General features: G+C 42.9%; 6 protein-coding genes across 14 annotated transcripts in view; 3 read left to right on the forward strand and 3 right to left on the reverse strand.

Annotated features, from left to right (window-relative positions):
• The window catches only part of LOC134340778 (heat shock cognate 71 kDa protein), a 19,808-nt gene extending 5,126 nt beyond the window's left edge, over positions 1 to 14,682 (reverse strand). The window contains exons 1-5 of the mRNA XM_063038284.1: positions 14,569 to 14,682; positions 2,604 to 2,813; positions 2,036 to 2,241; positions 1,527 to 1,679; positions 382 to 937 (exon numbers count right to left, since the gene is read on the reverse strand). Of these exons, the coding sequence (XP_062894354.1) occupies positions 382 to 937; positions 1,527 to 1,679; positions 2,036 to 2,241; positions 2,604 to 2,808 (1,120 nt within the window). The 5' untranslated portion in view covers positions 2,809 to 2,813; positions 14,569 to 14,682. The remainder of the gene's footprint in view (positions 1 to 381; positions 938 to 1,526; positions 1,680 to 2,035; positions 2,242 to 2,603; positions 2,814 to 14,568) is intronic.
• A 25,859-nt stretch (positions 14,683 to 40,541) lies between these two features.
• Positions 40,542 to 80,421, reverse strand: LOC134340845 (cytotoxic and regulatory T-cell molecule). Of its 3 annotated transcripts, none has more exons than XM_063038408.1 (12): positions 80,330 to 80,421; positions 72,519 to 72,665; positions 71,970 to 72,122; positions 71,701 to 71,832; positions 68,261 to 68,422; positions 67,966 to 68,010; positions 48,375 to 48,476; positions 48,236 to 48,286; positions 47,035 to 47,139; positions 46,220 to 46,369; positions 45,534 to 45,632; positions 40,542 to 40,839 (listed from the first exon to the last, which is right to left on the reverse strand). In XM_063038408.1, exons 1-12 carry the CDS (start codon positions 80,376 to 80,378, stop codon positions 40,733 to 40,735), a joined length of 1,302 nt encoding a protein of 433 aa, XP_062894478.1. In that variant the 5' UTR covers positions 80,379 to 80,421; the 3' UTR covers positions 40,542 to 40,732. The 3 variants fall into 3 exon arrangements, with proteins under 3 accessions (XP_062894478.1, XP_062894479.1, XP_062894480.1); XM_063038409.1 differs by lacking the exon at positions 80,330 to 80,421 and adding an exon at positions 74,747 to 74,847; XM_063038410.1 differs by lacking the exon at positions 40,542 to 40,839 and adding an exon at positions 43,415 to 43,777.
• Positions 80,422 to 116,596: 36,175 nt separating this feature from the next.
• Positions 116,597 to 132,738, reverse strand: LOC134340683 (uncharacterized). The gene is made up of 2 exons (XM_063038130.1): positions 131,971 to 132,738; positions 116,597 to 123,941 (listed from the first exon to the last, which is right to left on the reverse strand). Exon 2 carries the CDS (start codon positions 119,822 to 119,824, stop codon positions 118,568 to 118,570), a length of 1,257 nt encoding a protein of 418 aa, XP_062894200.1. The 5' UTR covers positions 119,825 to 123,941; positions 131,971 to 132,738; the 3' UTR covers positions 116,597 to 118,567.
• A 151-nt stretch (positions 132,739 to 132,889) lies between these two features.
• LOC134340682 (heat shock cognate 71 kDa protein-like) lies at positions 132,890 to 139,469 on the forward strand. Its single transcript, XM_063038129.1, has 9 exons — positions 132,890 to 133,017; positions 134,180 to 134,389; positions 136,030 to 136,235; positions 136,320 to 136,472; positions 136,771 to 137,326; positions 137,412 to 137,614; positions 137,737 to 137,935; positions 138,132 to 138,364; positions 138,591 to 139,469. The coding sequence occupies exons 2-9, from the start codon at positions 134,185 to 134,187 to the stop codon at positions 138,765 to 138,767; spliced, it is 1,932 nt and encodes a 643-aa protein (XP_062894199.1). The 5' UTR covers positions 132,890 to 133,017; positions 134,180 to 134,184; the 3' UTR covers positions 138,768 to 139,469.
• A 21,805-nt stretch (positions 139,470 to 161,274) lies between these two features.
• Positions 161,275 to 419,081, forward strand: LOC134341008 (uncharacterized). The gene is made up of 39 exons (XM_063038698.1): positions 161,275 to 161,334; positions 163,561 to 163,719; positions 168,118 to 168,169; positions 168,778 to 168,940; positions 173,509 to 173,596; positions 173,682 to 173,738; positions 174,663 to 174,786; positions 194,816 to 194,898; positions 196,966 to 197,060; positions 197,991 to 198,053; positions 199,656 to 199,710; positions 201,407 to 201,572; positions 215,580 to 215,616; positions 215,794 to 215,962; positions 236,309 to 236,673; positions 244,052 to 244,157; positions 252,697 to 252,816; positions 269,363 to 269,443; positions 282,395 to 282,516; positions 292,243 to 292,369; positions 299,593 to 299,718; positions 304,630 to 304,731; positions 305,703 to 305,789; positions 312,465 to 312,532; positions 319,032 to 319,120; positions 325,273 to 325,310; positions 332,243 to 332,284; positions 342,485 to 342,531; positions 347,756 to 347,915; positions 352,888 to 352,950; positions 365,436 to 365,585; positions 370,483 to 370,622; positions 377,504 to 377,560; positions 380,322 to 380,418; positions 388,791 to 388,894; positions 390,359 to 390,446; positions 391,394 to 392,127; positions 409,208 to 409,334; positions 418,122 to 419,081. Exons 2-39 carry the CDS (start codon positions 163,639 to 163,641, stop codon positions 418,320 to 418,322), a joined length of 4,674 nt encoding a protein of 1,557 aa, XP_062894768.1. The 5' UTR covers positions 161,275 to 161,334; positions 163,561 to 163,638; the 3' UTR covers positions 418,323 to 419,081.
• A 48,527-nt stretch (positions 419,082 to 467,608) lies between these two features.
• Positions 467,609 to 488,547, forward strand: LOC134340854 (zinc finger protein 235-like). Of its 7 annotated transcripts, none has more exons than XR_010016650.1 (4): positions 467,609 to 467,675; positions 469,656 to 469,729; positions 482,094 to 482,199; positions 484,289 to 488,547. XR_010016650.1 is itself a non-coding variant. In XM_063038425.1 (3 exons), exon 1 carries the CDS (start codon positions 470,055 to 470,057, stop codon positions 471,069 to 471,071), a length of 1,017 nt encoding a protein of 338 aa, XP_062894495.1. In that variant the 5' UTR covers positions 469,738 to 470,054; the 3' UTR covers positions 471,072 to 478,962; positions 482,094 to 482,199; positions 484,289 to 488,547. The 7 variants fall into 7 exon arrangements, 2 of the variants coding, with proteins under 2 accessions (XP_062894495.1, XP_062894496.1); XR_010016652.1 differs by having other exon boundaries at positions 484,292 to 488,547; XR_010016654.1 differs by lacking the exon at positions 467,609 to 467,675 and adding an exon at positions 467,873 to 467,933.
• Positions 488,548 to 534,793: the final 46,246 nt, after the last annotated feature.

Below are 534,793 nucleotides of genomic sequence, written 5' to 3' on the forward strand. Positions count from 1 at the left end.
AAATGGCTGGGAGTGAAAATGAAACGATTTCACTACTTCAGTAAGTTCGGAATTATGAAGAACTTTGATCTTGAATATTACAATGAAAATGAAGATTTGGAAGATGCAGTTGTCTAAAGCATTATATGAAGGCAGTCCATTATCAGTACCGATTTTGTTCATTTGCATTCAAATCAAAAGAACACAGCAGCTTTATAGTACTGTAGAACTAATTTGTTTTGTACTTTATTTAAACTCATAATGTTATTTAGTTAATAGCATTTTAATACCTTTTAATGTTTCCACGAAACCTCAACTGATTGGGCTAAAATGTACTGATACCAATGCATCCCATTAACAGAAATCCATTGTATTTCCCCTATTAATAATGAACTTTGTTACCTGCACCATATGCAACAGCCTCGTCAGGATTGATGCTCTTGTTCAATTCCTTGCCATTGAAGAAATCTTGCAACAACTTCTGGATTTTGGGAATGCGGGTGGATCCACCAACCAGCACAATATCATGGATTTGAGCCTTGTCAAGTTTGGCATCTCGCAAGGATTTCTCTACAGGGTCAAGAGTGCCACGGAAGAGGTCAGCATTGAGCTCTTCAAATCGTGCTCTGGTGATTGAGGTATAAAAATCAACACCCTCATACAGGGAGTCAATTTCAATGCTAGCCTGTGTACTGGATGACAACGTACGCTTTGCACGTTCACAGGCAGTGCGGAGACGGCGAACAGCTCTCTTGTTGTCACTAATGTCTTTCTTGTATTTTCGTTTGAATTCAGTAATAAAATGGTTGACCATACGATTGTCAAAGTCTTCGCCACCAAGGTGGGTGTCACCAGCTGTAGATTTGACTTCAAAGATTCCATCTTCGATGGTTAAGATGGAGACATCAAAAGTACCACCACCCAGGTCAAAGATCAGGACATTCCTTTCAGCACCAACCTGTTGATGAAAACATTATTTTGTTAAAAAGACAACTTTGGTAAGCTGCACGTAAATAACCTACAATATGTTAGTGGGTTGAATGGATTGTTTTTTCTGTGCTCTGCGGGGAGGGGGGGTTAGCGCCATCATTGACAGAGATGGAAACATTTTAGTTTAATGTCGTTTGTCTAGTAGTAGTGTAGTAATTGTGTCAGTCACTGGTTTGTATATATTGTAGCACTAACCTTCTAATAAAGGTATTTTATATGGAAAAAAATCTGCAGCATTTTGAGCTAAAGCAGTTCAGAAATGACACCTCATCCGGTGGTTTTCCTAAGGTTCTGTTCTCATGGTCCTTTAAACAGTTAAATTGTTAAAGCTCTTCGATAACAAATGATCAGACTGTTCAAGGAAAAACTTAATAGCTTACAGTTACTAGAAATTTGCTATTTCACCCAACATAAACATCCTCTCCCTGCTGGCTTCTGAAAGTTAACTTGCAGATTACCCTAACATCAAGCACAAAAATCGGCTGAAATAGCTAAAAACCTGATATAGGCACTAAGAATCACAGCCCATGTCATTAAAACATTTCCTTCTGAAATACCTTTTTATCCAAGCCATAAGCTATGGCAGCAGCCGTTGGCTCATTTATAATACGGAGGACATTAAGCCCAGAAATTGTTCCAGCATCTTTTGTTGCCTGGCGTTGAGAGTCGTTAAAATACGCAGGAACTGTAATAACAACATTTGTAACAGTCTGCAAGACAAAGAATTTAAATTGAATATTGTAAACTTAAGTTTAACAGTTTTCTCTAATCAATTATTCCCCAAAGTCCTTTGAATTTCAGACCACCTTTCACTACAAGTACTTTGAAAGGAATGCAACGCAGGAAGAGTTAAACTAAATTTTATCTGATGGACTATCGCTTTGTGTAGGTCATTTGGATGAGAGTTATCATATATGATCAACACTGATTTACTTCCATTTTAGAATCTAGTTTAAGAAATGAATGTCTATAAGTTCATGACAAAAAACTTATTCTCTTGTTCCCATGTAAGATGGTTAATGGTAAATTATGTGACAAGCTGTCAGCACATAGTTAGTTACCCTACCTTTCCAAGGTACGCTTCTGCAATTTCTTTCATTTTTGTGAGCACCATTGAAGAAATTTCCTCCGGGTAAAAAGACTTGCTTTCACCTTTGTATTCAACCTGAACTTTAGGACGACTACCATCGTTTATTACGTTGAAAGGCCAGTGCTTCATGTCAGCTTGGACAACAGAATCCTCAAATCTACGCCCAATTAGGCGCTTGGCATCTATAAAATTCAGAAGATTGATAAAAATTGAGACATAGAATTTTTTTTCTGCCATGAGATAGCATAGTTCTACACTTATTGTGCTCTACAGCATGTTCCATGACCAGAGGAGAAATATAATTTAGCAAACCATTCATGCTGAGAACTCCCAATCTCAACCTGAGTGCCCACATAAGCAATAATTAGCTCCTCTGTAGCTCAATACAAATCAGCCAGAAAGCAGCATTAACTCAGTTCGCAAGTCTTTGAATGCCCTAATTCACTTTTTTAAATGATGCAGTAAAGCACCAGAGGAAAAATACTAGAAAGTTCAGCAATTTACAATCTGTTTATCTACATTGCAAGATCTTAAAGTAACTCACCAAATACAGTGTTGGTTGGGTTCATAGCCACCTGATTCTTGGCTGCATCACCGATCAATCTCTCTGTATCAGTGAAGGCAACATAACTCGGAGTGGTGCGGTTGCCTTGATCATTGGCAATAATTTCAACTTTGCCATGTTGGAAGACACCTACACACGAGTAGGTTGTCCCAAGATCAATTCCAACTGCTGGTCCCTTAGACATGTTGCCTGCAAGAATAGTTCACAGCTTTTACTTCAAAACATTCATAAAATACGTACTTAAGTTCTTCATTTCTAACATATTTTTGCAACCTTAGAGATATGGGAATCACTAAGAATTGCCATCCATGGGACAGCACAACTGTGATTCAATTCCCATAGCTGTCTGTATGTTTCATCCCACATTCCAAAGACATACTATTGGCATGTTATGTTGGTGCTGGAAGCATAGCAACACCTGTGGACTGCCCTCAGCACAATCCTCAGACTGTTTTGGTCACTGACTCAAATGACGCATTTCGCTGTATGTTCTGACATATGTGATAATTAATGTTTAATTCTTTATTATAATGGATCAGAGATTGTTTGTTATAACTTTGTCATTGTTATCTATTTATTGAATAATTTAAATATTACCCTAAGCATCTTAGTAAGAAATCATTTGTAAAAGTCACATTAGCTCCAACTACAGTTAAAGTCATTATTGAGTGTTAACTAAGGTGTGAATAAGATTTTGATCACACTCTCAATAGAAATAGCTACATGTGGCATTGAACTGACCAACCAAAAATCCAGAAGAAAAACACTGCAGTTCTGATGAAGATTTTAAACATTTCATTACTTAAGTAAACTGACACTTCAAGATTTGTAGATAAGACAGGAAATGCTGGAATCTGGAAGAAAAACAAAACACCAGAGGAACAGCTGGTCAAGCAGCATCTGTGGAAGGAAAAGGTAAAACTCATGTCCTGGGATAGAGAAGTGATTGTTAGTATAGGGGAGGTGGGTGGGATGAAGACAGGTAGGTGACAATGATGGGTAGATGGAAGGGATGAACTGGATTGGTCAAAGAACACTGAGGCTGTCTACAAGAAGGATCAGAGCCGTCTCTATTTCTTGAGGAGATTGAGGTCCTTTAACATCTGCCGGACGATGCTGAGGATGTTCTACGAGTCTGTGGTGGCCAGTGCGATCATGTTTGCTGTTGTGTGCTGGGGCAGCAGGCTGAGGGTAGCAGACACCAACAGAATCAACAAACTCATCCGTAAGGCCAGTGATGTTGTGGGGATGGAACTGGACTCTCTCACGGTGGTGTCTGAAAAGAGGATGCTGTCTAAGTTGCATGCCTTCTTGGTCAATGTTTCCCATCCACTACATAATGTACTGGGTGGGCACAGGATTACATTCAGCCAGAGACTCATTCCACCGAGATGCAGCACAGGGCGTCATAGGAAGTCATTCCTGCCTGTGGCCATCAAATTTTACAACTCCTCCCTTGGAAGATCAGACACCCTGAGCCAATAGGCTGGTCCTGGACTTATTTCATAATTTACTGGCATAATTTACATACTACTATTTAACTATTTATGGTTCTATTACTATTTATTATTTATGGTGCAACTGTAACAAAAACCAATTTCCCCCAGGATCAATAAAGTATGGCTATGACTAAGGGGGAGAAGGTTACATTGAAAAATTCAACATTCATATGATTACTTGTAAGCTAAAAGTGGAATGAGAGATGTCCTTTTAATCCACAGTTGGCCTCTCCATAGTAATGGAGAGAGCTGACAGCAGACTGAGCAGAAAAAAGCATTTAAAATGAAACCAGGAAAAGGAGCTCAGATGGCCATTGCGGTCGGTGTGGGGCACCATTGGCTCTTAGAAGGACTATTTAAGCTTCAGGATGGTGGGAATGAACTCCTCCCATCCATCTCTGCCACGGCAGATGGAGCCCTCATATTCATTTCATTCATTTCCTGCTCACTTGCTTCATCTCTTCCCCTTCCCAGAACAGCAACAGAATTCTTTTAACACAGTTACACTTGCAAGTACATTTTGACTTCTTGTTCCCCCCACGACGAAAATAAGGAGCCATCCATGCAATAGTCAAGAACATTGCAGAACAAGCCTGGGAAGTTACAAAACAGCAATATTTCCAACAACTCCACCATGGTCATTCCCAAGCCCAGCTGTGAAAGGAAGGTTAGGCATGGGGCTAACAACCCATCCCATAGTGTTACAGACACAACACAGAAGCTCTACAGACCATCTCTGGGAGAGGAAGGATACACCGAGATGGGCTACACTTGGGAACTTGAATGAATGACCCAGAACAGGGCAGTCTATGCCCCATTACGGGAAACGTGCTGAAGAATATTTCCAACTGTCTTTGTACACCAATCCCATTCAATCCTTCCCGTTGCCATCAACTCTACCCAGATCCTTCCACTCACCAACACACTGGGGGCAATTTAGTGAAAAGAGGAGCACCCTGGGAGGCCATACACAGTCACATGGACAGCAGGCAAACTCCACACAGATGGCAGTTAGAGTGAGGACTAAACCAGCTCTCCCTAGCTGCCACTCACCACCCATTGCAAACAGCTTCAATTGCAATTCAGTGAATATGGCACCTGGTCAGAGACTGGAACATCTAAGACAAGACATAGGAGCAGAATTAGGCAATTCGGCCCATCCAGTCTGCTCCACCGTGGCTGATTTATTATCCTTCTCAACCCCATTCTTCTGCCTTGTCCCTGGTACCTTTGATACCCTTACAAATCAACAGCCCATCAACCTCTGTTTTGAATATCCCCGATGACTTGGCCTGTGGTAATGAATTCCAGATTCACCACTCTGGCTAAAGAAATTCTTCCCCTTCTCTGTTCTAAAATGATGCCCCTCTTTTCTGACGTTGTGCCCTCTGGTCCTAGATTCCCCCACTATAGGAAACATCCTCTTCACAGCCATTCTGTCAAGGTATTCCAATATCCAATATGTTTCAATGAGATTCCACCCCCCCCCCCCGCCAAACATTCTTTTGAACTCTGGTGAGTACAAGCTCAGAACCATCAAATGCTCTTACTATGTTAACTCCCATTCCTGACACTATTCTTGTGAACATCCCCTGAACCCTTTCTAATATCAGCACATTTTTTCTCACAAACTGCTCACAATACTCAGAGAGCAAATTACATCCTTGCTACTGTATTCTAGTCCTCTCAAGATGAATATTAACATTATATTTATTTTCCTTACACCAACTCAACTGGTATGTTACCCTTTAGGGAATCCTGCATGAGTTTTCCCCTCACTGAACTCATCTACAGAGTGTTCTTGCAGAAAAGTAGCTTTCTTCTCGCTGTGCAATTGGGTAGAAGGTACAGGAGCTTTACGACTCCCACCACCAGGTTCAAAAACAGTTATTACCCTTCAAACATCAGGCTCCTGAAACAGAGAGGATAACTTCAGCTGCCCTATCACTGAACTGAACTTCCCACAACCTATGGACTCACTTTCAAGGACTGTATTCACATTGTCCATACTTATTGCTTTATTTTGTATTTGCAGTTTATCATCTTTTGCACATTGATTGCACATAGTCTTGTGTGCATTTTTCATTGATTTGATTGTTTCTCTTAATCAGAGTCACCATTCTGGCTTCTGTTTCTTCCCCTTCTCTGTTCTAAAATGATGCCCCTCTTTTCTGAGGCTGTGCCATTTTTTGTTACCAACCTTTTTTGCACCGCGGACCGGTTTAATACTGATAATATTCTTGCGGACCGGCCGACCCGGGGGAGGGGGGAATGTTCAAGTAGGGTTGCCAACTTTCTCACTTCCACATAAGGGACAAAAGTAGCAGTCAAATACGGGACACTTTGTGTTTACCCCGAGAAAGACTACCATGACCATGAAGCCTTGCGCAGGCACCTATGTGTGCATGCGTGATGTGCCGATTTTTTTTCCTACAAATCAGTTTTGGCTTAATCTTCCTGATTCTGTTCAGTGAAACTACACTGTACATACTGTAGTCGCGCTGATACACTACGAGTGAAAACAAGATTCTGACTCGAGCAGGGTCAGGTTGAACCGTTTACTGTTTGAATCCGCGCGTGCTTAAGTACCGGCTCCCAGCAACTCCCGCTCTCTGCGGGGCGGAAGCAACGTCAGCCTCTGGGCCGAGGTCTGCCCCGCACTCAGATTCCTCTCGGTTGCTGCTGGATGCGGGTTCACCGGCGACTGCTAGAGCTGGTTTGCTTGCTGCGTGGGCGAGCTGCAACAATACATTATTTCTACTTTATATAGGCTGTGTATTTATCACATCATTCGTGCTTTTACTATATGTTAGTATTATTTGGTATGATTTGGTAAGTTATTTCAAGTTCAACAGTGCGTGACAGGGAATGAGGAAAGGTGCAGCTGACTCATATCGTTTCCTCTGGGGAGTTTGGGGACCACTGCTCTTAATTATAATGTCTGCAAGCAAATGAATCTCAGGGTTGTATATGGTGACATCTATGTACTCTGATAATAAATTTACTTTGAATCATATACATCCACCTACCACTTGTACTTTTCTCCAATCTCCTTTAAAATAGACCCTCTCTCATTAGCCATTTCCACCCTGGAAGAAGCTGTCCACCTGATCAATGCCTCTGATCATCTTGCACAATCCAGTATCAACTCTCCCCTCACCCTCTAACAATTCAAAGTAAATATATTATCAAAGTACATATATGTCACTATTTAGAGCAGATATGGGGAGAAATTTCTATAGGTGGTAAATCTGTGGAAATCATTGCCACAGGCAGCTATGGAAGCCAAGTCATCGGGGATATTCAAAGTGGAGGCTGACAGGCTCTTCATTAGTCAGGGCATCAAAGGTTACAGAGAGAAGGCAGGAGTGGGCATGAGGGAAAATAAATCAGCCATGATAGAACATGGGGCACAGACGACCCAATTCTGCTCCTGTACCTTATACAACCCTGAGATCTACCTTCCTCCATTGATTGTATTGGGTTTCATCTATCCATTGAGCATGCCAGGGTTGTATAGGGCAGCAGGGTAGTGTAGTACCAATGACCTAGGACCATGTCCTGCCACTCTCTGTAAGGAGCTTATACATCCTCCCCATGGGTTTCGTCCCAGTGCTCCCACAGTCCAAAGATGTACCGGTTGGGAAGGTTAACTGTCATTGCAAATTGTCCCGTGATTAGGCTGGGGTTAAATCAGGGGTTGCTGGGCCAGAACTCTATCTCAATAAATACATATGATGATGCATGGTGTGTACTTTGATAATAAAGTTATTTTGGACTTCGAAGTCCCTTTACACTTCTGATTTTTTCCTGATTTAGATTCAAAGAACATTTATTTATCAAAGTTTGCTTGCAGGATACAATCCTGGGATTTGCCTTCCCAACAAAACGAAGAATTAAGTGCTTGCTCCCATTTGTTCTGTCGAAGAGCAGGATCAGACCAAACCCTGTTGTCGACCAGCCACTTCTCTGTCCGAGCAGAAGGAAGGAATATCAATTTAATACCAGAGAACCTACATGGTACACAACCTGAAATTCATATTTTTCACAGACATCCCTTCATACATGGAAACAAAAAAAGGCCGCTAATTTTTTGTCCAAATGAAAGATCAATTTAATGCCAGGAAACACAACCTGAAATTCACTCCTCACACACATCCCTGGGTTACTTGAGCAGACAGCGGCAGCTGGGTGGGCAAAAAGAAAGCAGCTTTTGTGCTTGCCTCACCAAGCAGCCTGAATGTCTGATGTGCCCCAGATACCCGCCCCATTAACTGAAGCTGCAAAAGGCTCAGGAAGGGAGACTGGTTGGAAACCAGCCCCACAAGCAGACGGGTGGGGTCGGAAAGGGGAGAACCGGACAGCGGGGGCTCTTCCCATGACAGAGGATGCTGGCTCGTCCAGACCTAACTCTCAATGGCTCTGCACATGCTGCCCAGCCATCTTCCCCAGTACCCGACCATTTCGTCCCCCACCTGGTGCCTGGCCATTCCCCTCCACCAGCCCCCCGTCATTTCCCCCTCTCCTCCCCGGTGCCCAGCCATTTCCCCCTCTTCCCCCCGGTGCCCGACCCTTTCTCTCTCTGCCCACCCAGTGCCCGGGCCATTCCCTCTCCCCTCCCCCAGTGCTTGGCCATTCCCCCCACCCCCGGTGCCCGGCCATTTCTCTCTCTGCCCTCCCCCCAGTGCCCGGCCATTTCCCCCTCCCCCCGGTGCCCAACCATTTCCCCCTCCCCCCCGGTGCCCAACCATTTCTCTCTCTGCCCAGCCATTTCCCCTCCCCCAGTGCCCGGCCATTTCCCCCTCTCCCCCCCGGTGCCTGGCCATTTCCCCCTCTCTCCCCCCCAGGTGCCCGGCCATTTCTCTCTTCCTCCCACAGTGCCCGGCCAATTCCCCCTCCCCCCAGGTGCCCGGCCATTTCCCCCTCTCCCCCCCCAGGTGCCCGGCTATTTACCCCTCCTCCACCCCTGGTGCCCAGCTATTTAGCCTTCCTCCACCCCTGGTGCCCGGCCATACCCTCCCCTGCCCCGGTGCCCGGTCATTTCTCCCCCGCCCCCCGGTGCCTGGCCATTACCCCTCTCCGCCCCCCGGTGCCCGGCCATCTCCCCCTCTCCCGATCCCCCGGTGCCCGGCCATTTCCCCTTCTCCCGATCCCCCGATGCCCAGCCATTTCCCCTCCCCCAACACAGTGCCCGGCCATTCCCTCTCCCCTCCCCCAGTGCTTGGCCATTCCCCCCACCCCCGGTGCCCGGCCATTCCTCTCTCTGCCCCCCTCCCAGTGCCCGGCCATTTCCCCCTCTCCACACCCGGCGCCCGGCGCCCAGCTATTTCCCCCTCTCCACTCCTGGTGCCCAGCAATTTCTCCCCCCCGCCGGTGCCCGGCCATTCCCCCCACCCCCGCAGCGCCCGTTCATTTCTCCCCCTCCCCCGGTGCCCGGCCATCTCTCCCTCTCCCAATCCCGTGGTGCCCAGCCATATACCTGCCTCCCAATCCCCCGGTGCCCGGCCATTTCCCCCTCTCCCAACACAGTGCCCGGCCATTCCCTCTCCCCTCCCCCGGTGCCCAGCCATTTCCCTCTTCCTCCCCCAGTGCCCATCCATCCCCCCCCAGGTGCCCGGCCATTTCCCCCTTCCCCCCCGGTGCCCGGCCATTTCCCCCTCTCCCCCCCCAGGTGCCCAGCTATTTCCCCCCTCCACTCCTGGTGCCCAGCAATTTCTCCCCCCCCCGGTGCCCGGCCATTCCCCCCCCCCCGCAGCGCCCGGTCATTTCTCCCCCTCCCCTGGCCATCTCCCCCTCTCCCAATCCACCGGTGCCTGGCCATTTCCCCCTCTCCCAACACAGTGCCCGGCCATTCCCTCTCCCCTCCCCCGGTGCCCGGTCATTTCTCTCTCTGCCCCCCTCGCAGTGCCCAACCATTTCGCCTCCCCCCCCGGTGCCCGGCCATTTCCCCCTCTCCCCCCCCCCCGGCACCCAGCTATTGTCCCCTCTCCACTCCTGGTGCCCAGTAATTCCCCCCCCACTGCAGCGCCCGGTCATTTCTCCCCCTCCCCCGGCCATCTCCCCATCTCCCAATCCCCCGGTGCCCGGCCATATACCAGTCTCCCGATCCCCAGGTGCCCGACCATTTCCCCCTCTCCCAACACAGTGCCCAGCCATTCCCTCTCCCCTCCCCCGGTAATTTCCTCCTCCCCCCCCCCCGGTGCCTGGCCATTCCACCCACCCCCGGTGCCCGGCCATTTCCCCTCCCCCCACAGTGCCTGGCCATTTCCCCCTCTCCCCCGGTGCCCGTCCATTTCCCTCTTCCTCCCCCGGTGCCCATCCATGCCCCCCCAGGTGCCCGGCCATTTCCCCCTCTCCCCCCCGGTGCCCGGCAATTTCCTCCTCTCCCCGCCCAGGTGCCCGGCTATTTCCCCCTCCTCCACCCCTGGTGCCCGGCTATTTCTCCCCCCCCCCAGTGCCCGGCCATTCCCTCCCCCCACCCCAGTGCCCGGTCATTTCCCCCCCTCCCCCCGGTGCCTGGCCATTCCCCCTCTCCGCCCCCCCCGGTGCCCGGCCATCTCCCCTTCTCCCGATCCCCCGATGCCCAGCCATTTCCCCTCCCCCAACACAGTGCCCGGCCATTCCCTCTCCCCTCCGGCAGTGCTTGGCCATTCCCCCCACCCCCGGTGCCCGGCCATTTCTCTCTCTGCCCCCCTCCCAGTGCCCAACCATTTCCCCCTCCCCCCCGGTGCCCGGCCATTTCCCCTTCTCCCCCCCCCAGTGCCTGGCCATTTCCCCTCCCCCCACAGTGCCTGGCCATTTCCCCCTCCCCTCGGTGCCCGTCCATTGCCCTCTTCCTCCCCCGGTGCCCATCCATGCCCCCCCAGGTGCCCGGCCATTTCCCCCTCTCCCCCCCGGTGCCCGGCAATTTCCTCCTCTCCCCGCCCAGGTGCCCGGCTATTTCCCCCTCCTCCACCCCTGGTGCCCGGCTATTTCTCCCCCCCCAGTGCCCGGCCATTCCCTCCCCCCCCCGGTGCCCGGTCATTTCCCCCCCTCCCCCCGGTGCCTGGCCATTCCCCCTCTCCGCCCCCCCCCCAGTGCCCGGCCATCTCCCCTTCTCCCGATCCCCCGATGCCCAGCCATTTCCCCTCCCCCAACACAGTGCCCGGCCATTCCCTCTCCCCTCCCCCAGTGCTTGGCCATTCCCCCCACCCCCGGTGCCCGGCCATTTCTCTCTCTGCCCCCCTCCCAGTGCCCAACCATTTCCCCCTCCCCCCGGTGCCCGGCCATTTCCCCTTCTCCCCCCCCCGTGCCCGGCCATTCCCCCCTCCCCCCCAGGTGCCCGGCCATTTCCCCCTCTCCCCCCCCGGCGCCCAGCTATTTCCCCCTCTCCACTCCTGGTGCCCAGCAATTCCCCCCCCCCGCAGCACCCGGTCATTTCTCCCCCTCCCCCCGGTGCCCAGCCATCTCCCCCTCTCCCAATCCCCCGGTGCCCAGCCATATACCTGTCTCCCGATCCCCCGGTGCCCGGCCATTTCCCCCTCTCCCAACACAGTGCCCAGCCATTCCCTCTCCCCTCCCCCGGTGCCCGGTCATTTCCCCCTCCCCCCCCCGTGCCTGGCCATTCCCCCCACCCCCGGTGCCCGGCCATTTCCCCTCCCCCCACAGTGCCTGGCCATTTCCCCCTCCCCCCCCGGTGCCCGGCCATTTCCCCCTCCTCCACCCCTGGTGCCCGGCCATTCCCTCCCCCCCCCCGGTGCCCGGTCATTTCTCCCCCTCCCCCCGGTGCCTGGCCATTCCCCCTCTCCGCCCCCCGCTGCCCGGCCATCTACCCCTCTCCCGATCCCCCGGTGCCCGGCCATTTTCCCTTCTCCCGATCCCCCGGTGCCCAGTCATTTCCCCCTCCCCCCCACAGTGCCTGGCCATTTCCCCTCCCCCCCCGGTGCCCATCCATCCCCCCCCCCAGGTGCCCGGCCATTTCCCCCTCCTCCACCCCTGGTGCCCGGCTATTTCTCCACCCCCCAGTGCCCGGCCATTCCCTCCCCCCCCCCGGTGCCCGGTCATTTCCCCCCCTCCCCCCGGTGCCTGGCCATTCCCCCTCTCCGCTCCCCGGTGCCCGGCCATCTCCCCTTCTCCCGATCCCCCGATGCCCAGCCATTTCCCCTCCCCCAACACAGTGCCCGGCCATTCCCTCTCCCCTCCCCCAGTGCTTGGCCATTCCCCCCACCCCCGGTGCCCGGCCATTTCTCTCTCTGCCCCCCTCCCAGTGCCCAACCATTTCCCCCTCCCCCCCGGTGCCCAGCCATTTCCCCCTCCTCCCCCCCGGTGCCCGGCCATTTCCCCTTCTCCCCCCCCCCGGTGCCCGGCCATTCCCCCCTCCCCCCCAGGTGCCCGGCCAATACCCCCTCTCCGCCCACTCGGTGCCCGGCCATTTCCCTCTTCCTCCTCCGGTGCCCGGACATTTCCCCTTCTCCCCCACAGGTGCCTGGCCATTTCCCCCTCTCCCCCCCCCGGCGCTCAGCTATTTCCCCCTTTCCACTCCTGGTGCCCAGCAATTCCCCTCCCCCCGCAGCGCCCAGTCATTTCTCCCCCTCCCCCGGTGCCCAGCCATCTCCCCCTCTCCCAATCCCCTGGTGCCCGGCCAAATACCTGTCTCCCGATCACCCGGTGCCCAACCATTCCCTCTCCCCTCCCCCTGTGCCCGGCCATTCCCCCCCCAGCAGCGCCCGGTCATTTCTCCCCCTCCCCCGGTGCCCGGCCATCTCCCCCTCTCCCAATCCCCCGGTGCCCGGCCATTCCCTCTCCCCTCCCCCGGTGCCCGGTCATTTCCCCCTCCCCCCACAGTGCCTGGCCATTTCCCCCTCCCCCCGGTGCCCGGCCATTTCCCTCTTCCTCCCCCGGTGCCCATCCATCCCCCCCCCCTAGGGGCCCGGCCATTTCCCCCTCCTCCACCCCTGGGGCCCGGCTATTTCTCCACCCCCCAGTGCCCGGCCATTCCCTCCCCCACCCCTGGTGCCTGGCCATTCCCCCTCTCCGCCCCCCCGGTGCCCGGCCATCTCCCCTTCTCCCGATCCCCCGGTGCCCGGCCATTTTCCCTTCTCCCGATCCCCCGATACCCAGCCATTTCCCCTCCCCCAACACAGTGCCCGGCCATTCCCTCTCCCCTCCCCCAGTGCTTGGCCATTCCCCCCACCCCCGGTGTCCGGCCATTTCTCTCTCTGCTCCCCTCCCAGTGCCCAACCATTTCCCCCTCCCCCAGGTGCCCGGCCATTTCCCCTTCTCCCCCCCCGGTGCCCGGCCATTCCCCCCCCCACAGCGCCCGGTCATTTCTCCCCCTCCACCGGTGCCCAGCCATCTCATCCTCTCCCAATCCCCCGGTGCCCGGCCATTTCCCCCTCTCCCAACACATTGCCCGGCCATTCCCTCTCCCCTCCCCCGGTGCCCGGTCATTTCCCCCCCCCCCCCACAGTGCCTGGCCATTTCCCCTCCCCACGGTGCCCGGCCATTTCCCTCTTCCTCCTCCGGTGCCCAGCCAACCCCCCCCAGGTGCCTGGCCATTTCCCCCTCTCCCCCCCCCGGCGCCCAGCTATTTCCCCCTCTCCACTCCTGGTGCCCAGCAATTCCCCCCCCCCACAGCGCCCGGTCATTTCTCCCCCTCCCCCGGTGCCCAGCCATCTCCCCCTCTCCCAATCCCCCGGTGCCCGGCCATTTCCCCCTCTCCCAACACATTGCCCGGCCATTCCCTCTCCCCTCCCCCGGTGCCCGGTCATTTCCCCCTCCACCCCTGGTACCCAGTCATTCCTCCCCCTCCACCCTGGTGCCCGGCCATTCCCCCTCTCCCCACCAGTGCCCGGCCATTTCCCTCTCTCCGCCCCCCCCGGAGCCCGGCCATTCCCCCCCCTCCTCCACGGTGCCTGGCTATTTCCCCCTCTCCCGATCCCCCGGTGCCCGGCCAGATACCCCTCTCCCGATCCCTCGGTGCTCGGCCATTTCCCCCTCTCCCCATGCCAGGCCATTTCCCCTCCCCCCCCCCACAGTGCCCGGCCATTTCTCCCTCTCTCCCCCCCCCCCGGCGCCCGGCCATTTCTCCCTCTCTCCCCCCCCCCGGTGCCAGCCATTTCCCCCTCTACCCCCCCCCCCGGTACCGGCCATTTCCCCCCTTCCCCCCGGTACCCGGCCATTTCCCCCTCCTCTCCGGTGCCCAGCCATTTCCCGCCCCCCCCCGGTGCCTGGCCATTTCCCCATCTCCCGATCCCCCGGTTCCCGGCCATTCCCCCTCTCTCCCCCCCCCCGGCGCCCGGCCATTTCTCCCTCTCTCCCCCCCCCCGGCGCCCGGCCATTTCTCCCTCTCTCCCCCCCCCCCCCCCCGGCACCCGGCCATTCCCCCTCTCCCTCCCCCCACTGCAGTAATAAAGCCCCAGTATTAAATGAATGAACCCAAGGGTGGAAACGCCGCTGATACTCACTGTTTGTAACGCGAAGGCTCCACACAGCCAAACCGATCTGCCCCGACACCGGCTCTGCTCCTCACTGGACAGCTCCCAACCCCAACCGCCACAGAAGCTTCTGGAAAGAACGCGAACCCTCGCGCCAATCAGCAGCCGTAGCGTTACGATGAACCGCCCCCTCGCCGGCCCGGCGGCCAATGGGAACGCGCTCTACGCCGTTGGCGCTCGGGCTGTCGGAGAAGCATCTGGAAACGGCTGGAATTTTCCACCTGTCGAGTGAGTGTCGCAGATTTAACAGCGTTTGAAGCGGAGAGAGAACCCGCTCCGATCGAAACCCCCGATCAATAAATATCGATAGACGGGAAGGTGTTTTACTGTCTGTGTGTTGACGGAGAGCCGGGGGTCAGTTCCCCCGGCTCTGATGTCCCTGTTCAAGGTGACTCCTGATAGACATGATTGGGGATTACCTGGGAGTCTCTCATCAGATTAAGCGCGAAACCTTGGCCACGAAAAAGACGCGGTTCCTGAGTATAAAATGCACAGAAATCGGAATCTCCGGAACATTAAGAATCGGGTTTAATATCGTTGATAAAATGGCATGAAATGCGCTGACTTGCGGCAGCCGGAGAGCGCAATACAGAAAATTACATGAAGAAATATCTATTTATAATAAATCACGGAATTTCTTGAAGACTGGTTGAATCCTTATAAACTATTAATTCCATTAAGAAATATATTTTATATATGTCATTACAATTGTTTTGCGGTAGCACTCTAGTACAATTCAAAAAATACTATGAGCATTAAGAAAGGCGTCACTAAAATGTTTTGCAACAAGAGTACAGTGCAATGCATAAAATGCTATAAATCGCATTAAGACATACGTATAATTAAACCAATACGTCTTGAAATTTCTCGTTTTGCAGCAGAATTGGGTTGCAAGAGAAGTTACAAAAGAGAAAGTAATGGTGCAGGGGAAACAGGTCACAGTATGACATGAGAGACCCTTTGAAAGCAGTGACATTAAGTCTTTCCTCTAGCCTTTGTCCGGGGTTTGCAGGGGATGCAGGTCACGGTATAACATGAGGATCCCTTTCAAAGCAGCAGCATTAAACCTTCGCTGCAGCCTTTTCTGGGGTTTGCAGGCAGGACAGCTGCTGCCTGTGCCTACTGCAGTGACAAAATTAATCTGCAGAAGAAAATGTTTTCAATGAGGTGGCTCTGCAGATTGATTCACCAGAATCGCCCTTTTTAAGTTGCTACGGTTGCTTCCCGCCCCGAGCAATGTCTGAGATGAAACACGTAAGATTGAAGATGGTTTAAAGTCGTTTCCTGTACACAAGTGTAAAGGCGAACCAAATAATCGTTCCTTTGAATCAATACAGCACAAAAAGACACTAAAGATAAGGAACACGACAATAATAATAACAACAGTTTTCAAACCAGTTGCGGTTTATTGTGATTTAACTATATACATGTATATAACCATACAATGAATATAGAAATGATTCTTTTCTTCAAACCAGGGTGTAAAGCACAGCAGTACACATCAGCACAAGATAACTTATGAAGGTAAGGATAAAATCTATAGATTAATCTGTCACAATGGTGGGGCATTGGGAGCAAGGGTGGACCCAAATGCAAGACACATCTTGTGAGGTTACTTAAATTTAGTTTATTGTTCGAAACCAGGAGAGCAAGGCAGGAATAGGAATAGCGAACTGGACAAGGACTGAGGACTACGACCAGGCTGGGACAAGGGTCTGGGCTAGGACTCGGAATCGGCTCCCAGAACTAGAGGAGACATGAAGATGCTACAGTATGGACTCCGAGCCAGAGACTGGGCAAGGACCCAGTACCCGGGTCTTGCCTCGGGCTCGGACCCCAAAACCAAGCAAGGACATGACATGGGCTAGGGAGAGGAGGAACATGGGAGCACAGAGCCTCGGTCTCGGGGAGCAGGTACATGGAACCATGGACACATACACAGAACACAGAGCCGGGACCCCTCCTTGGGTACAGGACATAGGGCTGGGACTTGCACACAGAACAGAGAGCCGGGACCCCTCCTTAGATACAGGACATAGGGCTGGGACTCATGACCCTCCGCGGGGCAATGGCAAGAGGGCCTGACTTACCCCACGGAGGCGAGGACAAGACAAGACAAGACATGACTCCCCGCAGGGCAACGGCAAGATGGCCTGACTTGCCCCACGGAGGCGAGGACAAGACAAGACATGACTCCCTGCGGGGCAACGGCAAGACGGCCTGACTTGCCCCACGGAGGCGAGGACAAGACAAGACAAGACCAACACGAATGAACACCAGACAGTACCTATCTAGCTCCGGCGATGGAACTAGACCGAAGTGCAGGCGGGGGCTGCAGATGAGGGCTAGAGGCGAGAGGGGCAGAGAAGGGATTCAGACAAGGGGGTAGGACAGGAATCACAGACCGCCAGGGCCAGGACTTGGACGTGGTACTTGAACGCTGCCAGGGCCAGGACGTGGACGTGGTACTGGAATGCCGCCAGGGCCAGGACTTGATTTGGTGCTTAAATGCCGCCAGGGACGGGACTTGACCTGGTGCTTGAATTCCGCCAGGGCCAGGACTTGACTTGGTGCTTGAATGCCGCCAGGACCAGGACTTGACTTGGTGCTTGAATGCCGCAAGGGCCAGGACTTGATTTGGTGCTTAAATGCTGCCAGGGCCAGGACTTGACCTGGTGCTTGAATGACGCCAGGGCCAGGACTTGACTTGGTGCTTGAATGCCACCAGGACCAGGACTTGACCTGGTGCTTGAATGCCGCCAGGGACGGGACTTGACCTGGTGCTTGAATTCCGCCAGGGCCAGGACTTGACTTGGTGCTTGAATGCCACCAGGACCAGGACTTGACTTGGTGCTTGAATGCCGCCAGGGCCAGGACTTGACCTGGTGCTTGAGTGACGCCAGGGCCAGGACTTGACTTGGTGCTTGAATGCCGCAAGGGCCAGGACTTGACTTGGAACCTCCAGGTAGTGGCGAACTCTCGACTCGGCCCGAGAACAGTAGACAGAGGTTCTTGATTCCCTCCGGCGGGTTAACTGATGGACCCACCTCGGTGAGGAAACTTTGCAGGCTCGCTTTGGCAAGGTAACTGGACAGGGTTGCTCCGGTGAGGAGAGGCAAATTACCGGCACTCGCTTCGGCAGAGACTAGGCTTGGTCTGGCCAGATGACATCGGCACACCGTACCTTGGACGACTTTGCAGACGCTCCCGCCCGAACGGCTGAAAGCCGAAGACTATAAACTACTGGTTCAGCTGAGCATTAATTGCCTCTAATCACCAAAGTCGAGGGACACGGGAAAACAGGGAATCAACGGTCTGGATCGTAACGTAAACAAGCTAAATTTAAAGGGACCCCGATCCAGACCATGACAGAATCACACATAAATAACAAACTAATCACACATGAATGAAGTGCAGCAATATTAAATATTGTAAGGTGTGGAACAGATTAATCAGTGACACTTTGAATAAGAGGTGGTAGGGAGTTCAGAAGCCTAATGGCCTGTGGGAAGAAACTGTTTTTCATCCTGACCATTCTTGTCTTTACGCATCGTAGTCTCCTGCCTGATGGTAGAAAGTCAAAGAGGATGCAGGATGGATGGGTGGGATCCCTACTTAAAGGCCCTGCATATGTAGCACTCCTGATAAGTGTGCCCTATGATCCTCTCAGCTGTTCTCACAGTACTTTGGAGAGACTTCTCCCATACCAGATGGAGATGCAACTTGTCAGGAAGCTCTCAATGGTGCTCCTGTAAAACACAATTAAGGTGGGACGAAGGGCCGGGGGGGGCGGGGGGCCTTGCTTGCCTCAGCCCTCTTAGGAAGTGGTGATGCTGCTGTGCCTTCTTGTTCAGGGAGGTGATATTAAGGGACCAGCTGAGGTTATCCATGATGTGAACTCACAGGAACTTGGTGCATTTAACTCTTTCTATGGAGGAGCCATATATTTGCAGAGGGGGATGGTTCATCTACACCCTTCCTGAAGTCCTGAAGACCACAACACGTAGGAGCAGAATTAGGCCATTCAGCTCATCCATCGTGGCTGATCCCAGATCCCACTCAATCTCTTACACCTGCCTTCTCACCTTATCCTTTGAAGCCCTGACTGATGAGGAAACCATCAACTTCTGCCTTAAATATACCCATCAACTTGGCCTCCACTGCAGTCTGTGACAGAGCATTGCACAGATTCACAACTCTCTGGCTAAAACAGCTCCTCCTAGGTCTGGATACCCCCACCATAAGAAACATTTACCCTAGCTAGTCCTTTCAACATTCGGTAGGTTTCAATGAGATCCCTACACATTCTTCTAATTTCCAGTGAGTACAGGCCCAAAGCTGCCAAACGGTCCTCATATGTTAACCCTTTCATTCCAAGAATAATCTTCGTGAACCTCCTCACGACTCTCCAAGGACAACACATTGCTTTTGAGATCTCAGTTCCAAAACTGTTGACAATACTCCAAGTGCGGCCTGACTAGTGTCTTAGAAAGGCTTAACATTATCGCCTTGTTTTTATATTCTATTCCTCTTGAAATAAATGCCAACATTGCACTTGCCTTCTTTACTGCAGACTCAACCTGTGAATTAATCTTCTGGGAGTCTTGCACAAGGACCCCTAAGTCCCTTTGCACCTCTGATGTTTGAACCTTCTCCCCATTTAGATAATAGTCTGCACTATTGTTCCATTTACCGAAATGCATTATCATACATTTCCCAACGCTGGCGTCTGTCTGCCACTTTTTTGCCCATTCTTCCAATTTGTCAGAGTCCTGCTGCAATCACCAATCCACCAGCCACTCCACTTCCTCTCTATACTCCGTCTCGTCATTGTTCTTGATAAGGCCAACCATTGTTGTGTCATCGCAAACTTGATAATATGGTTTGAGCTGGATCCTGCAACACAGTCATGCATTAGCAATCTGAACAGCAGCAGGCTGAGCACACAGCCTTCGGGAGAGCCAGTGCTCAGTGTAATGGAACGAGAGACATTACTGCCCACACAAACTGACTGTGGCCTTCCAAAGCCGGAGGAACTTGAAGGGTCAGGATCAGAATTGGGTTTTTTATCACTGATATATGACATGGCGTGCCTCTGCCCCTTCCCTCTACAGTCCTGACGAAAGGTTCCGGCCCAAAACGTCAACCGATCTTTTCCACGGATGCTGCCCGACCTGCTGAGATCCTCCAGCGTGTTGTGAGTGTGCTATTTTGTAGCAGCGGTGGGGGGGGTGGGGGAAGAGGGAACGTTGACTCAGACCATGAGAGGACTGCATTGGCCTTTTTCATGCCTTACAAGGCACAGATTGGATGTCTGTGTGGGGCGCCACTCCTCGCACAGACTAGAGCAATGTGTGGTTAAGTGCCTTACTCAAGGACACAAACACGCTAGCACAGCTGAGGCTCGAACTAGCAACCTTCAGATCACCAGACGAACGCCTTAACCACTTGGCCACGTGTTGTTGTTTGTAGTAGCAGTACAGTGCAAAGGCATCAAAGTTACGATGAATTAAAAACAGTGCACAGAAATTTACTTTTCTTTTCCAATATTTTTATTGATTTCTATATAGAAGAATACAGAGTCCAATAGAATACATATCATCAAACAAAAGAAAAAATATAATAATACCAGATACAGTATATTGAGTCACATTAATGAACACCTGACTCAATATTCATAGAGACTAGATTAATTCCTATATTAGAATATGAACAATTTTATTAAAATAAGTTCTACACCCACTACCAAAGTCGAAACTGTTTGGGAAAAAAAAGAAAACAAGACACTTATCAGATAATAAAATATGCCATTAACCAACTTCTGTATTTAACAAGAAATCAAAGATTATGAAAATAATTTAAAAATGGCCCCCACAAATTTTGAAAATCTTGGTGAGATTCAGAAATTGAACAACAAATCTTTTCTAAATTTAGGCATGCCATAACATCCCGTAACTACTCAGCATAATTAGGCAGAACAGCACCCTTCCATTTAAACAAAAGCGCCCTCCTAGCCATAAGAGAGATAAAATCCAGAATGTGCAGATCTGATGTCTTCAAGATGATATCTTTCCTCCCAACAATACCAAATAGGGCAGTCAAAGGATTAGGCTTAAAATTTACTTTAAAGAGTACAGAAAAAGTTTCCAATATTTTCCAAGACTTGGGCACGTCCAATACATATGAATAAATGAAGCTTCTCCATTGTTACACCTATCACAGTAGGGAGATATATCCATATAAAAACGAGATAACTTATCCTTGGTCTATGAGCCACTTTAAATTGTAGGAGGGAATGATGAGCACATAATGATGAAGTATTAACCAATTTAAAAATCTCATTCCAAGTTTCTTCAGAAATTGAGGTCTGTAAATCTTGTTCCCAAAGATTTTTGATTTTGTCTAAAGAATCATTTCTCATTCCCAACAACATATCATAAATATTGGATATTGAACTATTATAAAATGATTTCATATTAAGAATTTCATCTGATACGTTCTTATCAGGACTATTAGGAAATGTCCCTTCCAAAAATCTCTAATTTGCAAGTACTGAAAAAATCGGTTTTGGTAAACTATATTTAGTTTGAACGAAGAAAGACTTCCTCCAACAAACAAATTCCGGAAACATGTAATACCCAATCTTTCCCATTGTTTAAAAACTACATCAGTTATAGAAGGCTTAAAAAAGTAATTTTAAAAAATGGGACTAGAAAGGGAGAATCTCAATAAACCAAAGTGTTTTCTAAATTATATCCAAATCCTCAAAGTATGTTTGACTACCACATTTTCAGTTATCTTACTTAAGGATAAAAGAAGTGAAGATCCCAAAAGAGAGATAATAGAAAATTTATTAACCAAGTTAGCTTCTAAAGAAACCCACCCGGGACAGTCCTCATGATTAATATAGTATAACCAAAACATGAGATTCCATATATTAGCTGTGTCATGGTCCGGTCTGTGAAGTCCGCATTCCGGTTCACGGTCTGGTCCATCAACCCTTGCTCCAGGTTTTCCTGTGTACCCTGTTTCTGTTCCTGTTGAGCACTAATTGAGGCAGCTGATTCTCGTTGGGGCTGGCTGCATAAATACCTCCAGAGACCAGGGCATGGCGGCTGGCTTGTTCTTGTCCTTACTCCTTGTATCCCTTCCCCTGCCTTCTGTTTCCTCACCTGAAGCCTTGCCTTGTCTTGCCGGTAACTCTCGCCTCGCCTGAAGTTATTGTCTCGCCTTGCATTGCCCGAAGCCTTGCCTTGTCTTGCCGGTAACTCTCGCCTCGCCCGAAGTTCTTGTCTCGCCTTGCATTGCCTGAAGCCTTGCCTTGTCTTGCTGGTAACTCTTGCCTTGTCTCGCCTGAAGTCTTATCTTGGAGCCACCCTGTACCTTGCCGTCAGGCTGTCTTGCCATTACCCTGCAGTTGGTTCTGTCCCTTCCTGTCCCTTGCCTCCGTCAGGTAAGCCAGGCCATATTGCCGTTACCCTGCGGTTGGTTCTGTCCCTTCCTGTCCCTTGCCTCTGTCGGGTGGTGATCCGCGCCCTGCCCAGGAGTACCGTGCCCTGCCCAGTTGGAGCTTCAAGACCCCAAGCCTCAAGCCTCGCCTCAAGCCTCTGGTCTCCAGCCTCGCCTCAAGTCTCTGGTCTCCAGCTTCACCTCAAGTCTGAAGACTCCAGCCTCGCCTCAAGTCTGAAGACTCCAGCCTCGTCCTGCCTGCCAGCCAAGTCATGTCCTTGCCTAGTTCTGAGGTCCGAGCCAGAGGCAAGACCCAGGTTCTGGGTCCTTGTCCAGTCTCTGGCTTGGAGTCCAAGCCCGGGCTCCTAGCTCTCTTGTCCAGTCCTGTTCCGGGTTCCCGGTTTTCCTGTCCATGTCCTTGCCCTCACCCTGTATCCTAGTCCTGTCCCTAGTACTTCAGTGTCTGTGTCTTGCACTTGGGTCCGTTCCCAGCCACCTCCGTATGACAAGCTGCCCAGTAATAAAACCTAAAATTTGGTAAAGCTAAACCTCCATTCTTTTTAACTTTCTGGAGGTGGACTTTATTCAATCGAGGGTGTTTATTTTTTCATATGTAGGAGGATAAAATAGAGTCCTGAGAGTCAAGAAAGGATTTAGGAATAAAAACGGGTAAAGCCTGAAAGAGGTATGTAAATTTAGGTAAAACATTCATTTTAATAGAATTAATTGGACCAATCAATGATAATGAAAGAGGTGACCAATTTGATAATGTTCTTTTTATATAATTTAATAAAGTAAGAAAATTTTCTTTAAATTATTTATATTATTTAAAGTATTTATAATTCTTAGTAATTGTTACACCCAAATAAGTGAACTGGTTTCTGACAATTTTAAAAGGAAGGTTAATATCAGTTAATAGCAAATTATTCAAAGGAAAAAGTTCACTCTTGTGTAGGTTCAGTTTATATCCAGAGAACTGACTAAAACAAGAGAGTAAAGAAAGCACAGAAGGTAATGAAGTTTTGACATTAGAAATGTAAAGCAACAAATCAATGAAGCAAAGTGAAACTTTGTGGATAGTACCCTTCCGTAAAATACCAGTAATATCATTAGATTCTCAAAAAGCAATAGCTAAAGGCTCTAAAGTCAGGTCAAAAAGCAAAGGACTCAAAAGGCAACCTTGTCTGGTTCCAAGTTGAAGTTTAACTGGTTTAGAATTCTGAGAATTAGTAAGAACCCGAGCAAAAGGGGATAAATACAGTAATTTAATCCATTGAATAAAATTGGACCTAAAATTAAATTTTTCTAAGATTTTAAATAAATATTGCCATTCAACCCGATCAAAAGCCTTCTCCGCATCTAAGGATATCACACACTCCGACATCTCCTTAGAAGGAGAATAGATAACATTTAATAATGGACAAATATTAAAATGAGAATGTCGTTTTTTAATAAAACCAGTGCAATTGTCAGAAATGATAGATGGTAAGATATTTTCCATCCTATGGGCCAGAACTTTAGGTAGACTTTTAGCATCAACATCAAGTAAGGAAATTGGTCTATATGAAGAATATTCAGTTGGGTTTTTTTTTAAAGGATAAGCGAAATAGAAGCTTTGTAAAAAGATTGCGGCAACCTACCTGACTTAAAAGAATCTGAAAAAACTGAACATAAATGAGGTATAAGCAAAGAAGAAAAAGCCTTATAAAATTCTTCAGAGCATCCGTCAGGACCTGGAGCTTCCCCTGAATGCAGTGAACGTACAGCCTTGGCTATTTCTTCATGAGAAATACATTGATCCAACTGTTTTCGGCTATCAACAGAAAGCGTAGGGATATTTATTTGGTCTAAAAAATTATCCATTACAGTATTATCTTTAAGATGATCAGAACTATAAAGTTTAGAATAAAATTCTCTAAAGGTATCATTTATTTCTAAATGATCAGTTGTCCTAATACCGTTAGCTTTATAAATGTCTTTAATCTGTCGTTTAACACTAGAAGTTTTAATTTGCTTGGCCAATAATTTACCTGTTTTATCTCCATGAATATAAAATTGACTTTTATCCTTTAGGAGTTGAGTTTCAATAGGGTATGTTAATAAAAAATCATATTTAGTTTTAATTTCAACCCATCTTTTATATAAAACAGGATCTGAAGTCAAAGCACATTATTCATCTAATTGTTTCAGCTGATTGGCTAAATTAATTCTCTCTTTATTAGCTTTTTTCTTAACACTTGCAGTATAAGAAATGATTTGTCCTCTAATATATGCTTTAAAGACATCCCATATGACAAGGCTAGAAGTCTCCTCCACCATATTCTCTTAAAAAAAAGTGATTTGCCTCTCCAAGATCTTTAAGAAATCCTTGTCAGATAACAAAGTTGAATTAAAATGCCAGAATCTGTTTGTCTGAGGAAAACCAGGAAGATTTATGGATAAAAGCACAGGAGCATGGTCAGAGATAGCAATCTCTTTATATTCACAAGATCCAACTAATGGAATCATTGGGTTATCAATAAAAAAATAGTCAATTCTCCACAGAGGCCGTTCTCTAACGTTTAAAGGAAAACATAGGTCCAGTTTCACGGGCGAGTGATCAGATATAACTATAGCAGTGTATTCAATTTGTCTAATCATAGGTATCAAGGAATTATCTATAAAGAAATAGTCTAGCCTGGAATAGGAGTGGTGAACATGAGAGAAGAAAGAGAATTGCCTAACTGATGGATTCAAAAATCTCCAAGGATCCATATAACCATTTTGTTGCATAAACATGGAGAAGGCCTTTGCCATACCAGAAAATGTTCCCCTAGGGCAAGACCTATCAAGCAGTGGGTCAATAGCACAGTTCAAATCTCCGGAAAAGATTAGCTTATGTGTATTCAGGTTAGGTATTAATGACAAAACCCTATTTGCAAATTGGACATCGTCCCAATTAGGAGCATAAACATTTACCAAAATAACAGGTATCTGAAAGAGAGAGCCAGAGACTATAATAAAGCGACCATTAGGGTCACTGATTACATCAGATGGTGTGAACTGCATTCTTTTGGTGATTAATATTGCCACCCCCCTGGACCTACTATTAAATCTGGAATGAAAAACCTGACTAATCCATGCTTTACGAAGTCTATTATGGCCCTCCACTCTTAAATGTGTATCTTGTAGAAATAGTATATCAGCTTTTAATTGTTTCAGATGAGAGAAAACTTTAGCTCTTTTAACCGGACCATTAAGCCCCTTTACATTCCAAGAAATAAACCTCACAGGGTGGCCTCCATCAGCTGCACTCATGTTAATCATATCAAAAGACACACAGGGCCTACAATCCAAAACAGTGCGAGGGTATAAGTTGCACACAATAACGCACAATAAAAAGAAAGTCTGATCAATCCGTAACACACAAAAGAATAAACTGCTATGGTAATCCCCCAAAACACTCCCCCCACCCCTTTACACAAACAACAAAAAAACCCAATTAACCCCCGAAACCTAGATCTACCTCCCCAATTGAGGATGATCGCAGGCAGTACCCAACAAAAAACTTCCAAGGCGTCCCCCATACAACCCAATTTTCAATCTAATCTAGGGTGGCTCCCCTCCCTAAAATTTATCCTATCACTTATACTACCTTTAATATAACATATAGGCTAAAGATGACACAGGTCAAGCTAAGTATTAAAAACAAAAAAAAACACACTGGGCAACTTAAACACCCGAGATATAAATCCCAAATATTTACATTTTGCTGGTTGAAAGTTTTTGTTAATCAGTTTCGGCAGCATAGCAGTTCGACCCGATCGCGTTCCACAAATTAAACTGGAAAAAATGAACAAAGAAGTGGATTGTGAAAATTAACAGTTTGCTTCAGCATGAGGCCCCTTCAATGCTGCATGAATAACCTTAAAAAAAGTCATTGCTCTTCTCGTTCTTCTTCTCCCCAGCGCGAATGGTAAAACTCTTTGGCCGCCTCTGGTGTATGGAAATAATGCTTTTTACCTTCATGCATGATCCGGAGCTGGGCAGGATACAATAGGCCAAACCTGACCCCTTTCCCGTAAAGCAGGGATTTCACCTCCTTGAAAGCTGCTCATTTTTTACCCAGCTCCGCACTAAAATCTTCATAAAAAAACACGCGGTGTCCGCGGAAATACAGCTCCTGCTTCCGTCTGTTGATGATGCGTTGCTTATCTTGAAAGGAGTGAAAGCAAACCAGGAACATTCTTGGTCTCGTTCGCTTGGCTCCAGAGACACCGGATGGTTTACGTCTGACTCGGTGAGCACGCGAAAGTACGAGAGGACTTGGGAAAAAATCTGCCCCCAGCACTTCGTCAAAAAACTCGGTCATAAATTTAACAGGGTCCGAACCTTCCAAATTTTCAGGAATGCCGACCACTCTCAAATTAGATCTCCGCAACCGATTTTCGAGGTCATCTAGCTTTCCCTTCAGAACTGCGTTTTCGCTCTGCAACGCTGCAATGGCGGCTTCGGCGCTCACCAGTCGATCACTGTAATCATTCAGGCCGTCTTCAACCTCACGAATGCGTTCGTCGTGTGTCTCATAAGCAGACATAATTTGTTCCATGGTAGCAGTCACTGGTGATAAAGCATCTTCAAGTTCCCTTTTTAGGGCAGAATGCACCACTTGCGTCATGTCAGTAATAAGCACTAAACGAAGCCTCTCCAAGTCATCGGGTAGGGCAGGTCCGGGACCAGCTCCAGCAGCGTGCAACGGCGCCATTACTGTAACATCCGCCTTCTTGCTCGAGGCTTCGCTATCTTTTTCCCCAGCTTTACTTCGAAGGTACATTCTACTTGCCATTTCAATGTCCAGCTATGTCCCGCGTTGTTCACAATGGTAAGTATCCAGTTATCTCGAGCATACGGCAAAGATAAACAGGTAGATTTTCAATAAAAATCGGGAGCCACACTCACACGCACCAACTCACTGCATACTCGATGCCGGAAGTCAAAAATAGTCAATTCTGGAATACGTATGATGAACATGAGAGAAAAACAAGTATTCTCTATCTGCTCGATATAAGAAACACCATATATCAACAATACCGCATTTCGTTAGAAATGAATGGATAAACGAAGGTAATTTATTAAGTGTCGCTGGTTTAGAAGAAGACCGATCTAAAACTGGATCTAACCAGCAATTAAAGTCTCCTGCCATCACCAACGAGTACAAACTCAGATCAGGCAAAAACAAAAAAAAACACTCAAAGAATCCTGGATCGTCTATATTTGGGGCATAAACATGAGCAAATACCAAAAATTTATTCTCTAATTTCCCTGATACTACAAGAAATCGTCCATTAGTATCAAAAACAAGCTTGTGTTGAACAAAGGGAACTGTATTTTCTATAAAAATTGAAGTTCCTCTAGCTTTGGCCTAAAAACTTGAATGAAAGTGTAATCTTCTCCATTGGCTAAAAAGGCGCGAGTTATCAGAATTGCATACGTGGGTTTCTTGTAAAAAAATAATTGGGACTTTAAATTTTTTAATATAGGAAGAAATCTTATTTCGTTTCAAAGGATGATGTAGTCCTTTCACGTTAAGACTAAGTAACTTAATATTATAATCCATTTTATTATTATTTAAAAGAAAAATTAAAAGGGTAATCCTTAAGAAGATTAATAAAACTAAACAATGAGCTATGAGATAAGGAAACCAAACAACAGGTTTGACTAAAAATCCCAAACAGCTTCCAAGAAAAATAACCAAACACCCTCCCGCTCCCAAGGAGAGAAAGTTGACGCCTACAACTAATAACGACATCCCCCAAAAATCCTGCTGGCTTAGATCCAAATAAATTACAAGGTTAGAATATTCCAACCTAGTCAAAACTGCAGATAATAAAGAGACAATTAATTCTGATATCAAAAACTCTAGAAAAGTAAGTATAATATAAAATAATATGGACACACAGAATATTGGCTCATTAAAATCTTATTCTCAAAGTAAAACCTTAAGAGGTTCTAAAAGAAAATTGACTACAAGATTCACCAGAGGCAAAATACACAATTATTCATGTAAGTTTTTGTTAAACAGCTGTAACATGACACTTTTAAACTTAGCAGGCAAAGTAAGAGCACATTAAAGTCTTATTCTCAAAATAAATCCTTAAAAAGTTCAAAAAGAAAGAGTTAAGTACAAAGTTTAGCCAAGGTAATGCAAACAGATATTCATGTAACAATTAAGAAGCAATCACTTTACTGACTCTAAATATTCCTGAGCCTGGAGACTCGAACTGAACCATTTTTGCAATCCATCTAGCAGTGTAATTCTGAGCTTCGCCGGATATCATAGAGAAGGTTTAAAATCCTTGTTGTAGAACTCTGACATGATGCTTTTAAACTTAGCATGTTCCCTCATAATCTCTGCTGAGAAATCTTCAATGATTCTAATCTTTTTTCCATTAAAATCAATCATACCTTTCCGACGAGATTCATAAATTATACGGTCCTTTGTTTGAAACTCATGAAAAGCGATTACCACTGAACGAGGTTTGCTTGCAAACATTCTGTTCCCAGGTACTCTGTGCGCTCGATCATTGGTGTCGATTTTAAAATATCAGGAAATAACTGAACCAGAAAGTTTGCAAAAAATTCCGTAGGACGATCACCTTCAGTTAACTCTTCGAGACCAAGAATTCGTACGTTATTCCTTCTATTTGTTTTTTCAAAATGATTAATCTTCTGTCTTAGTTCATTGTTAACCTCGGATTGTTTTTCATAATGCTTTTGCAGGTTGTCCATTTTCTCATCTAGAATCGACAGGATTTCTTCATTCTGTTTTATTCGTTTATCAAGCTTAGTTAAGGTTTCTTAAATAGAATCCAGTTTTGTACTTAATTGTTTAATTTCAGAGCCAAATTTTTGAAACTTTTTGGAGGATTCCTTTCTGAATCGCTGAAATTCCTCGGAGGCTTCCTTTCTGTGCATTTGCGTCAATTCAATAATAGAATCCAAAGATGTAGCAAAATCTTCTTCTTTTTTACCTTTAGCACTTCTTGTAGTCATAGTGTCAAACCAGGTTGGAAAGTAAGAAAAGTAAATTAAACTTGGAGCGGTTGTAAAATGCTGTTGTTCCATCCATCGCCAGCAGGAAGTCCTCAGAAATTTACAAATAGTGTAAATTGTCATGGTCAATGGATAATCATAAATACAATTGCAAAGAAAGCCCAGCAGTGCCTCTACTTTCTTTGGTGTTTGTGGAGGTTCGACATGACATCTAAAACTTTGACAAACTCCTATAGATGTGTGGCGGAGAGTATATTGACTGGTTGCATCACAGACTGGTATAAAAACACCAATGCCCTTGAATGGAAAATCCTACAAAAAGTAATGGATTTGGCCCAGTACATCATGGGTAAAGCCCTCCCACCCACTGAGCAATCCACATAAAATGCTGTCATTGACAGGAAAGCAGCATCCATCATCAGGGATCCCCACCACCAGGCCATGCTTTCTTCTTGCTACTGACATCAGGTAGAAGGTACAAGAGCCTCAGGACTCACAGCACCAGATTCAAGAACAGTTACTACCCCTCAACCCGACTCTTGAACAAAAGGGGATAACTTCACGCAACTTCACTTACCCTATCATTAAGATATTCCCACAACCAATTGGCTCACTTTCAAGGATGTTTCATCTCATGCTCTTGTTATTTATTGTTTTTTTTTATATCTACGTTTGCACAGTTTGTTGTCTTCTGCACTCTGGTTGAACATCCTCGTTGGGCAGTCTTTCATTGATCTTGTTATAGATTCTATAGATTTGTTGAGTATGCTCACAAGAAAATGAATCTCAGGTTTGTATATGTGTTTTGATAATAAAATTTACTTTGGAATTTGAAAAGGTGACATTCATCATTCAGGATCCCCATCACCCAGGACCCCATCAAGAAGGAATACAGGATTCAGAAGACACACATTAAATATTTCAGGAGGACCCCCACCAGATTTCTGAATGCACAATGAACCCATGAACACTATCTCAAGTTTTTTCCTCTCCTTTTGCACTAATTTAACTTTATTATATACACTTACACTTATTGTAATTTATAGTTTGTTTTGGAATGTACTGCTGTGCAAAAGAACAAATTTCACGACATATGCCAGTGATATTAAACCTGATTCTGATTTCCAGTGAATGGTGGGTTGTTGGGTTGTGCTGTATTTCTAAATAAATGAGGCAGTGTGCACAGCAGCGTACACCATTCACTGGATGGGAAAAAGCTGTTCCTGATATGCTGTTCCAATATGGACCTTCAGGCTCCTGTACCTCCTCCACAATGGTAGTGACAAAAGAGGGCATGTCCTGGATGCCAACTTCTTGAAGATGACCTCAGTAGTGGGGGGGTTGCACCCATGATGAGCTATCTGAGTCTACAACCCTCTGCAGCTTCTTCTGGTCCTACTCGGGCAGCATCTCGAGGGACAGAGTCAGAGTCATGATGAGACCTTCATTTGCACTGAAAGAGATAAAGAGCTGAGCTTTATTTGCTATGTGTAGATCAAAACCTGTTGTACTGTGAATTCCGTCGCTTTTGTCAATGACCAATAGTCTGAGGATATGCTGGAGGCAGTCTAAAAATGTCGCAGATCTATATTGTACTCCTACAGCTCACTAATCCTAAACTGTACATCTCCAGGATGTGGGAGGAAACCCACGTGGTCATAGGGGGAATGAATAAACTCTTTATAGGCAGTGGCGGGAATTGGGTAATCGCTGGCACTATAAAGTTTGTGCTAACCCCCATGCTACCGTGCCACCCAAAGAGAGGGAGCAAGTGTGAAAAGTTGGAGGGAAGGGCTAGCAGGTAACAGGTGGATCGAGGTGAGAGAGGTGATAGGCAGATAGAGGAAGGAAGAGTGGGAATAGTGCTGGATGCTGTGTCTGCATTCATCATGGAGGATACTATAGTTGGAGAAAGAACCATCTGTGGGCAGGGGAGAGGAATTGTTAATATTTTGGGTCAGGACTGAAAGTGAAGAGGGGAGATGGCTATTATAAAGACCGGAGGGAGAGTGGTGAGACAGGAGCCTGAGGTGAGGAGGGGAATTCATAGATAGAACATAGAATAGTACAGCACAGTACAGGCCCTTCAGCCCACAATGGTGTGCCAACCCTCAAACACTGCCTCCTATATAACCCCCCACCTTAAATTCCTCCATATACCTGTCCAGTAGTCGCTTAAACTTCACTAGTGTATCTGCCTCCACCACTGACTCAGGCAGTGCATTCCACGCACCAACCACTCTCTGAGTAAAAAACCTTCCTCTAATATCCCCCTTGAACTTCCCACACCCTACCTTAAAGCTATGTCCTCTTTTATTGAGCAGTGGTGCCCTGGGGAAGAGGCGCTGGCTATCCACTCTATCTATTCCCCTTAATATCTTGTACACCTCTATCATGTCTCCTCTCATCCTCCTTCTCTGCAAAGAGTAAAGCCCTAGCTCCCTTAATCTCTGTTCATAATGCATACTCTCTAAACCAGGCAGCATCCTGGTAAATCTCCTCTGTACCCTTTCCAATGCTTCCACATCCTTCCTATAGTGAGGTGACCAGAACTGGACACAGTACTCCAAGTGTGGCCTCACCAGAGTTTTACAGAGCTGCATCATTACATCGCGACTCTTAAACTCTATCCCTCGACTGATGAAAGCTAACACCCCATAAGCTTTCTTAACTACCCTATCCACCTGTGAGGCAACTTTCAGGGATCTGTGGACATGTACCCCCAGATCCCTCTGCTCCTCCACACTACCAAGTATCCTGCCATTTACTTTGTACTCTGCCTTGGAGTTTGTCCTTCCAAAGTGTACCACCTCACACTTCTCCAGGTTGAACTCCACCTGCTACTTCTCGGCCCACTTCTGCATCCTATCAATGTCTCACTGCAATCTTCGACAATCCTCTACACTATCTACAACACCACCAACCTTTGTGTCGTCTGCAAACTTGCCAACCCACCCTTCTACCTCCACATCCAGGTCGTTAACAAAAATCACGAAAAGTAGAGGTCCCAGAACAGATCCTTGTGGGACACCACTAGTCACAATCCTCCAATCTGAATATACTCCCTCCACCATGACCCTCTGCCTTTTGCAGGCAAGCCAATTCTGAATCCTCCTGGCCAAACTTCCCTGGATCCCATGCCTTCTAACTTTCTGAATAAGCCTACCGTGTGGAACCTTGTCAAATGCCTTACTAAAATCCATATAGATCACATCCACTGCACTACCCTCATCTATATGCCTGGTCACCTCCTCAAAGAACTCTATCAGGCTTGTTAGACATGATCTGCCCTTCACAAAGCCATGCTGACTGTCCCTGATAAGACCATGATTCTCTAAATGTCCATAGATCCTATCTCTAAGTATCTTTTCCAACAGCTTTCCCACCACTGCTGTAAGGATCACTGGTCTATAATTACCCAGACTATCCCTACTACCTTATTTGAACAAGGGGACAACATTCGCCTCCCTCCAAATCTCTGGTACCATTCGTGTGGAGAATGAGGACATAAAGATCCTTGCCAGAGGCTCAGCAATCTCTTCCCTCGCCTCGTGGAGCAGCCTGGGGAATATTCCGCCAGGCCCTGGGGACTTATCCATCCTAATGTATTTTAACAACTCCAACACCTCCTCTCCCTTAATATCAACATGCTCCAGAACATCAAACTCACTCATATTGTCCTCACCATCATCAAGTTCCCCCTCATTGGTGAATACTGAAGAGAAGTATTCATTGAGGACCTCGCTCACTTCCACAGCCTCCAGGCACATCTTCCCACCTTTATCTCTAATTGGTCCTATCTTCACCCCATCATCATTTTTTCTTCACATAATTGAAGAATGCCTTGGGGTTTTCCTTTACCCTACTCGCCAAGGCCTTCTCACGTCCCCTTCTTGCTCTTCTCAGCCCCTTCTTAAGCTCCTTTCTTGCTTCCCTATATTCCTCAATAGACCCATCTGATCCTTGCTTCCTAAACCTCATGTATGCTGCCTTCTTCCACCTGACTAGATTTTCCACCTCACTTGTCACCCATGGTTCCTTCACCCTACCATTCTTTATCTTCCTCACCGGGACAAATTTATCCCTAACATCCTGCAAGAGATCTCTAAACTTCGACCACATGTCCGTAGTACATTTCCCTGCAAAGACACCATCCCAATTCACACCCGCAAGTTCTAGCCTTATAGCTTCATAATTTGCCCTTCCCCAATTAAAAATTTTCCTGTCCTCTCTGATTCTATCCTTTTCCATGATAATGCTAAAGGCCAGGGAGCAGTGGTCACTGTCCCCCAGATGCTCACCCACTGAGAGATCTGTGACCTGACCCAGTTCATTACCTAGTACTAGATCTAGTATGGCATTCCCCCTAGTCGGCCTGTCCACATACTGTGACAGGAATCCGTCCTGGACATACTTAACAAACTCTGCCCCATCTAAACCCTTGGAACTAATCAGGTGCCAATCAATATTCGGAAAGTTAAAGTCACCCATGATAACAACTCTGTTATTTTTGCACCTTTCCAAAATCTGCTTGCCAATCTGCTCCTCGGTATCTCTGCTGCTACCAGGGGGCCTATAGAATACTCCCAATAGAGTAACTGCTCCCTTCCTGTTCCTGACTTCCACCCATATTGACTCAAAAGAGGATCCTGCTACATTACCCACCCTTTCTGTAGCTGTAATAGCTGTAATAATTCAGAGAGGTAGTTAGAGGAATTCTGGAACAAATTAGATCGACAACGAAAGGGGTATTTGATGCAGGCTTAAAATTAGATAAATCCCCAGGGCCGATGTATCTTTGGGTGCTAAGGAAGAAAACGCAGTAGATCTGAAGGTTTGACAGAAGTTTTCAAGTCTTCTCTGGCATCAGAAGAGGTCCCAGGTGATTGGAGGGCAGCAAGTGTGTTATCTTTAGTTAGACCATAAGACGCAGGATCAGAATTTAGCCATCTGGCCCATCGAGTCTGCTCCACCATTCAATCATGACTGATCCTTTTTTATTCTTCACCTCAACCCCAGTTCCCTGCCTTCTCTCCATAGCCTTTTATTTCTACTACCAAAGTGCATTACCATGCATTTTCCAACATTATATTTCATTTGTCACTTTCTTCCTCATTCTCCTAATCTGTCTAAGTCCTTTTGCAGCCTACCTGTTTCCTCAACACTACCTGCCCCTCCATCAATCTTCGTATCATCTGCAGACTTGGCAACAAAGCCATCTATTCCATCATCTAAATCATTGATATACAGCATAAAAAGAAGCTGTCCCAACACTGACCCCTACGGAACATCACTAGTCACTGGCAGCCAATCAGAAAAGGATCCTTTTATTCCCACTCGCTGCCTCCTACCAGTCAGCCAATGCTCTAACCATGCCAGTAACTTTCCTGTAATACCATGGGCTCTTAACTTGGTAAGCAGCCTCATGTGTGGCACCTTGTCAAAGGCCTTCTGAAAGTCCAAATATACAACATCCACTGCATCCCCTTTATTTATCTTACTTGTAATCTCCTCAAAGAATTCCAACAGGTTCGTCAGGCAGGACTTTCCCTGAAGGAAACCATGCTGACTTCGTACTATCTTGTCCTGTGTCACCAAGTACTTCATCACCTCATCCTTAATAATTAACTCTAGCATCTTTCCAACCACTGAGGTCAGGCTAACTGGTTTATAATTTCCTTTCTGCTACCTTCCTCCTTTCTTAAAGAGTGGAGTGACATTTACAATTTTCCAATCCTCCGGCACTGTGCCAGTGTCCAATGATTTTTGAAAGATTATTTCTAATGCCACCACAATCTCTAACACTACCTTTTTCAGAACCATTCAGTGCAGTTCCTCTGGTCTGGGTGACTTATGCACCTTTAGGTCTTTCAGCTTTTTGAGCACCTTCTCTCTTGTAGTAGTAACTGCACTCACTACTCTTCCTTCACACACTACAATATTAGGCATACTGCTAGTGTCCTCTACAGTGAAGACTGATGCAAAATACTCACTTAGTTCATCTGCCATCACCTTGTCCCCCGTTATTATTTCTCCTGCCTCATTTTCTAGTGGTCCTATATCCACTCTCATTTCTCTTTTATTTTTAACATACTTGAAAGAACTTCTACTACCCATTTTGATATTATTTGCTAGCTTGCCTTCATATTTCATCTTTTCCCTTCTAATGACTTTTTTAGTTGCTCTCTGTAGTTTAAAGACTTCCGAATCATCAATCTTCCCACTAATTTTTAGAAACATAGAAACATAGAAAACCTACAACACAATACAGGCCCTTCGGCCTACAAAGTTATGCTGAATATGTCCCTACCTTAGAAATTACAAGACTTCCCTATAGCCCTCTATTTTACTAAGCTCCATGTACCTATCCAAAAGTTTCTTAAAAGACCCTATTGTATCCACCTCCACCACAGTTGCCGGCAGCCCATTCCACGCACTCACCACTCTGTGTAAAAAAACTTACCCCTGACATCTCCTCTGTACCTACTCCCCAGCACTTTAAACCTGCGCCCTCTTGTGGCAACCACTTCAGCCCTGGGAAAAAGCCTCTGACTATCCACACGATCAATGCCTCTCATCATCTTACACACCTCTATCAGGTCACCTCTCATCCTCCGTCGCTCCAAGGAAAAAAGGCAGAGTTCACTCAACCTATTCTCATAAGGCATGCTCCCCAATCCAGGCAACATCCTTGTAAATCTCCTCTGCACCCTTTCTATGGCTTCCACATCCTTCCTGTAGTGAAGGACTACACTACACTAATTTTTGCTTTGTTGTATGCTCTTTCTTTTGCTTTTACAATGGCTTTGAATTCCCTTGTCAGCCATTGTTGTACTGTTTCACCATTTGAGTATTTCTTCATTTTTGGGGTGTCCTGCACCTTCCTCATTTTTTCCCAGAAACACACGCCGTTGCTGCTCTGCTGACACCCCTGCCAACATCTCCATCCAATTTACTTTGGCCAACTCCTCTCTCATACCACTGTAATTTCCTTTCCTCCACTGAAGCACTGCTATATCAGACTTTACTTTCTCCCTATCAAATTTCAAGTTGAACACAATCATATTGTGATCACCAGTTCAAAAGAGTTCTTTTACCTTCAGCTCCCTAATCGCCTCCGGTTAATTACATAACACCCAATTCAGTATAGCTGATCCTCTCGTAGGCTCAATGACAAACTGCTCTAAAAAGCCATCTCTTAGGCATTCAACAAACTCATTCTCTTGAGATCCATGACCAATCTGATTTTCCCAATTGGCCTGCATATTAAAATCTCCCAGGACTAACATAACATTGCCCGTTTGACACACATTTTCTATTTCCTGTTGTAATCTGTGGTCCACCTCCCAGCCACAATTTAAGAAGTTCAGCAGGGGTCACTGAGATAATTTCAGTCCAGTTAGTGGTAAGAAAGTTACAGGAAACTATTTTGAAGTATAGGAGAGTACTGCACATTACAGTTTTGTTCTGCGCTAACCATTTAATCTACTCCAAAATCATTCTAAACTTTCTCTTCCCCATACCCCTCTGATTTTTTATCATCCATCTAAATATGGAATGGAGAGTGAAACTCCTGAAGACAGGTGGCAGATCAACTGATGATCCCACTGGTGATAGCACAGGACAGTCAACATCTTAGTCCACGTGTATTTTTAACTCATCCATCTAAGTATGGAATGGAGAGTAGGGGAGTGATTCTCATTTATATAAATATGGAATGTAGGGGAATGATTCCCATTCATATAAATATGGAATGGAGGGGAATGATTTCCATTCATGTAAACATTGAATGGAGGGGAATGATTCTGATTCGTGTAAATATGGAATGGAGGGGAATGATTCCCATTCATAAAAATATGGAATCGAGGGGAGTGATTTCAATTCATATAAATTATCACAATGGGGGCGTTGGGAACGGACCCAAATGCAAGACACAGACACTGAAGTACTAGGAGCAGGACTTGACTAGAGTAGGGTCGTGACAGGATACAGACAAGGAGCAGGGACAAGAATGCAGACTTGGGCTAGGACATGGACAAGACAGGGAACTCGGACAAGGAACTATGGACTAGGAGCCTGGGCTTGGGCTCCGAACCAGAGACTGGACAAGGACCCAGAACCTGGGCCTTGCTTCGGGCTCGGGCCCTAGAGCCAGGCAAGGACATGACATGACTACAGGACAAGACGTGGCTGGGATCTAGAGTCTTGAGGCTTGAGGCTGAGGTCTTGGTCTTGAGGCTTGAGGCTTGAGCTTGGAGACAGGCTGGAGTCTTGGGTCTTGAAGCTGCAGGCTGGGGTCTTGAGGCTGGAGACTGCGGGCTGGGGTCTTGAGGCTTGGAATGCGGAGGCTGATAACTCGGAGGCCGGAGCTCCGAGACAGACTGGGAACTGTACATCAACATAGAGCCGGGACTTATCCTTCGGAAAGTCGGGACTCATCTTTATCTCCACACCAGTTGGGACAGGTCCATCTGTCGGGAAATGGCAGAACGGCCTGACTTACCCCATGAAGGCAAAGACAAGAAGAGACAAACACCAAAGAATGACAGACAGTTCCATCTCTGCTTTGAGGTAGCTCCGAGTCTCAGTTCGGCCAGCAACCTCAGCTGGCTACAGAAACAGCCGGATCCCTACCTAGCTCGGCTGGCCCGGGAAACAGCCAAATCCATACCACAAAGACTACTCCGAACACTGACAGCAAGGCTCCATGGAATGGAGGGGATTGATTCTCATTCATAGAAATATGGAATGGAGGGGAGTGATTCCCATTCATATAAATATGGAACGGAGGGGTGTGATTCCCATTGATATCAATATGGAATGGAGGGGTGAGTATCTCATTCATATAAATATGGAACTGGGGGGAGTGGTTCCCATTCATATCAATATGGAATGGACGGGAGTGATTCCCATATATATAAATATAGAACGGAGGGGAGTGGTTCCCATTCATATCAATATGGAGTGTTGGGGAGTAACTCTCATTCATATAAATATGGAATGGAGAGGAGTAGACTGATTCCCATTCATATAAATATGGAATGGAGGGGAGTGATTTTCATTCATATAAATATGGAATGGAGGGGAGTTGACTGATTCCCATTCATATAAATATGGAACGGCGGAGTATAATTCCCTTTCATAGAAAAATGGAATGGTGGGGAGTGATTCGCATTCATATAAATATGGAATCCAGGGGAGTGGACTGATTCCCATTCATATAAATATGGAATGGAGGGGAGTGATTCCCATTCATATAAATATCGACCGGAGGGGAGTGAATCCCATTCTTATAAATATGGACAGAGGGGAGTGATTCCCATTCATATAAATGTTGGATGGAGGGCAGTGAATCTCATTCATATCAATATGGAATGGAGGGGAGTGTTTCCCATCCATATAAACATGTAATGGAGGAGAGTGATTCCCATTCATATAAATATGGAATCGAGGGGAGTGCACTGATTCCCATTCATATAAATATGCAATGGAAGGGACTGATTCCCATACATATAAATATGGAATGGAGGGGAGGGAAGTGATTCCCATTCATATAAATATGGAATGGAGGGGAGTGATTCCCTTTCATATAAGTGTAAGGGGTTTCTTCTTTTATGTTACTGCGTAGTCTAATTAAAATGGCTTCTTTGTTATGTTATAATTGAACTGGCTTCTATGTTATGTTAACTGCTGAGAAAGTCCTCCCACTGGCAGTTTGTTTGGATTATGTTATTGATAAGAAGGTATTACAAACCAATTGGGATAGTTGTTATTCTTTCTGTGTGTCTGTAAGATATTGTGTTGCGTGGGTTTTTGGCAGAAGGCAGGAGAGAGATGCAGAGGATGGACAAGGTGCTGTGACTCCGCTAACGGGGTCGGACCCTGTGCCGGAGTCTGAGGTCCAGGGTGTGCGGCGAGGAGAGGAGACGGAGACGGACTCCTGTGGAGCGTCTGGTCGACCACTTTTGTTTGTCCCAGGCGGCAGGTTGAGGTGGTCTGAGGGTCGCAGAGTGAAGAATGAGGGTCCTGAGCTCCAAGTGTTTGTGCACGAAGAGACTGAACTTTCATAAGTGTTGCGCCTTTTATTTTCCTTTTATATTTTATTCTCTCTTAATTATATAGTTCCAGTAATATTTATAAACTGTAAATCATTTAATCGTATCTGGTGTATTGTCTGTTATTTGGGCGGGGTGGGGTACATCACACAGCATCCAACAAACTATTACCCAGTTTGGCGGGGCCGAGGGCTGTTTCCCTAGACGACAGCGAGCCGAGCGACCCTGAGGCTGGCCGGGGGGTGGGGGGGGGGCGCTACATAAGTATGGTACGGCGGGGTGTGATTCACATTCATATAATCCCTCCATGTTGTCCCAAAATATTTTATGAGCCATCAGATAGTTCTTGACGTGTAATGACTGCTATTATATCACAGATATATATATTATGTAATATATAATATAACAGAGTGAAGCTTATCTGTTTAACATCAGCGATAAGCAGTGTTGGTACCTCAGCTTCACAAAAGTACTAACGCATTGGACATTTTCTGCACTGAACTTTGCACAGGATTTCAAGATGAACCCCTGATTTTAAAAGATCTCTGATGAAATTTACAGTCACTTAGCTGGAAAGTTTAACTTTTTCTATTTGCAAGATATTGCAGCATCGCCTTTGCACCTCACTGAAACATTAATCCAGACTTTTGGCTGATGATTTTGGAGTCAAGTTTGAGCCAGTCACTTCCTGACCAAGAGAAAAGTGACTGACAGAATATTTATGTTAAAGAAGCATCAATGGTCCTGCTGACTTTTGACCACATTCCCTGTATGTTCCCTCTCTTTCATCAGAGCAGAGTAAACATCCTTTTACCTGTTCTCACTCCCTCTCTTTCCCCATCTGCCCCATGTCACTTCCCTGAATTGTTTTCTCAGACTGATTACTGTTTCTCTTTCTTCCACTGCCACCTCTTTCTTTCAAACTTCCTATTTAATGATGTTGATGAAGGGTTATTATTCACTGCCGTACTGCAGGGTGAAGAGCCTGTTCTTCAAAAGGTGTAAGCCTGAAGTGGACGTCGTGAGATCCCCACTTCCAGTACGTTTTACAATATTTCACTGTCAGAGTCCCCAGTGCGTGGGTTTCCTCTGAATGCTCCAGAATCCTCCCACAGTCCAAAGATGTACCAGTTGGTAGGTTAATTGTCCCGTGATCAGGTTAGGATGGGTTGCTGGTCAGCACTGGTGAAAGGGCTGGAAGGGCCTGTTCGTGCTGCATCAATCAATCAATCAATAAATAAACACACAGAGACAAACATATACAGTACATAACTATCCTCACACATCCACACAGGTTGATTTCCTACATTAGACGGAGTGTGAAATGAAAATAAAACATTTTAAAAAACAGAAAAAACACTTTTATTTGTATTTAATGTGCAAATAGCAATAAATATAAGTGCAATGCATGGATATAAATTGTTAAACACATATACAGTATATTTCACAGTTTGTAAAGAATATTTAAAGAAGTACTTCTAATTCCCATTCACTTAACTGGTTTGGTTTTTTTCATATTTCAAGTTTTTCTAAAATTTTCATTGAAATAAGTGCAATAAAAATAACAAAGTTGATGTTTTGCACTATAATAAAGCAACTTAAATTGTGCTCTCTTTTATCTGATCTTCACATGTATCATCAGAGCATTCTTTAATTTGTTCCTCTGGATTTATATGGATTATATACTGTGGTTGAAGAGCAGGCTCTGTAAAGAAAAATAAATCATATACTGTGATTATAACGAGCTGTATGTTTAACAATCATGATAATTTCAGCAGAAAAATGACAATCACAAAAACATGATGATAGAAATCTTAAAAAATAGAAAATGCTGGAAAGAGATGAAGACCTTTCATTTTAACGCTGAAGTATTAACACTGTATCTCTCCCCACACCTGCAGTAGTTTATATTCCAGGACAAGGCCTGCTCTTATCATTTTGATCTAGCAAATCTATTAAAGTGGTTCTATTAGTCATCTGAAGCCAGATGATAACAGAACATGGAGCTAGCACTGGTTTATTGCAAGAACAGTGACTGGCTTGTGGAAGAAGGGTTGTAGTAAAACGAAGCTACAACTTCAGTTTTATTTAGGTTCAGCATCTCAAATTGTCCCCACACCTTTCACTATCTCAGTGCTTCCCAACAGCTCATAGTGCTCTCCCCAGATCAGTCAATATTTGAGCTTTAATCTGATGGAACGGTGCAAAGAACAGTTTAAAAGGGGGAATCTAGTCATGTAGCAGTCAGTGGCTTATCTACAGATCAACTTTTGGGCATTTGGACAAAATTTCATAAATCTGACTATGGAGAGGAAAATGGTGCAATCTTTTGAAATTCACCTGATTCAAGTCACACTTATGCTTAACAATGAAATACATGAAATCTTAATTTGCTTCATGCACATTCCCAGTTTGAGCAGTTTTGTGAGATCCTGATACAGAATTGTCAGCTGATCATAAGAATTAGCTCAATGTTTTTGTGTTGATATAGTGCCAGCTGGAGTGTTTTGGCGGTGTCTCCCAGAAAAGCCATTACATGAGGAGAAATTCAATAATCTTATTAAGTGTGACACACCAATTCTATTTTTTTAAATGGAATTGAATGCAGACTCTTAACAGCTGGTGTTACAGAAGTTTCCTGTGCCTGACCAGATGTGCGATAGAAAGTGAGAGCATCATCATTTTCCCTGTCAAGGCTGATAAGGAAATGCGGGTTACTTGCTTCCTTTAGTTGATACAGTCAATGCATCAAGGGCAGTGGTTCCCAAAGTGGGTGATACTTTGTGTACCCCTCCCAGCCTCCAGGTGCGGTGGGAGTTTCTAAGGGGGCGATAAAGATAAAGGGGGTGTTGTGGTGCTCTGTAGCGGTTGTGGCAGCTGAGGGATTACAGGTTGATTTAAGAAATGAATTACAGGCACTTATTATAAGCATTTGATCCTCAATGCCTCATAATTGATTACAATGATCATATATCGCCTCACCTCTTGCTAATCTACCATTCTCTTAGACTTTGCTGGAAGCATATTATAGTTGTTGAAAAGCAATGTGACACTTCTGTGTTTGGCAATATCTTGAGAAATCTGGACTGAAGAAATCGTGTCATTTCTGAGCATTGCCATTCACTACAGTGTTAGCTGGTATGATTCTCATACTCTAATCACACAGTGACACAGTTCCTGTGACTTAGGATATGGCGTTCAATGGAGTGAATGGAGCATCTGTCCTTTCAAATGGTCTTGACTGCATTTCTCTAGCTCATGACCCAATCAAGATATCTGTGCCCCACTCTACATACTGTCAGGCAGAGTCAGGTTTGAGCTATGACGATGTCATAACTTTCCTCTTTATTGAAGTTGGACTTAAACAGGTAATTGACTGTGGTCTTTAATCCATAACAAAACTGGCAGAAGCAGACCAAATGAAAAAGAAGTGTAGACAGTATAATGTAGAGTGTCTGAAATAGGAATTCACACCAACACCAGGCAACTAACAGCAGTCAATGTGTCTGTTGTGTGAAAATGTTTATTCAAATGAGGCAATCAAACTGTCCAGGCTCCATGAACATTTGAAGAGAATACACTCTGATAAAGCAAACAAGAACCTAGCTTATTTTCAGTCACTATGGAAACACATCAAAACATGTCTGACAGGATTTCACAGCAAAACAATGATGTGTTGTGTGCTTCATATATTTCATTGCTGATTGCTAAATCTGGAAAGCCACATACAATTGGTGAGGAACTGATGCTGCTGGCAGTAAGGAAGTTTTGCATACGTCTCCAGACTGAATAAAAATGATTATGCTCAGTGACAACTCTGTTCAAAGATGAATAGATGAAATGTCTAAGAACGTGGAAGGCACATTGTGCAACACACATAGCACAACAGAATTTGCTCTGCAGTTAGATGAGTCAACTTTGTCGGACAATGAATCTTTGCTTCTTAGTTATATTTGCTTTTTGTTTTATGTAATTCATAAAAGATAAAAACATGATTCAAGAGTTGTTATTTGCAAGGGAACTAGAAACAGGTAAGAAGGGGCAGTCAATATTTCAGGTTATTGAGCAATTTTTCAAAGAGAAGGACATTCTGTCACCAATATTTCTTGCTTGTGCACAGATGAGACATCATCAATGACAGGATGCCACTGTGGGGTTATTACTTTCTTGAAAAAAGCTGTACATAACATATTTACCATTCTCTGTGTCATCTTGTTGCAAAAAAAACTTTATTATCATAACAGTAAATAAAATCAAGTTCCATGCTTTTAATTCTCGACTATTTCAGGAGCTTTATGTTGAGAATGATGAACAGTTTGAACACTTGCTCTTGTACATACAAGTCAGATGGCTCTCAAAAGGAAACTGCTCGAGATGCGTTTATGCAATTTTTGAAACTGTGATAAAATTCTATGAAGATTTGAATGCTTCATTCAGTAAACAACTCAAGAATATGAGGCATGATGCTGCTTGTTTGTCAGAATTATTCGCAAAGTTTAATGACATCCATCTTCAATTGCAAGGAAAAGATGTGAATCCTATCAAAGTCAAATCAGTTGTCTCCACATTTCTGTCCAAGTCCAAGTTAACCCTATTTAAGTGCAACATTAGCCGCCGTGACCGTTTCCAATTTCCGAGCCTCTCTAAGTTGGAAGAGAAAGAAAAAATACCATATATGATCTTCAGGTATACTGTGCCCACTTGGGTGAGCTGCGTAAAGATATGTCAGAGAGATTTCAAGGTTTTCTCTCGATACGAATTCCAGATTGGGTAATAAATCCATTGCTGAACACTTGTAATGAAGAACTAACAGGAAGGATGGAAGAAGAACTGATCTCGCTATAAAATGTCTTTGAGCTGAAGCTGAGGTTAAAGCAATCCTATCAAGACATTTGGTTGCAGAAAGACATCTCTGATTGCTATCCTCCACTGTGGAAAAATGTCAAGATGTTCTTTATCGCCCTTCCAACATCATGTTTAGTAGAGTGCGGTTTCAGTGCAGTCACCTAACATTCTCAAATCAATGAAACAGACTGCAAATTGCTGAACATGCGGATCTGAGTGAAATTCAGCCTGATGTTGAGAAGCTGACATCACTGCACCAAACCCATCCATCTCATTGAAAGGTGAAAATGTAATGAATAGCTGGACTAGTAATGCTCTAAAATTGTGATGAAAATTATTTTTACTGTAATTAAATAAAGAAATAATTTTATTTGTAGCTTTAAATAGATTTGAATTTTTTTGCAATTATTTGCCACTGCTTTGAATTTGCAGTTTCTATTTTCTTTCACTGAGCATCGTAACTCAAACTCTTTATGGTTATGGGAAAGGGAGGGGGGCAGTGGGAGCCAAGGGGGCGGTGACCCAATGAAGGTTGGAAACCGCCTACCTAGGGTGCAGTGTTGATTATTAACAGTTGTCTACGATGTAAACATTGGAACAATTGCAGCAAATGATCAATATCAACTGAGAAGTAAGGACTTTTGAGGCTAATGGTATAGCGCTGTCAATGTGCTAGCAACTTACAGGGCAGTCGAGCTTTATAAGATAAGTACTAACCTGCATACTGGGTTATCTCTTGGAATGTATGTAATAATCCTGGTGTACACTTTAATATACAATTACTGTTTGAAGACAATTTAAACAATCAATGATTACAGGCACTTCTGGCCATCTCATTACAGGAAGACTGTGGAGGCTTTGGAGAGGGTGCAGAAGAGGTTCACCAGGATGCTGTATGGGTTAGAGGGAATTAATTACAAGAGATGTTGGAAAGTCTTGGATTGTGTTCTCTGGAGCTTTGGCGGTTGAGGAGAGACCTGAAAGAAGTTTATGAAAGTATGAGAGGAAGAGATAGGGGAAGTAGCCAGACCAAAGCTAGAAATATCAAAAATTAGAGGACATAAGTAGTATTCACCATTTTTACCTCAGAGAGAGAGGAGGAAAGTTTAAAGTTTTTACACAGGTGTCTGAAATACACTACCAGGGTTAATAGTGGAACCAGGTATGATTCGAGAGGCTTCTAGACAGGCAGGGAGTGGAGGAGCATGGATTATGTGCTGACAGAAGAGAGTTGAAGTTGGCATTATGCTTGATGCTGAAGTAGTGGGCCGTGGGTCTGACCCCGTGCTGTACTCTTTTGTTCTATGCGCTAGGCACATGCTTTTCTTCAATAACTGCTGACCGCTGTGTTGATTTATTACACTGGTAGTACCTTGTCCTTTTAATCTTGTCTTTGTTTCTCAATTCTTGATTTAAAGAGACTATTCATATTTATTTTCAAAACCCTATCTGTATTGTATTGATGGGTGTTCCAGTTTAGAATTGATCAACAGAAGCAAGAGAGCCAGTTCATTTTACATAGGAATAATCACTAAATCATGTTGTCAGCCTTACCAAAATTGCCTTGGTTATTGTTTTCTGTTCGACCATTTTCTTCATGACTTGACTTATTTGATCTGTTACTATCCCCAATGGTGTCAGATTCATCTTTTTCTGCAATAAATGAAAAAAAATGTAACCGTGGAATCTAACATTACGCCAACGATGCTTAGCCCTCCATTTGTCCTTCGCAAACAAAGTCTCATTTGAAGAATGCAAAGATGGGAGGTAAAGCCATATTAATGTGGAGTCTTTGAGTTATAGTGTTATAGTGCCTATAGTGTGGGCACGTGGCTAAGTGGTTAAGGCATTGGATTAGCGACCTGAAGGTTGTGAGTTCGAGCCCCAGCCAAGGGAACATGTTGTGTCCTCGAGCAAGGCACTTAATCACACATTGCTCTGTGACGACACTGGTGCCAAGCTGTATGGGTCCTAATGCCCTTCCCTTGGACAACATTGGTGTCATGGAGAGGGGAGACTTGCAGCATGGGCAGCTGCTGATCTTCCATACAACCTTGCCCAGGCCTGTGCCCTGGAGAGTGAAGACTTTCCAGGCGCAGATCCATGGTCTCACAAGACTAACGGATGAGGGCAACCAAAAGCATAACTCTGAATTTAGTAAAAAAAAAGTCAGTGCGTATTTGATGCTGAAGGTAGCAGGGAATCTTAAAAGTTAGTAAGTGTACAAGAAATTGACTTACGCTTTCTCCACTTTAAATGCTCTTTCCATAATTTTAGCACAAATAATTGGAAGACGATGACCAAGCCACAAATCAGGAAAGCTACAAGTATCAGTAATAGGGCTCCATTCTTCTTCATGTGTTGTTTCTCATACTTGGCATCATTTTCCACTGTAGAAAATAGAAGCAAGATTAATAATAACTTTGTTTCTGTTTTGATTTGCTCTTTATATTGCTACCCACAAGAGTAACTAATTCAACAGCCAATAACATTGGAAAACCTTGGTCACATTTCTTGGTTGGTATGAAATATTTGCTTAGAAATTCAATTGCATAAAGCTTTCGTTCAGTGCAAAGAAACTGAAAGTTGACTTTATCCAAATTGGAAAAAAAACAAACATTTCTCGGATGTCTTACTCCTTCAGAAATTAATCTGGGCACTTCCCATTGTCAGTCACATCTGTGCACCTGACACAATTTCTGTGGCAGCTATGGGCAGGACCAATGGTCCTTTAAGAACATTTCAGAGAGGATCCTAGGGTTTCTCTTCCTTGCCATGCATCCTCTTGCAACTCTCCCATCATTCAACCCTGTCCCTGAAAACCACCTGATCTTATAATCTACCCAACAAGGCCCAAGGTGTAACTCTTCAATCCCTGATCCCTGATACCCATTGGTCTTGACTCGAACCTTCTGATCTCTCAAACCTCGAAAGGCCAGACTTCATAATTCTTTGAGCACCCTTCCCCCTAATGCCAATCCCCAATTCCCAACTCCCATTTTCACCAATCAGCACCTGACTTTTGTGACCTAGGAATTAGTTTAGAGAAACTTACTGATATTATTGTTTTGACATTTTACTGTCGAAGTTGTATTCTTATTTTCAATGGATGAAATATTTGTTTCATTCCAGGTAGATGTAGAATTAAACGCAGTCCCTTCTGAAAAATAAATGCGTGATTTAATGCAATGAAGTACAATAATTACCGATTAATGTACACTTGGAACAGTACACAAGTATTGTTCTATAAAAGGAAAGACCATATTATGTTGAGAAACCAGTTTATAACTTAGTCTGAAGTTCATGGTTAAACTCTACCAGGCTACAAATCCTTTGATTTTTTTGCATAGTTTTATTGTGTGCTTGTGGTTGTTTAATTGTCATTATCTCTACTGCTTTACAATTTTATGTTTGCTAACTTTTTTATATAACTATTTATGCACATGTAACTGTGTAGTATGTTTCTTATTGGTCGCAGTATGTGTATGCAGTTCTTTAGTCTGTCCTTTAGTGGTTACATTTGTGTGCTTCTGGAAACTTTTCTTGGAATTGCATTAGTTGAATAGGGGCTATCTGATTGGTTGACCCTTATCTGCAGATTTGAATGGAGTATTTCTATAAATTCTATAAATTCTATGAATCTATAAATTCAACATGGTTAAGGAGTTCAGGATGGTTAACCTTGTGGTTCAGGTTTGTGTCCATTAGTTTGAAATAATTTCTTTCTAATTAACAAGGAAACAGCATTGTAGTGGTTAAGTTATGGGACTAGAGTCCTGAAACATTGGCACAGTGTGAGTTATTTCACCCCTTGAGTCACAGTAATACAAAGCACTAGGAGAAGGTGTGGGGCACATGGCAGTCAGTCCTGTGACAATGGCTGACCTGTCCAAGCCTCAATTCCTCATCCTTGCTGGTTTCCTATCTCCCAATTCTGGAAATTTATTTTCAAAGCATTTTCTTCTTCATCTTTTAAATATCTTCACAGATCTATTCCCCCACAACCCTCCAGAGCAGATATTCTCAGAAATTCACTGCTCTTTATGAGAATGCTCCATGTTGGCTTCAATGCAGAGAATTTTATGCAATCCCATCTTACTCTTCTTTCCTTTACTGTTGCAAATTATTTTTCCCCACAGAAAACCCTGTTTTTACAGAAAACCCTTGCCCCTCTGACTTTTCTCTTTCATTTTGAATCTGCACTATATTCATACTGTGTGCTCCAGCGTATTGACAGGAAAGTCATGTTCACATACCATTTCTTTTGGTGCTGGTTTCATATGTATTAAAGGGATTGCTGTCATTTGCTGAAAAAGATAGAGAAAAAGATGATAAAATATACTCTGGGTATAGATTTACATTTTAAAAAGAAAACATTTCTGTTTAGCAACTCACCAGTGAATGAGTCTGTTTCATTCGGGAAGGTGCTTTGTTGAATTTTTGTGAATGGTAACTCTGTGTTTGGTGTTGAGCTTGGATTCATTGTTGTCTCATTTACTATGGAGAAAACAAAAATCTAGTTGTTAAAGTTAACCTAAAAAGAGTTGTTAATATTTTCAAATGAATAATTCTTCCCAGCAATGGTTCTATATACACACTGAAAAACAAGAAGTTGCAAGACTCTGGAAATCTGAAACTGAAAGAGAACAGGATCTGTGAAAACTTATTACTTCACACCAATGACCTTTATTCAGAACATGTAACATCAGTTGGATGTTATGACAAAGCATTCTGCCGACCAGGTGTGAGCCACGGTGGCAGGGCCTCCGGCACTGAGTCTGACCCGGTGGTGCAGAAGGGTGGGACGGAGAAGAGGAGAGCTGTCGTCATTGGAGACTCGATAGTCAGGGGAGCAGACAGGAGATTTTGTGGACGTGAGAAGGACACCCGCATGGTTTGTTGCCTCCCGGGTGCCAGGGTCCGGGATGTCTCTGACCGGGTGCACGACATCCTGGTACGAGAGGAAAAGCAACCAGAAGTCGTGATACATGTTGGCACCAACAACTTAGGCAGGAAGAGGGATGAGGTCCTGAAGTGTGAGTTTCGGGAACTGGGCAGAAGGCTGAAGAACAGGGCCTCAAGGGTGGCGTTCGGGAGGGTTTAAACTAATTTGCGAGGGGGATGGGATCTGGAGCGATAGAGCAGTGAAAGAAGTGCATGGAGTAAAGCCAGATCTAACATATAGAGAGGCTTTGAGGAAAGAGAAGCAGAATAAATGGTGTAAAGGTAGGAAGGTATAAGGGCTAAAGTGTGTGTACTTCAATGCAAGAAGCATCAGGAACAAAGGTGATGAACTGAGAGCTTGGATACATACATGGAATTATGATGCAGTGGCCATTACAGAGACTTGGCTGGCACCAGGGCAGGAACGGATTCTCAATATTCCTGGATTTCAGTGCTTTAAAAGGGATGGGGGTGGGGGGAAGGGGGAGGAGGGGTGACATTACTGGTCAGGAATACTATTACAGCTACAGAAAGGGTGGGTAATGTAGCAGGATCCTCTTTTGAGTCAGTATGAGTGTAAGTCAGGAACAGGAAGGGAACAGTTACTCTATTGGGAGTATTCTATTGGCCTCCTGGTAGCAGCAGAGATACCAAGGAGCAGATTGGGAGGCAGATTTTGGAAAGGTGCAAAAATAACAGAGTTGTTATCATGGGTGACTTTAACTTCCCTAATATTGATTGGCACCTGATTAGTTCCAAGGGTTTGGACGGGGCAGAGTTTGTTAAGTGTGTCCAGGACGGATTCCTGTCACAGTATGTTGGCAGGCCGACTAGAGGGAATGCCATACTAGATCTAGTATTAGGTAATGAACCAGCTCAGGTCACAGATCTCTCAGTGGGAGAGCATCTGGGGGACAGTGACCACCACTCCCTGGCCTTCAGCATTATCATGGAAAAGGATAGAATCAGAGAGGACAGGAAAATTTTTAATTGAGGAAGGGCAAATTATGAGGCTATAAGGCTAGAACTTGCGGGTGTGAATTGGGATGATGTCTTTGCATGGAAATGTACTATGGATATGTGGTCGATGTTTAGAGATCTCTTGCAGGATGTTAGGGATAAATTTGTCCCGGTGAGGAAGATAAAGAATGGTAGGGTGAAGGAACCATGGGTGACAAGTGAGGTGGAAAATCTAGTCAGGTGGAAGAAGGCAGCATACATGAGGTTTAGGAAGCAAGGATCAGATGGGTCTATTGAGAAATATAGGGAAGCAAGAAAGGAGCTTAAGAAGGGGCTGAGAAGAGCAAGAAGGGGGCATGAGAAGGCCTTGGCGAGTAGGGTAAAGGAAAACCCCAAGGCATTCTTCAATTATGTGAAGAACAAAAGGATGACAGGAGTGAAGGTAGGACCGATTAGAGATAAAGGTGGGAAGATGTGCGTGGAGGCTGTGGAAGTGAGCGAGGTCCTCAATGAATACTTCTCTTCGGTATTCACCAATGAGAGGGAACTTGATGAAGGTGAGGACAATATGAGTGAGGTTGATGTTCTGGAGCATGTTGATATTAAGGCTGAGGAGGTGCTGGAGTTATTAAAATACATTAGGATGGATAAGTCCCCGGGACCTTACGGAATATTCCCCAGGCTGCTCCACGAGGCGAGGGAAGAGATTGCTGAGCCTCTGGCTAGGATCTTTATGTTCTCGTTGTCCACGGGAATGGTACCGGAGGATTGGAGGGAGGTGAATGTTGTCCCCTTGTTCAAAAAAGATAGTAGGGATAGTCTGGGTAATTATAGACCAGTGAGCCTTATGTCAGTGGTGAGAAAGCTGTTGGAAAAGATTCTTAGAGATAGGATCTATGATCATTTAGAGAATCATGGTCTGATCAGGGACAGTCAGCATGGCTTTGTGAAGGGCAGATGGTGTCTAACAAGCCTGATAGAGTTCTTTGAGGAGGTGACCAGGCATATAGATGAGGGTAGTGCAGTGGATGTGATCTATATGGATTTTAGTAAGGCATTTGACAAGGTTCCACACGGTAGGCTTATTCAGAAAGTTAGAAGCCATGGGATCCAGTGAAGTTTGGCCAGGTGGATTCAGAATTGGCTTGCCTGCAGAAGGCAGAGGGTGGTGGTGGAGGGAGTACATTCAGATTGGAGGATTGTGACTAGTGGTGTCCCACAAGGATCTGTTCTGGGACCTCCACTTTTCGTGATTGTTATTAACGAGCTGGATGTCAGGGTAGAAGGGTGGGTTGGCAAGTTTGCAGACGACACAAAGGTTAGTGGTGTTGTAGATAGTGTAGAGGATTGTCAAAGATTGCAAAGAGACATTGATAGGATGCAGAAGTGGGCTGAGAAGTGGCAGATGGAGTTCAATCCGGAGAAGTGTGAGGTGGTACACTTTGGAAGGACAAACTCCAAGGCAGAGTACAAAGTAAATGGCAGGATACTTGGTAGTGTGGAGGAGCAGAGGGATCTGGGGGTACATGTCCGCAGATCCCTGAAAGTTGCCTCACAGGTGGATAGGGTAGTTAAGAAAGCTCATGGGGTGTTAGCTTTCATAAGTTGAGGGATAGAGTTTAAGAGTCGCGATGTAATGATGCAGCTCTATAAAACTCTGGTTAGGCCACACTTGGAGTATTGTGTCCATTTCTGGTCACCTCACTATAGGAAGGATGTGGAAGCATTGGAAAGGGTACAGAGGAGATTTACCAGGATGCTGCCTGGTTTAGAAAGTATGCATTATGATCAGAGATTAAGGGAGCTAGGGCTTTACTCTTTGGAGAGAAGGAGGATGAGAGGAGACATGATAGAGGTGTACAAGATAATAAGAGGAATAGATAGAGTGGATAGCCAGTGCCTCTTCCCCAGGGCACCACTGCTCAATACAAGAGGACATGGCTTTAAGGTAAGGGGCGGGAAGTTCAAGGGGGATATTAGAGGAAGGTTTTTTACTCAGAGAGTGGTTGGTGCGTGGAATGCACAGCCTGAGTCAGTGGTGGAGGAAGATTTAAGAGACTACTAGACAGGTATATGGAGGAATTTAAGGTGGGGGTTATATGGGAGGCAGGGTTTGAGGGTCGGCACAACAATGTGGGCCGAAGGGCCTGTACTGTGCTGTACTATTCTATGTTCTATGTATGTATATATCATGCAGATGTATCAGTGTAAAAGAAATACATTTTTCTGCATTTGAATTGATCATACAGTAGACCTTAGATCACTTAAATAGGCACCACAGATGAAAGATAAATGGAGGGCGATGTAGGGTTAGGTTGATTGAAGGCTCCCACAACATTATGGGCTGAAGGGCCTGTAATGTGCTATACTGTTCTATTCTCATGTCCTACAAGTGAATGAACCTGCTTTATTGATTTTTTGTGAATGGTCATTCCATGAAGGGTGCTGAGCCTGTTACTGGTTGAAAGTCATTTGAGAAATGCACAGCAAATGTATAATCCTTCCCTACAGCTACCTTACATACAAATGGATACATGAGAAAATGTAGATTCTGGAAGTACGATGATCTCAGCAACATTTCCCTTCAGTCTCATTATATCCTTTGAATGCTAAAGTAAATGAAGAAACTGCCAACTTCCTTACCCTCCTCTTATAGACAAGGTTACAAATTTACTGTTCTATATGAAAACTCCATTTTGACTGAGAAAAACATTATAATTCTCTTAGGAATTCCACAGTAGAAACAAGTCGCTCACAGAGTTCTGATTAAAACACATAGAGTCCCGATTAAAACACATCGGTTCTGATTAAAACACATAGAGTCCTGATTAAAACACATCGTTCTGATCAAAACACATAGTTCTGATTCAAACACATAGAGTCCTGATTAAAACACATCGTTCTGATTAAAACACATTGTCCTGATTAAAATACATTGTACTGATTAAAACACATAGAGTCCTGATTAAAACACATTGTTCTGATTAAAACACATGGAGTCCTGATTAAAACACATAGAGTCCTGATTAAAACACATAGTTCTGATTAAAACACATAGTTCTGATTAAAACACATAGTTCTGATTAAAACACATAGAGTCCTGATTAAAACATATGGCGTCCTGATTAAAACACATCGTTCTGATCAAAATGCATAGTTCTGATTAAAACACATAGAGTCCTGATTAAAACACATAGTCCTGATTAAAATACATTGTCCAGATTAAAACACACAGAGTCCTGATTAAAACACATAGAGTCCTGATTAAAACACATAGTTCTGATTAAAACACATAGAGTCCTGATTAAAACACACCGTTCTGATTAAAACACATAGAGTCCTGATTAAAACACACCGTTCTGATTAAAACACGTAGAGTTCTGATTAAAACACATAGAGTCCTGATTAAAACACATAGTCCTGATTAAAATACATTGTCCTGATTAAAATACATAGTCCTGATTAAAACACATAGAGTCCTGATTAAACTGATAAAACACATGAGTCTGATAAAACACATGTCTGATTAAAACACATGATCCTATAACATAATATAAAAACATAGTCCTGATTAAAACACATAGAGTCCTGATTAAACTACATTGTTCTGATTAAAGCACATCGTTCTGATTAAAACACATAGAGTCTTGATTAAAACACATGGAGTCCTGACTAAAACACATAGTCCTGATTAAAACACATTGTCCTGATTAAAACACATAGAGTCCTGATTAAAACACATTGTTCTGATTAAAACACATGGAGTCCTGACTAAAACACATAGAGTCCTGATTAAAACACATTGTCCTGATTAAAACACATGTAGTCCTGATTAAAACACATAGAATCCTGATTAAAACACATAGTCCTGATTAAAACACATAGTTCTGATTAAAACACATAGAGTCCTGATTAAAACACATAGTTCTGATTAAAACACATCGTTCTGATTAAAACACATAGAGTCCTGATTAAAACACATCATTCTGATTAAAACACATAGAGTCCTGATTAAAACACATCGTTCTGATTAAAACACATAGAGTCCTGATTAAAACACATAGTTCTGATTAAAACACATAGAGTCCTGATTAAAACACATCGTTCTGATTAAAACACATAGAGTCCTGATTAAAACACACCGTTCTGATTAAAACACAGAGTTCTGATTAAAACACATAGTCCTGATTAAAATACATTGTCCTGATTAAAATACATTGTCCTGATTAAAACACATAGAGTCCTGATTAAAACATATGGCGTCCTGATTAAAACACATCGTTCTGATCAAAATACATAGTTCTGATTAAAACACATAGAGTCCTGATTAAAACACATAGTCCTGATTAAAATACATTGTCCTCATTAAAACACACAGAGTCCTGATTAAAACACATAGAGTCCTGATTAAAACACATAGTTCTGATTAAAACACATAGAGTCCTGATTAAAACTCACCGTTCTGATTAAAACACATAGAGTTCTGATTAAAACACATAGAGTCCTGATTAAAACACATAGTCCTGATTAAAATACATTGTCCTGATTAAAATACATTGTACTGATTAAAACACATAGAGTCCTGATTAAAACACATTGTTCTGATTAAAACACATGGAGTCCTGACTAAAACACATAGAGTCCTGACTAAAACACATTGTCCTGATTAAAACACATGGAGTCCTGACTAAAACACATAGTCCTGATTAAAACACATTGTCCTGATTAAAACACATAGAGTCCTGATTAAAACACATAGTTCTGATTAAAACACATCGTTCTGATTAAAACACATCGTTCTGATTAAAACACATAGAGTCCTGATTAAAACACATCGTTCTGATTAAAACACATAGAGTCCTGATTAAAACACATAGTTCTGATTAAAACACATAGAGTCCTGATTAAAACATATGGCGTCCTGATTAAAACACATCGTTCTGATCAAAATGCATAGTTCTGATTAAAACACATAGAGTCCTGATTAAAACACATAGTCCTGATTAAAATACATTGTCCAGATTAAAACACACAGAGTCCTGATTAAAACACATAGAGTCCTGATTAAAACACATAGTTCTGATTAAAACACATAGAGTCCTGATTAAAACACACCGTTCTGATTAAAACACATAGAGTCCTGATTAAAACACACCGTTCTGATTAAAACACGTAGAGTTCTGATTAAAACACATAGAGTCCTGATTAAAACACATAGTCCTGATTAAAATACATTGTCCTGATTAAAATACATTGTCCTGATTAAAACACATAGAGTCCTGATTAAAACACATTGTTCTGATTAAAACACATGGAGTCCTGACTAAAACACATAGAGTCCTGACTAAAACACATTGTCCTGATTAAAACACATGTAGTCCTGATTAAAACACATAGAGTCCTGATTAAAATACATAGTCCTGATTAAAACACATAGAGTCCTGATTAAACTACATTGTTCTGATTAAAGCACATCGTTCTGATTAAAACACATAGAGTCTTGATTAAAACACATGGAGTCCTGACTAAAACACATAGTCCTGATTAAAACACATTGTCCTGATTAAAACACATAGAGTCCTGATTAAAACACATTGTTCTGATTAAAACACATGGAGTCCTGACTAAAACACATAGAGTCCTGATTAAAACACATTGTCCTGATTAAAACACATGTAGTCCTGATTAAAACACATAGAATCCTGATTAAAACACATAGTCCTGATTAAAACACATAGTTCTGATTAAAACACATAGAGTCCTGATTAAAACACATAGTTCTGATTAAAACACATCGAGTCCTGATTAAAACACATCATTCTGATTAAAACACATCATTCTGATTAAAACACATAGAGTCCTGATTAAAACACATCGTTCTGATTAAAACACATAGAGTCCTGATTAAAACACATCGTTCTGATTAAAACACATAGAGTCCTGATTAAAACACATCGTTCTGATCAAAATACATAGTTCTGATTAAAACACATAGAGTCCTGATTAAAACACATAGTCCTGATTAAAACACATAGTTCTGATTAAAACACATAGAGTCCTGATTAAAACACATCGTTCTGATTAAAACACATAGAGTCCTGATTAAAACACACCGTTCTGATTAAAACACAGAGTTCTGATTAAAACACATAGTCCTGATTAAAATACATTGTCCTGATTAAAATACATTGTCCTGATTAAAATACATTGTCCTGATTAAAACACATAGAGTCCTGATTAAAACATATGGCGTCCTGATTAAAACACATCGTTCTGATCAAAATACATAGTTCTGATTAAAACACATAGAGTCCTGATTAAAACACATAGTCCTGATTAAAATACATTGTCCTCATTAAAACACACAGAGTCCTGATTAAAACACATAGAGTCCTGATTAAAACACATAGTTCTGATTAAAACACATAGAGTCCTGATTAAAACACATAGAGTCCTGATTAAAACACATGGTTCTGATTAAAACACATAGAGTCCTGATTAAAACTCACCGTTCTGATTAAAACACATAGAGTTCTGATTAAAACACATAGAGTCCTGATTAAAACACATAGTCCTGATTAAAATACATTGTCCTGATTAAAATACATTGTACTGATTAAAACACATAGAGTCCTGATTAAAACACATTGTTCTGATTAAAACACATGGAGTCCTGACTAAAACACATAGAGTCCTGACTAAAACACATTGTCCTGATTAAAACACATGGAGTCCTGACTAAAACACATAGTTCTGATTAAAACACATAGAGTCCTGATTAAAACATATGGCGTCCTGATTAAAACACATCGTTCTGATCAAAATGCATAGTTCTGATTAAAACACATAGAGTCCTGATTAAAACACATAGTCCTGATTAAAATACATTGTCCAGATTAAAACACACAGAGTCCTGATTAAAACACATAGAGTCCTGATTAAAACACATAGTTCTGATTAAAACACATAGAGTCCTGATTAAAACACACCGTTCTGATTAAAACACATAGAGTCCTGATTAAAACACACCGTTCTGATTAAAACACGTAGAGTTCTGATTAAAACACATAGAGTCCTGATTAAAACACATAGTCCTGATTAAAATACATTGTCCTGATTAAAATACATTGTCCTGAGTGAGTCCTGATTAAAACACATTGTTCTGATTAAAACACATGGATCTGACTAAAACACATAGTTCTGAGTCTGATTAAAACACATGACTAAAACACATTGTCCTGATTAAAACACATGTAGTCCTGATTAAAACACATAGAGTCCTGATTAAAACACATCGTTCTGATTAAAACACATAGAGTCCTGATTAAAACACACCGTTCTGATTAAAACACATAGAGTCCTGAAAAACACATAGAGTCCTGATTAAACTACATTGTTCTGATTAAAGCACTGATTAAAACACATAGTTCTGATTAAAACACATAGAGTCTGATTAAAACACATTGTTCTGATTAAAACACATGGAGTCCTATAAAACACATAGAGTCCTGATTAAAACACATTGTCCTGATTAAAACACATGTAGTCGTTCTCGATTAAAACACATAGAGTCCTGATTAAAACACACCGTTAAAACACATGATTAAAACACATAGAGTCCTGATTAAAACACATAGTTCCTGATTAAAACACATAGTAGTTCTGATTAAAACACATAGAGTCCTGATTAAAACACATCGTTCTGATTAAAACACATAGAGTCCTGATTAAAACACACCGTTCTGATTAAAACACAGAGTTCTGATTAAAACACATAGTCCTGATTAAAATACATTGTCCTGATTAAAATACATTGTCCTGATTAAAACACATAGAGTCCTGATTAAAACATATGGCGTCCTGATTAAAACACATCGTTCTGATCAAAATACATAGTTCTGATTAAAACACATAGAGTCCTGATTAAAACACATAGTCCTGATTAAAATACATTGTCCTCATTAAAACACACAGAGTCCTGATTAAAACACATAGAGTCCTGATTAAAACACATAGTTCTGATTAAAACACATAGAGTCCTGATTAAAACACATAGAGTCCTGATTAAAACACATGGTTCTGATTAAAACACATAGAGTCCTGATTAAAACTCACCGTTCTGATTAAAACACATAGAGTTCTGATTAAAACACATAGAGTCCTGATTAAAACACATAGTCCTGATTAAAATACATTGTCCTGATTAAAATACATTGTACTGATTAAAACACATAGAGTCCTGATTAAAACACATTGTTCTGATTAAAACACATGGAGTCCTGACTAAAACACATAGAGTCCTGACTAAAACACATTGTCCTGATTAAAACACATGGAGTCCTGACTAAAACACATAGTCCTGATTAAAACACATTGTCCTGATTAAAACACATAGAGTCCTGATTAAAACACATAGTTCTGATTAAAACACATCGTTCTGATTAAAACACATAGAGTCCTGATTAAAACACATAGTTCTGATTAAAACACATCGTTCTGATTAAAACACATCGTTCTGATTAAAACACATAGAGTCCTGATTAAAACACATCGTTCTGATTAAAACACATAGTCCTGATTAAAACACATTGTTCTGATTAAAACACATAGAGTCCTGATTAAAACACATCGTTCTGATTAAAACACATAGAGTCCTGATTAAAACACATCGTTCTGATCAAAATACATAGTTCTGATTAAAACACATAGAGTCCTGATTAAAACACATAGAGTCCTGATTAAAATACATTGTCCTGATTAAAACACACAGAGTCCTGATTAAAACACATAGAGTCCTGATTAAAACACATAGTTCTGATTAAAACACATAGAGTCCTGATTAAAACACATAGTTCTGATTAAAACACATAGAGTCCTGATTAAAACACATCGTTCTGATTAAAACACATAGAGTCCTGATTAAAACACACCGTTCTGATTAAAACACAGAGTTCTGATTAAAACACATAGAGTCCTGATTAAAACACATAGTCCTGATTAAAATACATTGTCCTGATTAAAATACATAGTCCTGATTAAAACACATAGAGTCCTGATTAAACTACATTGTTCTGATTAAAGCACATCGTTCTGATTAAAACACATAGAGTCTTGATTAAAACACATGGAGTCCTGACTAAAACACATAGTCCTGATTAAAACACTTTGTCCTGATTAAAACACATAGAGTCCTGATTAAAACACATAGTTCTGATTAAAACACATCGTTCTGATTAAAACACATCGTTCTGATCAAAACACATAGAGTCCTGATTAAAACACATCATTCTGATTAAAACACATAGAGTCCTGATTAAAACACATCGTTCTGATTAAAACACATAGAGTCCTGATTAAAACAAATTGTTCTGATTAAAACACATAGAGTCCTGATTAAAACACATCGTTCTGATTAAAACACATAGAGTCCTGATTAAAACACATCGTTCTGATCAAAATACATAGTTCTGATTAAAACACATAGAGTCCTGATTAAAACACATAGTCCTGATTAAAATACATTGTCCTGATTAAAACACACAGAGTCCTGATTAAAACACATAGAGTCCTGATTAAAACACATAGTTCTGATTAAAACACATAGAGTCCTGATTAAAACACATAGTTCTGATTAAAACACATAGAGTCCTGATTAAAACACATCGTTCTGATTAAAACACATAGAGTCCTGATTAAAACACACCATTCTGATTAAAACACAGAGTTCTGATTAAAATACATTGTCCTGATTAAAATACATTGTCCTGTTTAAAACACATAGAGTCCTGATTAAAACATATGGCGTCCTGATTAAAACACATCGTTCTGATCAAAATACATAGTTCTGATTAAAACACATAGAGTCCTGATTAAAACACATAGTCCTGATTAAAATACATTGTCCTCATTAAAACACACAGAGTCCTGATTAAAACACATAGAGTCCTGATTAAAACACATAGTTCTGATTAAAACACATAGAGTCCTGATTAAAACACATAGTTCTGATTAAAACACATAGAGTCCTGATTAAAACACATAGTTCTGATTAAAACACATAGAGTCCTGATTAAACTACATTGTTCTGATTAAAGCACATCGTTCTGATTAAAACACATAGAGTCTTGATTAAAACACATGGAGTCCTGACTAAAACACATAGTCCTGATTAAAACACATTGTCCTGATTAAAACACATAGTCCTGATTAAAACACATTGTCCTGATTAAAGCACATAGAGTCCTGATTAAAACAAATAGAGTTCTGATTAACACACATAGAGTCCTCAGTAAAATGCATAGTCCTGATTAAAATGCATCGTTCTAATTAAAACACATAGTTCTGATGATGGGTGTCAGTCTGAAATGTCGACTGTCTATTCTTTTCCATAGATGCTCGCTGACCTGCTGAGCTCCTCCAGCATTTTCTTTGTATTGCTCTGGATTTTCTCTGCATTCCTCTGCATATAACCTCCAGAGGATGTAGGTTATATGCAATAAGCTGCCAGAGGAGATAGCAGAGGCAGAAGTGATGACATTGTTTAAAAGGTACTTGGACAGGTGATGAAGCCTCCGTCGGTCAGGGTCGACCATGGATGTTGCATCCCAGCTGTCTAGATATGCAAGCCAGGGCAGTACAATATGGAGAGCAAGCTGTTGCCCATATAGCAGGCTCCCCGTCTCCATGCCAAAAGAATGGCAGAGACTGATACAGTTTGGCACCAGCAACGTTGCAAGAGTTGCCAGTCAGCATTGAACTCATTGCAGGTCTGCCTTAGGGATTCCGACTCCAGATTTTCCTTTGGGGTTTACTCCCAAAGCCTTCCCCATGAGTGGGTACAGCCATAAGGCAGTGGAGTTTTCCTTCTCCTTGCTGAGCTGCCAACCATGGCTGACAAGTCCCATCTGCCCAAAGTCACTGGTTTTAAGGCACCTTCTCCTGTCAGTAGAAATGGTTCTGCCGGACTTAATAGATAAGCCAAGATCTGGACTTGGTTGTCAGAGGCTATTTGAAACATATACCATTGGGAGCATTTAATAAGTAGTGGGAGCTTATCGCCATTACCTCCCCCGGCTATACCAACTTTAAGGAACACTTGGATAAGAAAGGAGAAGGGTAACACGGTCCTAATTGAGGCAGATAAGATTATTGCAGGGAGGCATCATGGCTGATTTGGCTCTGTACAGCTTTGACTTCATTTCAAAGGTGATAGCAGTTTCTGTATTTCTTAAATATTTCATGGCTCTCTATTCATTCTGCATTTTAATTATTTTTTTAAAATGAAAAAGCATCAAACATTTGACATGGGAGATGAGATGATAATAGGTACGCCTGATCTCTTATTTCAGTCAGGATCATCTGTTAGCTGTTACTTTAACTGAACTTTCCCTCTGTAATTTAATCAGCATATCTTTAATTATTAATGGGACAGTTTCAAATGATCAGATCTGTTTTACGGTACCACATTTCAATGGTTTTCTCAAATCATATCATGTTTAAATTTAGAAAAAATTAGAAGTGACATTTTTGATCCTTCAGTTAAATTTGAAGAGACTTGGAAACCATTTATTCAATATTTTCATATGATGTAATTTGACCTTTTCCGAATCCTTCTTATTAACTTATATATGAATAGAGGAACGGAGTTGACAACATTATTGAATGTATTCGATTTAAGATATTGGTCTAGCCTTGTTTTGTTCCGTTTGCTTTCTTTTTGGGTTTAGTATTGAGCTCTTTTTTCATTTTTGGGGTTTCTCTTTGCATTTTTTTTTCTTTTTATTTCTTTTTTGTCTATGATTAACTATATTAAGAGTTTGGAAGTCTATTACACCTGTATTATTTGAAGTCTTTTTTGTACATGTTTATCAACCATAAGATTATTCCAATCTGTCTGTATCAATACTGTTATTCTGTTTATAATTTTGGAAAATTAACAAAAAGTTTTAAAAAGAAAAGAAAGATCTGTTTTACGATATTGTAAGATTAAAGTAGTGGAATGGTACGTGGCATAAGAGTGTGTCTGGTGGGCCGGAGACATTGAAATGTGATTATTTTCAGTATTTTTAATGTTGTAAAGAATTTTCTGTTAGGAAGAAATGTAGTTGCTTACAGAAACAGGAAAATGCATGATCCATAAGGAGTATTTCATACATCTACACCCTGTGGCCAGTTCACTGTGGCAGTGAAAATCAAAAATACTAACATGCTGAGAAAAAAAGAGAAGATGTTTGAAACATTTCGTATCTGTGACCCTTTGTCAGTACTTTCCGCATTTGCACAGAGGAAATGCTGGAGGAATGAAGCAGGTCAGGCAGCATCTATTGAAAGGAATAAACAGTCGACGTGTTGGGCAGTGACCCTTCACCAGGAGACCATTGCTGCACAGTGCCTGCTTACAGCATTTCATGTTGCCCGCCAAGCCAAGTAGAGATTACGTGCTAGACTCATTAAGACAAGTGGTAGGGAACAAGAAAAAGAAGGAAGAAAAATTAAAGCATCTGGCATTAAAAGAGAAAGACAGTGGCAATGGCGGTTAGAGAAGAAAGCAGCGAATACTTGAAATTCCAAGTACTGTAAAACAATGATGAAATTAGTGTTTTGTTGATAATCTGCCCATCACAACCTCTTAATTTATGAATCCAAAGTATCACCTCATCCCACTGTTGTTTTCTGCTTCTCTACTCTCAGCCATCTTGAACCATTCACTATTGTACCAGTATTCTGGTTTTCTACCCCTGAACACATTCCTTTGTCAGTACATCATCCCTCCCCTACACACCCCTCCAATCTGCTGGATTTCCTGGCCCAGTTTCTGTGCTGCTGATGAAACTAAAATCTGTGTACTTATTCCCATTTATGGCATAGGATTTTTTCAGTTTTGATCTCATCATTCTCTTGAACTCAGTTTAAATAACAGCAGATCAGAACTGGATTCTGTGCCAGACAGTTTTCTTTAGGCGCTTTTCTACAGGAGATGAGTGCAATATTGAAATTTCTGTCCTGTAATGGACAAGTTACTAATGCGAGCTCTACTGCTTCACATATAATAATAATTATTATGTCTACTTAGTAAGAGATAGGAAATAGGAACGACAGTAAGGCAAATAACCCATGGAGTCCGCTGTGTGGGAGTGGAAGAAGGGAAATGGAAAACTATGAGGGATTTGAATTGGGCCAATCACTATCACTAATATTGCCTTGCAAAGCCAGTAGGGAATGCATGTTGGAGTAATACTATATCAACACATTCATGATAGAGCTTCACAAACAGAACCAATACTGACAAAAAACTGATAACAAATTAATTTTGCACTAATCAGGTTTCTTCCTTATGATTGCTTTCAAAAGGAGAGATCACCAGTTTCTTGAGTAGATTTTTAACACTATAGAAACACAGAGGATGAAAAATGTGCAGGTTGTCACTGTTCACTGTTCCTTTGACAGCAATAATCGAATCAGGGATTTCTACTGACCAGGACAGGGTAGAACACCAATATCTATAGGTTATATAGAACATGGAATTAAAATATTTGCATAGACCAGTATGCACAGGAACAGGCCCTTTGACGCATTGTGTTCGTGCCAACCACGATGGCGATCAAAATTACACCCATCTTCCTGCATATGGTCTGCATCAATTCCGTTTCCTGCTTGTTTATATGCCATCGTATGTGTTTCCACATTTCCCCTGTCAGCACTTTCCAGGCATCTACCACCCTGTGCCTTTTTTTAAAAAAAAACTTGCCTCGTGTATCTCCTTTAAACTTTCCATCTTTTACCTCCAGTATTTGATATTTCAACCTTGGGGGCAAAAAATTAACAAAATACCCTGTCCATGCCCCTCATAATTTTATATGTTTCCATCAGGTCTCCAACAATGCAGTCAACATCCTGGTGATCATCTGCATCCTCTCCAAAGCCTCCACATCCTGCCTGTAATGTGGAAACCAGAATTTGAACCAATACTCCAAATGATGCCTACCCAAAGTTTTATATAGATGTAACTTGATTTTCCAACTTTTATACCTAACACCGCCACATAGGATTTCATGGAGTCAATGATGAGGATTCCCAGGGTTTCTCCCTCCTGTCTATAACAAACTGTACTGCTCCTATTGTGTCTAACTTGTTGGTGTCTAGGGCAGGCATATTCTCAGTCACATATGACAACGTCAGGATTTATATTACAAATTTATTATTTTGGGTATGACGTTTGTCATGAAATCAATTGCTTGTTAATAAGTGTGGCTTACGCTCTCAGGATTATTGCCAAACCTTATAAACCAGCATCATTTTATATAATCAACCATATTTAATGTTGTAATTTTCAATTGCATGGTAATGAAAAATAGTGAGCACGCAGCAGATCGGGAGATCATGGACCAAGTAGTTCCTTGTGGACTTTACATGTCAGTTTTAACAAGTGAGTAGTGCCTTTTGGGACTTGTCTGCAGAGCAGGAGATTTCCTGGGTTAATAGCAATTTAGTAAGGGCTAATAAAACACAGCACTGTGTAAGTGGAGTGGCCATTGTGGAAGCGCTTATTGTTGGAATGGGCCAGTGTTAGAGTGGTCAGGCTTTGGCTCAACAAACTTGGTAGAGAACAGGTGCATGCTAGAACTTAATATTGAGAAGTTAGAGGTATAACAAGTGTGTGCATGATGGTAGTTCAGACAGTGGAATGCTGCTCCTGTGAGATGTGGTATTTCAGGGTACCTAACAGTTTCCTTGATTACTACGTCTGCAAAAAGTGCACACAACTTCAGTTCCTGACTGACAAGGTCAAGAGACTTGAGCAGGAGCTGGATGTAAACTGGACCATTCGGGAGCTGAAAGCCTCATAGCTGAGACTTCTATCAAGGTGGTAAGACCAGAGTACAGGCTTCAGATAGTAAATGGGTGACGCAAAGGGAGTAAGCAGTCAGTGCAGGGTTTCCCTATGCCTATTACCCTCAATAACAAGTATACTGCTTTGATTACCGCTGAGAGGGAAGACCTATCAGGTAGAGGATAAAATCCAGTATTAAAGTGGAGTAAAGGGAATTATGGAGGCATGAGAGAGGAGCTGGCCAAAGTTGATTGGAAGGGGACATTTGCAGGGATGACAGCAGAACAGCAATGGTTGGAGTTTCTGGGGGCAATTCTGAAGGCACCGGATGGATACAATCCAAAGATAAAGCAGTATTCTAAAGGGAGGATGAAGCAAGGTGGCAGACAACAGAAGACAAAGGCACCGTAAAAGCAAACGAGTGCATACAATATAGCAAAAATTAGTAAGAAGTTAGAGAATTAAGAACCAACAGAAAGCCATGAAAAACCATAAGGAGAGAAAAGATAAAAAATGAATATAAGCTATCCAATAAAAGATGAAAAATAAATATAAGATATCCAATAAAAGAGGATACCTAAAGTTTTTTCAGATATATAAAGAGTAAAAGAGAGGTGAGAGTAGGTTTGGACTGCTGGAAGATGATGCTGAAGAGGTAGTAAATGGGAAGACAAAGAAAAAGCAGATGAAGGCAACAAAGGTTACGAGGAGATTACATAGCTTTTGTCAGTGACTGAAGGCATACGCTTTTCATGGATGATCTGTAACTCATTAATCAATAGGCAGAACACAAGATTCTGGATAAAAGATATAAAGTTGAGTTTTTTAAAAACTTGAAGCCATTAATACACAGGTACTAATCCAGGTTTACTCTTTCTGTAGATTTGTTAGCTTATGCTTAGCCAGTAGGTGGAGCAATGTAGACATAGGAAAGAAACCTAATACAGAAGATGAGTCACATGGCCTTGAAAGTCTGCTCTGTCATTTAGTAATGCTATGATGTCATTTAAACATTCCTGTCTGGTCCCCATTATAATCTAGTTCAAAACATCAAACTGGCTTTGAAAATGTTCACTGATTCAGTCTCCAAAACTCAGGGGGAAACAGGCCCTTTGGCTCACACATCATGCTGAACAAGATTCTCATCAAAACTAGTCCCATTTTCTGTACATTCTGCTAAGCCTTTCCTATCTATGTACCTGACCAAGTGCTTTTTAAATGTTGAAAATATACAGCCTCAACAACTTCATCTGGCAGCCATTCCATATGCCGCTATTACATCTCTCCCCTCTCACTTTAAAATAATGCTCTCCAGAGCTTGATTTCCAAACCCTGTCTGTGACCCTACGTATTCACCCAAGACTGTGTCCATTGACCCAATCTCTCCCCACATGAGTTTATACATCCCTGATCTGGAAAAAAGACTGTGTCCATTGACCAAATCTCTCCCCCTATGAGTTTATACACTCCTGACCTGGGAAAAACATTGTGTACATTGACACTATCTCTCCCTCTTGAGTTTATACATCCCTGTCCTTGGAAAAAGACTGTGCACATTGACTCTGTCTACCCCCCATGAGTTTATACATCTTTATTAGATTTCCGCTATGATCCAAAGAATAAAATTCCAGTCTACTCAACTTTTCTGCATAACTCAGTCCCTTTAGACACAGCGAGGGACTGAATATCCTCTGCATACACTGTAGCTGAATGACATCTTTGCTATTGCGGGGTGATTACACAGTACTCCAAATTCGACCTACCGATGATTTTTGATATGCAATGGCCTTGCTGATGAAGACCAGCATGCCAGTAACTTTCTGCATCACACTGTCTACCTGTGAAACCACTTTACGGAACCATGTTTTCTTCAATCCTAATGTTCTTCGAAGATATTCCCCAGGCCCGACTGTTCACAGTGAAAGTCTAATCCTCATTCACTCTTCTACAATATTCCCCAGGCCCGACTGTTCACAGTGACAGTCTGATTGTCAATCACTGTTCTACAATATTCCCCAGGGTCCAACTGTTCACAGTGGAAGTCTGATCCTCATTCATCTTTCTACAACATTCTACGACATGCTTTTCTTTAAATTGTCAGTACAATTCTGTTATCAGTTGGGTTACTCTCCATGGTTTGCATGTGATCTAACTTTCTGTAGCAGCCTACCATAGGGGAATCTTATCCATGTCCTTATTTCAGTCCAGGTAGACTCTGTCAACTGCCTACCCAAAAAGTTGTGCCAACAATCCCTCAGCAACCACTGTCTTTCCAAATGTGTACACCTCCTATCTTTCAGAATCTCCTCTTGCAAACTACCTACCACAGATGTTCGGCTCACTGCACTGTAGTTCCCAGTCTCTTCTTTACGGATATTCTTAAATAATGGCCCGGGACTAGCCTCCAGACTTGTAGTTTTCTCAGCCAGGATTGTGTCCTGGAGAGGAGAAATTGAGGACCAGAGGACACAGCCATAAATAGAAGGACATCCCTTCAGAACAGAGATGAGGAAGAATTTCATAAGCCAGAGTGTGATGATTCTGTGGAATTCATTGTCACCAACAGCTGTGAAGGCCAAGTCCTTGGATATATTTAAAGAAGAGGTTGATAGGACCTTGAAAGGTAAGGGTGTCAACGGCTATGGGGAGAATACAGGAGAATGGTGGTTGAGAGGGATCATAAATCAGCATGATGGAATAGCAGAGCAGACTCGATGGGCTGAATAGCTTAATTCAGCTCCTTTGTCTTATGGTCTATGGTCTTATGCACTCCCACAACAATTTCTCTACAGTATCTTTGGATATACCTGCTCAGGTGCTGGAGATTTGTCTACCTTCACAAATTTTAAGACATTCAGAACCTCCTCTACTGTAATGTAGACTATCCCCAAGGCACCTCCATCAACTTTCTCAGGTTCCAAAATCTTCATTGTCTTCCTCCTACAGAGAAGTAATATTCTTTGAGAACCCCTCCCATCTCCTGTGGTTCCATACAGAGAGGTCCACTTTGGTCTTTAAGGGGCCAAATTGAATGTGTGGAGTTTTTGCAAAGTTTGCATAAGATCTTTCAACATGAAGGGTAGTAGATTGCCTTGAAGTATTCCTTGCATCTCTCTGGTAGTCTCTGTCTTTGAGGCTCAGTGTGGGCTCTGCACTTTGAACAGGATGCACAGTTATGTACCTTTGGACTGTTGCCAAGATGGATGGATTAGTTCCAGTGGAAAAAGAACTGAGATTGAAATCGGAACTCACCATTTGCAGTTTCTGTGTACAATTCAGTTGGTCCAATGAAATTGTCTGTTGCAAACAAAAATGGGAATGATTTGCACAATAAAATTTAAATCAAAGTTATTAAACCTTATTTGATATTTAGTAAATAATTGACAGCTACTGCTTGTATTCATTGTAGATCTCTAACGCTTGAAAACATATCTCTCTGTCAAACTGCTTAAGCATTTATGATGATGAAAATTTATTTATAATTATTATTGAATCTGAATGTTGCTTTAAGATTTCTGTTCATTTATGATGATGAAAATTTACTTACAGTTGTTATTAAATCTGAATGTTGCTTTAAGGGTTCTGTTCATTAATGCTTCATGTCGAACCACACAGTCAATTCTGAAATTCTTCTCATGAGATTTGATTTTCAATGTACTGATTGTTGTAAACTTTGCACCCTTATTTTCTGGTTTATATTTTGTACGTCCTGTGTTTTCAAAGAGGAGAGTTGTTAGATAAGTTTTAGTAAAAGAAGAGAGCAATAAGATGTTTCCATACTGAAATGAAGTTAACCAATATGAAACTGTTCATTACCAACCCTTGTGTTGGATACTACAACACCTCCAGCCACTAAAGTCAGGCTCACTGGCCTATAGTTTCCTTTCTTCTGCTTCCCTCCCTTCTTAAAGAGTGGAGTGACATTCGCAACTTTCCAGTCCTCAGGAACCAATTCAGGATCTAATGATTCTTGAAAGATCACTACTTGTGCCTCCACAATCTCTTCAGCCACCCTTTTCAGAATTCAGGGGTGTAGTCCATTTGGTCCAGGTGACTTATCTACCTTTTGGCTTTTCAGCTTCCCAAGCACCTTCTCCTTAGTTATAACAATGACATTTACTTCTTCCCCCTGACCCTCTCACATTTTTGGCTAGTGTCTATCACAGTGAAGACTGATGCAAAATAATTGGTAAGTTTGTCTGCAATTCTTTGTTTCTCATTGCTACCTCTCCACCATCATTTTCCAGTGATCTGATGCCCACTCTTGTCTCTCTTTTACTCCTTATATATCTGAAAAAAACCTTTTGTATCCTCTTTTGTATTATTGCCTAGCTTACCTTCATATCTCATCTTTTCTCTCTTTACGGCTTTTTTAGTTGCCTACAGTTGGGTTTTAAAAGCTTCCCAATTCTCTACCTTTCCACCACTTTTTGCTACATATTATATGCCTTCCTTTTTGGTGTTATGCTGTCTTGGATTTCCCTTGGGAGCCTCAGTTGCCTTGTCCTCCTTTAAGAATACTTCTTCATCTTTGGGATATACCTTTCCTGTGTCTTCCCAATTGCTCACATAAGCAACAGCCATTACTGTTCCACTGCCATCCCTGTTAGTGCCGCCTTCCAATCTGCTTTGGCCAGCTCCTCTCTCATGCCTCTGTAATTACCTTTGCATCAATACTTTTGATTTTATCTTTCAGTCTGTAGGGTGAATTATATTATGATTACTGCCTCCAGGGTTCCTTTACCTTAAGCTTCCTAATCATATTTGGATCGTTAGATTGCACCCAATCCAGAATGCTGTTCCCTCAGTGGGCTCAACCACAAACTGTTCGAAATAGCCATCTAATAGGTATTCTACAAATTCCCTCTCTGGTATTCAGCACCAGTCAGATTTTCCTCAACTACCTGCATATTGAAATCCACCACGATTATTGTAACATTGCCCTTTTTACATGTCTTTGCTGTCTCCCATTATAATTTATAGCCCACATTCTGGCTACTGTTGGGAGGCCTATATCCCATCAGGGTCTTTTTACCTTTGCAGTTTCTTAACTCTATCCACAAGGATACTACATCTTCTGATCCTCTGTCACCTCTTTCTAAGCCTTTGATTTCATTTTTTTTATCAATAGAGCTACCCTGTGTTCTCTGCCTACCTACTTGTCCTTCTGATACAATGTGTATCCTTGAGCGTTAAGCTCCCACTACGATCTCTCAGCCACAACTCAGGGATGCCCTCAACATCATACCTGCTATTCTCTAACTGCACCACAAGGTCATTTATCTTATTCCATATACTGCTTGCATTCAAATATAACACTGTATGTCCTGTATTCACCACCCTTTACAATTTCAGCCCTGATAGACTTTAACATCCCATTGACTGCAATTTTGCCCTATCAACTAACTGCCTGTTCTTCCTCACAGCCTCATGACACTCTGTTTCCAGCTGTTTCTTGGCTCTGGGACAGCTTCTTCCACCAGGTCATCACACTGATGAACTCACGCTGACTTGAGTGTACTCTATATTACATTGACTGTTCTATTTATTATAAATTATTATAAATTACTCTGATTGCACATTGCACATTTATTTGGAGACGTAACATAAAGATTTTTACTCCTCACGTATGTGAAGGATGTAAGAAATAAAGTCAATTCAATTCAATACATGAACTGCCTCATCCTCAGCTCTATCGCTCTGGTCCCCACCCCCCTGCCAAATTAGTTTAAACCCTCCCCAACAAATCTGCCCGCAAGGATATTGGTGCCGCTCGGGCTCAGGTGTAACCCATTCCTTTTGTACAGGTCATACCTTCCCCAGAAGAGATCCCAATGATCCATAGATCTGAATACTTGCTCCCTGCACCAATACCTCACCCACACATTCATCTGTCAAATCATCCTATTCTTACCCTCACTGGCACATGCCACAGGCAGTGATCCAGAGATTACCACCTTCGGAGGTCCTACTTTTCAGTTTTCTGCCTAATTCCCTAAATTCTCTCTTCAGGACCTCCTCCCTTCTCCTACCTATGTCGTTGGTAGCAATATGTGTCACAACTTCTTGCAGTTCATCCTCCCCCTTTAGAATGCTGTTGACCTGTTCTGAGACATCCCTGACCCTGGCATAGGTGAGGCAACATACCATCGGGATTCTTTAATATGTTCACAGAATCTTGTGTTCCTCTAATTATGGGAATCTGCTTTCACCACTGCGCTCCTCTTCTCCCCAATTCCTGTATGAGCCGCAGAACCAGACTTAATGCCAGACACCTGGTCGCTGCGGCTTCCCCTGGTAGGTCACCCCGCACCTCCTCCCCACCCCCCCCCCCCGCAACAGTGTACGAAGCGGTATACTTATTATTGAGGAGAATGGCCAGAGGGGAACTCTGACTGTCTAGTCCCTCTCCCTCTCCTGATGGTCCTACAACTTGGGGGTGGCTACCTCCCTGTAGCTCCTATCTATCCCCTCCTCATTTTCCCGAATAAGCTGAAGTTCATCCAGCTGCAGCTTCAATTCCTGAACACGGTCTTGAAGGAGTTGTAGCTTGATGCACTTTGTGCAGATGTAGTTGTCACGGAGACTGGAGGTCTCACACAAATAACATTACCTCCAGACCCATTCTCAGCGCACTAGCTATATACTCACAGAAAAAGAAACTTACTTATTTAGAACCTCTAGCTGTCCTTGCTGTCGAGCCAAAGCCAGACCACTCTAACACTGGCCACTCTGCTTACACCTCCTTTCTTTTTATTGGCTCCTGCACAGATTTCAGCCCACAGAAAGCTCTTTTTAAACAAAGCACTGCATCACCAATGAACGAGATCTCTTGCTGATTTCAGCCCACAGAAAGTCATGATATTATGTTGTGATGGAATCTACCTTCTACATTTCTACTGCAAAGATGTTAGAATTAATGTAAATATGCAAAACAACTGCATATCACAAAGGGATTCAAATTCTAATTGCTTAAACATTTCTTACCGTGCAACTCCAGTCTGTTGTTCAGGAGCCATGTTATTTCAGGCTTTGGCTTGCTTCCAGTGGTGATACAACTGATCACCTTCCTCTTTGGTGATTGCTTAGTGATGTTCAGAATGGGGGTTAATGGTGGAGCTGAGAAGATATGAAAATGTTTCCATGCAAATTAAATGTCACACAACATGATATATACAAAAATAAATGCATGGAGTTTAATCCCTCCAACCAATGATTAAGTATGTAGTCACGTTTTATCTCACCAGCATACATACCTAAAACAGTCAGCTTCACTTGCTTTGTTACTATTTTGTGATCATAATACAAGCAGCTATATACACCGTCATCGTCCACTGTGGTTTTGAGTAGCGTGATGATTAACTGTGAGCTTGAAAAATTAACTAGTTTGTATCTGTTATCCCTTAGTGCTGTTGGAAAAAGAAATTTCTTAATTATTATCTTTATAACATATTCCCATGATTGAATGGTGAAGCAGAATAATTGGCACCTATGTCTTATGAGTCTTATAGCGGCTTGTTAAATGATAATAAGAATGATATGACATTCTTCCAATGACATGCTTCCAATTAAATATGCAACTTAAACCTTTCAAGATGGTAGAAGTTTTTTATTCTAACAGAATAATATTGGTTTGATTTTTCTTTTCTCTGCCTCTGTTCCTGGCTCACCTCCCCCTCCCCAACACCCCCCCCCCACACACACACACACACACACGTATGGAGCAAGACAGTAACTGATTGAAATGAACACTGGAAGATCTGGTGAATGTAGAGTTTTATATTGACTGCAGTGTTTGTGCTCACCTTTGATGTTGTTAAAGTACAGAACTTGCTGCTTTGGATTTTTCCACTCAATAAATGAGCCTTCACTTTTATTCATTGTACAATTGAGAACTGCTGGATTTCCCTCAAGGACTGTGATATTCTCCAACTTCAGGCTGTAAGTGCTTGCTGGAAATATGGAAGAAAAGCGTGCAAACATGTTAAACCAGCAAAATTCAGCTGCATGTATCACAATGTACATGATTTGATTGTTAATATTCAGCTTCTTCCTCCTTTGATATTGTACATGTTCTGAGATAATGCGTGACTTTTGGTGAAACAAATTTTGATATATGAGGTAGTATATTCTCTACGGAGAAAGTGACATATTGGCCTTTGTATTGTTCCATCCTGCTAAGAAGCTGTTGGAAGCCATAGTCCATCCAGATCTTAGGTTGAACTTAGGACTTCCTAACTAATCCACAATCCATGTTACTAACTGAATACTCCAAAGCTACAGTTGCCAAACAAGACAACTTTTATATGTCCTTCAATTCTGAGAAAAGACTTTATTGGACCTGTTATTCATCTATCCTCTGTATTTAGTATAGTCGTTACCAAGGTTCACGAGAATTTCCCTTTGTTGCTCGTATATTATTATGGATTCCTCTCTGTGCATCAAAGTTAGCCATTCATTGTAGAATTGCCTCACCATGTCATTCCTTGCAGAACTGAGGTAGTTCTATATTGATTTGTTATTTGTCATAGTGAGTTTTGGTCACTTAGCAGTTTCCAATGACTTATTGTTGGTGTTACTGAAGATACTCTGTCATTAGGGTAACTCCAAATGTTCTGAAATCTGCTCCACCCTATTGCTAAATGTGTTTTTTTCTAAAAGTTTGTTTTTTTTCCAAAATACATCAAAATATTCTCTAAAACTATTCATTTTTGCTATATGCAGTTCCACAACCGTCACATATTGACCAATTGGTAATATTTTAATATCTTTGACTGCGTAAATCCAAGACAAAATGCAGTTGCATCCTTTCTCAATGTTTCAATATCCTTGACAAACTTATGCAAGTTATGAGAGAGCTTATAGTTCAACATATCATTCTCTGAGAAGCTGTTTCATCTCGCTGTAGAGTCTGGAGCTCACAGGTGTAGCCTTTGCATTATATGTTTGTCATTTAGAACTGAGACAAGGTGAAATTCTTTGATGAAGACAATTGAAAAACTTTGGAATTAATTACCTTCTAGGACTTTGGATCCTCAGTTTTGGCGTATATTTTTGGAAATTAAAGGAATTGGAAGACTTGGGGATTGAGCTTGAGGCCCAAGATCAACCATCTTTTTGAATGGCATTGTGTCCATTGGTATGGTTTATATCTACAAATAGTGCAAGAAGAGTCAGGTTTCTCCAACTGTTACTTGGGAATTCACAATTTGGGCTTTCCCAAGTCTATATGGAGAAACAAATTCACAGAAAATTGCAGAAGTTCCATTTTGACAAAGTACAGATTTTGCAATCTGGTGAGAGGAAATGAAAATTGAGAGAGGTTTTTATAGTCGCCTGAGTGTTAGATGTAAATCATGTGTGGAAAGATTTTAATGTGACCAGTGTGCAAGTTGTGACCAACCCCCTCAGATAGTGGAACCTTAAAGAGGCATGGAGGAAGAAATGTTACATTCAATGCTTTGACATTTTCTGAAAAAAAGGATGCTGTATTGTGTGCTTCCTTTGCCTACCCCACTCACCAGTCTCTGTGACCGCAGTGGTCTTTCTGGTGTGAAGAAATCTACAAGAGGGCATGATTCATTAAAAAGCCCCTGATGGAAAATTCTTTACATGTTTGTCTAAGTGAACCTATGTCACCTTTAATCTTATGTTGTTCACATTTCTACTCTAAAGATGTGAATGATGATTCACTGTTGGCTAAATGTCTCAGACAAATGGAGCATATAGATGACACCAAGTAAACCACAAGTACTACAGTAGCTTCACAGTGCAACAGTGAAGCCTTTGTTAAAATTAACTCGAATTATGCATTCAGCTGGTGCTCAGTCGTAATATCAGTTCACTACAAGGGACGTTCCAAGGAATGCACTCTATTCCTCACTGCCTATACCTAGTTTATTAAGAGACATTGTTGGTTTCCTGAATTATTTAAGAAAATGCCCCTATGAAATGCACTTCTGAATGAAAAATGATAAGACTATTGAATGGTTTCCTGGTATGATAAAATCTACCTAGTTATGATCTTATTTACCTGCACTGCATTTTCTGTCTGTAGGTGTTGCACTTTGTTCTGCATTCTCTTATTGTCTTTCCTTGTACCAGCTCAATGCGCCGTGTAATGATTTGACCTGTATGAAGAGTATGCAAGACAAGCTCTTCGCAGTACCTCGGTACATGTGACAATAGTAAACCAATCCCAATTCCAATTTCAAATGCTATACTTGCTCTTAGAGAGACAACCTGGTCAGTGGAATGAGCCAAAGCAAGCATTTTCATCTTTTTATGTTTGACGTTGTTCTAAACAAAAAAAGCCATAACTGATGATGTTCATGTGACACAGAAGGTGTGAAAAATCCATTCAACCTATAATAATAATAAATACATTTGTCATGAACAGATACAAGGACAAATATTATTCCAATGATGTAAAGAATTATTTTTGTTGATTCCATCTCAAGACCATAATATTCCATATTTTCATAATTTTGAAGAGGAAATCTCCAAAAACATGCTTAAGCTGATTGAAGTGACTTTTTTCAAATACTTTTAATAGCTGCTGGAGAAGTTCTTTCAACAACTTGACATTTAAGTCTATCTTCCTTGGTTAGAATAAACAATTGATGTCCTCCTGCCAACGAAATAAACCCTTAACATAATAAACCCTTGACTTAATCCAAGCCAGAAGAAGAGGAGAGGAAAATCTGAACTTGTTGATCTTTCTTACAAGTGTTTTAAATTATTTCGGCCTACTGTATAAATCAGGTAGGAGAATTTAGAGCTCTGTTAATTCCCCTTATCATTTATAGTAAAAGCTTGAAATCTGATAATGCAATAAATAGTTCTCAAACAATTTACATTTGTTTTCCTCAAGATAAATCTCTACCTAAGTAATGGAAAGTAAATACTTAGGTAAGTGTGGCCTAGTAAAAATCTGTGCAATATCTCCTGCATTTTATGGTGTTGAGTTTGACTACATCATCTAGTACCTGAATGAAGGGCCCAGCATGGTAAAATGGATATTTGTTGCTTGTTCTCCAGCCAGTCTATTTTGCACTTATAGACTACCATTTATTTTGCTCCTTAAACTCTCTCTTTAGTATTTCAGAACTACATAAATACAATGTAATTTGAAAGTACATTTTAACTTCAGAAACAGTTCTCCTTCCTACCCCTCTGTGTCTTCCATGGTCCTATTACAGACATCCCACCCTGCAAAATCTCATTCCAGGGAGGTAGCACCATCAATCTGCGGGAGACTCCCGGAACTTCCAGGAGAGATGGGATGTCTTCAATAGAGTAGCTCCTTAGCAGCTAGCCAGCTAGTTTAAATAACGTTAGCTATGCTAATGAATGAATGACACCTGTTAAACTCACCTCAACATGTCTTTTACAGTCTTAACCCACCATGGGCAATAGAAAAGTCACACTGTCATTATTTTTGACCCCCATTAGGCAGGGGTACACTTTAGTGTAGTCTGGGGTGAAGTATGTTTTATCAGTTTAATCTCAGTGGCATGGCTAGGTGATTCTACATCGACTGAACTGTATACTGCTTCTGTGGCATGGCTAGGTGAAAGACTGAGTAAGGAAAATGTCTTTCTGGATACAAGTCTGAAACATTGAAGATCCTGCTCAGTACAGGATTTGCAAAATAGATAATCTTTGCTATACTTTTAAAAGACACATTAAAGGAAGGTGAAATTGGCTGCTGCAATTTGAAAACCATTGTAAAGTCAACGATATTCTCTAATTCCCTTATCTTGCTGCAGTGTTACAGCATATTGTTTCTATATACAGATAAATCCCCTTCACTGAAGACAAATAAAATTTGTTTTTATTTTTAAAAAATGCCTCACAGAAAAATTATCAGTCTGGTTAAAAACAATGCTCTCTTATGCCAGTCTCACAGCCGGGGCGGGGGGATGTGGGCAGTGGAGATGAGCTCCCAACAGTGTGCATCTCAGATAGCCCCTGATTGTCTAGTTCAGGGGTCGGCAACCTTTTTGCCCCTGTGGGCTGTATTGCATACTAATGAGCGGATGGTGGGCTAGATAAATGCCATAAAAACTTGAAATATGGGAATTATCTATTTAAATACATCTAGTTATGTTTTGCCTCAAATTAATGAATAACGCATGCTAGAAAATCATTTGTGTTTAACCAAGGATGCCAATTAGTAATCAAAGAACTCAGTTTAGTTGCAATTTATTTCAATCAAGGCATCTTTTGAATCTATTAAAAGGACACAAAGAATCCTTAAACATAAAACGTATGAACATGATGCAGTCAATGGTGGTAAATTAAGTGTAATAAAAAAGAACATTTTAATGCAAACAGTCGATAAATCATTGTGAAACTTGATGCTGTTTGTTGCTTGAAAGCTTCTCAATATTGGGTGTCAGACTTGTTGATGCCAAGAGCAAGACATTATCCAGACTTCACAAACTCTCCATCTGTAAAAGGCTTTATCTTTTCTGCAATACGTTTTGAGACTTCGTAGCTGGCACAGGTATTTCCTTCATTTTCACTGCTTTTCTTGGGAAAAAAAGGACGTTTGTTTTCATTTGCTCCATCTTTCCTTGCTTGCCCAGTAAACTTGTTAAAATTTCCACTATGGCGGGTCTCGTAATGTCGCCTGATATTTGCCACCTCTTCACAGCAACATTTTCCAGGCAAATGAGACAAACTGGTTTCCCAGCTTGCTCAATGAAGAAGTAATCGAGTGTCCAAGTGTCTTGGAAATTTCGGCACTCAGTGTCTACCTTCCTGTGTTTTGCATTCATTGCCATTGGAATTTTTTTCTTCAATTTTATTTCAAAACGCGAGTTATTCAACAAGTATCATAGCACGTGTAAATATCTGGATATTTAGCGTGGATTTCTTGTTAAAACACAGTGACGCTGTTTCTGTTTACAAATTTGAACGATCCCATCTGAAAACCTGCGCATGCATGGAGTGTATCTAATACATATTAATAAGGTAGTCTGCCTTCCCGTCATTCGTACATGACCAGTGATTGGTTTGGAACAAAACAGAACCTGGGGCCAGTGTAACAAGATGCCATGCATGTCCATCAGTGTGGTAGTGCAAAACACTCAGAATAAGGAAAAATCACTCACTGGCCGGATAAGCATAGTTTCCCAATATTTGCTCGCGGGCCAGTCAAAATACCTTCACGGGCCAGATCTGGCCTGTGGGTCGTAGGTTGCCTACACCTGGTCTAGCTCTTGTCCTTCGTCTGTGTTTTGACTGACTGGAGAAGAGCAAAGATGGGTTACTTGTGCCTTAAAACCAATCGCTTCAGACAGTTGGCTGCTCATCTAGGAGAAGGAAAACTCTGATCTCAGGCCTCCTCTGTCTTGTGGTTATACCCACTTAAGGGGGAGGCTTCAGGAGTAAACCCGCAGGGCAGATTCTGGAGCTGGAGTCCCTAAGGTGATCCTACATTAAGTTCAACACTGACTGGCAACTCCTGCAATGCCACTGGTACCAAAGTGTATCGGTCTCTGCCATTCCTTTGGGTTCATCAGCTGTGTGGAGAGGGGGAGCCTGCTGCATGGGCAACAGCTTGCTCTCCATATCATACTGCCCTGGGGTTGTGTACTGACCTGTGTATTCATTACTACGATGCAACATCCCTGACCAACATTAGGGCTGTCCATTTATGAAACACATTCATCTTTGTGACCATTTCCCCAAGCAGCGGATTGGTTTGGGAAGGTCACTGAGATGTGAATGCCATTTTTCTACAGAGCATGATGGTCATTGAATTTCATCCTGGTCTCATTCTGTACAGGTGGTAATAGGGGAAATTGCAGTTGTAAACTTGAACTGCAGCTGACTATTCGGTCCTTACACACCAGTCAGAACATCCTCTGAGTTGCTAAGACTCACATGACGATACTAGTACAGTGGGTATATTACTAAACCGATAAATCAGAAACCTAGATTAATGGTCTGAATTCTGACCTCAGCAAAACATCTGCAGATCTGAACATATAATTTTTGCAAATTTGCTTCTGAGAAGCCAGATAAAGGTTTTCATTTAAACAGAGACACCCTCAGCAGGTTAATCAGCAATAATGAAAAGAGAACGTTAATGTTCCAGGTTGAATTATTTTAATCAGATCTTCAACATGAAGCATTAATTTTGTTTCTCTCCATAGTTGTTTTCTGATCTGCTGACTATTCACAGAATTCTAGTTTAGATTTTCAGCATTTGTGTTTTTTTAATTTTCAAAGTTTTTGACTTTACTTTGAAGTGCTATAAAGATTTAAAAAGTTATTATTGGTAATGGTAAACATGAGAGATTCTGCAGAGGCTGGAGATCCAGAGCAACACACAGGAAATCAGCAGGTCAGGCTGGAAATGAATAAACAGTTGATGTTTCAGCTGAGACCCTTCATCAGGACTGCAGGATTGGTAATGGTGCTCTTTGAACTGAAGAATCGTTGTAAAGACCCAGATTGATTCATTTACCCTACGGGGGAAAACCTATGAATCTTACCTGGTCCGGCCATAATGTGAATCTGCTCTGAAATGACCTTGTCCTCTGACTGAGTTTCTGGGCAATCCAGGAGGGGCAACAGATGTTGCCATGCCAACATCCATGCAGGAATAATACTAAAAATAAATAAATCAACTGCATGTTCAACATGTTTCTTTATAGCCGCGGGAGTTCGTGGGGCTCCCACTATCTATTAAATGCTCCCAATGGCCTGCACCTCAAATAGCCTCTGACAACCTGCCAGTTTCTGGCCTTCACCTGTGGCTGAGCTACTGAGCCTGGCAGAACCATTTCTACTGATGGGAGAAGGGGCAAGGGCAGGTTACTAGTGCCTTAACACCCATTGCTTTGGGTAGATGGGGCTTGTCAGCTTATCTAGGAGAAGGAAAACTCTGATCTCAAACCTCCACTGCATTGTGGCTATACCTGCTCATGGGGAAGGCTTTTGGAGTAAACCCCGAGGGAAAAATCTGGAGCTGGAATCCTACGTTGAGTTCAACGGTGACTGGCAACTCCTGCGACACCGCTGGTGCCAAACTATATCGGTCTCTGCTGTTTCTTTGGATTCATCAGCTGTGTGGAGAGGGGTAGCCTGCTGCATGGGCAACAGCTTGCTCTCCATACTGTACTGCCCTGGCTTGCATAGACAGCAAGGACGCAGCATACATGGTCGACTTCAATCAACAGACTGCCTACAAAGTTTCAACTGTATGCCTTCCCAATACATTTGGTTCAATTAATGTTTAACAAAACATTCTAGCTTTTGAATCATTTTACCAATACATTTTGCATTTCTCTTATAAACATTTTCTCAATGAACAGTATCATTCAGATAGTTTGACTGTATTTAACAGTTATATGTATATAAAATTAGTAAAATATAAATAATAAGAAATAGTATTTCTGTAGAGAATTCTTATAGCTCAGAAGTTTCCAATATTGAATTTCAAATGGTTTCATTTAAAAAAGTTTCGTGTAAAAGCTCTACAAACAGGATGTCAGTCCAAAGACACCTATAATTCACATGCTTTAGACAAATTGCACAGTAGTTTCACAGTACAGTTAAAACAGTTCTACATCCAAGTTTAGTAAAGATTTTTATTTACCTTGAAGTGCTGCAAGGACTAGAAAGTATAGGATGGAGCGAAAAGCCATGCTAATCCTGTATGAACAAAACCGTATGTCTCTGGGTAAGCTCCTTCTGCTTCTGTATTTAGTAAAGTAACAGGACGTCAGTTACCATGACGTCACAACACCAAAAGTAGTAAAACAACTTCCACCTAGTTTTAATCTACGGAGTGAATTCACATTACAATGTTTTCAATGTACATTGTTTTGAAAAGAATGTGATCCTTTCACTGCCAGTGGGTTAGTAAAGAAGGCTGCAATTTTCCACATGTTACTCAGTACGATCATGAAAGCATCACAGCATAAAACATTTTCAGTGTAAAAAACACTGGGTGCAAGTTATAACCAATTTCAACTATATTCTCAACATCCTTTTGCTTTAATGAAACAATCAGCATGTTCCTTTACCCCTCATTAGCATCTCCCTGCTCCAACAAGCACAGGAGAATGCTAGTCCCCTGAAGTCGTGGCAGCTCATTTATTCATTTATGAGATACAGTGTGGAATAGTCCTTTCTCGGCCCTACCATCTCCCTGCTCCAACACGCACAGGAGAATGCTTGTTCCCTGAAGTTGTGGCAGCTCATTTATTTACTTATTGAGGTACAGTGTGGAATAGTCCTTTTCGGCCCTTCAAGCTGCGGCTCCCAGTAATCCCCCGATTTAATCCGCACCTAATTTACAAAGACCAATTCACTTACCAACCAGGTACATCTTTGGACATTGGGAGGAAACCAGAGCACCCAGAGGAAACACACACAGTCACAGGGAGAACATACATTCTCTTTACAGGCAGTGGAGGGAATTGAACCTGGGTCACTGGTGCTGTAGAGTGTTGTGCTAACCACTATGCTAGCAGGCCACCCTTATAGGAACATTGTGATTTTATACTTAAAATATCAAATCTAAAGATGTCTTACATGGAAACATAGAACTTCTACAACACATTACAGGACCTGCAGCCCACAATGTTGTGACCATGTAACCTACTCTAGAAACTGTCTAGAATTACCCTATCGCATAGCCCTCTGTTTTTTGAAGCTCCATGTACCTATCTAAGAGTCCCTTAAAAGATCCCATTGTATCTGCCTCTACCACCATTGCTGGCAGTATATTCCATTCACACACCACTCTGCATGAAAAACTTACCTCTGCCATCCCTCTTGTATCTCCTTCCAAGCACCTTAAAACTGTGCCCTCTCGTGTTAGCCATTTCAACCATGGGAAAAAGCCTCTGACTATCCACATGATCAATGACTCTCATCTATCAGGTCACCTCTCATCCTCCATCACTCCAAGGAGAAAAGGCCAAGTTCACTCAACCTATTCTCATCAGGCAAGCTCCCCAATCCAGGCAACATCCTTGTAAATCTCCTTTGCACCCTTCCTATAGTTTCCACATCCTTCCTGTTGTGAGGTGACCAGAACTAAGCACAGTACTCCAAGTGGGGCCTGACCAAGGTTTTAAATAGCTGTAACATTACCTCATAGCTCTTGAACTCAATCTCATGGTTGATGAAGGCCAACACACCATAAGTCTTCTTAACAACACTGTCAATTAGCTTTGAGTGTCCTATGGACTCGGACCCCAGGATCTCTCTGATCCAAATATTGACCTTACTTGGCCTCAATGAATCCTGCACCTCCTCTGTCTTTAGTCTTTCCACTTTAAGGATGAGTTACACAATGGGTTTAAGGTCCTTCATGATTATTATGTTCCCTTATTGATACTTGCCAATGCAAACTATAGAATCAATCACTGCCTTTATGGCATTGCCTACGAGGGCAGTAAGCTCGGAACTAATAACAGTGGCTTTTATGTCAATAAATCAGAACCATATTGTTTGGAGCACTCATACATAAATACCTTGGACTTCAGGAAAGAATGTAATTCTTTGTTGTAAATGAATCTGTGCTGTCCAGGGAGTAGGCCTGGTCTGGGGTAAGAGTTAGGGTCAGGCAGTCAGACTGGAGATGTAACAGTTATTTAGGATCAACACTGAGCTGCTTGGACTGAGGAAGAAGCTGGCTTGAGTTGAGCTGGTGCTCAGGTCAGGACCCACATTGGTTAGTTTGTGCATTAGGGAAAGATTTGTGGTCACTGATCAGAACAGCAGGACATGGAAGATCAGGAAGAACCTGAGAAATTCTGCAGATGCTGGAAATCCAGAGCAACACACACAAAATGCTGGAGGAACTCAACAGGTCAGGCAGCATCTATGGAAATGAAAAACACAAGACATTCTGCAGATGCTGGACATCCAGAGCAACACACACACACACACACATACACACAAAATGCTGGAAGAGCTCAGCAGGTCAGGCAGCATCTATGGAGAGGAATAAACACAAGAGATTCTGTAGATGCTGGAAATCCAGAGCAACACACACACACACACACACACACACACACACACAAACTCAGCAGGTCAGGCAGCATCTATGGAAATGAATTAACAGTTAATGTTTCGAGACTACACCCTTCTTCTGGAGCAGAAAGGAAGGGGAAATCTGCCAGAATAAGAATGTGGAGGAGGGGTTAGGAGGATAGCTAGAAGGTGATAAGTGAAGCCAGGTGGGTAGGAAAGGTAAAGTGCTGGAGAGGAAGCAATCTGAAAGGAGAGGAGAGTGGACCATAGGTGAAAGGAAAGGAGGAGGGGTCCCAGAGGGAGGTGGTAGGCAGGTAAAAAGAGGCATGAAGTAAGATTGGGGAAGAGACGGAGAGTGGACAGCGAGGGAATTTTTTTTACTGGAAGGAGAAATTGATATTCATGCCATCAGGTTGGAGGAAACCAATTTATTCTGGTTTCTTTCCTTGATTCAAAGAACAACTGATTGTTAGATTAATACAGCACAGTATTTTTTTGAATAGTGTAGATGGTTGATAAAAGGGGTTGTCATGAGCATACAAGAGAGAAGCACGTGTAGAATAATTTTGAATGCCGTTCTGATTTGAGACTGTCCTATATATTTGTTTAAATGACAGTCTTTCCCCCCACCACACCCCCCACGTAACATGGAAACTGGACTCATGAGGCCGTCCTGTATATTTGTTTAAATGACAGTGTTTCCCCCCCCCACACCCCCCACGTAACATGGAAACTGGACTCATGAGGCCGTCCTATATATATTTGTTTAAATGACAGTGTTTCCCCCCCCACACACCCCCCACGTAACATGGAAACTGGACTCATGAGAAAAGCCCACACTGTATTTAAAGTGTGTCTGTGGTTTGGAAAATACAGAAAAGGCAGAAGCACATGCAGAATAATTTTGAAACTGATGCAAGTGTTGGTGGTGTAAAGCACTGTCCACCGCTGACCTTAAATGGTGCCCAAGCAACACACATCAAAGTTGCTGGTGGAACGCAGCAGGCCAAGCAGCATCTGTAGGAAGAGGTGCAGTCGACGTTTCAGGCCGAGACCCGTGCCCACAAGTGTTAGAGTCAGAGCTAAGTTTAAAAGTTGGAGTGGGATAAAGTTTGACAAATTGTTCTGCTTCTTACTAAACAATCTTCCACCCCATGAAAGGAAAAAAAAGGTACAAGCAGTTGACCACAGGTTTACTCATGAATGGGAGCAACCTCTTTATGGCAGAGTGCTTCCTGTTGTGCACTTTGATTACTTACATGTAACGCATCTGGTTGCTTCTGCAAAAGAAAAGTGAACTATATAGTGGCATTAACTTTAACCAAAACATAAAGAACTAATTGATAAGTAGGTAATCTCACTGAAACAGATACACTCAGTGGTCACTTTATTAGGCACAAGAGTGGAACCTGCTGTGGTCGTCTGCTGCTGTAGCCCATCCACTTCGAAATCTGATGTGTTGTGCATTCAGAAATGCTCCTCTGTACACCACTCGTTGTAATGCATGGTTATTTGAGGTACTGTTCCCTTCCTGTCAGCTCGAACATCTGGCTGTTCTTCACTGACCTCTCTCATTAACAATGCATTTTCACCTGCAGAACTGCCGCTCACTGAATGTTATTTCTTTCTCACACTATCCTCTGTAAACTCTGGAGACTGTTGGGTGTGAAAATCCCAGGAGATCAGCAGTTTCTAAGATACTCAAACTACTTCATCACCTGTCACCAACAATCATTCCACGCTCGAACTCACTTAGTTCGCATTTTTTCCCCATTCTGATCTTTGGTCTGAACAACAACTGAACCTCTTGACCACGTCTGCATGCTTTTATACATTGAGTTTTTGCCAGATGATGGCCTAATTAGCTATTTGCATTAACAACAGGGGTACAGGTGTGTCTGATAAACTGTCACATGATTGGCTGATTAGATATTTACATTAATGACAGGGGTACAGGTGTGTCTGATAAAGTGTCACATGATTGGCTGATTAGATATTTACATTAATGACAGGGGTACAGGTGTGTCTGATAAAGTGTCACATGATTGGCTGATTAGATATTTACATTAATGACAGGGGTACAGGTGTGTCTGATAAAGTGTCACATGATTGGCTGATTAGATATTTACATTAATGACAGGGGTACAGGTGTGTCTGATAAAGTGTCACATGATTGGCTGATTAAATACTTACATTAATGACTGGAGTACAGGTGTGTCTGATAAAGTGCTACATGTTTGCCTGATTAGATATTTGCATTAACAACAGGGGTACAGGTGTGTCTGATAGAATGCCACATGATTGTCTGATTAGATATTTACATTAATGACAGGGGTACAGCTGTGTCTGATAAAATGCCACATGATTGTCTGATTAGATATTTACATTAACGACAGGGGTACAGCTGTGTCTGATAAAATGCCACATGATTGTCTGATTAGATGTTTACATTAACGAGCAGGGGAACAGGTACATTTGATAAAGTGTTACTGAGTCTAATTCTTTACAGTTACAAGGCAGATACTGTGCATAGAAACATAGAAAACATACAGTACAATACAGGCCCTTTGGCCCACAAAGCTGTGCCGAACCTGTCCTTACCTTAGAACTACCTAGGCTTTACCCATAGCCCTCTATTTTTCTAAGCTCCATGTAGCCATCCAGGAGTCTCTTAAAATACCCTCTTGTTTCCGCCTCCACCACCACCAGCCCATTCCACACACTCACCACTCTCTGCATTAAAAACTTACCCCGACATCTCCTCTGTACCTACTTCCAAGCACCTTAAAACTATGCCCTCTCGTGCGAGCCATTTCAGCCCTAGGGAAAAGCCTCTGACTATCCACATGATCAATGCCTCTCATTATCTTGTACACCTCTATATGCAAGTCAGGCTTGTTAATTTTGAATAGATATGGGTTTGAATCAGGAGATGTTCTTGATGGTGACTATACGCAAGCCAGAAACTCAGGATTGGATGTGCTTCACACCGGAGAATCCTAACTTGCTGAGGTCTTCAACAGGTACTTAGTTCCTCAGCAACTTTGTACAAGGCTAAAGCAGCTGCTTTGGGTGAGCACCTTTGAATTCTGAAGAGCAGCTCATTATATGAATGAGGTGAGATGTCATAAGAATTGATTTCCTAATGTTACCCTGGCTGTGCCTATTCTATACTCTAAAACTGTCTCCAGACCCATTTGTTATGCCACAATGTCCAATGATACAACATCCAGAAATTCAGTCTTTCATTCAGCAACTGTAATTTTAATTTAAAGTTGCATTTTATTTGCAGATTTGAAATTAAAAATCGAACTAGATTATTCAAACAAAGCCTTGTCCAGCCATTGTCCAAGTGCAGGTTTGAAATAAACATTGGGAATAGAAGGTTGTTCTCGGTAGTTTTTCTTTTCTTAGCAGTTGCTGGAGATGAGGAGGATTCATAGATTCTGTGTATTTCCTATTGTAGAGTCTCGAGATGTTTAGTGACGTCCCAGAGTCTCCTCCATCAAAATGTAGTGGTTTCCATCAGTCACAGTAACTTCATGGAAATTTTGAAAAGCATCCTTGCAGTGTTTTATCAGCCTTCTTAGGAATCTCTTCATGAGAGGGTAGTATTCTTGTTCTGGGAATCTCAGGCCACCATGAGAACAACTGGCCTGCCTACCAGAGTTAGTTGATTGTCATCAGGGCCTCGATTCTGTGGATGCAGGTCTGGAAAACAACAGTGTTTGTATTTTGAGGTGATATAGGTGGACTTGACTGCTGTTTGATAGTTTTATGAACTCTCTGCTAGATTTTTAGTCTTATTCCTGCAGAGGTGTCACAAGGAACGACTTCAGAAAGTTGAAGTACTGATTTTACCAGGAGGTTAAATAGGCATGATAGTCCGCACACACCAAACCCAAGAAAAAGTAATGAGAAGCAACAACCTTTGAACATTGCCTTTTCCTCAGCTGATCTGGTCATGTTGCAACATCTTTGGTGCAGTCACACAATGGCTTTCCCCTGGTCCCTTTCATGCCTTCTTGCATAACCACAGAGGACAAACTGTGCCTGTTCCTCACGGCTGATAAATTGGTTTATTATTGTCACGCGTATCAAAGTACAAGGAAAAACTGTCTTGCAGATCATGTATATCAATTCATTACAACAGTCAGTAACAGAGTGCAGAATGAAGTCTTGCAAAGTGTAGTGCAGGCAGGCAGTAAGGGACAAGGTAGATTATGATGTCAAGGGCCTGTATTATTGTACTGGGGAACTGTTCAATAGTTTTGGAACAGCAGGATAGAAACCATAGTCTATGTACTCTCTAATGGGGTGGGGGAGATGGTGGAGAGCAGAGGATATCTGGGGTAGATGGGTCTTTGATGCCAAGGCAGCACTCAGTGTAGACACAGTGTCGGCAGGGGAGGCAGGATTCCATGAAGAGCAGAGTTGTGTCCATAGCTCTCTGCAGTTTCTCACAGTCACTCACAGAGCAGTTGCCATACCAAACCATAATGCTTTCTCCGGTGCATTGATAAAAATTGGTTAGGATCAGAGTGGTTATGCCAAGTTTCTTTAGCTGCCTGAGGAAGTAGAGTTGCTGGAGAGCTGGTTGGAATCGGACAGGTGAACTTCAAGCTCTCAACTCCAGCACTATTGACGTAAACAGGATCATGCACAATGCCTCCCTTTCTGACGTCAATGACCAGCTGAGGGAAAAGTTGTCATGACACCCTGTTACTGGGCTCTTTATCTGCTTCCTGTACTCTGATTGTTGTTTGAGATATGGCCCATTACACTGTTATTATCTGTAGATGGAGTTGGAGCAGAATCTGGCTAAGTGGTCATCAGGGGGCTGAGGAGGCAGCCATGTTGATACCTGGAAATATGATGTTGTAGCTATTAGTGAAACATGGTTGCAGGAGGGCTGTGACTGGCAACTAAATATTCCAGAATTTCGTTACTTCAGATGTGATAGAATTGGAGGGACAAGAGGGGGAGGTGTTGCATTGCTAGTCAGAGAATATATAACAGCAGTTCTCTGGCAGGATAGATTAGTGGACTCATCTAGGGAGGCTATTTGGGTGGAATTGAGGAATAGGAAAGGTGTTGTGACGCTTATAGGGGTGTATTATAGACCACCTAATGGGGACCGAGAACTGGAGGAGCAAATTTGTAAGGAGATAGCTGATATTTGTAGTAACACAAGGTTGTGATTGTGGGAGATTTTAATTTTCCAAACATAGAATGGAAAGCCCATTCTGTAAAGGGGCTGGATGGTTTGGAGTTTGTAAATGTATGCAAGATCGTTTTTTAGAGCAATACATAGAAGTACCAACTAGAGAGGGGTAGTGTTGGATCTCCTGTTAGGGAATGAGATAGGGCAGGTGACGGAGATATGTGTTGGGGAGCACTTCAGGTCCAGTGATCACAATACCGTTAGTTTCAGTGTAATTATGGAGAAGGATAGGACTGGACCTAGGATTAAGATTTTTGATTGGGGAAAGGCTAACTTTGAGGAGATGTGAAAGGATTTAGAAGGAGTAGATTGGGACAATTTGTTTTACGAGAAGGATGTAACAGAGAAATGGAGGTCATTTAAAGGTGAAATTTTGAGGATTCAGAATCTTTATGTTCCTGTTAGGTTGAAAGGAAAAGTTAGAAGTTTAAGAGAGCCATGGTTTGAGAAACTCAGTTACAGAGAAAGGTTGAATAGGTTAGGACTTTATTCCCTGGAGCGTAGAAGAATGAGGGGAGATTTGATGGAGGTATATAAAATTATGATGCGTATAGATAGAGTGAATGCAAGCAGGCTTTTTCTACTGAGGCAAGGGGAGAAAAAAACCAGAGGACATGGGTTAAGGGTGAGGGGGGAAAAGTTTAAAGGGAACATTAGGGAGGGCTTCTTCACACAGAGAGTGGTGGGAGTATGGAATGAGCTGCCAGATGAGGTGGTAAATGTGGGTTCTTTATTAACACTTAAGAATAAATTGGACAGATACATGGATGGAAGGTGTATGGAGGGATATGGTCCGTGTGCAGGTCAGTGGGACTAGGCAGAAAATGGTTCGACACAGCAAGAAGGGCCAAAAGGCCTGTTTCTGTGCTGTAGTTTCTATGGTTTCTATGGTTTTCAAGAGATATTGGAAACTTGGTTTGGAAAAAGAGAGGGACCTCCAATAAATATAGGAAGCCTGGAGTTAATGAGGTACTTGAGGAATATAAAGAATGTAAAAAGAATCTTAAGAAAGAAATTAGAAAAGCTAAAAGAAAATACGAGGCTGCTTTAGCAAGTAAGGTGAAAATAAATCCAAAGGGTTTCTACAGTAATGTTAGTGGCAAAAGGATAGTGAGGGATAAAATTGGTCCCTTGGAGAATCAGAGTGGACAGCTATGTGCGGAGCCAAAAGAGATGGGGGAGATTTTGAACAATTTCTTTTCTTCGGTATGCACTAAGGAGAAGGATATTGAATTGTGTAAGGTAAAGGAAACAAGAAGGGTAGTTATGGGAAGTATGACAATTACAGGAGAGGAAGTATTGGCGCTTTTAAGGAATATAAAAGTGGATAAGTCTCCAGGTCTGGACAAGATACTCCCTAGGGCCTTGAGGGAAGTTAGTGTGGAAATAGCAGGGGCTCTGACAGAAATATTTCAAATGTCATTAGAAATGGGGATGGTGCCGGAGGATTGGCGTATTGCTCATGTGGTTCCATTGTTTAAATAGGGTTCTAAGAGTAAACCTGGCAATTATCGGCCTGTGAGTTTGACATCAGTGGTGGGTAAATTGATGGAAAGTATTCTTAGAGATGGTATATATAATTATCTGGATAGACAGGGTCTGATTAGGAACAGTCAACATGGATTTGTGCGTGGAAGGTCATGTTTGACAAATCTTATTGAATTTTTTGATGAGGTTACTAAGAAAGTTGACGAGGGTAAAGCGGTGGATGTTGTCTATATGGACTTCAGTAAGGCCTTTGACAAGGTTCCACACGGAAGGATAGTTAGGAAGGTTCAATTGTTAGGCATTAATATGGAAGTAGTAAAATGGATTCAGCAGTGGCTAGATGGGAGACGCCAGAGAGTAGTGGTGGATAACTGTGTGTCAGATTGGAGGACAGTGTGTAGCGGTGTGCCTTAGGGATCTGTACTGGGTCCAATGTTGTTTGTCATATATATTAATGATCTGGATGATGGGGTGGTAAATTGGATTAGTAAATATGCAGATGATACTAAAATAGGCGGCGTTGTGGATAATGAAGTAGGTTTTCAAAGCTTGCAGAGAGATTTAGGATAGTTAGAAGAGTGGGCTGAAAGATAGCAGATGGAGTTTAGTGCTGAAAAATGTGAGGTGCTACATTTGGGTAGGACTAATCAAAATAGGACATACATGGTAAATGGTAGGGCATTGAAGAATGCAGTAGAACAGAGGGATCTAGGAATGATGGTGCATAGTTCCCTGAAGGTGGAATCTCATGTGGATAGGGTGGTGAAGAAAGCTTTTTGTATGCTGGCCTTTATTAATCAGAGCATTGAGGATAGGAGTTGGGATGTAATGTTGAAATTGTATAAGGCATTGGTAAGGCCAAATTTGGAGTATTGTGTGCAGTTCTGGTTACTGAATTATAGGAAAGATGTCAATAAAATTGAGAGAGTACAGAGGAGGTTTACTAAAATGTTGCCTGGGTTTCATCTCCTAAGTTACAGAGAAAGGATGAACAAGTTAGGTCTTTATTCTTTGGAGCGTAGAAGGTTGAGGGGGGACTTGATAGAGGTGTTTAAAATTATGAGGGGGATAGATAGAGTTGACGTGGATAGGCTTTTTCCATTGAGAGTGGGGGAGATTCAAACAAGAGGACATGAGTTGAGAGTTAAGTTTAGGGGTAACATGAGGGGGAACTTCTTTACTCAGAGAGTGGTAGCTGTGTGGAACGAGCTTCCAGCAGAAGTGGTTGAGGCAGGTTCGATGTTGTCATTTAAAGTTAAATTGGACAGCTATATGGACAGGAAAGGAATGGAGGGTTATGGGCTGAGTGCAGGTCGGTGGGACTAGGTGAGAGTACAAGTTCGGCACAGACTAGAAGGGCCGAGATGGCCTGTTTCCCTGCTGTAATTGTTTTATGGTTATATGTATGGTTATATGTTGGCCACCAATGAGTAAAGCTTTCTGAAGATTAAAATGAAATTTTGCAATCTGTCAAATTGTGTCAAGAACATTGTAAACAAGATCTGTTTACATCGTGCTCTTCATGAAATCAGTTCCCCTCCAAGTTCCAGACAGCCAATGAAAAACTTCCATGGCTACGCAGAGAGAATTTCGCAATCAGAATATGATAATGACTGAGGGGTAAACAAAGGTCACAGGATGATTTAGTACCAGCAGCTTTAATGCCTATTCTTTAGCGAGCAGCCTACATCTCTGGAAGGATAGTGCGTTCTCAGTCCCCTCTGTATCACATGGGAGTGACAGCAGAGATATTTACACCAAATTTGTTTTTAGGGAAAGAGCCAGGGCAGGTGACAGAAATTTGTGTAGGTGAGCACTTTGTATCTAGAGATCACAATGCCAATAGTTTCAAAGTAGGTATGCAAAAAGATAGGTCTGGTCCGTGGGTTGAGGTTCTAAATTGGAGAAAGGACTATTTTGATGGTCTCAGAAAGGATTTGGCAAGTGTGGTTTGGGACAGCCTTTTTTTCTGGTAAAGGTCTCCTTCGTAAGGGGGAGGCCTTGAAAAGTGAAATTTTGAGAGTACAACGTTTGTATGTGTGTGTCAGAATAAAAGGTAAAGACAACAGGTATAGGGAACCTTGTTTTTCAAGAGATACTCAGGCCCTGGTAAAGGAAAGAAAAGGAGGTGCATAGCAGATACAGGCAGGTAGGAACAAATGAGGTGCTTATGTTTTATAAGAAATGCAAGAGATGACTTAAGAAAGAAAGTAAAATAAAAGAAGGTATGAAGACAAGGTGAGGGAGAATCCCAAGGGATTTCACTGATATGTTAAGAACAAAAGGGTTGTCAGGGACAAAAACTGGTTCTCTGGAAGATCAGGATGGTATCCATGTGTCGAGCCAAAAGAGATCTTAAATGCATATTTTGCATCTGTATTTACTCAGGAGATGGACATAGAATCCAGAGAAGTAAGGCAAAATGACATCAACTTCATGGACCCGATACAGATTACAGAGGAGGTGTTTGCTGTCTTGAGGCAAATTAGGGTGGATAATTCCTGAGGACCTGAAAAGGTGTTCCCTTGGACTCTGTGGGAGGTAAGTGGAGAAATTGTTGGGGACTTAGCAGAGATATTTAAATCACTCTTAGCGACAGGCGAGATGCTGGAGGGTTAGAGGATAGCCAATGTTGTTCCACTGTTTAAAAAAAAACTGGAAATTATAGGCTGGTGAGCCTGACTCTTGAACATATTCCAAGAGTCCGGATATATGAGTATTTGGATAGATATGGACTAATTAAGGACAGGCAGCATAGCTTTGCACGTGTAATGGATCTTGTAGAGTTTCATGGCTTTGCACGTGTAATGGATTCTGTAGAGTTTTTTGAGGAAGTTAACAGGAAATTGGATGAAGGCAAGGCAGTGGATGTTGTCTACGTGGACTTCAGTAAGGTATTTGGCAGGTGCTGCATGGGAAGCTGTTCAAGAAAGTTCCGTCATTTGGCTTGCAGGATAAGGTAGCAAACTGAATTTGTGGGAGAAGCCAGAGAGTGGTAGTAGATGGTTGCCTCTCTGACTGGAGGCCTAAGATTAGTGGGGTGCCACAGAGATCGGTGCTGGGTCCATTGATGTTTGTCTTCTATATCAATAATCTGGATGATAATGTGGTTAGCTGGATCAGCAGATTTGTGGACGACATCAAGACTGGGGGTGTAGTGGACAGTGAGGAAGGCTATCATGGCTTGTAGAGGGATCTGCATCAGCTGGAAAAATGGGCTGAAAAATGACAGATGGAATTTAATGCAGCCCAGTGTGAGATGTTGCACTTCAATATGACCAACCAGGGTAGATCTTACACAGTGAACAGTCGGGGACTGAGGAGTGTGGTAAGACAAAGGGAAATGGGAATACAGGCCCCTTAATTCATTGAAAGCCATAGCACAGATTGATGGCGTTGTAAGGAAAGCTTTTGGCACATTGGCCTTTATAAATCAAAGCATTGAGTACAGAAGATGGGATGTAATGTTGAAGTTGTATAAGACATTGCTGAGGCCTAATTTGGAATATCGTGTGCAGTCTTGGTTACCTACCTACAGGGAAGATGTAAATAAAGTTGAAAGAGTACAGAGAAAATTTAAAGGATGTTGCCGGGACTGCAGAACCTGAGTTATAAGGAAAGATTGAATAGGTTAGGACTGTATTCCTTGGAATGTAGAAGATTCAGAGGAGATTTGATCGAGGTATACAAAATTCTGAACACTATAGATAGAGTAAATGCAAGCAGGCTTATTCCACTGAGATTGAGTGGGGCTATAAGTAGAAGTCATGGGTTAAGGGTGAAAGGTGAAAAGTTTAAGGGGAACATGAGGGGAAACTTCTTCACACAGAGGGTCGTGATAGTGCGGAATAAGCTGCCAGCATAAGCTCAGTTTCAATGTTTAAGTGAAAGTTGAATATGTACATCGATGGTAGGGGTATTGGAGGGCTATGGTTCTGGTGCAGGTCAATGGAAGTAGGCAGTTTAAATGGTTGAGCATGGGCTGAAGGGCCTGTTTCTGTGCTGTACTTTTCTATGACTCTGATTTCCTAGAATGAAGCTTTATATTCACGATATTCTGACAAACGAGGACTTTTTTTGGGCTAAACTGCAAATTTAGGAGAAGTGGGAAAGGGAAAATCTTTTCAGATTTTTTTTCCCAGAAAAACTCGATCTTGTGATATGAAATTCAATTAGAAACATGAAAAGGGGAAGCTTACACACTAGGCTTTGGCTTTATAAGAAGTAAGCTTGTGTAGTACATACTTGTTTATTATCTGATGTCTCGATCTGTCTTTTAAAGTAATTGTTGTCTCAACAATCTTGGCTGGCATCTTTTCACAGACACTCTTCTCTGCTCCCTTGTATTCTCCTAAAGCACACTTGTTGTCACAAGCACAGACTCTGCCATGGAGTCTGGGCGCTGTTGCAGGCAGACAGAAGAAAGAAGATGGCAATCATGTATGTGAGACAGCCAACCAGGGTTTCTTTATCATTGTATTTAACTCTCTTCCTCTTGGTTTGGTCTTGTCAACTCTTGATCAAAGCACAGTGACAACAACGCCTCCTGCTTACCTTAGTCCACATTCTGGGAAAGAAGATTAGTGATCTAGACAGACACTGTTAAAGGAATGGTATTAATTTAGTTCTAGGTTACTGCTAGCATACATGGTGCAATAGCCTCTTCCTTTATTTAAAATAGACCTCAATTTGTGTTGGAAAGGAATGTGAAAGGTACAGAGAAAAGGTTTAAACAAGGGAGTATGTCCAGCTGAAGAGTCAGCTATTTGCATTGATCTGAATGAACATTTTTTGTGGCCCTATTTAGTTCAATTTCTGATCAGAATCAGAGTTCTGTGTGTTTACTGCTGAAGTCAGGGGAGCATGCTTGTTTCCAGCCATCCCACAAACGAAAGTTCAAGGGAAGATCTTTCTCATTGACTGCAACACAACAATCCTGCTTATTCCTGAGCAGAGATTACATGGGAGCCCTATGATCTCAACCAGGGGTTAAAGTATGCACTGATCGTTGCTGAATTTAGCAGAGCATTTTGGAGGAAGTTCTGTAGCCACAGTGGTTAGAGTGTAGAACTTCCTACCACAGGGAATAATTGAGGTAAATTATATTGATACATTTAAAAGGAAGCAAAGTTTTGTGTGGGGGAGAAGGGAAAGAAAGTTGTGCTGACTGAGTCAAATGCAGAGAAGAGAGAGGAAGCTTGTGTGAACCTTATACACCGAATGCGTACGAGTAGCCTGTTTCTATGCTGCATGCATAAGCTTCCTGATTGACACAGGTGGTCAATCCAGTGTCCCAAAGGAACAAGCACGATTGAATTGAGGACAGGATGAGTATGTTTTCAGGCTTCATTGTGTCTTCAGTCCATCCCTGTTTCTGTGTGATGGAGAGATGTTTATCAAGCTCCAACCACCTTGGAATATAATCACATAAAGTGGGCACACACTTGAAACCTTTCACTTCTTGAAATGAAGAAAAATGACTTGCACCACCATTGTTATTTCTTCCTGAACTGCTACCCATTTTTCTGAAGGCATCTTTAGTAATAACTAAGCCTTCACAGCTAAACAAAATAAGACTAAAAAAATTTGTAGATTATGTTACTCAATGTTTTGACCTAATTTTATAATGGGAATGACAAAGACATTGGGGAAGCACATCCACCAGGGGCTTTTCAACACTCTGGGTCTGTGATGTGTGACGAGAATACACATAGATTAAGATGTAGCTGTCCTGTGCTGGCACCGGTGGGATCAGCAGTTGGTCTGCCACCTGTCTTCAGGAGAGAGAGAGATAAGGAAAACAATGGAGCAGCATTTGGAGATATGTAATGAAGGGACAGGAGAGAGAGTAACAGAAAGAGAGCTGTCAAGATCGGCTCCCCCTTTGAACCCTGAACTGTTTGAAGTGATGGACAGGCGATACCCCAGCAGGGGGATAAAAAGGGACAGGTTCGCTAAGGCGACATACACGACACCCGAGGTAACAAGACCCTGGAAGCGGTGCGTCTCTCACAAGTCGGTGGGAAGTACCGGGCCATAGACGCACAGGGTGGAAAGGCACGATCGGCGGGAACCTGGTGTGTGTCCACCCTTGCCTGGGTGCCAGGTTCACCGCAGGGAAACGATCATATCTGGAAGCGGAGGGGTCACGGTCGGTGACCTCAGATGACATCACAAAGGACTCGCCCGAAAGCTGACTGCGAAGGTCTGTGTGGAAGCTGTGTTGAATATTCATTCGTTTTGCTCTCTCTCTCCTTCCCCCCACTGTCCATCGCCACGGCAGCGATTACTGCGAACTGAACTGAACTAAATTGAACTGAACTTTGCGTCACTTTGAAACTGGTCATTTACCCTTAGACAACGATAGAGCTTGATTAATCCTGTTATCTTAATTCTGTGCACATGTGTGTTTATCATTGCTGAACTGTTGCATTCATTATCCTTTTGATTAGAGTACTGTGTTGCTTGTTTCTTTAATAAAACTTTCTTAGTTCTAGTAATCCAGACTCCAACTGAGTGATCCATTTCTGCTGGTTTGGCAACCCAGTTACGGGGTACGTAACAGATGGTATTGGGTTTGCTGACTTTAAAGTTCTAAACTCAAACGAAGACCTTAAGCCCTGTGCAATAGAGATAGCTAGGGATACACCTACTAAATGAAGGTTATACTGCAAACTACACAAACTTCAAAGACTAGATCGCTTCCTTGTTTATTTTCCACAGTGAGTTTAGCTGCCATACCCACTGTTTGAGCAGTAGGTCCTCCCACCCCCGTCAAGGAGAAGGTACTTCCAGCTAACACAGTGGTTTAAAACAGTTTATTTATTTTTAGTGATACACATTTAAATCCAGACAACATTCTTAGAACACATTTAAAACTCAGAGTTATAAAAGATTTCCAAATTATAAACCATTTCTAACACAAAGGATTTGCAAAGCACACTTACGATTCCTATGAGCCAAAAAGACATACCGACAATGCAGACAAACAAGTCATCCATCGCAGAAATCGAAGGCAGAAGAATGGACTCTAGTTCACCACTTGTTTCTTTCATTCTTCTTGATGTTCTATGTGTGTGTGAGAGAGAGACACACAGAGACACAGAGACAGAATACCCACACTGTTTGCAAAGAGTTTGTGTTTTCTCTGTGACCACGTGGGTTTCAGCATAACTCTTTACAGCACCAGTGTTGGAGGTTGAGTACCCACACTGTTTGCAAAGAGTTTTCCCTGTGACCATGTGGGTTTCCTTCTGGTGCTCTGGTTTCCTCCCACATTCCAAAGACAAACGGTTTAGGCTTGGGGCTAGTAGCTGTAGGCATGCTATGTTGGCATTAGAAGTGCGCCAACTCTTGTGGGCTGTCCCCAACACATTCTTGGACTGTATTGGTATTGATGCAAACGACGTATTTCACTGTATGTTTTGATGTACATTTAACAAATAAAGCTAATCTTAAATTTTAACTTTATAAATCATGATTTCTGAAAATTATTTATTAAATTTATTTTTCAGTGGTGCAATATTCTTTTTCATAGATGGGCGATTAAAATCTAAATTTGAAATGAAAAGTTTATTATATTTGTTCATTTTGGGTTCACAAGCCACAAAATTACTGATAACATCCTAAAAGTACCTCAAGTGAATTAAACCATGAAGTTAATGAAGTTTGTGGTGTTTTTTTTCCAGTGATGCTTGAAATATTTGAAATAAGAATCACTTCAGAAGTAATGCAGTTATTAGATGATGGAGACCCTTGCTAACTGTGTTGACTTTTCTTCCCAGTTCTGCACTATGACCTCGAGACTCTCAAGGATTGCTCCTTGGCCTGTCATGGTGCTGTCTGAAAACACAAGCTCAGCCCTTGTGATACTGAGGGCATAATACCTCTGACTGACCTTTCCATTGCCTTTACAACTACGTTGACTCAGGCCTAGGGGGCCGGCGTCAGGCACGATGACGGACTCTCCACTTCTCCCTCTCCCTCATCAGTGTGTTCAGTTCATCTATATTAGCCGCGCCGCTGTCTTCTGGGAACGTGTTGACCATAGTCTTGGGAGGGCGCCCAGGGTTCATCCTCCCGTGCTTGGGCTCCCATATGATGACTAGGCTGGCAGGTAGCTCGGGGTGGCATAGACAGTGCCCCGCTAGTTGCAGTCTTCTCGCCTCGATTTTAGTGGAGAGCATCAGTAGGTTGTTATAGGGCTCAACGTTTGTCATGTGCTGTTGCCAACTCAAGTCAAGAGCCATCCGGAGCATTCGTGTATAGCAACTATATAGAGACTTCCGCGTCGTCTTGGTGAGTGTCCACGTCTTGCATCCCTACGTGAGAATGGACTCTATGACTGCTATGAAAATCCTCTTTTTAAGCCCTCTTTTAAACCCCTTTTAAGCCCTTTGACTTCCAGATTTCCTTCATGTCGTTCGCAGCCCTCCACGCCAGCGCCTTCCGTATCTTTATGTCCTTCTCCGAACTCATCATTCTTGACCCAAGGTACTTGTACTTGCCTTTGCTGTCTTTAAATCATGCATGAGCAGAGATTTTATCCTTCGAACGTAGGCATTGCTTTTGACATTTGCTGCAGTTTCCACTGAAGGGGCAATTTCTGCATCCCTACATCATGCATTCAAATGTTTTATCCATGAGCTCTAGAATTCTCTCCAGAAATCTTTCTTCCTTCAAACTCTCCTTAAGAATCTACACGTTTTACCAAACTTTTCTCTCACTTCTCACCTCAAAATTGCACATTATTGTGAAAAGTCTTGGGATGTTCTGCATTGTTAATGGTGTTTTATAAATCATAAATCACAGATGTTGATTATTGATGGCAAATCAATAAAATTACTATATTGTTAGTTGACTTGAGAAAGTCATGAAATTCTGAACCAAGTTTCAAAGAATTCTATTTTGTGCCTTACTCAGTACTTCTTTGAAAATACCCAATGTATAGTTTCTATAATGAAGCAATTGCAGTTCGTTCAAGTTTAATTACCATTCAACCATACATGAAAACAGCCAAACAAAACAGCGTTCATACATGAATATCCATAAAAAACAGCCAAACAAAACAGCGTTCATTCATGAATACCCATGAAAAACAGCAGAACAAAACAGCGTTCATTAGATTAGATTAGATTATGAGGACACGCAATCCTCTTTTATTGTCATTTAGTAATGCATGCATTAAGAAATGATACAATATTCCTCCGGTGTGATATCACAGAAACACAGGATAGACCAAGACTGAAAAACTGACAAAAACCACATAATTATAACATATAGTTACAACAGTGCAAGCAATACCATAACTTGATGAAGAACAGGCCATGAGCACAGTAAAAAAGTTCAAAGTCTCTCGAAAGTCCCACATCTCACGCAGCCGGGAGAAGGAAGAAAACTCTCCCTGCCATACCCGACCACAGTCCGACTCTGAGTCGTCCGAAAACTTCGAGCTCCGACCAGCCCTCCGACACCAAGCACCGAGCACTATCTCTGCCGAACACTTCAACCCCAGCCCCGGCCGCCAGCAGCAGGCAACGCCGAGGATTTTGGGGCCTTTCCTCCGAAGATTCTCGATCGCACAGTAGCAGCGGCAGCGAACCAGGCATTTCAGAAGCTACTCCTGAACTTTGAATACATGAATAGCCATGAAAACAGCCAAACAAAACAGCATTCATATAGGGCCAAGGAGTAAAACACAAAGCCAACATTCATACACAGCATATGGCACATACAAGATATCAGTAAACATATAGTCACACAACAAAACATATAGACCTAGTTCATGAGTGATATGTCCTGTAAATTGATGATGCATGGATGTTATCGGCAAGAGCAAGCAATTCTTAGCACTCTGCAGATGAACGTACTCACACACAGATTCCAGCTTGTCTTCCACCAAGCAAACACTGGAGGGCAGCACCAGCGGGAGGGGCTAGCCCCCAACCTAGCATGGACACTGTGCTACATCACCCCTGGTATCCCACCTCCTGGATTGCTGCAATAGGCAGGCCTGTGGCTTGGGGCCTAGTCCTCACTTCACATGAGGCCATGTGGCTTCCCTGACGCCTGTCTCACCAATAAACAAGGGAGACGGACTTGCTGTATTTTACATCACCAATGTCCAACAGGATCTTCTGATCACAATAGAAATGTCCAAGACAACTACTCACTGTTAGACTGTTCACCACTTTCATGCATCGACTTTGATGCCTTTTTGTAATGGGCAGTAACATGGCCTGCGCTAAATCCGGCTACTCGGCCAACAAGCTGCTCGCTGAAAGGGTAGCCTTGAGGTTCTTAATGGCCAGCATTGACTTGTGATTGTAAATAAAAAATGTTTAAAACATCACACACCTTTGGTTGGCCCTGGAGAGGCCGCTGTTTCCAAACACCACCATCATCATGGAAACCTGGTAAGATAGTTGGGTAATGTGTATCATGTAGGGAAAATGTGTAAAAACAGAGATCTTCAAATACTTCATTTACAATGGGCTCTCCCAAGGTGTCCGTTTTGGGGAAGAAAAGCATTAGAAGGCCTATTAACTGATATTTCATTTTCATTTCTTATAAAATTATTTTTGTTGCAAACATTGTGGTTACCAAGGTGCTGCAGGAGAAACCTGCAGAGCATGTTGTCTAGATGATAAATAGGCCAGCGATTGAGGGGTGGCTTACAAGGAATGAGAGGCATAATATTGGGATTATTCTCCTTGAAAAATCAGGTGAAGAGGTGAGATGAGAAGTATTCAAACAAGCCAAAGGCTTAAATAGAAGACAGACACATGGGTCCACCAATGAGAGCAATAAATTTAAAATCACTTGCAGAATACGTAGGGAGATGAGGAGACTTAAAATCACTGGCAGAATATGTAAAGAGATGAGGAGATTTAAAATCACTGGCAGAATATGTAAGGAGAGGAGGAGAGTTGTCTTTCACTTTAATTGTTGCATCTGCAACTGCTTTTCTAATAGGATCGAGGAAGATGATTGAATGAATAATCATAAGAAGGAAATCAGAATGAGGAATGCAGAAAGATTATTGGTGAGTGTGGAGTAAAGAGTCAACAAAAGGTCAGATAGCCTCCTCCCTTAATAGGCGTTTGTAATTAGAACATAGAACATTACAGTAAAGTACACGATGTTGTGCGGACCTTTTAATCTAACCGGAAGAAGGCAGGAAAGCAGGACCTCCAGGGTGGTTATCTCTGGTTTGCTTCCAGTTCCTTGTGCTGGTGAGGACAGGAACAGGGAGATAGGGGATCTGAATGTGTGGCTGAGGAGCTGGTGTGGGAAGCAGGGATTTAGATTCTTAGACCACTGGGATCTGTTTTGGGGTAAGGATGAATTGTACAGAAGGGACGGGTTGCACCTTATCAGACGGGGAACCAGCCTTCTGGCAGGCAGGTTTGCCACTGTTACATGGGTGTGTTTAAACTAAGTAATGGGGGTGGAGGAGAAGAAATATAGGGATGGAGTTAAAGGGAAAGAGAGAATAAGGAAAGTTAAGACAGACAACAGAATTAACGGGGCAGAATACTCAGGAAGGGATCAGAGAGTACGGCCAAGTGCAATAGGAATCGATGTGAAAGGTGAGGGGAGTAAAAGTATTACTCTAAACGGATTAAAAGTATTATATATGAATGCACAGAGTATAAGAAATAAAGTGGATGAGCTTGAGGCTCAGTTGGAAATTGGCAAGTATGATGTTGTGGGAATAACAGAGACATGGCTGCAAGAGGACCGGGGCTGGGAAATGAATATTCAATGGTATACGTCCTATCGAAAGTACAGACAGGTTAGCAGAGAGGGTGGGGTGGCTTTGTTGGTGAGGAATGAAATTCAGTCCCTTGCAAGGGGGGACATAGAATCGGGAGATGTAGAGTCAGTATGGATAGAACTGAGAAATTGTAAGGGCAAAAAGACCCTAATGGGAGTTATCTACAGGCCCCCAAACAGTAGCCTTGAATCCCCCTTGAATCCTCTCTAAAGCTTCCACCTGCTCCTCCCTATAACAAGGCAATCAAAACTGAGCACAACACTCCAAATGTGCTCTAACCAGAGATCTTTATTTAGCAGCAACATTGCTTTGTGGCAATTGTACGATTGTTTACAACTACATGAAGGCAATACACCTGGTTGTACAACAAATAAAAGAAATGTCTTCTGATGAATGGTCTTTGGAACATCAATTCTCTGTCTTTTAACAGATCTGTACATTCATATATCAGAAATGGATTTCGTATTCTGATCAGTTTGCAAAAATTAATAACACCATCCCAGGGTTGAGCGGATGGCCTCTAATGGGGCTCCATTCTGAGACCCCCCCTGGATGTCCCAGCCCACCATGAACTTAAACTCATCTGAAATCTGCTGCCCAGGTGTTAACTTGCACGATGCCTTACCCAGCTATCACTGCTGTGCCTACTGGTCTACAATGGCTACCATTTCAGTCTCCCCTCCATCTTCAGCACCACACAACTGAGTTCCAAGTGCTTCTGAAGCCTATCATGTTGCCCATCTGATTTCAAGTAGTTCATTCTCAGTGGCCATGCCTAGCTCTAACCTTTGTCGCCTTGCCTCCGGAACTTTCTATGTCAGAACTTCCCTCTTTTTTAGGTTACCTCTCATCTGTTCTCTGGTCCAAGGTTTTGGTTAACACCATCATTTCTTTGTGTAATATTAATGGTAATATTTTGAGCAACATTTGGTGACAGTTTGTTCGAAGGTGGTTGTATAAACAAAGCACAAATGGATCACCCGTCAAAAAGCCAGAAAACTGCAGACAGGAAGCCACAGTACGCTACCTTGTTTGACTGAACCACTTCCTGAGCAGGTTTGCATGCTGAACTAACTTTGCACTGTGCAAAGTCTGAGAATTGAAACATTTAGTTAGAATTTATATCTGCACCACCAGACCAGCCATAGAAGGCCATATTTCCATGACTACTGCATGACTGCAGGGTTCCTTAAAGTTGCTACAGCCGGGGAAGGGCAGGGGTGAGAATGGGAACAAACTCCCATTACGTACTAAATACTTGCAGTGATGTGCAGCTCAAATAGTCTGACAACCAAATCCAACTCAGCCCTTCACATCTGGCTTAGTTATGAAACCCAGCAGAACCATTTCTATTGACTGGAGAAGGGGCAAAGGCAGGTTTCTGGCACCTTAAAACCAGTCACTTCAGGCAGATGGGGCTCGTCAGCTGTGGTTGGCAGCTCACCTAGGAGAAGGAAAACTCTGATCTCAAACCTCTACTGCCCTGCAGTTATACCCACTCATGGAGAAGTACTTGGGAGTAAACCCTGAGGAAGATCCGGAGCTGGAATTGTTAAGGCAGTCCAGTATTGAATTCAACACTGACTGGAAACTCCTGTAGTGCTGCTGGTGTCAAAGTATGTTGGTCTCTGCCATTTCTTGCGATTGATCAGCTGTGTGAAGAGCCACGTGGACAACAGCTTGCTCTCCATATCTTACTACCCTGGCTTGCATATCGACTGCAGCACAAATGTAGAAAACCAGGACACAAAATCCACGGTTGACCCTGACCAACAGAGGGTCTCTGTCCGTGACTGCAGAGGTCCAAACATGGCTTCTTGGATTGGAATTTAAATTTAATTGACAAAATACACTTATATACAGGGCATTTAGATAGAGAGTTTTGAGTGTAAGTATCTATTCTGTGTAATTTTCTTTCATCATGATAATTGTAAGCTGGGTGTTATGTTTCGCCTCGGTGCCTTGGGTGGTGATAACACTGTCTTTGCTTGTAAGCTGAAGTATGTTTGATACAAAAGGTGTGCGACTTGATGTCATGTATCTGTATAAATAGAACTGAACAGAACACTAGTTTCTGCACTGAGGAAATGATACAATTATGACTACTTTTGCTTATCCCCACCACAATGCACTTTAGAGTCAAAGGGAGATACCACATGGAAAGTCTTTTTAACCCACTAAGTGAGAGCAGAGCAATAACAGTTCGTTTTGTGAGACTGATGAACCGATGGCAAAATGCACACCATATACACACTCAGGCACACACACACACCACGTACATACTCAGACACACACACACACACACACACACACACACACACACCACGTACATACTCAGACACACACACACACACACACCACGTACACACTCAAGCACATGGATGCACACCACATGCACACTCAGGCACATGCAGGCACACCACTTACACACTCAGGTACACACACACACACACACACACACACACACTCAAGCACACACACATGCCATGTACACACTCAGGCACACGCATGCACACCACATACACACTCAGGCACACATACGCACCACATACACACACACACACACACACACACACACACACACACACACACAACACATACACATTCAGGCACATGCAGGCACACAACATGCACACTCAGATACACACACACACACACACACACACACACACACACAAACACACACACTATGTACACACTCAGGCACATGCACGCATAACACTCAGGTTGAGGCAGAGGAGGAGGGTAGAGTGATAGGCAGTGAAGGGGCTGAGAGAGGGGAGGAGACACAGGGGGAAAACTAGAGGGAGGTGAAAGATGGCTTCTGAGGAAGAAGAAAGACGATGGGGAATAGCTAAGAGGAGGGGTATCAGAGGTATTAGAGGTAGGAGTTGAGTGAGGGAAGACATCAAGTGAAGGGTGGAGGTTGAGAGTGGAAATTTGAAATTTCTCACTCTTTACACTTCTGATTCTTCTATAAGGACTGCTGTGTGTGCCCTTGTTTTACCCTCTCTGAAGTCTTTGGTCTTACTGAAGCTGAGTGCAAGGTTGTTGCTACAACACCACTGAACTAGCTGATATATCTTGCTCGTGTGCCCTCCAAAGGTAGTCATACCCGAAGGGTGGTAGTGGGGATGAGCTCTCACTGCTCAACAAATGCTCTTCATGGCGTGCGCCTCAAACAGCCTCTGACAACCAAGTCCAACTCCTGGCCTTCACATGTGGCAGAGTTCTTATGCCCGGCAGAGCTGTTCTCACTGACAGGAGAAAGGGCAAAGGCGGGCCACTGGTGCCTTTAAACCAGTTGTTCCAGGCAGATGGGGCTCATTATTGTTTGTCATATATATATATATTAATGATCTGGATGATGGGGTGGTGAATTGGATGAATAAGTATGCAGATGATACTAAGATAGGTGGAGTTGTGGATAATGAAGTAGGATTTCAAAGCTTGCAAAGAGATTTAGGCTAGTTAGAAGAGTGGGCTGAAAGATGGCAGATGGAGTTTAATGCTGAAAAATGTGAGGTGCTGCATTTTGGCAGGACGAGTCAATATAGGACATACATGATAAATGGTAGGGCATTGAAGAATGCAGTAGAACAGAGGGATCTAGGAATAATGGTGCATAGTTCCCTGAAGGTGGAATCTCATGTGGATAGGGTGGTGAAGAAAGCTTTTGGTTTGCTGGCCTTTATTAATCAGAGCATTGAGTATAGGAGGTGGGATTGTGACGAAAGAGGGTTACAAAAAGTACACATAGACTAAGATGTTAACTGTCCTGTGCTGGCACCAGTGGGATCAACAGTTGGTCTGCCACCTGTCTTCAGGAGAAAGAGAGATAAGGAAGACAATGGAGCAGCATTTGGAAATGTTAATGAAGAGACGGGAGAGTTTAACGGAAGGAGACACGGTCCGAGAGCTGTCAAGATCGGCTCCTTTTTGAACCCTGAACTGTTTGAAGTGTGATGGACAGACGATACCCCAGTAGGGGGATAAAAAGGGACAGGTTCTCTAAGGCAGGACACACACGACACCCCGAGGTAACGAGACCCTGGAAGCGGTGCACCTCCCACAAGTCGGTGGGAGTTTTTGGAGGGCTGATCGCGGGACCAAGCCGTAGACGCACAGGGTGGAAAGGTACGGTCGGTGGGAACCTGGTGTGTGTCCGCCCTTGCCTGGGTGCCAGGTTCACTGCAGAGGAACGATCGTATCTGAAATGGAGGGGTCACAGTCGGTGACCTCAGAAAACATTACAAAGGGCTCGCCCGAAAGCTGACTGCGAAGAATATCGAACATCTGTGTGGAAGCCGTTTTGAATATTCATTCGCTTTCGCTCTCTCTCTCCTTCCCCCCCCCACCGTCCACCGCCACGGCAGTGATTACTGTGAACTGAACTGAACTCAATTGAACTGAACTTTGCGTCACTTTGAAACTGGTCATTTACCCCTAGACGATGATAGAGCTTGATTGATCCTGTTATCCTAGTTCTGTGTACATATGTGTTTATCATTGCTGAACCGTTGCAGTTATTATCCTTTTGATTAGAGTACTGTGTTGCTTATTTCTTTAATAAAACTTTCTTAGTTCCAGTAATCCAGACTCCAACTGAGTGATCCATTTCTGCTGGTTTGGCAACCCAGTTACGGGGTACGTAACAGGATGTAATGTTGAAATTGTACAAGGCATTGGTAAGGCCAAATTTGGAGTATTATGTACAGTTCTGGTCACCGAATTATAGGAAAGATGTCAATAAAATTGAGAGAGTACAGAGAAGATTTACAAGAATGTTACCTGGGTTTCACCTCCTAAGTTACAGAGAAAGGTTGAACAAGTTAGGTCTTTATTCTTTGGAGCGTAGAAGGTTGAGAGGGGACTTGATAGAGGTATTTAAAATTATGAAGGGGATAGATAGAGTTGACGTGGATAGGCTTTTTCCATTGAGAGTGGGGGAGATTCAAACAAGAGGACATGAGTTGAGAGTTAAAGGACAAAAGTTTAGGGGTAACATGAGGGGGAACTTCTTTACTCAGAGAGTGGTAGCTGTGTGGAACGAGCTTCCAGCAGAAGTGGTTGAGGCAGGTTCGATGTTGTCATTTAAAGTTAAATTGGATAGCTATATGGACAGGAAAGGAATGGAGGGCTATGGGCTGAGTGCAGGTCGGTGGGACTAGGTGAGAGTACAAGTTCGGCACGGACTAGAAGGGCTGAGATGGCCTGTTTCACACAGAGAGTGGTGAATCTGTGGAATTCTCTGCCACAGCAAACAGTTGAGGCCAGTTCATTGGCTATGTTTAAGAGGGAGTTAGATATGGCCCTTGTGGCTACAGGGGTCAGGGGGTATGGAGGGAAGGCTGGGGCGGGGTTCTGAGTTGGATGATCAGCCATGATCATAATAAATGGCGGTGCAGGCTCGAAGGGCCGAATGGCCTACTCCTGCACCTATTTTCTATGTTTCTATGTTTCCGTGCTGTAATTGTTATATGGTTATAAACCACGCATGGTCGCTCATCTAGGAGAGGGAAACTCCGATTTCAAACCTCTGCTGCCTTGTGGCTATACCCGCTCACAGGAAAGGCTTTGGGAGTAAACCCCAAGGAAAAATCTGGAGTTAGAGTCCCGAAGGCAGCTGACTGCTGTACCCAGCACTGGCATGGCAACTCCTGTGATACTGCTGGAACCAAACTGTATCGACTTTCGTCGTTTCTTTGGACCTGTCATCAGCATGGAGAGGGGGTCCCACTGCATGGGCAACAGACGGACCTCCATATCAACTCTGCCCTGGCTTGTGACTACCAGAGGCACAATACCCATCGTCGACCACGATCGACGGAGGCCACACATGTATGCCCTCTTATCACTGTCTGAAATTCTGCCAACTGTCATGTTGTCAACAAATTTATAGATCACTGGTTCTTGAGAAAACATGTCCCACTAAGAAAAGTGCTAATTCCGTTGAAAATGAATAACGTTTTCTTATTTAAAATAATCAGGGTTGATCATCTGAGGGTCTTTTGCACAAATGCAACATTTTTTCATATGTTTGTTTTTAATTTTATAAACTATATGATTATATGATAGCCCAGTACCCAGACAAGAGATTATCATCTCAATTTGATAAAAAGGTGTGAAAAAAATCATTTAAAATGTATAATATATATGCCAGATGAAAGAGTAGAGTGAAAAACCTCTTTAAAAATAAAAGCAGTGTGTTTTCAACAATATTTACCCTTATTTTGTGGTTGCTCAAAATGTGTCCCAAGTTTTTGTCAACACTGTCAGATATTTATGAAAAAGCAATAAAATTAGGCAACCACATGGTCAACTCTATTCCTAAGGACCCCCTTTCCACCCTCCACATCTGCTAAATGCAACAAGATCAAACAAGCTCCTGTAAGTTTGCTATTTTTGCAATAATTTTTACATATTTATTGATGTTGCTACTGTCACAACCATGACATGTCAACATTGTCTCTTTTGTATAGAAAGAATTATTTTAAATTATGACATAAGTTTATGCATTTTAAGTAGAGGCCAGAGGCAGCTAGCAACAGAGGGAAAACAAGATGGCTCCTGTATACAATTCATGCATGCCATGTAGAAAAGTGGGTTTTTGTCACTACTGTCGGACATCAACGCTGTCAGGTTTTCTGCCTGACAGTGGTGACACATTTGACAGTGTTGACAAAAACATTCATTACTACTACTACTACGTCGACTCAGGCCTAGGGGGCCGGCGTTGGGCAAATCACATCCAAACAAACATCCAAATCATCCTCAGTGGAGGCTTGAATATAATTTATGATCACGATAAATAGTAATATGGCTTGTAATGTTTCATTAACATCTTTATTTATAATATACATAATTTCCCCTTTATTTCTTCCACACACAGGCCTACAATATTTCCTTACTATATGTATCCCCAATGACTAAAACCATAAATGAATTTAGTTGCACCACTTCATAATCATTTTATAAAATTTCACCAAATTAAACATAATTAAATTCATTGTAATTTTGCACAATTTCATAGTAATTCCATTAAATTCTGACCTTCCTTTTATGTATTTTAGGAAGTTATGGCTAGGCAGCAGCTATCAGTGGAGGAGTGAAGGAGAAGAAACAGGGAATACCAAAAAAAGCGGAGAGAGAAAATATATAGTGAGCCCGAGTTAAAGGAGGAATACCTGAGAAAGGAAAAGCAAAGATGGAAGAAGAGAGTAGAGGGTGGGAAGATAAAAAAACTATCAGTGATTTGAATGAAAGGAAAAAGAGGAGTAAGATAAAGGCGAGGAAATGTAGGCAGGAAGAGTCAAGAGAGTGTAACAGAAAGGGCCCAGAACACCTAGAAACTCCCCCAGATAGTCCATTGGATCAGACCATACAGGAGCCAGCTCGCAGTAGGCAGTCTATAGCAGGGGAAGGGAAAGAAAGAAAACAAGAGCAAGATACTTGAGAGAGATGAAAGCTTTGAAAAATAAACTTGAAGAGATAATAAAAGATAGGAACAAACTGAAAAAGTGTTGATGATGAGAGCAAACTAGTAATAAAAAAAACACAAGAATCACCAAGAAAAAAAACACAGCAGATGCTACGGGGAAGTAAACTCAAATACTCCTCCATCAAGAAAACCCTGCTCTTCCACAACTGTCTCATTCAAGAATTTAATCAAAACAAAAATAATTTACAGTCTGCTCAAATATCAAAGAACTTGACTCTGTCAGGCAGGGTTCTAAAGAAATATCGCCTAATACACCAGACAAAGCAGTTCGGGCTGACATACAGCACACTGCGAAAGAGAAGGACTACTGACAAAAAACCCACTTACATTCAAACAATAACCCAGATGGTTCAGGATTTCTACCATAATGCTGCACGAATGACGACTGACAAACAGGACATGATAACACGGAAGAAAATAAAGCATCAGAGAATGAATCTGACTGACACAATATTCAACTTCCACAGGGAGTTCATCAAAAAGGAACCAACTGTAAAACTCAGTTATTCATCCTTCTGTGCTTTACGTCCATTCTATGTCACAGCACCAAAACCATCAGATCGAAAGATGCCAATACCATGAAAATGCAAAGCTGATGTTTGTGGTCCTAAGAGCACATGGCATTGTCAAGTCTAGCAAATTGGAGGATAGTTTTGAACTTGTGTGTTGTTCTCAGACAAGCAAGGCATGTTTTCTGCGCTCCTGCACCCGGTGTCTCCACAAACACACACTCCCCACCCCACAACAAGAGTTGACTGATGTTGAGTGGCAGCAATGGGAATGAGTTCAGGACCAAACAGCAGTTGGAATTCACCACAATACAAGACTTGTGAAGCACAATGGCACACTGGCAGAGCTCATCAAACTGTGTGAAGACAAACTAAAGAGTGAAACAACAACACATGTGTGCTTGGTTCAGAACCAGTCCAGGGAATACAGGAGTATGATACAGAACTGCAATGAAAGCACTGTAATTGTGCATGTGGACTTTTCTGAGGCATGGAAATGCAAATATAGTTCTGAGGTACAGTCATGCCATTTTGGTCAGAATCTCCCACAGCTCAATCTGCACACTGGCATGTATGACACAAAAGAAGAGAAAGCAGGATTTTGTCCAATATCAGAATCCAAGCAACAGGATGCTTCTGCCATTTGGACTCACATGGAACCAATCCTCAGAGATATTCGTTTAAAATTTCCAAGAGTAGATACCATTCAATTTTGGTCAGATGGCCCCAGCAAGCAGTACAAAAACAAGAAGAACTTCTCTCTCCTCTGCATTGTCCCTCCAACACTGGGTTTCCAGAGAACAACCTGGAACTTCGCCATTTCACATAGGAAGGGAGCTCCAGATGGCATTGGGAGAACTGTGAAAAGGACTGCATATAGCGTTGTACTATGGGGGAATAACATTGTGAATGGCAAGATCTTCAATGAGATGGTTGGGAGAATCCTTTGCAGTACTCAGCTCTATCATATCGCTGAAGGTGACATGCAGACATATGATGCACTTCTTTCCCAACCACTAAAACCTGTACCGGCAATGAGGAAAATCCATCAGGTCATACCTTACGGAAACAGCATCCACTGCAGATCATTGTCATGTTTCTGCAGTGAGCCACAGATGTGCCAGTGTTTCAGCCCAACAACATTTCAGTTGACTGAAAATACACATGCCAGGCTATAGGCTGAGGAGAATGATGGCCCTACCACAATGGGAAAGAACAGAGGGCCTTTGGCAATGCTGATGGAGGAAATGGAGCAGGAACCCCAGACTGGTCCTGATGGGACTACGACAGATATATGTTGCTGGTGTCATTAATTGTGGAGATTGGCCTGCCATCATTTATGACCAAAACTGGTGGTTAGCAAAGGCTATCACTGTGGATGCTCATCATCAAGATATTCAAGTGAAGTTTTTCCCACCCTTATGGGCCCAACACACGCTTCCATCCAAAACCAGGTGGAAAGGACATGTGTTCCGTACCAGTTGAAGATATTCTGGTCAGACTGATGGAGCCATCATTCCATCTTTGCAAGCAGGACGAGGGAGATCTACCACCTGTCTACTGAAGTCATAGACTTCATAGAGGAGGAGCATATTAATTGCTTACTTCCTGATAAAGCTGACTGAATGTTTTCGAAGATTTTCAAGCCCAGAAATGGTTGTTTTTTTTTAGTTCCTGGTGTGTTTTCTGATGTTTATACTTAAACTTTGCAGTTGTACTGTATTTTTTATTTTGCTGTTTACTGTTGTTGTTAATATTTACAGAAGGATAAAATGTACATGATAAATTGTTATTTGTTGTACCAAATTGTGAAATAAAGTTGTTAAGCAAGGAAGCATTGACTTGAGTGGTGAAAAGGTTGAAATTGTTTGTTGTAATTAGTCCACTGCCACCGCCGTCAGATGGAACTTGCTTTGTTTTAAATTAATATGCTTACAATCTGTTCCTCCAAAACAGTTGACTTATTAAAGTAATTGTCTCTTTAAAATTAAAAATGTGTTTTTATGTTCAAAATTGTTATTTTGTATATTTAATGCCAATGATAACAGTTGCATGATGTAAGAGTTTTTTAAAGGAGAGCATGCAAAATAGTATAAAAAATGAACAAAGGTTAATATTCAACATTTAACAGCATATATGTGTACCTATGGTGTAGACACAATGATTTAAATGGTCTAAATCTATATAAGACTAAATAAATAGGAATAATTAGCTTTTTATTGTGTCTGACTGCGTTGACAAAAATTAAGTAATGACAGGAAAAACACGTATTTTATGAAAGAAATTACAAAATCAGGAGGTTACACCGAAATATTGCTTGATTGCTGAGACCTTGTTCTATAAACATATAAATTTAGATTTCTTAACATTTAAATTTTTTTCTTTTCAAAATTAAAACCTGTTTCATCCAAATTCTCAAGAATCAGTGATATGGCATTTGAGCTGTGCCTAGCCACACAGTCATGGGTGTAGAGAGACTAGAGCATTGGGCTAAGTTTACATCCCTGTGGTGCACCTGTGTTGATTGCCAGCAAGATGGAGATCTTATAGGGAGATACCACATGGAAACAGGCTTCAGCTTATCCAACACAATATAGAGGGACGTATAGAGGCCTAGGTTCTGGAGATTTTTGATTAGAACTGCAGGAATGAGCTGTAGTCAATAAACAGCACAAGACCAGAAGACCAGAAGACATAGGAGCATAATTATGCCATTTGGCCCATCGATTCTGTTCCGCCATTCAATCATGGCTGTTTCTTTTTCTCTATCTCCTCCTCAACCCCAGTTCCCAGCCTTCTTCCCGTAACCTTTGATGCCACATCCAATCAAGAACCTATCAATCTCTGCCTTAAATACACCCAACGACCTGGCCTCCACAACTGTATGTGGCAACAAATTCCACAAATACACCACCCTTCGGCTAAAGAAATTTCTCCGCATCTATGTTTTGAAAGGGCGCCCCTCTATCCTGAGAGTATACCCTCTTGTCCTAGACTCTTCCACCATGGGAAGCTGCCTTCCCACATCTACTCTGTCTAGGCCTTTTGATATTCGAAATGTTTCAATGAGATCCCCCCTCATCCTTCTGAATTCTAGCAAGTACAGACCCAGAGACATCAAACATTCCTCATGTGATAACCCTTTCATTCCTGGAATTCATCCTTGTGAACCTCCTCTGGACCCTCTTCAATGCCAACACATCTTTTCTAAGATGAGGAGCCCAAAACTGTTCACAATACTCAAGGTGAGGCCTCGCCAGTGCCTTATAAAGCCTCAGCATCACATCCCTACTCTTGTATTCTAGACCTCTTGAAATGAATGCTAACATGGCGTTTGCCTTCCTCAGACTCAACCTGCAAGTTAATCTTCAGGGTGTTCTCCCAAGTCCCTCTGCATCTCAGATTCCTGTATTTTCTCCCCGTTTAGAAAATAGTCCACACATCTCTACTACCAAAGTGCATGACCATGCATTTTACAACATTCTATTTCATTTGTCACTTTTTTGTCCATTCTCCTAATCTGTCTAAGTCCTGCTGCAGCCAACCTGTTTCCTCAACACTACCTGCCCCTCCACCAATCTTTGTATCATCTGCAAACTTGGCAACAAAGCCATCTATTCCATCATCGAAATCATTTACATGCAGCATACAAAGAAGCGGTCCGAACACTGACCCCTGGGGAACACCACTAGTCACTGGCAGCCAACCAGAAAAGGATCCTTTTATTCCCTCTCGCTGCCTCCTACCAATCAGCCAATGTTCTAACCATGTTAGTAACTGTCCTGTAATACCATGGGCTCTTAACTTGGTAAACAGCCTCATGTGTGGCACCTTGTCAAAAGCCTTCTGTAAGTCCAAATATACAACTTCCACTACATCTCCTTTATCTATCATATTTGTAATCTCCTCAAAGAATTCCAACAGGTTCATCGGGAAGGATTTTCCCTGAAGGAAACCATGCTGACTTCGTACTATCTTGTCCTGTGTCACCAAGTACTCCATCACCTCATCCTTAACAATTGATTCTAATATCTTCCCAACCACTGATGTCAGGCTAACTGGTCTATAACTTCCTTTCTGTTGGCTTACTCCTTTCTTAAGGAGTGGAGTGACATTTGCAATTTTCCAGTCCTCTGGCACCATGCCAGAGTCCAATGATTTTTGAAAGGTCATTTCTAACACCACCACAATCTCTAACGCTACTTCTTTCAGAACCTTAGGATGCAGTTCACCTGGTCCGGGTGACTTATGTACCTTTAGGTCTTTCAGCTTTTTGAGCACCTTCTCTCTTGTAATAGTAACTGCACCCACTTCTCTTCCTTCACACACTACAACATCAGCCATACAGCTAGTGAAAACTGAAGCAAATACTCATTTAGTTCAGCAGCCAGCTCTTTGTCCCCTGTTATTATTTCTCCTGCCTCATTTTCTAGCGGTCCCATATCCACTCTCAATTCTCTTTTATTTTTAACATACTTGGAAAAAATACTTTTACTATCCACTTTGATATTATTTGCTAGCTTGCTTTCATATTTTCCCTTCTAATGATTGTTTTAGTTGCTCTCTGTAGGTTTTTAAAAGCTCCCAATCCTCTATCTTCCCACTAATTTTTGCTTTGTTGTATGCCCTTTCTTTTGCTTTTTCAATAGCTTTGTTTTCCTTTGTCAGCCAGTTGTACTCTTTCATCATTTGACTATTTCCAAAAATGAAGAATACACGTGCCTCCTCATTTTTCCCAGAAACACACGCCATTGCTGCTCTGCCTATATCCCTGCCAGCAGCTCCTTCCAATTTACTTTGGCCAACTCCTCTCTCAAACTACTGTAATTTCCCTTAATGAATTAATGTAGGTTGCATCCGGAATTTTTCTGGGTAGCGGACGACTTCCTCCCACGCCATTCTGACATAGTTGGAATTCGCGTACGAGGCAAGTTACAGCACTGGTTTGCCATTGTCTTCTGCCGGGTGAGTTTTTTTCAAAGAGATCACCAGTTCTTAACCCCGCACGGATGGAAAGCATGCCGGGGAGAGCTGGCTGGGTTTGAGCTTCGGAACCTCTGCCCCGTAGTCCAGCGCTAATGCCACTATGCCACCAGCCGGCACAATTTCCCTTACTCCACTGAAATACTGCTACATCAGACTTTACTTTCTCCCTATCAAAGTTTAAGTTGAACACAATCATATTGTAATCACTGGTTCCTAAGGGTTCTTTTACCTTAAGCTCCCTAATCACCTCCAGTTCATTACATAGTGTTGGGCGCGTGGCCAAGTGGTTAAGGCATTCGTCTAGTGATCTCAAGGTCACTAGTTCGAGCCTCAGCTGTGGCAGCGTGTTTGTGTCCTTGAGCAAGGCACTTAACCGCACATTGCTCTAGTCCGTGCGAGGAGTGGCGTCCCACACAGACTTCCAATCTGCGCCTTGTAAGGCATGAAAATGCCCGACGCAGGCCTCTCATGGTCTGAGTCGACGTTCCCTCTCATTACATAACACCCAATCCAGTATAGCTGATCCCTTAGTAGGCTCAATGACAAACTGCTCTAAAAAAAATCTTAGTCATTCAACAAACTCACTATCTTGAGATCCACTACCAATCTGATTTTCCCAGTCATGTTAAAATCTCCCATGACTACCATAACATTGCCCTTTTGACTCGCCTTTTCTATTTCTGTTGCAACCTGTGGTCCACCTCCCAGCCACTGTTGGGATGCTGTTTATAACTGCTGACAATGTCCTTTTACCCTTGCAGTTTCTTAACTCAACCCACAAGGATTAAACATCTTCCATCCTTTGTCACATCTTTCTACTGATTTGATGCCATTCTTTACCAGTAGAGCCACACCAACCCCTCTGCCTAACTTCCTATCACTCCGATATAATGTGTAACCTTGGATATTCAGCTTCCAACTACAACCATCCTTCAGCCATGATTCAGTGATGGGCACAACATCATACCTGGCAATCTGTAATATTGCAACAAGATCATCCTGAATAAGGTATTTGTATTGTCCAGGTGATCCAAGACCACATGAAAAACCAATGAGATCGCGTCTGCCATAGACCTATTGTGGCAATAATCAACGTGTTTAGTTGATGCTGATTTTGAAGGGGCCATGCAAAATGCTCAGCAGTGACCTTTGCTTCAAATACTGGGTTCTTGACCCGTTTATAGTGAGACAGAATAATCCTTGATGTTTCCCTTTCTGAATGAACATACTAATATGAACTGACTAAAGAATCATATAGGAAGATAGGGAAAATTAAATATCTAAATGTGAAATACTATTTTCAGATCCAGGCAGATTGCCAATTTTTTCTCTTTCACTTCTGTTGCTGTGAAAAGAAATCAGCAAACTTAAATCAGAGTAACACCACAAAATGCTGGAGGAACTCAGCAGGTCAGGCAGCATCAATGGAGAGGAATAAACACAAGAGATTCTGCAGATGCTGGAAATCCAGAGCAACACACACACACACACACACTGATGAAGGGTCTCAGCCCAAAATGTCCTCTCCATAGGTGATCCCTGATTTGTTCAGTTCCTCCAGCATTTTGTGTTTTTTTGCAACATATCAGGTCATCTGTCATTTGGTTGTTTCTGCGCACAATCTGGACAAAACCTCATTTGAAAAGTTTGATCTGCAATTACAGTGATGAATATAAAAGGTACTGGACTTTTGGAGGATTTAACTCGATGAATGATAAATATATTTACCCAAGTTTTATGGTTGTAATGGCTGAGCAATATAAAGAATTTTGCTCTGAATCAGGGCTTTGCATCAAACCTATTTGGACAAATTCAGACTCAAAGATGATAGTTTAAAACATTTCAGACTGAGAATCATCAGAGCTGAAGTAGTTTGCTCTATTTTAAAAATTAGTTTTAGATCAGAAAGTTGGTCTCTCTTGCCCTCTAGTGTTTAAGTTGAAAACATCATTCTCGTTACAAGATGTTTCGGTCTGGTTTGATTAACATTATGGCATCATGCTGTGGGATAGATTAAATGTACAAACCTGTTTGTATATTAATTTGAGATCAACATTGAATTTACAAATGTAAAAGAATGTCAGGTAAAATAACTAGTCCGTGAGCCAGTTGGGATGGTCGGTACCATCTGAGGGGAATAATGCTCATAGTGATTTTTGGCAAGATATACAACTCTGGAGTTAGAAAATATGTAATAGCATTGCACCACTGGTAGCTTTATTACTTCAAATAAGTAATCAGTTATAAGAATATAAGCATATATTCCATATTAACATCAGTACAGCAGAAAATGCTACCCCCCCCCCGCCCCCCAAATGTAAAAAACCTCATTTGGAGAGATTTCTGGAGTTTTATTAATGTCATGATATTTTCCATATTGTTGTATCAAATCAAAACAATCTTAAGCTTTTGTCATAGCATATAGAATGATAGTACAATAATTCAAATGTGGGGTTCCACACGGCCATAACCTAGGCCCCATTTGGTTGTAAAATGAATATATTTAATCAAAGACTGCTTTCCATAATTTGTTTTCCATACTTTCATAACCTATTAATAATCATAATAATTTTCCAAGTCTTCCACGTCTTCATCTGAACTTTCCACACTCTCTGAGGTGGATGCCTGGTTCTCACAGTCTGCCAGTCTACACATGTCAGTACACGTGACGCCATTTGCAACTGTTACGTACCCTGTAACTGGGTTGCCAAACCAGCAGAAATGGATCACTCAGTTGGAGTCTGGATTACTAGAACTAAGAAAGTTTTATTAAAGAAACAAGCAACACAGTAATCGAAAGGATAATAAATGCAACAGTTCAGTAATGATAAACACACATGTGCACAGAATTAAGATAACAGCATCAATCAAGCTCTATCGTTGTCTAGGGATAAATGACCAATTTCAAAGTGACACAAAGTTCAGTCCAATTTAGTAGTTCAGTTCGCAGTAATCGTTGCCATGGCGATGGACAACGTGGGGGGGGAGAGAGAGAGAGAACGGGAACAACTGATCATTCAGACACGGCTTCACTCACAGACCGGCGATATGGCTCACAAGCAGCTTTTGGGCGGGTCCTTGGTGATGTCACCTGAGGTCACCGACTGTGATCCCTCCTCCAGATGCGGTCGATCCTCTGCAGTGAACCCGGCACCCAGGCAAGGGCGGACACACACCAGGTTCCCGCTGATCGTACCTTTCCACCCTGGTCGTTGTCTGATACTTCCCACCGACTCGTGAGAGGCGCACTGCTTCCAGGGTCTCGTTACCTCGGGTGGCGTGTGTGTCCTGCCTTAGCGAACCGGTCCCTTTTTATCCCCCTGCTGGGGTATCGCCTGTCCATCACTTCAAACAGTTCAGGGTTCAAAGGGGGAGCCGCTCCAGACAGCTCTCTACACATCTCCAGGTGCTGTTTCATTGTGTCCCTTATCTCTCTCTTGAAGACAGGTGGCAGACCAACTGCTGATCACACAGGACAGCTAACACCTTATCTATGTGTATTCGTCACACTTTCCCCCTTTAAGGATTTTTACCGGGAGGTAAAAATTACAAACATGAATACATTATTTGATACACGCACAAATATACATCTTTATCAGCTATTTGGCTAACACGGCAAGTTTGAAGTTGTCAACACCTTGACACACAGTCATCGCATTTTCTGTTCCTTTTACACGTGTTATTAATAATCCCTTAGACCAGGCTCCAACTCAGCAAACTTCATAGTGGCCAAAAACACTGATGAATTGCGACCAATGTAACCTCTCATTTGGTTTTGTCCCGGACCACAATAACAAGGGTCGTCCCATTCCGACTCAGTTTTCTCTCGCAAGGGCTTAGTAGGAGGGGGACGGGTATTGACCGCAGAGTTATTGCAAAACTTCCTGCAGTACCCCACCATCTCCAAGAGCCTTCTGAGGGCCCTCTTGTCTGTCGGGGTTGGGAGGTCAGTGATAGCCTGCACTGTAGCTTGCATTGCTGCCAGCTGCCCCTGTGTCACCACAATTCCCAGGTAAGTGACCCTCGTGTGGCCAAATTAATTTTTTTCAAGGTTCACTATCAAGCTGGCTTCAGACAGCCGTATTAAATTGCCAATACACACCTCTGTGTTCATCAGCCCTTTAGTCACTGAATTACTCATTATATATGAGTGTTGTTTACTAGGCTGACCTATTGTAACAGACATCACCCAACATCCCAGTTCTTTGCATTGCCTCGGGACAATCAAACACACGGGTGCGAGTCGTTTAATTACTTCTTCTAAAGATTCGCTTTGTTCGGGGATTAAGGGAGAGACCTTATCAGTAGACCTGGCCAAAACAATAGCCTTCTCCCATCTGATCGATCCCATACTAATCTTTTCAAAATGGTTTTTTTCTCCCCAGGGCCCCCCTAGCTTCATTGATTTCCACGCGAACACCGACTGGGTTTGTTAGCATATCAAAAGCCTGTGACCGTCTCAGTTCGCGTCGGTCATGATCAGTAACATTCTTCCCCCTGGGCAGCCGGTACATCTCTTTCATGATTCCACCAACTGTTTCCTCCAGCACCGCAAAATGTCCACCGGGGGGTACCTCGTGGGCCACCTCGTGGGCCATGTTAAGAACCTCATCCCCATAACTCTTTTGCACCACCCCCCACTCCTCATCTGCGGGTACTGTACTTGATTTCCCTTTTTTCCTTAGCACTTCGTCCTCCGCACAATAGCCCACTAGTTCCCTTGTTAAAGCTGTGTCAGAGAGAGCTGTCTCTGCCGAAACCATCAGCCCCTCGTCTCGCTCCTGCGTCTGCACAAATTCTTTCCTGGCTACTGCTACGTCTGTCCCAGCTCCCTCACTGCCTCTTGTCTCACTACCTTCTTTCTTTCCATTTTCTACCCTCTTCTTGTACAAGGCTGGCAGAAATGTCTTTGCTAAATTTACTACTGCGGTCCCGTGATGAACCTGTGAGTCCATGGGCGGGGCCTCACTGCTGGCAGGCTGACCTGTCAATCTCACGACTGGGAACACGATTCCCCCGGCGATGTCATTACCGAGCAAGACTTCCACGCCTTTCATCGGTAATTCGGACCTCACCCCGATCGTGACTAGTCCAGAGACCAGGTTGCTTTGTAAGAGTATTTGGTGCAAAGGGACTGACTCTGTCCCTTCCCCAACACCTTTGACCTCTACCTCCCCAGTCTGGGTCTCTGAGCTAAACTCTAATACACTCTTCAGTATTAGTGACTGACACGCTCCCGTGTCTCTCCAGGTCCGCACTGGAACTGGTTTTAACCCCTCCTTCACTGACACCAGTCTGGCCGAGATAAACCTCTCGCGCCCTTCCTGGACTTTTTCAGACCTGTCCTTCCCTAGCGGTTCGCTTAACAGCTCGATACAGCCATTCAAAATTTCCGCTTTTCCTTTCCCCGTCTCCTTCCTTGGGGCAAAGCACCTGGACGCAAAGTGTCCGGCTTTCCCACAATTATAACAGACGACCCCAGGAGACTTCCTACCAGACTGCTCCCGATCTACCTTATCCTTTTCACTAGTCCCCGGCTTACTTTCTGACTTTTCCGGCGGACTGTCCCCACCGTCCTGACTACTCTTCTGGTAGCCTTTACTCGGGGCAAACTTCATTTTATGCGTCAACGCATACTCATCCGCTAACTTAGCAGTTGCGGCTAACGTGGCTGCCTCTTTCTCATACCCTCAGGGACACAACCTTTAAACTGCTCAATCAGGATCAGTTGTAGCAGTCTGACATAATCACCCCTACCCCCTTCGAGGCGCACCAACGCTCACAATATGTCTGCATCTCACGGGCAAACTCTAAATACGTGCGGTCCCACTGCTTCCTCGCATTCCGGAACCTCTGCCGGTATGCCTCCGGGACCAACTCATAAATCCTGAGGATGGCCTCTTTCACCACCTCATACCTCTGGGCATCTTCCGCAGACAAAGCTGAGTAAGCTTGTTGGGCTTTCCCTTTCAGTACACCCTGAAGTAACACAGCCCACTTATCCCTCGGCCATTCCTGACTTATAGCCACTTTTTCGAAGTGGAGAAAGTACCGATCCACGTCGGTATCGTCAAATGGGGGAACCAGCCTAACCTCCTGGGTCGCCCGGAACCCTCCACCTTGGTTCGGCACGAGCCCCTGCTCGGCCCTTATCTTTAACTTCTCCAGCTCAAATTCCCTTTCCCTCTCTTTCTCTTCTCTCTCCAACTGTCTGTCCCTCTCTTTCTCTTCTCTCTCCAACTGTCTTTCTCTCTCTTGCCTTTCTACCTCTTTCTCTCTCTCCTGCCTTTCTAACTCTCTCTCCTGCCTTTCTAACTGCTTCTCTTCGTGTTCTAACTGCTGTACCCGGAACTCGTGCTCGAGTCTCAGGTTTTCAAGCTGTACCTGTACCGCATCTCCAGCAGGTTTTTCAATAGACGCCACCCCCAGCTCACCTTGGGGAAACACACCTTTAGATACATAGTGCTCTACAATAGCTCTGTGTATCTCCTCTCTCCTCATTGTCGACTTCACCTTAGCAAGATTCACCCGTTTGGCCACAGCTACCAATTCCGATTTCCTGGCATCCTCTAATGCCTCCAAGGTCGGCACCTTTATAAATTCCTCAGCCTCCATTTCTGCTGTTTGTCTTTTCTTTCTTTCGGGAATTTTAACCCAATCAATTTACTCCGTCCCAAATTTAGCGTTCAAAATCGCGGACGAGAACCCCACTTATGTTACGTACCCCGTAACTGGGTTGCCAAACCAGCAGAAATGGATCACTCAGTTGGAGTCTGGATTACTAGAACTAAGAAAGTTTTATTAAAGAAACAAGCAACACAGTAATCGAAAGGATAATAAATGCAACAGTTCAGTAATGATAAACACACATTTGCACAGAATTAAGATAACAGCATCAATCAAGCTCTATCGTTGTCTAGGGATAAATGACCAATTTCAAAGTGACACAAAGTTCAGTCCAATTTAGTAGTTCAGTTCGCAGTAATCGTTGCCATGGCGATGGACAAGGTGGGGGAAGAGAGACAGAGAGAACAGGAACAACTGATCATTCAGACACGGCTTCACTCACAGACCGGCGATATGGCTCACAAGCAGCTTTTGGGCAGGTCCTTGGTGATGTCACCTGAGGTCACCGACTGTGACCCCTCCTCCAGATGCGGTCGATCCTCTGCAGTGAACCCGGCACCCAGGCAAGGGCGGACACACACCGGGTTCCCGCTGATCGTACCTTTCCACCCTGGCCGTTGTCTGATACTTCCCACCGACTTGTGAGAGGCGTACCGCTTCCAGGGTCTCGTTACCTCGGGTGGCGTGTGTGTCCTGCCTTAGTGAACCGGTCCCTTTTTATCCCCCTGCTGGGGTATCGCCTGTCCATCACTTCAAACAGTTCAGGGTTCAAAGGGGGAGCCGCTCCAGACAGCTCTCTACACATCTCCAGGTGCTGTTTCATTGTGTCCCTTATCTCTCTCTTGAAGACAGGTGGCAGACCAACTGCTGATCACACAGGACAGCTAACATCTTATCTATGTGTATTCGTCACACAACACACATACATCTTGGGAGTGAACATTTTTTTTGGACAGTTACAGGCCAGTAGATCCAGGATGGCATCGGGTGCTGGCTGGTCTTCCATCCAGTGCACCACCAACTATTCAGCTTCCTCTTCTCTCTCCATCTTCCATCCTCTGCCAACAGGGCTTGGCACTTGTGGGTCCTTCTCTAAACATCTTCTCCATATACCAGCCTGGTAGTTGGCTCACTGTGCACGTTTTGTTAAGCAGTCCTTGCATGGTGGGAGTTGATGACTTTTGATTTCACTTTTTTTGGACAGAAAAGGTGGTCGATGCTTTTGGGGCATACAGGAGACATGTAAATGCCTCCAGTTTGTCCATCAGTTCTGGGGAGAGGTTCCATTCCTGACCCAACTCTAAGAATGTGTCCTGAGTTTCCCTGTTGCTGGTCAGAATTTTTAGAGCACTTGTCTTCCCTTTGCCTGCAAAAGTGCTTACAGTGTCACATCCTGTATATGCGTGCAACCCGATGAGAGCCCTGCAAACCTCTATTCCAACAGTGGCAGCAATCTTCTTGATGTCTACAAGCCTTGTATGGGTTCTAGTGCCACACTTCTGGAACAAATGGGGACACTGAAGAGCTGACACCTCACTGTCTTAAGATGTGATTCTGTAATATTTGTCATTCACAGTTGCATACAGAATCTTCTCCTGTTGCCTTGCTCTGTACTCTGCCTTCCTCCATTCATGGACTATGAAGCTAATGAGACTATTTTTGTTACTGACTTTGGTCAGGAAGCTCCTCCACTGCCTCACCATCTGTGTGCCTGTGATACCTTGCAACTCATGACCAGTCTCTTCACCCGTAGAGATCTTTCACTATTCTTGATAGAGTTCTCCTTGTGTGTGTTGAACACAACATCTGTTCTGCTACTCTGACTGCCTTCCCTCAGAGCCATACCCAGAATTGTTGTGGCAACATCTCTGAAAGTAACTTGATCACCTTTCACTCGTTGGACCAAGTTCATTCCATTAACCACCGTAGCAAAGTATCCTGGGAGTTCCTCTTCTACTGCAACATTTTTCTGCAATGTTGTGGCTAAAGTAGCTTTATTTGTCTTTCTCAGCAATCCTTCTGGTGTGGACAGGGCCTGATATGTGATGAAGTCTGATCTATGATCTTGTCGAAATTGGTTGCCTTGGCCCTCCAAACTTTGAGTTCCCTCTGTAGAGTTTGATTGTCCAAGACAATGTCCCTTGGTGATACACTTTCAGCAACCATTAACAATTTCCCTTTGTCATCTGGAAATATATCCACTGAATTGCCCAGCTCAGATTCCAGTTTCCTCTGAATGTGCTTCCTTGTAGAATCTTGCAGGAGTGTAACTCCACCAGATAGCATGAAAGATTCAAGTTTCGTGACCAAAGAAGTGAGTTGTATAATCATCTTGTTGGGTATGATATCAGTTCTGATATAGTTGAAACAGTCTTTATAGGCTTCCCTTTCAATCCTTTTATACAGTTCATCACCATCTGTTTTATCATCATTCTCTTTGTACTCAGGTTCCCTTTTTCTTGATTCTGGTATAATCCTTATAGCATGAAACATGATAGTGGGCATCTGCAGCAACTATGTCTCTCCTTGTTACTGCTAGAATCTTTTCACCTTCCTTTTGAGTTGCACATTCCCGTCGTGTTTGGTCAGCTCTGAGTTGTACAGCTTGTGTAAGCTTTTCACGTCACTTGGAGCCCTTCAGAAATTTCACCTTATTACAAAAAATGCAGATTTGATCATACACCATTGCTTCTGATGAAGATCTCCTACTTGGCCTTTGTGATGTACAGGTATTCTCACCAGCTTCATCAGTAACGCTTTCCTTTTCAGAGTCTCTAAGTCTCTCTTCATGGTGAAGAGGCTTCGGCAATTTCAGTGATAGTAGATTCTTGGGACTTATTTTTCTCCAAGTTCTTTAGCAAGTAGGGGCATAGTTTCTCCTCTTGGCTGCTTCAAGTAATGTTTCCCAGGATTCATAGTCTTGAGAACTAACTAAATTGTCATCATCTTCTTGTGCTGTTTTCCGGTGTATGATACACTGCTTCTTAACAGATTCTTTGTGCTTATGGCTCTCCATTCTGAAACAAAGTGTTTCAGCTACTCCAGATCTAAATCTACTCTACTCTTCTCTCTCCTCTATTGTGCAGGACTACCCCACCACCACAGTACCTGGAACAGAAAAAAATCACATTAATATTGCTGGTGAAAAAAGCACCTGCTGCAAAGGTGATACAAATGTATGTATAAATGGTGATATACAAGATATAAACCTGAAACAGAACATGAAAACAGAAGTAAATCTTATGTAATGTATAGTCACTGTGTTTTCACTGCCAGTAATAGATAACATTTGTAGAGATGCTAAGTTTAACAACTTTTCTGAAAAACATAGTCTGAGCTATATTCCCACCAATTTTCAAAGACAAAGCGTCAATAATAAGAGTGAACCATCAGTTTGAAGTAGAATGCTTTATTCTGTGCTATGTATAGTTTTGAAAAGTGTGCTTTGGCATGGGGTTATAAATCGAGTGATAACACACAGAAAGCTACCACTGCTGCAATGCTATCATATATTTTCTAGCACTAGGGGGTGTATACCTTGCCAAAAAACACTATAAGAATTATTCCCCCCAGATGGTACCAGTGGCCCAAATTTGGGGTCCTGGCTCACGAACTAAAAGTACCCAGGACATCTTTAGGAAGTGGTGTCTCAGAAAGACAGCGTCCATTTTTAAGGACTTACAACACCCAGGGCATGCCCTTTTCTCACTGTTACCATCAGGTAGGAGGTACAGAAGCCTGAAGGCACACACTCAGCGATTCAGGAACAGCTTCTTCCCCTCTGCCATCTGATTCCCTAAATGGACATTGAAGCTTTGGACACTACCTCACTTTTTTTAATATACAGTATTTCTGTTTTTTGCACATTTTTAAAAATCTATTCAGTACACATAATTGATTTACTTGTTTACTTATTAGTCTGTTTTATCTTATTATTTTTTTCTCTCTCTGCTATACTGTATTATGTATTGCATTGAACTGCTGCTGCTAAGTTAACAAATTTCACATCACATGATAATAAACCTGATTCTGATTCTGAAACAAACAGATAAATTGATAGTACAAACAAACAGATGGATTGATTGATAGATATTACAAACAAACAGATCAGAATCAGAATCAGGTTTGTTATCACCAGCATGTGACATGAAATTTTTGCAGCAGCAGTTCAATGCAATACATAATCTAGCAGAGAAAATAATAATAATAAATAAAATAAAACAGAATAATAAATAAACAAGTAAATCAATCATGTATATTGAATAGATTTTTTTTAAATCGTGCAGAAACAGAAATACTATATATTTTTTAAAAATTGAGGTAGTGTCCAAAGCTGCAGGAATCGGATGGCAGAGGGGAAGAAGCTGTTCCCTAAAGGTGTACTGGGTACTTTGTAGGCTAGTACGTGCCCAAGATGGAGCTGACTAGATTTACAACCTTCTGCAGCTTCTTTCAGTCCTGTGCAGTAGCCCCTCCATACCAGACAGTGATGCAGCCCGTCAGAATGCTCTCCACGGTACAACTATAGAAGTTTTTGAGTGTATTAGTTGACATGCCAAATCACTTCAAACTCCTAATAAAGTATAGCCACTGTCTTGCCTTCTTTATAACTACATCACTATGCTGGGACCAGGTTAGATCCTCAGAGATCTTGACACCCAGGAACTTGAAACTGCTCACTCTCTCCACTCGTGATCCCTCTATGAGGATTGGTATGTTTTCCTTCATCTTATCCTTCCTGAAGTCCACAATCAGCTCTTTCGTCTTACTGACGTTGAGAGCCAGGTTGTTGCTGCGGCACCACTCCACTAGTTGGCATATCTCACTCCTGTACACCCTCTCGTCACCTGAGATACTACCAACAATTGTTTTATAGTCTGCAAATTTGTAGATAAATTGCTAATAAGTAGGTAAAATGCTGAAGATCCTGAAAGCTTATGGAGTGCCAGACCATCTACTGAGAGCAACAGAGTCCAGCTGTACCAAAACCATGGCGAAAGTTGTATCACCAGACGGAGAAACAGCAGTGTTCGAGCTCCTAGCTGGTGTGCTGCAAGGAGACTCTCTGGCACCCTACATCTTTATAATCGTCCTTGATTGCGCTCTGCGTCAAGCTACCAAAGATCATGACAAGCTTGATTTTACCATGAAACCAGGGCGAACCAAAAGGGTCAGACCAGTTACACTCACAGATCTCGATTTTGCAGATGACATAGTCCTGCTCTCTGACCAGATGGAGGAAGCACAGCAGCTACTGACAAAAGTGGAAATTGAGTGCAATAAAATTAGACTTCACCTAAATGCTAAAAAAACAGAGTACATGGTGTTTAACTTCGACGAAGTTACGATACTCTCAAGACCGTAGAGAATGATACCATTAAGAAAGTCTTTGACTTCAAGTACCTCGAGTCAAGAATGATGAGTTCGGAGAAGGACATAAAGATATGGAAGGCGCTTGCGTGTAAGGCTATGAACGACATGAAGGAAATCTGGAAGTCGAACCTGACCAGAGGGCTTAAAAAGAGGATCTTCATAGCAGTCATAGAGTCCATTCTCACATACGGATGCGAGACCTGGACACTCACCAAGACTATGCGAAAGTCTCCAGATGGTTGCTTAAATTGGATAGATATATGGACAGGAAAGGAATGGAGGGTTATGGGCTGAGTGCAGGTAGGTGGGACTAGGATAGGGTAAGAGTTCGGCATGGACTAGAAGGGCCGAGATGGCCTGTTTCCATGCTGTAATTGTTATATGGTTATTAACACGAATGCTCCGGATGGCTCTTGACGTGAATTGGCAACAGCACATGACGAACGTCGAGCTCTATAACAACCTACTGCTGCTCACCACTAAAATCGAGGCGAGAAGACTGCAACTAGCGGGGCACTGTCTATGCCACCCCGAGCTACCTGCCAGCCTAGTCATCATATGGGAGCCCAAGCATGGGAGGATGAACCCTGGGCGCCCTCCCAAGACTATGGCCAACACACTCCTGGAAGACAGCGGCGCGGCTAATGTAGATGAACTGAACACACTGATGAGGGAGAGGGAGAAGTGGAGAGTCTGTCATCGTGCCTGACACCGGTCCCCTAGGTCTGAGTCGACATAGTAGTAGTAGTAGTAGTAAATTTACAGATGGTATTTGAGCTCTGCCCAGCCACACAGTCATGTGTATACAGAGAGTAGAGCAGTGGGCTAAGCACACACCCCTGAGGTGCCCCAGTGTTGATCATCAGCGAAGAGGATATGTTATCACCAATCCGCAAAGATTGTGGTCTTCCAGTTAGGAAGTCGAGGATCCAATTGCAGAGGGAGGTACAGAGGCCCAGGTTCTGCAACTTCTCAATCAGGATTGTGGGAATGATGGTATTAAATGCTGAGCTATAGTCGATGAACAGCATCCTAACGTAGGTGTTTGTGTTGTCCAGGTGGTCTAAAGCCCTGTGAAGAGCCGTTGAGATGGCATCTGCCGTTGACCTATTGTGGTGATAGGGAAATTGCAATGAGGCACCACCCAGTGTCTCACTCTATCCTTCCAAACCCCACCTTCCCCTTCACCTGCTCTCACCTCTCAGTGTCTCACTCAGTCCTCCCAACCCCCACCTTCCCCCTCACCTGGTCTCACCTATCACCTTCTAGAGTCTCATTCTTTCCTCCCCTGCCCCACCCACCTTCCCCCTCACCTCGTTTCATCTACCACGTCCCAGTGTCTCACTCTATCATCCCTTCCCCCACCCACATTCCCCCTCACCTCTCACCTCCCAGAGTCTCACGCTATCCACCCCTCCCACACCAAACTTCCCCCTCACCTGGTCTCATTTATCAGCACCCAGGCTCCTGCTCACCTGATCTCACCTGTCACTCCCAGTGTCTCACTCTATCCACCCCTCCCCCACTCACCTTTCCCCTCACCTGGTCTCACATATCACCTCTCAGTGTCTCACTCTATCCTCCCCCAACAACCTTCCCCCCTCTCCTGGTCACAACTATCACCTCCCGGTGTTTCACTCTATCCACCCCTCTCCCACCCACCTTCCCCCTCACCTGGTTCCCCTGTCACCGCCCAGTGTCCCAACTCTATCCTCCCCCAACAACCTTCCCCCTCTCCTGGTCGCAACTATCACCCTCCAGTGTCTCACTCTATCCACCCCTACCCCACTCACATTCCCCCTCACCTGGTCTCACCTCTCACCTCCCAGCGTCTCACTCTTCGCGCCCCCCCCATCACCTGGTCTCACGTGTTACCTGCCAGTGTGTACTCCTTCCCTCCTCCTCCCCCTGAAACTTCTGGCTTCTGCCCCCTTCCTTTCATCACAAAAGGTCGACTGAACTTTTTCTTCTGCAACAATGCTACCTGATCTGTTGAGCTTCTCCAGCAATTTGCCTGCGTGTTTCTTCATCACAACTGTTTCACTCTCTCAGAGAACCAACCTTAAACCTGTTTGAGTCTGGATCTTGACGAGATTGCAGAGAACCAGTCTGGGTGTTAGCTGCTAACGTTACATCACCAAAAACTGACACAATACAATTTCTAGGCCTGTGTTTCAAAAACAATCATATGTTAACCTCTTCAAGTAGAAGCCACTTGAATTTTAATTCTTTAGCCATAGAAGGATCAAATTAACTTGTGTTGTATGGTGCAATCTCCCGGGTGTGACAGCTGGGAAGGAAGTAAATGATAAATAACATTGAGAAAATGAGTTGTGGATCCTTGAGTCCATCGGTTGTGGAATCATTTGGGGTGAGTGAAGTCATTATCTACACTGGTTCAGGAGCCTGGTAGCTATTGGGTAATAACTGTTCCTGAACCTGGTACAGGTATGGGAACTAAGGCTCCTGTATCTCCTTCCAGAAGACAACAGTTGGAAGAGAGCATGGCCTGGACGGTGGGGGTCCTAGATGAAGAATGCTCCTTGCAGAAGTACTCATTACTGGGGAGGGCTTTAACTGTGACTGACTGGGCTGTCACAAACATGAGAAAATTTGCAGATGCTGGAAATCTAAAGCAACACACACAAAGTGCTGAAGGAACTCAGCAGGCCAGGCAACATCTGTGCAAATGAAGAAAAAGTCATCGTTTCAGGCCAAAACCCACCATCAGGACAGGGCTGTATCCACTTCTGGCAGGCTTTTCCCTTCAGCCACATATACCCATAAGACCATAAGATATAGGAGCGAGTCTGCTCCACCATTCAATCATGGGCTGATCAGTCATACCCTCACACTGCTTTCTCCCCATACCCATTGACGCCCTGGCTAATCAAGAACCTATCTATCTCTGCTTTAAATGAACCCAATGACTTGGCCTCCACAGCCGCTCGTGGCAACAAATTCCACAGATTTACCACCTTCTGACTAAAGTAATTTCTCCACATCTCTGTTCTAGATGGACGTCCTTCAATGCTGAAGTCATGCCTTCTTGTCCTGGACTCCCCTACCGTGGGAAATAACTTTGTCATATCTAATCTGTCCAGGCATTTTAACATTTGGAATGTTTCTATGAGATCCCCCCTCATTCTCCTGAACTCCAGGGAATACAGCCCAAGAGCTGCCAGATGTTCCTCATATGGTAACCGTTTCAAGCCTGGAATCATTCTCCTGAATCTTTTCAGAACCCTCTCCAATATCAGTATATCCTTTTTAAAATAAGGAGCCCAAAACTGCACACAATACTCCAAGTGTGGTCTCATGAGTGTCTTATAGAGCCTCAACATCACATCCCTGCTCTTATATTCTATACCTCTGGAAATGAATGCCAACATTGCATTCGCCTTCTTCACCACTGACTCAACCTGAAGGTTAAGCTTTAGGCTATCCTGCGCAAGGACTCCCAAATCCCTTTGCATCTCTGCATTTTGAATTTTCTCCTCAACTAAATAATAGTCTGCCCGTTTATTTCTTCCACCAAAGTGCATGACCATACACTTTCCAACATTGTATTTCATTTGCCACTTCTTTGCCCATTCCCCTAAACTATCTAAGTCTCTCTGCAGGCTCTCTGTTTCCTCAACACTACCCGCTCCTCCACCTATCTTTGTATCATCAGCAAATTTAGCCACAAATTCATTAATACCATAGTCCAAATCATTGACACTGACAAATCATACCCCTTAGGATACTGTTGGAAAGAGAAGACCTTTCTGGGCAAAGCAGTAATAGCCAAGTCAGTTAGACTGAGACTGACTCTGAGGCTCAGTGGGGAAGGCAGGCAAAAGTCAGGCAGAGCAAAAGATAGGTGGGTCAATTGTTAAGGGGGAGCCACTGGAAATAAGATGAGAGTGCATGGGATCCAGGGTAAAGGCCTGACTGTTCCCTCTCAGCTGTGCGGATGCCAGGCCGCAGGGTAACTGAAATGCTCCCACGCACATATCCTTTGTTGCCACACAACTGGAATTTTCTTTTTTCTAGTGTTTTGTTAAAATGCTGTGCAGTTTTCAGGCTGTGTAAAAATTTCCTGCTCAGAGGAAAACAAATTGGAGGAAATGTTGCTTGGTGTGCCCAGAGGCTTGTGGTGGTTGGGTCTTACTCCACACAGATGGCTGTGACTACTGGTAAACAAGAGAAATTCACAGTTGCAGGAAATCCCGAGCAACACACACACAAAATGCTGGAGGAACTCACCAAGTTACAGTCGCCATCTCGGGCTGAAACCCTTTGGCAGGACTGGAGGGTGAAGTGTGGAGTGCTGCATTTTGGGAGATCCAACATAAAGGGTACACAGTCAATAACCGGGTCCATTAACAGCACTGATGAAGAGGGATCTTCAGGTCCAGGTCCATGGCTTCCAGACAGATGAATAGTGCGCTACACTTTGTCCTCATTAGGTGAGGTATTAAGTTCAAGAGCCAGGAAGTAAATGCTATAGCTTTATAGAACTGGTTTATTTAAGAAGGATGTGGAGGCTTTGTTGAGGGTACAGAAGAGGTTTACCAGAACTGGACTCTCTGACGGTGGTGTCTGAAAAGAGGATGCTGTCCAAGTTGCATGCCATCTTGGACAATGTCTCCCATCCACTACATAATGTACTGGTTGGGTACAGGAGTACATTCAGCCAGAGACTCATTCCACCAAGATGCAACACAGAGCGTCATAGGAAGTCATTCCTGCCTGTGGCCATCAAACTTTACAACTCCTCCCTTGGAGGGTCAGACACCCTGAGCCAATAGGCTGGTCCTGGACTTATTTCATAATTTCCTGGCATAATTTACATATCACTATTTAATTATTTATGGCTCTATTACCATTTATTGTTTATGGTGCAACCGTAACAAAAACCAATTTCCCCCTGGGATCAATAAAGTATGACTATGTCTAATTTACATATTATTATTTAACTATTTATGGTGTTATTACTATTTATTATTTATGGAGCAACTGTAACGAAAACCAATTTCCCCCGGGATCAATAAAGTATGACTATGACTATGACTGACGAGGATGCTGCCTGGATTAAAGAACTTGTGCTATGAGAAATCTGGAGCTGTTTTCTACAGAGCAGCAGAGGCTGAGGTGAGATTTGATAGGTTTATAAAATTATGCAAGCTATAGACAGACAGTGTATCCTTTCCCCCGGATTGAAATATCTAGAGGGCAAGTATGTTTCCGATACAAAGAAAAGTAGTGAAAATTTAAACAAAATAAAAATGACAAATGTTTTTAGTGTTTACTTAATCGAAATTTTATTTCAGAACTTGGATTTTCTCTGAAGCGCGGGAGGCTGAGGGGAGATCTGATAGAGATAATGAGAGGCAGAGTAGACAGAGGGCATGTTTTCCAGAGAGTTGAAACATCTAACACCAAAGGGCATTGAAGGTGGGGGGGGGCGGGGAGGGGAGGTCGGTTCAACTGGGATGTGAGCTATAGTGTTTTTACTCAGCGTTGGGATATCTGCAATTTGCTGCCTGGTATGGCAAAACAATTAGAGACTTTTAACAGTCGTTTGGACAGGCACATGGTTCAGCACAACATTGTGGGCCAAATGTCCTGTTCCTGTGTTGTTCTGTGTTCAAATAATCCAAGGAACAATAATTAAAACTTCATTACAACAAATTGAGAATTCACATTTACCATACAGTATCTGAAACATAAATACGGTAATCATAAGCACAACATGTTGTAATACAAATGCCTTTACCCGTCTGAGCCAGTCCATTAACAATGGCTGCCCAAAGCTCTCCTTTGAAATAGCCTCGCAAGCAAATAGAAGCTTCTAGAAAGACCGGGGCCTCTTTTCCCTCATGCTTCACCGGGAATGGCCGTACAGAATTTGCGCTCAAGTTTCCCCGAAACCACGCCCTGACTGCAACGTGAGAAGGAAACTTAGAGGCCATCTATTCTCAGGCATGGTTGTAAAAGCAGACAGAAATTTAAAGCAAAACGTTAATTGCTCACAATGGGATCCTTTCTACAATCGGGTAGCTTTTTGGAAATCGGGTTTTTAACCGCGGTCCGGTGGAGTTGGAGTACAAGATTGATTCAGGGAAGTTGCTGTGTCACCGGGTTTGCGTTTCCTTCTTCCTGGGAAGTCAGTGTGGTTTATGAGAATCGCCCCTGTAATGGAGTTTAGCAGAATGTGGGCTGGAATCTCTCTGAATATTGAAGAGTCTGGATGAGAAGGAATTATTTAGCCGGTGAATCTGGAATTGATTGCCATCGGGGATATTTAAAGCGATAGGTTCAGGTTACGGACTGGGGACTGGGGCCTCGGTAGGACTACCCGGTCCAATTCTGCTCCCATATCTTTGGGCTGAAGTTGCAGTCGGGTCGGACAGCAGCAGAAAGACGCGGGCGGGGCCCTTCAGCCCCCGAAACCAAACCGGCGGGTGACGCGCCATCATCTTGTCAAGTGTTTCTGTGCCTGGGGTTCCGTACGCGGTGCTACAAACACCACCAGCCCTAACTCCACTTCGCTTCACGCTCGCCGGCTGCCATCGCCGCCTCCATGTTGCCGGCGAGCGGAGACAGCGCCCCAGCCCCGCCCCTGCGGCGGTCGACCAATCAGCACCGCGCCCGCCTGCTCGCCCTCCCACCCGGCGAGAGCCGATTGGCGGTGTGCGGTGTGACGCGCGCGGCTTTCTAGAACCTTCGGGTGAGCCGTTAAAAGGGGCCCGTGGGAGCAGCACGGTCTCATTGCGGCGTTGGACACTACAGACGGCTCGGTTCTCCAGTTCCACCGTAGCAGGTACCGTCATTCTGTGCAGGCCTAACGCGGGGCCTCCGACACTCTCCCTCTCTCCCTCCTTGTCTTATTCGCACCCCTCAGTCACCATTGACGATCGCTAAGTTCTCTCTCGAAATAACACATCAAAGTTGCTGGTGAACACAGCAGGCCAGGCAGCATCTCTTGGAAGAGGTACAGTCGATGTTTCAGGCCGAGACCCTTAGTCAGGACTAACTGAAGGATCTGGAATGAGAAGGATGAAGGGTCTCGGTCTGAAACGTCGACTGTACCTCTTCCTAGAGATGCTGCCTGGCCTGCTGCGTTCACCAGCAACTTTGTGTGTTGCTTGAATTTACAGCATCTGCAGAATTCCTCGTGTTAAACTCTCTCGAGTTTAGCTGTTCTTTCCCCCGCGAACGGAACTGGTGGGCCCGGTCTCCCGTCCCGAGGGAGAGTGTCGTTTGCTCCGCCCACCCTTCTCGAACAGTCTCGGCCGCTCCCTAGGTCGGGGGAGGAAGAGCCGCCGCCCGTCCGCTGGGATCCTCCCGTCCCCCGCGCGCCTACTGACATCCACCCGCGGGAATCTCTGATCCGCTTTCCAGTGGGGCCGGAAATCGGGCGGCATCCGAAACCCTACATAAAGGGGGAGGGGACCGATTATGTCATAGGTGCTGTCTGCCCCCCCCCCCCACTGAGCTCCTCCATTGTCCGCTGACGTCAGACTTGTGATGAGGCCATTTGGCCCATCGAGGCTACTCCGCTGCCTTTGCCGCACAGTCGTCCATTTTGATTTCCTTTGTGTAAGAAAGGCGCGATTGCATAGGTAGGTAGTGGGATGGGGACCACGTGTCCGTCGTATGCAGTTTGTGTGGCTCGATGTCGGCGACGCTGCTGTGGAAACAACCTGTCTGAACTCGGGAGAAGGGATTTACACATGAAGGTACCAAAGTAATGGGCTGGGAGGTATTTGGCAGCTACTAAGTCTGGTGCAAGCAACCATTAGTTTCATTTGCCTTACGTTGTATTATATTTTCCTATAATCATTTTGTTTTTCCTACTAATGCTGGCTTGCGGAGTAAGAGGATGTGATCAGTGATGCGATTGTGTTCCTGTAGTGAAACTCATTTTTATAAGTCATTGTATTGTTGGTGAAGTTTTCTATTTGAATTAATTTGTTTTTCAGGCAACATGTCTAAGGGACCAGCAATCGGAATTGATCTTGGGACAACCTACTCGTGTGTAGGTGTCTTCCAACATGGCAAAGTTGAAATTATTGCCAATGATCAAGGCAACCGCACCACTCCGAGTTATGTTGCCTTCACTGATACAGAGAGATTGATCGGTGATGCAGCCAAGAATCAGGTGGCTATGAACCCAACCAACACTGTATTTGGTGAGTTGCACAGAGAATTGAATTTAATAGTGGATGGTTGGCTGTGCATGTTCATGAGATCTACTGATATTCATGTTATGTGTGGGCATGTGGCCAAGTGGTTAAGGCATTGGACTAATGACCTGAAGGTAGTGAGTTCGAGCCCCAGCTGAGTCATACTCATACTTTATTGATCCCGGGGGAGGGGGGTGATTGGTTTTTGTTACAGTTGCACCATAAATAATAAATTGTAGTAAAACTGCAAATAGTTGAAATAGTGGTAGGACCAACCTATTAGCTCAGGGTGTCTGACCCTCCAAGGGAAGAGTTGTAAAGTTTGATGCCACAGGCAGGAATGACTTCCTATGACGCTCTGTGTTGCATCTCGGTGGAATGAGTTTCCGGCTGAATGTACTCCTGTGCCCACCCAGTACATTATGTGTGGATGGGAGACATTGACCAAGATGGCATGCAACTTGGACAGCATCCTCTTTTCAGACACCACTGTCAGAGAGTCCAGTTCCATCCCCACAACATCACTGGCCTTACGGATGAGTTTGTTGATTCTGTTGGTGTCTGCTACCCTCAGCCTGCTGTCCCAGCACACAACAGCAAACATGGTCACACTGGCCACCAGGGACTAGTAGAACATCCTCAGCATCGTCCGACAGATGTTAAAGGACCTCGGTCTCCTCAGGAAATAGAGATGGCTCTGACCCTTCTTGTAGACAGCCTTGGTGTTCTTTGACCAGTCCAGTTTATTGTCAATTCGTATCCCCAGGTATTTGTAATCCTCCACCATGTCCACACTGACCCCCTGGATGGAAACAGGGGTCACCTTAGCTTCCTCAGGTCTACCACCAGCTCCTTAGTCTTTTTCACATTAAGCTGCAGATAATTCTGCTCACACCATGTGACAAAGTTTCCTACCGTAGCCCTGTACTCAGCCTCATCTCCCTTGCTGATGCATCCAACTATGGCAGAGTCATCAGAAAACTTCTGAAGATGACAAGACTCTGTGCAGTAGTTGAAGTCCAAGGTGTAAATGGTGAAGAGAAAGGGAGACAAGACAGTCCCCTGTGGAGCCCCAGTGCTGCTGATCACTCTGTTGGACACGCAGTGTTGCAAGCACAGGTACTGTGGTCTGCCAGTCAGGTAATCAAGAATCCATGATACCAGGGAAGCATCCACCTGCATCGCTGTCAGCTTCTCCCCCAGCAGAGCAGGGCAGATGGTGTTGAACGCACTGGAGAAGTCAAAAAACATGACCCTCACAGTGCTCGCTGGCGTGTCCAGGTGGGCGTAGACACCGTTCAGCAGGTAGACGATGGCATCCTCAACTCCTAGTCGGGGCTGGTAGGCGAACTGGAGGGGATCTAAGTGTGGCCTGACCATAGACCGGAGCAGCTCCAGAACAAGTCTCTCCAGGGTCTTCATGATGTGGGAGGTCAATGCCGCCGGTCTGTAGTCATTGAGGCTGCTGGGGCGTGGCGTCTTCGGCACAGGGATGAGGCAGGACGTCTTCCACAGCTCAGGAACCCTCTGGAGCCTCAGGCTCAGGCATACAACCTTGCCCAGGCCTGTGCCCTGGAGAGTGAAGACTTTCCAGGTGCAGATCCATGGTCTCACAAGACTAACAGATGCCTTAATTCATGTTACAGATGCCAAGCGTCTGATTGGCCGTAGGTTTGATGATGCTGTGGTTCAGTCTGACATGAAGCACTGGCCTTTTAAAGTCATCAATGACAGTGGTCGCCCCAAGGTGGAAGTTGAATACAAGGCCGAGAAGAAGACTTTTTATCCTGAGGAAGTATCATCTATGGTGTTGACCAAAATGAAGGAGATTGCAGAGGCCTATCTTGGAAAGGTATAGTACAGTCTTGTTAATTCAAGTGGGTAGAATTGTAATTATGTTTCTTATCTAACATTGATTTTTTTTCTTGCCATTTAGACTATTTCTAATGCAGTGATTACAGTACCAGCTTATTTCAATGATTCTCAGCGACAAGCTACAAAAGATGCTGGTACAATTTCAGGTCTTAATGTGCTGCGTATCATCAATGAGCCAACTGCAGCTGCTATTGCTTATGGCTTGGATAAGAAGGTATGTAGTATCGATATTACTGTGTCGATTATTACTAAATTTATCATTTGGAAGATGACTTTTGGTTGCAATGAGTGGGATTAAGGATTGGTGGATAATGTCACACTAATTCTGCAGCTTGGGCGCAAAACTCTTAGTCTCCATCCTGGAGCTGCTTTCCAATATTTTTGTTGATCTGATTCTGTAATGCAAATCCAGTGTTTCCTTGGTCCATAGTCCAGTCTTCCCCCACCCCATATTAAATGTACCATTCTGTTGCATGCTTATGTAATCATCGTTAATTATTTTTGATCTGCAGGTTGGTGCTGAAAGGAATGTCCTGATCTTTGATCTGGGTGGTGGGACCTTTGATGTCTCAATCTTAACCATTGAAGATGGAATCTTTGAAGTCAAATCTACAGCTGGTGACACCCACCTTGGTGGCGAAGACTTTGATAATCGCATGGTCAACCATTTTATTGCTGAATTCAAACGAAAAAACAAGAAAGACATCACTGACAACAAGAGAGCTGTTCGCCGTCTCCGCACTGCCTGTGAACGTGCAAAGCGTACGCTGTCATCCAGTACACAGGCTAGCATTGAAATTGACTCTCTGTATGAGGGTGTTGATTTTTATACTTCAATCACCAGAGCACGATTTGAAGAGCTCAATGCTGACCTCTTCCGTGGCACTCTTGACCCTGTAGAGAAATCCTTGCGAGATGCCAAACTTGACAAGGCTCAAATCCATGATATTGTGCTGGTTGGTGGATCCACCCGCATTCCCAAAATCCAGAAGTTATTGCAAGATTTCTTCAATGGCAAGGAATTGAACAAGAGCATCAATCCTGATGAGGCGGTTGCATATGGTGCAGGTAATGAATATATTGACAATTGTTTTGTAGTATGATCTTCATGCCTTGTTTAACTTGTAACTAAACTGTCTTAATGTTCTCTTAGCTGTCCAGGCGGCTATCTTGGCTGGTGACAAGTCTGAGGCTGTGCAAGATCTGCTGCTGTTGGATGTTACTCCTTTGTCCCTGGGCATCGAGACAGCTGGAGGTGTCATGACAACATTAATCAAGCGTAACACCACCATTCCAACAAAACAAACACAAACCTTCACTACCTATTCTGATAACCAGCCTGGTGTGCTGATCCAGGTAAATTCCAGTGTTACATATATCCAAATTAGCTGCTTGTTTCTCTGATGCCAGTTATGTTAAATTTACTGTCCAGCATTTACTGAATTTCTTGACGATGCCAAATACTGTTTCTAATTTAGGTGTTCGAGGGTGAGAGAGCGATGACAAAAGATAACAACTTGCTGGGCAAGTTTGAGCTGACTGGAATTCCACCTGCTCCAAGGGGTGTGCCTCAAATTGAGGTGACTTTTGATATTGATGCCAATGGTATCTTGAATGTGTCTGCAGTGGACAAGAGCACTGGAAAAGAAAACAAGATCACCATCACAAATGACAAAGGTAGGAAGCTTTAGAAATCTGATGAATTTTGCTTCTGCTATGATGAAGAATTCCAGAAAGTCATTCGTAGTTTCCACCAGAAATAGAGATGTTGGCAAAGAACCTTCCTTGGATGTCTGAGCGGTTGACATAAACAAGATATTTGTTGCTTAACTAGGGAGGAATACTACATTGCTTTTTTAAATTTTGCTTGTAGGTCGCTTGAGCAAAGAAGAGATTGAGCGTATGGTTCAAGAAGCTGAGAAGTACAAGTCTGAAGATGATCAACAACGTGAAAAAATAGCAGCAAAGAATGCACTTGAATCTTATGCTTTCAACATGAAGTCCACAATTGAGGATGAGAAGCTGAAGGGTAAAGTTGGAGATGATGATAAGCAGAAGGTTTTGGACAAATGTAATGAAGTTATCAGCTGGCTGGATAAGAACCAGGTAAACTACATGTCAAGATTATCGATTTAAAAATAATAGATAAAATAAAATTTTGGTTAATTCGCTGTGATGAAGTAAAAACCATTACCATTCGTAGTTTCCACTTGAGCCCTGTGGGGTTGTGATGGCAATCTTCCTTGGATGTCTGAGCGTTTTATCTGTGTTAGCATTCTTTCACTTCATTTTGGTGCAATACAACTAATGGGCTTTTTAAAATTTCTTCCAGACTGCTGAAAAGGATGAATATGAACATCAGCAGAAAGAACTGGAGAAAATCTGCAATCCAATCATCACCAAGTTGTACCAGGGAGCTGGTGGGCCGCCAGGGGGCTTCCCTGGTGCTGGTGGTCCTCCTCCAGGTGCAGGTGCATCATCTGGCCCAACAATTGAAGAGGTTGATTAAAGTGCATGGCATGTCTACTGGTCTTTGAGTATACTTCAAACATAAAAATAAAAAGATCAGCTCTTTAACTTGGTGCCTTGTTTTAAAAAAAACATTCAGACCCCAACAACCAGGTTTTAATTTGTGAATTCACGTTTTATTTTTTTGCCCCACAGTGGAGTCCAAAAACAGGGAAGTGGAACACTAAAAAATCAGAGATTGAAATGTCAACAGCTGAAAAGTTTTTTATCCCCCCTTTGTTCAGTACTTGGTTGAACTTACCCCTTGCAGTTGTTAAAGCAGGTAATCTTTTCAGATGAGTGTTAGCTTGCAAGGATTTTTGGGCTTGCAGAGAGAGGGAGTATTGTGCTTCCATTGAAAACAGGTGATGCTCCAATTTTCTATATGATGTAAATCTGTATATTGCATCTCCTGGGTAAGTTGCCATAGTAATTGCAAAAGGGGTGAATACTTTGTCAGCCTCAATTGTTTTTTTAATTTAGTAATTTGTTGACTGGTGTTGGAATTTCACTTTTGATTTGACATGCACAATGTTGTAGTTGGGCTCTAAAATCCTACTTCATTATTTAAAATTTAGAAAGGGAAACCAGTCAAATGTGAAGATAATTTTGGGGCTGAATACTTTTTGAAGGCACTGTTTTGAACAATGCACTTGTAAGTGAAAATGTGATCTGAATAAAAGCTATGATTGGAACATTACAACTTGTGACTTTTTTTAATCTCCAGCAGCCAACACTAGTTTAATTGATTAACCCTGGTGCCTGTGTGAAATGTACCAGTGTTTGTATCAATTGTCAAGGGAGGAGAATAGAATGAGTAGCTCACTGAAGGAAAACTATGCAGACTAGTATTTGGAGTGCCTGTGGTAAAGTTAACCTTGCAGATATTGAGAACTGCTTTTATTATGATAGATGGGTAACTTACAAGATGTATTCAATTTCCATCATATCTAGTAGTTCTTGGCATAAAGATCTGGCAGATGAAGGGTGAATTTGCAATTGGGATGTTTTTGTTCAGAAGTGAGTTGGGGGACTTTGACCTTGGTCCAAGTGGCCAATAATGTGTGCAGGGAGGTTTTGACTTGACTAATGAAAGTGCCAAGAGACAGTGGGGAGTGAAATGTCATATAGAGAATTATTGTTTGCAGACTCAAAATTCATAATGGAATAGGATCAAGGAAAGACTGCCATTTGACTGCTCAACCAATGTGCAAAAGATAGCAAACTGCGACCAAAGAACATGAGTTGAAGTGTACTGCAGATAGTACACTTGAACTGTACATAGATTATCTCAATGATGGGGCAAATGACCCATTTCAATTCCACTTCCCATTATGACATGTTAGGATAGGCTAACTCCACTGCTGTGATGAGGCTACACTGGGTAGCTTCTGACCTGATGGCATGAACATCGATTTCTTGAATTTGGTACGGACCCCCTCAGGTTAGTTCTGGTGCACCTTCCTCCCCTTTCCCTTACATGGTCTTACCTTCTATCATTCCCTTCTCCAGCCCTTTTCATCTTGTCTACCAATTGACTTGCACACAAGAACATAAAATAGGAATAGGATTAGGCCATCTAGCCTGTCTTCCATTCAATAAGTTGGCTCCTCTGACCTGTCTTCCATTCAATAAGTTGGCTCCTCTGACCATGGACTCATCTCCACCTACCTGCCTTTTGCCTTGTTACCCTTAATTCCCCTAGTCTCTGAAAATCTTTCCAAATGTGTCTCAAACTGTTTACAAGATAGCCTTCTGCTTTACAGGCAGAGAATTCTACAGATTAATGACTCTAGGGAAAAGTAGTTGCTGCTCTGTTCTAAACCTACTCCTGAGTCTCAAGTTCTAGTTTAGCCTACTAGTGAAACAATTGTGTCTGTCTTGTATAATATCTTTCACCTGAATTCCAGCTAGTACATTCCCTGGCCACTCAATCTTGGCCCTCATTTCTGGTGAACTGCCTCCAAAGCCAGTATGTCCTTCCTCAAGTACATACTGCACAGTACTCCAGGTGCAGCCTCACTAGTACCCTGTACAGTTGCAGCATAACTGCCCTGCTTTTATAGAAACATAGAAAATAGGTGCAGGAGTAGGCCATTCAGCCCTTTGAGCCTGCACCGCCATTTATTATGATCATGGCTGATCATCCAACTCAGAACCCCGCCCCAGCCTTCCTCCATACCCCCTGACCCCGTAGCCACAAGAGCCATATCTAACTCCCTCTTGAACATAGCCAATGAACTGGCCTCAACAGTTTGCTGTGGCAGAGAATTCCACAGATTCACCACTCTCTGTGTGAAGAAGTTTTTCCTAATCTCGGTCCTAAAAGGCTTCCCCTCTATCCTCAAACTGTGACCCCTCGTTCTGGACTTCCCCAACATCGGGAACAATCTTCCTGCATCTAGCCTGTCCAATCCCTTTAGGATCTTATACGTTTCAATCAGATCCCCCCTCAATCTTCTAAATTCCAACGAGTACAAGCCCAGTTCATCCAGTCTTTCTTCATATGAAAGTCCTGCCATCCCAGGAATCGATCTGGTGAACCTTCTTTGTACTCCCTCTATGGCAAAGATGTCTTTCCTCAGATTAGGGGACCAAAACTGCACACAATACTCCAGGTGTGGTCTCACCAAGGCCTTGTACAACTGCAGTAGTACCTCCCTGCTCCTGTACTCGAATCCTCTCGCTATAAATGCCAGCATACCATTCGCCTTTTTCACCGCCTGCTGTACCTGCATGCCCACTTTCAATGACTGGTGTATAATGACACCCAGGTCTCGTTGCACCTCCCCTTTTCCTAATCGGCCACCATTCAGATAATAATCTGCTTTCCTATTTTTGCCACCAAAGTGGATAACTTCACATTTATCCACATTAAATTGCATCTGCCATGAGTTTGCCCACTCACCCAACCTATCCAAGTCACCCTGCATCCTCTTAGCATCCTCCTCACTGCTAACACTGCCGCCAAGCTTCGTGTCATCCGCAAACTTGGAGATGCTGCATTTAATTCCCTCATCCAAGTCATTAATATATATTGTAAACAACTGGGGTCCCAGCACTGAGCCTTGCGGTACCCCACTAGTCACCGCCTGCCATTCTGAAAAGGTCCCGTTTATTCCCACTCTTTGCTTCCTGTCTGCTAACCAATTCTCCACCCACACCAATACCTTACCCCCAATACCGTGTGCTTTAAGTTTGCACACTAATCTCCTATGTGGGACCTTGTCAAAAGCCTTTTGAAAATCCAAATATACCACATCCACTAGTTCTCCCCTATCCACTCTACTAGTTACATCCTCAAAAAATTCTATGAGATTCGTCAGACATGATTTTCCTTTCACAAATCCATGCTGACTTTGTCCGATCATTTCTCCGCTTTCCAAATGTGCTGTTATCACATCCTTGATAACTGACTCCAGCAGTTTCCCCACCACCGACATTAGGCTAACTGGTCTATAATTCCCCGGTTTCTCTCTCCCTCCTTTTTTAAAAATTGGGGTTACATTAGCCACCCTCCAATCCTCAGGAACTAGTCCAGAATCTAACGGCTTTCTGAGAGGCGGGACTGCGCAGGCGTGTGACGTCGGGCAGTGCAGCGCGGCAGATTTAAAAGGAACAAAGCCTCATAGAGCGGGCAGCGTAGTTTGCGGGCTGCAGAGTGAGCCGGGAGCAGAGTGAAGACTTAAGGGCTTAGGCGGAAGCGGGCGAGGCGAGGAAGGTTTGACATTCATTTTCTGTTGCTATTTGAGGAGAGGGGCATTATGACTGTGAGGGCAGTTTGCTGTTCTCGGTGTCGGATGTGGGAGGCCCTGGAGTCTCCAAGCCTCCCGGACGTCTACATCTGCGCCAAGTGCATCGAGATGCAGCTCCTAAGGGACCGCGTTACGGAACTGGAGCTGCAGCTCGATGACCTTCGTCTGGTCAGGGAGAGCGAGGAGGTGATAGAGAGGAGTGGAAGGCAGGTGGTCACGCCGGGGCCACGGGAGGCAGACAAGTGGGTCACGGTTAGGAGAGGGAAGGGGAAAAGGCAGGTGATGAGGAGTACCCCGGCGGCTGTGCCCCTTAACAACAGGTACTCCTGTTTGAGTACTGTTGGGGGGGACAGCTTACCCGGGGGAAGCGACAGTGGCCCTGCCTCCGGCACAGAGTCTGGCCCTGTAGCTCAGAAGGGTAGGGCAAGGAAGAGGAGGGCAGTTGTGATAGGGGACTCGATAATAAGGGGGTCAGATAGGCGATTCTGTGGACGCAGTCCAGAGACTCGGATGGTAGTTTGCCTCCCTGGTGCCAGGGTCCGGGATATTTCTGATCGTGTCCAAGATATCCTGAAGTGGGAGGGTGAAGAGCCAGAGGTCCTGGTACATATAGGTACCAATGACATAGGTAGGAAAAGGGATGAGGTCCTGAAAGAAGAATATAAGGAGCTAGGAAGGGAGTTGAGAAAAAGGACCGCAAAGGTAGTAATCTCGGGATTACTGCCTGTGCCACGCGACAGTGAGAGTAGGAATGCGATGAGGTGGAGGATAAATGCGTGGCTGAGGGATTGGAGCAGGGGGCAGGGATTCAAGTTTTTGGATCATTGGGACCTCTTTTGGCGTAGGTGTGACCTGTACAAAAAGGACGGGTTACACTTAAATCCTAGGGGGACCAATATCCTGGCAGGGAGATTAGCGGGGGCTACTGAGGTGACTTTAAACTAGAATGGTTGGGGGGTGGGAATCAAATTAAAGCAGCTAGGTGTGAGGAGGTTAGTTCACAACAGAGGGATGGGAACCAGTGCAGAGAGACAGAGGAGTGTAAAGTGAGCGTAGAAGCAAAAAGTACAAAGGGGAAAAGTAAAAGTGGCAGGCCGACAAATCCAGGGCAAGCATTAAAAAGGGCTAAGAGAGTTGTAAAAGAGCGCCTGAAGGCTTTATGTGTCAATGCAAGGAGCATTCGTAATAAGGTGGATGAATTGAAAGTGCAGATTGTTATTAATGATTATGATATAGTTGGGATCACAGAGACATGGCTCCAGGGTGACCAGGGATGGGAGCTCAACGTTCAGGGATATTCAATATTCAGGAGGGATAGACACGAAGGAAGGGGAGGTGGGGTGGCGTTGCTGGTTAAAAAAGAGATTAACGCAATAGAAAGGAAGGACATAAGCCGGGAAGATGTGGAATCGATATGGGTAGAGCTGCGTAACACTAAGGGGCAGAAGACGCTGCTGGGAGTTGTGTACAGGCCACCTAACAGTAGTAGTGAGGTCGGAGATGGTATTAAACAGGAAATTAGAAATGTGTGCAATAAAGGAACAGCAGTTATAATGGGTGACTTCAATCTACATGTAGACTGGGTGAACCAAATTGGTAAAGGTGCTGAGGAAGAGGATTTCTTGGAATGTATGCGGGATGGTTTTTTGAACCAACATGTCGAGGAACCGACTAGAGAGCAGGCTATTCTGGACTGGGTTTTGAGCAATGAGGAAGGGTTAATTAGCGATCTTGTCGTGAGAGGCCCCTTGGGTAAGAGTGACCATAATATGGTGGAATTCTTCATTAACATGGAGAGTGACGTAGTTAATTCAGAAACAAAGGTTCTGAACTTAAAGAGGGGTAACTTTGAAGGTATGAGACATGAATTAGCTAAGATAGACTGGCAAATGACACTTCAAGGATTGACGGTGGATATGCAATGGCAGGCATTTAAAGGTTGCATGGATGAACTACAACAATTGTTCATCCCAGTTTGGCAAAAGAATAAATCAAGGAAGGTAGTGCACCCGTGGCTGACAAGAGAAATTAGGGATAGTATCAATTCCAAAGAAGTAGCATACAAATTAGCCAGAGAAAGTGGCTCACCTGAGGACTGGGAGAAATTCAGAGTTCAGCAGAGGAGGACAAAGGGCTTAATTAGGAAGGGGAAAAAAGATTATGAGAGAAAACTGGCAGAGAACATAAAAACGGACTGTAAAAGCTTTTATAGATATGTAAAAAGGAAAAGACTGATAAAGACAAATGTAGGTCCCCTGCAAAGAGAAACAGGTGAATTGATTATGGGGAGCAAGGACATGGCAGACCAATTGAATAATTACTTTGGTTCTGTCTTCACTAAGGAGGACATAAATAATCTTCCAGAAATAGTAAGGGACAGAGGGTCCAGTGAGATGGAGGAACTGAGCGAAATACATGTTAGTAGGGAAGTGGTGTTAGGTAAATTGAAGGGATTGAAGGCAGATAAATCCCCAGGGCCAGATGGTCTGCATCCCAGAGTGCTTAAGGAAGTGGCCCAAGAAATAGTGGATGCATTAGTGATAATTTTTCAAAACTCGTTAGATTCTGGACTAGTTCCTGAGGATTGGAGGGTGGCTAATGTAACCCCACTTTTTAAAAAAGGAGGGAGAGAGAAACCGGGGAATTATAGGCCGGTTAGCCTAACGTCGGTGGTGGGGAAACTGCTGGAGTCAGTTATCAAGGATGTGATAACAGCACATTTGGAAAGCGGTGAAATGATCGGACAAAGTCAGCATGGATTTGTGAAAGGAAAATCATGTCTGACGAATCTCATAGAATTTTTTGAGGATGTAACTAGTAGAGTGGATAGGGGAGAACCAGTGGATGTGGTATATTTGGATTTTCAAAAGGCTTTTGACAAGGTCCCACACAGGAGATTAGTGTGCAAACTTAAAGCACATGGTATTGGGGGTAAGGTATTGGTGTGGGTGGAGAATTGGTTAGCAGACAGGAAGCAAAGAGTGGGAATAAACGGGACCTTTTCAGAATGGCAGGCGGTGACTAGTGGGGTACCGCAAGGCTCAGTGCTGGGACCCCAGTTGTTTACAATATATATTAATGACTTGGATGAGGGAATTAAATGCAGCATCTCCAAGTTTGCGGATGACACGAAGCTGGGTGGCAGTGTTAGCAGTGAGGAGGATGCTAAGAGGATGCAGGGTGACTTGGATAGGTTGGGTGAGTGGGCAAACTCATGGCAGATGCAATTTAATGTGGATAAATGTGAAGTTATCCACTTTGGTGGCAAAAATAGGAAAACAGATTATTATCTGAATGGTGGCCGATTAGGAAAAGGGGAGGTGCAACGAGACCTGGGTGTCATTATACACCAGTCATTGAAAGTGGGCATGCAGGTACAGCAGGCGGTGAAAAAGGCGAACGGTATGCTGGCATTTATAGCGAGAGGATTCGAGTACAGGAGCAGGGAGGTACTACTGCAGTTGTACAAGGCCTTGGTGAGACCACACCTGGAGTATTGTGTGCAGTTTTGGTCCCCTAATCTGAGGAAAGACATCCTTGCCATAGAGGGAGTACAAAGAAGGTTCACCAGATTGATTCCTGGGATGGCAGGTCTTTCATATGAAGAAAGACTGGATGAACTGGGCTTGTACTCGTTGGAATTTAGAAGATTGAGGGGGGATCTGATTGAAACGTATAAGATCCTAAAGGGATTGGACAGGCTAGATGCGGGAAGATTGTTCCCGATGTTGGGGAGGTCTAGAACGAGGGGTCACAGTTTGAGGATAGAGGGGAAGCCTTTTAGGACCGAGGTTAGGAAAAACTTCTTCACACAGAGAGTGGTGAATCTGTGGAATTCTCTGCCACAGCAAACTGTTGAGGCCAGTTCATTAGCTATGTTTAAAAGGAAGTTAGATATGGCCCTTGTGGCTACAGGGGTCACGGGGTATGGAGGGAAGGCTGGGTTCTGAGTTGGATGATCAGCCATGATCATAATAAATGGCGGTGCAGGCTCGAAGGGCCGAATGGCCTACTCCTGCACCTATTTTCTATGTTTCTATGTTTCTATGTTTCTAACGAGTTTTGAAAAATTATCACTAATGCATCCACTATTTCTTGGGCTACTTCCTTAAGCACTCTAGGATGCAGACCATCTGGCCCTGGGGATTTATCTGCCTTCAATCCCTTCAATTTACCTAACACCACTTCCCTACTAACATGTATTTCACTCAGTTCCTCCATCTCACTGGACCCTCTGTCCCTTACTATTTCTGGAAGATTATTTATGTCCTCCTTAGTGAAGACAGAACCAAAGTAATTATTCAATTGGTCTGCCATGTCCTTGCTCCCCATAATCAATTCACCTGTTTCTGTCTGCAGGGGACCTACATTTGTCTTTACCAGTCTTTTCCTTTTTACATATCTATAAAAGCTTTTAATTCAGTCCCTCCAGCAATAAAAGCAGACATTTGCGTTTTGTAATTCATGCACAAGCACTCCAAAGTTCCTCTGCTCAGCAGCATGCTAAAAAATTTTTTACCATTTAAATAATAATCTGCTCTTTCATTTTTCCTTCCAAAGTGTACTTAATCAGCTAGACCCTTGCCTATTCACTTAACCTATCTATCTCTGCAAACTATATACTCTGCACAATTTTTTATCATCAGCAAACTTAGATACACTACACTGGGTTCTCTCTTGCAGATTAATTGTGAACAGTTGTGGCCCAGCGCCAATCCCTGCAGCACATCATTCACCACTGATTACCAACCAGTGTAACACCCATGTATCCCAACTCTGCTTTCTATTAGTTAACCAATCCTCTATCCATACTAATGCATCACCCCCAACTCTGCATCCTCATAGATATGTCTTTTGTGCGGCATCCTATAGAATGCCTCTGGAAATCCAGATGAATAACGTCCATCTGTTCCCCTCTATCCACTGCGTTTGTTATATCCTCAGTAAGTGTCAAACAGGACCTGTCTTTGCTGAATCCATACTGCATTATTACAACAACAGACTTCCAGTGCCCCCATTGTGCTAGACTCTGGGACTGCAGAACCACCTCCATCTTCACAGATGAACTGCACAGTAGCACGTCTTCTTCGAATCCGAAGGACTACCACTGCTGCTACTGCATCTGCCCAATAGATCCATATATTTCCAGATGCCTCGCGTCTATTTCTTATAAAGGGTCTTGGCCCAAAACGTCAACTTTTTTTTCCATAGATTGCCTGTTGGTCTGATAGACCAATTGGAGTGGATCCATGTTGCTTCTGAGACAGGAGTTGATATGCTTCGTCTCCAACCTCTGGATGTAAGTGCTTCCAGACAATAATCATTGAGGCAAGTTACCATGTTTTTCTTGGGCACCAGTATACATAATTGAGGCATATTGAGGCTCATGTGTACAAAGTCACAAAGAGTAGTGGGAGACTGGAGGATTGGAAAAATTTTAAAAAGCAACAAAGAACAACTAAACAAATAAGTAAAGGGAAGATAGAGTATGAAAGTTAGCACAAAATATAAAAACAGATAGCAAAAGTTTTTATAAATATATAAAGTGGAAGAGGGTGGCGAAAGTCAACGTAGGTCCCTTGGAAGATGAGAAGGGGAAATTGGTATTGGGTGATAAGGAAATGGCTGAGGCATTGAATGACTATTTTGTGTCGGTCTTCATGGTGGAGGACACGTCTAATATGCCAAAGAGTGATGTTATGGACGAAATGGGAGGTAAGGACGAATGCATGGAGTTGGAGGCATAGATAGTGGCTTGGTTACCCAATAGAAGGCAGAGAGTTGGTATAAATGGGTGTTTCTCCGGTTGGAGGTCAGTGGTGAGTGGGGTGCCGCAGGGGTCGGTGCTGGGCCTGCAGCTGTTTACCATTTACTTTGATGATTTGGAAGAGGGGACTGAATGTAGTGTAGCAAAATTTGCTGATGACACTAAACTGAGTGGAAAAGCAAATTGTACAAAGGATGTGGAGAGTCTGCAGAGGATATAGATAGGTTAAGTGAGTGGGCCAATGTCTGGTCATGGAATAAAACGTTGGTAAATGCGAGATCATCCACTTTGGAAGGAATAATAGAAGAGCAGATTATTATTTAAATGGTGAAAGATCACAACATGTTGTTGTGCCGAGGGACTTGGGAGTGCTTGTGCATGAATCGCAAAAGGTTGGCTTGCAGGTACAACAGATTATTAAGAAGGCAGATGGAATATTGGCCTTCATTGCTAGAGGGATTGAATTCAAGAGCAGGAAGGTCATGCTGCAACTATACAGGGTACCGGTGAGGTCGCACCTGGAGTACTGTGTGCGGTTCTGATCTCCATACTTGAGGAAGGATATACTGGCTTTGGAGGTAGTGAAGAGGAGGTTCACCAGGTTGATTTCAGGGATGAAGGGGTTAACCTATGAGGAGAGATTGAGTCGCCTGGGACTATACTCTCTGGAATTCAGAAGAATGAGAGGGGATCTTATAGAAACATACAAAATTTTGAAAGGGATAGATAAGATAGAAGTAGGAAAGTTGTTTCCATTGGTATGTGAGACTAGAATTAGGGGACATTGCCTCAAGGTTCAGGGGAAAAGATTTAGGATGGAAATGAGGAGAAACTGTTTTTCCAGAGAGTGGTGAATCTGTGGAATTCTCTGCCCAGGGAAGAAGTTGAGGCTTCTCCACTAAATATACAGTATTTAAGATACAGTTAGGTAGATTTTTACATAGTTGGGGAATTAAAGGTTATGGGGAAAAGGCAGGTAGATGGAGCAGAGTTTACGGACAGATCAGCCATGATCTTATTGAATGGCGGGGCAGGCTCGATGGGCCAGATGGCCTACTCCTGTTCCTGTTTCTTATCACCATGTTTCTCTTGGGCACCAGTATAATTGAGGCATATTACCATGTTTTTCTTGGGCATCGGTATAATTGAAGCAGGTGGTATCTCAGATTGCTGAGATGAGGTTGAAGATCTCTGAGCACTCCAGCCAGTTGATCAGTACAAGCAAGGTACCCTGTTGGTCAGATGGTTCACCATCCTGTGATGTCAGTCACTGAGGAACATTGGCCTTATCGAGACTGAAATCACAGGATCATTGGGGGCTTTGGGAGTTTGTGTTGCTTCCTCCATGTTTTAATGGTCAAAGTGAGCATAAAAGGCATTGAGCATGTCTGGAAGTGAAGCCCTGTTGATGCCTGTGATGCTTAATTTAACTTAATAAGAGGTGACAGACAGTATTCAAGCCCTCACACAGCTGTCAAGCATCCAAGTTTAGTCCATAATTGCCATTTTGCCCATGAGATGGCTTTCTGGAGATTATACCTGGACCTTTTTTAACTTTCTTGGTCACCAGATTTGAACGCCTCTGTTCTGGCCCTCGGCAGATTGTGGATCTCATGGTTCATCCAGAGCTTCTGATTGAATGATATTATGGGGACACACTTATCTACCACAGTTTTTATAAAAGTCTGTGATACGGCTCAGTCCACGGTTCAAGAAAAACCCGCGGTCACTCCTTAGCCTCCCGCGACCACCTTTTTGTTGTCTTGGTCTCTGGACTTTCGCTCATTAGCCTCTGCCTGTATGCAGGTAGAAGCACAGCCAATTGATCAAGTTTCCCAAAGTGTGGTCTGGGCCTGGAATGGTAGGTGTTCCTTATCTTAGTAGAGCAGTTGTCTAGAGCATTGAGAACTCTGGTTATATGCTGATGGTAATTGGGCAGGGTTTTCTTTGAACAGCTTGGTTGAAGTCCTAGACTGTGATTGAATTGTGTCAGGATGGAGACGACATCAAGTGCTTGATTATAGTCGGCTGCTGACGGTATGTAAATGGCAGTTGGGATGATGAAGAACTCGCTCGGTCAATAGGACACTGGAACACAACCGCCACATCAGTGTTCCTGTCGATGTCCACTCTGCAGCCTATTGTGTATTGGAAGAAGTCTGTAAGACCATTGACATGCCAAACCAAGGAAGAGGACAGGTGTGCGTTCATGATGGCAACAGTGTGCTAGGGCCAGGTCAGGTAATGTTAACGCCCAAGAATTTGAAACTACTTACTTTCTCCCCCTCACTCACAAATGAGTACTAGCATATTACTTGCCCTTTCTGAAGTCAACAATTCGCTCCTTTTGGTGACTGAGAATGACATTTTTACTGCGGCACCCCTCTACCAGATGTTCTCTATATTTGAAGAAAGGCCAATTTCAAATGTAGTCTGGGAGCAGCTACGGCTGTACAGGAAAAAAACATTTGAAGGGGGAGACATGAACAACGTGTTCCTGGGACATGTATGGATGGCTCCATAGCCATCTGTCCACAGATTCACCGCCCTCTGCGTAGAGAATTTCTTTCTCATCTCTGTTCAAAAGGGACGTCCTCGTTTTCTAAGGCTGTGACTACCCCACTATTAGAAAAATCCACTCTTATCTTGGCCTTTCAATATTCAATAGGTTTCAATGAAATCCCCCCTCTTTCTAAACTCCAGCGAGTACAGGACCAGAGTGATCGAACATTCCTCATACATTGACCCTTTCACTCCTGCAATCAATCCCCTTGAACCTCTGAATCCTCTCCAATGCCAGCATGTCCTTTCTGAGATAATAAGTAATTACTTGGATGTGGGTGTAGGATAACTTTGTAGATGACTTGGTGCTGTTGATTGTCTTAGGCCCCAGGGTGATAGTGATGTGTTGGTGAAATGTCAGATGAAGATCAAAGTGAAGCAAGGCAGTTTGGTTGTTCCATTGAGATTAGAACATACACCAAGGACTGAGGAACAGAGGAAGCTTGGGTGCAAATCATTGAAAGTGGCAGCACAGACTGGTAACTTATTTAAGAAGGTAGACAGAAGGACAAAATAATGAAGAACATTATTTTGGACATTGGCTACAAGAGCTGGGAACTGATGCTCCAACAAACGTTGCTCATGCCTCAGCATGTAGTTGTGGTCACCTCGATATGGGAAGATATGCTGGTACTGGAGGCGGGTGCACAGACTTTCTTTGCACCAGGATGTTGCCAGGGTAGGGTGGCATTTCAGTTACGAGTAAGGGCTGGAAGAGCTAGTCTATTCTCTCTGGAGTGGAGGAGGTTCAGAGAAGATATGATCGAGGTATGCAAAGGCTATCAACGAACGAATGCAGGAAACAGAGTTAGAGCAAAGTATGAGTCTTGGAAGGTGACTCAGGCAAGGTAATAAAGACCTGTACTTCAGCTGGGTGTGACTGCAGAAAGGGGATCCAACTATCAACTGACAGGTCTCCTCCCACAGTCCATAGATGTACTGGTTCAAAGGTCATTGTAAATTGTCCTGTGATTATATATGAGACCTGCCAGCATTTTATGGTTTGTGTCAATTGTCAGCAGAGTATATAAAGTGTAGTTCAAGTAAAGTCATTGAAATCACTGTTGGGCATCTGTGGTGAAGTTCACCTTGCAGTATCCTAAATTAAGAACTGCTTTTATCGCAATAGATGGGTAACTTGTTAGTTAGATCTGATTTCTCCTTGCCTGCAGTCACACCCAGCTGACGTACAGGTCTTTAATACCATAGCAAATGTGCTGACTGGCCCCATAAGCAGACAAGTGCAATCTAATATCATGGGTGCAGTTGGCAAGAAAAGAACAAGCCCTCCTGAGTCATCTTCCAAAGCTCAATCAGATAGAGCGTGTGAAAGTGGATAGCAATGTTTCCATTTGCTCTTTCTGCTTTGAGACTTACACGGACTGGATTATGTATTATTCTGGCCAATCAGATGGGTTCTTGCAATATTTAGTAGTGATTGAAGGTGTAGTTAGTTAGCTACTGTCTGTTACTCTGTATTGGCCTGTTCCCTTGCTCATTGCTCAGTAGACAGATTCAGGAAACTTGCTCTATCAACTTAGTCTCATATGTAGTCTTCTGGAGTTAATGTCACAAACTTTCCTAATGCTCTGTATCACACAACAAAATTCAAGGTACGTATGCAGTGCACAACCCTGAGGTTCATCTTCAGCCCAAAACCAGGTCTGTGTGGTGTCTGTACTAGGGGTGTATAATTGACCTGCCCAACAGCTGACCCAACAGTAGTCCCTGATTTGAGGTTTGCTCAGGACAGCTTTGTGGATCGAGAACTGGCTTGCCTACAGAAGGCAAAGAGTGGTTGTAGATGGGTCATGTTCTGCATGGAGGTTGGTGACCAGTGGTGTGCTTCAGGGGTCTGTTCTGGGACCCCTTGTCTTCATGATTTTTATAAATGACCTGGATGAGGAAGTGGAGGGATGGGTTAGTAAATTTGTTGATGACACAAAGGTTGGAGGTGTTGTGGATAGTGTGGAGGGCTGTCAGATGTTACAGCAGGACATTGATAGGATGCAGAACTGGGCTCAGAAGTGGCAGATGGAGTTCAACCCAGTTAAGTGTGAGGTAGTTCATCTTGGTAGGTCAAATATTATGGTAGAATATAGCATTAATGTAAGACTCTTGGCAGTGTGGAGGATCAGAGAGATCTTGGGGTCCAAGTCCATAGGACACTCAAAGGTGCTATGCAGGTTGACTCTGTGGTTAAGAAAGCATACGGTGCATTGGCCTTCATCGATCATGGGATTGAGTTTAAGAGCTGAGGGGTAATGTTGCAGCTCTATAGGACCCTGCTCAGACCCCACTTGGAGTACTGTGCTCAGTTCTGGTCACCTCACTACAGGAAGGATGTGGAAACCATAGAAAGGGTGTGGAGGAGATTTACAAGGATGTTGCCTGGATTGGGGGGCATGCCTTATGAGAATAGGTTGAGTGAACTGAGCCTTTTCTCCTTGAAGCGATGGAGGATGAGAGGTGACCTGATAGAGGTGTATAAGATGATGAGAGGCATTGATCATGTGGATAGTCAGAGGCTTCTTCCCAGGGCTGAAATGGCTAGCACAAGAGGGCACAGTTTTAAGGTGCTTGGAAGTAGGTACAGAGGAGATGTCAGGGGTAAGTTTTTTACACAGAGAGTGATGAATGTGTGGAATGGGCTGCCGGCGACGGTGGTGGAGGCCTATATGATAGGGTCTTTCAAGACACTCCTGGACAGGTATATGGAGGAGAAGATGGCGGTGTGACGCAGCTCGCAGCGGCCACTCTGGTGGTGATGTCTGTTATTTGTCAAGTAGGGTGCCGTGCACAATCCTGATTTGATGGAGATGGACGTGAGAGCACAGAGGAATATCTGGTGAAACTTCTGAAATGCCCGCTTCGCTGCTGCTGCTACTGTGTAGTCCGGAATCTCCGGAGGGGAAGGCCTCAAATCCTCGGCTTTGCTTGTTGCTCGGCAGAGATGGTGCTCGGAGAGGCTGTGTTGGAGGGCTGGTCGGAGGCTCGTAGTTTTCGGACAGACTCAGAGTCCGCTGCGGTCGGGTGCTTCCAATGGTGCTGCATCGGCAAGTTTGCGGTGTTTGGAGGTTCATGGCAGGGAGAGTTTCTCCCTTCTGCTGCCTGCATGAGATGATGAGGCTATTGGGACTTTGAGACTTTTTTTTACCGTGCCCATGGTCTGCTCTTTATCAAATTATGGTATTGCTTTGCACTGTTGTAACTATATGTTATAATTATGTGGTTTGGTCGGTTTTAGTCTTGGTTTGTCCTGTGTTTCTTGTGATATCATTCTGGAGGAACATTGTATCATTTTTTAATGCATGCATTTCTAAATGACAATAAACGAGGACTGTGTGTCCTCATGATCTAATCTAATCTAATGGAGCTCAGAAAAATAGAGGGCTATGGGTAACTCTAGGTAATTTCTAAAGTAAGTACACATTCGGCATAGCATTGCGGGCCTAATGGCCTGTATTGTGCTGTAGGTTTTCTATGTTTCTAAGACTCAGGCCCTGTCACATCGATATGCTCTGTGCCTGGACCCTGCCACTACATCCTGGCCTGTACCCGACCTTGTGAGGGGAACCTTGTTCTCAGAATGAGTCCTTGGAAAAAGCAGCCTGAGAGACTGTTAGAAACAGAGCCAGCCAGTTTCTAGAGAAGCAATTGAATTACTTAGGTGCAGAGGCTTGGGCAAGTGCTGTAAGATGGGAATAGCACATCTGGGTTCATGCAGGGCAGTACAGCTCGTTTTGGGCTGTGTGACATTGCTGTTTAGGCTGACTCAGGTGAACAATATGCATGTGGACAGTTTCATTCATTGAGTTTTAATTAACTAATTTATCGACAGACCCTACTGGCCCACTGGCCAGCGCTGCCCAGCAACCCAACTACTCAACCCTAGACTAAGCACAGGACAATTTACTAACCGGCACGTCTTTGAACTGTGTGGGGGGAGGGGGGGGGAATCACACTGTCTGGAAGAGAACATACAAATTCCTTCAGATGGTTCGGAATTGATCTCCAAACTCAGACCCCCTTACCGTTTCTAATCTGGCGTTTCTCCCATCACTCCGACACCCGAGCTGTGATGCAAACTGCTATGCGACTGTCCCTCCCTTACTGTTTCTACTCCTAGTTTCCAATTCCCTTGACATGCTGACTTTCCACTTTTGAGAATCGGAATCAGGTTTTGTATCACTAGTGTATTGTGTGTAAAATGTTGTTCTGAGGCAGCAGTACAAAGTTATATATAATAATAAAAACTGCAAATTAGAGCAAGATGTATGTATCAATAAATTAAATAAGAAGTGCAAAAGGAGAGAAATAATAAAAGTAGTTTAAAGGTTCATTTTCCATTCAGAAATCTGATGGCAGAGGGGAAGAAGCTGTTTCTGAACTGTAAAGTGTGTTTCTTCAGGCTCCTGTACTTCCTCTCTGATAGTAGCAAGAGAAGAGGGCATGTCATGGGTAGTGGAGCCTTTTTTTCAGAACTGTGGGAATGATCTTGTTAAACACTGTGCTGTGGTCAGTAAACAGCAGCCTTATACACGAACTGTATTAGTATTGTGCAGGTAATCCAAGGCTGTGTGAAGAGCCAACGAGGCTGCATCCACGGAATGGCAAACTGCAGTGGGTCCAGGTCATTGCTGAGGCAGGAGTTGATTCTAGCCATAACCAACCTCTCAAAGCATTCATTCACTATAGTTGTGAAAGCTACTGAACGGCAGTCATTAAGACAGCTCACCCTGCATCGGTATGTGTATTGCCCTTTTGAAGCAGATGGGAACCTCTGACTGCAGCAGTGAGACATTGAAAATGTCTTTGAACTCACATGCCTTTTGGCTGGCACATATTTTCAGAGCCATACCAGGAACTCCATTGGGGCCTGACACCTTGATAGGGTTCATCCTCTTGAAAGACGTTCTCTGAGACAGAGATCACAGGTCACCAGATGCTGCACGAATCCTCATAGCTGTAGTTTTAATCTCCCTTACTATCTATAGTAATTTTTAGAAAGCAAATTCCTCTGCTGCCTAACACACATTTTGCTATAACTAGTTTCAGTTCTGATTCTTTAATCACAGGTACATCGAAACAGACAGTGAAATCTGTTGCTTACACTAACAACCAACACAAGCTGAGGGTGTTCTGGGGTCAGTCCGCAAGTGTTGCCACACATTCCAGTGCCAACATGGTATGCCCACAATTTTTGGGAAGACAACATGGAGCACAATGAAAGAGACCATAACAAGCAACAGAACAACCACGTAACAAAACCTGTTCCTCTCTCCCACTCACAAACATGGGTAGTCCTCCAACTCCAGAAAAGGTCTCCTGGCCTCCAGTCTTTGGCCATTGGTCTACAACTTCCAGACCTCCAATGGACTCCCGGGCTTCAATCCTTGGTGTCAGACCTCAGACTTTACGTTGACAGGGCCCTGAACTCCAGATTCAAACTGCAAATGCACCATCTCACCAACCATGTCCCCTCATGCCATCTGACTATCCATGTCCCCTTGTGCCATCTGACCAACCATGTCCCCTTGTGCCATCTGACCAACCATGTCCCATCGTGCCTCCAGCTTGCACGGATATCCATCTGCTTGGGATAGCCCACCAGTGTCCTCTGTCCTGTGTCCAAATGTCAGCTATCAGTGACAAATCATGATTGTAACAATTACTATTCCAAAGTTTTGATTATTGTGATAACAAAATCAGTGAAATTCCACTGGGAAACATCACTGACAGAGAATCCTTGGAAATCGGCTGTGAATCCATGTATTTTTCACAGTGGCTAGCACAAAATGTTTTCGCAAAGCGTACATAAACTTGAAATGGAGCTCTCATTTTAACTTCATAGCAGTTGTATGGCAAAAGTAAAGGTTTTAGCTTGTATTAGGATGGCCTGTTTCAAGGCAACATTACACTGTTCACCCTTGTATGCAACAAATCCCAAACGTGTTTCCCATTCACACAACATAAATAATATCTGTCCTTTAATTATTCTGGAGAGTGAGCAGGACATCATGATCTAACAAAGTGCATTTTTAAGTTATGTGACAATGTGTGTTTCTTAGACACTCAGTGGCCAGTTTGTTCAGTACCTCCTGTATCTAATAAAGTGGCCTCTGAGTGTTTGTTCATGGTCTTCTGCTACTTCAAGGTTTGACATGTTGTGCATTCAGAGATACTCTTCTGCACATCACTGTTGTAACGCGTGGTTATTTGAGTCACTGTCACCTTCCTGTTGGTTTGAACTAGTCTGGCAATTCTCCTCTGACCTCTCATTGGCGACACTTTCACCACAGAACTGCCGTTTACTGAATTTTTTTTTGTTTTTGCACCATTCTCTGAAAACTCTAGAGACTGTTGTGTGTGAAATTCAGCAGTTTCTGAGATACTCAAACCACCACACCTGGCACCGACGATCACTCCACGGTCAAAGGCACTGAGATCACATCCCTTCTCTATTCTAACCTTTGGTCTGAACAGCAACTGAACCTTTTGACCATGTCTGCATGCTTTTATGCATTGAGTTGCTGCCACGTGTTTGGCTGATTAGATATTTGCAGGAATGTACAGGTGTATCTAATAAAGTGGTCACTGCTATATGGGTACATTAACTTACAAAGGCAGCATGTATTTTCCATCGTTAAATGGCCCTTGCAATATGCTGTTACAAGTTAATGTATTTTGAAAGTCTGTAGCAATTGAACTTGACAGTTTCTTTGTCAGCTTTTCTGACATTGCATTTTTAATAACAGATGCAGTGAAACTTGTTTCTCTCGATGATTTAAGATTTGGATTACTTGTTGTTCCTTTCTGCACCTTGTAGTGCATCGGGTGGAAACCTCACCGTTTCCTTAGCATTTATCTTTTATAGAAAATGAGGCAGAGTTGCTGGCTCAACACTCGACCCAGCACGGATGGAAAGAGCCGGCTGGATTCGAAACCCAGCACGGATGGAAAGCGCGTAAGGAGCCGGCTGGATTCGAAACCCAGCACGGATGGAAAGCGCGTAAGGAGCCGGCTGGATTCGAAACCCAGAACCATTCGCCTCGAAGTCTGGTGCTGATGCCACCACACCACCGGCCGGCTTACTTGTATTACTTGGCCATGACAAAATCACTATTATATTATGATAATGTTTATTATTGTCTATCATTGCAGTATTTGATACCTCTGCTGAGTATTTTAATCGAGTGTAGAGCAGATTCGATGGGCTGAATGGCGTAATTCTGTTCCTATGTCTTATGGTCTTTAATTGCCAATGAATATGTTTGTTGAATTGCATAGACAGGTTATTGTCCAGCAAAGAGGGATAGTAATGCAAAAACTCAACCCTTGTTGATCTAAACTTGTATTTATAACAATATAACAACATGGATCGATTGATACATTCATGGTATTAAAAACATTATTATGTATTCACCATTCAAAATTTCCAATACAAAGGAGAACAAAATAATTGTTACTCCGGATCTGATGCAGCACGAAAAAATATCGCACAGTAAGAACATAATAGTAAAAAAAAATTCACAATAAATACAAACACACAAGATAACTTGTATGCCCATAGATTGATTGTATGTCCACAAAGTGACACTTGGCACAAGAGAGTCTGTATGGTCCTTCACACATAGGATTGCTGATATAAGGCTATTTTATATTAAGCACAATGAGTCGGTACTTTTGAAATTATATATTGCTCCATTGGGTACAGATGTTGCTAAATTTGACTCAAACGTACCCTTGACCTTGGCACGAGAAACTATCAGCTCAGAAGTGTTCTCCAGCACTGTTTGTAACAGAGTAAAGTACGTCAATCTGTATTTGCATCTATTATCTCGACCAGCAATCACCAGTTGCATAACACATGCCTGATTAACTCTGCAAACGCATGTAGTTAACATTCTTAAAGGTTAAAAAGAAAGGCTTTCGCAAAATGCTTGAGACCTCAGCAGGTCAGGACCAAGGGAAGGAAATAAATAGTCCACGATTTGGACCATGGATGTTGAAACGTTCTCTGTCCTTCTCTCCATGGAGGCTGCCTGACCTGCTGAGTTGCTCCAGCACTTTGTGTGTGCTTCTCTGGATTTTTATCATTTCCCCCTCCGCCACCACCTTCCTCTGTTCTCACCCTGAACAATTCTTCCTTTGGCTCCTCCCACTTTCTCCAAATCCGAGGGCTAGCCATGGGCCCCAGCTATGCTTTCCCCGCTAATGCTCCCCAACTCTTCCTCTGCTACATTGACGACTGCATTGGTGCTGCTCCATGCTGAGCTCATCAATTTCACCAACTTTGTCTCTAACTTCCACCCTGCCCTTAGATACAGTTGGTCCATCTATGACACCTCCCTCCCCTTTCTCAACCTCTCCGTCTCCATCTCTGGAGATAAACTGTTGACTGACGTCTTTTGTAAACTTACTGATTCCCATGGTTATCTCGACTGTACCTCTTCCACCCTGTCTCCTGTCAAAATACTATTCCCTTTTCTCAGTTTCTTTGTCTCTGCCTCCGCTGTTCTGAGGATAAGGCTTTCCATTTCGGGAAATTAGAGATGTCCTCCTTCTTTAAAGAACGGGGTTTTCCTTCCTCCACCATGGATACTGCCTTCATCTGCACCTCTTTCATTTCCTGACCATCTGTGCTCAGCCCATCTTCCCTTCCTAACAGTGATAGAGTTCGTCTTGTCCTTACCTACCACCCTTTTATGTCTATCCCAGCATGTGAAGACAGACTCTGGTGGATTGAGCGGATGAGACCAGTGGAAGGTCCAACGGTCAAGAAGGCGGTCTCTGCAAGCGTTGTGGAACGTGTAGAGCAGGACAAGACACAGAAGACGTCCTGGTCATCCACTGCACCTAGTCCCATCTCCAGCCATGTCCACTCTGTCTTGCCACTGGATCCAGATGAGAATTGGGAAGAGAGAGTGAGGCTGATGCTGCGCAATTCTCCCTCACTTAAATCCAAATCACACGCTAGTCTTGACACCATCATAATGGTGTCGAGGTCCTCATCGACGTCAACGATGGACGAACAAAGAAAAAACCTACCACCCTATCAGCCTCCGCACTCAACACATTGTCCTCCACAACTTCTGTGATCTCTAAAGGGACCCCAACTTCCCTGTTGCTTTCTGTGGAGATTGCTCCCTTTGTCCATTTGTCCCTCCCTACCAATCTCCCTCCTGGCACTTATCCCTGCACGGTGTGGCCTAAGTGCCACACCTGCCCATTCAGCTCCCCCCCACCTCCACTCAGGGCCCAAACAGTCCTTCCAGGTGAGGCAACACCTCACCTGCAAATCTGCTGGGGTCGTTATTGTGTCCGGGATTCCTGGTGCGGTCTCCTCTCTACATTGGTAAGACCCACCATAAGTTGGGGGACCACTTTGTCGAGCACCTCCACACCATCTGCCACAAGCGGGACTTCCGGGTGGCCAAATATTTTAATTCCTATTCCCATTCCCATTCTGACATGTTGGTCCATGGTCTCCTCTCATGTCACGATGAGGCCACCCTCAGGGTGGAGGAGCAACACCTTATATTCCGTCTGGGTAGCCTCTAATGTGATGATATGAATATCGATTTCTCCTTCTGGTGAACAAAATTCTGTAATTCCACCCCCCCCATTCCTCACTGACCTTTCACTTCTTCTCACCTATTACTCCCCCCCCCCCGGGTTCCCACCTCCTTCCAATTTTCCCTATTGTCCACTCTCCCCCCCCCATCAGATTCCTTCTTCTCCAGCCCTTGACCTTTCCCTACTACCTGGCTTCACCTGTCACCTTCCAGCTAGTCTCTCCCCCCGCCCCCCCGCCACCTTTTTATTCTGGCATCTTCCCCCTTCCCCCCTCTCAACCCCATGTGTCCACTGTTTACCCCTTTTCTATAGAAGCTGACTGACCTGCTGAGTTCCTCCAGCATTGTGTATGTGTGAATTTAAAAACAATATTGGATGGTCGTGCCTGTGCCTTAGAACATTGATAGTCAGAAGTGAAGAAGTATTTTCTGGTAGCAGATGATTCAAACCAGTCTTCTCTCGTTTCGATCGCCAGGATAGGAGCCCACAACTAAAAGAAGAGGGGAAGGATTTAAAAGGAACTGTGTTTCACACAGAGAAAGGGATAGAGACAAATCAGACAGTTAGAAGGCATTGGTTGAACAACCGCACGGGCGGAACATAGAACTGTACAAACCCTTTATCCACCATATTGTGCACTGACCCTTCTCGATCTGCTCAATGTAACCCTTCCGTGCAGCATAGCCTTTCGGTTTTCTTTCATCCATGTGCCTATCCAAGACTGCCCCTAATGTATCTGCTAGGAAAGGTGTGGAGAGAAACAGGCTAAATGCAAACAAAAGCGAGGAGTCAGTAAGGCAGTCTGGTCGGCAGGGATTACAGGACTACTGTTCCCAGCGTACCCCGCGCCCGGAATACCTACTCTCGCGAGATTTGCGGAGGGAAAGCCATTTTGTCGACGGACGGTGAGTTGGGTGGCCCGGGGGGTGAGCTGGTAGCGAGAATTTCTGTGGTTTCAAAGGGCGTTCGCTGTGGTTCTGCTTGGCTCGGCTCGGCTCGGCTCTGCTCTGCCCTGCCCTGCCGGCTGGGGCTATGGCTAGGTTGCTAATGAGTGCAGTTTGGCCGCAGCAGCCGAGCCTTGGTTGGTGGCTGGGTATCTCCCTCTTCCTATTGTGCTCGTTTCAATCTTAATTTAACACAATGCCAGTCCCATTCCTAAATATCCCCAAACTGTATGAACACCCCAGTCCGTATAAATATCCCCAAAGTGTATGAACACTTCCAGTCTGTATAAATAGCCCCAATCCCCGCCTAGTCCGTATAAACACCCACAGACCATATAAACACCCCCAGCCCGTGTAAGTACCCCCAAATCCGTATAAGCACCCCCAATCTGTATAAGGATCAAGGAAAACCTACATTGGGGGAGATCAAGGGCAGGATCGAAAGAGCCCTGTGTGGTGGAGATCAGGTGCAGGATGGAGGGAGCACTGTGGTGGCAGAGAGCAGGGGCAGGATCGAGGTAGCCCTGTGTTAGTAGATAGTGGTTGCAGGATCGTGGGAGCCCTGCGTTGGTAGAGGGCAAGGTCAGGATCGAGGGATACCTTGTTTGCAGAGATAGGATGCAGGATCAAGGGAGCCCTTGTTGGTAGAGAGCGGATGCAGGATCGAGTGAGCCCTGCGTTGGTAGAGAGCAGGGTCAGGATCGAAGGATACCTTGTTTGTAGAGATAGGGTGCAGGATTGAGGGAGCCCTTGTTGGTAGAGAGGAGGGGCAGGATCGAGGTAGCACCGTGTTAGTGGATAGTGGGTGCAGGATCGAGAGAGCCCCGTGTTGGTAGTGAGCAGTGTCCGGATCGAGGTAGTCCCGTGTTGGAAGTGATCAGGATCGAGGGAGCCCTTGTTTGTAGAGATTGGCTGCAGGATTGAGGGAGCCCTTGTTGGCAGAGAGCAGGGTTAAGATCGAGGGAAACCATGTTTGTAGAGAGCGGATGCAGGATCGAGGGATCCCTTGTTGGTAGTGAGCAGGGTTAGGATTGAGGGAGCCCCGTGTTAGGAGTGAGCAGGGTGAGGATCGAAGGAGCTCTTGCTTGAAGAGAGCGGGTGCAAGATCGAGGGAGCCCTGCATTGGGAGAGAGCAGGGTCAGGATTGAGGGAGCCCTTGTTGGTAGAGAGCGGATGCAGGATCGAGGGAGCCCCGTGTTGGTAGAGGGCAAGGTCAGGATCGAGAGAGCCCCATGTTGGTAGATAGTGGGTGCAGGATTGAGGGAGCCCTTGTTGGTAGAGAGCAGGTATATGAGGGAGCCCAGCATCATCAGCAATCAGTACTATAAGTGATGTTTTAAGGGGAGGATGTGGCATTGTCATATGGTATGTTAAGCTGAGACCCATTTACCGTATTGTGTGGATGTAAAAGGTGTCGTGGCTCTGTGTGAACAAAGGAAGTACTCTTTGGTTAGCTCCACGGTCCTCAGTCAGCACCAATAATCAAGTTTGTCTGATCATCATTACATTATAGTTTGTGGGAGCTTGTTCTGCAGAATAGCTTTGGGTTGGTTGGAGAGGTGCAGCTACCGTATGAATTCCGGCCCTTTCTTAGTCACCCACCCTACCCTTTCTGAAAAGGTTGCCTGAAGAAGGGGTCTCAGCTTGAAATGTCGACTGTCCATAGATGCTGCCTGACCTGCTGAGTTCCTCCAGCATTTTGTGTGTGTGTGTGTTGCTCTGGAATTCCAGCATCTGCAGAATCTCTTGTGTTTGTCCAGAGGCAGTGAGTTTGGAGTCAGTGAGAGGAATGGGGAAATTAAGTAGTTAACATCACAGTTATCAATTGGAAATGAAAAGGTTGAGTGGGGGTAAAAGGCCCAAGTTATTTTTCAGCATGTTGATTGTTTTGTCTGTCTGCTTGCACCAACGCTTGTGACTGACAAATTGCTCTGGTGGTGTTTTTCTTTACAAGTACCACTCACGTATAGCCGTTTCTGGTGTGTGCAAGTGCACATGTATCCACATCAGTGTTAAGTTTATTCTGAGAGGGCTGGTACTTTGTTTCACGCTGCTACTTGTATTTATTTGTCTTTCTCTTTGAACTACTTGTTAATTTTTATACAAGTGCATGTCCAGACCAGCAAAATACGTGGGAGGTTTGTAACAACATCTGAAATCGGTGATTATCTACTTTTGTTTTGTCAGGAGAACGTTGGTTGCCAGAAGGTGTTGGAAAAAATATTAGATGTCTAATTTTAATACTCCAATTGCTTAGTTGCAATCATGAACCCAGAGATTTGGGATAGTGATGGTGGTTCTACTTCGGAGTCAAGTGATTTACCAAATATAGTTTCCTCTGACGAGGTGAGTAATGATGAAAAGACTGAATGCACTATTTTCCTGATAAAAGTGCATTTCATTTACGGTTCCACTGTAACTACTACCACAATCGTGACTTTTTAGATTGTTTAAGTATTAGTGAATAATGACAAGGTTCCTGCTATGGAGATCCCCAAAATCTCTTAAGTGTGGATCTTTAAACAACAGAAGATTATTAGTATATGGTGTGTGATTTCAGTCACACTAGCTATATACAATGGCATGCAAAAGTTTGGGCATCCCTGGTCAAAATTTCTGTTACTGTGAATAGTTAAGCGAATAAAAGATGAACTGCTTTCCAAAGGGCATAAAGTTAAAGATGACACATTTCTTTAATATTTTAAGCAAGAAAACTTTTTTATTTCCATCTTTTATAGTTTCAAAATAACAAAAAAGGAAAAGGGCCCGAAGCAAAAGTTTGGGCACCCTGCATGGCAGTATTTAGTAATGCCCCCTTTGGCAAGTATCACAGCTTGTGAATGCTTTTTGTAGCCAGCTAAGAGTCTTTCAATGCTTGTTTGGGGGATTTTCACCCATTCTTCCTTGCAAAAGGCTTCTAGTTCTGTGAGATTCTTGGGCCGTCTTGCATGCACTGCCCTTTTGAGGTCTATCCACAGATTCTCGATGACGTTTAGGTCAGGGGACTGTGAGGGCCATGGCAAAACCTTCAGCATGTGCCTCTTGAGGTAGTCCATTGTGGATTTTGAGGTGTGTTTAGGATCATTATCTTGTTGTAGAAGCCATCCTCTTTTCATCTTTGGCTTATTTACAGACGGTGTGATGTTTGCTTCCAGAATTTGCTGGTATTTAATTGAATTCATTCTTACCTCTACCAGTAAATGTTCCCCGTGCCACTGGCTGCAACACAAGCCCAAAGCATGATCGATCCACCCCCATGCTTAACAGTTGGAGAGGTGTTCTCTTCATGAAATTCTGCACCCTTTTTTCTCCAAACATACCTTTGCTCATTGTGGCCAAAAAGTTCTATTTCAACTTCATCATTCCACAGGACTTGTTTCCAAAATGCATCAGGCTTGTTTAGATGTTCCTTTGAACCTTTTGAATAGAAATTTTTTGGCCGCAATGAGCAAAGGTATGTTCGGAGAAAAAAGGGTGCAGCATTTCATGAAAAGAACACCTCTCCAACTGTTAAGCACGGGTGTGGATCGATCATGCTCTGGGCTTGTGTTGCAGCCAGTGGCACGGGGAATATTTACTGGTAGAGGGAAGAATGAATTCAATTAAATACCAGCAAATCCTGGAAGCAAACATCACACCGTCTGTAAAAAAAAAAGTCGAAGATGAAAAGAGGATGGCTTCTACAACAGGATAATGATCCTAAACACACCTCAAAATACACAATGGACTACTTCGAGGCGCAAGCTGAAGGTTTTGCCGTGGCCCTCACAGTCCCCCGACCTAAACATCATCGAGGATCTGTGGATAGACCTCAAAAGAGCAGTGCATGCAAGACGGCCCAAGAATCTCACAGAACTAGAAGCCTTTTGCAAGGAAGAATGGGCGAAAATCCCCCAAACAAGAATTGAAAGACTCTCAGCTAGCTACAAAAAGCATTTACAAGCTGTGATAATTGCCAAAGGGGGTGTTACTGCCATGCAGGGTGCCCAAACTTTTGCTTCGGGCCCTTTTCCTTTTTTGTTATTTTGAAACTGAAAGATGGAAATAACAGTTTTCTTAAAATATTAAAGAAATGCATCATCTTTAACTTTATGTCTTTTGGAAATCAAGTCATCTTTTACTCGCAGTAACAGAAATTTTGATCAGGGTGCTCAAACTTTTGCATGCCACTGTACTGACTTCCTGCTGTTTGTTATGATCATCTCATATAGTGTTGGAAATGTGCAGTGGAGCTGTTTTTGAAATGTGTTTTTAAAAAAAAGCCAGGCCAAGAAAATAGATAAAATTTCACAACTTTATTGGCACTTAGCCTTGCAAATGGAACAAGTGCTCCTCCCTCAGTCTCATTCAGGACCCCAAACAGTCTTTCCAGGTGAGGTGACACTTCATCTGTGAGTCTTTTGGGGCTATATTCTGTGTCCAGTGCTCCTGGTGTGGCCTCCGATATATTGGTGAGACCCGATGTAGATTGGGAGACCATTTCGCCGAGCGCTCTGCTCCGTCCGCCAAAACAAGCGGGATCTCCCAGTGGCCACCCATTTTAATTCCATTTCCCATTCCCTTTCCAATATACCCATCCATGACCTCCTCTACTGACGTGATGAAGCTACACCCAGGTTGGAGGAACAACACATGTTCCATCTGGGTAGCCTCCAACCTGATGGCATGAGCATTGATTTCTCAAACTTCTAGTAATGCAACACCCCCCCACCTTCACCATTCCCCATCCCCTTTTCCCTTTCTCACCTTATCTCCTTGCCTGCCCACTGCCTCCCTCTGGTGCTCTCCCCCCCCCACCCTTTCCTTTCTCCCATGCCCTTTTGTCCTCTCCTATCAGATTCCCCCTTCTCCAGCCCTGTATCTCTTTCACCAATCGACTTCCCAGCTCTTGCTTTACTCCTCCCCCTCCCAGTTTCACCTGTCACCGGTGTTTCTCCCCTCCCTTCCCCTCCCTCCACTTTTTAAATCTACTCCTCAGACTTTTTTGTCCAGTCCTGCCGGAGGATTTCGGCCGGAAACGTTGACTACTTCTGTGGGTCCACCGTGGTCCAGAGGAGTGCTGTTTCATTTGGTTGTGCTTATGTGCAGTCAGGTGGTATAAGCTTAAACTCAAAGGTGCTCAATAATTCTTTTTAAATTATAAAAACTTTATTTAATTTATTGGATTCTTCCCATTAACCTGATCAAAAAGACTGTTAAATGTTGCTGATTTTCATTGTGTTTGAAAGACAAGTTCCTTGCTCTTCATTGTAGTAAACAAACATTTGCTAAGCAGCCAATTTAATACTGTTAAATTTGTAAGTCTTTTATTATTCCCCCTGAGATGTTAAAAATTCCATCCAGTCATTGTGATTCAATATATTCAGTTTATTGGAGTTGCAAGTTTTTCAGCTTCTGCAGCTATTGATGAATTGTGCTTTGTTTTCTAGAGTTTTTAATTAGTGGAATTAGCTGACTAGAAAATATCCAATTCTTTCATTCATTGCTTTGGTACACACGTGCTATATTGTTATTTGATTGAATACAAGAAATAGCAGCAGATTCAGAACCAGGTTTAATGCCACTGGTGTCTGTTATGAAATTTGTTGTTTTGCCGCAGCAATACATTCCAGTACATAACTATAAATTTTAAATTGAAATAAAAATCATACACACATGTGTGTATAAAAATAAGTAGTGTAAAAAGAGAGCGCAGAAACCAGTGAGATATTCATTATTCATCAGGAGTCTGATGGTGAAGGGCAAGAAGCTGTTCCTAAAAAGTTGAGTGTGTGTCTTCAGGCTCCTGTACCTTCTCCTTGATGGTAGCGATGAGAAGAGGGAATGTCCTAGCTGATGGAAGTCTTTCATGATGGATGCCGTCTTTTTGAGGTATCGCCCTTTGAAGGTGTCCTGGACACTGGGGAGGCTCGTGTCCGTGATGGAGCTGGCTGAGTTTACAACTCTCTGCAGCTCTTTCCGATCCTGTCCAGTGGACCCTCCATACCAGATGATGATGCAACCAGCTAGAATGCTCTCCACGGTACATCTGTAGAAAGTTGTGAGTCTTTGATGACGTATCAAGTCTCCTCAAACTCCTAGTGAAACACAGCCGCTGGTACGGCTTCTTTGTAATTGCAGTTGGCCCAGGGTAGAGCATCAGAGATGGTGACACTCAGAAACTTGAAACTGCTCACTCTTTCCATTGCTGATCCTTTGATTTCCCCTTCCCAAAATCCAGAATCAATTCCTTGGTCTGACTGACGTTGAGTGCAAGGTTGTTGTTGTGACACCACTCAACCAGATGATCTATCTGTCTCTTGTACACCTCCTTGTCACCATTTGAAATTCTGCCAACAATAGTTGTGTTGCTGGTAAATTTGTGGGTGGTGTTTGAGCTGTGCAGTATGTATGACCACTGAAATACAGTCCCTGTGCTGTTCTGTGTTTTAAGCCTGATGTACTAAGCTGATTTGCCACAGTTTTACATAGCTACCAGTCCTGCAAGTGAATCTGTCTTAGGTTTATCTGTTGACTGAGAAGAAAATTTGAAAATTTCACGATGCTTAGTCATGAAATGGCTGCATACCTCCATCCTAACTGGCTTATTATATTTGCTGGAGTCAGTTGTCCAGCCATTTGTTTATTTAAGAGTTCCCGATTGCAAAAGTGGATTCTAGCTTTAGACCTATTGTGCTGCATGAATTGATCATTCTGTGACACGGAATGCGTAGATTTGCTTGAACCATTGCATTGTGATTGCAGGAATTGAAACCGTGGTTCCCTCCATTTAAACCTGCACAGTTAAGCTATGAAGGTAAGACAACTCTGGGAGTGGTGCCCAAATACCAGTAACGACAAAGCTGCTAGTTTTAAAGGTAGCCCCTTTCCCCTGCTCTGCTTTTCTGTGTATGTGTTGCTTTGCCTGAGCTAAGCTTGCTACTTCCCTATGACAGAGTGATGATTGAGAATGCAGAAGCAAGCTGTGAGCTCAGCTACTTTCCACATGATATAATGCTATACTGACTTCCTGAAGATATAAAGTGTGGCACTGTAAAGATTAATATTTGTGACCAGACCATTCAAGTATGGAGCTAAATGCATGCTTCTACATTAGTGTGACAGTTGTGTGAAACCAACCATGGGCTGTTATCGGGCAGCGGGGGGAAGGTGATGGCTTTTCAAGTTAACTAATTTTATTTATTTCTATTGGCTTGATTCCATTGAGCTTTTGTGACAAATCAGAACAGAATAGAACTTGCTCAAGACAAGGAGATTGTGGTGCTACTCCAGTCTGTGCAAAGCAGTATTTACAACGCATGCGGAATGGCTTAATTAAACAAAATTGCATATTTACAGGCAAGTGATTTTGATAGGGTATCCAGTTGCAGTTTTCTTTCTGAAGGTGCATGTCCTTGATTGCAGTTCTGATCCCAAAGCGATGGTGTTACCTGAGGACGTCGGTTTTGAAGAGGTATTGTCACATTGTGAAGGTCCAACTACTGAGCCCCATTCTCTTCGGTCGGCCTTACACGGACGAACTATACAGGAGCTGGGCTGTCCAAGCAGAGCTCATCCAGCATGAGGAGTAAGTTCAATCTGATGAACAGAAACAGCACGGTTAACAGGCCCTTCGGCCCGACCAATCAACACTCCATCTTTGTAATGTGGGAGGGAACCGGAGGAATTCCACCCATTCCCAGGGAAAATGTATAAACTCCTTACAGACAGCAGCGGGAAATGAACTGGGGTCACTGGCACTGCAAGGCGTTATGCAAACTGCTACACTACTATGTCACACCCCCTCAGAGTAATTTCAGGAGCTTGGTAGCTAATAAAATAAATCAATCCATTTAAACATCCATTACAGTCAAACTCAGAGTTAGCATTCCACCAGACCTTTTCAGATTTGAATTATAACATGTGCCTATTACTTCTCAGTGAAAGATTCAAAAATAATAACACTCCAAACTGGAAAATAATGATGTAAACACAGAGTAATACAGATGCTGAAATTTTGAATTAAAATACAATACCAAGACAGTGGAATATAATGATGTAAACACAGAGTAATACAGATGTCTGAGGGCTTGTTCTGGGCTTCATCTCTGTTGGTCAGAGGGCCTGTTCTGGGCTTCATGTCTGTGTGTCTGAGGGTCTGTTCTGGTCTTCATGTCTGTGGGTTTGAGGGTCTGTGTATCTGTGGGCCTGTACTGGGCTTCATGTCTGTGTGTCTGTGGGCCTATTCTGGGCCTCGTCACAGGGTCTGTTCTGGGCCTCATGTTTGACTGTATGAGGGGTCTGTTCTGGGCTTCATGTCTGTGTGTCTGAGGGTCTGTTCTGGTCTTCATGTCTGTGGGTTTGAGGGTCTGTGTGTCTGTGGGCCTGTACTGGGCCTCATGTCTGTGTGTCTGTGGGCCTGTTCTGGGCTTCATGTCTGTGTGTCTGAGGGTTTTTTTCTGGGCTTCATGTCTGTGTGTCTGAGGGTTTTTTTCTGGGCTTCATGTCTGTGTGTCTATTCTGGGCCTCGTCTCTGAAGTTCTGTTCTGGGCCTCATGTCTGTGTGTCTGAGGGCCTGTTCTGGGCTTCATGTCTGTGTGTCTGAGGGCATGTTTGAGGCTTCATGTCTGAGTGTCTGTTCCGGGTTTCATGTCTGTGTGTCTGTGGGCCTATTCTGGGCCTCGTCTCTGTGAGTCTGTTCTGGGCCTCATGTCTGTGTGTCTGAGGGCCTGTTCTGGGCTTCATGTCTGTGTGTCTGAGGGCATGTTCCGGGCCTCATGTCTGTGGGTTTGAGTACCTGTTCTAGTCTTCATGTCTGACTGTCTGAGGGTTTGTTCTGGGCTTCATGTCTGTATGTGTGAGGGCATGTTCTGGGCTTCATGTCTGTGTGTCTGTGGGCCTGTTCTGGGCCTTATGTCTGTGCGTCTGAGGGTCTGTTCTGGGCTTCATGTCTGTGTGTGTGAGGGCGTGTTCTGGGCTTCATGTCTGTGTGTGTGAGGGCATGTTCTGGGCTTCATGTCTGTGTGTCTGAGTGTCCGGTCCTGGCTTCATGTCTGACTGTCTGAGAGTCTATTCTGGGCTTCATGTCTGTGTGTCTGAGTACCTGTTCTGGTCTTCATGTTTGATAGTCTGAGGGTCTGGTCTGGGCCTAATGTCTGTGTGTCTGAGGGTTTGTTCTGGGCCTCATGTCTGTGTGTTGAAGGTCTGTTCTGGGCTTCGTGTCTGTGTGTCTGAGGGCCTGTTCTTGGCTTCATCTCTGTGCGTCTGAGGGCCTGTTCTGGGCTTCATGTCTGTGCCTCTGAGGGTGTGTTCTGGGCTTCATGTCTGTGTGTCTGAGGGCATGTTCAGGGCCTCGTGTCTGAGGGCATGTTCAGGGCCTCATGTCTGTCTGAGGGTCTGTTCTGCGCTTCATTTCTATGTGTCTGAGTGTTTGTTCTGGGCTTCATGTCTGTGTATCTGTGGGTCTGTTCTGGGCCTCATGTCTGTGTGTTTGAGGGCATGTTCCGGACCTCATGTCTGCGGGTTTGAGTACTTGTTCTGGTCTTCATGTCTGACTGAGGGTTTGTTCTGGGCTTCATGTCTGTGTGTCTGAGGGTTTGTTCCGGACCTCATGTCTGAGTGTCTGTTCTGGGCTTCGTGTCTGTGGGCCTATTCTGGGCCTCGTCTCTGTGAGTCTGTTCTGGGCCTCATGTCTATGTGTCTGAGGACATGTTCCGGGCCTCATGTCTGTGGGTTTGAGTACCTGTTCTGGTCTTCATGTCTGACTGTCTGAGGGTTTGTTCTGGGCTTCATGTCTGTGTGTGTGAGGGCGTGTTCTGGGCTTCATGTCTGTGTGTGTGAGGGCATGTTCTGGGCTTCATGTCTGTGTGTCTGAGTGTCCGGTCCTGGCTTCATGTCTGACTGTCTGAGAGTCTATTCTGGGCTTCATGTCTGTGTGTCTGAGTACCTGTTCTGGTCTTCATGTTTGATAGTCTGAGGGTCTGGTCTGGGCCTAATGTCTGTGTGTCTGAGGGTTTGTTCTGGGCCTCATGTCTGTGTGTTGAAGGTCTGTTCTGGGCTTCGTGTCTGTGTGTCTGAGGGCCTGTTCTTGGCTTCATCTCTGTGCGTCTGAGGGCCTGTTCTGGGCTTCATGTCTGTGCCTCTGAGGGTGTGTTCTGGGCTTCATGTCTGTGCCTCTGAGGGTGTGTTCTGGGCTTCATGTCTGTGTGTCTGAGGGCATGTTCAGGGCCTCATGTCTGTCTGTCTGAGGGTCTGTTCTGTGCTTCATTTCTATGTGTCTGAGTGTTTGTTCTGGGCTTCATGTCTGTGTATCTGTGGGTCTGTTCTGGGCCTCATGTCTGTGTGTCTGAGGGCATGTTCCAGACCTCATGTCTGCGGGTTTGAGTACTTGTTCTGGTCTTCATGTCTGACTGAGGGTTTGTTCTGGGCTTCATGTCTGTGTGTCTGAGGGTTTGTTCCGGACCTCATGTCTGAGTGTCTGTTCTGGGCTTCGTGTCTGTGTGTCTGTGGGCCTATTCTGGGCCTCGTCTCTGTGAGTCTGTTCTGGGCCTCATGTCTATGTGTCTGAGGACATGTTCCGGGCCTCATGTCTGTGGGTTTGAGTACCTGTTCTGGTCTTCATGTCTGACTGTCTGAGGGTTTGTTCTGGGCTTCATGTCTGTGTGTGTGAGGGCATGTTCTGGGCTTCATGTCTGTGGGTCTGTTCCGGGCTTCATGTCTGTGTGTCTGTGGGCCTGTTCTGGGCCTTATGTCTGTGTGTGTGAGGGCATGTTCTGGGCTTCGTGTCTGTGTGTCTGAGGGTTTGTTCTGGGCCTCATGTCTGTGTGTCTGAGGGTTTGTTCTGGGCTTCATGTCTGGGTGTCTGTTCTGGGCTTCATGTCTGTGTGTCTGTGGGTCTGTTCCGGGCTTCATGTCTGTGTGTCTGTTCTGGGCCTTGTCTTTCAGGGTCTGTTCTGGGCCTCATGTCTGTGTGTGTGAGGGCAGGTTCTGGGCTTCATGTCTGTGTGTGTGAGGGCATGTTCTGGGCTTCATGTCTGTGTGTCTGAGTGTCCGGTCCTGGCTTCATGTCTGACTGTCTGAGAGTCTATTCTAGGCTTCATGTCTGACTGAGGGTTTGTTCTGGGTTTCATGTCTGTGTGTCTGAGTATCTGTTCTGGTCTTCATGTCTGACTGAGGGTTTGTTCTGGGTTTCATGTCTGTGTGTCTGAGGGCCTGTTCTGGTCTTCATGTCTGACAGTCTGAGGGTCTGTTCTGGGCCTCATGTCTGTGTGTCTGAGGGCCTATTCTTGGCTTCGTCTCTGTGCATCTGAGGGCCTGTTCTGGGCTTCATGTCTGTGCGTCTGAGGGTGTGTTCTGGGCTTCATGTCTGTGGGTTTGAGGGTTGATATGTCTGTGGGCCTGTGCTGGGCTTTCTCTCTCTGGCTCCGAGGGCCTGTTCTGGGCTTCATGTGTCTGTGTCTGAGGGCCTGTTCTGGTCTTCATGTCTGTGGGTTTGAGGGTCTGTGTGTCTGTGGGCCTGTACTGGGCTTCATGTCTGTGGGTCAGAGGGCCTGTTCTGCGCTTCATGTCTGTGGGTTTGAGGGTAGTTCTGGGATTCATGCCTCTTTGTCTGAGGGTCTGTTCTGGGCCTCATGTCTGTGTATCTGAGGGTCTGTTTTGGGCTTCGTGTCTGTGTGTCTGAGGGCCTGTTCTGGGCTTCATGTCTGTGTGTCTGAGGGCATGTTCTGGGCTTCATGTCTGTGTGTCTGACGGCCTGTTCTGGGCTTCATGTTTGTGTGTGTCTGAGGGTCTGTTCTGGGCTTCATGTCTGTGTGTCTGAGTGTATGTCCCAGTTTTATAAATTTGCCATTGAGTGTATATCACAGTTTTATAAATTTGCTACTGAATGTATATCACAGTGTTATAAATTGGCCACTGAGCATATATCACAGTTTTATAAATTGGCCACTGAGTGTATATCACAGTTTTATAAATCTTGCCTCTGAGAGTATATCACAGTTTTATAAATTGGTCACTGAGCGTATATCACGGTTTTATAAATTTGCCACTGAGCGTATGTCATAGTTTTATAAATTGGCCACTGAGTGTATAGCGCAGCGTTATAAGTTTCTTCTGTAGGTATTGAGTTCATGAAACTGATTTTTCCGTTTCTTGTAGTTATGGTGAGCTCCAAGACCTTGATCTCAAAACACTGAAGATCATTGATCTTTTGGAATCTGCACACAGAGCTCTGCTTGTTTATGCTGTAAGTTTCTAAAGCTCGGCCACATGACTTTTCCTCTTCCTGCTCTAATTGGTGACTTATCCTTTATTTTCAAATCGTTTTCCAGATGAAACGACCACTGCTAATCCAGTTTGTTCGTGTTGTTAATGAAAACCTTGTCCAGGTAAAACCAAACTTTGCATAAATATGTTCTAAGCATGGGATCTTCTACCTATTTAACAAGGCTCCCAAGTAAATTTGGTTGGGAGGTTAATTCCTTCTTTCAGGCTGGCCACAATCTCCAGATGTCGCCTCATGTCAATTATTATTTTCAACCCATTTTCTGGGAGGAATAGAGACTTCTTATTGTTTCTTCCTCTCTGAAATGTAACTTTCCTGGCTATTGAACACAAAACAAAAGGAAATTAACACAAAAAATTCTGCAGATGCAGGAAATCCAATGCTGGAGGAACTCAGCAGGTCAGGCGGCAGTGATGGAAATGAATAAAGTTGATATTTCAGACCGAGACCCTTCTTCAGGACTGGGAAGGAAGGGGGAAGATGCCAGCATAAAAATGTGGCGGGGAGGGGAAGGAGGACAACTGAAGACAGATGGGTGGGAAAGATAAAGTGGAAGGAATGTGACTGGAGAGGGGAGTGGACCATAGGAGAAAGGGAAGGAGGAGGGGACCCAGGCGGAAGTGATAGTTGGTGAGACTAGAGTGGGGAGGGGGAGGGAACTCTTTTTACTGTAAGGAGAGGACGGCATTATCATGACACATGAGGGGGCCATGGACTGACATGTCAGAATGGGACTGGGAATTGGAATTAAAATGTTTGGTCACCAGGAAGTTCTGCTTTTGGTAAATGGAGCAGAGGTGCTCAATGAAGTGGCCCTCCAATTTACAGTGGGTATTCATTCCTGTAAAATAGAAAATGTGGGTGCTGTGGAATAGAAAAGGTTCTTTGATTCAGAGGCTAACATTACAAAAAACAGTATTTTTATGACGTGTGTGCTTACCATTTCTAAAATGTAAGCTGATTCTTTTGTTCATGGAGAGGCTCTGAGCATTTTCTTTCTGAAAGTTAAAGGTTGGTTTCTTTTCAGTGTTCCACTTTGGAAGAGGCAACGAACATAGTAAAGCAGCAAACAATTTTTCGGGATGCCTGGAAGATGACAGTAGGAAATAAAACACAAGTGGCTGCAGTCCTCGCATTAACTGGGCTTCACTGTGAGTATTGCTTGTTGCTGCATAAGGTTGGATTCTGATGCTTCTTCTGAAGGCACGAACAAGGCATAAAACTTGTTCCTTGCTGCCGTTTTATTGTTACGTTAGCAAAGTCTAGAGATAAACAGAAAATTGGATTGATAACAGTTAACCAATAGGGTAACCAGATCTGTGTAATATGGCACCTTCCACTGGAACCAGGAAGTTCCCAGGAAAATACCGAGGCAGCTTTACAGTAATTACTGGAAAATTCACTGAACAATTATAAATACAAGCAAGCATATGAAAGTTAAACTACAAGGAAAATACAACAATTCCAAGCAACACATACAAAATGCTAGAGGATCTGAGCAGCTCAGGTGGTGGCAGCATCGATGGACAGTTCATGTTTCGGGCCAAGACCCTCCATCAAGACTGAAAAGGAAGGGTGAAGAAGGTGAGGACGAGGGGAAGAAGAACAACTGAGGAGCGCATGATCAAAGAGTCGTACAGCAGAAGGGGAGCAATGATGGGGGTCTCACTGAACTCTATTTGAAGCTTCTGTTTGGAGTCATTACTGGACGGGAGGATATTTTGTTAAAACCCAGGAGGATTTTTGCAGTGTTAGAACATAGAGCAGTGCAACACAACAATGTTGTGCTGAGCTAATTATTAATTGTGCTGAAAAATATTTAATTTGGATTGTTAATAATTTGAATTAAATGTTAGTTGGCAGGAAAGTGCAGTCCTGATTGGGCTATGCGAGGAATGTTGTGCTCCCTTGTGGTCGCCTCTTTATATGAAGTATGTAGAGATGTGTCCCGATGCTACCTGGTCTAGAGAGCATGGCTTATGAGGATAGGTTGAGTGAGCTAGGGCTTTTCTGTTTGGAGCGAAAGAGGATGAGAGGTCTTAGGTACATGTAAAGCAAAGATGCTTTCAAAGATAATGAAATGAAAAGTTTCTAAATATCACAAAGTACTATAAAGAGCAGCAAACAGTAAAAACAAAATCTAAATCAAATCAATATTTGGTGTGACCACCTTTCGCCTTTAAAACTGAAATCAATTCTCTTCGGTACACTGTTGTGCAGTTTTGTAAGAAAATTAGCTGGTAGGTTGTTCCAAGAATCTTGGAGAGTTGCCACAGTTCTTGGCTGTCTTGTTTGCTCTGTCTCTCGAGGTAATCCCAGACAACCTCAATGGGCTCACTTCTTTTTTTTTACCCCAGACTGCTAATTTTTTTTTGTTCTACCTGCTTGCGAATACGCCTGTCCTACAGTGGCTTTCAAACCCTCTAGGTCTGGGGAAAAAGAAGTCTCTGTGACTGCGACTGCCTCCGGCTGCTCTGCCGACATTATCGCCAATTTGGATCAGCACCGACATGTGATTATATCTGAACTTAAGTCCAAGTATAAGTCTTCTTTCAGTTCGTTGGAGTCAAAATTGGATCAAATTAATTCCAAAGTGGAGGATCATGCTGTATGTCTCTCTCATCTTGACTCAGAGACTGAAGATTTAAAATGTCATGTTCAGCAGCTGGAAGCCGTTTGTTCTAATTTGAGTGAGTATAACACTAAGTTAACCTCTAAAATAACTGATCTAGAAGCTCAGAGCAGAAGGCATAACCTATGAATCCTCGGTCTGCCAGAGGCTATCGAAAGTGGATCTCCTGTTGAATTTTTTTCTTCTTTACTTTGTGAGATTTTTGGGAAGGATACTCTTCCGACTTTACCCAAGTTAAACAGAGCTCACCATTCATTTCTGACCAAGCCCGAATGAGGCTCTAGGCCACACCTTGATATACTCTGTTTTCATCGATATCAGGTGAAAAACCTTTTGATTATGGAAGCACGTCGGAGAGGAAAATTGCATTATAAGGGTCATTCCATTTGTATTGTTGAAGATTACGCTCCTCAAGTTTTGAGGCTGCGCGCCGAGTGTTTCGAGACAGATATTTCAGATAAGAACAATGGCGCATGTACACCAACTTTAGTTGTCTGCTCACGAGTGCATGTACAAGTATATCATAACATCCCCCTTTTTATCAAAACAAAGAAAAGGAACAATTGTATTAACAATTAATCTCAATTTCTCTGAAGTCTGCTTTCCAGTATATTTTCATGGAATTAACTTTCAAAGCATTCATTAATCATGCCTTATGTCTCTTATGCCTGTCACAAATACATACCACTCATTATTTCCGTTTATATGAGCATATCTACAAAATATAAAACATACTAAAATTCGATTTTAACTTCAAACTACATAACCTCAAATAGGACATGGTCCTTCTTTGAGTATAAACATGATATTAAAATGCCAAATAGTGTCACAGACTTACTTTTCAATTTTTCATGCAATTATTCAATGTGGGACAAAGTCTTCTAGATATTGAGGCCTTTTCACTGTGCAGCCAGACTGAGTTTTTACTGTTTTGTCCAAATCCTGTTGTTTGTTGCATATTTCAACGTTTGTGTTGTGTCATTAGCCTCTGCTAGTGTTTGGCTGTGTGCATTTGATACGGTAGGCACACTGTGGTGATTGATCTCGGTTGTTTGACCTAGTTTTGCCTGTTCATATGTGATTAGCTTTTCAGACGGTTCCTCAGCCGTCTTTTGTAGATGTGTGTGATTACGTCGGTAGATCCCAGAAGGGGTTTGAACTACATATGAATGCTCATCAAGGCGCCGACACACAATTGCTTTCTCCCAATTCTTTTTACCTTGCACCAGGGGTTGCATGCGCACGGTATCCCTTTCGTTGAGCGGGGCAAGATCTTTGGCTGATTTGTTGTAATTGTCGGCCTGCTGCGGAACGCGTTGTTTCATACGCTCGCGTTCGCGTACAACTCTGGGTTCCAGTAAACTCGCTGTTGTAGGCAGGAGCGTGCATGTGTGGCGATTCATTAAACGCTGGGCAGGACTCGTGTTGAGCCCTTGCGAAGGTGTGTTGCAATGGTCTAGAAGTGCGAGGTAGGGATCTGCTCGCGATTTGTTGCTCTTTGTGAGGATCCGCTTAGCTGTTTTAACTGCTGATTCAGCTTTTCCATTCGCTCTGCTATTTCCAAGACTGCTACACAAGAGCTCAAAATCCCATTCTCGTGCAAATCTGTGTAACTCCGCTGACGTGTATTGTGGCCCATTATCACTAACCACTTGTGTTGGGCTACCACATCTCACAAAATGAGCCTTCAATTTGCGAATAACGGCTGCGCTGGCTGGTCGTATTGCATAGAAGTTCTACCTCGAAGAAATTGCTGTAGTAATCAACGGTGAAGAGGTACTCTTTTCCTTCGAATGTAAAGGGGTCGGTACCTATCTTTACCCGTGGCTGAGCAGGTACCTCATGACTCATAAGCAATTCTTTCTGCTGACTCATTTCATATGTGCAACAAATATCACATGTAGCAATATATTGCTTGATGTCATTGCTCATGCCTGGCCAAAAAAGACACTCACGTGCGTGTCTGAGGCATCCTTCTACGCCCAAGTGTGACGAATGACTTCTTTCCTTCATTTGCTTTGCGGTATGATGACACGCTCACCTTTGAAGATTGAGCCATCTTGGACTGCGAGCTCATCCCTATAGCTATAGTAAGATGTAAGTTGCTCTGGCAGCGTGTCACGTTCGCTCGGCCATCCACTGATGATTACGCGTTTCGACATCTGTAGTGTGTCATCTTTCGCTGTTTCTAAGCGAATCTGCTCTAGATGCTCATCGCGGATAGGCAGGTGAGATAGCATGTTGATTTCACCGAAGCTCTTCTCCTGGCCTGGAGTACCGCTAACTGCTCACGATAGCATATCCGCGAGGTGCATGAGCTTTCCTTGACAGTAGGTGATGTCCAAGTCATAGCTCTGCAGGCGAAGAAGCATTCCCTGTAGGCGCTTTGGTGCCTTCACCAACTGCTTCTTAACTATCATTTTGAGCGGCTTGTGATCACTGAGTACTCTTGTGAACCGGCCAAAAGTGTATTGATGAAAACGCTCAAGTGCGAGAACGATTGCGAGCATTTCCTTTTTGATCGCTGCATAACGTGTTTCTGTGTCCGTTAGCGCTCTGCTTGCGCATATGTGATCGGACGTCCATTCTGGAGGAGTGTTGCCCCTAGGCCTTTGTTGCTGGCGTCACATTCGATGGTTAGCTCTTCCTTAGAATTATAGTATGCTAGCACCGGTGCTTCGGATACCATCTGCTTGATCTTGGAGAGAGCGTTTTGCTGCTCAGCTGACCACTCCCATGCTACATCTGGCTTTGTCAGCTGTCTTATTGGCTCAAGGGTATCTGAGAGACTTGGTAGAAAACGGCTCAGGTAGTTGACAGATCCGATCAATCGCTGCACTGCTTGCACATCCGTGGGTGCTGGCATGTTGAGAACGTCAGCGACCTTTTTAGGATCAGACTGAAGTCCCTCACTTGTGATGAGATGCCCCAAAAAGGGTATCTCTGTCGCTCTGAAGACAGATTTGTTCTTGTTGAGCCTGATATGCTGCCCTGCACAACGCTGTAATAGCTGCTCAAGTTTCACATCATGATTGGTGATTGCCTTTTCCTGCGTTTCCCCTTTTCCGTACACCAGAATGTCGTCTGCGACGCAGATCACTCCCGGTAGTCCTTCCAGCACCTGATGCAGCCTGCACTGGAAGATCTCTTTTTTTTATATAATGTAATTTTTATTGAGTTTTCAAAAAGAATACATGAAAAGATAAAATCTACCCTCCCCCCCATATATAGTCCTACGTAAAAAGAAAGAAAAGAGAAAAAAAAAGAGCCGCCTGGGTATTGGAAGGTTTCCACATGCTCCATGGGATTCAAAATAAATTTGGTATAATTATTCGTTACTTTCCCCAAGGGACCAAGATCTTTATCGGAGCACTTAAATATGCCATCCTATCTTTTGTAAATAAGGGCGCCAAATATTCAAAAATGTTACATATTTATCTCTTAAATTATAAGTAATTTTTTCGAGTGGAAAAGAACTAGCCATTTCATTATTCCAACGATCCATACTTAAATACGAATCAGATTTCCAAGTAACTGCTATAGTCTTCTTAGAATACTGCCAATGCAATTTTTATAAATTCTTTCTGATATTTATTCAATTTAAGTTTCGGCTTTATCCCTTCAATATCACCTAATAGAAATAATACAGGGTTATGTGGAAGTTGAGTTCCAGTAACTTGTTCCAATAAGACTCTTAAATTTATCCAAAAGGGTTGAATTTTAAAACAAGACCAAGTAGAATGTAAAAAAGTACCAATTTCTTGATTACACCGAAAGCATTTATCGGATAGATTTGAATTTAATCTATTTATTTTTTGTGGTGTAATATATAATTGGTGTAAAAAATTATATTGTACTAATCTAAGTCGAACATTTATTGTATTTGTCATACTGTCAAGACAGAGTCTTGACCAATTTGTTTCATCAATATTAATATTCAGGTCTGTTTCCCATTTTTGCTTTGACTTATGGGTTCCTTGTTTAATTGTCTGTTCTTGAATCAAATTATACATACGAGAAATAAAATTTTTAATTTTCCCTTTTTGAATTAAAATTTCAATTTCATTAGGTTTTGGCAAAAACATTGTTTGACCCAGCTTACCTTTTAAGTAAGCCCTTAATTGAAGGTAACAAAAGAAAGTATTATTTGATATTTTATATTTATCCTTTAATTGTTCAAATGACATTAATATACCTCGTTCAAAACAATCTCCTATAAATTTAATCCCTTTTTGGTACCAATTATATAAAAGTTGATTGTCCATTGCAAAAGGAATAAGTCTGTTTTGGAACAAAGGTTTCTTTGCTAATAGAGATTTCTGTGTTTCATTATCAACATTTATCTTATTCCATAGATCAATCAAATATGTTAATATAGGAGATTCTTTCTTTTCCCTTATCCATTTAGATTCCCATTTATATATAAAATCTTCAGGTCTATTTTCTCCTATCTTGTCTAATTCTATTTTAATCCATGCTGGTTTTCGATCATCGAAGAAAGATGCAATAAATCTAAGTTGATTTGCTTTATAATAGTTTTTAAAGTTTGGAAGTTGTAACCCTCCTAACCCAAATTTACATGTCAATTTTTCCAATGATATTCTTGACATTTTACGTTTCCAAAGAAATTTTCTCACACATTTATTTAACTCTTGAAAAAACTTCTGTGGCAATTGTATTGGTAATGTTTGAAACAAATACTGTAATCTAGGAAATATATTCATTTTTACAACATTGACTCTACCTACTAATGTTGTTGGTAGTATCATCCATTTGTCAAAATCTTCTTGAATTTTTTTCAACAGTGGTAAATAATTAAATTTATATAAATTCTTTACATCATTATCAAGTCTTATACCCAAATACTTTATACCATTTACCGGCCATCTAAATTGGGTTACTAATCGACATTGACTATAGTCTCCTTTAGTAAGAGGTAAAATTTCACTTTTATCCCAATTTATTTTGTAACCTGATACCTTCCCATATTCATCCAATCTAGAAGATAATTTATGTAACGAATGTTGTGGGTTTGTTAAGTAGATCAAAACATCATTGGCAAAAAGATTAATTTTATATTCCTCCTGATTAACTCTAAAACCCATAATATCTGGATCAATTCTGATTAGTTCTGCTAATGGCTCTATCGCCAGTACAAATAAAGCAGGTGATAATGGACAACCTTGTCTAGTTGACCTTTTTAACTGGAATGGTGTTGAAATTTGAGAGTTTGTCACTACTTTAGCCTTAGGGTTAGAATTTAAAGTTTTAATCCAATTTATAAAAGATGTTCCTCACCCATATTTTTCTAATACTTTAAATAAAAATCCCATTCTAATCTATCAAATGCTTTTTCTGCATCCAAGGCTACTACTATACTCTTCTCGTCCCTTTTTTGTGCCAAATGAATTATACTGAGTAGCCGGGTTACATTATCTGCCAATTGTCTATTTTTAATAAATCCTGTTTGATCCATATGTATTAATTTTGGTAAATATTTAGATAATCTACTAGATAAAATTTTTGCTATTATTTTATAATCCGTATTCAATAAAGAAATAGGCCTGTATGATGTTGGTTTCATAGGGTCTCTGTCTTTTTTTGGCAATACTATTACAATCGCTGTTGAAAAAGATTCTGGAAGTTTATGTATTTTTTCTGCTTGACGTATTAGTTCCATAAAGAGAGGAAATAATAAATCTTTAAATTTTTTTTTATAAAATTCAGGTGGAAAACCATCTTCTCCTGGAGATTTATTACTTTGAAGTGATCCTAAAGCTTCTTCAACTTCTTTTAATGTAAAAGGCATATCTAATCCCTTCTGTTCTTCCAAATTCAATTTTGGAAGAGATATTTGTGATAAAAACCTTTCTATCTCATTGACATCATTTTGAGATTCTGATTGATATAATTCAGAATAGAAATTTTTAAAGGTTTCATTTATTTCAAGAGATTTATAAGATATTTTATTTGCCCTTGTTCTAATTGCATTTATTGTTTTGGAAGCTTGTTCTGTTTTCAACTGCCAGGCAAGAATTTTATGTGCTCTCTCACCTAACTCATAATACCTTTGTTTAGTTCTTATAATTGCTTTTTCCATTCTATATGTCTGAAGCGTATTATATTGTAACTTCTTATTGACAAGTTGCCTTCGTTTTTCTTCTGACATATATCTTTGAGATTCTTTTTCTATTTTTGTAATCTCTTTTTCCAATTGATCTAGTTCTGCCATATATTCTTTCTTAATTTTAGATGTATAATTTATTATCTGGCCCCTAAGATATGCTTTCATCGCATCCCATAATATAAATTTATCATCCACTGAATGAAAATTTGTATCCAAAAAAAATTGAATCTGCTTTTTCATAAAATCACAAAAATCTTGACGTTTTAATAATGTTGAATTAAATCTCCATCTATAAGCCACTTCTTCCTTATCAGCCATTATTATTGTCATTAATAAAGGAGAATGATTTGATAATATTCTTGCTTTATATTCCATATTTTTCACTCTGTGTTGAATATGCATTGATAATAGAAAAAAATCTATCCTTGAATAAGTTTTATGTCTATGGGAATAGAACGAATAGTCTCTTTCTTTAGGATTGATTCTTCTCCATATATCAATCAAATTTAAATCTTTCATCAATGATAAAGTTAAATTTACTACCTTCGATTTTATAACAGCCTTGGTTGATCTATCTAAGACTGGGTCTAAGCAAAAATTAAAGTCTCCTCCAATTAATATTTTTTCATGTGCATCCGCCAAATTCAAAAAAGCTTCTTGTATGAATTTTGCATCATTTTCGTTTGGTGCATAAATATTCATAAAAGTCCATAGTTCAGAAAAAAGATGACAATGTATAATCACATATCTCCCCGCAGAATCAGTTATTACATTTTGTATTCTAAATTGCCACTCCCCTTGCTTTTGAATTAAATGAAGCCGCAACAACACTACCCACCCAATCTCTCTTTAGTTTCTGATGTTCTGTTTCTGTTAGGTGTGTTTCCTGTAAAAAAGCTAAATCTATCTTCATTTTTTTAATATGTGTTAAGATTCTTTTTCTTTTCACTGGTCCATTAAGCCCATTAACATTAAAACTCAAAAAATTCAATAAATTAGTCATTATTCTTAACAAAGTTACTCCAATCTAAAACATTACTTATCTTCTCAACTCTCATAGTTCCTTGGGGAATCTCTTTAAACTTCACCATGTTGCTATGTGTTTCCCTCCCAACCTTCCAGGCAAAAAGAAAAAAAAAGATAGGAAGAATACAAAAAAAGAAAAAACAAAATACCCCCCCACTAATGTTGTGAATGAAAAGATACACAACACTACCCCCCCTCCATTTTACAGGTCGTGGCAAAAGCCACGCTTGCACACATGATTAGCGTAGCAATTGGACAGTGCTTCTTCCAGCTCCCCCGCAACAAAAAAAATTAGATATATATAGACAAAATTAGTGTTACTATTCCCAACTAATATTCCTCCAATTTTAACCTTTCTTACCCCCCTCGTATAATTAATAATATATTTATACGTTCATCCACCTTCATTAATCCAACAAGTCCATTCTTTGACCCAATCTTCATCTTCAATCTATCTCACTCCCCTGGATTTGTTCTTGTATCTGGTGAATATTCAGAGAATCTCGCACAAACTGCTCCGCTTTCTGGTAGTCATCAAGAAATCTTTTTTCTCCACCAGGCAAAAAAATCTTCAAGGTTGCAGGATAACGCAATATAGATTGATAACCGTGATCCCATAGGGTTTTTTTCACTGGATTAAATTTCTTCCTTCTCTTCAAAAGTTCATAACTTATATCAGGGTAGAAAAAAACTTTGTTCCCTTGAATCATCAATGGCCCTTTTCTATCCTTGGCAGCTCGAGCAGCTGCCTGTAGAATCCTTTCCTTGTCTTGAAATCTTAAGAATTTTATTAAAAAAGATCGTGGATATTGGTCATCTTTTGGTTTTGGTCTTAGAGCTCTATGTGCCTGCTAAATTTCAATTGGTCGAACCTCCTCTTCCATTTGCAAAACTTCCGGGATCCATCTTTGAAAAAATTCTATTGGTTTTTCTCCCTCCGTACCTTCTTTAAGACCAACAATTTTAATATTATTACGTCTACTGAAATTTTCCAGCATTTCCACTTTCTCCAAGAGTCGATTTCTTTCCGAGTTCCAGACAAGCAGATCATTTTCTGTTTTTTCCACTCTATCATTCATATGCCCCATTGCTCTTTCCATCTTCTGAAGCTTCTTATCCATTTTGTCCTGTCTTTCCATAGCTTTACTATAGCACATCTTCGTATCTCTAAGCTCTTCTGTTACTTTTCTTAGTTCAGCCGTTAATTGCAATATAGCCTCTCTTATGTTTCTATCATCTCCTTTACTTCCAATCGCTTCCAATTCTTCCTCCTCTTCTTCATCTGTGTTCTCTACAGAATCTAATTCTGACTCTGACTCATTTTCAATTGCAGTGGCTGACGGTTCTTGTAGTTTGCGTTGTGTCGATTTGCGCATGCGCTCTTGTTTGCGCATGCGCATTTCCGGCATCTTCTTCGGAGAAACCGCGACCGCCGCCATTGCTCCCTGTTCTACCGAAGGAGATCCAACCTGAGTCCGAGGCTCCATCGTTGCAGTAGGCCCTTTTTTCTTCCCCTCTCGCGGCTGCTTGGCAACAGCAGATTTCTTTTGTTGTGGTTTAGGAGGCATATTGTAAAGTAGTCTTGCAAAGTTTATAAATAGTTTTCAGAAAATATTTATTAACTTTGTTTTGTTTAAACGGTACTTTGCTGATTTGTTGCGGGAGAGCTGGATTTACACGTCTCAATCCCACGTCATCACGTGACCCCCCCCCCCCCACTGGAAGATCTCTGATGAAACGCTGGTTCCAAACGGGAGTCTGAGCCATCTATACTGCCCGAAAGGTGTATTGAAAGTGGTGAGCATGCTTGATTCACTGTCCAATTTCACTTGCTAGAATGCAGAACTCATATCAGGCTTGCTGAAAACTTTAGCCTGGTCAAGATCTGACAAAATGTCCTCTATCACCAGAAGCGGGTAGTGTTCTCTCCTCAGCGCTTTGATCAATGGTTGAGGGTCAATGCATATACGAAGATTGCCGTTCTTCTCTGCGACCGCTAATTGGCTAACCCACCTTGTAGGTTCATGGACTGGAACTACCACCTTGTGGTCTACCAGTTGATCAAGCTCAGCTTTCACTTTCTGCTTCATAGCGTGAGGTAGACGTCGTGGGGGCAATACTATAGTTTGAACTTCCTCATCAATCTGCAGGTGGGCTGCACTCGGAAACTCCCCGAGTGCATCATCGAACACCTCTGCATAGCGTTCTTCTGGTGTGCATTGTTTTTCTTTAAGTGTAGATGCATGCACCCTGCGAAAGTTGTCATCGTTGACCGTAATCAGCTTCATTTGCTGGCTGGCCCTGCTTCCCAGCAATGGTGTAAAGTTGTCAGTGACCATGACAAATTCCACAGAATACTTGTGGTTCGTCATGGGGTTACGCAATTTCACTCTGCACATCCCTTCTGCATCCATGGTGGTCTTGTTCCACATCTTCAGCTTTTTTGTGCATTGTCTTAGTGTGTGGTCTACTCCCTCCAAGTATTTGCGGGATAAAACATTAGTGTTCGCCCCGCTGTCGGCTTGGAAGTCTGTTGGTTTTCCATTGATGAGCATCTGTGCAAATATGTCATCCTTTGTCTTCAGACTGTTGACCACCAGTGTGACATTGTCGATAAACTCGGTGCTGCTGTCACTGTCGGTTTGGTCGTCACTTTGTGCTTCCACCATATGCACGGGCTTCTGCTTGCATACCTTTGCAAAGTGATTTTGAATGGCACACACCTTGCACACCTGTCCGTATGCTGGGCACTGTTGCTTGTCTCTTGCATGTTCCATGCCACAGTACTTGCAAGGGTTCACTTTGCTTCTGTGGCTGTTCAAGGTGCCTTTTGCTTTGGCTTCACCACTAGCACTGGCCTTCTGTCCAGGATGCTTTGAACCTTTCTTGTTAGTGCGAGGTTTAATGCCATGGACAGTAGCGGACCTGCTAGCTGTACTGAATGCTTGTAGGTGTGATTCAGCCACTTCTGTGCTTTTACAGATGTCAATGCAGTCATTGAGCAATAGCTTTCTCTCTTGTAACAGGCGTTTTCTGGTTTGGGAGTCGTTAATGCCCAGTACGATCTTGTCTCTCAGCAGACTGTCTGATGTACACGAGCAAAAATTACATGTCTTTGCAAGAGATCTAAGGCTGGCAAGAAACAATTCAAAGGTCTCACCTTGTTCTTGTTGCCACTTGTTGAACAAGTACTGTTCATATGTCTCATTTTTTTCACCGATAGCATATCTGTCAAATGCAGCTAAAATCTTTGTGAGGTCTTGGCCTTCAGCCTCATCTGCGAACGCAAAACTGTTGTAGACCTCAAGTCCTGACAATCCAATTGTATGTAAAAATAATGCCGTCTGGTACGCTGGAACTTGCTTGTGCAGTTGTGCTACGACACTGTAGTTAGTCCACATCTGCTGCCATGTCTTCCATCTGTCTATCACTCCATGGTTGACCGTCATGGCTGGTGGCGGGCAAATGCTGCTGACTGGGGGAGGACTTCCGCCCCAACTATGGTTCCCCGGCACCAGGTCGCCCGCGGGTGCTGGGTGCCGCTGAGATCCTGCTGTCTCACCTCCAGGCATTGCTACTGCACCCGTCTCTATTTGTGGCTGGTTGCTCGTCTCGGTCGACATTTTTCTACTCTTACACTCACCCTCTGATGTTTCAGAGTTGCGCTATTATTATGCTGCCAACCACAAGTTGAAAAAAGCAATTTAACAAGCCCCACCGCTGCCGCCATGTTTCGAGGCAGATATTTCAGATAAAAACAATGGCGCATGTGCACCAACTTTCATTGTCTGCTCACGAGTGCATGTACAAGTATGTCATAACACCAAGTACAAAGTTGTTATGAAAGAGTTCTACAGTTATGGATTCAGGCCCTCTCTGCATTATCCTGCCGATCTCCGAATAACTCTTTTTAATGGGGACAAAATAATGGTTCAACTCTGTAACAGAAGCTCAAGAATTTATCGAAAGTCTCTCTGCCATTGCGACGCCTTCAGACTCGATTTGATTATTTAAAATGACTGATTAGTACTTTTTTTTCTCTCTTTGGTTTTTTTTCCTGTTTTCTTTTTAAATTAAATTTTTAATTACTGAATTCTTTTTTATAGTTTTTCGCGGGTATGGTACTCTGGATTATTATGTTGAGTTAAGTCTAATACTCTTTGCTGATACTGTTTCTTTTTTGCTTTATGTACAAATTTTAATCCATAGTGCATAGGCTCCTTGTTTTTTTTATGAACTGTTAATTAAATGGAGCTTATGAAGATATTCAGAAACTGGAAGTTGGGTTTAGGGGTAGCTTTTTTCTGAAGAGCTTGCTGCTGTTCTTTGGTAGCTTTCTTGCTTTGGGATTGGGGGGGGGAGAGAGGGTTCCCTCATGCCAATACTATTTATACAAACTTTAGTTATTCTTGTTACTCGGGACTTTTTTTTTGCCCTGATTTTCTTGTCTTATACTTTTGCCCCAGAGCTGTTGTTCCTATATATGCCTACTACCCTTTATACTTTTTTATATGACAACGGTTAGCCCGTTGAATCTTATAAGCTGGAATGTTAAAGGATTGAACCATCCTGTTCAAAGAAGGAAGGTGCTTTCACATCTTAAGCAGCTCAAAGCTGACATTGCTTTTTTGCAGGAAACACATATTCGTAGTTTTGATAACTCTCGCCTTATGTCTAGGTGGGTGGGGCAGCACTTCCATTCTGCTTTTCTGGCTAAAGCCGGGGGGGGGGGCGGGTTTCAATCCTTATTAATCAGAATGTTCCCTTTGAGCTTCACAACAAAGTATAACACAACAGATGATGTGGGCTTTTTTGATCATTTTTTCTCTTTATTGCTTGACTTGAGTTTATATTCCCTCATATTGGGCGGTGATTTTAATTGTTGGTTAGATTTAGTATTGGATCGATCCTCCTCTGTTCCTAGACTCCCTAGTAAATCTGCTTTATCTATTCACTCTTTCCTTTCTAATTATGGTATCTCTGACTGTGGCCTTTTTTCCATCCTACTGAGACAGATTATTCCTTTTTTTCACATGTCCATCATACTTTTACTAGAATTGATTATTTCTTAATGGATAATCAGCTGATTCCATCTGTTCGCTCTTGTGATTATCAGAGTATATTGGTTTCGGATCATGCCCCAGTTACCCTGTCCATAAATTTCCCTGGTTTCCCTCAAATGAATAAACATTGGCGTTTTAACCCGACCTTGTTGTCGGATAATGATTTTGTAAAATTTATGAAGGACCAGATAATTTTTTTTTTAAGTACTAACATGTCATCTGAAATCTCATCCCGGGTTGTCTGGGATGCTATGAAAGCATATTTGAGGGGTCAAATAATTTCATATACTGCGAATCTGAAAAGAAAGACCTATTTAGAGCGATTAGACTTGATTAGTCAAATTAAAGCAACAGACCAATTATATGCCCAGATGAAAAATCCCGAACTGTATAAGAAGCGAGTAGAACTTCAAACTAAGTGTAACGTTCTGTTATATTGGCTCGTGTATGTCTAGGGGAAATCCCGCCCAGCACCTGCTTCAACACTCCCCTCAGGGTCAGTCGCTGCCTGAATCAATCCTAAACATCAATCATCAGCCAGCACACCCAGTAAATTTTTAACAAGTACACTTTATAGATATTACTAATTCTATGACATTAATATGAATTTGATACAGAGAGGAAAGTAATGAAAAAAAAAGGCACCAACACTTATCAAAGTCCAAGTTCTTCGCGTGCTATCGTTGGAGCTCAGAAATTCCTGACAACCACCCGAATCCTGTCGACTCACGGGTTGGGACCACCCGGAGTGATCGACCGGAGCCTCTCCGCACGTCCGCCGTCCTCCTCGTCTCTCCTCCAACTCCCCGTCTCTCCACCGTCCTCCTCGTCTCTCCTCCGACTCCCGGCCAAAACTCCAGCTACAGTCATAGCATACAGCATGGTATTCGTAAACAAAACGATACATAACCACCCACTGGCTAATAGAACGCTGCTATCTCACTTTAAAGTAAAACAAACTGCTATCGCAAACTCTCTTCAGTGTTTAACACAACAAAGCCGCATTCCCCAGGTTAACATAACAAAGTCGCCATTTTAACTCTAACAAAAAGAAAGACACCGTACGTAAGTTTGACCTCATTTTCATTCAGCCAGTTGAACGCCAACTTATTGAAAGTAAGAATTGATTTTATATTCATGGTGATAAGTCCGGTAAGTTTTTAGTTAACCAGCTAAGACGCTCTAAAGCTAAACAATAAATTACAAAAATTCGAATGGGAACTGAGAACATTACTTCGAATCATTCTGATATTAATGATACATTTAAGAATTATTATTCTCGACTTTATACCTCTGAATCTTTAAATGATAGTATCTTTGTTGAGTTTTTTTTTAAACAGTTTAAATATTCCTTTGCTCTCCACCGACTTTAAAGCAAAACTCAATGAGCCATTATCACTAGAGGAAATATCATCTGCCATCTCTGCATTGCAGTCGGGTAAATCTCCTGGACCTGATGGCTTTTCTGTAGAATTTTATGAATAACTTTCTTCACTGCTTTCGTCTCAATTATTTTTAGTTCTATCCGATTTGTTTAAGCATGGTAAATTGCCTGTATCATTTAACGAGGCATGTATCATTCTTTTAGCCAAAAAAGGTAAAGATCCAACAGTGTTCTTTGTATAGGCTAATTTCTTTGTTAAATGTCGATGTTAAAATTTTGGCTAGAGTTTTGGCTCGTAGATTAGAGAAGATTGTACCTTCTATTATTTCTGAAGATCAAACTGGTTTTATTAAAAATCGCCTTCCCTTTTTTAACAATACGGCGCTTATTTAATATCTTATATTCACCCTCAGTTGGGACTCCTGAATGTGTTATTTCTCTTGATGTGGAGAAAGCGTTTGATCCTGTGGAATGGAATTACCTTTTTGCGGTTTTAGAAAAATTTGATTTTGGGCAAAGTTTTATCACATGGATTAAATGGTTATATTCATGTCCCACCGCTTCTGTTTTGACCAACTCCCAGCAATCCCAGTCTTTCAGCCTTAAACGTGGCACCCGTCAAGGATGCCCTTTTAAGTCCCTTACTTTTGGACTTGACTATAGAGCCACTGGCGATTGCGTTTTGCAGCTGTGCTGAATTGATGGGGATTTGGAGGGGAGGGGTTGAGCATAAAGTTTCCCTTTATGCTGATGATCTTTTACTTTTTATATCAAACCTGACTACCTCCTTACCTCCAATGTTTTCACTTCTTAATAAATTTAGTCAGCTTTCTGGTTATAAACTTAATTTACACGAGAGCGAACTCTTTCCAATCAATAGAGAAGCACAAGCTTTAGTATTCCATGACCTCCCTTTTAAAGTAGTTAACAATCAATTCACTTACTTTGGTATTACATTAACAAGGAACTTTAAGAATTTTTTTCGAGAAAATTTTACCAATCTTCTAAACTCTACCAAACAGAGTCTGACACAGTGGTCACCCTTGTCCATGTCTCTCGTAGGTCGAATTAATGTTATTAAAATGTATATCCTTCCTAAATTTTTGTATCTATTTCAGTCTTTACCAGTTTTTATTTCTAAAGCTTTTTTTTGATGTGTTAGATTTTATTATTTCGTCCTATTTATGGAAGGGTAAACGCTCTGGACTCAATAAAGCTCACCTTCAAAAATCTAAAAAGGAAGGTGGTATGGCCTTGCTTAATTTTCGTTTATATTATTGGGCAGCTAATATTCGTTGTCTTATTTTTTGGTCTTTCTTCCATAATCAGTCTGACTGCCCAAAATGAGTGGCAATGGAGTTGAATTCTACTAAGGATCTTTCCATTTCTGCACTTCTCGGATCCGCACTTCCTTGTCACTTGTCTGGACTAGTTGTTAATCCTCTTATTAGACGTACTCTGAGAATATGGGCTTAGTTCAAAAAATATAATGGCCTTCATGGTTTGTCTCTCTCCAGCCCTATTTTACACAATCATCTTTTCCTACCTTCTATGCGGGATTCAACGTTTTATGATTGGTATAGAAAGGGTATTAGGCGCTTTGAAGATCTTCTCATAGGTAATCATTTTGCAACTTTTCAACAACTGTCTGTAAAGTTTAACCTACCTAATACTCATTGCTTTAGATATCTTCAAATTAGACATTTCATTAACCCTTTAATATCAAACTTTCTTGAGATGCCTGAGAAAAATGTTCTGGACCTGTTTCTTTGTATCAATCCATTGGGTAAAGGTTTAATATCTGCTGTTCGAGATAAGTTAGTGATCTTGAGACGTGCCCCCTTCGATAAAATTAGAACTGCCTGGGAGCATAATTTAAGTATTTCCTTATCTGATGCGGTTTGGGATTCAATTCTTAAGTCAGTTAACTCAACCTCGTTATGTGCTGGCCACCGCCTTTTGCAGTTTAAGGTTGTACACAGGGCTCGTATGTCTAAAACTAAATTATCGCGGTTTTACCCTGACATTAGTCCCGTTTGTGACAAGTGTAAAGGGGGTGGGGCTTCTCTTATCCATATGCACTGGGCCTGTCCTAGTCTAGAGAAACTTTGGGGAGAAGTTTTTTCAACCCTATCTCATATTCTTAATTGCCTTAGAACCTAACCCTCTGGTTGCTCTTTTTGGTACCTTGGGTGAAGTAGACATGCACTTGAGTCCGACTAAACGTTGAACCTTATCTTTTGCCTCTCTCTTGGCTAGACGGTTACTTCTTAGGTGAAAAGCTGCTGCCCCACCCACTCACACTCAATGGCTTAATTATATGAGGAGGAGAAGATGGCGGTGCGACGCAGCTTGCGTGGCCGCTCAAGTGAATGATATCTGTAATCTGTCAAGTAGGGTGCCGTGCACAATCCTGATTTGATGGAGGCATACGTGAGAGTACGGAGGAACATCTGGAGAAACTTCTGAAATGCCTTTTTCGCTGCCGCTGTTACTGTGTGATCCGGAATCTCCGGAAGGGAAGGCCCCAAATCCTCGGCTTTGTTTATTGCTCGGCGGCCGGGACGGGGCTGAGGCGCTCGGTGTTGAAGGGCTGGTCGGAGGCTCAAAGTTTTCGGACGGATTCAGTGTCTGCTGTGGTCAGGTGCTTCCAATGCATCGACAGTTGTCAGTGCCTGGAGGTTTATGGCAGGGAGAGTTTCTCCCTTCTGCCGCCTGCTATCGGGGACTATCGGAAGTCGATCAGAACTTTGAGACTTTTTTTTACCGTTCCCATGTTCTGCTCTTTATCAAATTATGGTATTACTTTGTAGTGCTGTAACTATATGTTATAATTATGTGGTCTTGTCAGTGTTAGTCTTTGGTTTGTCCTGTTTTTTTTGTGATATCACATTGATACACTTGTATCATTTCTTAATGCATGCATTTCTAAGTGACAGTAAACGAGGACTGAGTATCCTCATAATCTAATCTAATAATCTAATATTATGTCCTGTTTAGACCTTGAAAAGATTCATTATTCACTTCTTAATTTGGACATAAAGTTTCATAAGGTGTGGGGACCTTTTCTTGAATATTTTCATAACTCCTCTTTAAATTAAGTTTATCCTTTTTTCCCCCTTACTTTCAGCTTTTTTTTCTGTAAGGTTTACAGTTTTTTGTTGTGAATTACATTATAGTTTTAGTAGTCGGCATTATATTTTCTTTTTATATATATATATATATAGCTCTGTGGGGTTGAGTGCTCCGATTTTTTCTTTTACACACAGGAATGGTTGGCCTGGGGTTTTTTTTAGTGGGAGGTTGGGGTGGATACTAAAAAAAAAATTTATCTAAAATAAAATCGATATAAAAATTCTAGGGTGCTTAAGACTTTTGTACAGTACTGTATACAAGATGATAAGGGGCTGAGATCAAGTGGACAGCCGGAGACATTTTCCCCCATAGTTTTAGGCGATTGGAGGAATGTCAGGGGTAAGTTTTTTTTAAATATAGAGAGTGGTTGGTGTGTGGAACACTCTGCCAGGGGTGGTCACAGTAGAGGCAGCTATGTTAGGGGCATTTCAGAAGTTTGGGCATTTCAGAAGTTTAGGCACATGGATGATAGAAAAATGGAGGGCTATGTAGAAGGGAAGGGTTAGGTTGTAAGGTTGGCAAAATGTGGGCCGAAAGGCCTGTATCGTACTGTAATGTAATGAAAATAACATTGGTACGAGGCTCCTTGCTCATTGATCATAAACTTGTGGATTGGGTGTGGTACAGTTTTGGACAAAGCGGGAGAGGCTGCAGAAAGGATTTGTAAGGATATTGCTGGGGCTGGAAGGCTTGAGTTATAAGCTGAGACTTTTCTTGAGCAAAGGAGGCTGAGGGGTGATGTTGTGGATAAGATCTTAAGGGGCACAGGTAATATAGATTGAACATAGGGTGGGGAAATCCAAAACGAGGGTTTAGATTTAAGCTGAGAGGGGTGTTATTGATGTGGGGAACAAGAACGACAACGGAGTAGTAGGATGAGACATTTTCACGAAGTCACACAAGCCGCACTCTGGGCAGAGGCGATGAACCGGGCCCACCAAGACAAATAGCGCACTGGAACATTAGCCCCAAAAAAGAGTGTCTCCTGCGTGTAGGAGCCCCATTCGATTCCCTGTGCGATCTATCGGCCGCATATGCTCTTGGCACATTCGCGCAATTGGTCTTGTATGGTTCAAAGGGAAAGTGACCAGAGGGGCAGGTTTTTCCACACAAAGGGTGGAATGAGTGGTCCATTTTGACAGGTACACGGATGGGACAAATGAAGGTCAGCACTGAGGGCTTGCTTCTCTGCCGATTCCAGAATTGCTGTCCTTTTGATCGAGGGAGCTGTGTTAATCATGACTGGAATACGTTGGTAATACATCTTCTGGTTGTATCCAATACTGTATAACTCTGTGATTCTGGAATTGATGAATCCTATTGCTCGAGGGAGCTGTGTTAATGAGGACTGAAATATGTTGGTAATACATCTGGTTGGATCCAATACTGTGTAACTCTGTGATTCTGGAATTGCTGAATCCTTTTGATCGAGGGAGCTGTGTTAATCATGACTGGAATACGTTGGTAATGCATCTTCTGGTTGGATCCAATGCTGTCTAACTCTGTGATTCTGGAATTGCTGTCCTATTGCTCAAGGACACAGCATCTTAGAGTTGGATCCTGACTCTAATTTACATCTTTCATGTGGGTGAATTTGTTAAGTTCACCATTGATAAAATACTACCAGACTTTTCAACAAAAGCAATCAAACAGAAAAGACAGACTTGATGGGCCAGCTGGTCCAATTCTGCTCCTTTGTCTTATGGTGATATGAAATGTTCATTACAGGTAATTATATTTAAGTCATTTGAGGAACATGTTAGTTAACAAAGTTCTTGATGTGAAACTGTCATTTCAACTTTTGTCGTTGTAGATTTCAACCTTATTAAACAATATTCTATCGACCAGAATGATTTGTTTGAGCAATTTGAAGATCAATGCCTTCAGGAAGAGCAGGTAAGAGATTCAGCTGGTCTAAACAAATGTAATTATTTAGGCTTATTTTTGAGATGTAATTATCAAAATGTATTAGATTAGATTATGAAGACCCGCAGTCCTCTTCTATTGTCATTTAGTAATGCATGCATTAAGAAATGATATAATGTATGATTTATTAATTACATTTGTACTGTTATAATCAGTAATGTAAAAATTAATTTTGTAAGTAGGTATATTCCATCTGTAAAAGAACTTGCTCAAGAAAGCGCAGAACGTATTTGCCTGAACTGATTGCATCAAATTCAATCAGTTTTGGCTCAAGATCACGTTAAGATTCTCCCCTTGCAAGTTCTATCTTATCTAAATGGGAATCAAACCTACTTCATGCTTGAAGCAAAATCAAAAATCTACAAAGTTACACAACATGTTCTTGGCAGTATTTGGAGCACTGTACCCAATTTGAACGATTGCTTTGGTAAATTGGTTTATTATTGTTACATCTATTGAGGTACAGTGAAGAACTTGTTTGTGTGCCATCCAATTGCAGCAATGAAGTGAGGTAATACAAGGGAAAACAGAGTGTAGAATAAACTGTACAGTTACAGAGAAAGTGCAGTGCAGGTAGACAGTGAGGTGCAAGGCCATAAATGAGGTGGACTGAGCTCAGGTACTAGGGCGCATTCAGTAGTTGTGTAGCAGTGAGTTGGAACTACATGCTTTCATGTTTTTGTATCCTCTGCCTGGTGAGAGGGGGAAGAAAAGTGATGAGTGGGGATTTTGATTATGCTGGCTGCTTTACTGAGGCAGTGAGAAGTGTAGACAGAGGAGGCTGGTTTTTGTGACGTGCTGAATTGTGTCCACAACTGTCTGCAGTTTCTTGCAGTCACGGGCAGAGAGATGCCTTACAAAGATAGGATGCTGTCAAAGTTTAAAGTAAACTTATTGTCAAAGTACGTGTATTTTACCATATACGACCCTATAATTCATTTTCTTGCGGGTAATCATAATAAATATAAGAAACACAGTAGAAGTTATCCACACTAATTGAGAGGTAATAGCTGTTCCTGAACCTGGTGGTGTGGGGCCTGAGGCTCCTGTACCTCATTCCTGATGGTTGTGGGGTAATAACTGTTCCTGAACCTGGTGGTGTGGGGCCTGAGGCTCCTGTACCTCATTCCTGATGGTAAAGGGGTAATAACTGTTCCTGAACATGGTCATGTGGGTCCTGAGGCTCCTGTACCTCATTCCTGATAGTAGCAGCAAGAAGTGAGCATGGCTTGGGTGGTGGAAGTCCCTGATGATGGAAGCTGCTTTCCTGCAACATCGCTCCTGTAGGTGTGCTCAGTGGTGAGGAGGGTGTTACCTGTGTTGGACTGGGCTGTATCCACTACTTTGTGTAGAATTTTCTGTTCATGGACATCGGTGTTTCCATGCCAACCTGTGATACAAGTAGACATCTCTCCACTACACGTTTGTCAAAGTTTTAGATGTCATGCCGGAACTTTGCAACTTCTAAAGAAATAGAGGTGCTCTCGTGCTTTCTTCATAATTGCACTTGCGGTCTGGGCCCAGGACGTGTCCACTGAAATTATAACACTGAGGAACTTAAAGTTGCTGACCCTCTTCACCTCTGATCCCCTGATGTGGACTGGCTCATGGATTTCTGGTTTCCCTGATATCAATAATCAGCTCTTTGGTCTTGCTGACATTGAGTGAAATGTTATTGTGGCAGCACTCAGCCAGATTTTCAATCTCTCTAGTGCTTGAGTTAAAATTGGCGAGGGTTGAAGGGGACATGCCAAATTTATGTAGCCTCCTGAGGAAGAAGAGGTGCTGGTGAGCTTTCTTGGCTGTGCTCTGGCCCAGGACAGGTGATTGGTGATGTTCACTCCTAGAAACATTTTGATTTGTTGCAACTTAATGCTGGCTGTATCTGTTGTGGTTGTAGAGATAGCTGACCAAATTTGCACAAAATCCTATAAAGTGGGGTGGATGTATAGCATCTGTGGTGAATTTCTATGTGGGCTTGAAAATTAATTGTTAAATTGAAGTTGCTATTATCTTTAATTTTCTTTTTACAATCAGCAAGCAAAAGTATTTCATAAACTTTGGGGAGCGGATTTGAAAAAGCAGCTTTATGAATCAGCACTGAAATCTTTGAATGAAGCCATTGGTGTATGGTAAGAATTTCAATGCTGAGATTCCACGGACTATGTGGAAAGTTTTGGTGCACTTGTGAATGAGACAAAATAATTACAGTGGTTGTGGTATCTAATGAATAATCAGCAGAAGCGCACTAGATCCTTCAATCCTCCTCTGCCACCAAATTGATGATGGTTGTGACTTATTATCACCTACCAGCAGTATCCTGTGACTCCCCTGCTTACAAAAGATATCTGCCTCTGTCATAAATATTCAAAGCTGCCTGCAGCTCCCTTTGAAAAGGAGAGATCCAACTACACATAACCTGAAAATAAATTTCATCTCATCTTCCTCTTAAGTGAGGCCTTGTACTTAAATAGTGACCTTATGTAGTAGCTTTCCCTTAAGATTCACCCATTTATTTACTTGTCACTCGTGCAAGTCCCTCAGTCTCCTAAATTCCAGCAAATAAAAGCCGAGCCTCTCCTTTGCCTCCTAATTTAAATGCAGCGGAAAGAATTCTCTCTTCGCCCAGTCTTTGGGTTCAGTATTGGTAATTTTGCAAACATGCACAAGCTGGGGGAAGTGCCGGGTTGTGATTTCATGTTGAATGTTTATAGAAGAGTTGATCATAGTGCATTTTAATCTTTTCTATTTGTCTAATTTATCAAAAATAAATGAGATATCACAAATTACTGAGCTCTTTCTCTTGTTTAATTTCTTCCCAATCCTGCAAGATCTTTTTGTGTATTCTGTGATAGTTTAATCATTTGAAGTTCTTAAAACAATTTTGTAAGACAACTTTTGGATTATTATTAAAATATTACTAGAGAGTTAATTTAAAATTTGTTACCTTTCATCCATCATTATAGTATTTTATTAACAGAAACTCTGGTATGATTTATGATTTTGGTAATCTTGTGTAATATCGTTGTGCTTAAAACTGATTAGCATACTTTTCTTTCCAGTGCCTTCAACCATTTGCTATATGAGAAAAGATCTTATTGTTATTTGCAACTGTGTCAATACAAGTAAGCCTGTGCTCTTTGTCAGTATTCTTTCTTTACTAAAATGTAGTTCCAGATGGGATACAACTTTTGGAAAAAACAGTTCTTCGAAATGTAATGGTACAGTGGCATGCAAAAGTTTGGGTACCCCAGTCAGAATTTCTGTTACTGTGAATAGCTAAGCGAGTAAAAGATGAACTGATTTCCAAAAGGCATAAAGTTAAAGGTGATACATTTCTTTAATATTTTAAGCAAGAAAACTTTTTTATTTCCATCTTTTACAGTTTCAAAATAACAAAAAAGGAAAAGGGCCTGAAGCAAAAGTTTGGGCACCCTGCATGGCAGTACTTAGTAACACCCCTTTTGGCAATTATCACAGCTTGTAAACGCTTTTTGTAGCCAACTAAGAGTCTTTCAATTCTTGTTTGGGGGATTTTTGCCCATTCTTCCTTGCAAAGGCTTCTAGTTCTATGAGATTCTTGGGCCCTCTTGCATGCACTGCTCTTTTGAGGTCTATCCACAGATTTTCGATGATTGGTCAGGGGACTGTGAGGGCCATGGCAAAACCTGCAGCTTGCGCCTCTTGAGGTAGTCCATTGTGTATTTTGAGGTGTGTTTAGGATCATTATCCTGTTGTAGAAGCCATCCTCTTTTCATCTTTGGCTTTTTTACAGACGGTGTGATGTTTGCTTCCAGAATTTACTGGTATTTAATTGAATTAATTCTTCCCCCTACCAGTAAATGTTCCCTGTGTCACTGGCTGCAACACAATCCCAAGGCATAATCAATCCACCCCCATGCCTAACAGTTCTTTTCATGAAATTCTGCACCCTTTTTTCTCCAAACATACCTTTGCTCATTGGGGCCAAAAAGTTCTATTTTAACTTCATCAGTCCACAGGACTTGTTTCCAAAATGCATCAGGCTTCTTTAGATGTTCCTTTGAACCTTTTGAATAGAACTGTGTCATCTTTAACTTTATGCCTTTTGGAAATCAAATCAGTTCATCTTTTACTCACTTAGCTATTCACAGTAACAGAAATTTTGACCAGGGGTGCCCAATCTTTTGCATGCCACTGTATGTGAGAGATGTGAAGTAGTATTGGGGGCATTTCCGAAGTCGTTGTTTTTGTCTATTAGGTTGAAAGTAAAGGATTAAGCAATGTGATTTAACATATAGGACTGTTTGGGATTGTATGTTTGTTCATTTCTGGCTTGGACTAGAGTAAATTCAGAAATAAGCATTTAAACATATACTTTGGGAACATTTGGTTCATCTTGTGAGTCTTGGGCTAATTTTACACTGAACTGCTATTACATTGCTCTTTGTTAAGGAATGAACTATTCCCATATACATGAAAGGGACTCTTAGATCCATTCACATTACGTTAACAAATAACACACCCAAGGATGTGCCCGCAAGTGTCGCCAAACATTCCAGCGCCAATTATTTTGTAGAGTTTTCTTGTTCAGAGAATTCAAGAATGCTGGATGATTAATTTTGTTGAGTAACAATATGGTATGCTGGCTAAAAATGCAGATCATTAAAGTTAATCTCAGTATTTTTTATTATTACTAATACAGTGTTGTGCATATATTTCACATTGGGCTGCTTTCTGCTTTGCAGAAAAGCCTGGAGTGATGCAAAACGGTGCACTGTCCTGAAACCTCATTCCATAGAGGTGAGTAAAACTTGATAGTTAAGTCTTACTGAGGAAAAGCTGAAGAAAGTTGTAAACTGTGCCTACATGAGTACTAGCCTCCCCAGGATTGAGAACATCTCCAGATGATGATACCTCAAAAAGGTGGCGTCCATCATTAAGGATACCAAACGCTCAGGAATGCCGTCTTCACAATGCTACCATTCAGGAGAAGGTACAGGAGCCTGAAGACACATATTTCAGGAACAGCATCCCGTCCACAATCAGATTTCTGAATGGGCAAAGAACCTGTGAAAACTACCTCACTTTTTTCCCTCTCTTCTTGCTTATTTAATTTAACTTTTTTATATATACTTATTGTAATTTATAATTTTATTATAAAGCACCACTTCACAAAACAACAAATTTCACAACATACAGTGGCATGCAGAAGTTTGGGAACCCCTGGTCAAATTTCTGCTATTGTGAATAGCTAAGTGAGTAAAAGATGACCTGATTTCCAAAAGTCATAAAGTTAAAGATGACACATTTCTTTAATATTTTAAGCAAGATTACTTTTTTATTTCCATCTTTTACAGTTTCAAACTAACAAGAAAGGAAAAGGGCCCGAAGCTAAAGTTTGGGTACCCTGCATGGTCAGTACTTAGTAACACCCCCTTTGGCAAGTATCACAGCTTGTAAACGCTTTTTGTAAGCAGCTAAGAGTCTTTCAATGCTTGTTTGGGGGATTTTCGCCCATTCTTCCTTGCAAAAGGCTTCCAGTTCTATGAGATTTTTGGGCCGTCTTGCATGCACTGCTGTTTTGCGGTCTATCCACAGATTTTCGATGATGTTTAGGTCGGGGGACTGTGAGGGCCATGGCAAAACCTTCAGCTTGCGCCTCTTGAGGTAGTCCATTGTGGATTTTGAGGTGTGTTTAGGATCATTATCTTGTTGTAGAACCATCCTGTTTTCATCTTCAGCTTTTTGACAGACAGTGTGATGTTTGCTTCCAGAATTTGCTGGTATTTAATTGAATTCATTCTTCCCTCTACCAGTGAAATGTTCCCACTGGCTGCAACACAAGCCCAAAGCATGATCGATCCACCCCCTTGCTTAACAGTTGGAGAGGTGTTCTCTTCATGAAATTCTGCATCCTTTTTTCTCCAAACATACCTTTGCTCATTTCAGCCAAAAAGTTCTATTTCAACTTCATCAGTCCACAGGACTTGTTTCCAAAATGCATCAGGCTTGTTTAGATGTTCCTTTGAACCTTTTGAATAGAACTTTTTTGGCCGTCTGTGAAAAAGCTGAAGATGAAAAGGGGATGGTTTCTACAACAGGATAATGATCCTAACCACACCTCAAAATCCACAATGGACTACCTCAAGAGGCGCAAGCTGCAGGTTTGCCATGGCTCTCACAGTCCCCTGACCGAAACATCATCGAAAATCTGTGGATAGACCTCCAAGGAGCAGTGCATGCAAGACGGCCCAAGAATCTCACAGAACTAGAAGCCTTTTGCAAGGAAGAATGGGCAAAAGTTCCCCAAACAAGAATTGAAAGACTCTTAGCTGGCTACAGAAAGCATTTACAAGCTGTGAAATCAGGTCATCTTTTACTCGCTTAGCTATTCACATTAACAGAAATTTTGACCAGGGGTGCCCAAACTTCGGCATGCGACTGTATACCAGTGATATTAAACCTGATTCTGATTCTAAATGCTTCCCTCCTTTAGGGGCATTATCTGTTTGCGGGAGCTCTGTGTGGAAAAGGATGGTATACACGTGCTCTGAAGGCCAATTCCTTGGCTATTCAAGCATGTCAGAGGAAACGAATGAATGTCAAAGGTTTGACAGAGCAGCGAGAGCTCATTCAAACTGAGCAAGTACTTTCATCAAAAGGTTAGTCCCTAGTCCTATGCCAGGGGCTCCCAACCTGGGGTCCACGGGCTTCATGCCTAATGGTATTAGTCCCATGGTATAAGAAAGGTTGGGAACCCCTGATCTACTCGATGTATTTGCATGTTGCAGAAAAGCTGAGGAAATGATGATGAAGGTTATACTGTAATGAGTACAGGTTTCCCCCGCTACCTGAAGGTAGAGCGTTCCTATGAAACTGTTCGTAAGCCGGAATGTCGTAAAGTGAATAAGCAATTACCATTTATGGGAAAAACTTGAGCGTTCCCAGACCCAAAAAATAACCTACAAAATCATGCCAAATAACACATAAAACCTAAAATAACAGTAAGATATAGTAAAAGCAGGAATGATATGATAAATACACAGCCTATATAAAGTAGAATTACTTTTCTGCAGCACTGTCTAGCGCAGCGAAAATCTCACGGAAGCGCTCTCGGCAGAAACATTCTCTCCAGTAACCTTTAAGCTGTGAAGCTGCAAAATCATACCAAATAACACATAAAAATACACTGCCTATATAAAGTAGAAATAATGTATGTACAGTGTAGTTTCACTTACCGGAATCAGGAAGACTCCAGTAAATTGCAGTTTTGTCACAGTTAAACACTTGCTTATACGAATAACCTGTAATCTGTAATTATTTTCTTCAGTTCTGCTGGGAATTTTTCGACAGCTTCAGTATCAGCCGAAGCACTCTCTCCGGTAAATGTTAAACTATGAAGCTGCCCTCACCTCAGAAACCGATCAAACCACCCATGACTACCTTTAAATTCCACTTTCGCAACACTTTTATCACCATCGTCCAGTGCTTTCTGTTTCAGCTTATTAAAAAGACTGACTGATTTCTCCTTAAGTATAAGAAAACTTAACAGAACACAACGCTTTGTACACCCATCAATCCACTCAAGCAAATAGACTTTCCATTTTATCCATTATTGGATGCGGGCTAAGAGAGTCCACTTTGCTACGAGCAAAACCAACAGTAACATCGGCAGCTTTCAAAATCCTTTCTCTCTGCGTATAAATAGTGCGAATGGTGGACGCAGGCAAGTTCAATGCGCAGACAATGTCCTGACTTTGGCGAAACGCTTAATTATGTCTACTTTTACACTAAGTGTAACACCCTTATGAGGTCTTTTAGGCTTTTCCGATACCTTAGAACTCATCTTGCTAACGGATGCACAAAATAAATCGAGATAAAGCACGTGTTTAAGCAATGGCGGCTAGAATGCGGTTCCGGGGGAGCAGCTTGGCTGTTCGGGCGCACGCTGCTTTTTCGTAACAGTGAAAACACCTGTTAGCGAAAACAGGTATCTAATGTAGGTCTTTCGTAACAGCAAGGCGTCATAAAGCGCACTTTCGGAAACCGGGGGCCACCTGTATTGATCAACACGGGGAAGGAATTTTTTATGTTCAAATTAGGAATTGATTTTGTGATTGAAAGGTTTAATATTGAGTTGCCCTGATGAAGAGTCTCAGTTCGAAATATTATCTGTTTATTCCTTTGTATAGATGCTGCCTGACCTGGATTCCTCCAGGATTTTGTGTGTGTTACTCAACATTTTCAGCATCTACAGAATCTCTTGTGTTAATATAATTTACACATTGTAATATTCTTTCATGTTAAAAATTCATTGGATATGGTCAAATTGTGTCATTATTAAAATAATTAAATATCTAAAATTTTCATTTTACGACTTTTATGTAAGGATATTCCATTTAATGCATATGATGTCGTGTGAGCCCTTGGTTTAAATTGTCCAATAGGGCACGATTGGCAGGTATCTCACCTGAATCATGAACTTTAATTTAGTCTGTTTTTGCTGGTTGAAATGCTGAAATATGTACTCAGTGGCCACTTTATTTGATGTAGTAGGTACCTGAGGCCATGTTTGTGGTCTTTTGCTGCTGTAGCCCATCCATGTTAAGATTCGGCCTGTTGTGCATTCAGAGATGCTCTTCTGCACACCACTGTTGTAACTCGTGGTTACTTGAGTCACTGTCACCTTCCTGTCAGCTTGAACCAGTCTGGCCATTCTCCTCTGACTTCTCTCATTAACAAGGTGTTTTCACCGCAGAACTGCCGCTCACTGGATGTCTTTTTGTTTTTCACACCGTTTCCTGTAAACTCTAAAGACTTTTGTGCATGAAAATCCCAGGAGATCAGTAGTTTCTGAGATACTCAAACCACCCCACCTGGCACCAACCATCATTCCATGGTCAAAGTCATATTTGTTCCCCATTCTGATGTTTGGTCTCAACAGCAACTGAACCTCTTCTTCTATTTCCTGCTGTTTAGACGCATCTAGGCATATTGTAGCCCTCCGCAGGATGTATAATTAATTATAGAACTTCAAGGAACTCAAATTCTTGAATATAAACTAGTCTCACGTATGAACTGAATAATAGACTCTTCAGTCAGATGTTGATTCTCTTGATGGCCAAAGATTTAATAGAACATCAAAATAAATTTAAGCCAGATAGCCTCTTGAACAACATGCTTCTTTCAATTTTGTATCGATTACAGCTCAGCAAAACATGCTGGACTGTCTCTGGACAACCACAGTCACATAATCCAGTAGGATGTTTTCCTATTATCTTTAAATAATAGTTTAGCCCACAATGCCCGAACCTAAGTCTTGTAAATTTCACCATATCTCTACGACTTAAAAGGTAACAGTCTGAGACCTTTTTAACTAGTGGGTGACTAGAAAAATAATGCCTGCCCCTTAATTCATTTTTCCAATCCTCCTGCCACTTCTCTATACCTTTTTTAATCTTACTTCTCCATTCTGCTCTGCCTAGGGGAACTCTAATTTCTACTTGCCTGCTCTGTAAGGAAGACTTTGCAATGCCATCCACAATTTCATTTCCCTCCACCCCAGCATGCCCAGGTATCCATGAAAATCTAACTGCACAACCCATCTTCCCCACTCTAAGCAACACTAAGAGAATCTCAATAACTATGTCAGGATGAGCTTTTAATTTACTCCCTTTTATAGCCTCTAAGGCAGCAGCAGAATCCGAACAGATGATAACCCTACGTGGTCGAGAGTCCTCTATCCACCACAAGGCCCAGAGGATTGCTAATAATTCTGTTGCAAAGACAGAAACACCATCTGAAACCCGGTGACCAATCTTAACTCCAAGTTGAGACACATACATCCCAAATCCTGTCGTACTGCTCTCTGGGTCCACTGAGCCATCAGTAAAAATCTTCAGATAAGATCCCCATTTATTATTTAAATATTCATTTGTGATCAACGCTGATGAAATTGCACTGCTTCCTTTAAGCTGAAAAAGGAGGAATAGGTCTACTTCTGGTTCTGGAAGGAGCCAAAAAGGGACGGGTGGCAGGCAAATTTGGCCCACTATGTCTTCCTCAGTCAGTTTCAATTTCACAGCCCAGTTATTAACCAAATCTAAAAATGGGTATCTTTTAATTTTACTTTGATGCTCCGACTTCCCCTGCAAAAGACACTTTGATGGACAGCTGTGATCGAATCCATTTAGTTTTACCCAATACTGCAGGCCCAACTGAATTTGTTTTAAATGCAGAGGCACTTCCCCCATCTCCACACATAATGCCAGGACTGATGTTGTTCTAAAAGCTCCACAACAGAGTCTAAGTGCTTTGGACTGCACTGTGTCTTAGTTTTCCAAGAACTGCCGTAGCAGCGGAATCATAAGCAATACAACCATAATCTATAACTGATCCAATCATAGCTAGATATATTAAGTACCTAGTTTCCTGCCCTGCTCCCCAGTCACATCCAGCAATACTTCTCATAACATTTAAAACTTTCTCACACTTTCCAATTGTTTTATCTATATGAACCCTCCAAGTAAGTCTTTCATCAAACCAGACACCTAAAAACTTGAATACCTTGACTCTTTCTAGTGGAGAATCATATAGACACAATTCAAAATCAGGAATCTTTCTTCTAAAGCCAAAAATCATGTATTTGGACTTAGAAGCAGAAATCCTGAAACCCCATTTGTTAGCCCAGTTTTCAACTGATCTTAAAGCCTTTATACCTGCCTTAATATATACTTGATGTTTCTTCCTCTTTTCCAGATTCCACCATCGTCTGCAAACATTGATTTGCCAAATCCTGTCCCTACCTGATCAAAGATATCATTTATCATGACATTAAAAAGAACTAGACTAATGACACTTCCTTGAGGGGTACCATTATCTATTTTAACTGACTTGGAGCTTGTTCCACCTATTCTTACTTGAATTGTCCTTTCCTTAAGGAAATCTTTGATCCAATTAAACATTCTACCTCTAATTCCCGCATCATAGAGTTTAATAAGCCATCCTTCCGTAGTGAGTCATATGCTCTTTCAATATCTAGAAATACACTTACCATTAGTTCTCCATTTTGAAATGCTTTTTCAATATCACGATCTAAAAGGGCAACAGATTCCATTGTTGATCTTCCAGTTCTAAAACCATTTTGATAGGCAGCAAAATGTCCCTTATTTTCCAAAAAAATAAACAAGTCTGTCGGTGACCATTCGTTCCATAGTTTTACAAAGCATTGACGTTAAAGCTATAGGCCGATACGAGCTAGGACTAGACGCGTCCTTACTTGGCTTTAAAACTGGAACTACCACCGCATGCTTCCATTCTACTGGTAATTTTCCTTCTTTCCACACTGAATTAATAGAAATAATTAATTTCTATTAATACAGAGTCATCTAAATGCTTAAGCAATTCATAACACAGTCCATCCCTACCAGGAGAAGTGTTTGAACCTGATTGGACAGCTTCCTGCAATTCCTGAAGGGAGAAAAACAAATTTATGGAGCTATTATCATCCAAACTCCTGTCTAATTTCCAACTTTCCTTTAATGTAATTTCCTTTCTCAAATCATCTAACTCTCCAGAACTGTGTAACGCTTGGAACACTTCTACAAACATATCAGCCTTCTCCTTATTGGTTACAGCTTCAATATCTCCTTCCTGCGAAGCTGGGATAGATGGTTTCCTATATATCCCTGACATTCTGTGAATGATCGTCCATAGCATTTCGTCCAGGGGCCCAGGGTTCCACAAAATCTTCTCCAACTATCCCTCTTTGCATTTTTAATTACTCTCCTTGCTGCTCTTTCCTTTTTATACTCCATAATATTATCTAACACTGGGTAATTTCTTAATTTCCTGCAAGCTCTATTTCTGTTCCTTACTGCTATAATCACAATTTTTATTCCACCACGGAACTAATACCTAAGCCTTAAGTACATTCCGTAGCGGAATAGTCAACTGAGCAACTTGATGAAGAAGGAAGTCGGAGACTTGGAGCGGGAGTGCGGAGGAAGCCATTTTTGAATTTTTCGGTTTTTTTTTCCATCGGCGTTCAGAGAGGTGGGACTGCGCAGGCATGTGACGTCGGGCAGTGAAGCGCAGAAGATTTAAAAGGAATAGAGCCTTATACAGCGGGCAGTGTAGTTTGCGGGCGGCGGAGTGAGCTGGGAGCAGAGTGAAGGCTTAAGGGCTTCGGCTCAACAGGCTTAGGCGGAAACGGGCGAGGCGAAAAGGGTTTGGTATTCATTTTTTTTTGTTATTTGAGGAGAGGGGCAGTATGAGTGTGAGGGCAGTTTGTTGTTCTTGGTGCCGGATGTGGGAGGCCCTGGAGTCTCCAAGCCTCCTGGACGTCCACATCTGCACCAGGTGCGCTGAGATGCAGCTCCTAAGGGACCGCGTTAGGGAACTGGAGCTGCAGCTCGATGACCTTCGTCTGGTCAGGGAGAGTGAGGAGTTGATAGAGAGGAGTTACAGGCAGGTGGTCACACCAGGGCCACGGGAGGCAGACAAGTGGGTCACGGTTAGGAGGGGGAAGGGGAAGAGTCAGGTAATAGAGAGTACCCCGGTGGCTGTGCCCCTTGACAATAGGTACTCCTGTTTGAGTACTGTTGGGGGCGACAACTTACCTGGGGGAAGCGACAGTGGCCGTGCCTCCGGCACAGAGTCCGGCCCTGTACCTCAGAAGGGTAGGGAAAGGAAGAGGAGGGCAGTTGTAATAGGGGACTCGATAGTAAGGGGGTCAGATAGGCGATTCTGTGGACGCGGTCCAGAGGCCCGGATGGTAGTTTGCCTCCCTGGTGCCAGGGTCCGGGATATTTCTGATCGTGTCCAAGATATCCTGAAGTGGGAGGGAGAGGAGCCAGAGGTCGTGGTACATATAGGTACCAATGACATAGGTAGGAAAAGGGAAGAGGTCCTGAAAGGAGAATATAGGGAGTTAGGAAGGGAGTTGAGAAAAAGGACCGCAAAGGTAGTTATCTCGGGATTACTGCCTGTGCCACGCGACAGTGAGAGTAGGAATGCATTGAGGTGGAGGATAAATGCGTGGCTGAGGGATTGGAGCAGGGGGCAGGGATTCAAGTTTTTGGATCATTGGGACCTCTTTTGGTGCATGTATGACCTGTTCAGAAAGGACGGGTTACACTTGAATCCTAGGGGGACCAATATCCTGGCGGGGAGATTTGCGAGGGCTACTGAGGTGACTTTAAACTAGAATGGTTGTGGGGTGGGAATCAAATTAAAGAGACTTGGAGAGAGGAGGTTAGTTCGCAACGGGGGATGGGAACAAGTGCAGAGAGACAGAAGGGTGTAAAATGAGGGTAGAAGCAAAAAGTAGTAAGGTGAAAAGTAAAAGTGGCAGGCCGGCAAATCCAGGGCAAAAATCAAGAAGGGCCACTTTTCAACATAATTGTATAAGGGCTAAGAGTGTTGTAAAAGCGAGCCTGAAGGCTTTGTGTGTCAATGCAAGGAGCATTCGTAACAAGGTGGATGAATTAAAAGTGCAGATTGTTATTAATGAATATGATATAGTTGGGATCACAGAGACATAGCTCCAGGGTGACCAGGGATGGGAGCTCAACATTCAGGGATATTCAATATTCAGGAGGGATAGACATGAAAGAAAAGGAGGTGGGGTAGCATTGCTGGTTAGAGAGGAGATTAATGTAATAGAAAGGAAGGACATTAGCCAGGAGGACGTGGAATCGATATGGGTAGAGCTGCATAACACTAAGGGGCAGAAAACGCTGGTGGGAGTTGTGTACAGGCCACCTAACAGTAGTAGTGAGGTTGGGGATGGTATTAAACAGGAAATTAGAAATGTATGCAATAAAGGAACAGCAGTTATAATGGGTAACTTCAATCTACATATAGATTGGGTGAACCAAATTGGTAAGGGTGCTGAGGAAGAGGATTTCTTGGAATGTATGCGGGATGGTTTTTTGAACCAACATGTCGAGGAACCAACTAGAGAGCAGGCTATTCTAGACTGGGTATTGAGCAATGAGGAAGGGTGAATTAGCAGTCTTGTCGTGAGAGGCCCCTTGGGTAAGAGTGACCATAATATGGTGGAATTCTTTATTAAGATGGAGAGTGACATAGTTAATTCAGAAACAAAGGTTCTGAACTTAAAGAAGGGTAACTTTGAAGGTATGAGACGTGAATTAGCTAGGATAGACTGGCAAATGACACTTAAAGGATTGACGGTGGATATGCAATGGCAAGCATTTAAAGATCGCATGGATGAACTACAACAATTGTTCATCCCAGTTTGGCAAAAGAATAAATCAGGGGAGGTAGTGCACCCGTGGCTGACAAGGGAAATTAGGGATAGTATCAATTCCAAAGAAGAAGCATACAAATTAGCCAGAAAAAGTGGCTTACCTGAGGACTGGGAGAAATTCGGAGTCCAGCAGAGGAGGACAAAGGGCTTAACTAGGAAAGGGAAAAAAAATTATGAGAGAAAACTGGCAGGGAACATAAAAACTGACTGTAAAAGCTTTTATAGATATGTGAAAAGAAAAAGATTGGTTCAGATAAATGTAGGTCCCCTACAGACAGAAATAGGTGAATTGATTATGGGGAGCAAGGACATGGCAGACGAATTGAATAACTACTTTGGTTCTGTCTTCACTAAGGAGGACATAAATAATCTTCCGGAAATAGTAGGGGATAGAGGGTCCAGTGAGATGGAGGAACTGAGGGAAATACATGTTAGTAGGGAAGTGTTGTTAGGTAAATTGAAGGGATTAAAGGCAGATAAATCCTCAGGGCCAGATGGTCTGCATCCCAGAGTGCTTAAGAAAGTAGCCCAAGAAATAGTGGATGCATTAGTGATAATTTTTCAAAACTCTTTAGATTCTGGACTAGTTCCTGAGGATTGGAAGGCGGCTAATGTAACCCCACTTTTTAAAAAAGGAGGGAGAGAGAAACCGGGGAATTATAGACCGCAAACAACAGGAATTCTGCAGATGCTGGAAATTCAAGCAACATACATCAAAGTTGCTGGTGAACGCAGCAGGCCAGGCAGCATCTATAGGAAGAAGCGCAGTCGACGTTTCAGGCCGAGACCCTTCGTCAGGACTAACTGAAGGAAGAGTGAGTAAGGGATTTGAAAGCTGGAGGGGGAGGGGGAGATGCAAAATGATAGGAGAAGACAGGAGGGGGAGGGATGGAGCCGAGAGCTGGACAGGTGATAGGCAGAAGGGGATACGAGAGGATCATGGGACAGGAGGTCCGGGAAGAAAGACGGGGGGGGGTGACCCAGAGGATGGGCAAGAGGTATATTCAGAGGGACAGACCGGTTAGCCTAACATCGGTGGTGGGGAAACTGCTAGAGTCAGTTACCAAAGATGTGATAACAGCACATTTGGAAAGCGGTGAAATCATCGGACAAAGTCAGCATGGATTTGTGAAAGGAAAATCATGTCTGGCGAATCTCATAGAATTTTTTGAGGATGTAACTAGTAGAGTGGATAGGGGAGAACCAGTGGATGTGGTATATTGGGATTTTCAAAATGCATTTGACAAGGTCCCACACAGGAGGTTAGCGTGCAGACTTAAAGCACACGGTATTGGGGGTAAGGTATTGATGTGGATGGAGAATTGGTTGGCAGACAGGAAGCAAAGAGTGGGAATAAATGGGACCTTTTCAGAATGGCAGGCAGTGACTAGTGGGGTACCGCAAGGCTCAGTGCTGAGACCCCAGTTGTTTGCAATATATATTAATGACTTAGATGAGGGAATTAAATGCAGCATCTCCAAGTTTGTGGATGACACGAAGCTGGGCGGCAGTGTTAGCTGTGAGGAGGATGCTAAGAGGATGCAGGGTGACTTGGATAGGTTAGGTGAGTGGGCAAATTCATGGCAGATGCAATGTAATGTGGATAAATGTGAGGTTATCCACTTTGGTGGCAAAAACAGATTATTATCTGAATGGTGGCCGATTAGGAAAAGCGGAGGTGCAACGAGACCTGGGTGTCATTGTACACCAGTCATTGAAAGTGTGCATGCAGGTACAGCAGGCGGTGAAAAAGGCGAATGGTATGCTGGCATTCATAGCAAGAGGATTCGAGTACAGGAGCAGGGAGATACTACTGCAGTTGTACAAGGCCTTGGTGAGACCACACCTGGAGTATTGTGTGTAGTTTTGGTCCCCTAATCTGAGGAGATACATCCTTGTACAAAGAAGGTTCACCAGATTGATTCCTGGAATGGCAGGACTTTCATATGATGAAAGACTGGATCGACTAGGCTTATACTCATTGGAATTTAGAAGATTGAGGGGGGATTTGATTGAAACATATAAAATCCTAAAGGGATTGGACAGGCTAGGTGCAGGAAGATTGTTCCCGATGTTGGGGAAGTCCAGAATGAGGGGTCACAGTTTGAGGATAAAGGGGAAGCCTTTTAGGACCGAGATGAGGAAAAACTTCTTCACACAGAGAGTGGTGAATCTGTGGAATTCTCTGCCACAGGAAACAGTTGAAACCAGTTCATTGGCTGTATTTAAGAGGGAGTTAGATATGGCCCTTGTGGCTGAAGGGATCAGGGGTATGGAGAGAAGGCAGGTACAGGGTTCTGAGTTGGATGATCAGCCATGATCATACTGAATGGCGGTGCAGGCTCGATGGGCCGAATGGCCTACTCCTGCACCTATTTTCTATGTTTCTATGAATTATAAATAGAGGGATTCATTCCAATCGTCTATGGAGCCCTTGCTGTTAATCTCTTCTATTATATCCACAGCTTTCTGCTGGTACTCATCCTAATGGGCCAAAGAAAAATTATGCCTAGCAGACCTCTCCTCAACTTCTACTATCAAATTTCTACCAAATGGACATAATGTAGGATAGTGATCACTTCCTCGTGTATATCTGCCCATAACATCCCATTCCCCAACCCTAGCTAAGTTTGAGGAAGTGATAGATAAGTCTAAGTGACTACAAGTATTCTTTACAATATTAAATCTTGTAGGCCTTCCATCATTTAGCAGTACCATGTTGTATTTATCTAGAAACTCCTCTATTACCACTCCATTACTATCTTTACTTTCACTTTATCCATATGGGCATTGAAATCTCCAACCCAGATTACTGGGGATCTTACCTTATTGATAATTTCATCCAAATCTGATAACATCATATTACCTGGATTATAAAAGTTAATCAAAGTTATTTGACCACAAGAGCTCCAAACCTCCACAGCCACAATTTCAAGGTTAGATTTAATATCAAGTCTTCTAAATTGGAGTCCTGTTTTTATGAAAGTTGCACCCCCTCCACCAGATTTACCTGTTCTGTCAGCTCTCAAACTATCATATCCAGGGATCACAAAATCTAAATGAGGCTTTAACCATGTCTCCTGTATACAGATCAAATCAGGCTTGTCTTTAAAAGTTCCAACAGATCTTTTTAATTCTTGACCATTTGCAGATAAACTTCTTGCATTCCATTGTAATATTAAAAACATCGAAATACTAATTATTGGCCTCTTCATTCACATAAAGCTCCTCCGTACTCTCTGATCCCAAAAACTGGGAAGTATTCAGTGATTGTTTGTCTGTCATATACTCATGTAATTTTTCCAGCGAAATCTGTTTTATATCAAGGAATCTCTCTGCAGCTCCAACAACGACTTTTATCATATCCGACCTCTTGGCTGTAGTTTTAGCCCCGACCAGTACATCAACAACAAATGCCAAAAAAGACTCTTTAGTCATCAACAACATGCCTGAAGGAACCGTAGTTGGAGAACTCGGAAAGAACTGACTCCCCATCATTCCAATCTTTTCTTTACTTATCTTTTGCTCTCTATCAACTTTCTTTACTGCTTCAGCATATGATATTTTCTGTTGGATACTAACATCCTGAATCTGCTTTGCCTTACTAAAATACTCACATCCTCTGAACGCCACTACATAGTCCCCTCCACAGTTACTGCATTTAGGCACCGCTGCCTTACATGCTTTAATATCATGATCCTCTCCACATTTCATACATCTTCTTTTATCTCGACATGAACCAGCAACATGTCCAAATCTCTGGCAATTATAACAGCGTAAGGGAAGCCTAATATATTCTCTAACTTGATAAGACATGCACCCACGATAGACTCTAGTTGGAAGAACATCACCTGCAAAAACCAGAAGAACAGGGGAATCCCAATTATGACCTTCTCTCGATTTTAATCGTTTGGCTTCAATCACTCGACCACCTTTAACTTTGTCCAAAATTTCCTTTTCAGTTATGCCAGACCAAATACCATACACCACCCCCTTAACTCCCTTCCTTTCTTTCGGAGTAATACACTCCACTTTCACAACCAATTTTCCCACCATTTTAGCACTGTTATATTGGTCAATATCCTTGCAACAAATTTTCAGCAATCCATCAGACAAAATCTTGGCCTGGAATCCTTTACCTATTTGGTTCTCTAATGCTGCTGCCACTTTGAAAGGATTAAGGGCTCTAAATCCTCCTTCTCCTTCCTTCTGACCTTTAAGTTTATACAGAACTATAAATTCCTCCAATTCACCCATTTTCCTCAATTTGTTGTCCCCCCATTACTTCAGGTCTTTCACTTGATGCACCCCTTTTTTGGCTACCCTTACTTCTGGAGTATTCCACAGTCTGCCACCCTCCCCCTTCAATCTCAGCCCTCCCCCCCTCTCCCTTTTGCAACCATAGGCTACAAACTAACCCTTTCCAAACTACTAGGCGCCTCCACACCAAAGTCCCCACCCACTCAGTCAACAGCCCCAACTGCCAGTCCACACCAAAAACCAACTGGTCAGCCAGCCCACCTACTCAGCCACTGGCCAGCCTTGCCAGCCAACTAAACCTCTTGACCAAGTCTGCATGCTTTTATGTGTTGAGGTGCTGCCACATGATTGGCTGATTAGATATTTGCATTAACGAGCAGGTGTACAGGTGTACCCAATAAAGTGCTACTGAGTGTACATACTAAGACGAAGATGGGAGCAAGTGTCATTTAGGTGAAATGAAATGGGACTTTCTACTCGCTCAGATGGATGTAAGCAATTCTGTGACCCTTCTTCAAAGAAGAACGGGAGGACTCTCCTTTGTCCTGGAAGTGTTTTCTCCCTTGATCAGCAGAATAATGGGATATTACTACTTTACTGTTTGTGTGCACTTGCTGCGGGGGAATTGCCAGCTGCATTTCCGACATTACATCAGTGACTACATTTCAGATCAATAACTTCACTGTAAACTTCTTCAGGATGTGCGGAAAGGAACGTGAATAATGCTCTGTAAAGGAAGTTCATTTTTTCCTCCTATGTTTATCAGAATCATAAGACAATAAGACTTAGGAACATTTGGCCCGTCAAGTCTGCTCCTCCATTCAATTATGGCTGATCCTTTTCTCCCCTCCTTAGCTGCACATGAAATCAAGATTGTCTACACCAATGTAATAGTCTGCAACAAATCTGAACAAAGCAGTTGTTGCTGTTTCAATTTCATCCACTCAACAACAAAACTAAAGTTCAAAGTAAATTTATTATCAAAGTGCACACGCTACCCTGAAATTCATTTTCTTGGGGGCATCCATAGAACAAAGTACAATGAAAAATTATCCACGTACAAAAGACAAACCGTGCACATTCAGAAAAAAGCTAATAATAATGTCAAGCAAATAAATAGGTAAACCTCAGAACATGAGTTTTGGAGTCCTTGAAAGTGAGTCCATAGGTTCTGATCAATGAACAGTTCAGTGTTGTGAGTGAAGTTATCCATGCCGGTTCAGGCGTATGATAGTTGAAGGGAATAATTTCCTGAACCTGGAGTTATGGGACGTCAGGCTCCAGTACCTCTGCTCTGCCAGCAGCAGGAAGAGAGCATGGCCTTGGATATTAGTTTCGTGTAGTGGTGCTGTTTTTGTAGATGCGCTCAATAGTGCGGAGGGCTTTTCCTGTGGTGGACTGGGTTGTATCCAGCACTTTTTGTAGGGTTTTTTGTTCCTGGGCATTGGTGTTTCCATACCAGGTCGTGATGCAACCAGTCAGGATACTCTCCACTGTGCATCTGTAGAGGTTTGTCAAACTTTTAGATGACAGGCCAAATCTATGCAACTTCAGAGAAAGTAGAGGCGCTGCCATGCCTTCTTTGAAGTGCCACTCACATCTAGTCCCAGGAGAAATTTTCTGATATGATAACACCCAGGAATTTAAAGTTACTGATCCTCTCTACCTCCATTGTTGCCCACTATTATTTTCCAAAACCTAATTTTTGATGTTTAATTTGTATTCTTGCTGAAATAATTTGGTTCTGTGAGCCCTGAAATGCTTCAGTTTATTCAGGAAGAATTAAGAAACAGTTTTTACAAGTTTTTATTTTGATGAGGTGTGTAATGTTATCTCTAGTCACACACAAACTGGTTGAGGTTATACAATGAATTACTTCGGGCAAAGATGTTGTTGCATGAACAAAGTCACTGGAAGGGAGTACTGGTAGATATGAAGCAGTCTTTTTATTTGACAAATGAGACATAGCAGGCATCATGTCGACTGATCTGTGGCTGAAGTCACTTGCTGTGTGTGCTAACCCCAAGAAATGCCCTAACAAAGTCACTGTACTATTTATGAGAACTGAAGTTTCAGTACAAATTTTAATGCATTAAGTGTGTACTAATTCCCAGCATTTTCCGTTTCTGTTCAGAGAAAGAAATTGGGAATCAGAAGAGTGACAACACCAGGTAAAATATTTTTTAAATTAAATTTTGTTTTTGATTTTAGGGAATCAAACATTGATGTCCTAAGCTTTAAAAAAAATATAAGTTGAAAAGTGATGTTTCTCTGTTTGGTGAAATGTTGGAAAGAATTTACTAAAATGATTTTCAATCTAATGTTGGGAATACTGTGTTCATGTACAGTTTGAAGGAAAGCAGTGGTTCTGAGAGCTCTCCAGTTGAGGAGGATGATGAGGAAGATGATGAATCCAGAGAAGATGAAGCAAAGGTTGTGGATGTTTGGTTGGAAGTCACTAAAGATAATGATGTACAGGCAGAACAGGAGCAGAATGATCAATCTCTCCATTTTGATGTAAGTTCACAGTGTGTTCCTAATGTCCTGTTTAGATCGATCAAAGCCGTTCCTCATCATAAAGTTTTATTCTATTCTTTTTAATTAACCTATAGTTCATGTGTGATTCTAATGCAAATGCTACTCCAGTCTTTAAGAAAGAAGGGAAGCAGCAAAAGACCAGTTAGCCTTACCTCAGTGGTTGGGAAGCTGTTGGAGTCCATTATTAAGATAAGGTTATGGAGTACTTGGTGACACAGGACAAAGTTAGCATAGTTTCCTTAAGGGAAAACTGATGAACCTGTTGGCATTCTTTGAGGAGGTTACAAGTAGGATAGATAAAGGTTAATTTGCAGGTAGAGTGGGTGGTGAGGAAGGCAAATGCAATGTTAGCATTCATTTCAAGAGGTCCAGAATGCAAGAGTTGGGATATGAATCTGAGGCTTTATAAGGCACTGGTGAGGCCTCACCTTGAGTATTGTGAACAGTTCTGGGCTCCTCATGTAAGAAAAGATATACTGGCAGAAGAGAGGTTCCAGAAGACGTACACAAGGATGATTCCGGGAATGAAAGGGTTATCATACGAGGAATATTTGATGGCTCTGGGCCTGTACGCTGGAATTTAGAAGGATGAGGGGGATCTCATTGAAACTTTTCGAATGTTGAAAGGCCTAGATGGAATTGATGTGGAAAGGATGTTCCCATGGTGGGGGAGTCTAGGACAAGAGGGCACAACGTCAGGATAGAGAGGCATCCGTTTAAAACAGATGTGGAGAAACTTCATAGCTGGTGGGTAGTGAATTTGTGGAATTTGTTACCACAGGCAGTTGTGGAGGCCAGGTCATTGGGTGTATTTTAGTCAGAGCTTGATAGGTTCTTGATGGGACATGGCATCAAAGGTTACAGGGAGTGGGGTTGAGAGGAAAAAGGGGATCAGCCATGATGAAATGGCGGAGCAGACTCGATGGGCCAAGTGGCCTAATTCTGCTCCTGTGTCTTACTGTCTTATGGTCATTACGGCTATATTCTGCAGAAGCTGGTGTTCGCTAAATGAACATTCAAAGGTTCATTTATTCTGAAAGTATGTATGCAGTAAACAGCTCTGAGATTCATCTTCTCCAGATAGCCAGGAAACAAAGAAACAAATTTGGGGTGCAATAATGAGGAGTCATTTGGCTCAGTAAATGAAATATCTGTAGGAGAGAATATTTAAATTTTCTGTTTAAACAGGTTTCAATAGGTACATTTAATGTCAGAGAAATGTATACAACATACATCCTGAAATTCTTTTATTGATGGTTGAAGGGCTGTTCTTAGTGAATAGTGCTCTGCACAGTGAAGTGCAGGCAGTCACTACATTTGTGTAGCCATCTTTCATTACAGGATAGTTGCTTGTACAAACTAAAATTGAAATACTTTCTGAGCCACAGTGCTAAACATTAGTACCAAGATCCGGACCAATAACCTGATGATGCGACAGAGGGATCTGAACTTACTTTTGCTAGCTTTTTACTGCAGTTACCCAAGATGCAAATGCAAGGATTTCTGAATGTTTTGCCAGTAACTGCAGTATTTATCCTGCAAAAAAAAACTAGCTCAGTTTCTTTTGCTTTGATAGTAAGGAGGCTGACAGCTGGAATATACAGGTTTCCCCTGCTATCCGAATGTAGAGCGTTTCTATGAAACCGTTCGTAAGCCAAAATGGCATAAGGCGAAGAACCATTAATTTATATGGGAAAAGTTTTTGAGCGTTCCCAGACCCAAAAAAATAACCTACCAAATCATACTAAATAGCACATAAGACCTAAAATAACACTAACATATAGTAAAAGCAGGATTGATATGATAAATACACAGCCTATATAAAGTAGAAATAATGTATGTACAGTGTAGTTTCACTTAACAGAATTTGAGCCAAAATTGATTTGTCGAAAAAAATCGGCACGTATACGCATTTGCACGTGCACGCACGTACACGCATTCATAGAAACATAGAAACATAGAAAATAAGGCTTCATGGTAGTCTTTCTCGGGGTAAACACAAGTTTAAAGCGAGCGTCTTTTTTCGTAAAAGTGAATATCCTCTCGGTTAACGAAAACAGGTACTAATGTAGGTCTTTCGTAAAAGCAAAATGTCGTAAAGAGAACGTTCGGAAAGCGGTGGACACCTGTAGTAGCGTTTGACTGTGGTGAAATGATTATTCTTTGAAGGATATTGTCATTAATCATGTAGAAAATTAAATGTAAACTTCTGTATTGTTTTGGAAAGACCCTCTAGTTGTTCTGCACCATTATTATTGCTGCTCTGTTCAAGTACCTTTTACCTCATTGTGCTGACATTTGTGAAAGAAGTCTTTCTTCACTTGCATCTTAAATTAGTTTGCCTGATGATATGTGTGATTGTGAAATTGCTACTTGATCACCCCCGTTTGGTGGGATCAGTTTTGCCTGACTCCCATGCCCTGTTTAGTTTGAAGTATTTTAAAATGAATACTAGGTTTTTAATCCTTGTTTTGAATTCTTGGGATCTGGTGACCAAACAGAAGTCGTGAGAACAAAGTATTCATTGCAGTAAATTAAAGTCAATAGACACGAGATTGTGCAGATGTTGTAAATCTTCAGCAATGCAAACAAGATGCTGGAGGAACTCCAGCAAGTCGGGCAGCATCTTTAGAGGGGAATAAATAGTTAACGCTTTAGGCCGAGGCGTCATCAGGACTGGATGCTGCTGGTTTCTCCCCTCGTTCAGTATTATAAACCAGATCCTTCGTTTTTGATGGAGTAACCTTAGACCTGCTTTGTAAAATATGTAATATGCAAGTCCAGCCTACTTCATCCCAAGTGTTGTTAGAGGAGCTCTTTGTTTTAACTATTCCCTATCTGGAATGTCTGAAGCCAGAGATCTGTATCAAAGGTTTTTATCAATTGGAAAGGTCAGGTACAGGCTGAATTGAAGCAGTGGGGCCCAGTGAGGAAAGACTGGAGGTTTGGCTCATTTAAGCTGGGCCAGATTGCAAAGGTCAGGGTGTCGAGGCTGAGGGGGAGGGACAGGCCAGTTCAGCTCACTGCTCCGTGAGATTTACTTGTCCCCACACTGAACCAAGGCCGTGGCCGGCCACTAATGGGCTTCTGAATTGGCTGCAGTGATGACTGGTTTCGTGGCTGTGGACGTCAGCTCTGACTGTTTTTGTTTACTTTTGCTGTTAGCATGATTAGTTTTTTTTCCGCACAATGTGTGCTTGATGGTCTTTTTTAATGGTCTCTTTGTTCTGAGGCTGCCTGTAAGGAGATGAATCTCAAGTTTGTATTGAGTATAATGAAATTTGAGCTTTCAACCACTCAGGAGAAATGAGAAATGTCTACAGAGCAGGAGTTCCCAACCTGAGGTCCACAGACCCCTCAGTTACTGGTAGGGTTCTTCATCTTCTTCTCCTCAGGCCCTCCGATCCACTGGCCTCACGTCTCCATCACCCAAAGCCGATGCTATGGTTGGAGTTCATCAGTGTTTCTGCAATCCATTGTATTGATTGTACAGGGAATTGGCCTGTAAAGCTTCACCGGACCCTGGTGGCTAGCTGTGCCCATTTCCACCTCTCATGATGGGGATGTAGGGTTGGACTTCGAGAGGCGATGGTATAGGTCAGGACAATAGCATTAACTTTACTTTTCCAATCTTTTTATTGAAATCAAAATGCTAAACATAACATAATATTAATACAAAGCTATTGGGATTACATTATTAATAATTAGCATATAAAAATATAAACTCAGTTAACACACGAATATTAAACCTCCCAAAGTCTTGCAAAATACGAATACAAATATAAGTTAAAAAAATGTAAAAATAGCATAGAAAAAGAAAATAAAAAAAACACAGAATACCCCCCCCAAAAAAACTAAACTAAACAATACTAAGCAACTAAACTAATAAAAGAAAAAGACATGGGCTGTTATGTTACGTCAAATAGGACCGTTAGTGTCATTAATTCCGCTCTTCTCTCCATATATTTGAAATTAATAGGTTTGGAAAAGGTCAAATTACATCATATGGAAGTGTTGAATAAGTGGCCTCCAAGTCTTTTCAAATTTAATAGAAGGATGATAAATGACACTTCTATTTTTTTTAAAATTTAAACACAACATAGTTTGAGAGAACCAATGAGATGTAGTGGGAGGATTAATCTCTTTCCAATTCAGCAAAATGCATCTTCGAGCCATTAATGGAACAATGCAATTTTCCAACGAGCTGAAAAGGTTAGATGAATTGGTTCTATCACTGGTAAACCAAAAATTGCCACAATAGGGTGAGGTACTCAAAATCAATACTCAAAACAGTTGAAATAATATCAAAAATATCTTTCCAATATTTTTCCAACAAAGGACATGACCAAAACATGTGAGTTAAAGAAACTATCTCGGAATGACATCCATCACATATAGGATTAATATAAGAGTAATAACGAGATAGTTTATCTTTGGACATATGAGCCCTGTGCACTAATTTAAACTGTATCAACACATGTTTAGCACATACAGAGGATGAATTAACTAATTGAAGAATTTGGTCCCATTTTTCAATAGGTAAAGTAAGCTTAAGTTCCCTTTCCCAATCATAATTTTATGAGATACGTCTGGACGTAATTTCATAATTATATTATAAATGGTTGCTATTGCACCTTTCTGAAAAGGATTTAAATCTAAAATTTTTTCCAAAATATCCGTTGGATATAGATTTGGAAAGGTAGGAAGAACGGTATTTAAAAAGTTTCCAATCTGTAAATATCTTTAAAAAAATGGGATCTATTATATTTATAACCATATAACCATATAACAATTACAGCACGGAAACAGGCCATCTCGGCCCTTCTAGTCCGTGCTGAACTCTTACCCTATCCTAGTCCCACCGACCTGCACTCAGCCCATAACCCTCCAATCCTTTCCTGTCCATATATCCAATTTAACTTTAAACGCCAACATAGAACCTGCCTCAACCACTTCTGCTGGAAGCTCATTCCACACAGCTACCACTTTCTGAGTAAAGAAGTTCCTCCTCATGTTACCCCTAAACTTTTGTCCTCTAATTCTCAACCCATGTCCTCTTGTTTGAATCGTCTCCACTCTCAATGGAAAAAGTCTAACCACGTCAACTCTATCAATCCCCCTCAGAATTTTAAACACCTCTATCAAGTCCCCCCTCAACCTTCTACGTTCCAAAGAATAAAGACCTAACTTATTCAACCTTTCTCTGTAACTTAGGAGGTGAAACCCAGGTAACATTTTAGTAAACCTACACTGTACTCTCTCAATTTTATTGACATCGTTCCTATAATTCGGTGACCAGAACTGTACACAATACTCCAGATTTGGCCTTACCAATGCCTTATACAAATTCAACATTACACCCCAACTCCTATACTCAATGCTCCGATTAATAAAGGCCAGCAAACCAAAAGCTTTCTTTACCACCCTATCCACATGAGATTCCATCTTCAGGGAACTATGCATCATTATTCCTAGATCCCTCTGTTCTAAAGCATTCTTTAATGCCCTACCATTTACCATGTATATCCTATTTTGATTAGTTTTACCAAAATGTAGCACCTCACATTTTTCAGCATTAAACTCCATCTGCCATCTTTCAGCCCACTCTTCTAACTGTCCTAAATTTCTCTGCAAGTTTTGAAAACCTACCTCATCATCCACAACACCACCTATCTTAGTATCATCTGCATACTTACTCATCCAATTTACCACCCCATCATCCAGATCATTAATGTATATGACAAACAACTTTGGACCCAGTACAGATCCCTGAGGCACACCGCTACACACCGTCCTCCAATCTGACACACAGTTATCCACCACTACTCTCTGGCGTCTCCCATCTAGCCGCTGCTGAATTCATTTTACTACTTCCATATTAATGCCTAACTATTGAACTTTCCTAACTAACCTTCCGTGTGGAACCTTGTCAAAGGCCTTACTGAAGTCCATATAGACAACATCCACCGCTTTACCCTCGTCAACTTTCTTAGTAACCTCATCAAAAAATTCAGTAAGATTTGTCAAACATGACCTTCTACGCACAAATCCATGTTGACTGTTCCTAATCAGACCCTGTCTATCCAGAAAATTATATATACCATCCCTAAGAATACTTTCCATCAATTTACCCACCACTGACGTCAAGCTTACAGGCCGATAATTGCCAGGTTTACTCTTAGAACCCTTTTTAAACAATGGAACCACATGAGCAATACGCCAATCTTCCAGCACAATTCCTGTTTCTAATGACATTTGAAATATTTCTGTCAGAGCCCCTGCTATTTCTACACTAACTTCCCTCGAAGTCCTAGGGAATATCTTGTCCGGACCCAGAGACTTATCCACTTTTATATTCCTTAAAAGTGCCAGTACTTCCTCTTCTTTAATGGTCATACTTTCCATAACTACCCTACTTGTTTCCTTTACCTTACACAATTCAATATCCTTCTCCTTAGTGAATACTGAAGAAAAGAAATTGTTCAAAATCTCCCCCATCTCTTTTGGCTCTGCACATAGCCGTCCACTCTGATTCTCCAAGGGACCAATTTTATCCCTCACTATCCTTTTGCCACTAAAATAACTGTAGAAACCCTTTGGATTTATTTTCACCTTACTTGCCAAAGCAGCCTCGTATCTTCTTTTAGCTTTTCTAATTTCTTTCTTAAGTTTCTTTTTACATTCTTTATATTCCTCGAGTACCTCATTAACTCCAAGTTTATTGAAGATCCCCCTCTTTTTCTGAACCAAGTTTCTAATATCTCTTGAAAACCATGGCTCTCTCGAACTTTTAACCTTTCCTTTCAACCTAACAGGAACGTAAAGATTCTGAACCTTCAAAATTTCACCTTTAAATGACCTCCATTTCTCTGTTACATCCTTCCCATAAAACAAATTTTTCCAATCCACTCCTTCTAAAACCTTTCGCATCTCCTCAAAGTTAGCCTTTCTCCAATCAAAAATCTCAATCCTAGGTCCAGTCCTATCCTTCTCCATAATTACACTGAAACTAATTGTATTGTGATTATTTATTAGGTTATTATATTAGATTTTATTTATTAAAGGACATAAAGCAGTTATCCAAAAATAGATCCCAAAAACGTAATATACCTTTGGTTTTCCAAACCAAATAGGCTTGATCCATCATAGAGGGTTGGAAAAAAAAATTTAAATGTAATAGGACTTAATAAAATAAATTGATTCAACCCAAAAAATTTTCAAAATTGAAACCATTTTCGTAAAGTATATTTAACTATTGGATTATCCAGTTGTTTATGCAATTTAGAAAGAGCAAAGGGAAGCGAAGTCCCTAAAATAGAACCCAGTGAAAACCCTTGTACAGATTTACATTCAAGTTTAACCCAATGTGGACTTGAAATTATGTCCAAGTCCCATGTCCAAAATTTTAAATATCTAATATTAATTGCGCAATAGTAAAATCTAAAGTTCGGCAGTGCCAGACCACCCTCCTTTTCAGACTTCTGTAGGTATCTTTTACCTAACCTAGGATTTCTATTCTGGCATATATATGAAGAAATTTTAGAATCAACATTATCAAAAAAGGATCTCGGAATAAAGATTGGCACCACTTGAAATAAATATAAGAATTTAGGTAAAATAATCACCTTAATAGCATTAATCTGACCTATCAATGACAAAGACATTGGTGACCATTTAGTAAACAGATGTTTAATCTGATCAGTTAAAGGTAAAAAATTAGCCTTAAATAGATCCTTATGCTTTTTTGTAATTTTAACCCCGAAATAAGTAAAATAGTCAGTAACCAATCTAAGTGGTGAACATCCATAAATTGGAACCTGCATATTTAGCGGAAAAAGTTCACTCTCATTAAGGTTCAATTTATAACCAGAAAAATTACTAAACTGAGCCAACAAGGATAAAACTGCAGGAATGGATTTCTCAGGAATCTGCGTATAGTGATAACTTCCCACGGGTAATACCAAGAATATTAGGTGAACCTCAACTAGCAATTGCTAAAGGTTCTAGAGCAATATCAAATAATAATGGGCTAAGAGGACATCCCTGCCTGGTACCCCGAAATAATTGAAAAAAGGGAGATCTTTGGTTATTAGTAAAAACTGAAGCTACAGGGGAATGATCTATCAATTTAATTCAAGATATAAATATTGGGCTAAAATTAAATTTCTCAAGCACACTAAATAAATATGGCCATTCAACTCTATCAAAAGCTTTCTCAGCTTCTAATGAAATGACACATTCTAGAGTTCTAAGTGAAGGAGTATAAACAATATTCATTAATCCTAAAATTAGAAGATGAATAACAATTTTTAATAAATCCAGTTTGGTCCACAGAAATAATTTGAGGCAATACCTTCTTTAACCTAGTTGCTAATATTTTAGAAAAAATTTTAGGATCTACATTCAACAGGAATATCGGTCTATATGATGCACATTCAGTAGGATCTTTATTTTTTTTAAAAATTGGAGAAATAGAAGCTTCATAAAATGATTGTGGTAATTTACCTATACTAATTGCTTCTTTAAAAACTCTACATAACCAAGGAGAAAGAGTGAAGAAAAAAAACAAAGAATTCTACTGTATAGCCATCTGGACCAGGTGCTTTGCCAGAGTTCATTGAGGAAATAACACCCTTTATTCCTTCATCCGTAATAGGAGTTTCCAATGTTAAACGTTCTTCAGGTGATATTTTCGGTAAGTTCAATTTCCTTAAAAAGTCATGCATTATATTGGGATCATGAGGAAATTCTGAATAATATAAAGAGGTATAGAATTCTTGAAAGGATTTGTTTATCTCGTCATGATCAACTGTCAAGGTACCATCATGTTTAGGAATCTTGGTAATTTGACGTTTAACCGAAGCAGTTTTCAGTTGGTTAGCTAATAATTTACCCGATTTATCACTATGTATATAAAACTCACTTCTGGTTATCATTAGTTGATTTTCGATCGAGGATGTTAGTAATAAGCTATGTTCCATTTGAAGTTCAGCTCTCTGTTTATAAAGCTCCTTACTGGGAGTAATGGAATATTTCTCATCAATTTCTTTAATCTTATCAACCAACACAAGTATTTCATTCTTAATAAGTTTTTTCAATCCAACGGAATAAGAAATAAGCTGTCCACAGACATATGCTTTAAAAGTGTCCCGTAATGTCCCACTGGAAATTTCTTCCGTAATATTAGTTGAAAAGAAGAAATCTATCTGATCCTTGATAAATTTAACAAAATCCAAATCTTGAAGCAGATTAGAATTAAACCGCCATTGTCTAGTACTAGAAAATGTATCCATTAACTTGATAGAAAGTTTCATTGGTGCATGATCAGAAATGGCAATAATGTCGTAGTTACAGTCAATCACAGATGGAATTAAACAAGAGTCAATAAAGAAGTAGTCAATTCTAGAATAAGTATGATATACATGTGAAAAGAATGAACACTTTTTATCCTTAGGGTGTAGAAATCTCCAAATTTCTGAAATTCCAGAGTCAATCATAAAAGAGTTGATAAGAGTAGCCGACTTATTCGGTAAAGCCTGACTAGATGTAGATCTATCCATCAAAGGATTTAAACAGCAATTAAAATCACCACCCGTTGTCAACATATACTCATTTAAATTAGGAAAGGTAGTAAATAACTGCTTAAAAATTCAGGATAATCCATGTTTGGAGCACAGACATTAACCATAATGACTTTTTTGTTAAAAAGTAACCCAGTAATTAACAAAAATCTGCCATTCAGATCTGAAAGAATGTCATGATGTACAAATGTAATTGAGGAATCTATAAAAATTGAAACTTCTTTCACTTTGGCCTGAGAGTTCGAATGAGAGTTCTTCCAAAACCTAAAAAAAACGCTGATTATCCTCTTTCCTCACATGAGTTTCTTGTGCAAAAACAATACGAGCATCCAGTCTTTGGAATACTTTAAAAATCTTTTTCCGTTTAACCAGATGGTTTAAACCATTTGTATTCCAAGAGACAAAATTAATAGTCTGAACCATATTTTCTTAGAATCAACCCTTTGGTATGTAAAGAGTTAACCAAGATGTAAACTCATGAAATCAGAAGAGGAACAAAAGTTCAGAAAGGAACCAGAAGTCACGTCACTGCAGACATTTTTGTAGTTCTAAGTCAGCCTATTTGAAAAAACTAATAGTAGAAATCCCCCCACCCTCCATCCACAAAGACCCGAAACTAAGCCAGGAAAAGGCCAGAGAATAAACTAACACTAAACCTACCCCCATTTCTCCAGAAGGCAACTCCAAAGATATATGTTGAAAAGAGAACCACCCAAAATGCAAAAGAAATTAAACACTACACAATAACAAAAATAAGACAAACACAAAGGTTTAGCATATACACTAAAATAAGATGTCTTCATATTGTGGTTTCTAAAATGAGCAAAAAAGAGTACATATTATTAGTCAATTACAAACATAAGCAGTTAAAAATGGCACTTTAAAAAAAAAGAAAAGACTTATGGGAAGAAGAACTCAAGAAAAAGAAAGGACTTATGGGAAGAAGAACACGAAAAGGTGACGCAGTAAGAAAGACAAAAGGTAAACAAAACACCATCTTAGTTATTCGAAGCAAAAAAAAACAAGATAAAATAAAAATTCAACATCAAACCATTAATGACAGTATTAAACATATAGTTAGAAATGAACAACATGAAAAAAAAAACAAATTCATCATCAAAGAAAAACTTGAACTAAAATATAAAAAATACAGACCAAGAACGAAAATCTTATAAAGGTCCATCTTCATATGGTAATTATAGGCTTTAAAAAGAAACACGTAAAAACAGAGCCAAAGCTGCGAGATCCATACATTAATTAGAGCGGAGTAGTTGGATAATGCTCATCCAGGAAACTTTGCACAGCGCTTGTGGCATAAAGGAAACGACGCGGGCCATCTGGAGGAGAAATTCTTAAACGTGCTGGGTATAATAAAGCTGGTCTGAGACCTTTCTGATCGCATTCCGACATCAAAGATTTGAAAGCGAGATGCTTCTTCATCACTTCTGGACTAAAATCTGCAACAAGACGAAATTGATAATCTTGAAATTTAATCATACTTTTCTGACGGGCAATTCAGATAAGCTGCTCTTTGACTTGAATGTAATGAAACTGGATAATCACTGGTCTTGGTTTGGCATGAAAATCTGATTTGGGACATAAAGAGTGATGAGCTTGATCCAGCAATGGAGGGTCAATCGGGAATTCAGAGCTGAACACATCCTTTAGAAGTTGAGAAAAGAATTTTAAAGGATCTCCTTTCTCAACATCCTCGGGGGACCAATTATACATAAGTTCTGTCTTCTTGATCGATTTTCAAGATCAGTAATCTTGGATTTAGAACTCTCCAGCTGTTTAGACGTCAAAGACAAGTTTTGTTCCAAACTCTCAATTTTCAGGTCTCTCCTCCGAGCTTTTTCATCCAATTCTGCGATTTTACTTTGTTGCTGCTTAACTTTGTGACCAAGCTATTGAAAAGAATCCATAATTGACTTTAACTCTTCTTTAAAACTTAGACGTTGTTCCTCAAATTTTTCACTTAAAAGTTTCAACATTGTATTATAAGTTAACTCAACTTGCTTAGGTTCCACTTTTTTTTCCCCGTTACCGTCGGAATCTTTCCCGTTTTTTTGGCTCTTGCCCTTCAGATCTTGTACTTATTTCCTTGCTCATTGCTTCAAAGTTTACGGTCAAAGCTCAAGGGTAATTCTGTAATAAAAGTCTTTAAAATTAGGTAAAAATGAATTAAATAAGGGTGATCATAGGTTAAAAAAAAAAGTAAAGGTAATGGAGCGAAGTCAAAATTAACCTCACTCCATGAGTGCCTCCTGGAGAATCCCATAGCATTAAAACAAAAGGTTGGAATCCCTTGATCTGGAGAGTAGTGAATCTGTGGCATTGTCCACAGAAAGGCTGAGAGGGTAGAGAATCTGTGGGACTGTCTACCAGAAAGGCTGAGAGTGGGAGTAGTGAATCTGTGGGACTGTGTACCCAGAAAGGCTGAGAGAGAGAGAGTAGTGAGTTTGTGGGACTGTCTACCAGAAAGGCTGAGAGTGAGTGGTGAACCTGTGGGACTATGTACCAGTCCCACAGGAGATAGGTTCAGGGGATATTTGTGTGGAGTTCTGCATAGGTACGTTCCAGTGAGACGGAAGTTATGGTAGGGTACAGAAACCATGGTGTACAAACGTTGTAATAAATCTAGTCAAGAAGTGAAAAGCTTAGAAAAGGTTCAGAGAGCTAGTTAGTGTTAGAGATCTAGAAGATTATAAGGCTAACAGGAAGGAGCTTAGAAAGGAAATTAGGAGAGCCAGAAGGGGCCATGAGAAGGCCTTGGCGGGCAGGATTAAGGAAAACCCCAAGGCATTCTACAAGAGGATAAGACGTGAAAGAATAGGACTTATTAAGTGTGACAGTGGGAAAGTATGTATGGAACTGGTAGAAATAGCAGAGGTACTTCATGAATACTTTACTTCAGTATTCACTATGCAAAAGGATCTTGGTGATTGCGGTTATGACTTGCGGCAGACTGAAAAGCTTGAGCATGCAGTTATTAAGAAAGAGGATGTACCGGAGCTTTTGGAAAGCATCAAGTTGAATAAGTTGCTGGGACCAGATGAGATGTACCTCAGGCTACTGTGGGAGGCGAGGGAGGAGATTGCTGAGCCTCTGGCGATGATCTTTGAGGGAGAGGTTCCGGAGGATGTTGTTCCTTTATTCAAGAAAGGGAGTAGAGATAGCCCAGGAAATTATAGACCAGTGATTCTGACTTCAGTGATTGATAAGTTGATGGAGAAGATCCTGAGAGGCAGGATTTATGAACATTTGGAGAGGTATAATATGATTAGGAATAGCCAGCATGGTTTTGTCAAGGGCAGGTCGTGCCTTATGAGCCTGATTGAATTTTTTGAGGATGTGACTGAACACATTGATGAAGGAAGAGCAGTAGATTAGATTATTAGAATAGATTAGATTAGATTATGAGGACACGCAGTCCTCTTTTATTATCATTTAGTAATGCATGCATTAAGAAATGATACAATTTGTTCCTCCAGAATGATATCACAGAAACACAAGACAAACCAAGACTAAAAAAAACTGACAAACACCACATAATTATAACATATAGTCACAACAGTGCAAAGCAATACCGTAATTTGATGAAGAACAGACCATGGGCACAGTAAAAAAAAAAGTCTCAAAGTCTCTCGAAAATCCCATCATCTCACGCAGACGTTTGAAGGGAGAAACTCTCCCTGCTATGAGCTTTCAGCGCTGCAAACTTGCCGATGCAGCATCCTGGAAGCACCCGACCACAGTCTGACTCTGAGTCTGTCCAAAGCCTTCGAGCCTCCGATCAGCCCTCTGACGCCGAGCACCGAGCACCATCTCTGCCGAGTGCTTCGACCCCGGCCCCGGCAACAGGCAGTAGGCAAAGCCAAAGATTTGGGGCCTTCCCCTCCGGAGATTCTTGATCGCACAGTAGCAGCGGCAGCCAAGCGGGCATTTCAGAAGTTTCTCCAGATGTTCCACCGTGCTTCTCACATCCGTCTCCATCAAATCAGGATTGTGATGGAGACGGATGTGACAGATTTAACAAATATGTCAATTCGGAGCGGCCACGCACACTGTGTTGCGTCGCTATCTCCTCCGCCCCTCAATGTAGTGTATATTCATTTCAGCAAGGCATTTGATAAGGTACCCCATCGAAGGCTTATTGAGAAAGTAAGGAGGCATGGGATCCAAGGGGAACTTGCTTTGTGGATCCAGAACTGGCTTTCCCACAGAAGACAAAGAGTGGTTGCAGACTGGTCATATTCTGTATGGAGGTTGGTGACCAGTGGTGTGCCTCAGGGATCTGTTCTGGGACCCTTACTCTTTGTGATTTTTATAAATGACCTGGATGAGGAAGTGGAGGGATGGGTTAGTAAATTTGCTGATGACACAAAGGTTGGGGTTGTTGTGGATAGTGTGGAGAGCTGTCAGAGGTTACAGCGGGACATTGATAGAATGCAAAACTGGGCTGAGAAGTGGCAGACGGAGTTCAACCCAGATAAGTGTGAGGTAGTTCATTTTGGTAGGTCAAATATTATGGTAGAATATAGTACTAATGGTAAAACTCTTGGCAGTGTGGAGGATCAGAGGGATCTTTGAGTCCGAGTCCATATAATGCTCAAAGCAGCTGCTCTGGTTGAATCTGTGGTTAAGAAGTCATACGGTGTATTGGCCTTCATTAATTGTGGATTTGAATTTAGGAGCCGAGAGGTAATGTTGCAGCTATATAGGACCCTGGTCAGACCCCACTTGGAGTACTGTGCTCAATTCTGGTTGCCTCACGACAGGAAAGATGTGGAAACCACAAAAAGGGTGCAGAGGAGATTTACAGGGATGTTGCCTGGATTGGGAAGCATGCCTTATGAAAACAGGTTGAGCGAACTTGGCCTTTTCTCCTTGGAATGACGGAGGATGAGAGGTGACCTGATAGAAGTGTATAAGATGATGAGAGGCATTGATCGTGTGGGTCTTTTTCCCAGGGCTGAAATGGTTGCCACAAGAGGACACAGGTTTAAGGTGCTGGGGAGTAAGTACAGAGGAGATATCAGGGGTAAGTTTTTTACGCAGAATGGTGAGTGCGTGGAATGGGCTGCCGGAAACGGTGGTGGAGGCGGATACGGTAGGGTCTTTTAAGAGACTTTTGGATAGGTACATGGAGCTTAGAAAAATAGAGGGCTATAGGTAAGCCTAGTAATTTCTAAGGTAGGGACATGTTCGGCACAACTTTGTGGGCCAAAGGGCCTGTATTGTGCTGTAGGTTTTCTATGTTTCTATATTTCTAGAAAGGCTGAGAGAGAGTAAGGAGTCTGTGGGATTGTCTACCAGAAAGACTGGGAGTGAGTACTGAATCTGTGGGACTGTGTACCAGAAAGGCTGAGAGAGAGTAGTGAATCTGTGGGACTGTGTATCAGAAAGGCTGAGAGAGAGTAGTGAATCTGTGGGACTGTGTATCAGAAAGGCTGAGAGAGAGTAGTGAATCTGTGGGACTGTGTATCAGAAAGACTGAGAGAGAGTCGTGAATCATTGGGACTGTCTACCTGAAAGGCTGAGAGAGAGTAGTGAATCTGTGGGACTGTGTAGTAGAAAGACTGAGAGAGAGTCGTGAATCATTGGGACTGTCTACCTGAAAGGCTGAGAGTGAGTAGTGAATCTGTGGGACTGTGTAGTAGAAAGACTGAGAGAGAGTCGTGAATCATTGGGACTGTCTACCTGAAAGGCTGAGAGAGAGTAGTGAATCTGTGGGACTGTGTAGTAGAAAGACTGAGAGAGAGTCGTGAATCATTGGGACTGTCTATCTGAAAGGCTGAGAGAGGGTAGTGAATCTGTGGGACTGTGTAGTAGAAAGGCTGAGAGAGAGTCGTGAATCATTGGGACATTGTAGTAGAAAGGCTGAGAGTGTCGTGAATCTGTGGGACAGTGTACCAGAAAGGTGAGATCTACAGATTTCTCGTTCAGCAAACAAATTAAATAATGTTGAGTTTATTGGTAGATGCACAAATAACCAATGACCATCATGGAACCAACATTCACAAGGAAAAAAAATCAAATGTACATTTTAACAATACAACAAAAAAGTTAATTTTGGTGCAATGTGGCTGAAGTGTACTGATTATGGTTTTGTGGTGTGTTCGTGTGTTATTTTTCTATTATTTTGTTAGTTTACAGTTGATTATTAAGTGTTAAATTATTCTGTATTCTCATGCATAATGTTATCATGACACTGGTGCAGCCATTCAGGTACATTTAATGAATGGTGGAACTCGTTTTTCTGAAGAACCGTTTTTCTTGAAGGGAACATGTATGTTGCAGATGTGTCACTTTACTCCTGTCAACCCCTCCCACAGTGCTCAAATGTAATTTAATGTTAACTAATTCAATATATGAAATGATAAAGCCGGTGAAGTGCAGAGCGTAGATTCCCTCCTGATTGTGTGTGGAGTTGGCATCTCCCAGTAGCTCCTTCGCCCATTTGATACTTCACTGATCTGCTGTGTATCTAAGTCATTCAGCGCAGTAAACTTAAATGCTTCCAGACTGAGGTCTGTTGATGTAAGGAAGACCCCATCTGGCAGCATTTACTTTCCAAAGACATTTCAGCTGTTGTCTGATCTTTCTCCCTCTCCTTGCTCCGTGTCACTTTTTGTTATCAATGAATGTGCATGCTGCGGTGATAGAAGTCATTTTGTTGCGTAAACCCATATCTCTGCAGCAGTAATGCTCAGGTAGATCTTTCACCATCATTGCAGATCAGTTCTCTCATGTTTTACAATGTTTCTTCCTTAATGTGGGGAAAAATTCTTTTTACATACAATTGATAATCAGATTTTGCCTTGCATATTAAGCTTAGTCTTAAGCCATTTACTTAAGTCAGTTGCCCTGATGTTAATCACGTACATCAAAATGTACAGGGAAATGTGTTCTTTATGTTACTACCAACACACCACAAGACTTGGCAATGGATTGTGAGAACTGCTGAGAGAATCGTCTGGGTCTCTCTTCCCCCAACACCCCGTAGTGGATTGTGAGAACTGCTTAGAGAATCATCCCCCAACCCCAGGTTGTGAGCCTTCCAAACACCACGTTACCACCCAGTGCATGTTATTTATGACAGCGCCAGTAACAGTAATTCTGTTGTATATTTAACTCTATATGTCAACTGGTACATTTACAGAATAGTTTATTATCTGTCTGTTAATATGTGATATACATACTGTTGTTTTACACCTTGGTCCACATTGTTTCATTTATCTGTACACGTGTACAGTTGAATGACAGTTACTTGAATACCCTGAGTTGAGCAATTGGTTACAGATACTCCCTGATACAAGTGTATTTGCCATACAAATGACATGTCAATTTGTACTTCAATGAGAAAGTGTGGGGTTTAAAGAAAAATGTGACCAACTGAATTGCAACAGTGAATGCATTGCCAGCTGTGACTGATTGTACTTGCCTTTGGTCACTGACTATTGACCTTAGCAAAGCTGCAAACTGATATTAAAAGCTTGTTCCAGTTTACAGATGGATTTAAGGAAAGTAACTTGTTTGTGTGTTTGGGAATGGCTGTAGTTTCAGACTACCTGTATTGCAAGCCTGCTTTCATGGTGAGGTGCAGCTTAAGGTGCAAAACTGCAGAATTTGGGGGCGGGGGTGGTGAGGAACTGCAGATGCTGCAAATACAGATTTCCCCCGCTATCCAAAGGTAGAGCGTTCCTGTGAAACGGTTCGTAAGCCGGAATGTCGTAAAGTGAATAAGCAATTACCATTTATTAATATGGGAAAAATTTTTGAGCATTCCCAGGCCCAAAAAGTAACCCACAAAATCATGCCAAATAACACACAAAACCTAAAATAACAGTAACATATAGTAAAAGCAGGAATGATATGATAAATACACAGCCTATATAAAGTAGAAATACTTTTCTGCAGCTCTGTCTAGTGCAGTGAAAATCTCTCGGATGCACTCTTGGCAGAAACGCTCTCTCCAGTAACCTTTAAGCTATGAAGCTGCAAAATCATACCAAATAACATGTAAAAATACACAGCCTATATGAAGTAGAAATAATCTATGTACAGTGTAGTTTCACTTACCGGAATCAGGAAGACTCCGTAAATTGCAGTTTCGTCACAGTTAAACACTTACTTATACGAATAACCACTTGACTCAATTGGCAATCGCCTCTGATCTGGGCCGACATTTATGTGCCAGGCGGCACCTAATTAATTAGCTTGTTTATTTCGGCTTTTTTCTTAAAGATGTGCTGGGTGCGTTCCGATTACCGCTGCACCACTGCATTCATCGCGACAATGTATCATAGTCATAGTTATATTTTATTGATCCCAGGGGAAATTGGTTTTCGTTACAGTTGCACCATAAATAATTAAATAGTAATAAAACCATAAATAGTTAAATAGTAATACGTAAATTATGCCAGGAAATAAGTCCAGGACCAACCTATTTGCTCAGGGTGTCTGACCCTCCAAGGGAGGAGTTGTAAAGTTTGATGGCCACAGGCAGGAATGACTTCCTATGACGCTCTGTGTTGCATCTCGGTGGAATGAGTCTCTGGCTGAATGTACTCCAGTGCCCACCCAGTACATTATGTAGTGGATGGGAGACATTGACCAAGATGGCATGCAACTTGGACAGCATCCTCTTTTCAGACACCACCGTGAGAGAGTCCAGTTCTATCCCCACAACATCACTGGCCTTACGAATGAGTTTGTTGATTCTGTTGGTGTCTGCTACCCTCAGCCTGCTGCCCCAGCACACAACAGCAAACATGATAGCACTGGCCACCACAGACTCGTAGAACATCCTCAGAATCGTCCGGCCGATGTTAAAGGACTTCATTCTCCTCAGGAAATAGAGACGGCTCTGACCCTTCTTGTAGACAGCCACAGTGTTCTTTGACCAGGTCAGTGGCCCGGAGGTTGGGGACAGCTGCTTAAACTATGAAGCTGCCCTCGCCTCAGAAACCGATCAAACCACCCATGACTACCTTTAAATTCCACTTTCATCACCATCGTCCAGTGCTTTCAGTTTCAGCTTATTAAAAAGACTGACTGATTTCTCCTTAAGTATAAGGAAACTTAACGGAACACCACGCTTTGTAAATCCATCAATCCACTCAAGCAATAGACTTTCCATTTTATCCATTATTGGATGCCGACTAAGAGAGACCACTTTGCTACGAGCAGAACCAACAGTAACATCGGCAGCTTTCAAAATTCTTTTTCTCTGCGTATAAATAGTGCGAATGGTGGTCGCAGGCAAGTTCAACGTGCGGACAATGTCCTTACTTTGTTCACCATGATCGAAACGCTTAATTATGTCTAGTTTTACGCTGAGTGTAACACCCTTACAAGCTGTTTTAAGCTTTTCTGATACCTTAGAACTCATCTTGCTAACGGATGCACAAAATAAATCGAGATAAAGCACATGTTTAAGCAATGCCGGCTAGAATGCAGTTCCAGGGAAGGAGCTTGGCTGTTCGGGCGTGCGCTGCCTTTTTTCACACGCTGCCTTTTTCCGTAACAGTGAAAACACCTTCTGTTAGTGAAAACAGGTAACTAATGTAGGTCTTTTGTAACAGCGAGGTGTCGTAAAGCGAACGTTCGGGAAACGGGGGTCACCTGTACTTTCAAGCCACTCAGATCCTTTGGGGCACTCACCATTCTGATGTACGTCTAAAAGTTTTGTTACTTAAGTGTTACGTAAAATTCCTGGAGCTCCGTACCTCATGGCACGTTCATTCTGGGGGAGGAAATAAACAAAGTCCCACTGAGGAAAAGGTGTGAAAATTGCTGCCTTTTCAATGTCTGCATCCAGGAATTGATAGTTAATGAACGTTTGTAGAGTAGCACATAAAAATGCGAGTCAGTTGGTCAGACAGCATCAATGGAAAAGAATAAACAGTTGAACATCTGCATAGATGCTGCCTGACTCACTGGGTTCCTCTAGCATTTTGTGTGTGTCACTCTGGATGTCCAGCTTCTGGACAATCTCTTGTGTTTGCAGTAGTTCACTACCTTGGAACTGTATCAGCGTAGGTGGAAGAGGAAATGCAAACAAAGCAAGGTTTAGGTTAACTTGAGACATTTTAACTAGATCTTTAGCTGGAGTAAAGTGGTCCCAATCTGATCTGAAACTATTATAATTTTAGAATACAATGTTTTGCAATGCCTTTATTCCAAATCACTTCAGACATTTGATAGTTCTGGGCCTGTACTCACTGGAGTTTAAAGAATAAGGTGGGGACTTGCCAAATATTGTAAGGCCTCGATACCCAGATAGAGGATGTTTCCGATACCTATGGAGAGAATGTTTCCAATGGTGGGGGAGTCTAGAACCAGAGGACACAGCCTTAGAATACAAGGACATCCCTTTAGAACGGAGATGTTGAGGAATTTCTTCAGCCAGAGGGTGGTGAATCTGTGGAATTTATTTCTACGTACAGCTGTGGAGGCCAAGTCATTGGGTTACGTTTAAAGCAGAGATTGATAGGTTCTTGATTAGTAAGGGTGTCAAAGGTCACAGGGGGAAGGCAAGAGAATGGTTTGAGAAACAAAATAAATCGACATGATTGAATGGTGGAATATACTCGCTGAGCCAAGTTGCCAAATTCTGCTCCTATGTGTAATGGTTTTCATATGAGAATTGTATAATGTATGGTTTCAATGTTAAAGGTAAATGGAATTATGTATTTTTCAAGTTGTGCTTAAAATTACTTTTGATGTTATTTTGCAGATTCCTTTCTTATCATTGAACTTCAAAGCTAGCAGCTCTGATTCTGAACATGATAGTTTTGACGGATTGAACCAAGGTCATGGGTCAAAGGTGTTACCCAGTGGACATACTTCTGATTCAGAGTCAGGCTCCAGCTTGAAGGAAGACCAGAGGGATTTTACAGTTCCACATAATTCTGTGGAATCTGACAGCCAGGAGAAAGATTTCCCTGCCATTGGAACAGAAGCACCACCCGACCCATTTACAGACTCTGGAAAAGATGTTTCTGCTCCTGGAACAATTGCATCATCATCTTCCACGGGTTCCAGCAAGGATCTGAACTCCCTCTCGGTATCTTCTGGAGCACACCAATCACCTTATCAAAGGTAGGGCATTTACATTTCACGTGTTTTAACAATTCTCTGGTTCTTAGGCTTATTCGTTTGGAGCAACAGTGATAACTTTTCGATTGCTCCGATTGATATCCTCCATTTTTTATACGCAACATGTCCCTCAGACATCAGAGCTTAGACTTGTTAGCTGCCTAACTAGCTTCCATTGAACGTGCAACTGAATGGAGAAAGCTGCAGAATAAAATTAATTCTACTCCAGGTGAGCTCCAAAGTCACACCGCTTTGTCAATTTCTGGTTCTGAACTATACAGATTCAATTCTCACAGAGAAGGAGAGCACTGAAACAGGCCCTGTGGATTCGAGCCACGTCAACCATTGCCCACATATTTACACGATAATCTTATTTTTATCCTTTTTTAAAAAAACCTGCACACTGGGGAAGTTCAGAGACCGATTGATCTATTGAACTGCATGTCTTTGGGATGTGGGAGGAAGCCCATTCAGATGGCACCAAAGGTCAGCATTGGACCCGGGTCTCTGTAAGACACTTAGCAGCAACCCCACTCTGCCACCTGAATTCTGCTGTTTCCAAAATCAGAGTCTTTACTTTAGTAGCCCACAATGGTTCCTTGAAGAACCACAGGGGTGGCAGACCATGAGCTTAAAAGCTCCAACTAAATTCATACCAAGAAATAAACTCCTGGAGTTCCTACAGCAATGTGTTCTTCTGTGCACATTTCCCCATCTGTAGTCTCTTGTCTTGAAATTAATTCTGTAATTTGGTTTGGGATTGGGTCAACAACCTATGTATAACATTTACAAGGTGTTGCTGTTTAGATCATTAAAGTGCTCTGACCAACACAAGAGCGTTCCAAGTAGGGAGTCTTGTGATACTTCTGGGGTAGAAGTTTTTTCCCCAGGCTGAGGAAATCACAAAGTTTTCCTCAGGGTTTAATTAGAGGGCTTAGGTAAGGCGACAGGGGAGAGATTTAATGGGGAACTGAGAGGCAGCTTTTTCTACCCAGGAGTATGAGTTGCCAGAGGAAGTGTACCAACAACTTGGACAGGATTTTGTGTTTTATATTCTGTGTTTGTTGCTGTTTGTGTGTGGAGGAAGGGGTAGTGGTATGCTTTTCTCTGATGGGTTGTTTGCATGGTTCTTTGATCCGACTGTGAGGAAGACCGATTACAGGCTTGTATGCTGCATACTCACTTGGATAAATAAACGTACTTTATGGGAAAGGTTTGGGTAGTAATAATTGGCATCCGTTAGTCTCGTGAGACCATGGTTTGCACCTTGGAAGGTTTCCAGGGCGCAGGCCTGGGCAAGGTTGTATGGAAGACTGGCAGTTGCCCATGCTGCAAGTCTCCCCTCTCCACGCCACCGATGTCGTCCAAGGGAAGGGCACTAGGGCCGATACAACTTGTCGTCACAGAGCAACGTGTGGTTAAGTGCTTTGCTCAAGGACACAACACGCTGCCACAGCTGAGGCTTGAACTAGTGACCTTCAGATCACTAGACCGATGCCTTAACCACTTAGCCATGTGCCAACATGCCAGATGGTAGATTCACAGGTAAATAGATAGGCATTTTAGTTGGCATAGACCTGTATTTTGAACATAAGGGCCTGTGCTGTGATGTCAGTTAATGCCACTGACTATCAAAGTGTTACCCACTTAGTTTTTCATTTTCTTCACTAACCCTCTGCACTTTACCCAGCACGTTTTTGCAACAGGTTTTGTTGAATGATTATCAGTTCTTTCAAAGGGAATTGCTGCAGGTTTCTCCTACCTGTATTCTGACAGCCTCCTGAAAAATACAATTTAGATTCAATCATGCATTATGTTTTTGATTTTCTAAACCACCTTGCGCAATAATTGAAATGGAAAAGGAGTATTTATGTGCTTCAAAACGAGAAAGGTAGGGAGAACTCGGACAGTGTTTCTCTTTCGATGGATGCAGCCTGACTAGCTGAGTTCTTCCAGCATTTCTGGTTTTCTTTTGAACTCCTGCATCTGTGGTTTCATTTTTGTATGCTGCTCTTCATGGCCTCGGGGTTGATTTTGAATTGTCCTGAAGTCCCTTTCCTCCTGCAGATGCTGCCTGACCTGTTGAGTTCCTCCAACAGATTTCCCAGGTTCCAGTACTTGCAGTCTTGAGGCTAGATTTGAAAATTCCTTCATTTTGTAATTTTATAAGTAATTCTATATCTAATTTTGGTAAAGTAATCACTTATGTGCTGGGCAAACTCTATAAAGGTGTTAAGAATGAGCCTGATGTTACCTTTACCTACTGCTGTGTGTTGAATTAACGGGTTATCGACTGATTTCTATTTTCAGAATCAGATTCAATATTACTGATGTGATTATAATGTGACTTTTCTATTGCAGCAATATAGTGCAAAGGCGTAAACATCTCTGTAAATTACAGAAATAGAGCAGGAGAAAAAGGAATGACAAGATAGTGTTCATGGACCATTCAGAGGGTCAGAAACGGGTTTTGAATTCTCGAGTGTGGCTCTTCAGTGACATGGAGTTGTGTTGGAGTTGTATTGCAGTAGTCTGGTAATGTGGTGGCTGAGCTCGGAGCTGGGATGTGAAATGTGTCTTTCCTGCCTTGAGTGGTTGAATTTGTACGGAGCTTTACATGTCCCCAAAGTAAACTATCTGCTGAGTTAGTGCATGAAACAGCCAGCTGTCACACAGCAAGCTGGTAATGGCTAGCTAATGTTTTTCATTAATACGTAGTGAGTGGGGGTTAACTCCCCTGCTATTTAGCCAGAGGGTGGTGAATCTGTGGAATTTGTTGCCACAGACAGCTGTGGAGGCCAAGTTATTGGGTATATTTTAAGCGGAAGTCGACTGGTTCTTGATTAGTCAGGGTGTCGAGGGTTACAGGAGAAGGCAAGAGAATGGGATTGACTTGATGAACCAAATGGTCTAATTTTGCTCCTGTGTCTTATGGTTTTAAATAACTCCCTTGGATAACAACCAGTTGTGAGCACAGACACCTTGGTTCAATGGTTCAATACCTTGTTCAAAGACAGCAACACTGGTGGATCGTCACACTCCCCACTGCTCAGTGTTCTTTTATGTTCAGGCCTCTTGAACCAGGGCCGCGTGTGGTAACACTGATCCTGTTGTATTGAATAGGGTTGTGAACGGGAGGGAATTCATGAGGGTGAGCTTGCAGGGATGTGAAATTTGGTTGCAATATTCTCTAGAAGTAAAATACGACAGATGTTGTGAAGATATAAAAGCAGTAAGCGCTGGAAATGCACAGCAGGTCAGGCACTGATGGAGAGTGAAAGAGCTTTTGTTTTTCATCAATGCCCTTTCATTTCATTTGTTTCTCTAACTGTAATTTGAACCAATAATTTTTACCGGTGTTCTATGTGCGAGGACTGCGTCTTGAAGCTGTGGTGTCGCCTGGCAGGCATCGGGGTGGGTCGACAGATGATGTTGGGGGGTCTGGCACATTCTGCATTGTTGTGTTTTACTCATTTTATATGGGCTTGTTGGCTTGTATGTGTGAGGACTGCGCCTCAAGTTGCGAGGCGGTGGGGTGGGGGGCGTCAGGACCCTCATTCTGTGAATGTGTTCTTGTGTGTGACTGTTGGTGCTCTGTTTTAGCATCTTGGCCCTGGAGTAACACTGTCTCATTTGGCTGTATTCATGTATGGTTGAGTGACTTAAATTGAACTGAAGTTTGTATTTTATGTAAGTGGTAGAAAATCTGTGTTTGTTGCATTCTGTTTTGGTTGAAATACGCTGTAACTTACATTGTAACACTTCAGTTTTGAGCATATTTACCATATTAATAGTCCGTAATTTTTCAAAAAAATTACTTGTAATAAATTGCACTTCCTTCAGTCATGTGCAACACATAAAATGCTGGAGGAACTCAGCAGGCTAGGCAGCATCTAGGAAAAAAGTATGGTCAACGTTTCGTGCTGAAACCCTTTGGCAGGACTGGAGAAAAAAGCTGAGGAGTAGTTTTTAAAGGTGGGCAAGGAGACAAGGTGAGGGAGGGAAAAGGGAATGGGAAATGGTGAAGTTGGGGGGGGGTGCTTGGGAGGCATTACCAGAAGTTATTACCGAAAGGGGCTTCCCTTCCTCCATCATTAATGCTGCCCTCAACCGCATCTCTTCCAGTTCACGTATGTCTGCTCTTACCCCGTTCTCCTGCCACCCCACCAGGGATAGACGATAATAGACAATAGACACTCACAACACGCTGGAGGAACTCAGCAGGTCGGGCAGCATCCGTGGAAAAGATCAGTCGACGTTTCGGGCCGGAACCCTTCGTCAGGACTGTAGAGGGAAGGGGCAGAGGCCCTATAAAGAAGGTGGGGGGAGGGTGGGAAGGAGAAGGCTAGTAGGTTCCAGGTGAAAAACCAGAAAGGGGAAAGATAAAGGGGTGGGGGAGTGGAAGCTGGGAGGTGATAGGCAGGAAAGGTGAAGAAGGAATAGGGGAAAACACAATGGGTAGTAGAAGGAGGCGGAACCAAGAGGGAGGTGGTAGGCAGCTGGGGGAGGGGGCAGAGTGAAATAGGGATAGAGGAAGGGAGGGGGAGGGGAATGACTGGAAGTTGGAGAATTCCATGTTCATACCAAGGGGCTGGAGACTACCTAGATGGTATATGACAACAGACAATAGGTGCAGGAGTAGGCCATTCGGCCCTTCGAGCCAGCCATTCACTGTGATCATGGCTGATCATCCACAATCAGTATCCAGTTCCTGCCTTATCCCCAAAACCTTTGATTCTGTTATCTTTAAGAGCTCTATCCATCTCTTTCTTAAAAGTATCCAGAGACTTGGCCTCCACTGCCTTCTGGGGCAGAGCATTCCACATATCCACCACTCTCTGAGTGAAAAAGTTTTCCCTCAACTCCGTTCTAAATGGCCTACCCCTTATTCTTAAATTGTGGCCTCTGGTTCTGGACTCACCCATCTGCAGGAACATGCTTCCTGCCTCCAGCGTGTCCAATCCCTTAATAATCTTATATGTTTCAATAAGATCCCCTCTCAGCCTTCTAAATTCCAGAGTATACAAGCCCAGTCACTCCAATCTTTCGCCATATGACAGTCCTGCCATCCTGGGAATTAACCTTGTGAACCTACACTACACTCCCTCAATAGGAAGAATGTCCTTCCTCAAATTTGGAGACTAAAACTGCACACAATACTCCAGGTGTGGTCTCACCAGGGCCCTGTGCAGCTGCAGAAGGACCTCTTTGCTCTTATACTCAATTCCCCTTGTTATGAAGGCCAGCATGCCATTAGCTTTCTTCACTGCCTGCTGTACTTGCATGCTTGCTTTCAGTGACTGATGTACAAGGACACCTAGATCTCGTTGTGCTTCCCCTTTTCCTAACTTGACTCCATTTAGATAATAATCTGCCTTCCTGTTCTTACCACCAAAGTGGATAGCCTCACATTTATCCACATTAAACTGCATCTGCCATGCATCCGCCCACTCACCCAGCCTGTCCAAGTCACCCTGCATTCTCATAATATCCTCCTCACATTTCACACTGCCACCCAGCTTTGTGTCATCTGCAAATTTGCTAATGTTACTTTTAATCCCTTCATCTAAATCATTAATGTGTATTGTAAACAGCTGCGGTCCCAGCACTGAACCCTGCGGTACCCCACTGGTCACTGCCTGCCATTCCGAAAGGGACCCGTTAATCGCTACTCTTTGTTTTCTGTCAGCCAGCCAACTTTCAATCCATGTCAGTACTCTGCCCCCAATGCCATCTGGGAGATTGTTTGTGTCTTCCCTAGTGAAGACAGATCCAAAGTACCTGTTCAATTTGTCTGCCATTTCCTTGTTCCCCATAATAATTTCACCCGTTTCTGTCTTCAAGGGTCCAACTTTGCTCTTAACTATTTTTTCCCTCTTCACATACCTAAAGAAGCTTTTACTATCCTCCTTTATGTTCTTGGCTAGTTTACCTTCGTACCTCATTTTTTCTCTGCGTATTGCCTTTTTAGTTACCTTCTGTTGCTCTTTAAAAGTTTCCCAATCCTCCGGCTTCCCACTTGTCTTTGCTATGTTATACTTCTCTTTTATTTTTATACTGTCCTTTACTTCTCTTGTCAGCCACGGCCTCCCCTTACTCCCCTTAGGATCTTTCTTCCTCTTTGGAATGAACTGATCCTGGCACCTTCTGCATTATTCCCAGAAATACCTGCCATTGTTGTTCCACTGTCATCCCTGCTAGGGTATTGTTCCATTGAACTTTGGCCAGCTCCTCCCTCATAGCACCATAGTTCCCTTTGTTCAACTGTAATACTGACACTTCCGATTTTCCCTTCTCCCTCAATTTGTAGATTAAAACTACCTCCTAATGGCTCCCTTACCTTGAGGTCCCTGATCAAATCCTGATAGGGTTCCTCCTGTCCTCACCTACCACCCACCAGCCTCCGTGACCAGCACATAATTCTCCAAAACTTCTGCCACCTCCAATGGGATCCCACCACCAAGCACGTCTCTCCCCCCACCCCCCCCATTTTCTACTTTCCACAGGGAATGCTCCCTACGCGACTCCCTTATCCATTTATCCCTCCCCACTCATCTCCCTTCTGACACTTATCCTTGCAAGTGGAACAAATGCTACACCAGCCTCTACACCTCCTCCCTCACTACCATTCAGAGCCCGAAACAGGCCTTCAAGGTGAGGCAACACTTCACCTGTGAGTCTGTTGAGGTCATATACTGTGGTCAGTGCTTGCGGTGTGGCCTCCTGTATGTCGGGGAGACCCGATATAGATTGGGAGACCGCTTCACCGAGCATCTTCTTCACTGACCGCTTCACGCTCCATCGGCCAGAACAAGCAGGATCTCCCAGTGGCCATCCATTTTAATTTCATCTCCCATCCCAATTCTGATATGTCCATCCATGACCTCCTCAGGTTGGAGGAATAACACCTTATATTCCGTCTGGGTAGCCTCCAACCCGTTAGCATGAACATTGATTTCTCAAACTTACGGTAATGCCCTGCATCCCTCCTCTTTCACCATTTCCCATCCCCATCCCCCTTTCCCTCCCTCACCTTGCCCACCCATCGCCTCCCTCTGGTGCTCCTCCTCCCTTTCTCTTTCTTCCATGGCCTTCTGTCTCTTTCACCTATAAACTTGTAAGCACTTTACTTCATCATTCCCCCTTCAGGTTTTACCTCTCACCTGGTGTTTCTTTCCCCCTCCCCCCCCTCAGCTTTTTGCTCCAGTCCTGCGGAAGGGTCTCAACCCGAAGTGTCGACTGTACCTTTTTCCGTAGTTGCTGCCTGGCCTGCTGAGTTCCTCCAGCATCTTGCTCAGATTTCCAGCATCTGCAGATTTTATCTTGTTTGTCATGTGCTTGATTTGCAACAAATGTGACACACATTTAAATTTTATTACAGTGTAATGGCCAAGGAGATCGAGCAAGTATGCAGTGACAGCAAACAACGTGTATCTTACAACAATGCAGAACAGGAGGAAGAACAAAAATCAGAGATGAGCTCAAAGGTAGGAACAGTTTAAAGCTGTGACAAGACACAATTGGACAAACGTTCAGAGCTTAGTCTATTTCCTGAGAGTTGTGGGTTTGAATGTCACCATGATACCTGATTCAAGCAATCAAATATATCTGAAGGTTAAAAAAAAGATACCAATGCAACCTCAGAAAAGAAAGAGATTGTTATTATCTAGTTCCATCATGTCCTTATTTGAAGAAAATCTGTCATTCCTGCCTTGTCTTGTGCAATTCCTGTTTCCTCAGTGACAAATTGGGAATAAGCAATTAATAATGTCAGTCATGACAGCTACATGCACACCCTGCAAAAAACAAACGAAACCAATAATTTCAGGCTCCATGCTACTAGTGATTCACGAATTGCAAAAACATTGCAATCTCCAATTTCCTTCTGTTACTAGACGGTGATTGTAAGCTTCCTCCAGCCAATGGATTGGATTGGCCCGTAAAGGGTAGAATTGTACAACGGAAAAGAATGCAGTGCATTAAATTCTTGTTGAGATCAGATCAGATCAGAATCAGGTTTATTATCACTGGCATGTGATGTGAAATTTGTTAACTTAGCAGCAGTACAATGCAATACATAACAGAAGAAAAAAAACCTCAAAATATAATAATAATAATAAGTCAATTACAGTATATGTATATTGAATAGATTAAAAATTGTGCAAAAAACAGAAATACTATATATTAAAAAAAAGTGAGGTAGTGTTTGTGGGTTCAATGTCCATTTAGGAATCGGAAGGTAGAGGGGAAGAAGCTGTTCCTGAATCACTGAGTGTGTGCCTTCAGGCTTCTGTATCTCCTACCTGATGGTAACAGTGAGAAAAGGGCATGCCCTGGGTGGTGGTGGTGGTCCTTAATAATGGATGCTGCCTTTCTGAGGCACCACTCCTTGAAGATGTCCTGGGTACTTTGTGTTACAAATCTAGACTAAAGCTTAATATGAGAAAGCACTCAGTAGAATGGAAAGATCAGGAATCTGAATGTATTTTCAATTACATTTAAATCTTACTTCAGGTAACAGATATGTCCAGGACAACAATAAACAGTAAAGTTGTGCAGTGAAAACCAGGGCATAAGTTTTCAGAATCCACTTATAATAAAAGCTCAAATACCCCTGCATGCAACAAAATGAATGGATGCCTACAAATGCAGGAAGCTTACATCAGTGTTGGCTCAGGTGCCCCCTCCGCATGGGTTTCTCTGTCCAGCTACTGCAGTGTGCCAATTAGTGTGGCAGAGAACGACTCTCTCACCTAATGTGCTGCAAGTCAAAATATTGTAGATGCTGGAAACACTCAGGATATCAGGTTGCATGTGTGGAAAGTAAAACCAAATTAACATCTCAGGTTGATGACCTATTATCATCACTGGGAAAGTGATTGGTGGAGAAATTGAAAGAACTTTTCCTGGGACTGACGTAGGGGTAGTGTGAGGCCTGGAGTGCTGAATGCAGAAAGTGAGGGTTTTTAAAGGGACTTCTGGGATGAAGGCTTAATTGACATAGTGGTTCAGGCAGGCACGTTTACAACATTTGAAACCCATTTAGATATGTACAGAGGTTTAGAGAACTATGGGATGAAAGTTTAATTGACACAGTGGTTCAGTCAGGCACGTTTACAACATTTGAAACACATTTGGATATGTACAGAGGTTTAGAGAACTATGGGACGAAAGTTTAATTGACACAGTGGTTCAGTCAGGCACGTTTACAACATTTGAAACCCATTTGGATCCGTACAGAGGTTTAGAGAACTATGGGACGAAGCTTTAATTGACACCGTGGTTGAGGCAGGCTCATTTACAACATTTGAAACCCATTTGGATTAGTACAGGAAGGCTTAGAGAACTATGGGCCAAACATGGGCAGATGGGACTAGCTCACTGGGCAATATTTGCTGAAGAACTTGTTTCCATGCTCTATAAATCTATCAAAGTAGATTAACAAGAAAGTTAGAGGAAACAAAAGAACACTATGATGTGTTAGAGCTATCGTTGAATCTGAAACTGAAATGAGTACACTGGGTGCATACAATAAATTGGGGTGTGTGGACAGTGAAAGTACAATTTATTTTTTACAGAGGGAGAACCTTGGAGCAGTATTAGTCCGTTCTGATACAGACAGAAAGAGCAAGTTACCTTAAATTGTTGAGTTTGATAGGGAGCCCCAAAGGCTACAACACACCCAAACAGATGATGAGCCGTTGTTCCTAAAGCCTGCATTAGGCCTGTTGGAGCAGTGCAGGCAAGTAGATCAGAGCAGTAATTGTTGGAGAATTAAAGTGACCAGCGGTAGGGAACTCAGTGTTGTCCCTGTGAACTGAACAAAGGCACTCCACAATCTGTATTTGGTTTTTACAAGGCAAAAGGGGACTGTATTATGAACACCAAGTGAAGCACACTAAATTGAGAGGAGTGTCAGTGAATTGCTTTCAACTGGAAGATGATACAGGACTCTGGAAGGTGGGAATAGGCAAGGTGAAGGAGCAGTTGTTGGGTGGGAAAATGCCACGAGGAGATAGAAGAGTGACTTGGGAAGTCACATAGGATAATGGCTCCTTGGGAATGGTGAAAAGGGAAGGGAAGGATGGGATAATGTGTCAGGTTATGGATTGTTGTTGAACGTGAAATTGTGAAGGACGGATTCATTGAATGTTGAGGCCTGTCTTGTGGAGGACTTGCCTGGCCAGAAGGAGAGGAGCTGAGGGCAGAGGTGCAAGAAATAAATGAAGCATAATTGAGGATGATGTCAACATGATAAAGAGGAAGCAGTGGATAGGGGAAAGGAAGACCGAGAAGTATCTGCATAGAAAGGCTCTTCATTGGAGCAGGCACAGTGGAGACAGAGAACCTGAGAGAATGGAAGGGAATGGAGTCCAAAAAGCTACCAGAGTGGGAAGAGATATGATCAGATATCTGTGGGAAGTCTATGGCAAGGGATCCCAACCTGGGGTCCACAGATCCCTCAGTTAATGGTAGGGGTCCATGGCATTAAAAAAAGTTGGGGATCCCTGGTCTGTGGCTTGTACAGATAACCATCTCCCGATACTAAGACAGAAATCTAGAAAGAGAAGAGTCAGACATGGGTCATATGAATTGGAGACCAAGGTGAATTGTTTTTCATTTCTTCACCCCAACAAACTCAGTTTTCAACTCTAGTTTATCTATGCTTTATCAAAGAGCAAGTATCTCTGCTCCCTCTGTTTTTCCCTATGAGAATGTGATCAGATATCATTTTGTCCTTTCAATATCATTGGAAAAATAATCCATTGATAAACAACCAATATAAAAAAATAAACATTAAGCTAAAAGATGGAATATTTAAGAAGGAGAGTATAGTTTCTGGAAAGTTAATGCCATGCGATTATTACTTTAAATTTTGATATGTAAGAATATAAAACTTCCCTTTAATGAAGGCGAAGGTGATTGGCATCACTTCAAATTCAATGTCTACTTAATATTGTTCCACCCTTATGCCAGCTCACAGAGCCATGGCATTCTTCCAGCTATCATCCCACATTCCCATCTGTTCTGCCACCCACCTACACCCATTTTACAGTGGATAAATTAAGCTGATCACCATTACAGTGTGGGAGAACCACACATTCTCAAGAAGAACTTCACACTGCCGATTAGATTGAGCTCTGTGGCAATGACCAACACCGAAACACTTGCCAGAGAGGACCCGAAAAGGGCTAAGAGACGCGTCACACAGTGAAGGACATTGCAAGTCATGACTTTTGATTTCGAGAAAGTGAGTAGAGTTGAAGGAGTAGCTCATTTTAAACTCCACTGTCATAAATTAAAGCTGAGGCAGCTGGAATAATCTCAGAGGTAGAATTTAAAGTATTTCATTAAATTATCGTTGACAGTATTTCCAAAAACTAGAATGCCTGATGGTAATTGTGAAAGCCAAGCTGTATTTTATCTTAGAAATAATTAGTATTGAATTACTATAGAATTAATTACTAATACAACTATTGAACTTGTATTCAATTAGACACTCGCCACTAGTTACCCATCCCTAACTGGCTTTGAAATGAATGTGAGCCATTATTTTTGACTGTCTGTACACCACTTATGGTATCCATACTCTCACAAGTACCAGAATTTCTGCCAAATGGTACAAAATATAAAAAGGTAAGGAAACCCACTGTAACAAAAGGAAATACCAATTTTTTTGATTTCTCTGTGGTGGCAATCTCAGCAAGATTGCTGGCTGTTGAGCTTGCTACCACAGTGAACATCCAGGCAGCCTAGCAAAGAGACAGCAGCTTCAATTGCACATCCAACAAGGCCTGATGAGGGAGCTATAGATTCTGGAAGTTAATGGAGGAAAATATGTTGCCCACACTCACTGTGCTGTCCAGGATCGAAGCCCAAGCCTCACAGCTTACTGAGTGGAAGTTGTGGGCTGCAAGGGATGGTTTTGTAACTTCTCTGAGTGAGAGGTGGAGGCAGGAACCCTCACCACTTTGAACATCGGAAATGGGATTACCCAAAAGTCCATTCTGACCAGCATGGACTCGGTGGGCTGAATCATTGCTTCCAGTGCTATCACAAATGTGATAGTTGATCGAAAAGTATTGTAAATACGCAAACAACAGGAATTCTGCAGATGCTGGAAATTCAAGCAACACACATAAAAGTTGCTGGTGAGCGCAGCAGGCCAGGCAGCATCTCTAGGAAGAGGTGCAGTCGACGTTTCAGGCCGAGACCCCTCGTCAGGACTAACTGAAGAAAGAGTGAGTAAGGGATTTGAAAGTTGGAGGGGGAGATCCAAAATGATAGGAGAAGACAGGAGGGGAAGGGATGGAGCCAAGAGCTGGACAGGTGATAGGCAAAAGGGATATGAGAGGATCATGGGACAGGAGGTCCGGGAAGAAAGACGGGGGGGGGGGGGACCCAGAGGATGGGCAAGGGGTATATTCAGAGGGACAGAGGGAGAAAAAGGAGAGTGAGAGAAAGAATGTGTGTATAAAAATAAGTAACAGATGGGGTACGAGGGGGAGGTGGGGCATTAGCAGAAGTTAGAGAAGTCGATGTTCATGCCATCAGGTTGGAGGCTACCCAGACGGAATATAAGGTAACATACATCAAAGTTGCTGGTGAACGCAGCAGGCCAAGCAGCATCTATAGGAAGAGGTGCAGTCGACGTTTCAGGCCGAGACCCTTCGTCAGGATTCCGTCCTGACGAAGGGTCTCGGCCTGAAACGTCGACTGCACCTCTTCCTATAGATGCTGCTTGGCCTGCTGCGTTCACCAGCAACTTTGATGTATGTTGCTTGAATTTCCAGCATCTGCAGAATTCCTGTTGTTTGCGGAATATAAGGTGTTGTTCCTCCAACCTGAGTGTGGCTTCATCTTCCCAGTGGCCACACATTTTAATTCCACATCCCATTCCCATTCTGACATGTCTATCCACGGCCTCCTCTACTGTAAAGATGAAGCCACACTCAGGTTGGAGGAACAACATCTTATATTCCGTCTGGGTAGCCTTTAACCTGATGGCATGAACATTGACTTCTCTAACTTCCGCTAATGCCCCACCTCCCCCTCGTCCCCCATCTGTTACTTATTTTTATACACACATTCTTTCTCTCACTCTCCTTTTTCTCCCTCTGTCCCTCTGAATATACCCCTTGCCCATCCTCTGGGTTCCCCCCCCCCGTCTTTCTTCCCGGACCTCCTGTCCCATGATCCTCTCGTATCCCCTTTTGCCTATCACCTGTCCAGCTCTTGGCTCCATCCCTCCCCCTCCTGTCTTCTCCTATCATTTTGGATCTCCCCCTCCCCCTCCAACTTTCAAATCCCTTACTCACTCTTCCTTCAGTTAGTCCTGACGAAGGGTCTCGGCCTGAAACGTCGACTGCACCTCTTCCTATAGATGCTGCTTGGCCTGCTGCGTTCACCAGCAACTTTTATGAGTATTGTAAATAATTAGCAGTTATTGCAGAGAGACATTTTGAACCACCAACTGCTGGAATTAATTTACAACAGCAGTAGATCCAAATATTTTATTCTTGCAATTACCCTGATGAGTGACAATTTTACAATGTGTTAGAAAGTTACTTATTCTCAAAACTAAAGTTGAGCTTACAGGTGTTGATGATCTTCTTCATACATCTGTTTGAATTTTGGAGTAGAGGCATTTATAATGGAACTCCGCCTGCACCCTGACTTTATCTGAGGCATCTTAAAAATATGCATCATTAGGAAATGAATCAAAATTTGAAGTGATGCCAATTATTTGCCCCTTCATTCGGATCGCATTTCATTTAATGGCATTTTCATATCAAAATTTCAAGTAACGATTGATGGCTTTAGCTTTCCAAAAAATAAGCTTTCCTCCTTAATTATCACTTTTATCTCAGTGTTTATTTTAAAATTTTAGTTGTTTGCTCAATAGATTTTCCCCCAAATGATATTGAAAGGACAAAATTATCTCTGCTGAAATTGGATTGCTGTAAATTCATTATTTAAATTTCAAATATGTGTGCCTACAAGTTTATTCCTGATCTCCAGCACCCAATTATGCTACATGATCATAACTATGCATCATATTCTGACTCTGGAATTTGTTAATAGTGATCGCATGTTATCTCGAGAAAGCAAAGAAAGGATTAGCCAACAACTTGCATGAAATCCAGCATAATGTGTGTTAGAAACATCCAGATCTGGATGGTCTGTCAATCTTGGAAGAGGACTAACTGGTCTATGGATAAGTGCTTTATTTATCGCTGCTACGGTGCTTTAGGATTTAGATGGCGGGATTTTGTGATTGGGATCAGAGATTAGGCGAATAAAGAAGCCAAATAGTGCATTTCCAGAATGGCCTCAAAGTTTCAATTATTTTTGTTTTCCCACAGTCTGTGGCAGATAAGTGCAAGCGATAGTTTAACCAAAACAAAGCTGAAAAGCTTAAATTCTATCATTTTACCAGCCTAAATGAATACATCTCAGACATTCTGGTACGATGAATTGTTTAGAATTGCAGGATGTTTGACTTTTGCTCGACCCAAACTAATGCAGTGGATTGTTTAGTCTTCTGATTAGATGTGAGTAGGTCACATCTTCCTTGTCATGTTTGGATTCAAATATGTGATGATCGTTCCAAGTTGGGAACTAATTTTGCTTGTCATCTTGTTGGGAATTTGATGGATAGTAACCAATCTTGTTTTGCTAATTTACCAAAAGACCGATGTTCCTAAGATCACACAACCTGTCCTTGATGAGTGCCTCACCTGATTTCCCCATTTCAGATTCTTGAAAAAGAGGTTGTAATTAACTAAAAACTTCTTGTTTCAGTCTTTTCTGAAATCAGTAGCAGCTAGCGTAGCAGATAGTAGGACACTATTACAGCTCGGGGCATCGGAGATCAAAGTTTAGTCCCCAGCATCTCTGTAAGGAGTCTGGTTGTTCTCCCCGTTTATTCAGTTAACTGGTCATTGTAAATTGTCTTAATTAGGCCAGGGTTGCTGGTGGCATGGCCTGAAGGGCCTATTTCAAACTGTATTTCTAAACAAGTAAATACAGAAATGTTATATTTTTTATTTTCCAAGGAAGAGTTGTTTACCAGTCATTGCATATAAAAGTAGACTAAATTATCTGAGTAATCATGGGTTTGAGAGTTTTACTGACGATTTACAATCTCTTCAAATACAACTGGGAGCTATTGATTAAAATTTTTATAGTGGAATGTCTAGGAAATCCTCAAAAGCCCTTTTGTCATCTTCATTGAACAGGACAGTCAAACTTCTGTTTTTGATTGCTTACAAGATTATCTTAAATGCCTCAAATTATCGTGCAAAGGTTCATAGAACATAGAACTATGCAGGACTTTCGCCCACAAAATCATGCTGATCTTTCAACCTACTCTCAGGTCAATCTAACCCTTCCCTCCAACATACTGCCTCATTTTTCTTTCATCCACATGTTTGTCAAAGTGTTTGTTATATGTCACGAATGTATCTGCCTCTACCACCCATGCACTTACCATTCTCTGCATTAAAAAAACTACCTCTGACATTCCCCACCCATACTTTCCTCCAATCATCCTAAAATTATGCCTCCTTATGTTAGCCATTCCCTTGTGTATAAAATCAAATTTGAATTTGATCTGGTGTTGCATAGAAAATTGCTTGAGTTTCAATTGTTTTCATGGTTGCATTTTTTTAAAGGTTACCAACATATCACTGGCTTTTTTAGCGCCGGTATGTAATACGACACTCCACTTCTTGTTAAGTTTTGATAATGCAGCAATGAGAGAAAAAAAATTGTAACATTGGGAATTTGTTAAAAAATGCTCCTTGTATAAAATATAAGCTTATTCTTTAAATTTTTTCATTTTGTGTTTATTTTTCAAAATGCTTGAGCTTTCAAACTGACTTTGTATTTGACATTAAGCTTTTTTATTTGAATCATTCCTTCTGTGCTGTTAATAATAATGTTAAACAGAAATGTCCTGTGAATAATCTCTTTCTTAGGCCAGATCAGTTCACAGTACTGATGTGTTTCTTTGTGTTGCAGGTGGAAGAGAGTTTGCTGAGATGCAAATTGAAAGAAGCTTCTGAGGCATTGATGGCATCTAATTTTAGAAATGCTCAGGAAAACTATTTGCATGCCCTTAAATTAATAAAAGAAAAAAAGGTAAGTTTCACTGTCAGAAAATTAAAGGATATCTCATGATATTTTAAGTTATTTAGTCAATGCCCTCTTTCAGGTCAATCTTTATCTTATTCATTGGTTAAAAAAAGTTCATTATTTGAAACATTTTCTATCAGTAACATGCATTTAAAAATGATTAAAGATAAGCTCATGAGTCATTGGAAATCATTCACTGTCAGTCTGTAAATTGCTTCCCTAAGTGAAGCTTACTAACCCAAGGCAAGTAACAAGACTTGTAGAAAATCTGAAAAGCTTCATTGTGACTTTTTCAATGAATAAATCTACAGTGTTGCTCGATATGAATTCTAGGGATTAACAAGGCAAACAAGACATTTTATATTGTGCAACAAAGTAGCAAATCTTTTGAGGTGTTCTACTTTTTGTTCTATAGAACATTGAACAGTACAGGCCCTTCAGCCCATAAAGCTCTGCCAACCTTTTAATCTACCATAAGATGAATCTAACCCTTTTCCCTGCCATAGCTCTTGATGTTTCTATCATCCATGTGCTTGGCGAAGAGCTTCGTAAACGTGCCTAAATGCCTCTACCACCACCCCTGGCACGGTGTTCCACCCACTTACCATTCTTTGTGTAAAAGAAAAACTTAAATCTGGCAGGGGTCTGTGTTGGGACCACTTCTTTATATAAATGATTGAGATGATGGAATAGATGGCTTTGTTGCCAAGTTTGCAGATGATATGAAGATTGGTGGAGGGGCAGGTTGTGTTGAAGAAACAGGTAGGATGCAGAAGGACTTAGACAGATTAGGAAAATGGGCAAGAAAGTGGCAAATGAAATACAATGTTGGAAAATGCACTTTGGTAGTAGAAATAAATGTGCAGTCTATTTTTGAAACGGGGAGAAAATCCAAAAATCTGAGATACAAAGGGACTTGGCAGTCTTTGTGCAGAACACCCTAAAGGTTAACCTGCAGGTCGAGTTGGTGGTGAGGAAGGCAAATGACATGTTAGCATTCATTTCCAGAGGTCTATAATAAAAGAGCAGGGATGTGATGCTGAATCTTTATAAGGCACTGGTGAGGCCTCACCTTGAATATTGTGAACAGTTTTGGGCCCCTCATCTTAGAAAGGATGTGCTGGCATTGGAGAGGGTCCAGAGGAGGTTCACAAGGATGATTCACAAGGACGAAAGGGTTATCATACGAGGAACGTTTGAGGGCTCTGGGTCTATACTCTCTGGAATTCAGAAGGATAAGCGGGGGATCTCATTGAAACCCTTTGAATGTTGAAAGGCCTAGACGGAGTAGATGTGGTAAGGACGTTTCCCATGGTGGGGGAGTCTAGGACAAGAGGGTACAGCCTCAGGATAGAGGGGCGCCCTTTCTAAACAGAGATATGGAGAAATTTTTGGAATTTGTTGGTTGCCACGTGCAGCTTTGGAGGCCAGGTCGTTGGGTGTATTTAAAGCAGAGATTAATAGGTTCTTGATTGGAGATTACGGGGAGAAGGCCGGGAACTGGGGTTGAGGAGTATCAGCCATGAGTGAATGGTGGAGCAGACTGGATGGGCCAGATGGCCTGATTCTGCTCCTATGTTTTATGGTCTTATTTCCCCTATACTTCACTTTAGTTACGCCTCCTTGTATTGCAACTTCATTGCTTCCATGTAGGCACCAAAGATATTTTTTCTTTCTTGGTTTAGGTTCCAGTGTGCACTTACAGAACTTTACATAGCTTCTTTGTCTCTTACATAATGTTAATTTTGGCATAAGGATATTACATTTCAATCTTCCATGGCATTTCCCCTTTTTATTAATATTTACGGAGCTGAAATTGGCTGTTTCATTTTGTGGATTTTGTGCATTTTATATATGAAGTGGAACTTTCAGACTAGACTGTCATTACAGAAAAGAATCCTTTAATTCTTAGTGTCAAGTGGGCGACATGCTTCAGATAGTTGCAAAGAAGGTGAAACCTTTTGCGGTTATAAAAAAACAGGCTAAAGCTATCTGATCTGTTTCTTCCCATGAAATTCTCTGGAATTATAAAAGTATACACCAATGTCTTAAAAAATTTATTACTGTTTTATTGGGATCAGTTGTTCTTGGGCTATTAGAAACATAGAAAACCTACAACACATTGCAGGCCCCTCGGCCCACAAAGCTGTGCCGAATGTGTACTTACTTAGGAATTACCTACGGTTACCCGGAGCCCTCTATTTTTCTGAGCTCCATGTACTTGTCCAGGAGTCTCTTAAAAGACCCTATTGTATCTGCCTTCACCACTGTCGCCGGCAGCCCATTCCACGCACTCACCACTCTCTGCATAAAAAACCTACCCCTGACATCTCCTCTGTATCTATTTCCAAGCAACTTAAAACTGTGCCCTCTTGTGCTTGCCATTTCAGCCCTGGGAAAAAGCCTCTGACTATCCACATGGTCAATGCCTCTCATCATCTTGCACACCTCTATCAGGTCAACTCTCATCCTCCATCGCTTCAAGGAGAAAAGGCTGAATTCACTCAACCTATTCTCATAAGGCATGCTTCCCAATCCAGGCAACATTCTTGTAAATCTCCTCTGCACCCTTTCTATGGTTTCCACATCCTTCCTGTAGTGAGGCGACCAGAATTGAATACAGTACTGACCAGGGTCCGATATAGCTGCAACATTACTTTTTGGCTCTAAAACTCAATCTCAGAGTTGATGAAGGCCAATGCACCGTATGCCTTCTTAACCACAGAGTCAACCTACACAGCAGCTTTGAGTGCCCTATGGACTCGGACCCCAAGATCCCTCTGATCCTCCACACTGCCAAGAGTCTTACTGTTAATACCTCATTCTGCCATCATATTTGACCTACCAAAATGAACCACCTCACACTTATTTGGGTTGAACTCCATCTGCCACTTCTCAGCCCAGTTTTGCATCCTATCAATGTTCTGTTGTAACTTCTGACAGCTCTCCACACTATCCACAACACCCCCAACCTCTGTGTCATCAGCAAATTTACTAACCCATCCCTCCACTTCCTCATCCAGGTCACTTATAAAAAATCACAAAGAGTAAGGGTCCCAGAACAGATCCCTGAGGCACTCCACTGGTCACCAACCTCCATGCAGAATATGACCCATCTACAACCACTCTTTGCCTTCTGTGGGCAAGCCAGTTCTGGATACACAAAGCAATTTCCCCTTGGATCACATGCCTACTTACTTTCTCAATAAGTCTTGCATGGGGTGCCTTATCAAATGCCTTGCTGAAATCCATATACATGTAATGCTCAGTTATATTGGCTGGTATATGTCTAGGGGAAATCCCGCCCGGCACTGGCTGGACGCTTTCCGCTGGGTCGGTTGCTGCACCACTGCCACCCAAATCAATTGCAAACACCAATCATCAGCCAGCACTCACAGTACGTTTTATAGATATTACTAAGTCTATGAAATTAATATAAATTCGATACAGAAAAGGAAGTAATGGGGAAAAAAAAGGCGCCAGACTTATCAAAATCCAAGTTCTTCGCGCGCTACCGTTGGAGCTCAGAAATTCCTGATGACCACCCGAATCCTGTCGACTCACGGCTCGGGACCACCCGGAGTGATTGACCGGAGCCTTTCCACACATCCGCCATCCTCCTCGTCTCTCCTCCGACTTCCCGTCTCTCCACCGTCCTCCTCGTCTCTCTCCCGTCCTCCCCGTCTCTCCTCCGACTCCCTGTCTCTCCTCTGACTCCCCCCCCAAAAACCCCGTCCACCGTCCTCCTCCGACTCCCCGTCTCTCCTCTGACTCCCCCCCCAAAAACCCCGTCCACCGTCCTCCTCCGACTCCCCGTCTCTCCTCCGACTCCCCTTCTCTCCTCCGACCCCCCGTCTCTCCTCCGACCCCCCGTCTCTCCTCCGACCCCCCGTCTCTCCACCGTCCTCCTCGTCTCTCCTCCGACTCCCCGCAAAATCCCCCGTTTCCAGTCATATGAGCCAGCGTTATCATCTGAAAAAAAAACGATACATGAACACCCATTGGCTAATAGCACCCTGCTATCTGTATTAACCCAAGCAACTGTCTAGCTAGAGACTGTCTCAGCATTTAACATAACAAAGAATTTAATCCACATACGCAGCAATTTACAAGATTAACATAACAAAGAAGCCATTTTAAATTTAACATACAAAAAAAAAAGACCCCGTACATACACTACATCTACGGCTCTACCTTCATCAATGTGTTTAGTCAGATCCTCAAAAAATTCAATCAGGCTTATAAGGCACGACCTGCCTTTGACAAAGCCATGCTGACTATCCCTAATCATAGTATGCCTCTCCAAATGTTCATCAATCCTGCCTCTTCAGATCTTTCCATCAATTTACCAACCACTGAAGTAAGACTCCCTGGTCTATAATTTCCTGGGCTATCTCTACTCCCTTTCTTGAATAAGGGAACAACATCCACAACTCTCCCATCCCCATTGATGATGCAAAGATCATCGCCAGAGGCTCAGCAATCTCCTCCCTTGCCTTCCACAGTAGCCTGGGGTACATCTCATCCGGTCCCGGTGACTTATCCAACTTGATGCTTTCCAAAAGCTCCAGCACATCCTCCTTCTTAATGTCTATATGCTCAAGCTTTAAAAACCGCTGTAAGTCATTCCTACAATCGCCAAGATCCTTTTCCATAGTGAATACTGAAGCAAAATATTCATTAAGTATCTCTGCTATTTCCTCCAGTTCCATACACACTTTTCAACTGTCACACTTGTTTGGTCCTATTCTCTGAAGTCTTACCCTCTTGCTTTTCACATACTTGTAGAATACCTTGGGGTTTTCCTTAATCCTGCTCTCCTCTCATGGCCTCTTCTGGCTCTCCTAAATTCTCATTCTTAAGCTCCTTCCTACTCGCCTTATAATCTTCTAGATCTTTATCATTACCTAGTGTAATGGCTGTTGCCTGGGGTGAATAGCTGTCGACCCTGCCAAACAGTGCAATTGCTTTGGTGCGGATAAGGTGTGAGTCGCCCAGTGATCAGCCACGACACAAATATGAAACAATATACAAAGTGCAAGTAAAGAATTATATGTAGCCCCCCTGGCCACCCTCAGGGTTGCTCAGCTCGCTGTCGTCTAGGGAAACAGCCTTGGCCCCGCCAAACTGGATAATTCGTTTGTGTGGATGCTGTGTGATGTACCCCACCCTGCCCAAATAACAGACAATACACCAGATGCAATTAAATGATATACAGTTTATAGATATTACTGGAACTATATAATTAATAGAGAATAAAATATAAAAGGAAAATAAAAGCCGCCACACTTATCAAAGTTCAATCTCTTCGTGCACAAAACCGTTGGAGCTCAAGGACCTTCTTCTTCACCCTGCGACCCCCTCGGACCACCTCGACCGGCCGCCTGGGACCAACAATGGTGGTCAACCAGACGCTCCACACGGGTCCGTCTCCGTCTCCTCGCCGAATGCCCTCCTTGGGGTCCGACCCCGTTAGCGGACATCACAGGACATCATCCATCCTCTGTCTCGCTCTCCCACCTTCTGCCCCAAAACCCCGCGCATACAGTGTCTTCAAATACACCAAAACCATAACAACTATCCCAATTGGTTAATATCACCCTCTTATCACCCTCTAAACCAAAACAAGCTGCTAGCGCAAACTTTCTCAGCGTTTAACACAACAAAGCCGCATTCCCCACATTAACATAACAAAGACGTCATTTTAATTAGCCTCCGCAGTAACATGAAAGTCAATACCCCCTTACATATACTTTATAGCAAATTTTGGTGACAGGTTAGTAGCAACAACTAAAAGAAAAGGCACCATATAAGTAACTTATCAGTCTTGTGCACATAATATTTTAATACGTTGGAGCTCATTCCTCCGATTCCATCCACAACATCCTTCTGAGACTCCGGCCACCCTCCGAACCCCCGAGGTCCGGTATCCGCCGCCCTGGAACTGCCGTCTGTTCCTCACACGTCCGCCCTCTGTACTCGCCTCCCGAAAAAGCCCGTGCTCCTCAACTCAGCACACATATACAAGATAACAGAACATGACCTCCATTGGCTATCAAATGAATATAACGCCTCAGAGAAGCCAGTTTGGTAATAAGCGATTAACAGTTAACAGTCCGTCTAGTATTACTGAGAGCCCTACATTCTCCCCCCACTGAAGTAAGTCATGCCCTCATGACGTTCAGATAATTCGCCATCCCTTTCTGTAGAACACACAGCCCAATCCATGTGCAGAAAGCAGTGATCTGACTCCCCAAAACAGTAGTGATCACACCTTTTTCCCTGGGTACTACGTAGGCCAACCTCTCTGGGGGTTTCCGACTCCTCTGAGGCCTACATACCCCCTCGTCTACCCCATTTGCCTCGGACACTACAGGGGACCCTTTGAAACTACGAGGCGAACCGTCCCCCGAGCGGTCACCCAAACCCCTCTGTACCTCAGAACCCTCTATCTCTGGTTCAGGCCCTACATCCTCTCCTCCAGCGCCCTGCGGCACCACAGACTGCCCCTCACTAGCCCCTTCTAACCCAGTGGGGGAAAGGCCAGGAGTCTCTTACTCCATCCCGGGAGCATCAACGAAAGGCAGAATGTACCAACCATCCCAGTCCTCATCTTCTGAATCAGTGTCCCTCACAGGGGATGGGCCCGGGCCCGTGTCTCCCGAGGTAGGCACGTCCTCCACCCTGCGAGGACGCAGAGTCCTGGTACTGAGTGCAGCCGCCTCTTCAGGCTCCTGCTCTACCTGCACATCTTGCTCCAGGGGCAACAGGTGATTCCGATGGAGAATCTTGACAGGCCCCTTTCCATCCTCAGGCTGTACCCGGAAAACCAGCAGGTTTGGCATCTGACTCTCCAGCACATAGGGCGTGGCAGCCCAGCCATCAGCCAGTTTGTGTTTTCCCGGTAATCCCAGATTCCTGATGAGGACTCGGTCTCCCGGCAGGAGTTGAGAGAACTTTACTTTCTGGTCGTACCTCCTCTTATTTCCCTGATTCTGCCGGGCAGCAGTCTCCCCAGCCAACTTGTAAGCTCTTTTCAGTTCTTGCCTCATATCAGACACGTACTTCAAGTAAGGCTTCGGCGACACCTCACCCGCATCAGTCCCGAAAAAAAAGTCAAAGAACCTTGCCTCGCGCCCAAACATAAGATAATAGGGTGAGTAACCAGTAGCTTCATTGCGTGTACAGTTGTAACAGTGAACAAGATGCCCAATATGTCGACTCCAACAATTCTTTTTGCTGATCTCCAGAGTCCCGAGCATGTCTAGTAGTGTCCGATTGAACCTTTCCGGCTGGGGATCACCCTGCGGATGATAGGGTGTGGTCCTTGATTTCTCAACCCCCAGCATGCCCAGTAACTTATAGATGAGTTTGCTCTCAAAGTCTTGTCCCTGGTCACTATGTATCCACTGAGGAAGACCATAATGCAGAAAATACTTCTCCCATAGCACTTTCGCCACTGTAGTCGCCCTCTGATTCCTGGTAGGAAAAGCTTGAGCATACCTTGTGTAGTGGTCCGTGATGACCAAGACATTTGCTGTGTTGCTGGCATCGGGTTCTCTGGACAGGAAATCCATACACACCAGGTCCAAAGGCCCCGCACTCTGCAAGTGGGACAGAGGGGCAGCCTGCCTGGGCAGCGTCTTCCATCGTATGCAACGAATGCAGGACTTGCAGTACTCTTCAACCTCCGTCCTCTTTCGGGACCAGTAAAACCGATCCTTGAGCAATCCATAGGTCTTTTCCACCCCCAAATGTCCAGAGTCATCATGGAAGGACTTCTTCCGATACTTCTCCGGCAGGACCATCTGCCAACACCGAGGTCGGTCCGCTGCACAGTGGCCACTTCCTCAGGGCTTAACCCTGGCAGCTGCGTTGTCTTCAGAGCAGTCATGTCACAGTACACTAGGGGCAGAGCGTCATCAGATGCCCCCAATGAGTCCACTGCTCGATCTGGCCTCTCCTTCTCCTCAGCCTGCACGGATAGCAAAGTGGCACATTGCCTTCACCCCGGATGCACGAACACTCTACCACTCCTCGTCCTTCCCCGGCTCCTCATGGTCCCGTCGGGACAGCGCATCTGCGTCGACATTCCGGCTCCCCGGCCGGTACTTCGGGCTGAAATCATATGAAGACAAAGCTGCCAGCCACTGATGTCCTGTGGCATCCAGTTTCGCCGAGGTCAAGATGTAGGTGAGCGGGTTGTTTGTCCGCACCTCAAACTTGGCCCCGTAGAGATAGTCACTCAGCTTATTCACCACCGCCCATTTCAACGCCAAGAACTCCAACTTGTGAGTGGGATAGTTTCTCTCTGAAGGTGACAAACTCCGGCTGACAAACGCTACAGGCCTCAGGCCAGCGCCCTGATCCTGATATAGAACGGCCCTTAATCCCTCATGACTGGCGTCAGTGTGTAGCACATAGGGCAGTTGGGGGTCTGCAAAAGCCAGCACTGGCGCCTGAGTCAGCATCTCCTTCAATGACTAGAAAGCCGCTTCACATTTGTCATCCCATCTCTGTCCGAAGGGCTCTGACGGGTTCAAATATTCTTCAACCTCCCGTCCTTTCTTCCCTTTCCCCCTCTGTCCCAGGGGAGGGCAGCCACGCAGAAGCTGGTTCAAGGGATGACTCACCTTGGCATAGCCCTTCACGAATCTCCGATAGTATCCACAGAACCCCAGGAATGAGCGCAGAGCACTCACGGTCTGGGGCTTCGGCCAGGCAGATCTTAGCCAGGTTGGTTGCTACACCATGCTGCGAGACAGTGTGTCCAACGTAGCTAACAGACGTCTGGCAGAACTGGCGCTTGTCCAGGGAAAGCTTCAACCCTTCCTGCTTCAGCTGGTTGAGCACCTTCATTAGCCTTGCTTCGTGTTCTTCCAAGGTGGATCCAAATACTATGAGGTCATCCAAATACTATGAGGTCATGCACATTGAGCAGGTTCATATCCACCACTGTCTTCTCCATGACCCTCTGGAAGGTGGCAGTGGCCCCCGATATGCCCTGGGGCATCCGTTTGAACTGGTAAAAGCCCAAAGGGCAAATGAAGGCCGTCTTCTTCTTATCGGCCTCACTCATCGGGATCTGTTAATATCCAGTCCTCAAATTCAGCACGCTAAACCACTTCGCCCCACTCAGACAGGCCAGCGCATCTTCCACCCGGGGGACCGTGTACTGATCAGGGACCATGCGCTGGTTCAGTGTTCTATAATTCACACACATACGTACCTTCCCATTCTTCTTCCGGGCCACTATGATAGGAGATGCATATGGACTTCGGAACTCCGTGATGATCCCAGCGTCCTCCAACTTGCCCAAGTGCTGCCGCACGTCTTCCACATCTGCAGGGGCCAGTCGCTGTGATCATTCTCTAAACGGAGTATCCTCAGTCACCCGTATGGTGTGGCGAGTGCTCCTGGAATAACCCACATCAAACTCGTCAAGGGGAAAACATCTGTCATCGTCAACATCTTCTCCACCAGCCTCCGCTTCCAACCCTCTGGCACAGGTGATGCCCCAAAGTTAAAAACTTCAGCAGTCAACTTAGGCCTTTTTCCCGACTGCTCTCCCCCAACTGGCCTCACGGGGGCGCTATGCATCACCGTCACCAGGAACAAATAAGGCACTCCTCACTTAAAGGTGACCTCCCGTGCAGTAGTGTTCCTGATGATCACCACCAGCCTGCGTGCCTGTACCACCGAGGGCTTCTGCAACTCAGGTCGCACCAGCACCCCAGCAGGGAACCTCGACTCCTCCTCGAGATCTTCTGGGGTGTCCACTAAAAGTGCTTCACCCTCAGGCACCCCCAGGAATCTAGGGATCCCCATCACTCTCGCTACTTCACCGGCAGCACCACCCTGGGCTTCAACTGGGCACAACACACAGTGCCTCTTTCACACGCCGTGTCTAGCCCAGGGTGACCCCACGCTTCCTCAAAAGCAACTCGGAACACTGGGTGCACTGACAGGGTCTCCAAAAAGTCTTCATCCGCCTTCTCCTTGCAGGCTCCCAGGAGTCCCCGCACAATAGGGGTGTTGGTCCCCACCACAATTGACAGTCTCACCAGGGTCTGGGCAAACCAGTACCAGGGCCTCATGAGCCTCAGACACCCCCACTTCAGCTTCCAGGAACCCCAGTTTCACAGACAAATAGCCATTGTATGGGTAATCACCATCACTGATGCCCCAAATCTCCAATGTACTGAAAGGTGTCAGGGGTAAATGCGCCAGATACTGATTGTAGAACGACTGGTACAGTAATGTGACCTGCGATCCTGTGTCGAGTATGGCTTTTGCATCTAATCCCTCGATCCGTATCGACACGCTGGATCGGGGCCCCACCAATCCTTCTGGGATAGGGTCTTTTCCTCTCGAGGGTCCCACGGCACATTGTTGGGAATGTATTTTCCCAGAGACTCCAGTCCGTTGCCTCACTGAGTCTCCTCTAAGCTTCCTGACCCCCCTTCCTGCTGGGACACCCGGGGACTCTCGCTACGAGGGGCTCCCTGCCGTTCACATTGCAGCCTGAAGTGCCCCTCTTCCCTGCAGTTCTAGCGCACGCCTCGCCTCCCGGGACCCCGGCCTCTGCCTGGCCTCAGTGCCGTCCATCCCTTCTGGGAGGGGCCTTCTCCACTAGTCCTCTCCTGCGGAGGGACCCCACCTGCTGCAACCCCCTTCTGTGTCTCCCGCGTGGAGCTGGCCCCTGTAATTTCTGGACAAGGGGCTACTACCGAGGACTGTACCTTGTTAACAGAGCCTTTTTCCGCTTCCAATTTGTCCTCCTCTTCCCTGACCTCTCGGAGCAACTGTACAGAAGACGGGGTGGGGGGGCGGACACGCTCTACGAGACTGCCCGAGGCTCTTAGCTATCGCATCATGTCTCTGCATGCCCCTGACTACCTGGTCGATCCTTATCCGATCCACCTCAGTGGCCGAAATGACCCTCCGGCGCCTCAAGCAATTAATCCTACGCTCAAGTTGGAGGGGATACTCAGAAAGCTTTTCTCCTTTCTCCTGACGCAGATTCTGAATTCCCCCTAAAAGCTCCACCAGGCTTCCCGTCACCCCTAACACCTCCTCTAGGGTGACCAGACACTTCCTCCAAGAAGCCAGGGGCTGATTATTTCTCACCCCTTTTACCACCTCAGCTGCCGCCCTTCTCAAACTGTCCCCCAATCTTTACCGCTTCTCCTCCTCAGAACACTGTCACTCACCTAGCAACTGAGAGGTATGTCCTACCCAGGACTTGTAATCATCTTCCCCATCGAAGATGGGGGTCCTCCCTGAGAAAATTCTTAACTTCTGTCGCAGACCCACCGCCCGGTTCACCAAAGAGTTGATGGCTGAGGCCAACTCTGAGCCTCCCCCTTCCATGGGGAATGAGAACTAATTGCATTCTCCAAATCTGACCACTCCCTTCCTTCATCCCTCAAAAACGATTGGACCCGCTCTCTAAAATCTCCGCCTCTAGCTTTGGGCAACTCCTCTGGTGTATCTTCAAACCCTTCCTCTGTGACAGTGTGCACGCCCCATGGCCCTGCCTCACCTACGTCACCGATAGACTGGGGCAGTCCCAATTCCTTGACGTCAGCACCCGTCTGTATCAGCACAAAGGCTGAGTTCCCCGTTTTACCAATCTTTCTATTTACAATCTCAACCTTACTGATAGCTCTGACTGTACTCAGACATCAAATTAACACATCATCCGGTGTACGTATGTTCACCCCACTTAATACGCAGGCAGGAGTAACCGGGACATCCTCGATCTCACACCAAAGTTCGATCTTATCCGCGTCCATCCCTTTTAATTTAACCCGGGTGACTTACCCCTTATCCTGACAGAATTCAAGTCCGCGGGATGAGTCCCCAAATGTAATGGCCGTTGCCCCACTGACTCCCGTTGCCTAGGGTGAATAGCCGTCGACCCCACCAAACAGTGCAATTGCTTTGGTGCGGATAAGGTGTGAGTTGCCCAATGATCAGCCACGACACAAATATGAAATGATATACTAAGTGCGAGTAAAGAATTATACTTTATAGCAAATTTTGGTGTTGGGTTATTAGCAACAACTACAAGAAAAGGCACCATATAAGTAACTTATCACTCTTGTACACATAATATTTTAATACGTTGGAGCTCACGCCTCTGATTTGATCCACAACGTCCTTCCGAGACTCCGGCCACCCTCTGAACCCCCGAGGTCCGGTATCCGCCGTCCGTTCCTCACACGTACATCCTCTCTGCTCGCCTCCCGAAAAAGCCCGCGCTCCTCAACTCAGCACACATATACAAGGTAACAGAACATGACTTCCATTGGCTATCAAATGAATACAGTTTCCATTATCGCACTTTATAAGCCAAACATTGCTGTTACAGAGAACCTCTTGCTCAGCAGGTAACAGTACGAGAAGCCCTTTTAATATAACACCTCAGAGAAGCCAGTTTGGTAATAAGCGATTAACAGTTAACAGTCCGTCTAGTATTACTGAGAGCCCTACACTAGAATTTTGAACCTTTCATAAGGTTTTCTTTTCTTTTTGACTAGATTCTCAGCAGCCTTTGTACACCTCAGTTCCTGTATCCTACCATCCTTTCCCTGTTTCACTGGAACATACCTATGCAGAACACCACGCAAATATCCCCTGAACATTTGCCACATTTCTGCCATGCATTTCCCCGAGAACATCTTTTTCCAATTTATGCTTCCAAGTTCCTGCCTGATAGCTTCATATTTCCCCTTACTCCAATTAAATGCTTTCCTAAGTTGTCTGTTCCTTTCCCTCTCCAACACTATGGTAAAGGAGATAGAATTGTGATCACCTCTCCAAAATGCTCTCCCACTGAGAGACCTGACACCTGACCAGGTTCATTTCCGAGTACCAGATCAAGTACAGCCCCTGCTGTTGTATGCTTATGTACATATTGTGTCAGGAAACCTTTCTGAACACACCTAACATACTCCACCCCAGCTAAACATCATGCTCTGGGGAGATGCCAATCAATATCTGGGAAATTAAAATCTCCCACCATAACAACATTGTTATTGTTGCACCTTTCCAGAATCTGTCTCCCGATCTGCTCCTCGATATCCCTGTTACTATTGAGTGGTCTATAAAAAAACACCCATTTATTGACCCCTTCTTGTTTTTAACTTCCACCCACACAGACTCCATAGATAATCCCTCCTGGCCTTCCTCCTTTTCTGCAGCCATGACATTATCTCTGATCAGTGCCATGCCCCCATCTCTTTTGCCTCTCTCCCTGTCCTTTCTGAAACATCTAAAGCCTGGCACTTGAAGTAACCATTCTTGCCCCTGAACCATACAAGTCTCTGTAATGGTCACCACATCATAGCTCCAAATACTGATCCACACTCTAAGCTCATCCGCTTTGTTCATAATGCTTCTTGCATGAAAATAGACACATCTCAAACTGAGTGTATCCCTTCTCTATCACCTGCCTGTCCTCCCTCTCACACTGTCTCCAAGCTTTCTCTATTACTCCTCCATTACTTAGCATGATGGCTGTGTCTAAAAATATCACTGAGATTGACCAGGGAAAAGTGTTTATTTCAGTGGAGAATGAATGGAACTGAAAAGGGAGGGCACTGAGAGAAATGGGGTGTAACAACCTGAGGAGGGGAGAAAAGATTTCTGTTGTAGGAATTTATTTTTGTTAGGAGGAGTTGAGATTGAAGGCAAGCTATGAATTGAGAGTGTGTTCTTGCTTTTGGATACTTGAAAGGCCAGAGTTTGGAGCTGTGGGTGGAGGCAGGTGATCAGTTGATCAATCGTGGAGTGGAAAGACAAAGGTGCAGGCTTGTAGAAAGGAGGATAAGAAAGACTCGAGACTCACTCTGGCTGAAATGCACTACAGTGATCTGTATAACCCCAAAATGACCTTCCATGTCTTCTCTGTAAGATTGTTGCTTTCACCTCCATAACGTTACTGACCTTTACTCCTACAGTTAATCCCCATCCAGTCATTAAGACACCAGTACACATGTATTCTCTTGGTCTGACTTTCTTCCTCCTTCATCTACAAAGTTTAATTCTTTGAAAACCCTGCTGCTTTGGTTAAGTCCTTCATCAATTCTTTCTGTGTAGTTAACCCACAGTCAATTAAACCACACTTTATTAAGTACATTTCTACCCCTAATTAATGCAAGTATAATACTATGCAAAAATCTTAGGCACCCTAGCTTTTTATATGTGGTTTCAGATGGTATGGTCTCCACAGAGCCCTGATCTCAACATTATCAAGGCTGTCCGGGATTACCTGGAGCAAGGGAGACAGGCAAAGTCTGCAGAACTCAAGTTCTCCAAGACGCTTAGAACAAATTATCAGTCAATTTTCTTATAAAGATGCGCAACAGTGCATCTAAGAGAATTGACGCAGTTTTAAAGGCATCATCTGTAGTGGGCACTTTGGTTGGTCACGCCCAATATTGATTTGATTTATATTTCAACTCAATTCGTCCCGACATACGTGATGAATAAACTCTTCTCAGACTTCCAGCCGGGTGCAGTAATCTATTTTAACTGACATTTTGATAACAAACTCTGCCATCTTCATGAAGATCGAGTACATAGTTTTTGTTTCTTCACAGTTCACTGTCAAAGGGAACTGTATTAGTCTGTTCAATGTCGAAGGGATCTGTAGTTAGTCACTTCACTGTTCGATGTCGAAGGGATCTGTAGTTAGTCACTTCACTGTTCGATGTCGAAGGGATCTGTAGTTAGTCACTTCACTGTTCGATGTCGAAGGGACCTGTAGTTAGTCACTTCACTGTTCGATGTCGAAGGGATCTGTAGTTAGTCCGTTCACTGTTCGATGTCGAAGGGATCTGTAGTTAGTCCGTTCACTGTTCGATGTCGAAGGGATCTGTAGTTAGTCCGTTCACTGTTCGATGTCGAAGGGATCTGTAGTTAGTCCGTTCACTGTTCGATGTCGAAGGGATCTGTAGTTAGTCCGTTCACTGTTCGATGTCGAAGGGATCTGTAGTTAGTCCGTTCACTGTTCGATGTCGAAGGGATCTGTAGTTAGTCCGTTCACTGTTCGATGTCGAAGGGATCTGTAGTTAGTCCGTTCACTGTTCGATGTCGAAGGGATCTGTAGTTAGTCCGTTCACTGTTCGATGTCGAAGGGATCTGTAGTTAGTCCGTTCACTGTTCGATGTCGAAGGGATCTGTAGTTAGTCCGTTCACTGTTCGATGTCGAAGGGATCTGTAGTTAGTCCGTTCACTGTTCGATGTCGAAGGGATCTGTAGTTAGTCCGTTCACTGTTCGATGTCGAAGGGATCTGTAGTTAGTCCGTTCACTGTTCGATGTCGAAGGGATCTGTAGTTAGTCCGTTCACTGTTCACTGTCAATGGGAACTGCACTTAGTCCCTTCATTGTTAACTTTCGAAGGAACTGTATTAGTCCCTTCACCATTTACTGTCCAAGGGAACTGTATTTAGTCCCTTCAGTGTCCACTTTCGAAGTGATCTGTACTTCATCCCTTGACTGTTCACTGTCAAAGGGAGCTGCATTCGTCCCTTCACCATTTACTGTCCAAGGGAACTCGACTTAGTCCCTTCGGTGTTCACTGTCGAAGGGAAGTGTACTTTGTCCCCTGACTGTTCACTGTCGAAGCGAGCTGCATTAGTCTTTTCCTCATTCACTGTCCAAGGGAACTGTACTTAGTCTGTTCACTGTTCACAGTCGAATGGAAGTGTATAAGTCCCTTCACTGTTCACTGGTGATGGGATCTGTGCTTAGTCCCTTCACTGTTCACTGATGAAGAGAACTGTATAAGTCCCTTTACTGTTCACTGTCGATGGGATCTGTACTTAGTCTGTTCACAGTCGAATGGAAGTGTATTAGTCCCTTTGCTGCTTACTGTCGAAGGGAAGTGTGTTAGTCCCTTCACTGTTCGCCGTCAAGTTTCTGCTGTTCAATTCACTATAGGAGCATACCAATAAACTAATATCATAACTGGTTTGCTAATACCTTTGGTCTGAATGTTGAATTTTCCAACCCACACCCTCTGTGTTACTTTCCCGCTCGCACCTGCCCACCCAGGTTTTCTCTCCTTTTTGTTCCGTTTTCACCCATTCCTCTCATTATCAAGACATTTAATCCACCCCCTTACCTGTTTCTGTTCTCACCAACTCACCCTTATCTGATTTCATCTGTCACCTTCCAGCCTCTATCTTTATCCTTCCCCTTTCTACTGCATACCAGATCTACCTGCCAAGCTTTTCCCCTTATCTGTTTCCAATGACCACCTTGCAGCCTTGACACAATCACTTCTCCCTCCTCCTGATCTGGCTTCACTGACCTGTCCCCACCTAGTCTGGTTCCACCGATCACCTCACGGCCTCTGTCTCTCTTCTGTATGGTGGCTTCTTAGTCTGGATGCAAGACCTTGACCTGAAACATTGCCCGACATTTTGCCTCTTTAATCTTGATTTCATGCAGCTTTGCCCCACGTTGCAGTCTCTGGTATCTCTGAACCGAAGGATGGATGTGAATTGTTCACCAATTGCGTTTGATTTTGCATTCCAGGTCTACAACTTGACAACGATGGAGTACATACTCGTTGAGTATGCCTGCGGTTTTGCCTTTTTAGGAAATAATTTAATTCAGGTACGAACCTTCATTCTTTGCTGAATGTTGGAGGGGGCAGTCAGTAAGCTGTTTCGATAGAAATTTGACACCTTGCAAGTTGATTTTGTTTGTTGAAGCTAAACTTTACTCGAACCCGTCATTTTAGCCACATGACATGGAGCAACGATCATATTGTAGGAGGAGACTAGAATTGGTGAGAGGAGATGCTGCAGCTTCTCAGAATGCTGCCGGGTTCCAGCAGGAAGTGAAACAAAATGGCCTTGACTGGCTTAGAGTTAAGCTTTTGTAGCACAAGACAGTAGATGTTATTTTGAGCTGCTTCCCTGAATTCTATCAAGTTTGTGTGTGTGTGCACGCTTGTATATTTGTGTGTGTGTGCACGCACACGCTTTGTCGTGTGAGGCAGCAGATTACAGTAGCTCCATTTGGACATTATTTACCATGTTTCTTTCATTTGTTTTTGTACTGGCTAGCAAAACTGAAAAACAAACAGACCTCCTGGCTCTTGGGATACTTTATTTCATCAAGTGCTTTGACTGAGTATTAGAGGCAATATTCTATATACGAGGGAGCAGCTGCTGGCAGCTGGGAAGCAACTTTTGTTTTCCAGCATAAGGTCGATATTCCAGACGAGCTGAGATGGAGGTACCAAGGTTGCCGATTGGGTTTAAAAAGTGGTGCAACAAGAGATGGAGATATAGACCATATCTCCCATCTATCATCATGGGGAATGTAAGATCACTGGCAAATAAAATGGAGGAACTAGTAATACTCACAAGGACACAGAATGAATACCGGGAATGCAGCATTATATGTTTGACCGAGACATGGCTACATGAGTGTGCATTAGTGTGCAAACTTAAAGCACACGGTATTGGGGGTAAGGTATTGATGTGGATGGAGAATTGGTTAGCAGACAGGAAGCAAAGAGTGGGAATAAACGGGACCTTTTCAGAATGGCAGGCGGTGACTAGTGGGGTACCGCAAGGCTCAGTGCTGGGACCCCAGTTGTTTACAATATATATTAATGACTTGGATGAGGGAATTAAATGCAGCATCTCCAAGTTTGCAGATGACACGAAGCTGGGTGGCAGTGTTAGCTGTGAGGAGGATGCTAAGAGGATGCAGAGTGACTTGGATAGGTTGGGTGAGTGGGCAAATTCATGGCAGATGCAATTTAATGTGGATAAATGTGAAGTTATCCACTTTGGTGGCAAAAATAGGAAAACAGATTATTATCTGAATGGTGGCTGATTAGGAAAAGGGGAGGTGCAACGAAACCTGGGTGTCATTATACACCAGTCATTGAAAGTGGGCATGCGGATACAGCAGGCGGTGAAAAAGGCGAATGGTATGCTGGCACTTATAGCGAGAGGATTCGAGTACAGGAGCAGGGAGGTACTACTGCAGTTGTACAAGGCCTTGGTGAGACCACACCTGGAGTATTGTGTGCAGTTTTGGTCCCCTAATCTGAGGAAAGACATCCTTGCCATAGAAGGAGTACAAAGAAGGTTCACCAGATTGATTCCTGGGATGGCAGGACTTTCATATGAAGAAAGACTGGATGAACTGGGCTTGTACTCGTTGGAATTTAGAAGATTGAGGGGGGATCTGATTAAAACGTATAAAATCCTAAAGGGATTGGACAGGCTAGATGCAGGAAGATTGTTCCCGATGTTGGGGAAGTCCAGAACGAGGGGTCACAGTTTGAGGATAGAGGGGAAGCCTTTTAGGACCGAGATTAGGAAAAACTTCTTCACACAGAGAGTGGTGAATCTGTGGAATTCTCTGCCACAGGAAACAGTTGAGGCCAGTTCATTGGCTATATTTAAGAGGGAGTTAGATATGGCCCTTGTGGCTATGGGGGTCAGGGGGTATGGAGAGAAGGCAGGTACAGGGTTCTGAGTTGGATGATCAGCCATGATCATAATAAATGGCGGTGCAGGCTCGAAGGGCCGAATGGCCTACTCCTGCACCTATTTTCTATGTTTCTATGTCTATGTTACTATGAGTAAATCCCAGATTCCTATGGGTTCTCAGTGCTACGAGTAGACAGACTTGATCTACACTGTGGTAAGAGGAAGGGAGGTGGGCTTGCTTTGTGTGTGAACAATAGATGGTGTAACAATAGATGATGTTTGCTGTGAGTTTGCATCTGTTTTATCTGCTGTGTGAGTTCAGCCATGCCATATTGCTTGTTGTCTACATTCTGCCTTCCCAATTACGGCATGTGATGTCATACACACTACCATCGTGAGACTCCAGACTCAACATCCCAATGCATTTATTCCAGTATTGTGAGACTTCAACTATGTTTCTGTCTCGACGACCCTACCCACTTTCAATCAGTTCGTCAAGTGTCAAACAAGAAAATAACCCACTGGATTCCTTGTATGCAAATGTTAAAGATACATGCAGCTCCATAGCTTTCTCCCCCACTTGGAAGATCAGATCACAGCCTGGTTTACCTCATGCCCAAAGTATAGCAACAGCTAGCTACCATTGAGATAGTAAAGAAATGGTTGCCAGAAGCTGTCGAGGCCTTGAAGGGCTGCCCTGAGGTTACTGACTGGAAAATACTTTTTGAGCCATGTGGGGAGGACATTAACGGACTTACTGATTGCATCACTGGCCTCATCAACTTCTGTGTGGACACTAATACCATCAAGGATTGTTCGCTGCTTCCCTAACAACAAGTCATGGGTCACCAGTGATCTAAAAGCTCTTCTCAACCAGAAAAAGAGCCTTTAGATCAGGAGACAGGGAGGAACTGAAACGTGCAGAGGGAACTAAAGGAGATGATCAAGGTGGCTGAAGAGATGGGAGAGAGCTGGAGAAGAAGTTTGGGCAGAGTAGCACATAGGAGATGGGGAGAAGCATGAAGAATGTCAATCAGCCTAGCTGTAGAGGCTCAGAATGTAACGTGAATGGGTTAATGGGTTTGACAATCGCCCTCCTGTTCACATCCCCCTTCAGCACTCCCATCCAGGTGCAGAGGCACCCAAAGCTCTCTCAGCACCAACGCCTTCTCTCCTCCCTCCTCCCCCCACCCCACCCTGCACCTCAACGTACCAACTGCTATTTTCCTGATCTTCAACTCTCCCTAGCTGTAGAGGCTCAGAATGTAACGTGAATGGGTTAATGGGTTTGACAATCGCCCTCCTGTTCACATCCCCCTTCAGCACTCCCATCCAGGTGCAGAGGCACCCAAAGCTCTCTCAGCACCAACGCCTTCTCTCCTCCCTCCTCCCCCCACCCCACCCTGCACCTCAACGTACCAACTGCTATTTTCCTGATCTTCAACTCTCCCTAGCTGTAGAGGCTCAGAATGTAACGTGAATGGGTTAATGGGTTTGACAATCGCCCTCCTGTTCACATCCCCCTTCAGCACTCCCATCCAGGTGCAGAGGCACCCAAAGCTCTCTCAGCACCAACGCCTTCTCTCCTCCCTCCTCCCCCCACCCCACCCTGCACCTCAACGTACCAACTGCTATTTTCCTGATCTTCAACTCTCCCTAGCTGTAGAGGCTCAGAATGTAACGTGAATGGGTTAATGGGTTTGACAATCGCCCTCCTGTTCACATCCCCCTTCAGCACTCCCATCCAGGTGCAGAGGCACCCAAAGCTCTCTCAGCACCAACGCCTTCTCTCCTCCCTCCTCCCCCCACCCCACCCTGCACCTCAACGTACCAACTGCTATTTTCCTGATCTTCAACTCTCCCTAGCTGTAGAGGCTCAGAATGTAACGTGAATGGGTTAATGGGTTTGACAATCGCCCTCCTGTTCACATCCCCCTTCAGCACTCCCATCCAGGTGCAGAGGCACCCAAAGCTCTCTCAGCACCAACGCCTTCTCTCCTCCCTCCTCCCCCCACCCCACCCTGCACCTCAACGTACCAACTGCTATTTTCCTGATCTTCAACTCTCCCTAGCTGTAGAGGCTCAGAATGTAACGTGAATGGGTTAATGGGTTTGACAATCGCCCTCCTGTTCACATCCCCCTTCAGCACTCCCATCCAGGTGCAGAGGCACCCAAAGCTCTCTCAGCACCAACGCCTTCTCTCCTCCCTCCTCCCCCCACCCCACCCTGCACCTCAACGTACCAACTGCTATTTTCCTGATCTTCAACTCTCCCTAGCTGTAGAGGCTCAGAATGTAACGTGAATGGGTTAATGGGTTTGACAATCGCCCTCCTGTTCACATCCCCCTTCAGCACTCCCATCCAGGTGCAGAGGCACCCAAAGCTCTCTCAGCACCAACGCCTTCTCTCCTCCCTCCTCCCCCCACCCCACCCTGCACCTCAACGTACCAACTGCTATTTTCCTGATCTTCAACTCTCCCTAGCTGTAGAGGCTCAGAATGTAACGTGAATGGGTTAATGGGTTTGACAATCGCCCTCCTGTTCACATCCCCCTTCAGCACTCCCATCCAGGTGCAGAGGCACCCAAAGCTCTCTCAGCACCAACGCCTTCTCTCCTCCCTCCTCCCCCCACCCCACCCTGCACCTCAACGTACCAACTGCTATTTTCCTGATCTTCAACTCTCCCAAGCTGTAGAGGCTCAGAATGTAACGTGAATGGGTTAATGGGTTTGACAATCGCCCTCCTGTTCACATCCCCCTTCAGCACTCCCATCCAGGTGCAGAGGCACCCAAAGCTCTCTCAGCACCAACGCCTTCTCTCCTCCCTCCTCCCCCCACCCCACCCTGCACCTCAACGTACCAACTGCTATTTTCCTGATCTTCAACTCTCCCTAGCTGTAGAGGCTCAGAATGTAACGTGAATGGGTTAATGGGTTTGACAATCGCCCTCCTGTTCACATCCCCCTTCAGCACTCCCATCCAGGTGCAGAGGCACCCAAAGCTCTCTCAGCACCAACGCCTTCTCTCCTCCCTCCTCCCCCCACCCCACCCTGCACCTCAACGTACCAACTGCTATTTTCCTGATCTTCAACTCTCCCTAGCTGTAGAGGCTCAGAATGTAACGTGAATGGGTTAATGGGTTTGACAATCGCCCTCCTGTTCACATCCCCCTTCAGCACTCCCATCCAGGTGCAGAGGCACCCAAAGCTCTCTCAGCACCAACGCCTTCTCTCCTCCCTCCTCCCCCCACCCCACCCTGCACCTCAACGTACCAACTGCTATTTTCCTGATCTTCAACTCTCCCTAGCTGTAGAGGCTCAGAATGTAACGTGAATGGGTTAATGGGTTTGACAATCGCCCTCCTGTTCACATCCCCCTTCAGCACTCCCATCCAGGTGCAGAGGCACCCAAAGCTCTCTCAGCACCAACGCCTTCTCTCCTCCCTCCTCCCCCCACCCCACCCTGCACCTCAACGTACCAACTGCTATTTTCCTGATCTTCAACTCTCCCAAGCTGTAGAGGCTCAGAATGTAACGTGAATGGGTTAATGGGTTTGACAATCGCCCTCCTGTTCACATCCCCCTTCAGCACTCCCATCCAGGTGCAGAGGCACCCAAAGCTCTCTCAGCACCAACGCCTTCTCTCCTCCCTCCTCCCCCCACCCCACCCTGCACCTCAACGTACCAACTGCTATTTTCCTGATCTTCAACTCTCCCAAGCTGTAGAGGCTCAGAATGTAACGTGAATGGGTTAATGGGTTTGACAATCGCCCTCCTGTTCACATCCCCCTTCAGCACTCCCATCCAGGTGCAGAGGCACCCAAAGCTCTCTCAGCACCAACGCCTTCTCTCCTCCCTCCTCCCCCCACCCCACCCTGCACCTCAACGTACCAACTGCTATTTTCCTGATCTTCAACTCTCCCTAGCTGTAGAGGCTCAGAATGTAACGTGAATGGGTTAATGGGTTTGACAATCGCCCTCCTGTTCACATCCCCCTTCAGCACTCCCATCCAGGTGCAGAGGCACCCAAAGCTCTCTCAGCACCAACGCCTTCTCTCCTCCCTCCTCCCCCCACCCCACCCTGCACCTCAACGTACCAACTGCTATTTTCCTGATCTTCAACTCTCCCAAGCTGTAGAGGCTCAGAATGTAACGTGAATGGGTTAATGGGTTTGACAATCGCCCTCCTGTTCACATCCCCCTTCAGCACTCCCATCCAGGTGCAGAGGCACCCAAAGCTCTCTCAGCACCAACGCCTTCTCTCCTCCCTCCTCCCCCCACCCCACCCTGCACCTCAACGTACCAACTGCTATTTTCCTGATCTTCAACTCTCCCTAGCTGTAGAGGCTCAGAATGTAACGTGAATGGGTTAATGGGTTTGACAATCGCCCTCCTGTTCACATCCCCCTTCAGCACTCCCATCCAGGTGCAGAGGCACCCAAAGCTCTCTCAGCACCAACGCCTTCTCTCCTCCCTCCTCCCCCCACCCCACCCTGCACCTCAACGTACCAACTGCTATTTTCCTGATCTTCAACTCTCCCTAGCTGTAGAGGCTCAGAATGTAACGTGAATGGGTTAATGGGTTTGACAATCGCCCTCCTGTTCACATCCCCCTTCAGCACTCCCATCCAGGTGCAGAGGCACCCAAAGCTCTCTCAGCACCAACGCCTTCTCTCCTCCCTCCTCCCCCCACCCCACCCTGCACCTCAACGTACCAACTGCTATTTTCCTGATCTTCAACTCTCCCTAGCTGTAGAGGCTCAGAATGTAACGTGAATGGGTTAATGGGTTTGACAATCGCCCTCCTGTTCACATCCCCCTTCAGCACTCCCATCCAGGTGCAGAGGCACCCAAAGCTCTCTCAGCACCAACGCCTTCTCTCCTCCCTCCTCCCCCCACCCCACCCTGCACCTCAACGTACCAACTGCTATTTTCCTGATCTTCAACTCTCCCAAGCTGTAGAGGCTCAGAATGTAACGTGAATGGGTTAATGGGTTTGACAATCGCCCTCCTGTTCACATCCCCCTTCAGCACTCCCATCCAGGTGCAGAGGCACCCAAAGCTCTCTCAGCACCAACGCCTTCTCTCCTCCCTCCTCCCCCCACCCCACCCTGCACCTCAACGTACCAACTGCTATTTTCCTGATCTTCAACTCTCCCAAGCTGTAGAGGCTCAGAATGTAACGTGAATGGGTTAATGGGTTTGACAATCGCCCTCCTGTTCACATCCCCCTTCAGCACTCCCATCCAGGTGCAGAGGCACCCAAAGCTCTCTCAGCACCAACGCCTTCTCTCCTCCCTCCTCCCCCCACCCCACCCTGCACCTCAACGTACCAACTGCTATTTTCCTGATCTTCAACTCTCCCAAGCTGTAGAGGCTCAGAATGTAACGTGAATGGGTTAATGGGTTTGACAATCGCCCTCCTGTTCACATCCCCCTTCAGCACTCCCATCCAGGTGCAGAGGCACCCAAAGCTCTCTCAGCACCAACGCCTTCTCTCCTCCCTCCTCCCCCCACCCCACCCTGCACCTCAACGTACCAACTGCTATTTTCCTGATCTTCAACTCTCCCAAGCTGTAGAGGCTCAGAATGTAACGTGAATGGGTTAATGGGTTTGACAATCGCCCTCCTGTTCACATCCCCCTTCAGCACTCCCATCCAGGTGCAGAGGCACCCAAAGCTCTCTCAGCACCAACGCCTTCTCTCCTCCCTCCTCCCCCCACCCCACCCTGCACCTCAACGTACCAACTGCTATTTTCCTGATCTTCAACTCTCCCAAGCTGTAGAGGCTCAGAATGTAACGTGAATGGGTTAATGGGTTTGACAATCGCCCTCCTGTTCACATCCCCCTTCAGCACTCCCATCCAGGTGCAGAGGCACCCAAAGCTCTCTCAGCACCAACGCCTTCTCTCCTCCCTCCTCCCCCCACCCCACCCTGCACCTCAACGTACCAACTGCTATTTTCCTGATCTTCAACTCTCCCTAGCTGTAGAGGCTCAGAATGTAACGTGAATGGGTTAATGGGTTTGACAATCGCCCTCCTGTTCACATCCCCCTTCAGCACTCCCATCCAGGTGCAGAGGCACCCAAAGCTCTCTCAGCACCAACGCCTTCTCTCCTCCCTCCTCCCCCCACCCCACCCTGCACCTCAACGTACCAACTGCTATTTTCCTGATCTTCAACTCTCCCTAGCTGTAGAGGCTCAGAATGTAACGTGAATGGGTTAATGGGTTTGACAATCGCCCTCCTGTTCACATCCCCCTTCAGCACTCCCATCCAGGTGCAGAGGCACCCAAAGCTCTCTCAGCACCAACGCCTTCTCTCCTCCCTCCTCCCCCCACCCCACCCTGCACCTCAACGTACCAACTGCTATTTTCCTGATCTTCAACTCTCCCTAGCTGTAGAGGCTCAGAATGTAACGTGAATGGGTTAATGGGTTTGACAATCGCCCTCCTGTTCACATCCCCCTTCAGCACTCCCATCCAGGTGCAGAGGCACCCAAAGCTCTCTCAGCACCAACGCCTTCTCTCCTCCCTCCTCCCCCCACCCCACCCTGCACCTCAACGTACCAACTGCTATTTTCCTGATCTTCAACTCTCCCAAGCTGTAGAGGCTCAGAATGTAACGTGAATGGGTTAATGGGTTTGACAATCGCCCTCCTGTTCACATCCCCCTTCAGCACTCCCATCCAGGTGCAGAGGCACCCAAAGCTCTCTCAGCACCAACGCCTTCTCTCCTCCCTCCTCCCCCCACCCCACCCTGCACCTCAACGTACCAACTGCTATTTTCCTGATCTTCAACTCTCCCAAGCTGTAGAGGCTCAGAATGTAACGTGAATGGGTTAATGGGTTTGACAATCGCCCTCCTGTTCACATCCCCCTTCAGCACTCCCATCCAGGTGCAGAGGCACCCAAAGCTCTCTCAGCACCAACGCCTTCTCTCCTCCCTCCTCCCCCCACCCCACCCTGCACCTCAACGTACCAACTGCTATTTTCCTGATCTTCAACTCTCCCTAGCTGTAGAGGCTCAGAATGTAACGTGAATGGGTTAATGGGTTTGACAATCGCCCTCCTGTTCACATCCCCCTTCAGCACTCCCATCCAGGTGCAGAGGCACCCAAAGCTCTCTCAGCACCAACGCCTTCTCTCCTCCCTCCTCCCCCCACCCCACCCTGCACCTCAACGTACCAACTGCTATTTTCCTGATCTTCAACTCTCCCTAGCTGTAGAGGCTCAGAATGTAACGTGAATGGGTTAATGGGTTTGACAATCGCCCTCCTGTTCACATCCCCCTTCAGCACTCCCATCCAGGTGCAGAGGCACCCAAAGCTCTCTCAGCACCAACGCCTTCTCTCCTCCCTCCTCCCCCCACCCCACCCTGCACCTCAACGTACCAACTGCTATTTTCCTGATCTTCAACTCTCCCAAGCTGTAGAGGCTCAGAATGTAACGTGAATGGGTTAATGGGTTTGACAATCGCCCTCCTGTTCACATCCCCCTTCAGCACTCCCATCCAGGTGCAGAGGCACCCAAAGCTCTCTCAGCACCAACGCCTTCTCTCCTCCCTCCTCCCCCCACCCCACCCTGCACCTCAACGTACCAACTGCTATTTTCCTGATCTTCAACTCTCCCAAGCTGTAGAGGCTCAGAATGTAACGTGAATGGGTTAATGGGTTTGACAATCGCCCTCCTGTTCACATCCCCCTTCAGCACTCCCATCCAGGTGCAGAGGCACCCAAAGCTCTCTCAGCACCAACGCCTTCTCTCCTCCCTCCTCCCCCCACCCCACCCTGCACCTCAACGTACCAACTGCTATTTTCCTGATCTTCAACTCTCCCAAGCTGTAGAGGCTCAGAATGTAACGTGAATGGGTTAATGGGTTTGACAATCGCCCTCCTGTTCACATCCCCCTTCAGCACTCCCATCCAGGTGCAGAGGCACCCAAAGCTCTCTCAGCACCAACGCCTTCTCTCCTCCCTCCTCCCCCCACCCCACCCTGCACCTCAACGTACCAACTGCTATTTTCCTGATCTTCAACTCTCCCTAGCTGTAGAGGCTCAGAATGTAACGTGAATGGGTTAATGGGTTTGACAATCGCCCTCCTGTTCACATCCCCCTTCAGCACTCCCATCCAGGTGCAGAGGCACCCAAAGCTCTCTCAGCACCAACGCCTTCTCTCCTCCCTCCTCCCCCCACCCCACCCAGCACCACAACGTACCAACTGCTATTTTCCTGATCTTCAACACTCCCAAGCTGTAGAGGCTCAGAATGTAACGTGAATGGGTTAATGGGTTTGACAATCGCCCTCCTGTTCACATCCCCCTTCAGCACTCCCATCCAGGTGCAGAGGCACCCAAAGCTCTCTCAGCACCAACGCCTTCTCTCCTCCCTCCTCCCCCCACCCCACCCTGCACCTCAACGTACCAACTGCTATTTTCCTGATCTTCAACTCTCCCTAGCTGTAGAGGCTCAGAATGTAACGTGAATGGGTTAATGGGTTTGACAATCGCCCTCCTGTTCACATCCCCCTTCAGCACTCCCATCCAGGTGCAGAGGCACCCAAAGCTCTCTCAGCACCAACGCCTTCTCTCCTCCCTCCTCCCCCCACCCCACCCTGCACCTCAACGTACCAACTGCTATTTTCCTGATCTTCAACTCTCCCAATCCCCACCTTCCACCAACTCCCCAGTCATCGTGGACTCACCTTCACTACTGAGCAGGTGAGAAAGGGAAACTGGGGAAACTCAGACATGGCAAATCTTTGGGACCGGGTGGTGTGAACCCCAGGGTCCTGAAGGAGCGTGCTGAGCAGCTGTGTGGAGTTCTCCAGCACATTTTCAATCTGAGTCTCAGCCTGGAAAGGGTCCCGACTGTGTGGAAAACATCGTGTGTGGTCCCATTATCCAAGAAAGGCCAACCTAAAGTCTTGAATGACTACCGTCCAGTGGCCCTGGCCTCACACATCATGAAGACAGGCTGGTCCTGGCTCACCTCCGACCCCTGGTCAGATCATCCCTCGATCCCCGGCAGTGTGCCTACATTGGAGTCGACAATGCTGTCATCTACCTGCTGAACAAAGCCTACTCCCATTTCGATATGCAGGGCAGCACTGTGAGATCATGTTTTTTTGATTTCTCAAGTGCCTTCAATTCCATATAGCCCTCAAAGCTGGTGGAAAAGTTCCATTCAATGAAGGTTGGCACTTCCATTGTATCCTGGATAATGGACTACCTGACTGGGAGACCACAGTTTGTGTGGCTTCAGAGCTGTGTGTTAAATGCAGCTATAAGCAGTACTGGGGCCCCACAAGGGACTGTACTGGCTCCTTTCCCATTTACCGTGTATACCTCGGACTTTAGATACAACACTGAGTCATGTCATCTGCAGAAATCCTCTGATGACAGAGCAATAGTTGAGTATATGAGAGAGGACAGGAGGATGAATGCAGGGTCCTGGTGGAGGACTTTGTCAAATGGTGCAGGCTGAATCATCTGCGGCTCAACATCACTAAGACAAAGGAGATGCTGATGGATTTTAAGAAGACTAAGCCTGCACTGCTCCTTGTTGCAGTTGATGGAGAGGACGTGGATGTAGAGAGGACCTGTAAGTACCGGGATGACAGGCTTGAGTGGAGCACCAACACAGAGGCTGTGTACAAGAAGGACCAGAGTCGCCTCTACTTCCTGAGGAGACAGAGGTCCTTTGGAGTATGCAGGCCTCTCCTTCACATGTGCTACCAGTCTGTTATTGCCAGTACAATCTTCTATGCAGTGGTGTGCTGGGGCAATGGCATCAACACAGGTGATGCCAACAGGCTCAATAAGCTGATTAGAAAAGCTGCCTCTATTATAGGAGTCAAACTGGACACACTGGAGGCTGTGGCAGAACAAAGGACCCCACAGAAAATTCTGACAATGCTGGACAAGGTTTTTCACCCTCGGCATGCCACCTTAGCTGAACAGAGGAGCACTTTCAGTAATAGACTAAGACAACTGTGCTGCTCCAAAGAGTGCTATAAGAAGTCATTCTTACCGTCGGCCATTAGACTCTATAATGAGTCAACCTATAGCCGGGGAGATAATAACCCCCTCCTGGTGGACTGTTTGTGGTAACTTATTTTTTTATTCTTTCCTTCTTCTCTTCTAAAATTTGTATATCTGTGCATTTGTAATGCTACTGTGACAATGTAATTTCCTTTGGGATCAATAAAGTATCCATCTGTATAGTTTTTATTGATGTAAGCACCAAATTCCCCTGCTATAGTGACTTAAGGAGCATGATTAAACTAAAGATTTGGTGAATGGAGTTCTCCTTGTGCCTTTTCCTTTCCTTTCTCCTCTTTGACCGTGGTTTTGGCCACCTAACTCCATGCTCCTCATTTGCCTTGGATAAAATTTTGTCTGCTATTCCTGCAGTGAAAAGTGTCATTTTGCATTTGGAACATCTTCACTGGCATCAAATTAGACTATTATAACACTGCTTTAAAACTTGAGATGAGGTGCTTTATAAGGTGTTAAATCAATACAAACTGTCTGAAATTAAATTGCTGTTGCTTGCTTGGTGGCGGGTGTTCAGGTCGGTGTTTCTGCTGCCGCAACTGGTAGGGAAGGGGGTTTTGCTGCTGCTGATATGAAGGATTGGGAGCTTCAGTGTTTCTATCCATTCTGTGGGCTATTTTGTTTTGTGCATGTCTGTGCAGAGGACAAATTTCAATATGTATACTGTTTCCATTATCTGATATTAAATGGATCTTTGAACAGGGAGCGAGGCGCAGTTCCATGATAGGTAGCATCTAAGTTTGTGAAATATTTAAGGTGCAAATAATTACAGGAGATTAGCTTCTATGTTAGTTTTCTTTCTCATTTTTACTGCTGGCCACGAGAAGAAAAATGTGCACAGCTAACTTGGCAAGGAAGCAGTACGATTAGAGTTTCTACATTGATAAATAGTTTTTTAAGATGCGTTTAGATCACTGGGTAAAAATTATACTTTAAGGCAGAATCAAGTAAAATATTGTGGTTTAAACCACATTGGCCCCTTATAATGATGAACGTGTTATGAAATTGAAGGTGAGACATCAGTTTTTATCCTGAGTTTCTTTACGGTCTTAGGATGTTTTAGAAGCTGAACGACACTTCAAGAAAATTCTTGAGGAGTTCAGGGATGAAGATTGCACTAACTTCAGCTGCCTATCATATTATGGTTTAAGTCGGGTCCACCTCAAATGGAACAGGTATGTGCTTTTTGTTATGGAAAATAAAGTTACCCATTTTATGAATACATGGTTGCCAATATTAACCTATGAAAATTTTTTCTTTTACGTTTTGTCTGCAATGCAGGCGATGATATTGTCACTTTTCATTATCTAATAGCCTATTGAACAAATTGATAGATCATATATATGTACTTTGATAATAAAATACTTTGAACTTTGATTTGTCGTTTACTATAGATTTTAAAGCTGGTTGCATATAATCATTGTTGCCGACCTTCATGATTTAATCCTGACTGAAGCTAAACCAAGAACTAAATTGCCTGAGCCATCAACCATTCAATATTCTTTTCCAATGGGAAAGTCCTAGAAGTTAGGCATTTTGACAAATGAAGTCTTCAAAATGCAGAGTGGGGTTGTATGTGTCTTTCCAGGTTATTAAGGAGTCAAATTAAGTGAATTGTTATAATGTAATGGAGTATCAGTGGATGGTGTTTCCTGTGAACTTTGTGCCTGGGGGAATCGTTATTGTGCAATGGAATATCAGTGGAAGGTGTTCCCAGTGATCTTTGTGCCTGGGGGAATTGTTATTGAGTGTAATTGAATATCAGCGGATGGTGTTTCCTGTGATCTTTGTGCCTGGGGGAATTGTTATTGAGTGTAATTGAATATCAGTGAATGGTGTTTCCTGTGATCTTTGTGCCTGGGGGAATTGTTATTGTGTAATGGAATATCAGCGGCTGGTGTTTCCTGTGATCTTTGTGCCTGGGGGAATTGTTATTGTGTAATTGAATATCAGCGGATGGTGTTTCTTTTTCTTTCTTTTTCAATCTTTTTATTAGTTTCAACATCAAACATATTACAAAAATAAGTACATAGTAATTGGGATTATATTAATTGATAGTAATTATTGAAATTTACAATCAGGTAACACATAGTTAGCAAACATCCCAAAATCACACAGATTAGCAACAAAATATGTAAGGAGTATACATAAAATACAAAAATATCATTAAAAAAACAGAAAAAGAAAAACAAAATCCCCTAAAAAAAAACTAAATCTACCCAAACTAAAGAAAACTAAGGAAAAAAAAGAAAAGAAAGGGCTATTTTGATACCTCAGATAGAACCAATAGTGTCGCCACTTCCGCTCCTCTCCCCATATATTGAAATCACAAAATAGATTTGGCAAGGCTCAAATTACATCATGTGGAAGTATTGAATAAATGGTCTCCAAGTGTCATCAAATTTAATAGATGGGTCAAAAGTGACACTTCTAATTTTTTCTAGATTTAAACAAGATATAGTTTGGGAAAACCAATGAAATGTAGGAGGATTAATTTCTTTCCAATTCAGTAGTATAGATCTTCTAGCCATTAAAGTAACAAAAGCAATCATTCGACAAACTGAAGAGGTCAAATGATGCTTTTCTATCATTGATAAACCAAAGATGGCAGTAATAGGATGAGGTTGTAAATCAATATTCAAGACAGTGGAAGTAATATCAAAAATATTGTCCCAATATTTCTGCAATTAACGGCAAGACCAAAACATATGAGTTAATGAAGCTATCTCAGAATGACATCTATCACATACAGTAATAACGAGCTAGACATATAAGCCCTATGTACAACTTTAAACTGTATCAATGCATGTTTAGCACAAATAGAGGAAGAGTTAACTAATTGAAATTTTTTTTTGCCATTTCTCAGTAGGTAAGGTAAGCTTAAGTTCCCTTTCTCAGTCATTCTTAATTGTATTGGAAACATCTGGATTTATTTTCCTTACCATATTATAAATAATTGCTATTGAACCTTTCTGAAAAAGGTTTAAATCCAAAATTTTTCCCAATATATCAGTGGAATATGAAATCGGAAAGGTAGTAAGAACAGTATTTAAAAAGTTTCTAATCTGTAAATATCTAAAAAAAAATGTGATCTAGGTAAGTTAAATTTATTAGATAATTGTTCAAAAGACATGAAACAATTATCTGAAAATAAATCAGAAAAACGTATTATACCCTTTGTTTTCCAAACCAGATATGCTTGATCCAAAAAAGAGGGTTAAAAAAGAAAGTTGGATATAATAGGGCTAGTTAGAATAAATTGATTCAGTCCAAAAAATTTTCGAAACTGAAGCCATATTCGAAGAGTATATTTAACTATTGGGTTATCCATTTGTTTGTCCAGTTTAGAAAAGTCAAAAGGAAGTGGGATCCCTAAAGTAGAACCCAATGAAAATCCTGAAACAGAATTACATTCAAGATTGACCCATTGTGGACTTGAAACTGTATCCCAATTCCATGTCCAAAATTTTAAATAACGAATATTAATCGCCCAATAGTAGAATCTAAAGTTTGGCAATGCTAAGCCACCCTCCTTTTTGGGCTTCTGTAAGTGTCTTTTACCTAGTCTAGGATTTTTATTCTACCATATGTATTAGGAAATTTTTGAATCAACATTATCAAAAAAGGATTTCGGAATAAAAATTGGCAATGCTTGAAATAAATATAGAAACTTAGGTAAAATAATCATCTTAGCAGTGTTGACCAGACTAATTAATGACAAAAACATTGGTGACCATTTAGTTATCAAACCTTTAATCTGATCAAGTAAGGGTAAAAAATTAACCTTAAATAAATCCTTGTGCTTGGTAATTTTAACTCCTAAATAAGTAAGTTGATCAGTAACTAATTTAAATGGTAAACATTTATAGTTTGGAACCATCATATTTAACGGAAAAAGTTCACTCTTATTAAGATTCAGTTTATAACCAGAAAATTTACTAAACTTAATCAACGGGGATAAGGTTGCAGGAATGGATTTTTCTGGGTCAGAAATATATAATAGTAAATCATCTGCATATGATGATAACTTATGTATCTCTTTCCCACGAGTAATACCCAAAATGTTTGGTGAATCTCGAATTGCAATTGCTAAAGGTTCTAAAGCAATATCAAATAATAAGGGACTTAAAGGACAACCCTGTCTAGTGCCGCAAAATAATCGAAAAAAGGGAGATCTTTGATTATTAGTCAAAACCAAAGCTAAGGGAGTATGATATATCAATTTAATCCAGGATATAAATATCGGGCTAAAGTTAAACTTCTCAAGTGTAGTAAATAAATATGGCCATTCAACTCCGTCAAAATCTTTCTCAGCATCTAATGAAATAACACATTCTGGAGTTCTCAGTGAAGGAGTATAAATAATATTTTACCTATAATAATTGCATCTCTAAAAACTCTGCACAACTGGGGAGAAAGGATAGAATAGAAAAACTTTAAAAAATTCTGCTGTATAGCCATGTGGGCCGGGTGATGTACCAGAATTCATTGAAGAAATAGCACCCATTATTTCTTCATCCGTAATAGGTGTTTCTAACTTTAAACGTTTGTCGGGTGTTAATTTCGGTAAGTTCAAATTCCTTAAAAAATCTTGCATCTCCCTGGGATCATGAGGAAATTCTGACTGATATAAGGATGAATAAAATTCTTGAAAGGATTTATTAATCTCATCATGATCAACTGTTGAAGTATCATTAGGTTTACGAATCTTAGTAATTTGACGTTTAACTGAGGCTGTTTTTAATTGATTGGCTAATAATTTACCAGATTTATCACTATGTATATAAAACTCACTTGTTTTCATTAATTGATTTTCTATTGATGATGTTAAGAGTAAACTATGCTCCATTTGAAGTTCAACTCTGTTTGTAAAGCTCCTCATTAGGAGCAATGGCATATTGTTTATTGATGTCTTTAATCTTGTCAATCAACACCAATATTTCATTCTTAGTGCGTTTTTTCAATCCAGCCAAGTAAGAAATGATCTGACCATGGATATAAGCTTTAAAAGTGTCCCATATAACCCCAATGGAAATTTCATCTGTAGTATTGGTTAAAAAAAAAGTTAATCTAATCCTTGATAAATGTTACAAAATCTGAGTCTTGAAGTAAATTGAAATTAGAACGCCATTGTCTAGTATTAGAAGGTATATCCCATAACTTAATAGAGAGATTCAGTGGTGGCAGATGGAATTAAATGAGAGTCTATAAAAAAAATAGTCAATCCTGGAATAAGTATGATGTATGTGTGAAAAGAAAGAAAATTCTTTATCCTTGGGATGTAGAAATCTCCAAATCTCAGAGATTCCAGAATCGATTGATAAGAGTGGCCGACTTATTCGGTAGTGCCTGAGTTGGTGCAGATTTATCCATCGAAGGATTTAAGCAGGAATTAAAGTCACCCCCCCCCCCCCATTATCAACATGTAATCACTTAAATTAGGAAAAGAGGTAAATAATTGTTTAAAAAATTCAGGGTAGTCCACATTTGGGGCATAAACATTAACTATAACGACTTTCTTATTAAAAAGTAGACCAATAATTAACAAGAATCTACCATTCGGGTCAGAGAGGGTGTTGTGATGTACAAAGGCAAATGAATCTATGAAAATTGAAACTCCTCTCACTTTAGCTTTGGGGTTTGAGTGATACTGTTGTTCCTTCCAAAACTTTAAAAAACGCTGATTATGCTCTTTCCTCATATGAGTTTCTTGGGCAAAAATAATATGGGTATTCATTCTATGGAATACTTTAAAAATCTTTTTCCTTTTAATCGGATGGTTTAGTCCATTTGTATTCCAAGAAACAAAATTAATCCTCTGAGCCATGTTAACCTTAAATCAATCTTTTGGTATATAAAGGGTTAGGTATTAAACCCATGTAACTGGAAGAGGAACCAGCGTTTGGAAAGGAGATGGAAGTCGCGACAATACAGACATTGTTGTAGTTCAGAATTAGCCCAAATGAAAAAAAAGAAAAAAGCCCCCCCCACCCACCACCCAATAACCCTAAAACTAAGCCAAGAAAGGCCAGAAAGCTAGCTAAGACTAAATCTACCCCCATTTCTCCAGAAGGCGGCTCCCAAATATATGTTGGTAAAAAGACCACCTAAAAAAAAACTACACTATAACAGCGAAAAAAACAATAAACTTAACAAATACAGTAAAATAAAATACCTTAGTATTATAATCACTAACATGCTAATAAAATAAAGAGAAAAGAAGAGATACCAATACAGATTATTCAATGTAAAATACTTGTAAGGGAGAACAGTTAAATGAAAAAGAAAAGGCGTATCCGACAAGAAGAAGTATTATGGGGAGAAGAACCCAAAAAGATGGCGCGGTAAAAAAAAACAATGGTATTATGAAAAGAAGATGACAAAACGCCACCATGGTTATACCACAGGGAGGAAAAACATGATATTCTCCCACATACAATATTTTAAAAATATTGAAAATAACCGATAACCATGGTAAAATTCAGTATAAAGAATACCAACGCTACCGATCAAAACTAGAAGTCTTATACTTATAAAAGTCAATCTTCAAAAATGAATCGTGTGATTAATAAAATTTGAAAAAAAAAACACGAAAAGCCAAAGCCAATATCATAAGGATCGTATATTAATTAAACCATGGCAGCTGATTCAAGTTCTTCCAGAAAGTTTCGAGCTGCACTTGTAGAGTTGAAAAAAAGTCGCTGGCTGTTCAGAGGAGAAATTCTTAAGCGGGCAGGATACAGTAACGCTGGTTTAAGATCTTTTTGGTAGCATTCCATCATCAGAGGTTTGAAAGCCAATCGTGCGCTCATTAATTCAGGACTGAAGTCCTCATACAGTTGGAATTGATGGTTTTCAAATTTAATCATTCCCTGCTGTCGGGCTACTCGTGTGACTTGCTCTTTAACATGAACATAATGGAATCGGATGATTACTGGTCTTGGTTTAGATTGAGAATCTGATTTATTCCGAAAAATAAGATGTGCGCAATCGAGCAATGGAGGATCATCCGGGAACTCAGAGCTAAACGCAGTATTTAAAAGTTCAGAGAAGAATACTGAAGGGTCTTCTGTCTCAACTCCCTCGGGGAGACCAATTAAACGTAAGTTCTTTCTTCTGGATCGGTTTTCCAGATCAGTAATCTTAAATTTAAGACTCTCCAGCTGTTTATCTGTCGAAGAAACTTTTTGTTCCATACTGTCGATTTTTTCATCTTCCTTCTGTGCATCTTCCTTCGGCTCAGTGATGGTATTTTGTTGCTGTTGAACTTGATGGTGAAGCACACCATAAGCTTGCATAATTGCCGTAATCTCTTCTTTAATGCCTCGGCGTATTTCTTCAGCTTGATCACGAAACAAATTCATCAACAATTCATGAGTTATCTCAGGACATTTAGGATCGGGTTTCTTTTTTCTGTCGCCATTGGCATCTTTTGCAGATTTAGTGTCTCGAACTTTAGGTTTTGTAGTTGATTCTTTACTCATCTCTTCAAAGTTCAAAATCCAAACTTAAAAGTAAATTAAATAAAGGTGATCATAGATATAAAATGAAAAAGTAACAGAGCGAAGCCAAGAAGTGACCTCACTGCGTGAACGCCATCTGGAGAATTGGATGGTGTTTCCTGTGGAGTTTGTGTCAGAGAGAATTGTTATTGTGTTATGGAATATCAGCGGATGCTGTTTCCCGTCATTTTTGTGCCTGGGAGACTTGTTATTGAGTGTAATGGGATATCTGCGGATGGTGTTTCCTGTGATCTTTGTGACTGGGAGAATTGTTATTGTGTAATGGGATATTAGCGGATGGTGTTTCCTGTGATTTTTGTGACTGGGAGAATTGTTACTGTGTAATGGATTATCAGCGGATGGTGTTTCCTGTGATTTTTGTGCCTGGGAGAATTGTTATTGTGTAATGGGATATTAGCGGATGGTGTTTCCTGTGATTTTTGTGACTGGGAGAATTGTTACTGTGTAATGGATTATCAGCGGATGGTGTTTCCTGTGATCTTTGTGACTGGGAGAATTGTTATTGTGTAACGGGATATCAGTGGAAGGTGTTTCCTGTCATCTTTGTGCCTGGGGGAATTGTTATTGTGTAATGGAATATCAGCGAACGGTGTTTCCTATGATTTTTGTGACTGGGGGAATTGTTATTGTGTTATGGAATATCAGCGGATGGTGCTTCCTGGTCATCTTTGTGCCTGGGAGAACTGTTATTGAGTGTAATGGAATATCAGTGGAGGTGTTTCCTGTGATCTTGTGCCTGGTGGAATTGTTCCTATGTAATGGAATATCAGTGGATGCTGTTTCCTGTAATTTTTGTGCCTGGGGAATTGTTATTGTGGAATGGGTTATCAGCGAATGGTGTTTCCTGTTATCTTTGTGCTTGGGGGAGTCGTTACTGTGTCATGGAAAATCAGCAGATGGTGTTTCCTCTGTTCTTTGTGCCTGGGGGATTTGTTATTGTGTAATGGAATATCAGTGTGCCTCGGGGAATTGTTATTGTCTAGAAGGGCCGAGATGGCCTGTTTCCATTGCTGTAATTGTTATGTGGTTATAATGGAATATCAGTGCTTTGTGTTTCCTGTGGTCTTTGTGCCTGGGAGAATTGTTATTGTGTGTAATGGAATATCAGCGGATGGTGTTTCCTGTGATCTTTGTGCCTGGGGGAACCGTTACTGTGTAATGCAATATCAGTGCATGGTGCTTCCTATGATTCTTGTGCCTTGGGTAATTGTTGCTGTGTGATGGAATGTCAGCGCATTGTGTTTACTCTGGTGTTTGTGCCTGGGAGAATTGTTATTGTGTGTAATGGAATATCAGCGGATGGTGTTCCCTCTGATCTTTGTGCCTAGGGGAGTTGTTACTTTGTCATGGAATATCAGCGGCTGGTGTTTCCTGTGGTGTTCGTGCCTGGGGTAATAAGCATTCTTGGCAGTTCAGTCCAAGTAAAAAGGTTTCCACTTCTCACTTGTGTAATTTCAATTGGACTGTTTTTTGTCGCTGTGTATGTTGGCTTCTGGTTGAGGAAAAAATGTTTGTACGTAGTCCAAAGTCAGCAGAGTCCCCTACGCAATAGAAATCTGTACATTCGATAGCATTCTGTAATAATACTTTAGATTCAACCCTCACTATATTCTACAAATCGTTAGAGGGACCACATTTCCGTTTGGTTCATTCACGTCAGCCATCAGAATCAGGTTTAATATCACTGGCATATGTCATGAAGTTTGTTGTTATGAGGCAGCAGTACAGTGCAATACAGAATAAAACTGTGTAAAATACAGTAAGGATGTGTTAGTGGAATGAAGATCACCATGTTCAAGGTGTTTCAATGATTGTAGTAAAAATGCACCTGTATCTGGAAGGTCCAACTGCCAGTGAATCAGCATCCTGCTAAAAATACGCCATGAAGAACACTCCAGGCAACTCTGTGTAAAGGTTTTTGGAAAAGCACAAATCCCCATCGTTCTCCGAAGTTAACAAAAAGTCAAATAAGTAGTGCAAACAAAGAGGAAACGTAATGTGGTTCTGTTCACGCCAGTGAGTCAGCATCCTGCTAAAAATACGCCATGAAGAACACTCCAGGCAACTCTGTGTAAAGGTTTTTGGAAAAGCACAAATCCCCATCGTTCTCCGAAGTTAACAAAAAGTCAAATAAGTAGTGCAAACAGAGAGGAAACGTAATGTGGTTCTGTTCATGGGTTCAAAGTCCTTTCAGAAATCTGAGGGCGCAGGGTAGGAAATTGTTCCTAAATCATTGAGTGTGGGTCTTCAGGGTCATGTACGTCCTTGTTGATGGTAGCAGGTTCTGTTTGATGGGAGTACTTAGTGATGGATGTCCCCTTTTTGAGGCTTCGCTCCAGGAAGGTGTCCTGGATGCTGGGGAGGCTGGTGCCCATAGTGGATCTGATGGAGTTTACAACTTGCTGCAGCATACTTCAGTCCTGAGGCTCCTGCACCTTCTACTTGATGGCAGCAGGAAGAAAAGAGCATAGCATGGGTAATGAGGATCTTTGATGATGGATGCTGTTTTACTACAGATATGTTTCATATAGATGTGCTTAATGGTTGGGAGAGCTTTACCTGTGACGTACTGGGCCAAATCCACGACCTTTTGTCTGATTTTAGCTCAGGTGCATTGGTGTTCCCATCCCAGACTGTAATGCAGCTAATGACAGTAAATTTACCAAAGTGGCTTCAGGATAGCTTCTGCATCCATTAATTTTGGAACTATGCAGAATATAGGAGAAACATAAATAAGAGAAAATCTGGATATGCTGGAAATCAAAGTAATACGCACAAGATGCTGGAGGAACTGAGCAGGTCCAGCAACATCCATGGAAAAGAGTCCTGACGAAGGGTCTCGGCCTGAAACGTCGACTGCGCCTCTTCCTATAGATGCTGCTTGGCCTGCTGCGTTCACCAGCAACTTTGATGTGTGTTGCATGGAAAAGAGTAAACAGTTGATGGTTTGGGCCAAGGCCCTTCATCAGGACTGAAAAAAAGAGATGAGAAGTCAGCTAAAAGGGTAAGGGTAAGGGAGAAATACAAGGTGGTAAGTGATAGGTGAAACCGGGGCAGGGGTGAAGTAAAGAGCTGGGAAGATGGTTGGTGATAGAGATTAAGGGGTAGAGAAGGGGGAATCTGATAGGAGAGGATCGAAGCCCATAGAAGGAAGGGAACGGGGAGATAGGAGGTAAGGTGAGAGGGGATGTGGGAATGGGGAATGGTGAAGGAGAGGGGAGGATCATTACCAGGAGTTTGAGAAATCAGGCTGGAGTCTACCCAGACAGCAGAGTGTGGCCTCATTGCAGCAGTGGAGGAGGCCATGAACTAGCATGTTGGAAACTTTCTGGTTTTGTATTTTTGTCACAAAGCATTCTGACAATTTATTTCTTCCAGATATAAAGAAGCAAGGTCATTCATAGAGAAGTCTCTGAAGCTGGTGGAGAGTAATTTAGTCCCAGGGCTTCAGACCTGGCCGGGCACAGATACAACCATTGAAGAAACCAGGGATGGTGCGCTGAAGGTAAGGAATGTTAGTGTGAATCAGCCTGAGATCAATTATTGTTTCAGAGCCATATGGAATGTTCATCTACCTATGATGGCATTTCATGGGGTTATAAAGTTTTACTTTGTAATTTATTTTTTATTGAATTTCATCATCAAACATTTCCACAAGATGTATTTCAGACACTGTACATACATATCATATAATCATATTTATCGCAAGTCTCCACATAATACTTATCTGAGGTATACACTTAGAGAAAGGAGAGGAAAGAAAGAACAATTGAAAGAAGAAAACTATGTACAAAGTAGGGAGTGATATTGTTTTTAACAACATATTCATTGACTTGTGAGAATAAAATCAGGCCTATGAGATGTTATGTAGTTAAACCATTTTTTCCAGTATGAATAAAATTGTTCCAACTTATGATTAACAGATGCTGTTATCTTCTCCATTTTGTAAATGTCCATTGTAATTTCCATCCATACATTTAAAGTTGGGCTCTCCTGTGATAATCATTTCCTGGTAAGGGTCTTTTTACCAGCCACCAGCAGTACATTCATTAAATATTTATCTCTTTTCAAACATTCTTGAGGTATAAACCCAAAAAATAGGGTCTTACTCTCTAAGGATATTTCACATTTAAAGATGTCTTGTAGGGCATTATGTATCCCACTCCAATAGTCTTTGATAACGGGGCATTCCCAGAAAATATGATAATGGTTTGCATTTTGATTCCCACAATTTCTCCAGCAAACAGGGTCATTACTATCATAATGGGATTTCTGAGAGGGTGTAATAAAATATCTTATCAAGTTTTTCCACCCAATCCCTCCATTTCTGTGAACTGGCACACTTCCATTGATACCTCCATATTATTGTCCAGTCTTCCTCAGATATTATTATCCTTCCATATTATTATGAAGTTGAACACTGAAAGATGCAAAATAATGCAATTTGTAGGATGAATTGTAAGGTCATTTTAATTGGAATTGAAATGACCTCCTATAGGTAGGTATCATAAACAAGTAAGCTCAGAAGGCTAATATGCCAATCACTAAAAAAGTTTTTGCTGCAAGTTACAATGATCATAGAAATGCAAGCCAGGTACTTTTAGAATGTTATAAACATGAGGACGTCTGCGGATGTTGGAAATCCAGAGTAAAACGAGCGCGCACGCAAAATGCTGGAGGAATTCAGCAGGTCACACAGCATCAATGGAAATGAATAAACACAAGATATTCTGCGGATGCTGGAAATCCAGGATAAAACAAAACCACACACGTGCGCGCACGCAAAATGCTGGAGGAACTCAGCAGGTCAGGCAGCATCAATGGAAATGAATAAACACAAGATACTCTGCAGAAGCTGGAAATCCGGAGTAATACACACAAAGTTCTCGAGGAACTCAGCAGGTCAGGCAGCATCTCTAGAAAAGAATAAACACAAGAGATTCTGCAGATGCTGCAAATCCAGAGTAACACACACAAAGTGCTGGACGAACTCAGCAGGTCAGGCAGCATCAATGGAAATGAATCTGATTAATGAATGGTGGAGCAGACTCGATAGACCGAATGGCCTACTTCTGCTTCTATATCTTATGGCAGTTGTTGTAGCGTGGATGAAATTACCGGAGAGACAGAGTCACTGGTAGATACAAAGCAGCTTCTTTATTCGACACAACAAGGTACAGCAGGCATCTTAACGGATGGAGATGCTTTCCACAGAAAGGTCTGCTAGCTAAATGTGGGCTGGATATTTATATGCTAAACACAAAGGCAATTGCTACTTAAAAAGTTACAGACAATGCATAGACAATGCTTCCTATTGAAGCTACATGCAAAATCTCACACCATCCTTTCCTCCTGATGCCAACATGTCTGGGTTGGTACCTACAGCCTTTAGGAATGTAAGTTAAGTCTACAATACATTTATTTGGCATTTCCCGTGCTAACATAGAAGACAATTCATACAATTAATATTTATAATGTATAGGTGATACTGCCTTCAAAACTACAGCATCAGGCACCAGAAGCATCCGGTATTTACACCTTTTTGGAAGCCCATTGTGGTGGACTCAATCCACAGTCCTTTGTCAAACAATTAAAATAGAAGTCTGGTGGCCAAAGTCATTTAAGTGTTAACAACTCATCTACCCCAAAAGAATCCACTCTAACAGCAGTGGTCCTCAACCTCCAGGCCGTGGACCGATACTGGGCTGCGAAGCATGCAGGGGTGCCGCGGTAACTGGGACGCACCCAGCACATCTTTAAGAAAAAAGCCGAAATAAACAAGTTAATTAATTAGGTGCTGCCTGGCATGTAAATGTCGACCCAGATCAGAGGCGATTGCCGATTGCGTAGAGCAAGTGAAATTTACGTGCCTGGCAGCACCTAATTAGTTAGCTTGTTTATTTCAGCTTTTTTCTTATAGATGTGCTGGATGCGTCCCAGTTACCGCTGGACCTCTGCATGCTTCGCGGCCTGAAGGTTGGGGACCACGGTCTTATGGTCAACATTTCGGGCCGAGACCCTTCTTCAGAACTGAGAAGGAAGTGGGAAGACGCCAGAATAAAAAGTTGAGGAAAGGGGAAGGAAGCTAGCTGGAAGGTGATAGGTGAAGCCAGGTGGGTGGGAAAGCTTAAGGTCTGCAGAAGATGGAATCTGATAGAAGAGGGGAGAGGAGCACAGGAGAAAGGGAAGGAAGGGGGCACCATGGGGAGAAGATAGGTAACTGCGAAGAGGTAAAAGGGCGAGTGGGGAATAGAGGGGTGGGATTTGTTACTGGAAGGAGAAATTGACATTTATGCCAACAGGTTGGAGGCTATTTCTCAGGGCAGGCATCCGTCCTCCGGTGGAATGCGTGGCTTTCTCCCAGATGCTCTGGTTTGCTCCCGCAGTTCAAGGAAGTACCATTGTAAATTGTCCTGTGATTAGGTGAGGGCTAAATCAGTACTGACAGAGGAATCATTAGCAATATTTACTGCAGAGTCTGTTACTCAGCTATTGCATAGTAACATTTTGCATCAGTTTTCCAGGCTAGGGTCTATTAACAGCTGAACAGTTAGGGTCGAATACCCAGCCATCTGCTCCTGTCCTATTTCCATGCCAGGGTCTATTAACGGCTGTACATTTAGGGTCAAATACCCATCATTTGATCTGTGCTGTTACGCTAACTTTACAGTAGTTAATAGACCCTAGCATGGAAACAGCACTAGTCTATTAATGACTGTGCACTTAGGTCAAATACCCAGTCATTTGATCCTGTGCCGTTTCCATGCTAGGGTCTATTAACTATTGTACAGTTAAGGCTGATTTATACTTGTGCGTTAAATGTACGCCACAGGTATGGTGTAGCTGCGTACCCTACGCTGTAGCCTAACGTGCACCTCTCCCAAAGCGTTGCTACGCATCGCGGTGACACAGACCGAACAACTGTGATTGGTCTGCTTGGTAGTATCGCGTTTCCTCCTACACTGCAATAGCTTCCCATTGGGCGACTGAAGGGCAGGGAAGGAACTCTGGCTGCAATGCTTTCAATAAAGCTTTACAGACCTCCAAAATTATGGAGGACCCTGTGCTTGACGCCAGTTTGTAGCTAGCTGCTACAGCCTGCTGACTTCCACCTGAAGCTAAAACTCGAATGGTGATTGCCAGTCTCTAAGTATACTGTGCGTACACCGATGCAAAATAAATGTTGGAGACGATGAACTAAATCGTCAAATCTACCTGCCGACACCCGAAAATATTTGGAATGCATTTCCTCGTCCATGTCTCTCAGTGGCCAGACAAGCACAGAAAATTCACCCTCCTTCAGTTTCAGTCACCATTGTTTGAAGTTTGAGTTTCTTCGTGTTGAGTTTCAACACGAAGAAACTCAACACAGTGGCATAGAAACCCCACCGCCAACTAGGGTTTTGGCGGTGAATTGCAGAGTGACGCAGACAGACCAACATACAAGTATAAATGCTCACAATGGCGTAGGCCACGCGTAGGCTACGGCGCAAGCTAGTAGGCACGTATAAATCAGCCTTTAGTGTCCAATGCCCAGCCATTTGATCCCGTGCTGTTTCCATGCTACGGTCTATTAACTACTGTACAGTTAAAGTCGAACACCTATCATTTGATCAGTGCTGTTTCCATGCTCTGGTCTATTAACTACTGTACAGTTAAGGTCAAATACCTAGCTATTTGATCAGTGCTGTTTCCATGCGAGGGTGTCATGATCCGGTCCGTGTGTCCGCATTCCGGTTCATGGTCCAGTTCATCGATTCTTTATTCTGGGTTTTCCTGTTTTCCCTTGTTCTATTGGGTGCCTTAATTGACGCACCTGATTCTAGTTTCGGGTTGGCGACATAAATTGCTCCTGGATTCAGCTTGGGCTTTTTCTCTCTCTCTCTCTCTCGCTCCTTCTCCCCTCGCTTCTGAGTCCCTGGCAGTTACTTTGGCCGTTTATCTCAACAGTTACTTCGGCACTAACCTTCGTCTGTAATCTTCGTCTGCTACCTTGCCTGCGTCCTTGCTTGTAACGCCGTCAAGTTCAATCGCCGGACTGAGACCGGAGCCTTGCCACGCCATGATAAGGAACAATCTATCGTTGACTTTGGAGCTGTCTCTTTGTGTCGTCGTGTTTAGTGTTCCATGTCTGGAAGAGTCCTGGCCCGAAGTCCTGTTCCCAAGGAGGGGTCCTGACTCTGTGTTCCGTGTACGAGTCCCAACCCTAAGTCCTGTTCCCAAGGAGGGTCCCGGCTCCGTGTTCCTGTGTTCCATGTTCTGGGTGCTGCGTTCCAGTCCTGTCCAAGACAAGGCTTCGTGTTCTCGTCCTGTCAATGTGCCTCGCCCAGCCCAGTGCTGGAGATTCCTCGTCCTATACTGGAGATTCCTCGTCCTGTGCTGGATTGTCCTCATCCAAATCCTCGATAGTTTACATCGGCAGTCATCTCAGCCCTGCATCCAAGAAAGCATCCCGGCCCTACGTCCTAGAAAGGGTCCCGGCCCTGTGCTCCAAGGAGGAGTCCCAGCTCTGTACCCAAGAGCCTAACCAAGCCGAGTCCAAGAGCTGAGTGAAACCAAGTCCAGGAGCTGCGGCCTGCCCTGGAGAACCTCGTTCTGTCCAAGCCAAATTCTAGAACCTCGTCTTGTCCAAGCCAAGTCCTGGAACCTCGTCCTGTCCAAGTCAAGGCTTTGTGTTCTCATCCTGTGCAGGAGTTCCACGTCCAGTCTTGCAGCCTCGCCACATCCATTCCTGTTCCACATCTTGTTCTTGCCTAGATCCGGGGTCCAGTTCCGAGTCCCAACCAAGACCCAGGTTCTGGGTCCTTGTCCAGGCTCTGGTTCCGGAGTTTCGAGTTCCCAGTCCAGGCTCCTTGTTCCCAGTTCCACGTCCGCGCCCCGTGCTTCTAGCCCACGCCCAGAATCCTAGTCTCGTCCAGGGCCTGTGTCAATATCTCAGCGTTGTTTCTTCCCTTGCTTTCTTGTCAAACCTCGTCCTGTTCCTCGTACTTCAGTGTCTGTGTCTTGCATTTGGATCAGCTCCCAACGCCCCCTTGTAACAGAGGGTCTATTAACTACTGTACACTTAGGGTCGAATACCCAGCCATTTGATCCTGCGCTCTTTCTCTATTAACTACTGTACAGTTAGGGTCGAATACCCAGCCATTTGATCCTGTGTTGTTTCCATGCTGGGGTCTATGAACTACTGTACAGTTAGGGTTGAATACCCAGCCATTTGATCAGTGCTGTTTCCATGCTAGAGTCTATTAACTACTGTACAGTTAGGGTCAAAAACCCAGCCATTTGATCAGTGCTGTTTCTATTCGAGGGTGTCATGGTCCCGTCCGTGAGTCCACATTCCGGTTCATGGTCCATTTCACCGGTTCTTTATTCTGGGTTTTCCTGTTTTCCCTTGTTCTATTGGGTGCCTTAATTGACGCACCTGATTCTAGTTTTGGGCTGGTGACATAAATTGCTCCTGGATTCAGCTTGGGCTGCTGGACTGTTCTCTCTCTCGCTCCTTTTCCCCTCCCTTCTGAGTCCCTGGTAGTTACTTCGGCACTGACCTTCGTCTGTAATCTTCGTCTGCCTCCTTTGCCTGTTACCTTCCCTGCGTCCTCGCCTGAATCGCTGTCAAGTTCAACCGCCAGAGTGAGACCGGAGCCTTGCCACGCCATGATAAGGAACAATCTACCGTTGACTTTGGAGCTGTCTCTCTGTGTCCTCGTGTCTTTCCGTGTCTGGAAGAGTCCCGGCCGTAAGTCCTGTTCCCAAGGAGGGTCCCGGCTCTGTGTTCCTGTGTTCCATGTTCCAGGTGCCGTGTTCCAGTCCTGTCCAAGTCAAGGCTTTGTGTTCTCGCCAAGCCCAGGAGTTCCTCACCCAGCTCAGTGCTGGAGATTCCTCGTCCTGTGCTGGATCGTCTCCATCCAAGTCCTCGGCAGTCATCCCGGCCCTGCGTCCTAGAAAGGGTCCCAGCCCTGCGCTCCAAGGAGGAGTCCCAGCTCTGTACCCAAGAGCCTAACCAAGCCGAGTCCAAGAGACGAGCGAAACCTAGTCCAAGAACCACGTCCTGCCCTGGAGAACATCATCTAGTCCAAGCCACGTCCAAGTACCTCGTCTAGTCCAAGCCAAGTCCTAGAACCTTGTCCTTTCCAAGTCAAGGCTTTGTGTTCTCATCCTGTGCAGGAGTTCCACTTCCAGCCTTGCAGCCTCGCCATGTCTTGTCCTTGCCTCGATCCGGGGTTGGAGACCGAATCAAGACCCAGGTTCCGAATCCCAACCAAGACCCAGGTTCCGGGTCCTTGTCTAGACTCTGGTTCTGGAGTTCCAATTTCCTAGTCCAGACTCCTTGTTTCCAATTCCACATCCGATCCCCGTGCTTCTAGCCCAGGCCCTGGGCGTGATGGAATAGCAGAGCAAACTCAATGGGCTGAATGGCCTGATTCTGCCCCTATGTCTTACTGTCTAACCATTATTTGTTTTGTAACAGGGCAAATACTACACAGCTGATGAAGTAACGTACACAAAATGCTGGAGGAACTCAGCATGAAAAGGAATAAAATGTCGACATTTCCTGATTGAAGGAAATTAATTTCTATAGATGCTGCCTGACCTGATGAGATCCCCAGCACTTTGTGTGTGTTGCTTCCTTTATTAATCTGTCTTTTTTCCTCTTCATCGTATTTGGTTTTGGTTTCAGTTTGAGTTGTTTTTGTGGTTACTTATGTTGTTGTGTTTTTATTAACCTAGGACCTGCTGAATGCGCTTCTTAAAGAGTGTTTGTGTCCACCAAGGCCTGATGCTGTCTGCCATTATCGATTCTGTTGCACCCATAACAGCAAACAGGATATTTATAGGTCTGATCCTGACTTTAAGGTGGGCTAATTTAATTTGTGTACCGGCAAATTTATGAGATAAATATTTATCATTTGAATCATTGTCATCAAATTTGCTAGAGTCTTTGATATGTCACGAAAGACTATTAACACATTTCTACAGATATACAGTAGAGAGCATTCTAACTGGTTGTATCACTGTCTGGTGTGAAGGGGGTCACTGCACCACATTGGAAAAAGCTGCTGAGGGTTGTATCCTCTGCGTGCTCCATCATGGGCACTAGCTTCTCCACCATCGATACACCTTCAAAAGGCGATGCCTCAAAAAGGCAGCTAACCTCACCTGGGATATTCCTACCATCAGGGAGGGGGTATAGGAGCCTGAAGGCACACATTCTGAGTGATAATTCTGACTGTAAGGTCAAATTTGCAGAGAAGGTGTGAGATGGGTACAGAGGTCAAAGGAAAGAACCGTGGCAGTGTGAGGCCAAGATTGCCATGGGGATGAGAATGAGAAGTTGTCCAGTCAATGGAGACAGAGGGAAAAATGAAGAAAGGTTCTGGAGTCAGGGTAGCTATCATGGGAACACACACAGAAACAGTGTTGAAAGGTGTAAAATGCAGTGCTGCAGAGACATGTTCAGTAGGTCAGGCTGTATGAATAGTGAGAGGAAAACCAGTATCATTTGTGCAGCTTAAATGGTCAGCTCTGATACAAAGAAAACAAATTACTACTTGCCCTTAAAATATAGAATTGCAGTGTTTTAAAAGAAAGGTTCCTTCAGAAGTAAATGATGTGAGAGATTTAAAGGATTCAGTCATGAGTCCAAAAGGCTGGAAGATATCCAGAGAGAAGATAAGATATCTTTCCTCAAACTAATATTGAGGAACAACACAGGAGACCCCAGGCAGATCGGAGTGAGACAGAGAATTAAAGTGGCAACAGCAGAACAAATGAAATTGTGAAGCATTTAAAATCAAACATTGGCCGTGATTGGCAAGGAGACTGGACACATCTGTCAGCTGGGTATTTCAAGAATCTTGTGTTTTGTTTTGTGTCATATTCATTTGATTTATCTTAAATTTAAGCTTGATTTTACAGTTTGTATGCGTCTGGTATTTTCATCCTATCAGTAAAATTTAGAAATTGATTTTATGATAAATAACATGAACTGTGGAATTTATTTCAAAAGTAAAGTATACTAAGTGTGAAATGACATTTTTACTTTATGTAGCAGTGCAGTTGTAGGCTTACAAACAGCAGGCACACTGATAGGGAGTACAGTCATTCATTTAATTCACTTTTGTGTTTGACACAGACACTACTTGGCCTTAAAATTCAGAATTGTGGTTTGTTTGTATGGTTGTTCGTCAAGCCCGGAGGTTAGGTTGCAAATGTTTTGTCACCAATCAAGGTGACATAATCAGAATCCTGGCAGAAGCACAATACAAGAAACCAAGAGAATTTTTCGAAGCTTGGTTCTCAGTGGAAGACAAGCAGAATGAACTGGGCGTAATTTACAAACATATGCATCTCCAGGATTGGGGCCGAGGGATGAACTGAGGAACCAATGCTCAGACCGACTGATGACCAGGGTTATGGAGATCACTCAGCTTCCCATTCGCCAGGATCCAGTGTCACATACCCCGTGATGGGAATAAAGAACCAGCAGAGATGGAAAACACTTTGGAGTCCAGTATTGCTATAAACTGATAGTATTTATTAGTAACTACGCAATACAGTAATAAAATGTAGATAAATCAAACAGGTTAGCAATGATTTTATATATGTAAGTAAGTATATCAGTGTGACGAGAATACACATAAAATTAAGATGTTTGCTGGCCTGGGTTAGCATCAGTGACATCAGCAAGTGGTCTGCCACCTGCCCTCAGGGGTAGGAGAGATAAGGAACAATGGAACAGCGTCTGGAGATGTGTAATGAAGGGACGTGGGAGAGAGAGAGCTGTCTGGAGCGGCTCCCCCCTTTGAACCTTGAACTGTTTGAAGTGATGGACAGGCGATACCCCAGCAGGGGGATAAAAAGGGACCAGTTCGCTAAGGCAAGACACACGCCACCCGAGGTAACGAGACCCTGGAAGAGGTACGCTTCTCACGAGTCGGTGGGAAGTACCAGACAACGGCCAGGGTGGAAAGGTACGATCAGCGGGAACCCGGTGTGTGTCCGCCCTTGCCTGGGTGCCGGGTTCACTGCAGAGGATCGACCGCATCTGGAGGAGGGGTCACAGTCGGTGACCTCAGGTGACATCACCAAGGACCCGCCCAAAAGCTACTTGTGAGCCATCTCGCCGGTCTGTGAGTGAAGCCATTCTGAATGATCAGTTGTTCCTGTTCCCTCTCTCTCTTCCCCCACATTGTCCATCGCCATGGCAACGATTACTGCGAACTGAACTACTAAACTGGACTGAACTTTGAGTCACTTTGAAATTTGGTCATTTACCCCTAGACAACGATAGAGCTTGATAGAAACATAGAAACATAGAAAATAGGTGCAGGAGTAGGCCATTCGGCCCTTCGAGCGTGCACCGCCATTTATTATGATCATGGCTGATCATCCAACTCAGAACCCAGCCTTCCCACCTCCCCCTCACCTGGATCCACCTCTCACTCCCCAGCTCTTGCCCCATCCCCACCCCTCACCTCCCTTCTCTGACTATTTCCCATCTATTCTCAGTCTTAAACCCAGAAACCCCTTACATAAACATAAACACGAGGAAATCTGCAGATGCCGGAATTTCAGGCGAGACACATGAGAGCTGGTGGTGACGGCAACTTTGCATAAGCATGATGTGGTTTTGACCTCCCTCCCTCCCTCCCTCCCTCCCGACCCTCAGCCCCTCCCTCCCTCCCTCCCTCAGCCCCTCCCTCCCTCCCTCCCTCAGCCCCTCCCCCCTCCCTCCCTCAGGCCCTCCCCCCCTCCCTCCCTCAGCCCCTCAGCCCTCCCCCCCTCCCTCCCTCAGCCCCTCCCCCTCCCTCCCTCAGCCCCTCCCCCCTCCCTCCCTCAGCCCCTCCCTCCCTCAGCCCCTCACCGTTTCAACACACTCAGTGTTCCGGCTTCTCCGGCGGAAGTGGACGACATGACAGTCCCCACAGCGGGCTCCGGCTGACCCGCTCCTTTTGCCCCCGTTTACAGCACCGGAACAGGCCCTTCGGCCGACAATGTTGGGCTCAACCGATTAAGTTAGTAATAAAATGGCCAACGAAACTAATCCGCTGCCTGGACGTCCTCCGCGCCCTCACATTCACCGGCCAGTCCGAACGGCTCGTAAACGCCGCCAGAGCACCTGCCTCTTTGATGCTGTTATCTTAATTCTGTGCACATGTGTGTTTATCATCGCTGAACTGTTGCATTTATTATCCTTTCGATTACTGTGTTGCTTGTTTCTTTAATAAAACTTTCTTAGTTCTAGTACTCCAGACTCCAACTGAGTGATCCATTTCTGCTGGTTTGGCTACCCAGTTACGGGGTACGTAACATCAGTAAGTGTGGAAATATATGTATGAAAAACCAAGCTTCTTTAAGTCTAGGGGCAAAAAGATAGTCTTACGATGATGAGTAAAGTTCAGTTCAGTTCGTGGTATTGAGTTGAGTAGTGATGGAGAGAGAGAGAGGGAGAGATTTGAGTCTTCAGGTGAGCTGAAGCTGTCGATCTTATCGTTGTCCTCCGAAATCCTTTAAAAAGTCACCGTCTGTGACCACAACAAAGGGGACCGGTTTTCTGTGGTGGAGCTATCACCCAGGTGAGGGTGGACATATGGACAACTCCCCACCAGTCAACCCCTTTCCTTTTCACTGCAAGAGCAACAGATCGATCCGCCTGATCAATCCTCCAAAAACCCACTTTTTCTGTGGGCACAACAAAGCTCATTCAGCGTCCAAAACATGTGTCTGAGGTCTATCATCTGACCTTCTATTTTATCTTCCCGTGCTGAATACCAGCTGTCTCTTAAATAACTCCTTCTTCCTTTGTCTGTGTAAGAAATGTACAAGCATGCCATGTCCTTGGGAAGTATAAACAAACTGTGATCAGTCTTCGTCTCTCTCTCTCTCTCTCTCTCTCTTTCAAAACACATGTCGGTGTTAAATAACTCTCTGTCTCTCTCTCTTTTCAAAAGCACAGTTAATAGGGGTAAACGAGCACAGTTTATAGGGGTCAATCAGGACCCTGTCACACCAGTGTGACAGCCAGCCCAACAGACCGACCAATGTCCAGGGTTATGGGCCACTGGAGATCACTCAGCTTTCCAGTTAGCCAGGATCGAGTGGAGACTAGCGGCCAGCATGACAGCCAACATCAGAACGAATCAAACCAAATTAAACATGAGCACCCGGCAGAAACAACACTCAATTGCACACTGATAATGTCACCTTGACTGGTGACGAAAAGTTTGCGAGCTCACCTGCAGGCTCGTCGAACAACCCTACAAACAAGCAGCCAATTCAAGCTACCAATCTTCTCTTTCATTTCAAGAAATTGCTTAAAAGGAAAAAAATCCTTAAAAGAGTAAGAGTGTGATATAAGTCAGTGAGCCATTGAAAGGTATATATAAAGAATAAACAAGAGAAAATCCAAACATCACACACAAATGCTGGAGGAACTCAGCAGGCCAGCAGCATCTATGGAAAAGAGTATGTCGATTTTTGGGCTTAGACCCTTCCTCAAGGTGGGTCTTCCTGAGTAAGGGTCTTGGCCCAAAATGTCGGCTGTACTCTTTTCCATAGATGCTGCCTGGCCTGCTGAGTCCTGAGTTCCTCCAGCATTTGTGTGTGTTGCTTATATATAGAATACTTGTGCATGATAAACAGTAATTACTATTTGAGCCCTTCTTGCGCAACTGGCAATTCCCGTTCACTGTGGATGCCAGGTGACTGAATTTGCTGTATAAATTAGTTATAAAAAAATTAAAGATGCACTTTCTGTTTCCACAGGGGTTTGTCCGAGTTCACTGTAGCTATGACTGCCATATTGAATACCATTTATACTGCTGGAAACGCTGCAAAATTAAAGAGTTCCAAGATAAAATAGAAAAAGTTAGTAATTTTTGTCTTCTGTAATGTTTATCTGTTTGGAAGCAGTGTACAGAAGGAATTGAATGCAAAACTTGAAATACATATGTAATTATTTTTCACAAAGATACCAATCTGAAAAACGATGGTTAGAAAGGGCTAGGAATCAAACGACAGTGCCTGTACAGTTATCATTAATGAAAGGTATTTCTATTTCCTGCATGGAGTCAGAATAAATGTGAAATCATGTTAAAAGTTCAAAGTAAATGTATCATCAAAGTACATATATATTGTCATCATCATAGACTGACTTGAGATTGGTTTTCTTGTGGGCATACTCACTAAGTACAAAGAAGCAGAATAGAGTCGACGGAAGACCGCACACAACAAGACCAACAAACAACCAATGTACAAAAGACAAGAAATACAAAATGAACAAAATAATAATAATAAATAGGCAATAAATATCGAGAACGTGAGATGAAGAGTCATTGAAAGTGGGTTCATAGGTTGTGGGAACAGTTCAGTGTTGGGGTGAGAGTGAAGTTATCCTCTTTGGTTCAAGATCCTGATGGTCGAGGGGCCATAACTGTTCCTGAACCTGGTGGTGTGGGTCCTGAGGCTCCTCTACCTCATTCCTGATGGTTGAGGAGTAATATCTGTTCCTGAACCTGGTGGTGTGGGTTCTGAGGCTCCTGTACCTCCTTCCTGATGGTTGAGGGGTTAATAACTTTACCTGAACCTGGTGGTGTGGGTTCTGAGGCTCCTGTACCTCCTTCCTGATGGTTGAGGGGTAATAAGTGTTCCTGAACCTGGTGGTGTGGGTCCTGAGGCTCCTGTACCTCCTTCCTGATGGTTGTGGGGTAATAACTGTTTCTGAACCTGGTGGTGTGGGACCTGAGGCTCCTGTACCTTATCCCTGACAGCAGCAGTGAGAAGAGAGCATGTAATGTACAGTTTGCTTATAAAACTGATTTTGTTTGGGAATGTTGCAGGATATTCTGGGTTTAGACTGCCTCACACCTGACTGTATGGGATGCATCTGGAAGGTTGACATTTTTCAAGATTCGAGGCAAAAGACGGTGAGTTTGTTGCCATGAAGTTTGCTGTTCTTGTAAAATAGGATTTGCAATTTTATATAGTTCCATCAAGCCAGTAAAAAATGATGGAATGGGATGGGGAGCAGAGTTGTTGGATTTAGTGATGATGGTACTGAATTGGAACGCATGGTTCTTGCAATAGTATAGATCTCAGTGCAACACTTTATAGCACCAGTTGTACAATCAATGGGCTCTTCTGTCTGTCACTGTGACTGAATGGAGTTCCCCTGGGTGCTCCGCTTTCCTCGCACGTTCCAAATGTGTATGGGTCAGTGAGCGTGTTATTTTGATGCCAGAAGCATAGCGATACTTGTGGACTGCCCCCAGCATGTTCTCGGATGTTCTGTTTTGTTCATTGACATAAAATAACACATTTCACTGTATGTTTTGAGACTGCAGATGCTGGAATCCAGAGCAACAAATCCTGCACTGGAGGAACTTAACAGATCGGGCAGCGTCTGCAGGAGGACGTGGACAGTCAACGTTTCAGATTGAGACTGTCATCTGGGCTTTAACTGCAGACCAATGCAGATGAAGGGTCTCACTCTGAAATATGGATTGTCGTTTCCCTCCACAGCTGCTCGGTAGATTGTACATTACTGAATTGTTGAACTAAGTTCAAGTCCCACAACAGCAAAGGGCAAAGTTACATTAAGCTAATTACATAAATGGGCAAAGAAAGCCATGAGCAGTTATTTGATTCGTAATTACTATCGAGTTGTCCAAATTATTTTGAGGGCAGCTGGGCTGACGACAGCCCAGTGGTTAGCGCACCACGTTACAGCGCCAGCAATCGTTGATCGATGTTCAACTCCCGCTGCTGTCTGTAAGTAGTACCTATGTCTCCCCATGAGTGTGCGTTTCCTCTCGGTGCTCTGGCTTCCTGCCACATTGCAAAGACATACGGGCTAGGGTTAGTGAGTTGTTGCTGGAATCATGGTGACGATTGAGCACAGCACAATCCTTGCTGATTTGATTTGACACAAACAATGCATTTTGCTGTGATTTTTGATGTACATGTGTCAAATAAATCTAGACTATCTTCATGATTTTGGCAATAATGTCACACCTAAAAATAATCCTTCCTTGTAATCCCCACTTTTTTAAAGGCACATTTAGCTTATACGATTTGGTCGCAGTGCACAGATTGACTGGGACCTTTATGGAAGATGGGGGTGGGTGGGTATGATGCTGCTCTTTAGAATGTGCCTGATTTTTCGGTCTCATGAATTCAATACGAATTTTATAGATTTAGAACAGTGATGGAACAAGTTAGCAATAACTTAGTGCTAATCTAATGGAGTGAGGCACAACTGCGCAAGCGTGTGGACATCAGCCAGTTAGAAGAGCGAGAAGAGTTTAAAAGGAAACAGTTATTTCTTCAGTGGTTTGATCAAGGGACAACTGTGCATGCACGGGGACATCAACCAGTTAGAACAGCAAGAAGAGTTAAAAAAGAAGGCAGCTTTATAGAGCAGGTGACAGAGTAGAGGGAGACAGAGAAAGAGGGTTTTGGTTCAACGGGTCGAGGCAAAAAGGTTGCCTGTGTAGAATGAATATATATATATTAATGATCTGGATGATAGGATGGTAAATTGGATCAGTAAGTATACAGATGATACTAAGATAGGTGGAGTTGTGGATAATGAAGTAGGTTTTCAAAGCTTGCAGAGAGATTTAGGCCATTTAGAAGAGTGGGCTGAAAGATGGCAGATGGAGTTTAATTCTGAAAAATGTGAGGTGCTACATTTTGGTAGGACTAATCAAAATAGGACTTACATGGTAAATGGTAGGGCATTGAAGAATGCTGTAGAACAGAGGGATCTAGGAATAATGGTGCATAGTTCCCTGAAGGTGGAATCTCATGTGGATAGGGTGGTGAAGAAAGCTTTTGGTATGCTGGCCTTTATTAATCAGAGCATTGAGTATAGGAGTTGGGATGTAATGTTGAAATTGTACAAGGCATTGGTAAGGCCAAATTTGGAGTATTGTGTACGGTTCTGGTCACCGAATTATAGGAAAGATGTCAATAAAATTGAGAGAATACAGAGGAGGTTTACTAAAATGTTGCCTGGGTTTCATCTCCTAAGTTACAGAGAAAGGTTGAACAAATTGGGTCTTTATTCTTTGAAACGTAGAAGGTTGAGGGGGGACTTGATAGAGGTGTTTAAAATTATGAGGGGGATTGATAGAGTTGACGTGGATAGGCTTTTTCCATTGAGAGTGGGGGAGATTCAAACAAGAGGACATGAGTTGAGAGTTAAAGGACAAAAGTTTAGGGGTAACATGAGGGGGAACTTCTTTACTCAGAGAGTGGTAGCTGTGGGGAGCAAGCTTCCAGCAGAAGTGGTTGAGGCAGGTTCGATGTTGTTTGAAGTTAAATTGGATAGATATAAGGACAGGAAGGGAATGGAGGGTGATGGACTGAGTGCAGGTTGGTGGGACTAGGTGAGAGTAAGAGTTCAGCACGGACTAGAAGGGCCGAGATGGCCTGTTTCCGTGCTGTAATTGTTATACGGTTATAATAGAGACAGGAAGTATGTGTGTGAAGTTGGTGTTCTGTACTGGCTGTCAGATGTGGGAAGTCCGGGAGACTCTCAGCCTCCCGGACGGCCACATCTGCGCCGGGTGCATCGAGCTGCAGCTCCTTAGGGACTGCATTAGGGAACTGGAGGTGTAGCTCGATGACCTTCGTCTGGTCAGGGAGAGTGAGGAGGTGATAGAGAGGAGCTATAGGCAGGTAGTCACACCGAGGCCTCAGGAAACAGAGAAGTGGATAACAGTCAAAAGAGGGAAGGGCAGGAGCCAGATGCTAGAGGGCACCCCTGTGACTGTACCCCTTAACAATAAGTACTCCTACTTGAGTACTGTTGGGGGGGGACAGCCTACCTGGGGGAAGCAACAGTGGCTGTGCCTCTGGCACAGAGTCTGGCCCTGTGGCTCAGAAGGGTAGGGAAAGAAAGAGGATGGCAACAGTGATAGGGGACTCTATAGTTAGGGGGTCAGGCAGGCGATTCTGTGACACAGGAAAGAAACACGGATGGTAGTTTGCCTCCCAGGCGCCAGGGTTCGGGATGTTTCTGATCGCGTCCATGATATCCTGAAGTGGGAAGGAGATCAGCCAGAGGTCATGGTACGTATTGGTACCAACAACATAGGTAGGATAAGGGAGAACGTCCTGAAAACTACAGGGAGTTAGGAAGGAAGTTGAGAAGCAGGACCTCAAAGGTAGTAATCTTGGGATTACTGCCTGTGCCACGTGACAGTGAGTATAGGAATAGAATGAGGTGGAGGATAAATGCGTGGCTGAGGGATTGGAACAGGGGGCAGGGATTCAGATTTCTGGAACATTGGGACCTCTTTTGGGACAGATGTGACCTGTACAAAAAGGACGGGTTGCACTTGAATCCCAGGGGGACCAATATCCTGGCTAGGAGATTTGCTCAAGCTATTGGGGAGAGTTTAAACTAGAATTGCTGGGGGGGTGGGAACCGAACTGAAGAGACAGGGGAAGAGGCGTTTGGCTCACAAATAGAGAAAGCTTGTGGACAGTGCGAGCGGGAAGATAGGCAGGTGATGGAGAAGGGATGCGCTCAGACCGATGGTTTGAGATGTGTCTATTTTAATGCAAGGAGCATTATGAACAAAGCGGATGAGCTTAGAGCGTGGATCAGTACTTGGAGCTATGATGTGGTGGCCATTGCAGAGACTTGGATGGCTCAGGGAGAGGAATGTTTACTTCAAGTGCCAGGTTTTAGATGTTTCAGAAAGGACAGGGAGGGAGGCAAAAGAGGTGGGGACATGGCACTGTTGATCAGAGATAGTGTCACAGCTGCAGAAAAGGTGGAAGTAATGGAGGAATTGTCTACTGAGTCTCTGTGGGTGGAAGTTAGGAACAGGAAGGGGTCAATAACTCTACTGGATGTTTTTTATAAACCACCCAATAGTAACAGGGACATCGAGGACCAGATAGGGAGACAGATTCTGGAAAGGAGTAATAATAACAGGGTTGTCGTGGTGGGAGATTTTAACTTCCCAAATATTGATTGGCATCTCCCTCGAGCAAGGGGTTTAGATGGGGTAGAGTTTGTTAGGTGTATTCAGGAAGGTTTCTTGACACAATATGTAGATAAGCCTACAAGAGGAGAGGCTGTACTTGATCTGGTACTGGGAAATGAACCTAGTCAGGTGTCAGATCTTTCAGTGGGAGAGCATTTTAGAGAGAGTGATCATAATTCTGTCTCCTTTACCATAGATAGCACTGGAGAAGGATAGGAACAGACAAGTTAGGAAAGCGTTTAATTGGAGTAAGGGGAGATATGAGGCTACCAGGCAGGAACTTGGAAGCATAAATTGGGAACAGATGTTCTCAGGGAAATGTACAGCAGTAACGTGGCAAATGTTCAGCGGATATTTGCGTGGTGTTCTGCATAGGTTTGTTCCAATGAGACAGGGAAAGGGTGGTAGGGTACAGGAACCGTGGTGTACAAAGGCTGTCGTAAATCTAGTCAAGAAGAAAAGAAAAACTTATGAAAGGTTCAAAAAACTAGAAGATTATAAGGCAATGAAATTAGGAGAACCAGAAGGGGCCATGAGAAGGCTTTGGCGAGCAGGATTAAGGAAGACCGCAAGGCATTCTACAAGTATGTGAATAGCAAGAGGATAAGATGTCAGAAAATAGGACCAGTCAATTATGACACTGGAAAAGTGTGTATGAAATGGGAGGAGATAGCAGAGATACTTAATGAGTACTTTGCTTCAGTATTCTCTATGGAAAAGGATCTTGGCGATTGTAGGGATGACTTACAGCGGACTGAAAAGCTTGAGCATATAAATATTAATAAAGAGCATGTGCAGGAGCTTTTGGAAAGCGTCAAGTTGGATAAGTCACCGGGACCGGACGATATGTACTCCAGGCTATTGTGGGAGGCGAGTGAGGAGATTGCTGAGCCTCTGGCGATGATTTTTATCTGTTTCTATGTTAGCTTATTAGCACTAAGTTATTGCGAGCTTATTAGCACTAAGTTAGAAACATAGAAAACCTACAGCACAATACAGGCCATTTGGCCCACAATGCTGTGCCGAACATGTCCTAACCGTAGAAATTACTAGGCTTACCCATAGCCCTCTATTTTTCTAAGCTCAATTTACCTATCCAAGAGTGTCTTAAAAGACCCTATCGTATCCACCTCCACCACTGTTGCCGGCAGCCCATTACACACACTCACCACTCTCTGCGTAAAAAAACTTATCCCTGATATCTCCTCTGTACCTACTTCCAAGCACCTCAAATCTGTCCCTTCTCCTGCTTCCCATTTTAGCCCTGGGAAAAATCCTCTTTGACTATCCACACGATCAATGCCTCTCATCATCTTATACACCTCTATCAGGTCACCTCTCATCCTCTGCCACTCCAAAGACCGAGTTTACTCAAACTGTTCTCATAAGGCATGCTCCCCAATCCAGGCAACATCCTTGTAAATCTCCTCCACACCCTTTCTTTGGTTTCCACATCCTTCCTGTAGTGAGGTGACCAGACCTGAGCACAGTACTCCAAGTGGGATCTGACCAGGGCCCTGGAACATTACTTCTCAGCTCTTAAACTCAGTCCCATGATTGATGAAGGCCAATGCACCGTATGCCTCCGTAACCACAGAGTCAACCTGCACAGCAGCTTTGAGTGTCCTATGGACTCGGACCCCAAGATCCCTCTGATCCTTCACACTGCCAAGAGTCTTGCCATTAATGCAATATTCTGCCATCATATTTGACCTACCAAAATGAACTACCTCACACTTATTTGGGTTGAACTCCATCTGCCACTTCTCAGCTTAGTTTTGCATCCTATCACTGTAACCTCTGACAGTCTTCCACACTATCCACAACACCCCCAACCTTTGTGTCATCAGCAAATTTACTAACCTATCCCTCCACTTCCTCATCCAGGTCATTTATAAAAATCACAAAGAGCAGGGATCCCAGAACAGATACCTGAGGCACACCACTGGTCAGCGGCCTCCATGCAGAATGTCTCCAGTCTACAACCACTCTTTGCCTTCTGTGGGCAAGCCAGTTCTGAATCCACAAAGCAAGGTCCCCTTGGATCCCATGCCTCCTTACTTTCTCAATAAGCCTTGCATGGGGTACCTTATCAAATGGCTTGCTAAAATACATATACACTACATCTACTGCTCTTCCTTCATCAATGTGTCTCGTCACATCCTCAAAAAATTTGATCAGGCTCGTAAGGCACGACCTGCCTTTCACAAAGCCATGCTGACTATTCCTAATCATATTATGCCTCTCCAAATGTTCATCAATCCTGCCTCTCAGGATTTTCTCCATCAACTACCAACCACTGAAGTCAGACTCACTGGTTTATAATTTCCTGGGCTATCTCTGCTCCCTTTCTTGAATAATGGAACAATATTCGCAACCCTCCAATCCTCCAGAACCTCTCCTGACCCATTGATGATGCAAAGATAGCAAAAACTTAGTGCTAATATGTTAGCAAGAACTTAGTGCTAATAAGCTTGCAATAACTTGCTGTTAATAAGTTAGCAATAACTTAGTGCTGTTATGTTAGAAACAACTTAGGGTTAATAAGCTTGCAATAACTGTGTGCTGGTAAGTTGGCAGTGTTTATTACTGTTGCAGATTGAAAGCTCCAAGTCAAAAGAACATAAAAGTGCCAGAAACACAGCAACCAAGCAGTGTAGTAGCACGTAAGTACACGCTTTATCTTGTTCTTTTTTATTGAATGCAGAAATTAGAATGCAACATTTAGTTGGAAATTCAAGAAATGTATAAAGAAACAAAGGATCTCGTGTCGATAGTTATATTTGCAAGCTTGTCGTTGCTGCTGCCGACCTGATGTTTGTAGAACACTGGAGTATATATCTCACAACGGTTTCTTGTAGTCTTGTGAGTATTGATTTGTTTTTGAAAGTGAGAGTGTTCTTCCATAATCATCTGTGAACATTGTGCTGGGCGGAGAGGAGTGGATACTCTCAATGCACAGCTGGGAGGAGTTGGGCCCTGGGGGTTTATGTCCTTACCCTGCGGCAATCTGCTTGTGCGAAGGAGCTTATCTAACTTATATAGGAACACATATCAGGTGTGTTTGTACTATGGGTGGTCACTGAGTTTCTGCACTTTATATGGGAACACGTATCAGGTGTGTGTGTGTATACTGTGGGTGGTCACTGAGCTGGTTTTGTACCAGTTCCCTGTTCATTCAGTGAAAGACCAAAAGCAAATTTGCATTTCTTTGTATCTGCATCCAGCAGGCATAATGACATATTTGTACTTGTTTTCCAAATTGTGCTTCTACCTCAGAAACTTCCTGGTTTCCAGTGAGAGAGACAGTAAATGTGACATCCTGTAGTTGCTGGAAATCCAGGGTAACACACATACAAATGCTGGGGCAATAGGGCAATCCTGTAGACTACAGGCCGGTGAGCCTTCAGTGGGACAATCCTGTAGATTACAGGCCGGTGAAACTTCCATGGGAGTAATTGGACAATCCTGTACATTACTGGCCGGTGAGCCTACCATGGGAGAATAGGACAATCATGTAGATTACAGGCCAGTGAGCCTCCAATGGAGCAAAAGGAAAATCCAGCAGATTACAGGCCAGTGAGCCTTCAATGGGACAATAACACAATCCTGTAGATTACAGGCCAGTGAACCTTCAATGGGACAACAACACAATCCTGTAGATTACAGGCCAGTGAACCTTTAATGGGACAGCAACACAATCCTGTAGATTACAGACCAGTGAACCTTCAATGGGACAACAACCCAATCCTGTAGATTACAGGCCAGTGAGCCTTCAATGGGACAATCCTGTAGATTACAGGCTAGTGAACCTTCAATGGGACAACAACACAATCCTGTAGATTACGGCCAATGAGCCTTCAATGGGACAATCCTGTAGATTACAGGCCAGTGAACCTTCAATGGGACAACAACACAATCCTGTAGATTACAGACCAGTGAACCTTCAATGGGACAACAACACAATCCTGTAGATTACAGGCCAGTGAACCTTCAATGGGACAATCCTGTAGATTATAGGCCAGTGAACCTTCCATGGGACAACAACACAATCCTGTAGATTACAGGCCAGTGAGCCTTCAATGGGACAACAACACAATCCTGTAGATTACAGGCCAGTGAACCTTCAATTGGGGAGAATAGGGCAATCCTGTAGATTACAGACCAGTGAGCCTTCAATGGGATGATAAGGCAATTCTGTAGATTACAGGCCAGTGAACCTTCAATGGGACAATAAGACAATCCTGTAGATTAATGGTCAATGAGCCTTCAATGGGACTATAAAACAATCTTGTAGATTACAACACAGTGAGTCTTCAATGGGACAATCCTGTTTATTACAACCCAGTGAGCCTTCAATTGGAGAATGGGACAATCCTGTAGATTATAGGCTGGTGAGCCTTCCATCAGTGGGAGGGAAACTATTGGGGAAGATTCTTGTGGATAGTGTCTCCTGACGTTTGAAAAAACATGGAATTATGAGGTATTCAAGTTTTTTTACTGTAGTGATGAATGTAGGATATGGACTTCACTATCACTTTCCGTATGGTCCCTAATGGTGGGCCGATTCGGAAGATTAAGTTATGTGGAATCCTTGGAGGAGAAGTGGATAGGATTGAAAATTGACTTGAGGATATCTGAGTGAGGACAGTGGCGGGTGGATGTAGTTCTGATTGGAGATCTAGGACTGGTGGTGCTGCACGGGTGCCTGTGCTGGATTCCTGTTTGTGATGCATGTAAATGATTTGATTGAAGATGTAGATGGGATGATTAGTAAGTTTGCAGACGAGATAAAATATGGTGGAGTTGTGGATATTGAGGAAGGCTGCCCAAGGATCCAGGAGGATATAGATAAGTCTGAAATATGGGCAGAGAAATATGTAAGGTGTTTCACTTTGGCGTCAAATATCATTAATAGCAGAGAGATCTTGGGGTACTAGACTGGGGTAACAGAAGTCAAGATGATGTTCGGCTTGGTTGCCTTCATTACCTCGGACGTTCAGATTAAAAGTTGCCCAGTCTTGTTGCAGGTGGTTAAGACTTTGGCTAGACATTTGGAGTATTGTGTGCAGTTTTGGACATCACATTACAGGGAGACTCTGGAGAGGGTACAGATGAGGTTTCCCAGGATCTTACCTGTGAGGAGAAGTTGGATCTGGTTGTCAGATTACAGGGAGACTTTGGAGAGGGCACAGTTGAGGTTTATAAAAACGATAAGATGTAGGAGCAGAAGTAGGCCATTCGGCCCATCGAGTCTGCTCTGCCATTCAATCATGGGCTGATCCAATTCTTCCAGTCATCCCCTCACCCTGCTTTCTCCCCATACCCTTTGATGCCCTGGCTAATCAAGAAACTATCTATCTCTGCCTTAAATGCACCCAATGACTTGGCCTCTTCAGCCACTCGTGGCAACAAATTCCACAGATTTACCACCCTCTGACTTAAGTAATTTCTCCACTTCTCTTCTTAATGGACGTCTTTCAATCCTGATGTTGGGCCCTCTTATCCTGGACTCCCCTACCATGGGAAATAACTTTGCTATATCTAACCTGTTCAGGCCTTTTAACATTCAGAATGTTTCTATGAGATCCCCCCTCATTCTCCTGAACTCCAGGGAATACAGCCCAAGAGCTGCCAGACATTCCTCATACGGTAACCCTTTCATTCCTGGAATCATTCTCGTGAATCTTCTGTGAACGCTCTCCAATGTCAGTAATCCTTTCTAAAACAAGGAGCCCAAAACTGCTCAGAATACTCCCAAGTGTGGTCTCACAAGTGCCTTATAGAGCCTCAACATCACGTCATTGCTTTTATATTCTATACCTCTAGAAATGAGTGCCAACATTGCATTTGCCTTCTTCACCACCGACTCAACCTGGAGGTTAACCTTTAGGGTATCTTGAACAAGGACTCCCAAGTCTCTTTGCATCTCTGCATTTTGAATTTTTTCCCCATCTCAATAATAGTCTGCCCATTTATTGTTGGACCGTACACTTTCCAACATTGTATTTTATTTGCCACTTCTTTGTCCATTCCCCTAAGTCTCTCTGCAGGCTCTCTGTTTCCTCTACCTATCTTTGTATCATCGGTTAATTTAGCCACAAATCCGTTAATCCCATAGTCCAAATCATTGACATACATCGTAAAAAGCAGCAGTTCCAACACCGACCCCTGTGGAACTCCACTGGTAACCGGCAGCCAGCCAGAATAGGATCCATTTATTCCAACTGCCTGTTTTCTGCCAATCAGCCAATGCTCCACCCACGCTAGTAACTTCCCTGCAATTCCATGGGCTCTTATCTTGCTAAGCAGCCTCATGTGCGGCACCTTGTCAAAGGCCTTCTGAAAATCTAAGTACACCACATCTACTGCATTTCCTTTATCTACCCTGCTTGTAATTTCCTCAAAAAATTGCAGTTGGTTAGTCAGGCAGGACTTTCCTTTCAGGAAACCATGCTGGCTTTGGCCTATCTTGTCATGTGCCCCCAGGTACTCAATAATCTCATCCCTAACAACCAATCCAACGACTTCCCAACCACTGATGTCAGGCTGACAGGTCTATAGTTTCCTTTCTGCTGCCTCCCACCCTTCTTAAATAGCGGAGTAACATTTGAAATTTTTCAGTCATCCGATACAATAGCAGAATCTATCAGTTTGTGAAATATCATCGTTAATGCCTCTGGAATCTCTTTAGCTACTTCGTTCAGAACCCAAGGGTGCATTCCATCAGGTCCAGGGGATTTATCCACGCTCAGACCATTAAGCATCCTGAGCACCTTCTAAGTCATAACTTCCACTGCACGTACTTTACTTCCCTGACACTCTTGAATATTTATCTGGATCTTGCCTGTGAGGAGAAGTTGAATCTGGTCGTTACATTACTTGGAGACTCTGGAGAGGGTACAGATGAGGTTTCCCAGGATCTTGCCTGTGTGGAGAAGTTGGATCTGGTCGTTACATTATATGGAGACCTTGGAGAGGGTACAGATGAGGTTTCCCAGGATCTTGCCTGTGTGGAGAAGTTGGATCTGGTCGTTACATTACTTGGAGACTTTGGAGAGGGTACAGATGAGGTTTCCCAGGATCTTGCCTGTGAGGAGAAGTTGGATGAACTGGGATTGTTTTCCTTGGAGAGTTCTTGGCAAAGGGGCAGCTTGATAAAAGGTTATCAAATCATGAGTGTCATAGAACACTATGGTTCATAAGTCTGCTCTTGAGCCAATCTAGTCTATGCCAAACTATTAACCTATTTCTATTGACCTGCCTCGAGACCTTAGCCCTCCATACCCTTCCTATCCATGCACGTATCCAAATTTTCCTTTAATGTTGAAACAACACCACTTCCAGTGGCAGTTTGTTCCACACTCTCACCACCTGGAACGTGGAGGCAGGTTCACCGGTTTGGTGAGTGAGACAATGATTACGAATAAGCATATTGATCATTTATTTACAAACAGTAAAACATTCACCAAACATCTAAATCCCCCTCAAGTTACACAAAGAACAGAACAAAATGTTCAACAAGCAGATACTTAGTTAAGAGTAGGCACAGGCCTTCTGGAGCATACTTTCTTGATTGTTCTTCAGCACTGGTACGTCCTTAGTGGTCCCTGGAGACATAAAAGAAAGAGACCGAGCCTCTCGTACGTGAGGTGTCTGAAACCAGGCACTGGGAACCAATGGGAAAAAGCCGCTACATCCTTCAGATGTGCCAATCGATGGAAGTGGCTTTCGACTGACACGTAAACTAACCCCCCTTGTAACACCATGTTCCCTTTTACCCTTAACCCATGACCTCTAGTTCTTATCTCTTTCCTGGTGTGGAAGTGTCAAGTACTGGAGGCATAGCCTTAAGATAAGACAGAGATTTACAAGGCAAGTTTTTTATTCAGAAAGTAGTTGGTGTTGCCAGGGAAGGATAACAAGGCACTTATACACGGATATGAATGGGCAGGGAATTAAGGGAAATAAGATTCTGTAGATACTGAAAATCAACAGACAGTTCATCCGGCATCTTGTGGAGAGTTGAAGATCATGGGGTTAATTTAATGTGGAATAATGGTCATGACAGACATAACTGAAGGCCTGTTCCTGTGCTGTGTGTTCTACATTAGTAACATTGATAAATATTCATAATGATTTGATTCCTGGCTAAAGTGCAGGCTTAAATTGCCTTCAGTGGTATTCATTATTTTTGGCTGGTCTTGTCTGGCCTCGCCCACTGGTGTAGTCGACGCAGTCTGAGAACCGTGCCTGCTGAGGCAATACTTCCTTTGCAGGAATGGAATGCTTCTGTGGGTGGAACAACTGCTGCTCTCACTCACTCTGCCTATGGGGCCAAAGCTTTTTGTAGGCAGGGCCACAGAGGGATTTTGAAGGGCTGGTTCTGAACAAGTTCTTGTGTTAAGTTCTCTGGAATAAGAAAGCACAGGACTAAACTAAAATTAGCCCACTGTATCTGCTGCAAAATAAAATCGTTTTCATTTATCTGAAGGAGAGTAATTGTATTCTTTAGTAAAATAATCATTTTAACAGTACATAAAATCAATTGATGCATTCTCAATTCCTCTTCCAAAGACCAAATAACACTTCAGCATTGGAGTTGCCCCTTGCCTGTCATGTTTCATACAGAGGCAATATACGTTTCTGGTCTCAACATCTCATTACGAATTGAAGTTGCTGCTGTGCAGTATTTGATTAAGATCATAAGAGATTGCAAAATTAGGTCTACGGCCCATTGGGTCTGCTCCGCTATTCCATCACGGCTGGTTTATTATCCCTCTCAGCCTCATTCTCCTGCCTTTTCCCTGTAACCTTTGACTCCTTTACTAGTGAAGAATCTGTCAACCTCGGCTTTGGATACACCCAATGACTTGGATGCCACAGCCATCTGGGGCAAGGAATTCCACAGATTTCCACCCTTTGGTTAAAGAAATTCCTCCTCATCTCTGTTCTAAATGGACATCCCTCTATTCTGAGGCGATATTCCAATGTCACATTTTGTCTTTGGAGAAGCTCGTTTTTGAACTTGACCTTGAATTTTACATGCTGGCGGTATACCCACAGATAGGGAGCTGGGGGTGTGCCAATAGGGGATCGTTTCTATTTTGAAATATTTTACAAAACTTGATCACATTGTTATGGCTTGTTCTTTTCTTCAATTAGTTTTAACTTGAAGAAGATTGCCAGGAAAAAGGAAAAGAAGCAACAAAATCCAGTAAAACATTCATCAAGTATCTACCAGGACCAAATCGGTGAGCAGGTTATTGTTGGTTATGTACATAAGCAATCCTTTGAAAGAAAAAAAACATGCCATTCCAGAAGTTTATTCTCCCAGACAGTTATTCTGATCAACCATTCCACTTAGCTCCCCCTACCCACCCCTGTTCTATCTATTACCTCAGTCATGCGCTGTAAACACTTTTTATAATGCTATTTACAGTGTAAACACATGGTATTTCTGTATTTATGTACATTTTATTCTATATTGGCACTTCTAACACTATTTTTAAATAATTTAAACTGTACAGTTGTCGAATGTTTTTTGCTGCATGACATGCCCTGATGAATACACCACAGCAAATTACTAATACCTCTAGATGTATGTAATGAGTAAAGTTGATCCTTGAATGTTCTTATTCACTGATGTTGATTGAAGAGCTTATTTAATTATAAGGATTATGGGCTTTACAGCAAGCTCACATGAGTGAAAAAGCCTTGTCTGTTAAAGGCAACTGAAAACATACAGTGCCTATAAAAAGTATTCACCCTCCTGGTAAATTTTCATGTTTTATAACATTGAATCACAGTGGAATCAATTTGGCTTTCTTGACGCTGATCAACAGGAAAAAAAGATTCAAAGTGAACAAAAAATCTACAAATTGGCCTAAATTTATTACAATGAATAAATCCAAAATAATTGTTTGCATAATTACTCACCCTCTTCAAGTCAGTATTTAGTAGATGCACCTTTGACAGCAATTACAGTGGCATGCAAAAGTTTGGGCACCCCTGGTCAAAATTTCTGTTACTGTGAATAGCTAAGTGAGAAAAAGATGAACTGATTTCCAAAAGGCATAAAGTTAAAGATGACACATTTCTTTAATATTTTAAGCAAGAAAACTTTTTTATTTCCAGCTTTTACAGTTTCAAAATAACAAAAAAGGAAAAGGGCCTGAAGCAAAAGTTTGGGCACCCTGCATGGCAGTACTTAGTAATGCCCCCTTTGGCAAGTATCACAGCTTGTAAATGTTTCTTGTAGTCAGCTAAGAGTCTTTAAATTCTTGTTTGGGGGATTTTCGCCCATTCTTCCTTGCAACAAGCTTCTAGTTCTGTGAGATTCTTGGGCTATCTTGCATGTACTGCTCTTTTGAGGTTTATCCACAGATTCTCGATGATGGTTAGGTCAGAGGACTGTGAGGGCCATGGGAAAACCTTCAGCATGTGCCTCTTGAGGTAGTCCATTGTGTATTTTGAGGTGTCTTTAGGTTCATTATCCTGTTGTAGAAGCCATCCTCTTTTCATCTTCGACTTTTTTACAGATGGTGTGATGTTTGCTTCCGGAATTTGCTGGTATTTAATTGAATTCATTCTTCCCTTTACCAGTAAATATTCCCCGTGCCACTGTCTGCAACACAAACCCAAAGTATGACCAATCCACCCCCGTGCTTAACAGTTGGAGAGGTGTTCTTTTCATGAAATGCTGCACCCTTTTTTTCTCCAAACATACCTTTGCTCATTGCGGCCAAAAAGTTCTATTCAAACGGTTCAAAGGAACATCTAAACAAGCCTGATGCATTTTGGAAACAAGTCCTGTGGACTGATGAAGTTAAAATGGAACTTCTTGGCCGCAATGAACAAAGGTATGTTTGGAGAAAAAAGGGTGCAGAATTTCTTTTTTTTTTGTAATTTATTTTTTATTGAATTTCATCATCAAACAAACATTTCCATAAGATGTATTTCAGATACTGTACATATATATCATATAATCATATTTGTCACAAATCTCCACATAATATTTATCTGAGGTGTACACTTATAGAAAAGAGAGAAAAGAAAGAACAATCGAAAGAAGAAAACTATGTACAGAGTAGGGAGTGATCTTTTTTTTAACAACATATTCATTGACTTGTGAGAATAAAATCAGGCCTATGAGGTGTTATGCAGTTAAACCATTTTTCCCAGTATGAATAAAATTGTTCCAACTTATGCTTAACAGATGCTGTTATCTTCTCCATTTTGTAAATGTCCATTGTAATTTCCATTCATATATTTAAAGTTGGGCTCTCCTGTGATAATCATTTCCTGGTAAGGGTCTTTTTACCAGCCACCAGCAGTATATTCATTAAATATTTATCTCTTTTCAACCATTCTTGAGGTATATACCCAAAATATATGGTGTTACTCTCTCAGGCTATTTTACATTTAAAGATGTCTTGTAGGGTATTATGTATCCCACTCCAATAGTCTTTGATAATGGGGCATTCCCAGAAAATATGATAATGGTTTGCATTTTGATTTCCACAAATTCTCCAGCAAACAGGGAGGTTACTATCTTAATGGGATTTCTGAGAGGGTGTAATAAAATACCTTATCAAGTTTTTCCACCCGAACTCCCTCCATTTCTGTGAACTGGCACACTTCCATTGATACCTGCATATTATTGTCCAGTCTTCCTCAGATATTATTATCCCTCCTTCCTTCTCCCATTTTGTTTTAATGTATGAAGTCGAATGTGTTTTAAGATTTGACAAACCCGTATACACGCTTGAAATTATTCTACTACCGTTGTCTGAATTATATGCTTTTCTAAATAGCTCTATCAGACATGTACTTGTCTTGGTTACATTTTTAACCGTCCTATTTAACCATACTGTCGCACCTGTAAATACCGGTAAAAGTCTTGATTTTCTAATAAGTGTTTCTCTTTGAGCATTTCAAAACTGAACAAAACTTTTCAATTTCAAAACCTTGAGCATTTCAAAACTGAACTTCTTTCATTATATTGCAGATAGCTGTTATTCCTTTAGCTGTCCAGTCCTTAAATCTAGCATCCAGCTGGCTTCTATGACAGGATAATGAACCTAAACACACCTCAAAATCCACAATGGACTACCTCAAGAGGCGCAAGCTGAAGGTTTTGCCATGGCCCTCACAGTCCCCCGACCGAAACATCATCGAAAATCTGTGGATAGACCTCAAAAGAGCAGTGCATGCAAAACGGCCCAAGAATCTCACAGAACGAGAAGCCTTTTGCAAGGAAGAATGGGCGAAAATCCCCCAAACAGGAATTGAAAGACTCTTAGCTGGCTACAAAAAACGTTTACAAGCTGTGATACTTGCCAAAGGGGGTGTTACTAAGTACTGCCACACAGGGTGCCCAAACTTTTGCTTCAGGCCCTTTTCCTTTTTTGTTATTTTGAAACTGTAAAGGATGGAAATAAAGAAGTTTTTTTTGCTTAAGATGTTAAAGAAATGTGTCATCTTTAACTTTATGCCTTTTGGAAATCAGTTCATCTTTTACTTAGCTATTCACAGTAACAGAAATTTTGACCAGGGGTGCCCAAACTTTTGCATGCCACTGTACAGCCCTGAGTCTGTGTGGATAGGTCTCTATCAACTTTGCACATCTGGACACTGCAATTTTCTCCATTCTTTACAAAATTGCCCAAGCTCCATCAGATTGCATGGGGATCGTGAGTGAACACCCCTTTTCAAGTCCAGCCACAAATAGGCAATTGGATTAAGGTCTGGACTCTGACATGGCCAGTCCAGGACATTAATTTTGTTGTTTTTAAGCCATTTCTGTGCTTTATGTTTGGGGTCATTGTCTTTCTGGAAAACAAATCTTCTCCCAAGTCGCAGTTCTCTTGCAAACTGCATCAGGTTTTCCTCCAGGCCTTCTCTGTATTTTTCCTCCAGGATTTCTCTGTATTTTGCTGCATTCGTTTTACCCTCTATCTTCACGAGCCTTCCAGGGCCTGCCACAATGAAGCAACCCCACAGCATGATGTAGCCACCACCATGCTTCACAGTAGGGTGAAGTACCCAGGCAACAGCTGTCAGATGCGCAGTCTCTCCCATCTTAGCCACTGAAGCTTTTAACCGTCCAGAGTTGTCATAGGTCTCCTAGTAGCCTCCCTCACTCATCCCCTTCTTGCATGGTCACTCAGTTTTTGAGGACGGCCTGCTCTAGGCAGATTTACGGCTGTGCCACATTCTTTCCCCAGCTGCACTCCAAGGGATATTCTGTGACTTGGAAATTATCTTGTATCCATCCCCTGACTTGTGTTTTTCAATAAACTTATTGCGGAGTTGCTTGGAGTGCTTTTTATTTTGTCTTCCTGGTGTACTGTTTACCAGGATACTGACTCACCAGCAGTTGGAGCTTACAGATACAGGTGTATTTTTACTACAATCAATTAAACACCTTGACTGCACACAGGTCTCCAAAAACAGATCTCCATTTAACTAAATATGTGAATTGCACCAGTGATGATTCGATATGTCATATTAAAGGGGTGAATACTTAAGCAATGAATTATTCTGTCTCCTATGTTTGCAATTAACTCTGTAGAGATCTGTTTTCAGTTTGATACGAGAGTCTTTTTCTGTTCATCAGTGTCAAAAAAACCAAATTAAATCCACAGTGATTCATTGTTGTAAAACAATATGACATCAAAAAATTCCGGGGGGGGGGGGCGCGTGGAATACTTCTCTATATATGATGTAAAAGCCAAAGAGAGGGCGTATAATAGAGCAAAGATGAGTGAGAAGTTAGAGGATTGGGATGCTTTTAAAAACCAACAGAAGGCAACTAAAAAAAGTCCAAGAAGGTAAAGATGGAATACAAAATAAGCTAACCAAGAATATTAAAGAGGAGATGAAAAGTTTCTTCAGATACATGAAGTATAATAGAGAAGTGAGAGTGGAAAACAATGCTGGAGAGGTAAAAGTGGATGTCAGTGAAATAGCGGCAGAAGTGAAGAAGTGTTTTGTACCAGTCTTCACAGTGGAAGGTACTGCTGGTATGGTAGCAGTTCCAGCTGTGGGGGCATGAACTGTGTGAAGTTACCAGAGAGAAGGTTCTTGGGAAACTGAAAGGTGTGACGATACATACGTCACCTGGACCAGGTGGTGTACACCCCAAAGTTCTGAAAGAGGTGGCTGAAGAGATCGTGCAGGCTGCCTCCGGCGTCCTGAGGTTGTGTTGGATGTTAACATAAACGATGCATTTCAGTGTGTGTTTTGGTGTACCTGTGATAAATAAATGAATCTGAATCTGAACTAAAACTGTTGTTTTAAATGTTGAATGAAAAGGTCCTGCTGTGTAGACTCTGATTATCTGGGACTTGAACAGTGGGTATCTTCAAGAGAGATCAGTGTTTGCCTGATGTGCTACATTAAATCGAGAGAACCAGTGATGGCATATCATTGTAGAAAAGTTTAAAATTGCGAGAGGATGTTTTTTGGACTTGAAATCCCAGGGTAGGGGAATCCAAAACTGGGAGAGGGGGTGAGAGCGGAAAGATTTAAAAGGGACTCGCACAGACGGTGGTGAATATATGGAATAAGCTGCTAGACGTACAATAGCATCATGTGAGAGGAACTTGGAGGAATGGTATTTAGAGGACCATAGGCCAAACTCAGGAAATTGGAACTGGCTGGGTGAGCACTGTGGTCAGAATGAGTCTGTTGGGTAAAAGGTCTGAATCTGTACTGTATTGATCGAGGAGTCCAATAGATTGCTGTTACTGTCATCAAGGTCTTAGATATCAGATGTTCACCATAAGGCAGCCTAAAATAATAAGGGCCATTCTTTGAATTCTGCTGATTTTTGGCACATAGTAACCACCAATAAACAGTGAACAAAGGTCAGCTTGATATCACGCCGAATGTGAATGAACAAGAAATCGGCTGATACCCAGCGAGCAGGCCAGGAGAGTTAGAACGTGGAGAAGTGAGCTTCGATGGACCAGCGGCAAGCCAGAGGTTTTCTCGTGGGGTCTAAGTGGAGCACTGTAAGCTGTCTTTGAGAATAAAAATTAAATCCTTGCTTGCCTGATTCATGAATCTTTCATTAGTTCCATTAAGAGACGGATGAAGCAACTCAAACATCTGGTAGTACCAGGCATAATTGCACCAAGATTGCATTTTTTGATGTATCAACTTGTGATTCTAGGAATAAAGAAGCTTTTCAGCCTTAATTGGAACTATTTCAATCAGCAGTTTGGTTTAAGTTTCAATCTTGTGTCAGACAAATTATAAAACTTTCCACACTTTGAGAACAAAGTGTCAGCAAGCTTAAAGTGAGGCCTGACCAAAGGAAAAGTAATCTTAGACTTTGAGAGTAAGAAAGGACAATCTTCATCATGTAACTTTTGAAAGTTGTTCTTTTTTACTGTAGATACACCAAACAAAAAGACTGATCAGACTGAACTAAAGGTAAAGTGTACATCTATTTTTAATTTCATTAAAAGAACATGGTATTAAAGGTCTGTTTTTCTCTCCTTTGCCTACTTTAGAGTGAACATTTAAACAGCTTGGTGTTTGGGTCCAACATCCCGTATAAAATTTATTTGTAAGCATTAAGCTTAAATTGACTCGTTGAATGTTCACTCCTCCTTTCCTCTCCCTCGCTAACAGCACTATGGTTTACTGCCAGATAGTCTTTTTATTTATAGATGGAAATATTTCAATGGTTTAAAATTCATAGAGTTGGGATGTGATCAGTATTATTATCACTGACATACGTCATGAAGTTTGTTGCTTTCTGCAGCAGTACAATGTAATACATAAAGAATTACTAAAACTGGCAGTAATGACTAAAGATATAAGAGCAGAATGTGACCATTTGACCCATCAAGTCTGTTCTGCCATTTCATCATGGCTGATCCATTTACCCTCTCAGCTCCAATTTCCTGCTTTCTTCCTGTACATCTTCATGCCCTGGCCAATCAATAATCTATCATAAATATACCCAATGAGTTGACCTCCACAGCAACATGAAGCAAAGAACTCCACAGATTCAACACCATCTGGTTAAAAAATTCCATCTCATCTCCGTTTTAAAAAGATGCTCCGATATTCTGAGGCTATATACTCTGGTGAGACACTGACCCACCACAGGAAACATCCTCTCCACATCCACTCCATTGAATCTGAACACCATTCAACAGATTTCACTGAGCTCAGCCTGGATTTTTCTGAACTCCAATGAATACAGGTCCAGAGCCTGTTAATTACAACAAAAAAATCAATGTCTTACAATCTGAAAAGTATACTAAAACTGTTAAATTAATCAAGTAGTCCAAAAACAGTGCGGGAAGTGCATATGGGGTCCACTTTGTGGTGACATACTTTTTCGGCTGGAATGGAGGTAGTGTTTAAATGAACTTCCAGAAAATGCATGGAACCAGTTCCCAGGGGATATTTTCCGAGCAGGCTGCATCAGTTTGTTAAAGTGCAGTTTGGAGAACAAGCAGAAACATGGTTATTTCCCTGCCTTGTTGAACACGCTATGAGGATGTTCTTTCCCTGCGTTGTAGAACACACTGTGATAACGTTATTTCACTGACTTGTAGAACACACTGCGAGAACGTTATTTCACTGACTTGTAGAACACGCTGTGAGAACGTTATTTCACTGACATGTAGAACACGCTGTGAGTAAGTTATTTCACTGACTTGTCGAACACATTGTGAGAAAGTTATTTCACTGACTTGTCGAACACATTGTGAGAACGTTATTTCCCTGACTTGTAGAACACACTGTGAGAACGTTATTTCACTGACTTGTAGAACACACTGTGAGAACGTTATTTCACTGACTTGTAGAACACACCGTGATAATGTTATTTCACTGACTTGTAGAACACACTGTGAGAACGTTATTTCACTGCCTTGTAGAACCCACTGTGAGAACGTTATTACCCTGACCAGTAGAACAGGCTGTGAGAACGTTGTTTCACTGCCTTGTAGAACCCACTGTGAGAACGTTATCCGAGCCTACTTCTTCGGCAAGGACTCTTCCACCCCCACCGATGACCCCTTCTCCCGTCTTCAACCCTCCTCTTCTTCATGGACACCCCGCTCTGGTCTTCTGCCTGCTCTGGATCTCTTTATTGCCAACTGCCGACGGGACATCAACCGTCTCGACTTCACCGCACCTTGTCCCCATTCCAACCTCACTCCTTCGGAACGCTCTGCTCTCCACTCCCTCCGCACTAATCCTAAACTTATTATTAAACCCGCTGATAAGGGGGGTGCTGTTGTAGTCTGGCGTACTGACCTCTACCTTGCCGAGGCACAGCGACAACTCGCGGATACCTCCTCTTATTTACCCCTCGATCGTGACCCCACTAAGGAGCACCAGGCCATTGTCTCCCACACTATCAACGACTTTATCCGCTCAGGGGATCTCCCATCCACTGCTACCAACCTTATAGTTCCCACACCCCGCACTTTCCGTTTCTACCTCCTACCCAAGATCCACAAACCTGCCTGTCCTGGCCGACCTATTGTCTCAGCTTGCTCCTGCCCCACCGAACTCATTTCTGCATACCTCGACACTGTTTTATCACCCCTTGTTCAATCCCTTCCGACCTATGTTCGTGACACTTCTCACGCTCTTAAACTTTTCGATGATTTTAAGTTCCCTGGCCCCCACCGCTTTATTTTCACCATGGATGTCCAGTCCTTATATACTTCCATCCCCCATCAGGAAGGTCTCAAAGCTCTACGCTTCTTTTTGGATTCCAGACCTAATCAGTTCCCCTCTACCACCACTCTGCTCCGTCTAGCGGAACTAGTCCTTACTCTTAATAATTTCTCCTTTTGCTCCTCCCATTTCCTCCAAACTAAAGGTGTAGCTATGGGCACCCGTATGGGTCCTAGCTATGCCTGCCTTTTTGTTGGGTTTGTGGAACAATCTATGTTCCGTGCCTATTCTGGTATCTGTCCCCCACTTTTCCTTCGCTACATCGACGACTGCATTGGCGCTGCTTCCTGCACGCATGCAGAACTCGTTGACTTTATTAACTTTGCCTCCAACTTTCACCCTGCCCTCAAGTTTACCTGGTCTATTTCCGACACCTCCCTCCCCTTTCTAGATCTTTCTGTCTCTGTCTCTGGAGACAGCTTATCCACTGATATCTACTATAAGCCTACTGACTCTCACAGCTATCTGGACTATTCCTCTTCTCACCCTGTCTCTTGCAAAAACGCCATCCCCTTCTCGCAATTCCTCCGTCTCCGCCGCATCTGCTCTCAGGATGAGGCTTTTCATTCTAGGACGAGGGAGATGTCTTCATTTTTTAAAGAAAGGGGCTTCCCTTCCTCCACTATCAACTCTGCTCTTAAACGCATCTCCTCCATTTCACGTACATCTGCTCTCACTCCATCCTCCCACCACCCCACTAGGAATAGGGTTCCCCTGGTCCTCACCTACCACCCCACCAGCCTCCGGGTCCAACATATTATTCTCCGTAACTTCCGCCACCTCCAACGGGATCCCACCACTAAGCACATCTTTCCCTCCCCGCCTCTCTGCATTCCGCAGGGATCGCTCCCTACACGACTCCCTTGTCCATTCGTCCCCCCCATCCCTCCCCACTGATCTCCCTCCTGGCACTTATCCGTGTAAGCGGAACAAGTGCTACACATACCCTTACACTTCCTCCCTTACCACCATTCAGGGCCCCAAACAGTCCTTCCAGGTGAGGCATCACTTCACCTGTGAGTCGACTGGGGTGATATACTGCATCCGGTGCTCCCGATGTGGCCTTTTATATATTGGTGAGACCCGACGCAGACTGGGAGACCGCTTTGCTGAACATCTACGCTCTGTCCGCCAGAGAAAGCAGGATCTCCCAGTGGCCACACATTCTAATTCCACATCCCATTCCCATTCTGACATGTCTATCCACGGCCTCCTCTACTGTAAAGATGAAGCCACACTCAGGTTGGAGGAACAACACCTTATATTCCGTCTGGGTAGCCTCCAACCTGATGGCATGAACATTGACTTCTCTAACTTCCGCTAGGCCCCACCTCCCCCTCGTACCCCAGCTGTTACTCATTTTTATGCACACATTCTTTCTCTCACTCTCCTTTTTCTCCCTCTGTCCCTCTGAATATACCTCTTGCCCATCCTCTGGGTCACCCCCCCCCCGTCTTTCTCCCTAGGCCTCCTGTCCCATGATCCTCTCGTATCCCCTTTTGCCTATCACCTGTCCAGCTCTCGGCTCTATCCCTCCCCCTCCTGTCTTCTCCTATCATTTTGCATCTCCCCCTCCCCCTCCAGCTTTCAAATCCCTTACTCACTCTTCCTTCAGTTAGTCCTGACGAAGGGTCTCGGCCTGAAACGTCGACTGCGCCTCTTCCTATAGATGCTGCTTGGCCTGCTGCGTTCACCAGCAACTTTGATGTATGTTGTTGTGAGAACGTTATTTCCCTGACTAGTAGAACACGCTGTGAGAAGGTTATTCCACTGCCTTGTAGAACCTGCTGTGAGAACGTTATCTCCCTGACTTGTAGAACACGCTGCTAGAACGTTATTTCCCTGACTTGTAGAACCCGCTGTGAGAACGTTATTTCCCTGACTTGTAGAACACTCTGTGAGAACGTTATTTCACTGACTTGTAGAACACGCTGTGAGAACGTTATTTCCCTGACTTGTAGAACACACTGTGAGAACGTTATTTCACTGACTTGTAGAACACACTGTGAGAACGTTATTTCACTGACTTGTAGAACACGCTGTGAGAACGTTATTTCACTGACTTGTAGAACACGCTGTGAGAACGTTATTTCCCTGACAACTAGAACACGCTGTGAGAACGTTATTTCACTGACTTGTAGAACACGCTGTGAGAACGTTATTTCCCTGAGTTGTAGAACACGCTGTGCGAAAGTTATTTCACTGACTTGTAGAACGCCCTGTGAGAACGTTATTTCCCTGACTTGTAGAACACGCTGTGAGAACGTTATTTCCCTGACTTGTAGAACACGCTGTGAGAACGTTATTTCCCTGAGTTGTAGAACACGCTGTGCGAAAGTTATTTCACTGACTTGTAGAACACCCTGTGAGAAGGTTATTTCCCTGACTTATAGAACACAGTGTGAAAACGTTATTTCACTGACTTGTAGAACACACTGTGAGAACGTTATTTCACTGACTTGTAGAACACACTGTGAGAACGTTATTTCCCTGATGTGTAGAACACACTGTGAGAACGTTATTTCACTGACTTGTAGAACACGCTGTGAGAACATTATTATACTGATTTGTAGAAGACACTGTGACGTTATTTCACTGCCTTGTAGAACACACTGTGAGAACGTTATTTCACTGACTTGTAGAACACACTGTGAGAACGTTATTTCACTGACTTGTAGAACACACTGTGAGAACGTTATTTCACTGACTTGTAGAACACGCTGTGATAATGTTATTTCACTGACTTGTAGAACACACTGTGGGAAAGTTATTTCACTGACTTGTAGAACACGCTGTGAGAACGTTATTTCCCTGACTTGTAGAACACGCTGTGAGAACGTTATTTCCCTGATGTGTAGAACACACTGTGAGAACGTTATTTCCCTGACTTGTGGAACACACTGTGAGAAAGTTACTTCCCTGACATGTAGAACCCGCTGTGGGAACGTTATTTCCCTGACTTGTAGAATCGGCTGTGAGAACGTTATTTCACTGCCTTGTAGAACCCACTGTGAGAACGTTATTTCACTGCCTTGTAGAACACGCTGTGACAACGTTATTTCCCTGACTTGTAGAACACGCTGTGAGAACGCTATTTCACTGACTTGTAGAACACTCTGTGAGAACGTTATTTCCCTGACTTGTAGAACCCGCTGTGAGAACGTTATTTCCCTGACTTGTTGAACATGCTGTGAGAACGTTATTTCCCTGACTTGTAGAACACGCTGTGAGAACGTTATTTCCCTGACTTGTAGAACACGCTGTGAGAATGTTATTTCCCTGACTTGTAGAACACACTGTGAGAACGTTATTTCACTGACTTGTAGAACACACTGTGAGAACGTTATTTCACTGACTTGTAGAACACGCTGTGAGAACGTTATTTCACTGACTTGTAGAACACACTGTGAGAACGTTATTTCACTAACTTGTAGAACACACTGTGAGAACGTTATTTCACTGACTTGTAGAACACACTGTGAGAACGTTATTTCACTGACTTGTAGAACACGCTGTGAGAACGTTATTTCCCTGATGTGTAGAACACGCTGTGAGAACGTTATTTCCCTGACTTGTAGAACACACTGTGAGAACGTTATTTCCCTGACTTGTAGAACACACTGTGAGAACGTTATTTCACTGACTTGTAGAACACGCTGTGAGAACGTTATTTCACTGACTTGTAGAACACACTGTGAGAACGTTATTTCACTGACTTGTAGAACACACTGTGAGAACGTTATTTCACTGACTTGTAGAACACGCTGTGAGAACGTTATTTCCCTGACTTGTAGAACACGCTGTGAGAAAGTTATTTCACTGACTTGTAGAACACGCTGTGAGAACGTTATTTCCCTGACTTGTAGCACACGCTGTGAGAACGTTATTTCACTGACTTGTAGAACACACTGTTAGAACGTTATTTCCCTGCCTTGTAGAACCCGCTGTGAGAACGTTATTTCCCTGATGTGTAGAACACACTGTGAGAACGTTATTTCACTGACTTGTAGAACACGCTGTGAGAACGTTATTTCACTGACTTGTAGAACACACTGTGAGAACGTTATTTCCTTGACTTGTAGCACACGCTGTGAGAACGTTATTTCACTAACTTGTAGAACACGCAGTGAGAACGTTATTTCCCTGACTTGTAGAACACGCTGCGTGAACGTTATTTCACTGAATTGTAGAACACGCTGCGAGAACCTTATTATACTGACTTGTAGAACACACTGTGAGAATGTTATTTCACTCACTTGTAGAACACACTGTGAGAATGTTATTTCCCTGTCTTGTGCAGTGTTAGTTATTCCAAATGTACCAGAACTTCACTTCATCAGAAAATGTGAAGCTCACATTGCAGTCATATTCCATTCGTTCATGCACTATTTTGTTCACCTCAAACACTGATTGCAAATCTTTTCCGGAATCGTGTTACTTTGAAGGATGGATATATTACGCCTTTGTGCTTGCTCCCTTCGTACTGTAGATTGAAATGATTCTTGCAGTTCTTCTTCCTCTTTTGCTTTACATTCGAGCATCTCCTGATGCAAGTTTGATTGAGAATTTATATTCTGTAAGTATGTTATTTTTACTGTTAATGTTCTGGATTTCGTTGTCTTCTGAATACAGTTTTTGTTTTTGTGAATTTCGAACAGGATGACCCTTCTGGAGCTAGAAGGAGGGAAGGCAAATACAAGGTATTTTAAAGTTTTACTTTTGAGTTAAACTAAACAAATTGAAGATCCTTTGAATTGAATTTGATTGTGAAATCTGTTCTTCTTACGCAGTTGAGTTATTGATAGCCACATGGTCAGCCTAATTGATGAAAAAACCTGCCTGATTCACTGCGGTTGTCCAGTGGAGGATATCTGACGTTCTTGTTTGTCTTGTCTCTACTTTGACTCCAGAGCATCTCCAGTTTCCCTTTAGCGCCCTCTGGAATGCCCATGCAAACCTCTCAGTTGTGTTGTTGCCTCAATGCCTTCAGTGTCTTGTCAATTCCAGCACTTGTCTACCTGCCTTCATCATTTCTTCTGGCAGTGCATTCTGGACTCCGACCAACTGCTGTTTGTGGAAAAGTTCCCTCTCCGATCTCCTCTCTCCTCTTAGGTTCCCTTACTTTCAGGAAAAGTATTCTGACTATTCACCTTACCTGGGTTCAGAGTGATCTTAGAAATCCCTATAAAGTCTCTACTTTGCCTGTCAATCTCTGGGGTGTGGGGGTGAGGTGGAGGGCTGGGTGAGGGGAAGCCTCAGCTTATTCAGTTTACTTATAGTACCCAACCCCTCCAATCTCACTAATATCTTTTCCAGTTCGCATCATTTTGTTTCAGGTGAAATTTTCAAGGTCAACAAGTGGACAAGGCTGTTTCACCGGGAGACTCTCATGTCAATGAAACAGTAATGAATAATTCAAAATAAAATAATTTCACCTTGTCCGAGAGAGTGTATTCTGAGCCACTGAGGCCAAAGTGCTAAAGAATACAGAATTAATGTTGAGCAGTGAATACTTGGAAAAGCTAATTACTTTCAAATTTTGAGGATTTCATTTTCATTTCCTGAAGTACTGTGTTGTACAGTACTGTATGTGTCCCTGAGACTATTACACTACTGTATGCATTCCTGAGACTGTTACACTGTACTGTATGTGTCCCTGAGACTGTCATACTGTATGTGTCCCTGAGACTGTCATACTGTACTGTATGTGTGCCTGAGACTGTGAAGACAGTATTGTATGAGTTCCTGCTAACACTGTTCCACACTACTGTACCTTTGTCTATAATCTGTATCTGTAACTTGATATCAGTATTTGATGAGAGTTTGTTGTAATAACTTGATATCAGCCTTTGACGAGAATCTTTTTTTTTTGGCATGTGTGTGTGCGTCTGCGTGCGTGCGTCCATGTGTGTGCGATGTTGGCAGGACGATGTCTTTTTCATGCCTTTTACAAGGCGCGGAGAGAGAGAGAGACTGTGTGGTGTGCCACTCCCCACACAGACACTTCGCAGCATCTTTCCCTTCACAGGTGTCCCCCGCTTTTTGAACGTTTGCTTTACGAAACCTCAGTGTTACGAAAGACCTACATTAGTACCCTGTGTTCGCTAACAGAAGGTGTTTTCACTGTTACGAATAAGCAGCGCGCGAAAAAGATCAGCACACGATAAAAGGCAGCGTGCGCCCCGAGCAGACGCTCTCCCCTGAATTCGGAACTGCATCCTCGCCGGCATTGCTTAAAGAGGTGTCTGTGAGCAACCGTTTGCAAGATGAGTTCTATGGTATCGGAAAAGACTGAAAGAGCTTGTAGGGGTGTTACACTTAGCGTAAAACTAGACATAATTGAGCGTTTTGATCGTGGTGAACAAAGTAAAGGCGAACTGAGTTTGGCTTGTGGAAGCTGATGAAGATGATGTTGAAGAGGTTTTGGCATCCCATGACCAAGAACTGATAGATGAAGAGCTGATGTAATTGGAAGAGGAAAGGATAACAATTGAAACCAAATGAGTAATGATAAGGTACAACTTTAATTTTGAAAGGGTACATCGGTTTACGGGATATTTGCAGGATGGTTTGAGTGCTTACAAAGAATTGTATGATAGAAAAATGCGCGAGACTCAGCGGTCAAGCAAGCTTCCACATCAGCCACAGCAGACAACGAACCTCGAACTTCGACATGGAGGCGGGCAATCATGAGAAGATGAGTTGCCTGCTGTAATGGAAACAGACAACGAGATGACACCCCAGTGTCCCACCACCCCAACACCCAGGCCACGGACAGATACCAATTTGCGGAGAATGCAGCAGTAGCCGGGAGACACACAGCACATCTTTAAGAAAAAAGCGGAAATAAACATGCTAATTAATTAGGTGCCGCCCGACACGTAATTGTCGACCCAGATCAGAGGTGACACAATTGGCAATCGGCACTGATCTGGGCCGACAATTATGTGCCGGGTGGCACCTAATTAATTAGCATGTTTATTTCAGCTTTTTTCTTAAAGATGTGCTGTGTGCCTCCCGGCTACCGCTGTACCCCTGCATGCTTCGCGGCAATGTATCGCTCGGCGGCCTGGAGGGTGGGGGCCACTGCACCACCCAACCTGCAATGACTCAGTCTAACACACCAACATCAGTGTGCTCCGCGCTTTCCCAATTCCAGTAAGTGATACTACACTGTACATACATTATTTCTACCTTATATCGGCTGTGTATTTTTACGTGTTATTTGGTATGGTTTGGCAGCTTCATAGCTTAAAGGTTACTGGAGAGCGCTTGCGCCGTGTTTTTGCTGACGACGCTCGCGTGAGATTTTCGCTACGGGGAACAGTTCAGGCAGTGATTGTGGAAAAGTATTTCTACTTTATATAAGCTGTGTATTTATCATATCATTCCTGCTTTTACTATATGTTACTGTTATTTTAGGTTTTATGTGTTATTTGGCATGATTTGGTAGGTTATCTTTGGGTCTGTGAATGCTCACAAAATTTTCCCATATAAATAAATGGTAATTGCTTCTTCGCTTTACGACATTCTGGCTTGCGAATCGTTTCATAGGAACGCTCTAACTTCAGATGGCGTGGAAACCTGTATTTTACGAGGTCGAGTTGCAATCTCGACACTCAACCCGGCACCGATGGAAAGTTTACTCGGGTGCGGACCTGACTGGGTTCAAACCCGGGAATCTCCGTTCCAGAGTCCGGCGCTGATGTCATTGCGCCACCAGCCGACCCAACGAGAATCTGTTCTAATTACGATTATCAACTTTTGACGAGAATCTGTTCTAATGATGATATCAGCCTTTGATGAGAATCTGTTCTGATAACGATATCAGCCTTTGACGAGAATCTGTTATAATAACGATATCAGCCTTTGACGAGAATCTGTTCTCAAAACGGTATCAGCTTTTGGCGAGAATCTGTTCTAATAACTTGATATTAGCTTCTGACGAGAATCTGTTCCAATAATGACATCAGCCTTTGACGTGGATCTGTTCTAATAATGGCAGCAGCCTTTGGCGAGAATCTGTTCTAATCACGATATCAGCCTTTGACGAGCGTCTGTTCGAATAACTTAATATCAGATTTCAACGAGAATGTGTTCCAATAACGATATCAGCCTTTGACGAGAATCTGTTCTCCTGTCGATATCAGCCTTTGACAAGAATGTGTTCTGATAACTGGATATCAGCCTGTGACGAGAATCTGTTCTAATAACCTGACATGAGCCTTTGACGAGAATCTGTTCTCAAAACGATATCAGCCTTTGATGAGAATCTGTTCTAATAATTTGATATCAGCCTTTGACGAGAGTCTGTTTGAATAACCTGATATCAGATTTTGACGAGAATCTGTTCGAATAACCTGATATCAGATTTTGACGAGAATCTGTTCCAATAGTGATATCAGCCTTTGACGAGAATCTGTTCTAATGACTTGAGATCGGCCTTTGACGAGTATTTGTTCTGATAACTTGATATCAGCCTTTGATGAGAATCTGTTCTAATAAACAGAGCAGCCTTTGATGAGAATCTGTTCTAATAACTTGATATCAGCCTTTGACAAAAATCTGTTCTAAAAACGATATCAGCCTTTGACGAAAATCTGTTCTAAAAACGATATCAGCCTTTGACAAGGATCTGTTCTAATAACTTGATATCAGCCTTTGACGAAAATCTGTTCTAATAACTTGATATCAGCCTTTGACGAGAATCTGTTCCAATAACTTGGTAAAAGGACTCTCTTTGGCCTCTCTACTGGGAGCTCCTCTTTCTTTTTTGTTTTCTAAGATTAGTTGACAAGATCTTAATCCCATTATTAAACATACATTAAGAATTTGATTTCAGTTTTGTAGTTTTTTTGAGTTAAATAATTTTATTCTTTCTGACGTCGACTTTGACAGGAGAGGCTAGCGTCAGGCATTTTCATGCCTTACAAGGCACAGTTCGAAGGGCTGTGTGGGGCCCCACTCCTCGCAGTATTATTTTACGAGGCCGAGTTGCAAGCTCGACATCAACCTGGCGCTGACGGAGAGCGCGCACGGGAGCAGTCTGTCACTGGATCGAACTCGGGAACCTCCGTTCTCGAGCCCGACGCTGATCTCACTCCGCCACCAGCCGACCTAACTTCTGTCTAGTAATATCCATCTCAATTATTTTTTTAAACCTATCAATTTTGGATAGGGCCTTTTTAATTTGGAAAACCAAGGGAATAATAACTTTTTCAGATTTGTTTTTAGGGGACTGTTTAATGTCTTTTTCTCAGTGGATAAATATGATTTATCTAATGTACACTTTTTAACATATTTACAAATTAGGAATTTTTTAATGTGTTTTTTGCCAATTTACTTTTCTATTTATCCACCTAATATTACAGATGCTCTCTTTCAGTTTAAACCATTTCAAAAAGGGTTGATAGCTATAATCTATAAACGGTTATTGAACTCACGAATGATATCTAATGATAGAATTAAACGTGCTTGGGAATCGGAATTTCAAGAGTCATTTTCAGATCATCAATGGAGTAAAATTTTTCATTTGGTTAGTAACTCATCTATTTGTGCCTGTCACTCACAACACGCTGGAGGAACTCAGCAGGTCGGGCAGCATCCGTGGAAAAGATCGGTCGACGTTTCGGGCCGGAACCCTTCGTCAGGAGTGTTGCTTTGAGTTCCTCCAGCGTGTTGTGAGTGTGGCTTTGACCCCAGCATCTGTAGATTATTTTGTATTTGTGCCCGTCATTCCTTGATACAGTTCAAGGTAGTGCATCGGGCCCATATATCAAAGGATAAACTAGCGCATATTTTTTCCAATATCAATCCTATTTGTGACAGATGTAATATTGAGGGAGCCACTTTAACTCATATTTATTGGTCTTGTATAAAGCTAGATATGTTGGAGAGATGTTTTTAAAATACTATCAAAAGTCTTGGATCTGGATCTACAACCTAATTTGCTTAAGGCAATTTTTGGGGTTATTCCATTGGAAGCAGGAAACATTCCTGTTTCCGCTCAACGTCTGATAGCCTTTTCGACTTTATTGGCGAGGAGATCCATTTTATTGAAGTGGAAGGATTCTAATCCACCTACGGTCTTTAATTAGCTTTCCTCCATTATGTCCTGTTTAAGTTTAGAGAAAATAAGAAGTCGGACATTTGATACATCCTTTAAATTTGAGCAAATCTGGCAACTTTTTTTTCAATATTTTCAATTGATTTGATTTATTAGTCTTCAAATTTTTTATTCAAAGTTTTAGATTTGATCAGAAAGTCTTTCTTTTTTTTTGGTCGTATCCCCAGAATGGACTGCCCAGTCCCTTTTTTTCTTTTTCTTGTATAGTGTAGTGGGGTTTTCTTTCTTCATTTAAAATTCAAAGTTTTTTCTTTCCTCTTCATGAACTGATGAGGAGAATTGCTGTTTTCTTTTTTTAATTATATATTATATACTAGCTTACCACTATCTATGATTTTGATTATGTCTGTCCTAATCTCCGTTTATGTTGTTATTGATATATATATATATATATTTGAGATAATTCTCCTCTTGTTTGTATTTATGTTCCTTTTAAATCAATAAAAAGACTAATAAAGAAAGAAGAAAGGCGAGAATCTGTTCCAATAACTTGATATCAGCCTTTGACGAGAATCTGTTCTCATAACTTGATATCAGCCTTTGACGAGAATCTGTTCTAATAACGATATCAGCCTTTGACGAGAATCTGTTCTAATAACTTGATATGAGCCTTTGACGAGAATCTGGTCTAATAACGATATCAGCCTTTGACGAGAATCTGTTCTCATGACGATATCAGCCTTTGACAAGAATCTGTTCTAATAACTTGATATCAGCCTTTGGCGAGAATCTGTTCTCATGACGATATCAGCCTTGGACGAGAATCTGTTCTCATAACTTGATATGAGCCTTTGACGAGAATCTGGTCTAATAACGATATCAGCCTTTGACGAGGATCTGTTCTCATAAGGATATCAACTTTTGACGAGAATCTGTTCCAATAACTTGACCTCAGTCTTTGACAAGACTCTGGTCTAATAGCGATATCAGCCTTTGACGAGAACCTGTTCTCATAACTTGATATCAGCTTTTGACGAGAATGTTCTTTTTTTTTGGCATGTGCTGCGTGCGTGTGAGTCCGTGATGATTTTTTCATTGCTTTTTACAAAGCGCGGAATGAGAGAGAGACAGACTGTGTGGCGCGCCACTCCCCACACAGACATTTTCGCAGCACTTTCGTTTATTTTATGAGGTCTAGTTGCGATCTCAACACTGAAACCGGTACGAATGGAAAGTGTACTTGAGAGCGGACCTGCCAGGTTTCGAACCCGGGAACCTCCACTCCCCGGTCTGGCGCCAATGTCATTGCACCACCAGTTGGCCTGAGAATCTGTTCTAATAATGGTATCAACCTTTGATGAGAATCATACATCATCTAGGTAGTCTCCAGCCCTTTGGTATGAACATGGAGTTCTTCAATTTCTGGTAATTCCCTCCCCCTCCCTTCCTCTATCCCTATTTCACTCTGCCCCCTCCCCCAGCTGCCTATCACCTCCCTCATGGTTCTGCCTCCTTCTACTACCCATTGTGTTTTCCCCTATTCTTTCTTCACCTTTCCTGCCTATCACCTCCCAGCTTCCACTCCCCCACCCCTTTATCTTTCCCCTTACTGGTTTTTCACCTGGAACCTACCAGTCTTCTCCTTCCCACCCTCACCAAATCTTTCTCATAGGGTCTCTGCCCCTTCCCTCTACAGTCCTGACGAAGGGTTCCGGCCCGAAACGTCGACTCATCATTTCCACCGATGCTGCCCAACCTGCTGAGTTCCTCCAGTGTGTTGTGAGTGTTGCTTTCATCCCAGCATCTGCAGATTATTTTGTGTTTGACGAGAATCTGTTCTTATAACTTGATATCAGCCTTTGATGAGAATCTTTTCAAATAACTTGATATCAGCCTTTGACGAGAATCTGTTCTAATAACGATATCAGCTTTGACCTACAAATAAGAGATTTTTTACAGTCTCAAATAAGTCCTGATAAGAATCTACAAGCTGTAATTTTTAATTTGAAACCTTTTTATAATGGATCTACAGACATCCCACCTCTCCCGGAACTTCCGGGAGTCTCTCGCAAATTAATAGTGGCTCCCTGATGCCCGCAAATTATATGCAATGTCCCGGAAATTGATTTTTTTTGAGAGCGAGCGCGAGTGAGAGCGACCACGAGAGAGAGAGAGAGAGCGAGCGAGAAAGCAAGCGCAAGAGTGAGAGCAAGAAAGCAAGTGAGAGAGCGAGAAAGCAAGCGCGCGAGAGAGCAAGAGCGAGAAAGCAAGCGCGAGAGGGAGAGCGAGAAAGCGAGCGCAAGTGAGAGCGACCACGTGCGAGAGAGTGCGCGCGCGATAGAGAGCAAAAGCAAGAGCAAGAGAGTTCCAAAAAAAAGTCCGAGTGGTAGAGTGTTCCAAAAAAAGAAAATATAAAACGTACGTCACCGCAGACTACACTAAAGTGTACCCCTGCCTAATAGGGGTCAAAATAATGACAGTGTTGCTCACTGCACTGTTTGCTATTCTATTGCCCATTGTGGGTTAAGACTGTAAAAGACGTGTTGAGATTAACAGGTGTCATTCGTTCATTAGCATAGCCTACGTTATTTAAACTAGCTGGCTTTAGCTGCTAGGGAGGTACTCTATTGCAGACATCCCACCTCTCCTGGGAGTCTCCGGCAAATTGATGGTGCTACCTCTCTAAAATGAGTTTTTACAGGGTGGGATGTCTGGATCTATATCTAATATTTATAATATGCTGTTGGACAGTGGTCCCCAACCACTGGGCTGCAAAGCATGTGCTACCAGGAAACAATATGATTTGGCGATAGCAGTCAGCTGCACCTTTCCTCATTCCCTGTCACACCCACTGTTGAGCTTGAACACACACGAGGTCATTACCCGCACGTCATCCATGTCAGTGCGGGAAGAAGATCAACTCCTCGAGCTTGCAAATGATGGCGGGCTAAAAAGTATGTTTGACATAACATCTCTGCCGGCATTCTGGATCAAAGTCAAGGCTAGATATCCTGAGATAGCCACGAAAGCACTGAAAACGTTGCTTCCATTTCCAACATATCCCTGCGAAGCGAGGTTTTCTGCAATGAATGCGACGAAAACTAAATTGCAGAATAGACTGGACATAAGGAACCCCCTTCGAGTATCACTGTTTCCCATCACCCCTCGATAGGACCATGTTGTTGCAGGGAAACAAGTCCAGGGCTCCCAGGATTCAGCGATATTGGTGTGGTGCAATGATTTGATATGTTCATACAAGGAAAATCTGCGTTGTGTGTTTAATATTCAAGCGTTACTTAAAATGTTATGATGCTATTGACTTATAAGTGACTTATCACTATATTCATGCGAGGAAAATATGTGCTGTGTGTTTAATATTAAATTCATTAGATAAACCATTTTAGAAATGAAATTGAGTGTATTAGCCACTTATAAGTGACTTATAGTTGACGTATCACCTATATTCCGGTCATGATTAACCCCTTCTCCACCCCCCCCCCCCCCCCGTAGGGTTGCCAACTGTCCTGTATTAGCCAGGACGTCCCGTCTATTGGGCTAAATTGGTTTGTCCCATACGGGACCTCCGTTGTCCTGTATTTCCCCTGCTAAAGTAGAATGTTTCTATGAAACCATTCGTAAGCCGAAATGGCATAAAGCGAAGAAGCAATTACCATTGATTTATATGGGGAAAATTTTTGAGTGTTCCTGGACCCAAAAAATAACCTTCCAAATCATACCAAATAACACATAAAACCTAAAATAACACGAGCAGGAATGATATGATAAATACACAGCCGACATAAAGTAGAAATAATGTATGTACACCGTAGTTCACTGAACAGAATCACCAAAAACGATTTGTAGAAAAAAATCGGCACGTACACGCATGCGCACACAGGTGCCCGTGCAAGGCTTCATGGCCATGGTAGTCTTTCTTGGGGTAAACACAAGTGTCCCGTATTTGACTGCTACCCTTGTCCCTTATTGGGAGTGAGAAAGTTGGCAACCCTATCCTCTCCCCTGCACCCCCCCCCCCACCCCCGGTCAGCCGGTCCACAAGAATATTGTCATTATTAAACTGGTCCACGGTGCAAAAAAGGTTGGGGACCCCTGCTGTTGGGAATGAAAAGTGTTCATTTAGATAAAATGAAAAATCTTTGGGAACAAGATTTACAGACTTCAATTTCTGAGGAAACTTTGAATCGAATTTTTAAATTGGTTAACACTTCATCGTTATGTGCCCGCCACTCTCTCCTACAATTTAAACTGGTCCATAGGGCCCATATGACTCAGGATAAGTTGTCTCATTTTTATTTAGACATATTTCCGTATTGTGACAAATGTAATAATGGAGAAGCTTCACTCATTCATATGTTTTGGACATGTCCGAGTCTTGGAAAATATTGGAAGGAAGTATTTCAAACTTTCTCGATACTTTTTAAAGTAAACTTTAAGCCTAATCCTTTGACTGCTTTATTTGGTGTTGTTGGAGGAAAGGATATTATTTTGGAGTCATCTGACTTGCACATTTTGGCTTTTATTTCTCTTATGGCCAGAAGGACATTCTTGCTTAAATGGAAAGATGCGGCCCCTTCTATTCATGCTCAATGGTTATGTCATGTTTAAATTTAGAGAAGATTCGATGTTCAATCTCTGAATCTAGCCAAGACTTTCAAACATTGTGGGGACCTTTTCTGAATTATTTTCAAAACCTTTGATTTGCTGTTCTAATAACTTGATAAGAGCTTTTGATGAGAATCTGTTGTAATAACGATATCAGCCTTTGATGAGAATCTGTTCTAATTTCCATTTTACCTTCTTTTCTTGCATTCAGAAAAATAACTGGCCTTCAGATGGATGGATAAAAGATGATAAAATTGGGTAAGAATTTTCATTTTGTTAGAAGCATTCCAGGTGTTGAAATGTCTGGGTGGAGTGAAACTGCAAAATGAGCCATATAGGTGGTATTTTTGGGAGGTTGTTTCTGCATAAGTTGGCAGTAATAGGTTGTTCTGACATTTGTCTAAAAGTGTATGGGCTGAAATGTCGTGAATTTAACTCCCTGCCTACGCCGGCTGCTCACGCACATTTTTCTGGGGTGGATAATGCTAACCTCTGCTTTGGTTAGAGCGTCAGTGCAGCTGACCATAAGTACATCAAACTCATGGAACCGCTGACCATTTTCCAGTATGATACTGCCCTGTTAAACCCTCGATACTGACACCCTTCAGTAAATATGGAGGTAAAGTACAGTGCACGCTGCTTTCATCTCCTGTTGTTAGCAGACTAAATGATTATAAAGACATTCCACAAACGTGGTGGGCCATTTCTAGTTGGCAGAAAGCCTCCAGAGTTACTCCGCCTAGTGGTTAGCGTATCACTTAACCAGAATACGTCAGGTGCGGTTCATTTCATGCCTCAGTTTTCCCGATATCTGCCTGTGCTTCCTCCGGGTGCACTGGCTCCCTCTCATACTCCAAAGATGCATGGTGATGAACCTTATCAGATCATCTGTGGGAACGTGGCAGGCGTGCATACGTAGTTGATTGTCTGCGTGCTGAATCGATTGGGCCTCCTATGCGAGGGAGGCCCTTCTTTTACACGGTCTTTTGTGTGCACGTTGAGCCCCCTCTTTTACACGGGCTTTTGTCTGTGCGTGAGGCCACCTTTTTTTACACAGATTTTGTCTGTGGTCATTTTCTGTGTCGGCGGTCCAAGTTCATCGCTCCTGTACTGTTCAGTGGCCCAGCATGTACCATGCCTAACAAGACACAGTATAAATGTCTAACCTTGCTGCTCTGTTGCTGCATGCATACACAACGGATTAAGGTGACTGACTGAGTTCTAGACATGCTGTTTTGGTACATACACACCAGGTTAAGGTGACTGACTGTATTCTAGACATGCTGTTTTGGTGCATACACAGCAGGTTAAGGTGAGTGAGTTCCAGACGTGCTGTTTTGGTACATGCACAACAGGTTCAGGTGACCAACTGTATTCCAGACATTCTGTTTTTGTAACACAATAGATTAATGTGACTGACTGAGTTCCAGACATGGTGTTTTCGTACACACACAACAGGTTAAGGTGACTGTGTTCTAAACATGCTGTTTTGGTACATACACAACAGGTTAATGTGACTGAGGTCTAGAGTGTTGTTTTGGTACATACAGAACGGGTTAAGGTGACTGACTGAGTTCTGGACGTGCTGTTTTGGTACATACACAACGGATTAAGGTGACTGACTGAGTGCTAGGTATCCTGTTTTGGTACATGCACAATAGGCTAAGGTGACTGAGTTCTAGATGTGCTGTTTTGGTACATACACAACAGATTAAGGTGACTGTGTTCTAGACATGCTGTTTGGTATGCACACAACAGGTTAAGGTGACTGACTGAGTTCTAGACATGCTGTTTTCGTACATGCACAACAGGTTAAGGTGACTGATTGAGTTCCAGACACGTAAACACGAGGAATTCTGTAGATGCTGGAAATTCAAGCAACCCACATCAAAGTTGCTGGTGAACGCAGCATCTATAGGAAGAGGTACAGTCGATGTTTTGGGCTGAGACCTTTCGTCAGGACTAACTGAAGGAAGAGCTAGTAAGAGATTTGAAAGGGGGAGGGGGAGATCCAAAATGATAGGAGAAGACAGGAGGGGGAGGGATGGAACCAAGAGCTGGACAGTTGATTGGCAAAGGGGATATGAGAGGGTCATGGGACAGGAGGCCCAGGGAGAAGGAAAAGGGGGAGGGGGGAAAAACCCAGAGGATGGGCAAGGGGTTTAGTGAGAGGGACAGAGGGAGAAAAAGGAGAGAGAGAGAGAAAGAATGTGTGTATATAAATAACGGATGAGGTACGAGGGGGAGGTGGGGCATTAGCGGAAGTCAGAGAAGTCAATGTTCATGCCATCAGGTTGGAGGCTACCCAGACGGAATATAAGGTGTTGTTCCTCCAACCTGAGTGTGGCTTCATCTTTACGGTAGAGGAGGCCGTGGATAGACATGTCAGAATGGGAATGGCATGTGGAATTAAAATGTGTGGCCACTGGGAGATCCTGCTTTCTCTGGCGGACAGAGCGTAGGTGTTCAGCAAAGCGGTCTCCCAGTCTGCGTCGGGTCTCACCAATATATAAAAGGCCACATCGGGAGCACCGGACGCAGTATATCACCCCAGTCGACTCACAGGTGAAGTGATGCCTCACCTGGAAGGACTGTTTGGGGCCCTGAATGGTGGTAAGGGAGGAAGTGTAAGGGTATGTGTAGCACTTGTTCCGCTTACACGGATAAGTGCCAGGAGGGAGATCAGTGGGGAGGGATGGGGGGGACGAATGGACAAGGGAGTTGTGTAGGGAGCGATCCCTGCGGAATGCAGAGAGAGGGGGGGAGGGAAAGATGTGCTTAGTGGTGGGATCCCGTAGGAGGTGGCGGAAGTTACGGAGAATAATATGTTGGACCCGGAGGCTGGTGGGGTGGTAGGTGAGGACCAGGGGAACCCTATTCCTAGTGGGTTGACGGGAGGATGGAGTGAGAGCAGATGTGCGTGAAATGGGGGAGATGCGTTTGAGAGCAGAGTTGATGGTGGAGGAAGGGAAGCCCCTTTCTTTAAAAAAGGAGGACATCTCCCTTGTCCTGGAATGAAAAGCCTCATCCTGAGAGCAGATGCGGCGGAGATGGAGGAATTGCGAGAAGGGGATGGCGTTTTTGCAAGAGACAGGGTGAGAAGAGGAATAGTCCAGATAACTGTGAGAGTCAGTAGGCTTATAGTAGACATCAGTGCATAAGCTGTCTCCAGAGACAGAGACAGAAAGATCTAGAAAGGGGAGGGAGGTGTCGGAAATGGACCAGGTAAACTTGAGGGCAGGGTGAAAGTTGGAGGCAAAGTTAATGAAGTCAACGAGCTCAGCATGCGTGCAGGAAGCAGCGCCAATTCAGTCGTCAATGTAGCGAAGGAAAAGTGGGGGACAGATACCAGTATAGGTTTGGAACATAGATCGTTCTACAAACCCAACAAAAAGGCAGGCATAGCTAGGACCCATACGGGTGCCCATAGCTACACCTTTAGTTTGGAGGAAGTGGGAGGAGCCAAAGGAGAAATTATTAAGAGTAAGGACTAATTCCCTTTTGCCAATCACCTGTCCAGCTCTTGGCGCCATCCCTTCCCCTCCTGTCTTCCTCCTATCATTTTGGATCTCCCCCTCCCCCTCCCACTTTCAAATCTCTTACTAACTCTTCCTTCAGTTAGTCCTGACGAAGGGTCTCGGCCTGAAACGTCGACTGTACCTCTTCCTAGAGATGCTGCCTGGCCCGCTGCGTTCACCAACAACCTTGATGTGTGTTGCTTGAGTTCTAGACATGCTGTTTTGGTACATACACAACAGGTTCAGGTGACTATATTCTAGACATTCTGTTTTGGTACATATATTAACAGGTTAAAGTGACTGAGTTCCAGACAACATACATCAAAGTTGCTGGTGAACGCAGCGGGCCAAGCAGCATCTATAGGAAGAGGCGCAGTCGACGTTTCAGGCCGAGACCCTTCGTCAGTTCCAGACATGTTGTTTTGGTACTTACACATCAGGTTAAGGTGACTGAGTTCTAGACATGGTGTTTTTGTACATACACAGCAGGTTAAGGTGACTGACTGTGTTCTTGATGAGTTTTTTGGTACATACACAACAGGTTAAGGTGAGTGAGTTCTGACATGCTGTTTTGGTATATACGCAACAGGTTAAGGTGACTGAGTGCTAGATATCCTGTTTTGGTACATGCACAACAGGTTAAGGTGAGTGAGTTCTAAACGTGTTGTTTTGGTACATATACAACAGGTTAAGGTGACTGACTGACTTAGAGACCTGCTGCTTTGGTACAACAGGTTAAGGTGACTGTTGCAGATATTCTGTTTGGATGCATACACAACAGGTTAAGTTGACTGACTGAGTTCTAGACATGCTATTTTGGTGCATACACAGAAGGTTATGGTGACTATGTTATAGGCATGCTGTTTTGGTGTATACACAACAGATTAACGTGACTGAGTTCTAGACGTGCTGTTTTGGTATATGCCCAACAAGTTAAGGTGACTGACTGAGTTCTAGATGTGCTGTTTTGGTTCATACACAGCAGGTTAAGGTGAGTGAGTTCCAGACGTGCTGTTTTGGTACATACACAACAGGTTAAAGTGACTGAGTGAGTTGTTGACGTGCTGTTTTGGAGCCAGTTGTGTGACAACACTTGCGGCACTTCCCCAAGCACAATTCTTTCTGATTTGATAAGATGCAAATGACACCTTGTGTTATCCATGTACATTTGACAAACCAAGCTGATCCTTAAAAATAAAACTCAGGTAATTCTCGGAAATGACGTGTGTGATAACAATTGCATTTTAAAATAATAATCCTTACCTGATATACTTTGAGATGGATGTGTAAAATCCTTTAGCACGTATTTGGTGTCTAAGACTATTGCACAGTACTCTATTTGGCAACGTGGAGTGGAGAATGAATTTGTAAATGTAGTGGGAGCAAAAAATGTTGCGAATGGTGAGTGTGGAGTGCCGCAGGAGGGGTGTGTGACAAGAGGCAGACGTGTGCCAAGGGTGTTGGGTGGCACATGTGCAGACATACCCAGCCCTGAGACACCAGGGAAGGTAATTTGATTCTAAACAATGGGTTTATTGATCATTACAGAATGTCTCTCTGGTATTTCCCACTCTTCCTCTCTCCCTTCTCCTTTTACCAATCATGATTTACCAATCCACAACAGAGACCCATATCAGAACCTGGTTTATCACCACTCACAGATGTTATGAAATTTGTTTTTTTTTTGCAGCAGTACAGTGCAATGCATAAAATTACTACTGTACTGTGCAAATGTTTTAGGCGCCTTAGGTGTGTGTGTGTGTGTGTGTGTGTGTGTGTGTGTGTGTGGGCGCGCACGCGCCTGGGAGTTTTACACAGTACTGTGTGTATAAATCAAATATATCAATTTCTTGGTTGGAGGGACAAATGGTCACTTCTTGATTTGGCTATTTGCACCGGATTATTCATTGAATATATGGTTGTCTGCAGAAGAAGCTGAGTAACAAAAAATATTTTATTTTAAGGTATACAGAAGAGGCAACAGTAAAGGTATATGAAAGCAGTTTCGTGGATTCCAGAAAGGCAGATTATTACCACTGGTCGACAAAAGAGGAAAAGCTGCAAAACTCGTTTGCCAGGATGTGCATTGATGAGGTTCTTCTTAATCAGCATCCATCGCTTGATGTGAGTTAAATTCCAGTAGAAGGATTAAATGCAAAGCTGAACTGAATAGTTTACACAGCAGAACAACCATGAACACCTGCTATTGACCCTGGATCAATATAATCACCACATTCAAGGAAAAAGCGAGGATATTTTCAGCAGACAGACGCAAGTGAGGCCTTCAAAAGTGAAATTTTGAGAGTACAAATCTTGTATGTTGCTCAATTTCACTTTCTAACATGCGAAATTACTTTATGCAGTTGGGGAAAAGCCTGGTCCCTGTAACCACGCTGTCGTGAAGTCTGAAAAAAGAAATGACCTTTACGTACAGAAATTGACATTGTAGATAACCAACTAAGTCCTCGTATTTTAGGCCAATAGTACTTGAGAATTAGTAAAGTTACTCTCAAATAGTAAGTGTTGCCCTAGACGCCACAAAGTAGAGTTCGGCTTTCTAGGGCCATGTTCGGAATGCCTGCACACTCTATCTGTCCACAGCAGTGTGGTGGTTAGCACAACAGTTTATAATCCAGGCGACCCAGATTCAATTCTCGACACCGCCTGTGTACATTCTCTCCAGGACTGCATGGGTGCTCTGGTGTCCTCCCACATCCAAAGACATACCAGTTGGTAGCTTAATTGGTCATTGTAAATTATCCTGTGATTAAGATAGCATTAAATTGGTGGGTTGCTGTGTGGCATGGCTCGAAGGGCTGGAAGGGTCTATTCCACTCTGCATCTCAATCAATCAATCAATAAATAAGTAATCTGATGTAAAACCCAGTCCTGAAGAAGGGTCTCGTCTCAAAATGTCACCTGTTTGTTCACTTCCATAGATGCTGCCTGACCTGCTGTGTTCCTCCAGCATGTTGTGTGTGTGTGTTTCAGCATCTGCAGTATGTCTTGTGTTAACAATTCATCCATATCAGAGTTAGCATTAACAGTGAATGCAGGATCAGTTGGTTTTCAGAAGTTTCAAATTTCGGTCACCCTCTCGCTCTCTTTCTCTCTCTCTCTTGATTTAATCCTGGAAGGCCTGGTCTGACTTATTAATTCTGCTTCTTAGTCCTTTCTATTTGTAAGTAATTTTAAAGTTATCTATCCTTGTGTCACACAGTGAGCAGTACTATAAGATGTGAATTTCTTAGATATTTTGTACTAAATTTGAAATGTTGGTCAGAGCATAAACAGTGAGCTTGTTGTTAGAGTTTTATAGCAGCATTCACATTTAAGTCTGGTGTGATTTTGTTTGTGCCAAAATGGAACCATGAATAGACACTGTAGATAGCCGGTATTCTGTACAGCTGCTCAACTGTGGTTTCCTCTTGTCTGAGAGAGAAAAGGTTACATTTAAAGCTTATTCCTTGTGTTACGTACCCCGTAACTGGGTTGCCAAACCAGCAGAAATGGACCACTTAGTTGGAGTCTGGATTACTGGAACTAATAAAGTTTTATTAAAGAGATAAGTAACACAGTACTCTAATCGTAAGGATATAAATGCAACGTGTTAGCAATGATAAAACACACATGTACACAGAACTAGGATAATAGGAATCAATCAAGCTCTATCGCAGTCTAGGGGTAAAATGATCAGTCTCAAGTGACGCAGAGTTCAGTTCAGCTGAGTACAGTTCGCAGCAATCGCTGTTGTGCCGTTGGAGAGAGAGAGAGTGAATATGCAAATTTTCGATTCAAACAGATGGTCCTTGCAGTTAGCTTTCGGGTGAGCCCTTTTAATGTCTTCTGAGGTCACCAACTGTGACCCCTCCGTTCCGGATACGATCGTTCTTCCGCGGTGAACCCGGCACCCAGGCAAGGGCGGACACACACACCAGGTTCCCACCGATCGTACCTTTTCACCCTGTGCGTCTATGGTCGGTCCCGTGACCACGTCTCCAAACTCCCACCAACTTGTGGGGGCACGCCGCACTTCCAGGGTCTCGTTATCTCGTGATCTCGTGGTGTGTGTCTTGCCTTAGTGAACCTGTTCCTTTTATCCCCCTGATGGGGTATCGCCTGTCCATCAAACTTCAAACAGTTAAGGTTCAAAGCAACCGGTCTGTCAATACTCGGAACTGTGTCTCTTTTCGTTAATTTCTCTTCTCCTCTCTCATTAACATTTGGAATGTTTCTCCATTGTCTCACTTATCTCTCTCATTTGCATCAATCTTCTGATAACTTGGTTTTTCGTCACACTTGAAACTGATGATTCTGTCTGCAAGAATGTCCTAAATCTGCTGACCCGTGTTGTCTTTAGTTCCATTTAAGATCAGCTTCTCCCAGAACACAGCTGCCAGGATAAGCATCAAGTCCTGTTGAAGACGGAGTACCCTGCTGGCATAATCATTACAAAAGCATGTCACAACATGAGAGAATATTCACTTGCCTGAACTGGCATGGGTCTGTGTACTTATTCAGAGATACAAAAGACAATAATAGACAATAGGTGCAGGAGTAAGCCATTCGGCCCTTCGAGCCAGCACCGCCATTCACTGTGATCATGGCTGATCATCCACTATTGGTATCCAGTTCCTGCCTTATCCCCATAACCTTTGATTCCACTATCTTTAAGAGCTCTATCCATCTCTTTCTTGAAAGTATGCAGAGACTTGGTCTCCACAGCCTTCTGGGGCAGAGCATTCCACATATCCACCACTCTCTGGGTGAAAACAATTTTCCTCAACTCTGTTCTAAATGGCCTACCCCTTATTCTTAAACTGTGACCTCTGGTTCTGGACTCACCCATCAGTGGGAACATGCTTCCTGCCTCCAGTGTGTCCAATCCCTTAATAATCTTATATGTTTCAATTAGATCCCCTCTCATCCTTCTAAATTCCAGTGTATACAAGCCCAGTCGCTCCAATCGTTCAACATATGACAGTCCCGCCATCCCGGGAATTAACTTTGTGAACCTACGCTGCACTCCCTCAATAGCAAGAATGTTCTTCCTCAAATTTGGAGACCAAAACTGCACACAATACTCCAGGTGTGGTCTCACCAGGGCCCTGTACAGCTGCAGAAGGACCTCTTTGCTCCTATACTCAATTCCCCTTGTTATGAAGGCCAGCATGCCATTAGCTTTCTTCACAGCCTGCTGTACTTGCATGCTTGTTTTCAGTGACTGATGTACAAGGACACCTAGATCTCGTTGTACTTCCCCTTTTCCTAACTTGACTCCATTTAGATAATAATCTGCCTTCCTGTTCTTACCACCGAGGTGGATAGCCTCACATTTATCCACATTAAACTGCATCTGCCATGCATCCGCCCACTCACCCAACCTGTCCAAGTCACCCTGCATTCTCATAACATCCTCCTCACATTTCACACAGCCACCCAGCTTTGTGTCATCGGCAAGTTTGGTAATGTTACTTTTAATCCCTTCATCTAAATCATTAATGTATGTTGTAAACAGTTGTGGTCCCAGCACTGAACCCTGCGGTACCCCACTGGTCACTGCCTGCCATTCTGAAAGGGACCTGTTAATTGCTACTCTTTGTTTCCTGTCAGCCAGCCAATTTTCAATCCATGTCAGTACTCTGCCCCCAGTACCATGTGCCCTAATTTTGCCCACTAATCTCCTATGTGGGACTTTATCAAAGGCTTTCTGAAAGTCCAGGTACACTACATCCACTGGCTCTCCCTTGTCCATTTTCATAGTTACATCCTCAAAAACTTACAGAAGATTAGTCAAGCACGATTTCCCCTTCATAAATCCATGCTAACTCGGACCAATCCTGTTACTACTATCCAGATGTGTCGTAATTTCATCTTTTATAATTGACTCCAGCATCTTTCCCACCATCGACATCACCCTAACCCTAATTCCCAGCTCTTTCTCCCTTCTTGAAGAGAGGGACAACATTAGCCACCCTCCAATCCAAAAGAAGCTTTTACTATCCTCCTTTATATTCTTGGCAAGTTTATCTTCGTACCTCATTTTTTCTCCTCGTATTGCCTTTTTAGTTATCTTCTGTTGCTCTTTAAAAGTTTCCCAATCCTCCGGCTTCCCAGTCATCTTTGCTATGTTATACTTCTTCTCTTCTATCTTTATACTGTCCTTTACTTCCCTTGTCAGCCACAGCCTCCCCGTACTCCCCTTAGGATCTTTCTTCCAGCATGCTACAAGTGCTTCTGGCCCAGTGAGCTCGTACCACCCAATTCCATCCTTGTGCCCACCCAGAGAAAGCCCATGTGATCATGGGGAGACTGTACAAGCTCCTCACAGAGACCTGGGTTGCTGGCGCCATAGTAATGTTAACGCTGGTTTCTGATTTTTCCCAAATTGAGCAAAAGCATGTGTGTCTCTTCCTAAATTGCACAGGATTTAATGTACTGGTGGATGATAATTTGAATTCATATAGCTGTTTTCTGCAATAACCAAAATGCTGTAAAACAAGACATAATGCCTCAGAGCTTTGTGCTGATCCTCTGCTTGTTATGTTGACAGAACTGTGAAATGAATTATTTTAATCTATAGAGAAACATATCATGTTCATTAAAAAAACAGGCAGAGCTAAATTGTGCGGTCCATCACCCTTGAAAAGGGTTTGATAAGATGAGGGCCAAGTCGAAAAATTTTCTTCCTGATTCATATATTCCCTTGAGGTTGTAAAATTGTTTTCACTCCATAGAAGTTATTTCGATGAAAGGTGGATAAATTAATAACCTGAAATACCAGTGTTCAGTTCTGTCTGGGAAACCACGTTGTTCAGAACAGAAATACCCGTGCATTTATTGTGTTTTGTGACTCGAATCAAAAGGAAAACAGGGACACTCCTGTACTTAGTTTGTTTTCTTCAGTGATGTGTCAGTATTATGATGAATAACCCATAAAGAATTATGTCAACAAACAGAATGCTGAATCAAACAGTATATTGGCAGTATTATTAATACAGTGTCTGTGCCTTGAACAGCTCAAGTGCAGTCTGTTCCATCACTGTACAGTTTACAGAAAATATATTGATTCCTATCCTCTCCATTACTTTCGTAGAGCACAAAGAGTTGTGACGCAGCAGTTCTCACGGATCCAATAAGACCTTTTGAAAGCAAAGAGGTAAAATTACAATCTTTTATTTCAGAGGATTTTGCTTGTTAGTAAACAAAAATTTAAAATTCTATTCCTGATGAAATGTAAAAACAATTTTTGGAATGCCTTTACCTCTAGAATGATGAATTAATCTGCAATATTTAGTAATCAGATTTACTGTAAGCAAATTTCAGTAAGAACTGCCGATTCACAAAATCTAAAATACAAAAGAGAAAATGGTGGTAATACTGAGGTCTGATATAAACATTTCAACCTGAAATGTTATTTATCTGTCCACGAACAGGCTAAGAATATTGGACATTTTCTGGTTTTATTCTCCAATATATAGTCTCTACCTTTTACAGCATATGATTTTATCCCACTAGGATTGTCTAAAAATACAACATGTCAGTCATAGATTGGGTCTGTCCCTATTCACCATATGAACATGTCCCTCTTGGATTATTCAAAAATACAACAAGCAAATCACAGATTGGGTCTGTCCCTGTTCACCATATTATTATGTCTCTCTAGCATTTTATAGATATACAACATGTAAATCACAGATTGGGTCTGACGTTAATCGCAATATTATCATGTCCCTGTAGGATTATATAACAATACAACATGTAAATGATAGATTGGGTCTGACCCTGTTCACCATATTATCATGTCCCTCTAGGATTATGTATGCAGGTATCCCCCGCTTTTCGAACATTTGCTTTACGAAACTTCACTGTTACGAAAGACCTACACTAGTTCCCTGTTTTCGCTAACAGAAAGTGTTTTCACTGTTAAGAAAAAAGGCAGCGCGCGAAAAAAATAAGCGCATGATAAAAAAAAACAGCGCACACCCCGAGCAGCCGCTCTCCCCTGGATTCGGAGCTGCATTCTAGCCAGCATTGCTTAACCACGTGCCTGCGAGCAACCGTTCGCAAGATGAATTCTAAGGTATCGGAAAAGCCTAAAAGAGCTCGTAATGGTGTTACACTTACCGTAAAACTAGACATAATTAAGCGTTTTGATCGTGCTGAACGAAGTAAGGACAAACTGAGTTTGGCTTGTGGAAGTTGATGAAGATGATGCTGAAGAGGTTTTGGCATCCCATGACCAAGAACTGATAGATGAAGAGCTGATGCAATTGGAAGAGGAAAGGATAATGATCAAAACCAAATGCAGTAGCGAAAGTGAAGTCGTCCAGCAACTGCGTGAGATTTTCACTGCAATGATAAAGTACGACTTTAATTTTGAAAGTGTATGTCGGTTTAGGGCATATTTGCAGGATGATTTGACTGCTTACAAAGAACTGTATGATAGAAAAATGCGGGAGGCTAAACAGTCAAGCAAGCCTTCCACATCAGCCACAGCAGACGACGAACCTCGACCTTCGACATCGAGGCAGGCAGAAATAGGAGAAGATGAGCTGCCTGCCCTGATCGACGATGAGGTGACACCCCAGTGTCCCACCACCCCAACCTCCGGGCCCCGGACAGATACCGATTCGCAGAGAATGCAGCGCTAGCTGGAACGCACTCAGCACATCTTTAAGCAAAAAAGCCGAAATAAACAAGCTAATTAATTAGGTGCCGCCCGGCATGTAGATGTCGGCCCAGATCAGAGGCGATTGCCGATTGCGTCGTCTCTGATCTGGGCCGACATGTATGTGCCGGGCGGCACCTAATTAATTAGCTTGTTTATTTCGGCTTTTTTCTTAAAGATGTGCTGGGTGTGTCCCGGCTACCGCTGGACCACTGCATGCTTTGCCGATTGGTATCGGGTCGCTGCATGGAGGGTGGGGGCCACTGCACCACCCCAGACTCCGACGACTCAGCCTAACACACCATCATCAGTGTGCTCAATGACTTCACGATTCCCGTAAGTGATACTACACTGTACATACATTATTTCTACTTTATGTCGGCTGTGTATTTTTACGTGTTATTTGGTATGATTTGGCAGCTCCATAGCTTAGAGGTTAGTGGAGAGCGCTTGCACCGTGTTACTGCCGAGAGCACTTGCATGAGATTTTCGCTATGGAGAACAGTGCGCAATGATTGTGGAAAGGTATTTCTACTTTGTATAGGCTGTGTAATAATCATATCATTCCTGCTTTTACTATATGTTACTGTTATTTTAGGTTTTATGTGTTATTTGGCATGATTTGGTAGGTTATTTTTGGGTCTGCAAATGCTCACAAATTTTTCCCATATAAATTAATGGTAATTGCTTTTTCGCTTTACGACACTCCGACTTACGAACCGTTTCATAGGAACGCTCTACCTTCGGATGGCGGGGGAAACCTGTATAAAAATACAACATGTAAATCAGAGATTGAGTCTGTTCCTATTCATCATATTATCATGTCCCTCTGGGATTGTATGAATATACAACATGTAAATCACAAATTGGGTCTGTCCCTATTCACCATATTATCATGTCCCTCTAGGATTATACAAAAACACAACATGTAAATCACAAATTGGGTCTGCCCCTATTCACGATATCATCATGTTCCTCTAGGATTTGTCACGTATCCCGTAACAGGTTAAAGATCCAGCAGAAATGGAAAACACGTTGGAGTCCAGTATTGCTATTAACTAATAATATTTATTCGTAACTACGCAATACAGTAATATAAGTGCAGATATATCAAACAGGTTAGCAATGTTTATATATATATATAAAAGTAAGTGTGGAAATACATGAAATCCAAGCTTCTTCAAGTCTAGGGTTAAATAGATAGTCTTACGATGATGAGTAAAGTTCAGTTCAGTTCGTGGTATTAAGTTGAGTAGTGATGGGGAGAGAGGGAGAGATTTGAGTCTGCAGGTGAGCTGACGCCGTCGATCTTCCCGTTGTCCTCCGAAATCCTTTAGAAGTCACCGACTGTGACCACAACAAAGGGGACAGTTCTTCTCTGGTGGAATTATCAACCCAGGCGAGGGTTGGAAACATGAATAACTGCCCACCAGTCACACCCTTTTCACGCTGTGAGAGCCACTGATCAATCCTCCAAAACCCACCTTTTCTGTGGGCACAACAAAGCTCATTGCATGTCCAAAACCATGTGTCTCCAGGTCTAACAGCTGACCTATCTATCTCACCGTGCTGAACACTAGCTGTCCATCAAGCAGCTCCTCCCTTATCTCTCTGTAAGAACTTGGAAGCTGCCAGTGTCCTTGTAGAAAGTATAAACATACTGCCAAAAAACCATAACACCATCTCAAAGTAGTCTTCGTCTCTCTCTCTCTCTCTCTCTCTCTCTCTCCCCCCTTTCTCTCTCTTTTAACAAGGTATCTGTGATGGACAACTCTCTCTCTCTCTTTTCAAAAGCACCGTTTATAGGGGTAATTCAGGACCCCATCACACCCCCTTCCTTTTAGAAAAAATCTTGATGCAGGCAAAATTTTAGTTTAACTGGAAATTACAAAGTTTGAAACAATACATGTATAATCACCAGATAACAGAGCAAAAATGTGTACAATTTCTAACTTAACATCTGGATAAACAATCAGCTATAATATTGTCAGTTTGATTTTCAAGTCATATTCTTGCAATATCAGATTCCATTAATAACCTTCTATTCTTATCCTTCATCTTAGTTAGAAACACCAACGGATTGTGATCCGTGTAATCCGTGTCTCTGGGCAGGACAAACATAGACATCAAAATGTTGTAAAGCCAGAATAACTGCTAGCAATTCCTTTTCAACAGTTGAATAATTTTTCTGGTCCCCATTAAATTTCTTTGAGAAATAAGCTACAGGGTGTTCAATGTCATCCACACCTTTCTGTAACAATACTGCCCCAGCAGCTTCGTCACTAGCGTCTGTTGCTATAGAAAATGGCTTATTTGATGTAAGTTTTAGAACTAGACAATGGCGGTTCAACTCGATCTTCATTAAAGAACAGATCGCTTTTTCCTTTTCAACTAACTCTACTGAAGGAATTTCCAGTGGGACATTATGGGAAACTTTTAAAGCATGTATTCGTGGACAAATTATTTCGTACTCTGCTGGATTAAAAAAGTGAACCAATAATGAAATCTGTATATTGGTTGATAAGATTAAAGAAATTGATAAAAAATATTCAGTTAACTCCCAATTTAGAGCTTTATAAAAAGAGTTGAACTTCAGATGCAACATAGTTTGTTATTAACATCTGTTGTTGAAAACTAGTTACTTAAAACTAAATCTCAATTTTATATACGTGGTGATAAAGCGGGGAAATTATTGGCCAATCAATTGAAAGCTGTTTTGGTTAAACGTCAGGTTATTAAAGTTTGTAAACAGGATGGCAATTTTACGGTTGACCATGATGAGGTTAATAAGTCTTTTCAAGAATTCTGTACCTCTTTATATCAGTCAGAATTTCCTGACGATACTACTACGATGCATGAATTCTTTTTAGATCTTTTTATTGAATAAGTATACAAAGGGTAAACCATAAAGGCACTAATACACTGTTAGAAATTACAGGAGATATTAATACAGAAGAAAAAATTGATACAAACAGTGCAATTTAAACATAAAATAATATGATAAAATAATAGTATACTGATTTTTATATTTATATATATCAATAGAGAAAAGGAAAAAAAAACCCAAAAAAAGACCCCAAAAAAAAAACCCACCGTGCAACTAAACTAAAAGCAAAGCAAAGCAATGGGCTAACTTGGAAACAGGTGAAGTTAAAGAACTTAAAATCACGTCCTCAAACCCAACCTCCATTAAAAACAGTTTAAAAAAAAAAGGCAAGAAGGAAATATAAATATGGAACAAAAGAGAAAAAAATTACATTAAATGAAAATATTGAATAAAAGATCTCCAGGTCTGTTCAAATTTAAGTGAGGAATCATAAAGATTACTTCTAATTTTCTCCAAATTTAAGCATAATATCGTCTGGGAAAACCAAAAAAAAGGTAGTTGGAGTATTCGGCTCTTTCCAATGTTGTAAAATACATCTTTTCGCCATTAAAGTAAGAAATGCAATCATTCTACAGGCTGAAGGGGAAAGATTACTGGAAATTTTAGGTAATCCAAAGATAGCAGTAATAGGATGAGGAGAAATATCTATATTCAATACCTTTGAGATAATATTAAAAATGTCTCTCCAAAAAGTTTCCAGAGTAGGACAAGACCAAAACATATGAGTTAAAGAGGCTATCTGTCCCGGACATCTATCACAAAAAGGATTAATATGAGAATAGAAACGAGCTAATTTATCTTTGGACATATGTGCTCTATGAACAACTTTAAATTGAATTAGGGAATGTTTAGCACAGATAGAGGAAGTATTGACTAATTGTAAAATCTGCCCCCAGTCATCCACGGAAATAATAGAACCCAATTCTTGTTCCCAATCTGACCTAATCTTATCAAATGGAGCTTTCCTAAGTTTCATAATAATATTATAAATAATAGCCATTACACCTTTCTGACATGGATTAAGGTTAATTATAGTATCTAAAATATATGTAGGAGGTAGCGTCGGAAAGGAAGAGAGTATAGTACTTAGGAAATTTCTAACTTGGAGATATCTAAAAAAATGTATTCTTGGTAAATTATATTTATTAGATAATTGTTCAAAAGACATAAGGGAACCATCTAAAAATATATCCAAAAACCGTGAAATACCCTCAGTCTTCCAAATTTGAAATGCACGATCCGTGAAAGAGGGAGGAAAAAATATGTTACCTAAAATAGGGATCGCTAGCCCAAATTGGTTGAGATCAAAAAATTTCCTGAATTGAAACCAAATACGCAAGGTATACTTAACTATCGGGCTATAGACCAGTTTGAGGCGTTTCAAATCAAAAGGAAGAGAGGAACCTAAAATAGAGCCAAGTGCATAGCCCTGAGCAGATTGTAATTCCAATACTACCCATTTAGGAATGGATAGTGTATCTTGGTCAAGTAACCAAAATTTCATATGTTGAATATTAATTGCCCAATAATAGAAGCTAAAGTTAGGTAATGCTAGGCCTCCATCTCTCTTGGCTTTCTGTAAATGTATTTTACCCAATCTCGGGTTTTTATTTTGCCAAATAAATGAAGAAATTTTAGACGCAAACAACAGGAATTCTGCAGATGCTGGAAATTCAAGCAACACACATCAAAGTTGCTGGTGAACGCAGCAGGCCAAGCAGCATCTATAGGAAGAGGCGCAGTCGACGTTTCAGGCCGAGACCCTTCGTCAGGACTAACTGAAGGAAGAGTGAGTAAGGGATTTGAAAGCTGGAGGGGTACACAAGTACACAACTCCCTTGTCCATTCGTCCCCCCCATCCCTCCCCACTGATCTCCCTCCTGGCACTTATCCGTGTAAGCGGAACAAGTGCTACACATGCCCTTACACTTCCTCCCTTACCACCATTCAGGGCCCCAAACAGTCCTTCCAGGTGAGGCATCACTTCACCTGTGAGTCGACTGGGGTGATATACTGCGTCCGGTGCTCCCGATGTGGCCTTTTATATATTGGTGAGACCCGACGCAGACTGGGAGACCGCTTTGCTGAACATCTACGCTCTGTCCGCCAGAGAAAGCAGGATCTCCCAGTGGCCACACATTTTAATTCCACATCCCATTCCCATTCTGACATGTCTATCCATGGTCTCCTCTACTGTAAAGATGAAGCCACACTCAGGTTGGAGGAACAACACCTTATATTCCGTTTGGGTAGCCTCCAACCTGATGGCATGAACATTGACTTCTCTAACTTCCGCTAAGGCCCCACCTCCCCCTCGTACCCCATCTGTTACTCATTTTTATGCACACATTCTTTCTCTCACTCTCCTTTTTCTCCCTCTGTCCCTCTGAATATACCTCTTGCCCATCCTCTGGGTCACCCCCACCCCTGTCTTTCGTCCCGGACCTCCTGTCCCATGATCCTCTCGTATCCCCTTTTGCCTATCACCTGTCCAGCTCTCAGCTCTATCCCTCCCCCTCCTGTCTTCTCCTATCATTTTGCATCTCCCCCTCCCCCTCCAGCTTTCAAATCCCTTACTCACTCTTCCTTCAGTTAGTCCTGACGAAGGGTCTCGGCCTGAAACGTCGACTGCGCCTCTTCCTATAGATGCTGCTTGACCTGCTGCGTTCACCAGCAACTTTGATGTGTGTTGCAAGAAATTTTAGAGTCAACTTTATCAAAAAAAGATTTTGGAACAAAAATCGGTAATGCCTGAAATATATATAAAAATTTTGGCAGAATAAACATCTTAACTGCATTAATACGACCAATCAAAGTTAAATATAATGGAAACCATTTAGATGAAAGTTGAGTAATATGATCAATTAAGGGTAAAAAATTAGTCTTAAATAAATCTTTGTATTTCCAAGTAATTTTAATCCCAAGATATGAGAAATAATTATTAATCAATTTAAACGGAAAGTTATGATACAAGGGAAGTTGTTTATTAATCGGAAAAAGTTCACTCTTACTAAGGTTTAATTTATAACCTGAAAAAAGATTAAATTGTGCTAATAAATCTAAAGCAGCAGGGATAGATTTTTGAGGATTAGAAATATATAACAGTAAGTCATCAGCATAGAGTGATATTTTATGGGACTTTAAGCCCCGAGTTATCCCAATAATATTTGGAGATTCTCGAATGGCAATTGCAAGAGGTTCTAATACAATATCAAATAATAAAGGACTAAGAGGACAACCTTGTCGAGTACCTCAAAAAAGAGGGAGAAAAGGTGAGCTTAAAGAGTTAGTACAGACCGAGGCCATAGGAGAATGATATAACAATTTAATCTAGGATATAAATTTCGAGCTAAAATTAAACATTTCAAGCACCTTAAATAAGTAAGGCCATTCTACTCTATCAAAAGCTTTTTCAGCATCTAAAGAGATAACACACTTAGGAGCATTTTGTGAGGGAGTATAAACAATATTTAACAGTGTGCGAATGTCATAGAAAGAGTAACGACCTTTAATAAAACCCGTTTGGTCTTCTGAAATAATAAAAGGGAGTACTTTTTCTAATCTGTTTGTTAATAATTTAGAAAAAATTTTAGAATCAACGTTTAATAAAGATATTGGTCTATAAGATGCACATTGAGCAGGATCTTTATCCTTCTTTACTATTAGAGAGATTGACGCTCTATAAAAGGATTCGGGAAGTTTACCAATTTTTAATGAAGCCTCCAAAACCCTACAGAACCAAGGGATTAATAAAGGTGCAAAACACTTATAAAATTCCACAGTAAACCCATCAGGGCCAGGAACTTTCCCCAGGTTCATAGAGGAAGTAACATTCTTAATCTCATCAGTAGTAATGGGAGTATCAAGCATAGAAGACATATCCTGTGAAATCTCAGGGAAATCTAGGTTATCTAAAAAGTCATTCATATATTTAGAGTATCTTAAAGACTCAGATTGTTATAAGGAAGAATAAAAATCAAAGAAGGTTTGATTCCGCATGATCAAATATCAGTCGATCATTTTGATTATAAATCTGATTAATTTGAGATTTAGTATAATTAGACTTCAGTTGGTTAGCCAACAGTTTACCAACTTTGTCACTGTGTACATAAAATTCACTTCTTGTTTTCTTTAATTGGTTTACAATCGAGGACGAAAGTAATAAGCTGTGCTCCATTTGAAGTTCAGTTCTTTGTTTATACAGCTCCTCAGAGCTGTAACATATTTCTTATCAATTTCCTTAATTTTGTCCACAATTACCAACTCCTCCTGCTTCAACTTCTTCCTCAAAGCAGCAGAATACGAGATAATTTGACCACGAATATAAGCTTTAAAAGTATCCCAAAGAATGTTCACAGAAATATCCTCTGTATAGTTAATTGTAAAAAAAAGATCAATCTGTTCATTCATAAAGTTAACAAAGTCCGAGTCCTGAAGCAACAGCAAATTAAAACACCATTGTCTATTATTTTGTGTATTGACCTGAATTTTAATAGAAAGCTTAAGTGGAGCATGACCCGAAATGATTATAGAATCATAATCACATTTAATCACTGAAGAGATAAGCCGAGAGTCAATAAAAAAGTAATCAATTCTTGAATAGGAATAGTGAACATGTGAAAAAAAAGAAAAATCTTTTTCCTGAGGATGCAAAAAACGCCAGATGTCCGTCGACCCAGAATCAGAGAGGAATGAGTTAATCAAAGTTGCAGATTTATTAGGTAAGGTCCGTAGAGGAGCCGAACGGTCCAAAACTGGAGATAAGCAAGTATTAAGATCTCCGCCCCAGATCAATGAAAACTCATTCAAATTTGGGAACTGATTAAATAATGATTTATAAAATTCCGGACAGTCCATATTGGGAGCATAAACATTAACCGAAACTACCTTTTTATTGAATAGTAGACCACTAACCAGTAGAAATCTACCATTCGGATCAGAGATAATATCATGTTGTACAAAAGTAACTGAGGAGTTTATAAAAATAGAGACGCCTCGAATCTTAGCGTTAGAATTCGAATGAAACTGTTGACCCTTCCAGAATTTAAAAAAACGTAGTCTGTCCCCCCTCCGCACATGGGTCTCTTGTAAAAATAGAACATGTGCTTTAAGTCTCCGGAATACTTTAAAAACTTTTTTCCTTTTAATAGGATGATTAAGACCATTAGTATTCCAGGAGACAAAATTAATAATAGACTCCATAAACCCTAAAGTCAACCCGCAAAAAAGAGGATTGACGATAGGTTCGACCCACGAACCAGGAAAGGGAACAGAACAAACCAGAGATAATAGGTAGGAGAACGCAACCAATGCTTCAGTAATGTAAAATAGCCCAAGAAGAAAAAAACTAAAACGTGAAGCCCCTCCCACCACCCCCCACCCCATGACCCCAAGGCTAAATCGAAAGCAGACCCGCCAGAAAGAAGCAAGCACTGGAACTACCCCCATGACTTCCGATAGACGCTCACTAAAAAAAGTGTAAATATAAAAAAGATCAGCTAGTTATAAAACAGTAAAAGAATAAAAAAAGTAGAACAGTTAAGACAAACACGATATAAAACAGAGAAAAAGCCAGAAAATATAAAGGAAACCGTAACAGACCACAGACCCTAAGAAAACCAAAAAAAAAAGAAACAAAATTATTAATATAAAACTAGTTAGGAAAACCTACAGAAAAAAGTACATTTAAAGACTACGAAATTTAAGGCCTCAAAGGAAATACACGAAATGATGCTGAGGGAATAACCACCCATAATCCCCAAGGAAAAAGAAAGGAATGACGCAGTTAGAAAGAAGTTTGGCAACCATATTAATTAATCAAAAAAAATTTTCTGCCCATATAAAGCAACCAAAAATTAAACCCGACAGATTCACAACCTCCGATCAAACGGAGATAATTAAAGATTACGATTAAGATGTTGAAGGTGAAAATTGATCCAGATAACTCTGGGCATCCAATGGAGATTCAAAAAAAACGAAGGGCTCCGTCAGGTGTACGTATCCTTAAACGCGCAGGGTAAAGCAGCGCTGGTTTTAAATCCATCTTGTAGAGTTCCGACATCACAGATCTATAATGAACCCGTTGATCCCGAATCTGTTTGCTGAAGTCCTCCACGAATCGGAACCGAAGATCCAAAAAATCAATATAACCTTTAGATCGAACAAATCGAAGCAGTTTCTCCTTGTCTTGAAAGTAATGAAAACGTAAAATGACATGTCGAGGTTTATCTGACTTAGACGAATATGATGGAACTCTGTGAGCCCGATCCAATAACGGTGGCTGGTCAGGAAATACGGTAGGAAATGCATCTTTTAAAAGTTGAGAAAAAAACTTTATAGGGTTGTCAGATTCAACAGCTTCACGAACACCAATAATTCGAATATTCTGCCGTCGCATTCTGGATTCTAAGTCAGAGTTTTTAAAAGTCAGAAAGTCCAGTTTTTTCTTCATTGAAGTAATTGTTTCTTCAATTTTCTCCATCTTGAGTTCATTTTGTTGCGTGGATATTTGAATATTAGATATAGCCAACTGATGTTCCGTGATAGATGTTTGCATTTTATCGATTGAATCGGCAATTTTCTGGAAATTAATTAAAATTTCCGCGCGAATCAGCTCCGTTATAGAGGTTGAAATTTCCCTTTGAATTAGATCCGATATAGCTTTCAGAGTCAACGGTGGTTCAGTCGGAGGGAGATCGGTACCTTTCGGTCTAACCGGAGGTTTGCCGTCTTTCCCATTTTTTCCGTTCTTGGACATAGCGGACCTTAAAAGCATCCGAATACCAAAAAGCCCAATTTGTTTCAGATTATTGTAAAAGTCGATGCCTTAATGGTTAGTTAAATATAGCTGATCATAAGAAAAAAACTCAAAGGTAATGGAGCGAGTCAAGAGCACGACTTCACTCCATGAGCTCTACCGGAAGTCCCCACGATGCATGAATTCTTAGGGAAATTGAATCCAATCATCAGGATTATATAAATATACAGCATGTAAATCACAGATTGGGTCTGTCCCTGTTCACCATATTATCATGTCCCTCTAGGACTATACAAAAATACAACATGTAAATCACAGATTGGGTCTGTCCCTGTTCACCATATTATCATGTCTCTCTAGGATTATATGAATATACAACATGTATATCACAGATTGGGTCTGACGTTAATCGCAATATTATCATGTCCCTGTTGGATTATATAATAATACAACATGTAAATCACAGCATCTGCAGAATTCCTGTTGTTTGCATGTAAATCACAGATTGGGCCTGTCCCTGTTCACCACATTATCATGTCCCTCTAGGATTATATAAAAATACAAGATGTAAATGATAGAGTCTGTCCCTATTCGCCATATTATTATGTCACTCTAGGTAGTGTAATAATACAGCATGTAAATCACAGATTGGGGGGGTCTGTCCCTATTCACCATATTATCATTTCTCTCTGGAATGATACAAAAATGCAACGTGTCAGTCATAGATTGGGTCCAATTGGAAAGGACTTTTACATAGACTACATCAATGGTAGGCTTGATTGCTTTGGTGAATTAATATGGGTTCACAATGGATAGTTTCTCATAGTCAACTGCTGAAGAAAGGCCATAATCATAGTACTTGAGTCGTGAATAATGTTACTTTATTTGCCAAATGGACTCGAAGCAAACAGTGAGATACATCATTTTTGCGTCAAATCCAGTCAGCGAGGATCTTACTGTGCCAAGTGTCGCCATGCCTCCTTTGCAAACATAGCATGTGCCAACTTACTAACTGTGACTCGTATGCCATCTGAATGTGGAAGGAAGCCAGAGCACCCAGAGGAAACCTACACAGTCATGGGGAGAATGTTTAAATTCCTGCAGACAGCGGCGAAAATTGAACTCCCAATTTCAGGGGCTGCAATCGCACTACGCTATCCCGTCGCCCACCAATATTTCTCATGGCATAATTAAGGCTTAATGTTTGATTATGAGGTGACAGATCTCTCTCTCCCCATACCCCTCCCCCTCCCTCATGTCCTCACCCTCTCTCTTCAAATATATTTCACAAAATGCTAACTGTACATTTTGGTGTGGTTTAATTTACAGAAAACCTTTCTGATTCTATACCATGACAAAACTCAACTGCTGAAGAGCTATGAGAAACTTCAAAATGTGTACAATCAACTTTGTTCTGATACTCAGGATGAACTCAGAGCCTGCAAGGAAAAGCATGAACAGCTGTTGCTCAACGAAAAGGTACTGCTCTCTGTAATGCTGTAAAGTTGACTGCTTCAACAACATTATTTTGGGAATACAAATTAAACATAACTTTTTATTTAGTAGAATTACACCACTGCAATATAACTCAACATCATGTTGCACTTCTTTAAGGTTATGAATGCATTTGTCATGATCGAAATGAACACTGGGGATTTGGGACTGAAATGCTCCATAAAAGTTCACTGTTATCAAAGTACTTTAAAGTTATGAATGCACTTATGGTGATGGAAATAAACACTGGGGATTCAGGACTGAAATGCTCTGTAAAAGTTCACTGTGATCAAAGCACTTTATAGGTGGATTTCCGTGGACTGCACGATTGCCTTATTGGGAGACTAACCGCAGATCGAGCAGGTTCTACGGACATAGGAATGGAATGTTGCACAAGAGATATTCAGGTGAACTGTGTGAGAAGGTGTGTAGGGTGGTAAAACTGAGTAACGGCAAAACACTCGCACCTTTCATCAGGCTTGAGGTGCAGTTTTCCGCAGAGGTAAAATAATGAAATTGTAACACTTGAGATCAGTAGCACCGAACAATGAGCAATTAATGGATAGTAGTTAATCCTGGTGAGGTCGTTCAGCAGCCTTGATGAACAACTGCAAGTGAATTAGTCATTACCGATGAGAATTCCTGAAGCTGTAAATGCATTTTTCTTTAATCTGAATGTAACGGAGACAGGAATTGTGAGATTGATGGAGGTCTTGCAGGAGTTAATGTGGGGATGAACCATGATGGAATGGTGAAGCAGACTTGATGGGCTGCATGGCCTCATTCTGCTTCTGTGTCTTATTTAATCCTAGCCTCATCACAGGACAATTTACCTACCAATTAACCTACCAACCGGTATGGCTTTGGACTGGGAGGAAACCAGAGCACCCAGAGGAAACCCAGTCGGTCATGGGGAGAGCATACAGAATCCTTACAGGGAGCAGTGGCAGTTGAACCAAGGTCACTGGTACTGTAAAGTGTACTATCCACTACACTATCGTACCTCCCACTTACTGTCCCTTGACCTCCACAGATGCTGCTTGAGGTGATTTTTTTCAGTTGTGTGATTTCTTTTCCCTCCAGATCCCAGCAGTTGAAGTATCCATTATAGCTCCCCCTCCCTCTCCCCCCCCTCTCCCCCACTCCCTCTCCCCCACTCCCTCTCCCCCACTCCCCTCCCCCTCCCCCTCCCCTCTCCCCCTCCCCTCTCCCCTCCCCTCTCCCCTCTCCCCTCCCCCTCCCCCTCCCCTCTCCCCCTCCCCTCTCCCCCCTCCCCCTCCCCTCTCCCTCTCCCTCTCCCTCTCCCTCTCCCCTCTCCCCTCCCCCCTCTCCCCTTCCCCCCTCCCCCTCCCCACCTCTCTCCCTCCCCCTCCCTCTCCTCCTCTCTTTCTCTCTTAGGTCTGATAAGTGGTCCCTGTTGCTTTTCTTTTCACATCTGCTGTGCTTGGCTTGCTGGCTTTCTCCAGTATTTTCTGTTATTATTTCGGAAAGCTATGATCAGATGTTCTGAGGTCCATTCTGACAAATCATTTCATCATAGCAGGTAGTACGGGGGTAAGGTGATGTCAGAGTTTAGAATAAAGTGCTACTGTTACAGAGAAACTGCAGGTCAGCTAGTAAGGTGCAAAGTCACGACAGGATAGATTGTAAGTTCAAGAGGTTATCATAGCAGGCAGTTGTTCAGTGGCCTTGTAACAGGGAACAGGAGCTGTCCTTCAGTCTGCTGGTATATGCTTCCAGGCTTGTACATTTTCTGCCTGGTGAAAGTATAGAGAAGAGAGAATGTCCGGTGTTGCGAAGGGATCTTCGATGATACTGGTTGTTTTAGTGATTTAGTGAGAAGTGTTGATGGACGGAAGGCTCGTTTCTGTGATGAGCTGCACTTTGTCCACGAGCCTTTGTGGTTTATTGCAGTCTTGGTCACAGCAGTTGCCGCATCGTGCAGTGAGTATCAAGATAAGGTACTTTACCTGGTGCAGCGATAAAAACCAGTGAGCAACAAAGAGTACGTGCCAAATTACTTCAGCCTATTGAGGAAAGAGAGGCCTGTGACGCTACTTGTGTACGTGACTCCAGAGTATCCAAGGTATGTTCAAACAGTGGTGCCTCAGAAAGGCAGTGTCATTATGAAGAACCCCTTTCACCCAGGATATGTCCTCTTCTCATTATTCCCGTCAGGATGCAGGTACAGAAGCCAGAAGGCACACACTCAGCGAATCGGGAACAGCTTCTTCCCCTCTGCAATCAGATTTCTAAATGGACATTGAACACATAAACACAACCTTGTCACCTACCCTGTGACGGGTTAAAGAACCAGCAGAAATGGAAAACACCTTGGAGTCTGGTATTGCTGTTAACTAATGCTATTTATTAGTAACTACGCAATACAGTAATATAAATTCAGATATCAAACAGATTAGCAATGATTATATATATAAGTGGAGAAAGAAATAAAAACCAAGCTTCTTCAAGCTTAGGGGATAAATGAGATATGGTCTTACAATGATGAGTAAAGAGAATCAGTTCAGTTCATGGTATTGAGTTGAGTAGTGATAGAGAGAGAGAGAGGGAGGTGTTGTGGTTGTCCGAGTAAGCCGATGCTGTGGATTCTTCCCATTGTCCTCCGAAACTTCCAAGTTAGCCAAACTTGACCAACCTAAGAGCACCGTCTTCAAGTGATAGTCTACCAACCCAGGTGAGGGTTAGACACACTGGTAGACTCCACAGGGTTGCTCTTTCACGCACTAATAATCACAGATCAATCCCTCACAATCGATCCTCAGTCCCACACTCGTGGGCACCTGAACAAACAGTGGTAACTTCACTATACCTTCGTGTGTCTGTGTGTCCTGTGAAACAAGCAATTATGTTGGTTTAAATACTGTTGTGCTGAACACCATCAAGTAGCTCCTCCCTTCTCTCTCTGTGGGAACTCAGAAGCTGGCAGTGTCCTTGCAGAAATTCCAAACAAACTGTGAGCAGTCTTCGCGTGTGTCTCTGTCTGTCTGTCTCTCTCTCTCTCTTTCTCTCTCTCTCTCTCTCTCTCTCTCTCTATATATATATATATAGATCTCATCACAACCTGACGACTTTTATTATTTTGGAATTATGCACCATTGTTAATTTAACCATTTCATATAGATATATAGATGTAGACATATATACACAGACACATAGTGTAATTGATTTACTTATTTATTTTTCCATATTGTCAAGTATTGCATTGCACTGCTTCCGCAAGTTAACAAATTTCACATCATAAGCTGGTGTATTAAACCTCACTCTGATTCTGATCACTCTGAACGGCTTGTACATGGTTGGACCAGCACAGACCATTGTCGATGTTCACTCTGAACAGCCTGTACATGGTTCGACCAGGACAGACCATTGTCGATGTTCACTCTGAACAGCCTGTACATGGTTGGACCAGGACAGACCATTGTCGATGTTCACTCTGAACAGCCTGTACATGGTTCGACCAGGACAGACCATTGTCGATGTTCACTCTGAACAGCCTGTACATGGTTGGACCAGGACAGACCGTTGCCGATTTCGGAAGGTGGTGTCTGTTTTCACAGAGACTGATGGTCCAGCATGTGAGTTATAGTTTACTTCAAGATAAGCTCCAACTTATGTGCTCATTTGACTGTTTAATTATAATGGGTCCTTTTTGTCTTTTTCTTTCGAGTCTTTAATAATTGTTTGATAAAGTTAGCGTTCATGAATATGTTTTCTTTATAATTGTATGCAGTGTGCAATCTGTTATTTCTTGTTGACGGGTGATTGCCGAGGGGCTGTAAATCACACAGTATTCACACAAACCGGGGATTGGGTGGGCGAGACAACCCAACCTCTCGGGTTTGGTGGGACCAAAGTTGTATACACCCTAGACTTATGGAGCCTGAGAAAGGTAGGCTTCATACTGCAGGATTGAAATGAGCCTTATTTCCAGAGACACCCAGTAATAAGGGGTTTCATAAGTTCAAAGGTTTCAAAGGTACCATTTAATGTCAGAGAAATGTACATAATATACATCCTGATATGTTTTTTCTTTGCAATCATCCACGAAAACAGAGAATTGCCCCAAGATAGTTAAATGTTAGAACCCCAAAGTGCCCACCCCCAGCTCCCCTCCCTCCCACACGTAAGCAGCAGCGAGCAACAGTCCCCCTCCCCCCACCGGCAAAAATAAAGCGCATCAGCTACCAGCACTCAAGCGTGAGCAAAGCAATAGCAAAGACACAGAGTTGCAGTTACCCCAAAGACTACGTTGTTCACCCAATAATTCGACATGCTGCAGGCTCTCTCTCTCCTAATAAGAGAGAAAGAGGTGCCTCCACTTTCCAAAGAGCAGTGAGACATAACAAACAACTCGCTGGTGTACGATGTTAAAAGTCCGTTACGTTGCTTTTTTCGAGCTCTGTGCCTGGAGATTGCAAGTATCCCGGGTCCCCAGGCACACAGCAGATGTTCCGACTCCCCCCAACGACACACAGATCTCCTGTGGCGACACCGACCCTTGATCCGCCCGTCTCCAGTTCCTCGAGATCCCAGGCTTCAGAATCCGTGCCGAAGTCTTAGGCATGCCGAATAGTGGCCGATTGTGGAACCCCGAGAGCAGGTCCCATTCCAGCAAAGAACCATAGTCAGCGTGTAACTCCAGGTCAGGGTCTTCAAAAGAACTCTGAAAGGGAAAAATAGAGATATTAAAGATAGAAATAAAATTTCTGAAGATGCAAGTAAAGGAATTGCCGTTGTGCGCCACAACTACTTAGTTTCTTCTTCAGTTAATGTCAAACATTTGGAAGGTGGATGTTTGAAATTGTTGTTGGATGAGAATCAATGGAGAACACAAAATAATTGTTAATCATTTTTGTAATAGAAACTGAGAGATGAGCTCTCCACAGTAAAGACACAACTGGGGTCTGTCAGAGAGAAGCTGCATGATCAGAGAGAATTTCAGTCGCAAGAACTTGGTGCCGTACAAGAAGAACTTAAATCAGTGAAGAATGATATAGAAAGGTATGATAATTGATGTTCCTGCACTTCACTCATGAATCTTTCAGGGTCATTTTCTGTATCCAGTGCTCCTTGTGTGGCCTCTACCTCAGTGAAACCCAACATAGATTGGGAGGACTACTTCGTCGAGCACCTTCTTCACTCTGTCCACCAGAGAAGGCAGGATATCCCAGTGGCCAACTATTTCAAATTGACTCCCATTCCCATAGTGATATGTAGGGCCATGGCCTCCTCTACTGCCACAAGAGGCCATGATCAGGTTAGAAGAGCAGCACTTCTTATCCAACCTGATGGCATGAATATCAATTTCACAAACTTCCAGTAATTTTGTGCCCCCCCCCACTCTACTTTCCCATTCCCTTTTCTGGTTACCCCCTCACCACTTCTGTTCTCTCTTTCCTCTGGTTCCTTCCTCCTTCCCTTTCCCCCATAGTCCACCATCCTCTCCTGTTAACTTCCTTCTTCTTCAGCCATTTACCTTTTCCACTTATCACCTGCCAGCTTCCTACTCCACCCAGCCACCTTCCCTGTCACCTGTGTCCAAGTCATAAAGTTGGGCACTAAATGTTGTCCCTGCTGATGACGTCTGTATCGTGACGATATATGTTTCAAAACATCAGCTTACAGTTTCAGATTACTTGCTGAGATGAGCTCCAACGTTTAAACAATTTGTGTGTTATTCCTCCCAAAATGTATTAGCTCAATTTTCAGGATTAAATTCAATGTTATCAACTCAGCAAGTTAATTCTGCAGATGAAGTCAGTCTTCTTCATCCACATCATCACTTGTCAAATGTACACTTAGTAATCTTACCTCCAGTATTCATCCATGTCATCAATACAAGTGGAAGCTCTTGTGTGGCATCTTTGGCACCTAATGTGGACCACAGAAGTTTCCTGCTATTCATGTTTCTTTGAGCAAGAGAACTTATTTCTCAGGAAGTCACTCCCTGGGTTACATGAAGCTTCTGAGAATGGTCTATAATCCACCGTTTTCATTAGCCCCTAACTCTGTCTCATTCCTTGAGTCCCATCAATTGCATGGAGAATTGGTTACAAATCATTGTTTTCAGTCCACATTGGCCAAGTCCTATTATATTCCTAGCCATGACACACTACCCCAAATTTTGGACTTTAATTAATAGTGTATTACCGTTCTCTGTGACAATCTTTTGCCTGTCTACTTTCCCGATGATGAACTCTGGACTATACCATCTTTAGTGGGAGTATCTATCTGCTGTCTGAGACTTTTTAAAAAAAGTTACTGGGATACATTGTGAGCTAAGCCCTTCTGGCCCTTTGAGCTGTGCCATCAAGCAATCCCTGATTTAACCCAAACCTAATCACCAATTCACCTGTCAAGCAGTACAATGTGGGAGGAAGCCCACGCAGGCATGGGGAGAATGTACAAACTCCTTACAGACATTGGTGGGAATTGCAGAGGCAATTGAACCCTGCTGTAATAGCATGATGCTAACAGCCATACCCAAAATGGACAACCAGCCTGAGCCTCTTCTTCACCCACCCCTGTCTGACCACTGTACATATGGAGCTGACCACCTATAAAAGAAATCTGCAACACGGTAGTGTAGTGCTTAGCACAACGGTTTACAGTACAGACAACCCGGGTTCAATTCCCACCACACGGGAGTGTAGTGGTTAGCATTACAGTTTACAGTACAGACGACCCGGGTTTAATTCACACTGCACGGTAGTGTAGTGGTTAGCATTACAGTTTACAGTACAGACGACCCGGGTTTAATTCCCACCGCACAGGAGTGTAGTGGTTAGCATTACAGTTTACAGTACAGACGACCCGGGTTTAATTCCCACCGCACGGGAGTGTAGTGGTTAGCATTACAGTTTACAGTACAGACGACCCGGGTTTAATTCCCACCGCACGGGAGTGTAGTGGTTAGCATTACAGTTTACAGTACAGACGACCCGGGTTTAATTCCCACCGCACAGGAGTGTAGTGGTTAGCATTACAGTTTACAGTACAGACGACCCGGGTTTAATTCCCACCGCACGGGAGTGTAGTGGTTAGCATTACAGTTTACAGTACAGACGACCCGGGTTTAATTCCCACCGCACGGGAGTGTAGTGGTTAGCACAACTTTTTACAGTACAGGCGACCCGGGTTCAATTCCCACTGCATGGTAGTGTAGTGGTTAGCACAATGGTTTACAGTACAGACGACCCGGGTTTAATTCCCACCGCACGGGAGTGTAGTGGTTAGCATTACAGTTTACAGTACAGACGACCCGGGTTTAATTCCCACCGCACGGGAGTGTAGTGGTTAGCATTACAGTTTACAGTACAGACGACCCGGGTTTAATTCCCACCGCACGGGAGTGTAGTGGTTAGCACAACGATTTACAGTACAGACAACCCGGGTTCAATTCCCACCGCACGGTAGTGTAGTGGTTAACACAACGGTTTACAGTACAGACAACCCGTGCTCAATTCCCACTGCACGGTAGTGTAGTGGTTAACACTACAGTTTACAGTACAGACAACCGGGGTTCAATTCCCACCGCACAGGAGTGTAGTGGTTAGCATTACAGTTTACAGTACAGACGACCCGGGTTTAATTCCCACCGCACGGGAGTGTAGTGGTTAGCATTACAGTTTACAGTACAGACGACCCGGGTTTAATTCCCACCGCACGGGAGTGTAGTGGTTAGCATTACAGTTTACAGTACAGACGACCCGGGTTTAATTCCCACCGCACGGGAGTGTAGTGGTTAACATTACAGTTTACAGTACAGACAACCCGGGTTCAATTCCCACCGCACGGTAGTGTAGTGGTTAGCGCAACGGTTTACAGTACAGACGACCCGGGTTCAATTCCCACAGCACGTTAGTATAGTGGTTAGCACAACGGTTTACATACAGATGACCTGGGTTCAATTCCCATCTTTGCCTGTTTTTAAACACAGTCCAAAGACGCACCGGTCGGTTGGTTAGTTGGTTAATTGTTCATTGTCAATTGTGCTGTGATCATGGTAAAAAATAGAAAATAGGTGCAAGAGTAGGCCATTCGGCCCATCGAGCCTGCATTACCATTCAGTATGATCATGGCTGATCATCCAACTCAGAACCCTGTACTAGCCTTCCCTCCATACCCCCTGATCCCTTTAGCCATAAGGGCCATATCTAACTCCCTCTTAAATATAGCCAATGAACTGGCCTCAACTGTTTCCTGTGGCAGAGAATTCCACAGATTCACCACTCTCTGTGTGAAGAAGTTTTTCCTAATCTCGGTCCTAAAAGGCTTTCCCTTTATCCTCAAACTGTTCTGGACTTCCCCAACATCGGGAACAATCTTCCTGCATCTAGCCTGTCCAATCCCTTTAGGATTTTATACGTTTCAATCAGATCCCCCCTCAATCTTCTAAATTCCAACGAGTATAAGCCTAGTTTATCCAGTCTTTCATCATATGAAAGTCCTGCCATCCCAGGAATCAATCTGGTGAACCTTCTTTGTACTCCCTCTATGGCAAGGATGTCTTTCCTCAGATTAGGGGACCAAAACTGCACACAATACTCCAGGTGTGGTCTCACCAAGGCCTTGTACAACTGCAGTAGTACCTCCCTGCTCCTGTACTCGAATCCTCTTGCTATGAATGCCAGCATACCATTCGCCTTTTTCACCGCCTGCTGTACCTGCATGCCCACTTTCAATGACTGGTGTATAATGACACCCAGATCTCGTTGCACCCCTCCCCTTTTTCTAATCGGCCACCATTCAGATAATAAAAACAACAGGAATTCTGCAGATGCTGGAAATTCAAGCAACATACATCAAAGTTGCTGGTGAACGCAGCAGGCCAAGCAGCATCTATAGGAAGAGGCGCAGTCGACGTTTCAGGCCGAGACCCTTCGTCAGGACTAACTGAAGGAAGAGTGAGTAAGGGATTTGACAGCTGGAGGGGGAGGGGGAGATGCAAAATGATAGGAGAAGACAGGAGGGGGAGGGATAGAGCCGAGAGCTGGACAGGTGATAGGCAAAAGGGGATACGAGAGGATCATGGGACAGGAGGTCCGGGAAGAAAGACAAGGGGGGGGGTGACCTAGAGGATGGGCAAGAGGTATATTCAGAGGGACAGAGGGAGAAAAAGGAGAGAAAGAATGTGTGCATAAAAATGAGTAACAGATGGGGTACGAGGGGGAGGTGGGGCCTTAGCGGAAGTTAGAGAAGTCAATGTTCATGCCATCAGGTTGGAGGCTACCCAGACGGAATATAAGGTGTTGTTCCTCCAACCTGAGTGTGGCTTCATCTTTACAGTAGAGGAGGCCGTGGATAGACATGTCAGAATGGGAATGGGATGTGGAATTAAAATGTGTGGCCACTGGGAGATCCTGCTTTCTCTGGCGGACAGAGCGTAGATGTTCAGCAAAGCGGTCTCCCAGTCTGCGTCGGGTCTCACCAATATATAAAAGGCCACATCGGGAGCACCGGACGCAGTATATCACCCCAGTCGACTCACAGGTGAAGTGATGCCTCACCTGGAAGGACTGTTTGGGGCCCTGAATGGTGGTAAGGGAGGAAGTGTAAGGGCATGTGTAGCACTTGTTCCGCTTACACGGATAAGTGCCAGGAGGGAGATCAGTGGGGAGGGATGGGGGGGACGAATGGACAAGGGAGTTGTGTAGGGAGCGATCCCTGCGGAATGCAGAGAGAGGGGGGGAGGGAAAGATGTGCTTAGTGGTGGGAGGTGGCGGAAGTTACGGAGAATAATATGTTGGACCCGGAGGCTGGTGGGGTGGTAGGTGAGGACCAGGGGAACCCTATTCCTAGTGGGGTGGTGGAAGGATGGAGTGAGAGCAGATGTATGTGAAATCCGTGTAAGCGGAACAAGTGATACACATGCCCTTACACTTCCTCCCTTACCACCATTCAGGGCCCCAAACAGTCCTTCCAGGTGAGGCATCACTTCACCTGTGAGTCGACTGGGGTGATATACTGCGTCCGGTGCTCCCGATGTGGCCTTTTATATATTGGTGAGACCCGACGCAGACTGGGAGACCGCTTTGCTGAACATCTACGCTCTGTCCGCCAGAGAAAGCAGGATCTCCCAGTGGCCACACATTTTAATTCCACATCCCATTCCCATTCTGACATGTCTATCCACGGCCTCCTCTACTGTAAAGATGAAGCCACACTCAGGTTGGAGGAACAACACCTTATATTCCGTCTGGATAGCCTCCAACCTGATGGCATGAACATTGACTTCTCTAACTTCCGCTAAGGCCCCACCTCCCCCTCGTACCCCATCTGTTACTCATTTTTATGCACACATTCTTTCTCTCCTTTTTCTCCCTCTGTCCCTCTGAATATACCTCTTGCCCATCCTCTAGGTCACCCCCCGCCCCCCGGCTGTCTTTCTTCCCGGACCTCCTGGCCCATGATCCTCTCGTATCCCCTTTTGCCTATCACCTGTCCAGCTCTCGGCTCCATCCCTCCCCCTCCTGTCTTCTCCTATCATTTTGCATCTCCCCCTCCCCCTCCAGCTTTCAAATCCCTTACTCACTCTTCCTTCAGTTAGTCCTGACGAAGGGTCTCGGCCTGAAACGTCAACTGCGCCTCTTCCTATAGATGCTGCTTGGCCTGCTGCGTTCACCAGCAACTTTGATGTATGTTGTTTATTCAGATAATAATCTGTTTTCCTGTTTTTGCCACCAAAGTGGGTAACTTCACATTTATCCACATTAAATTGCATCTGCCATGAATTTGCCCACTCACCTAACCTATCCAAGTCACCCTGCATCTTCTTAGCATCCTCCTCACAGCTAACACTGCCGCCCAGCTTCGCGTCATCCGCAAACTTGGAGATGCTGCATTTAATTCCCTCATCCAAGTCATTAATATACAATTGTAAACAACTGGGGTCCCAGCACTGAGCCTTGCGGTACTCCACTAGTCACTGCCTGCCATTCTGAAAAGGTCCCGTTTATTCCCACTCTTTGCTTCCTGTCTGCCAACCAATTCTCTATCCACATCAGTACCTTACCCCCAATACCGTGTGCTTTAAGTTTGCACACTAATCTCTTGTGTGGGACCTTGTCAAAAGCCTTTTGAAAATCCAAATATACCACATCCACTGGTTCTCCCCTATCCACTCTACTCGTTACATCCTGAAAAAATTCTATGAGATTCGTCAGACATGATTTTCCTTTCACAAATCCATGCTGACTTTGTCCGATGATTTCACCGCTTTCCAAATGTGCTGTTATCACATCTTTGATAACTGACTCTAGCAGTTTCCCCACCACCGATGTTAGGCTAACCGGTCTATAATTCCCTGGTTTCTCTCTCCCTCCTTTTTTTAAAAAGTGGGGTTACATTAGCCGCCCTCCAATCCTCAGGAACTAGTCCAGAATCTAAAGAGTTTTGAAAAATTATCACTAATGCATCCACTATTTCTTGGGCTACTTCCTTAAGCACTCTGGGATGCAGACCATCTGGCCCTGGGGATTTATCTGCCTTTAATCCCTTCAATTTACCTAACACCACTTCCCTACTAACATGTATTTCCCTCAGTTCCTCCATCTCACTGGACCCTCTGTTCCCTACTATTTCCGGAAGATTATTTATTTCCTCCTTAGTGAGGACAGAACCAAAGTAATTATTCAATTGGTCTGCCATGTCCTTGTTCCCCATAATCAATTCACCTGTTTCTGTCTGTAGGGGACCTACATTTGTCTTTACCAGTCAGTTTGTTGCTTGGTGGTGTTGCCCAAAGACCCGGAAGGGTCGCTTCCACGCTTTATATGAATGAAATAAATTTTTATAAAGTGCTCACGGCTGATGCCAAAGCAATTCGAAGATTGATGATGTGAACAGGATTTTAAAAACTTAAGTGCCGATTTTCTTTTCAGGAACAAGAAAACTATACATGAAATTGATGGAGAAATTAAGAAGATAAAAGGAAAGAGGTATTCTTGCTATGCTATTATTATTTTATACAATCATTAAGGTTGTTTAATTGTTTTCTTAAGGTTGTCATAGCCAGGAAAGAGTGTATAGTGTGGATAAGCTGCCACTACCTATTAAATTAGGGGTCGCCAACCCATCGATCGCGATCGACTGGTTGATCTTTGAGACTTTCCCAGTCGATCCCGAAGAAAAATCAAAAATAAATACACAAATACTGTTGTAATGTGAACATTATAAAAGTAAGTAATACTAATTAGGATAATGGTAATATAGCAATATTTTCACTAAAAAGCTGTTTGTAAAGAGAGATTGTTTCCGGGTTGCGGGGGTTTCGTTCCGGTCTTTTTGCCCAGTGTCATATGTGTAATTCCCCCGCCATGCGCCATGTTTTCAGCGTAGCCTGTGCTGCATCAAAGTGACCGATCAGATTAGGTAACAGTACAGACTGTCGCAAACATCAATATACGGCAGTGTCCCCAACCTCCGGGCCGCGAAGCATGCAGGGGTGCAGCGGTAGTCGGGATGCACACAGCACATCTTTAAGAAAAAAAGCCAAAATAAACAAGCTAATTAATTAGGTGAATGTTGGCTCAGATCAGAGGCAACGCAATCAGCACTCGCTCGTGATACCCTGATAGCATGACGGAGGCTCCATGAAAGAAGGTGAAAACATACAAATCCCATCCAGAATGGGAAGAGGAATTTCTATTTACCTTGGTGAAAGACAAGTGTGTATGTATGTTGTGCCACCAAACATAAGCACTGACTAAAAGAGGGAATCTGGAGCGGCACCACAACATCAACCACCAGGAATTTAAAGACACCTACCCCGCCAAAGAGCGCAATTCATGCCGGGAAAGTTGAGCTGAAATCGGGGTTGAAGGCCCAGCAATCGTTTTTCACAAAACATGCTGCTCAAAATAAGGCTGCTATTGAAGCATCATTTCATGTAAGTCAACTTTTGGCTGAACACAAGAAGCCTTTTACAGATGGCGATTTATTCAAGGAAGCAATGGCCATTACCGCAGAGACCGTTTTTAATGACTTTAAAAACAAAAACGGCTTCACAACCGCTTGGCCCTACAACAGTGACAAGGAGGGTAGAGTCACTGTCAGAGGACATGGATCGACTTGTCACTCTGTGAATATTTTTCACTGCAGTTCAATGAATCCCTGGACGTAATGCAAACAGCTCAGCTTGTTGTATTTGTCAGAATGGCTTTCCAGGATTTTACAACAAAGGAGGACTTCCTCACTGTACAGGAGCTGACTTACTGACAGACACCTCACTAGGGTTGCCAACTTTCTCACTCTCAAATAATGGACAAAAGTAGCAGTCAAATCCCGGGACATTTGTGTTTACCCCGAAAAGACTACCATGACCATGAAGCCTTGCGCGGGCACCTGTGTGCGCATGCGTGATGTGCCGATTTTTTTCCCCCCACAAATCGGTTTTGGCTTAATTTTCATTATTTCTACTTTATATAGGCTGTGTATTTATCATCTCATTCCTGCTTTTACTATATGTTAGTATTATTTTAGGTTTTATGTATTATTTGGTATGATTTGGTAGGTTATTTTTTTGGGTCTGGGAACGCTCAAAATTTTTTTCCATATCACTTAATGGTAATTGCTTCTTCGGCGTAAAGCATTTCAGCACGAAAGGTTTCATAGGAACGTTCTACCTTAGCGGGGGGAATACGGGACATTTGGCAACCCTACACCTCACAGAGTGTCTCAGACTGGCTGTCTGTAGCTATGAGCCAAATTTCAGGGAACTAGCAGAAAGTATTCAGCCCCAGTCATCACGCTGAGTGTAACAGTCAATTTTTATTCATTTATCTTTCGTGTTGAAACAAAATTAAATAATGAAACTTAGAATTAAAGGTGTGAAGTATTGTAATATTCTTAAAGAAAGACAGCTATGGCCTGTTTGATATGCTTGTTACAGTGTTTTCTTGTTTGAATTAATTTGAAAGTTTGACAAAAGTATTTAGTGTAATTCAAATACAATTTACCCAAATAAAAGGCCTCAAATTGGAAGTACAATCTGAGCTGTGTTTTCTCTAAACGATTTAGTAGGTAGATCTTGCCTTTCACTGAGGTCGAGGTAGGTGATCTTGGGCTTAAAAAGGTTGGTGACCACTATTTTAAATGCTCCCAGTGGTGTGCCTTTCAAATAGACTCCGACAACTAATCCTGGTCTTCAAGTATGGTTTAGCTATTAAACCCGGCGGGCGGATGGGGCTCGTCAGCTGTGGTTGGTAGCTCATCTAGGAGAAGGAAAACTGATCTCAAAATCTGCTGCCTTGCAGCCATACCCACTCATGAAGAGGGCTTTGAGAGTAAACCCGGGGAGAAAATCCAGAGCTAACATCCCTAAAGCAGTAATATGTTGAGTTCAACATTGACTGGCAACTCCTGCGATGCTGCAGGTACCAAACTGCATTACTGCCATTCCTGCGTAGAGCGTTGGAGCCTGCTGAATGGGCAACTGCTTGCTCTCCATATCGTCCTGCCCTGGCTTGTGTATTGTCCACATAGACAGCAATATCCAATGTCCGTGGTCGATCCTGACCAATGGAGGGCCTCAGATAATTGTTCTAAATATTGAAAAATCTGCTTTTCAATGTTGGAGTTATATTAAATTATTAAATATACTGATTTAGATTGATATTTTTTGAACTGTAATGTACCTGATTATATGGCTACAGTCAACTCTTCTGAGATTTTCCTCATCAAAGTAATTATTGGTTCCAGAGAAAAACAGACCAGCGACAAGAAGAAATTGCAGAAAATGCGTGGCAACACAAAAGCAAAGAGCAAAGAGTCAGCAACCAGACTCTTGGCTGTTCAGGTACTTATTACTGGGAGCGACTGCCTACATGGTACCAAGTCCACACTTGCAGAACATACAAAAGCAATTAAGTAAAGCTGAAGTCCCTGTTTGTTGCATTTGAGAACATGATTAATATCATACGCTTGAGAAAAGTGTGGAGATTTCTGCAGATACTAGAAATCCAGAGTAACACAGAAAAAGCAGGAATTCAGCAGGTCAGACAACATCTATGCAGGGAAATAAACACTCCACTTTTCAGTCCTCATGAAGGGTCTGGACCCAAAACGTCAGCTGTTTATTCTTTTCCATATATACTGACCAACTTGCTGAGTTCCTCCAGCATTTTGTATGTGTTACTCTATAATTTATATATTATGAATTGTGTTTAAATCTATTTTCAGCAATTAAAATATTGAAATGATTGTAATGCTTGAAGAGCTGACCTCAGATATGTTGAGCAATTTCTTGCAGAATGTCATTTTTATTTCTGTAATTACCTTAATTCATATATGATTGTAGCTTTGCTTCAACAGAAAAAAATCCCTCCTTAATCTTTCAAATGTAGCCGCTCCACTGTTACTATGGGCTTCCACCAATCCTACTCTGAATACTTTGTCCATGTACTTAAAGGTGTGCTCCTGCTAACAAATCCTTTGGACCATAGGCCTGAGAAAGCAGTAATGCAGGATTTCAGTCCTTTTCATAGCATACCTGTCGGTTGGATATGCTGCCCTGTCAGATCACTGATTTTTGGGCAACCACAAAATCACATAAATCACCATGTGTTGGTTTGCAGTGCCCTTTTTCCTTCAAACATAGCAATGTGCATTTCTGCCAAAAAGTTCAACTTTTGTATCATTTGTCCACAGAACATTGTCCCAGAAGTGTTGTTCAACATCCAGATGGACTTCTGAAAACTTGAGACAGGCAGCAATGTTTTTTTTTGGTGACCAGTGGTTTCCTCTGTGGTGACCTTTCATGAACACCATTCTTGTGTGGTGTTTTTCTCATAGTGGACAGATGAACAGAGACTTTTGCAAGTTCTGGAGATTTCTGCAGGTCTTTTGTTGTTACCCTGTTGTGTTGTTTTTCACCTCCTTTAGCATTGCACATTGTGCTCGGTGTGAACTTTGCAGGGTGCCCAGAGAGTAGCAACAGTATTCCTCTGGTTGTAGACATTTCTCTTACTGTGGACTGATCAACGCTCAGGTCTTTAGAAATCCTTTTGTAGCCCTTTCCAGCTGATGCATCTGTACAATTATTCTTCTAAGGTCCTCTGAAAGTTGTTCTGATCGAGGCATGGTGTACATAAACAGATCTTTCTTGAGAAGAGCAGGCTCTGTCAATAACGTAGAAACGGAAAATCTATAGCACATTACAGGCCCTTCGACCCACAATGTTGTGCCGACCATGTAACCTACTCTAGAAATCAACAGAATTTCCCTACTGCATACCCCTAGACTCTAGAACACTAGACACTAGAATACTATAACGCAGTATAGGCCCTTTGGCTCTCGATGTTGTGCCGACCCATATATTCCTTTTTAAAAAAGTACTAAACCCATACTACCCCATAACCCTCTATTTTCCTTTCATCCATGTGCCTGTTCAAGAGGCTCTTAAATACCCCTAATGTTTTAGCCTCCACCACCATCCCTGGCAAGTCATTCCAGGCACCCACAACCCTCTGTGTAAAAAAAAAACTTACCCCTGATGTCTCCCCTAAACTTCCCACCCTTAACTTTGTACATATGCCCTCTGGTGTTTGCTATTCGTGTCCTGGGAAACAGGTACTGGCTATCCACCCTATCTATGCCTCTCATAATCTTGTAGACCTCTATCAAGTTCCCTCTCATCCTTCTATGCTCCACAGAGAAAAGTCCCAGCTCTGCTAACCTTGCCTCACAAGACTTGTTTTCCAATCCAGGCAACATCCTGGTAAATCTCCTCTGCACCCTCTCCATAGCTTCCACATCCTTCCTATAATGAAGTAACCAGAACTGAACTGAACTGAACAATACTTTTAAGTGTGGTCTCACCAGAGATTTGTAGAGTTGCAACATGATCTCTCTGCTCTTGAACTCAATCCCCCTATTAGTGAAGTCTAGCATCCCATAGGCCTTCTTAACTATCCTATCAACCTGTGCAGCGACCTTGAGAGATGTATGGATTTGAACTCCATGTTCATCCATACTCTTAAGTAACCGACCATTAACCCTGTACTCAGACTTCTGGTTTGTCCTTCCAAAATGCATTACCACACACTTACCCGGATTGAACTCTATCTGCCACTTTTCTGCCCAACTTTGCATCCTGTCTATATCCCCTTGTAACCTTTGACAACCTACAGCTCCATCCACAACTCCTCCCATCTTCGTGTCATCCACAAACTTACTCACCCATCCTTCCGCCTCTTCATCCAGGTCATTTATAAAAATCACAAAGCAGGGGTACCAGGACAGATCCTTGCGGCACTCCACTAGTCACCGACCTCCAGGCAGAATACTGTCCTTCCACTACTACCCTCTGCTTTCTTCCTTTAAGCCAGTTTTTTTATCCAAACAGCCAAGGTTCCACTGATCCCATGACTTTCTGGATGAGTCCCTCGTGGGGGACCTTGTCAAATCCTTGCTAAAATCCATCTGGACCACATCTACCGCCTACCCTCATCAATTTCTTTTGTCACCTCTTCAAAAAACTCAATTAGGCTCGTGAGGCACGTACTTCACAAAGCCATGTTGACTATCCTTGAGTAGACTGTACTTCTCCAAGTGCTCGTAGATCCTATCCTTAAGAATCCTTTCCAATAGTTTGCAGACCACTGACGTAAGACTCACTGGTGTATAGTTCCCAGGGTTCTCCCTATTACCTTTTTTAAACAAGGGAACTACATTTGCCATTCTCCAATCCTCCGGCACCTCCCCTGCAGCCAAAGAGGATTCAAAGATCATAGCTACTGCTCCAGCGATCTCTTCTCTCATTTCCCACAGCAACCTGGGGTATATCACATCCAGCCCTGGGGACTTGATATAAAAACATCAATCTTGATGTTTTTAAGAAGATCAACACTACTTCTTCCTTAATCTCCACATTGTCCAGCACACAGGCCTGTTCTATTTCAACCTCACCCTGGTCAAGGTCCTTTTCACTTGTGAATACTGAAGCAAAGTATTCATTTAGGACCTCCCCAACCTCATCCGCCTCCAGGTACATGTTGCCTTCTTTGTCCTTTGGCGGCCTCACCTTCATTCTTGTCATCCTTCTGTTCTTCACGTATGCATAGAACACCTTGGGATTCTCCTTAATCCTACATGCCAAGGCCTTCTCATGCCCCCTTCGAGCTCTCCTAAGTCCTTTCTTAAGCTCCTTCCTGGCTACCCTATATTTCTCATGAGCCCCTCTTGCTTCCTGCTTCTTATATCTAACATATGCTTCCTTCTTCCTCTTGACGAGTTGCCTCACGTGTTTCGTCAGCCACAGTTCCCTTTTCCTACCATTTTTTCCTTGTCTCAGTGGGACAAAACTATCCTGAACCCAGCACAAGTGGTCCCTAAACTTCCTCCACATTACTTCTGTGCTTTCACCCTTGAACATCTGTTTCCAATTTATTCGCGCTAGTTCCTGCCTCATCCCTTCATAGTTAGCCCTTTCCCAGTTAAGCACTTTCCCATTTTGTCTGTTTTTATCTTTTTCCATAGCTATGCTGAAGCTAAGGGAGTAGTGGTCACCCTCACCAAAATGCTCCCCCACCAAGTGGTCTGCCACCTGACCAGGTTCATTACCCAGAACTAGATCCAGTATGGCCTCTCATCTCATCGGCCGGTCCACATACTGTGTCAGGAATCCTTCTTGAATACACCTGACAAATTCAGCCCCATCTATCCCCCTTGCAGTCAGGAGGTGCCAGTCAGTATGAGGGAAGTTGAAATCACCCATAACTACAACCCTGTATTTCCTGCACCATTCTAAAATCTGCCTGCTTATCTGCTCCTCAGTGTTCCTCTATTTTCTAAGCTCCATGTATCTATCTAAAAGTCTCTTAAAAGACCCTGTTGTATCTACCTCCACCACCATTGCCAGCAGTGCATTCCACACACCCACCACTCTCTGTGTGAAAAACTTACCTCTGACATCCCCTTTGTACCCACTTCCAAGCACCTTAAAACTATGCCCACTCGTGTTATCTATTTCAGCCGTGGGGAAAAGCCTCTGACTATCCAGACGATCAGTGCCCCGTATCATCTTATACACTTCTATCAGGTCACCTTCATCCTCCGTTGCTCCAAGGAGAAAAGGCTGAGTTCACTCAACCTATTCTCATAAGGCATGCTCCACAATCCAGGCAACATCCTTGTAAATCTCCTCTGCACCTTTTCAATAGTTTCCACATCCTTCCTGTAGTGAGGTGACCAGAAATGAACACCAGTACTCCAAATGGGGTCTGACCAGGGTCTTATATAGCTATAACATTACCTCACGGCTCTTGAACTCAATCCCACGATTGATAAAGGCCAACACACCTTCTTAACAACACTGTCAACCTGCACAGCAGCTTTGAGTGTCCTATGGACATGGACCCCAAGATCTCGCTGATCCTCCACACTGCCAAGAGTCTTGCTGTCAATATTATATTCTGTCTTCAAATTTGGCCTACTGAAATCTGCCATTTCTTAGCCCAGTTCTGCATCCTATCAATGACTTGCTGTAACCTCTGACAACCCTCCAGACTATCCACAACACCCCCAACCTTTGTGTCATCAGCAAACTTACTGACCCACTCTTCTACTTCCTCATCCAGGAAATCTATAAAAATCGCAAAGAGGAGGGTCCCAGAACAGATCCCTGCAGAACACCACTGGTCACCAACCTCCATGCAGAATACGAACCATCTAAAACCACTCTTTGCCTTCTGTGGGCAAGCCAATTCTGGATCCAATGGTTTCTGAATGAGCCTGGCATGGGGAACCTTATCAAATGCCTTACTGAAATCCAGATACACTACATCCACTGCTCTGCCTTCATCAATGTGTTTTGTTACATCCTCAAAGAATTCAATCAGGTTATAAGGCATGACCTGTCCTTGACAAAGCCATGCTGACTATCCGTAATCAGATTATGTCTCTCCAAACGCTCATAAATCCTGCCTCTCAGGATCTTCTCCAACAACTTGTGCACCGCTGAAGTTAGACTCACTGGTCTATAATTTCCTGGGTTATCTCTACTCCCTTTTTGAACAAGGGGACAACATCCGCAAACCTCCAGTCCTCTGGAACCTCTCCCGTCCGCATTGATGATGCAAAGATCATCACTAGAGGCTCAGCAATCTCCTCTCTCGCTTCCCACAGTAGCCAGGGATTTATCTCATCGGGTCTCGGTGACTTATCTAACTTAATACCTTGCAAGAACTCCAACACATCCTCCTTCTTAATGTCTATATGCTTAAGTGTTTCAGTCCACTGTAAGTCATCCCCACAATTGCCAAGGTCTTTTTCCCTGGTGAATACTGAAGCAAAGTATTCATTAAGTACCTCCGCTACCTCCTCCGACTCCAGGCACACGTTTCCACCTTCGCTTCTGATTGATCCTATTCTCACATAGCTCATCTTCTTGCTCTTTGCATACTTGTAGAATGCCTTGATGTTTTCTTTAATCCTGCTCGCTACGAGCTTCTGACGGCCCCTTCTAGCTCTCCTACTTTCACTCTTGGGCTCCGTGGTGGCACCCTTGTAATTTTCTAGAACTCTCATGGTGCCTTGTTTGTTGAACCTTTCATAAGCTTTTCTTTTCTTCTTAAGTAGATTTTCTACATCCTTTGTACATTCATGGGTCTTTTACTCTATCACCCTTTTTCTTTTTTAACCTGTGTCTTATTTTATCGGGCAGGGCACCTCTACAACCCACATCTCCAATCTCATCATTGATCGGGACACCTGCATGTAATATGGGATTATTTTTCTCAATCAATAAATGAAATGTATTGATTGAGAAAAATAATATAATGTTTTTATGTTATTGATTTAATTGGGTTCGCTTTATTCAGTTTGAGGACTTGTGTGAAGATCTGATCACATTTTAGGTCATATTTATGGAGAAATAGAAAAAATTCTGCAGTGTTCACAAACTTTCTAGCACCACTGTACTTGCCACTCTTTATGTAGAAAAAGGTCTCCCTCTGATCCCTTCTAAATCTCATAGCTCCTTACACCAGCATTGTCTTCTGGTGTTATTCACCTCTGATAAGGAGAAAGATTTCCTGTCTGTACCGCTCATAATTTTATATTCCTCCACACTAGAGAAAGAACTGAAATTCTCCATCCTGTGGACAACAGTGAATCCTCTCTGAACCCTCTCCAGTACTATTAGATTTCCAAGCGTCCATGAACACGGCCTCACTATTTTGCTCTCTTTATGCACTGTTTACATATTTCTTAATGTAATTTATAGTATTATAACTATAAATTTCATGACATGGCAGGGATTCTGAATCGGGCATCCTTCCTCTAGTCCGATGACTAGAACTGCACACAGTACTCCAGCTGAGCTCTGACCAAATTTTTCTTATAAAGTTGGAGCATAACCTGTATTTCCAGAATACAAGGGAGTTGTGGAGACATTTCCAATACAACTGATATATCACTTCAATTGTAACTTTCATTCTGAACACAGTATTTTTTCACCCATGGGGTTTGCCTTAGATGTTTAAATTGATATCTGGATAAGTATTGGTAGATAACCAATAATCAGTTATTGGTTCCATAAGATTGTCATAGTTGGGGTGATAGTGGGGATAAGCTTCCACTACCTGTTAAATTCTCCCAATGGCGTGCATCTCAAATAGCCTCTGACAACCAAGTCCAGTTCCTGGCCTTCACATGTGGCTTAGCTACAAAGTCTAGTGGAACCATTTCTACTGACAGGAGAAGAGACAAAGACCATAGAACCATAGAAACTACAGCACAGAAACAGGCCCTTTGGCCCTTCTTGGCTGTGCCAAACCATTTTCTGCCTGGTCCCACTGACTTGCACACGGACCATATCCCTCCATACACCTCCCATCCATGTATCTGTCCAATTTATTCTTAAATGTTAATAAAGAACCCACATTTACCACCTCATCTGGCAGCTCATTCCATACTCTCACCACTCTCTGTGTGAAGAAGCCCCACCTAATGTTCCCTTTAAACTTTTCTCCCCTCACCCTTAACCCATGTCCTCTGGTTTTTTTCTCCCCTTGCCTCAGTGGAAAAAGCCTGCTTGCATTCACTCTATCTATACCCATTATAATTTTATATACCTCTATCAAATCTCCCCTCATTCTTCTACGCTCCAGGGAATAAAGTCCTAACCTATTCAACCTTTCTCTGTAACTGAGTTTCTCAAGTCCCGGCAACATCCTTGTAAACCTTCTCTGCACTCTTTCAACCTTATTTATATCCTTCCTGTAATTTGGTGACCAAAACTGAACACAATACTCCAGATTTGGCCTCACCAATGCCTTATACAATCTCATCATAACATACCAGCTCTTATACTCAATACTTTGATTAATAAAGGCCAATGTCCCAAAAGCTCTCTTTACGACCCTATCTACCTGTGACGCCACTTTTAGGGAATTTTGTATCTGTATTCCCAGATCCCTCTGTTCCACTGCACTCCTCAGTGCCTTACCATTAACCCTGTATGTTCTATGTTGGTTTGTCCTTCCAATGGGCAATACCTCACACTTGTCAGTATTAAACTCCATCTGCCATTTTTTAGCCCATTTTTCCAGCTGGTCCAAGTCCCTCTGCGGGCTCTGAAAACCTTCCTCACTGTCTACTACACCTCCAATCTTTGTATCGTCAGCAAATTTGCTGATCCAATTTACCACATTATCATCCAGATCATTGATATAGATGACAAATAACAATGGACCCACACAGGTTACTGGTGCCTGAAAACCAGTTGCTTCGGGCAGATGGGGCATGCAAGCTGTGGTTGGCAGCTCAGCAAGGAGAAGGGAAACTCTGATCACAAACCTCCGCTGCCTTGTGCCTATACCCACTCAAGGATAAGACTTTGGGAGTAAACGAGGAAAAAATCCGGAGCTGGAGTCCTTAAAGCAGTCCTACGTTGAGTTCAACACTGACTGGCAACTCTTGCCAAACTGTATCGGTCTTTGTTGTTCATTTAGGTTCATCAGAGGCTTGGAGAGAGGGAGCCTGCTACATGGGCAACGGCTTGCTCTCCATATTAACTGCCTGAGGTTGTGTATCATGTAGACACCTAGGACACAACACATGGTCAACCCTGACCAACAAAGGACCTCAATCAGTTATTGCTGATATATTGTTTAAAAATTGAAAGTGCTAACATTTACATCTGTATACTCTTTAAATTTCTTGCTACAGTCTCAAATACAGGAATGGAAGAAATACACAAAGTTGTATTTTCTCAATCGCCAGCATCAGGAGGCTGTGGACAATGTGAAGTTCTTTTCAACACTGAAAACTCGGTAAGTTTCATTGTAGACTTCAAAGCTTATAGTGTCCCCGTGTTAGTCAGCTCTTACTGTCCTGTGGCTTTTGGGCTAATTCCTGTGGTTTTGGAATTGAAAATACCATAAGACATAGAAGTAGAACTAGGCCATCCAGACCATCGTGTCCGCTTGGTCGTTTCATTATCCCTCTCCTGCCTTTGCCCCATAACCTCTGACGTCCTAATTAATCTTACTTAACACCATTTGGAACATGAGAAAGCAATCCAAGGGAAATATTTGTGAATATAATTGCACAACGGTGGTGTCCCTCAGTGAATGTTCTCATCCTGCTGAAAAGGCAACTATTGCAATCTGTATGCAGTACAAAAATTAGCCTGACAGTTATGACTTTGTGACGGTGCACAGCACTTCCCTGCCAGTGAAGTATATTTAAAGTTCAGTTATTGCTACGTTGTAGTAAGTGCATCTGCTAAGTTTACTCCTAGCACAAGTAGCATAGCACAATTCCTTTATAGTACCAGCGGTTCCTGCTGCAGTCTGCACAGAGTTTTGTACATTCTCCCAGTGACCACATGTGTTTCCTCCTGGGTGTTCCTCCCACAGTTGTATAATTATAAATACAACTGCACGATAGTGTAGCATTTAGCGTAATGCTTTACTGCACCAGTGATCTTTAATCCCAATGCAGCAAACTTATCAAAAACAGTTTTGTTAGCCACATTGAAAACCAATAAAATTGTTGGAAAAATTAAAATATTGAAAAGGCAATTTAAACAGATTGCGTTGATAAACAGATAACTAATAATTTCGGTGGCAACCAGTGTCCTCTACTCTCCCTCTATTACAGGACAAATAGTGAATAACGCTTTACAGCATCAGCGATCATGTCCGCCTGCACTATGTGACCTCAGAGATTGCAGCAATCCCTGCATTTCTTTTACAGAAAATTAATCCCTGAATGGATAGCAAGGATACCAACCTTTTTATGCCATAGACCCCTTATTTTGCAGCAGTTTTGTGATTGCAACTTCTAAATAAAATCTTCAACAATTTATAACAATTAAACTTGAAAACATGTAATGGTCTTTTATGAGCATGAATCAGGTATCAAGCAGTTTGAAAACTAAGCTGTATAGTTTTGTATGTTTGCTTTATTCTGAGATCAATTCCAGTTGCGGTGTCTTTGAATATTATAACCAGCAAAAACTCAGCTGAGATCAAGTGTTAAATACTGATTGAACGTCAACGGAACGATACAGTTAACTGAATGGCTATCAATAGGAAAAGTTCATTTCCTACCTAATGTTATCTGTTGAAATATTTCTCATGTTGTTGCCCAGAAAACGTTCACACTTAAGTCATACTCAATCACACTTGGCTTTTTGGCCAATACTTGTGGCAAGAGTGATACTCCTTCCCTTCTGGTAAACTGTTATGACTATTACATTGAGAGTAAACTGTCTGAATGCACCTTTACAGGAATGCAAATTCACCAGAAGTCATCGCTAGCCATGACATGTGGGAGAGACAAATGAAAGGAATTCAAGGGCAAATTAATCTGATCCAGGTGAGCTGGTCTTTTTTTTTCATTTATTTAGCATTTTGAGTTTTACCATAACAATGGAAAAATTGTGTGTTTGCCTCAGTCTTCTTACTGAAGTCCATAATCCTTGCTGGGGCGTAGGCACTGACAACAACTCACCAGAATCTTCTGTCCTGCGCCAGTCCTTCAACTTGTCCTCGGGTGTGACCTCCTTCTCCCTGCACTGAGGTCTTTGGAGTTTCCGTAGGCTAGGTTTTTACAAGATGGGGTTGCGTGCCCCATGCCCGAACCTCCTCCTTTCATAGCCGGTGTGACCATTCACGGCGTAGTTGACCAGAGAAACAAGTTTTCTCACAGAGGAGTGAGCAAACCCCTGGAGCAAGTGGTAGAGGCAGGTACAGTATAATTACAATGTTGAAAAGACAATTGGACAAACTCAGGGTTTTAGAGAGAGAAACACAAAGTGAAACTAGCTCTTTGCTTTAGGTGATGGCTGAATGGCCTGATCATTTGCATGGGATTCTGTGATCCTTTGGCCTTTTTTGCCTTCTTTCCTACCCTCTGGCAGCTCATTCTGGGTACCAACTGCTCTATCTCTCAGAAATTCTCCACAATTCTCCCAGCGACCCACTGAGCTCCTCCCCCCCACCGCCACAATCAGTATTAACTCTAAAATCACTAATTCCTTCATCTTTGAGCTTAGCAGGTCAGTGCTAACTTGGGTACTCAATCAATTCATCGCGATAGGATATATCTGAGTTAAAACGCCCCAAGCGATATGGATTCGACATGAGATTGCTAATGATTATAATAGAGGTCCTATTGAATGGTCTCAGTCTGAAACATTGACTATTTGTTCCTCTCCAGAGATGCTGCCTGGCCTGCTGAGTTCATCCAGCATTGTGTGTGTTGCTCTGGCTTTCCAGTGTCTGCAGAATCTTTTGTGTTACTAATAACTATATTTTGTCTAGGCTGCCTCTTCGCCACAGGAATCAGAATATTCTGATGGTGTACCTAACACAGACTCCAGTGAATTGATAGCACCTCAGTTCAGAGACGTCAACGATTTTAAAATTCGGCAGGGATCGTCACCATCTCCGACAAGGGCTGAAATGAGGAAGAATGTCGGATTTGCTGGGGCATCTGCCTCTGCTGAAGCTGGATGGTTTTCACCAGCATCCAGAACTCATGGCATTAATGCCGAAACATTACCGAGGACAGCAAAAGATGCCTACATACCTTTGGCTTGGCCACCCAACTACACAAATCCTCCAGCGATGCAACACATTCCACTCACGGATTGCGGCTGGTCTGACCCTGAACTGGAATTTAGGGTGCCTACTGACCAAAACCAGTTTCATGATGAATCACTTCAGCTTGCTGCTGGAGGTTTGGAAATGACAAATCCCTCAGCTGAAGCAAATCCAGATATTTCCCTCTCTGGCTTACAGACATCTCATGTGTCTGGGAATCTACAGAGCAATCCATTTGAGACCTACAGTACCCAGATTAATCCCTTTAACAAACACTTCAACCATTTGCCGCCTGCACAGCCAATTATACAGTCTGGTAATAATCTGCAGGTCTTACAGGCCCCGGGGCCGTTGGTTGGAGCGTGTGCCAACAGTGCACAGACCGATGAACCACAGTCGTCCTATCACACCGTAATGAAACAGCTTTTCTTCAAATTTCCTACAATAAGCAAGTAAGTTGTATTTTTCAAAAGCATTAAAAACAATGTCTCGCCTACGGCGGCAAGGTGATATAGCGGTTAGCACAATACCATTACAGTGACAGCAACCCAGGTGAAATTCCACCACTGTCTATAAACAATCTGTATGTTCTTGCTGTGACTGTGTGGGTTTCATCCCACACTCCAAAGATTGCGGGTCATATGGGTGTAATTGGGCAGCGCAAGCTCATTGGGCAGAAGGGGGTGTTACCGGAGTGTATGTCTTAAAACAAAAAAAATAGTGTTGAAAAGCAAGTTTTCAACCAAGAGGCAAATAAACCAACATCTGCTTTGAACCTTCCAGCTCCTGATCAGCAGAAATGTTGTCACTGGGTCTTGGCAGTGTAATCGTTGACATTAAGATGAGCAGTGTAGCTCCCATGTTGAACTGCGGAAGTTCTCTTCAGATAAAGATGTTCTTCGAGCTGTAAAGTCGGGGCTTCCGGGGCTTTGACCCCACAAAGATGAAAGAACAGAGAGGCTGTGTGGGAAATCTGTACCTCTACACCTGCACAGTGATGCGAGTTTGGGAGATCGGATTGAGTGATGAATGTTAGCATTCATTTCAAGAGGGCTTGAATACAAGAGCAAGGATATGATGCTGAAGCACTGGTGAGGTCTCACTTTGAGTATTGTGAACAGTTTTGGGCGCCTCATCTAAGAAAAGATGTGCTGCCATTGGAAAGGGTTCAGAAAAGGTACACAAGGATGCTTCTGGGAATGAAAAGATTATTATACGAGGACTGTTTGATGGATTTGGGTCTGTACTCGTTGGGATTCAGAAGGATGAGGGGGCATCTCATTGAAACCTTTCGAATGTTGAAAGGCCTAGACAGAGTAGATGTGGAAAGGATGTTTCCCATGGTGGAGGAGTCTAGGACAAGAGGGCACAGCCTCAGGATAGAGGGGTGTCCATTTAAACAGAGATGTGGAGAAATTTCTTTTGACAGAGGTTGGTGAATTTATGGAATTTGTTTCCACATGCAGCTGTGGAGGCCAGGTCATTGGGTGTATTTAAGGCAGAGATTGATAGGTTCTTGGGGACTTCCGGTAGCGCTCATGGAGTGAAGTCGCGTTCTTGACTCGCTCCATTACCTCTGAGTTTTTCTTCTTATGATCAGCTATATTTTAATTAACCATTAAGGCATCAACTTTTACAATACTTTGAAACAAATTGGGCTCTTCGATAATTGGATGCGTTTAAGGTCTGCTATGTCTAAGAATGGAAAAAACGGGAAGGACGGCAAACCTCCGGTTAGACCGAAAGATATCGATTTCCCTCCGACTGAACCACCGGTGACTTTGAAAGCTATATCGGAGCTAATTCGTGAGGAAATTTCAACTAGTTTCCAGAAAATTGCCGATTCAATCGAGAAGATACAAATATCTATTACGGAACATCGGTCGGCTATATCTGATCTTCAAAAATCCACGCAACAAAGTGAGCTCAAGATGGAGAAAATCGAAGAAACAATTAATGTAATGAAGAAGAAACTCGACTTTCTGACCTTTAAAAACTCTGACTTAGAATCCAGAATGCGACGGCAGAATCTTCGAATGATTGGGGTGCGTGAAGCTGTTGAATCCGATAACCCTATGAAGTATTTTTCTCAACTTTTAAAAGATGCATTTCCTACTGTATTTCCTGACCAACCACCGTTATTGGATCGTGTTCACAGAGTTCCACTATACTCGCCTAGGTCAGATAAACCTAGACATGTCATTTTATGTTTTCATTACTTTCAATACGAGGAGAAACTTTCGTTTCGTTCGATCTAAAGGTTACATTGATTTTCTGGATCTTAAGTTCCGATTCGTGGAGGATTTCAGTAAACCAATCCGGGATCAACGGGTTCGTTACAGATCTGTGATGTCGGAACTCTACAAGATGGATTTAAAACCAGCGCTGCTTTACCCTGCACGTTCAAGGATTCGTACGTTGGATGGAGCCCTCCGTTTTTTTGAATCTCCATCGGATGCCCAGAGTTATCTGGATCAATTTTCACCTTCAACATCTTAATCATAATTTTTTAACTATCTCCGTTGATCGGAGGTTGTGAATTTGTCGGTCTTAATTTTTTTTTGCCCTATATGGGCAGAAAAGTTTATTTTTGATTATTTAATATGGTTGCTAAACTTTCTTTTTAACTGCGTCATTTCTTTCTTTTTCCCAGGGGATTCTGGGTGGTTATTTCCTCACCGTCATTTTACGTATTTCCTTTGTGGCCTTAAATTTTCTAGTTTTTTTAAATCTATTTTGTTTTGTAGGTTTTTATAACTAGTTTATGTTAATAATCTCATTTTTGTTTGTTTTGTTTACTCATGGGTCTGGGGTTTATTGCGTTTTTTTTATATTTTCTGGCTTTTATTCTGTTATATTATGTGTTTATTTTAATTGAGTTATCTTTTTTTTATTCTTTTACTGTTTTATAATCAGCTGATCTTTTTTATATTTACACTTTTTTTAGGGAGCGTATACCGGAAGTCATGGGGGTAGTTTTAGTGCTTGCTTCTTTTGGGCTGGTCTGCGTTAGATTTAGCCTTGGGGTCATGGGGTGGGGGGTGGTGGGAGGGGCTTCACGTTTTAGTTTCCTTCTTCTTGGGCTATGTACATTATTGAAGTATTGGTTGCGTTCTTCTTCCCGGTATCTCTTGTATGTTCTGTTCCCTTTCCGGGTTCGTGGGTCGAGCCTATCGTCAATCCTCCTTGTTGCGGGTTGACTTTAGGGTTTATGGAGTCTATTATTAATTTTGTCTCCTGGAATACTAATGGTCTTAATCATCCTATTAAAAGGAAAAAAGTTTTTAAAGTGTTCCGGAGACTTAAAGCACAAATTTTATTTTTACAAGAGACCCATGTGCGGAGGGGGGACAGACTACGTTTTTTTAAATTCTGGAAGGCTCAACAGTTTCATTCGGACTCCAATGCTAAGATTCGAGGCGTCTCTATTTTTATAGACTCCTCAGTTACTTTTATACAACATGATATTATTTCTGATCCGAATGGTAGATTTCTATTGGTTAGTGGTCTACTATTTAATAAAAAGGTAGTTTTGGTTAATGTCTATGCTCCTAATATGGACTGTCCGGAATTTTATAAATCATTATTTAATCAGTTCCCAAATTTGAATGAGTTTTCATTGATCTGGGGCGGAGATCTTAATACCTGTTTGTCTCCAGCTTTGGACCGTTCGGCTTCTCTACGGACCTTACCTAATAAATCTGCAACTTTGATTAATTCATTCCTTTTTGATTCTGGGTTGACGGACATTTGGCGTTTTTTGCATCCTCAGGAAAAAGATTTTTCTTTTGTTTCACATGTTCACCATTCCTATTCAAGAATTGATTATTTCTTTATTGATTCTCGTCTTATTTCTTCAGTGATTAAATGTGATTATGACTCTATAACCATTTCGGATCATGCTCCACTTAAGCTTTCTATTAAAATTCTGGCCAATATACAAAATAATAGACAATGGCGTTTTAATTTGCTGTTGCTTCAGGACTCGGACTTTGTTAACTTTATGAATGAACAGATTGATCTTTTTTTTTACAATTAACTATGCAGAGAATATTTCTGTGAACATTCTTTGGGATACTTTTAAAGCTTATATTCGTGGTCAGATTATGCTGCTTTGAGGAAGAAGCTGAAGCAGGAGGAGTTGGTAATTGTGGACAAGATTAAGGAAATTGATAAGAAATATGTTATAGCTCCTTCTGAGGAGTTATATAAACAAAGAACTGAACTTCAAATGGAACACAGTTTATTACTTTCATCCTCGATTGCAAACCAATTAAAGAAAACAAGAAGTGAATTTTATGTACACAGTGACAAAATTGGCAAACTGTTGGCTAATCAACTGAAGTCTAATTATGCTAAATCTCAAATTAATCAGATTTATAACCAAAATGACCGACTGATACTTGATCATGTGGGGATTAATCAAACCTTCTGTGATTTTTATTCTTCCTTATATCAATCAGAGTCTCCTCGAGATTCTAAATATATGAATGATTTTTTAGATAATCTAGACTTCCCTGAGATTTCACAGGATATGTCTTCTATGTTAGATACTCCCATTACCACGGATGAGATTAAGAATGTTATTTTCTCTATGAATTTGGGGAAAGCTCCTGGCCCTGATGGGTTTACCGTAGAATTTTATAAATGTTTCGCTCCTTCATTAATCCCTTGGTTCTGTAGGGTTTTTGAGGCTTCATTAAAACTTGGTAAACTTCCTGAATCTTTCAATAGAGCGTCAATTTCTCTAATATTAAAGAAGGATAAAGATCCTGCTCAATGTGCATCTTATAGACCAATATCTTTATTAAATATTGATTCTAAAGTTTTTTCTAAGTTATTAGCAAATAGATTAGAAAAAGTACTTCCTTCTATTATTTCGGAAGACCAAACGGGTTTTATTAAAGGTCGTTGCTCTTTTTATAATATTCGCACACTGTTAAATATTGTTTATACTCCCTCACAAAATGTTCCTGAGTGTGTTATCTCTTTAGATGCTGAGAAAAATTTTGATAGAGTAGAATGGCCTTATTTATTTAAGGTGCTTGAAATGTTTAATTTTAGCTCGAAATTTATATCCTAGATTAAACTGTTATATCATTCTCCTGTGGCCTCGGTCCGTACTAACTCTTTAAGTTCACCTTTTTTCCCTCTTTTTCGAGGTACTCGACAAGGTTGTCCTCTTAGTCCTTTATTATTTGATATTGCATTAGAACCTCTTGCAATTGCCATTCGAGAATCTCCAAATATTACTGGGATAACTCGGGGCTTAAAGTCCCATAAAATATCACTCTATGCTGATGACTTACTTTTATATATTTCTAATCCTCAAAAATCTATCCCTGCTGCTTTAGATTTATTAGCACAATTTAATCTTTTTTCAGGTTATAAATTAAACCTTAGTAAGAGTGAACTTTTTCCGATTAATAAACAACTTCCCTTGTATCATAACTTTCCGTTTAAATTGATTAATAATTATTTCTCATATCTTGGGATTAAAATTACTTGTAAATACAAAGATTTATTTAAGATTAACTTTTTACCATTAATAGACCATATTATTCAACTTTCATCTAAATGGTTTCCTTTATATTTAACTTTGATTGGTCGTATTAATGCAGTTAAGATGTTTTTTTTGCCAAAATTTTTATATATATTTCAGGCATTACCAATCTTTGTTCCAAAATCTTTTTTTGACAAAGTCGACTCTAAAATTTCTTCATTTATTTGGCAAAATAAAAACCCGAGACTGGGTAAAATACATTTACAGAAAGCTAAGAGAGATGGAGGCTTAGCATTACCTAACTTTAGATTTTATTACTGGGCAATTAATATTCGACATATGAAATTCTGGTTACTTGACCAGGATATACTATCCATTCCTAAATGGGTAGCGTTGGAATTACAATCTGTTCAGGCCTATACACTTGGCTCTATTTTAGGTTCCTCTCTTCCTTTTGATTTGAAACGCCTTAAATAGGTGTCTAACCCGATAGTTAAATATACCTTATGTATTTGGTTTCAATTCAGAAAATTTTTTGATCTTAATCAATTTGGGTTAGCGATTCCTATTTTAGGTAACATTTTTTCCTCCCTCTTTTACGGATCGTGCTTTTCAAATTTGGAAGACTAAGGGTATTTCACGGTTTTTGGATTTATTTTTAGATGGTTCCCTTATGTCTTTTGAACAATTATCTAATAAATATAACTTATCAAGAATACATTTTTTTTTAGATATCTACAAGTTAGAAATTTCCTAAGTACTATACTTTCTTCCTTTCCAATGCTTCCTCCTACATACATTTTAGATACTATAATTAACCTTAATCCATGTCAGAAAGGTGCATCGGCTATGATTTATAATATTATTATGAAACTTAGGAAAGCTCCATTTGATAAGATTAGGTCAGATTGGGAACAAGAATTGGGTTCTATTATTTCCGTGGATGACTGGGGGCAGATTTTACAATTAGTCAATACTTCCTCTATCTGTGCTAAACATTCCCTAATTCAATTTAAAGTTGTTCATAGAGCACATATGTCCAAAGATAAATTAGCGCGCTTTTATTCTCATATTAATCCTTTTTGTGATAGATGTCCGGGGCAGATAGCCTCTTTAACTCATATGTTTTGGTCTTGTCCTACTCTGGAAACTTTTTGGAGAGACATTTTTAATATTATCTCCAAGGTATTGAATATAGATATCTCTTCTCACCCTATTACTGCTATCTTTGGACTACCTAAAATTTCCAGTAATCTTTCCCCTTCAGCCCGTAGAATGATTGCATTTCTTACTTTAATGGCGAAAAGATGTATTTTACAACATTGGAAAGAGCTTAATGCTCCAACTACCTTTTTTTGGTTTTCTCAGACGATATTATGTTTGAATTTGGAGAAAATTAGAAGCAATCTTTATGACGACTCGTTTAAATTTGAATAGACCTGGAGATATTTTATTCAATATTTTCATTTAATGTAATATATACCCTTCTTGTTTTTTTTTTACTGTTTTTAATGGAGGTTGGGATTGAGGACGTGATTTTAAGTTTTTTAACTCTGTTTGGTTTCAAGTTAGCCCATTGCTTTGCTTTGCTTTTAGTTAGTTGCACGGTGGGTTTTTTTTGGGGGGGGGGGTTTCCTTTTCTCTATTGATATATATATAAAAATTAGTATACTATTATGTTACCTTGGTATGTTATGTTTAAATTACATTGTTTATAGTTTTTTTTGTATTAATATCTTCTGTAATTTTATATTCTAACAGTGTATTAGTGCCTATATGGCTTACCTTTTTGTATACTTATTCAATAAAAAGATTTAAAAAGGAAAGGATAGGTTCTTGATGAGACACAGCATCAAAGGGTAGGGGGCAGAAGGCTGGGAATGGGGTTAAGGAGAAGAAAAAAGGATCAGCCATGATTGAATGGCAGAGCAGACTCGATGGGCCAAATGGCCTAACTGCCTGTTCCTATGTGTTATGGCGTTATGACATACAGGTCCACCTCAGTCTGCAGGAATGTACCCATGACTTCAGTCTTCTCAGGAGAGATGCAAGTTCTCACTTGTGATAGTAATTAGCTTTGAAACAACAGTGGCAGTGTTTTATAGTTAGAGTGTCTGTCAGTTAGGTGAGAAAGAATAGAAAGAAGTTATGATTTTTGGTGTCAGAACCAGTTTATCATTGTCCAAGATACAGTCAAATGTTTGTTGAGGCACATCGACTTATTACACAGTACAATGAGCTAGAATTAAGTAAAGCAACAACAAAGCAGAATTAAAGTGTGTAAAAGCTCCCAAAAGAGTGCACTGCAGGTAGGTGATAAAGTACAAGGTCAGATGCAAAGGTGTAAAGATATCCTTTGAAGTTCAAAGTAAATAGAATTAATGAACAGCACACATGGCAGAGAAACAGCCAATGTGCATTGACAACAAACTGCAAATATAGAAAAAAGACCATCAAAATAATAATAAATAAATAAGCAGTAATTGTCGAGTCCTTGAAAGGGAGTTAATAGGTGTCTATCATTCATTCTATGGGGTTTCTTGTTTTGTGGATAAGGGTTAAGAATGTTTACTGATATAAAATTGAACCATTTGCTAGGTTGTGGGAATAGTTCGGTAATGGGGTGAGTGAAGTTTATTTATTGATTTATTTAGCGATACGGTGTGGGGTGGTCCCTTTCAGCTGTTCAAGCCACACCACCCCTGACAAACCCATCCTAATCACGGGACAATTTACAAACACCAATTAGCCTACTTTGGACGGCGGAAGGAAACCAGGGGACCCAGAGAAACCCCACATATTCCGTGGGGGGGGGGGGCTTACAGTGATTCCTTACAGAACGACACCAGAATTGAAGTACAAACTCTGGAATGCCCAGAGCTGAATAGCGCCGTGCTATCCGCTACACTATCTTGGCGCTCTGCCCCCTCCAGGTCAACAGCTTATTTAACCCTCGAGGGAATTGGGGGTATGTCTGCAGGGTCAGTATTCAGTTCTGGGCGTCAGATGTGGGATTTCCAGGAGACTCCCAGCCTCCCTGATGGCCACATCTGTATCAGGTACCTCAAGAAGCAGCTCCTTAGAGACCATGTTAGGGAACTGGAGCTACAGATAGGTGACCTTCGGCTTGTTAGGGAAAATGAAGCAGTGATAGACAGGAGCTACAGGGAGGCAGTCACCCCAAGGCTACAGGAGACAGATAAATGGGTGACTGTCAGGAGAGGGAAGGGGATCGTCAGATAGTGGAGAGTGCTCCTGTGGCCATCCCCCTCACTCCAAGTTGAGTACTGCTGGGAGGACAACCTATCTATGGAAGCAGCAGCAGCTGTGCATCTGGCATTTATTGAGTGGTTCTGAACGCTAGGGAACTGAAGAAAATGGCAGCAGTAAAAGGAGATTCTGTAGTCAGGGGGACAGAGAGGTGATTCTGTGGAGGCGATAAAGAAACATGGATGGCAGTTTGCCTCCGAGGTGCCAGGATCCGCAATGTTTCTGAATATGTCCACAATATCCTGAAAAGGGAGGGTGAGCAGCCAGAAGTCGTGGTACGTATTGGTACCAATGACAGGTAGAAAAAGGGAATATAGGGAGTCAGGAAGGAAGATGAGAAGCAGGACCTCAAGGGTAGTAATCTCGGGATTACTGCCTGTGCCCCATGACAGTGAGGATAGGAATAGAATGAGGCGGCAGATAAATGCGTGGCTGAAGAATTGGAGCAGGGGGGCAGGGATTCAGATTTCTGGATAATTAGGACCTCTTTTGGGGCATGTGTGACCTGTACAAAAGGGATGGGTTGCCCTTGAATCAGAGGTGGACCAATATCCTTGTGGGCATGTTTACTAAAGTTGTTGGGAGTGGTTTAAACTAATATGACAGGGGGATGGGAACCAGTAAGATAGAGCTGAGGATGGGCCAGCAAGTTTACAAGTAGATGATGGGTGTAACATGAATGTAAGAAAGGACAAGCCAATGATTGGGTACAAATGCCGACAGATCAAAGAGTTAAATTCCACCATTGAGGCAAAATTCAAAAGGGTGAAGAATGTAGGGCTCAAGGTGCTGTAATAAATGGGCATAGCATTCGGAATAAGGTGGATAAACTCATAGTGTAATTAGAGATTGGTCGGTATGACATGGGCATCACTGAGTTGTGGCTGAAAGAAGGTCATAGTTAGGAGCTTAATATCAAAGGATATTTGTATTGAAAAGACAGGCAGGAAAGCATAGGCGGTGGTGTGGCTCTGTTAGTAAGAGATGGAATTACATCTAGAAAGAGGTGACATAGGTCAGAGAATGCTGAACCTTAGTGGGTGGAATTAAGAAACTGCAAGGGTAAAAAAAAATATGGGAATCATATATAGGCCTCCATATAGTAGCAGAGATATGGGGTTGAGATTGTAAAGGGAGCTAGAAAGGGCATGTAATAAGGATATTGTCACATTTGTAATGGGGGCTTCAGTGTGCAAGGGGATTGGGAAAATCTGGTTGGTGTCGGATCGCAAGATAGGGGATTTGTTGAATGCCTATGAGATAACTTTTTGGAGCAGCTTATGCTTGAGCCTACTTGGGGAAAGACTATCCCAGATTGGGTGTTGTGTAATAACCCAGATTTTATGAGGGAGCTTAAGGTAAAGGAACCCTTCAGAGGTAGTGATCGTTGTAGCGGCCATTGTCGGAGTGGACTGAGTCAGAGTGGGGCGGCTTTGGCTCAAACAGGCTTCAGTGAGAACAGGCAGAGGCCAGGGTAGGTTCCGGTAAATTTTTTGTTCAGATTGTCTAGCGTAGAGAGAATGCCAGGCAGGATGTTGGAATGCTCCTCTTGCAGGATGTGGGAAGTCAGGGAGCCCTCCGGTGTCCCTGACAATGACACCTGCAAGAGGTGGATCCAGCTGCAGCTCCTGACAAACCGCGTTAGGGAACTGGAGCAGGAGCTGGATGACCTGCAGATCATTCGGGAGAATGAGGAGATTATAGATCGTAGCTACAGGGAGGTAGTTACACCAAAGGAGCAGAGGACAGGAAATTGGGTCACTGTCAGGCGAGGGAAGAGGAAAGGGCAGGCAGAGCAGGGTTCCCCTGTGGCCATTCCCCTCAACAACAAGTATACCACATTGGATACTGTTGGGGGGGATGACTTACCTGGGACAAGCTGCAGTAGCCGGATCTCTGGCACTGAGTCTGACTCTGCAGTGCAGAAGGGAGGGGGGGAAAAAGAGGAGAGCGGTAGTGATAGGGGACTCGCTAGTTAGAGGTGCAAATAGGAGGTTCTGTGGTCGTGACAGAGAATCCAGGATGGTTTGTTGCCTCCTGGGTGCCAGGGTCAAGGATGTCTCTGATCGATTGCATGGCATTCTGAAGTGGGAGGGTGACCAGCCAGATGTCGTGGTGCACATCGGTACCAATGACATAGCAAGGAAGAGTGAAGAGGTCCTGGACAGTGAGTATAGAGAGCTTGGTAGGAAGTTGAAAAGCAGGACCTCAAGTGTGGTAATCTCAGGGTTGCTACCTGTGCTAGGTGCCAGTGAGGGTAGGAATAGGATGCTCTGGAGGAGGAACAAGTGGCTGAGGAACTGGTGTATGGGGCAAGGTTTCAGATTTCAGGATCATTGGGACCTCTTCTGGGGCAGGTGGGACCTGTACAATAGAGACGGGTTACACTTGAACCACAGGGGGACCAATATCCTTTCAGGGAGGTTTGTTAGTGCTATTGGGGAGGCTTTAAACTAGATTTGCAGGGGGATGGGAACCAGAGTGCCAGAGCTGACCGTGTGGCTGGGGTGAAAATAAATGATGTTAAAAGTTCAAGCAAATCCGCTAATAGAAAGGTTGTGAGTGGTGGTAAAAATCTTCTGAGGTGTATATATTTCAATGCTCGGAGTATTGCGGGGAAGGCGGATGAGTTGAGAGCGTGGATTGACACGTGGAATTATGATGTTGTAGCAATTAGTGAAACTTGGCTACAGGAGGAGCAGGACTGGCAGCTTAATATTCCAGGGTTCCGATGTTTCAGATGTGATCGAGGCAGAGGAATGAAAGGTGGGGGAGTAGCATTGCTTGTTAGGGAAAATATTATAGCAGTGCTCAGGCAGGACAGATTAGAGGGCTTGTCTACTGAGTCCTTATGGGTGGAGCTGAGAAACAGGAAAGGTATGGCTACATTAGTGGGATTGTATTACAGACCACCCAATAGTCAACGAGACTTGGAAGAGCAAATCTGCAGAGAGATAGCAGGCAACTGCAGGAAACATAAAGTTGTGGTGGTAGGGGATTTTAATTTTCCATACATTGATTGGGACTCCCATACTGTTAGGGGTCTAGATGGTTTAGAGTTTGTAAAATGTGTTCAGGAAAGTTTTCTAAATCAGTATATAGAGGGACCAACCAGAGGGGATGCAATATTGGATCTCCTGTTAGGAAACGAATTAGGGCAAGTGACAGAAGTCTGTGTAGAGGAGCACCTTGGTTCCAGTGATCATAACACCATTAGTTTCAATTTGATCATGGACAAGGATAGATCTGGTCCCAGGGTTGAGGTTCTGAACTGGAAGAAGGCCAAATTTGAAGAAATGAGAAAGGATCTAAAAAGCGTGGATTGGGACAGGTTGTTCTCTGGCAAAGATGTGATTGGTAGGTGGGAAGCCTTCAAAGGGGAAATTTTGAGAGTGCAGAGTTTGTATGTTCCTGTCAGGATTAAAGGCAAATTGAATAGGAATAAGGAACCTTGGTTCTCAAGGGATATTGCAACTCTGATAAAGAAGAAGAGGGAGTTGTATGAAATGTGTAGGAAACAGGGGGTAAATCAGGTGCTTGAGGAGTATAAGAAGTGAAAGAAAATACTTAAGAAAGAAATCAGGAGGGCAAAAAGAAGACATGGGGTTGCCTTGGCAGTCAAAGTGAAGGATAATCCAAAGAGCTTTTACGGGTATATTAAGAGCAAAAGGATTGTAAGGGATAAAATTGGTCCTCTTGAAGATCAGAGTGGTCGGCTTTGTGCGGAACCAAAGGAAATGGGGGAGATCGTAAATAGGTTTTTTGCGTCTGTATTTACTAAGGAAGCTGGCATGAAATCTATGGAATTGAGGGAATCAAGTAGTGAGACCATGGAAACTGTACAGATTGAAAAGGAGGAGGTACTTGCTGTCTTGAGGAAAATTAAAGTGGATAAATCCCCGGGACCTGACAGAGTGTTCCCTCGGACCTTGAAGGAGACTAGTGTTGAAATTGCGGGGGCCCTGGCAGAAATATTTAAAATGTCGCTGTCTACAGGTGAAGTGCCGGAGGATTGGAGAGTGTCTCATGTTGTTCCGTTGTTTAAAAAAGGATCGAAAAGTAATCCGGGAAATTATAGGCCGGTGAGTTTAACAAGGTCCCGCATGGGAGGTTAGTTAGGAAAATTCAGTCACTAGGTATACATTGAGAGGTGGTAAATTGGATTAGACATTGGCTCGATGGAAGAAGCCAGAGAGTGGTGGTAGAGAATTGCTTCTCCGAGTGGAGGCCTGTGACTAGTGGTGTGCCACAGGGATCAGTGCTGGGTCCATTGTTATTTGTCATCTATAGCAATGATCTGGATGATAATGTGGTAAATTGGATCAGCAAGTTTGCTGATGATACAAAGATTGGAGGTGTAGTAGACAGTGAGGAAGGTTTTCAGAGCCTGCAGAGGGACTTGGACCAGCTGGAAAAATGGGCTAAAAAATGGCAGATGGAGTTTAATACTGACAAGTGTGAGGTATTGCCCATTGGAAGGACAAACCAACATAGAACATACAGGGTTAATGGTAAGGCACTGAGGAGTGCAGTGGAACAGAGGGATCTGGGAACACAGATACAAAATTCCCTAAAAGTGGCGTCACAGGTAGATAGGGTCGTAAAGAGAGCTTTTGGTACATTGGCCTTTATTAATCGAAGTATTGAGTATAAGAGCTGGAATGTTATGATGAGGTTGTATAAGGCATTGGTGAGGCCAAATCTGGAGTATTGTGTTCAGTTTTGGTCACCAAATTGCAGGAAGGATATAAATAAGGTTGAACGAGTGCAGAGCAGGTTTACAAGGATGTTGCCAGGACTTGAGAAACTCAGTTACAGAGAAAAGTTGAATAGGTTAGGACTTTATTCCCTGGAGCGCAGAAGAATGAGGGGAGATTTGATAGAGGTATATAAAATTATAATGGGTATAGATAGAGTGAATGCAAGCAGGCTTTTTCCACTGAGGCAAGGGGAGAAAAAAACCAGAGGACATGGGTTAAGGGTGAGGGGGGAAAGTTTAAAGGGAACATTACGGGGGGCTTCTTCACACAGAGAGTGGTGGGAGTGTGGAATGAGCTGCCAGACAAGGTGGTAAATGCGGGTTCTTTTTCAACATTTAAGAATAAATTGGACAGATACATGGATGGGAGGTGTATGGAGGGATATGGTCTGTGTGCAGGTCAGTGGGACTAGGCAGAAAATGGTTCGGCACAGCCAAGAAGGGCCAAAAGGCCTGTTTCTGTGCTGTAGTTTCTATGGTTCTATAATATGATTGAATTTGTACTGTAATTTGAGAGGAGAATTTAAGTCAGGTATCAGTATCACAATGGAATAAAGAGAATTACAGAGGCATGAGAGATGGGCTTGTCTAAGAGAATTGGAGGAGGATACTGGCGGGGATGATGCCATAGCAGAGGTGACTGAAGTTCCTGAGAATAGTTCACAAGGCGCAGGATAGATATGTGGCAGGATTGGGCAACCGTGGCTGACAAGGGAAATTAAGGACTGCATAAAAGCCAAGGAAAGGGATTATAATGTAGCAAAAGTGAGTGGATAGTTTTTAAAGTCTAACAAAAGACAACTAAAAAGCCATAAGAAGGGAAAAGGTGAATTGTGAGGGCAAACTAGTCAATAATATAAAGCAGGATACCAAAAGCTTTTTCAGTTATATAAATAGTAAAAAGGGAGGTGAGAGTTGATATTGAACCACTGGAAAATGATGCTGGTGAGGTAGTAATGGCGGAGAAGGAAATGGCTAATGAACTTAATTGGTGCTTTGCGTCTGCCTTCACTGTGGAAGACACTAGCAGTGTGCCAGAGGTCCAGGAGTGTCAGGGAGCAGGAGAGAGTGTCATTGCTATTACAAAGGAAAAAGTGTGAGGCATGCTCCAATGCCTTAAGGTTGATAAGACTCCTGGACCAGATGGACTACATCCCAGAGTCCTGAAAGAAGTTGCTGAAGAGATAATAGATGCATTGGTCATGATGTTTCAAGAATCACTTGATTCTGGCCTGATCCCAGAGGACTGGAAAACTGCAAGTGTCACTCGTCTCTTTAAGAAGGGAGGAAGGCAAAAGAAAGGACATTATAGGCCAGTTAGTCTAACTTCAGTGGTTGGGAAAATGTTGGAGTCTATTATTAAAGATAAGGTTTCGGGGTACTTGGAGACTGATGATAAAATTAGTCAAAGTCAGTATGGTTTCTGTAAGGGGAAATCTTGCCTGACAAATCTATTCTTTGAGTAAGTAACAAGCAGGGTGGACAGAGGAGAGGCAGTGGATGTCATTTACTTAGATTTTCAGAAGACATTTGATAAGGTGCCACATATGAGGCTGCTTAACAAGATAAAATGCCATGGCATTACAGTACAGATACTGACATGGATAGAGGAATAGCTGACAGGCAGGAGGCAGTGAGTGGGAATAAAAGGGGCCTTTTCTGGTTGGCTGCCAGTGACTAGTGGTGTTCCTCAGAGGTCAGTATTTTCCACTACTTTCCACATTGTTTATCAATGATGTAGATAGTGGATTTGATGGCTTTGTGGCAAAATTTGCGGATGATACAAAGATAGGTGGAGGGGTAGGTAGTGCTGAGGAAGCAATGTGATTACAGAATGACTTAGACAAATTGGAAGAATAGGCAGAAAAGTGACAGGTGAGCAGTGGTCCCCAGCCACCGGGCTGCAAGGTTGTGCTACCGGGCCATGAAGAAACGATATGATTTGGCCATATGAAACAATATGAGTTAGCTGCACCTTTCCTCATACTCTGTCACGCACTGTTGAAATTGAACACCCCCCTCCCCCCCCCGTCAGCTGGTCTGCAAGAATATTGTCAATATTAAACTGGTCCGCAGTTTAGAAAAGGTTGGGGACCCCTGGAATACAGTGTTGGGGAAATGTATGGTAATGCATTTTGGTGAAAGGAACAAAAGTGCGGACTGTTAACAACATAGAGAGAAAATTCAGAGGTGTAGAGGCACTTAGGCATCCTCATGCAAGACTCCCAGAAAGCTGAATCTGTGGAATAAAAAGCAAATTTATTTCAAGGGGAATAGAATATAAAAGCAAGGAGATAATGCTGAGCCTTTATAAGACACTAGTCAGGCCGCACTTGGAGTACTGTCAACAATTTTGGGCCCCACATCTCAGAAAGGATGTGTTGTCATTGGAGAGACTCCAGGAGGTTCACGAGGATGATTCCAGGAATGAAGGGGTTAACATATGAGGAGAGTTTGGCAGCTTTGGGCCTGTACTCACTGGAATTTAGAAAAATGCAGAGGGATCTCATTGAAACCTACCGAATGTTGAAAGGACAAGATGGGTGGATGTGGAGAGGATGTTTCCTATGGTGGGGATATCCAGAACTACAGGGCCACAGCCTCAAAATTGAGGGGTGACATTTTAGAATGGAGGTAAAGAGGATTTCTTTTAGCCAGAGAGTAGTGAATCTGTGGAATGCTCTGCCACAGACTGCGATGGAGACCAAGTCCATGGGTATATTTAAAGTGAAAGTTGATCGCTTCCTGATCGGTCAAGGCATCAAAGGATATAGAAGCATAGAAAATCTACAGCACAATACAGACCCTTCGACACTACAATGCTGTACTGAATATGTACTTACTTTAGAAATTACCTAGGGTTACCCATAGCCCTCTACTTTTCTAAGCTCCATGTACCTATCCAGGAGTATCTTAAAAGGCCCTATTGTATCCGCCTCCACCACCGTCACCGGCAGCCCATTCCATTCACTCACCACTCTCTGTGTAAAAAACCTACCTCTGATATCCCCTCTGTACCTACTTCCAAGCACCTTAAAACTGTGCCCTTTCATGTTAGCCATTTTAGCCCTGGGAAAAAGCCTCTAACTATCCACACGATCAATGCTCCTCATCATCTTATAAATTTCTAACAGCCCCTCCTCCTCTGCTGCTCCAAGCAGAAAAGGACGAGTTTAGTCAACCTATTCTCTAACACATGCTCCCCAATCCAGGCAACAGTCTGCTCTGCACCCTTTCTATGGCATCCACTTCCTTCCTGTAGTGAGGCGACCAGAACTGAGCACAGTACTCCAAGTGGGGTCTGACCAGGGTCCTATATAGCTGTAACTTTAGCATATGGCGAGAAGGCAGGTGTATGGGGTTGAGTGGGATCTATGATGAGCCATGATGAAATGGCGGAGCAGACTCGATCAGCTGAATAATCTCATTCTGTTCCTGTGCCTTACGCTCTTCTGGAGCCTGATTGTTTATTTAATTATTGAGCTGCTGCACAGAATAGGCCCTTCGAGCCATGCTATCCAGCATCCCAGATTTAATCCGAGGCTAATCACAGGGCAGTTTACAATGACCAATTAACCATCCAACCCATACGTCTTTGGACTGTGGGAGGAAACCGGAGCACCTGGACGAAACCCATACGGTCACAGGGAGAATGTCAAGCTCCTTACAGGCAGCGAGGCAGCTGGTACTGTAAAGCATTGTGCTAACCACGGCGCTGCTGTGCCTCCCCAATGGTTGAGGGGCCATAACTGTTCTTGTATTTGATGTGTGGGACCTTAGGCTCCTGTACCTCCTCCCTGATGGCAGCAGTGAGAAGGGAGCATGTCCGCCTGTAGCCACTGCCATCTTCTCAGTGTTTGTTATTAATTGACAGTAACTTTATACTGTATATAGATATATATATATAAAGATTTTCTCATTGTGCTTATAGTAATTTTTTAAATTGCTTGCATCTTGTTGGGCTGCAGTTGGATTAGTTCAATCTCTTTTATTGTTACAGAACAAGTTTGCACTCTTTGATTAATAAAGTGAAAGATGAAAATGGTGGCACTCTCTCAAATCTGTCTGTTGCCGAGCTGGTGAGACAAGTCTCCTATCATGTTCACCAGGGTACCCATCCAGACACGGTAAGCCGCACTGCACATAATATAATTTTAATGACATAGTAGAATTATCTAACATTTTCAAACTGTTGTTTATCTTCTGGTTTAGATGCTGCTTCCTTTTCCCTTTGAATTATTTGATCGCTTAATCACTTTTGTCTGTGACTTCTAAATCTTACCTGCAATTAATGTACAAATACAGCTGCATTTCGGAGTGAACAATGAGCCAACAAGCACTAACCCACTATTTTTGCACTACTAATTTAATTTTTAATTATATATTATGATATCTTCTCCACTGCAGCAGAACATTAGTTTCCCTCACTTTGAGCAGGAAGTCTATTTAAAGCCTTTGAGTAGAACAGCATGTTGGTTGGATCCCTGCTAAATATATGTACAGGTCAGATCCACCCGTTTGTGATAGCTACAGAACACCAGTGTGACACTCTACTCAAACGTTTCTCAAGTTTCACCATTGATGTCATATTGTAGAATAAAAGTCCAGGCATTGCTCAGTAATACAAAAGTTTCTGAGTTGAACTTTATAGAAGTGGGCAGTTTCCTGACGATGAATTCTGCGGCTCTCAGATTGCATGTAGAGATTTTTCAGGTTTTTATGCCTACATATTCAATGTAAGTTTCTAAACAGAAGGGTGAGAGGAACAGCCAACTATTTAATAGATGAAAGTATAAATATATTGCTGATACTGTAATTGCTCTGAGCAATCAACCTGAAAGGTTTAATTCTGGAAGCCTAATTATTTTGAAGCATTTTTTCTGGTGAAAGCCTCCAATCAGGGTAGCACCAGTGATAACCACCAGTCGCAATTCAATTCCTGCCACTGCCTTTGAGGAGTTTGTATGTTCTTCCCCATGCTGTGTAGGTTTCCTCTGGCTGCTCCAGTTTGCTCCCACATTCCAAAAGAACTACGGTTAGGGTTAGTGAGTTGTGGGCATGTGGTGTTGGCCCTGGAAACGTCGTGTCACCTGGTGGGCAGCCCCCAGCAACTATCCCCAAGCTATGCCAGTCCTTGATGCAAAAGGCACATTTCGCTGTACATGTGACACATAAAGATTCACCTTCATCCCTAGTCTTCTTTATCAATCCAGGCGTTGTGTAGTAATTCAATAGTTTAGAGTTGAATATTATAGGTTGGCTTTTTCCTGGTAAGGAATTCTGCAGCTGTCATGGTGAATTTAGAGATTTTTCGGGCTCTTATTCCTATATTTTCAATGTTAGTTTCTGAACAGCATTCAGAGAGAGAGGAATAACCTACTGTTTAATAGATAAAAGTACAGTGCTTATAAAAAGTATTCACCACTCTTTACCCTCCCCTGGAAGTTTTCATGTTTTATTGTTTTACAACATTGAATCACAGTTAATTTAATTTGGCTTTTTCATGTCAACATGAAAACAGATCTCTACAATGTGATCTAAATGAATTACAAATATAAAACACAAAATAATTCATTGCTTAAATATTCATCCCCTTTAATATGACACACCAAATCATCACTTTGGTTTAAGAAGTCATATAATTAGTTAAAGGGAGCTACCATTAGTCACTCCCTGCACAACTCCCTTGTCCATTTGTCACTCCCCACAGATTTCCCTCCCCCCACTTAGCCTTGCAAGTGGAACAAGTGGTACACCTGCCCCTACACCTCCTCCCTCACTACTATCGAGGGCCCCAAACAATCCTTTCAGGTGAGGCGACACTTCACTTGTGAGTCTGTTGGGATCATATACTGTGTCTGGTGCTCCTGGTGTGGCGTCCTGTATATCGGTGAGACCCGACATAGTTGGGAGACCACTTCTCCGAACATCTGAGCTCAGTCTGCCAGAAGAAACGGGATCTTCCAGTGGCCCCCCCCCCATTTTAATTCCACTTCCCATCCCCATTCCGATATGTCATTCCCTTACTGTCACGATGAGGCCACACTCAGGTTGGGTGAACAATATCTTATATTCTGTCTGGGTAACCTCCAACCTGATGGCATGAACATTGATTTCTCAAACTTCTGGTAATGGCCCCTCCCCCACCTCCCTCACCATTGCCCATCCCCTTTTCCCTCTCTCGTCTTATCTCCTTACCTGCCCATCTGCCCATCACCTCCCTCTGGTGCTCCTCCCTCCTTTTCTTTCTTCCATGGCCTTCTGTTCTCTCCTATCAGACTCCCCCTTCTCCAGCCCTGTATCTCTTTCACCAATCAACTTCCCAACTGTTACTTCATCCCTCCCCTCCCAGTTTCACCTATTACCTTTTAAATCTAATCTTTTTTTTCTCTAGTCCTGCCGAAGGGTCTTGACCCGAAACGTTGACTGTACTTCTTTCCACAGATGCTGCCTGACTTGCTGATTTCCTCTAGAATTTTGTGTGTGTTGCTTGGATTTCCAACATCTGCAGATTTTCTCTTGTTTGTAGTTAAATGGAGGTCTGTTTTTGGAGACTTATGTGCAGTCAAGGTGTTTCAATTGATTGTAGTAAAAATACACCTGTATCTGGAAGGTCCAACTGCTGGTGAGTCAGTATCCTGGTAAACAGTACACCAGGAAGACAAAGAACCCTCCAGAAAACTCCACAGTAAAAGTTATTGAAACGCGCATGTCAGGAGATGAATACATTTCATTTTTAAATCATTTTATTAATTATTATTGAAAATCGATGACAAAAAAAACATTTAAATAATCAAGTCAATATATCAATATGTATAATAAGAGTCAAACTATTAACCAAGCTAAACAGTGTATCAATAATAATAATTAAAAAAACAAAATGTTAAAGCTATTTTTTCTGGAAAAAAGAAAGAAGGAGAAAAGAACCCCACTAACTAAGACAAAAAAAAACCCAGCTAACAAAAAAAACGACAAAAAGAAACCCATTTGGAGCACAAACCCGGAGCTATACGCCATACAAGCTTCCATAAAAAAAAAGACATCAATCCGCCAACCAAATCCATTTACCTAAGAATCAGAAGGGGACCATCTTAATTAACTCAAATCAAATGATAGTAGCAGGCAAAAGAGCCCCACCTTTTCTCAACGTCAAATCGAAGATCAAAAGTTGGACTTTTGATGTTTTCCAAACTAAGGCATAACATCACCTGAGAGAACCATTGTGTCAAAATGGGAGCAGAAGCATCTTTGCATTTTAAGAAAATAGCCCTTCTAGCCAATAATATAACAAATGCAATTACATGTTGGTCTGATATAGAAATACCATGAATATATTGAGGAATTATACCAAACAAAACTCTCAATTTATTAGGTTGTAAATTAATTTTTAAAGCTTTAGAAGTTGTAGAAAAAATAGATTTCCAAAACTGTTTCAATACAGAACACGATCAAAACATATGTGTCAATGTAGCTATCTCAGTTTTACATCTAACACACTGACTATTAACATTAGGAAATATTTTAGACAGTCTCTCCTTTGTCAAATAATAACGATGCACAATTTTAAATTGAATTAAAGAATGATTGGCGCAAATCAAAGAAGAGTTAACCAACTTCAAAATTCACAACCATCCTCTGTTATCAAGGTCATGTTAAGCTCTCTTTCCCAATCTTGCTTAATCTTAAATAGAGGATAATTATCCTGTTGTAATAGTAAATTATAAATTTTCCCAATAAACCCTTTCACTAAAGGGTTCATTTTTAAAATAATATCTAACAGGTCAGAATCTTGTATGTATGGAAAATTACTTAAATTTTCTTGTAAAAAATGTCTGACCTGAAGATGTTGCAAAAAGTGTGAGTATGAAAGAGAGTATTTAGTTGCTAATTTCTCAAAGGACATCAATCAGCTTTCTTGAAACAAATCCATAAAGGAATAAATTCCTTTATTCCTCCAAAGAGAAAAGGTAGAATCACTAAGTGTAGGTTTAAATAAATAGTTTCGATAAATTAAACTAAAGGTTAATTTTTTTAAGATTAAAAAACTTACCACGAAACCAGTACCAAATTCATAATGACTGCTTAATCATAGGATTTATATTTAAAATAGAAATTTTGGCTAGTTGTACAGGTAAAGAAGCTCCTAATAACAAAGTAATAATTAAGTAAAATTGTTTCACAGCTTTCAATTCCAGATCAACCCATGGTGGTCGTTCATTTTTATCGGTCCAATATAACCAAGAACACGCATAGCGTATATTAACCGCCCAATAATACATTCTTAAATTAGGCAAAGCAAGACCTCCATCCTTTTATAATTTTTGTAAATGACATTTTCCTTGGTCTTTTATTATTCCAAACAAAAGATGAAATAATAGAATCAATCTGATCAAAAAACTTCTTAGTTAAAAAAAAAGGAATATTTTGAAATACATATAAAAATTTTGGTAAGATCATCACTTTAACTGCATGAATTCGACCAGCTAACGAAAGTGTAAGAGGATTCCATCTAGAAAATAATTGCTTCATAAAATCCACTAAGGGAACTAAATTAGCTCTATAAAGGTCTCCATAATTTTTAGTGATGATAATACCTAAATATTTAAAAGAATCCGTAACTTTAAAAGGAATTTCATCATATATAAAAGCAGAATCATTTAAAGGAAATAATTCACTTTTATGCAGGTTTAATTTATATCCTGAAAACTTTCCAAATTCATTTAATAATTTCAATAAACTAGGAATAGATTCTTCAGGATTCAAAATATAAACTAAGAGATCATCAGCATAAAGGGAAATCTTTTGAATAGTCCCATCTATGAAAATTCCTTGAATATCTTTAGCTTCACAAAGTGCAATAGCCAAAGGTTCCAGCACCAAATTAAATAATAAAGGACTTAACGGGCATCCTTGTCTCGTACCCCGCGAAAGTCGAAAAAAGGGAGATCTACAATTATTAGTGGCAATAGGGCTTTTATATATCATTCTAATCCACTTATTAAAATTAGTACCAAAGCTAAATTTCTCTAAAACATTAAATAAATATTTCCATTCAACTCTATCAAATGCCTTTTCAGCATCTAGAGAAACAACACATTGGGGAGTCTTCGAGGAGGATGAGTTATATAACATTTAACAGTCTCTGAGTGTTAGAAAAAGAATAACGGCCTTTTATAAAACCTGTTTGGTCCTGAGAAATAATTTTAGCTAGTATATTCTCTAACCGATTAGCCATTATTTTTGAAAGAATTTTGGCATCTACATTTAATATTGAGATAGGTCTATATGAAGCACAATACGTAGGGTCTTTGTCTTTCTTAAGAATTAAAGAAGTAGAAGCTTCATAAAATGTAGAATGTAACTCTCCTAACAAAAAAGAATCTTTAAGCAAATTTTCAAATTTTTTATGAAATCCTACAGAAAAACCATCTAGTCCAGGAGTTTAAAAACGCAAACAACAGGAATTCTGCAGATGCTGGAAATTCAAGCAACACACATGACGAAGGGTCTCGGCCTGAACCGTCGACTGCACCTCTTCCTAGAGATGCTGCCTGGCCTGCTGTGTTCACCAGCAACTTTGATGTGTGTTGCTAGTCCAGGAGCTTTACCAGATTGCATTGAAAAAATAGCTTTCTGAATTTCTCTTTCAGTAAAAGGAGTATCAAGAATTTGTTGATCTCCAACAAATATTCCAGGAAAATCAATCTTTTGTAAAAAGGCATTCATTTTAAGAGGATCAGCTGGAAACTTGAGATGTATAGAGTTCACTATAATAGTCTTGAAAAATTTTATTAATATCTTCATAGTTACAAGCTAAACTACCATCTCCCTTACGAATTTTTAAAATTTGAGTTTTAGCTCTAACTGCTTTTAGTTGGGTTGCTAGTAGCTTATTACTTTTATCTCCAAGCACATAAAATTATCACCCTACAACCATCAGGAAGGAGGTACAGGAGCCTCAGGTCCCACACCACCAGGTTCAGGAACAGTTATTACCCCTCAACCATCAGGAAGGAGTTACAGGAGACTCAGGACCCAGACCATCAGGTTCAGGAACTGTTATTACCCCTCAGCTATTACGAAGAAGGTACAGGAGCCTCAGGACCCACACCACCGGGTTCAGGAACAGTTATTACCCCTCAGCCATCAGGAAGGAGGTACAGGAGCCTCAGGTCCCACACCACCAGGTTCAGGACCAGTTATCACCCCTCAACCATCAGGAAGGAGGTACAGGAGCCTCTGGACCCACACCACTTGGTTCAGGCAACACTCACAACACGCTGGAGGAACTCAGCAGGTCGGGCAGCATCCGTGGAAAAGATCGGTTGATGTTTCAGGTCGGAACCCTTCGTCAGGACTGTAGGGGGAAGGGGCAGAAGCCCTATAAAGAAGGTGGGGGGAGGGTGGGAAGGAGAAGGCTGGTAGGTTCCAGGTGAAAAACCAGTAAGGGGAAAGATTAAGGGGTGGGGGAAGGGAAGCAGGGAGGTGATAGGCAGGAAAGGTGAAGAAAGAATAGGGGTAAACACAATGGGTAGTTGGGGGAGGGGGCAGAGTGAAATAGGGATGGGGGAAGGGAGGGGGAGGGAATTACTGGAAGTTGGAGAATTCTATGTTCATACCGAGGGGCTGGAGACTACCTAGATGGTATATGAGGTGTTGCTCCTCCAACCTGAGTTTAGCCTCATTATGGCAGTAAAGGAGGCCATGTATGGACGTATCTGAATGGGAGTGGGAAGCAGAATTGAAGTGGGTCGCTACTGGGAGATCCTGTCTGTTTTGGCGGACGGAGTGGAGGTGCTCGACGAAGCGGTCCCCCAATCTGCGTCGAGTTTCACCAATGTAGAGGAGGCCGCACCGGGAGCACCGGATGCAATAGATGACCCCAACAGACTCTCAAGTGAAGTGTTGCCTCACCTGGAAGTACTGTTTGGGGCCCTGAATGGTGGCCAGAGAGGAGGTTTAGGGACAGGTGTAGCACTTGCGCTTACAGGGATAAGTGCCAGGTGGGAGATCTGTGGGGAGGGACCGATCCCTGCGGAAGGCGGAGAGGGAAAGATGTGCTTAGTGGTGGGGTCCTGTTGAAGGTGGCGGAAGTTGCGGAGGATAATGTGTTGGATCCGGAGGCTAGTGGGGTGGTAGGTGAGGACAATGGGAACTCTGTCCCTGTTGTGGTGGCCGCATATACCGTCTAGGTAGTCTCCAGCCCCTTGGTATGAACATAGAATTCTCCAACTTCCGGTAATTCCCTCCCCCTCCCCTCCCCTATCCCTATTTCACTCTGCCCCCTCCCCCAGCTGCCTATCACCTCCCTCATGGTTCCGCCTCCCATTGTGTTTTCCCCTATTCCTTCTTCACCTTTCCTGCCTATCACCTCCCTGCCTCCCTTCCCCCGCCCCTTTATCTTTCCCCTTACTGGTTTTTCACCTGGAACCTACCAGCCTTCTCCTTCCCACCCTCCCCCCACCTTCTTTATAGGGCCTCTGCCTCCTCCCCCTTCAGTCCTGACGAAGAGCTCCGGCCCGAAACGTCCATCGATCTTTTCCACGGATGCTGCCCGACCTGCGTGTTGTGAGTGTTGCTTTGACCCCAGCATCTGCAGATTATTTTGTGTCTACCACTAGGTTCAGGAACAGTTATTACCCCTCAACCATCAGGAAGGAGGTAGAGGAGCCTTGGGACTCACACCACCAGGTTCAGGAACAGTTATTACCCCTCAACCATCAGGAAGGAGGTACAGGAGCCTCAGGACCCACACCATCAGCTTCAGGAACAGTTATTACCCCTCAACCATCAGGAAGGAGGTATAGGAACCTCAGGACCCACACCACCAGCTTCAGGAACAGTTATTACCCCTCAACCATCAGGAAGGAGGTAGAGGAGCCTCAGGGGCCACAACATAAGGTTCAGGAACAGTTATTACCCTTAAACCATCAGGTGGGTGGTCCAGGAGCCTGAGGACCTTCACCTCAAGCTTCAGGTACAGTTATTACCCCTCAACTATCAGGGAGGAGGTACAGGAGCCTCAGGACCCACACCACCTGGTTCAGGAACATTTATTGCCCCTCAACCATCATGAAGAAGGTACAGGAGCCTCTGCACCCACACCACCAGGTTCAGTAACAGTTATTACCCATCAGCAATCAGGAATGAGGTTCAGGAACCTCAGGACCCACACCACCAAGTTCAGGAACAGTTATTACTCCTCAACCATCAGGAATGAGGTACAGGAGCCTTGGGACATACACCACCAGGTTCTCTAACAGTTATTACCCCACAACCATTAGGAAGGATGTTTAGAAGCCTCAGGACCCAAACCACCAGATACTGGAACCGTTGTTACCCCTCAACCATCAGGAAGGAGGTGCCGAAGCTTCTGGTCACACACCACCAGGTTCAGGAAGAATGATTACACCTCACCCATCAGGAAGGAGGTACAGGAGGTTTGGGACCCACACCACCAGGTTCAGGAACAGTTATTACCCCTCAACCATCAGGAAGTGGGTGCAGGAGCCTCAGGACTCACACCACCAGCTTCAGGTACAGTTATTATCCCTCAACCAACAGGACTTGAACCAAAAGGGATAACTTCACTTGCCCCAACACACACCTTTTCCCACAACCACTGGACTCACTTTCAATGACTCTTCATCTCCTGCTCTCGATATTTATTTATTTTTCTGTTTCCTTTTTCTACTGTGAATGCCTGCAAGAAAATGAATTTGAAGTTTGTGTATGGTGACATATATGTACTTTGATGATAAATTTACTTCTAATGTTGAAATAGTAACTTGAAATGAAGGAGCTTTAAAATGTAGCTTTGAATCCGTGTTTGCCAACATTGTCTGGCAGTATTGTTGTGGGGTACATTTAAAATTGTAAACAAAATGAACTAACTTTTGCATTTTATCTTTCAGGTATATGCATCTTCAACAGATACTTTATCGTTTGCTCCAACGAGTTACGAAAACCCTTTCTACCCTGGCCATCACGCTCTGCATTCTGATCAGTCAGCCATGGCACCCAATGGGTTTTGTGGCCTTGCACCAGTGGGTGCAGATGAGTCATTACCTCTCGGAGATTTGTTGGAGATGGAAGGCTGCTTCGATCACTTGTAGAACCAAGGAAACGAATTCACAACAGTTATACTTTTCTAAGCCTATGTGAACGTAGCTGGCTAACATGCAACGTTTTTCACTTACGTTTTCAGTGTAGCTAAACACAACCTATAGAGCTTTTCCCAAAGCAACACACAGAAAATGCTGCAGAAACTCAGCAGATCAGGCAGCATCTGTGAAGAGGAATTAACAGTTGACATTTCAGGCTGAGACCTTTCATCAGGTTCATGAAGGGTCTCAGACAGAAATGTCATTTCTTTACTCATTTACTTAGATACTGCCTGACCTGCTGAGTTCGTCAAGCATTTTGTGTATGTTACTCTGGATTTTCTGCCTTGTACATTGATATTGTTAATTTAGTGTTGATTTGCTGTTACATGTGGTGCTAAGTGCCTTTGAATTGTTAATTAAACTGTTGTCTTCTGTAAATCCCGTTATGTTTGTTGTTACTGCAGAAGTATTGATTCCTGGTTCATCCCCAAAGCCTTTGAGGTGTCCTGCAATGAACTCCATTCATCAGTGTTTTAAAAATGCTCTTCAATCCAAGAACACCTTTCTGAATGCTTTGGGAATGAATTGGGATTGGATGGAATGGATGAGATTGCTTCCTTGGACAGCCAAGCAACATGGATTCATTTTCCTCTGCTCCACATGTGGAAATACTCAGTAGGTCATGCAGGATCTGTGGGTAAAGAAGCAAGAGTCAAGGTTTCGGATCGAAGCCATTTCTTTAGTACTCACTGACATGGGAGAGTTTTGGCAGGCTGATGGATGGCCTTCAGTTTATTTTGGAACATCATATGTGAAGGCAATATACAGGATTCCAAATATTTATTTCCCAAGCTTAACTTTACAAATTTGTGATCAAATCCATAAATTGTCCACAGTTCTGACATCAGAATCATTCAAGTACAATATGGACAGCAAAGACTGCTGATTTTTCCTTCAATTAAAATGCCACAACCTCAAGATGTTCATTACATAAAAGCAAATAAGAGATCTCCCTTCTTCACATCCCTGTCCATGGTAAGCTGTAAGCTCTCAGGCACATTCAGCCACATTCCTGTGAAAAAAGACTTATCGACTCTGATGACACAACTGTTGTAACTGGCTGATGGTGCAAAGCCTCACGGAGTTGGAGTTTGTAATAATGGGTGATTTATTAAACACTGCTCGTCACAGGAGACCAATCAAAGCTGATCTACTCGAGCATCAATCTGATATAGCTTTTACTTCCTCAGCTGATAGGATTACCACTAAAACTATATTTTGATAACAGAGTGGTGGCAATAGGTTGTGATTACAGAATGAAATAATTATTCATAGGTCAAACATCAAATCGGTTAGTGAACAGCTCGGGGCATTCCGGACTTTGGAATTCAATTCCGCTTATGTTCTGTAAGGAGTCTCTGTTTATTGTCCCTGTGAGGTTTCTCTGGGTTCACCGTTAATCTTCTGTAAGGAGTCTCTGTTTATCGTCCCCATGGGGTTTCTCTGGGTTCACCATTACTCTTCTGTGAGGAGTCTCTGTACATCGCCCCCGTGGGGTTTCTCTGGGTTCACCATTACTCTTCTGTCAGGAGTCTCTGCACATCGTCCCTGTGGGATTTATGTGAGTCCACTGCTACTGTTTTGTGAGGAACTTTTAAAAAAGGAGAGAGAGAGAAACCAGGGAATTATAGACCGGTTAGCCTAACATCGGTGGTGGGGAAAATGCTAGAGTCAGTTATCAAAGATGTGATAACAGTGCATTTGGAAAGCGGTGAAATCATTGGACAAAGTCAGCATGGATTTGTGAAAGAAAAATCATGTCTGACGAATCTCATAGAATTTTTTGAGGATGTAACTCCTCAAATGGATAGGGGAGAACCAGTGGATGTGGTATATTTGGATTTTCAAAAGGGTTTTGATGAGGTCCCACACAGGAGATTAGTGTGCAAACTTAAAGTACATGGTATTGGGGGTAAGGTATTGATGTGGATAGAGAATTGGTTGGCAGACAGGAAGCAAAGAGTGGGAATAAATGGGACCTTTTCAGAATAGCAGGCAGTGACTAGTGGGGTACCCCAAGGCTCAGTGCTGGGACCCCAGTTGTTTACAATATATATTAATGACTTAGGCGGAGGAATTAAATGCAGCATCTCCAAGTTTGCGGATGACACGAAGCTCGGCGGCAGTGTTAGCTGTGAGGATGCAGGGTGACTTGCATAGGTTAGGCGAGTGGGCAAATTTATGGCAGATGCAATTTAATGTGGATAAATGTGAGGTTATCTACTTTGGTGGCAAGAACAGGAAAACAGATTATTACCTGAATGGTGGCCGATTAGGAAAAGGGGAGGTGCAACAGGACCTGGGTGTCATTATACACCAGTCATTGAAAGTGGGCATGCAGGTACAGCAGGCGGTGAAAAAGGCGAATGGTATGCTGGTATTCATAGCAAGAGGATTCGAGTACAGGAGCAGGGAGGTACTACTGCAGTTGTACAAGGCCTTGGTGAGACCACACCTGGAGTATTGTGTGCAGTTTTGGTCCCCTAATCTGAGGAAAGACATTCTTGCCATAGGGGGAGTACAAAACAGGTTCACCAGATTGATTCCTGGGATGGCAGGACTTTCATATGAAGAAAGATTGGATTGACTAGGCTTATACTCGCTGGAATTTAGAAGATTGAGGGGGGGATCTTATTGAAACGTATAAAATCCTAAAGGGATTGGACAGGCTAGATGTAGGAAGATTGTTCCCGATGTTGGGGAAGTCCAGAACGAGGTGTCACAGTTTAAGGATAAAGGGGAAGCCTTTTAGGACCGAGGTTAGGAAAAACTTCTTCATACAGAGAGTGGTGAATCTGTGGAATTCTCTGCCACAGGAAACAGTTGAGGCCAGTTCATTGGCTATATTTAAGAGGGAGTTAGATATGGCCCTTGTGGCTACGGGGGTCAGGGGGTATGGAGAGAAGGCAGGTACAGGGTTCTGAGTTGGATGACCAGCCATGATCATACTGAATGGCGGTGCAGGCTCGATGGGCCGAATGGCCTACTCCTGCACCTATTTTCTATGTTTCTATGAATCTCTGTACATTGTCCCCGTGGGGTTTCTCTAGGTCCACCGCAACTTCTGTAAGGCGTCTCTGTACATCGTTCCCGTGGGGTTTCTTGGGGTACCCCGTGACTGTTCTGTGAGAAGTCCCTGTACATCATCCCCGTGGGGTTTCTCTGGGTACACCGCTACTGTTCTGTAAGGAGTCTCTGTGCCTCGGTCCGGTGGGATTTCTGTGGGTCTACCGCTACTGTTTTGTGATATATCTCTGCACATCCTCCCCGTGGGGTTTCTCTGGCTCCACCGCAACTTCTGTAAGGCGTCTCTGTACATCGTCCCTGTGGGACTTCTGTGAGTCCACCGTTACTGTTCTGTGAGGAGTCTCTGCACATCGTCCCCGTGGGATTTATGTGGATCCATCGGTTTCCAAGCACTGTCCAAAACCAACCGGCTGGATGAATTGGTTATTTTTTATGGGTGAGCTGGATTTGTTGCGGGTTGCCGGTGCAGTGTTGCTCGAAGGACCGAGTCTGCACAGTGTCGCTAAATAAAAAATGAATGCTGTTTTTCCTTGCTGGCAATTCCCTGTTTGGTCAACTCTGAACTGCTGTGCCCCGTGCTGTAGTGAACGCTTTTCATCTGTTCCTGCTGGCCTTTCCCTTGGTGCTGAACTGAACTCCATCGTCCACATCTATAATAACCACTACAATCCTGCTGGTATGTCCATGGGTGGGTAACTCTGAACTTTGCACACCAGCACCCTGAGCCTTAATAACCGCTACAATCTGTTCCGACTGGCATTTCCCTGGGTGGTCGACTCTGAACTCCGCTGCCCCGAGCTGTAATAACCGCTACAGTTTGCTCCTGCTGGCATTTCCCTGGGTGGTCGACTCTGAACTCTGGTGCCCCGAGTTTTAATAACCACTACGCTGTTGTGCCTGCTGGCATTTTCCAGGGTTATTAACTCTGAACTCTGAACTCCAGCACCCCAATCTGTAATAACCGCTACGATCTGTTCCTGCTGGTATTTCCCTGGGTGGTTAACTCTGAACTCTGCCCTGATCTGTAATGACCACAACGCTGTTATGTCTGCTGGCATTTCCCTGGGTGGCTAAAATGTTTACTTTGTTAAGCAAAGCGTAGTGGTTAGCGTAAACATAGAAACATAGAAAATAGGTGCAGGAGTAGGCCATTCGGCCCTTCGAGCCTGCACCGCCATTTATTATGATCATGGCTGATCATCCAACTCAGAACCCAGCCTTCCCTCCATACCCCCTGACCCCTGTAGCCACAAGGGCCATATCTAACTTCCTTTTAAACATAGCTAATGAACTGGCCTCAACAGTTTGCTGTGGCAGAGAATTCCACAGATTCACCACTCTCTGTGTGAAGAAGTTTTTCCTAACCTCGGTCCTAAAAGGCTTCCCCTCTATCCTCAAACTGTGACCCCTCGTTCTAGACCTCCCCAACATCGGGAACAATCTTCCTGCATCTAGCCTGTCCAATCCCTTTAGGATCTTATACGTTTCAATCAGATCCCCCCTCAATCTTCTAAATTCCAACGAGTACAAGCCCAGTTCATCCAGTCTTTCTTCATATGAAAGACCTGCCATCCCAGGAATCAATCTGGTGAACCTTCTTTGTACTCCCTCTATGGCAAAGATGTCTTTCCTCAGATTAGGGGACCAAAACTGCACACAATACTCCAGGTGTGGTCTCACCAAGGCCTTGTACAACTGCAGTAGTACCTCCCTGCTCCTGTACTCGAATCCTCTCGCTATAAATGCCAGCATACCGTTCGCCTTTTTCACCGCCTGCTGTACCTGCATGCCCACTTTCAATGACTGGTGTATAATGACACCCAGGTCTCGTTGCACCTCCCCTTTTCCTAATCGGCCACCATTCAGATAATAATCTGTTTTCCTATTTTTGCCACCAAAGTGGATAACTTCACATTTATCCACATTAAATTGCATCTGCCATGAGTTTGCCCACTCACCCAACCTATCCAAGTCACCCTGCATCCTCTTAGCATCCTCCTCACTGCTAACACTGCCACCCAGCTTCGTGTCATCCGCAAACTTGGAGATGCTGCATTTAATTCCCTCATCCAAGTCATTAATATATATTGTAAACAACTGGGGTCCCAGCACTGAGCCTTGCGGTACCCCACTAGTCACCGCCTGCCATTCTGAAAAGGTCCCGTTTATTCCCACTCTTTGCTTCCTGTCTGCTAACCAATTCTCCACCCACACCAATACCTTACCCCCAATACCGTGTGCTTTAAGTTTGCACACTAATCTCCTATGTGGGACCTTGTCAAAAGCCTTTTGAAAATCCAAATATACCACATCCACTGGTTCTCCCCTATCCACTCTACTAGTTACATCCTCAAAAAATTCTATGAGATTCGTCAGACATGATTTTCCTTTCACAAATCCATGCTGACTTTGTCCGATCATTTCACCGCTTTCCAAATGTGCTGTTATCACATCCTTGATAACTGACTCCAGCAGTTTCCCCACCACCGACGTTAGGCTAACCGGCCTATAATTCCCCGGTTTCTCTCTCCCTCCTTTTTTAAAAAGTGGGGTTACATTAGCCACCCTCCAATCCTCAGGAATTCTGCAGATGCTGGAAATTCAAGCAACACACATCAAAGTTGCTGGTGAACGCAGCAGGCCAGGCAGCATCTCTAGGAAGAGGTACAGTCGACGTTTCAGGCCGAGACCCTTCGTCAGGACTGCTTGTAGTGGTTAGCGTAATGCTATTACAGCTTGTGGCGTCAAAATTCAGAGTTCAGCGCTGACGTCCACTGTGAAGAGTTTGTATGTCTCCCCCATAAATGCCTTGAGTTTTCTCCAGGACGTAGGTTACTTGGCTATTGTAAATTGTCTCGTGATTATTTTGGATTTAAGCTGGCGGTTTGCTGGGCAGGGCGCCTCATTTGGGTTGGTAGAGCCTGTTCCACACTGTACCTCTATATAAATACATTAATTTGGTGAAGTTATTATTTTATCCCAACTATTATGTGGTTTTATTGATTGATATACAGTGAGTCACTCTACCCAGTAAGCCCCGAATTTAATCCTAACCGAACAGGACAATTTAAAATGACCATCTCGTAGGTCATTGGAACGTGGGAGGAACTCACTGTGCTAACCACTATACTACCATGACTGGATTAGATTTGCATTATCTGATGAACTCTCCAGAACCTCTGGAGAACAGACAATGATTATGGAGTTATCACCGTGTATCAGTTCGACAAGACCTGATACAGGTTCTCAATGCAAAACATCCAACGACGACTTCTGATTCCAAAGATACTGCTCATCTGGATTCCAGAACCTGTACTTCCTATAGTCGATATGTATTGCCTCTGAATACATGAAACTGGTAAATTTATACATAGACTTCTCAAACGTGGCATTTCCCCTAGGTATTCATCCTTTTATTATTTTGGCAGTAGTATTTTTGCCAATCATGAGCTGTTGATTCCTGCAACCCCACAGGAACACGATGACGCATTCCAGCAACCACATGTAACCCCTGGTTTGGCTAGAGGATTAATATTGGGGATGATAGCCCCTGGCCCGGCCCAATTTAAGAAATCTCGTTTGGGTGGATGCTGCGAGATGTGTCCCCTGTTAGAAGTCAGTACCACGATATAACAAACAGTACACAATATGTGATTAAACGATTGAGCTTTATAATTCGTAATTTGACTATATGGTGAGTAAAGAAACAAAAAAAAAGGGCCCATTCTCGTGAAACAGTCAAATGCACAACGTTGGAGCTCACAGTGTGGTCCATTTGTTCCCGTTGTGTGTGTCTGGGAGCCGGGAATTCGCCGTCTTTTGCCGGGGAGAGCTGAGGAGAGAACATGCAAATAGAGAGAGTTGGTAGACCGCCGGACGGAGCGGACTTGGAGCGGGGATCTGAAGGTCAGCGATGATCGGAGGAGGTTGATGGTGGACGAACAGCCTTATCACTGAGCTCCAACGTTGCGCATCAGACAATGTTTTCTCTCTCTCTCTCTCTCTCTCTCTCTCTCTCTCTCTCTCTCTCTCTCTCTCTCTCTCTCTCTCTCTCTCTCCCCCCCCCCCCCCCTCTCCCTCTCTCTCCCCCCCTCTCTCCCTCTGTCTGTCTGTCTCTCCAATGTGTAAATGTGTATAAACCAGTCGAAGCAACCTCCCACATTCATGCTTTTATTTAATGGATATTGTCTCTCTCTCTTGGTCTCTGGCTCTCTCTCTATCTCTCTGTCTCTCTACTGTCTCTCTGCCTCTGTCTCTCTGTCTGTCTGTCTCTCTCTCCAATGTGTATACACCAGTTAAAGCAACCTCCCACATGCATTCTTTTATTTCATCGAGATGTAGTTAACAGACACAACAATACTAGAAAACACAGAAAGTGATAAGATTGAAGTAAAGTTTACTTACTTTTGTCTTTCAGTGAAGACATCCTTTATCTCAAGATATGTGACTCCAAACCAATCACTTCGCTGTCATAACCACTGCCTCATTTTAAACCATAAGACTATGAAACGTAGGAGCAGAATTAGTCCATTCAGCCATCGAGTTTGATCTGCCATTTCATCATGGCTGACTCACTATCCCTCTCAACCCCATTCTCATTCCATCTCCACATAACCTTTGACCTCCTTACCATACAAAAACCTATCAATCTTCAGCAATATACCCAATGACTTGGCCTCCACAGTTACCTGTGGCAATGAATTCCTCGGATTCACCACCGTCCAAATAAAAAAAATTCCTCCTCATCTCAGTTCTAAATAGACGTACCTCTGTTCTGAAGCTGTGCCCTCTGGATTTTGACTCCCCACTGTAAGAAACATTCACTCTACCTAGGCCTTTTAATATTCACCCCCCTCCATTCTTCTGATCCCCAGATGATCAAACACTCCTCGTACATAAACCCTTTCATACTCAGGATAATTTTTGTGAGCGACCTCTGGACCTCTCCAATGCCAGCACAACCTTTCTGAAATAAGGCGCTGAAAACTGCTCACAGTACTACAATTGTGGTCTGATAAATAGCTTATAAAACCTCAGCAATTTATATTGTAGTGTTCTCAAAATGAATGCTCATGTTACATATTCATTGTCCCTGCGTTCTCCTGCAACAGGTCTCACCTGTCACCTGTGTGGTTACCAGTATTGCCCCTCTAACTTATTCCAGCTTCTTCCCCCTTCCCTTCCAGTCCTGATTATTGGTATTGGCCCGAAACATCATGTGTTTATTCCCCTCCATAGATGCTGCCTGACGTGCTGTTCTCTCCAGCACTTCATATGTGTCGCTCAAGATTTCCAGCATCTTGGTCGGTGATGTTAATGTTCGCTATTTACCCCATTTGGTGAATTTAATGTTTGATATTTACCCTGGTTGGTGAAGTTAATGTTTGCTATTTACCTTGTCTGGTAAAGTTAATGTTTGCTATGCAGCCAGATTGGTGAAGATAATGTTCACTCTTTACCCTGTTTGGTGAAGTGACTGTTTGCTATTTACCCTGGTTGGTGAAGTTAACGATTGCTATACACCCAGGTTGGTGAGGTTAATGTTTGCTATTTAACCTGGTTGGTGAAGTGAATGTTTGCCATTTACCCTGGTTATTGAAGTTAATGTTTACTATTCACCCTGGTTGGAGAAGTTAATGTTTTCAACTTACCCTGGTTGGTTAAATTAATGTTTGATATTTACTGTAGTTGGTGAAGATAACGTTGGCAATCTACCCTGGTTGGCGCAGTGAATATTTGCCATTTACCCTGGTTGGTGAAGTTAACGTTTGCTATTTATCCTGGTTGGTGAAGTTAATGTTTGCTATTTACCCTGGTTGGTGAAGTGAATGTTTGCCATTTACCCCAGTTTATGAAGTTCATGTTTGCTATTCACTCTGGTTGGGGCAGTGAATAGTTGCTATTTACCCTCGTCGGTGAAGTTAATGTTTGCAATACACCCAGGTTGGTGAAGTGAATGTTTGCAATTAAACCCTGGTTGTTGAAATTAATGTTTGCTATTTATCCTAGTTGGTAAAGTGAATGTTTGCCATTTACCCCGGTTAGTGAAGTTAATGTTTGTTATTCAGTCTGGTTGGTGAAGTGAGTGTTTGCAATTTACACTGGTTGGTGAAATGAATGTTAGCTATTTACTCTGGTTGGTGAAATGAATGTTTCCTATTTACCCTGGTTGGAGAAGTGAATGTTTGCTAATAACCTTGTATGGTGAAGTTAATGTTTGCTATTTACCCATGTTGGTGAAGTGAATGTCTGCTATTTATCCTGGTTGATGAAAATGATGCTTGCTATTCCTCCTGCTTGGTGAAGTTAATGTTTGCTATTTACCCCGGTTGGTGAAGTGAATGTTTGCTATTCACCCTGGTTGGGGCAGTGAATAGTTGCTATTTACCCTCGTTGGTGAAGTTAATGTTTGCAATACACCCAGGTTGGTGAAGTGAATGTTTGCAATTAAACCCTGGTCTGTGAAGTTAATGTTTGCTATTTATGCTAGTTGGTGAAGTGAATGTTTACCATTTACCCTGTTTAGTGAAGTTAATGTTTGCTATTTACACTGGTTGGCATTGTGAATGTTTGCTATTTACCCATGTTGGTTAAGTTAATGTTTGAAATTTACCCTGTTTGGTGAAGATAACATTTGCAATTTACCCTGGTTCGCACAGTGAATATTTGCTATTTACACTGGTTGATGAAGTGAAGGTTTGCTAATTACCCTGGTTGGTGAACATAATGTTTGCTCTACACTCAGATTGGTGAAGTGAATGTTTGCAATTAAACCCTGGTCGGTGAAGTTAATGTTTGCTATTTAACCTGGTTGGTGAAGTGAATATTTGCCATTTACCCCAGTTATTGAAGTTAATGTTTGCTATTCACCCTGGTTGGTCAAGTGAATGTTTGCAATTTACCCTGGTTGGTGAAGTGAATGTTTGCCATTTACCCCGGTTATTGAAGTTAATGTTTGCATTTTACCCTGGTTTGTGAAATGAATGTTTGAAATTTAAACATTGGTTGGTGAAGTTAATGTTTGCAATTTACCATGGTTGGTGAAATGAATGTTTGCTAATTACCCTGGTTGGTGAACTTAATGTTTGCTGTACACCCAGATTGGTGAAGTGAATGTTTGCAAATAAAACCCTGGTTGGTGAAATTTAAGTTTGCTATTTAACCTGGTTGGTGAAGTGAATGTTTGCCATTTACCCCAATTATTGAAGTTAATGTTTACTATTCACACTGGTTGGGGAAGTTAATGTTTCCAATTTACCCTGGTTGGTGAAGTGAATGTTTGCAATTAAACCTGGTTGGTGAAGTGAATGTTTGCCATTTACCCCGGTTATTGAAGTTAATGTTTGCTATTCACCCTGCTCGGTGAAGGTAATGTTTGCAATTTACCATGGTTGGTGAAATGAATGTTTTCTGTTTACCCAGGCTGGTGAAGTGAATGTTTTCTATTTATCTTGGTTGGTGATGTTCATGTTTGCTATTCACCCTGGTTGGTGAAGTGAATGTTTGCTATTTACCCTGGTTGGTTAAGTTAATGTTTGATATTTACCCTGGTTGGTGAAGATAACGTTGGCAATTTACCCTGGTTGGCATTGTGAATATTTCTTATTTGCCCTCATCGGTGAAGATGATGTTTGCTATTTATCCTGGTTGGTGAAGTTAATTGTTGCCATTTACCCTGGTTGGTGAAGTTAACGTTTGCTATTTATCCTGCCTGGAGAAGTGAATGTTTGATATTTATCCAGCTTGGTGAAGTGAATGTTAACTATTTATCCAGGTTGGTGAAGTGAATGTTTGCAATTAAACCCAGGTCGGTGAAGTTAATGTTTGCTATTTATCCTAGTTGGTGAAGTGAAATTTTGCCATTGACCCCGGTTAGTGAAGTTAATGTTTGCTATTCACCCTGGTTGGTGAAGTGAATGCTTGCAATTTATACTGGTTGGTATAGTGAATGTTTGCTATTTACCCTGGTTAGTGAAGAGAATGTTAGCTATTTACCCAGGTTGGTTAAGTTAATGGTTGATATTTACCCTAGTTGGTTACGGTAACATTTGCAGTTTACCCTGGTTGGCACAGTGAATATTTGCTATTTACCCTCGTCGGTGAAGATGATATTTGCTATTTATACTGGTTGGTGAAGTTAATGTTTGCCATTTACCCTAGTTGGTGAAATGAATATTTCCTATTTACCCAGGTTGGTGAAGTGAATGTTTGCTATTTACCCTGGGTGGTGAAGTTAACGTTGGCAATTTACCCTGGTTGGCGCTGTGAATGTTTGCTATACACTCTGGTTGGTGAAGATAACATTTGCAATTTACCCTGGTTGGCACAGTGAATATTTGCTATTTACCCTCGTCGGTGAAGATGATGTTTGCTTTTTATGCTGGTTGGTGAAGTTAATGTTTACTAATAACCCTGGTTGGTGAAGTTAATGTTTGCAATTTACCCTGGTTGGTGAAATGAATGTTTGTTATTTACCCTAGTTGGTTAAATTAATGTTTGATATTTACTCTGCTTGGTGAAGGTAACGTTGGCAATTTACCCTGGTTGGTGCAGTGAATGTTTGCCATTTACCCTGGTTGGTGAAGTTAACGTTTGCTATTTACGCTGGTTGGTGAAGTTAATCTTTGCTGTTTACCCTGGTTGGTTAAGTTAACGTTTCTTATTTACCCTGGTTGGTAAAGTGAATGTTTGCCATTTACGGTTGGTGAAGTTAATGTTTGCCATTTACTCTGGTGGTGAAGTGAATGTTTGCAATTTACAGTGGTTGGCATAGTGAATGTTTGCTATTTACCCTGGTTGGTGAAGATAACATTTGCAATTTACCCTGGTTGGTGAAGTGAATGTTAGCTATTTATCTTGGTTGGTGAAGTGAATGTTTGCAATTAAACCCTGGTCTGTGAAGTTAATGTTTGCTATTTATGCTAGTTGGTGAAGTGAATGTTTACTATTTACCCTGTTTAGTGAAGTTAATGTTTGCAATTTACCCTGGTTGGTGAAGTGAATGTTTGCCATTTACCCTGGTTGGTTAAATTAATGTTTGATATTTACTGTAGTTGGTGAAGATAACGTTGGCAATCTACCCTGGTTGGCGCAGTGAATATTTGCCATTTACCCTGGATGGTGAAGTTAACGTTTGCTATTTATCCTGGTTGGTGAAGTGAATGTTTGCTATTTATCCAGGTTGGTGAAGTGAATGTTTGCAATTAAACCCTGGTCGATGAAGTGAATGTTTGCTATTTATGCTAGTTGGTGAAGTGAATGTTTGCTATTTACCCAGGTTTGTGAAGTTAATGTTTGCAACTTACCCTGGTTGGTGAAGTGAATGTTTCCTATTTACCCAGGTTGGTGAAGTGAATGTTTGCTATTTACTCATGTTGGTTAAGTTAATGTTTGAAATTTACCCTGTTTGGTAAAGATAACATTTGCAATTTACCCTGGTTCGCACAGTGAATATTTGCTATTTACACTGGTTGATGAAGTGAAGGTTTGCTAATTACCCTGGTTGGTGAACTTAATGTTTGCTGTACACCCAGATTGGTGAAGTGAATGTTTGCAAATAAAACCGTGGTTGGTGAAATTAACGTTTGCTATTGAACCTGGTTGGTGAAGTGAATATTTGCCATTTACCCCGGATATTGAAGTTAATGTTTGCTATTCACCCTGGTTGGTGAAGTTATTGTTTGCAATTTGCCCTGGTTTGTGAAATGAATGTTTGCTGTTTACCCAGGCTGGTGAAGTGAATGTTTTCTATTTACCTTGGTTGATGAAGAGAATGTTTGCTATTTATCTTGGTTGGTGATGTTAATGTCTGCTATGCACCCTGGTTGGTGAAGTGAATGTTTGCTATTTACCCTAGTTGGTGAAGATAACATTTGTTTACCCTGGTTGGCACAGTGAATATTTGCTATTTACCCTCGTCGGTGAAGATGATATTTGCTATTTGTACTGGTTGGTGAAGTTAAAGTTTGCCATTTACGCTGGTTGGTGACGTTAATGTTTGCTATTTAACCTGGTTGGTGAAGTGAATGTTTGCCGTTTACCCCGGTTATTGAAGTTAATGTTTACTATTCACCCTGGTTGGTGAAGTTAATGTTTGCAATTTACCCTGATTGGTGAACTTAATGTGTGCTATTTACCCTGGCTGGTTCAATTAATGTTTGATATTTACCCTAGTTGGTGAAGATAACATTGGCAATTTACTCTGGTTGGCGCAGTGAATGTTTGCTATTTACCCTGGTTGCTGAAGTGAATGTTTCCTATTTACCCTGCTTGATGAAGTGAATGTTTGCAATTAAACCTGGTTGGTGAAGTGAATGTTTGCCATTTACCCTGGTTATTGAAGTTAATGTTTGCTATTCACCCTGCTTGGTGAAGTTAATGTCTGCAATTTACCATGGTTGGTGAAATGAATGTTTGCAATTTACCCAGGCTGGTGAAGTGAATGTTTGCTATTTACCTTGGTTGGTGATGTTAATGTTTGCTATTCACCCTGGTTAGTGAAGTGAATGTTTGCTATTTACCCTGTTTGGTTAAGTTAATGTTTGATATTTACCCTGGTTGGTGAAGATAACGTTGGCAATTTACCCTGGTTGGCATTGTGAATATTACTTATTTGCCCTCATCGGTGAAGATGATGTTTGCTATTTATCTTGGTTGGTGAAGTTAATTGTTGCCATTTACCCTGGTTGGTGAAGCTAACATTTGCTATTTATCCTGGTTGGTGAGAATTGCTTGCTATTCCTCATGCTTGGTGAATTTAATGTTTGCTGTTTACCCTGGTTGGTAAAGTGAATGTTTGATATTTACCCTGGTCGGTGAAGTTAATGTTTGCTATTTATGCTAGTTGGTGGAGTGAATGTTTACTATTTACCCCGGTTGATGAAGTTAATGTTTCCTATTTACCCTGGTCGGTGAAGTGAATGTTTGCTATTTACACAGGTTGGTGAAGTGAATGTTTGCAATTAAACTCTGGTCTGTGTAGTTAATGTTTACTATTTATCCTAGTTGGTGAAGTGAAATTTTGCCATTTACCCGGTTATTGAAGTTAATGTTTGCTATTCACCCTGGTTGGTGAAGTGAATGTTTGCTATTTACACTGGTTGGCATAGTGAATGTTTGCTATTTACCCTGGTTGGTGAAGAGAATGTTAGCTGTTTACCCAGGTTGGTTAAGTTAATGTTTGATATTTACCCTAGTTGGTGAAGATAACATTTGCAGTTTACCCTGTTTGGCACAGTGAATATTTGCTATTTACCTTCGTCGGTGAAGATGATGTTTGCTATTTATACTGGTTGGTGAAGTTAATGTTTGCCATTTACCCTGGTTGGTGATGTGAATGTTTGATATTTACGCTGTTTGGTGAACTGAATGTTTGCTAATTACCCTGGTTGGTGAAGTGAATGTTTGCAATTAAACATTGGGTTGGTGACGTTAATGTTTGCTATTTAACCTGGTTGGTGAAGTGAATGTTTGCTATTTACCCTGGTTGGTTAAATTAATGTTTGATATTTACTGTAGTTGGTGAAGATAACGTTGGCAATCTACCGTGGTTGGCGCAGTGAATATTTGCCATTTACCCTGCTTGGTGAAGTTAATGTTTGCAATTTACCATGGTTGGTGAAATGAATGTTTGCAATTTACACTGGTTGGCATAGTGAATGTTTGCTATTTACCCTAGTTGGTGAAGTTAATGTTTCCTATTTACCCTGGTCGGTGAAGTGAATGTTTGCTATTTACCCAGGTTGCTGAAGTGAATGTTTGCAATTTAACTCTGGTCGGTGTAGTTAATGTTTGCTATTTATCCTAGTTGGTGAAGTGAAATTTTGCCATTTACCCCGGATAGTGAAGTTAATATTTGCTATTCACCCTGGTTGGTGAAGTGAATGTTTGCAATTTACACTGGTTGGTATTGTGAATTTTTGCTATTTACCCTGGTTGGTGAAGAGAATGTTAGCTGTTTACCCAGGTTGAAATGTATGTTTCCTATTTACCCAGGTTCGTGAAGTGAAAGGTTGCTATTTACCCAGGTTGGTTAAGTTAATGTTTGATATTTACCCTAGTTGGTGAAGATAACATTTGCAATTTACCCTCGTTGGTGCAGTGAATATTTGCTATTTACCCTTGTCGGTGAAGAGGATGTTTGCTATTTATCCTGGTTGGTGAAGTTAATTGCTGCCATTTACCCTGGTTGGTGAAGTTAACGTTTGCTATTTACCCATGTTGGTTAAGTTAATGTTTGAAATTTACCCTGTTTGGTAAAGATAACATTTGCAATTTACCCTGGTTCGCACATTTGCAATTTACCCTGGTTCGCACAGTGAATATTTGCTATTTACACTGGTTGATGGAGTGAATGTTTGCTAATTACCCTGGTTGGTGAAGTGAATATTTGCCATTTATCCCGGTTATTGAAGTTAATGTTTGCTATTCACCCTGGTTGGTGAAGTTATTGTTTGCAATTTACCCTGGTTGGTGAAGTGAATGTTTGCCATTTACCCTGGTAGGTGAAGTTAACGTTTGCTATTTATCCTGGTTGGTGAAGATGATGCTTGCTATTCCTCCTGATTGGTAAAGTGAATGTTTGCAATTTAGCCTGATTGGTAAAGTGAATGTTTGCTATTTACTCTGGTTGGTGAAGTTAACGTTTGCTATTTACCCTGGTTGGTGAAGTTAATGTTTCCTATTCACCCTGGTTGGTGAAGTGAATGTTTGCAATTTACAGTGGTTGGCATAGTGAATGTTTGCTATTTACCCTGGTTGGTGAAGTGAATGTTGGCAATTTACCATGGTTGGTGAAGTGAATGTTTGCCATTTACCCCGGTTAGTGAAGTTAATGTTTGCTATTTACACTGGTTGGCATAGTGACTGTTTGCTATTTACCCTAGTTGGTGAAGAGAATGTTAGCTATTTATCTTGGTTGGTGAAGTTAATGTTTGCAATTTACCCTGGTTGGTGAAATGAATGTTTCCTATTTACCCAGGTTGGTGAAGTGAATGTTTGCTATTTACCCAGGTTTGTGAAGTGAATATTTGCTATTTACCCTCGTCGGTGAAGAGGATGTTTGCTATTCATCCTGGTTGGTGAAGTTAATTGCTGCCATTTACCCTGGTAGGTGAAGTTAACGTTTGCTATTTATCCTGGTTGGTGAAGTTAATTGCTGCCATTTACCCTGGAAGGTAAAGTTAACGTTTGCTATTTATCCTGGTTGGTGAAGATGATGCTTGCTATTCCTCCTGATTGGTAAAGTGAATGTTTGCAATTTACCCTGATTGGTAAAGTGAATGTTTGCTATTTACTCTGGTTGGTGAAGTTAACGTTTGCTATTTACCCTGGTTGGTGAAGTTAATGTTTGTTATTCACCCTGGTTGGTGAAGTGAATGTTTGCAATTTACACTGGTTGGCATAGTGAATGTTTGCTATTTACCCTGGTTGGTGAAGTGACTGTTAGCTGTTTACCCAGGTTGGTTAAGTTAAAGTTTGATATTTACCCTAGTTGGTGAAGATAACATTTGCAATTTACCCTGTTTGGCACAGTGAATATTTGCTATTTACCCTCGTCGGTGAAGATGATGTTTGCTATTTATACTGGTTGGTCAAGTTAATGTTTGCCATTCACCCTGGTTGGTGAAGTTAAAGTTTGCAATTTACGCTGGTTGGTGATGTGAATGTTTGCTATTTACGCTGGTTGGTGAACTGAATGTTTGCTAATTACCCTGGTTGGAGAACTTAATGTTTGCTGTACACCCAGATTGGTGAAGTGAATGTTTGCAAATAAAACCCTGGTTGGTGAAATTCAAGTTTGCTATTTAACCTGGTTGGTGAAGTTAATGTTTGCTATTTATCCTGGTTGGTGAAGTGAATGTTTGCTATTTACCCTGGTTGGTGAAGTTAATGTTTGCAATTTACCCTGGTTGGTGAAGTTAATGTTTGCTATTTACCCTGGTTGGTGAAGTGAATGTTTGCTATTTACCCTGGTTTGTGAGGTGAATGTTTGCTATTTATCTTGGTTGGTGAAGTGAATGTTTGCTATTTACCCAGGTTTGTGAAGTGAATATTTGCTATTTACCCTGGTTGGTGAAGTTAATGTTTGATATTTACCCTGTTTAGTGAAGTTAATGTTTGCAATTTACCCTGGTTGGTGAAATGAATATTTGCTATTTACCCTCGTTGGTGAAGATGATGTTAGCTATTTATCTTGGTTGGTGAAGTTAATGTTTGCTATTTACCCTGGTTGGGTAAGTGAATGTTTGCTATTTACCCTGGTCAGTGAAGTGAATGTTTGCAATTAAACCCTGGTTGTTGAAGTTAATCGTTGCTTTTTACCCTCGTCGGTGAAGATGATGTTTGCTCTTTATCCTGGTTGGTGAAGTTAATTGTTGCCATTTACCCTGATTGGTGAAGTTAACGTTTGCTATTTATCCTGGTTGGTGAAGTTAATATTTGTTATTCACCCTGGTTGGTGAAGTGAATGTTTGCTATTTACCCTGGTTGGTGAAGTGAATGTTTGCTATTTACCCTGGTTGGTGAAGTGAATGTTTGCAATTATACCCTGGTTGGTGAAGTGAATGTTTGCCATTTACCCCGGTTGGTGAAGTTAATGTTTGCTATTCACCCTGGTTGGTGAAGTTAATGTTTGCAATTTACACTGGTTGGCATAGTGAATGTTTGCTATTTACCCTGGTTGGTGAAGAGAATGTTAGCTATTTATCTTGGTTGGTGAAGTTAATGTTTGCAATTTACCCTGGTTGGTGAAGTGAATGTTTGCTATTTACCCTGGTTGGTGAAGTGAATGTTTGCTATTTACCCTGGTTGGTGAAGTTAATGTTTGCTATTTACCCTGGTTGGTGAAGTGAATGTTTGCAATTTACCCTGGTTGGTGAAGTTAATGTTTGCTATTTACCCTGGTTGGTGAAGTTAATGTTTGCAATTTACCCTGGTTGGTGAAGAGAATGTTTGCAATTAAACGCTGGTTGGTGAAGTTAACATTTGCTATTTATGCTAGTTGGTGAAGTGAATGTTCGCTATTTACCCTGGTTGGTGAAGAGAATGTTAGCTATTTATCTTGGTTGGTGAAGTTAATGTTTGCAATTTACCCTGGTTGGTGAAATGAATGTTTCCTATTTACCCAGGTTGGTGAAGTGAATGTTTGCTATTTACCCTGGTTTGTGAACTGAATGTTTGCTATTTATCCTGGTTGGTGAAGTGAATGTTTGCTATTTATCCTGGTTGGTGAAGTTAATGTTTGCTAATTTACCCTGGTTGGTGAACTTAATGTTTGCTATTTACCCTGGTTGGTGAAGTGAATGTTTGCAATTTACCCTGGTTGGTGAAGTGAATGTTTGCAATTTACCCTGATTGGTGAACTTAATGTGTGCTATTTACCCTGGTTGGTTCAATTAATGTTTGATATTTACCCTAGTTGGTGAAGATAACGTTGGCAATTTAACCTGGTTGGTGCAGTGAATGTTTGCTATTTACCCTCGTCGGTGAAGATGATGTTTGCTCTTTATCCTGGTTGGTGAAGTTAATTGTTGCCATTTACCCTGATTGGTGAAGTTAACGTTTGCTATTTATCCTGGTTGGTGAAGTGAATGTTTGCTGTTTACCCTGGTTGGTGAAGTTAAAGTTTGCTATTTACCCTGGTTGGTGAAGATAATGTTTGCTATTTACCCTGTTTGGTGAAGTGAATGTTTGCTATTTACCCTCGTCGGTGAAGATGATGTTTGCTATTTATACTGGTTGGTGAAGTTAATGTTTGCTATTTACCCTGGTTGGTGAAGATAACATTTGCAATTTACCCTGGTTGGTGAAGTGAATGTTAGCTATTTATCTTGGTTGGTGAAGTTAATGTTTGCAATTTACCCTGGTTGGTGAAATGAATGTTTCCTATTTACCCAGGTTGGTGAAGTGAATGTTTGCTATTTACCCTGGTTTGTGAGGTGAATGTTTGCTATTTATCTTGGTTGGTGAAGTGAATGTTTGCTATTTACCCAGGTTTGTGAAGTGAATATTTGCTATTTACCCTGGTTGGTGAAGATAACATTTGCAATTTACCCTGGTTGGCACAGTGAATATTTGCCATATACCCTTGTCGGTGAAGATGATGTTTACTGTTTATCCTGGTTGGTGAAGTTAATGTTTGCCATTTACCCTGGTGGTGAAGTGAATGTTTGCAATTTACAGTGGTTGGTGAAGTGAATGTTTCCTGTTTACCCAGGTTGGTTAAGATAATGTTTGATATTTACCCTGGTTGGCGCAGTGAATCGTTGCTTTTTACCCTCGTCGGTGAAGATGATGTTTGCTCTTTATCCTGGTTGGTGAAGTTAATGTTTGCTATTTACCCTGGTTGGTGAAGATAACATTTGCAATTTACCCTGGTTGGTGAAGTGAATGTTAGCTATTTATCTTGGTTGGTGAAGTTAATGTTTGCAATTTACCCTGGTTGGTGAAATGATTGTTTCCTATTTACCCAGGTTGGTGAAGTGAAGTTTGCTATTTACCCTGGTTTGTGAACTGAATGTTTGCTATTTATCATGGTTGGTGAAGTGAATGTTTCCTATTTACCTAGGTTGGTTAAGTTAATGTTTGATATTTACCCTGGTTGGTGAAGATAACATTTGCAATTTACCCTGGTTGGCACAGTGAATATTTGCTATTTACCCTCGTCGGTGAAGATGATGTTTGCTATTTATCCTGGTTGGTGAAGTTAATGTTTGCCATTTACCCTGGTGGTGAAGTGAATGTTTGCAATTTACAGTGGTTGGCATAGTGAATGTTTGCTATTTACCCTGGTTGGTGAAGTGAATGTTTGCTATTTACCCTGGTTGGTGAAGTGAATGTTTGCTATTTACCCTGGTTGGTGAAGTTAATGTTTGCTATTCACCCTGGTTGGTGAAGTGAATGTTTGCTATTTACACTGGTTGGCATAGTGAATGTTTGCTATTTACCCTGGTTGGTGAAGAGAATGTTAGCTATTTATCTTGGTTGGTGAAGTTAATGTTTGCAATTTACCCTGGTTGGTGAAATGAATGTTTCCTATTTACCCAGGTTGGTGAAGTGAATGTTTGCTATTTACCCTGGTTTGTGAGGTGAATGTTTGCTATTTATCTTGGTTGGTGAAGTGAATGTTTGCTATTTACCCTGGTTGGTGAAGATAACATTTGCAAAGATGATGTTTGCTATTTATCCCAGTTGGTGAAGTTAACGTTTGCTATTTACCCAGCTTGGTGATGTGCGTGTTTGCTAATTATCCTGCTTGGTGAACTTAATGTTTGCTGTACACCCAGATTGGTGAAGTGAATGTTTGCAATTAAACCCTGGTTGGTGAAGTTAATGTTTGCTATTTAACCTGGTTGGTGAAGTTAATGTTTGCAATTTACCCTGGTTGGTGAAGTGAATGTTTGCAATTTACCCTGGTTGGTGAAGTTAATGTTTGCTATTTACCCTGTTTGGTGAAGTTAACGTTTGCTATTTACCCTGGTTGGTGAAGTTAACGTTTGCTATTTACCCTGGTTGGTGAAGTGAATGTTTGCAGTGAAGTGTCTCGGCCTGAAACATTGACTGTACCTCTTCCTGGAGATGCTGCCTGGCCTGCTGCGTTCACCAGCAACTTTGATGTGTGTTGCTTGAAATTCCAGCGTCTGCAGAATTCCTCGTGTTTACGCAGTGAATATTTGCTATTTACCCTTGTCGGTGAAGTTAATGTTTGCAATTTACCCTGGTTGGTGAAGTGAATGTTTGAAATTAAACCCTGGTTGGAGAAGTTAATATTTGCTATTTATCCCAGTTGGTAAAGTGAATGTTTGACATTTACCCCGTTAATGAAGTTAATGTTTGCTATTTACCCTGGTTGGTGAAGTTAATGTTTGCAATTTACCCTGGTTGGTGAAGTTAATGTTTGCTATTTACCCTGGTTGGTGAAGTTAATGTTTGCTATTTACCCTGGTTGGTGAAGTTAATGTTTGCTATTTACCCTGGTTGGTGAAATGAATGTTTGCTATTTACCCTGGTTGGTGAAGTGAATGTTTGCTGTTTATCCTGGTTGGTGAAGTTAATGTTTGCAATTTAACGTGGTTGGTGAAGTTAACGTTTGCCATTTACCCTGGTTGGTGAAGTTAATTGTTGCCATTTACCCTGATTGGTGAAGTTAACGTTTGCTATTTACCCTGGTTGGTGAAGGGAATGTTTGCTATTTACCCTGGTTGGTGAAGTGAATGTTTGCAATTTACCCAGGTTTGTGAACTGAATGTTTGCTATTTATCATGGTTGGTGAAGTGAATGTTTCCTGTTTACCCAGGTTGGTTAAGATAATGTTTGATATTTACCCTGGTTGGCGCAGTGAATCGTTGCTTTTTACCCTCGTTGGTGAAGTTAATGTTTGCAATACACCCAGGTTGGTGAAGTGAATGTTTGCAATTGAACCTTGGTTGTTGAAATTAATGTTTGCTATTTATCCTAGTTGGTAAAGTGAATGTTTGCCATTTACCCCGGTTAGTGAAGTTAATGTTTGTTATTCACCCTGGTTGGTGAAGTGAATGTTTGCAATTTACTCTGGTTGGTGAAATGAATGTTTCCTATTTACCCTGGTTGGTGAAGTTAATGTTTGCTATTTACCCTGGTTGGTGAAGTGAATGTTTGCTATTTACCCTGGTTGGTGAAGTGAATGTTTGCTATTTACCCTGGTCAGTGAAGTGAATGTTTGCAATTAAACCCTGGTTGTTGAAGTTAATGTTTGCTATTTATCTGAGTTGGTGAAGTGAATGTTTGCCATTTATCCCGGTTTGTGAAGTTCATGTTTGCGATTCACAGTGGTTGGCGCAGTGAATATTTGCTATTTACCCTCGTTGGTGAAGTTAATGTTTGCTATTAAGCCCTGGTTGGTGAAGTTAATGTTTGCTATTTACCCTGGTTGGTGAAGTTAACGTTTGCTATTTACCCTGGTTGGTGAAGTTAATGTTTGCTATTTACCCTGTTTGGTGAAGTTAACGTTTGCTATTTACCCTGGTTGGTGAAGTTAATGTTTGCTATTTACCCTGGTTGGTGAAATGAATGTTTCCTATTTACCCAGGTTGGTGAAGTGAATGTTTGCTATTTACCCTGGTTGGTGAAGTGAATGTTTGCTATTTATCCTGGTTTGTGAAGTGGATGTTTGCTATTTACCCAGTTTGGATAAGTTAATGTTTGATATTTACCCTGGTTGGTGAAGATAACATTTGTGCAATTTACCCTGGTTGGTGCAGTGAATGTTTGCTATTTACCCTCGTCGGTGAAGATGATGTTTGCTATTTATCCTGGTTGGTGAAGTTAATGTTTGCTATTTACCCTGGTTGGTGAAGTGAATGTTTGCTATTTATGCTGGTTGGTGAAGTGAATGTTTGCTAATTACCCTGGTTGGTGAAGTGAATGTTTGCTATTTACCCTGTTTGGTGAAGTTAATGTTTGCTACTTACCCTGGTTGGTGAAGTGAATGTTTGCAGTGAAGGGTCTCGGCCTGAAACGTCGACTGTACCTCCTCCTAGAAATGCTGCCTGGCCTGCTGCGTTCACCAGCAACTTTGATGTGTGTTGCTTGAATTTCCAGCATCTGCAGAATTCCTTGTGTTTACGCAGTGAATATCTGCTATTTACCCTGGTTGGTGAAGTTAATATTTGCTATTTATCCCAGTTGGTAAAGTGAATGTTTGACATTTACCCCGTTAATGAAGTTAATGTTTGCTATTTACCCTGTTTGATGAAGTTAATGTTTGCAATTTACCCTGGTTGGTGAAATTAATGTTTGCTATTTACCCAGGTTAATGAAATGAATGTTTGCTATTTACCCAGGTTAATGAAATGAATGTTTGCTATTTACCCTGGTTGGTTAAATTAATGTTTGATGTTTACCCTGGTTGGTGACGATAACGTTGGCAATTTACCCTCGTTGGCGCAGTGAATATTTCCTATTTACCCTCGTTGGTGAAGATGATGTTTGCTGTTTATCCTGGTTGGTGAAGTTAATGTTTGCCATTTACCCTGGTTGGTGAAGTTAACGTTTGCTATTTACTCTGGTTGGTGAAGTTAATGTTTGCCATTTACCCTGGTTGGTGAAGTGAATGTTTGCAATTTGCCCTGGTTTGTGAAATGAATGTTTGAAATTAAACCCTGGTTGGTGAAGTTAACGTTTGATATTTACCCTGTGTTCTTGAAGTGAATGTTTGCTATTTCTCCTGGTTGGTGAAGTGAATGTTTGCTATTTACCCTGGTTGGTGAAGTGAATGTTTGCTATTTACCCAGGTTGGTTAAGTTAATGTTTGATATTTACCCTGGTTGGTGAAGATAACATTTGCAATTTACCCTGGTTGGCACAGTGAATATTTGCTATTTACCCTCGTCGGTGAAGATGATGTTTGCTATTTATCCTGGTTGGTGAAGTTAATGTTTGCCGTTTAGCCTGGTTGGTGAAGTTAACGTTTGCTATTTACGCTGGTTGGTGATGTGAATGTTTGCTATTTATGCTGATTGGTGAAGTGAATGTTTGCTAATTACCCTGGTTGGTGAACATAATGTTTGCTCTACGCCCAGATTGGTGAAGTGAATGTTTGCAATTAAACCCTAGTTGGTGAAGTTAATTGTTGCCATTTACCCTGGTTGGTGAAGTTAACGTTTGCTATTTATCCTAGTTGGTGAAGTGAATGTTTGACATTTACCCCGGTTAGTGAAGTCAATATTTGCTATTCACCCTGGTTGGTGACGTAAATGTTTGCAATTTACACTGGTTGACATAGTGAATGTTTGCTATTTACCCTGGTTGGTGAAGCGAATGTTAGCTATTTATCATGGTCGGTGAAGTTAATGTTTGCAATTTACCCTGGTTGGTGAAGTGAATGTTTCCTATTTACCCAGGTTGGTGAAGTCAATGTTTGCTATTTTCCCAGGTTTGTGTAGTGAATGTTTGCTATTTATCCTGGTCAGTTAAGTTAATGTTTGATATTTACCCTGGTTGGAGAAGATAACATTTGCAATTTACCCTGGTTGGCACAGTGAATATTTGCTATTTACCCTCGTTGGTGAAGATGATGTTTGCTATTTATCCTGGTTGGTGAAGTTAATGTTTGCCATTTACCCTGGTTGGTGAAGTGAATGTTTGCAATTTACCCTGGTTGGTGAAGTTAATGTTTGCTATTTACCCAGGTTGGTGAAGTGAATGTTTGCAATTTACCCTGGTTGGTGAAGTTAATGTTTGCTATTTACCCTGGTTGGTGAAGTTAATGTTTGCTATTTATCATAGTTGGTGAAGTGAATGTTTGCCATTTACAGTGGTTGGCATAGTGAATGTTTGCTATTTTCCCTGGTTGGTGAAATGAATGTTTCCTATTTACCCAGGTTGGTGAAGTTAATGTTTGCTATTTACCCTGGTTGGTGAAGTTAATGTTTGCTATTTACCCTGGTTGGTGAAGTGAATGTTTGCTATTTACCCTGGTTGGTGAAGTTAATGTTTGCTATTTACCCTGGTTGGTGAAGTGAATGTTCGCTATTTACCCTGGTTGGTGAAGAGAATGTTAGCTATTTATCTGGTCGGTGAAGAGAATGTTAGCTATTAATCTTGGTTGGTGAAGTGAATGTTTGCAATTAAACCCTGGTCTGTGAAGTTAATGTTTGCTATTTATGCTAGTTGGTGAAGTGAATGTTCGCTATTTACCCTGGTTGGTGAAGTGAATGTTTGCTATATATCCTGGTTGGTGAAATGAATGTTTGCTATTTACCCTGGTCAGTTAAGTTAATGTTTGCAATTTACCCTGGTTGGTGAAGTGAATGTTTGAAATTAAACCCTGGTTGGTGAAGTTAATGTTTGCTATTTATCCTGTTTGGTGAAAGTGAATATTTGCTATTTACCCTGGTTGGTGAAGTTAATGTTTGCTATTTACCCTGGTTGGTGAAATGAATGTTTGCTATTTACCCTGGTTGGTGAAATGAATGTTTGCTATTTACCCTGGTTGGTTAAGTTAATGTTTGCAATTTACCCTGGTTGGTGAAGTGAATGTTTGAAATTAAACCCTGGTTGGTGAAGTTAATGTTTGCTATTTATCCTGTTTGGTGAAGTTAACGTTTGCTATTTACCCTGGTTGGTGAAGGGAATGTTTGCTATTTACCCTGGTTGGTGAAGTGAATGTTTGCAATTTATCATGGTTGGTGAAGTGAATGTTTCCTATTTACCCAGGTTGGTTAAGTTAATGTTTGATATTTACCCTGGTTGGTGAAGATAACATTTGCAACTTACCCTGGTTGGCGCAGTGAATATTTGTTATTTACCCTCGTCGGTGAAGAGGATGTTTGCTATTTATCCTGGTTGGTGAAGTTAATGTTTCTTATTTACCCTGGTTGGTGAAGAGAATGTTTGCAATTAAACGCTGGTTGGTGAAGTTAACATTTGCTATTTATGCTAGTTGGTGAAGTGAATGTTCGCTATTTACCCAGGTTGGTGAAGTTAATGTTTGATATTTACTGTGGATGGTGAAGATAATGTTTGCTATTTACCCTGTTTGGTGAAGTTAATGTTTGCTATTTACCCTGGTTGGTGAAGTGAATGTTTGCAGTGAAGTGTCTCGGCCTGAAACGTCGACTGTACCTCTTCCTAGAGATGCTGCCTGGCCTGCTGCGTTCACCAGCAACTTTGATGTGTGTTGCTTGAATTTCCAGCATCTGCAGAATTCCTCGTGTTTACGCAGAGAATGTCTGCCATTGACGCTGGTTGGTGAAGTTAATGTTTGCAATTTACCCTGGTTGGTGAAGTGAATGTTTGACTATTTACCCCGGTTGATGAAGTTAATGTTTCCTATTTACCCTGGTTGGTGAAGTTAATGTTTGCTATTTACCCAGGTTGCTGAAGTGAATGTTTGCAATTTAACTCTGGTCGGTGTAGTTAATGTTTGCTATTTATCCTAGTTGGTGAAGTTAATTGCTGCCATTTACCCTGGTTGGTGAAGTTAACGTTTGCTATTTATCCTGGTTGGTGAAATGAATGTTTCCTATTTACCCAGGTTGGTGAAGTGAATGTTTGCTATTTACCCATGTTGGTTAAGTTAATGTTTGAAATTTACCCTGTTTGGTAAAGATAACATTTGCAATTTACCCTGGTTCGCACAGTGAATATTTGCTATTTACACTGGTTGATGGAGTGAATGTTTGCTAATTACCCTGGTTGGTGAAGTGAATATTTGCCATTTACCCCGGATATTGAAGTTAATGTTTGCTATTCACCCTGGTTGGTGAAGTTAATGTTTGCCATTTACAGTGGTTGGCATAGTGAATGTTTGCTATTTTCCCTGGTTGGTGAAATGAATGTTTCCTATTTACCCTGTGTTGGTGAAGTTAATGTTTGCTATTTACCCTGGTTGGTGAAGTGAATGTTTGCTATTTACCCTGGTTGGTGAAGTGAATGTTTGCTATTTACCCAGGTTGGTTAAGTTAATGTCTGATATTTACCCTGGTTGGTGAAGATAACATTTGCAATTTACCCTGGTTGGCACAGTGAATATTTGCTATTTACCCTCGTCGGTGAAGATGATGTTTGCTATTTATCCTGGTTGGTGAAGTTAATGTTTGCCGTTTAGCCTGGTTGGTGAAGTTAACGTTTGCTATTTACGCTGGTTGGTGATGTGAATGTTTGCTATTTATGCTGGTTGGTGAAGTGAATGTTTGCTAATTACCCTGGTTGGTGAAGTGAATGTTTGCTCTACGCCCAGATTGGTGAAGTGAATGTTTGCAATTAAACCCTAGTTGGTGAAGTGAATGTTTGCCATTTACCCTGGTTAGTGAAGTTAATGTTTGCTATTCACTCTGGTTGGTGAAGTGAATGTTTGACATTTACCCCAGTTAGTGAAGTCAATATTTGCTATTCACCCTGGTCGGTGACGTAAATGTTTGCAATTTACACTGGTTGGCATAGTGAATGTTTGCTATTTACCCTGGTTGGTGAAGAGAATGTTAGCTATTTATCTTGGTCGGTGAAGTTAATGTTTGCAATTTACCCTGGTTGGTGAAATGAATGTTTGCTATTTACCCAGGTTTGTGAACTGAATGTTTGCTATTTATCATGGTTGGTGAAGTGAATGTTTCCTATTTACCCAGGTTGGTTAAATTAATGTTTGATATTTACCCTGGATGGTGAAGATAACATTTGCAACTTACCCTGGTTGGCGCAGTGAATATTTGTTATTTACCCTCGTCGGTGAAGAGGATGTTTGCTATTTATCCTGGTTGGTGAATTTAATGTTTCTTATTTACCCTGGTTGGTGAAGAGAATGTTTGCAATTAAACCCTGGTTGGTGAAGTTAATGTTCGCTCTACACCCAGATTGGTGAAGTGAATGTTTGCAATTAACCCTGGTTGGTGAAGTTAATGTTTGCTATTTACCCTGGTTGGTGAAGTTAATGTTTGCTATTTACCCTGGTTGGTGAAATGAATGTTTGCTATTTACCCTGGTTGGTGAAGTTAATGTTTGCTATTTACCCTGGTTGGTGAAGTTAATGTTTGCTATTTACCCTGTGTGATGAAGTTAACGTTTGCTATTTACCCTGGTTGGTGAGGTGAATGTTTGCAGTGAAGGGTCTCGGCCCGAAACATCGACTGTACCTCTTCCTAGAGATGCTGCCTGGCCTGCTGTGTTCACCAGCAACTTTGATGTGTGTTGCTTGAATTTCCAGCATCTGCAGAATTCCTCGTATTTACGCAGTGAATATTTGCTATTTACCCTCGTTGGTGAAGATGATGTTTGCTATTTATCCTGGTTGGTGAAGTTAATGTTTGCCATTTAGCCTGGTTGGTGAAGTTAACGTTTGCTATTTACGCTGGTTGGTGATGTGAATGTTTGCTATTTATGCTGGTTGGTGAAGTGAATGTTTGCTAATTACCCTGGTTGGTGAACATAATGTTTGCTCTACGCCCAGATTGGTGAAGTGAATGTTTGCAATTAAACCCTAGTTGGTGAAGTGAATGTTTGCCATTTACCCTGGTTAGTGAAGTTAATGTTTGCTATTCACTCTGGTTGGTGAAGAGAATGTTAGCTATTTATCTTGGTCGGTGAAGTTAATGTTTGCAATTTACCCTGGTTGGTGAAATGAATGTTTCCTATTTACCCAGGTTGGTGAAGTGAATATTTGCTATTTTCCCAGGTTTGTGAACTGAATGTTTGCTATTTATCCTGGTTGGTGAACTGAATGTTTGCTATTTATCCTGGTTGGTGAAGTGAATGTTTGCTATTTACCCAGGTTGGTTAAGTTAATGTTTGATATTTACCCTGGTTGGTGAAGATAACATTTGCAATTTACCCTGGTTGGCACAGTGAATATTTGCTATTTACCCTCGTCGGTGAAGATGATGTTTGCTATTTATCCTGGTTGGTGAAGTTAATGTTTGCCGTTTAGCCTGGTTGGTGAAGTTAACGTTTGGTATTTACGCTGGTTGGTGATGTGAATGTTTGCTATTTATGCTGGTTGGTGAAGTGAATGTTTGCTAATTACCCTGGTTGGTGAAGTTAATGTTTGCTATTTATCCTGGCTGGTGAAGATGATGCTTGCTATTCCTCCTGCTTGGTGAAGTTAATATTTGCTATTTACCCCGGTTGATGAAGTTAATGTTTCCTATTTACCCTGGTCGGTGAAGTGAATGTTTGCTATTTACCCTGGTTGGCGAAGTGAATGTTTGCTATTTACTCAGGTTGGTGAAGTGAATGTTTGCAATTTACCCTGGTTGGTGAAGTGTATGTTTGACATTTACCCCGGTTAATGAAGTTAATTGTTTGTGATTCACCCTGCTTGTTGAAGCTAATGGTTGCAATTTACACTGGTTGGCATAGTGAATGTTTGCTATTTACCCTGGTTGGTGAAGAGAATGTTAGCTATTTATGTTGGTTGGTGAAGTTAATGTTGGCAATTTACCCTGGGTGGTGAAATGAATGTTTCCTATTTACCCAGGTTGGTGAAGTGGATGTTTGCTATTTACCCAGGTTGGTTAAGTAAATGTTTGCAATTAAACCCTGGTTGGTGGAGTTAATGTTTTCCGTTTACCCTGGTTGGTGAAGTTAACGTTTGCTAATTACCCTGGTTGGTGAACTTAATGTTTGCTGTACACCCAGATTGGTGAAGTGAATGTTTGCAATTAAACCCTGGTTGGTGAAATTAATGTTTGCTATTGAACCTGGTTGGTGAAGTGAATGTTTGCAATTTACCCTGGTTGGTGAAGAGAATGTTAGCTATTTATCTTGGTTGGTGAAGTTAATGTTTGCAATTTACCCTGGTTGTTGAAATGAATGTTTCCTATTTACCCAGGTTGGTGAAGTGAATATTTGCTATTTTCCCAGGTTTGTGAACTGAATGTTTGCTATTTACCCTGGTTGGTGAAGAGAATGTTAGCTATTTATCTTGGTTGGTGAAGTTAACGTTTGCAATTTTCCCTGGTTGGTGAAATGATTGTTTCCTATTTACCCAGGTTGGGGAAGTGAATATTTGCTATTTTCCCAGGTTTGTGAACTGAATGTTTGCTATTTACCCTGGTTTGTGAAGTGAATGTTTGCTATTTACCCAGTTTGGTTAAGTTAATGTTTGCAATTTACCCTGGTTGGTGAAGATAACATTTGCAATTTACCCTGGTTGGTGCAGTGAATATTTGCTATTTCCCCTTGTCGGTGAAGATGATGTTTGCTATTTATCCTGGTTGGTGAAGTTAATTGTTGCCATTTACCCTGGTTGGTGAAGTGAATGTTTGCTATTTATCCTGGTTGGTGAAGTTAATTGTTGCCATTTACCCTGGTTGGTGAAGTTAACGTTTGCTATTTATCCTGGCTGGTGAAAATGATTGTTTGCTATTCCTCCTGCTTGGTGAAGTTAATGTTTGCTATTTACCCTCGTCGGTGAAGATGATGTTTGCTATTTATCCTGGTTGGTGAAGTTAATTTTTGCCGTTTAGCCTGGTTGGTGAAGTTAACGTTTGCTATTCACTCTGGTTGGTGAAGAGAATGTTAGCTCTTTATCTTGGTTGGTGAAGTTAATGTTTGCAATTTACCCTAGTTGGTGAAATGAATGTTTCCTATTTACCCAGGTTGGTGAAGTCAATGTCTGCTATTTTCCCAGGTTTGTGATGTGAATGTTTGCTATTTATCCTGGTTGGTGAAGTGAATGTTTGCTATTTACCCAGGTTGGTTAAGTTAATGTCTGATATTTACCCTGGTTGGTGAAGATAACATTTGCAATTTACCCTGGTTGGCACAGTGAATATTTGCTATTTACCCTCGTCGGTGAAGATGATGTTTGCTATTTATCCTGGTTGGTGAAGTTAATGTTTGCCGTTTAGCCTGGTTGGTGAAGTTAACGTTTGCTATTTACGCTGGTTGGTGATGTGAATGTTTGCTATTTACCCTGGTTAGTGAAGTTAATGTTTGCTATTCACTCTGGTTGGTGAAGTGAATGTTTGACATTTACCCCGGTTAATGAAGTTCATGTTTGCAATTAAACCCTCGTTGATGAAGTTAATGTTTGCAATTAAGCCCCGGTTAGTGAAGTTAATGTTTGCTATTTACCCTGGTTGGTGAAGAGAATGTTAGCTATTTATCTTGGTCGGTGAAGTTAATGTTTGCAATTTACCCTGGTTGGTGAAATGAATGTTTGCTATTTACCCAGGTTGGTGAAGTGAATGTTTGCTATTTACCCAGGTTAGTGAAGTACATGTTTCCTATTTACCCAGGTTGGTTAAATTAATGTTTGATATTTACCCTGGTTGGTGAAGATAACATTTGCAAAGATGATGTTTGCTTTTTATCCCAGTTGGTGAAGTTAACGTTTGCTATTTACCCAGCTTGGTGATGTGGATGTTTGCTATTTATCCTGGTTGGTGAAGTTAATGTTTCTTATTTACCCTGGTTGGTGAAGAGAATGTTTGCAATTAAACCCTGGTTGGTGAAGTTAACATTTGCTATTTATGCTGGTTGGTGAAGTGAATGTTTGCTATTTACCCTGGTTGGTGAAATGAATGTTTGCTATTTACCCTGGTTGGTGAAGTTAATGTTTGCTATTTACCCTGGTTGGTGAAGTTAATGTTTGCTATTTATCCTGTTTGGTGAAGTTAATGTTTGCTATTTACCCTGGTTGGTGAAGTGAATGTTTGCAGTGAAGGGTCTCGGCCCAAAACATCGACTGTACCTCTTCCTAGAGATGCTGCCTGGCCTGCTGCATTCACCAGCAACTTTGATGTGTGTTGCTTGAATTTCCAGCGTCTGCAGAATTCCTCGTGTTTACGCAGTGAATATTTGCTATTTACCCTCGTTGGTGAAGTTAATGTTTGCAATTTTCCCTGGTTGGTGATGTAAATGTTTGAAATTCAACCCTGGTTGGTGAAGTTAATGCTTGCTACTTATCTCAGTTGGTGAAGTGAATGTTTGACATTTACCCGGTTAATGAAGTTAATGTTTGCTCTTCACCCTGGTTGGTGAAGTGAATATTTGCTATTTACCCTGGTTGGTGAAGCTAATGTTTCCTATTTACCCTGGTTGATGAAGTTAACTTTTGCTATTTACTCTGTTTGGTGAAGTTAAAATTTTCTATTTACCCTATGTGGTGAAGTTAATGTTTGCTATTTACGCTGTTTGGTGCAGTGAATGTTTCCTATTTACCCTGGTTGGTGACGTTAACATTTGCTATATACCCTGTTTGGTGAAGTTAACGTTTGCTATTTACCCTGGTTGGTGAAGTTAATTTTTGCTACTTACCCTGTTTGGTGACGTTAACGTTTGATATTTACCCTGTGTGGTGAAGTTAATGTTTGCTATTTACCCTGGTTGGTGAAGTGAATGTTTGCAATTAAGCCCTGGTTGTTGAAATTAATGTTTGCTATTTATATGAGTTGGTGAAGTAAATGTTTGCCATTTACCCTGGTTTGTGAAGTTCATGTTTGCTATTCACCCTGGTTGGCGCAGTGAATAGTTGCTATTTACCCTCGTCGGTGATGTTAACGTTTGCAATACACCCAGGTTGGTGAAGTGAATGTTTGCAATTAAACCCTGGTTGTTGAAATTAATCATTGCTATTTACCTTAGTTGGTAAATGAACGTTTGCAATTTACCCCAGTTAGTGAAGTTAATGTTTGTTATTCACCCTGGTTGGTGAAATGAATGTTCGCTATTTACCCTGGTTGGTGAAATGAATGTTTCCTGTTTACCCTGGTTGGTGAAGTTAACGTTTGATATTTACCCTGTGTTCTTGAAGTGAATGTTTGCTATTTACCCTGGTTGGTGAAATGAATGTTTCCTATTTACCCAGGTTGGTGAAGTGAATATTTGCTATTTTCCCAGGTTTGTGAACTGAATGTTTGCTATTTATCCTGGTTTGTGAAGTGGATGTTTGCTATTTACCCAGTTTGGATAAGTTAATGTTTGATATTTACCCTGGTTGGTGAGGATAACATTTGTAATTACCCTGGTTGGCGCAGTGAATGTTTGCTATTTCCCCTCGTCGCTGAAGATGATGTTTGCTATTTATCCTGGCTGGTGAAGTTAATGTTTCTTATTTACCCTGGTTGGTGAAGTGAATATTTGCTATTTATCCGACTTGGTGAAGTGAATGTTTGGTATTTACCCAGGTTTGTGAAGTGAATGTTTGCTATTTACCCAGTTTGGATAAGTTAATGTTTGATATTTACCCTGGTTGGTGAAGATAACATTTGCTATTTACCCTGTGTGGTGAAGTTAACGGTTGCTATTTACCATGGTTGGTGAGGTAAATGTTTGCAGTGAAGTGTCTCGGGCTGAAACGTCGACTGTACCTCTTCCTAGAGATGCTGCCTGGCCTGCTGCGTTCACCAGCAACTTTGATGTGTGTTGCTTGAATTTCCAGCATCTGCAGAATTCCTTGTGTTTACGCAGTGAATATCTGCTATTTACCCTGGTTGGTGAAGTTAATGTTTGCAATTTACCCTGGTTGCTGAAGTGAATGTTTGACATTTACCCCGGTTAATGAAGTTAATGTTTGCTATTCACCCTGGTTGGTGAAGTAAATGTTTGCAATTTACACTGGTTGACATAGTGAATGTTTGCTATTTACCCTGGTTGGTGAAGAGAATGTTAGCTATTTATCTTGGTCGGTGAAGTTAATGTTTGCAATTTACCCTGGTTGGTGAAATGAATGTTTCCTATTTACCCTGGTTGGTGAAATGAATGTTTCCTGTTTACCCTGGTTGGTGAAGTTAACGTTTGATATTTACCCTGTGTTCTTGAAGTGAATGTTTGCTATTTCTCCTGGTTGGTGAAGTGAATGTTTGCTATTTACCCTGGTTGGTGAAGTGAATGTTTGCTATTTACCCAGGTTGGTTAAGTTAATGTTTGATATTTACCCTGGTTGGTGAAGATAACATTTGCAATTTACCCTGGTTGGCACAGTGAATATTTGCTATTTACCCTCGTCGGTGAAGATGATGTTTGCTATTTATCCTGGTTGGTGAAGTTAATGTTTGCCATTTACCCTGGTTGGTGAAGTTAACGTTTGCTATTTACGCTGGTTGGTGATGTGAATGTTTGCTATTTACGCTGGTTGGTGAAGTGAATGTTTGCTATTTACCCTGGTTGGTGAAGAGAATGTTAGCTATTTATTTTGGTTGGTGAAGTTAATGTTTGCAATTTACCCTGGTTGGTGAAATGAATGTTCGCTACTTACCCAGGTTGGTGAAGTGAATGTTTGCTATTTACGCTAGTTGGTGAAGATAACATTTGCAATTTACCCTGGTTGGTGCAGTGAATATTTGCTATTTCCCCTTGTCGGTGAAGATGATGTTTGCTATTTATCCTGGTTGGTGAAGTTAATTGTTGCCATTTACCCTGGTTGGTGAAGTGAATGTTTGCTATTTATCCTGGCTGGTGAAAATGATTGTTTGCTATTCCTCCTGCTTGGTGAAGTTAATGTTTGCTATTTACCCTCGTCGGTGAAGATGATGTTTGCTATTTATCCTGGTTGGTGAAGTTAATTTTTGCCGTTTAGCCTGGTTGGTGAAGTTAACGTTTGCTATTTACCCTGGTTGGTGAAATGATTGTTTGCTATTTACCCTGGTTGGTGAAGTTGACGTTTGCTATTTACCCTGGTTGGTGAAGTTAACGTTTGCTATATACCCTGTTTGGTGAAGTTAACGTTTGCTATTTACCCTGGTTGGTGAAGTTAATTTTTGCTACTTACCCTGTTTGGTGACGTTAACGTTTGATATTTACCCTGTGTGGTGAAGTTAATGTTTGCAATTTACCCTAGTTGGTGAAATGAATGTTTCCTATTTACCCAGGTTGGTGAAGTGAATATTTGCTATTTTCCCAGGTTTGTGAACTGAATGTTTGCTATTTATCCTGGTTGGTGAAGTGAATGTTTGCTATTTACCCAGGTTGGTTAAGTTAATGTCTGATATTTACCCTGGTTGGTGAAGATAACACTTGCAATTTACACTGGTTGGCATATTGAATGTTTGCTATTTACCCTGGTTGGTGAAGAGAATGTTAGCTATTTTTGTTGGTTGGTGAAGTTAATGTTGGCAATTTACCCTGGGTGGTGAAATGAATGTTTGGTATTTACCCAGGTTTCTGAAGTGAATGTTTGCTATTTACCCAGGTTTGTGAAGTGAATGTTTGCTAATTATCCTGGTTGGTGAAGTTAATGTTTGATATTTACCCTGGTTGGTGAAGATAACATTTGCAATTTACCCTGGTTGGCACAGGTAATATTTGCTATTTACCTTCGTCGGTGAGGATGATGTTTGCTATTTATCCTAGTTGGTGAAGTTAACGTTTGCTATTTACCCAGTTTGGTGATGTGCATGTTTGCTAATTATCCTGGTTGGTGAAGTGAATGTTTGCAATTAAACCCTGGTTGTTGAAATTAATGTTTGCTATTTATTTGAGTTGGTGAAGTGAATGTTTGCCATTTACCCTGGTTTGTGAAGTTCATGTTTGCTATTCACCCTGGTTGGCGCAGTGAATAGTTGCTATTTACCCTCGTCGGTGATGTTAACGTTTGCAATACACCCAGGTTGGTGAAGTGAATGTTTGCAATTAAACCCTGGTTGTTGAAATTAATCATTGCTATTTACCTTAGTTCGTAAATGAACGTTTGCAATTTACCCCAGTTAGTGAAGTTAATGTTTGTTATTCACCCTGGTTGGTGAAATGAATGTTTCCTGTTTACCCTGGTTGGTGAAGTTAACGTTTGATATTTACCCTGTGTTCTTGAAGTGAATGTTTGCTATTTCTCCTGGTTGGTGAAGTGAATGTTTGCTATTTACCCTGGTTGTTGAAGTGAATGTTTGCTATTTACCCAGGTTGGTTAAGTTAATGTCTGATATTTACCCTGGTTGGTGAAGATAACACTTGCAATTTACCCTGGTTGGCACAGTGAATATTTGCTATTTACCCTCGTCGGTGAAGATGATGTTTGCTATTTATCCTAGTTGGTGAAGTTAACGTTTGCTACTTACCCAGTTTGGTGATGTGCATGTTTGCTAATTATCCTGGTTGGTGAACTTAATGTTTGCTGTACACCCAGATTGGTGAAGTGAATGTTTGCAATTAAACCCTGGTTATTGATGTTAATGTTTGCTAGTCACCCTGGTTGGTGAAGTTCATGTTTGCAATTTACCCTGGTTGGTGAAATGATTGTTTGCTATTTACCCTGGTTGGTGAAGTTGACGTTTGCTATTTACCCTGGTTGGTGAAGTTAACGTTTGCTATTTATCCTGTGTGATGTAGTTAACGTTTGCTATTTACCCTGGTTGGTGAGGTGAATGTTTGCAGTGAAGGGTCTCGGCCCGAAACATCGACTGTACCTCTTCCTAGAGATGCTGCCTGGCCTACTGCATTCACCAGCAACTTTGATGTGTGTTGCTTGAATTTCCAGCATCTGCAGAATTCCTCGTATTTACGCAGTGAATATTTGCTATTTACCCTCGTTGGTGAAGTTAATGTTTGCAATTTTCCCTGGTTGGTGATGTAAATGTTTGAAATTCAACCCTGGTTGGTGAAGTTAATGCTTGCTACTTATCTCAGTTGGTGAAATGAATGTTTCCTGTTTACCCTGGTTGGTGAAGTTAACGTTTGATATTTACCCTGTGTTCTTGAAGTGAATGTTTGCTATTTACACTGGTTGGAGAAATGAATGTTTGCTATTTACCCAGGTTGGTGAAGTGAATATTTGCTATTTTCCCAGGTTTGTGAACTGAATGTTTGCTATTTATCCTGGTTTGTGAAGTGGATGTTTGCTATTTCCCCAGTTTGGATAAGTTAATGTTTGATATTTACCCTGATTGGTGAGGATAACATTTGTAATTACCCTGGTTGGCGCAGTGAATGTTTGCTATTTCCCCTCGTCGCTGAAGATGATGTTTGCTATTTATCCTGGCTGGTGAAGTTAATGTTTCTTATTTACCCTGGTTGGTGAAGTGAATGTTTGCTATTTATCCAAGTTGGTTAAGTGAATGTTTGGATAAGTTAATGTTTGATATTTACCCTGGTTGGTGAAGATAACATTTGCTATTTACCCTGTGTGGTGAAGTTAACGGTTGCTATTTACCATGGTTGGTGAGGTAAATGTTTGCAGTGAAGTGTCTCGGGCTGAAACGTCGACTGTACCTCTTCCTAGAGATGCTGCCTGGCCTGCTGCGTTCACCAGCAACTTTGATGTGTGTTGCTTGAATTTCCAGCATCTGCAGAATTCCTCGTGTTTACGCAGAGAATATCTGCCATTGACGCTGGTTGGTGAAGTTAATGTTTGCAATTTACCCTGGTTGGTGAAGTGAATGTTTGACATTTACCCCGGTTAATGAAGTTAATGTTTGCGATTCACCCTACTTGGTGAAGTTAATGTTTGCAATTTACACTGGTTGGCATATTGAATGTTTGCTATTTACCCTGGTTGGTGAAGAGAATGTTAGCTATTTATGTTGGTTGGTGAAGTTAATGTTGGCAATTTACCCTGGTTGGTGAAATGAATGTTCGCTATTTACCCTGGTTGGTGAAATGAATGTTTCCTGTTTACCCTGGTTGGTGAAGTTAACGTTTGATATTTACCCTGTGTTCTTGAAGTGAATGTTTGCTATTTCTCCTTGTTGGTGAAGTGAATGTTTGCTATTTACCCTGGTTGGTGAAGTGAATGTTTGCTATTTACCCAGGTTGGTTAAGTTAATGTCTGATATTTACCCTGGTTGGTGAAGATAACATTTGCAATTTACCCTGGTTGGCACAGTGAATATTTGCTATTTACCCTCGTCGGTGAAGATGATGTTTGCTATTTATCCGAGTTGGTGAAGTTAACGTTTGCTACTTACCCAGTTTGGTGATGTGCATGTTTGCTAATTATCCTGGTTGGTGAACTTAATGTTTGCTGTACACCCAGATTGGTGAAGTGAATGTTTGCAATTAAACCCTGGTTATTGATGTTAATGTTTGCTAGTCACCCTGGTTGGTGAAGTTTATGTTTGCAATTTACCCTGGTTGGTGAAATGATTGTTTGCTATTTACCCTGGTTGGTGAAGTTGACGTTTGCTATTTACCCTGGTTGGTGAAGTTAACATTTGCTATTTATCCTGTGTGATGTAGTTAACGTTTGCTATTTACCCTGGTTGGTGAGGTGAATGTTTGCAGTGAAGGGTCTCGGCCCGAAACATCGACTGTACCTCTTCCTAGAGATGCTGCCTGGCCTGCTGTGTTCACCAGCAACTTTGATGTGTGTTGCTTGAATTTCCAGCATCTGCAGAATTCCTCGTATTTACGCAGTGAATATTTGCTATTTACCCTCGTTGGTGAAGTTAATGTTTGCAATTTTCCCTGGTTGGTGATGTAAATGTTTGAAATTAAACCCTGGTTGGTGAAGTTAATGCTTGCTACTTATCTCAGTTGGTGAAGTGAATGTTTGACATTTACCCGGTTAATGAAGTTAATGTTTGCTCTTCACCCTGGTTGGTGAAGTGAATATTTGCTATTTACCCTGGTTGGTGAAGCTAATGTTTCCTATTTACCCCGGTTGATGAAGTTAACTTTTGCTATTTACTCTGTTTGGTGAAGTTAAAGTTTTCTATTTACCCTATGTGGTGAAGTTAATGTTTGCTATTTACGCTGTTTGGTGCAGTGAATGTTTCCTATTTACCCTGGTTGGTGACGTTAACATTTGCTATATACCCTGTGTGGTGAAGTTAATGTTTGCTATTTACCCTGGTTGGTGAAGTGAATGTTTGCAATTAAACCCTGGTTGTTGAAATTAATGTTTGCTATTTATATGAGTTGGTGAAGTGAATGTTTGCCATTTACCCTGGTTTGTGAAGTTCATGTTTGCTATTCACCCTGGTTGGCGCAGTGAATAGTTGCTATTTACCCTCGTCGGTGATGTTAACGTTTGCAATACACCCAGGTTGGTGAAGTGAATGTTTGCAATTAAACCCTGGTTGTTGAAATTAATCATTGCTATTTACCTTAGTTGGTAAATGAACGTTTGCAATTTACCCCAGTTAGTGAAGTTAATGTTTGTTATTCACCCTGGTTGGTGAAATGAATGTTCGCTATTTACCCTGGTTGGTGAAATGAATGTTTCCTGTTTACCCTGGTTGGTGAAGTTAACGTTTGATATTTACCCTGTGTTCTTGAAGTGAATGTTTGCTATTTCTCCTGGTTGGTGAAGTGAATGTTTGCTATTTACCCTGGTTGGTGAAGTGAATGTTTGCAATTAAACCCTGGTTGTTGAAATTAATGTTTGCTATTTATTTGAGTTGGTGAAGTGAATGTTTGCCATTTACCCTGGTTTGTGAAGTTCATGTTTGCTATTCACCCTGGTTGGCGCAGTGAATAATTGCTATTTACCCTCGTCGGTGATGTTAACGTTTGCAATACACCCAGGTTGGTGAAGTGAATGTTTGCAATTAAACCCTGGTTGTTGAAATTAATCATCGCTATTTACCTTAGTTGGTAAATGAACGTTTGCAATTTACCCCAGTTAGTGAAGTTAATGTTTGTTATTCACCCTGGTTGGTGAAATGAATGTTCGCTATTTACCCTGGTTGGTGAAATGAATGTTTCCTGTTTACCCTGGTTGGTGAAGTTAACGTTTGATATTTACCCTGTGTTCTTGAAGTGAATGTTTGCTATTTACCCTGGTTGGTGAAATGAATGTTTCCTATTTACCCAGGTTGGTGAAGTGAATATTTGCTATTTTCCCAGGTTTGTGAACTGAATGTTTGCTATTTATCCTGGTTTGTGAAGTGGATGTTTGCTATTTACCCAGTTTGGATAAGTTAATGTTTGATATTTACCCTGGTTGGTGTGGATAACATTTGTAATTACCCTGGTTGGCGCAGTGAATGTTTGCTATTTCCCCTCGTCGCTGAAGATGATGTTTGCTATTTATCCTGGCTGGTGAAGTTAATGTTTCTTATTTACCCTGGTTGGTGAAGTGAATGTTTGCTATTTATCCGAGTTGGTGAAGTGAATGTTTGGTATTTACCCAGGTTTGTGAAGTGAATGTTTGCTATTTACCCAGTTTGGATAAGTTAATGTTTGATATTTACCCTGGTTGGTGAAGATAACATTTGCTATTTACCCTGTGTGGTGAAGTTAACGGTTGCTATTTACCATGGTTGGTGAGGTAAATGTTTGCAGTGAAGTGTCTCGGGCTGAAACGTCGACTGTACCTCTTCCTAGAGATGCTGCCTGGCCTGCTGCGTTCACCAGCAACTTTGATGTGTGTTGCTTGAATTTCCAGCATCTGCAGAATTCCTTGTGTTTACGCAGAGAATGTCTGCCATTGACGCTGGTTGGTGAAGTTAATGTTTGCAATTTACCCTGGTTGGTGAAGTGAATGTTTGACATTTACCCCGGTTAATGAAGTTAATGTTTGCGATTCACCCTGCTTGGTGAAGTTAATGTTTGCAATTTACACTGGTTGGCATATTGAATGTTTGCTATTTACCCTGGTTGGTGAAGAGAATGTTAGCTATTTATGTTGGTTGGTGAAGTTAATGTTGGCAATTTACCCTGGGTGGTGAAATGAATGTTTGGTATTTACCCAGGTTTCTGAAGTGAATGTTTGCTATTTACCCAGGTTTGTGAAGTGAATGTTTGCTATTTACCCAGTTTGGTTAAGTTAATGTTTGATATTTACCCTGGTTGGTGAAGATAACATTTGCAATTTACCCTGGTTGGCACAGGTAATATTTGCTATTTACCTTCGTCGGTGAAGATGATGTTTGCTATTTATCCTCGTTGGTGAAGTTAACATTTGCTATTTACCCTGGTTGGTGAAGTTAACGTTTGCTATTTATCCTGTGTGGTGTAGTTAACGTTTGCTATTTACCCTGGTTGGTGAAATGAATGTTCGCTATTTACCCTGGTTGGTGAAATGAATGTTTCCTGTTTACCCTGGTTGGTGAAGTTAACGTTTGATATTTACCCTGTGTTCTTGAAGTGAATGTTTGCTATTTCTCCTGGTTGGTGAAGTGAATGTTTGCTATTTACCCTGGTTGTTGAAGTGAATGTTTGCTATTTACCCAGGTTGGTTAAGTTAATGTCTGATATTTACCCTGGTTGGTGAAGATAACATTTGCAATTTACCCTGGTTGGCACAGTGAATATTTGCTATTTACCCTCGTCGGTGAAGATGATGTTTGCTATTTATCCTGGTTGGTGAAGTTAATGTTTGCCGTTTAGCCTGGTTGGTGAAGTTAACGTTTGCTATTTACGCTGGTTGGTGATGTGAATGTTTGCTATTTATGCTGGTTGGTGAAGTGAATGTTTGCTAATTACCCTGGTTGGTGAACATAATGTTTGCTCTACGCCCAGATTGGTGAAGTGAATGTTTGCAATTAAACCCTAGTTGGTGAAGTGAATGTTTGCCATTTACCCTGGTTAGTGAAGTTAATGTTTGCTATTCACTCTGGTTGGTGAAGTGAATGTTTGACATTTACCCCGGTTAATGAAGTGAATGTTTGCGATTCACCCTGCTTGGTGAAGTTAATGTTTGCAATTTACACTGGTTGGCATATTGAATGTTTGCTATTTACCCTGGTTGGTGAAGAGAATGTTAGCTATTTATGTTGGTTGGTGAAGTTAATGTTGGCAATTTACCCTGGGTGGTGAAATGAATGTTTGGTATTTACCCAGGTTTCTGAAGTGAATGTTTGCTATTTACCCAGGTTTGTGAAGTGAATGTTTGCTATTTACCCAGTTTGGTTAAGTTAATGTTTGATATTTACCCTGGTTGGTGAAGATAACATTTGCAATTTACCCTGGTTGGCACAGGTAATATTTGCTATTTACCTTCGTCGGTGAGGATGATGTTTGCTATTTATCCTAGTTGGTGAAGTTAACGTTTGCTATTTACCCAGTTTGGTGATGTGCATGTTTGCTAATTATCCTGGTTGGTGAACTTAATGTTTGCTAGTCACCCTGGTTGGTGAAGTTCATGTTTGCAATTTACCCTGGTTGGCAAAGTTAACGTTTGCTATTTATCCTGTGTGATGTAGTTAACGTTTGCTATTTACCCTGGTTGGTGAGGTGAATGTTTGCAGTGAAGGGTCTCGGCCCGAAACATCGACTGTACCTCTTCCTAGAGATGCTGCCTGGCCTGCTGCGTTCACCAGCAACTTTGATGTCTGTTGCTTGAATTTCCAGCATCTGCAGAATTCCTCGTGTTTACGCAGTGAATATTTGCTATTTACCCTCGTTGGTGACGTTAATGTTTGCAATTTTCCCTGGTTGGTGATGTAAATGTTTGAAATTCAACCCTGGTTGGTGAAGTTTATGCTTGCTACTTATCTCAGTTGGTGAAGTGAATGTTTGACATTTACCCGGTTAATGAAGTTAATGTTTGCTCTTCACCCTGGTTGGTGAAGTGAATATTTGCTATTTACCCTGGTTGGTGAAGCTAATGTTTCCTATTTACCCTGGTTGATGAAGTTAACTTTTGGTATTTACTCTGTTTGGTGAAGTTAAAGTTTTCTATTTACCCTATGTGGTGAAGTTAATGTTTGCTATTTACGCTGTTTGGTGCAGTGAATGTTTCCTATTTACCCTGGTTGGTGACGTTAACATTTGCTATATACCCTGTTTGGTAAAGTTAACTTTTGCTATTTACCCTGGTTGGTGAAGTTAACTTTTGCTACTTACCCTGTTTGGTGACGTTAACGTTTGGTATTTACCCTGTGTGGTGAAGTTAATGTTTGCTATTTACCCTGGTTGGTGAAGTGAATGTTTGCAATTAAACCCTGGTTGTTGAAATTAATGTTTTCTATTTATATGAGTTGGTGAAGTGAATGTTTGCCATTTACCCTGGTTTGTGAAGTTCATGTTTGCTATTCACCCTGGTTGGCGCAGTGAATAGTTGCTATTTACCCTCATCGGTGATGTTAACGTTTGCAATACACCCAGGTTGGTGAAGTGAATGTTTGCAATTAAACCCTGTTTGTTGAAATTAATCATTGCTATTTACCTTAGTTGGTAAATGAACGTTTGCAATTTACCCCAGTTAGTGAAGTTAATGTTTGTTATTCACCCTGGTTGGTGAAATGAATGTTCGCTATTTACCCTGGTTGGTGAAATGAATGTTTCCTGTTTACCCTGGTTGGTGAAGTTAACGTTTGATATTTACCCTGTGTTCTTGAAGTGAATGTTTGCTATTTACCCTGGTTGGTGAAATGAATGTTTCCTATTTACCCAGGTTGGTGAAGTGAATATTTGCTCTTTTCCCAGGTTTGTGAACTGAATGTCTGCTATTTATCCTGGTTGGTGAAGTGAATGTTTGCTTTTTCCCAGTTTGGTTAAGTTAATGTTTGATATTTACCCTGGTTGGTGAGGATAACATTTGCAATTTACACTGGTTGGCATATTGAATGTTTACTATTTACCCTGGTTGGTGAAGAGAATGTTAGCTATTTATGTTGGTTGGTGAAGTTAATGTTGGCAATTTACCCTGGGTGGTGAAATGAATGTTTGGTATTTACCCAGGTTTCTGAAGTGAATGTTTGCTATTTACCCAGGTTTGTGAAGTGAATGTTTGCTATTTACCCAGTTTGGTTAAGTTAATGTTTGATATTTACCCTGGTTGGTGAAGATAACATTTGCAATTTACCCTGGTTGGCACAGGTAATATTTGCTATTTACCTTCATCGGTGAAGATGATGTTTGCTATTTATCCTAGTTGGTGAAGTTAACATTTGCTATTTACCCTGGTTGGTGAAGTTAACGTTTGCTATTTATCCTGTGTGGTGTAGTTAACGTTTGCTATTTACCCTGGTTGGTGAAATGAATGTTCGCTATTTACCCTGGTTGGTGAAATGAATGTTTCCTGTTTACCCTGGTTGGTGAAGTTAACGTTTGATATTTACCCTGTGTTCTTGAAGTGAATGTTTGCTATTTCTCCTGGTTGGTGAAGTGAATGTTTGCTATTTACCCTGGTTGGTGAAGTGAATGTTTGCTATTTACCCAGGTTGGTTAAGTTAATGTCTGATATTTACCCTGGTTGGTGAAGATAACATTTGCAATTTACCCTGGTTGGCACAATGAATATTTGCTATTTACCCTCGTCGGTGAAGATGATGTTTGCTATTTATCCTGGTTGGTGAAGTTAATGTTTGCCGTTTAGCCTGGTTGGTGAAGTTAACGTTTGCTATTTACGCTGGTTGGTGATGTGAATGTTTGCTATTTACCCTGGTTGGTGAAGTGAATGTTTGCTAATTACCCTGGTTGGTGAACATAATGTTTGCTCTACGCCCAGATTGGTGAAGTGAATGTTTGCAATTAAACCCTAGTTGGTGAAGTGAATGTTTGCCATTTACCCTGGTTAGTGAAGTTAATGTTTGCTATTCACTCTGGTTGGTGAAGTGAATGTTTGACATTTACCCCGGTTAATGAAGTTAATGTTTGCGATTCACCCTGGTTGGTGAAGAGAATGTTAGCTATTTACCCTGGTTGGTGAAGTGAATGTTTGCTATTTACCCTGGTTGGATAAGTTAATGTTTGCTATTTATCCAGGTCGGTGAAGATAACATTTGCTATTTACCCTGTGTGGTGAAGTTAACGGTTGCTATTTACCATGGTTGGTGAGGTAAATGTTTGCAGTGAAGTGTCTCGGGCTGAAACGTCGACTGTACCTCTTCCTAGAGATGCTGCCTGGCCTGCTGCGTTCACCAGCAACTTTGATGTGTGTTGCTTGAAATTCCAGCTTCAGAATTCCTCGTGTTTACGCAGTGAATATTTGCTATTTACCCTTGTCGGTGAAGTTAATGTTTGCAATTTACCCTGGTTGGTGAAGTGAATGTTTGACATTTACCCCTGTTAATGAAGTTAATGTTTGAAATTTACACTGGTTGGCATAGTGAATGTTTTCTATTTATCCTGGTTGGTGAAGAGAATGTTAGCTATTAATTTTGGTTGGTGAAGTGAATGTTTGCAATTAAACCCTGGTTGGTGAAGTTAATGTTTGCTATTTAACCTGATTGGTGAAGTGAATATTTGCAATTTACCCTGGTTGGTGAACTTAATGTTTGCTGTACACCCAGATTGGTGAAGTGAATGTTAGCAATTAAACCCTGGTTATTGAATTTAATGTTTACAATTTACCCTGTGTGTTGAAGTTAACATTTGCTATTTACTCTGGTTGGTGAGGTGAATATTTGCAGTGAAGTGTCTCGGCCCGAAACATTGACTGTACCTCTTCCTGGAGATGCTGCCTGGACTACTGCGTTCACCAGCAACTTTGATGTGTGTTGCTTGAATTTACAGCATCTGCAGAAGTCCTCGTGTTTACACAGTGAATATCTGCTATTTACCCTCGTCGGTGAAGTTAATGTTTGCAATTTTCCCTGGTTGGTGATGTGAATGTCTGAAATTAAACCCTGGTTGGAGAAGTTAATATTTGCTATTTATCCCAGTTGGTAAAGTGAATGTTTGACATTTATCCGGTAAATGAAATTAATGTTTGCTATTCACCCTGGTTGGTGATGTTAATGTTTGCAATGTACTCTGGTTGGTGAAATGAATGTTTGCTATTTACCCTGGTTGGTGAAGTGAATCTTTGCTATTTACCCTGTTTGGTGAAGTTAATGTTTCCTATTTACCCTGGTTGGTGAAGTTAATTTTTGCTATTTACCCTGTTCGGTGAATTTAACGTTTGATATTTACCGTGGTTGGTGAAGTGAATGTTTGCTATTTACCCTGGTTAGTGAAGTTAACATTTGCAATACACCCAGGTTGGTGAAGTGAATGTTTGCAATTAAACCCTGGTTGTTGAAATTAATGTTTGCTATTTACCTTAGTTGGTAAAGTGAATGTTTGCCATTTACCCCGGTTAGTGAAGTTAATTTTTGTTATTCACCCTGGTTGGTGAAGTGAATGTTTGCATTTTACACTGGTTGGAGAAGTGAATGTTTGCTAATAACCCTGTATGGTGAAGTTAATGTTTGCTATTTACTCAGATTGGTGAAGTGAATGTTTGCAATTAAACCCTGGTTAATGAAGTTATCGTTTGCTATTTACCCTGGTTGGTGAAATGAATGTTTGCTATTTACCCTGGTTGGTGAAGTGAATATTTGCTATTTACCCTGGTTGAGTGGTGAATCTTTGGTATTTACCCTGTTTGGTGAAGTTAATGTTTCCTATTTACCCTGGTTGGTGAAGTTAACGTTTGCCTTTTACTCTGTTTGATGAAGTTAACATTTTCTATTTACCCTATGTGGTGAAGTTAATGTTTCCTACTTACCCTGGTTGGTGAAGTTAATTTTTGCTATTTACCCTTTTTGGTGAATTTAACATTTGATATTTACCGTGGTTGGTGAAGTGAATGCTTGCTATTTACCCTGGTTAGTGAAGTTAACGTTTGCAATACACCCAGGTTGGTGAAGTGAATGTTTGCAATTAAACCCTGGTTAATGAAGTTAACGTTTGCTATTTACCCTGGTTGGTGAAGTTAATGTTTCCTATTTACCCTGGTTGGAGAAGTGAATGTTTGCTATTTACGTTCATCGGTGAAGATGATGTTTGCAATTTACCCTAGTTGGTGAAATGAATGTGTGTAATTTATCGTGGTTAGTGAAGTTAATGTTTGCTATTCACCCTGGTTGGTGAAATGAATGTTTTCTATTTACCCTGTTTGGTGAAGTTAATGTTTGCTATTTATTCTAGTTGGTGAAGTGAATGTTTGCCATTTACCCCGGTTAATGAAGTTAATGTTTGGTATTTACCCTGGTCGGTGAAGTTAACGTTTGCTTTTTCCCCTAGTTGGTGAAGTTAATGTTTGCTATTTACCCTGGATGGTGAAGTGAATGTTTGCTATTTACCCAGGTTGGTGAAGTTAATGTTTCCTATTTGCCCTGGTTGGTGAAGTTTACATTTGCTATACACCCTGAGTGGTGAAGTGAATGTTTGCAATTAAACCCTCGTTGGTGAAATTAATATTTCCTATTTACCCTGGTTAGTGAAGTGAATGTTTGCCATTTACCCAGGTTAGTGAAGGTAATGTTTGCTATTTACCCTGGTTGGTGAAGTGGATGTTTGCTATTTATGTTTGCAAGCTAGCTGGAGTGTTTGCTGACATCTTCAACTGCTCCTTGCTTCAGTCTAAGATCCCCTCGTGTTTTAAGAAGGCAACGATAATCCCAGTGCCGAAGAAGAGCAAGGTGGCATGCCTGAATGACTATCGATCTGTGGCTCTGACATCAATTGCTATGAAGTGCTTCGAGAGATTGGTTATGGCACACATCAACCACAGCCTACCGGTTAACCTCGACGCTTTGCAATTCACCTACCGGAGCAACAGGTCAACGGCAGATGCCATCTCTCTGGCCCTACATTCCTCCTTAGAACACCTGGAGAATAAAGACACATATGTAAGGCTCCTTTTCATTGACTACAGCTCTGCCTTTAATACCATCATTCCAAATAAACTGATTCCTAAGCTCCAGAACCTGGGCCTTAGCACTCAGATCTGCAGCTGGATCTTCAACTTCCTCACAGACAGGACCCAGGCTGTAAAAATAGGGGACAAGCTCTCCTCTACAATCACTCTGAGCACCGGTGCCCCACAAGGCTGTGTACTCAGCTCCCTGCTGTACTCACTGTACACCCATGATTGTGTAGCCAAGTTTCCATCAAACTCAATATATAAGTTTGCTGATGACACAACAATTGTAGGCCGTATCTCGGGTAATGATGAGTTTGAGTACAGAGAGGAAATTAAGAACTTGGTGGCATGGTGCAAAGACAATAACCTATCCCTCAACGTCAGCAAGATGAAGGAATTGGTTGTTGACTTCAGAAGGAGTAGCGGACCTCACAACCCAATTTGCATTGGTGGTGCGCAAGTGGAACAGGTCAAAAGCTTTATGTTCCTCGGGATCAATATCACAAATGATCTGACTTGGTCCAACCAAGCAGAGTTCACTGCCAAGAAGGCCTACCAGCACCTTTACTTCCTGAGAAAACTAAAGGAATTTGGCCTGTCCCCTAAAACCCTCACTAATTTTTCTAGATGCACCGTAGAAAGCATTCTTCTAGGGTGCATCACAACCTGGTATGGAAGTTGTCCTGTCCAAGACCGGAAGAAGCTGCAGAAGATCACGAACACGGCGCAGCACATCATACAAACCAATCTTCCGTCCGTGGACTCACTTTACACCGCACGCTGTCGGAGCAGTGCTGCCAGGATAATCAAGGACACGACCCACCCAGCCAACACACTTCTCGTCCCTCTTCCCTCCGGGAGAAGGTTCAGGAGCTTGAAGACTCATATGGCCAGATTTGGGAACTGCTTCTTTCCAACTGTGATAAGACTGCTGAACGGATCCTGACCCGGATCTGGGCCGTACCCTCCAAATATCCGGACCTGCCTCTCGGTTTTTTTAGCACTACCTTACTTTCCATTTTTCTATTTTCTATTTATGATTTATAATTTAAATTTTTAATATTTACTAATTTTAACTATTTTAAATATTTTTAATATTTAATATTTGTAATCCAGGGAGTGTGAAGCGCAGAATCAAATATCGCTGTGATGACTGTACATTCTAGTACCAATTGTTTGGCGACAATAAAGTATAAAGTATTCACCGTGGTTGGTGAAGTTAATGTTTGCTATTTACCCAGGTAGGTGAAGTGCATATCTCCTATTTGCCCAGGTTGGTGCAGTTAATGTTTGCTACTTGCCCTGGTTGGTGAAGTGACTGTTTGTTATTTATCCAGGTTGGTGCAGTTAATGTTTGCGATACACACTGGTTAATGAAGTTATCGTTTGCTATTTACCCTGGTTGGTGAAGTGAATGTTTGATATTTACCCTGGTTGGTGAAGTGAATGTTTGATATTTACCCTGGTTGGTGAAGTGAATGTTTGATATTTACCCTGGTTGGTGAAGTGAATGTTTGATATTTACGCTGGTTGGTGAAGTGAATGTTTGATATTTACCCTGGTTGGTGAAGTGAATGTTTGATATTTACCCTGGTTGGTGAAGTTAATGTTTGCTATTTACCCTGGTTGGTGAAGTGAATGTTTGATATTTACCCTGGTTGGTGAAGTGAATGTTTGCTATTTACCTTGGTTGGTGAAGTGAATATTTGCTATTTACCCTGGTTGGTGAAGTGAATGTTCGCTATTTACCCAGGTTGGTGAAGTGAAAGCTTCTTTTGATGTGTGATGCTAAGTGTGGGAACACCAATGCCATTGAGCAGAAAATCGCACAAAAGGCAGTGGATTTTGTCCTGTACATCACAGGTAAAGGTCCCCCAACCATTGAGTATATCTGCATGAAACATTGCATAGAAAAGGAGCATCGATCATCAAAGATCCTCACCACCCAGGCCATGTTATTTTCTTGCTGCTGCCAGTAGGTAGAAGGTACAAGAGACTCAGGACTCACACCACCAGGTTCAAGAACAGTTACTCCCTCTCAACCATCAGGCTGTTGAACAAAAGTGGATAACTACACTCATTTTATTTCTGGTGTTCCCACAACCGATGGTCTCACTTTTTTTTCATGCTCGTTATTTATTGCTATTTATTTGCATTTGCACAGTTTGTTGTTTATTGATCCTGTTTACAGTTACTCTTCTATAAATTTGCCAAGTATGCCTGCAGGAAAAAGAATCTCAGGGTTGTATGTGGTGACACGTATGTACTCTGATCATAAATTTTACTTTGAACTTTGAGAATTCGCCGTCGGCGACGAGGCGATCACACGCGCATGCGTAAGGGTCGCTCGAGTTCCGGAAATTACGCGTGCGTTCCGTGGCAAAAGGCTCTTGCGGGATTGGCAGCAGGTAGGATCGGTGCTCTGTGTGGCGATTAATCCGCACCGGCGTCCGAACCGCGACTGAAGGGGAATTACTGTGAGATCCTGCCACACCGCGGCTTCGCACCCCGAGACAGTACCGGTCTTTTCCCTCTCTTTCAGCCCTACGATCCGTACCCAGGCCCCGGGGAACTTCTGATGAGCGGCGCCGTGTCAGTATTCTTGCGCGTGCGCATCGCTAGGACTGCAGCTGATAGACGGGTCTCTCGTTCGTAGGGGTTTCTGGGTAAAGAAACGGCCATGGATTACTCTTCCAGCGATTTCCCTGCCAATTCAATGGGCGTGGGGGGAGGGAATAGGAGCGGATAGATCTCACAAACAATGCCGATGTCCAGATATCTAAATCCAAAGATTAGGAACTCGGAACAAAAATATATCAACACACATCAAAGTTGCTGGTGAACACAGCAGGCCAGGCAGCATCTCTAGGAAGAGGTACAGTCGACGTTTCGGGCCGAGACCATAGAGATGCTGCCTGGCCTGCTGCATTCACCAGCAACTTTGATGTGTGTTGCTTGAATTTCCAGCATCTGCAGAATTCCTTGTGTTTGCTTACAAAAATATATCTCCGAGTTAATCTCGGATCAGGAGTTTACTTTCCAGTCAATGAAAATGTCAATTAGTGCTGCGAGGGAAAACAGAACAAAATCCTTCTGTTGGTTTTAGTTCCTGGGAAAGTCACCTTAATTCTACCTTTCCTTGTTTTGGATGTTTCTACTCCTGATGATGTGTTTTGTTCCATTCTCTCTGGGTACATAATGATATCAAACACCTTTGACCTGGGTAACAAGTGACCTGTAGCTTTCACATCACAAATGTGCCACACTCCAGTGAGAAAGTCTGCTGCCCTCCCCTGCAAATTCATCAGCATCAATCACTGGAGTGGTGGTGGGGGGGAGGGGTCAGAGTGATTTGATTTCACTTTTTTACCAACAGGGCAATGCTTCCCCCTCTGCCTTCCTGCCTGTCCTTTTGATACAATGTGTATCCCTGGATATTAAGCCCCCAGCTATAATCTTTCAGCCATGATTCCGTGATGTTTACAACATAGAACCATAGAAACTACAGCACAGAAACAGGCCCTTTGGCCCTTCTTGGCTGTGCCGAACCATTTTCTGCCTAGTCCCACTGACCTGCACACAGACCATATCCCTCCATACACCTCCCATCCATGTATCTGTCCAATTTATTCTTAAATGTTAAAAAAGAACCCGCATTTACCACCTCGTCTGGCAGCTCATTCCATACTCCCACCACTCTCTGTGTGAAGAAGCCCCCCCTAATGTTCCCTTTAAACTTTTCCCCTGCCAATCTGCAACTGTGCTGCAAGTTCATCTACCTTATTCTGTATATTGTGCACATTTAGATGCAACACCTTCAGTCCTGTATTCACCCTTTTTGAAAGCATCCTCTCCACGTCCACTCTATTGAGACCTTTCAATATTCGATTGGTTTCAATTAAGTTCCCCTCATTGCTCTGAATTCCAGTGAGTAGAGGCCCAGAGCCATCAAACATTCCTCATATGACAAGCCTTTCAAAACCTGGAACCATTTTTGTGAACTCCTTTGAGTTCTGTAATAATCAACATATCTTTCTAGATAAGGGGCCCAAAATTGCTCACAATACTCCAAGTGAGGCCTCACTAATGCTTCATAAAGTTTCAACAATACATCCTTGCTTTTATATTCTCAGCCTCTCAAAATGAATGCTAACATTGCATTTGCCTTCCTCACCACGGACAACCTGCAAATTAACTTTTAGGGAATCCTGCACGAGGACTCCTAAGTGCAAATCCTTTGTACCTCAGATCTTTGAATTTTCTCTCCATTTTTCCAAATGGAGAGGAAAATAATCTACACTTTTATTTTTTCTACTGATATTCATAACCATACACTTCCCAAAATGATGTCCTTTACCCATTGATGTATTTTGTAAATCTTTTTACAGGTGACAAATGACAAACAATTTGTGAACGGGAATCCCAAACACAAGGGCACGTCAGTTTTGCTGTCCCTGTCCAGGTATTTAAGGAGTGACCGGATATTTTCTTTGTGTCACCAGTATGTCAGTTGTTGATCCTTGGAGATGAAAGAATATCTCATCCCAGCTGGAAACGTGCTTTGTCTCTGAAATGAAGTTTCTGTTGTAACTCGGTAAAACCCCACTTGAACCGGGGTGCTGAGGACACACCAGCATTTGTTCACAGGAGATCAGTTCTTCAGCTGTGTTGATTGTACCAGGGAGTCACTACGGCTGACATCTGACCATGAATTGAGGGAGAACTGTGGGGAGAGATTCACTCACTCATTCCACACATAGACACACCTGCGATTTCACACTGATGAGATGCCGTTCACCTGCTCTGATTGTGGGAAGGGATTCACTCGGTCATCCAACCTGCAGAGACACAAACGAGTTCACACTGGGAAGAGGCCGTTCACCTGTTCAGTCTGTGGGAAGGGATTCACTCAGTCATCTGCCCTACTGGCACACCAACAAATTCACACTGGGGAGAGGCCATTCACTTGTTCTGGATGTGGAAAGGGATTCACTCAATCATCTGCCCTACTGGTACACCAGCGAATTCACACTGGAGAAAGGCCATTCACCTGCTCTGAATGTGGGAAGAGATTCAATCGGTCATCTGAATTGAAAGTACATCAGCGAATTCACACTGGGGAGAGGCCCTTCACCTGCTCGGACTGTGGGAAGGGATTCACTCAGTCATCCCACCTGCAGACACACCAGCGAGTCCACACTGGGGAGAGGCCATTCATCTGCTCAGACTGTGGGAAGGGATTCACTCACTTATCCAGCTTACAGAGGCACCAGCGAGTTCACACTGGGGAGAGGCCATTTATCTGCTCAGACTGTGGGAAGGGATTCACTCAGTCATCCCAGCTACAGGCGCATCAGCGAGATCACATTGGAGAGAGGCCATTCATCTGCTCAGACTGTGGGAAGGGATTCACTCAGTCATCCCTCCTACAGACACATCAACGAGTTCACACTGGAGTGAGACCGTTCACCTGTTTGGAATGTGGGAAGAGATTCACTCAGTCATCTCACCTACAGACACACCAGTCAGTTCACACTGGGGAGAGGCCGTTCACCTGTTCAGTCTGTGGAAAGGTGTTCAGTCACTCATCCAGCCTACAGAGACACCAACGAGTTCACACTGGAGAGAGGCCATTCACCTGTTCAGTATGTGGGAAGGGATTTACTCAATCATCTGACCTACTGGTACACCATCGAGTCCACACTGGGGAGAGACCTTTCATCTGCTCGGAATGCGGGAAGAGATTCACTCAGTCGGCCAACCTTGTGGCACACTACCGAGTTCACACTGGGGAGAAAGTTTAAATAAGTTGTGTGTGGGATATTTCACCATTCCGGTTGCTGAATCCAGAGTTAATTTCACAAGTGACTGTTGGTGTCGAGCACTGAAATTATTTTTGCTGTTCGTCAAACCCCATTCTGTACCCTGGTCACTGGGATTGGAGAAGTTTCATCCAACTCTGTTCTGCAGTCTGGTAACTGGCATTGGAGAAGTTTCATCAAACACAATTCTGAACCTGGTCATGGGGATGGAGAGAAGTTTCATCAAACCCAGTCCTGCACCTAGCACTGGAATAAAGAGAAGTTTCATCAAACCCAGTTCTACACCCTGGTCTCTAGGTGTGGGATGAGTTTTTTCAAACCCCATTCTGCACCCCGGTCTCTCGGCATGGGATGAGTTTTTTCAAACCCCATTCTGCACCCTGGTCTCTGCGCATGGGATGAGTTTTGTCAGACCCCGCTCTGCACCCCGGTTTCTGGGCATGGGATGAATTTGTCAATCCCCATTCTGCAGCCCGGTCTCTTGGCATGGGAGGAGTTTTGTGAAGCCCCATTCTGCACCCCGGTCTCTGGGTGTGGGATGAGTTTTGTCAAACCCCGCTCTGCTCCCTGGTTTCTGGACATGGGATGAATTCGTCAAACCCCATTCTGCAGCCTGGTCTCTTGGCATGGGATGAGTTTTGTCAAACCCCGTTCTGCATCCCGGTCTCTGGGTGTGGGAGGAGCTTTGTCAAACCCCGTTCTGCACCCTGGTCTCTGGGCATGGGATGAGTTTTGTCAAACCCTGTTCTGCACCCTGGTCTCTGGGCATGGGATGAGTTTTGTCAAACCCCGTTCTGCACCCCAGTTTCTGGGCATGGGATGAGTTTTGTCAAACCCTGTTCTGTATCCTGGTCTCTGGGTGTGGGAGGGGTTTTTCAAACCGCGGTCTCTGGGCATGGGATGAGTTTTGTCAAACCCCGTTCTGCACCCTGGTCTCTGGGCATGGGATGAGTTTCGTCAAACCCCGTTCTGCACCCTGGTCTCTGGGCATGGGATGAGTTTCGTCAAACCCCGTTCTGCACCCTGGTCTCTGGGCTTGGGATGAGTTTTGTCAAACCCCGTTCTGCACCCCGGTCTCTGGGTGTGGGAGGAGCTTTGTCAAACCCCGTTCTGCACCCTGGTCTCTGGGCATGGGATGAGTTTTGTCAAACCCCGTTCTGCACCCCAGTTTCTGGGCATGGGAGGAGTTTTGTCAAACCCTGTTCTGTATCCTGGTCTCTGGGTGTGGGAGGGGTTTTTCAAACCGCGGTCTCTTGGCATGGGATGAGTTTTGCCCGGTCCCTGTGTCACAATGGGGGCACTGGTAGATGGTGGACCCAAATGCAAGACACAGACACTGAAGTACAAGGAACAGGACTTGACTAGAGTAGGGACGTGACAGAATACAGACAAGGAGCAGGGACAAGAACGCAGACTAGGGCTAGGACATGGACTAGACTCAAGGAACTATGAACTAGGGGTCTGGGCTTGGTCTCCGAGCCAGAAACTGGACAAGGACCCAGGACCTGGGTCTTGCCTCGGGCTCGGACCCCAGAACTAGGCAAGGACATGACATGGCTACCGGAAAGGACGTGGCTGTGGTCTTGGCTCTTAAGGCTTGAGGTTAGGGTCTTGGCTCTTGAGGCTGCGGTTTTGGCTCTTGAACTTGGAGGCTGGGGTCTTGGTCCTGAGGCTTAAGCTTGGCGACAGGCTGGGATCTTGGTCTTGAGGCCTGCAGGCTGGGGTCTTGGGTCTTGGGACGAGGGTACTTTGAAGTAGGGTATGGACTCCAAGCCAGAGACTGGGCAAGGACCCAGAACCTGGGACTTGACTCAGGCTCGGACTCCAGAACAAGGCGAGGACAAGATGAGGCTACAGGACTGGGCATGGCTTGGGTGTGGAAGTCCTGGGTAGCACGAGACACAAGGACAGGTAAAGGCACATGGACAGGACTCAGTACTGGACTAGGCACGGACTGGGCGAGGGCCTTCAGGAACACGGAGCCTTGGACTAGAAGAGACAGGAGCACAGAACACAGAGCCAGGACCCCTCCTTGGGAACAGGACATAGGGCCGGGACTCACACACACAACACAGAGCGAGGACCCCTCCTTGGGAACAGGACGTTGGGCCGGGACTCGTACACAGAACACTGAACATGAAGAGATGGATCCCATCACAACAAATGGCCGGACCCACCTAGCGAAGGCGTGGACATAGAGACAGATCCCAACACTAGGTAGTGGCAAACAGCTGGACCTACATAGCAAAGGTGTGGACACAGACAATTCCACACAACGAAAGACAGTTCCTTATCTCGACCTAACAAGGCTCCGGTCTTGCTGTGGCGGTAAGACTTCAGCGATACAGGGGGGGTATACAGGCTAGGTGAGCAGGCAGATAGTCAGGTGAGCTATCCAGGCAGAGAGTCAGGCGAGTGGGGGAAAGACAGGGAGGGGAACAGGTCAATCCAACAGGAAATCCCTGGTTTGCAGAGGTGTTTATGTCTCAGCCTCAAAATGAGAAACATGCCCACAACAGAAACTGGGGAAAACCAGAAACCCCGGAACAAGGAACCATGGACTGGACTGGGAACCGAACACAGACTTCACGGACCGGACTATGACACTCTGGGCATGGGAGGAGTTTTGTCAAACCCCGTTCTGCACCCCGGTCTCTGGGCATGGGAGGAGTTTATTCTGCTGATGTAGGACACATCACATTAAGATGCAGGATTTATGTTTAGGATCACTTTTAGTGATAGGATATAAATGTTGGTTACCTGAAGACCAGAGGCAGAACAGCCACTCTCAGCATGTTTGGTGGGTGGTTTGCTCTTGTGGATGCTGGTGTCGAGATGATGTGTTAAAACACCTGAATAATAGCTGCAGATTTAGCTGATTCTCAGATGGTGAGTGTCACAACCATAGATCTGGCAGCGCCGCAGATATGGCAATTGTGCTAATGAATATGCACGTGTCAGCTAATTATTATTTCATTGTGATAGTATTTCACTGCACTCTTCCCGTCATAGTGCTTGTTGAAACTTGAACCCAGCGCAACAATGCTTCGCTGCTTGCTTGCATTTGGCCTTGCCTGTGAAATTGAACTGTTGAGTCAACTTACTATGAAGAATAGCGGTCTTCGTTTTATATTTATTTGTTCTTTTCAGCCGCAGTGTAGGCTTCATTTCCCATTTGAGAGTTTTAGTTAACGGCCCTGTTTGGCCTAGTGTTTATTGTTTTATTTTCCCGTTAACACTCTTCGCATTAAAATCTGTGAACTATCGACCTGCTTCAGTGTCTCTCACTCCGCATTTGGGACATATCCGCAAACGGTGACAGCAAGTCTCGAACACACAAAGATGGACCCAATAGAGAGAGAGCATCTGACCTTGGCCATAAGAGTTATTGGTCAGGTGGGCGATAGGCTACAGGCAATGTAATCTGTTTTCAGTGAAGTTACTGAAGCAACGAGGCAGATGATCTCGTGCCGACAAGCCCAGTCTCACTTGGAGGAACAGCTATCATCACTAGCCGCTCACCACAGACAATCAGGCTCGGGTGTCTGCGATTTCCGCACTCACGGCCGCTGTCCACGAACTTACTGTGAACAACCAACATCACCTGACAGCCATTAACGTTATCGCCAGCTCAATTCAGCAGCTTCAGTCCACCTCAGTTCCACTCCCAGCACCTCGCAGGTCCTCCTTTTCTGCTGCCCGGACAATCTCTGCTACTAATGCTCCCGGACCAGAGCTGACTCCTGCCTTCGGACCCCCACAGACTCTCACACGTACAGGAACCGAGTATTCCACCTCCAGGCAGGTATTATGGTGATACTGATGGTTGCAGGAATTTTATTACCCATTGTGAGCTGACATTACAAGCCCAGCCTGGTCGTTTTGGTGATGCACAAAAATTGGCGTACATGGTCAATCTAGATGGACCTCCACTCAGCCTGCTCAAAGCTTTACGGAAGCAAGGATACCCCGCAACCCAGTCGTTCCGACATTTCGTTGCGGAGTTAAGGAAGGTTTTTAATCTTGCAGTACGGGGTCAGGAGGCTGCCCACCGACTCCTGGACCTGTGCCAAGGCAGAGGAATGGTGAGAGCCTATGCAGTTAAATTCCGTACCCTTGCAGTAGAGACTGGATGGAATGAGAGATCTCCATCACTGCCTTCCAGCGTGGACTGAATGCAAGGGTCCGGCATGAGGTCACTGTCCAGGATGAGCAGGATAGCCTGGATGACCTGATTAATCTGGCTATTCGAGTTGACGACCGGGTGACTGAGTGGTGCAGGGAAAGAAAGGTTCAAACTTCCTATGCGCTGTCTGATCACCGTCTTTCCTCATCCTCTCTCCCTCTCTCACCACCCAGCACCCAGCCCACGGAGGAGCCTATGCAAGTGGGGCGCATGCGCCTGTCTCAGGAGGAATGGGAGCAGCGCTGGAGAACAAGTTCCTGCCTCTGTTGCAGTGATCCAGGACACTTCCGGGCGGCATGTTCCAAGGGTCCGGTAAAAGAGAAAACCCGTCAGCAGGGAGGGGAATCCTGATGGGTCGGTTCTCTCTTCAGTCAGCTTCCCCTGATTCTGTAATGCTCGCAGCTTCCTTGTCGTGGAGGTCTCAGACCCATGAACTTAAAGCTTTTATTGACTCCGGTGCAGCCGGGAATCTAGTGGACATCTCTCTCGCTCAAAGATGGGGAATTCCAACTCAGAAATTAAGAGTAAAGATCAACGTCAAGGCGCTGGACGGTCGACCTCTGGGCACCGGCCAGATTCACCTTTCCACCCAGCCCCTCCAACTGGTGCTCGAAGGCAACCATCATGAAGAAATATCTTTCTATCTGGTTAATTCACCTGAACTGCCACTGGTACTTGGTCTCCCCTGGTTATCCCAACATAACCCACGGATCAATTGGTCTCTGAAGGTGCTCCAAGAGTGGGGACCGGCGTGCCTCTCTACCTGTCTGGGTCCAGCTCAAACTCCATTCCATGAATCCCCTCCTGTGTCTGCTAAGGATGTAGGCCTGTCTGGGATTTCGGCTGAATATGTGGATCTCCTTGAGGTTTTCAGTAAAAGAAAGGCCACCACCCTGCCCCCACACCAGCCATACGACTGCGCTGTAGACCTCCTACCTGGTACTAGTCCTCCCCGGGGCCGGCTCTTTTCCCTCTCTCGTCCCGAAACGGTGGCCATGGAGGAATACATCAAGAAGGCATTGAGCATGGGGTTTATCCATCTGTCAACCTCACTGGCAGGAGGGGGCTTCTTTGTAGTGAGCAAGAAAGGTGGCAAGCTTTGTCCCTGCATCAATTATCGGCCCCTGAACATCACTGTGAAGAACCGCTACTCTCTTCCCCTGCTGGCGTCTGCATTTGAACATCTCCAGGGAGCAACCATGTTTCCAAAATTTATCTGCGCAATGCCTACAATCTGATCCGCATAAGAGAAGGGGATGTGTGAAAGATGGCTTTCAGCACCTCTAATGGACGCTATGAGTATCTGCTGATGCCTTTTGGTCTGGCCTCTATATTCCAGGCCTTGGTTAACTATGTGCTCAGGGACATATTGAACCAGTTTGTGTTTGTGTATTTAGATAACATCCTTATCTATTTCCGCTCTCGTCAGATGCCTTCTTGAAAATAATCTGTATGCCAAGCCTGAAAAATGTGGCTTCCATGAAGACCAGGTGTTGTTTTTGGTCTATATACTTACCCCAACCAGTATTCAAATAGACCCTAGTAAAGTTCAGGCAGTTGCAGAGTGGCCCAAACCCTCTACAGTGAAACAGGGACAGCGCTTCATGGGGTTTGTGAACTTTTATTGCTGTTTCATCTGAAATTTTGTCTCTAATGCGGTTCCAATTAACGCACTCAAGAAGACCTCGGCAGGATTCCATTGGACAGATGATGCTGACCGAGCATTTTTAGATTATGAAGACACGCAGTCCTCTTTTATTGTCATTTAGTAATGCATGCATTAAGAAATGATACAATATCTCCTCCGGTGTGATATCACAAAACACAGAACAGACCAAGACTGAAAAAAACTAACAAAACCACATAATTATAACATATAGTTACAACAGTGCAACAATACCATAATTTGATGAAGAAGTCCATGAGCACAGTAAAAGTTCAAAGTCTCAAATGTCCCACATCTCATGCAGATGGAGAGAAGGAAGAAAAACTCTCCCTGCCATACCCGACCACGGTCCAACTCTGAGTCATCTGAAAACTTGGAGCTCTGATTATCTCCCCGACACTGAATGCTGAGTGCCATCTCTATCCGAACGATTCGACCTCCTTCTCGGTCACCAACAGCAGGCAAAGCCGGGGATTTTGAGACCTTCCCTCCGAAAGATTCCCGACCGCGCAGTAACGACAGCAGCGAATGAGCGTTTCAGAAATTTTTCCAGATGTTCCTCTGTGCTTTCACGTCCATCTTCATCATTTTCAGAGCTAAAGCAATGTTTCACCACTGCCCCGCTGCTGCAACACCCAGACCCATCTCATTCATTGATGAGGTGGATGCATCCGATGTAGGCATTGGAGCTGTCCTCTCTCAGTGCTGGCCTGCGGATAGTGGGATGCATCATGTGCCTTTCTTTCCTGTCACTTGACTCTGGTCGAGAGGAATTATGACGTTGGAAACCAGGAGCTTCTGGCTGTCAGGGAGGTCCTGGAGGAATAGTGACACTGGCTGGAGGTGGCAGAGCATCCATTCTTGGTCTGGTCAGATCGCAAGAACCTCTCCTACATTCAGGATGCAAAGAGGCTCAACCCTCATCAAGCCCAATGGGCTGTCTTCTTCACATGGTTCAATTTCATCCTCACCTATTCTCCCGGCAGCAAGAATACAAAGGCCGACGCTCTCTCCCGGCAGTTCGACGGATCTGAGGACAATGCCAATCCAGAGCCCATTTTTCCTTGCTTGTGTATCGCTGCTCCGGTGATCCGGGGAATAGATGCAGAGGTGAAGGCCCTCAACAATCAGATCCAGGCCCGGATGGTGTTCCTCCCAACTGGCTGTTTGTTCCTGCTGCAGTGCGTTCCAAAGTGCTGGAATGGGGTCACTCCTCCTGTCTGGCTGGACATCCGGGAATTCAATGGACTCAGGAGTTTATACAGAGACAATTTTGGTGGTCATCTATGTCCCAGGATGTCCATGACTTTGTGTTTGCCTGTCCCACCTGCGCTCAAAACAAGACATCACGCCAGTGTCCTGTGGGTCTGTTATGTCCACTGCCTGTGCTCCACCGCCCCTGGTCCCACTTCTCAGATTTCATCACTGGTCTGCCCCCGTCTAATGGAACACCACCATTTTGGTTGTTGTGGATCGATTTTCCAAGGCTGTCCACGTCATTGCCCTCCCCAAGCTCCCATCGGCTTGTGAGACTGCCACACCACTCATGGTTCAACATGTGTTCAGGCTCTACGGCTTTCCTCAAGACATAGTGTCTGATCGTGGACCACAGTTCACTTCCCGCTTTTGGAAGGCTTTCTGCTGTCTTGTAGGAGCCACGGCCAGCCTCTCATCTGGCTTCCACCCCCAATCCAATGGCCAGACTGAGGGAGTGAACCAGGAGCTGAAGACAACCCTGTGCTGTCTTGCCTCTTCCAACCCCATGCCCTGGAGCTCCCAGTTGGTTGGTTTCGACAGAGATCGCCCACAATAATCTCCAGTTGTCCTCCACCGCTAGGTCTCCCTTTGAATGCCAGAAGGGGTTCCAACCCCCACTCTTCCCTGATCAGGATATTGACGTAAGAGTTTTTGCTGCTGAGCAGCTGATCCAGCGCTGCAAGCACACCTGGAGGCGAGCCAGGGCTTCTCTGCTGCGCACGCAGAAACAGCATTCCCGGCAGGCTGATCGGCTCTGTCGACAGGTAAGGCCATGCAAGCCAGGAGAGAAGGTCTGGTTGGCATCAAGAAGAAGAAGAAGAATATCTTTATTATCATTGTTGTGGAGCAATGAAACACAGTTTAGCAGCTCAATGTTTTGCAGCATGACAAAGAATATATACATAACATAAACTCTAAAACCTCAGGAGTGCAGTCCAAAATTAATAATATATGGATGGGGGGGTATGGACACCTGCCATTCCTGGAAGTGTGATGCATTTAGCTGCAGCCGTCTTGGCGGGGGGACAGGAGAAGGGAAGTGGGTGTTATACATTTCACTGCTTGTGGGTAGAAGCTGTTAAGGAGTCTCTTTATTTTCGTCCTTAATGCTCTGTATCTCTTCCCAGAAGGTAGGGGGGAAAACAGGTGATGTCCAGGATGAGTGGGATCCTCTGAAATACAAGTAGCCTTCTTTTGAAGTCTGCCAGTATAAATGTCTCTGAGGGAGGGTAATGTTGTGCCAATAACCCGCTCTGCTACCCTCACCACCCGCTACAAGTCCTTCCTGTTCTGTTCTGTGCAGCTGGCAAACCACACTGCACAGCAATACGTCAGGAGGCTCTCTATAGTTGTCCGATAGAAGTTGATCAGTAGGTGATGAGGGAGGAGAGTGTGCTTTAGTTTCCTTAGGAAGTAGAGCCTCTGTTGGGCCTTCCCCACCTGATAAGAGATATGGGCAGTCCAGGTGAGGTCAGCCGAGATGTGGACGCCGAGGAACTTGAAACTCTCTACTCTCTCCACCTCTTTCCCGTATATGTGCAGAGCAGAGTGCTCGACGCGCTTTGATTTCCTGAAGTCTACTCCTTAGTTTTTGTGATGTTCAAGTCCAGGTTATTATGACAACACCATTCTGTCAAATGCTGTACCTCCTCTCTATAGGTTGTCTCATCACAGTCTGATATGATACCTATTAGGGTGGTATCGTCAGCAAATTTGACAATGGTGTTGGTGGAGTGAATGGTAGAGCAGTCATGGGTGAAAAGAGAATAGAGGATGGGGCTGAGAACACACCCCTGTGGTGTACCAGTGTTCAGGATGAGAGTAGATGATGTGTGTTCTCCCATCCTGACACTTTGGGGTCTGTTACTCAGAAAATCCAGTATCCATGAGCACAGTGAGCTGCCAAGGCCCAGGTTGCTCAATTTCTGCACCAGTCTGTAGGCGATGACTGTATTAAAAGCTGAGCTGTAGTCCACAAACAGCATTCTTACAGAGGTGTTATCCTGATCCAGGTTTGTAAGGGCTGTGTGGAGAGCTGTGACAACTGCATCCTCTGTCGATCTGTTTGCACGATACGCAAACTGGTATTTATCAAGGTCAGCAGGTATGGCAGACTTAATGTAAAACAGTATGAATCTCTCAAAACATTTCATGATGATAGGAGTTAGAGCCACTGGGCGATAGTCATTAAGGCAGTTCACTGTACTTTTCTTTGGTGTAGGTATTATTGTGGCTGATTTAAGGCAGGTGGGGACTACAGACTGTAGTAGCGAGAGGTTGAAGATGGTAGTAAATACTCCCGCCAGTTGATCTGCGCAGTCCTCAAGAATCCTTCCGGTGACTCCATCTGGGCCAGCTGCTTTCCTCACATTGACTCTGCGCAGGGCGGATCTGACCTGGAGTTGGTGTAATTGTATAGGGTCATCCTTCTCTATTAGTGCTGACTGGATGCCAACTTCTCCATTCTGACTGTCAAAGCGAGAAAAGAACTGGTTCAGAGTGTCTGGCAGTGTCCTGTCTGAGGAGTTTGTGACTGTATAGCTGTCCTTGTAGCCAGTAAGAGTCTTTATCCCCTGCCACATACATCTGGAGTTGTTATTGGTAAAGTGCTCCTCTATACGCTGTTTATATCTGCACTTGGCCTCTCTGATGCTGCTTTTCAGGGCTCTTGCCTGTAGATCCCCAGATTTAAAAGCAGCATTCCGTGTTCTTAGCAAGATCCTCACCATGCTATTGAACCAAGGTTTTTGGTTGGGGAACACTTTAACAGACTTTGTGTCCATGACATTCTCAGCACAGAAGTTTATATATGAAAGAACAGCTGATGTGTGCCCTTCCAGATCTCCCCCTTCATCAAAAACTTCCCAGTCTGTGTTATCAAAGCAGTCTTGTAGGGCAGAGGTAGCCTCCTTAGTCCATACTTTGACTGTCTTCACATATGGCCTTTGTCTACAGCTGAGTGGTTTATATGCCGGGGTCAGGGACAGAGACAGATGGTCTGACAGTCCCCAATGTGGCAGAGGGCTGGCTTTATATGCATGAGGAAGATTGCAGTAGACTTGATCCAAGGTGTTCTTTTCCCTTGTTGGGAAGTTCACATACTGATGGAATTTAGGTAAAACAGACTTCAAGTTGGTATGATTGAAGTCCCCAGCTGCTATAACAATGCTGTCTGGTTGTGCTGATAGACACTGGCTAATGGAGTGATGTAACTTCTCCATAGCTAGCTCAGCGTTAGCCTGCGGTGGTATGTAAACAGCTGCTACAACAACCAATGTAAACTCTCTCGGCAAGTACAAAGGTCTGCACTGCAACATCAGGTATTCAGTGTCCGGCGAACAGTGAGTATCTATAACTGTAACTTCAAGGGATCTTCCCCTGAAATTCGAGAACTGGAAATTAGCACCGCGCTACGTGGGACCGTTTGTAGTGGAAAAGGCTGTCAACAAGGTGTCCTATAGATTGCGGCTACCAGCATCAATGAAGATCCACCCAGTATTCCATGTTTCCCAGCTCAGGCCAGTTACTACCTCACCCCTGGCCCCAGTCACCCAACCTCCCCCTCCTCCCCGCCTGGTAGATGGTTCCCTTGTCTATACTGTGCGGCGCCTTCTGACACCTCGCCGGGTACGTGATAAGGTCCAGTACCTTGTGGACTGGGAAGGGTATGATACTTGGTTCCCGGCAAAGGACATCTTGGACAAGTCGCTGATCCGGGACTTCCAGCGGACACAGGTCTGTGGCGCCTCAGGGGCTGCGCCTAGGGAGGGGGGACCCTGTCATAACCATGAATTCGGCAGCAGAGCAGGTATGGCAATTGTGCTAATGAATATGCACATGTCAGCTAATTATTATTTCATTGAGATAGTATTTAATTCCATTCTTTCTGTCGTAGTGCTCATCGAGACTTGAACCCAGCACAGCAAGGCTTCGCTGCCCGCTTGCATTTGGCCTTGCCTGAGAAATTGAACTGTTGAGTCAACTGACTATGAAGACTAACGGTATTTGTTTTATATTTAGTTATTCTTTTCAGCCGCAGTGTAGGCTTCATTTTCCATTTGAGAGTTTTAATTAATGGTCCTGTTTGGCTTAGTGTTTATTGGTTTCTTTTCCCTCTAACTCTGTTCGACCTGCTTCAGTGTCTCTCACTCTGCACTTGGGCCATATCTGAACCCGGTGACAGTGATACTGAGATTTTCCTGGTCCCAAAGTGACAAATCTGGGCCTTAGATCTTCTTGCTTACCAGCATTCCCAATGGAGCAGCACTGATTGAGTCAGGACTTGGCCAATTCATGTCTACAACCTCGGTGGACCGAAATCACCAATCATGGACTCGGGAATTGTTCCCTTCATTAGGATTTATTCATAGCCTCAAATTCTTTTCATGAACTGCATCTTCCATCTGAAGGGATAGGAGAAAACCTGCAAAAGATGTAAAGTCTCCTTGAGAGAGAGAACTCCAGCACCCATTCCTTCAGGAAGCAATGTTGAGAAGGATTGTCTTTGGGAGGGATGATAGATTAGTTGTTGGGATTTGGGGGCAACTCTGGGTAATTACTGCTTAGGACCCACTACTTTTTGATCCTGGACCTTTGCTAAGGATCTGCTCCCAGGGTGATGTCAACAAAGGGGCTTCAGTGATATCAGACGCACCCCTTGGGCCTGTCTGAGGATGGTGCCCAATATCCCACTGCAGACCAGGGAACTTGCTGCCTTTAATATTCATGCAGTGTCCGAATTGGTCTGAATCTGTCATCTTGTAATAATCTGTTGATGGTCAAATGTTAGTGATTTGGATGAGAATGTAGGTCGATCAATTAGTGAGATTTTGGATGACACCAAAACCGGTGTGTGGTAAAAGTAAGGGTTGTCTAAGGTTACAGTGGGATGGAGACCTGCTGGAAGGAGGACCAAGGAATGGCAGGTGGAACTTAATGGGACAAGTATGATGTGATAGATTATGGGAATTTAAACTAGAGCAGAACATGCAGAGTGAATAAGAAGGCCCAGGGAGAGCTATGTAACCCCCTTGCTGTCCTGTGGGGGGCGTGCCTTATTCTGATTGTTGAAAGTCGCTTCTGTTGTGATTGGTTAGTTCAGAAACTGCAACTGCACATGACAATTGGGAAGGTATGCTCTGTGCGCACTCTTAATGAAGTATGTTTGTTGAATATTCAGATTTGTAGTATCTGTAACTTGGGGAACACGAATGTTTGGTTGAATGTTTACTGTTTGTAGATAAATGATTGATACCCCCATTTGCAGACAATGCTTTCTGTCTCACTTGCCAGACTCACGAACCTGATTCAGCATTACACTGGCTTGCTTCAGGACCATTTCCATTCCATCCATCCTACCACCTCTAAATTTGTTTTTACATTGACTTATTTCTAATTTTAAAAGTTGTAATTTCTGTGTGCCGATGTGTGTTTGTCATCCTGACCAGTTCTGCCTTGTCTGATTGTTTCTTAGTGAAATCTGACAATGGGTTCTCCCCTCAGTTGGATCTTCATGTTCACATCAGCCACAGGAGCTGACCCTGCTTCAGCTCCAGGTCAGCTTGGCATTGCTCAGAATTACTGTACTGGCACTGGAGAGGACCCAGTCGCTGACCTCCCAGGCCACACCGTCATGTAAAACTCAGTACACACTTGAGGCCTTCTAGAAGAGAAGAAATGTCCTTGTCTGGCACAAGCTGGCTCTGAGGCATATCTGTCTGCCCGTACTGAATAAGACTGGTTCCCCCGAGCACTGGCAGGTACTTGCAGGCGTGTCCTTCATCAGGAGCACACATCAAGTTCTCTGATCTCCAGTTGGCACCAGCTCGTTTGGGGGAAGCACCCTCTGGGACTCCACCCATTCAGGGGCACCTGTGTTGTGGGCGGGTTAAACTTTGGGGAGTGCGGCCCAATGATAGCCCAGTCTTGTAGACATTCACAAGAGATGTGGAGCGATAAGCTTGCTGTGCTTTGTAGGGCCTTTTGCCCTCAGCAGGAAACTTTTAATGGTGTGCACTGCTCTTTCCACCTTTTCACTTGTAATACCCTGGGAAAGATTTCACCGCTAATGTAATGGTCTTTCTTTTGAAGCAGTGTTTGGGTTATGTTTGGAGATAACGGGTGCTTTGGAATGTGAGCTGGGTCCTTTGTTCAACGTGAGATGTGGAGAGAAGACGCCAGAGAGAACCAATCATAGGATTCGACCTGGTGGGGGACCGTGATTCGATGGAGCAAGGTTGAAGATCGGTGAATGTGAATTTTGGGAAGAGTTGAGCTCCAACTTGTGCACATTTGACTGTTTAATTATAATGAGCCCTTTTTGTTTTTTCTTTCTCTTCTTTATTAATCCTTTAGTTAAGATTCATACATATATTCCTTTAATCGTATGCAGTGTGCTGTCTGTTATTTCTTGGAACTGAGCTGTAACAGGGTAGCAAATGAATTGAATTGAATTGACTTTATTTCTTACATCTTTCACATACATGAGTAAAAATCTTTGTAATCATAGTAATTTATAATAAATAGAACAGTCAATGTAACATAGAATACACTCAGATCAGTGTGAGTTAATTATAATCAGTCTGATGGCCTGGTGGAAGAAGCTGTCCAGGATCCTGTTGGTCCTGGCTTTTATGCTGCGATACCGTTTCCCGGATGGTAGCGGCTGGAAAAGTGTGTGGTTGGGGTGACTCGGGTCCCCAGTGATCTTACACACCTGTCCTTGCAAATGTCCTGAATCATGGGAAGTTCACAACTACAGATGCGCTGGGCTGTCCGCACCACTCTCTGCAGAGTCCTGCGATTGAGGGAGGTAGAGTTCCCATACCAGGCAGTGATGCAGCCAGTCAGAATGCTCTCAATTGTGCCCCTGTAGGAAGTTCTTATGATTTGGGGGCCCATACCAAACTTCCTCAACCATCTGAGGTGAAAAAGGCGCTGTTGTGCCTTTTTCACCACATAGCTGGTGTGTACAGACCACGTGAGGTCCTCGGTGATGTGGATGCTGAGGAACTTAAACTGTTAACCCTCTCAACCCCAGATCCATTGATGTCAATAGGGGTTAGCCCGTCTTCATTCCTCCTGTAATCCACAATCAGCTCGCTTGTTTTTGCAACATTGAGGGAGAGGTTGTTTTCTTGACACGCTGTGTCAGAGAGATGACTTCTTCCCTGTAGGCCACCTTGTTATTGTTTGAGATAAGGCCAATGTGACCAGTGTCATCAGCAAATTTAATTAGCAGATTTGAGCTGTGTGTGGCGACACTGTCATGGGTATATAGGAAGTAAAGGAGGGGACTTAGTACACAGCCTTGAGGGGCTCCTGTATAGAGAGTCAGAGGGGTGGAGGTGTTGGAGCCCACTATTACCACCTGCTGGTGATCTGACAGGAAGTGTAGGATTCAGCTGCACAAGGCAGGGTCAAGGCCGAGGTCTCTGAGCTTCTTGTCAAGCCTGGAGGGAATTATGGTGTTGAATGCTGAACCGTGGTCCAAGAACAGCATTCTCACATAAGCATCCTTCTTCTCCAGATGTGTAAGGACGGTATGTAGAGTAGTGGCTATTGCGTTGTGTCGGTAGGCAAATTGTAGGGGGTCCAGCTGCAGATATAATCCTTGACCAGCCTCTCAAAGCATTTGCTTATTACTGAGGTGAGTGTGACACTCACGCGTTGGCTCCAAGCGCCATACCCCGGTAAACCGCTTCAGCTGGCGGGCTAAACCACGTGAGGGGGTGGTGTTAACAGGCACCACTGGGCGACATGATGAAGTCACCGGCCGTGACAGAAAGGTTCTCAGATGAAATATAACGGCCAAGTGTTCACGACCAAGGTGAGCCACCCAGTTGGAGGAAACTGGCTGTGGTCAAACCTGGAGAGGGATGGGCTCCACCAGGTTTCAGATGCCCAAGACAAGCTGCATGATGAGCACACCAAAAAGCTGGTGCAAAGCTTGCCATGACGGCGCCCCAACAACTCCACTAGGAGTTAAGGGTGCAAGAAGAAGAAGAAGAAGAGGAGATTTACGAGGATGTTGCCTGGATTGGGGAGCATGTGTTATGAGAATAGGTTGAGTGGACTTGGCCTTTTCTCCTTGGAGTGATGGAGGATGAGAGGTGACCTGATAGAGCTGTATAAATTGATGAGAGGCATTGATCGTGTGGATAGTCAGACGCTTTTCCCCAGGGCTGAAATGGCTAGTACCAGAGGGCATAGTTTTAAGGTACTTGGAAGTAGGTACAGAGGGGATGTCAGGGGTAAGTTTTTTACTCAGGGTAGTGAGTGAATGGAATGGGCTGCCAGCAGCGGTGATGGAGGTGGAAACGATAGGATCTTTTAAGAGACTCCTGGATGGCTACATGGAGCTTAGAGAAATAGAGGGCCTAGGTAGTTCTAAGGTAGGGACAGGTTCGGCACAGCTTTGTGGGCCGAAGGGCCTGTATTGTGCTGTAGGTTTTCTATGTTACTTTTTTAAAATTGTTTTAAAAAAATTTTTACGTTTTTATTAATCACTAATTTTTATTGCAACACTGACAAATTACATTCAATACAACCAGTTGCCGATTACATTTTGACTGTTTCACCCCAACCTTCATCACCTCTCCACCCCTCTCTCTCCCCCCCATCCCTCTCCCCTCCAACAACCGAGTAGCAGTGCATACGCAGACAGAGCATTCCTATTTTAACAGAAGATCTTTGAAGTTAGATATCAAATTTGTCCACATTAAGATTGTGTTTGGCCGTGCATCATTTACTCTTGCTGATGAAAGTTCCAGGTAAGAAATGTCCAAAAAGCTCTGAAGCCAGTGAGTATTTGAAATATCATGGGGAGGTTTCCAACGCTGGACTACAATCTTCTTAGCTGCAGTCCGGCCTGCCAGCCAGGTTTTGCATGTTTTTTCCGTAAGGGAAAGGCGGGAGTCATCATTAAGAAGATGTACAGCGGGGTCCATTGGTAATTGTATCCCCATTAGTTCTGTAAGAGTACTGATAACCTTCCCCCACAAACCAAAAACCCCTGGACATTCCCATACAACATGTATAAAAGAATCAATGCCTCCATGGGGGCAAAATGAACAATAAGGGTCAGGAACGAGTTCCATTTGATGTCTAATTCTCGGTGTTAGATATGCTCTATGACAAAATTTCAACTGTATATACCAATGATTTGGGTTTTTCGAAGCACCAGCAGCATTATCCCAAATCGCATCTCAGTCTAAGTCTTGTCCCAATTCAGATATGTCCCTATCCCAGGCTTTCATTCTTGATGTGGACATATAATTCTGGGAGTTTAATTTATCATAGATATATGACACTATCTGTCCTGGAGCACTCTGTATCCAACTTAAAATGGGATGGTCCTTTAAATCTGACCCCCAGGGAACACTGTAGGCTTTACAAGCTGATCTTACTCTAAAGTAGAAGAAAAGAGAGTGTTTATCAATATTATATCGAGATACCAGTTCTTGAAAGCTAAGGATAGTACTTGCCCCATTAATATCTTGAGGAGTAGTAATACCTTTATCCTCCCAAGTTCTGTTAGTGAATGGTTTCCCCCCAGACAGAGGATGATTATTGCTCCAGAATGGAGATGATTTGCACCATACGCTTTTAAATTTTAGGAATTTTTCTGCTGCTCTAAACACTTACAGCATATGGGTTAAAATGGACTGTAATATAAATCACCTTTTTTGGTAGACATACCTATAAGGAGAAAGTCCTTCAACCTTATTGGTGCTATTAGCTCTTGTTCTATATTTTTCCATGACAAAACTTTATCCTCCTCCATCCAATAGCTAAGACTTTTTAATACAAATATCCAGTGATACAGTTTAAAATTTGGACATGCTAATCCCCCATCCGATTTTTTGAATTGTAGAGCTGACCACTTTGTATTGGGTCATTTACCATTCCAAATATAGCATCGTAGTAAGAAACACACATAAAAGTTGCTGGTGAACGCAGCAGGCCAGGCAGCATCTCTAGGAAGAGGTACAGTCGACGTTTCAGGCCGAGACCCTTTGTCAGGACTAACTGAAGGAAGAGCTAGTAAGAGATTTGTAAAACAATTTGCAATCTCCCATGACTATAGTAACATTGACCTTTTTACATACATTTTCTCATCTACCGTTGTAATTTGTACCCCACATCCAGATTACCGTTCAGAAACTTGTACATAACTGCCATCAGGTCTTTTTACCCTTGTAGTTTCTAAATTCTACCCACAAAGTTTCTAGCAACACACATCAAAGTTGCTGGTGAACACAGCAGGCCAGGTACCATCTCTAGGAAGAGGTACAGTCAACGTTTCAGGCCGAGACCCTTCGTCAGGACTAACTGAAGGAAGCAATAGTAAGAGATTTGAAAGTGGGAGGGGGAGGAGGAGATCCAAAATGATAGGAGAAGACAGGAGGGGAAGGGATGGAGCCAAGAGCTGGACAGGTGATAGGCAAAAGGGGATACGAGAGGATCATGGGACAGGAGGCCCGGGAAGAAAGACAAGGAGGTGGGGGGGGAACCCAGAGGATGGGCAAGGGGTATATTCAGAGGGACAGAGGGAGGAAAAGGAGAGTGAGAGAAAGAATGTGTGTATAAAAATAAGTAACAGATGGGGTACGAGGGGGAGGTGGGGCATTAGCAGAAGTTAGAGAAGTCGATGTTCATGCCATCAGGTTGGAGGCTACCCAGACGGAATATAAGGTGTTGTTCCTCCAACCTGAGTGTGGCTTCATCTTTACAGTAGAGGAGGCCGTGGATAGACATGTCAGAATGGGAAAGGGATGTGGAATTAAAATGTGTGGCCACTGGGAGATCCTGCTTTCTCTGGCGGACAGAGCATAGGTGTTCAGCGAAACGCTCTCCCAGTCTGCGTCGGGTCTCGCCAATATATAGAAGGTCCAGTTTTTGCCAATATACTCCTGGAGGCGCAAGTGGGATCATTGAGCTGATAAAATTAATGCGGGTTAAGATACTCATTTTTAAAAAAAAACTTTATTTGTAATTTTCAGTTTTACAAAGACAAAATATATTGAAGACGTACAAAACAATACAAAGGAAATACAGCTCCAGGTGGAGCACAGACAAAAGAAATCAAAAACAAAAACAAAAAGGCTGCCAGACAATTTACAAGATTACATAAATAAACTTTCAGAAAAAGAGTTGACACCGTAGTGACATCACGGAAGCAATGTAAAGTAAAATGAATAAAGAAATCCAGTTAGGCACCACACCCACTCATGAGACTAGACAGGTCAAGGTCACTATGTATGTGAGGTAATATGACACTGAGCCAATAAGGGTCCTCATATTCTCTAAAATGTATTCTGTGTATTGTTATTGTGCAGACACAGTCTTTCCGTTTGTATGATAGACAACTTGAGCCAGTGTGCAAAGGTAGGTGGAGTAGTAAACTTCCAGGTCAGAAGAATAAGTTAAGATGTTCATTTTAATGACCGATATACGGGCTGGGACTGATGCTGGCCGGTGTTTCCATCTATTAATACCTTCTTTTATTTTTTTCAAAATTAAAGAGTAATTTGTTTCAGCCATAGACAATAGGGAAGTATTAACTTTAACACCCAAGTAGAGTACCTCATTTGTAACATTAGTCCGGGGAGGGAGAGACACCTTACTTTTATCTGTATTAATCAGCATCACTACTGATTTTGACAGATTAACTTTGTATCCTGAAAGAAATCCAAATTGCTCCAGTGTTTTTAAAATATAGAGGAGAGTTTGTTGAACATTTGCCATATAAACTTATGTGTCATTCCCATAAAGTGATATCGAATGTGATGTTGTACTTATTGTAATAGGGGAGATCTGAGCAGAGTTTCTAATTAAGTGTGCAAGAGGTTCAATAGATATAGTAAAAATTAAAGGAGACAAAGAGTCTCCTTGTCGTATATCAAATAACTCTGAGAAACCTCCTCCCACATACACCCGGGCTGAAGGATTAGCATACAGTGTTTGAATCATATTGATAAATTTATCGCCAAACTTAAATTCTTTTAGAACTCTCCAAAGATATGGCCATTCAAGGCGATCGAACACTTTTTCAGCATCTAGAAATAGCAGGCCACAGGCAGGTGGGATTTTATGTGTTGCACTCAGGATGTGTAAGAGCCAGCGAATATTATCAGATGCGAGATGTCCCCTGATAAAGCCCATTTGATCTGGGCTAATTATTTTTCCAACTACTGTCTCGAGTCTACTGGCTAAGACTTGGAAAATATCTTGAGGTCGGCACTTATCAAGGACGGTGATTGGCACACTCCAAGGGGTCCTAACCGGGCTTAGGTATAACTGTGATCATGGCTGTGTTTAGATCTCTATGGAAAGCACCATTTCCAATAGCATAATTTGATGTTTCTGACCATACTGGTCCAAGAATATCCCAAAGGGCTAGGTTGACTGCTTTGAGTAGCTCATCCAGTGTAATAGGAGAGTCTAGAGTTTTGGTGTCCTCTAATGACAACGTAGGGAGGTCTAATCCACTAAAGACTTTGGTGAAGTCATTCTCAGAAGGAACTGAGCCACTTGTATACAGCTCTTTAAAGTAATTCTTGAATGTCTCATTTATTTCCTCTGTTGAAGATACTACTCCACGTTTAGCAGATCTAATCACTGGTATAGACCTTTTAGCTTCCTGTTGTTTGAGCGTTAGAGCTAAAAGATGGCTCGGTCTGCTGCCTTCTGCATAATACTTATATTTGGTTATATGGATCATATATTCTGCCCTGCTTCTTAATAAATCATTTAATTCTGCTTGTTTTGTTTTGAGCTTGTTTTCTTTTGTTATAGTGTATCTCCTTTTGAGATAATTCTCCAAAACCTTACATTGTTCTAGGGTGGAAATCTTTTGAAGCCGGCTTTTATGTGGATGGGAACTGAACCATATAGCGTTATTTCGTAAGAAACCCTTGATGGAGACCCAAATCACTGTCACATCTGAGACACTATTTTTATTTAAATTTATAAATTCTGTCAGTTTTGTTCTCAATTGTGTTAGAAATTCGCTGTTATTTTAGTAGGGTGGAGTCGAGCATCCACCTAGTAGCTTTATTTTTAATTTTGCCATAATTAAAAGTAGATATGACTGGGTTGTGATCCAATAGGTGTCTGGGCAAAAATTCTATTGAGTGTACCAAAGGCAGCAAACCGGAGGATAGAAGAACGTAATCTATCCGAGAGAAAGTTTTATGCCTTCTGGAGAAGGAGGTATAGTCTTTAGTAGATGGGTTATTCACCCTCCACATATCAGTTAAATTTAAATCCATTAGAAAGAGGTTAAGTGCTTTGGAAGCAGATTCTTGAGAGCTTGATATAGTTGAGGAAGATTTATCAAGGTTATTGTTTACCAAAGCATTCATGTCCGAACTAATATATAGTTGGTAGTCACTTAACTTCAGTAATTGTGAGGTAATTGAGGGAAAAAAATTCAGCCTCGAATACAGTTGGGGTATATAGGCTGATGAATGCAACTTTTTTTTACCCTGAATGGATGTACAGCAAAAAGCTAGATGTCCTTCATTGGCGGAGCCAGTCCTTTCAATTGATACATTAATACTACGTCTCATGAATATCATAACTCCTTTCGTACAAGTACCATCAGCCAATGCCACAACGGGTTTATAAAAGCAGTTTTGAACCCTGGGAATGTCATTAGGTTTAAGATGTGTTTCCTGTAACAGCGCGATATCTATTTTCTTTCTGCGTAAGAAATCTAAAACCTTTGAACGCTTGTAGGGAGAGTTTAATCCTCTAACATTAAATGATACAATAGTAAGATTTTCTAATTTATCTGTGTTGCTCATCTTCCCCTGGACCTGTTGTTGTAAGTTGGTGGTGGAGCCCTGAGTTACTCCCATCCCCCCTCCCATTCAACCCTTTACTTTGTAACATCTGTGAGTGTCACTTAGCAATGTCAAACACTGAATATTAACCGCCCCCCTCTAGCACCAACAAATTACAAAGGCAAAGCGGTTCTCATAGACAATCATATCAAAGAGACAAGAAAAAAAAACCTGGTCAAACCCATTAACCTATATAATTAAAACTATTCCCGTCTCAAATTTAGTATAACACATAATCAAGACCCCAACAGCTCTCTTGTGGGAGACTGTTGCTTTAATAGACCGTCGCTTAGCGATGACGCCAGTGACGTCTTATCTCGCGCCCAGGAACGTAAAGATCATAAGATACAGGAGCAGAAGTAGGCCATTCGGCCCTTCGAGTCTGCTCCGCCATTCAGTCATGGGCTGATCCAATTATTCCAGTCATCCCCACTCCCCTACTTTCACCCCATACCTATTGATGCCCTGGCTAATCAAGAAACTATCTACCTCTGCCTTAAACACAGCCAATGACTTGGACTCCACAGCCGCTCATGGTAAAAAAATTCCACAGATTTACCACCCTCTGACTAAAGTAATTTCTCCAATCTGTCCGTCCTTTTGTAGCCTCTCAATAAACAAGTCTACTGGAGACATAAAGTTATTCAGAACAAACTGCTGTTTTTCAGCTTCATTCTTGATGAAGTATGACATTTGGGTGTATTGAATATCACCTAAGAAAGTAAAAGGTAAAAAGTATATTCTAGGCGGACCTGTATCACATTACCATGTTATCCTTGTACTAGCAAGTTAACTGAGCCATTGCCTTAAAGCTCTGAGGTGCAATACTCAGAAACAAATTGGCCCCTTAATTAACCAAATACAAAAGTGCAGCGAATGACTTTCCGATAAAAGAATAACCGGGAAACTTCACACCTAGGACGTTAGCTTGCCCGTGCCTGTTAGATTGCGCATACAGGCTGGTCTGAGCTCTTATTGCAGTTCCACCTCCTCCTGAGGGGCGTGTGGACTTTGCCTGGGGTCTTCCATATCTCCCAGCACTGATGAATTCAGAGCTTCTTTCACTTCCTCTGCCGAGTTAAACGACATCTCCATGCCCTTGATACTCACTCTCAAAATCGCCGGATATATGAGGAACGAGTCGATCCCCTTCTGTCGGAGCTTAGCACAGATCTCCTTGTAACCCTGCCGTTCCTGCATCGTACTGGGGCTGTAGTCGGTGAAGAACTGCAGCTGGGTGCCATCAGGGAGAGTAGGTTTGGCTTTGCTCGCGTCCTCCAGGATAGCCTGCCGGTTGGTGTACCGTAGAAGCCTAAAAACCATGGTCCGCGGTCTTGAGGTGTCGTTGGAAAAGATCCTATGAGCTCTATCGATCTCCAATGGAGTGTTGTGGGAATTCTTAAGCACTGGAATCCAATTAGGCAGCATCTCCTGGAGGTAGCCTCGCGGGTCGTCGCCCTCAGTACCTGTCAGTAAGTTGACCAGCTGCACATTGTTTCTCCTGGATCTGTCCTCCAAGTCGCTTTGCTTCTTCCGTATCTTAGTCACCTCCTCATTCTTGCGTGAGCTAACTTGGATGTTGTCTATTTTGTTGAAAACTGTGCTAAATTTTTTAGCATGAATGTCCGCTTGCTCCTTTAACGACCGGAGAACGTTGCCATTCTCTGCCATATGCTTCTGTATGGGGTCGAGAGCCTTTTCCAGCAACTCCCTTTAGCATGTGGGCTACCGTTTCTTGCAGCGATTCCATCTCCGTTGCCATTGTTTGCTTAATTAGCATAGCTATTTCCTCGGATGAATCGCTAGCTTGGTGTCGTCTGCTGGTATCTTGTTTCTTGGTTGAATTTGGATCTTTTTTTGAGGTCATGTCTTTAGTTAGACCTTTCTCCAAGTCAACCTTGTATTAAGACCATCTATGAGCCCTAAAGAACATGAAAAAGGAGGGTTATATGTCAGCGCTCAGTGCTGTGCCGCCATCTTGCCTCGTGCCTCACCGGAAGTCCTGTGTTTCTATGTTTCTATGACTCTCGTCATTCAGGCATGTTACCTTGGTTTTTTTTGGTACAGGGACAATGGTGAATAATTTGAAGCAGGAGGACACTCTACCCTGGGAGAGGGAGAGATTAAAAATGTCTGTAAACACACCTGCCAGTTGTGCTGCGCGCATCCTGAGTACTCACCCTTAGATGCCGTCTGGTCCCGCAGCCTTGCAACTGTCCACTCGTTGGAAACATCTGCATAGGTCCGGCCATTTGCCGCTACTCAGTGTTGTGAACCGTCTCGCCGTGTTCAGCGTTCTGTGTAGAGCCCCGGCCCCAAGTCCTGTTCCCAAGGAGGGGTCCCGGCTTTGTGTTCCATGTCCGTGTTCCTGTCTCTCAAGTTCAAGGCTCCGTGTTCCCATGCTCTAGACCAAGGCTCCGTGTTCCTGTCCAGTCTCCCAAGCCAACGTCATGTCTTTGCCTAGTTCTGGAGTCCGAGCCCGAGTCAAGACCCAGATTCTGGGTCCTTGACCAGTCTCTGGCTCGGAGTCCGAACCCAAGCCTCGTCATGTCCTCGCCTCGAAGAACCCAAGCCACACGGCACCCAAACCATGCCCAGTCCTGTAGCCACGTCATGTCCTCGCCTAGTTCTGGGGACCGAGCCCAAGTCAAGACCCAGGTTCTGGGTCTTTGTCCAGTCTCTGACTCGGAGTCCAAGCCCAGGCTCCCAGTTCCTTGTCCTGGTCCTGCTTGCCTAGCCAATGTCGTAGCCCAAGTCTGTGGTCTTGTCCCAGCTCCTAGTCTGCATCCAGTCACGTCCCTAACCCAGCTCTCTGGTCAAGTCTTGCTCCTCGTACTTCAGTGGCTGTGTCTTGCATTTGGGTCCGCTCCCAGCACCCCCCCCCCCCGTATGACATTTCCACTCAGCACTACAACCTGGGCAGCTCAGTAAGCGCCTGCCATTGCTGGGGATTGGATGGTTTCTCGACTCCGCTCAGCATTGCAACCGGGGCAATTCAGAGAGAGTCGGCCATTGCTGGAGATTAATGGTCTCTTGTCTACGCTGAGCATTGCAACCTGGGCAGCTCAGTGAGTGCCAGCCCTTCGATGGTCTCTCGTTGTGTCGGTTCAGCATTGGAACCTAGGTAGCTCAGTGAACGCCGGTCATTGCTGGGATTTGATGGTCTCTTGTCTCCGCTCAGCATTGCAACCTGGGCAGCTCAGTCAGTGCCGGCCATTAGATGGTCAGTTGCTGCTTCCTGAGTGGAAGTTGCTGAGTGCACTACAACCTAGGCAATTCAGTAAGCGCCGGCCATTGCTGCAAATTGGATAGTCTCTCGTTTCCGCTCAGCATTGCAAACTGCGCAGTTCAGTGGGTGCCGGCCTTTCCAGCAGATTAGATTGTCTCTCGTCTCTGTTTAGCATTGCAACCTGGGCAGCTCAGTGAGTGTTGGCTAATGATGGGGATTGGATGGTTTCTTGGCTCTGCTCAGCACTGCCACATGGGCAGCTCAGTGTATGACGAGCATTGCTGGCGATTAGATTGTCTCTCTTGTCGCCGCTCAGCATTGTAATCTGGGCAGCTCAGACATTGCCGGCCATTAGATGGCCTTTGGCTGCTTCCACTCAGTAGTACAACCTGGACAGCTCAGTAAACGCCGGCCATTGCTGGGGATTAGATTGTCTCTCGTCTCCGCTCAGCATTGCAAGCTGGGCAGCTCAGGCAGGTCCGACCAATAGATTGTCTCTCGCTGTCTCTACTCAGAACTGCAAACTGGGCACCTCAATGCGCGTCGGTCATTGCTGGGGATTAGATGGTCTCTCGTCTCCGCTCAGCATTGCAACCTGGACTCTGGGCTCCAGGACTGGTCACTGAACTGTCTCCCTCTCTGTATTCTCATGGACCTGTCACAGCACTGTACTGTCCCCGTGTCTTTGGACTCCTGGATCAGTCATTGATCTGTCTCCGTGTCTGTTGTCTCCTGGACCGGTCGGTGCTGTACTGTCTCCGTTTCTGTGCACTCCTGAACCTGTTACTGAACTGTCGCCATCTCTGTTGTCTGTAGGACTGGTCACTGAATGGTCATCATTTCTGTGGTCATTTGGACAGGACACGGATCTGTCCCCGTATCTGTGGACTCCTGGACCGGTCAATGAACTGTCTCCGTGTCTGTGGTCTCCTAGGCAGGTCAGCGCCAAAATGTCTCCGTGTCTGTGGACTCCTGGACCGGTAACTGAACTGTCCCCGTGTCTGTGGACTCCTGGACTGGTAACTCAACTATCGCCATGTCTGTGGACTCCTGGACCGGTCATTGAACTGTTCTTGTAACTGTACACTCCTGAACTGGTCACTGTTGCAAGGACGTGGCTGAGGACGAACCCAAGAGCAGGACACAGGCACGGAGACAGGGTCGTGAGGTGTGAGCGCAGCCGCGAATGTGGAACAGGTATTCAGGAGAATCTTTACATGGAGACAAGGTTTACATAGATTATCCAGGAAATGATGCGGAGCCTGGAACTGATAGTCCTAAGGAATCAGGAAACGAGGTTTACACGCACTAGAATTGACCAACGAACTGGCGAAGGTGACAGTGACGCCAGGGTTCTTATCCTCAGTTCGCTGATGGAAAGCAGGTGTGCTATAATTAATGAAAACTGGGAACAATTGGAAACCAGACAAGGGGATTAAGACCTAATCAAGGAGATAATAGCAAGATGGGGCATTGGCGGACGGGACCATGACAGTCACAAAACTATCTCCATGTCTGTCGACTCCTGCACCAATCACTGAACTGTCTTCGTGTCTGTGAACTCCTGGACTGGCTACTGTCACTGTGTCTGTGGACTCCAGACTTTGTCACAGCAGTGAACTGTCCCCATGTCTGTGGACTCCTGGACCAGTCAGTGAACTGTCCTTGTGTCTGTACACTCCTGGATCGGTCACCGTGCTGAACCATCCCGGTGTCTATGGTCTCCTGACCCGGTCACAGAACTGTCTCTGTGTCTGTGATCTCCTGGACTTGTCACTGAACCGTCCCCGTGTCTGTGGACTTGAGGACCTGTCACAGCACGGACTTGTCCCCGTGTCTGTGGTCTCCTGGGCCGGTCAATGAACTGTCTCCGTATCTGTGGACTCAGAGAAACAGATATTATTTGCTAGTTTGCTTTCATTTTTCATCTTTTTCCTTCTAATGATTGTTTTAGTTGCTCTCAGTAGGTTTTTAAAAACTTCCCAATCCTCTATCTTCCCACTAATTTTTGCTTTGTTGCATGCCCTTTCTTTTGCTTTTTCAATAGCTTTGTTTTCCTTGTCAGCCACGGTTGTACTATTTCACCATTTGAATATTTCTTCATTTTTGGAATACATGTGTCCTGCACTTTCCTCATTTTTCCCAGAAACACACGCCATTGCTGCTCTGCTGACATCCCTGCCAGCAGCTCCTTCCAATTTACTTTGGCCAACTCCTCTCTCATACCACTGTAATTTCCCTGACTCCACTGAAATACTGCTATGTCAGACTTTACTTTCTCCCTATCAGATTTCAAGATGAACACAATCATATTGTGATCACCAGTTCCAAAGGGTTCTTTCACCTTCAGCTCCCTAATGACCTCCGGTTCATTACATAACACCCAGTCGAGTATCACTGATCCCTTAGTAGGCTCAACGACAAACTGCTGTAAAAAGCTATTTCTTAGGCATTCAACAAACTCACTCTCTTGAGATCCATTACTAACCTGATTTGCCCAATCGACCTGCATGTTAAAATCTCCCATGACTATCAAAACATTGCCCTTTTGACACACTTTTTCTATTTCCTGTTGTAATCTGTAATTCACCTCCCCGCCACTGTTGGAAGGCCTGTATGTAACTGCCATCAATGTCCTTTTACCCTTGCAGTTTCTTATCTCAACCCACAAGGATTGAACATCTTCCAATCCTATGTCACATCTTTCTACTGATGTAAATGGCTGGAGAAGGAGACGGATAGTGGAAAAGCAGAATCCTCACCACCCAGGCCATGTAATTTTCTTGATGTTGCCCTCAGGTGGAAGGTACAAAAGCATCAGGAATCACACCACCAGTGTCAGGAACAATTACTACCATCAAGCTTTTGAAAAAAGGGGTAACTTCACTCATTTGCCCATCCATTGAAATGTTCCCACAACTGATTATCTCACTTTAAGTGTTCTTTATCTTGTAATTTCCTGTTCTGGTTATTTGTTGCTATTTATTTATATTTGCACTTGCACAGTTTGTTGTCTTCTGCACTCTGGTTGAGCTTTCATTGATCCAGTTAGCTGCTGTTCTCCAGATTTGCTGAGTATGCCAGCAGGAAAATGAATCTCAGGATTTATATGGTGACATGTGTGTACTTTAATAACTTTGAATTTCAGTTCCTTGTGTTCATGGGATAGCTTTCAATAAGTATTACAAAAGCAAAAATCAAAGACGTATGAATGTGGAACAATCCCTTTTCCCAGTTCCCTCATCTATGTTGCATTTGTTCCCAGTGTGACGGGGCCCTGAATTACCCCTATGAACTGTGTTTGATTACCCCTATGAACTGTTCTTTTGAAAAGTGAGAGAGTGAGTTCTTTAACACTGACATATTGTTTTGAGGAGAGAGAGAGACGAAGACTAACTGTTGGACTGTCACTTTAAGGCACTGGAAGTAACTTTTGGATTTCTGCTGAGTTGGAGAGAGAGATGGCACCGAGCAGCTCGTAAATTGCAATGATAACCGAGGACGGTTATTTGATGGACAATCGATGTTATGATTTTTCGGCAGTGTGGTGATACTTCCCAAGGACATGGCATGCTTGTACATTTCTTACACAGACAAAGGAAGGAGGAGTTATTTGAATGACAGTTGATGCTCAGCACGGGAAGATAAAATAGAAGGTCAGATGATAGACCTCAGACACGTTTTGGACACTGAATGAGCTTTGTTGTGCCCGCAGGAAAAGTGGGTTTTTGGAGGATCAATCAGGGAGATCAATCAGTCGCTCTTGCAGTGAAAAAGAAAGGGGTTGACTGGTGGGGAGTTGTCCATGTGTCCACCCCTGCCTGGATGATAGCTCCACCACAGAAAACTAGTCCCCTTTGTTGTGGTCACAGTCAGTGACTTTTAAAGGATTTCGGAGGACAACGAGAAGATCGACGGCATTGTCTGAAAGCTGTCAATGAATTAGCTTCCAATGACCTTTGCACCACTCCAGCCATTGTTTTTACGCTCTGACCACCTCTGCCTATTTGAACAGACTACTGACACCATGCCACTTGGACATTTCTCTCCCCTTTCTCGATCTTTTGGTCTCCAACTCTGGAGACAGACTGTCCGCTGACATCTTCTATAAGCCCACTGACTCTCATAACTACCTCGACTGTACCTCTTCCCACCCTGCCACATACAAAAATGCCATTCCCTGTTCCGAGTTCCTCCGTTTCTGTCATGGTCCGGTCCGTAAAGTCCGCATTCCGGTTCATGGTCCGGTCCATCGACCCTTGCTCCAGGTTTTCCTAAGGCCAATGTACCAAAAGCTCTCTTTACGACCCTATCTACCAGTGATGCAACTTTTAGGGAATTTTGTATCTGTATTCTCAGATCCCTCTGTTCTACAGCACTCCTCAGTGCCCTACCATTTACCCTGTATGTTCCACCTTGGTTTGTCCTTCCAAAGTGTAATACCTCACACTTGCCTGTATTAAACTCCATCTGCCATTTTTCAGCCCATTTTTCCAGCTGGTCCAAATCTCTCTGCAAGCTTTGAAAACCTTCCTCACTGTCCACTACACCTCCAATCTTTGTATCATCAGAAAATTTGCTGATCCAATTTACCACATTATCATCCAGATCATTGATATAGATGACAAATAACAACGGACCCAGCACTGATCCCTGTGGCACACCACTAGTCACAGGCCTCCACTCTGAGAAGCAATCCTCCACTACCACTCTCTGGCTTCTTCCATTGTGCCAACGTCTAATCCAATTTACCACCTCTCCATGTATACCTAGCGAATGAATTTTCCTAACTAACCTCCCATGCGGGACCTTGTCAAAGGCCTTACTGAAGTCCATGTAGACAATATCCACGGCCTTCCCTTCATCCACTTTCCTGGTAACCTCCTCGAAAAACTCCAATAGATTGGTCAAACATGACCTACCACGTACAAAGCCATGTTCACTCTCCCTAATAAGTCCCTCTCTATCCAAATGCTTGTAGATTCTGTCTCTTAGTACTCCCTCCAATAACTTACCCACTACCGACATCAAACTTACCGGCTTATAATTTCACACATCAAAGTTGCTGGTGAACGCAGCAGGCCAGGCAGCATCTCTAGGAAGAGGTGCAGTCGACGTTTCAGGCCGAGACCCTTCGTCAGGACTAACTGAAGGAAGAGTTAGTAAGAGATTTGAAAGTTGGAGGGGGAGGATGAGATCCAAAATGATAGGAGAAGACAGGAGGGGGAGGGATGGAGCCAAGAGCTGGACAGGTGATTTGCAAAAGGGATACAAGAGGATCATGGGACAGGAGGTCCGGGAAGAAAGACAAGGGCGGGGGGAACCCAGAGGATGGGCAAGGGGTATATTCAGAGGGACAGAGGGAGAAAAAGGAGAGTGAGAGAAAGAATGTGTGTATAAAAATAAATAACAGATGGGGTACGAGGGGGAGGTGGGGCATTAGCGGAAGTTAGAGAAGTCGATGTTCATGCCATCAGGTTGGAGGCTACCCAGATGGAATATAAGGTGTTGTTCCTCCAACCTGAGTGTGGCTTCATCTTTACAGTAGAGGAGGCCGTGGATAGACATGTCAGAATGGGAATGGGATGTGGAATTAAAATGTGTGGCCACTGGGAGATCCTGCTTTCTCTGGCGGACAGAGCATAGGTATTCAGCAAAGCGGTCTCCCAGTCTGCGTCGGGTCTCGCCAATATATAAAAGGCCACATCGGGAGCACCGGACGCAGTATATCACCTCAGCCGACTCACAGGTGAAGTATCGCCTCACCTGGAAGGACTGTTTGGGGCCCTGAATGGTGGTAAGGGAGGAAGTGTAAGGGCATGTGTAGCACTTGTTCCGCTTACACGGATAAGTGCCAGGAGGGAGATCAGTGGGGAGGGATGGGGGGGGGGGACGAATGGACAAGGGAGTCGCGTAGGGAGCAATCCCTGCGGAATGCAGAGAGGGGGGGGAGGAAAAGATGTGTTTAATGGTGGGATCCTGTTGGAGGTGGCGGAAGTTACGGAGAATAATATGTTGGACCCGGCTTCGACTTCTCTAACTTCCGCTAATGCCTCACTTCCCCCTCGTACCCCATCTGTTATTTATTTTTATACACACATTCTTTCTCTCACTCTCCTTTTTCTCCCTCTGTCCCTCTGAATATACTCTTTGCCCATCCTCTGGTTCCCCCCCTGTCCTTGTCTTTCTCCCCGGACCTCCTGTCCCATGATCCTCTCGTATCCCTTTTGCCAATCACCCGTCCAGCTCTTGGCTCCATCCCTCCCCCTCCTGTCTTGTCCTATCATTTTGGATCTCCTCCTCCTCCTCCAACTTTCAAATCTCTTACTAACTCTTCCTTCAGTTAGTCCTGACGAAGGGTCTCGGCCTGAAACGTCGACTGTACCTCTTCCTAGAGATGCTGCCTGGCCTGCTGCGTTCACTGGCAACTTTGATGTGTGTTGCTTGAATTTCCAGCATCTGCAGAATTCCTGTTGTTTGCGGCTTATAATTTCCCGAATTACCTTTCAATCCTTTTTTAAACAATGGAACAACATGAGCCGTTCTCCAATCCTCCGGCACCTCACCCGTAGACACCGACATTTAAAATATATCTGCCAGGGCCCCTGCAATTTCAACATTAGTCTCCTTCAAGGTCCGAGGGAATACCCTGTCAGGTCCCGGGGATTTATCCACTTTAATTTGTCTCAAGATAGCAAGCACCTCCTCCTTTTCAACCTGTACAGTTTCCATGATCTCACTACTTGTTTCCCTTAATTCCATAGACTTCATGCCAGTTTCCTTAGTAAATACAGACGCAAGAAACCTATTTAAGATCTCCCCCATTTCCTTTGGTTCTGCACATAGCCGACCAGTCTGATCTTCAAGAGGATTAATTTTATCCCTTACAATCCTTTTACTCTTAATATACCTGTAAAAGCTCTTTAGATTATCCTTCACTTTGACTGCCAAGGCAACCTCATGTCCTCTTTTAGCCCTCCTGATTTCTTTCTTAAGTATTCTCTTGCACTTCTTATACTCCTCAAGCACCTTATTTACTCCCTGTTTCCTATACATGTCATACAACTCTCTCTTCTTCTTTATCAGAGTTGCAATATCCCTTGAGAACCAAGGTTCATTATTCCTATTTTCCTTTGCCTTTAATCCTGACAGGAACATACAAACTCTGCACTCTCAAAATTTCTCCTTTGAAGGCTTCCCACTTACTGATCACATCCTTGCCAGAGAACAACCTGTCCCAATCCACGCTTTTTAGATCCTTTCTCATTCCTTCAGATTTGGCCTTCTTCCAGTTCAGAACCTCAACTCTAGGACCAGATCTATCCTTGTCCATGATCAAGTTGAAACTAATGGTGTTATGATCACTGGAATCAAAGTGCTCCCCTACACAGACTTCCGTCACTTGTCCTAACTCGTTTCCTAACAGGAGATCCAATATTGCATCCCCTCTAGTTGGTACCTCTACATATCAATTTAGAAAACTTTCCTGAACACATTTTACAAACTCTAAACCATCTAGACCCCTAACAGTATGGGAGTCCCAATCAATATGTGGAAAATTAAAATATCCTACCACCACAACTTTATGTTTCCTGCAGTTGCCTGCTATCTCTCTGCAGATTTGCTCTTCCAATTCTCGTTGACTATTGGGTGGTCTGTAATACAATCCCACTAATGTGGCCATACCTTTCCTGTTTCTCAGCTCCACCCATAAGGACTCAGTAGACAAGCCCTCTAATCTGTCCTGCCTGAGCACTGCTGTAATATTTCCCCTAACAAGCAATGCTACACTCCCACCTTTCATCCCTCTGCCTCGATCACAACTGAAACATTGGAACCCTGGAATATTAAGCTGCCAGTCCTGCCCCTCCTGTAGCCAAGTTTCACTAATTGCTATAACGTCATAATTCCACATGTCAATCCACGCCCTCAACTCATCCGCCTTCCCCGCAATACTCCTAGCATTGAAATATATACACCTCAGAAGATTTTTACCACCACTCACAACCTTTCTATTAGCGGATTTGCTTGAACTTTTAACATCATTTATTTTCACCCCAGCCACACTGTCAGCTCTGGCACTCTGGTTCCCATCCCCCCTGCAAATCTAGTTTAAAGCCTCCCCAATAGCACTAACAAACCTCCCTGAAAGGATATTGGTCCCGCTGTAGTTCAAGTGTAACCCGTCTCTATTGTACAGGTCCCACCTGCTCCAGAAGAGGTCCCAATGATCCTGAAATCTGAAACCCTGCCCCCTACACCAGTTCCTCAGCCACTTGTTCATCCTCCAGAGCATCCTGTACAAAAACCCATCTGTGTGATGGGAAACGGGAATGGTCACAGACTGTTCACCACTTCAGACATTATTCCCCCTGTTCTTCCTGTACAACAACCCGCCTCTGTGATGGGATACGGGAATGGTCAATGACAGGTCCACTTCGTACACAATTCCCCATCACCTTTCTGTACAACAACCCGTCTCTGTGATGGGAAACAGGAATGGTCACAGTTTGTTCCACTACAGACACAATTCCCCATCTCCTTTCTGTACAACAACCCGTCTCTGTGATTGCAAGGGAGAATGGTCTCAGACTGTTCCACTAAAGACACAATTCCTCATTTCCATCCTGTAGAAAAACCAGTCTTTATGATGGGAAAAGGGAATGGTCACAGACTGTTCCCCATTTCAGACACAATTCCCCATCAACTCCCTGCACGTCAACCTATCTCTGTGATGGGAAACGGGAATGGTCATAGACTGATTCTGACCTCGACACATATTTCCCCATCTTCTTCTCGTAGAACAACCTGTCTCTGTGATGGAAAATGAGAATGGTCACAGATTGTTTCACTACTGACACAATGTTCCATCACCTTCCTGCGCAACAGCGCGTCTCTGTGATAGGAACAAAAATGGTCACAGACTGTTCCACTACAGACACAATTCCCCATCTCCTTCCTCTACAACAACCCGTCTCTGTGATGTCACGTACCCCGTGACAGGAATAAAGAACCAACAGAGATGGAAAACACTTTGGAGTCCAGTATTGCTATAAACTAATAATATTTGTTAGTAACTACACAATACAGTAATATAAATGTAGATAAATCAAACAGGTTAGCAATGATTATATATAAGTAAGTATATCAGTAAGTGTGGAAATATATGTATGAAAAACCAAGCTTCTTCAAGTCTAGGGGTAAAAAGATACAGTCTTATGACGATGAGTAAAGTTCAGTTCAGTTCAGTTCAGTTCATGGTGTTGAATTGAGTAGTGATGGAGAGAGAGAGAGAGGGAGAGATTTGAGTCTTCAGGTGAGCTGACGCTGTCGATCTTCTCGTTGTCCTCTGAAATCCTTTACAAGTCACCGACTGTGACCACAACAAAGGGGACCGTTTTTCTGTGGTGGAGCTATCACCCAGGCAAGGGTGGACACATGGACAACTCCCAACCAGTCAACCCCTTTCCTTTTTCCACTGTAAGAGCGACGGATCGATCCGCCTGATCGATCCTCCAAAACCCACTTTTCCTGCTGGCACAAAAAAGCTCATTCAGTGTCCAAACATGTGTCTGAGGTCTATCATCTGACCTTCTATTTATCTCCCCGTATTGGATACCAGCTGTCATTGTGTAAGAAATACACTGGCATGCCATGTCCTTGGGAAGTATAAACAAACTGTGAGCAGTCTTCATCTCTCTCTCTCTTTTAAAAACAGGTTGTTGGTGTTAAATAACTCTCTCTCTCTCTTTTTGAAAGCACAGTTAATAGGGGTAAACGAGCACAGTTTATAGGGGTAATTCAGGATCCCATCACAGTAAGGAGAAACGGGAATGATCACAGACTGTTCCCCATCGCCATTGTGTTCAACAACCCGTCTCTGCGATGGGACATGGGAATGGTCACAGACACAATTCCCCTTCTCCTTCCTGTAGAACAACCATTGCTGTGATGGGAAACAGGAATGGTCACAGACTGTTTCACACTACAGACACGATTCCCCATCTCCTTCCTCTACTGCTACCTGTCTGTGTGATGGGAAACAGGAATGGTCACAGTCTCTTCCACTACAGACACAAATCTTCATCTCCTTCCTGTACAACAACCTGTCTCTGTGATAGGAAACAGGAATAGACACAGATTGTTCCCTGTTATAGACTCAATTACCCATCTCCAACATTAACAACAATCTGTTTCTGTGATGGGAAACAGGAATGGTCACAGACTGTTCCTCATGACAGACACACTTCCCGTTCGCAGTCCTCTAGAATAACCCGTCTCTGTGATGGGAAACGGGAAGTGTCACAGACTGTTTCACTGCAAGGCATAATACACAATCTCCTTTCTGTGCAAAAACCGATCTCTGTGATGGGAAACGGGAATGTCACAAACGATTCCACGACAGACACAACTCCCCATATCTTTCGTGTTCAACAATCTGTCTCTGGGACAGGAAATGGAAATGGTCACAGTCTCTTCCACTACAGACACAAATCTCCATCTCCTTCCTGTACAACAACCTGTCTCTGTGATAGGAAACAGGAATAGGCACAGATTGTTCCCCGTTATAGACTCAATTACCCATCTCCAACATTAACAACAATCTGTTTCTGTGATGGGAAACAGGAATGGTCACAGACTGTTCCTCATGACAGACACACTTCCCGTTCGCAGTCCTCTAGAATAACCCGTCTCTGTGATGGGAAACGGGAAGTGTCACAGACTGTTTCACTGCAAGGCATAATACACAATCTCCTTTCTGTGCAAAAACCGATCTCTGTGATGGGAAACGGGAATGTCACAAACGATTCCACGACAGACACAACTCCCCATATCTTTCGTGTTCAACAATCTGTCTCTGGGACAGGAAATGGAAACGGTCACAGACTGTTCCACTATAGGCATAATTCCCCATCTGCTTCCTGTACAACAACCCGTCTCTGTGATGGGAAACAGGAATGGTCACAGATTGTTCCACTACAGACACAATTCCAAATCTCCTTCCTGTGCAACAATGTATTTCTGTGATGCGAAACGGGAATGGTGACAGACTGATTCTGCAGTAGACACACAATTGCCCATCTCCTTCCTGTGCAATAACCTGTCTCTGTGATGGGAAGTCGGAATAGTCTCAGACTGTTCCCCATGGGTATATTTCAGACCACTGTGAACAGTTCCAGGCCCCTTATCTAAGAAAGATGTGCTGGCATTGGAGAAGATTTAGAGAGGGTTCACAGGAATGACCCCAGAAGACAGGAGAATGGGGTTGAGGGAATAATAAATCCATTATGATAGATTGGTGGAGCAGACTCAATGGGCCGAATGGCCTATTTCAGCTCCTGTGTCTTACCCATTGCTGATGTCAGGTTTACCAGCCTGAAATTTCCTTGGTTATTCTTACAGCCTTTCTTAAACAACAAAACAACATTCAATCTGGCACCTCACCCATTGGTAAGGATCTCTGCTGGGGACGGTGAAATTTCTGCACAAGACTCCAATAGTGTCCGAGAGAACACCTTGTCAGACCCTGGGGATTTATCCTCCCTAATCTGCTTCAAGACAGCAAACACCTCTTCCTCTGTAATCTGTAGAGGGTCAATGAGCTCGCTGCTGCTTCACCTCACTCCTGCAGAATGTGTTTGTCTTTGAGTGTTGTCCACATGGGGATCTGTCATTGCAGCAGGACACCACCAGGTGGGAGTGTTGTCCACAATAGGCCTGTCACTGCTGGCGACTACATTCAGAGTACTGTGTGAAGTCTGGTTTCCTTGCTATCGCAAGGAGTTGATAAGCTAGAAATGGTGCAAAACAGATTCACAACATGACACTGGGTCAGAGTGGGGGTTTGCTTATGAGAAGAGGCTGGAATTCTGGAAACTGATGGTTGACCTTATGGGTGTTTAATTATGACGGACTTGGATAAAGTAGGTATTCACAGTCTTTTTCCCAAGGGAGGGGAGTCTGAGAGTAGATGGCACAGGTTCAAGGTGAAAGGGGTGAGATTTAAAGGGGACCTGAGCGATACATTTCCCACACAGAAGGTGATGGTATGTGGAACGAGCGACTGAAGAGAGATTGATGATTCAAGATTTTAAAATGTCAAATCCAGGACATAAGTGTAAAGGAGAATAAAATAATTGTTATTCCTCATCCGATGCAGGGCAAAAAATATAATTAGATAAATAACACAATGATAAAATACCTATTATACATATAAATACATAAAATAGGTTATATACATAAATTGATTTTTTGTCCAGAAAGTGATGATGGGCTGTGTGTACATAAGGTGACTCTGAGGGGAAATGATAAAATAGTGATGGTTGGGAGTGTGGAGGGGTGGGTTAGTGGGTGGAGGTGTTGATCAGCTTTACAACTTTGGGAGATTACCAGTTTCTCAGTCCGGTGGTCCTGGCATGAATTCTCCTCACTGAACCTTCCTCCATTCTGAGGCTATACCCTCTGGTCCTGGAATCCGTGAGCCAGTTGGGTTGGTCGGTACCATCTGAGGGGAATAATGCTCAGAGTGATTTTTGGCAAGGTATACATCTCTGGAGTTAGAAAATATGTGATAGCATTGCACCAGTGGTAGCTTTATTACTTCAAATAAGTAATCACATTTTGTATATATTCTATATTAACATCAGTACAGCAGAAAATGTTACCCCACCCCCCAAAAGGTAAAAAACCTCATTTGGAGAGATTTCTGGAGTTTTATTAATGTCATGATATTTTCCATATCGTTGTATCAAATCAAAACAATCCTAAGCATATAGAATGATAGTACAATAATTCAAATGTGGGGTTCCACACGGCCATAACCTAGGCCCCATTTGGTTGTAAAATGAATATATTTAATCAAAGACTGCTTTCCATAATTTGTTTTCCATACTTTCATAACCTATTAATAATCATAATAATTTTCCAAGTCTTCCACGTCTTCCACGTCTTCATCTGAACTTTCCACACTCTCTGAGGTGGATGCCTGGTTCTCACAGTCTGCCAGTCTACACATGTCAGTACACCTGAGGCCATTTGCAACACACATACATCTTGGGAGTGAACATTTTTTTTGGACAGTTACAGGCCAGTAGATCCAGGACGGCATCGGGTGCTGGCTGGTCTTCCATCCAGTGCACTACCAACTATTCAGCTTCCTCTTCTCTCTCCATCTTCCATCCTCTGCCAACAGGGCTTGGCACTTGTGGGTCCTTCTCTAAACATCTTCTCCATATACCAGCCTGGTAGTTGGCTCACTGTGCACGTTTTGTTAAGCAGTCCTTGCATGGTGGGAGTTGATGACTTTTGATTTCACTTTTTTTGGACAGAAAAGGTGGTCGATGCTTTTGGGGCATACAGGAGACATGTAAATGCCTCCAGTTTGTCCATCAGTTCTGGGGAGAGGTTCCATTCCTGACCCAACTCTAAGAATGTGTCCTGAGTTTCCCTGTTGCTGGTCAGAATTTTTAGAGCACTTGTCTTCCCTTTGCCTGCAAAAGTGCTTACAGTGTCACATCCTGTATATGCGTGCAACCCGATGAGAGCCCTGCAAACCTCTATTCCAACAGTGGCAGCAATCTTCTTGATGTCTACAAGCCTTGTATGGGTTCTAGTGCCACACTTCTGGAACAAATGGGGACACTGAAGAGCTGACACCTCACTGTCTTAAGATGTGATTCTGTAATATTTGTCATTCACAGTTGCATACAGAATCTTCTCCTGTTGCCTTGCTCTGTACTCTGCCTTCCTCCATTCATGGACTATGAAGCTAATGAGACTATTTTTGTTACTGACTTTGGTCAGGAAGCTCCTCCACTGCCTCACCATCTGTGTGCCTGTGATACCTTGCAACTCATGACCAGTCTCTTCACCCGTAGAGATCTTTCACTATTCTTGATAGAGTTCTCCTTGTGTGTGTTGAACACAACATCTGTTCTGCTACTCTGACTGCCTTCCCTCAGAGCCATACCCAGAATTGTTGTGGCAACATCTCTGAAAGTAACTTGATCACCTTTCACTCGTTGGACCAAGTTCATTCCATTAACCACCGTAGCAGAGTATCCTGGGAGTTCCTCTTCTACTGCAACATTTTTCTGCAACGTTGTGGCTAAAGTAGCTTTATTTGTCTTTCTCAGCAATCCTTCTGGTGTGGACAGGGCCTGATATGTGATGAAGTCTGATCTATGATCTTGTCGAAATTGGTTGCCTTGGCCCTCCAAACTTTGAGTTCCCTCTGTAGAGTTTGATTGTCCAAGACAATGTCCCTTGGTGATACACTTTCAGCAACCATTAACAATTTCCCTTTGTCATCTGGAAATATATCCACTGAATTGCCCAGCTCAGATTCCAGTTTCCTCTGAATGTGCTTCCTTGTAGAATCTTGCAGGAGTGTAACTCCACCAGATAGCATGAAAGATTCAAGTTTCGTGACCAAAGAAGTGAGTTGTATAATCATCTTGTTGGGTATGATATCAGTTCTGATATAGTTGAAACAGTCTTTATAGGCTTCCCTTTCAATCCTTTTATACAGTTCATCACCATCTGTTTTATCATCATTCTCTTTGTACTCAGGTTCCCTTTTTCTTGATTCTGGTATAATCCTTATAGCATGAAACATGATAGTGGGCATCTGCAGCAACTATGTCTCTCCTTGTTACTGCTAGAATCTTTTCACCTTCCTTTTGAGTTGCACATTCCCGTCGTGTTTGGTCAGCTCTGAGTTGTACAGCTTGTGTAAGCTTTTCACGTCACTTGGAGCCCTTCAGAAATTTCACCTTATTACAAAAAATGCAGATTTGATCATACACCATTGCTTCTGATGAAGATCTCCTACTTGGCCTTTGTGATGTACAGGTATTCTCACCAGCTTCATCAGTAACGCTTTCCTTTTCAGAGTCTCTAAGTCTCTCTTCATGGTGAAGAGGCTTCGGCAATTTCAGTGATAGTAGATTCTTGGGACTTATTTTTCTCCAAGTTCTTTAGCAAATAGGGGCATAGTTTCTCATCTTGGCTGCTTCAAGTAAGGTTTTTATTAGTTACTGCATAAAGGAATACAGAGTACAAGAAGATATATATTATAAGTCAAAAGTAAAAAGTAAAATAGTATCAAATGCATTGTACTAAAAATACAGTTACAATCACAAAACCCTGTATTCTTAAAAAAACAGATTAAATCGTAATATTGAAATATAATAGTTTTGCTATATGGAAAAAAAATATGAACTCACTACCAAAGACAGAGCTGTTATGAAAAGCAAGAAAAAAATGGAAAAAACCCTAATCATGTAGTAAAATGTATTATTCGCTACCATCTGTACTTTTACAATAAATCAAAGGTTTTGAAAATAACTCAAAAATGGTCCCCACAACGTATAAAAGTCTTGGCTAGATTCAAAAACTGAACAACGGATCTTCTCTAAATTTAAGCATTATATAACATCATGTTGTAGCGATGTGCTACACAGCTAGAATTAACGACACACAATCTGTAAGTTGCACTCGAGACTAGTTTATTCAAACTTCGCGGCACTGGCTTTTACGCAGTTCCGTTCCTGACCTCTCTGGGTGGAAATGACGTCAGAGGTGCATTACCAAAGTCTCTTCCTGTGCGCGGGCTTTCTCCCCTTGCTGGTGAAGAAGAAGGCCCAGCGCCATTTTGGGGCTGGCCTCTCTGCCAAAGCGCACGCCATTTTGTGAGCAGGTTCGCCTGCGTAGAAAGTGCGTCGCCACAGTCTATGAGCTGCCATTGACGGTCTCTGACTGAAGCTGTATGCACTATGCTCTACAGCCTGTGGTCTGTGGTCTCTGGCCTAAACTTTGCGATCTGTGCTATATGGACTGTGGTCTATGGTCTCTGGCAAAAGCTCTTCGGTCTGTACTCTGCTCCTTGTGGTCTATGGTCCCTGGCCTGAACTCTTCAAACTGTGACTTGCAGTCTGTGGTATTTGGTCTCTCGCTTAATCTCTACAGCCTGTGCTCTGCGGTCGGTAGTCTGTGGTCTCTCATAGAATCTACGTGGTCTGTGGCCTCTGGTAACTGGCCTAACCACGAAGATCTCTGCTCTCTCTTCTGTCATCGATGGTCTATGACTTGAGCTGAATGCACTACGCTTTGCAGCCTGTCGTCTGTGGAGGAGGCGACTACAGACATGAAGAACAGAGGACTGTCCATTAGCGTGGTCAAACCAAGGGAAAGTATGGCTGAGCAGTTATCCCAATCTGCTTGGGAAATAGTAAGAGAACCGAGAAAGCAGGGGACGGGAGTAGGACGAGAGAAGGACATTAGGAAGGGACTGTCAGTTCTCCAAGGGCAGCCCTCACCTCCTCCAGAAGAGCCATAAGGTTTGGCTAACTTTAAAAGTGCTGATAAACTAAACGGAAGCAAAAATAAATGGTGGTATACCTATCTCGAGAAATACGTATTATAATGTGGATTTTATATTACTCAATTTAAAAAATTACATTTATTCATTCCTTTTTCCCCACCTAAATGAGAATATATACATGGGGGGAATACACAGGGAAATCATTTCTGTGTAATGGACATAGATTTTTTTACTTACTTTTACAGGTACTGCAGTGGGGGCCCCTCAACTTACAGGTAGGAGGGGTTATCCCCACGGCTAGACGTTTCTTCTAGCTCAACCCAGGGTCATCTACTAGAGACCTCAGCCTTGCAATCACACCTTCGTTGCCTTTTTTATTATTCGCATTTCTTGGCTCCTATTTGTTCAGGGAGTAAATCGATTATGTTTTATTCTGCTAATTTCAATGATATACTGACAGATAAATACACATGACTAAGGACAAAGTAAAATTCATTTCTTTTAATGTCAGTGGGCTGTTAAATCCAGTCAAATGCAGTAAAATTCTATCAAAAATGAAGAAAGAACAAGCCCATGTAGTATATTTACAGGAAACTCACTTAAGTGATAATGAGCATGGAAAATTAAAGAGAATGGGCTTCACTAATTTGTTTTTCTCCTCATATAAATCAGGACATAGGAGAGGAGTTGCTATTCTCATCTCAAGCAAGCTAAATTTTGAAAAAGTATTCGAAATGGGAGATAAGGATGGCAGATATATTCTGGTAAGGGGGAATACAGATGGAAATTCAATTACTCTATTGATTATATACGCACCCCCAGGAAGTGATATTAGTTCCTTCCAGAAAATTACTAATACTATGGTAACAGAAACAGAAGGTCTCTTGATATGCGGGGGAGACTTAAATTTACAATTACAACCAAAGTTAGACTCTTCTAATATCTTACATAAGAAAGTTAACACACTTTTTGAGGATGTTGGTCTGATTGATATATGTAGGGACCTTTTCCCCGACAGAAAGGATTACACTCATTATTCTGAGCCCCCCCCCCCCCGCCATTCTGTATATACAAGAATAGACTATTTCATGACGTTTGGAAAAGACAAAGACAAAATAAACACCTGTGAAATTGGGACAATAGATGTAAGTGACCAGACACCTATACATTTATCTGTTGATTTTGACCTACAACCAAAGAATACTATTTGGAAACTAAATTCAAGTCTACTCAATGATCCCTACTTTAAGGAACAAATTAAAAAAGAAATGGGTCTTTACTTCGAATTCAATGATAATGGAGAGGTTTCACCTCCCATTCCATGGGATACTCTGAAGGCTGTCTTAAGAGGGAAAATTATAGCAATATCTTCATTTAAGAATAAAACATGAGAGGAATTACAAAATAGGCTGAAAGAACTAGAAAAAAACACAAATTGAATTTGGCACAGGATACATTAGAGGAAATTTTAAAAATTAGGAATGAAATTAATAGTTTGGCTACTCAAGAAATCAGGAAAAATTTAATGTTTCTGAAACAGAGACATTATGAAAGTGGATCTAAGTCTATGAAAATACTGACGTGGAAACTGAAGAAAAAGATAGTAAAAAATACAATTCATAGAATTAGGGATCCAAGGACAAAAATGATAAAAAAAAATAAGCTAAGTAAAATTCAAGAAACTTTTGAAGTGTTTTACGAAACTCTATATTCCAAAGTTTCAGGGGGAAGCATAACCCAAATTGACACCTTCCTGAATTCTCTCGAGTTACCGACTTTAACCGAAGAACAAAATAGAACGATGACTGCTGACATAACTGAAGCTGAACTAAAAACTACAATTGGTAGGCTTAAATTAAGCAAGTCACCAGGATCAGATGGATATACCGCAGAGTGTTATAAAGAGTTTAGAAATGAGTTAATCCCTGTTTTACTTCCCACACTGAACTGGGCTCTCAAAAAGGCACAAATGCCACCCAGCTGGAAGGAAGCGATAATCTCAGCTATACCGAAAGAAGGCAAGGATAAAATGGAATGTGGGTCATTTAGACCAATATCCGTTCTTAATGTAGATTACAGATTATTTACCTCCATCATGGCCAAATGATTAGAAGAGTTTCTATCCATACTGATACGTAAGGATCAGACAGGTTTTATACAACAACACCAAACACAAGACAATATACAAAGGACACTTCACATTATGGATCATATGAAAAAAATGAAATTGAAGCAGTACTGATAAACGTGGACGCTGAAAAGGCATTTGATTCGGTTAATTGGAATTTTCTTTACAGAGTTTTACATAGATTTGGTCTACATTACACAATTATTAAAACTATACAGGCTCTATATGACGACCCTACTACTAGGATTAAAATCAATGGATATTTATCTAATAGTTTTACCCTAGAAAGGGACACGAGATGGGGTTGTGCATGGTCACCGCTACTCTTCGCATTATAGCTGGAACCATTAGCTCAATACATCAGACAAAATGAAGATATCAGGGGAATTACTATTAAAGGGACAGAGCATAAATTGGCCTGTTACGCGGATGACATTTTGATCTATCTAGGGCAACCAACATACTGTTTACCTAAATTGATGCAATCCTTTGAACAATATGGCCAATTATCAGGATACAAAATCAACATAGATAAAACCCAACTACTTTCATATAACTATAGCCCACCAAGAGAAATTGAAAGTAGATATCCCTGGGCATGGCAAACAGAGTCCGTCAAATATTTGGGCATCACTATGCCAAAAGATTTGGCAAAATTATCAGAATGTAATTATCAGCCTATATAAAAAAAGATTAAGGAAGATATAACAAGATGGAACCTAATTCCTTTTCTTGGTCTCAGTTCAAGGATTGAATCTATTAAAATGAATATACTACCCAGACTACTATATCACTGTTAGACCCTACCAATAGAGATGAACCAAAATCAATTCAATGAATGGAACAAGATGTTATCAAGATATATATGGCGAGGTAAAAGGCCCAGGGTTCATCTCAAAACTTTGCAATTAGCCAAGGAAAAGTGGGGATGGGGTCTACCTTCTCTTAGAGATTATTATTTTGCAGCACAGTTGAGAACTGTGATATGCTGGTGCAACCCATCATATGACACTCAATGGAAGAACATTGAGGAGAGGATACTTTCCATCCTCATACAGGCAATTTTGGCTGATAACAACCTACAAAGTTACATAAATAATATTGACAACCCGTGGGTGAAACGGACTCTTAAAATATGGAAAACTGTTATAAAAGAATATAAACTAGAGAGAGACATTGCAATTCTTAAATGGTGTGCACATGACTCGGATTTTACGCCAAATAAACCGGATGCTAAATTTAAGGACTGGACAGCTAAAGGAATAAAAGCTATATGCAATATAATGAAAGAAGGAACACTGTTCAGTTTTGAAATGCTCAAAGAGAAACACTTATTAGAAAAACAAGACTTTTACTGGTATTGACAGATGTAACAGTATGATAGTAGGACGGTTAAAACTGTAACCAAGGCAAGTACATGTCTGATAGAGCTATTTAGAAAAGTATATAATTCAGACAACGGTAGCAGAATAATTTCTTTCTTTCTTTCTTTCTTTTTAAATCTTTTATTGAGTAAGTATACAAAAAAGGTAAGCCATATAAACATTAATATAATGTTAAAGTATAATAAAATTCCAAAAGGTATCAATACCAAAAAAAATACTACAAACAATGTAATTTAAACATAAGAAACCAAGATAACATAATAGTATACTAAATTTTATATATATCAATGGAAAAAAAGAAAAAAAAACCCAAAAAAAAACCCACCGTGCAACTAACTAAAAGCAAGGCAAAGCAATGGGCTAACTTGAAACCAAACAGAGTTAACCTTAAAATCACGTCCTCAATCCCGACCTCCATTAAAAACAGTGAAAAAAAAAACAAGAAGGGTAAATATTACATTAAATGAAAATATCGAATAAAAGGTCCCCAAATCTGTTCAAATTTAAATGAAGAATCATAAAGGTTACTTCTAATTTTCTCCAAATTCAAACATAAAATCGTCTGAGAAAACCAAAAAAAGGTAGTTGGAGCATTAAGCTCTTTCCAATGTTGTAAAATACATCTTTTCGCCATTAAAGTAAGAAATGCAATCATTCTACGGGCTGAAGGGGAAAGATTACTAGAAATTTTAGGTAGTCCAAAGATAGCAGTAATAGGGTGAGGAGAGATATCTATATTTAATACCTTAGAAATAATATTAAAAATATCTCTCCAAAAAGTTTCCAAAGTAGGGCAAGACCAAAACATATGAGTTAAAGAGGCTATCTGCCCCGAACATCTATCACAGAAAGGATTAATATGCGAGTAAAAACGCGCTAACTTATCTTTGGACATATGTGCTCTATGAACCACTTTAAATTGAATTAGGGAATGTTTAGCACAAATAGAGGAAGTATTAACTAATTGTAAAATCTGCCCCCAATCATCCACAGAAATGGTAAGCCCCAATTCCTGTTCCCAATCTACCCTAATCTTATCAAATGGAGCTTTCCTAAGTTTCATAATAATATTATAAATCATAGCCGATGCACCTTTCTGACATGGATTGAGGTTAATTATCGAATCTAAAATATATGTAGGAGGAAGCATTGGAAAGGAAGAAAGTATAGTACTTAGGAAATTTCTAACTTGTAAATATCTAAAAAAATGTATTCTTGATAAATTATATTTATTAGATAATTGTTCAAAAGACATAAGGGAACCATCTAAAAATAAATCCAAAAACCGTAAAATACCCTTAGTCTTCCAAGTTTGAAAAGCGCGATCCGTAAAAGAGGGAGGAAAAAATATGTTACCTAAAATAGGAATCGCTAACCCGAATTGATTAAGATCAAAAAATTTTCTGAATTGAAACCAAATGCGCAAAGCATATTTAACTATCGGGTTAGAGACCTGCTTAAGGCGTTTCGAATCAAAAGGGAGAGAGGAGCCTAAAATAGAGCCAAGTGTATAACCCTGAACAGATTGTAATTCCAATGCTACCCATTTAGGAATAGATAGTATGTCCTGGTCAAGTAACCAAAATTTCATATGTCGAATATTAATAGCCCAATAATAGAATCTAAAGTTAGGTAATACTTAATCTCCATCTCTCTTAGCTTTCTGTAAATGTATTTTACCCAGTCTCGGATTCTTATTCTGCCAAATAAATGAAGAAATTTTAGAGTCAACTTTATCAAAGAAAGATTTTGGAACGAAAATTGGTAATGCCTGAAACACATATAAAAATTTTGGCAAAAAAAACATCTTAACTGCATTAATACGACCAATCAAAGTTAAATATAAGGGAAACCATTTAGATGAAAGTTGAGTATAATATGGTCTATTAATGGTAAAAAGTTAGTCTTAAATAAATCTTTGTATTTACAAGTAATTTTAATCCCAAGATATGAAAAATAATTATTAATCAATTTAAATGGAAATTTATAATATAAGGGAAGATGTTTATTAATCGGAAAAAGTTCACTCTTACTAAAATTTAATTTATAACCTGAGAAAAAACCAAATTGTGCTAATAACTCTAAAACAGCAGGAATGGATTTCTCAGGATTAGAAATATATAAAAGTAAATCATCAGCATAGAGTGATAATTTATGGGACTTTAATCCCCGAGTTATCCCAGTAATATTTGAAGATTCTCGAATAGCAATTGCAAGAGGTTCTAATGCAATATCAAATAATAGGGGACTAAGAGGACAGCCTTGTCGAGTACCACGAAAGAGAGGAAAAAAAAGGTGAGTTTAAAGAGTTAGTACGAACCGAGGCTACAGGGGAATGATATAACAGTTTAATCCAGGATATAAATTTCAAGCTAAAATTAAACATTTCAAGCACCTTAAATAAATAAGGCCATTCTACTCTATCAAAAGCTTTCTCGGCATCTAAAGAAATAACACACTCAGGAACATTTTGTGAGAGAGTATAAACGATATTTAACAATGTACGAATATTATAAAAAGAGTAACGACCTTTAATAAAACCCGTTTGGTCTTCCGAAATAATAGAAGGAAGTACTTTTTCTAGTCTATTTGCTAATAACTTAGAAAAAACTTTAGAATCGACATTTAATAAAGATATTGGTCTATAAGATGCACATTGAGCAGGGTCTTTATCCTTCTTTAGTATTAGAGAAATTGATGCTCTATTAAAAGATTCAGGAAGTTTACCAAGTTTCAAAGAAGCCTCAAAAACCCTACAGAGCCAAGGAATCAATAAAGAAGCAAAACATTTATAAAATTCAATGGTAAACCCATCAGGGCCAGGAGCTTTCCCCAGATTCATAGAAAAAATAACATTCTTAATCTCATCCATTGTAATGGAAGTATCTAATAAAGAAGACATATCCTGTGAAATCTGAGGGAAGTCTAACTTATCTAAAAAATCATTCATATATTTAGAATCTCGAGGAGACTCTGATTGATATAAAGAAGAATAAAAATCACAAAAGGTTTGATTAATCCCCACATGATCCAGTATCAATCGATCATTTTGGTTATAAATCTGATTGATTTGAGATTTAACATAATTAGATTTCAATTGATTAGCCAGCAGCTTGCCAATTTTGTCACTGTGAACATAAAAGTCACTTCTTGTTTTCTTTAATTGGTTTACAATTGAGGACGAGAGTAGTAAACTGTGTTCCATTTGAAGTTCAGTTCTTTGTTTGTATAACTCCTCAGAAGGAGCCATAACATATTTCTTATCAATTTCTTTAATCTTGTCCACAATTGCCATCTCCTCCTGCTTCTGTTTCTTCCTCAAAGCAACAGAATACGAAATAATCTGACCCCGAATATAGGCTTTAAAAGTGTCCCAAAGAGTGTTAACCGAAATATCTTCTGTATGGTTAATTGTAAAAAGAAGCTCAATCTGCTCATTCATAAAATTAACAAAGTCCGAGTCCTGAAGCAACAGCGAATTAAAACGCCATTGTCTATTATTTGGTATATTGGCCATAATTTTAATAGAAAGCTTAAGTGGAGCATGATCCGAAATGGTTATAGAATCATAATCACATTTAATCACTGAAGGAATAAGACGAGAATCAATGAAAAAATAATCAATTCTTGAATAGGAATGATGAACATGTGAAAAGAAGGAAAAACCTTTTTCCTGAGGATGCAGAAAACGCCAAATGTCCGTCGACCCAGAATCAGAAAGGAAAAAATTAATCAGATTTGCAGATTTATTAGGTAAAGTCCGTAAAGGAGCCGAACGGTCCAAAGCTGGAGACAAACAGGTATTAAGATCTCCGCCCCAGATCAATGAAAACTCGTTCAAATTCGGAAACTGATCAAACAATGATTTATAAAATTCCGGACAATCCATATTAGGAGCATAAACATTAACCAAAACTACTTTTTTATTAAATAGTAAACCACTAACCAATAAAAATCTACCATTCGGATCAGAGATAATATCCTGTTGTATAAAAGTAACTGAGGAATCTATAAAAATAGAGACGCCTCGAATCTTAGCATTGGAGTTCGAATGAAATTGTTGTCCCTTCCAGAATTTGAAAAAACGTAGTCTGTCCCCCCTCCATACATGGGTCGCTTGTAAAAATAAAATTTGTGCTTTAAGTCTCCGGAACACTTTAAAAACTTTTTTCCTTTTAATAGGATGATTAAGACCGTTAGTATTCCAGGAGACAAAATTAATAATAGACTCCATAAATCCTAAAGTCAACCCACAACAAGGAGGATTGACGATAGGCGCGACCCACAAACCCGGAGAGGAAACAGAACATACAAAAGATACCGGGAAAAAGGACGCAACCAGTACTTCAATAATGTATATAGCCCAAAGAGAAACAAACTAAAACGTGAAGCCCCTCCCACCACCCCCCGCCCCAAGACCCCAAGGCAAAATCTAAAGCAGACCCGCCAGAAAGAAGCAAGCGCTAAAACTACCCCCATGACTTCCGGTATACGCTCCCTAAAAAAAAAGGTATAAATATGAAAAGGATCAGCTAATTGTAAAACAGTAAAAAAGTAAAAAAAAAAGGTAGCTCAATTAAAATACACACAGAACAGAACAAAAGCCGGAAAATATATATTAAAAAAAAAACCACAATAAACCTCAAACCCATGAATAGACACAGCAACAAGAAAAAATAAGATTATTGACATAAAGTGGTTATAAAAAGCAAAACAGAATAAAATTTAAAAAAACTACAAAATTTAAGGCCACACAGGAAATACGTAAGATGACAAAAAGGAAGTAACCACCCAGAATCCCCTGGGAAAAGAAAGAAATGACGCAGTTAAAAAGAAAGTTTAGCAACCATATTAAGAAATCAAAAATAAACTTTTCTGCCCAAATAGGGCACGAAAAAGTTAAAACCAACCAATTCACAGCCTCCGATCAACGGAGATAATTAAAAAAAAGCAATTAAGATGTTGAAGATGAAAGTTGATCCAGATAACTCTGGGCATCCGATGGAGAATCAAAAAAACGAAGGGCTCCACCTGACATGCGAATCCTTAGACGTGCAGGGTACAGCAGCGCTGGTCTTAAGTCCATCTTATAGAATTCCGACATCACGGATCTGTAACGAACCCGTTGGTCCCAGGTCCCAGAAATTAGTTGAGATTTCCGTATGAATCAGGTCTTTAACAGGGCCTGCAATTTCCGTATGAATCATCTCCCTAACAGAGGTTGAAATTTCCCTCTGAATTAACTCCGATATCGCTTTCAAAGTCACCGGTGATTCAGTCGGGGGGAGATCCGTAGCTTTCGGTTTAACCGGAGGTTTACCATCCTTGCCGTTTTTCCCGTTCTTAGACATAGCAGATCTAAGTATCATCCAATTGTCGGAGAATTCAGTTTAATTCAAAGTATTGTAAGAATTGATGCCTTAATGGTTAATTAAAGTATAGCTGACCATAGAGAAAAAAAACTCAGAGGTAATGGAGCGAGTCAAGAACGCGACTTCACTCCATGAGCGCTACCGGAAGTCCTCCTAATTTCAAGTGTGTACAAGGGTTTGTCAAATCTTAAAATACATTCGACTTCATACATTAAAACGATTATGTGGTCTGTGATCTATGGTCTCTGGCCTAAGCTCTACAGTCTGAGCTCTGCCTTATTTATTCTTTGGTCTCTGGCCTAAGCTCTCTGGACTGTACTCTACAGTCTGTTTACTATGGTGACTGGCCTAAGTTCTATAGTCTGTGATCTACGGTCTCTGGCCTAAGCTCTACAATCACTGTTCTATGGTCTCTGGCCTAAACTCTATAGACTAGTGGTCACCAACCAGTCGATCGCAATTGACCAGTCAATCTTTGAGACTTTCCCAGTAGATCCTGAAAAAAAAAAGAAAAATAAATACACGAATACATTATGCCTGATAAACCTTTTGATGCAAAAGCAAATTTTACCCCTAGAGCGCATATGTGAGTCATATGTAGTAACTTCTACTTTGAAAAAGGACCACTCAACAACTTCATGTCCAAAGGAACAACTCTATCTGGGACGGCAAAACCAATGCGGCGGAGGGGCTTATACACACATGTACAAAAAGACCAGAAGTAAAGCCCCGCAACCCCAGAAACAACCTCTGTTTACAAATAGCTTTCCGTAGCTGGAGTATTGCTATATTACCATTATTCTAATTGGTATTAACTTATCTTTATAATGCTCACATTACAACACCTTTAATTCTAAGTTTCATTATTTAATTTTATTTCAACATGAAAAATAAATGAATAAAAATTGACTGTTGCACTCAGTGTGATGACTGGGGCTGAATACTTTCTGCTAGTTCCCTGAAATTTGGCTCATAACTACAGACAGCCAGTCTGAGACAGTCTGTGAGGTGTCTGTCAGTAAGACAGCTCCTGTACTTAGATTTAATAATTTTCATCTGTGAAAACACAATTTCACACAGATAAGTTGACCTGAAGTAGGCACTGACTTTTAGTGCACATGCGGTGAGATAAGGAAACTTCTCCCTGCTGACAAGCCCCCAAAAGTCACCGTCCCTTGATCTTGCTTTAAGCTCAATGTCATTTTGCAAACCAATTATTTCCATTTCAATATCACTTGGCACACCAAATACTTGCTGGAACTTGGCTGCCATCTGTTCTATATCGATTGGCAGAAATGGGTTTGAAATAAATGCAGCAATATCTTTCATTACGTTTAACTCCCCAAAATGCCAATCGAACTGTATTGCCAGTTTGTTTAGGTAAGCACAGTACTGCTCAGGGTGAAAGCATTTTTTTCCCTTGATGGTCTATAACAGTTTCTCCAAGTTGGGAAAGTGTGTCAGCCTCCCGTTCTTTAAATTTGAAATCCAAACACCGAGCTTGGCCTTAAACGCACTTACTGCGCTTATCATGTGGGGCAGGTGTCAGTCTTTTCTCATTAGCTCATTGTTAAGTGCATTTAATTTAGCCATTAGGTCTGTCAGAAACCCTAAATCCAGTAACCACGCATCATCTGACAGTTCCTCGTGCTCCTCATTTCTTTATTTCTGGCAGGATGTCAACAAACCATTGCAACACAGCGCCCTTGCAAACCTCCTGACAGACTGAATATTCAAATTGACAGCTTCCTTTGTTAGATTGCCACGTTTTTCACGTGTTTTGTATTAGTAAACTGTTACTGAGACACTAGTATAAGTTTCAGGGGTACGTAAGCTAATGACACTACTGTTTTTTGTTTCCCAGTTCTTTTACATTTGGGGAATGTTGGAATTTAAAGGGGGAGAAGTGTTGTAATGTGAGCATTATAAAGGTAAGTTAATACCAATTAGGATAATGGTAATATAGCAATACTCCCGCTATGGAAAACTGTTTGTAAACAGAGGTTGCGGGGTTTTACTTCCAGTCTTTTCTGCGCACGTGTGCCCCTCCGCTGCATTGGTTTTGCCATCCCAGATAAAGTTGTCCCTTTGGACATGAAGTTGTAGAGTGGTCCTTTTTTAAAGTAGAAATTATGACAAAAGGTGTGAAGTATTGTAATATTCTTAAAGAAAGCCAGCTATGGCCTATTTGATATGCCAGTTATAGGGTTTTCTTGGTTGAATTAATTTGAAAGTTTGACAAAAGCATCTTATGTAATTTAAATACAATTAGCCCAAATAAAAGGCCTCAAATTGGAAGTACAATCTGAGCTGTTTTTTCTCTAAACGATTTAGTAGGTCGATCTTGCCTTTCACTAATGCTGAGGTAGGGAATCTTGGGCTTGAAACGGTTGGTGACCACTACTATAGACTGTACTCTATGGTCTGTGGTCTATGTTCTCTGACCAGAGCGCTTCGGTCTGAGCTCTATGGTCTGTTGTCTGTGGTCTCTGAGCTTTGCTTTACAGTCTGTGCTCTCTGATCTGTGTTCTATGGTCTCTGGCCTGAACACTACGGACTGTGCTCTATGGTCTGTTGTCTCTGGTCTCTAGCCTCAGCTCTACGGTCTGTGGTCTATGGTCTCTGGCCTAAGCTCTTCTCTCTGTGCTCTCAGTCAGTGGTCTATGTTCCCTGGCCAGAACTCCATGGTCTGAGCTCTATGGCCTGTTGTCTATGGTCTCTGACCTTTGGTCTACAGTCTGTGCTCTATGGTCTGTGGTCTACGGTCTCTGGTCTGAACTCTATGGACTGTGCTCGACGGTCTGTGGTCTATGATTTCTGGCCTAACTGCTATGGTCTGTGTTCTACAATCTGTTGTTTATTGTCTCTGGGCTAAACTCTACAGTCTGTGGTCTATGGTCTCTGACCTGATCTCGAGGGTCTGTGCTCTACTATCTGTGGGCTATGGTCTCTGGCCTAAGTTCTATGGTCTGTACTCTACGGTCTGTTGTCTATAGTCTCTGGCCTTAGCTGTCTGGCCATTGCCTAACCGTGTGTGGTGTATGGTCACTGGCCTAAGCTCTATGGTTTGATCTGGTATTGGGAAATGAACCTGGTCAGGTGCCAGGTCTCTCAGTGGGAGAGCATTTTGGAGATAGTGATCACAGTTCTATCTCCTTTACCATAGCATTGGAGAGGGATAGGAACAGACAAGTTAGGAAAGCATTCAGTTGGAGTAAGGGGAAATATGAGGCTATCAGGCAGGAACTTGGAAGCATAAATTGGAAACAGATGTTCTCAGGGAAATGTATGGAAGAAATGTGGCAAATGTTCAGGGGATATTTGCGTGGAGTTCTGCATAGGTATGTTCCAATGAGACAGGGAAAGGATACAGGGAAAGGATGGTAGGGTACAGGAACCGTGGTGTACAAAGGCTGTTGTAAATCTAGTCAAGAAGAAAAGAAGAGCTCACGAAAGGTACAAAAAACTCGGTAATGATAGAGACCTAGAAGATTATAAGGCGAGCAGGAAGGAGCTTAAGAATGAAATTAGGAGAGCCAGAAGGGGCCATGAGAAGGCCTTGGCAGACAGGATTAAGGAAGATCCCAAGGCATTCTACAAGTATGTGAAGAGCAAGAGGATAAGATGTGAGAGAATAGAACCAATCAAGTGTACATGTGGAAAAGTGTGTATGGAGCAGGAGGAGATAACAGAGGTACTTAATGAGTACTTTGCTTCAGTATTCACTACAGAAAAGGATCTTGGCGATTGTAGTGATGACTTGCAGTGGACTGAAAAGCTTGAGCATGTAGATATTAAGAAAGAGGATGTGCTGGAGCTTTTGGAAAGCATCAAGTTGGTTAAGTCACTGAGGCCAGACGAGATGTAGCTGAGGCTACTGTGGGAGGCGAGGGAGGAGATTGCTGAGCCTCTGGCAATGATCTTTGCATCACCAATGGGGATGGGAGATGTTCTGGAGGATTGGAGGGTTGCAAATGTTGTTCCCTTATTCAAGAAAGGGAGTAGAGATAACCCAGGAAATTATAGACCAGTGAGTCTTAATTCAGTGGTTGCTAAGTTGATGGAGAAGATCCTGAGAGGCAGGATTTATGAAGATTTGGAGGACATAATATGATTAGGAATAGTCAGCATGGCTTTGTGAAAGACAGATCGTGCCTTACGAGCCTGATTGAACTTTTTGAGGATGTGACTAAACACATTGATGAGGATAGAGCAGTAGATGTATTGTATATGGATTTCAGCAAGGCATTTGACAAGGTACCCCATGCAAGGCTTATTGAGAAAGAAAGGAGGCATGTGATCCAAGGGGATGTTGCTTTGTGTATCCAGAACTGGCTTGCCCACAGAAGGCAAAGAGTGGTTGTAGTCGGGTCATAGTCTGCATGGAGGTTGGTGACCAGTGGTGTGCCTCAGGGATCTGTTCTGGGACCCCTACTCTTTGAGATTTTTTATAACTGAGCTGGATGAGAAAGTGGAGGGATGGGTTAGTGAATTTGCAGATGACACAAAGGTTGGGTGTGTTGTGGACAGTGTGGAGGGCTGTCAGAGGTTACAACGGGACATCGATAGGATGCAAAACTGGGCTGAGAAATGGCGGATGGAGTTCAACCCAGATAAGTGTGAGGTGGTTCATTTTGGTGGGTCAAGTATGATGGCAGAATACAGTATTAATGGTGAGACTCTTGGCAGTGTGGATCTTGGGGTCCGAGTCCATAGGACGCTTAAAGCAGCTGCTCAGGTTGACACTGTGGTTAAGAAGGCATACAGTGCATTGGCCTTCATCAATTGTGGGCTTGAGTTTAGGAGCTGAGAGGTAATGTTGCAGCTATATAGGACCCTGGTCAGACCCCACTTGGAGTACTGTGCTCAGTTCTGGTCGCCTCACTACAGGAAGGATGTGGAAACCATAGAAAGGGTGCAAAGGAGATTTACAAGGATGTTGCCTGGATTGGGGAGCATGCCTTATGAGAATAGGTTGAGTGAACTCAGCCTTTTTTCCTCGAAGCGACAGAGGATGAGAGGTGACCTGATAGAGGTGCAGAAGATGATGAGAGGCATTGATCATGTGGATAATCAGAGGCTTTTTCCCAGGGCTGAAATGGCTAGCATGAGAGGGCACTGTTATAAGTGCTTAGAAGTAGGTACAGAGGAGTTGTCAGGGTAGGTTTTTTACACAGAGAGTGGTGAGTGCGTGGAATGGGCTGCTGGCGACAGTGGAGGTGGATACAATAGGGTCTTTTAAGAGACTCCTGAACAGGTGCATGGAGCTCAGAAAAATAGCGGGCTATGGGTAACCCTAGATAATTTCTAAGGTAAGGCCATACTTGGCACAGCTTTGTGGGCCAAAGGGCCTGTATTGTGCTGTGGGTTTTCTATGTTTCTATGTTTCCATGTTTGTGGTCTATGTTCAGTGGTCAATTGTCTCTGGCTTACGTTCTACTTTCTGTGCTCTACAGTCTGTAGTCTATGTTCTCTTGCCTCAACTTTACCATCTGTGCTCCACGGTCTGTTGTCTATGGTCTCTGGCCAAAGCTCTGTGGTCTGTGCTCTACGGTCTGTGGTCTCTTGTATTTGGCCAAATCCTGAGGCTCTGTGCTCAATGGTCTGTTGTCTACTGTATGGTGTCTGGCCTAAGCTCTTCAGTCTCTGCTTTATGGTATGCGGACTATGCTCCCTGGGCTGAGCTCTACGGTCTGTGTTCTACAGTCTGTTCTCTATTGTCTCTGGGCTAAGCTCTACAGTCTGTGGTCTATGGTCTCTGGTCTGAGCTCGAAAGTCTGTGGACTATGGTCTCTGGCCTCAGCTTTGCTGTCTGTGCTTTACTGTCTGTGGTCTATGTTCCCTGGCCTGAGCTCTACGGTCTGTACTCTACAGTCTGTTGTCTATGGTCTCTGGAATAAGCTCTACAGTCTGAGGTCTGTGGTCTCTGGTCTGAGCTCTGAGGTCTGTGCTCTACGGTCCGTGTTCTACGCCCTCTGACCTAGGCTCTACAGATGGTACCCTGGCCTGAGCTCTACGGTCTGTACTCTACAGTCTGTTGTCTACGGTCTCAGGGCTAAGCTCTACGGTCTGAATTCTATGGCATCTAGCCTAACCTCTGCTGTCAGTGTCTATGCTCTCTAGCCTAAGCTCAACGGTCTGTGTTCTATGGTGTCTGGCTCAAGCTCTAAAGTTTGTGCCCTATGGTCTGTCGTCTATGCTCTCTGGCCTACACTCCATGGTCTGAGCTCTATGGTATGTGGTCTGCCTTCTTTATTCTATGGTCTCTGGCCTAAGCTCTCCGGACTGTACTCTATGGTCTGTTTACAATGGTCTCTGACCTAGGTTATATGGTCTGTGCACAGCGGTTGTTGGTCTATGCTTTCATGCCTAAGCTCTAATGTCTGTGCTCTACAGTCAGTGGTCTATGGTCTCTGGCCTAAGCACTTCTGTCAGAGCTCTACAGTCTGTGGTCTATTGTATCTGGCCCAAGTTCAAGGTTCTGTGCTCAACGGTCTGTGGTCTATGGTGTCTGGCCTCTTTGGTCTCTGCTTTACGGTATGTGGTCTATGTTCCCTGCCTTGAGCTCTGCAGTCTGTGGTCATCTATGGACTCTGGCCGAAGCTCTTTGGTATGTGCTCTATGGACTGTAGACTATGTTCTCTAGCCTCAGCTTGACCGTCCATGCTCCACGGTCTGTTGTCTATGGTCTCTGGCCAAAGCTCTATGGTCTGTGTTCTATGGTCTCTGGCCGTAGCTCTACGTTCTGTGCTCTACAGTCTGTGGTCTATTGTATCTGGCCTAAGATTGAGGCTCTGTGCTCAACAGTTTGTTGTCTATGGTGTCTGGCCTAAGCTCCTTGGTCTCTGCTTTATGGTATGTGGTCTTTGCTCCCTGGCCTGAGTTCTGCGATCTGTGTTTTACGGTCTGCCATCTATGGTCTTTGACTGAAGCTCTTCGGTATGTGTTCTATGGTCTGTAGTCTATGTTCTCTGGCCTGAGCTTTACCGTCTGTGCTCTACGATCCGTTGTCTATGGTCTCTGGCATCAGCTCTATGGTCTGTTGTCTATGGTATCTGGTCTCTGCTTTACCATCTGTGCTGTATGGTCTGTGGTCTATGATCTCTGGCCTAAACTCTATGGTCTGTACGCTACAGTTTGTTGTCTATGGTCTATGGCCTAAGCTCTGCGGTCTCTGCTCTACAGACTGTGTTCTATGGTCTCTGACCAAATCTCTATGGTCTGTGTTCTATGGTCTCTGGACTAAGCTGTACGTTCTGTGCTCTGCAGTCTGTGGTCTACCGTATCTAGCCTAAGCTTGAGCCTCTATGCTCAACGGTCTGCAGTCTACGGTGTCTGGCCTAAGCTCTTCAGTATCTGGTTTACGGTATGTGGTCTATGTTCGCTGGCCCGAGCTCTACGATCTGTAGTCTATGGTCTGTCATCTATGGTGTCTGGCCGAAACTCTACGTTCTGTCCTCTGTGGTCTGTGGTCTACTCTATCTGGCCTAAGCTCGAGGCTCTGTACTCAGCAGTCTGTGGTCTATGGTGTCTGGCCTAAGCTCTTCAGTCTCTGCTTTATGGTGTGTGGTCTATATTCCCTGGCCTGAGCTCTAGGTCTGTGGTCTATGGTCTGTCATCTATGGACTCTGGCCGAAGCTCTTCTGTATGTGCTCTATGGACTGTAGTCTATGTCCCTTGACTCAGCTTTACCATCTGTGCTCTACGGTTTGTTGTCTATAGTCTCTGGCCTCAGCTTTCTGGTCTGTGCACTAGGTCTGTGGTCTATGGTCTCTGACCTAACCTCTGCGGTCTGTAGTCTATGGTCTCTGGGCTGAGCTCTACAGTCTGTTGTCTTTAGTCTCTGGGCTAAGCTCTACAGTCTCTGTTCTTTGGTTTCTCATCTGAGCTCTAAGGTCTGTGCTCTATGGATGGTGTTCGATGCTCTCTGGCCAAGCTCTATGGACTGTGCTCTGTGATCTGTGGTCTCTGGCTTAAGGTCTATGGTCTGTGCTCTACAGTCTGTGGTCTATGGTCTTTTGCCTGAGCTCTACGGTCTGTGTTCTGTGGTCTCTGTTCTGACCTCTATGGTCTGTGCTCTACGGTCTCTAGCCAATGCTCAACGATCTGTGGTTTATGGTGTCTGGCTGAAGCTCTAAAGTCTGTCTGTGCTTTATGAACTGAGCTGCTGGAAGACTGTAGGGCGGCTCAGGTGCTGCCTTTAGTCAAGAAGGACTGGAAGGTCAAGCCAAGTATCTCCAGGCTGCTGAGCCTAACATCAGTTGTGGGATTGTTTCTGAGAGACAGCGAGGATCAAACAGTATTTGGAAAGGCGAGGACTGATCTGGAACAGTAAACGTGGCGTTGAGCATGGAAAAATCATATCATATCTTTGTCATGTTAGGCAAAGATCGCAAGATCCTACATCTGCAGACCCCAGAGCCTGCTGGCCCAGACGCTTGCAGGCATGAATTTCAGATTGCGGCCTCTGCCATTGATCTCGCAGACTCCAACACCTCAGGGCATATTCAAAACCCGGACTCCAGCAACGACCATGGACTCCTTCAAAACGATTGTGCAACCACCAACTGCGACTCCAGCCTTGAACTTCAGGCTGGGTCTTTATGTGCTGCTATTGTGACTCCCGTCTCCCCTTCCCCCACCACCACTCTGCAACCCCGTCTTCCTCAGATCCCACCATCAACTCCTGGGCCCTCAGAGGCTCCATCTTCCTCTCACCCCAACCCTCCCCTCTCCCCTGACACCCCCAGCCTCCCCCCCTCCCCCCTCTGATCCCAGCTCTCATCCGTGCCGGGTCTTTACCATCCCCTCTGACCTTCAACTGTCTGAGGCAGAACGCTCTGTTCTCAGTAAGGGCCTCACCTTTGTCCCCCTTCGCCCACACCTCAGCGAGTTCCATGTTCGCCATGACACTGAACTCTTCTGCCATCTCCGTCTCCGAACCTACTTCTTCGGCAAGGACTCTTCCACCCCCACCGATGACCCCTTCTCCCGTCTTCAACCCTCCTCTTCTTCATGGACACCCCGCTCTGGTCTTCTGCCTACTCTGGATCTCTTTATTGCCAACTGCAGACGGGACATCAACCGTCTCGACTTCACCGCACCTTGATCCCATTCCAACCTCACTCCTTCCGAACGCTCTGCTCTCCACTAATCCTAACCTTACTATTAAACCGGCCGATAAGGGGGGTGCAGTTGTAGTCTGGCGTACTGACTTCTACCTTGCTGAGGCACAGCGACAACTCGCGGATACCTCCTCTTATTTACCCCTCGATCGTGACCCCACTAAGGAGCACCAGGCCATTGTCTCCCACACCAACACCGACTTTATCCGCTCAGGGGATCTCCCATCCACTGCTACCAACCTTATAGTTCCCAAACCCCGCACTTCCCGTTTCTACCTCCTACCCAAGATCCACAAACTTGCCTGTCCTGGCAGACCTATTGTCTCAGCTTGCTCCTGCCCCACTGAACTCGTTTCTGCATACCTCGACACGGTTTTATCCCCCCTTGTTCAATCCCTTCTTACCTATGTTCGTGACACTTCTCACGCTCTTAAACTTTTCGATGACATTAAGTTCCCTGGACCCCGCTTTATTTTCACCATGGATGTCCAGTCCCTATATACATCCATCCCTCATCAGGAAGGTCTCAAAGTTTTCCGCTTCTTTTTGGATTCCAGACCTAACCAGTTCCCCTCTACCACCACTCTGCTCTGTCTAGCGGAATTAGTCCTTACTCTTAATAATTTCTCCTTTGGCTCCTCCCACTTCCTCCAAAATAAAGGTGTAGCTATGGGCACCCGTATGGGTCCTAGCTATGCCTGCCTTTTTGTTGGCTTTGTGGAACAATCTATGTTCCGTGCCTATTCTGGTATCTGTCTCCCACTTTTCCTTCGCTACATCGATGACCGCATTGGCTGCACGCATGCTGAGCTCGTTGACTTCATTAACTTTGCCTCCAACTTTCACCCTGCCCTCAAGTTTACCTGGTTCATTTCTGACACCTCTCTCCCCTTTCTAGATCTTTCTGTCTCTATCTCTGGAGACAGCTTATCTACTGATGTCTACTATAAGCCTACTGACTCTTACAGCTATCTGGACTATTCCTCTTCTCACCCTGTCTCTTGCAAAAATGCCATCTCCTTCTCGCAATTCCTCCGTCTCCACCGCATCTGCTCTCAGGATGAGGCTTTTCATTCCAGGACAAGGGAGATGTCCTCCTTTTTTAAAGAAAGGGGCTTCCCTTCCTCCACCATCATCTCTGCTCTCAACTGCATCTTCCCCATTTCACGCACATCTGCTCTCACTCCATCCTCCCACCACCCCACAAGGAATAGGGTTCCCCTTGTCCTCACTTACCACCCCACCAGCCTCCGGGTCCAACATATTATTCTCCGTAACTTCCGCCACCTCCAACAGGATCCCACCACTAAGCACATCTTTCCCTCCCCCCCCCCTGCTTTCCGCAGGGTTCACTCCCTACGTGACTCCCTTGTCCATTCGTCCCCTCCCATCCCTTCCCACCGATCTCCCTCCTGGCACTTATCCTTGTAAGCGGAACAAGTGCTACACATGCCCTTACACTTCCTCCCTCACCACCATTCAGGGCCCCAGACAGTCCTTCCAGGTGAGGCGACACTTCACCTGTGAGTCAGCTGGGGTGATATACTGCGTCCGGTGCTCCCGATGTGGCCTTCTATATATTGGCGAGACCCGACGCAGACTGGGAGATCGTTTCGCTGAACACCTATGCTCTGTCCGCCAGAGAAAGCAGGATCTCCCAGTGGCCACCCATTTTAATTCCACGTCCCATTCCCATTCTGATATTTCTATCCACGGCCACCTCTACTGTAAAGATGAAGCCACACTCAGGTTGGAGGAACAATACCTTATATTCCGTCTGGGTAGCCTCCAACTAATGGCATGAACATTGACTTCTTAAACTTCCGCAAATGCCCCACCTCCCCCTCGTACCCCATCCGTTATTTATTTATATACACACATTCATTCTTTCTCTCTCTCTCCTTTTTCTCCCTCTGTCCCTCTGACTATACCCCTTGCCCATCCTCTGGGCTTCCCCCCCCCTTTTCTTTCTCCCTGGGCCTCCTGTCCCATGATCCTCTCATATCCCTTTTGCCAATCACCTGTACAGCTCTTGGCTCCATCCCTCCCCCTCCTGTCTTCTCCTATCATTTTGGATCTCCTCCTCCCCCTCCCACTTTCAAATCTCTTACTATTGCTTCCTTCAGTTAGTCCTGACGAAGGGTCTCGGCCTGAAACGTTGACTGTACCTCTTCCTAGAGATGGTACCTGGCCTGCTGTGTTCACCAGCAACTTTGATGTGTGTTGCTCTCAGAAACCTCATTACATTTATTCAAGTGGTGACAGAGAGTGTTTTCCAGGACAATGTGGTATACATAAAACCATAAGACATAGGAACAGAATTAGGCCAACTGGCCCATCACGTCTTCTCCGCCATTTCATCATGATTGATTAATTTTCCCTCTCAACCCTATTTTCCTACCTTCTCCCCATAACTTCTGATGCCCTGACTAATCAAGAACCTATCAACTTCTACTTTTAATATCAAACATGGGATAATCTGCAGATGCTGGAAATTCAAACAACACACGTCTTGATGAAGGGTCTTGGCTCAAACCATCGACTGTTTATTCTTTTCCATAGATGCTTCCTGGCCTTCTGGTTCCTCCAGCATTTTGTGTGTGCTGCTCCTCTTTAACTATACTTGGCCACAAAGGCATCAATTCTGTTATCCAAATCATTCTTGGTCTATCTTGCATTTCAGTTCCTCTAAGAATTCCAACAGATTTGTCAGGCAATATTTCCCCTTAAAGGAATCCATACTGTCTTGGGCCTGCTTTATCATGTGCCTGCAAAAGTTCCTCATGAATAATGGACTCCAACATTTTTCCAAGTACACCACACTCATGCCAACTATTTCACTGGTTAGACTAACTCACCCATAATTTCCTTTCCTCAGCCACTCTTCCTTTTTAAAGAGTGAAGTGACCCTTGCAATCTTCCAGTCCTCTCAAACTGCAGGCTGAATTCTATCATTATAACATCACTGCTTCCTCCGGTTTCCTTAGCTCACTAATCCTGTCCGGTTTATTACACTCAGCCTTTTCCCCTTGGAGCGACGGAGGATGAGAGGTGACCTGATAGAGGTGTATAAGATGATGAGAGGCACTGATCGTGTGGATAGTCAGAGGCTTTTTCCCAGGGCTGAAATGGCTGCCACAAGAGGACACAGGTTTAAGGTGCTGGGGAGCAGATACAGAGGAGATGTCGGGTAAGTTTTTTTACTCAGAGAGTGGTGGGTGCGTGGAATGGGCTGCCGGAAACGGTGGTGGAGGCGGATACGGTAGGGTCTTTTAAGAGACTTCTGGATAGGTACATGGAGCTTAGAAAAATAGAGGGCTATAGGTAAGCCCAGTAATTTCTAAGGTAGGGACATGTTTGGCACAACTTTGTGGGCCAAAGAGCCTGTATTGTGCGGTAGGTTTTCTATGTTTCTATGTTTTTAAATCCCAGTCCAGAAATGCCTTTCTCCCAGTGGGCTCAACAACAAGCTGTAATAAAAAGCCATTTTGGGGGCATTCTACCAATTTCCTCTCCTGGAATGGAGCACTAACATGATTTTCCCAAACTATCCACATGTTGAAACCCCCCATTCCGATCGTCACCTTGCCCTTTTTTCTCCATCCCATGGTGTAATTCATATCCCATTTCTATCCTGGCTCTTATCAGAGTCTTTTTATCCTTGCTGTTTTTAAACCCTACCCATAATGATTCTATATCTTCCAATCCTGTGTCACCCCTAAGAGTTTGACTTCATTTTTTTTACCAACAGAGCCTCCCCAGCCTCTCTGCCGACCTGCCTGTCCTTTGAATACAAGGTGTGTCCTTGAATGTTCAGCTTCAAGCCAGGATATCCTTTCCACTACAGTTCAGTGATGCGATCAACATTGTACCTGCCAATCTCTACCTGCGCTACAACATCATCTACCTTATTCCGTATACTGGCACATTCAAATATCACACCTTCAGTCCTGTATTCAACAGCCTATTCGACACTGTCCACATGAACTTAAACCAGGCCTTTGATGTCGATGATAGACCACTCTTGGAGTATTGTGTGTATTTCTGGTTCCCTGACTATGGGGAGGATGTCATTACATTGGACAAGAAGTTTCAGGAGGATGTTACCAGGACTGGGGAGGCTTGAGTTAAAAGGGGAGAGTGAATAAGCTGGGGCTATTTCCTTGGAGTGTAGCACTCACAACACGCTGGAGGAACTCAGCAGGTCGGGCAGCATCCATGGAAAAGACCGGTCGATGTTTCGGGCAGGAACCCTTCGTCAGGACTGCAGAGGGAAGGGGCAGAGGCCCTATAGAGAAGGTGGGGGGAGTGTAGGAAGGAGAAGGCTGGTAGGTTCCAGGTGAAAAACCAGTAAGGGGAAAGTCAAAGGGGTGGGGGAAGGGAGGCAGGGAGGTGATAGGCAGGAAAGGTGAAGAAAGAATAGGGGAAAACACAATGGGTAGTAGAAGGAGGCGGAACCATAAGGGAGGTGATAGGCAGCTGGGGGAGAGGGCAGAGAGAAATAGGGATAGGGGAGGGGAGGGGGAGGGAATTACCGGAAGTTGGAGAATTCTATGTTCATACCAAGGGGCTGGAGACTACCTAGATGGTATATGAGGTGTTGCTCCTCCAACCTGAGTTTAGCCTCATCATGGCAGTAGAGGAGGCCATGTATGGACATATCTGAATGGGAGTGGGAAGCAGAGGTGAAGTGGGTGGCTACTGGGAGATCCTGTCTGTTGTGGCGGATGGAGTGGATGTGTTCGACAAAGCGGTCCCCCAATCTGTGTCGGGTTTCACCGAAGGGAAACTACGATCCTTAAAGAAAGAGGACATTTGAGATGTCCTGGAACGGAAAATCTCATCATGGTTTCCCTTCTACTGTCATCAATGATGCCCTCACCCGCATCTCCTCCATTTCCTCGGGATCAATAAAGTATATCTATCTATCCACTTCCCGCACTTTGGCTCTCACCCCATTCTCCCGCCACCACAACAGGGACAGAGTTCCCCTTGTCCTCACCTACCACCCCACCAGCCTCCGAATCCAGCACATTATCCTCCGCAACTTCCGCCACCTTCAACAAGACCCCACCACTAAGCACATCTTTCCCTCTCCACCCCTCTTTGCTTTCCACAGGGATCGGTCCCTCCCCATGGATCTCCCACCCAGCACTTATCCCTGTAAGCGCAAGTGATACAC

Source organism: Mobula hypostoma, chromosome X2 (assembly GCF_963921235.1).
Source record: "Mobula hypostoma chromosome X2, sMobHyp1.1, whole genome shotgun sequence".
NCBI classification, from domain to species: Eukaryota; Metazoa; Chordata; class Chondrichthyes; order Myliobatiformes; family Myliobatidae; genus Mobula; species Mobula hypostoma.

What these genes read in the sequence shown, in the direction of transcription:
- LOC134340845 (XM_063038410.1), bottom strand. Translation starts at nt 80,378, where the DNA reads ATGGCTTTTCGCTCCATCCTATACTTTCTAGTCCTTGCAGCACTTCAA. An exon ending in AGTCCTTGCAGCACTTCAAG is followed by an intron (nt 72,666 to 80,329) that starts GTAAATAAAAAT and finishes CCATATTTCCAG; the next exon opens with CAAGCACTTACAGCCTGAAG. An exon ending in GCATTTAAAGTGGAGAAAGC is followed by an intron (nt 45,633 to 46,219) that starts GTAAGTCAATTT and finishes CATTTATTGCAG; the next exon opens with AAAAAGATGAATCTGACACC.
- LOC134340683 (XM_063038130.1), bottom strand. Translation starts at nt 119,824, where the DNA reads ATGAAGTTTGCCCCGAGTAAAGGCTACCAGAAGAGTAGTCAGGACGGT.
- LOC134340682 (XM_063038129.1), top strand. Translation starts at nt 134,185, where the DNA reads ATGTCTAAGGGACCAGCAATCGGAATTGATCTTGGGACAACCTACTCG. An exon ending in CTTATGGCTTGGATAAGAAG is followed by an intron (nt 136,473 to 136,770) that starts GTATGTAGTATC and finishes TTTGATCTGCAG; the next exon opens with GTTGGTGCTGAAAGGAATGT. An exon ending in AGCCTGGTGTGCTGATCCAG is followed by an intron (nt 137,615 to 137,736) that starts GTAAATTCCAGT and finishes TTTCTAATTTAG; the next exon opens with GTGTTCGAGGGTGAGAGAGC.
- LOC134341008 (XM_063038698.1), top strand. Translation starts at nt 163,639, where the DNA reads ATGAACCCAGAGATTTGGGATAGTGATGGTGGTTCTACTTCGGAGTCA. An exon ending in CGCATTAACTGGGCTTCACT is followed by an intron (nt 174,787 to 194,815) that starts GTGAGTATTGCT and finishes TTGTCGTTGTAG; the next exon opens with ATTTCAACCTTATTAAACAA. An exon ending in AATCAGAGATGAGCTCAAAG is followed by an intron (nt 244,158 to 252,696) that starts GTAGGAACAGTT and finishes TTTGTGTTGCAG; the next exon opens with GTGGAAGAGAGTTTGCTGAG.
- LOC134340854 (XM_063038425.1), top strand. Translation starts at nt 470,055, where the DNA reads ATGCCGTTCACCTGCTCTGATTGTGGGAAGGGATTCACTCGGTCATCC.